The following is a 545,000-nucleotide window of genomic DNA, read 5'->3' as shown; positions in this document are numbered from 1 at the left end:
AGGAAGAGCTTGAAGAAAGAGAATGAGAAAAGGAGAGATTTAGTGAGAGACAGAATGAGTGAAGGAGAAGGAGAAATGAGGAGACAGACAGAGAACCAGAACAAGAAAAAGATATTGAGGCCCTTCATCACTTTAAGAGTCTTACCAGTTCTCCACATTGAAGCCCCAACCACTGAATCTCTCCAAATATTGCTTAACTGAAATTATGAGATAATTATTTTGATTTGGTGCCAAACATTAACTTTGAGTTTGATATAGTAAAGAATTAGAGCGAGTCTGGCTGTTTCACTGTTGTTCTCTTTCTCCACAGATCCGGGGAGTTCCCAGGATGAATTCCCTCATTTCAGACTCCCTGGACCCACTGCAGATTGAAGGGGATGCGGAGGAATCCTTTGAGAAAGGTTAACTTTGGTTCCTGGGACTTGCAGGCAGGAGGGTGATGATAGGGAGGGTGGCACTGGGCAGCTAGTTGGTTAAGTGTCAGCTCTGGCACAATGGACAGTAATCTCACTTCTGAGTCACAGGTTGTGAATTGAAGTGTTGCTCCAGAAATTTTAGCATAAAATTCAAGTGAACATTCCGAGGTACTGTGTGAAAGCTGCACTGTCAGAGGGTCAGTACTGTGCGAGAGCTGCGCTGTCAGAGGGTCAGTATTGTGCGAGAGCTGCACTGTCGGAGGGTCAATATTGAGGGAGCGCTGCACTATTGGAGGGTCAGTACTGAAGGAGTGCTGCACTGTTGGAATGTTGGTACCTACAGAGAATTGCACCTTAAGATGGTCAGTACTGAGGGAGCGCTGCAGCGTCGGAGGGTCAGTACTGAGGGAGCGCTGCACTGTCAGAGGGTCAGTACTGAGGGAGTGCTGCACTGTTGGAATGTTGGTACTGACAGAGAACTGCACTGTAAGATGGTCAGTACTGAGGAAGCACCACATTGTTGGAGAGCCAGTACTGAGGGAGTGCTGCACTGTTGGAGAGTCAATATTAAGGGAGTGCTCACCCTCAGACGGTTAGTACTGAGGCACTGTCAAAGGGACTGCTGGACTATCAAAGATGCCGTCATTTGGACAGCACATTAAACCAGCCTCTCATCCGCATTCCCATAACATTTAGAAGAATTGGGGTGTTCTTCCAGCTGTCCTTGCCAATATTTATCCCTCAATCAACATCACTGAAACAAGTGATGGGGTCATCATTATGTTGCTATTTTGGGAGCTTGTTGTGCACAAAATTGTCAGCAAAGTTTCCTACATTATAACAGTGACTACACTTGTAAAATATTTCAGTGGTTGTAAAGTGCTTTGAGATGTCCTTTGGATGTGAAAGACAGTATAGAAATTAAAATTCTCCATTTTTCTTTTTTGTGAGGGCAGATGTAACACTCTGGTTGTTTTTACTTTCAGGCTGTGAACAACTCTTGCTGAGCCCAGGAGAGACAGATGAGTCCGGCTTTTTTGAGTAAGTGTCTTTCCGAGCAGTTCTTCCGATATTCAGCTCTGTGTTTGTTGAGTTTAGAAGATCAAAATAAATTTCTGAATTTTTAAAAGTCATTAACAAACTGTCTTCGCTTAACTGCTGGGACAAATGACAAACATAACATTACAGAAGATTCAGATGGTTTCAAGGGACTGGGGAATGATCTGAGTTTGGTATTTGCATCTTCGGAATTAAGAGGTTTTGGGGGGAGACACTGGAAGCTGAAGTTAAAACATATTAATCTTTACTCCATATCTAACTGCACGCTGCACCTGTCCTGGGAGTGTTTGATGGGGACAGTGTAGAGGGAGTTTTACTCTGTATCTAACCCCGTGCTGTACCTGTCCTGGGAGTGTTTGATGGGGACAGTGTAGAGGGAGCTTTACTCTGTATCTAACCCCGTGCTGTACCTGTCCTGGGAGTGTTTGATGGGGACAGTGTAGAGGGAGCTTTACTCTGTATCTAACCCCGTGCTGCATCTGTCCTGGGAGTGTTTGATGGGGACAGTGTAGAGGGAGCTTTACTCTGTATCTAACCCGGTGCTATACCTGTCCTGGGAGTGTTTGATGGGGACGGTGTAGAGGGAGCTTTACTCTGTACCTAATCCCATGCTGTAACTGTCCTGGGAGTGTTTGATGGGGACAGTGTACATGGAGCATTACTCCCACCCATTCTGTACCTGCCCCGGGAGGTGACACTCTCTAGTTCCAGTCCCTAATTCCAATATTCCTGAACATCATGGGCAGAAAAATAGCACCAAAATGCGAATATTGATTTACACATTTTGCACCTTTCTCTCAAACTCCAGCTTCAAGCCTGGATTTAACGCGGTGCAGTGAATCTAAAGTCTTGTCTACTTTTCCAACAGGGGATTGATTTCTGACAGCATTGGAGAAGCCAAGCTCCCCACAGGAACCGAGCCACTGATTGCGACTGAGAGCGACATAGACCTCACGGCCCAGCTGGTGCCTTCTGGGGGGCTGCAGAGTCACCTCTGTGTAACCAGCCTCCCTGTCAGCGAGACCAGGCTGCAGACAGACTGCATATTTGAGTACACCTTTCCGTGTGGCACCCGCGTTTACACAGAGGGCCCGATACACTCCATCCGACACAGTGACTACAAAATCCCTCACTGTCCTGCTGGCCATGACTCTTCAAAGGCTCTTTGTGAGGAGACACCTAATCAAGGCAGCAGCCATGTCAAGAGCTTAGCATCCAGTACCATCCCCTTCAATTTAGGGACAAGTCCCAAACCAGGTCTGGTGAAAGGCAATCTTATTGCCGGGAATCTACAAGGTCCAATAGGACGGTTAAACGGGTTCATACCAGATCACACCGTGGAACGAGATGATAGAATGCTTGTGAAAGTGCCCACCTTTGAGACTGACTCCAGGCAGAATGAAAACCTCAACATAGAGCCTGAGAGGGTTGGGACTTTCTCCGCAGTTCCCAAGTCGGAAGGTTGGATTGTGGGGACAAATGAGGAGGATTTATATTGTGAAGCATGCAGTTGCGATGAAGGCTCAGTCGACCTATACACTGATCCGAGTCAAAAGAGGGATGAACCAACTGGAAGGACAGAGGAGGATAATGAACCCCAGCAATCGGCGTCTGTGTTTTTTGGGAGTTCTGCCCTTCCAGAAAGCCGGCCCCACAATGACTCTGCATCACGACCGATGGAAGACACATTCCACCCAGCCCAGCCTGACACTGCCAGCTCACCGGGAGAGCACCGGATGTCACAGAAAGAAGTGGTTCTGAAGAAGAAGAGGAGGAAGAAGAAGCAGAAGGACGGCCAGTCACTATCCAACCTGTTCATCAGAAAGTCCATCGAACTGGCATACTACAGGATTAGAAGGGAACTCACCGCTCAAGTCCTGGATGCGTTGAGAGAGATTTACATTGAGGGGTTTTTGGAAAATGGCCAATTTTTTGACCTGTTGGATTCGGGACTTGTCCTGTCAAACCAAGAGAGGGAATACTTCATGGACAGAGTGATTGTTACCATGGTAAGTGGCTGGTTCCTTGTTGAATGAGGGTTACTGTTGCTTTAGGAACAGGGTTATTGATCCCTGACCTCTCTGCCGTTTCCTTTGGTGAGTTTAGGTTTAGAAGGTATGGCGATCTCGGTATGCAGTGGGCACAGCAGATCAACTGGTGCTGGGGGTAAGTGGAAGCAAGGGATGAAGTAAAAAGTCATGGATCTTTCGCTCCATGGTCACTTCCCTGTGGCCCCTGTTCGCTCACTGGGTAACAGTCGTGTCTCTGAGTCACAAGGTTGTGGGTTCGAGCCCCCTCCAGAGTCTTGAGCCCACAATCCAGACTGATACTCCAGTGCAGTCCTGAAGGAGTGCTGCATTGTCAGAGGTGCTGTCTTTCAGATGTGGTGCTAAACTAAGGACCCCTCTCAGGTGAATGTTAAAGATCACATGGCCAGTCTTCAAAGAAGAGCAGAAGAGTTCACCCTGGTGTCCTGGCCAATGTTTATCCCTCAACCAACCAGCTCATCTGGTCATTATCACGTTGCTGTTGTGGAATCTTGCTGTGCACTCATTGGCTGCTGTGTTTCCTATATTATAGTAGTGTCTGTACTTAATTGGCTGTGAAGTGCTTTGAGAGATTGTGAGGCTGCGAATATGCAAGTTCTTTCCTTCTTTCTTTCTTTAAGCTTCTACGCTGCTGAGGTGGACCCTGTTAGAATTGAAGGTTCCAATGGTTGGGCTAAAAGTCTGAACTTCATTATTTTCTCCTGTTAGCAAGACGGAGCCAGGCTGGCACTGAGTCCAGCTGAACACGGAAACGTCAGTTACTACCGGCCCTTTGTGGAGTTTCATTGTGTCCAACAGTTGGGGAATAACTGGTTCCGAGTGAAGGACAGGACAACAGGACAACTTGTGCTGATGAAAAAGGTCTGTTATTTTTCTTAAAATGAAATTTCTTCAAGCTTCTCCTTCTGCTCACTGGGTTACTTACCAAGTGTGTGGTAAGTGGTGCATGGTATTGAACCAAACGGATCACAAGCTCCCAGCTTAAACCTTATGGACTTGGTGGGGGGGGGGGGTGGGGGGGGGGGGGGGTCCCAGGTTTGATTTCTGCCCTCTATCTAGATTCATCCAGGACAGCTTAGAACTGCCAACCAATAGAGCAAAATGCTCAGGGTTCATTCAGCCCTCTGGAAAGAGTGTGAGCGTGTGTGTATACATGCATCTGTGTTTATATGAGTACATCTGTATATGTGCATGAATGTAAGCAAATACATATGTACGTGTCTTTGTGTACATGCACATGTGTGTACATGTAGAAACAAGTGTACATGTGTGTGGATGTGTATACATGCACGTGCATATGCATGTGCAAGTGTGTATACAGGTGCTTGTGTGTGTGAATGTATATGGGTGTGTGTGCATGAGTGTGTATGCATGTGTGTTTTGTACTGGCGCCTGTGTACAAGTGCAAGTACATGAGTGCACATATGTGCGTGTGCATGCTTGTGTAAAAGTGTGCATTCACATACATCAGGGGAGAATGGAATATGCTTTGCCTGTGAATCCCAGAATCCCTGGATTACTCCTAATGCCATGCACTATCCAGAGCAGAAATGGGAAAATAGGGAGAATCAATGCCTGGCTTGAAGCATGGTGCAGGAAGGAGTGCTTCAGATTTGTGGGCCATTGGGCCCAGTTCTGGGGCAGGAGGCACAGGTTGCACCTCGACAGGACTGGGAGTAATGTCCTTGCGGGGAGGTTCACTAGTCTGGTTGGGGAGACTTTAAACTAAATTTGCAGTGGGATAGGCACCGGCATAGAGAAGTAGAGAAGAGGATAAGGTACATAATTTCAGAGTAAAAACAATACACTGTGGATGTTGGAGATCTGAAATGAAAACAGAAAATGCTGGAGAAACTCAACAGTTCTGGCAGCATCTGTGGAGAGAGAAACAGAGTTGGGCTGTAACTTCCAAGCTCCAGGGCGTCATATCTGGGGATTATCTCAAAGAGGTGCTGGAGGTTCCCAGATAAGGACAGTATGCCTGGGAAGTGCAAACTCCCCGCACTAGGAACCATCTGAAAATTGTGATTTAAATCGCAAACTTCGGATGGTTGAGACTGTGTTACATTAATAGTTACCCATAAACAGTTAGAAGAATTAAAACTACTTCTAGCTTCTGGGTAGCTATGGTACAGACACACTGATGGCCTCTCCACGCCCACACATCCCCGGGAACTCCCCGCACACCCCCAAACCCCAGCAGGATCCCCCCCACCCCATGACTGCACCCCATTCCCATTAAACTACCCCGACCCCTGGTCCAAATCGACCCGATCCAACTGCCACCTAGAAGACACCACCCCCCCACAAAACCTGACCACTCACCCGCACCCCTCCCCCCCACCCCACCCCCAAGGCCCAGCCCCCAGCCTGAACTGATGGCCCCTGACCTCCCCTCGGTCCAAGGTGTGACCCGACCTGAACCCCCCCCCCCCCACCCCCTCCATCCCCAACCAAGGCCTGGCCTGACACAACCTGACCCCATACCCGCCCCAAAGGCCTGACGTGACCCCCCCCCCCGCCCCCCCACCCATCCCAAGGCCCAGGCCGACCTGTCCAGAGCAGCTCCCCCCTCCCCTACGGCCTGACCTGAGTCAACACAAAACCCCACCTGACTTGACCTCACCCCCAGTGAAGACCTAGCCCGACCCACCACCCCACCCCAAGGCCCAACCCAACCTGGCAGCCCGACTCAATTGCCACTTCATTGGAAGATAAGGCCCAACGTCTTGAGTCCAATATGATTATTGTTTGAAGAGTTTTTCCAGCACTTACTGTTTTTATTTATAAATTGAGAGTGTTGGACAATACCAGAGAAGGAAGTAGAGCCATATTAGATAGGAGCAGACTAGGAAAGACTACAGGGAAATGAAAAGACACAATTACAATGCATGTATGCACAGGCACAACGTTTGGTAAGTAAGGTTGGTCAGCTCCAAACCCAAATAGCCGTGTGAGAATTTGATGTTGTGACAGGAACAGAAACGTGGCTTAAGAATGGTGGGGACTGGGCACTTAATATACAAGGATATAAAGTGTTCAGAAAAGGTGGGAAGGAAGAAAGGGAGGTGAGTGACAGCACTGATTGGGGAAGACATTGTACTGTTGGAAAGAGGGTTCAAGGACAGAATCCAATTGGTTAGAGTTGAGCAGTGAGAAAGGTATTATCATGCTACTTGGAATATTCCATAGGCCTCCAAATCGTGTGAGAGGGAGATAGAGGAACAGATCTGCAGGGAAGTCACAGAGGTGTGCAGGAACTATAGAGTAGCGATACAGGGGACCTTAATTACCCAAAGGACTGCAGCGGTTCAAGAAGGCAACTCACCACCTCCTTCTCAAGGGCAATTAGGGATGGGCAATAAATGCTGGCCGAGCATTCTGTAAATGAACAAAAAAAATATCAATTTGGTGAATGTTAGAGTAAAGGGTAAAGAGGGGGAGGAATTCCTAAAATGTGTCCAGGAATACTTTCTTGATCATTATGTTCTTGTCCCAACTAGAAAGGAGGCATTGCTGGATCTGGTGCTGGGAAATGAGGTGGGCCAAGTGGACCAAGTGGCTATGGGGGTACATTTAGTTAAGAGCAATCTCATATAAGATTTAAATTGGTAATGGAGAAGAGCAAGGAACAATCTAATGTAGAATTACTGTTTTGCTGAAGAACGAGACATGCTGTTAAAGCTTTTCATCTTGCATTCATCAGGACAGATGCAAGAATGTTCCCATTGACATTTGGCAGCAATTCATAAGACTGGTTGGCAACTCGATTCTGGTTGATGCATTGCCATGGAAAATGCAGCAGGAAGCCATTGCCCTCTATGCTTTTTACTTCAGAAAAGGCACAGTGCCTGTACATGTTCCTTTTGCCTGCAATGGACTTAGTCCCTGCAAATGAATATGTGTAACTTGTAATATGTAATATATGTAATCTCCTCCAGAGGTCCCCAGCATCACAGTTGCTAGTCTTCAGCCAATTCGATTCACTCCACATCAAGAAACAGCTGAAAGCACTGGATACTGCAAAGGCTATGGGTCCTGACAACATTCGGCGACAGTACTGAAGACTTGTGTCCCATAACTTGCTGTGCCTTAACTGAGTTGTTCCAGTATATCAAGGCAGCATTTGACCGAGTGTGGCATCAAGGAGCCCAAGCAAAACTGGAGTTAATGGGAATTGCTGGTTGGAATCATACCTAGCACAAAGGAAGATGGTTGTAGATGTTGGAGGTTAATCATCTCAATTCCAGGACATCACTGCAGGAGTTCCTCAGGTAGTGTCCTCGGCCCAACCACGTTCAGCTGCTTCATCAATGACCTTCCTTCCATCATAAGGTCAGAAGTGGGGATGTTCGCTGATAATTGCACAATATTCAGCACCATTCGCGACTCCTCATACTGAAGCATCCCATGTCCAAATGCAGCAAGACCTGGGCAATGTTCAGGCCTGGGCTGACAAGTGGCAAATAACATTTGTGCCACACAAGTGTCAGGCAATGACCATTTCCAACAAGACAGAATCCAACCATCGCCCCTTAATGTTCAATGGCATTACCATCACTGAATCCCCCACTATCAATATCCTGGGGGTTACCATTGACCAGAAACTGAATTGGACTAGCCATAGAAACACTGTGGCTACAAGAGCAGGTCAGAGGTTAGGAATCCTGCAACGAGTAACTCATATCCTGACTTCCCAAACCCTGCCCATCATCTACAAGACACAAGCTAGGAATCTGATGGTATACTCCCACTGAATGCAGCTCCAACAACACTCAATAAGCTTGACACCATCCAGGACAAAGCAGCCCGCTTACTTGGCACCCCATTGACAAACATTCACTCCCTCCACCGCCGATGCACAGTGTCAACAGTGTGTACCATCTACAAGATGCACTGCAGGAACTCAACAAGAGCACCTTCCAAACCCACAACCACTACCATCTAGAAGGACAAGGGCAGCAGATAGATGGGAACACCACCACCTGGAAATTCCCCTCCAAGTTACTCACCATCTTAACTTGGAAATAGATTGCTGTTACTTCAATGTCACTGGAGCTCCCTCCCTAACAGCACTGTGGGTATACCTACTGTACATGGACTGCAGCGGTTCAAGAAGGCAGCTCACCACCGCCTTCTCAAGGGCAATTAGGGATGGGCAGTAAATAGTCAGTGATAAATGAATAAAAAAAGAGTAGGTGAGCCACATTGCGAGCCTGTCTGATAATCTTAAGTTGATTGTTGATGTAATTTTTAGCAAGCTTGGGATTGTTCAGCTAGTGATGTCTAATTGGAGAATCACAAGCTGGTTGAGTATGGTCAGCGCTCTGTCTATTGGGACATGCTGTTTGATACAAGCTGCCAGTCATTGGTATGTATGGCTTACATATCTGGCATCACACTGGCACTGAAGATCATGTACCACATTACTCATTTATGTGGTATTTTCTACTAACAGGATGCTGCCCTCAAGCTAAAAAGACGTTCTGCCTACCACAGTAATGGAGTGGTAATGACCTGCTCATGAGGATGGTGGAAGTGCAAACAATCAATGATTTCAAAAGGAAATTGGATGGGCATGTGAAGGAAATTAACCTGCGGGGCTACGGGGATCAAGTGGGGGAAGCGGGACTGGATTACTCAACGGAGAGCTTGCACTCGATGGGCTGAATGTTCTCCTTCTGTGCTGTAAATGACCCAAAGCTTCATTGTCTAATGAAACTCGGTGTCTAGCCTGATGTGCTAATCAGTCAGGGTGAATTCTTGATGAGTGGATGGGGGTGTGGGTATATATGGGCAGGATAGTGTGAGTGGGGAGGCAGTTCAGTGGACAGATCCTGTTCCCCAACAGGAGTCAGGTACTTTCAAAGAGACCAAGAGAGGCACTGACGAAAAAATAAAACAACCTCCTACCTGTTTAAAAATCATTCATTGCTAATAAAGCTTACCTTGCTCTCTCAGCATTGAATTCATTCATCTCGATTTAGCTGCAGCCTCCAGTAATCCCTTAACCAGGATTAATTAGAACCCTGGTTTTCATCCATACAACACCCAGTAAAGTGGGATCTCTGCACACCGACACAGTTCAGCTTGTCTCTCGCTGTAGTTAGAGACCTATATTTTCTCACAAGTATTAATGGTGATCATTAGCATGTAAACTGGCTGTCACACTCTGCTCACAATATTGGGCTCATCCTTCTTGTGTTCGTTTGGGGACTGAAGCTGTAGCAATGCAGAGAGTGGGCAAGTGGCAGATATTGATCATTCTGTTCCACCAGCAGTTGGGCTGTTTGTGAGCTAATCGTGATTACAGAGCATTTAGAGGATTACAGAAATAACAAGCTATAATGCACACAGGATTTCCGAGGCGTAGTGGTAGCTTGGTGACACCGAGACATTGAGAAGCTATCAGGTAGGGCAATTTTTGATTTCAGATTTTAATCATTAGCTGTGGTATAACACTGGGGTACAGTACTGGTGGGGACAGATCTGTCACAATAACACTGGGGTACAGTGCTGGTGGGGTCAGTTCTGTCACTGTATAATGCTGGGGTACAGTGCTGGTGGGGACAAGTCTGTCACTGTATAACACTGGGGTACAGTACTGATGGAGACAGCTCTGTCACTAACACTGGGGTACAGTACTGGCAGGGACAGGTGTGTAACTGTAGAGCACTAATGTACAGTTCTGTTGGGGACAGCTCTGTCACTGTATAACACTGAGCAGCAGTACTGATGGGAACAGGCCTGTCACTGTATAACACTGGGCAGCAGTACTAATGGGGACAGCTGTCACTGTATAATGCTGGGGTACAGTACTGGTGGATGGTGAAAATTTGAATTGTTTTTTCCTGAGTATAGTCATGTGCTGTTTGAACGGGTAAATATTTGGGGAGCTGTCTCAGTGTTTATTATTTGGTTGAAAATGGTTAAGTTGCACACTTGTTCAGGGTCTGCCTATGATCAATGTTGGTTTGACCCTACATCTATCTGCCTGTCTTTGTTCCCAGGTGACGGTTATGTCAGACTGGCAGAAGGGACTGTGGAACTTCTTGACACTGCAGCCAGAAAGTGTCGTGCTTGTGCCCTACGCTGTGATATGTGACCGCAAGGGATCAATACTCTATTTAACACAGGACAGAGGGGTGACTGGTAAGATGCAAAGTTATTCTTTTTGAACAAACAAAGTCTCCCAATTTAAAGCCTATTTCACGTCCTCTTGATTTTCCCCATATACCCTGCTCCTCTTTCCAAACTTGTGAGTGATGTGATCCTTGTTCCCTCACTTGTGTGAAAGATTGGAAAGATGGAGACAGAAAAGGTCCAAAAGGTCCTAACAGGAACAAGTTGGGGACAATTTGACAAAGCTGCAAATGTATACTCTCCCCTGTTATGGACCCTAATCCACCCCACCACACCCCCCCACCCCACCCCCCGAGAGCCTAGTAATAAATTCATAAGATAAATGATAAATTACATTCCAGGATTTGGAAGACCAAGAGGAATGGCCTTCGACCACAGGAAGATCTTTGAACGATGCGTAAGTTTCCTACACTTTTGCTGGCATTGTGGCCTTCACCCTGGGGATTTTAATTCCAACATTGTCTACAGCAGAGAGGTAAGATATAGAATGGTATGGATGTTGAGGCTGAGCCGACAGCTTTGAATAACATATAGTAACTCTGCATGTGTGTGTTTTTTATTTACCTTACAGAATATTTACTTTGACCCGACAAGTCTAACTGGGCTGGAGGACCAGTACACCTTCAACAAGAGTTTGAAGGCTGCCTACAGTCTGATCTTTGAGACTGGGTGTCAGGTACTTAAATGACATTTTGTTCCTCTTTATGTGAGGCTAACCAAGCCGGGGAGGGGAGTGGGGGTGGGGGGGGGGAGTTATGGGAAGAATATTCTGGAACCATTCAGTGGGCTGGAGCGTTATCGTGCTGAGCAGGCATCTGGTGAAGGAAGAAGCTGGAGACAGTCTGTTTTCAACAAGGGTTTATTCATAAGACCCTGTTTGACATGAGTGCAGACTACTTTTCCCTATCACACAGCTTCCCCCCACCACAGGTTCTTGTATCTGTGCCCTAACCTTTCCCCAGTTAGTATCAGCTGCTCCTGATCGCAGCTAGAGTATGCACTCAATTTTCAACAGCGTTTGCAACATGAACATGGAATTGACAAAGGTTTGGTAATGTTCACAGTAAAAGGAATTAGTGCAAAGGACCATGAGAAAAAACAGACAGGAAAGAATGTGCATTTTTATAGCGCCTTTCCCAACATGACATCTCAAAGCACTTTATAGCCAGTGAATTTTGAAGTGTATTCATTGTTGTATGAAATGTGGCATGCAGGAAGATCTCACAAGCACAAAAAAACATGGTAAAGGACCAGATCATCTATATTTAGTCGTGTTGATTGACAGATAAATATTGGCTCCATACACGAAGGAGATTCTTCTTCGAAAGAGCAACCATGATCCGAGAGAGCAGATGGGACCTTGGTTTAATGTGATGGTACCTCTCACAGTGCAGCCCTCCCTCAATACTGCATTGAGCTGTGTTTCTGTACGTCTCTGAAGTGGGACTTGCATCTAGAGAGAGGCGAGAGAGTGCTCCTCACTGAGACATGGCTGACGCATTTCCTAATGATAGTTGCTGAGACCACACTAAGTTCCTAAGAGCACTATCTGAATCTGAGGAAGGCCTCAGTGTGGCTCCCTCTGCCTTCCTCCTCCTCTGAGGAAGGTGCAACTACCCAGGGCAGGAGCAGCAAATGTCACGTCACAGCCACCAGACCTGTGCTCGGCTTTGCGTGTGTGGAGGGGTTGGAGGGGGTGGGAGGGATAGGGAGCAGAGTGCACCCAAAACAAATAGTTTAAAATATTCAATTGGGGCAATATGTTTTTTCTCTCCTCTACCTGCAAGGATCTGTCATTTGATTCGTTCCTGGATATAATGTGGTGCAGCGGGGAGGAACAAGACACAGGCTCTGAGAGACGTAGGCTGTTGCCGGTCTGCCCAGGGGTGCCCCAGGATCCTGTCAACGCCCAAGGATTTGGAGACTGAGCAAGTTTATGGAAACACACTGTGGAGCTCAAACCGCCCCCACCACCGCCCCCCCCCATAATTTTTTACACTGATTGGAGTTCCAGGTCAAATAAAACCCATCTATCCAAATGTTCTGTAATTGTACCAATAGAATCTCCTGCAATGGCCCCTGTTCCCACATATCCCCCTGCCCCACCCCACCACCGCCCCCCACAACCCCACATTTACTTCTGGGTGTCCCCAAGATTCTGTCCTTGGCCCCCTCTTCTTCTTCATTTATATGCTGCCCCCAGCAAAGATACGTGATTCAGCTCCCACATGCACACCGGCGACACACAACTCTATCTTCCCACCATCTCTCTCTTGACCCCAGCACTATCCCTGTGATATTAACCATCCCAGCTGTCTAGCTTTTGACCAGTCATTTGCTACAACATTCTGCAGATACTGATTTACCAAACTGCACCCTCAACTCTGCCTTAGATGCCCAATAAAACGATTACTCTCTCACCCTGGCCATTCCTCCTGGTATCCTCGCTCCCTTAAGTCTAAGGGACACAGACTAGAAAGAATATGGCGGTCAAATGCTTTAAGCTTCTATTGCCAGAAATGGCTGGACCACTTAAAACACTATCGGGTCCCACTCCTATCTGCTCATAATGCTCACTACTTCAGGATCATCCAGGGACACAGAGATAAACCCAGGCTTCTTTTCTGTACTGCATACTGTCTTCTTAAACCTCTCTCTCTCAACCCCTCCAACCCGATCCCTAAGAACAAGCACGAGGAGCTCATGGACTTCTTTATCACTAAGATCAAAACAATTCAATCAGCTGCCTCTGCCATGTCCCTCCCTTCCACCAGCCCGTCTGGCCATACGTCCTTTAAAGCTCCCCCTTTTTCTGCCCTGAACTCACATCTTTCTCCAGTTTCTCTCCTATCTCCCCTCACGTCCTCTCTGAGTTCATCTTGTCCATGAGACCCACCTTCTGTTTCCTCAACCCTTGTTCCCACTAAACTGCTGATCACTCAACTTCCTCACCTGGCCCTCGTTTTAGCCGATATTGTTAAACAGTTCTTTCTCCTCAGGTATTGTCCCTCTCTTTAAGTCTCCTGCCATTGCCCCTCTCCTCAAAAAACCCCAACCCTTGTCCCCACTGTCCTGGCAAACTACCACCCATCTCCAACCTCCCTTTCCACTCCAAAGTGGTGTCGTCTCCCAAATACATTTCCATCCTTCCCAGAACTCCATGTTTGAATCCCTCCAGTCAGGTTCCTGATCCCTGCCACAATACCGAAATGGCTCTTATCAAAGTTACAAATGAAATCCTGTGCGACTGTGACAATGGTAAACTTTCCCTTCTCGTCTTTCGCGACCTCTCTGCAGCCTTTGACACAGTTGACCGCACCGTCCTCCACCAACAGCTGCAACACGCCACCATCAGCACCTTTTTTAGCCTTTACCACTACAATTAACACTCCCTTTGTCCTTTAGTTCATGACATCTTTGTCAATCTCTCCTTGGCCCCCACCTATCGCTGACCTTCTATCCAGCTTCACCTGCTCCACCCCACCTTAAACAGTATAAATTTCATCACATTTCTACTTCTCTGCAGCTCTGAAGAAGAGTCATATGGACTCGAAACGTCAACTCAGTTTCTCTCTCCACAGATGTTGTCAGACCTGCTGAGTTTTTCCAGCATTTTCTGTTTTTGTTTCAGATTTCTAGCAGCCGCAGTATTTTGCTTTTAACCTCTTGCACTGTCGTCCAGTTGGGTGGGACTGCTCTCACCTTTTTCATTCCTATCTACCTAATCATAGCCAGGGAATCATTTGCAATGGCTTCTCTTCCTGTTCCCACACCATTACCTCTTCCCCCAAGGATCTGTCCTTGATCCCTCCTATTTGTCATCTACATGCTGCCTCTTGGTGACTTCATCCGAAAGCACAGTGTTGGTTTTCACATATACGCTGAAGAGACCCAGCTGTAGCTCACCACCATCTCTCTTGACTCCTTCACTGTTGCTAAATTATTAGACTGCTTATTTGACATCCAGTAATGGATAAGCAGAAATTTCTTCCAATTAAATATTGGGAGGACTGAGATTAAACCAGTCTGTTCGCCGGTTGGTATCACATATCACAACTCAACAAATACAGAAGCAGTCCGTGTCCATGTGCAGCAAGACCTGGGCATTATTCAGACTCGGACTGATAAGTAGCAAGTGACATTCGTGCCGCACAAATGCCAGGCAATGACCATCTTTAACAAAAGAGAATCCAACTATGTCCCCTTGATATTCAATGGCATGACCATCACTGAATTCCCCACTATCAACATCCTGGGGGTTACCATTGACCAGAAACTAAACTAGACTAGTCATATAAATATTTCGAGATTGATACCACAAGAGCAGGTCAGAGCCTGGGAATTCTGCAATGAGTAACTTACCTCCTGAATCCCCAAAGCCTGTCCACCATCTACAAGGCACAAGTCAGGACTTTGATGCATTACTGTCCACTTGCCTGGATGAGTGCAGTTCCAACAACACTCATGAAACTCTACACCATCCAGGACAAAGACTTGATTGACACCTCATCCACCAATTTAAACATTCACTCCCTCCACCATTGGCACACAGTGGTAGCAATATGTACTATATATAAGATGCACTGCAGCAACTCACCAAGGCTTCTTTGACAGAATCTTCTAAACCCATGATCTCTACCACCTAGACGGATAAGGGCAGCAGATTCATTGGAGCACCACCACCTGCAAGTTTCCCCCCAATGCACACACCATCCTGACTTGGAAATATATCGCCATTCCTTCACTGTCGTTGGGTCAAAATCCTGGAACTCCCTCCATAACAGCATTGTGGGTGTACCTACACCACATGGATTGCAGCAATTCAAAAAGGCAGCTCACCACCACCTTCTCAAGAGCAATTAGGGATGGGCAACAAACACTGACCTAGTCAGCAATGCCTACATCCCATGAAAGAATTAAAAAACAATTTGATCCCAAGATGAACTTCAGAGTCATATTCGCGTCCGTTCTAAGAATGCCGATTTCCACCTCTCTAACATCGCCCAATTTCTATCCTGTCTCAGCTCATCTGCTGCTGAAATCCTCCTTCACATCTTTGTTATCTCTAGACTTGACTATTCCAATGCACTCCTGCCCGGACTCCCTCATTCTACCCTCTGTAAACTTCAGCTCATCCAAAACTCTGCTGCCCATGTCCTTACTTGCCCTGTTCACCTATCACCCTGTGCTCACTGACCTACATTGGCTTCTGGTCAAGCAGCATGTGGATTTTAAAACTTTTATCCTTGTTTTCAAATCCCTCCATGTCTTCACCTCTGCCTATCTCTGTAACCTCCTCCAGCCCTAAAATCCTCTGAGATATCAGTGATGCTCCAATTCTTGACTCTTGTGCATTCCCACTTTTAATCGCTCCACAATTGGTGGCTTTCAGTTGTATGGGTTCTAAGCTCTGCAGTTCCCTCCCTAAACTGCTCCACCTCTCTACTTCAGCCTCCTTTAAGGTGCTCTTTAAAACCTACCTCTTTGACCAGGGTTTTGGTCATCTGACCTAATATCTCTTTATGTAGTTCGGTGCCATGTTATCTTTTATAATACTCTGGTGAAGCACCTTGGGAATGGTTAATTATGCTGTAGGTGCTGTATAAATATATATTATTGCTATTGTTGTTGTAAGATCACTGAGTATCATAGAATCTTCCTGCACAAAAGGAGGCCATTCACTCTATCGTGCTGGTGCTGGCACTTTGCAGAACCGATCCAATCACTCCCACTCCCCTGCTCTTTACCCATAGTTCTGTGACGTTTTTTCCCCTTCGAGTATTTTTATCCAATTCTCTTTTGAAAGTTATTATCAAGTTTGCTTTCACTGCCCTTTCAGGCAACGCATTCCAGATAAAAAAATGTTTCCTCATCTCCCCTTCTGGTTCATTTGCCAATTTCCTTAAATCTGTGACGCTCTAGTTACCAACCCTCCTGCCACTGGGAACAGTTTCTCCTTGTTTACTCGATCAAAGCCCTTCATAATTTTGAACATTTCGATTAAACCCCTTGGATCAGCAGCAGTTTCTTCTGGCTCAGTCTTCTCAGTGTCTCCCTACGTGTTATGCTGGGGTCTTTATGTACTCCTGTTCCTTTGTTCCATTGTCAGTGGCCATGCCTTTATCTGCACTGAGCATTCTCTGGGGTTCCCTTCCTAAACTTCCACTTCACATTTGCCTTCTGTAAGATGCTTCTTAAAACTGCCTTCTTTGACCGAGCTTTGAGTCCCTGCCCCCACTCCTAATCTCCTCCTTTGACTTAACGTCCAATTTTTAAGAACACCCCCTGCAAAGCACCTTGTGATGTTTTTCTATGTTGAAGGTATATAAATGCACCTTGATCAACTAGCCTGATCATAAAGGCCTTGTAATTAACTCCTTCACTGACAAACTGTGTACTGTGGCCCCTGGTTTGTTTGATTACACTGTCGTCTCTCGGTGCAAATTTGGCAGTTTTGAGCTGGTTTCTAAGACTTTGTGGAATCCAACCTGACACTCCCAGTGAAGCACTGAGGGAGTGCTGCACTGTCAGAGGGTCAGCACTGAGAGAGTGCTGCACTGTCGGAGGCTCAATACTGAGGGAGTGCTGCACTGTCAGAGGGTCAGCACTGAGAGAGTGCTGCACTGTCGGAGGCTCAATACTGAGGGAGTGCTGCACTGTCAGAGCGTCAGCACTGAGGGAGTGCCGCACTGTCGGAGGCTCAATACTGAGGGAGTGCTGCACTGTCAGAGCATCAGTACTGAGGGAGTGCCGCGCTGTTGGAGGGGCAAGTACTGAGGGAGTGCCGCACTGTCAAAGGCTCAGTACTGAGGGAGTGCTGCACTGTCAGAGGGTCAGTGCTGAGGGAATGCTGCACTGTCAGAGGGTCAGTACTGGGGGAGCGCTGCACCGTCAGAGGGTCAGTGCTGAGGGAGCGCTGCACTGTCAGAGGGTCAGTACTTGAGGGAGTGCTGCACTGTCAGAGGGTCAGTGCTGAGGGAATGCTGCACTGTCAGAGGGTCAGTACTGGGGGAGCGCTGCACCGTCAGAGGGTCAGTGCTGAGGGAGCGCTGCACTGTCAGAGGGTCAGTACTTGAGGGAGTGCTGCACTGTCAGAGGGTCAGTACTGATGGAGTGCTGCACTGTCAGAGGGTCAGTACCGGGGGAGTGCTGCACCGTCAGAGGGTCAGTGCTGAGGGAGCGCTGCACTGTCAGAGGGTCATTATTTGAGGGAGTGCTGCACTGTCAGAAAATGTGATATTTTATAAGGAAATAGAAATTTACCTGAAGCTGTCTTGAAAATGTTTAACTCATGTTGCAGCATGTACCCTGATATCTACCTTGCGGTGTAAATTATATCAAGCACATCAAAAACCATGTCAAGTGGAATCATTTCTCCAATAAAAATGGTGTGAAAATAAAATTTGTATGTGTATGTGAATGGGTAAATAGTACAGAATAGGGTAAATCCACCACTGAACATCAAACGAGGGAAAGGGGGAATGGCTTTTCAACTAGTGGAAGGCAAACTCAGGACTGGTATTACAAAGTTCTCCATTTGTGAGACAGGTCGATGTTGTGTCTTTATTCAAAGCAGCTTTACCCCACAGCACGTTGTAATTGAATCCAACGTATTGAGCTTAGGTTTGCAGCTGGTTATTTACCTTAAACTGTCTGTGGGATCTTGCTGTGTGCAAAATAGCTGCCATATTTCCTGTATTACAACAGTGACTGAATTTCAAAACCTGCTTCATTTGCTTTATGACGTTTTGAGGTTTTGAAAGGCACAAGAGAGAATCTAACCACCTCCCCTTGACATTCAACATCGTTCCCATCACTGAATCCCCCACCATCAACATCCTGGGGGTTACCATTGATCAGAAATTTAACTGGGCTAGTCATATAAACACGGTGGCTACAAGAGCAGGCCAGAAGCTGGGAATTCTGTGGCGAATGACTCGCCCCCTGACTCCCCAAACACTGTCCACCATCAACAAGGCACAAGTCAGGAGTGTGATGGAATACTCTCCACTTGCCTGAATGTGTGCAGCTCCAACAACACTCAAGAAGCTTGACACCCTCCAGGACAAAGCAGCCCCGCTTGATTGGCTCCCAATCCACAAACATTCACTCCCACCACCAGCGACACACAGTGGCAGCAGTGTGTACCATCTACAAGATGAATGCCTTTACCAGGGCTCCGTTGACAGCACTTTTCAAACCCGTGACCACTACCGCCTAAAAGGACAAGGGCAGCAGATAGATGGGAACACCACCACCTGCAAGTTCCCCTGCAAGCCACTCACCATCCTCACTTGGAACTATATTGCCATTCCTTCATCTTTGCTGGATCAAAAACCTGGAACTCCCTACTCAACAGCACTGTGATTGTACCCATACCACATTTACTGCAGGGGGTTCAAAAAGGTGGCTCACCACTATCTTCTAGCAGGCAGTGGGAAAAAGTGACATCCACATCCCTTGAATGAATTAAAAAAAAACCCTGCCCCTGCAAGACTTTCTAGCTATGGTTTAGTGGTTAGCATTCTCGAAGGTTAATGGTTCAAATCTAACTCCAGAGACTTGAGTATATAATCTAGGCTGACACTCCTGGTGCTGTACTGAAGGGTTGCTGCAGTGTCAGAGGTGCTGTTCTTTTTGGATGAAAAGGCTCTGGGTGCCCCCTCAGCTGGAGGTTAAAGATTCCATGCCACTATTTGAGGAAGAGTAGGGGAGTTCTCCCCAGTATAGTGAAGCCAATATTTATCCCTTCACAAACATCACTAAAACAAATGATCTGGTCTTGATCACATTACTGTTTTTGAGAGCTTGCTGTGTGCAAATTGGCTGCATGTTTTAGGAGCATGCGAATCAGGAGCAGGAGTAGGCCATTCAGCCCCTCGGACCTGCTCTGCCATTCAATAAGATCATGGCTGATCTGCTTGTGGTCTCAACTGTACTTTCCTGTCTGCCCCTCATAACCCTTAACTATCAAAAATCTGCCTGACTCAGCCTTGAATAAATTCAATGACCCAGCCTCCGCTGCTTTTTGGGGAAGAGAATTCCACAGACTAACGACCTCTGAGAGGAAATTAATTCTCCTCATCTCTGTCTTAAATGGTAGACCTCTTATTCTTAAACTGTGTCCCCTAGTTCTAGTCTCTCCCATCCTCTCATCATCTACCCCGTCAGAGTCCCCACAGGATCTTAAACGTTCACCTCTCACTTTTCTAAACTCGAATGGTTACAGGCCCAACCTGTCCAACCTTTCTTCATAAGATAAGCCTTTCATCCCAGGAATGAGTCAGGTGAACCTTCTCTGAACTGCTTCTAAACACAATTACATCACTTTTCAAATAAGGAGACCAAAACCGTACACCGTACTCCAGATGTGGTCTCACCAAGGCCCTGTGCAGCTGCAGTAAAACCTCTCTACTCTTATATCCCATTCCCCTTGTAATAAAGGCCAACTTTCCATTTGCCTTCCTAATTACTTGCTGTAGCTGCACACTAACATTTTGTGATTTGTGTAGCGGACACCCAGATCCGTCTGTACCTCAGTATTCTGCAATCTCTCTCCATTTGAATACTATACTGCTTTTCTATTCTTCCTGCCAAAGTGAACAAGTTCACATTTTCCCACATTATACTCCATCTGCCAAGTTTTCCCACTCAATTAACCAGTCTATATCCCTTCGTAGACTTTTTACTTCCTCTTGCCAACTTACTTTTCTGTCCAACTTAGTGACAAATTTAGATACCATACATTCAGTCCCTTCATCTAAATCTTTGGTTTTCTACATTATAGCAGTAGCAACCCTTCAAAAGTACTTCATTGGCTGTAAAACACTTTAGGATGTCCTGAGGTGATGAAAGGTTCTGTTGAAATGCAAGTTCTTTGTATTGTGTGTGTGTGCTTTGATCGAGTTTGATAAAGTTTAAATGTTAATGGTAAGAGAGACCAGCAGAGGGCGACAAATGAACACTGAATTGCAGCTGTTGCTGGAGCCTCTCTGCTGCCTGCAGTGATGCAGAGACAGCTTTTTGTTACTGGGCTAATAACCTAGGGGGTGTGAGGCCAAATCTCAACAGAGTACTTTGAAAATTTGAATCAGTTTTTAAAAATGTGCAAATAAAAACTGGAGTCAGTAAAACGACTCTGTCAGATTGTTGTAAATCCCAGTTGGTTCACTAATGTGTGCTTCTTATATAGAGTGCCTTTTTGTATGGGTACGTCCCAAGATGTTTCACAGGAGCGTCGTCAAACAAAACTTGACATGAGCCACACGAGGAGACGTTAGAGCCGGTGAACAGAAATTTGGTTACAGGGGTTTTAAGGAGCAGCTTAAAGCAAGAAAGAGAGGTAGAGAGTCAGAGAGGTTTCGGGAGGGAATTCCAGAGCATAGGGTCCAGGTCGCTGAAGGTACAACTACAAATGGTGGAGCAGTTAAAATCGGGGATACTCACAAGGCCAGAACTGGAGGAGTGCAAATGTAAAGAGACAAGCCTCCCTCATGCAGCCAATGAACTGTGCGATTCTGGGCTGATTTAATATATTTTGATTATGCAGCCAGTTTATTTGTAGCACAAGCTTTTGACTGAAGACACAGTTGTGCTTTGAGCCTTTACAGGGCTGAGTCAGAGTAAACTCCTGACTGTAAAAAACCAGCCAGCAATTAGATTTTGTGCCCATCACCCATTGTGCTCACTGACCTACATTGACTCCTGACTTAGTAACACCTCAGTTTTAAAACTCTCACCCTCATGTTTAAATCCCTCCATGGCCTTCCTCCCTCCCCGTCTCTGTTACCTCCTCCAGCCCTACAACCCTCAAGGATCTCTGTTCCTCCAAATCCGCTCACTTGCCTCCCTGATTTTAGGAGCTGCACCATTGGCAGCCATGCCTTCAGCTCCTTCTTTATCATGCTCTTTAAAACCTATCTTCTTATTTTATGTTCTCCCTCTGACCAAGCTTTCGGTCACCTGCCCTAATATCTCCTTATATGGCTCAATGTCAACCTTTGTATGATAATGCTCCTTGGGGATTTTACTATGTTAAAGGTGCTATAAAAATGCAAGTAGTTTGTTGTTGTTGTTGTCCAGTAGCTGATTTGGTCAGGACATTTTGCCCTCTTTCCTCTGCTTGACGATCTGTGTTGGTGAATCCTTTTCCACCTTTAGTTAGTAGCCATATTTCATAAACCCAACTACTATCTTCCAGCTTAGTTCTCCCAATCTGATAGGCTCCATTCATGCCACCTACTGAATTGTGCGACCTGAATCTTACGGAGCGCTACTCATTTATGACCACAGACTGACCAATCACCATCTTTTCTTCTCTAATGCCAGCCCGGTGTCCATGCCTATTAACTGACCCGCCGATGGTTCAATCATTCTTAAGCTTCTTTGAAAGCCTTGAATTAGAGACCTTAGCAAGTGGCTTCTGAAAATCCAAATGAAGTCAATCGTAAGAGATTTGAGCAAACAAGCCTGCTGATGGAGGGCATCGGATGTGCTTTGAGTGAGGGAAGGGCTGAGTTGGGCTGAGATGTTCTCTGATATGCTGTGGGTTAACTGCCGTGGGTTTCACTCTCACCTGTGAGTCAGAAGGTTGTGGGGTTGCTGCCACCACTCCAGAGACTCGGGCACAAATTCCAGGCTGACATTCGAGCGCAGTACTGGTGGAGCACCACACTGTCAGAGGTGCATTCTTTCAGATAAGACTTTATCCAAGGCCTTTTCTGTCCTCTCAGTCGCTTATAAAAGATCCCACTGTCACAATTTTGAAGAGCAGGGGGAGTTCTCCCTGGTGTCCTGGCCGATATTTATCTCTCAACCAATACATAAAAACAGCTCATAATAAGATTGCTGATTGTGGGATCTTGCTGTGCGCAAATTGTATGATCCTTTTACCTCTGGTTTCTGGACCCCTGATTTCTTCCCCCATTTCTCACAGTAAATAAATCTCCTTTCCAAATCCTTTAACGGAGTCTGAAAAATCTGCTATTCTTCTTCAGTATTATTTATAATTTTTCTGGACATTTTCTCCTAGTCCTAGGTCCTAATCATCTGAAGACTTGCTTGTAAAATCAAATAGAATCACACAATACCAAGGAGGCCATTCACCCATGAGCAAAACCCTTTCTTTCCAATTCTCTGCTGAAAGTTGCCATTGAGGCTGATCTTTTAGGTAGCACCTTCCAAATCACAAGGTCGGCTGAGCTGTGGGTGAGCCTTTCATTTATACAATTGGGGAGTTCTGGAAAAGCGTCCTATTCTGGATGGCAAGACCAGCTCTGTGGGCATGAGGGCTGCTTTCCAGTAGAAGGTGTATCCCTCTGCTTGTCCCTCCCCACGAAGGCGGCTGTCACTGAGGGCGGCGATGTCAATTTGGAGTCTTGATATTTCACATGACATGTTCGCAGCTCTTCTTTCCCCACGGTCACTCTGGGAGATTACCCATGAACGTTCAGACATTCCAAGTTGGTTTTCTTTCTTTTTGTTGACCATGAAGATGGTGATCCCTCAGGGTGTGGTTCCCCAGCCAGGAGAAAGTGGGGCAGCCGATTTTTAGGGAACGTTTTCTAGTCCCCTCCCCATGTGGGGTGAACAGAGGGCATCCTGAGGAGGACTGCGCAGTGACAGATATTGCTGCCCATTCTCAACTCCCAGCAGACCCTCCTATCTGGCATGATGGGCAAACTGCTGATGGTGCAACCATGGACCTCCTGCTTTCCATCCACCCCATTAGCCAACCCCGCCCCCCCGCCGAAACCTCCCATTTCCCTCATACCAACTTACCCCTTCTGATTTCCGGCTTTCAGACACTCAAGAACTGCCACCTGCCTCATCACAACAGCCCCAGGAAGAGGAGAGAGAGCAACAGCACAGAATGGATAGTCTCAGCCTTTGATCTGATCTCCACAGCCACCCACTCAGACATTGGCAATGCATTGACCTTGACGGTTAGTATGGAGTTGGGACCAGCACATGGTGAGACACCGGCCTTGAGTGAGCTGCAGCCAGGTCAGGGTGAAAGGACGGTTGATGTGCCAGCCCACCAGAGGCCCTGGTCATACATGAGTTCTGCTGCAGAGGACTCAGTGACAACCTTGATAGAGCGGCCTACAAGAGAGTGCTGAATGGATATGCACACTGAGACCTGGATGCATTGGCTGGCCTGTCAGACAGCCTTCTTTCAGTGTCAAGGAGCATGGAGGAGTCAAGCTCCAACTTGGCAAAGGGCATGGTGCAGAGCTTGCCCCGTCGCTGGCCTCTGCTCCATCACCCTGCCATCCTGAAGACCTAAAGGCATTGCCACTTCTGCCCCAAAATGTCCAGTGCCCTCTCTGAGAGCTTGCTCTCTGACAAACGTAGGAACACCTGCGAGAATACCCCCAAGTACTTCCAGACATACCGAAACGGAACAGTTCCAAAAATTTAACTAACCTGGAATCAGGGTGCTTGGACCTTTAAGTAACACTACTGCAGGGGCCCATCTTGCTGCTTTTTTCTTTTCTGAGTGCAAATGCAGGCATTGCCAGGACCTGCATTGTCCGAATTTGGGATCGGTTGGGCTATGTGAGATCAGAATAACTCCAATTCATGGTGTCTCTGCACACACACAGGGGACGCACTTGTGTGTACCCAAAACCTCGGAGTCATGTGTGCTATGTAATAATAGCAACTGGTGACACAGCCTGGCCCAGAAAACTCAGGTAGACCCTCCACCAAGTATATGAATTTCATGGTCTCTGTTTTATGTACGAGGACAGCCGGATCCATCTGAATTTCCACATTTAATAGTTTCTCACCATTTAAAAATATCTTGTTCTTCTATTCTTCCCATCAAAGTGAGTAACCTCACTTTTTGCCATATTGTATCCCATCTGCCAACTTCTTTCCCACTCACTTATTCTAAATCGCAGCCACATGGGTGACTCATGAGCGACGTACTCAACTCAAACCCCATTCACTTTGAGTTAAAATCAGGCCCTTTGTTTCCTCGTCACAGCTTACATTCCCACCTAGCTTTGTAACATCAGCAAACTTGGATACTTTATTCACAGTCCCTTTATCTAAGCCATTGACATCGATTGAAAATAGCTGAGACCCCAGCACTCATCCTCACAGCATCCCACTAGTATCAGCTCACCAACTGATCCTTTTGTTCCTGAAAATGATCCTTTTGTTCCTGATCTCTATATTCTGTCCTTGAACCGATCCTCTCCCCATGTTAATATATTATCTCTAACCCAATGTGCCCTTGTCTTGTGCAACAACCTTTTTTGTGGCATCTTATCAAATGCCCTTTGAAAATCAAAATATACCACATCCACTGTTTCCCCTTTATCTACCTTGCCAGTTACATCCTCAAAAAAACTAATAGATTTGTCAAAGCAAAGTCTTCTTGCTAGCATCATCCATCCTGGTACTGTTCACAGATACCAAACTCCCCACTGAATGATAACGCTGAGACTCTACTAACTGGATAAAGATGGAAATGTAATGTAATTTAAATTACTGTCATCTGTCGAGTGATTAATGCTCCAAACCCCACACTGATGGCATCTCATGCACTTTCCCTTCATTGTGCCTGACACCTATCAGGTCCAATCAGATTCCTGACAACTCTTCAGTAGCACTCACAGGGCGTGGGGGGGGTGGTGGGTGTGGGGGAAGCGTTCTAACCAGAGCAAGGACCCTGGTTAGTAAACAAGCCATTGTGCCTCAAAGCTGCAGAATTTTAATTTGTTCTCAAATCTTTCTTCTACTTCTTTCTTGCCTTTTCTCTTTCTCTCTGTTGTTTAATCTCCCTCTTTCTGTTTAATTTAACTTTCTATCTTTCTTTATATTTCCTTTCTGTCTGGATCCCATTTTGAGGGAGGCTCATCAACAGAAGATTCTCTTTTAAAATTAAAAATAGCACTCCAGCTCAACTCAGTGATTGTGGACTGAGGAGTTGGCCACAGTTCCTGCTCCTGGCCACAACCAATGCCTCCTACTGAAGTGAGTGAGTGAGAGTGAGAAAGAGAGACAGTGAGTGAATGAGTGCAAGAAAGAGAGAGAGTGAGTGCATGTGAGAAAGAGAGAGAGTGAATAAGTGCGAGAAAGAGAGAGATTGAATGAGTGCAAGAAAGAGAGTGAGTCAATAAGTGTGAGAAAGAGTGAGTGAATGAATGAGAGAAAGGGAGTTAGTGAGTGCATGTGAGGAAGAGAGTGAGTGGGTGCAAGAAAGAGAGAGTGAGTGAGTGCGAGAAAAAGGGCACAAGAAAAAGAGAGTGCATGTGAGAAAGAGTGAGTGAATGCAAGAAAGAGAGTGAATGAATGAGTGTGAGAAAAAGAGTGAGTGAATGAGTGTGAGGAAGAGAGTTAGTGAGTGCATGTGAAAAAGAGAGTGAGTGAGTGCAAGAAAGAGAGAGTTAGTGAAGGTAAGAACACAGAGTGCGAAAGAGAGAGAGTGAGTGAGTGTGAGAGAGAGTGAATGAGTGCATGTGAGAAAGAGAGAGTGAGTGCGTGAGAGAGAGTGAGTGAGTGGTGTGAGGAAGAGAGAGAGTGAGTGAGAGCGAGAAAGAGAGAGTGCGTGTGAGAAAGAGAGAGTGAGTGAGTGCGAGAAAGAGAGAGTGAGTGAGTGCGAGAAAGTGAGACAGTGAGTGAGTGCAAGAAAGAGAAAGTGAGTGCGAGAAAGAGTGTGTGAGAATGAGTGAGTGAGTGCGAGTGGGAATGTGTGCGCGTGGGTGTATGTGTGTGCACCCAAGTATGTGTCTGATTGTGCACGCGTGTGGTTGTCTTTGTGTGAGTGCGTATGTGTTGTGAGGTGAATTGCCTTGAATCCTGTGTCAGAGGTCCATAGGTCACATTCACATCATGGTGGACAGTCTGATCTGCGTTGACCACAGTCACATGCTGGGCTGTCCTTGAAATTCCATTTATGGAGGAGGTGTGATGTCCTTGAATTGAGAGGGCCGATCCAGTTGAGCGTAGACTGCTGTTTGAGAGAGGTTGAACCCTGGAGGATCTACCGTCACATCACTCACAAGACCTACATTGATGATATTGGTATCAGCCCAGAGTTTGTGCAGTTTGTCCTTTTTATCAATCCCTGCATCGTTCAAAACATTCGCAGAGCTCCAGAGAGGTTTGTGTGATTGAAGTCGCATATTTGGTAGGTAGTGAATGTGAGTAGTGACTGTGACTGTGAGTGAGTAGGAGAGTAAATGCACATGTGAAAGTCACTGTGATTAGGAATCATAAAATTATAACAGCACAGAACTAGGCCATTTGGTCCATTGTGTCTTTGCTGGCTCTGAGAGCAATTTATCTTTTCCCACTCCACGAACCCTTCCACCTTCAAAGGTGTCATTAGCCATCTTTTTAGCAGATACCCTAGTCACCTATTAGCCATCCCTCCAAGGAATCAGGGCCAGTCAAAAGGTCTGGAACCTAAGTTCCGAAGGATGTAGGAGTTGTGACTGCTGCCTGGGTACCAGGTACACACCTGCAAGATCAGCCAATGATGGTTGTACACCACCTGGATGTTCAGCCAGTGGGAGCCCTTTCAGCTGATGAAGGTGCAGGGCTGTCCAGCAGGAGCTTTTATGGCAATCAATGGCTCCCTGCATCCTGGGGAAGCCTGCCATTGCTGCAAATCTTGGGCTCTATCAAGTTGACCCTACACATCCTGTGTGAAGGAGATGTAATTCCCTGCCCTTTGGAACATTATATGTGTGAAGACCTTTATGCAGTGGTGTGCAGCAGGCTGTGTGATGCCACTAAGGTCTCCACGAGTGGCCTGGAATGAACCTGTTGTGAAGAAGTTCAGCGCCACAGTGATCTTCAATGTGACAGGCATCGGGCAGCCCCCAATGCAGTTGGCTGAGATCTCCCCTGCCAATATTCATAGAGTGATGTTACATGGCTGTTGAAAGTCTGAATCTTCTCTTGTATTGAGTCTTGGCTAATTGCACACAAACATATGAGTAAGGAGCAGGAGTGTAGGCCACTAGGGCCTGCTCCACCATTCAATAAGATAATGGCTGATCTGACTGTAACCTCCTGCCTACCCCCAATAATCTTTCACCCTCTTGTTTATCAAGAATCTATCTAGCTCTGCCTTGAAAACATTCAAAGACTCTGTTTCCACTGCCTTTTGAGGAAGAGAGTTCCAAAGAGTCACTACCCTCTGAGAGAAAACATTTCTTCTCATCTGTCTTAAATGGGCGACCCCTTATTTTTAAATAGTGACCCCTAGTTCTAGATTCTCCCACAAGAGAAACATCGTCTCCACATCCACTCTGTCAAGGCCCCTAAGGAACTTATATGTTTCAATCAAGTTGCCTCTTACTCTTCTAAACTCCAACAGATACAAATATAACCTGTGCAATTTTTCCTCATACGACAACCTGTCCATTCCCATTATTAGTTTAGTAAACCTCCTCTGAACTGTTTCTAAAGCATTTACATCCTTCCTTAAATCAGGAGATCAATACTGTACACAATACTCCAAATGTGGTCTCACCAATGCCCTGTACAACTGAAGCATAACCTCCCTACTTGTGTATTCAATTCCCCTTGCAATAAATGATAACCTATTAGCTTTCCTAATTACCTGCTGTACCTGCATATTAGCCTCCAATACCCAGATCCCTCTGAATCTCAGAGCTCTGCAATCTCTCACTATTTAGATAATAAGCTTCTTTTTATTCTTCCTGCCAAAATGGACAATTTCACATTTTCCCACATTATACTCCATTTACCAGGTCTTTGCCCATTCACATAACCTATCTATATCCCTTTGTAGCTTCCTTATGTCCTCTTCACAACTTACTTTCCTACCTATCTTTGTATCATCAGGAAATTTAGCAACCATACCATCTGTCCCTTCATCCAATTCATTTATATAAATTGTAAAATGCTGAGGCCTCAGCACTGATCCCTGTGGCGCACCACTCGTTACAGCTCACCAGCTAGAAAAAGACCCATTTATGGTTACTGTTTCCTGGTAGCTAGCCAATCTTCTATCCATGCCAATATGTTATCCCCTACACCATGTGCTTTTATGTTCCACAATAACCTTTGATGTGGCACCTCATCAAATGCCTTCTGGAAATCTAAGTACAGTACATCCACCTTTATTCACAGCACACGTGACTCATTCTAAGAACTTCAATAAATTAGTTAAATATCATTTCTCTTTCACAAAACCATGTTGACTCAGCCTGATTGTTATAGCAGGGCACTCAAGGCATACTTAATAATAGCTTCCAACATTTTCCCTATGACAAATGTGAAGCTAACTGGCCTAGTTTCCGGCTTTCTGTTTCCACCACCCCTGCCCCACCTTGCTTTTTTCCAATCTAATGACACCTTCCCAGAATCCAGGGAATTTTGGAAAATTAAAACCAATACATCAGCTATCTCACTAGCCACTTCTTTTAAGACATTAGTATAAAGTCCACTGTGACCCAGGGATTTGTCAGCCTGCAGCTCCAACAATTTGCTAAGTACCTCATAGCTGGTGATTGTAATTTTCTGGAGTTTCTCCCTCCTTTCCATTTCTTGATTTACAGCTATTTCTGGGATGTTATTTGTATCCTCTATCGTGAAGACCGATGCAAAATACCTGTTCAATTCATCTGCCTTCTCCTTATTTTCCATTATTAATTTCCCAGACTCACTTTCCATAGGATAAACAACGCTCACTTTATTAACTCTTTTCTTATTTACGCATCTATAGAAACTCTTAGTACCCATCTTTATATTTCTAGCTAGCTTTCTCTCTTACTCTTAATTTTTCCTTCCTTAGTAATCTTTTTGTCATTCTTTGCTGTTCTTTATATTCTGTCCAATCTTCTGAGCTGCCACCCATCTTTACACAATTATATGCCTTTTCTTTAAGTTTGATACTATCTTTAACTTTTTAAGTTTACCACAGATGATTGGTCCCTTGGAATTTTGCCCTTTCTTGTTGGAATGTGTCTATTCTGTAATATCCCATTAAATCTTGGCCACTGCATCTCTATTGACCTATCTCTTAACCTCATTTGCCAGTTAGCTCTGCTTTCATTCCCTCATCATTGCCGTTATTTGAGGTTAAGGTACTAGCCTTAGACCCATTCTTCTCTCCCTCAAACTGAATATACAATTCAATCATATTATGATTGCTGCTACCTAGAGGTGCCTTCACAATGAAGTTATCAATTAATCCCATCTTGTTGCACAATACCAGGTCTAGTATAGCCTGCTCCCTGATTGGCTCCAGAACGTACTGTTCTGAAAACATTCTAAGAACTCGTCATCTACACTACCTTTGATTTTTCCAGTCTATATGTAGATTAAAATCCCCTATGATTATCACTGTACTTTCTGACAAGCTGCCATTATCTCTTCCTTTATACTCTGTCCTATCACATAGTTACAGTTAGGGGGCCTGTACACTGCTCCCACAATTGTCATTTCTCATCTCAACCCAAACCACTTCTACATCCTGATTTCCTGAACTTAGGTCATTCTTCTCTAATGAGCTAATACCATCATTAGTTAGCAGAGGCACCCCTCTGCCTTTTCCTAACTTCCTGCCTTTCCTAAATGTCAAGTACCCTTCAATATTCAGGTCCCAACCTGTCATCCTGCAGCCATGTCTCTGTAATGGCTATTAGATCTTATTTCTATTTGCGCTATCAGTTCATCTGTTTTGTTTCGAAAACAATGTGCATTCAGATACAGAACCTTTAGTTTTGTCCTTTTATTATTTTTGTAACCTCTATCCTTGACTGCTGTTTTACTCTTAGATTTGTCTTCTCTATCCCTTCCTGTTACATTCTGTTTATCATTTCCCTTATGTTATGATCCCAGCTGATGTTACTACTGGACAAGTCAGATCTCAGGGTTACATAAGCTATCTTGTTCTCTAATGTTCACAGTCCATGTAAACCAGTAGGCGACCTATGGTCAGGTACACCACACTCTGAAACCAAGTGACAGATGCCACCCCAAACAAATGCTATGGATCTCTTCTCAACTCCCCCCAGACGCTTGTCACACCGTTAGCCAAATAGTCATACTGAACTCCGTCTTTCACACAAAGGCTTCCAATCTCCATACTAAAAATGACTTGGAATCTTCTCCCAAACAACGCTCTCTCTCAGATGCCTTCCACAAGGCTCGACCTCCAGGGTTTCGGACTCTCCTTCCGATGTTACTCTCCCCTGGATTGCCACGTGCATTCAAACTTCCTTGCACACAATCTCTCTCAAATGCCATGCCAACAGAACACCACTGCTTCACATGACCATAGTAAACACTTACAGACTTTCAGCTGTCCTCTTGGGCCTCCTGGCCTCTTGCAAACCATTTTTGCTTTAAGTCTGCTTCCTCCAGCTTTCTTCTCTTTAAGCTTGGAGCTTGGAGCCTTCGACTCTGCTTCTCGGTCTTAACTTCACTTAACAGGACCTTGTCCAGATTCCTGTCCTCGTCCTTTGACTAGACTGTCCTCTTAGAACTTTTCCTGTTCCACTCCCCTGGATTTGGGGACTTTCTTCTTTAGTTTCTGGAACCTGCTCCTGCAGTTCCTTCGCCTGTGCCCAGCTTCTCCTGGCAGCTGGCTTCAACTTTAGTTTGGGACCTGTTATCTGTCCCACTGCAGTTCAGCCTCTCTGGAATCCTGGCCTCAATTGAACTGAAACTCCTTTTCTAGTTTTCTCTGTCTCTTGGGTCCCTCTTTCTGGATCCAAGTTGCTAGGCAACTGCACAGATTTTTCTACTTTGTTTCAGCTTCCCTAAACTACTACCCCCCCTTGATAACACAGCTCTCCACTTCAAGGGTCATAAAACTCACACAAACAAAGCTTTAGAGCTGCTGTCTCCATTCTAAAATGAAGCAAGATCCCAGGTTTCAACATTTTAACCCACAAATAGAAAAATATAAATTAAACTTAAACTTAAAGATATACCTTATTCCTAACACAACCAAGTACAAATTACTTAAACTCTATTTCCTAACACATATCAATACCTGTCTCTATTGCCTTGTCTCTAGACTTTGGTTTACCACATCTTCCCAAATTTGATCCCTTGCCCCCACTACTTAGTTTAAAACCCCCTCTACTTCCCCAGTTATGCAGCTCACTAGAACACCAGTTCCAGTGAAGTTCAGATGTAAACTGTCCCAATGGTACAGCCTCCACTTTCCGCTGTACTGATGCCAGTGCCCCACAAACCGGAACCTACTTCTCCCACACTAGTTTTTGAGCCATGCATTCATTTCTCTAATCTTATGTACCCTATGCCTATTTTGCATGTGGCTCAGGTAATAATCCAGAGATTATTTCCTTTGAGTTTCTGCTTTTCAATTTAGTACCTAGCTCCTCATACTCTCTATGCAGAACCTCTTTTCTAGTTCTACTTACGTTGTTGGTACCCACATGGACTACACTCCCACTGCATGTTCCTCGCCAGCCCTGAGCAGATGTCCCAAACCTTGGAACCAGGCTGACAACACAACTGTGTGGACTCTCACTCTTTGCTGCAGAGAACAATGTCAATCCCCCTCATTATACTGTCCCCTACTACCACTACATTCTTTCATACTCTCCCCCACTTGAATGGCTTTCTGTACCACGGTGCCATGGTCAATTTACTGATCCATCCTGCAGCCCCCACTCTCATCCAAACAACCTGAGAGAACCTCAGACCTGTTAGACAATTGCAAAGGCTACGGCTCCTGCACTCCTGCCCTCTGGGTCCCCTTACCTACTGCAGTCACACTGTCCTGACCCTGACCACTGACCAAATTGGAAGACCCTATCCTAAGTGGTGTGACTTCTTTGCAAAGAATCCAGGTAACTTTCTCCTCCTCTGATGTGTCCCAGTGTCTGCAGCTCAGCCTCCAGCTCAATGACTCTGACACAAAGCTCTTCAAGCCGCAATCAATTTCTGCAGACATATTTGCCCTGGATCACATTGGCATCCAGGAGCTCCCACATGCTGCAGCCTTGACACATCACCTGTCCTGTCATCCTTAATGTGTTTTAATTATTTACTTAATCATATTATTCGTTTAATTATTTTTCTTTTATCTATTTTGTTAATCTTACCAATTGGTATTCTCCTTAAACTTTAGGAATAGAATGCACCTTAACCAATTACCATAACTTTAAAAAGCAATTTATTACAAGAAGAATAGAGTAACTTCCCAGGTACTCACCAATTATCTACTGCCTCTGTACCAAAGTAGGAGCCAGCTCATGGAGGCTGAAAAAAGGTAGAAAAAGAAAGGAGCACTTCCTTTACCTCACTTCCTGTCCCTCTCGCACCAAACTTCCACTTTACACTCTGTGCACCCAATGCAGCACTCTGAGTGCAGACAAGGTAGCGCTGAGGCCAGCCTCTTTTTATGTTCCCTGAAAAAGAACTAATGGAATCCACTGCAAAACCAGTTTGAGCCAGCTAACTAATTGAGTAGCTGCTGCTGCTGCTCTTATAGAACTTGTGTACCCCTATTTTAAGCTGGAGTACAACTTAACGTCCAACTTAATTAGTTTTTTTTATTTGTTCACGGGATGTGGGCTTCGCTGGCTGGGCCAGCATTTATTGCCCATCCCTAGTTGCCCTTGAGAAGGTGGTGGTGAGCTGCCTTCTTGAACCGCTGCAGTCCACGTGGTGTAGGTACACCCACAGTGCTGTTAGGGAGGGAGTTCCAGGATTTTGACCCAGCGACAGTGAAGGAACGCCGATATATTTCCAAGTCATGGTGGTGAGTGACTTGGAGGGAACTTGCAGGTGGTGGTATTCCCATCTATCTGCTGCCCTTGTCCTTCTAGATAGTAGCGGTCGTGGGTTTGGAAGGTGCTGTCTAAGGGAGCCTTGGTGAATTCCTGCAGTGCATCCTGTAGATGCTATACACTGCTGCTACTGTTCATCGGTGGTGGAGGGTGTGAATGTTTGTGGATGTGGTGCCAATCAAGCGGGCTGCTTTATCCTGGACGGTGTCAAGCTTCTTGAGTGTTGTTGGAGCTGCACTTATCCAGGTAAGTGGGGAGTATTCTATTACACTCCTGACTTCTGTTTTGTAGATGATGGACAGGCTTTAGGGAGTCAGGAGGTGAGTTACTTGTCACAGGATTCCTAGCCTCTGACCTGCTCTTGTATCCATAGTATTTATATGGCTAGTTGAGTATTTATATGGCTAGTCTAGTTTAGTTCCTGGTCCACGGTAAACCTCCAGGATGTTGATGGTGGGGGATTCAGTGATGGTAATGTCATTGAACATCAACGAGTGACGGCTAGATTCTCTCTCTTGTTGGAGATGGCCATTGCCTGGCACTTGTGTGGCATGCATGTTACTTGCCATTGTCAGCCCATTCCTGATATAGTCCATGCCTTGCTGCATTTAGACACAGAATGCTTCAGTACCTGAGGAGTCGCGAATGATGCTGAACATTGTGCAATCATCAGCGAACATCCCCACTTCTGCCCTTATGATGGAACGTAGGTCATTGATGAAGTAGCTGAAGATGGTTGGGCTGAGGACACTACCCTGAGGAACTCCTGCAGTAATGTCCTGGAGCTGAGATGACTGACCTTCAATAACCACAACCATCTTCCTTTGTGCTAAGTATGACTCCAACCAGCGGGGAAATTTCCCCATGATTCCCAATGACCCCAGTTTTGCGAGGGCTCCTTGATGCCACACTCTGTCAAATGCAGCCTTGATGTCAAGGGCAGTCACTCTCACCTCACCTCTGGAGTTCAGCTCTTTTGTCCATGTTTAAATCAAGGCTGGAATGAGGTCAGGAGCTGAGTGGCCCTGGCAAAACCCAAACCGGGCGTCAGTGAACAGGTTATTGCTAAGCAAATGCTGCTTTATAGCTCTGTTGATAACTCCTTCCATTACTTTACTGATGATGTAGACTGATGGGGTGGTAATTGGGCGGACTGGACTTGTCCTGCTTTTGTTTACAGGACATACCTGTGCAATTTTCCACATAGCCGGATAGATGCCAGTGTTGTAGCTGTACTGGAACAGCTTGGCTAGGGGCAAGTTCTGGAGCACAAGTCTCCTGTACTATTGCTGGAATATTGTCAGAGCAATATATAGTGCCTTCAGCAATTTCTTGATGTCACATGGAGTGAATTGGATTGGCTGAAGACTGGCATCTGTGATGATGGGGACCTCCGGAGTAGGCCGACATGGATCTTCCGTTTGGTACTTCTGACTGGAGATTGTAGCAAATGCTTCAGCCTTATATTTTACACTGGTGTGCTGGGCTCCCCCATCATTGAGAATGGGGATTTTGTGGAGCCTTCTCGTCCAGTGAGTTGTTTAATTGTCCACCACCATTCACGACTGGATGTGGCAGGACGGCAGAGCTTGGGTCTGATCCATTGATTGTGGGATCGGTTATCTCTGTCTATAACTTGCTGCTTATGCTGTTTGACATGTAAGTAGTCCTGAGTTATAGCTTCACCAGGTTGACACCTCATTTTTAGGTATGTCTGGTGCTGCTCCTGCCATGCCCTCCTGCACTCTTCATTGAACCAGGGTTGATCCCCTGGCTTGATGGTAATGGTAGAGTGGGGGATATGCCGGGCCATGAGGATACAGATTGTGTTTTGAGTACAATTCTGCTGCTGCTGATGACCCACAATGCCTCATGGATGCCCAGTCTTGACCTGCCAGATCTCTTTGAAATCTATCCCATTTAGCACAGTGGTAGTGCCACACAACACAATGGAGGGTATCCTCAATGTGAAGACAGGGTTTCCTCTACACATGGACTGTGTGGTGGTCACTCTACTGATAATGTTAAGGACAGATGCATCTATGGCATGCAGGTTGGTGAGGATGAGGTCAAGTATGTTTATCCCTCTTGTTGGTTCCCTCAACACCTGCTGCAGACACAGTCTAGCAGCTATGTCCTTTAGGACTCAGCCAGCTCAGTCGGTAGTGGTGCTACTGAGCCACTCTTGGTGATTGACATTGAAATCCCCCACCCAGAGTACATTCTGCGCCCTTGCCACCCTCAGTGCTACCTCCAAGTGGTGTTCAACATGGAGGAGCACTGATCATTAGCTGAGGGAGGGGGGTGGTGGTTGGGGGGTGGGGTCTGGTGGTGGTGGGGGGTGGGGTGGTGGGGGGGGTGGCAATGGGCAGTATGTGGTAATCAGCAGAATGTTTCCTTGCCCATGTTTGACCTGATATCGTGAGACGTCATGGATTGCGGAGTCGATGTTGAGGACTATCAGGGCAACTCCCTCCCAACTGTATACCACTGTGCCATCACCTCTGCTGGGTCTGCCCTGCCGGTGGAACAGGACATACCCAGAGATGGTGATGGTAGCGTCATTGTGTCATTGAGTTATAGAGGTCTACAGCACAGAAAAAGGCCCTTCGGTCCATCGAGTCTGCGCCAGTCAAACAAACACCTTACTATTCTAATCCCATTTTCCAGCACTAGGCCCATAGCCCTGTATGCCATGGCATCACAAGTACACATTCAAATACTTCTTAAATGTTATGAGGGTTTCTGCCTCTACCACCCTTTCAGGCAGTGAGTTCCAGATTTCCACCACCCTCTGGGTGAAAAAATTCTTCCTTGCATCCCCTCTAAACCCCCTGCCCCTTACCTTAAATCTATGCCCCCTGGTTACTGATCCCTCCACCAAGGGGAAAAGTTCCTTCCTGTCCACCCTATCTATGCCCCTCATAATTTTATACACCTGTGACATTGTCTATAAGACATGATTCCGCAGGTAGTAATTTTTACTTAATTGCTAAATTCGAGAAAACAACTAGACTTTAGGTAGAACTTAACCCTTTTCACCTTCTCACGCACCAGCTCACAGTGCAGGCTAGCAGTGCACAGTGCAGGTAGCTGGATCTCTACCTGTAGACTCTAGGGGCTGCATAAGACTCTCTACTGAGGTTTTCCTTTTGACCCTCAGCATCTGGATCCGCTCTGGCCCCTTCATGCAACACCACTGCATCCTGAGCCTCCCTCTGTGCCCTTCTTCCTCTCACCCTCGTCCTCCTCCTCCTTATCCTTCTCTCCTCCTCACGGGAGCTTGTGTCTCCAACAGGGACCACATTGCTCATTTGGCTCAGAGACTTTATAGCCTGGGAGATGGCCAGGAAAACAATCAAGCACTCTGTGGAGGCCTTTGCAGCAGAGGAAAGGCCTCCTACTCAAGTAATCTGAAAATGGAGAGTCTGCTCATTCAAATGAGCACTCCCTGCAGCCACTCCCTGTGTTAACTGTACAGCCAAGACTCTGGACTCAGCTGAAGCTTTTAAACCCACCCAAACAAGCTTGGCCATTAAAAAACAGATTGCTCACATGGCGTGATTCTACCCTGAAGGCGTATGCTGGCGTTCAGAGTGTATTATCCCTCTCAATTAGGCCCTTAACGACCTTAATTACTTTTTCAATTGGCATTTAAACAACGTTAGCACGTTTCCGACTTTTAGCCCTGCCCGCATAACTTATTACTGCAAACCAGCGTGATGACATCGGAAATGCCGCCTGATGTCATCAAGCCCGGTATTATGTTCAGCACCATGGGCAATGCTCCTGATCTGGGAGTGTATTATTTAGGCCTGATTGATAGGCACCCTGCTTTGAAATGGAAATCCTGTTCTGTCAGTTTCATGCAATGTAGCTGGAAGCTTTTGTTATGACAGCTGTAGCTATTATGAATGCGTGTCTGGATTTCAAAAGATATTTAGTGGCTTCAGTCCATTTTGTGATTGTGTGATTCAAGAACAATTGAAACTTTTAAGAGGCTGTAATAAAAGAATATGCCTTTGATGTAGTTTCTTGTTTGTTTACAAGCCTAATAGGCACATTGTTTTTGCACTGGAGTAGTTTTTCTTTCTTTCCAGTATCAGTGATAGAGTGTCTGAAATCAGGGTTTTATTAGATTTGTAGTAGTTTAATTCCTGTTGCTACTGCATGACTCCTGAGGACTGTACATAATGCACACTGGATGAGTGGCTATGGAGGATACATGGCGGGGAATGGAGGTGGCATGGGTGACCTGAGGGAACATGGGGAGTGGGTGGGGGTGAGGGTGAGGGTGGTGAGGTGGATGGTTTATGAGGCCTTTAAATGATGCTGGGATCTTGGCTGCTGTGCTGGAGAACTGAGGCGGGCCTTCTAACTGGCCCGTTTCCACACCCACACTCCTCATGGACTTACATCGCAGCTCTCAAAATGCATAGCAAGTCTGATCCCTGTGCGAAAAGACAAAAATCCGATGCAAAGTCACGGGTGTGCATTTTGGAGGACACAATAGCGCGTAGGTCAGGTTTTCCTGAGCCCAGAGCAAAGTCCAGCCTGGTAGCCTAGTAGAGACTCTACCAATATTTCACAAAGGCTCATTATAACTTCCTTGCTTTTGTACCCTGTGCCTCTATGTCTATATAGTCCAGGATTCCTTATGCCTTTTAAACTACTTTCTCACACTGCTCTGCTGCATTCAATGATTTGGGCATATATGCTCCGAAATCCCTCTGCTCCTTGTATCCTTTATGTTACTTCACCTTGTTTTTCCTACCAAACTGTATCACTTCACACTTCTCTGCATTAAATTTCATCTACCATCTGTCCACCCATTCCATCAGTCTGTCTATGTCCTCTTGAAGTCCATCACAATCCTTGCAGTTCACAATACTTCCAAGTTTTGTGCAAACTGCAAATTTAGAAATTGTGCCCTGTACACCTAAGTCTAGGTCATTAATATAGGAAAGTAGCGATCCTAACACTGACCCCTGGGGAACTTCATTGCATACACCCCCTCCAGTCTGAAAAGCAACCGTTCAACACTACTCTCTGTTTCCTGTCACTTGGCCAACTTCGAATCCATGCTGCCACTGTCCCTTTTATTCCATGGGCTTCAGCTTTGCTGATAAGTGTATTGTGTGGCTCTTTATTAAATGCCTTTAGGGAAACCATGTGCTCCACATCAATCACATTACCCTCATCAACCTTCTCTGTTACCTCATCAAAAAACTCAATCAAGTTAGTTAAACACAATTTGCCTTTAACAAATCCGTGCTGCTTTTCCTTACTTTGTCCAAGTAAATATTAATTTTGTTCTGGATTATCATTTCTAAAAGCTTACCTGCCACTGAGGTTAAACTGACTGCTGGGTTTATCCCTACACCTTATTTTGAACAAGGATATAACATTTGCAATTCTCCAGTCCTCTGATAACACCCTTATAATTAAAGAGATTTGGAAGATTATGGTTGGTACCTCTACAGTTTCCCCTTATTTCCCTCAGCATCCTCTGAAGCGGAGGGTTCTGGAGAGGGGATACGTAGGCTTACAAAGCAAAAGGATCTGGCAGCATTGCAGGGCAGCTATTTAGGTAATGATACCCAGAGTATGACAGGAAGGGACAGCGTGTACAAACATTAAAAATAACAGCAGCAAATAGGGTCAAAGGGGGAAAGATGATAAAAAGGCAAAATGAATGGCTCTTTACTTAAATGCATGTAGTATTCAGAACAAAATAAATGAATTAATGACACAAATAGAGGTTAATGAGTATGATCTTATAGCCATTACAGAGACATGGTTACAAGGACAACAAAGCTGGGAACTAAATACTCAGGGGTATGTGACTTTGAAAGGACAGGCGGAAAGGAAAGGGTGGTGGGGTAGCTTTGTTAGTACAAGATGGAATAAATACTATAGCAAGAAATGATCTTGGATCGGAAGATGTATAATCCATATGGGTGGAGGTAAGAAATAGCAAGGGGAAGAAGACACTGGTAGGATTAGTCTGCTGGCCTCCTAACAGAAGCTATACTGTAGGACAGAGAATAAATCAGGAGATAATCAGGGCATGTAAAAAAGACTGTCCATTAATCACGGGTGCCCTTAATTTTCATGTAGATTAGGAAAGTCAAATTGGCACAGGTAGTCATGAGCAAGAATTCAATGAGTATATTGGGACAATTTCCTAGAACAATATGTTGTGGATCCAACCAGGGATCAGGCTATTTTGGATCTGGTAATGTGTAATGCAGCAGGTTTAATAAATGATCTCAGAGTAAAAGATCCCCTAGGAAACAGTGACCATAACATGGTAGAATTTAGCATTCCGTTTGAGAATGAGAAACTTGGGTTGGAAACAACTGTGCTAAACTTAAATAAGAGTAATTACAAAGGAACGAGGGCAGAGTTGGCTGGAGTGGACTGGGAAAGGATATTAGCAGAAAAGATGGTTGATGAACAATGGCAGACATTTAAGAAAATAGTTCAAGACTCACAACAAAGATATATCCCAAGGAGGTAAAAGGATTCTAGGAAGGGGATAAACCAACCATGGTTAACCAAGGAAGTTAAGGACTTAACTAGGTTAATTATCAAATTGAAAGAAAAAACAAACAACATGGCAAAGATTAGTGGTAAACCAGAAGATTGAGAAAGTTTTAAAAACCAACATAAGATGACCAAAAAAAAGGAGAAAATAAACTTTGAAGGTAAGTAATATAAAAACGGGCAGTAAGAACTTCTTTAAATATATAAAAAGGAAGAGAGATGCCAAAGTGAACATAGGGCCCTTAGAGAATGAGGCTGGGGAAATAATAATGGGGAACCAGGAAATAGCAGAGGAGTTAATAAATACTTTGCATCAGTTTTCACGGGGTAGAAGACACTAGTAGCATTCCAAGAATACTAAATAATCAAGGAGCAAAAAGAGGGAGGAAATAAATACAAGAATTATCACTAGAGAAGAAATACTAGGGAAACAAATGGGGCTAAAGGCCGATAACCTTATGGGTTGCACTCGTGGATATTAAAGGAAGTAGCTACAGAGATAGTGGATGCACTGGTGCTAATCTTCTAAGAATCCGTATTCTGGAAAAGTCCCAGAGGATTGGAAAACTGCCAACTCCCTTATTCAAAAAGGGAGGGAGACAAAAAATAAGTAACTATAGGCCAGTTAGCTTAACATCTGTTGTTGGGAAAACATTAGAGTCTATTATAAAGGATGTAATAGCAGAGCATTTAGAAATATATAATATAATCAAGCAGAGTCAGCATGGCTTCATAAAGGGTGACAAATTTATTAGAATTCTTTGAGGAGGTAACAAGCAGGATAGATAAAGGGGAATGAGTAGACGTAATATATTTGGATTTCCAAAAGGTGTTCAATAAGGCATGCACATAAGGCTACTTAATAAGATGGTGTTGGGGGTGTTGAGGTGTTGGGGGTAGTATATTAGCATGGATAGAGGACTGGCTAACTAATAGAAGACAGAGAGTTGGGCTAAGGGCACCATTTTCAGGATGGCAAACCTGGGAGTGCCACGGGAATCAGTGCTGGGGCCACAATTATTTTCAGAAACATATATTAATGACTTGGATGAGGGAAGTGAATGTACTATCGCCAAGTTGGATGACACAAAAGTAGGTGGGAAGGCAAGTGGTGAGGATGACACGAAGAGTCTACAGAGGGATATAGACAGGTTAAGTGAATGGGAAAAAACCTTGGCAAATGGAATATAATGTGGGAAAGTGCGAAGTTATGCACTTTGGCCAGAATAGAGGAGCTGAATATTATTTAACTGGAGAAAGACTTCAGCACAGGGATTTGGAAGTCCTTTTGCATGAATCACAAAAAGCTAGCATACAATTTCAGCAGGTAATAGGGAAGGCAAATGGAATGTTGGCCTTTATTTCAAAGGGAATGGAGAATAAAAATATGGAAGTCTTGCTAAAATTATACAAGGCCACTAGTTAGACCACACCTAGAATACTGTGAACAATTTTGGTTCCCTTATCTAAGGAAAGATATACTGGCATTGGAGGCAGTTTGATCCCGGGTATAGAAGGATTTTCTTATTAGGAGAGGTTGAGTAGGTTGGGCCTGTATCATTGGAGTTTAGAAGAATGAAAGGCGACCTGATTGAAATATATCAGATTCTTAGGGGGCTTGACAGGGTAGATGCTGAGAGCTTGTTTCCCTTTGTGGGAGAGTCTAGGATCAGAGGGCATAATCTCAGATAAGGGGTCACCCATTTAAGACAGAGATGAGGAGGAATTCTTCTCTCATGGGGTAGTGGGTCTGTGGAATTCTTTACTGCAGAGGGTTGTAAAGGCTGGGTTGTTAAGTATATTCGAGGCTGGGATAGACAGATTTTTAATCAGTAAGAGAATCAAGGGCTATGGGGAAAAGACAAGAAAATGGAGTTGAGGATTATCAGATCAGCCATGATCTCAGTGACTGGTGGAGCAGACTCAATGGGCTGAATAGCCTACTTCTGCTCCTATGTCTTATGGTCTTATTCTATCTGGGCCTGGTGGCTTTTCAACTTTAAGTACAACCAGCCTTCCTAATATATTTTTAAATCAATTTTTATCCCATCCAGCATCTCAACTACTTCCTCTTTCATTATGACTTTAGTAACTTCTTCCTTGGTAAAGACAGATACAAAGTACTCATTTAGTATCTCAGCCTTGCCCTCTTCTTTCATGCATTGATCCCTTTTTGGTCCCTAAATGGCCCCACTCCTCCTCTTACTATCCTTTTATTATTGATATGCTTATGGAAGATTTTTGGATTTGCTTTTATGTTAGCTGCCAATTTCTTCTCATACTCTCCTTCTTTGCCCCTCTAATTTCCTTTTTTACTTCCCCTCTGAACTTCCTATATTCAGCCAGATTCTTCTTTGTAATATCAACCTGGCATCTGTCATACACCTCCTTAACATTCCCTTGACATCCTCCTTTATCCATCTTATATTCTATTTCTTTCTTCATCTAGGAAAAACTGTCTTTGTTTGCCTTAACATTTCCCCTCGTGGGAATGTACCTTAACTGTATTGAACTATCTCCCCTTTACAGGAAACCCCTCTTCTGTCACAGTTTTGCCTGTCACTATTTGATTCCAATTTTTCTGGGACAGATCTTCTCCCCCAATTGAATTTTACTTCTTGTCCTTTTTCCTAGCCAAACTAAATCTTATGATATTATGATCGCTGTTTCTCAAGTGTTGCCCCACAGACAATTGATCCGACCTCATTGGCCAGAATCAGATCCAGCAGTGCCTCCTCCCTTGTTGGGCTGGAAAATACTGATCAACAACATTCTCCTAAGCACACTTCAGAAACTCTTGGCCCCTTTCTGCCCTTTATATTACTACTATCTCAGTCTAAATTTGAGTAATTAAAGTCTCCCATTATAATTACGGTGTAATTCTTGCACCCCTCTGTAATTTCCCTGAAAAATTCCTCCTCTATACCTTTTCCACTCATTAAGTAGATGGCAATACCTTAACCATTTGTGTGTAGTAAAATGGTCAGGATATCAGGGAATGTTAATCTTCGGGATGTCCTGAATGCTTTACAGCCAATGAAGAACATTTGAGGGTTTTCATTGTTGTAATGTAGGAAATGCAGCAGCCAATTTACACACAGCAAGCTCCCACAAACAGCAATGTGATGATGACCAGATAATTTGTTTTTGCCTCGTTGGTTGAGGGATAAATATTGACCAAGACACCAGGGATAATGTTTTATTATGTTAAGGCACTACGAAGCAAATTGTGCCTTTTTGGGATAAAGACAGAACCTGGCATTGTTACCAGCAGCACATGTGGTTCTGGTGCTTTGTGAATCTGTGAACTGTTGCTTGGAGAGAGTGAACTCTGACACAGACAGCTCTCTCTCATCTGGCCCACCGCTCAACACTTCCAACAGCAACGGGTAGACTTTCTCTAACGCCTTCCAGTTGTTTGAAATGGCTGCCATATTGTCTTCTCACTGGGTTCCTTGGTGACAGAGATTCACTCTGTGCTGTATCTGCAAGCATTGTTACTCTGTTTTACTCAGTGATTACACAAATAAAAGAAAGAAAAGGTTTTATGTATCATATTTCATAACCTCAGGACATCCCAAAGCACTTTATAGCCAATTAAATACTTTTGAAGTGCAGTAGCTATTATATTGTAGGAAATGTGGTAACCAATTTGCACACAGTAAGATCCCACAGTCAGCAATGAGAAAATGACCAGATAATCTGTATTTGTGATTTTGGTTTAGGGATAAATATTGATTAAGATACCGGAAGAACTCCTTGCTGTTAGGAACATAGGAACAGGATGAGCCATTTAGCCATTCAATAAGATCATGGCTGACCTGTGACCTAACTCCATGTACCTACCTTTGTCTCATGCCCCTTAATATTTTTCAGCTAACAGAAATCTATCAATCTCAGTTTTAAAATTAACAATTAACCTAGCATCAATTGTGATTGCGGAAGAGAGCTTTTTTTCATAAGATTGCCATGGGATCTTTTACTTCCACCTTAGAGGGCAGAAGAAGACTTTTAATGTCTCATTCACAAGATGGCACCACTGACAGTGCAGCACTCCCTTGGTGCTGCACTGGTGTGTCAGCCTAGATTTTTGTGCTCAACTCTCTGGAATGAGACTTGAACCCACAATTTTCTGATTCAGTTTTAAGAATGTTACCCGCTGAGGCTAATTGTGGAGCCTCAGCAGAGCTCAAGCAAGTCAGCACGGGCCGGGGATGGAACCTGTGACCAGCACCAGGCCAGCTGATGGGATTAGCAAATGAGCCTCATGAACTGCTTCAAACTGAGAAAGAACTGAAAACAAATCAGAGTCAGGTAAGGGTTAACTAGATTGAAAAGCAGGGATGTGCCAGTTGCCTGAAAGGACATCGCTGGCCTGTGATCTGAACTTTTAATTGATATTATTGAAACAGGAAGGAGTTTACCTTGAGGGCACAAAGCAACTGACGGGTTTCTCAGTGCCAAGCCCAACTGACCAGGTGTAACCAATAGCCCATGGTTATTGAGTGAGCCCAACATGTTCTGGAGCGCGGGCACAGAGGTGCCAACTCTCGTGCTATCTGTATGTGTCCTGTATCCTTCATTGTAACTGTCTGTATTGTCACGGGATCCGTGTGTCGGGTGAGAGTGGTCCTGGTGAGAACATTGTAAATCTCCACAAGGTCAGCTCAAAGACACTGCACAATTGTTAGTGCTCCAGACACAGACTGATGTGGAGAGTCACTCGGACATGGAAACATGTGTGTGCACAAACATACACACATGTATATTTACTCACGCACATGTGTAATCACACGTGCACACGCATAAGAATGCATAAACACACACAACACTTTCACAGACCGTAAACAGGAATCAATTCAGACCACACTAAAAGCCCATGATTCAGCCTGTTTGCTGTTGCTGTGTGCTGGAACTGGGCTGCCCTGTTGGTTCCAAGTTTAATAAAGCAGTTTCCAGTTATTTATGGGGGATGCGGACCATGGTGACCTTGTACTCGCTCTCAACTGTGATAAATAATGGCTGGTCAGTGCTGTATAGACAGGAAAGAGTGGGGGAGGGAGCTACGGCAAGCAGTAACTGGCAGTCACATTACTGCTGTCATTCCCACACTCAAAAGTCTCATGCTAACTCTACTTAAAGGAGTTGTGGTCATTGCTGCAGAGAATGCAGAATAAAAACCGCCATTTTAATTTTATTTTACCTCCTTGAACATGGAAACAGGAGGCCACTCTGCCCCTCAAGAATGTTCTGTCATTCATACCTGATCAAACCCCAAAATGTGTTTTAACTCCATAACCTGCTTTGGTTCCAATTCCTTTAATATCTTTGTCTAGCAAAAATCTATCAATCTAAGATTTAATTGACCTTCAGCACCCACTATTTGGGAGTGAATTCAACACTCCTACCACCCTTTACAGAAAAACAGAATCACAGAGTGCAGAAGAGGCCCTTCGGCCCATCGAGTCTGCACCAACAGATGAGAAACACCTGACCTGATCCCATTTACCAGCACTTGGCCCAGAACCTTGAATGTTATGACGCACCAAGTGCTCATCCAGGTACTTTTTAAAGGATGTGTTGCAACCCGCCTCCACCACCCTCCCAGGCAGTGCATTCCAGACCGTCACCACCCTCTGGGTAAAAAAGTTTTCCCTCACATCCCCACTAAACCTCCTGCTCCTCACCTTGAACTTATGTCCCCTTGTGACGATCCTTCAACTAAGGGGAACAGCTGCTCCCTATCCACCCTGTCCATGCCCCTCATAATCTTGTACACCTCGATCAGGTCGCCCCTCAGTCTCCTCTGCTCCAACAAAAACAACCCAAGTCTATCCAACCTCTCTTCATAAATTAAATGTTTCATCCCAGGCAACATCCTGGTGAATCTCCTCTGCACCCCCTCCAGTGCAATCACATCCTTCCTCTAATGTGGCGACCAGGACTGCACACAGTACTCCAGCTGTGACCTCACTAATGTTCTATACAACTCCAATATGACCTCCTTACTTTTGTAATCTATGCCTCGATTGATAAAGGCAAGTGTCCCATATGCCTTTTTCACCACCACACTAACATGCCCCTCCACCTTCAGAGCTCCATGGACACACACACCAAGGTCCCTTTGTTCCTCAGAACTTCCTAGTGCCCTGCCATTCATTGAATAATTCCTTGTCAAATTATTTCTACCAAGGTGTATCACCTCACACTTTTCAAGGTTAAATTCCATCTGCCACTTATTTGCCTATTTGACCATCGCTTTACATGAAACAATACTTCTCTCCTGAATGGCTGAGCTCTTATTTTAAGGTTATCTCCTTGTCCTAGACTCCACCATCAATAGGAAAAGGTTTCTCTCTATTTAAGCCATCAATTTCTTTCAAAATCCTAAAAGCCTCAATCAAACCATCCCTTAACTTTGTATATTTCATATAGTCCATGACTACTGAACTTCTGTGCAGGAGCCAATGGCTTAGGTGTAGTCTAACAGCAGGCTAAGCATCTGTGTGTATGTATGTCTTCATGTATGGGTGTCTGCTTGTGTGTGTGCGTGCGTGAATGTGTGTGTGTGTGTATGTGTGTGTGTGTGTATGTGTGTGCGTATGTGTGGATCTGTGTATTTGTGTGTGTGCCTGTGTGTGTGTTTATGTGTCCGCCTGTGTGTGTGTGTGTGTGTTTGCCTGTGTGTGTCCACCTGTGTGTGTGTGTGTGTCCATGTGTCCACCTGTGTGTGTATGTCCGCTTGTGTGTGGGTGTCTGTGTGTGGTGTCTGCCTGTGTGTGTCCACCTGTGTGTGTGTGTGTCCGTGTGTCCACCTGTGTGTGTATGTTCGCTTGTGTGTGTGTGTCTGTGTGTGGGTGACTGCCTGTGTGTGTCTGTGTCTTCATGGGGGGGTTTTTGCCTTGTCGGGCAGGCTTGGTGGGGGCGGGCAGGGGCGTTCAGGACCGGACCGTGATTTCACGCTGCCGGGCCAATGAAGGCCTACCCAGCATGAAACGCGAGCGGCAGCGCTCACAATGCCCGTGTGGGGGTTGGGGGAAGGAGGGCGAGCGTAAACCTTGTGCATGCGCGCAAGTGCATGCTTGAAAACCTCCCTGAGGCATAGAGCTGCCTCAGGGAGATAAGCATTGTTCAAAATAAAAAATTAAGAATTTTAAAATGTTATAAAACATGACTCTGTCACATGAGCAGGGACATGTTATTAATTAAATTTTAAAATTTTGATTTTATTTTTATTTGCTATTGGAAACCTCAACCTGCCTGTGGATGATGTTTCCCAAAAACTGCAAAGGCTGCTTGGCCTCTTGGCCTGCCCTGCCAACTGTAATTCTCTCAATTAACTTCTTAATGGCCATAATGGGCTTTTTAATTGTTGGCACAACACAAGCTGTCAACTCCGGCACACGCCTGCTGACCGAAATATTGGGCGAGTGCACGATGATGTCAGGATGCTCGTCTGACATCATCGCATGTCATTTTATGCTCGGTTTGGTCAGGTGTGTGCCTGCCCGCCGAATTAAAAATACTCCCCCATGTGTGTGTGTGTGCGTGTTTGTGTGTCTGTCTGTATGTCTGCATGTGTGAGTGTGTCTGCATGTGTGTTTGTCTCTTGTGTATCTGTTTGTGTGTGTGTGTGTGTGTGTGTGCTTGTGTATCTGTTGTGTATCTGCTTGTGTGTCTGTGTGCATGTATGTATGCTGTGCCTGTGTTTTAGTGTCTGTGCTGTGTGTGTGCCTGTGTGTGTGTGTGTGTGTGTGTGTTTGTGCTGTGTGTGTGTGCGTGTCTGTATGAGGGTGGTGGAAAGGAAGAAGGCAGCTCAGTTGCATCCTGTCCTCTTTTCTGTGGGGGTATGGATGATGATCTGTTCTGGGACCATTTGTTGCATTTCTCCCCCTCACTGAGACCAATTATAACTTTCCAATCCCACCCTGGCCCAGACCTCTTATAAATTTAATGCAATGTAAAAGCATCTTTTATATTTTCACGAAGTACCTTTGTGAAACCTACAGGAAATGGGAAAGGTACTAATGATAGGGTGGTGCATCTATGAGGCACATAACTGAGGCAGAGCAGTGTTGAGGGAGCTTTACTCTGTATCTAACCCCGTGCTGTACCTGTCCTGGGAGTGTTTGATGGGGACAGTGTAGAGAGAGCTTTACTCTGTATCTAACTCTGTGCTGTACCTGCCCTGGGTGTGTTTAATGGGGACAGTGTAGAGGGAGCTTTACTCTGTATCTAACCCCGTGCTGTACCTGTCCTGGGAGTGTTTGATGGGGACAGTGTAGAGAGAGCTTTACTCTGTATCTAATCCCATGCTGTACCTGTCCTGGGAGTGTTTGATGGGGACAGTGTAGAGGGAGCTTTACTATTTATCTAACCTCGTGTTCTAGCTGCCCTGGGAGTGTTTGATGTGACAGTGTAGCGGGAGCTTTACTCTGTATCTAACCCCGTGCCGTACCTGTCCTGGGAGTGTTTGATGTGACAGTGTAGATGAAGCTTTACTCTGTATCTAACCCCATGCTGTACCTGTCCTGGGAGTGGTTGATGTGACAGTGTAGAGGGGACTTTACTCTGTATCTAAACCTGTGCTGTACCTGTCCTGGGACTGTTTGATGGGGACAGTGTAGAGGGAGCTTTACTCTGTATCCAACCCCGTGCTGTACCCATCCTGGGAGTGTTTGATGGGGACAGTGTAGAGGGAGCTTTACTCTGTATCTAACCCCATGCTGTACCTGCTCTGGGATTGTTTGATGGGGACAGTGTATCTAACCCCGGGGTATACCTGTCCTGGGAGTGTCTGATATACCTACAACCCTCTGCTTGGTAAGCAGAAAATTCAGTTAAATAAAAATGGAAAATGCTGGAAATACTCAGCAGGTTAGGCAGCATCTGTGGAGAGAGGAACAGAGTTATTTTTCAGGTCGATGACCTTTCATCATAAATTCAGTTAAATGTTATTCTCAGCCAATGTTGTAAGTCACAAAGCCATTAACAGAGTCAGCTGCGAGGGCCTTTGGAAGGTGATGGAGGAATTCAGCTGCCCTGAGAAATTTATCTCAATGATTCGACAGTTCCATGACAGCTTGCTCACGTGTATCCTGGATGATGGTGACTCTTCTGACCCACTCACAGTCACTAATGGAGTTAACTAGGGCTCTGGCTAGCACCAACCCTCTGCCATTATCTCTGAGGTCTTCTGTAATGGTGATCCTGGTATAGAAATCAGATATTGCATGGACAAGAAGCTGCTCAATCCGAGATGACTCCAGGCAAAGACCCAGATCTCCAGCAACAACACTTCATGATTTCCTGTTTGCTGATGACTGTGCTCAAGCTGCTGGTTCAGAGCTGGATATGCAATGTCGCATGGACTTGTCTCCAACACAGGCGATAACTTTGACTTTACGATCAGCATGAAGAAATCTGAAGTAATGCACTAGCCTGCTCCAGGAAACTCCACCTTGAGCCCAATATTTCAGTCCATGACCAGAACCTGTCAGCAGTGGATAAGCTCACTTCTCACAGCAGCACACTCTCTCAAGCTGTCTATATTGACAATGAGATACATGCAAGAATTTGCAAAGCAAGTGTAGCCTTCGGCAGGCTTCGAACATCAGTCTGGGAATGTAGAGGAGTAAATCTGCCTACAACACTGAATCTATAGAGTAATAGTCCTGAGCACTCTGCTGTACACATGCCAGCAATGCACCAGCATCATCCCAAGAAGCTCAGCCACTTTCACTGAGCTGCCTTCAGAAGCTTCTGAAGATCAGATATTAGGCCAAAATACCAGACACGGAGGCGCTAACCCAAGCTGGCATGCAAAGCGTCCACACCATATTGAGACAGTCACAGCTGAGTTGGGCTGGTCATGTAGTCAGAATTCCCGACATTCACTTACCAAAGCGAATCCTCTATGGAGAGTTTGTGTCTGGGGTGCACCCTCTTGGTGGCCAACGTTGTAAGTCACAAAGCCATCAACAGAGTCAGCTGTGAGGGTCTTTGGAAGGTGACGGAGGACCTCTACAAGGACACTTTGAAGGCTTCGCTTAGGAGTTTTGATATTGACTCCGGCCCCCAGCCTCATCCAGGATTGCTGCATCCGGCGCAACCAAATAAAAATAGGTCTGGCCTTCTTCAGAAACAAGTGCGTATCAGAGACAGAGAGAAAACACAAGGAGAGGAGATCCCGAAGCAGCAGCTCATCCAAGGCTCAACCATCTGCAGTATCCTGTCCTATTTGCTGCATAATCCTTCCGACGCAGATCTGCCTTAGCTGTCACCTACATACCCACTGGAACCCGACCAAACACCCCAGATGATGAACGTGGTCAACTTCAGCTCGAAGGACGAAATACAAGCCACAATGTCAGTAGTTTCCATCTCCATCCAGAGACTCAAACTAATAAATTTAACTGATCAAAGTTTTGACTAAATACACAAAATAAAACAAGCTCTTGTACTCATTCATTTGAAAACAGAGCAGGTTGCATAGAAACAATCTTTAGTGGTAGTTTAGAAAATGGCAAGGTTCTGAAAGGGAGAAGGATCTATGTTGAGATCAGCATTTACTGTGTAAAATCTTCTGTGTTGAATATTTAAAATAAATTACTTTTATTTCTTTATTCTTTCATGGGATGTGGACGTCACTGGCAAGGCCAGCATTTGTTGCCCATCCCTATTTGCCCTTAAACTGAGTGGTTTGCTAGGTCATTTGAAAGGGCAGTTAAGAGTCATTCACATTGCTGTGGGTCTGGGGTCACATGTAGGCCCAGACCAGGTAAGGACGGCAGATTTCCTTCCCAAAAGGGCATTAGTGAACCAGATGGGTTTTTCCAACAATCGATGATAGTTTCATGGTCACCAGTTCTGAGATTGAGTTTTATATTCCAGATTTGAACCCATGTCTCCAGGGTACGAGCCTGGCTTTCTGGATTACTAATCCTGTGACGTTACCACTACATCAGCATCTCCCCAAATATAATTAATTTAATAATTTATTTAGCATCCCCACGTTGTTTAATTTTGGTTGTCCTCTCTACATCTTTATTTCCAATTTGTTTTCAGGGCCTAGGGGCGCCGAGTGCATCCTTACGAAAGCGGTGGGAGAGAGACTTCCGAGAAGAGAATGCATTTAGAGTTGGTTGGATAGAGTAGGACTGGCATTACGTGAAGGGCAGGCCAGGTAAGGATGGCAGGTACCCTTCCTTCAGAAGTAGCAGGGACCCAGTTGGGTTTCTGTGACAATTAGGCAGCTTTCACAATCAGTTTGCCCAGTCCCACCCACAAACAATCAATCTGCTGTCTTCCTATAGTGCCTATCACAATATCCCAAAAATCTTTGCAGCCAGTGAAATACTTTTGAAGTGTGGTCACTGCGTAGGAAATGTGGCAACCAATTTGCACACAGCAAGCTCCCACAAATAACGACGTGATAATGCCTGGGTAACCTGTTCGAAGAACCAGAGAATACTTACAGCACAGATGGAGGCCATTCACCCGTCATGTCTGTGCTGGCTCTCTGCAGGGTCAATTCAGCTCGTTCCACACCCTGCCCTTTCCCCATCGCCCTGCAATGTTTTTTTGTGATGGTGTTTGAGGGGTGAATATTGGCCAGGATGCCTGAGATGACATTTAAATCATGTTAAAGGCACCAAAAAAAGATGTTACTGATGAACTGAAGTCACTCCAAACAAAAAACAAGCAAGAGTTGCACTTATATAGCACCCTTCACAACCTCAGGACATCCCAAAGGGCTTTATATCCAATGAAGCACTTCGAAAGCATAGGCACTGTTGTAATATAGGAAACACCTCAGCCAATTTGTGCACAGCAAGATCCCACAAACAACATTGTTGTAATGACTAGATCATCTATATTTTGGGCAGGATTTTACGTCCTGCAGGCGGGCGTGCGTGTGCCTGACACGCTTGAGTGTAAAATCACGCGTGATGATGTCGGGCGAGCGTCCCAACACACCTGCGCAATATTTTGGTTGGCGTGCACGCCCGAGAGTCGGCAATGCACCTGCCAACAACTAAGAGGCCCATTAAGGCCCTTGATCAAAGAATTGAAAGCAATTTTTTGCTGCCTATCCAACCTTACGGTTGGTGGGTGGACAAATTCACCAGGTGGCCTTTGGATTTTTTTATGAAACCTCATCCACCGGAGGATGAGATTCCCAACAGGAATTAAAAAAAAGATTTTAACATCATTTTTAACATGTCCCACTTCATGTGACCGTGTCACACTTGGGGACATGTTTATATCATTTGTGACATTTTTATTGCTCAGTGTCCAATTCTCCAGCTCCTTGAGGCAGTTCTGTGCCCTCAGGAAGCTGTCAGCGTGCGCTCCCCCACCCATGTGCAAATTCCACGCTTGCCCTCCTCCTGACCCCACCCCGGCAGCGCTGAGCGTTTCAGCGCGCCTTTCACGCTGACTGACCAGTTTGAAATCATGGGAGGGGCCCAATCGCGGGCGGCGATCTGTTTCGTGGCCGCTCCTGGACCCACCCGACGAAGAAGGGAAAATCCTGCCCTAAGTGATGTTGGTTGAGGACACGGAGGAGAACGCCCCTGCTCTTCTTTTGAATAGCGCCATGGGATATTTTGCATTGACTTGAGGAGGCAAACAGAGTCTCAATTTAGCACTTTTTTCTGAAAGACAGTACCCCTGACAGTGCAACACTCCCTCAGTACTGCACCCACTGAGCCACAACTGACACCTTGGTTTCATAGCTTAACTTGCCCCTCGGAAACCACTGACCCACTGCTGCACACCGGTTCCATCAGCACTGGACACTCGGTGGCCATCCATTAAGTGTTGTGTTTGGATAGTGTGAGTTGGCAGATTGTGCGACTACTTGAAGTATCACAGTCATGCCTTTGCCCAATATCAACAGGGCACACACTTTCCATCAGGGGCCCTGGCCCTGCAGTGTTAGCTGTGCCTCAATGGGCAGCATTTTCACCTCTGAAGGTGGTGGGTTCAAGCCCCACTCCAGAGACTTAAACTTAAAATGTAGGCTGACACTCTTGGTGCTGTGTTTCGTGCATTTCAACAGTAACTACACTTCCAAAAAAAGACTTTGTTGGCCAGGAAGCACTTTGGGATCTCATGAGTTGGTGAAAGTTGCTATAGAAATGGGAATTTGTTGTTCTCAGTAACCTGTGATAACGATAGGGTTGACTCTGGCTGTGATTCTGAGAGTAATGCAATCACCTGTCAACAGATATTGTGTTAGGAGGAATAGACCCTCAGGAGTGAAAAATAGTGCCTTGGAGATTAGGGGAGGAATGTAGAGGATGAGGAGACACTATTAAGAAGTTTGCATGCTTTTTGAGCTATTCTAGTGAGCCACATTCTAATAGACTGCTAAACCTGTTTCAAATAGTGAAAATGCATTGATGTTTGTACTTTTCAATATTTTTTTAAATGCTTATTTATTTTAAAAAGAGTTGAGTTGTTTTTTCCTGAATCTCTCTGACCCCCAACCTAAAGGTTAGGAGCATTTTCAATGATCTGGATTCCGATGGGGAGCACGTGAGAACAGTGGGTTTAAAGGGACTGTCTGTTTAACTATCATAAGCCTGCTCCAGATCCTGGACTGTTCAGGAGCAACACCACACAGGTGAGGGGGGGTCAACCACTTCTTCATTTTTGAAAGGTAACAATAAGATTAAGATGATTGCATCTGTCCTATGCCGATGTTTCATCATGAAATTCACCTCGGCTAAAGCAAGTCAGATGTATGTGAGCTGTCACTGTCACGTTTGTAGAAAGAATGAGTGATAGGGGTGGGAAATGAGAGTGCGGCAGGGATAGTGGGGAAGAGATATAGAGGAAGATTGAGAGAGGGTGAGACAGCCAGATTAGTAAAGAACAGGACAGAAAGAGAGGGTGCAAAGATGACAGCTAGAAAATGAGGTGGAGAATGAAAGGGTGTGACAGAGTCAGATAGAGTTATAGAAAAATCGATACAGCAGGAAAAAGAGAATAAAGTGTAACCTGTATTGGAGAGGCAGGTACATAAATATGGCTATCCATAGACAGGGCCTTTATTTTTAATGATTAAACTCTGTTAACCATAGCTTCATTTTCTGAAGGAAATGAAACCAATAGATAGAAAGATAGGGGAGGGAGAGAAAGAGATAGGTAGAGTGATAGAAAGATAAACAGATAAAGAGAGAGAGATAGGCACAAGAAAAACAAAAAGATAGAGAGATAGAAAAATAGAAAGAGATAAATAGATAGAGAAGGAGTTTGATAGATAGATAGAGTGATGGACAGATAAATACCGTAAATCTTCTAATAGAATATCTCTCAATGAATAACACTCCCACTTTGGGCTCACTGTCTGTGTTTCAGCTGCTTTTTAGTCTCTGTATAATCCTCACCCCATTACGTTTGCTGTTCTTCTTGGGAGAAAGTGCATATTATGCTCAGAGATTTATGGCAGGTCGATTGGGAGAGCTGCAGTGGGATAGGCAGATAGATGGGTGTGGGGATAGACAAGCTGCGGAAGGGCTTGGCAGGAAGAGAGTGATGCAAGGCTGGTCAGACAGGCAGGTAGACAGTGAGGGAATGGGGAGACAGATGAGAGACATCTCAATAAACACAATTGAAGCAAAGGGATTGTATTATTTGTGTAACTGCAGATTTAACTAATTTTATCAATTATTCAACAGATTTTCCTGTGGACTGGGTTGATTACTAGGAATCTTTTTTTATTGCTGTGACGCTCTGTGTAGAGAGAACAACAGAGAGAGGAACAGCTGAGAGGAGGGGATTGTGCCTTTGGCTGTGCAGACACAATTAGTGCAGCTTGCCTTGCTGTTTTTCCAGCTCTCTCCCTCTGTTCTGGCTTAATTGGAACCCAGTGAGACTGCTGAAATCGCATTAAGCAGGGCCCCGACAGAGAGATCATCCATCTTTTTTTATTACAGTGTAATGGGGCTTCTCGCAAGTCGAAATCCGATTTGTCACTGGCCTTGTTCTCTGATAACTGGAATTTGTCATCTCATTCTCTCTCTGTTAATGTCATCATCCAGGGTCTGACAGCTGGTCCCATCAAGGGAGCAGCAAGGACAGAATATATCAGTCAACATAATATTTCTAAAACTACAGGGAGAAGACAGCAATAAGCACACATTAAAGACCTTCTGAAAAGAAAATCTGTTGCCATTAATTAAAATGTGTGTGTTCTAAAAAAATAATTGTAAAATTCTTGTATGTTAAAAGGAAGTGTCATTCATTACAGAGATTGTTTTCATCCTGATTAGAAATGGCAAGGTGGGACAACAGGGAAAGGGAAAGAGAGAGAGGGAAAGAGAGAAAAGGAAATAATTCATCAGAGCAAGGGTACATGAAAGGGAGGATGATGACGAGGGCTCCAGTTTTCGGTTATGGAAGAGAGGGACACTGACTTAATGTGACCGCTGTAAGGCATTTAATTCCCTCAGGAAGAGCAATTCCTGGTAAAATATATACAGCCATCAGCACGCTGGCCTACTTATCCGGCCTGCTTCAAACAGGCACACTCACAGACTCTGAGCTCTGAGTGCCGCAGATCCATGGAATAGACGAAACCAGATAACAGCTGTAACACTCAATAGGGGCTTAATCTTTTACTCAGGGTTTTGTTTGTTTTACTTATTAATAGCCACGTAACGGCGCTATTTGGCTTTTGCCGAGACTGTTGTTAAATGCCACCACGTGGTTGTTCAAAAATTGGGGAACCAAAGTAAAGGGTTGAAGCCCAGAGTGCACTGCAGAGCAGTACCAAGGTTATAAAGGGTATGGGACAACTCAGGAAGTAGCTGAGGATTTGGGGGTTTTGGGGTTTTAAAGGCCAGAGTTAGAAGGCAGAGGAAGACTGAAGGAGGCCAGCATTGCCTCAGTTTGGAGATTCAAGACAGTCAATGAGTTGAAGATGGAAGGATAATTTGGTTTTGATGCATTTATATAGCACCTTTCACAACCTCAGGCCGAATCCCAAAACGTTTTAAAGCCAATGAAGTACTTTTGAAAGGGAGGAGGGAAGGCAGTAAACTTGAAATTTAGGAAGAACAAGAGTGAAACATTCAGGAATGTGATGACAGTAATAGTATTGACCAAATTGAGAGAACTAAGATAACCGGAGAGAGAGAGAGAGAAAGTGGGAGAGAGAAGTTAGAGGATGGAGGTGAGAGTCAGGAAGATTTTTCATGTGTACTGTTGAGGAGTGGGAAACAGAAAAGCTTCCACAGATATAGGAGCTGAGTTTAGGTCTGGGGTGGCATTGGGCTTTATAAAGAACTCCTTAGGAGAGAAAGTTTGCATCTAAAAATTAGAGTGTCTAAGAGGCTGCTTTAGTGATGGAGGAGGTGTGGGAGTTCAGAGAAAGGAAAATAATTTGTGTCTAGAGAGTGTGTTTCACATCCTCAGGAGATGCCAGGCAGATGGTCGCTATTAAAGTATGAGTATTGTTTTGGGAAATACAGTAACTAACTTGAGACAGTGTGGCCAAGACTGTTGAAAATTGTTAAGGACTAAGGTGGAGCTACCAAAGCTGATGAATAAAACTGGGGCTCAGATGTCCCTAGGAATGTTGCACAAACAGAGAAATTATTTTAGAAATTCTCTTCCTTGTAGCCGTGGCTCAATGGTTAGCATGCTTGCCTCAGAGTCAGACAGTCGTAGGTTCAAACTGCAGTACAGAGACTTGAGCCCCATATTCCAACTTGACACTCCCAATGCTAATACTATGGGAGTGTTGCAATGTTGGAGGTCCTGTTTTTCAGTTGAGATGTTAAACAGAGGCCCTATTTGCCCTTTAGTTGGTCGTAACAGACCCACAGCACTATCTAAGGAGGAGCAAAGGAGTTTTCTCAGTTATCCTGACCAATGTTTATCCCACAACCAACATCACTTAAACAAATTATCTGGTCATTATCACTTTGCTGTTTGTGGGATCCTACTGTGTGCAAATTGGTTGTCATGTTTCCTATGTTTCAACAGTGACTATGCTTCAAAAGTATTTTATTGGCTGTGAAGTGGTTCAAGAAGGCGGCTCACCACCATCTTCTCAAGAGCAATTAGGGATGGGCAATAAATGCTGGCCTAGCCAGCGAGGCCCACATCCTGTGAATGAATAAAAAAGCACTTAAAATCACAGAATGGCTACAGCACAGAAGGAGGCCATTTGGCCCATTGTGTCCATGCCAGCTGTCTGCAAGTCACCACTTTGGGATGTCCTGAGGTTATGTAAAGTGCTATTTAAATGCAAGTCTTCCTTTTCTTTCTATTAGATCTTATCATCATTGCCTGATTTAAAGGACTACTTTGCCAATACTGCCTAACACAGCAGCCTCAAAAGCACCTTCCCCACACACTCGCCCCTTTTTGAACTGTGTTTCTCAGATGTATCTCTCAGGAAACATGGGGAAGGATTTTTACCCGGCCGGGTGGGATTGGCGGGCGGGGGCCTGGGAGTGGCCGTGAACCTGGCTGCTGCCGGCGATCAGGCCCCGACTACGATTTCACGCCGGCCGGCCGGCCGGCCAATGAACTGGCCAGTGTGAATCGCTGTAACGCTGAGCACTGCCAGAGTGAGGGCAGGAGGAGGGCCAGGGTGGGTGTTTGTGGATGCACATGGGGGGAGTTCACTGAAAACCCCCCGAAGGCACAGAGATGCCTCAGGGGGCTGAAGAATTTTAAAACCATAAATAAAGAATTAAAAAGTGTTAAAAACATGTCCCCTCATGTGACTCTGTCTCTGTCACATGAGCAGGGACATGTTAGAAATGAGATTTCAACGTTTTTATTTTATTTTTAATTCCTTTTGGAAACCTCTTCCCGCCCGTGGATGAGGTTTCATAAAAAATCTAAGGGTCAACTGAGTGGTTGGATGGGCAGCAAAAAAATCCGATTTAATTAATTGATTAAGGGCTTTAATAGGCCCCGTAATTGTCGGCGGGTGTGCTGCCACCTCTCGTGTGTACCCGCCGAGTGAAATATTGTGAGACTGCAGGTTTGCTCACTTTCGGGTAGGGCGCACACCCCCCCAACGAGAGAGAAAAATCTGCCCGTGAGTTTTAAACTTATGAAACTCTGATTCCGAGCAGTATCATCCATCTCAATTCAGAGGGGCCATTTTAACCCAACTCCGGCAAACTGACAAGATCAGAATGGCTGCCAGCTTTACACCTCTGCTAATTTTTAGTTTCTATTTAAAGGTGGGAATTGGGATGGGTTTGGTGACCCTAACCCTCCCAGGGCCTGAGATAAAAATGCTGGAAATACTCAACAGGTCTGGCAGCATCTGTGGAGGTAGAAACAGAGTTAACGTTTCAGGTTGATGACATCAACAGAAATGGGAAAAGAAAAATAGGGGCAGGAGTAGGCCATTTTGCCCTTCACACTTGTTCAGTCCAACCACTTCAGAACTGTTTTGATGAAAGGTAATCAAACAGAAACATTAACTCTGTTTCTCTCTCCACAGCTGCTGCCAGACCTGCTTGCGTATTTCCAGCACTTTCTGTCTTTGTTATATTTATGGCCCCTAGTTTTTGACTCACTACCAAGCTGGAAAAATTTTCATTGAGGTAAAACACCTGGAATTGGCTTACTTCATTTGGAAAGACAGCCCATTCAGTTTAAATATCCAAGTCATTGTTCCCTGCCACTTTGATAAAAGTCCTGACCAATTCAGCAGTGGCTTATTGTCCCATACAGATTGGTTAGGAGCCTCTGCTTGGTTAAACTGGTTATAGTAGAGCTTGTATGACCTCCATAAAATCAGTACAACGTTGTGGATTGTGGGTCTTGTGTCTCCCTGGGCTGGGTCTGCTCTAAGTGCCAATAACACTAAGTATCCTGCTGAGCTAAGCTGCAGAGAGGCTTCAACTTGCTGGCCCTTGGGTCTTGGTATATCAACAACAATTTGCATTTATATAGCACCTTTAAGGTAGTTAAACCTCCCAAGGTACTGACAGGAATTTAACTCAGACAAAACTTGTCACCGAGCTACATAAGGAGTTCTTACGACAGGTGACCAAAAGCTTGGTCAAAGAGATAGGTTTTAAGGAACATGTTGAATGGGGAGAGACAGATTACTAAATCAATTTGGATAAGGTATACTCAGAAACTCAGAAAGACTTGTCCAACATCTGTAACTTACTCCAAACGACATGAGTAGTTGTCTCCATGTACGGTAGGATATACTTGTTTGCACTCATTTCCATTTCTCACCTTTTCTGCATCTGTCACCTTATAGGCATCTTGACAAGTGACACTGTCTTGATTTCCTTTGTGAAGACCTTGCATATTCCTAACACCCACTGGGTATCATTGACTTGATCCTTCACTCTGTAGTGAGCAAAACCCTCATACCATCCACTGTGGTGTCTAGTTCTTGGTTTACACTCCTCTCTCCACTTCTCCCAGGGTTAGATTCACACACAGTACAGGGTTTGAAGGTTATATCTGCTTAGCTCCTTGAGACTCATTCCTGCAGTTGCTCTCCAAGTGGTCATTTGGGGGAGAGGATGGTGTAGTGGTAGTGTTATTGTCACTGGACTAGTAATCCAGATAACTGGGGTAATGTTCTGGGGGCCAGGGTTCGAATCCCACCACAGCAGGTAGTGAAATTTGAATTCAATAAAAAAAATCTGGAATTAAAATATGACCATGAAACCATTGTCGATTGTCATAAAAACCCATTTGGTTCACTAATGTCCTTTAGGGAAGGAAATCTTCTGCCCTTACCTGGTCTGGCCTACATGTGACTCCAGACCCACAGCAATGTGGTTGACTCTTAAATACCCTCTGAAATGACCTAGCGAGTCGCTCAGTCCGCAAGGGCAATTAGGGATGGGCAATAAATGCTGGCCTAGCCAGTGATGCCCACATCCCATGAACAAATACAAAAGAGAAAGAACGTGCACTTCTGTAGCACCTTGCACTACCTCATATTGTTCCAAAGCTCTTTACAGCTAATTGAGCTGCTGCAATGTAGGACATGTGGCAACCAGTTTGAGGGCAGCAAGATTACACAAACAGCAATGTGGTAATGAGCAGGTAATTTGATTTTAGCAGTGTTGGTTAAGGGATAAATACTCCCCAGGGCACTATGGAGAACATCCCTGCTCTTCTTCTAAACTATGCAGTGGGATCTTTTGCATCCACTTGAGAGAGCAGACCAAACTTTGGTTTAACATCTTGTCCAAAAAGACTGCATCTCTGACAGTGCAGGACTCCCACCATACTGCAGCACAGGCACCAACCTGGAATTTGTGCTTGAACCCGCAAGCTGCTGATCTCAAGGTAAGAATGTTATGAGTGAACTTGTACATGTACATTCTTTTTAGCAGATCCTAATGCAGCAAGCTTTGAGGCATTTAGGAGCAATCACCATAATAATTCATGATTCTTTGTAATAGGAGCTTTACCAAATAGACTACAGGGTGGTGAATCTTACATCTGGGATGAAAAATCTGGAAAATGTAAATTCAAGCAACTGCACATCAGTTAGCCACACATCAGTAGCAGCAGGGAAACTGTGAGACCAGAATAGGTGATAATATTAATGAATAATTAGAAAGGTATGGGGTTAATCAGTGGCAGCCAACACAGATTTGTAAGGGGCATATCGTGCTTGACTAAGTTAATCAAATCTTTCAAGGAGATTAGCCAGAGTAGAAAAAGAATTCAATAGGCGTGGTATAACTTCAGATTACCACAGAAGCTGCAACACAGAAATAGACATTCAGTTATTCAGGGGGACAGATACACTGATCTTGGGGACAGATACACTGATCTTGGAGGACAGATATAAAAGCAAAAGAGTTCTGTTGAAGGGTCATGAGGACTCGAAACGTCAACTGTGCTCTCCTCCGCCGATGCTGCAAGACCTGCTGAGTTTTTCCAGGTATTTCTGTTTCTGTTGTTTTGGGGGATGGATACACTGGTCTTGGGGAACAGAAATAATGATCTTGGGGGACAGACACACTGGTCTTGGTGGACAGATACACTGGTCTTGGGGGATGGATACACTGATCTTGGGAGACAGATACACTGATCTTGGAGATAGATACAGTGATCTTGGGGAATGGATAACTGATCTTGGGGGACAGATACACTGATCTTGGGAGACAGATACACTGATCTGGGGGATAGATACGCTGATCTTGGAGGACAGATACACTGATCTTGGGGTACAGATACACTGATATTGGGGACAGATACATTGATCTTGGGGGCCAGATACACTGATCTTGGGAAACAGATACACTGATCTTTGGGGACAGACATTGATCTTGGGAAACAGATATACTGATCTTGGGGGACAGACATTGATCTTGGGAAACAGATATACTGATCTTGGGGGACAGATACATTGATCTTGGGGACAGATACACTGATCTTGGGGGACAGATACACTGATCTTGGGGGACAGACATTGATCTTGGGAAACAGATATACTGATCTTGGGGGACAGACATTGATCTTGGGAAACAGATACACTGATCTTGGGGGACAGATACACTGATCTTGGGAAACAGATACACTGATCTTGGGGGACAGACATTGATCTTGGGAAACAGATACACTGATCTTGGGGGACAGACATTGATCTTTGGAAACAGATACACTGATATTGAGGTATAGATAAACTGATCTTGGGGGACAGACATTGATCTTGGGAAACATACACTGATCTTGGGGGTACAGATACACTGATCTTGGGGGTACAGGTACACTGATCTGGGGGACAGATACACTGATCTTGGGGGTACAGGTACACTGATCTTGGGAAACAGATACACTGATCTTGGGGGACAGATATAAAAGCAAAAGAGTTCTGTTGAAGGGTCATGAGGATTCGAAACGTCAACTGTGCTCTCCTCCGCCGATGCTGCAAGACCTGCTGAGTTTTTCCAGGTAATTCTGTTTCTGTTTTTGTTTTGGAGGATGGATACACTGGTCTTGGGGAACAGAGATAATGATCTTGGGGGACAGATACACTGGTCTTGGGGGACAGATACACTGATCTTGGGGGACAGATACACTGATCTTGGGGGTACAGATACACTGATCTTGGGGGTACAGATACACTGATCTTGGAGACAGGTACACTGATCTTTGGGCTACAGATACACTGATCTCGGGAAACAGATACACTGATCTTGGGGGACAGACATTGATCTTTGGAAACAGATACACTGATATTGAGATATAGATAAACTGATCTTGGGGGACAACATTGATCTTGGGAAACAGATACACTGATCTTGGGGGACAGATAAACTGATCTTAGGAAACAGATACACTGATCTTGGGGGACAGACATTGATCTTGGGGGACAGATACATTGCACTTGGGGAAAGACATTGATCTTGGGGGACAGGTACACTGATATTGGGGGATGGATACACTGATCTTGGGGGAAAGGATACACTGATCTAGGTTAGCAGCTATTATAGATCTAGGGGTCTCATCTAGAGCTGTGGGAACAGATCAAATGGGTGAGTGGAGTCCATGATAGGGAGACGTGTACAATGGTTGTGGAACATACAGAATGGGCTAACCATAATTTCCATGCCTTTGTTTGAAGAGATTGAAGAGGAACGGTGTCAGTGAAAGGGATTGGAACACTTCACATTTCAGGCATCGAAGTCTGAAACACTCCCAGGTCAGTTGTAGCTTGGTTAGGTATAAAGTAAGGCTCTCTTTACACAGCCTCATTTGTGTGCTTTCATTCTCTAACACCCCACTGTGATAGTTTACCATTCCTGATTGAGTGACCTGTCTGAGTGACATTGCAGGTGAGTGCTGGATGGACGACAGTTTTGTGCTGATCACTCAGAGGTGGATTGTAGCTTTTACTTTGTCACGGTGCACCTGCAGAGAGTGGACTTACCAGCTTTTCAGTCCATTGGTCTGCGTTGGATCTGAACCCAACTCCCAGAGATGAAAGGTAAGTATCTAAACCAGTTCACATCCCATTCCCTGTTCCATCCTACCTTATGTTACCTTGTAACTTACTTGCATTTTTAATTCATTCTTAGGATGTGGGCTTCGCTGGCTGGGCCAGCATTTATTGACCATCCCTAGTTGCCCTTGAGAAGGTGGTGGTCAGCTGTCCTCTTGAACCGTTGTGTTCCGTGTGGTGTAGGAACCCACAGTGCAGTTAGGAAGGGAGTTCCAGGATTTTGACCCAGCAACACTAAAGGGATGGCAATATATTTCCAAGTCAGGATGGTGGGGGGCTTGGAGAGGAACTTCCGGGTGGTGGGGTTCCCATGTGTCTGCTACCCTTTCCTTCTAGATGGTAGAGTTTGTAGGTTTAGATGGTGCTGTCGAAGGAGCCTTGGCAAGTTGCTGCAGTGCATCTAGATGGTACACACTGCTGCCACTATGCGTCAGTGTAACATTGACACGTTTTTGCTGCTCATGGAGAAAAGGGATGAAAACAGATGAGCTCACTGTCAAAACACTCCAATTAAATGTAACTAAGGGACTCCAACACCCAAGCATGACCATGCCTTGGCAATGAGTGTGACTATGAGAATCTCCTCACTCCAATAGGCAGATCAGAGACCAAGATAGTTCCACAGGGGGAAGAAGGAAATTTGGGTGGAAGGGTCAATCTGTAACTCTGAAATCCTTCGGCATTGCCAGACAATGATAGTCGAATTGATCATTCTGGACTGACAAACAAGGGACAGGACCAGCCAGGAAAAATAAAAAGTAAGATCTGGGGCGCAGATCCTGACTAAATCATTTAGATAAGCTCAAAGACCAGGGTATCTATACTTTAGAAAAATGTAGACCTGGGCTCTTATGATCATGAAGGGACTAGTTTGTGTTTATATGGATCAGTTGTTGATCTGACTAAGTTCAAGAGCAGCAGTGCTTACAATCTCAAGTTACACAAGGGCATATCTAGTTTAGATATTGGGGGTGATTCATCTCCCAGTGAATAGTGAACCTGTGGAACAGGTTGCTGACTCCTGTGGTACACTCCAATTTACCGAATTCCTTCGAGGGAGAGCTGGATCCGTTTCTGGCTGGGGTGGAGATCACCAGGGAGGTCCCTGGTAACATTAACCAGGGCCAGAGTGACCTCCTGGACTAGGTTTGATCACCTCGATGGTCCGGGAGGAAGATTTTCTCCTAGGTTGGCTTGGGTTTTTTAATCTCTCACAGGAGAGCATATAATCTCAGTTGGGGAATGCATTTATTATGATGCAGAAAGTATCACAATTGTGTGGGAGCGACTAGATGTACCAGAGAGTCTTACTTGTCTATCACTTTCCACATTTAAAACTGGGATCCAGGAGCAGACTTTGACAGCAGGAGCCGAGTTTTACCATGGGGGCAAGGACTTTATCTCCACCCCCACCTCCCCCAACCAACTACCATAAGAAATAGCAGAATAAGACCATTCGGCCTTTTGAACCTCCTCTGCTATTCAATAAGATAATGGATGATCTTTGGCTTGAACTCTACTTTCCTGCCCACTCCCCATATCCCTTGATACAGAGACCTTAATTATTCCCCTCTTGTCTTCTCTGCTGAAGATGAAACGTCTATTCTGGCCAAGCTTGTAATGATCCCATCAGTTTCTATATTTGCCACATGGTCTCCGGCAAACTCTGTGTTTCATGTCGAGGGGGGCAGCACATACCGGCTGACCAAGGATCGCGCACAATCACCAGTGTCATGCGCCAAAGGTGTCTATATTCATGTGTGCGGCACAGTGCCTTGTTCTGCATGGAGAACATCACAGTTAGGAAGGAAGAACTTGCATTTATACAGGAGCCAATCACATCCTCAGAAATTTACAATCATTGAAGAGTCATCACCATTCCGTCAACAAGCACAGCAAGATGTGCATAGCAGGATCCCACAGATGCCAGCTGAAATGAATGGCCAGTTAATCTGTTTTATTGATGAAGGTTGTGGGATACTAATTGACTAGGCCACCAGGGAGAATTGCCCACCTGTTCTTGTTATAGTGCCATTGGAGCTATTGGTATCCTCCTTGGCTCAGTGAGGTAAAAACAGAAAACGCTAGAAAAACTCAGCAGGTCTAACAGCACCTGTGGAGAGAGAAACAGAGTTAACATTTTGAGCCCATATGACCCTTCTTCAGAGCTAATGAGAAGTAGAAATGTGACGAAATTTATGCTGTTTAAGGTGGGGTGGAGCAGGTGAAGCTGGACAGAAGGCCAGCGATATGTGGGGGCTAAGGAGACATAACGACAAAGGGAGTGTTAATGGTAGTGGTAAGGGCTAAAGAAGGTGCTGATAGTGGCATAAAGGTAAGAAAGCAGAATGTGTTAATAGCAGAACAAGCGTCAGCACTCTGTGAAAGAATAACATGGAACAAGTAACAGATGGCCCTCTTCTCATCTCATCTTCGGATTAGGCACTTTACAGTCTTCTGGACTTAACGTTGACTTCAACATCTTGAGACCATGAAATGTCTCCTCCATCTTCACTCCTTTTTTCATCCTCTTTTTAAAAATATATATTTTTTTATCTACTCATTTTTATTTTTATTGATTCAGTCATTGTTTTATTCCCCTTTTTTATCCCTTTTTCCCCAACCTCTGCTCACTCCCCCCCATGCCCCCCACAAGGGCCACCTGTTACTTGTTCCATGTTGTTCTTTCACAGAGCGCTGACCCTTGTTCTGCTATTAACACATTCTGCTTTCTTACCTTTATGCCACTATCAGCACCTTCTTTAGCCCTTACCACTACCATTAACACTCCCTTTGTCGTTATGTCCATGACATCTTTGTCAATCTCTCCTTAGCCCCCACCTATCGCTGACCTTCTATCCAGCTTCACCTGCTCCATCCCCCTTAAACAGTATAAATTCCATCACATTTCTACCTCTAATTGGCTCTGAAGAAGGGTCATATGGGTTCAAAATGTTAACTCTGCTTCTCTTTCCACAGATGCTGCTAGACCTAAGTTTTTCCAGTGTTTTCTGTTTTTATTTCAGTTTTCCAGCATCTGCAGTATTTTGCTTTTATCTTTGGCTCAGTGGGGAACAGTTTCGCCTCTGAGTCAAGAGGTTGTGGGTTCACACGTCACTTCAGAAACTTGAGCCCATAATCCAGGCTGATGCATCAGATGCAGTACTGAGGGAGTGCTCCACTGTCAGAGCTGCTATCTTTGGAATAGAGACCCTGTCTGCCTTCTCAAGCGTAAATAAAATATCCCACAATCACTATTTGAAGATGAGCAGTGGAGGTCACCCCAAGAGATATTTACCCCTCAATGGAAATCAAAAAAACAGAAGATCTGATCATTACCTCATTGCTTTGTGGGATCTTGCTGTGTGCAAATTGGCTGCTGTGCTTCCTACATTACAACCATGACTACACTTCAACATGTGCTTCATTAGCTGTAAAGCACTTTGGGACATCCTGAGATTGTGGAAGGCGCTATAGAAATGTAAGAATTTATTTTCGCTTAGAAGGCAGATGGAGCCTCTGCTTAATGTCTCAGCTGAAAGATGGCACTTTTGACAAAGCAGCACTCCCTCGGTACTGCACAGTGAGTAATTGATTCCAGTAATGCACTGATGGAATATCTGTGCAGATGTATTTCTAGCTCTACATTAACAACACAAAAGGGAGTGAAATTTGATTCTAAAGCATGCTGACACCTCAATGCACTGTCACCTGGAGAAAGGGCCGTGTAACACTGGCAGGTGGATATAGATCAACAGGAACTGGTAAGGCAAGGATGAGATAAAGGAGAGCAGGAGGTGGAGAGAGGAGTTTGGTAGTTAAAAGCTGAGGATAGAGCAGGTGATTGAGTTACAGCACATCTGTCACAAAGATGTGTGCAAAGCAATCCCCCTTTACAGTCATCCTCCAGCAACACAAAACCTAGAACATACTGCTTAAAAACTTTGCTGTCAATATCCTAATCCACAGCAAGTCCTGTCACCCATCACCCCTGTGTTCACTGACCTACAATGGCTCCTGACCCAGCCAAAGCCTCGATTTTAGAATTATCACCCCTATTTTCAAATCCCTCCACGGTTTCACCTCCTTTCTATCTCTGTAATCTCTTTCAGCCCAACAACCCTCTGGAATTTCTGCTTTCCTCCAGTTCTGGGATCTCCAATTCTTGGCATCCCCAATTTTAATCGCTTCACCATTGGTGGCTGTGCACTTAGCTGCCTGGGCCCCAAGCTCTGCAATTCCCTTCCTACACCTCCCTACCTCTCTCTTCTAATTTAAGACACTCCCCAAAACCTACCTCTTTGACCAAGCTTTTGGTCACCTGTCCTAATATCTCCTCAGGTGGTTCAGTGTCAAATTCAGTCTGATTATCACTCCCGTGAAGGACCTTAGGACTTTTTACTATTTTAATGGTGCTGTAAAATAATGGAAGATATTGTGGAAAGGACCAATCAGTTCACGCCAACATTTTTTGCCTTTCCACTTTTGTCGTGTATTCTGGAAGGGGAATCAATGATCGGGAGTAAAATGCATTTGAATTTCAACCCATGTTGCGACCTGGCACGTGGCTTGTTCCTTTCTAAAAAAAAATGTAATTTATTTTGACGTTTAAGTGGTCGCCAGTGATATGTAATCTGCCCAGTCAGCTTTATCCAGCAAAGCACAGAATATGGAAAGCTCACTGGCAGCATTTATCCATCCCCTTGCTCATCTGTGCACTCTTTAGCAGCAAGGCACAGATCACAGATGGATGATTTGCCTCTGGGGGGCGGGGGGCGGGGGGGGCGGTGGTGAGGGAGTGAAGAGGGGCTGGACCAGCCTTCACATCTTACCCATAAGCCAGTGTGTTGTACAATGTGATTATCTTGCTCCAAAATACCTGTTTAATGTTATTTCTGCTTCTTTCCCTCCCCTTGCTGTGTGTTTACTAATGGGCCTGGCTGTCTCTGGGTATAAGTTCCATGTGCTGCTAATTCCCTTGGCGAGCTACTAATGCTTGTTCTCTGCAAATGAGGAACATAATTAACACTAAATTAAGGTGATACAAATGAAGACAACACAAGGTCTGACAACATGAGTGGTTTGGGAGAACCGAGAGTGCCTGTGATTCATTTTTTTAATTTACTGTATAAATATACTCTTAGCTTAGCAAAAATAAAATAAAGAGTCTTTAAATGGAGTTTCACTTTCAATCCCCATTAAACTCAACTGCCCATATAATAGGACACAGCACACAAACCTGAGCTCGGAGGAGAGAAAAGACTGCAGCCTGTACTAAAACACCAGTGCTTGAAACTAATCACAAATTGTATCAAGTCGACAGCTTCGCTCGCTCATCTTCCAAGAGCAGCGAGGTTGCACAGCAATGTCCGACCCTCATAGCTCACGGATAGAGCGACGATACTCAGTACATTTCCTTTCTTCCATTTTTCCTGTCTCCACACCATCCCCTTCCGACTTCTCTCCTTCTCACTGACACCTCAGTTGTTTCCCACGGTATCAACAAGAACACACAAGAATTAGGAGCAGCAGTAGGCCATTCAGTCCCTCAAACCTGCTCTGCTGTTTGATAAGCTCGTGGCTGATCTGATTCTGGTCCCAGCTTCACTTTCCAGCCTGTCCCCTGTAACTCTTGTTGATCAAAGATCTAACTCAGCCTTGAATAAATTCAATGACCCAGCCTCCACTGCTCACTGGGGAAGAGAATTCCACAGACTAATGACCCTCTGAGAGAAAAAATTGTCATCTCAGTCTTAAACAGGAGACTCATAACTTTTAAACTGTGTCCCCTGGTTCTAGACTCCCCCCACAAGGGGAAATATCAACCCTATCAAGCCCCTCAGGATTTTATGTTTCACTAAGATCATCTCTCATTCTTCTAAACTCCAAAGGATATAGGCCCAACCTGTTGAACCTTTCCTCATAAAATAATCCCTTCATCCCAGGAATCAGTTCAGTATGGTACCCCTCTCCTCCAGCTACCCACCTTTGCTCCCTTCAGCCCAGGGGGATGCAGTTGTGGACTTTTACATCATGTAGCTAGTTTAGCTATTGCTCATTGCCAGATCTGATTGAATTGCATTAAGCACCATCAGGCCCCGTTCTCTTCTGCCATAACTGCTCACTATTGCAGAGTAAATCTGAAGGTAATGCCCAGCTTCCTTGGCAAGTTGTGCCTTCAGCTGGCTAGACCCAAAACTGTTAAAGTATCCAGGAAAAGGAAGGCAAAGAAAGATCATTCAGCATTTGCCAACTCCTGGTCACTATCAGTGGCCTTTTTTTTATATTTGTTTATAGGATGTGGGCATTGCTGGCTAGGCTGTTGCATTTATTTCCCATCCCTAATTGCCCTTGAGAAGGTGATGGTGAGCTGCCTTCTTGAACCGCAGCAGCCCTTGTGGTAAGGTACACCCACAGTGCTGTTAGGAAGGAAGTTCCAGGATTTTGACCCATTGACAATGAAGGAACAGTGATATATTTCCAAGTCAGGATGATGTGTGGCTTGGAGGGGAACTTCCAGGTGGTGGTGTCCCCATTTATCTGCTGCCCTTGTCCTTCTAGATGGCAGCGATCGTGGGTTTGGGAGGTGCTGCCTGAGGAACCTTGGTGAGTTCCTGCAGTGCATCTTGTAGATAGTACACACTGCTGCTACTGTGCGTCGGTGGTGGAGGGAGTGAATGTTTGTGGAAGTGATTGCCAATCAAGTGGGCTGCTTTGTCCTGGATGGTGTCAAGCTTCTTGAGTGTTGTGGGAGCTGCACTCATCCAGGCAAGTGGGGAGTATTCCATCACACTCCTGACTTGTGCCTTGTAGCTGGTGGACAGGCTCTGGGGAGACAGGAGGTGAGTTACTCACTGCAGAATTCCAAGTCTCTGACCTGCTTTTGTGGTCACAGTACTTATATGGTGGCTGGGTGAGTACAGACTGGGGCTGATACTCCCCTGGCACGGCCACATCACAACATGCACTGGAAAGCACTGGGCCCCTAGCCCATAAACAACAAAAACAAACTGCATTTATACTCCATCTTTAATGTAGCAACATTTCTTAAGGCGCTTAGGAATGTAAAAAACATTTAACACAGGGCTACATAAGGAGACCAAAAGCTGAGTCAAAAAGGCAGATTTTAACAAACATATGAATTAGGGGCAGGAGTAGGCCACTCAGCCCTTCGAGCCTGCTCCAGCATTCAATAAGATGATGGCTGATCTGATTTCAACTTCAACCCCACATTCCCAACTACCCACGATAACCCGCCCATTCCAGGCATTAGTTTAGTAAACCTTCTCTGAACTGCTTCCAATGCATTTACATCCTTCCTTAAATAAGGTGACCAATACTGTACACAGTACTCCAGATGTGGTCTCACCAGTGCCCTGTATAACTGAAGCAAAACCTCCCTACTTTTAACATTCTATTAGCTTTCCTAACTACTCGCCTGCATTCTAGCCTTTTGTGATTCATGCACTAGGACACCCAGATCCCTTTGCATCTCAGAGCTCTGCAACCTCTCCCCATTTAGACACAATGCTTCCTTTCCATTTCTTCTGCCAAACTGGACAATTTCACACTTTCCCGTGTTATATTCCATTTGCCCACTCATTTAGCCTCTCTATATCCCTTTGTAGCCTCCTTGTATCCTCTTCGCATCTTACTTTCTTACCTATCTTTGTGTCATCAGCAAATTTAGCAACCGTACCCTCTGTCCCTTCATCCAAGTCATTTATATAAATTGTACCAAGTTGTGGCCTCAGCATTGGTCCTTGTGGCACACCACTTGTTACATCTTGCCAACTAGAAAAAGACCCATTTTTGCCAACTCTCTGCTTCCCGTTGGCTAGCCAATCTTCTATCCATGCCAATATGTTACCCCCTACACCATGAGCTTTTATTTTCTGCAATAACCTTTGATGTGGCGCCTTATCAAATGCCTTCTGGAAATCTAAATACAGTACATCCACCAGTTCCCCTTTATTCATAGCATATGTTATTTCTCCTAAAGAAGGAAATCGAGATGGAGAGGTTAGGGTGGGAGTACAAACGGCAAATAATGATAATTAATTGTGGACCTATATTGTTTGTGATCACTAATAATGTTTATTTTTATTTGTTCTCAGTTTGAGGTTTACTCTCCATTCTCTGTTGTCCTTATAACTTGTTTGCCCAGCTCAGAGAGAGTCAAGAGTCAACTATGTTGGTGTGGGACTGGAGTCGCACGTAAGGTCAGATGGGGTAAGAATGGACCAGTTAGGTTTTTACGTGAATCTGACAACTTTGTGGTCACTTTTAGTGAGACCAACTTTTGATTTCCAGATTTATAAAACTGAATTCAAATTTTCAACTGGTCACAGTGGAATCTGAACTCCCAACCTCTGAATTTGGTTCTCTCTTTAACAACAACTTGCATTTATAGAGTGCCTTTAATTTAGTAAAACATGTCAAAGTGCGTCACAGGAGTGGTTATCAAATAAAACTTGAGACCAAGCTACATAGAAGAATGATGCCAATGGGAAGTAGAGAGATGGAGAGATTTAAGGAGGGAATTCAAAGCTTATGGTCCAGGTAACTGAAGACAGGCCCACCAACGGTGGAGCGATGGAAATCAAGGATGTGCAAGAGGTCAGAATTAGAGGAGCACAGATATTGTAGAGCTGGAGGAGATTACAGAGATAGGGAGGACAAAGCCAAGGGGGGATTTGGAAACAAGGATGAGAATTTTAAAATTGAGGTGTTGCAGACAGGGAGCTAGTGCAGGTCAGTGAGTACAGGAGTGAAAGTGAATCGGGACTTTCCTTCCGATGGTACAGGCAACAGTTTTGGATAAATACTAAATAATTGGTTGTTGTGATGTTGTTTGAGGGATTAGTAACAGCCAGGACACCTGAGATAACTCCCGTGTTCTTTTTCAAAACAGCGATTGTGATTTATTTTTTTGTTATCATCATCGTCAACAGTCCCTCAATTTGACGATGACACCTACTCATCCACTTGAGAAGGCAGCCAGGGCTTCGGTTTGACAGCTCATCTGAAAGTCAGCACCCCTGACAGTGCTGCACTCACTTCCGTAATGGGAGTGTTCACTTGGATTATGGCCTTCAGGTCTCTGGAGTGAGTCTTCTTTTTCAATTTATTCTTTCACGGGATGTGGGTATCGCTGGCTCGCTGTGGCTTGAGTTCACAACAGTGTGCCTGAAAAGCAAGAGCCCCAACGTCAAGGAGAATCAAGGGGCAGTGGTTTGGTGATGCCGTGTGTGGCTTGTGAAATGCTGTAGATGGCAGGAGGAAGGGAAGGTGGAGGGAGGTGTGGAACACCATGGTTTGTGTGACCCTGAGGAAGAATGAGTTAAGGTCGGGGATGGTGCAATGGTCGGCAAATTCAACAGAGTGGAGTCCAGCATGAGGGGGATGATCTTGGTGAACTGTGGGATGCTGGATTAATTGTCCATTATTAATAACATAAAAATCAGACAAAAGAAAATATCACCTGGTCCATCCAATCCTCCTGCACTTTATTAATCCATAAAATAACTTTCCTAGAAAAATCGAGAGCTTTCAAAATGTGTAGAACTATTTTCTAGAGTCCCATATCCCTTAAACTTCTTCAGTTGAAGCTCATCGAGTGATACCTGATATTTGGCTGCATTTTTGGAGGAAAACATCTGACTGATCTCCATAAAAGTTTTGTTTCTGGTTTCTGGGATCACAATATAAGCGTAGATGGCGACAATCCAACATATTCCACAAAACACCAGGTAACAGTAAGCTCCAGCAGACATCTGCAAAAACAGAGAACGTGCTTCACAAATTACATGCTCATTCAAGGCACTTGGACAAAACAGGGCACTCATAATGGCTCCTTCCGCATTCTAACCCCACAAATCTCCAACCTGGAATGTCAGAGGGCTGAGGTGCACTTACATGAGAATGTCTGAGGAGGTTCTCACCTCTAAGTCAGTAAACTGTGGGTTCAAATCCAGCTACAGGACTTTAACCCAGAAACCATGCTGAGACTCCCAATGCTAGTACTGCGCAGGCACTGAACAGTCGGAGGGTCAGTACTGAGGAGTGCTGTACTGTCGAAGAGTCAGTACTGAGGAGTGCTGTACTGTCGAAGGGTCAGTACGGAAGGAGTGCTGCACTGTCAGAGGGTCAATACTGAAGGAATGCTGCACTGTCAAAGGGTCAGTATTGAGTGAGTGCTGCACAGTTGGAGGGTCAGTACTGAGGGAGTGATGCACAGTTGGAGGGTCAATACTGAGGGAGTGCTGCACTGCCAGAGGGCCAGTACTTAAGGAGTGCTGCACTGTCAGACAGACAGCACTGAAGTGGTGCTGCACTGTCAGAGGGTCAGTACTGAGGGAGTGCTGCATTGTCAGAGGGTCAGTACTTAGGGAGTGCTGCACTGTCAGAGGCTCAGTACTGAAGGAGTGCTGCACTGTCGGAGGGTCAGTACTGAGGGAGTGCTGCACTGTCAGAGGGTCAGTACTGAGGGAGTGCTGCTCTGTCAGGGGGTCAGTACTGAGGGAGTGCTGCTCTGTCAGAAGGTCAGTACTGAGGGAGTGCTGCACTGTCAGAGGGTCAGTATTGAGGGAGTGCTGCTCTGTCAGAGGGTCAGTACTGAGGGTGAGTGCTGCACCTATGTGTTGCTGGGTATATCACAACATATATGACATAATAACAATATATGTTATTGGGTATAACAACGTATATATTATAATACATTGTGTTTATCATGTATTACACCCCTATGTATTATGTAATTTGTTTGGTATAACGTTGTTGGAAATGTACAATATGCCCTTGGTATGCATTTAGTATTAAGTGTTGCTACTGCACTAACCTGAAGGAATGGGAAGACGAAACCTACAGTGAAATTCGACAGCCAGTTCAGGGCCCCCCCAACGATGTAAGCAGCAGGACGATGTGACTGGGTAAAGAGCTCGGCAGTCATTAGAAACGGGACTCCCGCTGTACCACCGGAGAGAGAGTGAGAGGGGAATAGAGGGAGGAGAGAGAAAATAGAGAGGGAAAGGGAGTGCGAGAGAGAGAAGGAAAAAGTGACAGAGAGAGGAAACGGGCATAGAAATGGGAGGGAAAGCAGAGAATAGGAGAGAAAATGAGGGGAAGGGTGTGAAACATACAGGCATAGGGAGAACGAAAGAAAAGGGATACAGAGAGAAAGACAGAGAGAAAGAAAGTTAGAGAGAGAGAGGATGTTAAATAGAGAGAAAGATGGAGAGAGTTATAATAAAATAATGAAGAAAGTTATCAGACAGACCATGATGGGGAAAATGAAAATTGGTGACACACCGGTAGAGAAAGGCAGAGAAAGAGAGATACACAGCCAGAAGTCGAGGCACAGCAGCAGATAGATACGGTGAGAGAGAGAGTGAGATAAATACTCAAGAACATGGTATGGGGAAGGTAAGGAGGAAGAGAAAGAAGTTAGTTAGTTTACAAGAGCAATTGATGCCAATGTGCTATTTTGATCTATTTGCAGAAGTAGTTAAGAAACAAGCTGTACTGTCCACATTTTCAAAACCTGCATATACTTTATCTTTCAGAGTGACAATGTGATCAGTCCCAACTCCATTCATAATTCATTCTTCATAATCGCCTGCTCCCAGCCTGGTGCAGGGCAGGAGTGGGTGAAAGACGGTTTGAGTTCCCCTTGTCACCCTGACCCAGAAGCCCCCTCCCTATAACCCCCTCCATCCCCTACCCCCAACTGCTCTACAGACCTGTCCCACTGCAAGCAGAAAGAGAAGATTGAAATGTAAAAATTAAATGTCATCTGCTGTGTAGTACGTTCCAATGCTTGGCTTGCTCCCCCATTTGCTTAAATAGGGATGGCGATAGAGATCTAATCTAATACTCAGAGGATGCGTTTAGGAACAATTTAGTCCAGATTTGCATTATTTTTGCATAATGGCCATGACAGAGCTTAATGTGATAAAATGGATCTGAACTCTGAGTTGAGCGCCATTGTTCATTAAGAATAAAAGAGAGGATATATTCATCATTGTTTATATACAATGATCCATGAAAAGTACTAATTAAAGATGTAATTACACTGAATACATTCTCTGTTGTAAATGGAATATATTCTTCATGGACAATACCAATAAATCAACTACCTAAAATGCCAAGACCCACATTTATCATTCCCACTGTGCTCCTGCTAATTCACACTCGTTACTGTTCCACAAACTCACCGCCAGAATCAATTTGAGATGCTAAAGTTTTTATGGGGCCCATTGAGGTGAAGGGTCTCAGTGTTGGGAAATCAAATGCCACCCCCACCCCAACGTCCCTAGTTTCCCCTCCCCCAATGTCACCATGCATCAGCGTGGTGTGTGCTGGTCTGAATCAGCAGAGAGGGTTTGAGCCTTGCTCCAGAAATAGGCTGAGACTCTAGTGAAGGAAGGTCTCCAATGCATTGGAAAGGTCATCTATTGGATAAGACACTAAACTTGAGGACAGCGATTTCTATTGCTCCATTATTGGTGGCCGTTCTTTCAGCTGTCTGGGCCCTAAGCTCTGGAATTCGCTCCCTAAACCTCTCCACCTCTGTCTCTCTCTCTCCTCCTTATGCTGCTTAAACCCTATTTGACCAAGATTTTGTTTGATAATGCTTCTGTGAAGCACCCTGCAGAGATTGCACTCATCAGTCAGCCAACAACAACTTTTTTTTATTCATTCATGGGATGTGGGCATCACTGGCCAGGCCAGCATTTATGGCCCATCCAGAATTGCTCTTGTTCAGAGGGCGTTTAAGAGTCAACCACACTGCTATGGGCCTGGAGTCACATGTAGGCCAGACCAGGTGAAGACGGCAGATTTCCTTCCCTAAAGGATATTAGTGAACCAGATGGGTTTTTATGATGATCGGCAATGGTTTCGTGGTGATCACCAGACTTTTACTGAATTCAAATTTTGCCATCTGCTGTGGTGGGATTCGAACCTGGGTCCCCAGAGCATTATGCTGGCTGTCTGGAATACTAGCCTGGTGACAATACCACTACCCACCGCCTCCCCCAAATTTACATTTATATAGCACCTTTACCATAGTAAACTATCAAAGGGTGCTCCACAGCAGCATTATGAAACAAGATTTAACACTGAGCCCATAAGGAGGTATAAGGACAGATGACTAAAACCTTCATCAAAGAGGCAGCTGAAGGCACAGCCGAAAATGGTGGAGTGATTAAGGTCACGAGGCCAGAATTAGAGGAGCATGAATATCACAGAGGGTTGTGGGGCTGGGGGAGGTTACAGAGATAGGGAGGGGAGAGGCCATGGAGAGTTTTCAAAATAAGGATAAGCATTTTAAAAGTTAAGGGAACCAGAGTTTTGGAAGAACTGAAATTTACAGGCGTTGGAGATTATGAGACCTGCCAGGAGAGCATTGGAACAGTTAAGTAAGAGGCAACAAAACCTGGATGATGGTTTCAGCAGCAGATGGGCAGGTCACAAGTGTACATGGAGAGGAAGGTCTTTCTTTACCTGGTCCGACACAGAATCCAGCTATAATCCCCACAACACAAGCAACACTGGCATAGTGCATCCATGGAACCTGTCAGCATAGCAGCATGAGTAAGACAGTAAATAAATTCTCAGTGTAAAACATTCATCAACAAATGCAAGTTGTGCATGCAAAAGAAAAGAAGAAAGACCTTTGATTATGCTGTTTAAGAGGTTAGGGTTACTTCTCTTTAGTTCTGAAGAGTCATACGGACTCGAAATGTTAACTCTGTTTTTCTCTCCACAGATGCTGCCAGACCTGCTGAGTTTTCCCAGCATTTTCTGTTTTAATTTCAGATTTCCAGCATCTGCAGCATTTTGCTTTTATCTTAGGATTCAGCAAAATTTGATTCTCAACTTGTATCTTTAGCTCATTGTCCAAACTGCACTTTTCAGCAGTAACATCAAATTGCATCTATTTAGCAACTTTTATAGAATCAAATGTCCCAAGGTGCTTAACAAGAGCACAAATCAGACAAAAATCAACACTGAGCCACATTAGGAGATATTAGGTCAGGTGATCAAAAGTTTGGTCAAAGGGGTAATTTTTAAAATTTATTTGTTTATAGGATGTGTGCATCACTGGCTGGGCCAACATTTATTGCCCATCCCTAATTGCCCTTGAGAAGGTGATGGTGAGCTGCTTTCTTGAACTACTGCAGTCCAGGGGGTGTAGGTACAGCCACAGTGCTGTTAGGGAGGGAGTTCCAGGATTTTGACCCAGCGGCATTGAAGGAACAGCGATATATTTTCAAGTCAGGATGGTGAGTGGCTTAGAGGGGAACTTCCAATGGTGGTGTTCCCATGTGCCTGTTGCCCTTGTCCTTCTAGGTGGCTGAGGTCACGGGTTTGGAAGGTGCTGCTGAAGGAGCCTTGGTGAGTTATTGCAGTACATTTTGTAGATGGTACACATTGCTGCCACTGTGCATCGGTGGTGGAAGAAGTGAATGTTTAAGGTGGTGGATAGGAGGGAATGTTGGTGGATGTGGTGCCAATCAAGCGGGCTGCTTTGTCTTGGATGGTGTCAAGCTTCTTGAGTGTTGTGGGAGCTGCACTCATCCAGGCAAGTGGGGAGTATTCCATCACACTCCTGACTTGTGCCTTGTGGATGGTTGACAGATTTTGGGGAGTCAGGAGGTGAGTTACAGGATTCCTAGCCTCTGACCTGTTCTTATTGCCAGAGTATTTATATGGCTGATGCAGTTCAGTTTCTGGTCAATGGTAACCCCCGGGATGTTGATAGTAGGGGATTCAGTGGTGGTAATGCCATTGAACATCAAGGGACGATGGTTGGATTCTCTCTTGTTGGAGATGGTCATTGCCTGACACTTGTGTGGTGTGAACATAACTTTCCACTTGTTAACCCAAGCCTGGATATTATCCAGGTCTTGCTGCATTTGGACATGGACTGCTTCAGTATCTGAGGAGGTGCAAATGGTGCTGAACATTGTGCAATCATCAGCGAACATCCCCATTTATGACATTATGATGGAAGGAAGGTCATTGATGAAGCAGGTGAGGATGGTTTGACCTGGGACACTACCCTGAGGAACTCCTCCTGTAATGTCCTGCAGCTGAGATGATTGACCTCCAACAAACGCAACCATCTTCCCTTGTGCTGGGTATGACTTCACCAGCAGAGATTCTTCTCCCTGGTTTCCAGTGGTTCCTTGATGCCACAATTGGTCAAATGCTGCCTTGATGTCAAGGGCGGTCACTGTCAACTCACTTTTGTCCATCTTTTAAGGACTGTCTTAAAGGAGGACAGAGAGAGGCAGAGAGGCCTAGGGAGGGAATTCCAGAACTTATGCCTTAGGCAGCTGAAAGGTTGCCAATGCTGGAGCACTTAAAATCAGAGATGCTCAAGATGCCAGAATTTGAGGAGTGCAGAGACCTCACAGGGTTGCAGGGCTGAAGGAGATTACAGAGATAGCGATGGGGGGATTTGAGCATGAAGATAAGAATGTAAAATTAAGGCATTGCTGCATTGTGAGACCATGTAGGTCAGCGGGCACAGGGCACGATGGATGAATGGGTCTTGGTGTGAGTTTGGACATGGTGGCAGAGGGTGGATGAGGTACAGTTTATGGGAAGTGGAGGTCGACCAGGAGAGCACTGGCTCGGTCACCCATTTTTCACCCATTCTCTCTCACCTGTGATTCTAGGCAGTGGACATCAGTGGGATATTGTATCAGGAAGGCCATCACACCTGGACCTGCTCCTGTACTTGGCAGATGTTCATGTACAGTAGGATTTCACCAGCTAATTATTGGTAGCTGGATCATTGGCGAATGTGCCCCCATTGCCCCCCACACCACCCCTGGGTCCTAAGGAAGGGGCAATATATCTGAATATAGGGTCACTACAGGTGGATGAGCTCAGATTAGGGACCAAACCCATGAATCTGCTTGCACCACCCTTTAAGATTGCACAATTCAGATCACAGCAACTCACCATGTAAAATCTCATCTCTGGCTCTCTTGGCAATTACTGGAAATCTGTGCCCTCTGCTTACCAAACTTCGGAAGCTAAGAAACCAGATCAGGGCTCAGCCACTCGGATCCTCAAATCCGTTCCTCCATTTAATAAGATCATGGCTGATACTTAAGCTCAACTACACTTTCCTATTTGGTCCCCAAATCTCTCGATTCCCTGAGTATCCAAAAATCTCTCGATCTCAGTCGCGAATATACTCATCAAATTAGCACCTGCAAGCCGCGCAGTGAAGAGATTTCTCCTTATCTGAATCCAAAATGGATGACTCCTTATCCCAAGACTATGTTCCCTAGTTCTAGAACAGTGCTTCCAAACTATTTTCCAATGGCTCCATTTTAACAATTGAAAATTAACGTGACCCCAGGTGTCAACAAAAACAAAATAGCAATAAAGTAGCATAGTAAGATTCCATATATAATCAAATTTGTGTGTATTATAGATCAACATATAACACATCATATAAATATGAAACTTGGTGTTTTTAAAGTACTTTGTAAAATGTTATTATTTTATGTACTCGTTAGGTTTCAGCCAAGCTCTTCATATTCCCTGATGTCAGAAGACTCAGTGAAGTTCCTCTCCTCCACCCACCACATAGGCGTCTTCCCAACGCCTCCCTCCAATTACTCAGCAGCCCTTCTTCCCAAACCCTCCATCCACTTACTCAGCAACCCCTCTTCTCAATTGCTCTCCACCCCCACCCCCTCTCCATGCACACACATGTGCAAACACAGATCTTCCCAACAACCCCCAACTTAGTCACTCGAGCTCACTGCAAAATTTGTTTTCTGAAGTTACAGAGCACTTTGGGCTCCCCGTGCTGTTTGGTAGGATTGATCCAGTGGGTCCAGGGCTGTCCCACCAGTGCCTCCAGACTGGGCAGTCTCCTCTCCAAAGTCTCCATTGCTGATCAGAGGAGGGGGAGCTCATGATCCCCATTGTGACCACTGTCACCCCATCGGTGGTTGCAACCACGGTTTGGGAATCGCTGTTCTAGACTCCCCAGCCAATGGAAACAGCCTCTCAGCATCTACCCTCTATAGGGGAGGCGATGATGTAGTGGTATTGTCGCTGGGCTAGTAATCCAGAGAGCCAGGATAATGCTCTGGGGACCTGTGTTTGAATCCTGCTATGGCAGATGGTGGAATTTGAATTCAATGGAATTGAAACCATGATGACCATGAAACGATTGTTGATTGTTGTAAAAACTTAGTTCACTACTGTCCTTTAGGGAAGGAAACCTGCCGTCCTTACCTGCTCTGACCTATATGTGACTCCAGACCCCACAGCAATGTGTTTGACTCTTAAATGCCCTCTGAAGGGCAATTAGGGATGAGCAATAAATGCTGACCTAGCCAGCAATGCCTATGTCCAATGAATTAAAAAAAAGTCTTCTCAGAATCTTAGCTGTTTCAATGGGATCATTACTCATTCTTCTAAATTCCAGAAGGTATAGGCCCATTCTACTCAATCTTTCCTCATAGGATGACCTTCTCATCTTCTGCTGGTGGAAACAGTTTCTCCTTATTTCCCTATCATAGATTTTGAATGCTTCAGATCTCCCATTCATCTTCTCTAAGGAGATGGATCCCAGTTTCTCCACATAACTAAAGTCTTTCACCTCTGGTACCATTCTAGTAAATCTCCTCTGCACTCTCTCCTAGACCCTTCCTGAAATATGGTGCCCAGAGTTGAGCATGATGCTCTAGCTGGGGCCAAAGTACATCATTGGTTGTTAATACGCTTTGGGATGTCCTGAAGTGGTAAATAGCGCTTTAGAAATGCAAGTCCTTTCTTGCCTGTTCACGTGTTTACTGTGGGCTGTGTGAGCACCAAGTGAGCATTGAGCAGAGAGCCTGTCAGTTAATTAATGATGTGATGAATCATATTGTGCAAACAGAGTGAATCGGGAATTACCTCAAATAGTAATGACATCGTAATCCCAGCACAGGAAAATCCCATAAAGCTGAATCCACCAATTAGTAGCGGACGCCTCCCCACCCTCTCGATAGTTAAACTCTGAAGTGCGAAGAGGAACAAAAAAGAACGAATCAAACGGTGTCAATGCAGGAATGTGACCCACTCTGTACACTGAGTTAGGGCCCATTAATTCAGGCTGCGCAGCACCTGCTTTATCAAATGCTACGTGACTTCCAATAGTTCCCAAAATGGACTGCAGGAAGATCGCTATCCACCAGATTGGGTGAGGACAAACAAGAGGCGTCTGAGCCCCAAAATCCTCAACATCCAGCCAATGTCCCACAGCTAGGCCAACTGATTTTACCCATACCCCCTGATTCCACCTCCTGAACCTTCACATGACACTCCCCCCTCATCTTGAGATCCACAATGCCCAAATCACCCACCCCACCCCAATCCACCCCGGGATATCCGGGATTGAGATACAGACTGGAATCTAATCGAGAGGTTCGGGGTGGTTTATATATCGAATAACAGATACCCAGGAGTGAGTTACAGGCTAAATCTAATCGAGGGGTTCAGGTAGTTTATATATAGAATAACAGATACCTGGGGGTGAGTTACAGACTGGAATCTAATCGAGGGGTTTGGGGGGTTTATATATAGAATAACAGATACCCAGGAGTGAGTTAGAGGCTGGAATCTAATTGAGGGGTTTGAGTGGTTTATATATAGAATAACAGATACCTGGGGGTGAGTTACAGACTGGAATCTCATCAAGGGGTTTGGGGGGTTTATATATAGAATAACAAATACCCGGGAGGGAGTTACAGGCTGGAATCTAATCAAGGGGTTTGGGGTGGTTTATATATAGAATAACAGATACCCGGGAGTGAGTTACAGACTGGAATCTAATTGAGGGGTTCAGGGTGGTTTATATCTAGACTAACAGATACCCGGGAGTGAGTTACTAATGGATGTGAGCCTATATAGTAGTGTTTAGCACTTTGATGTCACGTTATTGGCCTTGTTGATGAACAAGGTTCAATGAAATCAGAATTAATTAATGTAGCTCCTTACTCTTCCCTTTCCTTAAGATGGAGGCAATGGCATAGTGGTATTGTCACTAGCTAGTAGTCCTGAGACCCAGGATAACGCTTTGGGAACCTGGGTAGGAATTCTGCCATAGTGGGTGATGAAATTTGAATTCAGTAAAAATCTGGAACTAAAAGTCTGATGATGACCATGAAACCATTGCTGACGTGACTTCAGACCCACAGCAATGTGGTTGACTCTTAAATACTCTCTGAACAGGGCCAATTAGGGATGGGCAATAAATGCTGGCCTAGCCAGCGATGCCCACATCTCATGAATGAATGAAAGCCTGGCCAGGACTAGTGATGTGATATAGATTCCTACAGCACAGGAAGAGGTTATTCAGCCCATCAAATCTGTGCCAGCTCTTCGACAGAGCTATCCAATTAGTCTGACTCCCTCTGCTCTTTCCTGTAGTCCTGCAAATATTTCCTTTTCAAGTATTTATCTAATTTCCCATTTGAAAGTTTTGAATGAACATCCTTCCACTGCCCTTTCAAGCAGCGAATTCCAGACCACAACAATTCTCTGTGTAAAAAATAACTCTCCTTATTTCCGCCTGCTTCTTTATCCAATTATTTTAAGTCTGTGCCCTCTGGTTGCTGACCTTCCCAGCTGTGGAAAGTTTCTCCTCATGATTTTTAACGCATCAATTAAATCTCTCCGTAACTTTCTCTGCTGTAAGAAGAACAATCTCAGTCCCTATGTAACTGAATCCTGCACTGCTGGCTCCTGCTAGTAAACATCCCAAACATAGGACAAACCTTCTAAGAAACCTCCTGGAGTCCGTGCAAAATGAGTTCCACCAACGGGAGGTGAAGGTAAACAGGGGTAGGACAGTGTAACAAATGGTTGTAATTTTATAACCAATCCTTCCAGTTCCACTGGGTAACATTGGCTCCCTCACCCAGGACCAATATCAATGACAGCACTGTGAGTTTCCGTGAGTAACTATGTGCGGCTGGGGTTAAAGTTCTTGCCGTGGTTCTAGGAGGTTCTTATAACTGCCAGCATATCTGAGCTGGAGTCTTAGCCCAGTCTGTGAGAGAGGATTCATTTTCAAATCTACACCATCTTCTGTTTATTAAAGGCAAAACGCACCCAGCAATTTCACTCCTGGGACCAAAAACCACCAGCATTAGTCTCTTTAATTGTCAAAAATCTTATTCAGTATTATATAGCGTGGGTCAGACTCCACTTAAAATGGGAGAGAGCAGCTCACAGAATAAATTCTGCTGTTAGTTGAAGTAATGATCAGGGAAATGCAGAATCCTCTCCTCACAAATCAGTTGCTGCACATCCATTGTGTGCTATTGTGTAGCAAGAGCAAATAATCCAGCCAAGAACTTCGAGAGAAAGATAGCAACATGGGGAGGAAAGGGAGAGGGAGAGAGAGAGAAAGGAACAGACAGAGAGAGAGAGTGAAGGGAACAGAGGAAGGGACAGAGAGTGACAGAGAGAGAGAAAGAGAGAGATGGGCAGAGAGGAGGAGAGAGACAGAATGGACTGATAGGGAGAGACACAGAGAAAGGGATTCCAAGGGAGAGGGACAGGGACAGACATAGAGAAAGAGGGCCAGAGAGTGACAGAGAGAGATAAGGGACAGAGGAGAAAAGAGACAGAAATGGACAGAAAGAGATAGAAAGAGGGAAAGAATAGGTCAAAGAGAGAGAGGAGAGTGAGAGTGAGGCCAAGACATGGGAGAAAGAGAAGAGGGAGGACATTAAAAAAGAGAGCAAGAATGCAAGAGAAATGCAGTGAGTGAAAAGAGAGACAAGTGAGGTAGAAAAAGCAGAAAATGGTGAAATAGAGAGAGGAAGACATGGAAAAGAGAAAAATAGGCGAAATAGAGGGAGAAAAGAGAGAATAAGAGTGAATTGGGTAAAGGTCCAGAAGGCTAATCCAATCTCATGACTCACAGCTCTGATTTATTGCTTTCAGATAGTGACCAGTGCTGCCTTAACTTAATCTGAAATGGATGCTTAAAGACTGAAAGAAACTTTGGGAATTGTTCTGTGGGTTGAGTCACCAATTGGCATCTTTAAGAATCTCCAAACCAGGTAACTGAGGATTTCACCCTTCTCTGACACCTTCTCCAGCCCCACAACATCCACCAACACCACCATTTTAATTTTCTTATCATCGCGATCAAATCCTTCCATGGCCTCTCCATATCTCTGAAATCTCCTCCTGTCTCTCCGAGATTTCTGTGCTCCTCTAATTTGGATATCTTGTCCATCCCCCACTTCCATTGTTTCAACATTGGCAACCTGGGCCCTAAACCCTGGGATTCCCTCCCTAAATCTCTCCCCTGCTCTTTCCTCCCTGAAGACCCTCTTTAGAATCTCCCTCTCTCATCAAGCTTATGGTCAGCTGTTCTCATTTCTCATAAGAGCAAAAGCACAGGAAACAGGAGCAGGAAACAGAAAGTGGTGGAAATACTCAGCAGGTCTGGCAGCATCTGTGTAGGCAGGGAGACAGACTTAACATTTCATGTCAATGGTCTACTGTCAGACCTTTTCTAATAAGAGGTCACTGACCTGAAACACTGGCCTGGATTTTACCTCACAGACGTGTTCCTTTTAAGGTTGTGAAATCTGGAAATTCAGGTTCCCTAAATCTTTTCTGTAGATTTTCCTCCCACAAACGGAGAGAGTGAAAGGATAGAGACTGGTCAGATGGGACATCTGAGAGCATCAGGCTGCAGCCATGCTGGACTGACAGCAAGTTGATTCTGTAGGGCATGGGAGAGATTATGGAGGTAATCACAATGGGGAAGTGGCGGGGGGTGAGGACGGAGTTGATCCTTGTTCCTCGGTGAGGGGGGTGGGTATATGATTATGGAGGTCCGATTACAGGAGCGAGGAGAGTGTGATTTTGATTGTGGGGGTGTTTGATACTGGCTGGTGGAAGCAGATGGTGGCTGAGGGAGTGTCCGATGCGGGTGGGGCAATGTGGTGGTGGGAATTTACAGGGTGGTGTGAGTCTGGGGGAAACACTTCTGCCCATCTTGGCCCACAAGAAGTGCTGTAAAAGCACTCACCTCATGGACTCAGCCCTCCTCACCTCCCTATGCCTGATGGTTTTCCCAAAGTCAGTGAAAAATAGAATCACTGTTAAAATGAGTCTGCGTCGCCTCATTAAAATAGTTAAATGACAAAATTGCCTTCAATGAGCTGGTTGGTCACCTACCCCTTGGCCCACCTCTGTTGAAACCAAAAGTGGGTGGGTTTGAGGTAGGTTGAGTTCCTGTTTCACATATTTTCTGCTTTTCGACTTCCCACCTGAACCAAATCCACCCACAAAATTCCCCATTTGACTCTGGCCGGAACTTTCCAGCCTCTCACATCAGCGGGGTTTTGCGGTCCCGCCAATGTGAACGGAGATTTCAATGGGCTCGACGGCCTCGCCACAGGACGGGGTGGGGGGGCTGGAAAATTCCGGCCTCTGTTTTTCTTCATAGATGCTGTCTGACCTGCTGAGAAGTTCCAGCATTTTCTATTTTTATTTTGGATTTCAGGCATCTGCAGGAATTTGTTTTTACATGAGTGTCTCCGTTTCTAGCTTGGTCTACTCAGGGGAGTAGAAAATAAGCTGTAACTTACCCCAATCAGTCCAGCGACAACCTCAATGGCCCCAGTTCCCACTGTGTTGTACTGGATATATGGCTTAGGAATCCCAGAATTTTCAAATATCCTGTTTGTGTAGAACCAGATCTGAAAGACAAATAAACCTGCTTGTAACTCAAATTGATCATAAAGTACAATGTTGAAGATACACTTCACTGGGGCTTCTCAGTCTGATGTATTCTTAACCAGATAACTTGTGATCAAACTCATCATAAGTTAGAGTTAGTTATACCTCAGTGGGCAACAGTCCTGTCTCTGAGTCAGGTGGTGTGGATTCAAGACCCACTCCAAAGACTAGAGCTCAAAATCCAGGTATTTCCAGTACGGTACTGAAGGAGTGCTGCACTGTCGGAGGGTCGATATTGAGGGAGTGCTGCACTGTCGGAGGGTTGGTATTGAGGGAGTGCTGCACTGTCAGAGGGTCAGTATTGAGGGAGTGCTGCACTGTCAGAGGGTCAGTACTGAGGGAGTGCTGCACTGTCGGAGGGTCGGTATTGAGGGAGTGCTGCACTGTCAGGGGGTCAGTACTGAGGGAGTGCTGCAATGTCAGAGGGTCAGGACTGAGAGAGTGCTATGCTGTTGGAGGGTCAGGACTGTGGGAGCACTGCACTGTCAGAGATGTCGTCTTTTGAATGAGATGTTAAACTGAGGCTTCATCTGCCCTCTCAGGTGGATGTAAATAATCCCATGACACTATGCTGAAGAATAGGAGTGTTGTCCCTGGTGTCCTGGTGAATATTTATACTTCAATCAATGTCACTAAAGCAGATTATTTGGTCTTTAACACACTGCTGTTTGTGGGATCTTGCTGTGCACAAATGGGCTGCATTGTTTCCTGCACTACAACAGTGACTGTATTTCAGAAAGCACTTCATTGGATATAAAGTGCTTTGGGGCACTGAGGACACTAGAGGCGCTATACAAATGCAAGTATTTCTTTCCTTTAGCCTCTCCTCGATCATCAAACCCAATTTCCGGCCCCCCCCCCGCCACCACCTACTTTCCACTCTCACTCACCGCGTCTATGCCTGAAAGCTGCATCCCAATGTTGATCACAATGATAGACATGAGCTGCCATCGGACTGAGCGATCAGCTACCAGCTGGAAAACTGAGATGGTTTCCAAAGAGGCCAAGGACCTCTGCTCTTCCTGCATCTCCTCAATCTCTGCTTGTATGTTGCTGCTGTACTTGTTCCGGTACCACGTCAGCGCTGAGAGGGAGAATGGCAAGGAATGGAGTGACAGATCATGTGCTCGTTCAACATATCCGCTGACTCTGTCCCCTGGACCCAGAATGGGTCCTTTCTCAACTCTCTGTGGCCAATTAGACTTTCCCACTGCCTGAAGAGTTTGTGTCCGCAGTTTATTGAAGACACTGGCGCAATGACACCCCAATACCACCCTTGTCCACTTCACCTCTGACCTCTATATGGCCCTGCTTCAACTCAATGAGGGGCAGATGGGAAAGTGGAGTTAAGGCTGCAACCAGATCAGCCATGATATTATTGAATGGCTCGATGGGTTGATTGGCCTGGTCCTGCTCCTAATTCTGTTGACCCTCAGCAGATGGCTGTGTCATTCTTGAGCTGTGTCAGTGAGAGTGGAGGCTCTTGTTTCTCTCTTGCTCACCAGCAAAAGGCCGCAGGGAAATTCTGTTGAATGACTGGAGGGGAGGGGAAGACAGAGAGAGAGAAAAAAAGGGTATTCAACAGTTCACTCCACGGGTGCGTGAAACCGACTACCCGGTTGATCACTGCCTGGCGAGGCAAGATTAAAATCCAGGCTCCAGTTTTGGCTGCTTCTGGGTACGATCCAGCACTGACCTGGGTCCACTGTCTGGCTGCCAAATCTCACCAACACTAGAGGGATGGAGGGGTTATTAAACTGTGGATGAAACATTCATAGACAGAGCACCCTTACTACAAAAAACTCCACCTCTGAGTGAAGCCCCATACAGTCGCATAGCCAGCAATCATGGAACTCCCTTGGGTCAAATATTCTAAATTTCTTTCTACTTTTAACCCCCAGTGACAGTGCCAAGTGTTCTTGTCACAGTGAGAGTGGTGAGGAGTCCAGTTCTGGAATGTATATATGCAGCCATTTTTAACCAACGTTTTACCTACTTTTATTCATCAACACACCACGCCATCTCCTGCTGCTGCCTCCCGCTCCACTCCTGTCCATTTCAAACCCTCCCTCTGCCCTCCCTTCCTCTCCCCTCCACCCCATCTTCCCTCCCACTCACCTTCCCCCCAATACCTCCTTGCCTCCCTCCCACAGGTACACACCTCGCACTGTGGCAGTGATGTCCTCTTTCTGAATCAGCAGGTAGCGAGGACTTTCTGGGAACCAGGGCAGAAACAGCAGTTCAACCAGTGCCGGAACTATGACCAGAGACAGCAAGAAAGGCCACTCCTTCTCCTGTACTCAAAGAAAAAGGCATGGGGTGGGTGGTGTGGAGAAAGAGAAAGGGAGGGAGATGGAGAAAGAGACAGACAGAGATAGAGAAGGAGAGACAGAGAGAAAGAGAGAGAGGGAGGGAGGGAGACAGAGGGAGGGAGAGAAAGGCAAAGGAGAGGGAGAGATGGAGAGGGAGACACAGAGAGAGAGAGATAGAGAAAGAGAAAGAGAAGGAGAAATAGAGAGAGAGGGACAGACAGAAAGAGAAGGGAGTGAGAGAGGGAGAGATAGGGAGGGAAAAAGAAGAAAACAGACAAAATAAAAAGGGACAGATGTCGACGTAGATTTGTAAATAGCAATGGAGACACACCTGCCTAGAAACTAGCTCATCGGCCTATTAATCATCAATCTGTTAGGCCCTAATATAGGCTGACACACCTGGGGTGGATACACTAAGGGCGAGTATACTGTATTGAGTACACCAACAGCAGTACGCCAGTGCTGAGTACACTAAAGCAGGTACACTGGAGCGGGTCCGCCAGATTGGGTACACCAGGGATGAATACACCGGTGCAGGTACAATGGAGTGGGTACACTGGAGCAGGTACAATGGAGCAGGTACACCTGGTGTAGGTACACCAAGGACATGTACACTGCAGCAGGCACACTGGGGGTGTGTATATGGGCTGTGTAAACTGGGTGCTGGTAAATGGGAGGAGGGGCTGAACACAGAGGGAGCAATACTAGGGTTGAGTACATTGGGGCAGGTACAACAGAGTGGCTGTACTGGGACAGGGTGGGCAGGTAGACAGGGTGTAGACAGGGAAAGATTAGAGTATGAAAGAAAGCTAGCTGAAAATATAAAGATGCATAGTAATAGTTTCTATCAATACTTAAATAAGAAAAGAGTTAACAAAGTGAGCATTGGTCCTATAGAAAGTGAGTCTGGGGAATTAATAGTAAAAAGTAAGGAGATGGCAGGTGAACTGAACAGGAATTTTGCATCAGTTTTCACTATAGAAGATACAAGCAACTTACAGCCTCAGAAGGAGCTGTAAATCAGGAAATGGAAGGGAGGGAGGAACTCAGGAAAATTACAATCACCAGAGAAACGGTATTGAGTAAGTTGATGTAGCTACGGGCTGACAATTTCCAGGCCGAGATGCACTTCATCCTAGGGTCTTGAAAGAGGTGGCCAGTGAGATAATTGATGCATTGATTTTAATTTTCCAAAACTCCCTAGATTCAGAGAAGGTCCCTGTAGATTGGAAGGTAGCAAATGCAACTCCATTATTCAAAAAAGGAGGGAGACAGAAAACGGAAAACTACAAGCCAGTTAGCTTAACATCTGTCATAGGGAAAATGTTAGAAGCTATTATTAAATGTGTTGTAGTAGGGCACTTAGAAAAGTTTAAGACAATCAGGCAGAGTCAACATGGTTCTGTGAAAGGGAAATCATGTTTAACCAATTTATTGGAATTCTTTGAAGGAGTCGCATGCACTGTGAATAAAGGGGAACCGGTGGATGTGCTGTAGTTAGATTTCCAGAAGGCATTTGATAAAGTGCCACATCAAAGGTTATTGCAGAAAGTAAAAGCTCATGGTGTCAAGGGTAACATGTTAGTATGGATAGAAAATTGGCTAGCTAACAGGAAACAGTGAGTAGGCATAAATGGGTCTTTTTCTGGTTGGCGGGGGGTAATGAGTGATGTGCCACAGGGATCAGTGCTGGTGCCTCAACTTATTACAATTTATGTAAAAGACTTGGATGAAGGGACAGAAGGGAAGGTTACTAAATTTGCTGACAAGACAAAATTAGGTAGGAAAGCAAGTTGTGAAGAGGACATAAGGAGACTACAATGTGACATAGATAGGTTAAGTGAGTGGGCAAAGATCTGGCAAATGGTGTATAATGTGGGAAAATGTGAAATTGTCCATTTTGGTAGGAAGAATAAAAAAGAAGCTTATTATCTAACTGGTGAGAGATTGCAGAGTTCTGAGATTCAGAGGGATCTGGGTGTCGGAGTGCATGGCTCACAAAAGGCTAGTATGTAGGTACAGCAAGTAATTAGGAATGCTAATAGAATGTTATTGTTTATAGCAAGGGGAATTGAATACAAAAGTAGGGAGGTTATGCTTCAGTTGTACAGGGCACTGGTGAGACCACATCTGGAGTGTTGTGCACTGTATTGGTCACCTTATTTAAGGAAAGATGTAAATGCTTTAGAAGCAGCTCAGAGAAGGTTTACTAGGCTAATACCAGGAATTGTCGGGTTGTCTTATGAGGAAAGATTGGGCAGGTTTGGCTTGTATCCACTGGAGTTTAGAAGAGTAAGAGGCGACTTGATTGGAACATATACAATCCTGAGGCATCTTGACAGGGTGAATGTGGAGAGAATATTTCCTTTTGTGGGAGAATCTAGAACTAGGGGTCACTGTTTAAGAATAAGGGGTCGCTCATTTAAGACAGAGATAAGGACAAATTTTTTCTCTCAGAGGGTCATGAGTCTTTGGAACTCTCTTCCTCGAAAGGTGGTGGAAGCAGAGTCTTTGAATATTTTTAAAGCGGAGTGAGATAGATTCTTGATTAACAAGGGGCTGAAAGGGGCTAGTTGGGAAATTACAATCAAGTCACCCATGATCTTATTGAATGGCGGAGCAGGCTTGAAGGGCCGGGTGGCCGATTCCTGCTCCTAGTTCGTATGTTTGTATATTTGTGTAACTGGGGTATGTGTCCTTGCGTAGGTATACTAGGGGCAGTGGACCTGCCACATATATGGGGTGTGTGTATACTGGCTGCAGCTTCATCTTGGACCCTAGACCACAGGCAATGTACGCCAGGTTCCTGTGCTCTCCTATATACGCTGCTTCAGTGGGAAGCATTCTTGCCTTTGAGTCAGTGGAAATTATTTCCTCCCATCGGTGGGGGGAGTTATGCAGGGGCAGGTGGGGGCGGGGGCAGGCGCGGACCTGATCGGCGCCCTCGATCGGGTCTGCTCCACCATTTCATGTGGGCGGGCCAATTAAGGCCCACCCAGTGTGACGTGTGCCCGGAAGTGCTGTGTGCTCCCTGTGCGGGCACTGGGGGGGTTTCCCTGATTCAGGGCCTGTGCTCTTTTGCGCATGCGCGCGACAGAGTGCAGAAATCTCCCTGAGGTCCACCAACAAAGGTGCCTCAGGGCGATTAGTTTAAGTTTTAAAATTTTAAATAAAGAAAAGAAAAAATGTTAAGACATGTTCCCTCATGTGACAGTGTCACTTAAGCTGTGACATGTCAATGAAATTTTATAAAAATTTTTATTCAACTTACAAGCATTTCATGAAACCTCATCCCACCTTAAGGTTGGACGGGCAGCTCAGTTTATTAGTTTAATTAGTTTGTAAACGGTCTTAATAGGCCTTTGACAGTTCGGCGGGTGTGCAGCTGACTTGGCTGCGCGCTTGCCGAACTGTAAATCTAAATGATGCGCAGTGATGTCAGGATGCACACCCAATGTCACCCCGCGTCATTTTGCGCCTCGGCGAGTGGGCCCCGCCCCCCCATCGTCGAGTCAAAAATTCTGGCCAGTAAGTTGTGGGCTCAAATCCAGTTTCGGAGAGTTAGGTACAAAACCTAAGTAGACACTTCCAGTACTGAGGGAGTGCTGCACTGTCAGAGGGTCAACACTGAGGGAGTGCTGCACTGTCAGAGGGTCAGTACTGAGGGAGTGCTGCACCATCAGAGGGTCAGTACTGAGGGAGTGCTGCACTGTCAGAGGGTCAGTGCTGAGGGAGTGCTGCACTGTCAGGGTCAGTACTGAGGGAATGCTGCACCGTCAGACGGTCAGTACTGAGGGAGTGTTGCACTGTCAGAGGGTCAGTACTGAGGGAGCGCTGCACAGATGGAGGGTCAGTACTGAGGGAGTGCTGCACAGATGGAGGGTCAGTACTGAGGGAGTGCTGCACAGATGGAGGGTCAGTACTGAGGGAGTGCTGCACTGTCAGAGAGTCAGTACTGAGGCAGTGCTGCACTGTCGGAGGATCAGTACTGAGGGAGTGCTGCACTGTTGGACAGTCAGTACTGAGGGAGTGCTGCACTGTCAGAGGGTCAGCACTGAGGGAGTGCTGCACTGTCAGAGGGTCAGTACTGAGGGAGTGCTGCACTGTCGGAGGGTCAGTACTGAGGCAGTGCTGCACTGTCGGAAGGTCAGTACTGAGGGAGTGCTGCACTGTCAGAGGGTCAGTATTGAAGGAGTACTGCACTGTCGGAGGGTCAGTGGGAGCAGTGAATGCAATAGACCAAACAAAGATCTACTGCATTTGTTGCTCCCAATGCGGTTTCCTCTACATTGGAGAGACCAAACGCAGACTGGTGACCGCTTTGCGGAACGCCTTCGGTCTGTCCGCAAGCATAACCCAGACCTTCCTGTTGCTTGCCATTTCAATACTCCACCCTGCTCTCATGCCCACATGTCTGTCCTTGGCCTGCTGCAATGTTTCAGTGAAGCTCAACGCAAACTGGAGGAACAGCACCTCATCTTCCGATTAGGCACTTTACAGCCTTCCGGACTTAACATTGAGTTCAACAATTTTAAATCATGAACTCTCCTCCATCCCCACCCCTTTTTAATTCGCTTTTTACAAATATTTATTTTTTAATTTTTATATATATATAATTTTTTCCCATCTATTTTTATTATTTTTAAAATGTATTTCCATTCATTGTTTTATTCCAACCTTTTAGTCTATTTCGATCTATTTTCCTGCACTGTCCCCTCCCCTCACCCCCACTTGTGCACCTGTCACTTGCTCATCCTGCTTTCTACTCTGAATGTTACCATTAGCACCTTTTGTAGCCAGTATCACCACCATCAACACCCCTTTGACCTATTGTTTATGACATCTTTTTCAATCTCTCCTTTGCTTCCACCTATCTCTGGCCTTCTATCCAGCTTCACCTGTCCAACCCTCCTTAAACAGTATATATTTCATCATATTTTTACTTCTCTTTAGTTCTGAAGAAGAGTCATCTGGACTCGAAACGTTAACTCTGTCTTTCTCTCCACAGATATTGTCAGACCCGCTGAGTTTTCCCAGTTTTTGTTTTTGTTTCAGATTTCCAGCATCCGCAGTATTTTGCTTTCATTTGAGGGAGCACTGCTTTGTTGGAGGGTCAGTACTGAGGGAGTGCTGCATTGTCAGAGGGTCAGTACTGAGGGAGCGCTGCACTGTCGGAGGGTCAGCACTGAGGGAGCACTGTACTGTCGGAGGGTCAGTACAGAGGGATTGCTGCACTGTCGGAGGGTCACTACTGAGGGAACGCTGCACTGTCGGAGGGTGAGTACAGAGGGAGCACTGCTCTGTCGGAGGGTCAGTACTGAGGGAATGCCGCACTGTCAGAAGGTCAGTGCTGAGGGAGCGCCGCACTATTAGGCCTGCCTGTGCTCTCACATGGATGTAAACATGCATGAGCATTATTTTGATGAAGTGGAAGGGGGAGTTCTCCCTGGTGTCATAGGTCAATACTTTTCCCTTAATCAACATCATGAGAACAAATTATCTGGTCATTATCACATTGCTGTTTGTGAGAGCTTGCTGTGCACAAATTGGCTGCCGTGTTTCCCAAATTACAAGAGTGACTACACTTCAAAAGTACTTCATTGGCTGTGAAGCTGTGGGATGTTCTGAGGATGCAAAAGACGTTATAGAAATGCAAGAACTTACTTGTTACTATTCAATGTAACAGTCCCATAATCTCAGACATGTTCCCATGTACCTACACAACAGCTTGGATGTAAAACTTCCCAAGCTCTTCACAGAAGTGTTATCCAACATAAAGTGGCAATGAGCCGCATAAGGGGATATTAGGTCAGATGGCCACGAGCTGTGTTTAGGAGGTAGGTTTTAAGAAATGTCTTGAAGGAGGAAAGTGTGGTAGAGAGGCGGAGAGGTGTTGGGAGGGAATTCCAGAGCTTTGGTCTAGGAAACTGAAGTCACGGCCACCAATGGTTGAGTGATGAGAATTGAAATGCTCAAGAGGTCAGAATTAGAGGAACACAGTTATCTCGGAGGGTTGTGGGGCTGGAGGAGATTACAGAAATAGGGAGAGGGGAGGAGGGAGGCCATGGAGGGATTTGAAAACATAGATTTGAATTGTACATGGAGGCATTGTTTAACTAGGAACCAATGAAGGTCAGTAAGGGGACTCAGTGCGAGTTAGGACCTGGGCAGCAGGATTTCCGATGACTTCAGGTTTACAGAGTGTATAGAATGTGGGAGACCAACCAGCAGTGAGCTGGAACAGTCGAGTCTGGGGGTAACAAAGGTGTGAATGAGGGTTTCAGCAGTAGATGAGCTGAGACAGGGACAGAACATGACAATGTGATGGAAGTGGACATGGGAGTATGTGTGAGATTGGGGCTTCAGGATGGCATAAATATTTGTTCAGAAACTCACCTCTGGGTGAAATACAACACCAAGGTTATGAACAGACTTGATCAGAATCAGACAGCTGCCAGGGAGAGAGATGGAGTCTGATTTGTGTAAAGGTGAAATCCAGCTCTTGGCCAGATTGGAACCATGGGGAGCAGTGTTCAATGGAGATGTCCTCAAGCTTGATTCAGAACAGCTGTCAGAGGCAAACCGATTCAAAGCAATCAGCATGGATGTGGATTGGCCGGAATGCGGTGTTTACTGTGAGTTTCTGAATGAACGGTGGTGGGGGGAGGGCAGACAAGGTGACCAGTTGAACTCAGGGTCATTGGCGCTTACCTTCCCCATCAACTCCCTAAGTCCCAGCACTTGAGCTGCAAACACTCCCAGACAGATGAAGATGGTGGGGATTAAGCCCAGGAATCCTCGCAGGTTCTTTGGGGCAATTTCCCCCAGATACATCGGGACAACACTGAGTGAAATACCTGGAGGCAGAAAGAATTGGATTAAGGTGCTGACAGAAGCTGGCATTGGAATTAACGTCACGGCCTTCGAGATCTGTTCATTTGTTGTTTTCTCTCCTCATCTCTATCCTGCTTCCTTTCTAATTATTCCTCTATCTCTCTATCTTTCTTTTATAGTTTTGGTTATTAGGTTTGCTTTGTCCTGTGAACGCTAGCTGCACTCTCGATATTAACACATTAGTCGGTGCTTGAAACAATATAAGCAGAGAGCGCAATTAACTGAACAAACACTGGTGGTTTACTGGAACTAAGAACAGAGCACTAACACCATGTGAGCTTCTTCAATCACCTCCAGCTCCAGACTTAGTGACCCAACAAGCCCGCGCTGTATAGCGATTGGTCAATACAGTCCAATAGTCAACTAACTGCATTCTTTTAAAGGTACATAGTACTTCACTTTACTACATTCCTCCCCCTTTACTTGAAAGTACAATTGACAAGCTTCATAACATCCCAGTTATTTACATGAACAACTATTTACAAATCATGTCTCTCAAGAGGCTTCCTTGGACGTGTCGAGCGTCGTAATTCAATGGCCTCGGATGGTGTTTCCGAGACCCCCTTCTCAGGGGTCAACTGTCCACAAGCTCATCGGTGGAGTGGGCAAGTTTGTGTCTTCAACCCTCTCGGGTCCCACAAACCCCACCGGTACTTCCAAATCGTGTGACATTTCTTCCACGTGCAGTGCAAACTTAAATGCAAATGATGACGGCATTCCTTCTTGTGGGACTGTCTCTAGTCTCCGGAGATGATCCATGTGTCGTCTAATTATTCGGCCATTTACCAATACATTATAGGAGAGAGGTCCTGTCACGGCACTCACTTCGCCTAATAGCCAATTGAGCCCATCTCCAAAGCTCTTTGCAAGAACTGTCTCTCCCTCCATGAAATTTCTTTCATAATTATGGCCATCATGTCTGGCCTTCTGGGCCTCTTGGTTTCTCTCCACTTCCACTCTAAATTCATAAAAGCTAGATGGGTGTGGAGACGTCTCTTCATTAATAATTCAGCAGGGGCTACATGGGTGGTCGTGTGTGGCATTATCCAGTATGCGAACAGGAACCATGACAATCTGGTGCTGATGGAATCCCCGTCCAGCTTTTTCATCCCAGACTTAAAAGTTTGGACTGTCCGCTCAGCCAAACCATTAGAGGAGGGGTGGTAAGGCAAGGTTTTGAAATGAGTTATTCCGTTGAGGGCTGTAAACCCGTGGAACTCCCCGCTGGTAAATGCAGTCCCATTGTCTGACACGAGCACCTCTGGTAACTCGTGCACTGCAAAACTCTGTTGCAAATGGTCTATGGTGGCAGCAGACGTGGGTGACCAAACTTCGTAGACATCCATCCACTTGGAGTGGGCGTCTATTAGTAAAAGGAACATCGTGCCCAAGAAGGTAGTTGACATGGAGGTGCACTCATGATGGCCCCTGCCATTCCCAGGAATGCAATGGGGCTAAGGGGTGGGGGGTGGGGTAGCTTTTGCACCTGCTGGCATTGAGGACAGCTTTTGACTAGGGTTTTGATGTCTGCATCCATCCCTGGCCACCACAAGTAGCTGCGCACGAGCATTTTCATCCTACTAATGCCAGGGTGAGCACAATGTAATTCGGCCAGTAATAGCCTCCGTCCTCTCGGGGGCCACAATAACCCTTGATCCCCAGGGCAATATGCCATCCTGGCAGGTGAGCTCATATCTGCGACTGAAATAGGGCTTCATCTCACCTGACTTTGTCTCTCCTGATTATCCGTTCAAGACCTGCTCCCGGGCGTGAGATAAAAGTGGATCTCGGCTTGTCCACTCATGGATTTGTTTGGCCTGGAGAGGCGAGGAATCCAAAAAATGTAGTACTAAGACAGGTTCCTGGGGAAATTGAACCTTCACTTTGTTATCGGGCATGGGGAGGCGGCTCAGCACATCATGTGTGATCTGGCTTCCCGATCAGTGAATAAAAGTGTATTCGTAAGCAGCCAATATCAGTGCCCACCTCTGGATGTGAGCGGATGCGATGGGAGGTATCGACTTATCCTCTCCAAATAATCCCAAAAGCTTGTGGTTGGATATAATGTGAAAATGGCAACCGTGGAGATATTGATGGAATTTCTGAACACCAAACACAACAGACAAACCCTCCTGCTCAATTTGAGAATATCGTCGCTCTGCAGCACTGAGCACGTGAGCTGTATAACCAGTGGGTCATTCGGAGCCATCCGCCATCTCATGTGCAAGTACAGCCCCTGTTCCATAAGGGGATGCATCACAAGTTTAAATCAATTCTTTGTTTGGGTCAAAGTGGACCAGTAGGGTCGATGATCTTAACAATTGTTCTGCCTGCAGAAACGCATCCTGGTGTGGAGCTTGCTAAATCCATTTATGGTTTTTCTTACACAATGTGTATAGTGGAGCCAGTACGGTTGATAGATTTGGGACAAGTCGCCCATAGTAGTTTACCGTGCCTAAGAAGGCCTTTAGTAGTGTTTCTTGGTGCAGGTGCCTCGCGAATAGCCTTGACCTTTTCTTCCACGGGATGCAGGCCCTGCGTGTCGTCCTTATGGCCCAAGTAAACTCCCTCTATGGCTTGGAAAAGACATTTTTCTCGCTTCAAGCATACCCCCACTTGTGAGAAGCGTTTCAGCACCTCCTCCAAATTAGCTAAGTGTTCTTCGTCAGTTCATCCAGTGACTAAGGAAGACATCATCCAGATAAATAATGACATGGTGCAGTCCCTGAAGCAGATTTTTCATGGTACTCTGGAAAATAGCATACGCCGATGAGACCCCCAAAGGGTATTCGAGTATATTGATACAATCCTCGATGTCATAGAATCATAGAGGTCTACAGCACAGAAAAAGGCCCTTCGGCCCATCGAATCTGCACTAGTCAAAGAAGTGTCTAACTATTCTAATCCCATTTTCCTGCACTAGGCCTATAGCCTTGTATACCATGGCATCACAAGCACCCATCCAAATACTTCTTGATGGTCACGAATTCCCTACAGCCTTCTTCCAACTCTACCTGCTGGCAGGTGTGGCTCATGTCAAGTTTTGAATGTGTGATGCCCCCTGCCAATTTTGAATATAATTTGTCAATCTTCCATATTGGGTGCCTATCAAGTTTGGCCGCTATGTTTACAGTTAATTTATAGTCACTCCATAAGCAAACACTTTGGTCTGGCTTCAGTACAGGTACTGTGGGTGCCACCCACTTGGAAAATTGCACCGGTTGTAAGATATCCAACTTTTCCAGCCTGTTTATCTCAGTCTTGACCTTGTCCCATAGAGCATAAGGGACTGGTCTGGCTCTGATAAATCTGGGGGTTGTGTTAGGGTTTACGAGGATTTTGGCTTGTAGCCCACGAATCCTTCTGAGCTCGTCACTGAAAATGGAAGTGTACTTTTGTAACAATTCCTGTAAGTTTCTTGTTCTGATTTGAAAAATCTCAGCCCACTGCAATTTAATCTTTTTGAGTCAGTTGTGATCAATTAAACTGGGGCCCACCCCAGCTACTACTATAAGGGGTAAATTTGCAGACTGATCCAGGACTTGACATGTTACTTTCAATCTTATTTCTTCACCCATATATGTTTTTAATTTAGTGTCCAATTCTTCCAAACTTAAAGGAAGGACTCCCTTATTCAAGTGTCTGAACGTATGTTCTCCTATATTAGACATTGATGCCCCAGTATCGATCTTCATTTTTGTTGGTTGTTCATTGACTCTAATGACTGCCTGGATTGGCTCAGTTCTACCCACTTTCAGGTTGTATAATGAATAGATGTCAGATTTTGCTTCCTCTGGTTCTTCAATGAGGCAGATAAATGATTTCTACCTTTGTTTTTAAAATGGTTTCTCAGCCTATCTTTACAGTGCCGCATTATGTGACCATTGTGGTGGCAGAAAGAGCATTTGATACTTCTGAACTGTCGATTGCCTGCAAGCTGCCTGTATGCATTTCTCTCAATGTCGTGGGTTTTCAATGTAGTACTGTTGTTCTTCAATGGTCTGTACATAGTGGATGTTCCCCACCTTCCTGCGAGGTCCGATGTTTTCATACCTTTTGTTACCAGCCCTTCCCGCCCTACAAGATGGATGGCACCTATTTTGTGTATCTTTTCTTGCCTCAGAGTCTCTAACAGCCTCTCCATGGCTGTTGCCAATTCTAATGTTTTACTGAAGTCTAGATTAGTTTCAGGTAGCAATCGCTTTTGAATAGCATTGTCCCCGATTCTGCATATCAATCGGTCCCTCAACATGTCATTAATTGAAGTTCCAAACTCACAATATTCCCTTAATTCCTTTAAAGCAGCTACGTAGCCAGCGCTTGTCTCTCCTGGAAGCCTGTTCCTGGAATTGAATTTAAAATGCTGCATAGTGACTGAGGGCTTTGGCTTCAGGTGGTTGTTTACCATGTTTACTAACTTGTTGAATGTCTTCATATCGGGGGTGTTAGGTGACGTGAGGCTGTGGATCAGACCATATGTTTTTCTCATGCATGTGGATGAAAGAATTGCCCTCTTCTTGTCCTCCCCCGCGGTAAAGAAAAATGCTAGGCGTTCAACATACTGAGACCAGTCATTGGAAATGGGGTCAAATAGTTCAAGATGCCCAAACTGCAGCATACTCGATGACTAAGGAGACTGCGCTTTCAAACAGCTTCAAGGTAGTGGTGAAGTAACGTAGCTGGCCCACCTCGGCTTTCTTGATTGCCGTCAATTGATCCGGTTTATTCTCATTGCCAGTTTTATGTTTGTAGTTATCAGGTTTGCTTTGTCTGGAGAACACTAGCTGCGCCCTTGATATTAGCACATCAGCTGGTGCTTGAAACAAAATAGGCAGAGAGGCCGTTTAACTGAACTAACACTGGTGGTTTATTGAAACTAAGAACAGAGCACTAACACCATGTGAGCTTCTTCAGTCACCATCAGCTCCAGACTTACAGTTACCCAAGAAGCCTACGCTGTATCGTGACTGGTCAATACAGTCATATGGTCAATTAACTACATTCTCTTAAAAGGTACATAGCACTTCACTTTACCACACCTTCTCTCTATTTAACCCGTCTCTGTCTTTGTCCTTCTTTCTCCGTATGTCTGTCTCTAAAAATCTATCTGTGCCTCTCTCCATCCTTCTCTCTTGCTATCTGTTTATCTGTCTCACACTCCTGTAATCTGTCTCTCTAATTATGTTCCCTTGTACCTTACTCTATCTCTCTCCCTTACTCATCCCTTCTTCTCTCCCTGCCCCACTCTAGAACTATCTCCTTGAACTGTTACTCCCAAACCAGTGATGAGAGAGTGAGCTGCAGAATCTCATCGTGTACCTGAGTGGATCCCAGTCATGAAGCGTCCCAGGATGACCATTTCTGGAGAGCGCAGCACTTTGCTGAATCCCATCAGCAGTCCAGCTAGTATCATCAGGAGCGTGCTGTACACCAGGGTCCCCTTCCTGTTAATCAATGGGAGAGATGGTCAGTGGGAGACGTGGTCTTACTCACCAGCAAAAGATCGAACCCTCACACAATTCCCAGAACAGCTAGTCCATCTGCTTCCCTTAGCAAATCTTCCGTTCTCTGAATCGTTAGAGACCAGATGTAACCCGCAAGATGCCCAACAGAACCCCTCAGAATTCCCAATGCACTGACTCCATGGGAATTAACTGGGAAGTCTGAACTTCTGATAGGCAATCCCATGGCCCCATGGGGTCCTCTGAAAATGTCTCCAATACTCAGTTAGAGTCGAAGACTATGAACGGTTCTGACTTGCTTGGAAAGCTACCCAGGGAATGTTAGAAAAATCCTAGCCTAACTCCTGGGTAACCACACAATTAGCCCCCAGTCGCTCAAACTGACCCACCCTCCCACCCCCCCACTGCTGACTCCCTAATTAATCCCTGACTCCCCTCCTGAATCCGCGGCTCACCCCCGCCCGGCCTGACTTGCCCCCCCACCAACTCCGCACCCGGACTTGACTTGCTCCCCACCACCCGACTCCCCACCCCAATTGGGCCTGACTAATCCCCACCACCCAACTTCCCTCCTGCCCCACCTCCCCACCCCACTCATCTCAGCCACCCTACCCACTTGCCAACTTAGCTCACCCACCTACCCACTTTCACACCTACAATTCACCCACTCGCTCACACTTTCATTCATATACACTGGGACATTTAAACACTTAACAGAGTATGGCAGCTAGTGCAGTAAAAAGGGACCATGGCTTGTCCTCCTCCCAATGACCCAGCACTATGAGGAAGCAGTACGCTCTGCATATCTGAAGAAGCTGGGATCGGAAAACCAGGCCAGACATGCAGAGCTCCATCGTGGTGTAGAAAAGTAAAGGCAGAGTAATAATACTGAGAGGAGATGATGGTGTAGTGCTATTATCACTGGGCTAGTAATCTAGAGTAATGCTCTGGGGACCTGGGTTTGAAACCCACCATGGCAAATGGTGGAATTTGAATTCAATAAAAACTTGGCCTCAAAAGCCTAATGATGGCCATTGTTAATTGTTGTAAAAACCTATCTGGTTCACTCATGCCCTCTAGGGAAGGAAATCTGTTGTCCTTACCTGGTCTGGCCAACACATGACTTCAGCCCCACAGCAAAGTGGTTGACTCTTAAGTGCCCTCTGAACAAGGCAATTAGGGAGTGATGGGAAATACATGCTGGCCTAGTCAGTGATACCCACAATCACATGAATGAATAAAAAAAAATGTACATCTGGAAGATTGAGGCTAATTTAATTTAATTTTATTTTAACCTCAGGGAGATAAAGCTCCAGGAGTCTTTGATTCCCCCAGCTGATTCACTCTAACTGTTTGCCTCATACTGGGGCTTAGGAACATAGAAATCACAGAATGGTTACAACATGGAAAGAATCAATTCAGCACATTGTGTCTGTGCTGGCTCCCTAGGTGGAGGCGATGATGTAGTGGTATTGTCGCTGGACTAGTAATCCAAAGGCCTAGGGTCATAAACCGGGACCTGGGCTCAAATGCCACCATGCCAAATGGTGGAATTTGAATTCAATAAAAATCTGGACTTAAAAGTCTAATGATGACCATGAAACTATTGTCGATAGTTGTTAAAAACCCATCTTGTTCACAAAAATCCTAAGGGAATCTGTTGTCTGTACCTGGTCTGGTCTGGCCCACATGTGGATCTTAAATGCCCTTTGAAATGGCCTAGCAAACTACTCAGTTGTAATAAACCACTACAAAGTCACAAAAAAGGAATGAAACGGGAAGGATCACCTGGCATCGGCCTAGGCACCAGAAATGACAACGGCAATCGCAAACGGCAACCTTATGAACATCTGGGGGCTAGTGCCAAAACTGGGGAGCTGTCATACAGACTAATGAAGCGACAGCCTGACATAGCCATCCTCATGGAATCATACCTTACAATGTCCCAGACTTCACCATCACCATCCCTGGGTATGTCCTGCCCCACCGGCAGGACAGACTCAGTCAAAGGTGGCAGCACAGTGGTATACAGTTGGGAGGGAGTTGCCCTGGGAGTCTCATGGCATGAGGTCAAGCCTGAGCAAGGAGATCTCCTGCTGATTACCACATACCGCCCTCCCTCAGCTGATGAATCAGTGCTTCTCCATGTTGAACACCACTTGGAGGAAGCACTGAGGGTGGCAAGGGCACAGAATATACTCTGGGTGGGGGACTTCAATGTCCATCACCAAGTGTGGTTCGGTAGCACCACTACTGACAGAGCTGACCAAGTCCGAAAGGACATCGCTGCTAGACTGGGTCTGCAGCAGGTGGTAGGGGAAAAACATACTTGACCTCATCCTCACCAACCTGCCTGCCGCAGATGCATCTGTTCATGACAGTATCAGTAGGAGTGATCACCGCACAGTCATTGTGGAAATGAAGTCCCGCCTTCACATTGAGGATACCCTCCATCGTGTTGTGTGGCATTACCACCATGACAAATGGGATAATTTTGAACAGATCCAGCAATTCAAGACTGGACACCCATGAGGCGCTGTAGGTCACCAATAGCAGCAGAATTGTACTCAAACACAATCTGTAACCTCATGGCCTGGCGTATCCCCCAATCTACCATAACCATCAAGATAGGGGATCAGCCCTGGTTCAATGAAGAGTGCAGGAGGGTATCCCAGGAGCAGCACCAGGCATACCTAAAAATGAGGTGTCAACCTGGTGAAGCTTTAACACAGGACAACTTGCCTGTCAAACAGCATAAGCAGCAAGTGATCCCACAACCAACGGATCAGATCAAAGTTCTGCAGTCCTGCCACAACCATGCATGAATGGTGGTGGACAGTTAAACAACTCACTGGAGGAAGATACTCCACAAATATCCCCAACCTCAATGATGGGGAAGCCCAGCATATCAATGCAAAAGATAAGGCTGAAGCATTTGCAACAATCTTCTGCCAGAAGTGTTGAGTGGATGATCCATCTCGGCCTCCTCCGGAGGTCCCCAGCATCACAGATGCCTGTCTTCAGCTAATTCGATTAACTCCACATGATATCAAGAAACGGCTGAAGGCACTGGATACCACAATGGCTATGGGCCTTGACAATATTCTGGCAATAGTACTGAAGATTTGTGCTCCAGAACTTGCCAGGCAAATTGTCAAGCTGTTCCAGTACAGCTACAACATTGCATCTACCTGGCTATGTGGAAAATTGCCCAGGTATGTGCAGTACACAAAAAGCAGGACAAATCCAACCAGGCCAATTACCGCTCCATCAGTCTACTCTCCATCATCAGTAAAGTAATGGAAGGGGTCATCAACAGTGCTATCTAGCGGCACTTGCTTAGCAATAACCTGCTCAATGATGCCCAGCTCCTGACCTTATTACAGCCTTGGTTCAAACATGGACAAAAGAGCTGAATCCTGGAGGTGAGGTGAGAGTGACTGCCGTTGACATCAAGGCCGCATTTGACCGAATGTGGCATCAAGGAGTCAGAGCAAAACTGGAGTCAATAGGAATCAGGGGTAAAACTCTCCGCTGGTTGGAGTCAAAGGAAGATGGTTGTGGTTGTTGGAGGTCAGTCATCTCAGTTCCAGGACATCACTGCAGGAGTTCCCAGGGTAGTATCCTCAGCCCAACCATCTTCAGCTGCTTCATCAATGACCTTCCTTCCATCATAGGGTCAGAAGTGGGGTGTTCACTGATGATTGCACAATGTTCAGCGCCATTCATGATTCCTCGGATGCTGAAGCAGTTCATGTCCAAATGCAGCAAGACCTGGCCAATATCCAGGCTTGGGCTGACAAATGACAAGTATCATTTGCACCACACAAACGTTAGGCAATGACCATCTCCAACAAGGGAGAATCCAACCATCGCCCCTTGGTGTTTAATGGCATTATCATTACTGAATCCCCCACTATCCACAACCTGTGGGTTACCGTTGACCACAAACTGAACGGACTAGTCATATAAATACTGTGGTCACGAGCAGGTCAGAGGCTAGGAATCGTGCGATGAGTAACTCACCTCCTTACTCCCCAAAGCCTGTCCACCATTTACAAGGCTTGAGTCAGGAGTGTGATCAAATACTCTCCACTTGCTTGGATGAATGTAGCTCCAATAACACCCAAGAAGCTGGACACCGTCCAGGACAAAGCAGCCCACTTGATTGGTGCTACATCCACCCCCTCCAGCACCGATGCACAGTAGCAGCACTGTGTACCATCTACAAGATGCACTGCAGGAATTCACTAAGGTTCCTCCGACAGCACCTTCCAAATCCACAACCACAACCATCTAAAAGGACGAGGGAAGCAAATATATAGGAATACCACCAACTGGAAGTTCCCCTCCAAGTCACTCATCATCCTGACTTGGAAATATATTGCTGTTCCTTCATTATCACTGGGTCTAAGTCATAGAACTCCCTCCCTAACAGCACTGTGGGTGTACCCACACCACATGGACTGCAGAGGTTCAAGGAGGCAGCTCACCACCACCTTCTCAAGGGCAACTAGCAATGGGCAATAAATGCTGGCCCAGCCAGCAAAGCCCACATCCAGTGAATGAATTAAAAAAACTTGCCTAGACCCACTCTCCGCCTTTTCTCTATCAACTTGCAAATATTTTCTCTTCAGATAATTATCAAATTTTCTTTTGAAAGGAACAGGAGGAGACTATTCAGCCCTTTGAGTCTGTTCTGTTGTTCAATCAAATGACGGATGATTTGTTGTGTATTGCATTAAAACTAACACATGCTCAGCTGCAGGCAGCCATTGAACTAAATTTATTTACACCTCCCCAACAGAGAGGGCAGCAAAGAGGGCACTATAAAAAAATACTCATTTCTTGCAATATATTACACTCCCTCCCCACTTAAAAAAACTTATACATTAAAATATAAAATGATACATGTGCATAATTTCCCAGAATACAATGTGACTAAGCTAATGTCAACAATACATGAAAATTAACAGGTTGCATACTTGTTTTTACTGTAATCAAAACTAAAACATATATGACCGAGATTACCAGGGTAATTTACACGTAAAAAACTTGTTTTTCCTTAACATGAATATGTCTTTACCAAAAATATCATTTGACAAGAAATAATGAAAAGAGCAGATTTTTTCTTCTTCCTTCCTACATAGTCACAATTAACCTATCTGGCTTCTTTCCCGTTCTGTCTGGGTATCTCCTCCTATTTCCATTAGTTTGACTCTGCTCACTCAACATCTCTGATTGTGTCAAACCCGAGCTTTGACTTTGACTACCAACTCCACTTTATGGTTGGGGCTGTGACATTGATTGATTTGCCTTAATGAAAGACCCTGGTTCACACTGCTCTACCGGTGGATTCTGTAATACCAGCAAGCTTTCAGTTTCTTTCTGATGTTCAGTTTCTTGCTGACTTTCACTTTGTGCTGCAGGAGGCTTCTCATGCTCTTCCTTTGTCAGATTTCCTCTTTCAAGCAAATGATCTACGTGACACGGATGGATTCTCTCTCCAATTTTCATTTGATATGTGAATGTATCTAGACTCTTTACAACAACTCTGGTCACATACTTCTCCTTATCACCTCGATTGTTTTTTACCATGACCTTCTGACCAAGCCTCCTCTTCATCTAATCTTGCTTTTCTCTTTGTTATTGATGTCAGGCTTAAGCAAACCAAACCTTGTCCTAGGAGTGTGTTTAAACACTGACTCGTAAGGTGAGCAATGTATTGTACACCTTGGGGTTATTCCTCAAGAGAATAGAAAATTGTCCAGCCTGTGTCAAAGAGAAACATGGAAATTACTGCCTGGCTTGTCACCCAGCAAATACTTCCACAAAGACCTCTTTGCAATCTGGACACTTCTTTCTGCAGCACCATTCGATGTTGGGTGATATGTCAGCATTAGAGTGTGTTTGACTCCATCCTTACTCAGAAATATTTCAAACTCTTCTCATGTAAACTGTGGACCAGTATCTGACACCAACATTCTGGCAACAGATAAATTGCAAACCAACTTCTCAAAACCTCAATAGTTTTGGCACTTGCAGTATTGGGCACGGACTCAACATTTATCCACTTGCTATTGCTGTTGACCAAAACAAGGTACTCTTTCCTTTCCACTTCAAAGAAATCAACACATGCTTACTCCCATGGTTTTCTTCTCTTTGACTATAGAATGAATGGAACCTTGGTTGGGTCATTTCTCATTCTGAGACACACCACAATTTTTCACCAGTTCCTTTTTTTTCATGCGTTCATGGGATGTGGGCATCACTGGCTAGGCCAGCATTTATTGCCCTTGTTCAGAGGGCATTTAAGAGTCAACCACCTTGATGTGGTCCTGGAGTCACATGTGGGCCAGATCAGGTAAAGGCAGCAGATTTCATTCCCTAAAGGACATTAATGAACCAGATGGGTTTTTACAACAATCAGCAAAGGTTTCATGGCCATCATTAGACTTTTAAATTTACTTTTTTTTTTAAATTCCAGATTTTTATTGAATTTAAATTCCACCACCTGAAGTGGCAGGATTTGAACCTGTGCTACCAGACGATTACGCTGTGTTTTTGGTTTACCAGGCCCACAAGTATACCACTACACCATCACTTCCCCTATTATCCTAACCTAACTTTGGTTATCAAAAATATCCTCTTGCTATTGCTTTCATAGCCACTATTTATGTGTTCACTTTTTGAAGTTCCTCAATCTTCCTCTAAACCTTTGTGGAATAATGACTCTTAAACACCATAGGAGACAGACTTGATCTACACTCAGTTCATTTCTGTTTTTTTTTAATCCATCCATGGGATGTGGGCTTGCCTAACCCTAGTTGCCCTTGAGAAGGTGGTGGTGAGCTGCCATCTTGAACCACTGCAGTCCATGTGATGTAGGTACACCCACAGTGCTGTTAGGAAGGGAGTTCCAGGATTTAGGTCCAGCAACAGTGAAGGAACGGCGATATATTTCCAAGTCAGGAATGTGAATGCCTTGGAGGGGAACTTCCAGGTGGTGGTGTTCCCCAGCTATCTGCTGCCCTTGTTCTTCTAGATGGTAGTGGCCATGGGTTTGGAAGGTGTTGTCGAAAGAGCCTTGGTGAGTTCCTACAGTGCATCTTTTAGATGGTACACACTGCTGCCACTGTGCATCGGCGGTGGAGGGAGTGGATGTTTGTGGATGTGGTGCAAATCAAGTGGGCTGCTTTGTCCTGGATGGTGTCAACACTTCTTGAGTGTTGTGGGAGCTGCACTCATCCAGGCAAGTGGAGAGTATTCCATCACATTCCTGACTTGTGCATTGTAGATGGTGGACAGGTTTTGTGGAGTCAGGGGGTGAGTTACTTTTTGTAAACACTCGTGAACCAAACATTTCTGCAATTTTAAAAAATTCTTTCATGGGATCTGGGTATCACTGGCTAGGCCGCATTTTTATTGCCCATCCTTAATTGCCCTTGAGAAGGTGGTGGTCACCGCCTTTTTGAACCACTGCAGTCCATATGGTGCAGGTACATCCACTATGCTTTTAGAAAGGGAGTTCCAGGATTTTGATCCAGTGACAGTGAAGGAACAGCGATATATTTCCAAGTCAGGATGGTGAGTGACTTGGAGGGGAACTTCCAGGTGATTGTGCTCCCCTGCATCCACTGCCCTTGTCCTCTAGGTGGCAGAAGTCACAAGTTTGAAAGGTGCTGTCTAAGGAGCCTTGGTAAATTGCTGCTTTCCATCTTGTAGGTGGTACACACTGCTGCCACTACTGCATGTCAATGGTGGAGGGAGTGGATGTTGAAGGTGATGGATGGGCTGCCAATCAAGCGGGCTGCTTTGTCCTGGATGGTAACAATCTTCTTAAGTGTTATTGTAGCTGCACTCATCCAGGCAAGTGCAGAGTATTCCAACACACGTCCGACATGTGCCTTGTTGATGGTGGACAGGCTTTGGGGAATCAGGAGCTGAGTTATTCTCCACAGAATTCCCAGCCTCTGACCTGTCTTATAGCCTCAGTATTTGGGTGGTTGGATTTCCTCTTGTTGGAGACGGTCATTGCCTGGCACTTGTGTGGTGCAAAAGTTACTTACCACTTGTCAGCCCAAACCTGGATATTGTCCAGGCCTTGCTGCATTTGGACATGGACTGTTTCAGTATCTGAGGTGTCACAAATGCTGCTGAACATTGTGCAATCATCAGCGAACATCCCACTTCTGACCTTATGATGGAAGGAAGGTCATTGCTGAAGCAGCTGAAGATGGTAGGGCCTAGGACGCTACCCTGAGGAACTCCTACAATGACGTCCTGGGACTGAATTGATTGACCTTCAACAACCACAACCATCTTGTGCTAGGTATGGCTCCAACCAGCAGAGAGTTTCCCCCCGATTCCCACGGACTCCAGTTTTGCTAGGGCTCCTTGATGCCACACTCGGTCAAATGCTGCCTTGATGTTCAAGGGCAGTCACTCTCACCTCACCTCATAAGTTCAGCTCTTTTGTTCATGTTTGGACTAAGGCTATAATGAGGTCAGAAGCCGAGTGGTCCTGGTGGAACCCAAACTGAGCGTCAGTGAGCAGGTTACTTTTTTTTATATTCGTTCACAGCATGTGGGTGTCAATGACAAGGCCAGCATTTGTTGCCCATCCCTAATTGCCCTTGAACTGAGTGCCTCGCTCGGCCATTTCAGAGGGCAATTAAGAGTCAACCACATTGCTGTCGGTCTGGAGTCACATGTAGGCCATGCCGGGTAAAAAGGGCAGATTTTCTTCCCTGAAGGACATTGTAAACTAGGTGGGTTTTTACAACAATCAACAAAAGCTACCATGGTCACCTTTACTGAGACTAACTGCATATTCCAGGTTTTATTAATTGAATTTAAATTCCACCAGTTGCCCTGGTAGGATTCGAGCCCAATCCCCAGAGCTTTAGCCTGGGCCCCTGGATTACTAGTCCAGTGACATTACCACTATGCCACCACCTCCCCTCCTCATTGCTGAGTAAGTGCCTCTTGATAGCACTGTCATCAACCCCTTCCATCACTTTGCCAATGACCAAGAGTAGACTGATGGGGTGGTAATTGGCTGGGTTGAATTTGTCCTGTTTTTTGTGTACAGGGCATACCTGGGCAATTTTACACGTTGTTGAGTGGATGCCAGCATTGTAGCTCTACTGGAACAGCTTGGCTAAGGATGCCTAGTTCTGGAGCAAAAGTCTTCAGTCCTATTGCTGGAATATTGTCAGGCCCATAGCCTTTGCAGTATCCAGTGCCTTCAGCCATTTCTTGATATCACGTGGCGTGAATTTCTTATCACCATATTCTTTAGGCTAGCCATTCATGACAAGAATGAGCACTTTATTGGGCACTATGTCCTTGCGAATTTCTTCACTAATTTCTCTGGCAGACACTGGCATGTTATTTGTGAATGTAAAGTAATTCACCAGTAACTCAGTGGCTAGAAATGAATCAGTCTTCACGGGAAATCTCGAAAGAAAGTCGGCATTTGTATGAACTGCTGACTCACACTAATGGTTAATTCTATCATTTGGTCCTCTTTACTCAAAAAGCATTTTGTGCTCCCTTAGCGCTTCCTCAATGACAGGCATAGTCTTACTGATCCCTGCTGTCAACAACACAGCCCAGTTTAACTGCACTTTCTTAAGCCAATTTCTTCCCATCAGGGAAACTTTGTTCCCTTCTAGTGCTACAAATGGTAAGTAATAGGATGTATCATCATATTCCACAGTAACACTAACTTCACCAAACACTGGAGTACTGTTATTGGAATAAGTGGTCAGTTTTACACCAGTCTTTTGTAAAGGAATGTGACTTAGGGTCTTCTTGTACCCTCCTGCCGAGATAACAGACATTGCTGCGGCTGGATCAGGATTGAAAGTAAGTTATGAGACTCCAATTTTCATTTCTACTGCGGGCACTGGAATTATATCTTCATCCCTATTTCTTGCATCGTCCATGTGCTGTTTCTCTTGCTCTCTGACTGTGTACAACTCCTGATCAATAACATCAAGTTCTGTTTCTATATCTGTCATATGCACATTCAAGGATGTCCAGACTCCTGAACTAGCTTTAGATCTACCACAACCTTGCATCGCTGTGACCTGGGGAGCTTTACCACGACCTGGAGAATTACTGTTTCCTCTGCTGAATGTCGTCTGGATATGACTGACTTTTCCACTTTGATTGGAAATGGGAGCATTTAAATGGTTGGTTCCAACCATGGCCATGGAAATATCTAAATTTCTGACTCTGAGAGCGTGAACTTGGCTGTCGTGGCCTGGATCCTGCTGACATCCAGTGGACCTTCCCTGTTGGCTCAGAAAAAGAACTCCCTTGTAATTTGCAACTCTCTCTTTCTTCCACTTGCATGGCTGTGACCTCCTTGCCGGCTTCCTTCCATGTCACCTTATTATCTTTGCTTAAAAACTTGGCCTGGATTTTATTGCTCTTTAGACCCTCCTATGGATGTTTCTCTGAGGTCAATTTCTAAGCTTGCAGCACCCCCCCCCCACCACTCCACACACACACACACACACACACACACACACACACAGTGATGAGCGAGTTTCTTTAATTCGAAAATGTAATCTGCCAAAGTCTCACTTGACAACTGTTTCCTGCGATGGAATGCAATTCTCAGTGCAATCTCATTCTTAGTCATGCCATAATATATACTATGAAGGGAAGGTAAAGAATGGACTTTCGATGTACGACAATTAACACTTGGTTCAATGACCCTTAATCCCCTTACGCAACAAAAATCCATCAATCTCAGTTTTGAAATTTTCAATTGACCCCTTCCCCCTTATTCAATGGCTTCTCGAGGCGGAGGGGGACAGTTCCAGATTTCCATGCCCCTTTGCATGAAGAAGTGCTTCCTGATATCACCCCTGAATAGCCTGGCTCTAATTTTAAGTTTCGGCCCCCTTATTCTTGACCCCCGCCCACCCTCACCAGAAGAAATAATTTATCTCCATCAACACTACCAAATACTTTAACCATCTTAAATCCCTCAAACAGATTATCCCTCACCCTTATTCTTCTAAACTCTAACAGTTCTTGAACTGCCAAGTCTTTCTTTAATGTGAAGTACTCTGCAGTGTTTGTTTGGGGCAGGCGGCTGGGTTTCCAGTCCAGAATAAGGAAATGCACCCACTAAACTGGTCCTGAGGCTGACAGTCCAACAGATTCCACGTGTATCTCCTGGCCTGTGCTCAGTGAACCCGGTCTAACCCAAACACTGGGAAATCAGCACCCAGGGGTGGACACGGGTAATCAAGGGCCTGAATCACTATCCAATGTTACTTACTGTGATGTTTTGTGGGACAGAGAGAATGAGAAAGGGAAAAAATGGAAGAGAGAGGGAGAATGAATAAGAATAAAAGAGAGAATGAGATAGAATGAGAGACGGAATGAGGGAGGGGGAAGAATGAAAATCAGAAAGAGAGGGAGAATGTGAAAGAATAAGAGGGAGAAAAATGGGAGAATGACAGAAAGAATGAGATATAGAAAGAGAGAGAAAGAACAATGAGAATGAGGGAGAAAGAGTGAGAAAATGATAAAGGGAGAGAGGAAAAATGACGGTGAGAGAGAGAAAGAATGAATGAATGAATGAGACGGTTAAAGAGGGAGAGTGCAGGATGCCCCCTGCAGTCCGCCTTCCCACTGACGCTTGCTGTTACAGTTTACACATGCAGAACATGCACTTGGTGCTGGAGGACTGCCAGTATCCAGGGGGCTGTACCCAGCAAGAGGCAGCACCTTCAGGAGAGGGTGGAAGGAATGGGAGAGGTGTGATGGGGATTCTTTTAAAAGTACAAACCAGAGACTGAAGAGCTAGTGTTATAGAGAGGGCCGTAACACTCACTCTCCCAAACGAGGAGACACTCTAAATCACTTTGTGAGAGTCTCCATTTTCAAGTCTCAACCACAACTTGGATTGAAATGGAGCGGTTAACATGGGAAAACCTCCTAAGATGCTTCACAGGAATGAAAATTAACAGCAAGGCAATATTAGGTCAGATGATCAAAAGATTGGTCAAAGAGGCCGGTTTTAAGAAGTGTTTTAAAGGAGGAAATTGAGGGAGACAAGCAGAGAGGTGTAGGAAGAGAATTCCAGAGTTTAGGGCCTAGACAAATGGAAAGTGTGGTCACCAATGGTGGAGTGGTTAAAATCAGGGTTGCTCAAGAGGCCAGAATTGGTTGAGCGCAGATATCTCAGAGGGTTGTGAGACTGGAGGAGTTTACAGAGATAGGAGCGAGGGCATGGTGGGATTTGAAAAAGGATAGGTTTGTTAAAATCATGACATTGTAGCCAATGTAGGTCAGCAAGCATAGGGGGCATAAGGGAATGGGAATTAGTGTGAGTTAAAACACAGGCACCAGAGTTTTGGATGAGCTCAAGTTTTGGAATATAGAATGTGAGACATGAGCCAGGAGTGCATTGGATTAGTTGAGTCTAGAGATAACACAGGCATGAATGAGGACTTCAGCAGCAGATGAGCCGAGACAGGGGCGGAGACAAGCGATACCTTTGATACTTACTGACCGAACTTTGCCACAAGCATCCCGACGAGCAGCGAGCCAAACATTCCACCAGCGGCAAACACCGAGACAGTTGCGGAGTACATCAGCACCAAGTGATGGCTGGATAAGGACTGGTTGAATCGTTCCAGAATGGTGCTGTTGTAGAAATCTTTAATATACTGGGAATAAGTAATTCAGTGGTGACTTTCAAAAGAGAATTGGAGAAATACAAAGGAAAAAGAGTAGGGGAGTGGGACTAATTGGACAGCTCTTTCAAGGAGCTGGCACAGGCACAATGGGCTGAATGGCCTCTTTCTAAGTTGTATGATTCTATGATTTTCTCCAATCAGACAGACTCACCCAGGAATTTCTCTAGTCGACTAAAGCTCCACTCGCTTGGATTATGCTTACTGCCTCTTCCTCAAGTTACGAATGTTTTTACTCCCAAAAAAGCCCTAGACCAAAGACCTGGAACTCCCTTCCTAATAGCACTGTGGGTGTACCTACACCACATGGACTGCAGCGGTTTAATAAGGCAGCTCATCACCACCTTCTCAAGAGCAATTAGGGATGGGCAATAAATGCTGGCCCAGCCAGCAACACCCACATCCCATGAAATAAAAAAACACCTACATTAAACAACTTTAACAGAGTGCCTTGTTCAACCAGGCAGTCCCAAGATTCCAGTCACTCAGAGACTGACACATCTTCCTCCAGCATGTGAGCTTATCCAACACAACCACAGTCGGATCCCCAAGGCAAAACTCACCCAGCTTGTCTCTGAAATCATTAACCAAACAACACCTCGCACACACACCCACCCCGCACACCCAACTCGCACCCACACCCAACTCGCACCCACACCCAACTCGCACCCACATACACCTCGCACCCACACCCAACTCGCACCCACACCCAACTCGCACCCACACATACTCACGCCCACACCCACCTCGCGTCCACACACACCTCGTACACTCAGCTCGCACCCACACACGCCTCACGCCCACACCCACCTCGCGTCCACACAAACCTCGCACCCACACCCACCTCACACACCCAACTCGCACCCACACACACCAAGCAACCACACACACCTCGCAACCACACTCACCTCGCACCCACATACATCTCGCACCTATACACGCCTCGCACCCACACATGCCTTGCATCTACTCTCCCCTTCACACCCTCGCTCCCCTCACACCCACACTCACCTTGCTCCCATTCCCAAAGTCACTCCCATTCCTACTTCTAATCTTCTCCTTTTCTCCTGTGCTGCGACAGGGCACTGGATTTCTGCTCAGTGATGTTCTCTTACCTCTGCCGGTGAGTTCACAACTGCCAGGTTATAGCCATAAGCCATGGAGGAACCAAAGGAAGTGAGGATGGCGACTGCCAGGAGAGGCCATGTGAGGTTCTGTGTGAGGACAGAAATCAATAGTCATAAAGTTCAAACCAAGCAACTTTGATGCTGATATTCTTGAGAAATTCAGAGAATTCTGAAGCCACACAGCAGAGTGTCAGCAATAAAAATGAGATGGTTCAATTCTAACTGCAGTTCCAACAATTCAGTTCCATGTTAATGGCAAAGAATCATTAACCCATCCTGCCGGAGTCGCTGTCTATTTCCGGAATATTCTGCAACATCTGCACCATACATGATAACTTTAGCGTCAGCTCACCAAGAGGCTGGAGCATAAAATCCAGGCTGACACTGACACTACAGTACTGAGGGAGTGCCACGCTGTTGGAGGGTCAGTACTGAGGGAGGGCTGCACTGTCGGAGGGTCAGTACTTAGGGAATGTTGCATTGTTGGAGGGTCAGAACTGAGGGAATGCTGCACTATCGGAGGGTCAGAACTGAGGGAGAGCTGCACTGTCGGAGGGTCAGTACTGAGGGAGCGCTGCACTGACGGAGTGTCAGAACTGAGGGAATGTTGCATTGTTGGAGGATCAGAACTGAGGGAATGCTGCACTGTCGGAGGGTCAGAACTGTGGGAGCGCTGCACTGCCAGAGGGTCAGTACTAAGGGAGCGCTGCACTGTCGGAGGGTCAGAACTAAGGGAGCGCTGCACTGTTGGAGGGTCAGAACTGAGGGAGTGCTGCACTGCCAGAGGGTCAGTGCTATGGGAGTGCTGTACTGTTGGAGGGTCAAAAGTGAGGGAATGCTGCACTGTCGGAGGATCAGTACTGAGGGAGAGCAGCACTATTGAATGGACAGTACTGAGGGAGTGTCGCACTATCGAAGGGTGTTGTCTTTCAGATGAGACATTAGAATGATCCCCGTGTGCTGATTCAGGATCGTGACATCTCTATTTTGAAGCAGAAAAGGGTGAGAGGTCTCCCCGATATCCTGGGGCCAATATTTCTCCCAGATGCAACATCACTAAAACTGGTGAGTTGGTTGTTATCTGTCTTGTTTCCCAGTCACTGCGATACTGCTGTAAGAGGCTTTGGGATATTCTAAAGCTGTGAGGTATCTGAAGGTCAATGGGGTGAGGTGTTGGCTTATCCAGTGCCCGTGGATCTGTGGCCTGACAGAAGTGTTGGCAATTTTGGGATTGTAAAGTGAGGGATCAAAAAGGAGAGAAATTAAGTGTGAGAGTACAGGTCAGAGCTGAGAGGAACCCATACAGTGCTGGCAGCCAGAATATATTTACCTTGTCTTGTGTAGTTTATGAGAGTGTCCCATTGTCTGGATTGTGTTATATAGTCCGTAACTCCCTCTGACTCCTCCATTATTCTATACGGAATGTATCCCTTAACAGCTATTAGCAAACTCACATAGGCTACATCATTTTTACTGTCTCCAATAACACATAGTTTGGGTGAAGTAAATTTTCAAGCAAAAGGAACAGGAGCATAAAAAATGAAATAAAGGATGTAAGGGAAAAAAGAGTGGCAGAGAAAGAGACTAATAAATATAGATAGTGAGAGAGGGAGAGAGAAAAGAAGAGAGAGAGAGAAAAACACATGGTGAGCGGTAGAGAGACAGAGAAATGGAGGGGATGAGACAGAGAAAGAAATAAAGGGAGGAAGTGGGAGATATGCTGAGAGAGAGAAATGGGGAGAGAATGTGTGAGGGAGAGAAAGACTGAAAAAAAGTTAAGTGAAAAAGAGGAAGAATTAAAGTGTTGAAAAGGACAGATTGACGGAACAGAACAGAACCAAACTGAGGCAACAAGAGGAAAAAGAAGTTTCATTTTTGAGCTGGAAGAGAGACAGGAATTCTGTCTGCTTGGATTTACAATTCCAGTGTTAGAGACACTTCTATTCACTCAGAAGACCCTTCACAGTCTGTGCAAGGACATTTACAGGACCATTTCCACTGGTTTAAAACTCCCCCACTGCAAATCAGGAGAGTTCAAGATACTGGGGAGGGTGGTGGGGGTGGTGGGGGGGGGGGTGGTGGTGGTGGTGGAGGAACGTGAAAATAAGTCTCGTGAATGAGGGCTGGATTTCAAATCGGGTTGTGCCAGTGCATATAGTTATTTGTGAGGCTCTGTGTCCATGTGTTCATGTCCGTGTATGTGTACAGGTGTCCATGCAATGGCATGTCTTTGTGCATGAGCCCTGTACATATGTGTGTTCCTGTATCTGTGTTCAGAACAAGGGGGCATGACCTTAATATTAGAGCCAGGCTGTTCAGGGCTGATGCCAGGAAGCGCTTCTTCACACAAGGGGGAGTGGAAACCTAGAACTCTCCCCCCGAGAAAACTGTTGATGCTGGAGGTCAGTTGAAAACTGAGATTGATAGATTTTTGTCGGGTAAGGATATTGAGGGTTCTGGGGCTATGGTGAGTAAATGGAGTTAAGATCTAAATGAACGAGAGTACAGGCTCGAGGGGCTGAATGATGTCCTTCTGTTCCTGTATTCAGGAGGCGCAAAATCTCTTGTCAATTAAATAATTAGACATGAGCCCTAAGTTGAGGGATGAAAATCAGATTCTCTTTTTCGTCTGATGCATTCTCACGAGTTTGTTCGTTACTGTTGGGTATACATCCAGACTAGGAAATTTAATTATCTGATTTCCAATTTCCACAAATAGTTCCTTCAAATGTTTTACAGATTTAGCAGCAGGATTTACAAGAGGAGCTTTCTTTTATTACAGATGAATGTGCACGCTGCAAACTAACAGCAGCTTCATCACAGAGGGAATTACTTATCGATTCTAGAATAGAGAGAGACAGCGCGTAGGCCTTGGATGAGGGGGAGGAATACAGACACGTGGGACAGTGAGAGAGAGAGAGAGAGAGAGAGGGATAAAGAGCAACAGCGAGGCAGAGAACCTAACAGAGGGGGGACTGAGAAAGAGAGAATAAAAACAAAAGACTTGCATTGAGACAGTACCCTTTCAACCTCGGTACATTTTCAAAGAGAGTCACTGTTGGAGTGTAGCAATCACACAACCACAGAAAGAATCCAAAAACAACAATCTGATAATGATTAGATCATCTATTTTTGTGACGTTGATAGATGGATAAATATTGGCTAGGACATCGGGGAGAGCTCCCCTGCTCTTATTCAAAATAGAACATGTGGAGCAGTCAGGACAACATCAGAGGGAGGAAATTTGAAGCTGACCCATGTTAAAATTCAACCTCATACTCAATGTATCAGGTTTCAGTGTCCAATGCTGTCCTGGGACTGTATCTGATTTCAGAGTCCACACTGTCCTGGGACTGTATCTGATTTCAGTGTCCAGTGCTGTCCTGGGCCTGTATCTGATTTCAGTGTGCAGTATGTCCTGGGACTGTATCTGATTTTAGTGTCCAGTACGGTCCCAGGACTATATCTGATTTCAGTGTCCAGTACTGTCCTGGGACTGCATCTGATTTCAGTGTCCAGTACTGCCCTGGGAGTGTATCTGATTTCAGTGTCCAGTGCTGTCCTGGGCCTGTATCTGATTTCAGTGTCCAGTACCGTCCCGGCACTGAATCTGATTTCAGTGTTCACACTGTCTTCTGCCTATATCTGATTTCAGTGTCAAGTACTGTCTTGGGACTGCATCTGATGTCAGTGACCAGTACTGGCCTGAGACTGTATCTGATTTCAGTGTCTAGTACCATCCTGGGATGGTGTCTGATCTCAGTGTCCAGTACTGTCCCGGAACTGTATCTGATTTCCGTGTTCACACTGTCCTGAGGTTGTATTTGATTTCGGTGTCCAGTACAGTCCTGAGATTGTATCTGCTTTCAGTGTCCAGTACTGTCCTGGGACTGTATCTGATTTCAGTGTCTACACTGATCCAGGACTGTATCTGATTTCAGTGGCCAGTACTGTCCTGAGAATGTTTCTGATTTCAGTGCCCACACTGTCCTGAGACTGCATCTGATTTCAGTATCTAGTACTGTCCTGGGACTGTATCTGATTTCCGTGTCCACACTGCCCTGGGACTGTATCTGATTTCCGTGTCCTCACTGTCCTGGGACTGTATCTGATTTCAGTGTTCAGTCCTGTCCTGGGACTATATCTCATTTCAGTGTTCATACTTTGCTGGGACTGTATCTGATTTTGGTGTCCAATATTGTCCTGAGACTGTAACTGATGGAAGTGTCCAGTAATGTCTCAAGACAGTATCTGATTTCAGTGTCCCGTACTGCCCTGGGACTGTATTTGATTTCAGTGCCCGCACCATCCTGAGACTGTATCTGATTTCAGTATCTATCACTGTCCGGGATTGCATCTGATTCCACAGTCCACTCTGTCCCAGGCTACATCTGATTTCAGTGTCCAGAACTGTCCTGGGACAGTATCTGATTTCAGTGTCCAGAACGATCCTGGGAACTGGATCTGATTTCAGTGTATAGTCCTATCCTGGGACTCCATCTGATTTCAGTATCTGCAATGGGACTGCATCTGATTTCAGTGCCTAGTCCTGTCCCGGAACTGTACCTGATTACAGTGTCCAGTACTGTCCTGCGACTACATCTGATTTCAGTGTCCACACTGATCCAGACTGCGTCTGATTTCAGTGTCCTGAAATGTCCTGGGACTGTAAAACAAAAACATAATTACCTGGAAAACTCAGCAGGTCTGGCAGCAGCGGCGGAGAAGAAAAAAGTTGATGTTTCGAGTCCTCATGATCCTTCAACAGAACTGAGTGAATATGAGAGGGTTGAAATATAAGCTAGTTAAGGTGATGGGAGAGAAGTGGGGGCGGGTGTGGTTGTAGGGACAAGCAAGCAGTGATAGGAGCAGATAATCAAAAGATGTCACAGACAAAAGAACAAAGAGGTGTTGAAGGTGGTGATATTATCTAAATAAATGTGCTAATTAAGAATGGATGGCAGGGCACTCAAGATACAGCTCTATGGAGGTGGGGTGGAAAGACTAGCGGGGCATAAAAGATTTAAAAATAATGGAAATAGGTGGGAAAAGAAAAATCTATATAATAATTGGAAAAAAACAAAAGGAAGGGGGAAGAAATGGAAAGGGGGTGGGGATGGAGAAGGGAGTTCAAGATCTAAAGTTGTTGAATTCAATATTCAGTCCAGAAGGCTGTAAAGTGCCTAGTTGGAAGATGAGGTGCTGTTCCTCCAGTTTGCGTTGGGCTTTACTGGGACAATGCAGCAACCAAGGATAGACGTGTGGGCAAGAGAGCAGGGTGGAGTGTTAAAATGGCAAGCGACAGGGAGGTTTGGGTCTATCTTGCGGACAGACCTCAGGTGTTCTGCAAAGCGGTCGCCCAGTTTACATTTGGTCTCTCCAATGTAGAGAAGACCACATTGGGAGCAACGAATACAGTAGACTAAGTTGGGGGAAATGCAAGTGAAATGCTGCTTCACTTGAAAGGAGTGTTTGGGTCCTTGGACGGTGAGGAGAGAGGAAGTGAAGGGGTAGGTGTTACATCTTTTGCGTGGGCATGGGGAGGTGCCATAGGTGGGGTTGAGGAGTAGGGTAGGGGGTGATGGAGGAGTGGACCAGTGTGTCCCGGAGGGACAATCCCTATGGAATTCCACCTTGGGGGTGGGGTGGGGGGGGCGATGGGAAGAGGTGTTTGGTGGTGGCATCATGCTGGAATTGGCGGAAATGGCGGAGGATGATCCTTTGAATGCGGAGGCTGGTGGGGTGATAAGTGAGGACAAGGGGGACCCTATCATGTTTCTGGGAGGGAGGAGAAGGTGTGAGGGCGGATGCGCGGGAGATGGGCCGGACACAGTTGAGGGCCCTGTCAACGACCGTGGGTGAAAAACCTCGGTCAAGGAAGAAGGAGGACATGTCAGAGGAACTGTTTTTGAAGGTAGCATCATCAGAACATTTGCGACGGAGGCGAAGGAACTGAGAGAATGGGATGGAGTTCTTACAGGAAGCGGGGTGTGAGGAGCTGTAGTCGAGGTAGCTGTGGGAGTCGGTAGGTTTGTAATGGATATTGGTGGACAGCCTAGCACCAGAGATTGAGACAGAGACAGTCAAGGAAGGGAAGGGAAGTGTCAGAGATGGACCACGTGAAAATGTTGGAGGGGTGGAGATTGGAAGAAAAATTAATTAATTTTTCCAAGTCCCGACGAGAGCATGAAGCAGCACCGAAGTAATCATCGATGTACCAGAGAAAGAGTTGTGGGAGGGGGCCGGAGTAGGACTGGAACAAGGAATGTTCCACATACCCCATAAAGAGACAGGCATAGCTGGGGCCCATGCGGGTACCCATAGCCACACCTTTTATTTGGAGGAAGTGAGAGGAGTTAAAGGAGAAATTGTTCAGTTTGAGAACAAGTTCAGCTAGATGGGGGAGAGTAGTGGTGGATGGGGATTGTTCGGGCCTTTGTTTGAGGAAGAAGCTAAGGGCCCTCAGACCATCCTGGTGAGGGATGGAGGTGTAGAGGGATTAGACCTCCGTGGTGAAGAGGAAGCGGTTGGGGCCAGGGAACTGGAAATTGTTGATGTGACGTAAGGTGTCAGAGGAATCACGGATGTAGGTGGGAAGGGACTGGACAAGGGAGTACGAAACACATCTTCCCTTCACCCCCCTGGTTCCCTCTAGAACACCCTGGCCCACTCCTCCATCACCCCCTACTCCTCAACCCCTACCTGTGGCACCTCCCCATGCCCACGCAAAAGATGTAACACCTGCCCCTTCACTTCCTCTCTCTTCACCGTCCAAAGGCCCAAACATTCCTTTCAAGTGAAGCAGCATTTCACTTGCATTTCCCCCAACTTAGTCTACTGCATTCGTTGCTCCCAATGTGGTCTCCTCTACATTGGAGAGACCAAACGTAAACTGGGCAACTGCTTTGCAGAACACCTGCGGTCTGTCCCCAAGAAAGACCCAAACTTCTCTGTCGCTTGCCATTTTAACACTCCACCCTGCTCTCTTGCCCACATGTCTGTCCTTGGCTGGCTGCATTGTTCCAGTGAAGCCCAACGCAAACTGGAGGAACAGCATCTCATCTTCCGACTAGGCACTTTACAGCCTTCTGGACTGAATATTGAATTCAACAACTTTAGATCTTGAACTCCCTCCTCCATCCTCACCCCCTTTCTATTTCTTCCCCCTCCCTTTTGTTTTTGCCAATTATTTATATAGATGTTTCTTTTCCCACCTATTTCTATTATTTTTAAATCTTTATGCCCTACTAGTCTTTCCACCCCACCCCCACTAGAGCTGTACCTTGAGTGCCCTGCCATCCATTCTTAATTAGCACATTCGTTTAGATAATATCACCACCTTCAACACCTCTTTGTTCTTTTGTCTGTGACATCTTTTGATTCTCTGCTCCTATCACTGTTTGCTTGTCCCTACAACCACACCACCCCGCCCACCCACATCTCTTACCCCAACACCCCCCCCCCTCCCCCCACCAGCTTAAACGAGCTTATATTTCACCCCTCTCCTAATATTCACTCAGTTCTGTTGAAGGGTCATGAGGACTCGAAATGTCAACTCTTTTCTTCTCCGCCGATGCTGCCAGACCTGCTGAGTTTTTCCAGGTAATTCTTTCTTTGTTTTGGATTTCCAGCATCCGCAGTTTTTTGTTTTTGTCCTGGGACTGTGTCTGATTTCAGTGTGCAATTTTGTCCTGGGACTGTATCTGATTTCAGTGACCAGTACAGTCCTGGGACGTATCTGATTTCAGTGTTCACACTGTCCTGTGACTCCATCTGATTTCAGTTTCCACGCTAGGACTGTATCTGATTCAGTGCCCAGTATTGTCCTGAGACTGTATGTGATGAAAGTGTCCAATATTGTCTCAAGACTGTACCTGATTTCAATGTCCAGTACAGTCCTGGGACAGTATCTGATTTCAGTATCCAGTGCTGTCCTGAGACTGTATCTGATTTCAGCATCCAGTACTGTCCTGGGACTGTATCTCATTTCAGTGACCAGTCCTGTCCCGGGTTTGTGTCTGATTTCAGTGTCCAGTTCTGTCCTGGGAGTGCATCTGATTTCAGTGTCCAGTACCGTCCTGGGATAAAACTGATGTCAGTTCTGCACTGTCCTGAGACTGTATCTGATATCAGTGTCCATCACTGTCGTGGTTCTGTATCTGATTTGTGTCCACACTGTCCCAGACTGTATCTGATTTCATTGTCCACACTGGGAGTGTATCTGATTTCAGTGTCCAGAACTGTCCTGGTACTATATTTGATTTCAGTGTCCAGTTCTGTCCTGGGAGTGTATCTGATTTCAGTGTTCACATGGTCCTGGGATTGTATCTGATTTGTGTCCAGTGTTGTACTGAGGCTATATCTGATTTCAGTGATCACACTTTCCTGGGACTGTATCTGATTTCAGTGTCCATCACTGTTCTGGGACTATATATGATTTCATGATCCACACTGTCCCAGACAGTATCTGATTTTAGCACTCACACTGTCCTGGGATTGTCGCTGATTTCAGTGTACAGTTCTGTCCCAGGACAGTATCTGATTTCAGTATCCAGTGCTGTCCTGAGACTGTATCTGATTTCAGTGTCCAGTACTGTCCTGGGACTGTATCTGATTTCAGTGCTCGCACTGGGACTGTATCTGATTTCAGTCCCAGTTCTGTCCTGGGATGTATCTGATATGAGTGTTCACACTGCCCTGGGACTGTATTTGATTTCAATGTCCAGACCTGTCCTGAGATTTCATCTGATTTCAGTATCCACACTGGGACTGTATCTGATTTCAGTGTCCACAACTGTCCTATGACTGTATCTAATTTCAGTGTCCAGTTCTGTCCTGGGTCTGTATCTGCTTTCAGTGTCCAGTTCTGTCCTGGAACTGTATCTAATTTCAGTGTCCAGTACTGTCCTGGAACTATATCTGATTTGTTTCCTCACTGTCCTGGGACTGTACCTGATTTCAGTGTCCTTACTGTCCTGAAGCTGTATCTGATTTTGGTGTCCTCAATGTCCTGAGACTGTATCTGATTTCAGCATCCTCACTGACTCGGGATTGTATCTGATTTCAGTGTCCAGTGCTGTCCTAGGGTTGTATCTGATTTCAGCATCCACACTATCCTTGGATTGTATCTTGCTTCAGTGTCCACATTGTCCTGGGACTGTATCCAGTTTCAGTGTCCACACTTTCATAGGACTGTATCTGAAATCAGTGTCCAGTACTTTCCTGGGATTGCATCTGATTTCAGTGTCCAGTGCTCTCCCAGGTCTGTATCTGCTTTCAGTGTCCAGTTCTGTCCTGCCACTGTATCTAATTTCAGTTTCCTCACTGTCCTGGGACTGTATCTGATTTCAGTGTCCTCACTGTCCTGAAGCTGTATCTGATTTCGGTGTCCTCACTGTCCTGAGACTGTATCTGATTTCAGCATCCTCATTGACTCGGGGCTGTACCTGATTTCAGCGTCCTCACTGACTTGGGATTGTATCTGAAATCAGTGTCTAGTGCTGTCCTGGGACTGTATCTGATTTCAGTATCCACACTGTCCTGGGTCTGTGTCTGATTTCAGTGTCCAGTACTTTCCTGGGATTGTATCTGATTTCAGTGTCCAGTGCTGTCCTAGGGCTATATCTGATTTCAGCATCCACACTGTCCTTGGATTGTAACTTGTTTCAGTGCCCACACTGTCCTGCGACTGTATCCAGTTTCAGTGTCCACATTGTCCTGCGACTGTATCTGATTTCAGTGTCCACACTTTCCCGGGACTGTATCTGATTTCCGTGTCCACACTTTCCCGGCACTGTATCTGATTTCAGTGTCCAGTTCTGTCCTGGGACTGCATCTGATTTCAGTGTCCTCATTGTCCTGAGACTGTATCTGATTTCAGTATCTGCAGTGGCCTGAGACTGTATCTGATTTCAGTGTCCAGTACTGTTCTGGGACTGTATCTGATTTCAATCTCTGCACTGTATCTGATTTCAGTGTCCTCACTGTCCTGAGATGTATCTGATTTCAGCGTCCTCACTGCCTCAGGGCTGTATCTGATTTCAGTGTCCTCACTGACTCGGGATTGTATCTGAAATCAGTGTCCTGTACTTTCCTGGGATGGTATCTGATTTCAGTGTCGAGTGCTGTCCCGGTTCTGTGTCTGATTTCAGTGTCCAGTTCTGTACTGGGCCTGCATTTGCTTTCAGTGTCCAGTTCTGTCCTGCTACTGTATCTAATTTCAGTGTCCCGAACTGTCCTGGGACTATATCTGATTTCAGTTTCCTCACTGTCCTGGGACTGTACCTGATTTTAGTGTCCTCACTGTCCTGAACCTGTATTTGATTTCAGTGTCCAGAACTGTCCTGGGACTGGATCTGATTTCAGTGTACAGTCCTGTCCCGGTACTGTATCTGATTTTAGTATCTGCAATGGGACTGTATCTGATTTCAGTGCCCGCACCGTCCTGAGACTGTATCTGATTTCAGGATCTATCACTGTCCTGTGATTGCATCTGATTCCACAGTCTTCTCTGTCCCAGGCCACATCTGATTTCAGTGTCCAGAACTGTGCTGGGACTGTATCTGATTTCAGTGTCCAGAATGGTCTTGGGACTGGATCTGATTTCAGTGTATAGTCCTGTCCTGGGACTCCATCTGATTTCAGTATCCGCAATGGGACTGCATCTGATTTCAGTGCCCAGTCCTGTCCCAGAACTGTACCTGATTTCAGTGTCCAGTACTGTCCTGCGACTACATCTGATTTCAGTGTCCACACTGACCTCGACTGCATCTGATTTCAGTGTCATGAAATGTCCTGGGACTGTGTCTGATTTCAGTGTGCAGTTTTGTCCTGGGACTGTATCTGATTTCAGTGTCCAGTACTGCTCTGGGACTCTATCTGATTTCAGTGTCCACACAGTCCTGAGACTGTATCTGATATCTGTGTCCAGTGCTGTCCTGAGACTGTATTTGATTTCAGTGCGCGCACTGTCCTGAGACTGTATCTGATTTAGTTATGTATCACTGTCCCGGGATTGCATCTGATTCCACAGTCCACTCAGTCCCAGGCTACATCTGATTTCAGTGTCCAGAACTGTCCTGGGACTGTATCTGATTTCAGTGTCCACACAGTCCTGAGACTGTATCTGATATCTGTGTCCAGTGCTGTCCTGAGACTGTATTTGATTTCAGTGCGCGCACTGTCCTGAGACTGTATCTGATTTAGTTATGTATCACTGTCCCGGGATTGCATCTGATTCCACAGTCCACTCAGTCCCAGGCTACATCTGATTTCAGTGTCCAGAACTGTCCTGGGACTGTATCTGATTTCAGTGCTCACACTGTCTTGGGACTGTATCTGATTTTGGTATCCAATATTGTCCTAAGACTGTAACTGATGGAAGTGTCCAGTAATGTCCCAAGACAGTATCTGAGTTCAGTCTCCAGTACTGCCCTGGGACTGTATCTGATTTCAGTGTGCGCACCGTCCTGAGAATTTATCTGATTTAGGTATCTATCACTGTCCCGGGATTGCATCTGATTCCACAGTCCACTCAGTCCCAGGCCTCATCTGATTTCAGTGTCCAGAACTGTTCTGGGACTGGATCTGATTTCAGTGTATAGTCCTGGGATTCCATCTGATTTCAGTATCTGCAATGGGACTTTACCTGATTTCAGTGCCCAGTCCTGTCCTGGAACTGTACCTGATTTTAGTGTGCTGTATTGTCCTGAGACTACATCTGATTTCCACACTGTTCCAGACTGCATCTGATTTGTGTCCAGAACTGTCCTGGGAATGTGTCTGATCTCAATGTGCAGTCTTGTCCTGGGACTGTTTCTGATTTGTGTCCGCACTGTCCTGTGACTCCCTCTGATTTCAGTTTCCACACTGGGACTGTATCTGATTCAGTGACCAGTATTGTCCCGAGACGGTATGTGATGAAAGTGTCCAATATTGTCTCAAGAGCGTACCTGATTTCAGTGTCCAGTACTGTCCTGGGACAGTATCTGATTTCAGTATCCAGTGCTGTTCTGAGAATGTATCTGATTTCAGTATCCAGTACTACCCTGAGACTGTAACCGATTTCAGTGCTCGCTCTGGGACTGTATCTGATTTCAGTGCCCACTATTGTCCTGAGTCTGTATGTGTTGAAAGTGACCAGTATTGTCTCAAGACTCTATCTGATTTCAGTTCCAGTTCTGTCCTGGGATGTACCTGATATCATTGTTCACACAGCCCTGGGACTGTATCTGATTTCAGTGTCCAGTACTTCCCTGGGATTGTATCTGATTTCAGTGTCCAGTGCTGTCCTAGGACTGTATCTGATTTCAGCATCCACACCATCCTTGGATTGTATCTTGTTTCAGAGTCCACACTGTCCTGCGACTATATCTGATTTCAGTGTCCACACTTTCCCGGGACTGTATCTGATTTCAGTGTCTAGTACTGTCCTGAGACTGCATCTGATTTGAGTGTCCTCATTGTCCTGAGACTGTATCTGATTTCAGTGTCTGCACTGTCCTGTGACTGTACCTGATTTCATTGTCCAGTTCTGTCCTGTGACTGTATCTAATTTCAGTGTCCAGTACTGCACTGGGATTGTATCTGATTTCGGTGTCCTCACTGTCCTGAGACTGTATCTGATTTCAGCGTCTCACAGACTTGGGACTGTCTCTGATTTCAGTGTCCTCATTGACTCAGGATTGTATCTGAAATCAGTGTCCAGTACTGTCCTGGGATTGTATCTGATTTCAGTGTCCAGTGCTGTACCGGGTCTGTGTCTGATTTCAGTGACCAGTTCTGTCCTGGGTCTGTATCTGCTTTCAGTGTCCAGTTCTGTCCTGTGACTGTATCTAATTTCAGTGTCCAGTACTGCACTGGGACTGTATCTGATTTCAGTGTCCGCACAGTTCTGAGACTGTATCTGATATCAGTGTACATCATTGTCCCAGACTGTATCTGATTCAGTGTCCAGAACTGTCCTGGGACTGTATTTGATTTCGGTGCCCAGGCCTGTCCTGGGTCTGTATCTGCTTTCAGTGTCCAGTTCTGTCCTGTGACTGTATCTAATTTCAGTGTCCAGTACTGCACTGGGACTGTATCTGATTTCAGTGTCCGCACAGTTCTGAGACTGTATCTGATATCAGTGTACATCATTGTCCCAGACTGTATCTGATTCAGTGTCCAGAACTGTCCTGGGACTGTATTTGATTTCGGTGCCCAGGCCTGTCCTGGGACTGTATCTGATTTCAGTGTCCAGTTCTGTCCTGGGACTGTATATGATTTCATTGTCCAGTACTGTCCTGGGACAATATCTGACTTCAATGTCCACACTGTCCTATGACCATATCTAATTTGTGTCCAGTACTGTTCTGGGACAATATCTGACTTCAATGTCCACACTGTCCTATGATCGTATCTGATTTCAGTGTCCTGTACTGTCCTGAGACTTCATGTATTTTCACTGTCCTCAGACTGTATCTGATTTGTGTCTGCACTGTCCTGAGACTGTATCTGATTTCAGTGTCCTCACTGTCCTGAGACTGTATGTGATTTCAGCGTCCTCACTGACTCGGTGCTGTATCTGATTTCAGTGTCCTCACTGACTCGGGATTGTATCTGAAATCAGTGTCCAGTACTTTCCTGGGATTGTATCTGATTTCAGTGTCCAGTGCTGTACCAGGTCTGTGTCTGATTTCAGTGTCCAGTTCTGTCCTGTGACTGTATCTAATTTCAGTGTCCAGTACTGTCCTGGGACTATATCTGATTACAGTGTCCTCACTGTCCTGAACCTGTGTTTGATTTCAGTGTCAAGAACTGTCTTGGGACTGGATCTGATTTCAGTGTACAGTCCTGTCCCGGTACTGTATCTGATTTTAGTATCTGCAATGGGACTGTATCTGATTTCAGTGCCCGCACCGTCCTGAGACTGTATCTGATCTCAGTATCTATCACTGTCCTGTGATTGCATCTGATTCCACAGTCCACTCTGTCCCAGGCTATATCTGATTTCAGTGTCCAGAACTGTCCTGGGACTGTATCTGATTTCAGTGTCCAGAATGGTCTTGGGACTGGATCTGATTTCAGTGTATAGTCCTGTCCTGGGACTCCATCTGATTTCATTATCCGCAATGGGACTGCATCTGATTTCAGTGCCCAGTCCTCTCCCAGAACTGTACCTGATTTCAGTGTCCAGTACTGTCCTGAGACTTCATCTTATTTCAGTGTCCACACTGACCCAGACTGCATCTGATTTCAGTGTCCTGAAATGTCCTGGGACTGTGTCTGATTTCAGTGTGCAGTTTTGTCCTGGGACTGTATCTGATTTCAGTGTCCAGTACTGCTCAGGGACTCTATCTGATTTCAGTGTCCACAGTCCTGAGACTGTATCTGATATCAGTGTCCAGTGCTGTCCTGACACTGCATCTGATTTCAGTGTCCTCATTGTCCTGAGACTGTATCTGATTTCAGTGTCCGCACAGTTCTGAGACTGTATCTGATATCAGTGTACATCATTGTCCCAGACTGTATCTGATTCAGTGTCCAGAACTGTCCTGGGACTGTATTTGATTTCGGTGCCCAGGCCTGTCCTGGGTCTGTATCTGCTTTCAGTGTCCAGTTCTGTCCTGTGACTGTATCTAATTTCAGTGTCCAGTACTGCACTGGGACTGTATCTGATTTCAGTGTCCGCACAGTTCTGAGACTGTATCTGATATCAGTGTACATCATTGTCCCAGACTGTATCTGATTCAGTGTCCAGAACTGTCCTGGGACTGTATTTGATTTCGGTGCCCAGGCCTGTCCTGGGACTGTATCTGATTTCAGTGTCCAGTTCTGTCCTGGGACTGTATATGATTTCATTGTCCAGTACTGTCCTGGGACAATATCTGACTTCAATGTCCACACTGTCCTACGACCATATTTAATTTGTGTCCAGTACTGTTCTGGGACAATATCTGACTTCAATGTCCACACTGTCCTATGACTGTATCTGATTTCAGTGTCCTGTACTGTCCTGAGACTTCATGTATGTTCACTGTCCTCAGACTGTATCTGATTTGTGTCTGCACTGTCCTGAGACTGTATCTGATTTCAGTGTCCTCACTGTCCTGAGACTGTATGTGATTTCAGCGTCCTCACTGACTCGGTGCTGTATCTGATTTCAGTGTCCTCACTGACTCGGGATTGTATCTGAAATCAGTGTCCAGTACTTTCCTGGGATTGTATCTGATTTCAGTGTCCAGTGCTGTACCAGGTCTGTGTCTGATTTCAGTGTCCAGTTCTGTCCTGTGACTGTATCTAATTTCAGTGTCCAGTACTGTCCTGGGACTATATCTGATTACAGTGTCCTCACTGTCCTGAACCTGTATTTGATTTCAGTGTCAAGAACTGTCTTGGGACTGGATCTGATTTCAGTGTACAGTCCTGTCCCGGTACTGTATCTGATTTTAGTATCTGCAATGGGACTGTATCTGATTTCAGTGCCCGCACCGTCCTGAGACTGTATCTGATCTCAGTATCTATCACTGTCCTGTGATTGCATCTGATTCCACAGTCCACTCTGTCCCAGGCTATATCTGATTTCAGTGTCCAGAACTGTCCTGGGACTGTATCTGATTTCAGTGTCCAGAATGGTCTTGGGACTGGATCTGATTTCAGTGTATAGTCCTGTCCTGGGACTCCATCTGATTTCATTATCCGCAATGGGACTGCATCTGATTTCAGTGCCCAGTCCTCTCCCAGAACTGTACCTGATTTCAGTGTCCAGTACTGTCCTGAGACTTCATCTGATTTCAGTGTCCACACTGACCCAGACTGCATCTGATTTCAGTGTCCTGAAATGTCCTGGGACTGTGTCTGATTTCAGTGTGCAGTTTTGTCCTGGGACTGTATCTGATTTCAGTGTCCAGCACTGCTCAGGGACTCTATCTGATTTCAGTGTCCACACAGTCCTGAGACTGTATCTGATATCAGTGTCCAGTGCTGTCCTGACACTGCATCTGATTTCAGTGTCCTCATTGTCCTGAGACTGTATCTGATTTCAGTGTCTGCACTGTCCTGAGACTGTATTTGGTTTCATGTCCAGAACTGTCCTGGGACTGTATTTGATTTCGGTGACCAGTCCTGTCCTGGGACTGTATCTGATGTCACTGTCCAGTTCTGTCCTGGGAGTGTATCTGATTTCAGTATCCAGTACTGTCCTGGAACAATATCTGACTTCAATGTCCACACTGTCCTATGACTGTATCTGATTTCAGTGTCCAGTACTGTCCTGAACTGCATCTGATTTCAGTGTCCTCATTGTCCTGAGACTGTATCTGATTTCAGTGTCTGCACTGTCCTGAGACTGTAACTGATTTCAGTGTCCAGTACTGTTCTGGGACCGTATCTGATTTCAGTGTCCACACTGTCCTGAGACTGTATCTGATTTTGGTGTCCTCACTGACTCAGGGCTGTCTCTGATTTCAGTGTCCTCACTGACTTGGGATTGTATCTGAAATCAGTGTCCAGTACTTTCCTGGGATTGTACCTGATTTAAGTGTCCAGTGCTGTACTGGGTCTGTGTCTGAGTTCACTGTCCAGTTCTGTACTGGGTGTGTATCTGCTTTCAGTGTCCAGTTCTGTCCTGCGACTGTATCTAATTTCAGTGTCCAGTACTGTCCTGGGACTGTATTTGATTTCAGTGTCCTCACTGTCCTTAACCTGTATTTGATTACAGTGTCCAGAACTGTCTTGGGACTGGATCTGATTTCAGTATACAATCCTGTCCCAGGACTGTATCTGATTTCAGTATCCACAATGGGACTGTATCTGAATTCAGTGCCCGCACCGTCCTTAGACCGTATTTGATTTCAGTATCTACCACTGTCCCAGGATTGCATCTAATTCCACAGTCCACTCTGTCCCAGGCTACATCTGATTTCAGTGTCCAGAACTGTCCTGGGGTTGGATCTGGTTTCAGTGTATAGTCCTGTCCTGGGACAATATCTGATTTCAATATCCGCAACGGGTCAGTATATGATTTCAGTGCCCAGTCCTGTCCCGGAACTGTACCTGATTTCAGTGTCCAATATCGTCCTGAGACTACATTTGATTTCAGCGTCCACACTGTCCCAGCCTGCATCTGATTTCAGTGTCCAGAACTGTCCTGGGACTGTATCTGATTTCAGTGACCAGTACAGTCCTGGGACTGTATCTGATTTCGGTGTTCACACTGTCCGGTGACTCCATCTCATTTCAGTTTCCACACGGGGACTGTATTTGATTCAGAGAACAGTATTGTCCTGAGACTGTATGTGATGAAAGTGTCCAATATTGTCCTGAGACTGTATGTGATGAAAGTATCCAATATCATCTCAAGACTGCACCTGATTTCAGTGCCCAGTATTGTGCTGAGTCTGTATGTGTTGAAAGTGTCCAGTACTGTCTCAAGACTGTTTCTGATTTCAGTGTCCAGTTCTGTCCTGGGATGTATCTGATATCAGTTTTCACACTGCCCTGGGACTGTATCTGATTTCAGTGCCCACATTGGGAGTGTATCTGATTTCAGTGTCCACAACTGTCTTGGGACTGTATCTGATTTCAGTGTCCCGTCCTGTCCTGGTTTGTGTCTGATTTCAGTGTCCAGTTCTGTCCTGGGTCTGTATCTGCTTTCAGTGTCCAGTTCTGTCCTGCGACTGTATCTAATTTCAGTGTCCAGTACTGTCCTGGGACCAAATCTGATTTCAGTGTCCTCACTGTGCTGAACCTGTATTTGATTTCAGTGTCCAGAACTGTCCTGGGACTGAATCTGATTTCAGTGTACGGTCCTGTCCCGATACTGTATCTGATTTTAGTATCTGCAATGGGACTACATTTGATTTCAGTGCCCGCACCGTCCTGAGTCTGTATCTGATTTCAGTATCTATCACTGTCCGGGATTGCATTTGATTCCACAGTCCACTCTGTCCCAGGCTACATCTGATTTCACTGTCCATAACTGTCCTGGGACTGTATCTGATTTCAGTGTCCAGAACTGTTCTGGGAATGTATCTGATTTCAATTTCCGCACTGTCCTGAGACTGTATCTGATTTCGGTGTCCTCACTGTCCTGAGAGTGTATCTGATTTCAGCGTCCTCACTGACTCGGGACTGTCTCTGATTTCAGTGTCCTCATTGACTCGGGATTGTATCTGAAATCAGTGTCCAGTACTGTCCTGGGATTGTATCTGATTTCAGTGTTCAGTGCTGTACCAGGTCTCTGTCTGATTTCAGTGTCCAGTTCTGGCCTGTGACTGTATCTAATTTCAGTGTCCAGTACTGTCCTGGGACTATATCTGATTACAGTGTCCTCACTATCCTGAACCTGTATTTGATTTCAGTGTCCAGAACTGTCCTGGGACTGAATCTGATTTCAGTGTACGGTCCTGTCCCGATACTGTATCTGATTTTAGTATCTGCAATGGGACTACATTTGATTTCAGTGCCCGCACCGTCCTGAGTCTGTATCTGATTTCAGTATCTATCACTGTCCGGGATTGCATTTGATTCCACAGTCCACTCTGTCCCAGGCTACATCTGATTTCACTGTCCATAACTGTCCTGGGACTGTATCTGATTTCAGTGTCCAGAACTGTTCTGGGAATGTATCTGATTTCAATTTCCGCACTGTCCTGAGACTGTATCTGATTTCGGTGTCCTCACTGTCCTGAGAGTGTATCTGATTTCAGCGTCCTCACTGACTCGGGACTGTCTCTGATTTCAGTGTCCTCATTGACTCGGGATTGTATCTGAAATCAGTGTCCAGTACTGTCCTGGGATTGTATCTGATTTCAGTGTTCAGTGCTGTACCAGGTCTCTGTCTGATTTCAGTGTCCAGTTCTGGCCTGTGACTGTATCTAATTTCAGTGTCCAGTACTGTCCTGGGACTATATCTGATTACAGTGTCCTCACTATCCTGAACCTGTATTTGACTTCAGTGTCCAGAACTGTCCTGGGACTGAATCTGATTTCAGTGTACAGTCCTGTCCCGATACTGTATCTGATTTTAGTATCTGCAATGGGACTACATTTGATTTCAGTGCCCGCACCGTCCTGAGTCTGTATCTGATTTCAGTATCTATCACTGTCCGGGATTGCATTTGATTCCACAGTCCACTCTGTCCCAGGCTACATCTGATTTCACTGTCCATAACTGTCCTGGGACTGTATCTGATTTCAGTGTCCAGAACTGTTCTGGGAATGTATCTGATTTCAATTTCCGCACTGTCCTGAGACTGTATCTGATTTCGGTGTCCTCACTGTCCTGAGAGTGTATCTGATTTCAGCGTCCTCACTGACTCGGGACTGTCTCTGATTTCAGTGTCCTCATTGACTCGGGATTGTATCTGAAATCAGTGTCCAGTACTGTCCTGGGATTGTATCTGATTTCAGTGTTCAGTGCTGTACCAGGTCTCTGTCTGATTTCAGTGTCCAGTTCTGGCCTGTGACTGTATCTAATTTCAGTGTCCAGTACTGTCCTGGGACTATATCTGATTACAGTGTCCTCACTGTCCTGAACCTGTATTTGATTTCAGTGTCCAGAACTGTCCTGAGACTGGATCTGATTTCAGTGTACAGTCCTGTCCCGGTACTGTATCTGATTTTAGTATCTGCAATGGGACTGTATCTGATTTCAGTGCCCGCACCGTCCTGAGACTGTATCTGATCTCAGTATCTATCACTGTCCTGTGATTGCATCTGATTCCACAGTCTACTCTGTCCCAGGCTACATTTGATTTCAGTGTCCATAACTGTCCTGGGACTGTATCTGATTTCAGTGTCCAGAATGGTCTTGGGACTGGATCTGATTTCAGTGTATAGTCCTGTCCTGGGACTCCATCTGATTTCAGTATCCGCAATGGAACTGCATCTGATTTCAGTGCCCAGTCCTGTCCCAGAACTGTACCTGATTTCAGTGTCCAGTACTGCCTGCGACTTCATCTGATTTCAGTGTCCAGAACTGTCCTGGGACTGTATCTGATTTCAGTGACCAGTACAGTCCTGGGACTGTATCTGATTTCGGTGTTCACACTGTCCGGTGACTCCATCTCATTTCAGTTTCCACACGGGGACTGTATTTGATTCAGAGACCAGTATTGTCCTGAGACTGTATGTGATGAAAGTGTCCAATATTGTCCTGAGACTGTATGTGATGAAAGTATCCAATATCATCTCAAGACTGCACCTGATTTCAGTGCCCAGTATTGTGCTGAGTCTGTATGTGTTGAAAGTGTCCAGTACTGTCTCAAGACTGTTTCTGATTTCAGTGTCCAGTTCTGTCCTGGGATGTATCTGATATCAGTTTTCACACTGCCCTGGGACTGTATCTGATTTCAGTGCCCACATTGGGAGTGTATCTGATTTCAGTGTCCACAACTGTCTTGGGACTGTATCTGATTTCAGTGTCCCGTCCTGTCCTGGTTTGTGTCTGATTTCAGTGTCCAGAACTGTCCTGGGACTGTATCTGATTTCAGTGTCCAGAATGGTCTTGGGACTGGATCTGATTTCAGTGTATAGTCCTGTCCTGGGACTCCATCTGATTTCAGTATCCGCAATGGGGCTGCATCTGATTTCAGTGCCCAGTCCTGTCCCAGAACTGTACCTGATTTCAGTGTCCAGTACTGCCTGCGACTTCATCTGATTTCAGTGTCCACACTGACCCAGACTGCATCTGATTTCAGTGTCCTGAAATGTCCTGGGACTGTGTCTGATTTCAATGTGCAGTTTTGTCCTGGGACTGTATCTGCTTTCAGTGTCCAGTACTGCTCGGGGACTCTATCTGATTTCAGTGTCCACACAGTCCTGAGACTGTATCTGATATCAGTGTCCAGTGCTGTCCTGACACTGCATCTGATATCAGTGTCCTCATTGTCCTAAGACTGTATCAGATTTCAGTGTCTGCACTGTCCTGAGACTGTATTTGATTTCATGTCCAGAACTGTCCTGGGACTGTATTTGATTTCGGTACCCAGTCCTGTCCTGGGACTGTATCTGATGTCACTGTCCAGTTCTGTCCTGGGAGTGTATCTCATTTCAGTGTCCAGTACTGTCCTGGGACAATATCTGACTTCAATGTCCACACTGTCCTATGATTGTATATGATTTCAGTGTCCAGTACTGTCCTGAGACTGTAACTGATTTCAGTGTCCAGTACTGTTTTGGGACTGTATCTGATTTCAGTGTCCGCACTGTCCTGAGACTGTATCTGATTTCGGTGTCCTCACTGTCCTGAGACTGTATCTGATTTTAGCTTCCTCACTGATTTGGGGCTCTCTCTGATTTCAGTGTCCTCACTGACTTGGGATTGTATCTGAAATCAGTGTCCAGTACTTTCCTGGGATTGTACCTGATTTAAGTGTCCAGTGCTGTACCAGGTCTGTGTCTGAGTTCAGTGTCCAGTTCTGTACTGGGTCTGTATCTGCTTTCAGTGTCCAGTTCTGTCCTGCGACTGTATCTAATTTCAGTGTCTAGTACTGTCCTGGGACAATATCTGATTTCAGTTTCCTCACTGTCCTGGGATTGTATTTGATTTCAGTGTCCTCACTGTCCTTAACCTGTATTTGATTACAGTGTCCAGAACTCTCTTGGGACTGGATCTGATTTCAGTATACAATCCTGTCCCGGGACTGTATCTGATTTCTGTGACCAGTACAGTCCTGGGACTGTATCTAATTTCGGTGTTCACACTGTCCTGTGACTCCATCTCATTTCAGTTTCCACACGGGGACTGTATCTGATTCAGAGACCAGTATTGTCCTGAGACTGTATGTGATGAAAGTGTCCAATATTGTCCTGAGGCTGTATGTGATGAAAGTGTCCAATATTGTCCGGAGACTGTATGTGATGAAAGTGTCCAATATCGTCTCAAGGCTGCACCTGATTTCAGTGTCCAGTATTGTGCTGAGTCTGCGTGCGTTGAAAGTGTCCAGTATTGTCTCAAGACTGTTTCTGAATTCAGTGTCCAGTTCTGTCCTGGGATGTATCTGATATCAGTTTTCACACTGCTCTGGGACTGTATCTGATTTCAGTGCCCACATTGGGAATGTATCTGATTTCAGTGTCCACAATTGTCTTGGGACTGTATCTGATTTCAGTGTCCAGTCCTGTCCTGAGTTTGTGTCTGATTTCAGTGTCCAGTTCTGTCCTGGGTCTGTATCTGCTTTGTGTCCAGTTCTGTCCTGCGACTGTATCTAATTTCAGTGTCCAGTACTGTGCTGGGACTGTATCTGATTTGAGTTTCCTCACTGTCCTGGGACAGTATATCTAATTTCAGTGTCCTCACTGTGCTGAAGCTGTATCTGATTTTGGTGTCCTCACTGTCCTGAGCCTGTATCTGATTTCAGTGTCCTCACTGACTCGGTGCTTTATCTGATTTCAGTGTCCTCACTGACTCAGGATTGTATCTGAAATCAGTGCCCAGTACATTCCTGGGATTGTATCTGATTTCAGTGTCTAGTTCTGTCCCTAGAACTGTAACAGATTTCAGTGTCTAGGTCTGTCCTGGGTCTATATCTGATTTCAGTGTCCAGTTTGGTCCTGCGACTTGATCTAATTTCAGTGTCCACTACTGTCCTGGGACTATATCTGATTTCACTTTCCTCACTGTCCTGGGACTGTATCTGATTTCAGCGTCCCCACTAACTCAGGGCTGTATCTGATTTCAGTGTCCTCACTGACTCGGGATTGTATCTGAAATCACTGTCTAGTGCTGTCCTGGGACTGTATCTGATTTCAGTTTCCACACTGCCCTGGGTCTGTATCTGATTTCATTGTCCAGTACTTTCCTGGGATTGTATCTGATTTCAGTGTCCAGTGCTGTCCTAGGGCTGTATCTGATTTCAACATCCACACCATCCTTGGATTGTATCTTGTTTCAGTGTCCACACTGTCCTGCGACTGTATCCAGTTTCAGTGTCCCCACTGTCCTGTGACTGTATCTGATTTCAGTGTCCACACTTTCCCGGGATTGTATCTAATTTCAGTGTCCAGTTCTGTCCGGGGACTGTATCTGTTTTAAGTGTTTACACTGTCCTGGGTTTCTGACTTCAATGTCCACAGTGTCCTACAACTGTATCTGATTTCAGTGTCCAGTACTGTCCTGAGACTGCATCTGATTTCAGTGTCCTCATTGTCCTGAGACTGTATCTGATTTCAGTGTCTGCTCTGTCCTGAGACTGTATCTGATTTCAGTGTCCAGTGCTGTTCTGGGACTGTATCTGATTTCAGTTTCCGCACTGTCCTGAGACTGTATCTGATTTCAGTGTCTGCACTGTTCTGAGACTGTATCTGATTTCACTGTCCAGTATTGTGCTGGGACTGTATCTGATTTAAGTGTCTGCACTGTCCTGAGACTGTACCTGATTTCAGCGTCCTCACTGACTTGGGATTGTATCTGAAATCAGTGTCCAGTACTTTCCTGGGATTGTATCTGATTTAAGTGTCCAGTGCTGACCCAGGTCTGTGTCTGATTTCAGTGTCCAGTATTGTCCTGAGACTACATCTGATTTCAGTGTCCACACAGTCCCAGACTACATCTGATTTCAGTGTGCAGTCTTGTCCTGGGACTGTATCAGATTTCAGTGACCAGTACAGTCCTGGGACTGTCTCTGATTTCGGTGTTCACACTGTCCTGTGACTCCATCTCATTTCAGTTTCCGCACTGGGACTGTATCTGATTCAGAGACCAATATTGTCCTGAGACTGTATGTGATGAAAGTGTCCAAAATTGTCCTGAGACTGTATGCGATGAAAGTGTCCAATATTGTCCTGAGACTGTATGTGAAGAAAGTGTCCAATATTGTCTCAAGACTGTATATGATTTCAGTGACCAGTACTGCCCTGGGATTGTAACTGATTTCAGTGCTCGCATTGGGACTGTATCTGATTTCAGTTCCCAGTATTGTCCTGAGTCTGTATGTGTTGAAAGTGTCCAGTATTCTCAAGACTGTTTATGATTTCAGTGTCCAGTTCTGTCCTGAGATGTATCGGATATCAGTTTTCACACTGCTCTGGGACTGTATCTGATTTCAGTGCCCACATTGGGAGTGTATCTGATTTCAGTGTCCACAACTGTATTGGGACTGTATCTGATTTCAGTGTCCAGTCCTGTCCTGAGTTTGTGTCTGATTTCAGTGTCCAGTTCTGTCCTGGGTCTGTATCTGCTTTCAGTGTCCAGTTCTGTCCTGCGACTGTATCTAATTTCAGTGTCCAGTACTGTGCTGGGACTGTATCTGATTTGAGTTTCCTCACTGTCCTGGGACAGTATATCTGATTTCAATGTCCTCACTGTGCTGAAGCTGTATCTGATTTTGGTGTCCTCGCTGTCCTGAGCCTGTATCTGATTTCAGTGTCCTCACTGACTCGGTGCTTTATCTGATTTCAGTGTCCTCACTGACTCAGGATTGTATCTGAAATCAGTGCCCAGTACATTCCTGGGATTGTATCTGATTTCAGTGTCCAGTGCTGTCCCTGGGACTGTATCAGATTTCAGTGTCCAGTTCTGTCCTGGGTCTATATCTGATTACAGTGTCCACTTCGGTCCTGCGACTCGATCTAATTTCACTGTCCACTACTGTCCTGGGACTATATCTGATTTCAGTTTCCTCACAGTCCTGGGACTGTATCTGATTTCAGCGTCCCACTAACTCAGGGCTGTATCTGATTTCAGTGTCCTCATTGACTCGGGATTGTATCTGAAATCACTCTCTAGTGCTGTCCTGGGACTGTAACTGATTGCAGTTTCCACACTGTCCTGGGTCTGTATCTGATTTCACTGTCCAGTACTTTCCTGGGATTGTATCTGATTTCAGTGTCCAGTGCTGTCCTAGGGCTGTATCTGATTTCAGCATCCGCACCATCCTTGGATTGTATCTTGTTTCAGTGTCCACACTGTCCTGAGACTGTATCTGATTTCAGTGTCCACACTTTCACGGGACTGTATCTGATTTCAGTGTCCAGTTCTGCCCTGGGACATTATCTGCTTTAAGTGTTCACACTGTCCTGGGATTCTATCCGACTTCAATGTCCACAGTGTCCTACAACTGTATCTGATTTCAGTGTCCTCACTGTCCTGAGACTGTATCTGATTTCAGTGTCTGCAGTGTCCTGAGACTGTATCTGATTTCACTGTCCAGTACTGTGCTGGGACTGTATCTGATTTAAGTGTCCGCACTATCCTGAGACTGTATCTGATTTTGGTGTCCTTACTGTCCTGAGACTGTATCTGATTGCAGCGTCCTCACTGACTCAGGGCTGTCTCTGATTTCAGTGTCCTCACTGACTTGGGATTGTATCTGAAATCAGTGTCCATTACTTTCCTGGGATTGTATCTGATTTAAGTGTCCAGTGCTGACCCGGGTCTGTGTCTGATTTCAGTGTCCAGTATTGTCCTGAGACTACATCTGATTTCAGTGTCCACACAGCCCCAGACTGCATCTGATTTCAGTGTCCAGAACAGTCCTGGGACTGTGTCTGATTTCAGTGACCAGTACAGTCCTGGGACTGTATCTGATTTCGGTGTTCACACTGTCCTGTGACTCCATCTCATTTCAGTTTCCGCTCTGGGACTGTATCTGATTCAGAGACCAGTATTGTCCTGAGACTGTATGTGATGAAAGTGTCCAATATTGTCCTGAGACTGTATGTGATGAAGGTGTCCAATATTGTCCTGAGACTGTATGTGATGAAAGTGTCCAATATTGTCTCAAGACTGTACCTGGTTTCAGTGTCCAGTACTGTCCTGGGGCAGTATCTGATTTCAGTATCCAGTGCTGTCCTGAGATTGTGTCTGATTTCAGTGGCCAGTACTGCCCTGGGACTGTAACTGATTTCAGTGCTCGCATTGGGATTGTATCTGATTTCAGTGTCCAGTATTGTCCTGAGTCTGTATGTGTTGAAAGTGTCCAGTATTGTCTCAAGACTGTTTCTGATTTCAGTGTCCAGTTCTGTCCTGAGATGTATCTGATATCAGTTTTCACACTGCCCTGGGACTGTATCTGATTTCAGTGTCCACATTGGGAGTGTATCGGATTTCAGTGTCCACAACTGTCTTGGGACTGTATCGGATTTCAGTGTCCAGTCCTGTCCTGAGTTTGTGTCTGATTTCAGTGTCCAGTTCTGTCCTGGGTCTGTATCTGCTTTCAGTGTCCAGTTCTGTCCTGCAACTGTATCTAATTTCAGTGTCCAGTACTGTGCTGGGACTGTATCTGATTTGAGTTTCCTCACTGTCCTGGGACAGTATATCTGATTTCGGTGTCCTCACTGTCCTGAGCCTGTATCTGATTTCAGTGTCCTCACTGACTCGGTGCATTATCTGATTTCAGTGTCCTCACTGACTCAGGATTTTATCTGAAATCAGTGCCTAGTACATTCCTGGGATTGTATCTGATTTCAGTGTCCAGTGCTGTCCCTGGGACTGTAACAGATTTCAGTGTCCAGTTCTGTCCTGGGTCTATATCTGATTTCAGTGCCCAGTTTGGTCCTGCGACTCGATCTAATTTCAGTGTCCAGTACTGTCCTGGGACTATATCTGATTTCAGTTTCCTCACTGTCCTGGGTCTGTATCTGATTTCAGCATCCCCACTAACTCGGGGCTGTATCTGATTTCAGTGTCCAGTTCTGTACTGGGACATTATCTGCTTTAAGTGTTCACACTGTCCTGGGATTCTATCTGACTTCAATGTCCACACTGTCCTACGACTGTATCTGATTTCAGTGTCCAGTACTGTCCTGAGACTGCATCTGATTTCAGTGTCCTCACTGTCCTGAGACTGCATCTGATTTCAGTGTCCTCACTGTCCTGAGACTGCATCTGATTTAAGTGTCCGCACTGTCCTGAGACTGTATCTGATCTTGGTGTCCTTACTGTCCTGAGACTGTATCTGATTTCAGCGTCCTCACTGACTCAGGGCTGTCTCTGATTTCAGTGTCCTCACTGACTTGGGATTGTATCTGAAATCAGTGTCCAGTACTTTCCTGGGATTGTATCTGATTTAAGTGTCCAGTGCTGACCCGGGTCTGTGTCTGATTTCAGTGTCCAGTATTGTCCTGAGACTACATCTGATTTCAGTGTCCACACAGTTCCAGACTGCATCTGATTTCAGTGTCCAGAACTGTCCTTGGACTGTGTCTGATTTCAGTGTGCAGTCTTGTCCTGGGACCTTATCTGATCTCAGTGACCAGTACAGTCCTGGGACTGTATCTGATTTCGGTGTTCACACTGTCCTGTGACTCCATCTCATTTCAGTTTCTGCACTGGGACTGTATCTGATTCAGAGACCAGTATTGTCCTGAGACTGTATGTGATGAAAGTGTCCAATATTGTCTCAAGACTGTACCTGATTTCAGTGTCCAGTACTGTCCTGGGACAGTATCTGATTTCAGTATCCAGTGCTGTCCTGAGACTGTGTCTGATTTCAGTGTCCAGTACTGCCCTGGGATTGTAACTGATTTCAGTGCTCGCATTGGGACTGTATCTGATTTGAGTTCCCAGTATTGTCCTGAGTCTGTATGTGTTGAAAGTGTCCAGTATTGTCTCAAGACTGTTTCTGATTTCAGTGTCCAGTTCTGTCCTGGGATGTATCTGATATCAGTTTTCACACTGCCCTGGACTGTACCTGATTTCAGTGCCCACATTGGGCAGTTCTGTCCTGGGTCTGTATCTGCTTTCAGTGTCCAGTTCTGTCCTGCGACTGTATCTAATTTCAGTGTCCAGTACTGTGCTGGGACTGTATCTGATTTGAGTTTCCTCACTGTCCTGGGACAGTATATCTGATTTCAGTGTCCTCACTGTGCTGAAGCTGTACCTGATTTCAGTGTCCTCGCTGTCCTGAGCCTGTATCTGATTTCAGTGTCCTCACTGACTCGGTGCTTTATCTGATTTCAGTGTCCTCACTGACTCAGGATTGTATCTGAAATCAGTGCCCAGTACATTCCTGGGATTGTATCTGATTTCAGTGTCCAGTGCTGTCCCTAGGACTGTAACAGATTTCAATGTCCAGTTCTGTCCTGGGTCTATATCTGATTTCAGTGTCCAGTTTGGTCCTGCGACTTGATCTAATTTCAGTGTCCAGTACTGTCCTGGGACTATATCTGATTTCACTTTCCTCACTGTCCTGGGACTGTATCTGATTTCAGCGTCCCCACTAACTCAGGGCTGTATCTGATTTCAGTGTCCTCACTGACTCGGGATTGTATCTGAAATCACTGTCTAGTGCTGTCCTGGGACTGTATCTGATTTCAGTTTCCACACTGCCCTGGGTCTGTATCTGATTTCATTGTCCAGTACTTTCCTGGGATTGTATCTGATTTCAGTGTCCAGTGCTGTCCTAGGGCTGTATCTGATTTCAACATCCACACCATCCTTGGATTGTATCTTGTTTCAGTGTCCACACTGTCCTGCGACTGTATCCAGTTTCAGTGTCCCCACTGTCCTGTGACTGTATCTGATTTCAGTGTCCACACTTTCCCGGGATTGTATCTAATTTCAGTGTCCAGTTCTGTCCGGGGAATGTATCTGTTTTAAGTGTTTACACTGTCCTGGGTTTCTATCTGACTTCAATGTCCACGGTGTCCTACAACTGTATCTGATTTCAGTGTCCAGTACTGTCCTGAGACTGCATCTGATTTCAGTGTCCTCATTGTCCTGAGACTTTATCTGATTTCAGTGTCTGCTCTGTCCTGAGACTGTATCTGATTTCAGTGTCCTCACTGACTCGGTGCTTTATCTGATTTCAGTGTCCTCACTGATTCAGGATTGTATCTGAAATCAGTGCCCAGTACATTCCTGGGATTGTATCTGATTTCAGTGTCCAGTTCTGTCCCTAGGACTGTAACAGATTTCAGTGTCCAGTTTTGTCCTGGGTCTATATCTGATTTCAGTGTCCAGTTTGGTCCTGCGACTTGATCTAATTTCAGTGTCCATTACTGTCCTGGGACTATATCTGATTTCACTTTCCTCACTGTCCTGGGACTGTATCTGATTTCAGCGTCCCCACTAACTCAGGGCTGTATCTGATTTCAGTGTCCTCACTGACTCGGGATTGTATCTGAAATCACTGTCTAGTGCTGTCCTGGGACTGTATCTGATTTCAGTTTCAACACTGCCCTGGGTCTGTATCTGATTTCATTGTCCAGTACTTTCCTGGGATTGTATCTGATTTCAGTATCCAGTGCTGTCCTAGGGCTGTATCTGATTTCAACATCCACACCATCCTTGGATTGTATCTTGTTTCAGTGTCCACACTGTCCTGCGACTGTATCCAGTTTCAGTGTCCCCACTGTCCTGTGACTGTATCTGATTTCAGTGTCCACACTTTCCCGGGATTGTATCTAATTTCAGTGTCCAGTTCTGTGCGGGGACTGTATCTGTTTTAAGTGTTTACACTGTCCTGGGTTTCTATCTGACTTCAATGTCCACAGTGTCCTACAACTGTATCTGATTTCAGTGTCCAGTACTGTCCTGAGACTGCATCTGATTTCAGTGTCCTCATTGTCCTGAGACTGTATCTGATTTCAGTGTCTGCTCTGTCCTGAGACTGTATCTGATTTCAGTGTCCAGTACTGTTCTGGGACTGTATCTGATTTCAGTTTCCGCACTGTCCTGAGACTGTATCTGATTTCAGCGTCCTCACACTCTCGGGGCTGTATCTGATTTCAGTGCCCTCACTCACTCGGGATTGTATCTGAAATCAGTGTCCAGTACTTTCCTGGGAATGTATCTGATTTCAGTGTCCAGTGCTGCCCCGGGTCTGTGTCTGATTTCAGTGTCCAGTTCTGTCCTGGGTCTGTATCTGCTTTCAGGGTCCAGTTCTGTCCTGCGACTGTATCTAATTTCAGTGTCCATTACTGTCCTGGGACTATTTCTGATTTCAGTTTCCTCACTGTCCTGGGACTGTATCTGATTTAAGTGTCCTCACTGTCCTGAACCTATATTTGATTTCAGTGTCCAGAACTGTCCTGGGACTGGATCTGATTTCAGTGTACAGTCCTGTCCCGGAACTGTATCTCTTTTCAATATCCGCAATGGGACTGTATTTGATTTCAGTGCCTTCACCGTCCTGAGACTGTATCTGATTTCAGTATCTATCACTGTCCCGGGATTGCATCTGATTCTACAGTCCACTCTGTCCCAGGCTACATCTGATTTCAGTGTCCAGAACTGTCCTGGGACTGTGCCTGATTTCAGTGTCCAGAATGGTCCTGGGACTGGATCAGATTTCGGTGTATAGTCCTGTCACGGGACTTCATCTGATTTCAGTATCCGCAATGGGACTGTATCTGATTTCAGTGCCCAGTCCTGTCCTGAGACTGTATCTGATATCAGTGTCCATTACTGTCGTGGTTCTGTGTCTGATTTCAATGTCCACACTGTCCCAGACTTTATCTGATTTCAGTGTCCAGAACTGTCCTGGGAATATATCTGATTTCAGTGTTCACACGGTCCTGGGATTGTATCTGATTTGTGTCCAGTGTTGTTCTGAGACTATATCTGATTTCAGTGTTCAAACTTTCCTGGGACTGTATCTGATTTCAGTGTCCATCACTGTCCTGGGACTATATATGATTTTATGGTCCACACTATCCCAGACAGTATCTGATTTCAGTATCCAGTGCTGCCCTGGGACTCTGTCTGATTTTAGTGCTCACACTGTCCTGGGATTGTCGCTGATTTCAGTGTACAGTCCTGTACCAGGACTCCATCTGGTTTCAGTATCTGCACTGGGACTGTATCTGATTTTGGTATCCAATATTGTCCTAAGACTGTAACTGATGGAAGTGTCCAGTAATGTCCCAAGACAGTATCTGAGTTCAGTCTCCAGTACTGCCCTGGGACTGTATCTGATTCCAGTGTGCGCACCGTCCTGAGACTGTATCTGATTTCAGTATCCATAACTGTCCCGGGATTGCATCTGATTCCACAGTCCACTCTGTCCCAGGCTACATCTGATTCCAGTGTCCAGAACTGTCCTGGGACTGGATCTGATTTCAGTGTATAGTCCAGTCCCGGGACTCCAGATGATTTCAGTATCCGCAATGGGACTGTATCTGATTTCACTGCCCAGTCCTATCCCGGAATTGTACCTGATTTCAGTGTCCAGTATTGTCCTGAGACTACATCTGATTTCAGTGTCCACAGTGCCCCAGACTGTGTCTGCTTTCAGTGTCCAGTACTGTCCTGGGACTGTGTCTGATTTCAGTGTCCATTATTGTCCTGAGACTAAATCTGAGTTCAGTGACCACACTGTCCCAGACTTCGTCTGATTTCAGTGTCCAGAACTGTCCTGGGACTGTGTCTGATTTCAGTGTGCAGTCTTGTCCTGGGACTGTATCTGATTTCCGTGACCAATTCAGTCCTGGGATTGTATCTGATTTCAGTGTTCACACTGTCCTGTGACTCTATCTGATTTCAGTTTCCACACTGGGACTGTATCTGATTCAGTGACCAGTATTGTCCTGAGACTGTATGTGATGAAAGTGTCCAGTATTGTCTCAAGACTGTATCTGATTTCAGTGTCCAGTTCTGTCCTGGGATGTATCTGATATCAGTGTTCACACTGCCATGGGACTGTATCTGATTTTAGTGTCCAGAACTGTCCTGGGATTTCATCTGATTCCAGTATCCACACTGGGACTGTATCTGATTTCAGTGTCCACAACTGTTGTGGAACTGTATCTGAGTTCAGTGTCCAGTCCTGTCCTGGGTTTGTGTCTAATTTCAGTGTCCAGTTCTGTCCTGGGTATGTATCTGCTTTCAGTGTCCAGTTCTGTCCTGGGTATGTATCTGCTTTCAGTGTCCAGTACTGCAATGACAATATATCTGCTTTCAGTTTCCTCACTGTCCTGTGACTGTATCTGATTTGTGTCCTCACTGTCCTGAAGCTGTATCTGATTTTGGTGTCCTCACTGTCCTGAGACTGTATCTGATTTCAGCGTCCTCACTGACCCGGGGCTGTATCTGATTTCAGTGTCCTCACTGACTTGGGATTGTATCTGAAATCAGTGTCCAGTACTTTTCTGGGATTGTATCTGATTTCAGTGTCCAGTGCTGTCCCGGGTCTATGTCTGATTTCAGTGTCCAGTTCTATCCTGCGACTGTATCTAATTTCAGTGTCCTCACGGTCCTGAATCTGTATCTGATTTCGGCGTTCTCACTGTCCTGGGACTGTATCTGATTTCAGTGTCCAGTTCTGTCCTGGGACATTATCTGCTTTAAGTGTTCACAATGTCCTGGGATTCTATCTGATTTCAGTGTCTGCACTGTCCTCCGATTGTATCTGATTTCATTGTCCAGTACTGTCCTGAGACTGCCTCTGATTTCAGTGTCCTCATTGTCCTGAGACTATATCTGAATTCAGTGTCTGCACTGTCCTGAGACTGTATCTGATTTCAGTGTCCAATATCATCCTGGGACTGTACCTGATTTCAGGGTCCGCACCATCCTTTGACTGTATCTACTTTCAATGTCCATCACTCTCCCGGTAATGCATCTGACTTCAGAGTCCACACTGTCCCAGAGTGTATCTGACTTCACAATCCACACTGTCCCAGACTGTATCTGATTTCAGTGTCCAGAAGTGTCCTGGGACTGTATCTGTTTGAGTTCCCAGTACTGTCCTGGGACTGTATCTGATGTCAGTGTCCGCACTGTCCTAAGTCTGTATTTGATTTCAGTGTTCACACTGTCCTGGGGCTGTATCTGATTTCACAGTCCTAACTGTCCCAGACTGTATCTGATTTCAGTGTCCAGAACTGTTCTGGGTTCTGTATCTGATTTCAATGTTCACACATTCCTGGGACAGTATGTGATTTCAGTGTCCAGTACTGTCCTGGGACTGTATCTGATTTCAGTGTCCACACTGTCCTGGGATTGTATCTGATTTCACAGTCCACACTGTCACAGACTGTATCTGATTTCAGTGTCTAGTAATGTACTGGGACTGTATCTTATGTCAGAGTCTACATTGTTCTGAGACCTGATCTAATTTCAGTATCCGTAAGACCATTAGACCATAAGACCATCCGACATGGGTGCAGAAATTAGGCCATTCAGTCCATCAAGTCTGCTCCGCCATTCAATCATGGCTGATAAGTTTCTCAACCCCATTCTCCCACCTTCTCCCCATAACCTTACATCCCCTTACCAATCAAGAACTTATCTATCTCGGTCTTAAATACACTCAATGACCCGGCCTCCACAGCCTTCTGTGGCAATGAATTCCCTAGATTCACCACTCTCTGGCTAAAGAAGTTTCTCCTTATCTCTGTTCTAAAAGGTCTTCCCTTTATTCTGAGGCTGTGCCCTCGGGTCCTAGTCTCTCCTACTAATGGAAACATCTCCCCCACCTCCACTCTATCCAGGCCTTTCAGTATTCTGTAAGTTTCAATCAGATCCCCCTCATCCTTCTAAACTCCATCGAGTATGGACCCAGAGTCCTCAAACGTTCCTCATATGTTAAGCCTTTCATTCCTGGGATTCTTCTCGTGAACCTCCTCTGGACCCTCTCCAGGGCCAACACATCCTTCCTGAGATACGGGGCCCAAAATTGCTCACAATATTCTAAATGTGGTCTGACCAGAGCCTTATAAAGCCTCAGCAGCACATCCCTGCTTTTATATTCTAGTCCTCTCGAAATAAATGCCAACATTGCATTTGCCTTCCTAACTACCGACTCAACCTGCAAGTTAACCTTAAGAGAATCCTGGACTAGGACTCCCAAGTCCCTTTGCACTCCAGATTTCTGAATTCTCTCCCCATTTAGAAAATAGTCTATGCCTCTATTCTTCCTACCAAAGTGCATTTCCCCACGTTGTATTCCATCTGCCACTTCTTTGCCCATTCTCCTAACCTGTCCAAATCCTTCTGCAGCCTCCCCGCCTCCTCAATACTACCTGTCTCTCCACCTATCTTTGTAGCATCTACAAACTTTGTCAGGATGCCCTCAGTTCCTTCATCTAGATCATTAATGTATAAAGTGAAAAGTTGTGGTCCCAACACTGACCCCTGCAGAACTTCACTAGTCACCGGCTGCCATCCTGAGAAGGACCCCCTTATCCCCACTCTCTGCCTCCTGCCAGACAGCCAATCTTCTATCCATGCTAGTACCTTGCCTCTAATACCATGGGCTCTAATCTTACTGAGCAGCCTCCTGTGCGGCACCTTGTCAAAGGCCTTTTGGAAGTCCATGTAGATAACATCCATTGGCTCTCCTTTGTCTAACCTACTCGTTACCTCCTCAAAGAATTCTAGCAGATTTGTCAGGCATCACCTCCCCTTGATGAAACCATGCTGACTTTGCCCTACTTTACCATGCACTTCCAAGTATTCTGAAATCTCATCCTTAATAATGGACTCTAAAATCTTACCAACGACCGAGGTCAGGCTAATCAGCCTATAATTTCCTGTCTTTTGCCTCACTCCCTTCTTAAACATCGGGGGTTACATTAGCAATTTTCCAATCCTCTGGGACCCTCTCTGACTCCAGTGATTCCTGAAAGATCACCACTAACGCCTCCACTATCTCTTCAGCTATCTCGATCAGAACTCTGGGGTGTAATCCATCTGGTCCAAGTGATTTATCTACCTTCGGACCTTTCAGTTTTCCTTGCACCTTCTCCTTGGTAATGGCCACCATACACACCTCTGCCCCCCGACTTTCTTGAACTTTGGTGATGTTACTCATGTCTTCCACCGTGAAGACTGACACAAAGTACCTATTCAGTTCCTCTGCTGTTTCTTTGTTCCCCACTATTACTTTTCCAGCGGCCCAATGTCCACTTTTGCCTCTCTCTTACCCTTTATATATCTCAAAAAAACTGTTGCAATCTTCTTTTATATTACTGGCTAGTTTACCCTCATATTTAATCTTCTCCCTCCTTATTTCTGTTTTAGTTGTCCTCTGTTTGTCTTTGTAGGCTTTCCAATCCCCTGGTTTCCCACTGCTCTTCGCCGCATTGTATGCTTTCTCTTTAGCTTTTATGCTGTCCCTGACTTCTCCTGTCAGCCATGGTTGCCTTGTCCTCTCTTTAGTATGCTTCTTCTTCCTAGGGATGAATTTTTGCCATGTCTCCCAAATTACTCCCAGAAACTCCTGCCATTGCTGTTCCACTGTCTTTCCTGCTAGGCTCATCTCCCAGTCAATTCTGGCCAGCTCCTCCCTCATGCCTCTGTAGTTGCCTTTATTCAACTGTAATACCGTTACATCTGATTCCAGCTTTTTCCTCTCAAACTGCAGGGTAAATTCTATCATGTTATGGTCACTTCCTCCTAAGGGTTCCTTCACCATAAGCTTCCTTATTAAATCTGCCTCATTACACATCACTAAATCTAGAATTGCCTGTTCCCTAGTGGGATCCACCACAAGCTGCTCCAAAAAGCCATCTTTAGACATTCCACAAATTCCTTTTCTTGGGATCCACTGCCAACCTGATTTTCCCAGTCTACCTGCATACTGAAATCCCCCGTGATCACTGTAACCTTGCCTTTCTTATATGCCTTTTCTATCTCCTGGTGTATCTTGTGCCCCACATCCTGACTACTGTTCGGAGACTTGTACATAACTCCCATTATGGTTTTTTTACCTTTGCGGTTCCTCAACTCTACCCACACAGATTCTACATCATCTGACCCTACGTTGTTTCTTGCTATCAATTTAATTTCATTTCTTACTAACAAAGCAACCCCACCCCCTTTGCCAACCTGCCTATCTTTTCGATAGGATGTATATCATTGGATATTTAGCTCCCAGTCCTGATCCCCTTGCAGCCATGTCTCCGTGATGCCCACCACATCATACCTGCCAATTTCAATCTGCGCCACAAGCTCATTTACCTTATTTCGTATATTGCGTGCATTTAGATACAACACCTACAGTCCTGTATTTCCTGTCCACTTTCTCATTGTTGTCCCTTTATCTGATGTGCTTGAAGTTAGATTCCTAGCCCTTTCCAAACACTCTGTCCTATTTTGTGTTCTGGAGACTTTAATAGCCTCTCCTGGGCTCTCCTTTCTTTTTAGTTTTTTCATAATTTTCCATGAAGTTGAATCCACCCCCCCACAGGCTAACCTGCTGCTTTGTTTCCCATTAATCATACTTCTTGAAGTTTTACCCTTCCCCCCAACTTTCTAGTTTAAAGTCCTGTTGACCGCCCTACTTATCCTTTTCGCTGGAACATTGGTCCCAGATCGGTTCAGGTGGAGACTGTCCCAACAGTACAGATCCCTCCTGTTCCAATATTATGCCCCATGAAATGGAACCCCTCTTTCCCACACCACTCCTTTAGCCACGTGTTTACTTTCCTTATTCTCGTGTCCCTATGCCAATTTGCATGTGGCTCAGGTAGTAAATCGGAGATTATAACCTTTGAGGACTTGTTCTTTAAATTAGTTCCTGGTTCCTGATAATCCACACTGTCCTGGAACTGGATCTGATTTCACACTCCACATGGTCCCAGGCTGTATCTGATTTCAGTGTCCAGTCCTGTCCTGGGACTTATCTGATTTCAGTGTCCACAGAATTGTACAACTGTATCTGATTTCAGTGTTCAGACTTTCCTTAGACTGTATCTGATCTCAGTGTCCTCACTGTGCTGAGACTGTATCTGATTTCAGTGTCCATACCTTCCTGGGGCTGTATCCGATATAACAGTCCACACTGTCCCAGGCTATAACCGATTTCAGTATCCTTGCTGTCCTGAGACAGTATCTGATTTGTGTCCAGTACTGTCCTGGGACTGTATCTGATATCAGTGTCCTCACTGTCCTGAGACTGTATCTGATTTCAGTGTCCATCAGTGTCCTGGGACTGTATCTGACTTCACAGCCCACACTGTTCCAGACTGTATCTGATTTGAGCATCCAGAACTGTCCTGGGACTGTATCTGATTTCAGTGTCCAGTACTTTCCTGGGACAGTATCTGATTTCAGTATCCATTACTGTCCTGGGACTGCATCTGATTTTAGTGTCCATCACTGCCACGGGACTGTGTCTGATTTCAAGGTCCACACTGTTCCAGGCTGTATCTGATTTCACTGTCCAGTACTGTCCTGAGACTGCAGCTGATTTCAGTGTCCAGAACTGTCCTGGAACTGTATCTGATTTCAGTGTCCAGTCCTGTCCTGCGACTGTATCTGATTTCAGTGTCCAGTTCTGTCCTGAGACTGTATCTGCTTTAAGTGTTCGCGCTGTCCTGGGATTCTATCTGATTTCAGTGTCCAGTATTGTCCTGAAACTATATCTGACTTCAGTGTCCAGTACTGTCCTGGGACTATATCTGATTTCAGTTTCCTCACTGTCCTGAGACTGTATCTGATTATGGTGTCCACACTGCCCTGGGACTGTATCTGATTTCGGTGTCCACACGGTCCTGGGATTGTATCTGATATCAATGTCCACACCATCCTGGGACTATATCTGATTTCAGTGTCCACAATGTCCTGGCACTGTATCTGATTTCAGTGTCCACAATGTCCTGGGACTGTATCTGATTTCAGTGTCCACACTGTCCCGGGACTGTATCTGAGTTCGGTGTCCACACTGTCCCGGGACTGTATCTGAGTTCGGTGTCCACACGGTCCTGGGATTGTATCTGATATCAATGTCCACACCATCCTGGGACTATATCTGATTTCAGTGTCCACAATGTCCTGGCACTGTATCTGATTTCAGTGTCCACAATGTCCTGGGACTGTATCTGATTTCAGTGTCCACACTGTCCCGGGACTGTATCTGAGTTCGGTGTCCACACTGTCCCGGGACTGTATCTGAGTTCGGTGTCCACACTGTCCCGGGACTGTATCTGAGTTCGGTGTCCACACTGTCCCGGGACTGTATCTGATTTCAGTGTCCACACTGTCCTGGGACTGTATATGATTTCAGTGTCCACAATGTCCTGGGACTGTATCTGATTTCAGTGTCCACACTGTCCCGGGACTGTATCTGATTTCAGTGTCCACAATGTCCTGGGACTGTATCTGATTTCAGTGTCCACACTGTCCCGGGACTGTATCTGATTTCAATGTCCACAATGTCCTGGGACTGTATCTGATTTCAGTGTCCACACTGTCCCGGGACTGTATCGACGACAAATGTAAGCACCCTAAATGTGAACAAAATAGGGCTAGAGCATTGGAAAAAAATAAAGTCAGGGAGGACATTGATACTTGGGAACAAATAAAATTATAGTGCAGGAGTAATGCTATAGAGAAGTCTAAAAACGGTCATTGAAAAATAAATGAGGAAGGAACCCTACTAAAAATTAAAAGTGTGTATACCGCCATGTGCACAGTGTCTATGATAAAGCAGGTGAGGCTGGAGGGAATCATGCATTAGGAGCAGCTTTAAGAAATATCGACACAAAAATCTGGGATTTGAACATTACAACATATTTGGAAAGGCTTATTGGGAATAACAAAATGACGGTACAAAAATGGGATGCAGCTATCAGCAAGACAAAATAGAATCCATTATAAATAATAAAGGATGAATCATACTAATAGGTGTCGTCTACTGACATCCTCATAGTGGTGGTAGAGACATGCAGTTCAATCTGAAGACTGAGTGCTAAGTCTGAACAAGAGAAATGATGAAGGTATGAGGGGCAATTGGCTGAGATGGATTGAGAAAATATATTAAAAAGTATGACTGTATATAGTCAATGGACAGTCTTTAAAGAATTGCAATTATACATTCCTTCAAGGCACAAAAACCCAAAAAGAAAAGTCAGCCAAGTGTGGCTAACAAAGGAAGTTAAGGATCGTATAAGATTAAAAGAAAAGGCCATTAAAGTTGCCAGAAATAGTAGTAAACCTGGGGATTGGGAGCATTTTAGAATACAGCAAAGGAGGATCAAGAAACTGATAAAGAAAGGGAGAATAGAATATGAATGTAAACTAGCAAAAAGACATAAAAAGACTGCAAAAGCTTCTATAGTTATGTAAAAAAGAAACAAAAACAGAAAATGCTGGAAAAACTCAGCAGGTCTACCAGCATCTGTGGAGAGAGAAGCAGAGTTAATGTTTCGAGTCCATCTGACCCTTCTTCAAGAGTGGACTCATACAGACTTGAAACGTTAACTCTGTTTCTCTCTCTCCACAGATGCTGATGGACCTGCTGAGTTTATCCAGCATTTTCTGTTTTTGTTTCAGGTTTCCAGCATCCACGGTATTTTGCTTTTGTCAAATGTAAAAATGAAACATTGGCGAAGACAAATGTGGGACCATTACAGGCAGAGTTGGGAGAATTTATATAGGGAATAGAGAAATGGCAGAGAAGCTAAATGGTGACTTTGGCTGGGATTTTCCAGCCCTGCCCACTGCCAGGGTCTTCCGATCCCGCCAAAAGTCAAGGAGCTTTTGGCTGGCCCATCACATCCCCCACGATGGACCTCAATATGGTGGGGCCGGAAAAATCCTGGCCTTTTTGCCGAGGAAGATATAAGAATTCGCCCGGAATTAGAGATCTAAGGGACTAGGGAGGACGGAGAATTGAAGGAAATCAGTATTAGTAAGAAGGTTGTATTGGAGAAATTAATGGGACTGAAGGTTGATAATTCCCTGGGACCTGATATTCAAATCCTAGAGCATTGAAAGTAGCTGTGGAGATAGTGGATGCATTGGTGATCATCTTCCAAAATTCTGGAACAGCAAATATCAGCCCGCTATTTAAGAAGGGAGGGAGGGAGAAAATGGGGAACTACAGACCTGTTAGCCTGACATCAGTAATAGGGAAAATGTTGGAGTCTATTATAAAGGATGTGATAAATGGGCACTTGGATAATAATGATCTGATATCTGGTATAAGCAACATGGACTTATGAGTGGGAAACCATGTTTGACAAATCTGTTGGAGCTTTTTGAGGATGTTACTAACAGAATTGATAAAGGGGAGTCGGTGAACATAGTTTATTTGGATTTTCAGAAGGCGTTCAATAAAATCCCTACAAGGGGTTTATTAGCAAAATTAAAGCCCATGGGGTAGGAAGTAATATACTGGCATGGATTAAGGATTGGTTAACAGGCAGAAAACAGACAGTAGGAATATACGGGTCATTCTTGTGTTGGCAGGCTGTGACTAGTGGGGTACCGCAAGGATCAGTACATGGGCCCCAGCTGTTCACATTATATATCAATGCTTTGGGTGCGGGGACCAAATGTAATATTTCCAGGTTCAGGGATGACACAAAGTTAGGTGGGAATGTGTGTTGTGAGGAAGCTGAAAAACATTTTCAAGGGGATTTGGACAGACTTAACGAGTGGGCAAGAACATGGCAGATGGAATATAATGTGAAAAAATGTGAGGTTATCGAGTTTGGTAGGAGGAACAGATGTGCAGGGTATTTCTTAAATGATGAGAGATTAGAAAATGTAGATGTACAAAGGGACCTGGGTGTCCTCGTCAATAAGTCACTGAAAGCTAACATGCAGGTGCAGCAAGCAATTAGGCAGGCTAATGGTATGTTAGCCTTTAACGCAAGAGGATTTGAGTACAGGAGCAGTGAAGTCTTGCCTCAATTGTATAGAGCCTTGGTTAGATCGCACCTGGAGTACTGTGTGCAGTTTTGATCCCCTTACCGAGTGCAACAAAGGTTCATCAGACTTGTTCTCATGTTGGTGGGACTGTCCTATGAAGAGAGATTGGGGAAACTGGGCCTGTATTCTCCACAGTTTCGAAATATGAGACGTGATCTCGGTGAAACCTGCAAAACACTTAAAGGGGTAGGCAGGGTAGATGCAGGTAAGGTGTTTTCCCCTGGTTGGGGAGCTTAGAACCAAGGGGCACAATTTCAAAATTAGGGAGAAGCCACTTAGGACCGAGATGAGAAGGTTTTTTTTATTCAGAGGGTTGTGAATCGTTGGCAATCTCTACCCCAGAGGGATGTGGAAGCTCAGTCAGAGTTTAAAGCAGAGACTGACAGATTTCTAAATGCCAATGGCATAAAGGGAAATGGGCATAGTTTGGGAAAAAGGCATCGAAGCAGATGATCAGCCATGATCATAGTGAATGGTGGAGCAGGCTCGATGGACTGAATGGCCTACTCCTGCTCCTATGTTCCTATGCAGACAAATTAGAGATTGAGTAAAAAACAGAATATTAATCATGCAGGATCATGGCCATCAAGTCCTGAAGCGAAACAATTATTTAATATTTCTGCCATCTCTATCATTATCTGTATCCTGTCTATCCCTTAATGGTCTAATTACCATCATAGCTTTCCTTTTTTATTGATGTGCCTGTAAAATATTATACTGTATTGTTTTGCATTCCTTGATAATTTACTTTCGTATTTCCTCCTTGTCTTCCTAATTGTTTTTTTTTACATCTCTCCTAATCCCTTTGCATTCTCTCTTATCCTGCACTCCTTTGCTGTCTGTGTACTTAATGCCTCTTTCCTAACACTCAGTTGTTCCCTTATGTCTTTATTCATTCATGGAATCCCGGTAGTGGTTTTTTTGTTCTTTCCTATAGCAGAATATATTTTCCCTGCACTCTAAACACCGTTTTAAATGTTTCCCATTGTTGTTCTACATTGTTCTTTGCCAGTTTTGTTGCCCATTTTAATTTTCCAAGTTTCATTCCCAACTTTTCACCCATCAATTGACCTGTTTTTCTGCCATATTTGTGTCCTTCTCTTTCATAATTTTAAAGCATATACTATGGTCACTATTGCCTAGATGCTTCGCTAGTTTTACCTATCTGCTCTGGTCCATTCCCCGATACAAGATCGTGAATCTTCCTTTGCTGGGCTTCTAACACGTTTGGTTAGGGAGTATCCAGTACACATTATATCCAGTATCCATTCCCTTATCCCCTTCACCTGGTCCTTCTGTCCCATTAATATCAGGGTAGTAGAAATCCCAAAAGGTTGATAGGATGGGTAAATACGACATTGAATGATGAGGTGAGTAAGGAATTAAATGCATTTAAATGAAAAGAGGGGATGTCTTGAATAAATTAAACAAATACAAAGAAGATAAAGGCCAGGATCTTCCCCTCGGCAATTTGGGGCGGGGCCCGCTCGCTGAGGGGAAAATGTCGTGGGATGATGTCGGGAGGAACCCCCAACATCATCCCGGTCCCTTTAAATATTCACAAAGGCGGGCGGACAGTGAAATCAGCTGTCCGCCCGCCGACCTGTCAATGGCCAATTAAGGCCATTGACAGGCTAATTAACATTATTAAACGCCCTGCCCGGCCAACTTTAAGGCTGGTGGGCAGGCCAGGAGACCCAGCGGGCTCCAGATTATTCATGAAACTTCATGTCCATTTTTTAAACATTTAATACATTTTGTGTGTTTATTATTAACATATCCCATCTTGTGTGACATTGTCACATGAGGGGGACGTGTTAATAAGTTTTATATTCTTCTATTTTTAATGTTTTTGACAATGTCACTGATCTCCCTTTGTCTCAGGGAGCAGTGCGCCCTTTCAAGCGCATGCGCAAAAGAGTGCACAATGACAGTTGGGGAGTCCCTCCACCCCTGCACAGGGAGCGCATAGCGCTTCTGGTTGGGCAGGCCGCTGGGTGGGCCTTAATTGCCCATCCCACTCAAAATGGCGTCAGGCCCTGTTTCAGTGGTGGAGTTCAGCCCGCCCATCGAGGTAAGAATTCTGCCCAAAGTCCCTGGTCCAGATGGATTGCATTCACATATTTTAAAAGGTTCCAGGGAAGAGATAACAGAGGCATGACTACACACATGGCAGAGGGCTGGTGGATGGATAATGTAATTCTTATATTTAAGAAGAGGGACTGAACATGTCCAGGGAATTATAGACTAAGTCAGCTTAATGTCAGTGGTTGGAAAAATAATCGAATCCTTGCTCAAAAAAGAGAGAATAGAAGAACATATAGAAATGAGAAATCTAATAATGAATTGTCAGCATGGATTTCAAACGGGAAACTCTTGCTTGACCAACCTTATTGAATTTTTTGAGGAGGTAACAGGGAGATTCTCTTCCTTCAGGTACCATGCCCTAAGAGGGCATTGGTGGAGTTCCATTGGACTGGTCCATGGTTATGCTTGGCAAAACACTGCAGGGGTTTGGCATTGCCTTCTACAGTATGGCTGACCAGGAAACTCTCCTGTTCTTACCACCTGCCATCAGGTCTATTGGAAGGATTTACAGGCTGATAATCAACCTGGCCACATTATGAACACATCTTCCATAGCCATCAGGTCCTGAAGTGGGACTTGACGACAGAGCGTCTGGGGTAGAGATGCTACCGCTGCACCACAAGACCTCCCTAACAGAGATAATGGTGATGTAATTTATCTGGATTTTCAAATGACTAATAATAGACTAATGAATAAGGTTAGAGAATGTGGAGTTAGAATGGATTGTTAACTTCAAGTCAGAAAGCAGAGTTTTTTTTTATTTGCTCATGGGATGTGGGCTTCACTGGCTAGGCCAGCATTTGTTGTCCATCCCCAACTACCCTTGTTCAGAGGGTATTTAAGAGTCAACCACATTGCTGTGGGTCTGGAGTCACATTGACACCAGACCATGCAGGGCAACAGATTTCCTTCCCTAATGGACATTAGTGAACCAGATGAGTTTTTATGACAATCGGCAATAGTTTCACAGTCATCATTAGACTTTTAATTCCAGATTTTTTATTAGTTTCAAATTCCATCATCTGCTACGGTAGGATTTGAACCCAGGACCCCAGAGCATTACCTTGGGTTTCTGGATTACTAGTCTAATGGCAATACCACTACACCACTGCCTCTCCACAAGTAGAGGGTAGTTATGCAGAATGACAGAAGGTGGGAAGTGTTCCACGAGGGTCAATGCTGTGATCACTGCTGTTCACAATTTACATTATCGATTTGAACTTTGGAATCAAAATCATAATTTCTAAATTTGCTGATGACATCAAATTGGGCCAAAGAGGGATAGTCAACACTGAGGAGGGCTGCAACAACTTACAGGAGGGCATTAATAAACTTGAGAATGGGCAAATAATTAATAAATGAAGTTCAACACCAATAAATGTGGGGTAGTACATTTTGGGAGGAAGAATAGGGAAGTCACTTATTACTTGGGAGGTGCAAGTCTAAGTGGGATAGAGGAACAGAGGGATCTCGGAAAAGAAATACATCAATCACTACAAGTTACTCCACTGGTTCACAAGGCCGTAAACAAAGCAAATCAAGTTCTAGCTTTTATTTCTAGAGGGACAGAATTGCAAAGTTGGGAAGTTACACTAAACCTGTATTGAACCTTGGTGAGACCACACTTAGAGCACTGGGTGTCATATTATAAAAAGGATATAGAGGCACTGGAGAGAGTGCAGAGCAGATTTACAACGGGAAGACCTTTTAGAATAGAGATGAGGAGAAACTTCTTTAGCCAGAGAGTGGTGAATCTATGGAATTCATTGCCACAGAAGGCTGTGGAGGCCAGGTCATTGAGCATACTTAAGACTGAGATAGATAGGTTCTTGATTGGTAAGGGGATCAAAGGTTACGGGGAGAAGGCGGGAGAATGGGGTTGAGAAACTTGTCAGCCATGATTGAATGGCAGAGCAGACTCGAAGGGCTGAATGGCCTAATTTCTGCTCCTATGTTTTATGGTCTTATGGTCTTATGAAGGTATCAGAAATGTGTGAGTATACATATCAGGAAAGACTTGACATGTTGGGTCTCCTCTTCTGAGAAAAGGCTGAGGGGTGACCTAATCGAGGTCTTTAACATTCTAGAAGGTTTTGATCGAGTGGATACAGGGAGAATGTTTCCTCTTGTGGGGAAGAGCATAACTAGAGGCCATCAATATAAGATAGTCACAGAGAAATCCAATCGGGAATTCAGGAGAAGCGTCTTTACCCAGAGAGTGGTGAGAATGTGGAACTTGCTATCACTGGGAGTAGTTGAAGTGAATAGTATTGATGCATTTGGGGAAATTAGACAAGTATATGAGGGAGAAGGGAATGGAGGGTTACACTGAGATTTCGATGAGAAAAGACAGAAGTGGAGCATAAACAACAGCATAAAAACAAAAACCTGCGGATGCTGGAAATCCAAAACAAAAACAAAATTACCTGGAAAAACTCAGCAGGTCTGACAGCATCAGCGGAAAAGAAAAGAGTTGACGTTTCAAGTCCTCCTGACTCTTACACAGAACTGTACTGTGGAATGGTCAGGAGGACTCGAAACGTCAACTCTTTTCTTCTCCGTCGATGCTGCCAGACCTGCTGAGTTTTTCCAGGTAATTTTGTTTTTGTTTTATAAACAACAGCATGGCTGGTTGGGCAGAATGGCCTGTTTCTGGGCTGCTTATCTAATGTAATCCTTATTTTAGTGCTCAGAATTGTCCTTTTGTGCCAGTTGTTGAAACTGTCATGTTGCTACCTCCTCAGCTCCTATTTACCAATTCCAATGGATTTCCCAATGGGACATTTCTGGCTGGCTTTATCACAAGGATTTGAAATTGTGTGGGAATACCAGGCAGGTTATGTGTCACCTGGGCTATAGTCCTTCACCTCCTACTGTTTCCTGCCAATTGAGGTGAAATTAATTTATTTTGATTGTCACAGGACTGGTGGAGGTTCCTCCATTCAAAGGAATCTGTGCTAATATACCCCTGCTGGTCCCACTCTAATAATACAATAGTCCAGATCATCCCGACACTGGATGGTCCTTTGGAAACACTCCAATCACAACATGTCACCCTTTATGTGGTTCAACAGTAACAACTTGCCTCTAACATTAAAAGGCAGTTCACAGTAGCGATTATCAAACAAAATTTGACGCTGAGCCAAATAAGGTGATAGAGCATCTTGAAAGATGACAGAGAGGAGGAGAGGTGCAGGGAGGGAATTCCAGAGCTTAGGGCTCAGGCAACTAAAGGTACAGCCGCCAATGGAGGATTGATTAAAATTGGTGGTGCACAAGAGGCCAGAATTAGAAAAGTGTCGATAACTTGGAGGAATTTGGAGGAGGGCCGAAGGAAATTATAGAGAGAGGGAGGGGCAAGGCAATGGAGGAATCAGAGTACACAGATGAGAATTTAAAACCTCTCTCTCCCATTAAGATCAACCTCTTTGACCAAGCTTTTGGTCACCAGCCCTAATATCTCCTTAATGTGGTTCAGTGTGAAATCCTGTTTGATGCACCTTGGGACATTTTACTACATTAAAGGCTCTGTATAAATGTAAGATATTCTTCGGGGATACATAAGATTCATTAAACCAGGCATGATTATAATTGAGTGGCAAACAGCCTCAAAGGGCTGAATGGCCTCCTCCAGTTCCTGTGACCAGTTGAATAGCTGATTGATAATTGTATCATGTTCCAGTCTCCAGATGTCAATGTCCATAAAGGTGAGTTGTACAGGACAACCAGAGCAAGGGAGCAGCAAGGCAGCGACAGGCAGACAGTACTGCGCAGGAAGGTAAGGGGTAAAAAAGGAGAGAAAGAAAGACAGATGCCTCACTCCATCATCCGCTCACTACAGATGTTTGATTAACTGATCAGCCATCGCAAGATTCATGGCTCAATCCTATTTGTTGAATCTCGTGAATTCAGGAGCCACTCTCCAGCCCTGAGGTAGTGACGAGACTCTGTGAAATATTAATCCGAGTTTCAGCTATTCCCCCCCTCCTTTCCACAAGGGATTCTAGGGTGTATCCCATCTGGTCCAGGCTCCCTGTAGTCATTTTGTGCTCTCAGTTTCTTGTGTGACAGATGCTTTATTGACCTACGCATATGTTATCAGATTCCACACCCTGTCTGACTCGATGTGATGAATTTACTTACCACATCTGCCATTTCCCCATCCCTCCCATTCCAACACAACTTTAATCCTTAAAGAACTCGTCTTTCATAATCTGCAAATTGTGTCCACAGCACGAACTTACTTTCTGCATTTGAATTACTTTTTCCATAAAGAAAACTATTTAATCCTTCGAAACAAGAAAAAAATAAAATCAGAAACACAGATTAATGGATAAAGAACTCACCGTGCCATTAACAATTTCAACCCAATTCAAGAGCGCACAGGCTCAAAGTTTGTTGGGGACAGCGTAGGGGGAGTTTTACTCTGTATCTAACCCTGTGCTGTACCTGTCCTGGGAGTGTTTGATGGGGACAGTGTAGAGGGAGCTTTACTCTGTATCTACCCCCATGCTGTACCTGTCCTGGGAGTGTTTGATGGGGACAATGTAGAGGGAGCTTTCTCTGTATCTAATCCCGTGCTGTACCTGTCCTGAGCGGACAGTGTAGAACAGTGGTGTTCACTAAAAAAATAGTTGGGGCCAATAGGGATGTTGGAAAATTTTAGTCAGGCCGCAAGTAGAATTTAATAAATATTTACAGATTCACTGTGATTTATTTCTCCAAAATGCAATCTTGGTACGTAAAACACAAAACATGATTATAAATGATAAACACATTAATAATGGTACACAGTACACCAGGTGTACAATTACTAAAGTGATTATTAACTCACAAACACTTAATAACTTACTAACTCTTTCTACTTATCTCCCGCTCGCCAATCCTCCCTCTCCCCTACCCTCCTGCTCCCCTCCTCTCCTGCTTGCTGACCTTTCCACTCACTGCATTCCTTCCTGATTCTCTTGTTCAGTCGCCCTCCCTCTCACTCGCCGCTTCCCTCTCCTGAAGCCTCAGAGTGAACAAGGGCTTGGGAGAGGGGCAGTGAGAAGGAGAAAGCGAGGGAGAGAGCTAGAGGAGCTGTGAATGGGAGGGTGGGGGAGGGAAGTGGTGAGTGAGAAGGTTGGGGGGGTGGGAGAGGCGGCGAGCAGGAGGTAAGTAGATAGAACTGGCAAGTTATTAAGATAGTCACTAAGAAATCTACTAGGAAAATTCAGTAGAAACTTGTTTACTCAGAGAATGGTGAGAATGTGGAACTCGCTATCACTGGGAGTGGTCGAAGCAAACAGTATGGATACATTTAAGGGGAAACTAGACAAGTATATGAGGGAGAAGGGAATAGATGGTTATGATCATGGACCTAGATGAGAAAAGATGGAATGAGGCTCAAGTGGAGCATAAACACCAGCATGGACTGGTTAGGCCGAATGGCCTGTTCTATGCTATGCTATTCTATGATTCCATGACACTTCCACCAGAGGTGATGGCACCTCAATATACAACCAACTGATCTGATAAAGCCGTGCAGTCCTGCCATATCCAGTCGTGAATGTGGTGGCCAATTGAACAACTCACTGGAGGAGGAGGCTCCACAAATATCCCTATCATCAGTGATGGGAGAGACCAGCACATCAGTGCAAAAGATAAGGTGAAAGCATTTGCAGCTGTCTTCAGCCAGAAGTGCCAAGTGGATGATCCATCTCGGCCTCCTTCGGAGGTCCCCAGCAATCACAGATGCCAGTCTTCAGCCAATTCGATTCACTCCATGTGATATCAAGAAACGGCTGAAGGCTGGATACTGCAAAGTCTATGGGCCCTGACAATATTCTGGCAATAGTACTGAAGACTTGTGCTCCAGGACTTGCTGTACCCCTAGCCAAGCTGTTCCAGTACAGCAACAACACTGGCATCTACCCGGCAATGTAGAAAATTGCCCACGTATGTCCTGTACACAAAAAGCAGGACAAATCTAACCCAGACAGTTACCACCCCATCAGTCTATTCTCGATCATCAGCAAAGTGATGGAAGGGGTCATTGACAGTGCTATCAAGTGGCACTTATTCACCAATAACCTGCTCATTGATGCTTAGTTTGGGTTGTGCCAGGCCCACTCAACTCCAGACATCTTTATACCCTTGATCCAAACAAAAGAGGTGAATTCCAGAGGTAAGGTGAGAATGACTGCCCTTGACATCAAAGCAGCATTTGACCAAGTGTGGCATCAAGGATCCCTTGCAAAATTGAGGTCAATGGAAATCATGGGAACTAGTGTTAAAAGAGGTGGCTATAGAGATAGTGGATGTATTGGTAGCCATCTTCCAAAATTGTACAGATTCTGGAATAGTTCCTGTAACTTGGAAGGTAAAAAATGTAACCCCAATGTTTAAGAAAGGAGGGAGAGAGAAAATGAGGAACTTAGAGACCTGTTAGACTGACATCAATAGGGCAAATATTAGAATCTATTTAAAGCATGTGATAACTGGACACTTAGAAAATAATGGTAGGATTGGACAGGGTTAGCATGGATTTATGAAGAAGAAATCATGTTTGACAAACCTGTTGGAGTTTCTTGAGGATGTAACTGGCAGAACAGATAAGGGGAAACCAGTGGATGTGGTGTATTTGGATTTTCAGAAGGCTTTCGATAAGATCCCACACAGGTTAGTATACAAAATTAGAGTACATGGGACTGGGGGAAATATACTGGCATGGATTGAAGTGTTGGTTAAGGAATGGAAAACAGAGAGTAGGGATATATGGATCATTCTCAGGTTAGCAGGCGGTGACTAGTGGGGTGACTAGTGGGGTGACCAGTGAGGCTTAGGCCCCAGATATTCACAATCTATATCAATGATTTGGATGCAGGGACCAAATTTAATATTGCCAAGCTTGCTGATGACACAAAACTAGTTGGGAGAGAAAGTTGGGAGGAGGATGCAAAAAGGCTTCAAGAGCATTTAGAAAGGCTAATAGAGTGGGCAAGAACATGGCAGATGGAATATAATGTAGAAAAATGTGAAGTTATCCACTTTGATAGGAAAAACAGAAATACAGAGTATTTCTTAAATAGTGAGAGATTGTGAAATGTTGATGTCCAAAGGGACCTGGGTGTCTTTGTTCATAAGTCACTGAAGGCTAACATACTATGGTTGCAAGAGCAAGTCAGAGGCTAGGAATCCTGCAGTGAGTAACTCCGCCTGACTCCCCAAAGCCTGTCCACCATCAACAAGGCACAAGTCAGGAGTGTGATGGAATACCCTCCACTCACCTGGACAAGTGAAGCTCCAGCAACACTCAAGAAGTTCAACACCATCCAGGGCAAAGCACCCCATCCACAAACATTCACTCCCTCCACCACTGACGCACAGTGGCAACAGTGTGTACCATCTACAAGATGCACTGCAGTAACTCACCAAGGCTCCTTAGTCTCAAATCCATGATCACCACCATCCAGAAAGACAAGGGCAGCAGATGCATAGGAACACCACCACTTGGAAGTTCCTGTCCAAGCCACACACTATCCTGACTTGGAAATATATCGTCGTTTCTTTCACTGTGGCTGGGTTAACCCTGGAACTCCCTCCCTAGCAGCACAGTAGGCATACCTGCACCACATGAACTGCAGCGGTTCAAGAAGGCGGCTTACCATTACCTTCTCAAGAGCATAACTGTGGACAGACTGAAGGTGTTCCGCAAAGCTGTCACCCAGTCCGCGTTTGATTTCTCCAATGCAGAAGAGTCCGCATCGGGAGCAGCGAATGCAGTAGACCAAATTGAGGGAAGTGCAAGTGAAGCGCTGCATCACTTGAGAGGAGTGTTTGGGCCCTTGGATGGTGAGGAGGGGGGAAGTAAAGGGGCAGGTGTTGCACCTTCTGCGATTGCATGGAAAGGTGCCATGGGAGGGGGTTGAGGTGTTGGGGGTGATGGAGGAGTGAACCAGGGTGTACCGGAGGGAACAGTCCCTACAGAATGCTGACAAGGTGGGTGAAAGGAAGGTTTGGTGGTAGCATCATGCTGGAGTTGGCCGCCAAGGGTCACTGGACTAGTAATCCAGAAGCCCAGGTTAATGCTCTGGGAACATGGGCTCAAATCCCACCGTGGCAGCTGGTGGAATTTACATTCAATTAATAAAGCTGGAATATAAAGCTAGTCTCAGTAATGGCGACCATGACACCACAGAGAAGGGAGGAGTGCACTGTCAGTCTCTAATTCAACTATTCCATGTTGATTTCTCCAGCCAGCTACACAGCCAAATATGTGCTTTACCTATGAATCTCAGAATGATTGCTCAATGCCTTCAATAAACAACAAAATGATTAGTTTAGTATAAAACCAGATTTGTCAATCTGAAGCCAAAGCTTATTAACATACTGTATGAAACATGAAAGTATAATAATTACTCTGAATACCTGAACTCTCACACGCACCAAAAAGATAATAAAATAGAGGAATTCTGCCAAAAGGTTAAATGTCAATGGTTCGAAGGAAAAGCATAGATGATGGGGTCCTTGAAATGGTGTCTGGGTTATATGTTTGGTCTCTCGGCGCTGGTCTGCGAAACAATCGATGAGTCTTGCACTACTTTTCAGTCGGACCTCTTGCAGTCAGTCGATTTCAGAACGTAGAGTGGCTTCGGAGCAACTTCCATTCATTCTTTGCTTTGGACAGGGTCTGGAGCTTCAGGGACTGTTGTCTTCTTTAACCAAGCAGTTGATCCATCTTATTCATTCACTAATGCCCTTTAGGGAAGGAATCTACTGTCCTTATCTGGTCTGGCCTACATATGACTCCAGGCCCACAGCAATGTGGTTGACTCTTAACCACCCTCAGTTCAGGAATGGGCAACAAATGCTGGCTTTGTCAGCGATGACCACATCTCATGACTATCAAAAAAAAAATATATGGACGCGTTTAGTGAGTGAGCAACAATGTGGCAGATGGAGTATAAAATGGGTATAATGTGTGAATTTGAAACAGAATATTTTTTAAAAGGCTTTTATTCTCAGGGGATTGGAGTCCAAGAATAAAGAAGTCTTGCTACAATTGTACTGGCTTTGATGAGGCCACACCTGGGACGCAATTTTATAGCCCCATTTGCAGCAGGAGCGGGACTGGAAAATGCAGCGAGCTGTTCATTGACTTTGGTGTGACTGGAAAACCCCACTGGTGGGAGGGGCCATAAAATTCCATCCCTGGAAAACTGCACAGTTTTGGTCTTCATATTTAAGGAAGGATATAATTGCATTGGAGGCAGTATAGCGAAGGTTCACTAGATTGGTCCCTGGGATGTGGGGGTTGTAATATGATGAAGCTGGGTAAATTGGGTCTATACCCTCTGGAATTTGTAAGAATCAGAGGCGACCTTGTTGAAGCATGTGTGATCCTGAAAGGAATTGACAGGGTAGTTACTGAGAGGTGGTTTCCCCTGGCTGGGGAATCTAGAACACAGGACGCAGTCTCAAGGGCACTTAGGGATGGGCAATAAATGCTGGCCTTGCCAGTGATGCCCATATCCCATGAATTAATAACGAAAAGAGAAAAAGGAGAGGCGGAAGAGTCAAGAGGGAAAACAGAAGAGAAGAAAGGGTAATGAAGGAGAGGAGAATAAACTGAAAGATTGAATAAGCTAAGGAACCCATTAAAACTATAGGGTTAGGTGAAGTAAGATGGACACATCAAGGGCATCAGAGTCACTACCTTGACTAAAATACCTTCACTTTACCCAAAGATGTTTAATGTCTGTTTTAGCTGGGACCATCGTCAGCCTAGAGCAGCTCTCTGATTAGGACTTGGTGTACCTTTGTCTTGGATCTCAGGCAAACAAGGCCTGAACAGCTTCCAGTCAGTTCTGGTGTGTAAGTAAACACCCTCTGTAGGTGACCTGAGGGCAAATGCCAGCAGCAAAGAGAAGAATATGTCAAAGAGTAAAAGCAAAATAAAAGCAAAATACTGCAGATGCTGGAAATCTGAAATAAAAACAACAATTGTTGGAAGAACTCAGCAGGTCTGACAGTATCTGTGGAGAGGAAGACAGAGTTAACGTTTTGAGTCTGCATGACTCTGATGAAGTTCTGATGAAGAGTCATGCGGACTCAAAGTGTTAACTCTGTCTTCCTCTCCATAGATGCTGTCAGAAATGCTGAGTTTTTCCAGCAATTTTTGTGTTTGTGTTTGTGTATATGTCAAAAAGTTTCAGTACCAGAACACAACCCTGTTTGACCGCACTGCAGATCTCAAAGGGTTCCAATGTTGCCCCGTCTTAGCTGACCTTACCCATCATGTTGTCATGGAAAGAGATCACATTGAGCAGCTTCAGGGGATAGCCAATTATCTTCAGCAGCTTAAATAGGCTACCTCTGCTCACATGCTCCAATGCCTTGGTGAGATCAATGAAGACAATATATAATGGTCTCCTTTGTTCACAGCACTTCTCTAATGGCTGCCGGACTGAGAATATCGTGCCAATTGTAGATCTTCCAGTTCTGGGATTCGGGGTAGGTGCAGTCTGACAAGGGCAACACAGGCAAATACTTTCCCCACGATGCTCAGCAGGGAGATCCCTCGATAGTTGTTGCAGTTGCTGTAGTCACCCTTGTTCTTGGGAAGGGTCACAATCTTTGCATCACATATATCCTGGGGCACTGCCCCCTCCCTCCAGCAGAGATGGAGGAGTATATGCAGATACTGCAGGAGTGCTGGTTTCTCATGTTTGATGAGTTCATATCTCCAAAGGCCTTCTATAAGGTGAATTGGCCACTGGGTCATGACCTCCTGGGGGTCCATGGCCCCGCTAAAAGGACACCTGCAAGTGAGATATGAAGATGGCGGACATTGACACAGCCAACTGGGAGACGGTCGCTGACAGCCTTGATCCCTGGAGGTTGACTGTTTGGAAGGGCATTGAAAGAGATGAGCAGAAACAAAAAGCTCAGCTGGCTGAGAAGAGGGCCTGGAGAAAACAGAGGCCAGTGAATTGTGCATCTTCTCAGCCCACTGTTTTCTGCTGCGGCAAATGCAGCAGAGGCTGTCATGCCAGAGTGGGGCTCCTGAGTCAAACCAGGCAATGCTTAACATGGAGTTGACCACCATGGAGCAAACTATTGACTTACAAGACAGAAGGCTATCACTTGAATTAGCTGAAACCCCTGCGATGTACACTGAATGAGCTAATTCCTAGCTATTTCATATTTATAGATAAAGCTTTTGAACACTGTGGCATGAGATGTTCTTTCCATACATGATAAACTCCTCTTTGTTCACTAATAAACATTCCAAATTCTATGGTAACCGATAAAAGCAAAATACTGTGGATGCTGGAAATCTGAAACAAAAACAGAAAATGCTGGAAAAACTCAACAGGTCTAGCAACAGTGGAGAGAGAAACTTCGAGTAAATATGACCCTTCTGCGATAAGCGATCTGGTTTAAAGTCTACTGGTTGACTTTGAGTCAAAAATGCTGCTTTTAACTTCACAAAAATATAATTGGACAAACTTTCCACTCAGTCAATACAAGTAAAGCCAGAACACTGCATTCCTTCAGCATTCATTCATTCTACTGCGTCTTACGTTGTCTCACAAAGTCATTGCCCTTTTAATGAAATGGAGAAGATTCTGAGAATGCATCAGGTAAGTATTATGAATGGCCCGAAACATATCTGCTAATTTTGTGCTTCAAAGGGGAGAGTCAAATTAAAACTCCATCTCTTCTAACAATAAAACCCCCTTTCATAGTTCCAATTTTACTAGTAATATAAACATTGCTCGGTCTCTGCTAGCTAGGTGCCAGAATTCTTGAATGCTATATTCAACAAAATGCAAATGCACTCTACCTCGCTTACATCTCAAAACTAGTACACATCAAAGCAACCAGATTAGCTGGTTTTAATCCAATTAAGATACACACACAGACTAAACCTCTATTTAAAAAAAATAATTTCCATAACATTATATACATTAATAGCTTCAATGCAAGGGTCTGTGAATATTTTTAAGGCAGTGCTAGATAGATTCTTGATTAACAAGAGGGTGAAAGGTTATTGGGGTAGGTGGGATGTTACAATCAGATCAACCATGATCTTACTGAATGAAACATAGAAACATAGAAAATAGGAGCAGGAGTAGGTCATTCGGCCTTTCGAGCTTGCTCTGTCATTCAATATGATCATGGCTGATCAATAATCCACCAACGATTATTTAGGCAAATACAGCAAGATTTGAGGAGTCAGGCTTTCCAGTGGTGTTTACTGAGGGAGGAATGTTGGCCAAGACACCGGGAGAAATTCTGCCATTCTTCGAATAGTATCATGGGATCAGTCACCTTCATCTGAACAAGCAGCTATGACCTCATCTTATTTGAAAGATGGGCACCTCCAGCAGTGCAACACTCACTCCCTCAGTAGTGCACTGGAGTGTCAGCCTAGATGAGGTGCTCAAGCCTTTAAGCCAAAGGCAGCCAATTTCAGATTCTGAATGTGGAGTCTATCTACTGGTTATGAGGTGCTACACAGAACAGCCAAAAGTTGCACAGTCCTCGATTCAGAACTATCTTAAGTATGTAAAGAGTTATTAAATTTTAAATGCACTCAGTTATGAAGAACCTTCACGTAAAGGAAACGCACTCAGTTTGTTAAATATATATTTGTTTCTATTTAAAGTAGAATTTGAACAAACAAAAGTGAGGGCATCTTACCCCGATGATTTTTCCATTGCCGGAGTCAGAGAGATAAACTTCTTCTACCATGATCCCAGCCAGAGACACTCAGCAAATTCAACAGACCCACACCCAACAAACAAAACCATGTAATCCACAAACCTCCACCTCAACCTAACTTCAAACGGGGGCAGCAAGATGATTGATGGTGCTTTGGGCCAATGAGAAGAACGGGCTGTCAGACACACGATGTCAACAACGTGTTCCCAGGAGGAAGGCGGGAGCTAAGAGTTGGCAAGTTCTGTTGTGACGGAGACAGTCTGCAGAGTTGGGCAGGAACATTGGAACTATCACACGCATCACATGAGGGGCATCAGCAGGACCGGAGACATAAGGAACCTTTTACTTTAGCAAGAATGGTGAACTGGCCAGATTCCCCTGTAGTTACCTGCAGCATTTCCCGTGCTGTGTAAAAGGTCACAGACTGCAAACTCAGTGAGGATGAAAGAAATACTGACCGTGCGTAACTATTATTATAAAAGAAGTGGGGAGTCAGTCTGGGCGGATCCGGTCAAACAGCCGCTCTAATGCTGCCGTGGTCTTGGGATTATATCTACGAAGTTGTTGATTTACTGTTCGTTCCCTCAATTTAAAGGGACAGTGTAACACTTCATCACCCATTATTAAAACAATTTTGCTTCTGCTTTCCATGGCTTTACCACAGCCTCCTATACTTCTCAAGGCTTATTAGGGATGGACAACCAATGCTGGCCCGGCCAGGGACGCTCATATCATATGAAAGAATAAAAAAAGAACGATTTTGCATTGTAAGATTTAAAACATTTCTAAAGGGATTTCCAACCTCAAATGCATCTATAACTCACCTGTAACAATTCCCAGTAGCACACTAGCTGTCACTCTGATGGGAAGTCCCCTGTTAAATGACAGCCCCAACCTGTAACAGTGACCCGTCATGCCAAGAGATGAGCTTTCCGTATGGGTTAATTAACACAGGAAATTGAAGCAGCTGTCGATCTTACAACACCTGGAACCTGCTTCACCAGTCAAAAAGAGGATGACTGATCTTCGACCTTAATTCCATCTTCCCACACTATCCCCACATCCCTCGGTTCCCTTAGTATCCCAAAAATCTATCAACCTCTATCTTGAATATTGATGGAAAATTCATTGTTCTCTGGGATAGATAACTCTAACGTTTCATAGCCCTTTGGGTAAAAAATTTCTCCTTACCTCAATCCAAATGGTTGACCCCTTATGCTCAGACTGTGACCCCCTAGACTTAGACTGCCCAGTGAGTGGGAACAGCGTCCCAACATTTACCTTGGCAAGCCCATTAAGGATTTAATACATTTCAACAAAATCACCCTTTCATTCTTCTAAACTACTGGATTGGTATAAAAGTCCATCTGGTTCACTAATGTCCTTTAGGGAAGGAAATCTGCCGTCCTTGCCCAGTCTGGCCTACACGTGACTCCAGGCCCACAGCAATGTGGTTGACCCTTTAACTGCCCTCTGAAATGGCCTTGCAAACCACTCAATTAAGGGCAATTAGGGATGGACAATAACTGCTGACCTTGCCAGAGATGCCCACATCCCATGAATACATTTTAAAAAATGACCAGTTTATTCCTCTCTGCCATCTTGAACGAAGGTGTTTGATTGGCTACTTACGAGTCATAGAATTATAGAGGTCTACAGCACAGAAAAAGGCCCTTCAGCCCATCAAGTCTGTGCCAGTCAAACAAATGCCTAACTATTCTAACCCCATTTTCTAGCACTAGGCCCATAGCCTTGTATGCCATGGCATCGCAAGTGCACATCCAAATACTTCTTAAATGTTATGAAGGTTTCTGCCTCTACCACCCTTTCAAGCAGTGAGTTCAAGATTCCCACCACCCTCTGGGTGAAAATATTCTTCCTCACATCCCCTCTAAACCTCCTGCCCCTTACCTTAAATCTGTGTCCCCTGGTTATCCCCTGGCACAATTTGAGGAAGGTTGAAAAATTGTTATCAGAGTCTTTGTTGTTTCCTCTCTGACTTCCTTCAACAGGTACATACCATCAGCAACATATGCATCTCAACTTTTGCTAATTTTCTCAGAATCAATTCTTTCTCCGGTTCTCTTGAATAATTGTTCGAACACTTTGCATTTATGTAGAGCCTTTAATGTTGCAAAACATTCTGATATCCTCTAGTCACCTATATTCTCTTCCACAATCATTTGTAAAACCCAGTGTTAAATATACTTCCTTGATATCTCTGCCTTTCTTTCATTCTCTGTAGTTGGAACCCCCTTTCATTCAAGTGTGTCCTACCCTCACTGACTATTCATTCCATCTGTTTAAAAATCTTAACTATTTCCTTGCATCTGATCTGACTTCTCCACTGCACTTTTTATATTCCTTGTGACTTTCCCTTGTCTTATTAGATTCAGTTGGAGGAGATGGTGATGTAGTGGCTATGTCACTGCACTAATAATGCAGTGCTCGGGGAACATGGGTTCAAGCAGCTGATGAAATGTAAATTCAACTGGGTTTAATTAATAAATCTTGAGTATAAAATTAGTCTCAGTAATTGTGACCATGACAACTATCAATCAATTTGTAAAAACCCATCTGGTTTGCTGATGTCCTTTAGGGAAGGAAATCTGCCGTCCTTACCCTGTTTGGCTTACATGTGACTCCAGACTCCAGGCCACTCAGGCCAATCAAAGGCAATTAGGGACAGGCAACAAATGCTGACCTTGCCAGTGATGCCCACATCTCATAAAGGAATAAAAAAGGAAAGTTAATTCTATGTTTCCCCCTTTTAAGTATCAGTTTAGATTTAATCTAATTATTTATAGAACTCTGTTCTTTAAGATCTGTTCTATTTTTATAGGAATTATATTTATTTTGCAATCCAACCATCTCCATTTCAAACATTTCTCACTGCTGTTCTGTTGACCTGTTTATTAATTTTTCTGCTATTTGATTTGGGACAGATCGCTCCTTACCTCACTGAATTCTGCCTTTTGCCATTTCTGAATCCTTATCATTCGCTCTTCCTTCTGCTTTCACTATTCTTATGTGGAACATATGTTCTGATCACTATTACTCAATTGTTTTCCTATTTTCATTTCAGTTGTTTCCCCAAAACTAAATTAACTAATGTTTTTTCCCTTGTTGCACTAGGTGTTACTGACTGAGGAAGCAATACGTTCCCCACTTTGATCACGTGGGTTAACTTTACTCCAGGCTATCTTAAAAACATTTAAAATACTTTCACTCTGGCTGTATAAATTGAAAATGAATTTCAGTACAGGTAACTAAGCAAGTGCTGTGAGTATATCTTGTTAAGATCGATCTGTCTTTCACTCCTCCTCCTATGTAAATATTTCCCAAGGGATTTTCAGTCTTAAAGTTGTCTAAGTCTGTAGTTCAGTAAAATTGACTCACCTGCTGACGGTGTCCAATATTTAACACTGACGGATCAATCAGTCCAGAACAGGCCACTAGCTGACACAATGCCCCATGCACAAGCAGTCCAAATATTCAATCACCCAGGAAAGGCTGTAGGGTCTGCATGGACTGGGATCTGAGTCACTCCAATAATTAGCACCAAACCTGGAGCTACTCCTGCAGTTACTGTTGCATTCAGCATAAACCCAGAGATAACCCAGAGGAAACCCCATTGAACATTGCAGTCTGTTAATTGTATGCAGGTAATGGGCATTAACTGGGGATTCACTTGTGCTCCTATAAATAGACACAGACTGAAGCTGTGGTTGTTGGGTTAGGAGGTGCATATTTGTAATTTGTGTAAATAAATGTTTATAAATGTGTGTAAGGATTGGCTCTAGTTCTATCCTTCATCAACTGGCTTTCTGGAGGAAAACACGATCTACATTCATCAAGTCCACCAGTTACACTGCATGTAACTCACTGTTGTCTGTTCCACTGCTTGCTAAACAAGCTGTAAACCTCTCCCTGTTGTATTGGGTATAAGTCTTTCTCTCTGTGTTATACTAGGTGTAACTTACTCTTTCCCTGTTACCCCAGCTGTAAGTGTCATTTTGTCTGTTGTAGATGTCTCTCTCTCTCTGTTAATCTGGGGGCAGAATTTTCCTGTTGGAGTGTGGGAGCAGTTGCTGCATGCACACGTGTGAAATGATGCGGGGTGATGTCAGGCAAGTGTCCTTGCGCCATCACGATATTTAGTTTGGCGGGCATGAAATGCTTTCCGATGCATGCCCACCTTTAATTAACCAGCCACTTAAGATCCTGGAGGCGCCAATCGACCGCGATCTTCAGGTTGGTGCCCAGGCGCAACGGGCAGGCGGGTAGGACACATTTGTATAAACCTCATCCACGGGCGGGATAAGAGGGCTCAGTGGGGTCGTAAGTGTGTTCTGTCAAATATCGATGTTTCAAAATTACTGATATTTGCCTGTGTGATCAGCGATACTTCAAAACACATACCAGCTGCTTGGACTGGACTCAAAACCTTCAGGTCAGGACTCTGCAGCGAGGAATCTTTTTTGGGCCTGCATGTTTCAGGAAGGCTTCCTTTAGCCTGGGAATGGGAGCTAAACTCTCCACTGGAGGCACCTCCTCTGAGGAGGAAGGGAGGGCTGGAAGGGGGAGGAGGCCAGGAGTCCACATTCAGTCTCCAGGAGAGTCACCTTTGGGAGGTCAGGCACCGGCACAAGGGGTGCAGGGCCAAGAGGTAGACCAAGGCGGAAAGGGCCACAGAAGATGCCACTATCCTGCTGCCAGGGTTTACAGGCGGCGAGGCAGCTACCTCAATATGCCTGAGGTACATCTCTCAAGGGAGACAGTTAACTATATCTGTCAGGTGATTGGGCCTGAGATCTCCGCTAACTGTGTGGGTGATCGCCCCATGCCAGTGGCTCTAAAGGTCACAGCTGCCCTCAAATTCTTTGCCTCTGGCTCCTTCCAGGGGTTGGTGGGTGATCTTCGCGGTGTCTCCCAATCAGCTGTCCACACTTGTTCAAGCAGGTGACAGATGCTCTGTTCAGGTGTGCATTGACCTTCATCCTCTACCGGTGGGACCAGACAAGCCAGACAAAGTTAGCCAGAGGCTTCGCGGCCATTGCTGGCTTCCCCCGTGTCCAGAGTGCTATAGACTATACACATGTGGCCATCAAGGCGCCAGCAGGTGAGCCCGGTGCCTTCGTCAACAGGAAGGACTTCCACTCCATGAACATGCAGATAGTGTGTGATCACAGGATGCTGATTCTACAAGTCTGTGCAAGGTACCCAGGCAACTCCCATGACACCTACATCCCAGGTGCTGAGGCTCTTCAGTGCTCCAGCCTGGCTTGATGGATGGCTGCTGGGTGACAAGGGCTATCCCCTCAGAAGGTGGTTCATGATGTCTCTCCGCTAGCCAAGAACAGAAGTTGAGCAGTGCTACAATAGGAGCCACGCCTGCACAAGGGCTGTGGTGGACAGAGCCATTGGTCTTCTCAAGATGTGCTTCCAATGCCTGGATCGCTCAGGGGGTGCACTCCAGTACTCCCTAGATCGTGTGTCGCTGGTATTGGTTGCATGCTGCGCTGTACACAATCTTGTGCTGTGGACGATGAAGATGTAGACACAGTGGCTGCAGATGCAAACGATGAGTCCAGCAGTGAGTCCAAGGATGAGAATGCATAGAGAAATGCTGAGGGGGTAGACGCTGACCTGGGCATACTCCAGGGAGGCATGGACACCCAGGAGGCTTTAATCCAACAAACCTTCAGCTAGCACACCACATATGGACCTCCAGGACAAGCCGGTGCTGCATGCTCCATATTCAAGACCTAAGTGCAAAACCTGCCCGATTAAGAACATTAATTAAGGTCCTTGTTAATAAAGCTGAATGTCCCTCAAAGCACTCATTCCATTATTGGAAACCATCAACCCGCAGAACAAAAGAGGCAACACGGTGACATGTCTGAATTTATTATTGCAACCAAAGAAACTTGGTGAAAAAGATGTTAAAAATCACACCAACTCAGAAACCTCATCTCGGGCCCAACACAAAATCACCAGTAATAAATCCCTGGTGTGCCTAAGGTGCCTTATGTTTATGTTTGTGGGTGCTACGTCTTGGTGTTGACCCTCGCTGGGAGTGGCATCTGAGACAGCCTGCTGACTCTGCTGTCCTGTTGGCCTTGATGACCTTGGCGGTTGTCCTCTAGCCTGCGGAGGCTGTGCTGGGCCTGCCTGGGAGGGAACGGCCAGTTCCATAGCTGGCATCTCCCCAGTCGTCGCAGCTTGACTGGGTGCAACGGTCACTGGCAGAGGGGTGGAGGAGATGCCGCCCTCATCCGGAGCGCCCTGAGAGGAACCCGCAGAGATGACAGGCAGCTGCTGCACCGACGTGAGGTCATTTTGGACTTCTCTCCTCACCGTGGATGAATGGGCACCGAGCTGGGAAAGTTGGTGCCCACACCATCTCCCACACTGGCATTGACCAGCTGAGGTCAATGCCGATGTGAGGGCTTGCTGGTCAGAGTGCATCCCCAGGAAGCCCTGATGGGTATCCTGGAGGAGCCTCTCCACGAGAGTCGCCACTCTCTCCATGGAAGATGCATGGCGCTCAGCCATGTGGCTCATTGCATCGGCGATAGTCCACGTAGACTCCTCCACCATCGACACCAAGCCAAGTACAGCCTCATGTATCTCCCCCAGATGCTCCCACACATCCAGCCGCATTGCCTGCGTTTGCTGCATTGCGGACGACTCCAGAGGCACATTGTCAGGCACTGACTGAGCATGTGCCTGGTCCCCTGCAGTCGTCCAACTGCTGGCGCCATGGGCACTCTCTGTCTCTGCCAGCTCCTCCAGCGACTGTGAAGTGCCCTCAGTGCTGCACCCCGAGACACTAGCCAATGTCCTAATTCCCATCGAGATGCTAGTATCTGCGCTGGTGCCTGCCTGGCAGAGATGGTGCAACACTGGTGAGACTTCAGGGCCCTCAAGTGTGAGAGGGGGCCTCTGCTGCTCCTCCTCCCAGCTGTGCTCTGATGATGCTGAAAGGAAAAACAAGGACATTGGATCAGTTAACGTGGAGACAATGTCAATGTACATCCCTGTCCCCTGGATCATTATGCACTCATCCTTCCATAAGCAATGGTCAAGCCATGTTGCAAACTTCAATCACTGAACATTCAGCACTGCCATGGCTGCAGGGAGAACAATGGTGACCTCAGTGGCTAGGCAAACATACCTGCCTGTGGCATCCCAGCCTCACTGACACTAGTGGACCTGGGTGCATGGCACCTCTCCAAATCTAGGGCCTCCTGCTCGAAGTGGCTGAGAATCGCTAACTGTGCTGGGCCGCCGCCAGCCCTCGCCCTCTCAGCAGCATTATGTGCTTTCTTCTCCTGAAAAGGAGAGAAGAGCATTGATTAGGGCAACTTGTACCTGGACTCTCTTCGCAGACGGCCCACCCCAACCAGAGTGGGGCATATCAGGGCTCCAGTGCCTCCTCACCCCGCTGCTGCCAAACACTCACACAAAGATGCCAGGCCTGTCCCCACTACCCCATCCCAACCCCCCCTTGGCCACATGCTGCCTACATCATATTAGGCACCACATGGTCTAACCTTCCATGTCAAGGAGGTGCAAGCACGTGGAGTGCAGAGGGCAGCAGATCCCACGCCACCTTGAAGCTCCCGTCCCAGCATGTCATCACCCTGACTTTGACATGTCCTGGACTTCCAGCACTGCGTCCAGGTGCAGCTCCTCCAGGTTGCCCCCAAAACGATCACGTGGGTCCCAGTGCACCACATGCTGCGGGGGCAAAACACATCTGTTCACCACCCTCTCAGGGTGACCTCGGCATGGACAATATCTGCTGGCCCACCCAGCAAAGGACACATGCTGTCAATGATTCAATGCAGTCACTGCACTCAGGCTTGGGGGGGTGGTGGGGGTGAGTGGGAAGTGGAGGGGGGTGGGGTGGGGGGGTTGGTGGTGGTGGGGGGTGGGAGGGGGGCTGGGGGACCCTACCTGACCAATGCAAACATGGTGCTCACCCTTCCTGAGTCCAACAGATTGCTGGAGCGCTTGCGACACTGGATCCAGGTGAGCCGCACCACATCGTGGGAGCTCACCACCTCCGCCACCTCCTCCCCCTCCCGTCCGGGGGTACGAGGACCTCCCACCGTTCTGCCACCTCCTCGGGGAGGGCAGCAAGGCAATCATAGGATAAACGAGGGGCACAGCGCCCCCCCTGCCCTCCCCTCCTGCCTGGCCTCCTCACCAGCAACGCTCTGGGGAGCCCTTCCACTGGCCGTGATTCACAGCCTTGGGAAGGCTGCAGCAACTTTTTAAAACAGGCCGCCGGGTGGCCATTGGACCCGACGTTCATTACAGTCCCACCACCGCCCACCCACTCCCGCTGTCCTCGGGAACCGCAATTCACGCTGGGTGGGCCTTAATTGGGCCGCCCACATAAAATGGCGGCGCGGACCTGATTGTGGGCGACGATCGGGTCCACGCCCACTCCCCCCTCCCCCCCAACTCTCCCCGCCCTCCCACCGCCAGCCAGAAAATTCAGCCCCTGGGTGTAACACAGAACTTTCTGTGTCCAACTCTGTTGCCCGTTGGTCAAGTATGCCCACGGAATACAGATTGGGGAGAATCCTGGATATTGGACGAATCAGAAAACCCCTCCAGCTCCCTTCACCTGCTACATAAATAAGATGTGTGATCTTCTCAGACTCTTTTCGTGAAACAAGTCGTTTAGGCAGAGGACAAACTGCAGTGAATATTCAACAGCCTTTCAGCCACAAGAAACCCATCCCAGAGTCTTGTTGTAAAGAGAAGGGATCACTGCAGCGAGTTCCTGCTCTGAGGAAGCTCCTTTTTAATAATTAGCTGTGTATGAGCCCAGTGTGGTTGTGGTCACTCAGATACATCCCCAGCCATCTGTTTGATGCTCGCTGGCCTTTTAACAAAGTATGCGAGTCAGCTTGTGCCGAAACCAACATGTTTGCTGGGACTCAGCAGATCCATCTGTGTTGTGGATGGGCTGTGATTCTGGGATGGCCTGGCCTTCTGATCTATCTGCTCACAGCCCTCCGGCCAGCAGGACCCATTAAATGAGATTTCAAACCTTATTCATCTGTCCTGTCCAGCCAGCTCTATCTGGGGCCTTTGCAGTGTCCATTGAACTGCCCCTGGGTGAGAGGGGACCATTGTAAATGAGCTTTCAAACAAAGCTTAAATAGGACGCTGTCTGATCCATAACATCATTAATAAAATGAATTGGACAAATTAACTTTTTGGTTGTACTTGCTGGGATTACGGTGGGTGAGCTGACCGGGTGATTCTCAGGGTTTGGCTCTGAGCATTATCACAGAATCACAGAATTGTTTCAGCACAGAAGGAGGCCATTCAGCCCATCGTGTCTGTGCTGGCTCTCTGAAGGAGCAATTCATCTAGTGCCACTCCCCCACCTTCTCCCCGTAGCCCTGCACTTTCTTCTTTCCCAAATAATTGACAGCCTATCCCACATCCCACTGTTCTGAGGTTGGATTATAGGTCAGTTCTGGGAGGGTAACATCATTCAGGAATGTGCACAGTACATGTGAGCAGTCAATGGTAAGTTCAGTGACTCTGCATTCCCGGCAGAGGGCTGATTGGAGGAAGAGACCCACTCTACTCCCTCTGAGCTCAGCTGCTAACCAGGAGCATTGATCGGAACCACAGGCAGCTTCATAGTTCACAGCATGGGGAGTGAAGGAGGCCACATATACCCCGGCCCACCATCTCCTTCCATGGGACTGGGTATCAATGTTGGAACAGTTAGGAACATAAGCAACAGGAACAGGGGTAGGCCTTTCATCCCTTCAAGCCTGACCTGCTGTTGAGTGGCTGGCACTGCTTATCTAGGGTGTGTTCATAATCATCCAGAAATTAAATCAAGTACAAATGTTAATGGATCATTGAGCATTGCAGAGTACGGCATTGGCTGTGAAACATATTGGGATATTGTGCAGTGGTAAGGCACTATATAATTACAGGCTTGTACTTTCTAGCACCAAGACCAGCTTAACATGCGCATGTTCCATAGAAACTCCTTTAAGATGTCAGCTCTGCATGTGGGGGAACATTAGCCTGGGAGGGACTGAGGAACTCTCTTTATTGTTATATGTTTCTGTTTTTGCCAGAGTTTACAAAACAAAGTCTGGGAATAGAAATGTACAGTTGGCCCAATGGAATCAGGAGGTCAATAGTTAGGGTGACCTACCTTGTAGGGGCTTTCTCATTCTGTAGCTGAGGGGTTGGGAGGAGTAAACGAGAGCTGGCATTGAGGGAGAATGTCTCTGGTGCTGTGAAATCAGGGTGGATTTGCTTTTATTTATTCGTTCATGGGATGTGGGTGTCACTGGCTAGGCCAGCATTTATTGCCCATCCCTAATTGCCCTTGAGAAGATGGTGGTGAGCCGCCTTCTGCAGTCCATGTGGTGTAGGTACACCCACAGTTCTGTTGCGGGGGGAGTTCCAGGATTTTGACCCAGTGACAGTGATAAAGTTCCAAGTCAAGATGGTGTGTGGCTTGGAGGTGAACTTGAAGGTGGTAGAGGTCACGGGTTTGGAAGGTGCTGTCGAAGGAGCCTTGGCGAATTCCTCCAGTGCATCTTGTAGATGGTACACACTGCTGCTACTGTGTGTCAGTGGTGGAGGGAGTGGATGTTAAACCAGTAGATGGGGTGCTAATCAAACGAGCTGCTTTGTCCTGGATGGTGTCAAGCTTCTTGAGTGTTGTGGGAGCTGTACTCATCCAGGCAAGTGGGGAGTATTCCATCACACTCCTGACTTGTGCCTTGTCGATGGTGGACAGGCTTTGGGGAGTCAGGAAGTGAGTTACTCTCTGCAGAATTCCCAGCCTCTGACCTGCTCTTTTAGCCATAGTGTTTATGTGGCTAGTCCAGTTCAGTTTCTGGTCAATGGTAACCCCCAGGATGTTGATAGTGGGGGATTCAGCAATGGTAATGCCATTGAACATCAGGGGTCTTATTCGTTGCTGATCTCCATGCTTTAAAAAAATACTCCAGCAATGGAGCTGAGGAGACAGAAACAGAATAGTTATGCTCCATTACGATATATGTGCTGCCTGAAAGGGCAGAGGAAACAGATTCAATCATAGCTTTGGATAAATACTCGAAGGGTAAAATGGGGAAAGAGCAGGGGAATTGGATTAATTGGGTAGATCAGGTGTCCTGTCAAATATTTACTCTTCAGCCAAGATCATCTGGACAGATTACTTCATCCTTATATTTATCTGTGGCCAGGATTTTCCCGTTGGTGTGCGAGGGACGAGCCCCGCATGCTGACATGTAAAATGATGCGTGGTGATGTTGGATGGGTGTCCCGATGTCACCACGTGCACTCGCGATATTTAGGTGGGTGGGTGCACGATGTTCTCGGATGTGCACCCACCATTAATTAATCACCCAGTTAAGGCCCTTGAGGCAGCAATTGACTGCAATTTTTGGGGCCTGTGTGATCTTCAGGACGTCACACGGGCGCAATGGGCAGGCGGGTGCGACACATTTGTATAAACCTCATGCACGGGCGGGATAAGAAGGATCAGTGGGTCCGCAAATATGATTTTTCAGGTATTTAAGTGTGGAAGTTACTTATACTTGCCTGTGTGAGCAGGAATACTTCAAAACTCATACCAGCTGCTTGGACAGGAGTAACAGCCTTCAGGTCAGGACTCTACAGTGAAGATTATTTCTGGGGCCTGCAGGTTTCAGGAAGCCTTCCTTTAGCCTGGGAATGGGAGTTGTGCTCTCCACTGGAAGCACCTCCTCTGAGAAGGAAGGGAGGGCTAGAAGGGGGTGGAGGCCAGGAGTCCACATTCAGCCTCCAGAGGAGCCACTTTTGGGAGGAGAGGCGCAGGCACAAGGGAGCACAGAGCCAACAGGAAGTCCAAGGTGGAAAGGGCCGCAGAAGACGTTATTATCCTGCAGGCGGCAAAGCAGCTACCGCAATGTGTCTGAGGTGCAGTGCCGAAGGAGGCTCTGTCTCTCAAGGGAGACAGTGACCTCCATTTGTCAGATACAAAAACAAAAATAGCTGGAAAACCTCAGCAGGTCTGGCAGCATCTGCGGAGAGGAACACAGTTAATGTTTTGAGTCCGTATGACCTCAACAGAACTAAGACAAAATAGAAAAGAGGTGAAATATAAGCTGGTTTAAAGGTGGGGGGTGGAGGGTGGTGGGACAGGTAGAGCTTTATAGAGGGCCAGTGATAGGCCTTCCAACTCCCACAGCTATCTTGACTACAGCTCCTCACACCCCGCTTCCTGTAAGGACTCCATCCCATTCTCTCAGTTCCTTCGCCTCCGTTGCATCTGTTCTGATGATGCCACTTTCAAAAACAGTTCCTCTGACATGTCTTCCTTCTTCCTTAACTGAGGTTTTCCACCCATGGTGGTTGACAGGACCCTCAACTGTGTCCGGCCCATCTCCTGCGCATCTGCCCTTACACCTTCCTCTCCCTCCCGGAACCATGATAGGGTCCCCCTTGTCCTCACTTATCACCCCACCAGCCTCTGCAATCAAAGGATCATCCTCCGCCAATTCCAGCATGATGCCACCACCAAACACTTCTTCCCTTCACCACCCTGGTGGCATTTCGCAGGGATCATTCCCTCCGGGGCACCCTGGTCCACTACTCTATCACCCCCTACACCTCAACCCCCTCCCACGGCACCTTCCCATGCAACCGCAGAAGGTGCAACACCTGCCCCTTTACTTCTCTCCTCCTCACCGTCCAAGGGCCCAAACACTCCTTTCAAGTGAAGCAACATTTAACTTGCACTTCCCTCAATTTAGTCTACTGCATTCGGTGCTCCCAATGCAGTTTCCTCTACATTGAAGAGACCAAATGCAGACTGGGTGACTGCTTTGCGGAACACCTTCAGTCTGTCTGCAAGCATGACCCAGACCTACCTGTAGCTTGCCATTTCAACACTCCACCCTGCTCTCATGCCCACATGTCCGTCCTTGGCCTGCTGCAATGTTCCAGTGAAGCTCAACGCAAACTGAAGGAATAGCACCTCATCTTCCGATCAGGCACTTTACAGCCTTCCAGACTTAATATTGAGTTCAACAACATTAGATCATGAACTCTCTCCTCCTTCCCCACCCTCTTTCCGATCCCCCTTTTTCCAATAATTTATATAGATTTTTCTTTTCCCACCTATTTCCATTATTTTTAAATGTATTTCCATCCATTGTTTTATCTCTACCTTTTAGTCTATTTCAATCCCTTCCCCCCACCCCACCCACACTAGGACTATCTGTCCCTTGCTCGTCCTGCTTTCCACCCTTAATGTCCCCATTAGCACATTTCTCAGATAATATCACCACCGTCAACACCTCTTAGTCCTTTTGTCTATGACATCTTTTGGCAATCTCCACCTATCACTGGCCCTCTATCCAGCTCCACCTGTCCCACAAACCCCCCCCCCACCACCACCCCCCCCACCCCTACCTTAAACCAGCTTATATTTCACCTCTTTTCTAATTTTCCTTAGTTCTGATGAAGAGTCATTCAGACTTGAAACGTTAACTGTATTCCTCTCTGCAGATGCTGTCAGACCTGCTGAGATTTTCCAGGCATTTTTGTTTTGTTCTAGATTTCCAGCTTCCGCAGTATTTTGCTTTTATCATTATGCGCTCATCCTTCCATAATCAATGGTCAGCCCATGTTGCAAACTTCAATCACTGAGCATTCAGCAGTGCCATGGCTTTTGGGACACACATGGTGACCTGAGTGCTCGCCAAACATACCTCCCTGTGGCACCCCAGCCTCACTGCCACCGGTGGACCTGGGGGCATGGCGCCTCTCCAGATCCATGGCCTGCTGTTCGTAAGATGTTAGGATTGCCAACTGGGTCTGACTTCCGCCAGTCCACATCTGTTTTGCGGAATTATGCACAGTCTTCTCCTGAAAAGGAGAGAAGAGCATTGATTAGACCAGCCTGCACTTGAATTCCTATCACCATCCCTGCCAACCCAGCCAGAGTGGGACATCGCAGGACTCCAGTTCTTCGTCACCCCACAGCTGCCGCACACTCACCCAGAGAAGCCAGGGCTGACCCCACCCCCGCCCCCGCCCCCGCCCCCCTACCACCCTTGCCCAAATGCTGCCTCCTTCACATGTGGCTACACAAGGTGTCACTTTGCTAAGCGAGGAGGCACAAGCATGTGGAGTGCGAAGACCAGCAGATGGATTGGTGTCCTGCCACCTGGCAGCTCCCCTCCCAGCATGTTAGCACCCTGACTTCAACATGCTTCCCAGTTCCAGCATTATGCCTAGGGCAGATCCTTGACTTACACCCACATTCTATACTCTGGGTGTCAGTGTCACACATGCTGCGAGTGCAGAAACCATCCTAGCTCAACCCTCTCAGGCTGAACTGGGCATGGGCCATATCTGCTGGCCCACCCAGCAAGGATACACGCCGTGAAGGATTCAATGCCGTTACTGTACTCAGAGTTGCTGGGGGGGTTGGTGAGGTGCTGGGGGGGGGAAGAGTGACAGCTGCATTAAGTGACCTGAACCAACATGGTACTCACGCTTCCTGAGCGCAGGAGGTCATTGAATCTTTTGCGGCACTGGACCCGTGTGCGCCGCACCACATTATGGGAGCTAACCCTCTCAGCCACCTCCTCCCACACACGTTTGGTCAGGTGGGGAGGCCTCTGCCTCCCATCCCTTGGGAGAAGGACCTCCCACCGTGCTGCCACCTCCTCCAGGAGGGAAGCTAGGCACTCGCCGGAAAAACGAGAGGCACACTGCCCTGCTGGCCTACCTGGCCTGCCCCGACGGCCTACTCTCAGGTCTGGCCTGCCCCGATGGCCTACCCTCCAGCCTGGCCTGCCCCGATGACCTACCCTCCGGCCTGGTCTGCCCCGATGGTCTACCCTCCAGCCTGGCCTGCCCCGATGGCCTATCCTCCAGCCTGGCCTGCCCCGATGGTCTACCCTCTGGCTTGGCCTGTCCCGACGGTCTACCCTCCGGCCTGGCCTGTCCCAACGGCCTACCCTCCGGCCTGGTCTGCCCCGACGGCCTACCCTCCGGCCCGGCCTGTCCCGATGGCCTACCCTCCGGCCTGGTCTGCCCGGATGGTCTACCCTCCGGCTTGGCCTGTCCCGACGGCCTACCCTCTGGCCTGGTCTGCCCCGATGGCCTACTCTCCGGCCTGGCCTGCCCCGATGACCTACCCTCCGGCCTGGTCTGCCCCGACGGCCTACACTCTGGCCTGGCCTGCCCCGATGACCTGCCCTCCAGCCTGGCCTGCCGCGATGACCTGCCCTCTGGACTTGCATGATGCACATTACCCCTCTGATGTGCTCCTCTCCCGGCCATTGTGAGCAGCCTTGCAGAGGCTGCCAGGCCTTCATTTAAACAGGCTTCCGGGTTGCCATTGGACCCGGTATTCTGCACGCCTGCCGCCTCCTGCCCACTCCCGCTATCCTCGGGAGTCATGAGATAGGCTGGTGGGCTTTAATTGGCCCGCCCGCGTATAATGACGGCATGGACCCAATCGTGGACACCGATCACATCCACACCTGCCCACACATGGCCTGCCCGACAGGGAGAAAATTCTCCCCTATAGAGTCATAAGCAGAGAATCACTTGCAACGGCTTCTCCTTCTGCTTCCATACCATTACCACTGGTGTCCCCCAAGGATCTATTCTCCTCAATTAAATATTGGGAAGAATGCAGTTATTGCCTTGGTCCACCACAAATTTTATTCCCCAGCCATCAAATCTATCCCAGCTCTTGCAACTGTCTGACACTAAACCAGACTGCTTGAACCTTGGTGCCATATTTCACCCCGAAATGTATTTAGCTGTTTTTGATAAATTAACCCTTTAATCCCAGGAATCAGCCTAGTGAATCTCTTTTGAACTGCCTCCAATGCCAGTATATCCTTTCTTAAATATGGGGACCAAAACTGTACAGAGTATTCCAGGTGCGGCCTCACCAACACAACAGGACTTCCCTATTTTTAAACTTCAACCCCCTAGCAATACAGGCCAAAATTCCATTCGCCTTCTTAATTACTTGCTGCACCTGCACCCTAACTTTTTGTGTTTCATGAACACCCAGATCCCTCTCTGCTGCACTTTTTTGGAGTCTCTCTCCATTTAAATAATAGTGCCCCTTTTGATTCTTCCTACCAAAGTGCATGCCCTCACATTTTCCGACGTTAAACTCCATCTGCCAAGTTTTTGCCCACACTCTTAACCTATCTATATCCCCTTGCAGATTCCTTATGTCCTCATCACAACATGCCCTCCCACCTATTTTTGTATCATCAGCAAATTTGGATACATTACTCTCTGTCCCCTCCTCCAAGTATTAATATGGATAGTAATTAATTGAGGCCCGAGGACTGATCCTTGTGGCATTCCACTCGCTATATCTTTCCAACCTGCTAAAGACCCATTAATCCTGAATCTCTGTCTTGTGTGTGTTAACCAATCCTGAATCCATGCTAATACATTACCTCCAATAATGTGAGCTCCTATCTTGTGTGCAATAGCCTTTCATGTGGCACCTTATCAAATGCCTTCCGGTTCCCCTTTAACAACCTGGTTTATTATATCCTCAAAGAACTCTCGCAAATTTGTCAAACATGATTTCCCTTTCACAAAACCATGTTGACTCTGTTTGATTGTGTTAAGCTTTTCTAAATCTCCTGTAATTTTTTCCTTAATAATGGACTCTAGCATTTTCCCAACAACAGATATTAGACTGACTGGCCTATAGTTTCCTGCTTTTTCTCTCCCTCAGTTCTTGAACAGGGGTATCACATTAATGGTTTTCTAGTCTGCTGGGACCCTCCTGGAATCCAGTGAGTTCTGGAATATTTTGATCAATGTCTCCACTATCTGCAGCCACTTCCTTTAAAACCCTTGGATGCAGGCCACCAGGTCCTGGCAGCTTGTTTGCCTTTAGTCCCATTAGTTTGTCATGATAGAGACTGTTACAAGATCATTCCTCCCATTAGCTCCTTGCTTATCTGATATCTTTGGAATGTTTATAGTGTCCTTCACAGTGAAGACTGATGCAAAATATTGGTTTAAAGTATCTGCCATTTCCCTGTTCCCCAGTCCAACCTCATCACAGAATCACAGAATCACACAGTGCAGAAGAGGCCCTTCGGCCCAATGAGTCTACATCGACACTTGAGAAGCACCTGAATTACCTACCTACCTAATCCCATTTACCAGCACTTGGCCCAGAGCCTTGAATGTTATGATGTGCCAAGTGCTCATCCAGGTACTTTTTAAACGATGTGATGCAACCCGCCTCCACCACCCTCCCAGGCAGCGCATTCCAAACCGTCACCACCCTCTGGGTAGAAAAGTTTTTCCTCACATCCCCACTAAACCTCCTGTCCCTCACCTTGAACTTGTGTCCCCTTGTGACTGACCCTTCAACTAAGGGGAACAGCTGCTCCCTATCCACCCTGTCCATGCCCCTCATAATCTTGTACATCTCGATCAGGTTGCCTCTCAGTCTTCTCTGCTCCGACGAAAACAACCCAAGTTTATCCAACCTCTCTTCATAACTTAAATGTTTTAACCCAGGCAACATCCTGGTGAATCTCCTCTGCACCCCTTCCAATGCAATCACATTCTTCCTATAATGTGGCACCCAGAACTGCACACAGTACTCCAGCTGTGGCCTCACCAAGGCTCATATCCCTGTTATCATTAATACCACCAATTTCCGCCTGACTTTGCCCCTGCTTCAGCCCATCTGCTGCTGAAACCCTCATACATTCCTTTGTTACCTCTAGACTCAACTATTCCAACGCACTGCTCACCAGCCTCCCACTATCTACCCCCCCATAAACTTGAAGTCATCCAAAACTCTGCTATATGCATCTTAACTTGCGTGAAGTCCTGTTCACACATCACCCCTGTGCTCACTGATTTACACTGGCTCTCGTTTAAGCAACGCCTTTATTTTAAAATTCTCATCCTTAATTCTAGATCCTTTTATGACCTTGCCCCTCCCTATCTCTGTCATCTCCTCTAGCCCCACAGCCCTCAGATCTTTGCACTCCTCTAATTATGATCTGTGAGCATCCCCAATTTTAATTGTTTTACCATTGGTGGCCGTATTCTGGCCCTAAGCTTTAGAATTCCATCCCTAAATCTCTCGGCCTCTCTACCTCTCTCTCATCTTTTAATAGTCTCTTTAAAATTTACCTCTTTGATCAAGCTCTTAGTCAAATGTGCTCATATTGCCTTATATGGTTCAATAAAAATGTTGCTTTAGAATGCTTCTGTAAGGTGCCTTAGCACATTTTATATCATTAAAGACCCTATATAAATACAAGTTGTTGCAATTACATTTGTATATGTGGGATCTTGCTGTGCTAAAATTAGCTGCCGTGTTTGCTATATTACTGCAGTGACTACACTTCAGTAAAGTATTTTATTGTTTGGAAAGCACTTTGGGATGTCCCAAGATCTTGAATGTAAGATGTACAGAACAGAAACAGGTCATTCATCCCAACCAGTCCATGCCGGTGTTTATGCTCCACTCAAGTCTCCTCCCATCTTTTCTCATTCAAATCTGTCATCATAACCCTCTATTCATTTCTCCCTCAAACTCTGGCCTAGCTTCCCCTGAAATATGTCTATATTATTCGCATCACCCCACTCCATGTGCTAGCAAGTTCCACATTCTTACCACTCTTTGGATAAAAAAGTTTCTTCAGAATTTCCCATTGGATTTCTTTGTGACTACCTTATATTGATGGTTTCTAGTTATTGAATATTGCTGAAAAAGAGACATGCTGTCAAAGCTTTTCATCTTGTATTCATCAGGACAGATAGTAAGATGCAAAATTTCAAAGGGAAAAACAATTTATACTGCATGAAAAAAGGGATGCTGATTGGTTGGCAAGTCAGCTCTGATTGGTTAAGACATTATCATGGCAAATTCACTTAGGAGCTACTGTTCCCCTTGGTTTTGTTTATTCTAAAATTGTGCAATGCCTGGACATGCTCCTTTGACCTGGAAAGGACAGGTCCCCGTATGTGAATATTTGCAGCTTCTGGCAAGTGTAAATGAGTTACGTTGTGAGGCTGATTGATAACCTTAATTTGGTTGTTAGTGTAACTCTTAGCACACTTGGGATTGTTCAGCAAGTGCTGTCCAATTGCAGAATCAAATCTAACGTTAGACATTATCTTCTGAGCTTTGCAAGTACAAGTTGGTTGAGTATGATCAGTACTCTGCCTGTTACGAACAGCTGAAGGGACAGACTTTTTGATACAATCTGCTAGTCATTGGGATGTACAGCCTACGTACTTAGCATCACACTGGTACTGAAATTCACATACCACATTACTCATTTGTGTGATGGCAGAATTTCTTTTTGGCTTGACGACAGCATCATGTTAGTGGAAAACACCACTCATATTGTCAATGCATAGCAGCAGCGTGAAATGGCTAGCTTCACCTGCTGCTCAAATTTTGAGATACTTTACCCTTCCAGGATAATCTGAGGTAGTCTGGGCACTTTCCAGGACTGAAGGTCACAGCCTTTGACCCATTCATGAGTTTGCATGATATACAACAAGCAATGATCTTATTGGGATAGCCATTATTCCACAGGACAGCTTTGATGCGCCCTATTTCAGCATCAAGCTTGCACAGTGAGCAAATGGCTTGGGCCTTATTAATGAGGTTGTTGATAAGGCCAATCTTGTAGCACATAGGAATCCCAGTGCATATATTGACCAGTGAAGGTAGGCTTGCGGCAGACAGCGGTAGAGAATCCATTAGCGGATTTCTCAATTAGCACATCGAGGAGAGGGAATTCTTTAGATTGCTTCATTTAAAAGGTGAATTTGAGCATGGGATGGAGCCCATTAAGGTTTGTAAGGAAATTCTTACATGGAGCTGTGGATTCAAATATAGCAAGAGTGCCATCTACATATTGGAAATAAGCAAGGGTAGGAGATTAGGGGTCTTTCTATTGAAAACACATTTCTGATGGAAGCCAACTAAATGGTAGCAAGAGCTGGACTTATAGGGGATCCCATGAGAATACCATCTATTTGGGCACACCAGGTGTCATTAAAGCTGAAATCAACTGCACATGTTGCTAAATTCATAATTTCAATGAATACAGATTCAGAACATGGCAGCGCAGTGAATAGGCTATCAATATTGAACAAGCACATGGATATGGCATTGCTGTTGATACAGGCCACTTTTAGTCTTCTCACAAGTGAAAGAATCCTTCACCTTTTAACTGGTTGTAGCAACTCACACAACCATTTGGTCAATTCAAATTGTGCAGAACCAGTCATAGGTAAGGTTTCGATGGAATGACTCCCAACTCCCTGCCCCTCGCATACTTCCAATAAATAGATGACATGTTTGCTATATTTGAATCAGCAGCTGCATATAAGAAATTCATTACACATCTTAAGGTGCTCCATCCCACTTTCAAATTCACCTTTGAAATGTGGAAGTCTAACAAGCTCCCTCTCCTCGACACGCTAACTGAGAAATCCACTAATGGGTTCTCTACTACTGTAGTGCAAGCCTACATATGCATTGGGATTCAAACAGCACCACGCGCTATAAGATTGGTCTTATTGGCAATCTTATAAACAGGGACCGAGCCATTCGCTCACCGTGCAATCTTGATACTGAAACAGGGTGCATCAAAGCAATCCTGCAGGATAATAGCTACCCTGATCAGATAATTACTCGCTGTGTATTGCGCATAATTATGAACGGGCCTAAGGCTGTCACTTTTGGACCTGAAAAGTGCCCAGTTTACCTCAGATTACCCTGGAAGGATAAAGTATCCCAAAAATTTGGGCAACAGGTGAAGCTAGCTGTTTCATGCTGCTACTATGCAGTGACAATATGAGTGGTGTTTTCCATTAACATGATGCTGCCGTAAAGCCAAAAAGACATTCTGTGTACCACACAAATGAGTAATGTGGTATATGAATTTCACTGCGATGCCAGGTGCATAGTCCATACGAACCAACGAATGGTGGTTCGAATCAAACAGCACATCCCTTTGGCTGTTTGTATTAGGCAGAGTACTGACTGTAGTTAATCATCCTGTGCTTGCAAAACTCAGAAGATAATGCCTAAGAGGCAGCACTTTCTGAACAATCCCAAGTGTGCTAAGAATTACACTAACTACCAATTTAAGATTATCAGTTGGGCTTGCACTTACTCTTGCTAAAAGTTACAAATATTAATTCGCATGCACCTGTCCTCTGCAGGCAAGAGGAATATGTCCAGGCATTAAACCTTTTTGAATAAACAAAACATGGGGGGCATTCCCTCCCAGGTGCATTCACCTTGACAATATCTCAAACAATTAGAGCCGACTTGCCAACCAATCAGCACCCTTTTCCTCATGCAGTATAATTTGTTCCCTTTAAAATTTGGTATTCTTCCTTCTATATTGTTAGGCATGAAATAAAAAGCTTTGACAGCATGTCTTTTTTTAGCAATACTCAAGTTCTGTATTATCAAGCGACTATTCTCATCTCCACAAGAGGAAACATTCTCTCCATATCCACTCTATCAAACCTTTCATCATTTTAAAGACCTCTATTAGGTCATCAGCCTTCTTTTTTCAAGAGAAAAGAGACCCCACCTGTTAATCCTTTCCTGATATGTATACCCATACATTTGTGCCGTCATTCTTGTAAATCCTCTCTCCGCTGTCTCCACCCGTAACTGCTCTAAGTGTGGTCAAACTTAGGCGCATTACAGGTTAAGCAAAATTTCCCTACTTTCAATTCTATCCTTCTAGAAATAAAGCCTACCGCCTGATATGCATTGTTTGTGGCCTTGCTAACCTATGGCACAATTTTTACTGACTGTTGTATATGTTTTCAGAGATCCATTTGCTCCTCTACCTCAATTAGACTTACGCGCTCAAGTAATAAGTGACCTCCCTATCCTTCCTATCGAAATATACAACCTTGCATTTATCTGTGATGAACCTCATTTGCTAATTGTTTGCTCATTCTGTGATTTTATCAATGCCCTCCTGTAATTTATTGCAGTCATCCTCAGTATTGACTTTGTTGGCATTCTTCCACCAGCAGAAGGTGATGAACATGCAGCAAATCAAATACATTGGCTTCATTTAAAAAAAAATTAATCATTCACGGGATGTGGGTGTCGCTGGCTAGGTCAATATTTTTGTCCATCCCTAATTGCCCTTGAGAAGGTGGTGGTGAGCTGCCTTCTTGAACCATTGCGGTCCATGTGGTGTTAGGTAGGGAGTTCCAGGATTTTGACCCAGCGACAGTGAAGGAATGGCCATACATTTCCAAGTCAGGATGGTGGGTGACTTGGAGGGAACTTGCAGGTGGTGGTGTTCCCATGGATCTGCTGCCCTTGTCCTTCTAGGTGGTAATGGTCGTGGGTTTGGAAGGTGCTTTCGAAGGAGTCTTGGTGAGTTTCTGCAGTGCATCTTGTAGATGGGACACACTGCTGCTACTGTGCGTTGGTGGAGAGAGTGAATATTTAAGGTGGTGGATGGGGTGTCAATCAAACAGGTTGCCTTGTCCTTGGTGGTGTCAAGATTATTGAGTGTTGTTGGAGCCACACTCATCCAGGCAAGTGGAAAGTTTTCCATCATATTCCTGGCTTGTGCCTTGTAGATGGTGGATGGGCTTTGATGAGTCAGGAGGATTGCCACAGGAATCCAGCCTCTGACCTGCTCTTGTAGCCACAGTAACTATATGACTGGCCCAGTTCAGTCTCTGGTCAATGGTAATCCACAGGATGTTGATAGTGAATGATTCGGCAATGGTAATGCAATTGAATGTCAAGGGGAGATGGTGAGATTCTCTCTTAAGATGGTCATTGTCTGGCACTTGTGCGACATGAATGTTACTTTCCACTTAACAGTCCATGCCTAAGTGTTGTCCAAGTGTTGGACATGGACTGCTTCAGTATCTGTGGAGTCATGAATGGTGCTGAAAAATGTGCAATCATCAGCGAACATCCCCACTTCTGACCTTATGATAGAGGGAAGGTCATTGATGAAGCAGCTGAAGATGGTTGGGCCTAGGACACTACCCTGAGGTACTGTATCACAGTATCTTTACAGTGTAGAAGGAGACCATTCAGTTCATTGAGTCTGTACTGGCTCTCGGAAAGAGAATTCCACCTAGTCCCACTCCCCTGCCTTATCCCTATAACCTTGCACGTTCTCTCTTTTCAGGTAACAATCCAATTCCCTATTGAATACCTCGATCGAACCTGCCTCCACCACCCTTTCAGGAAGTTCGTTCCAGGCTCCAATCACCCTCTGGGTGAAAAAACTTTTCCTTGTATCAGATTTACTCCTTTTGCCAATTATTTTGAAATCTGTGCCCTCTAGTTCTTGATGTTCTCTTGAGTGGGAACAATTTCTCACTATAGACCCTATCCATACCCTTCAGAATCTTGAATACCTCTATCAAGTCTCCTCTCAGCCTTCTTTTCTCCAAAGAGTCCCAAACTCTCCAATCTATCTTTATAACTACAGTTCTTTATCCCGAGAATTATTCTTGTGAACCTCCTCTGTGGTCTGTCCAATGCCTTCACATCCTTCCTCAAGTATGGCACTTAGCTCCTGTAGTGATGTTTTGGGACAGAGATGATTGACTTCCAAGAACCTCAACCATCTTCCTTTATGCTAGGTATGATTCCAACCAGTGGAGACTTTTCCCCCTGATTCCCATTGACTCCTTGTTGCCACACTCGGTCAAATGCTCCCTTTATGTCAAGGGCAATCACTCTCACCTCATCTCTGGAGTTCAGCTGTTCTGTCTATGTTTACTGCTAAGACTGGGATGGGAGGAGTGCACAATTGATCTCGCCCCATTACTCCTCAGGTTGTACCATTAGTTTAAAAGTTTAATTCACTCACCAAAATGACCAACTATTTACCTTTGCTACTGTTACACCCAGAATAAAAGAGACTTTAACCAGGCTTATTTCAATAAACTCAGAATGATTGGTTTATTATAAAACAAAACTTATTTTTAAAACGAGTTGTAGAACAGGTTAACATATAATTTGTAATCTGGTAGTGTAACTATCTAACCCTTCTAAAATTCTCCAACACACACACACACACACACACAAAGGACAAACAGATGGAGTCTCGGTAGAGATGGGCAGTTGAAGAAAAGACTTAATTAAAAAAAAGGATAAAGCTTGCAGGGTTTTGACACTGTCAGTCCGGAACTCCGTTGTGTGAAGATGGGCCCAGTAGATGCTTGGGAGTTCTCACCAAAGGAGCTTTGGCATGGAGGAAAATAGAGCCAGATCAATCCTTCTTGTCCAGTCTCTTGGGTTTCCAAAGACAGACAAATTCCACTCAGGTGAGGATTCCTAGCTGGATACTGATAACCACTCAATTTCAGGCAAGGCAAGGAGAATGTGAGCCTGACAGCTTTTCACATTCTTAGTTCAGTCCCAACTGAGTTCAAAAAAAGAAGTTTAAAACTTAAAGTTTATCTCCGTCAGGTGATTTCCGGTAAATCACTAGCCGTTGCCTTTAAACCAATTTTTTTCCATCAATTAAAGTAATTGCAGTTCATGTAAGCAAACAGCTCTGCCCCCTCAAGGACCATGGTAGTCAGTTAGTTGTAGTCATGTAGTTTCCTAGAAAAGGTATGCTTGTTGACAGTCCAAGGTAAACTTATGACCCTTTAAAAAAAATCCAGGTCAACTTCCAAGTGTCCAGATAATGCAATGCCCTAACATATTTTAAAATAAAGTATTGTTCTGGGAGATATGGTTCTAACACTGTGATGAGGTCAGGAGCTGAGTGGTCCTGGTGGAACCCAAACTGAGCGTCAGTGAGTAGGTTATTGCTGAGTAAGCTCCATTTATAGCATTGTTGATGACAACGCTTTTACTGATGGCTTATGACATCAATGCATGAGAGGATGATTCAGCCACAAGTGCTGCATATGAAGTGGTTATCAGGTGTCATTGTGGGTTGTTGGTTTTTGTATTGGTGCCCTAGCCACTGATGATCATGGGGGCACCCACTGCCCCAAAGGTGATGTCATCAATTTCCTCTGTCATCAGTTAGTGTTTCCCAGGTGTGAGAGTTGATGGTAAGATTAAGCCGGTAGATTAAGTACCTCAGTCCGGTCAGTGGTCAGGGTCAGCAGGGTGTGACTGCAAGTGAGGCAGGTAGAGGGATCCTGTGTTCAAGAACAGAGGAGCCTCAGTTCTTGACCTTGTCCAACAGGTACGAGGTACTTGCTCCCTGTGTGGATAAGGAAGAGGGCTGTAGGGAAGATGAGCCAGCTGACCACGGCACTGTGGCATAGGAGGCTGTTCAAGAGGGTGAGCAAAAAGGCAAGTGATAGTTGTAGGGGATTCTATAATTAGGGGAATTAATAGCTTCCTTTGTAAGCAGGATCGAGAGTCCCACATTGTATGTTGCCTGCCCGGTGCCAGGTTGAGGGACATTTCTGACCAGCTTGAAAGGATATTGGAGAGGAAGGGGGAGGATCCAGTTGTGGTCCATGTCGGGACAAATAACATAGGTAAGACTAGGAAAGAGGACCTGTTTAGGGATTATCAGGAACTAGGAACTAAATTAAAGAACAGGTCCTCAAGGGTTATAATCTCCGGATTACCTGAGCCATGTGCAAATTGGCATAGGGACGCGAGAATAAGGGAAGTAAACACGTGGCTAAAAGAGTGGTGTGGGAAAGAGGGGTTCCATTTCGTGGGGCACTGGCATTGGAACAGGAGGGATCTGTACCGTTGGGATGGTATCCACCTGAACCGATCTGGGACCAATGTTCGAGCGAACAGGGTAAATAGGGTGGTCAACAGGACTTTAAACTAGAAAGTTGGGGGGGGAAGGGTAAAACTCCAAGAAGTATGACTAATGGGAAATAAAGCAGCAGGTTAGAGTGTGGGGGGTTAGATTTAACTTCATGGAAAATTATGAAAAAACTGAAAAGAAAGGAGAGCCCAGGAGAAGCTATTAAAGTCTCCAGAACACAAAATAGGACAGAATGTTTGGAAAGGCCTCGGACTAACTTCAAGCACATCAGATAAAGGGACAACAATGAGAAAGGGGACGGGAAATACAGGACTGAAGGTGTTGTATCTGAATGCACGCAGTATACGAAATAAGGGAAATGAGCTTGTGGCGCAGATTGAAATAGGCAGGTATGATGTGGTGGGCATTACAGAGACATGGCTGCAAGGGGATCAGGACTGGGAGCTAAATATCCAAGGATATACATCCAATCTAAAAGATAGGCAGGTTGGCAGAGGGGGTGGGGTTGCTTTATTAGTAAGAAATGAAATTAAATCGATAGCAAGAAATGATGTAGGGTCAGATGATGTAGAATCTGTGTGGGTAGATTTGAGGAACCGCATACGTAAAAAAACATAATGGGAGTTATGTACAGGCCTCCGAACAGTAGTCAGGATGTGGGGCGCAAGATACACCAGGAGATAGAAAAGGTGTGTAAGAAAGGCAAGGTTACAGTGATCATGGGGGATTTCAATATGCAGGTAGACTGGGAAAATCAGGTTGGTAGTGGATCCCAAGAAAAGGAATTTGTGGAATGTCTGCGAGATGGCTTTTTGGAGCAGCTTGTGGTGGAGCCCACTAGGGAACAGGCAATTCTAGATTTAGTGATGTGTAATGAGGCAGATTTGATAAGGGAGCTTAAGGTGAAGGAACACTTAGGAGGAAGTGACCATAATATGATAGAATTTACCCTGCAATTTGAGAGGAAAAAGTTGGAATCAGATGTAACAGTATTACAGTTGAATAAAGGCAACTACAGAGGCATGAGGGAGGAGCTGGCCAGAATTGACTGGGAGATGAGCCTAACAGGAAAGATAATGGAACAGCAATAGCAGGAGTTTCTGGGAGTAATTTGGGAGACATGGCAAAAATTCATCCCTAGGAAGAAGAAGCATACTAAAGGGAAGATGAGGCAACCATGGCTGACAAGGGAAGTCAGGGACAGCATAAAAGCTAAAGAGAAAGCATACAATGCGGCGAAGAGCAGTGGGAAGCCAAGGGATTGGGAAGCCTACAAAGACCAACAGAGGATAACTAAAAAAGAAATAAGGAGGGAGAAGATTAAATATGAGGGTAAACTAGCCAGTAATATAAAAGAAGATTGCAAGAGTTTTTTTTAGATATATAAAGGGTAAGAGAGAGGCAAAAGTGGACATTGGGCCGCTGGAAAATGACACTGGAGAAGTAGTAGTGGGGAACAAAGAATTGATGGAGGAACTGAATAGGTACTTTGCGTCAGTCTTCACAGTGGAAGACACGAGTGACATCCCAAAAGTTCAAGAGAGTCGGGGGGCAGAGGTGAGTATGGTGGCCATCACTAAGGAGAAGGTGCAAGGAAAACTGAAAGGTCTGAAGGTGGATAAATCACCTGGACCAGATGGATTACACCCCAGAGTTCTGAAGGAGATAGCTGAAGAGATAGTGGAGGTGTTAGTGGTGATCTTTCAGGAATCACTGGATTCAGGGAGGGTCCCAGAGGACTGGAAAATGACTAATGTAACCCCCCTGTTTAAGAAGGGAGTGAGGCAAAAGACGGGAAATTACAGGCTGATTAGCCTGACTTCGGTCGTTGGTAAGATTTTAGAGTCCATTATTAAGGAAGAGATTTCAGAATACTTGGAAGTGCAAGGTAAAATTGGGCAAAGTCAGCATGGTTTCATCAAGGGGAGGTCATGCCCGACAAATCTGTTAGAATTCTTTGAGGAGGTAACGAGTAGGTTAGACAAAGGAGAGCCAATGGATGTTATCTACTTGGACTTCAAGAAGGCCTTTGATAAGGTGCCACACTGGAGGCTGCTCAGTAAGATAAGAGTCCAAGGTGTTAGAGGCAAGGTACTAGCATGGATAGAAGATTGGCTGTCTGGCAGGAGGCAGAGAGTGGGGATAAGAATGGTGGCCGGTGACTAGTGGAGTTCTGCAGGGGTCAGTGTTGGGACCACAACTTTTCACTTTATACATTAATGATGTGGATGAAGGAACTGAGAGCATCCTGGCTAAGTTTGCAGATGATACAAAGATAGTTGGAGGGACAGGTAGTATTGAGGAGGCAGGGAGGCTGCAGAAGGGTTTGGACAAGTTAGGAGAATGGGCAAAGAAGTGGCAGATGGAATACAATGTGGGGAAGTGTGAGGTCATGCACTTTGGTAGGAAGAATAGAGGCATAGACTATTTTCTAAATGGGGAGAGAATTCAGAAATCTGGAGTGCAAAGGGAATTGGGAGTCCTATCCAGGATTCTCTTAAGGTTAACTTGCAGGTTGAGTCGGTAGTTAGAAAGGCAAATGCAATGTTGGCATTTATTTCGAGAGGACTAGAATATAAAAGCAGGGATGTGCTGCTGAGGCTTTATAAGGCTCTGGTCAGACCACATTTAGAATATTGTGAGCAATTTTGGGCCCCATATCTCAGGAAGGATGGGCTGGCCCTGGAGAGGCTCCAGAGGAGGTTCACGAGAATGATCCCAGGAATGAAAGGCTTAACATATGAGGAACGTTTGAGGACTCTGGGTCTATAGTTGATGGAGTTTAGAAGGATGAGCGGGGATCTGATTGAAACTTACAGAATACTGAAAGGCCTGGATAGAGTGGAGGTGGGGAAGATGTTTCCATTAGTAGGAGAGACTAGGACCCGAGGGCACAGCCTCAGAGTAAAGGGAAGACCTTTTTAGAACAGAGATGAGGAGAAACTTCTTTAGCCAGAGAATGGTGAATCTATGGAATTCATTGCCACAGAAGGCTGTGGAGGCCAGGTCATTGAGTGTATTTAAGACTGAGATAGGTAAGGAGATCAAAGGTTATGGGGAGAAGGCGGGAGAATGGGGTTGAGAAACTTATCAGCCATGATTGAATGGCGGAGCAGACTTGATGGGCTGATTGGCCTAATTTCTGCTCCTATATCTTATGGTCTTATGGTAAGGGCCTTTATGTCACATATGAATATACAAATTAAGAGCAGGAGTAGGCCATTTGGCCCCTCGAGTCTACTCTGCCATTCAATAAGATCATGGCTGATCTGATTGTTGTCTCAACTCCACTTTCCTTTCTACTCCTTATACCCTTTGACTTTCTTGTCTGTCAAGAATCTATCTAATTCAGCCTTAAAAATATTCATTGATACTGCCTCCACCGGTCCCTGGGGAAGAGATTGCAGTGACTCATAATGCTCTGAGGGAAGAAAAATTTCCTCATTTCCATCATAAATGCTTGTATTTGGGTATCCTACTAGTCACATGGCTCCAGTTACCTTGCTTTTATGCAAGTTCTGACATATGCACCTGTCTCCCATCCTGCGAATGTGCCTGAGCCAGCAAAATTGCCTCTGCCTGACAAGTGCCAATATACTTGGGAACTTTCCCCTTGAGAGGACCGTTGCATTCTTGGTTTCATCCTTCCTTGAGATGCCCTGATGCACACAAACACCAAAGTTGAAAGTTGTTGAGCTTCTTTTCCTGGTAGCTGTAAGTTGTCCTTGTTTCACAGTCATACAGCAATGTGCTGAGAAAATAGGCCTAATAAACCATTAGCTTGCTCCTATGGATCAGCTCGATGTTATAACTGCGTGTTTCGTGAGTCGGCCAAATGTGGTGCTTGTTTTCCCAATGTGTATATTGAGTTCTGCATCAAGAGACAGGTTGTCTTTCACTGCGGACTGAACTTAGCAGAATTTGCCAACTACTTCCAGCTGGATGTTGACTATCCATCCAATTTGGTGTCACCCACAAATTTAGAAATAGTATTTTTGATTCCAAAGTTCAAATCGTTAATGTAAATTGTGAACGTCAGTGGCCCCAGTGCTGATCCTTGTGAAACACCACTTCCCACCTTCTGTCATTCTGAGTAACTACCCTTTAGTCGCACTCTGTTTTCTGTCTTGAAGCCAGCTAGCAATCAATTCTGCCACTTGTCCCAACGCCACATTATCTGACTACTGCATCATCATTGTCTACTCTCTGTTACCGCCTCAAAAAATTCAATAAGGTTGGTCAAGCAAGATTTTCCATTTTGAAACCCATGCTGACCATTCAGTTATTATATTTCTCATTTCTAGATGTTCTTCTATTCTGTAAGGATTCTATTATTTTCCTACCACTGACATTAAGCTGACTGGTCTATAAATCCTAGGGGGTTCTTTCCATTTCTTATATATAGGAATTACATTAGCTATCTGCCAGTCCTCTGCACTACAGCTTTTCTCATGACTTATTAAATATGAATATTAATGCCTCTGTTATCTCTTCCCTAAATTCTTTTGAAAGTATTGGATTCAATCCATCTGGAACTGGCACTTTATCCCTTTTGACCCTGTTTACTTTCTTCAATACAACCCCACTTTAAATTCTAAATGCACTTAACTCCTTACTCATCCCATTGTTCAATGTCATGTTTACCTGTCCTATCTGGCTGGTAAATTCCGAAGCAAATTAAATGACTAATATTTCTGCCATTTCTCTATTATTACCTGTGGTATTATCCCATCTATCCCTTAATAGTCTAGTTCCCATCATAGCTTTCCTTTTTTATTGATGTGTCTGTCAAATATTTTACTGTATTTTTATGTTCCTTGGAATGAGCGGGTTGTCTTATGAGGATAGGTTGGACAGACGGGGCTTGTTCCACTGGAGTTTAAATGAGACAGGGTTGACTTGATTGAAGTATTTAAGATCCTGAATGGTCTTGACAAGGTGGATATGGAAAGAATGTTTCCTCTTGTGGGTGAGTCCAGAACTAGGGGGCACTGTTTTAAAATTAGGGGTCACCCTTTTAGGACAGAGATGAGGAGAATTTTTTTCTCTCAGAGGGTTTCGCGACTTTGGAACACTGGGCCTCAGAAGACGGTGGAGGCTGGGTCACTGAATATTTTTAAGGCAGAGGTAGGTAGATTCTTGTTAGGCAAGGGAATCAAAGGTTATTGGGGTAGATGGGAAAACTTGAAACTCGAAACACAAACAAATCAGCCATGATCTTATTGAATGGCAGAGCCAGCTTGAGGGGCCAAATGGCCTACTTCTGCTCCTATTTCATATGCTTGTATAATTTGATTTAATAGTTCCTCTTTGCCTACCTAATTGTTTTTTTTTACTTCTCTCCTAATCTCTTTTTATTCTCTCTTATCCTGCACTCTTCTGCTGTCTGTGTACTTAATGCATCTTTCCTAACCCTCAGTTTTTCCCTTATGTCTTTAATCATCCATGAAGTCCCAGTAGTGTTTAATTTGTTATTTCCTTTTAGTGGAATATATTTTTCGGCACTGTGTTGAATACCTTTTTAAACGTTTCCCATTGTCGTTTTATATTTTTGGCCAATATTGTTGCTTATTTTATTTTCCCAAGTTCTATTCTCAGCTTTCCTCCAACCTATTAACCTGATTTTTTGTCATATGTCTGTCCCTCCCTATCACTAATGCATATTATATTATGGTCACAATTGCCTAAATGTTCTGCTACTTCTACTTCTCTTAGTTGCTGTGGTTCACTCCTTTTACTAGTTCAAATTGCAAATCTTCCTTTGTTGGGCTTTTTACATATTGGATTAGAAAGGAATCCTGTACTCACAGTAGGAACTCCATTCTATTAAAGGTGCTATATAAATTCAAGTCTTCAATTTTATCTTCTTCATTTTGGACTAGATCTTCAGCCCATTTGATGTTCATAGGCAGCCGACTATGCCCGTTTTACATTGCAAATTGTGCCAAGGCACTTCACAGGAGAGTTATGGGACAAAATTTGACACCAACACAAAGAGATATGAGGATAAGTGACTAAAAGCTTGGTCAAAGAGGTCAATTTTAAGGAGCATTTTAAAGGAGAGAGACATGCACAGGTGGAGAGGTTTAGGGAGGGAATTCCAGAGCTTAGCTGGTACTCTGTTCCAAAGGAAGGGTGTGAAGATAAAAAGCAACAAATTGCCACCAAGTTATGGTTAATCATTTCACGATTCCTTCCACTGCTTTCCTGTTCTTGAAGGGAAGAATGTCAATTTACAAAAATAATAACAAGCTCTTTGCAAACACGTTGCCACTCTCTCTCGCTCCTGCAAAGCAACACAGCCACAGCACATATCAATTTGTTTTATTATCTTGAGTTAAGTATCCTCTAAGACAATTTATTTGTGTAGAAATTAATTAGGAGTGAAACTAATTAAATTATTTGGGATTATTACAGTAGATCAATTTATTTAATATTGGCGATTGCCTGTGGCCAACAATTTCTCTTTTTTACCTCCGATGCTTTTTGCTATAAATCACATTATATAACTTGTATTTTGTGTAAAACTTAATTAGAGTCAGAAGTAAAACAAATTAAATTTCTTTTAGATTATTACTCTTGGATCAATTTGTTTTAATACTGAACAACACCCACAACCTAGCAATATTCCTACGCGTTAAGTTAGAAAGTAATTAACTGCGGCAGTGTTTAAAGCTGATTTATATTACTGTAAAGATTGATTACAGATTGATTACTACACACAGAATCTGTTACTAGATCTTGTCTTTCATTTGTAACACAAGCAAAGTGAGGTCATGTTGTGTGCTTGGTGGAGCAGTCACCTTACTGTTGAGCCCTTTGCTAATGTGACCAAAGCAGAATTTATTTAATCTGATTAACCCAGTGATCCTAACCTCCTATGTTTCTTTTCTCTGTGTAGGGAGAAGGACCTGCAATTGTACAGCTCCTTACTGCATTAGCAGAGCTCTGCATGTAATCCATTGCCTGGCAATTGTTATGTAGGCAAATGTGGTAGCCATCTTGTGCACAGTGAGACTCCACAAACAGCATTGAGGTAAATGACAACTAACCTGTTATTTGCCAATTTTGGCTGAAGAAAGAACGTTAACCAAAAGATTTTGTTTTAACATCCATCACACCTGCCACAACATTCAGACCAGAGCTCTGTTTAGTGACTCAAATGAGGGGGACGGGGGGGGGCATTTAAAGAACAGCAGATTTTTTGTCTCTTAAAAAAGTCAAGGTATTGGCCTGAATTTTTTGGATGGCGGGGTTTCCCTTCCCACCATCCGAAGAGTCGGTGGGGAACACATCCCCACCGATTCCGAGTGCCCAGCAGCCATTTCACACTCGAATGCAGACAGGACTTCCACCCCTCCCTTGGGTTGAAATCCCGCCTTACAGTGTTGTCGGCCAACCTGATTGGCCGGCATCTCTCCAGTCCCTGCAGCACCAAGCCTATACCTAAGTCCCGGGAACGGAGGACAAGGTAAGTTTAAAAGTTTAATGGGTCTCAGGGCAAGAAGAGTAGGGAAGACCTGGGGCGGGGGGCACAAAGAGGGTGATTGGGGTGTCAGGGGAGAGGCTGGGTCGGGGGGACAGAGTTCCAATGGCCACTGAACCTTAAGAGGGGGGGTGGCGGTGGACTAAGTTGGATGGGGGCTTCTGATGGAGGTGCCTCCTACTTCCGCCTTCCTGCCCAAGAACTATGGCTGTTCCTTTTCGGGCTTCCTCCACGCCTGGTAAGTCCTCCTAAAAAATGTCCAGCCTGAAAATTGAGGCTGGGCAGGAAACGGCCTTTAGTGGCTAATAATTGGTCACTTAAGTACCTCAACTGGGGTAAGGGTGGGCGTCCCATCCAAGGCCTTGCCTGCCCTAGTGTAAAATCGCTGAGAATTCGGGGCAGATGGGAACCAGAGGGAATCCCGATCTTTCAATTTCACAATCACCCCGCCTAAAAACCCGGCGGCGAGGGAGTGTGAAATTCAGGCTTTTGTATAGAGAGATTGTCATTCTCATTGTTGAGAATAATCTCATCACCCAGACAACAGGTTACTGGCAGGACAAAAACAAAATTACCTGGAAAAACTCAGCAGGTCTGGTGGCATCAGCGGGGAAGAAAAGAGTTGACGTTTCGAGTCCTCATGACCCTTGCAGGACTGCATCTATAGGAAGGCAAGAGGAATTGGATTCACTCTTGCCTCACTTATTGATAGAGGCAGGTCTTCATTAATGGCCCCCATCACCCCCGATCCCCCCACAGTAAAGGTCAAGTGTACAATGCAGTATCAGATATTGTCTTGGGTTTGGTTTATACAGATTTGCCATTTCCTTCAGGGGATTGTTTCTCTATTTTGGCCATTCCTGACGGAGTCAGTGCTGACCTTCAGCGGTGATGTCCAGGGCACTGTTGGGGTCTCTAAGCTGCACAATCTCTGTTTAAGGAGAGTGTCAATAGCCGACTGATAGTTATTTGTAAAGGGATTGAATGTAATTGGTTTTTACTTCTATGGAGTTTTGTGCTGGTTAATGACAGTCTTCCAACAACCTGCATTTATGCAGCATCTTTACATGCAAAAACATATAGGTGCAGCTACCTAGCAATAACATTGCAGACTCAGGGTCAATAAACAAACGAGATCTTGAGCTGTGCTACCTCCATCAAGGATAACTGTAACTTAAACTTAAATGGGCAGGCAGACTGCATCTGCACTTAATGTAGAAGTGGGAGGTAATGTGTTTATGAATATGTGAAATTGATGGGCTGGTAAAGATCAGCTGGTCCATCAAGCCTGCTCGGCCCTCACGATGACGGGAGTATCACGACACTTCCTACACTCACCCCTCCACCCCCAACAGGTATGCGATCTACTGGGAGGAAAAAGAAGAAATGGGAGTATGAACAAATGGAACAACATTGGGTAGAGTGGTGGAATAGCCCCAGTTAGGGCTACAAATACATACTGAAAGTGTGAGTGCAAATAACATTGTAAAAAGGACCAACAGTTTTTCTGGGTTTTATGAATATGGACAGAGTACAAGAAAAAAAAGAAAATGGTAAATTTGTACAAGGCCATGATTCAGCCACAGTTCTAGTACTGTGTTTGGTGTTGGGAGTCCCAAGCTGACTTTAAAGTCATAGTGTACAACATAGATTCACCAGGATGATGCCAGGGACAGGAGACTAGTGACAAGGACAGAACTGAGATATTGGGATTGTTTCCACTGGAGCAGTGAAGGATAAGGGGAGATTTAAAGGAAGTTTCTTTTTTAGAATTATAATGGATTTTGATAGGTGGATGGGACAAGTTCTTTGGTTGGTAAGCTAAAGACAAAAGACCATCAATTTAACATTGTTACTAAGGGAGTGAAGAGAGAGGTTAGGAGACATTTCCTTATACAAAGAACTGTTTGAGCAATGGAATGCTTTACCACAGGGAAATGTTGAAACAGAGGCTTTTGCATCTTTTAAATGGAGAGCTCGCAAACATCTAAAGTAGAGGAAGACACAGATCTACAGGGTGAGAACAGGGCACTGGAATTAGTTTATGGATTGCTCTAGCAAAGAGCGAGCATAGGCACAATGAGTTGTAACCAGAGTCCCTCGGTCAGAAGTAATGGATTCAAGTCCCTGCCTAATGGAGTATTATATCAAATGTCAGCTGTGGCTCAGTAGTAACACTCTTGCCACTCAGTCAGAGGACTGTGGATTCAAAATGCAATCTGGAGACCCAATGCACAAAATCTAGTTTGACGCTCCCACTTCAGTATGGAGGAAGAACTGCACTGTTGGAAGTGTTGCCTTTGGACAGAGATGGGCTGTCCAAAGAAGAGATTGTGTAGAATGGTCCTATCCACTCTGGAGTTTACAAGAATGAGAGGTGGCTTCATTGAGACATATAAGATTCTGTGAGGACTTAATAGGGTACATGGCTGGAGAGTGTAGATCCAGCTGACAAAAGAGCTCAGCCATTTCAGACTGAGATGAAAATAATTTTTTTCATGCAGAGGGTTGTGAATATTTGAAATTTCTACCGCAAAGGTTGCAGATGCTCAGTTGCTGACTATAGTCAAGGCTGAGATCGGTAGATTCTTGGACTCTAAGGGAGTCGGTGATATGGAGATCAGGTAGGAATATAGGGTTGAGAATTGAGGTTCAGATATGATTTTATTGAATGGTAGAGCAGGCTTGAGGGGTCGAGTGGTCTATGCTTGCTCTTATTTCTTACATTCTCATGTTAAACCAAAACTTCCTCCATGAGGAGCAGTGTGTACATGATGGGACCCAAGATGGATGAGACCATATCAGAATGGAAGGGGAGGTCTTTGCAGCACCAGGTAATACCCCTGTCAACATTATGAAGAAAAAACTTGCATTTCCACAGAGCCTTTCATGATCTCAGAAGGTCTCAAAGCACTCTACAGCCAATGAAGTATGGTTATAATGTAGGAAACACAGCATCCAATTTGTGCACAGAAAGCTTCTACAAACATCAAAGTGATAATCACTGGATAATCTGTCTTTGTGATGTTGGTTGAGGGATAAATATTGGCCAGGACATTGGGGAGAACTCCCCCTGATCTTCTTCAAATAGAGCCATGGAATCTTTTATATCAACCAGGGGGCAGGAAAGGCTTAGGTTTAATGTCACAGCAGAAAGACAGCACCTCCAACAGTGTAGCATTCCTCAGTACTGCATAGGGAGTGTCAGCCTAGACAAAGGGCTCAAATCTCTGGAGTGGAACTTGCACCCACAACTTGCTAATTCATAAGTGAGAGTATTAATCACTCAGCCATAGCCAGGGATGAACAGCCTTTAAGCTTAGGGGCAGTGTGTACCTTGAACAGCTGAATAAATAGTGAAGGCTTCCTCTGCTCTGTTGATATTGTCCCCACTCCCTCTTGAATACTGATCCATAGGCACCTGTTGTGATTCTTCATGCGTGACCCGTTTGTCCTCACCCAATTCCTCCACACCAGGCTGGCTATAGAAATCCCAGCTCAAACCTGCTGACCAATCACAGAACAGAGATCAAAGAGCAGAGCTACTTGTTTGAACAGGTCAATTATAAACCCCAGCGAATGAGTTGAGCTTATGAGCTTTCAAATCTCCAGTCACAGCCCAGGAAGAAAGAGACACACAAGTAGCTTTTAGATTAGTTTATTGCACATAGTATCATAGAATAATACCACACAGAAGGAGGCCACTCAGCCCACTAAGTCCATGTCAGTTCTTTTGAAGTGCAATCCATTTAGTCTCACTCTCCTGCTCTTTGCCTTCAAGTATTTATCCAATTTCCTTTTGAAGGTTACTACTGAATCTGTATCCACTGCCCTATCAGAGAGTGCATTCCAAATTCTAACCAATCGTGCAAAAGACTTTTCCTTATGGCTCCTCTGGTGCTTCTGCCAATATACAGTAAATAACCTTTTATTATAGATAATCCCACATCTCACTGATGTTGGGTCAAAATAATGCCAATTTCCTTTCACTTGCTCCTTTCTTTTTAAGGTCTCCTTCCTCCCACCCCAGGTGTTTATCAATTCTGGGAGGGGATAGTGTAGAACATCAAAAGCTGCACCCTACAAATTTCAAAGTCAAAGGCATGTTGTCCCTCAGGTTAACAGGACCTGGGTTTTCACCCACCTGTCCACTCACAATGAGTTCCCTATCTAAGCTGTGGGATGTAAGGGAGGAGCTTATCACAAGGCAGCCAATTCACCATAAGAGGAAACACGTCACATTGGAGGCAGCACAGGTCCTGTATATGATTGAGAGCAAGAGGCAGAAGCTATCCTGAGAATAAGTAAAATACTTTCAAAATAAAAGAAATTACAAACCAGAGCTCTACAGAAGAGGCTTAACTAAGGCTTTTCGAATTAAATAAATTGCTCACAAGTGCCACTTTCAAAATCACAGTCTAGTTCAACAAAGTGCTGGTCACTGAATACATGATGAGATAGTCTGGTGCCTGGAAGCTCAATTCTAAAAACTGTAAGTCAGGAGAGAGCATTGGGGAAATGGGAGAGCTGTAAAGCAGGAGAGAGTGTTGGGGAAATGGGAGAGCTGTAAAGCAGGAGAGAGTGTTGGGGAAATGGGAGAGCTGTAAAGCAGGAGAGAGTGTTGGGGAAATGGGAGAGCTGTAAAGCAGGAGTGCGTTGTGATGAGTTGCCTTAACTATTCTTCAAAATGGAGTTTTAGGTGTTAGATTGAACACTGCGATAAACTAAAGCTAACTAGAATATTAATTTGAAACAAAGCATTGCTTACAAGGACTAGGATGCACTCGCCATTAAGTTTGTTACAAGGCGTAATATTTAATCCCTTATCTGAAAATGTGCAGGTTCTTTGCTAAAAAAAAACCGGTCAAGTTAGAGGAATGAAAATGGCACCTGGAATAGACACTAAGGCTCATCTGAGGTCACTGGGGTCACTAACTCGACCATTTAAGGCAATGACTCTTAAAGGGGTGAACTCTGAATTAAATGTACCTCCCAGATCGGTTAATGACTAAACTAAGGCTGTTCCTTTCAAAATCAAGGATATATAAGATGGTCAGAGGACAATATTAACCAATCACATCCAGCAAGAAACTAGAAAACTGACCAGCCTCCCTAAATGTGTTAATTCCCTCTGCTTCAAGCACTCCTTGTAATAGCAAGGTTCACATTCACACCACTCTCTGTAAAGAAGCTCCTCCTAAATCCTTGATTTGTTAGCAGCTATTTTATGTGTATTGTCCCCTTACTCTAGACTCTCCCATAAGCCTGATGGAGTTCTCCAATCCCACCTTCTCTCTAATTTGGGGACAATTGCAGTGTTCCTGCTGTCACTCCAGCTCAGTAAAAGGTGGGGAATTGAGTCTAGCTAGGACTTCCTGCTCTGTACCCTCAGCACCCTGCTAGGAGATTCGTTACTAATGCAGGCTATACCAACACTATCATTCAGTTTGCAAATGTGTTCTGACTGCCCTCATATCTTCTAAAGCTGTTTGTGTAAACCCCGGAAAGAGGAAGTAGAGGCAGACAGGGCTTTGTACCAGGCAGGGACGGTGAGAATAGTTGTGTACTAGGATGGATGAGTGCTCCTTTCACCTAAATGTATGAGATCCTTTGCCAGGTGAGTCTTCTGTTAGAAGAATTGTCCCCCATTAAAAGAAAATATAAAAATCAAACTTAATGCGGTGACCCACCAACATGATACAAAGAAATTACAAAACTAAAGAGAAGTATGAGAATACGAGCCAGTGAAACAAAGCACGGATAACAACTCCATTAACTGGAGTCTAATTGCTGGATGGGAGGGAATCTCACACAAACTGAGACTGTGCTACAATAGAGTGAGGCAATGAGTGTGGATTAAGTGCTGACTGTTCCTTCCAATTGAGGGAAATGTCACATAAAGTTGTGTCAAGTCACAGTCCTAAGAACATCCCCAATGTGTTCCATGTAGTTTATTGAGCTAAACATTGAGGCATTGTGACAAGATGATCTGTTACTTTCTCTCTTCTCTCAGCCAGGCTGGGCTCCCAAGCCTGAGTTGCCCCAACTGGCAAAGCTGATAAGAAAGGGCTTTGCAGTGTCTGAGAAACACATTCAGCAGCATGACTTAGGGGAAGAAGGATCTGGAAAAACAAACTCTCTCTGTACCGTGTGTCATGGTCTGAAGCACCATGTGGTTCAGGGAAGAAGAGAAGTGATAAAAAGGATTTTCTTTTAGTTATTCTAGTTTCCAGTGCAGGGCCTGAGATTGCAGACATGCTTGTAAACCATGAATACATCACCATCAAGCAACAAGATGAATGTGGAATAAATGTCAAAATCACATTGAGGAGGGCTGTGGTTGTTAGAGATGATGTGCTATTTGTCAAATTGCAGCAATGTTCATTCATTTCGTTCTTCTCCTTCAGCCTTTCAGGGGAATCTTGCTGCATTGTTCAGACCAGAGTCCTTTCTGATACAGGCAGCAAGACCTCTGCCCACCATTGGTACCTCCATTGGTTGGTCCACAGGTTGTCCAAACTTCGATGCATTTGCCAGTTCCTGGAAGAAACCACATCGGAGGCAGAGGTGTTACAATCTTTGCCACACTGGTACCAGACAACGGAAGAGAGAGTTACTCCCAGTCACAGCTGTGTGATAGAACCAAGAGGGGCATGATCCTGAGGCACATTAACTCTGAAACACAGGCTGAAGTCAGTGACGTATGTCTTTGTGTAGAAAGCTTCAAGTAAACTGAATGGCTTAGCTGATATTGGGGTGAATTTAAATCAAAGTCAAGTCCAGCATCATTTGGATCCAGATCACATTGAAAACCTTTTCTCTTTGTCTTGGCAGCCGAAGTACATAAAAGCCCATGTCACCTGCCTCTTGGGTCTCAGAATTTTCTACTCTATCTCACTCTTTCACTCTGCACTTCTACACCTCCCTCCCACTCCCCTTCTTCCTGCACCTTTCAAAATGGTGCCTTGAGTTAACACATCAACCCTTCTCCTGCACTGAGCCTTGACTGGGTCTGTGAGTCTCATTTCTCCAGCTCCAAAGTATTTTGGTGATCATCGATTCATGGAAATTGTTAACTGGGGGAATTTTACAGCCCTCTCTGCCAGCTGGATTTTCTGGTCCCGGCTGTTAGATTTTTTGCAATGATATGCTGTGCATCTAGACAGCTGGGTGCTCTTTCTGATAAAGTCTCACCACTCTCCTCATAAGATTATTTAAGTGAAACATGATGGAGAATTATATTTCTGAATGAAGGCGATAATCCTGTTTAAACTCGTTCTCAGATTTCATTGCACCACACAATTTATAGTTGATAAAGTGATTTTTAACTAACCATTGTATGTACTAATATAAATGCAGTTCCCTCACACTGTCATTCAGTCACCCCTCTCCCCCAGCACCTTGTGTTACTGACTGTATCTCTACTGATGTTAATCCAGTTCTCTCACACTGTCACTCAGTAACCCCTCTCCCCCAAGCGCCCTGTGTTACTGGCTGTATCTCCACTGATGTTAATTCGGTTCTCTCACACTGTCACTCAGTAACCCCGCTCCCCGAGCACCCTGCGTTACTGACTATATCTTTACTGATGTGAATACAGTTCCCTCACACTGTCACTCAATAACCCCTCTCCCCCAGCACCCTATGTTACTGATTATATATCCACTGATGTTAATCCAGCTCCCACACACTGTCACTCAGTAACCCCGTTCCCCCAGTGCACTGTGTTACTGACTGTATCTCTACTGATGTTAATCCACCTCATTCACAGGGTCACTATAAGAGTAATATACGTCTAGTCCCAGTGATGGCTCAGCACTATACTGTGATGATTGGAAGAGATGACAAGGCAGCTTTACCTGTGCAAGTGTAAGGGGCAAGCGGAGTGTTGTCTATCTGGAGCTGTAGTTGAAGGCTCTGGAGGATGAAGACCCAGACCCGTTCTGTATTGTTGGTTCATTCAGGAAGTCCCAGATTAAGATTGTGTCATCGTGGGAGCTACTCACAATTTGAAATTCATCGAACTGTAGGCGGAAAACTCTCCCAGAATGCTCCTGGAATTGGATCAAAAAACATTTCACCCAAAAGCAGTTAGAATTGACATCTCTGGAAAAGAGTAACGCCTCACTGCTGGCGAGGGAGTAATGCCTCACTGCTGGCGAGGGAGTAACGCCTCACTGCTGGCGAGGGAGTAACGCCTCACTCCTGGCGAGAGAGTAACGCCTCACTGCTGGCGAGGGAGTAACGCCTCACTCCTGGCGAGAGAGTAACGCCTCACTGCTGGCGAGAGAGTAACGCCTCACTGCTGGCGAGAGAGTAACGCCTCACTGCTGGCGAGAGAGTAACGCCTCACTCCTGGCGAGAGAGTAACGCCTCACTGCTGGCGAGAGAGTAACGCCTCACTGCTGGCGAGAGAGTAACGCCTCACTCCTGGCGAGAGTGTAACGCCTCACTCCTGGTGAGGGAGTAACGCCTCACTGCTGGCGAGGGAGTAACGCCTCACTCCTGGTGAGGGAGTAACGCCTCACTGCTGGCGAGAGAGTAACGCCTCACTCCTGGCGAGAGTGTAACGCCTCACTCCTGGCGAGAGTGTAACGCCTCACTCCTGGTGAGGGAGTAACGCCTCACTGCTGGCGAGGGAGTAACGCCTCACTCTTGGAGAGAGAGTAACGCCTCACTGCTGGCGAGAGAGTAACGCCTCACTCCTGGCGAGAGAGTAACGCCTCACTCCTGGCGAGAGAGTAACGCCTCACTCCTGGCGAGAGAGTAACGCCTCACTCCTGGCGAGAGAGTAACGCCTCACTCCTGGCGAGAGAGTAATGCCTCACTCCTGGCGAGAGAGTAATGCCTCACTCCTGGCAAGGGAGTAACGCCTCACTGCTGGCGAGGGAGTAACGCCTCACTCCTGGCGAGAGAGTAACGCCTCACTCCTGGCGAGAGAGTAACGTCTTACTCTCTGGAAAAGAGTAATATCTCACATCACTTAGATGTGTTGGGAATTTTTGTTTGAGCATGGGGTAATGATGGCGGTTTACAAAAAAATGGGAAAGCACCAAAGGTGAGGATACTATTTATACTGTCAGCTAGGTCGAGGGGCCAGAAATAATTAGTGTCAGCCATTTAGTGGAAATGTATCAAAGGGGTGGGTCTTCATGTACAAGGTGAGCTCAGAGTGAATGAGAGGAGATAAAAGGGAAACTACAGTAAGAGGTTTAGGGAAGTCACAAGCACATTGCATTAAGAGAAGTGAGGACAACAGGAGCTGATGACCAAACGTCCCTTAGGTTGTGAAGTCACTCAGTGCAGAAACTGAGGGAGGGAAGACAAGACATTATCTTGAACAGAAAATTAGGTGGAAAGTTTGGACGTGGGGAGCAGATAAATGTGATAGAGCTAGAGAGAGGCAGGCTAGGCCCTTAGACTTGATCACTAGGGAAGCGGGAGGGAACCGGTGCCAAGCTAAGGAGTTAGGTCAACTAACACCAACCTTGTGCTCACCTCTGGTGGTGCAGACTCCATGCTGGCTTCGGTGGGATTCATTTTCCTTGGTGGAAAATTTTGAAGGAGGGGTGAGAGGGGTGGAGCAAGTTGAGTTGCTCAAAGGAGGAGGAAGTATCCGAGGGGCAGAGGATGAAACCAATGTGAGATTTGGTGATAAGGACATAATGTCACCACATATTGGGAGAGTAACATCTCAGCCAGCAGCAGCTCATTTAATGTTATGTCACATAGCAACAAGTACCTGCATTTATATAGTGTAAAATGTCCCAAGACACACAACATGAAGTAGAACAGTTTCTTCCACCAAACACTGACAGAGGTGACAGTATTTACCATAGCCTGGAGCTCGCACTCAGGAGCTCATCAACACACCATCTGATTGGAACTCACTAATTTCCATGGCGATTATCAATCAGGGAAGGAACACTGGCCAATCGCATGGAACTAAGTGGATGTCCATTCGGAAAGCCTGTACAATGTATCTTATGCACTCGTGTACTGTGCCATCACTCTCCTGCCCTGTGTGGCACACACATCTCTGCCCCAGCCTGGCAACTTCCTGCAGCTACAAGGCTCGCTTTCTTTCCATCCCTCCTGGGATTATTCATCCTGAGTAGATCCTGTGCCTCAGGCCCACTTACCACCAGGGTTCTCAGGCACAGAGTTCCGGCAGGGGCTCGGGGATCCAACGCAGCCTCCAGATCCCACACCTTGATCTTCCTGTTTGAAAACAGAAATAATTGAGCATGGAGCCTGAAAGAGACACAGAGCTAAAGGCACCTGCACCTCCCCATCCCCCCACCTTTAATCTGGGGCATTTGTTCTGATCGGCCGGCTGAGGGGCCTTCCTATGCACAAGATGGCTGCTTCCAATACAACTGTAATCACGGTTCAAAGGCTCATCAAAGTGCAAAATATTTTGAGATATATCTGATACATAGAAGTAAAGAATACATATTTATTCATGACCTCGGACATATCAAAGTACCTCATAGCTAATGAAGAACACAGCAGTCAAACTGCACTTGGCAAAATTCTACAGCAATATGTGATCAGCCAATATATTTTACAGATGTTGGTTGAGGGATTAATATTGGCCATACACTGGGTAGAACTCCCTGGCTCCTCTTCAAATAGTGGCCATTGGATATTTCCAGGGCCCAAGAGAGGAGGTGCAGACGGTCTTAAACACTAGGGCCTGTGCCTTTGGGGGGCCTGGGCTCATTGGCCAAGTGACCTGTCAATCTGGATGGTGTGTCCAAAGCAGCCAATGCAGCACATAGATCATCCTGATTGACAGGCTAATTGACCAATGATTGCTGTTGTTGTGACTGGTTGTCGGCATGCTGCTTCCTTAATCTTAAGGCCTGGCTGGAGCGCAAGCAGGTTGATGACAGTTGTTTTGATGCAGGTACCCCTCATGCCACTAGCCCCCCAACATGAAACAATATTTCTTTTCTCTGTGATCTCTGCACTGTAAATCTTTCTTTCCTCTATTTCCTGCATGAATGCAAAGGAGGCAACATTGCAACCCTCTTCCTGTGTTTGAGTGTGTGCAAGTGAACTAACCCTTTAAGTTTAGCCTATCTCAAGTTTGCTGTGGGGTTATTAATAAAAAAATTGGATCATACCAAAACTGAGGGTTTGGGAAATACACCAACACTTATAGAGGGGGGAAGCAAATCAAAACACCTTCCTATTTATGGATGGGTGGTGAGAGGAGAAAGTAGTGCTGTTTAAATTAACCCCCTCCTGTCTGTAACACTGGTTTTGTCTATGTTTGGGGCTGTGGTGTTGAGACTTTGACAACATGAGGTGCAATTCCAGTGGTGGGGGCAATCTCTCCTGACCTCAGTCTTCCCTTGAAATTGAGTATGAGAGTGAGAATCTTGAGACTGGGTGTGAACTGGACACACATGCACACGCATGCACACACGCATGCTGATCACTGAGGGGACACACACACACCTTGCCCCTCCCCAAAAACCTATCCACACCAGCCAGGGAGAGGAGGAACACTGAGGCTGGAAGGCAACCTGCCTCCAAACCCCACTTTCATATGAACTCCACTGACGCCAGCTTGGAATCTGCACCACCAGAGGTGAATGTAAGGTCAGTGTTAGTTGAACCCAACTCCTTAGTTAGGCACTGGTTCCCTTCCCCTTCTCTGGTGATCAAGTCTAAGGGCCTAGCGTATCTCTCCTTAGTTCTACTTCTTAAAGAAAAAGGCAAAAAAAGGTTTCATTAGTTAGCTCTGCTGCTTGGTACTTTTTAATAATGATCTTTATTAATTATAATTTTTTAAATGATCAATCTATTGCTTTGACATTGATTTTTTTTTATGTTCAGCAAGTTGTTTATGTTTTCTTCATACCTTAGTTTTTTTTTGAACTTCATGTTTAATGTTGTGCCAAACCAGATCTCAGGCAGCTGTTGCTGGGTTTCTTGCTGAAGGGGAATGGGAGGCTCACAAGGGTCTGATTGTTTTTTGGAGGGCTGGCATAAGCGGTTAATTTTGCTCCAATAGAAATGGGAAGTGTTGGAAATGCTCAGCATATCTGGTGGCATCTGTGGTCAGAATTAGAGCATATTGTGGACCTGAAGCTTTGATTCTGTTTCTCTCTCCACCGATGCTGGCTGGCCTGCTCAGTATTTCCAGCACTTCCTGTTTAAATTTCAGATTTCCAGCATCTGCAGTACTTTGCTTTCCTATGGCATATGGGCAATTATAAATGTGATTAGTTTCAATTTAAAATGAAAATATTTTTATCACTCATCCCAAAATGTAATTTTTCTGTTAACATTGGTTGGTGCTAATTTACTGGAAGGTTTTGTCATTTTTAAACTTGAAAGTGAAACCAGGAGTTATGCGCCAATAAAGTATGTCACTGTTAGTTAAAGATATTCTCACTTGTACATAGGATTGTTGTTTACAGTGCTTGTGAGCTTCAAGTCTTTTGGGTGTTGCTGTCTGGATATTGCATAGGGACTGGTTCAAAGAAGCGGAGCTAGTTGCATAATATGAAGACCAAGTGGCGTGTAACTGTCTGACAAAGCTGTGACTGTTAAATATATTACACTGAAACCTGAGCTTTCGATGGGCTTTCTAAATGGAGGCAAAAAGTACAAAAGCCAAAAAGTTTTGCTAAACCTTTATAAGACAGTTCGTCCCCACTGTGACTATGGTTCCCAATTCTGGGCACCTAAAGGATGTGAAGGGGCGGGTTAAAGGTCGGTTGGGGTGTGGGGTGTGGTGAGGAATTAGGAGCTCATAGGAGAAGCACTAGGGCCCACAATTTCTCTCCCTGGGTCTGGGTATATCCACCTAAGAGGACAGATGAGGCCTTGGTTTAATGGTTTATCTGAAACACAGCACTTCGATAGTGCAGCTTTGAAAGTCTACGCCTACATTCTGTGCTCAAGTCTCTGGAGTTGGACAACCTTCTGATAGAGGTGACAGCCACTGAGCCAGCGCACAGCTTTTTCTTCCATTTCTCCTGTCTTTCAACTCAGGTCTCCGAGGAAAAGATCAGTGTCATTCTAACTCTCTAGCTCGAGCGACTAACAGTACCATTTGGAGATCAAGTTTGGGTCGGTTATATTCTACCATAAACATCAATCCTAAAGCAATACATCATTCTTTATAGTTTTTAAAAATTCATTCATGGGATTTGGGCTTCGCTGGCTGGGCCAGTATTCATTACCTAACCCTAGTTGCCTTTGAAGTTTTCTCACAGGGAGTAGAGAGTTCTGAAGCAGGAAAATCCCGTTTCCCATTCCTGAGTAGCGTAATCTGATCTCTGTAATTTAGGGCCACCCTGGTGCATTTATACAATGTATGGTGCCTTTTGTTCACATTTTATATATCCCCAAAATAGAATTCCTTGGACAACTGCGAAGTACATAAATCAGCATACTTTGATAAGATGGGAATGTGGGAAGTGCTGCTCCCTTGTACTAGCACAGAATGTTGAGTATATGACCTCTTTGTTGCTGCTAACCTTCACTAATCTTCACAAGGAAGATAAATGCTTTGGAAGAGATGCTGACGCCTGTTCATTACTGTGGAAAATTAGTACGGTCACAAGCTGAGCTTGTAACGGACCAGTGTGGGACCTGTTGCTAGTTAATGATGTCATAATCAGTTACCTCCTGTTGTTAAACTAATCAGGTCTTAGAATTGGGCCATGGTTGTTACCCTTGTGATGAATAGGAGTCTCCAGCATCGCTTCCCCCCTGCCCCAAAGTTTTTTCTCTCCCTAGTAAGGTGCAAGTCTGATCCCATGTTATACTCCCCATGAATGTGACAACTATCCCGTACATAGAATCCTATAGCACAGAAGATGTTTGGCCCATCGTGGCTATGCTGGCTCTTTGAAAGAGCTTAGTCCCACTCCTTCCTGCCATTTGCCTACATTACAACAGTGACTACGTTGCAAAAGTATTGGCTGTAAAGTGCTTTGGAATGTCCGATAGTCATGAAAGGCACTATATAAATGCAAGTCTTTTGTTTTCATGGCCATGCAAATTTTATCCCCTTCAAGTATTTATCCACTTCCCTTTCAGAAGTTACTGTTCAATGTGCTTCCATTGCCCCTTCAGGCAACACATTCCAGACCACAGTTCATACGTGTAAAGTGTGAGTGCTGGCCGAGTGTCTTGGATCCATCACAGCCATCCCCAATCTATCACCCACACACATGTGCGTGCACACATACATTTGCACATGCAGACACACACACATGCATGCAGACACACATGTGCATGCAGACACACATATGCATACATACATGTACTCATGCAGACACACACACACGTGCCTGTGCAGAAACACACACGCAGACACACACACACACGTGCACATGCAGACACACACATGTGCACGTGCAGACACACATGTGCATGCAGATATGCACAAACACGTGCACAAACACACAAATACACGCGCACAAATACACACGCGCGCACAAACACACACGCACACACAAACACACAAACACACACGCGCGCACAAACACACACATGGTCACTCCCAGAGAACATGTTGCTGGCTCATGTGGCGGATGCCAATTTACTTTGTATCTTCAAATGACAGCTGCACCAGCTCCTGGCTATTAAGGATTACTGAATTAGGATGAGTTGATGGAATTAAGATATTGGTCAGCAATGATCTAATGGAATGGTGGAATAGCCTTGAGGGGCTGAATGACCTCCTCCTGTTCCTATGACCCTGGGTGGGATGGAGATCATGGCCAGAATTTTCACGTCGATGTGCGGGGGTGGGCCTGGCACTCCGACACACATGCATCCTGACATCACCTCGCGTCATTCAGATCTTTTATTGGTGGACGTGCGCCGGAGGTGGCTGCGTGCCCGCCGACCTGACAAAAGCCTGTTAAGGCCATTTAAAAACCAATTGAAGTCATTATCAACACTGCCCTTCCAACCTTAAGGTTGCTGGGCAGGCGAAGAGCCCAAGCGGCCTTTGCATTTTTCAGGAAACCTCATCCACGGGCGGGATGAGGTTTCCTGAAGGTTTTATTAAATAAATAAATAAATGTTGCTCAATTCATAAACATGTCCCAACTCATGTGACACTGTCACATGAGGGGACGTGTGTAAATAATTTTTAACTTTCTTTATTAAAAGTTCTCAACATGTTCTTAATCTTGCTGAGGCAGCTCCGTGCCTCAAGGAGATTTCTGCTCTCTTTTGCGCACAGGTGACTCTCCCTCCTCCCCCCTGCCTGCACGGGTAGTGCTGCTACCGGCCGTGCATCATGCTGTGCGGGCTTTGATTGTCCCGCCCACATAAAATGGTGGCGCGGACCGATTGCGGGTGGCGATCGGCTCTGCACCCGACTGCGCCCGCTCCCAACTGGCCTGCCCGACATGGGGACAATTCTCCCCTATATCACACAAAGCTGAAATGCCAAATAACATAAATCATGCTCAGTGTGGCCTGCTGGACCAGTTACACGTCGGAGGGAGGGGTCAGAGATGATTTGTTCTAATTTATTTCCCCCTAATAGATTGTTGGTTTTATATTGTTATTCCCCTCCCCTTGAGCTTATATGAATCTGGGTGAGTGGGAAGGGTCTGAAGCAGGATGTGATAGCCTAGATAGACCAGCCATTTTTTTCCTGTCCAACATCGTCACATGTTCATATAAAGAAAGAAACAATTTGCATTTTTATAGCATCTTTCATGACCTTAAGATGAACTAAAGAACTTGTTGTTACTTTTGTAATGTAGGAAGTGTGGTAGTCAATTTGAGCACAGCAAGCTCCCACAAATAGCAATGCAATAAACGAACAAGTATCTGCTCTGGTGACAAAAACATAAATAGAAATACCTGGAAAAACTCAGCAGGTCTGGCAGCATCGGCGGAGAAGAGCACAGTTGACATTTCGAGTCCTCATGACCCTTCAACAGAACTGGCTGAGGGATAAATATTGGTCAGGGCACTGTGGGTGGGGTACCTCTCTGCTGTCCTTCAAATCACACCATGGGATCTTTTACATCCACTTGGGAGGGCAAGTGGGGCCTTGATTTAACATTTCATCCAAACAAAGGTAACTCTGACATTGCAACACTCCCTCAATCACAGACTATCACCTTAATTCATTTACTCAAGTTTCTGGAAGCTTAGAGTGGTGCTCAGCTCAGGGATGCTGAGGTCAATTTTAGAATCCGTCCTGACGCCTTGGCTAGGAATCGAATCTGTGACTACCCAAGCTTGTCGGTGTCAATACCGCCCCAGTATGAATGGGAAGCTATCTGAATGTTTCAGGGAAAGGCCTAATATTAACACAAGTCACAAGCAGAATGCTACCCACCACACAGTCAAACGTACTAAACCTTGTGATAGCCCTTAAATCGGATTATAAAATAGGTTCAGAGTGGCGGGGCCCACTAAATGAGAAATCTTAAAGCTGTCCTGTTCCTTTGCTGTCCTGACTGGAATTTTGAACGTTAGCTCCTGGAAACTGATCATCGGAAATCAATGGAGCAGTAAAATGATAGGCTAAAAGGTCTCAATTTTAACTGCCCTTGCCTGGCAGAAACCAGACCGTATTGTGGGGAGGTTAGTTAAAATAAAGTAACTTAGCCCCTCACGTTTTACATCCTCCCCACCTCCTTACTAATATCAAGGCTAAAATGTTCAAAATCTGACACAAAATTGCTGAAAACTCTAGAAAGATTTGAAAGAGGAATGTTTCGGGCTGTGGTTCCCATCGCAGGTGTTAGGGGTGAATCTGTGATCCCTGCAGGAATTATTGCTTGCAGGAAGCATGTGTTAGAGATTGTTGCTGTCGCAGCCTCAAACTCCTGCCCTTTCCCCTACTACTATTGTGAAATCAGCCCCAGTAACCTCTTTTTAAATTAATTCATCGGATGTGGGCATCACTGGCTGGGCCAGCATTTATTGCCCATCCCTAGTTACCCTTCAGAAGATGGTGGTGAGCTGCCTTTTTGAACTGCTGCAGTCCATGTGATGTAGGTACACACCCACAGTGCTGTTAGGGAGGGAGTTCCAGAATTTTGACCTAATGACATTGAAGGAACGGCGATATGTTTCCAAGTCAGGATGGTGAGTGACTTGGAGAGGAACTTCCAAATGGTGGTGTTCCCATCTACTTGCTGCCTTTGTCCTAGATGGTAATGGTCGTGGGTTTGGAAGGTGCTGTCGAAGGAGCCTTGGTGAATTCCTGCAGTGCATCTTGTGGATGGTGCACACTGCTGCTACTGTGCATAGGTGGTGGACGAAGCGAATGTTTGTGGATTTGGTGCTACTTTATCCTGGACGGTATCAAACTTATTCAGTGTTGTGGGAGCTGCACTCATCCAGGCAAGTGGGGAGTATTCCATCATTCACCTGATTTGTGCCTTGTAGATGGTGGACAGGCTTTGGGGAGCCAGGAGGTCAGTTACTCATTGCAGGACTCCTAGCCTCTGACCTGCTCTTGTAGCCACAATATTTATATGGCTAGTCTTGTGCAGTTTGTGGTCAATGGTAACCCCCAGGATGTTGATAGTGGGGGATTCAGTGATGGTAATGCTATTGAACATCAAGGAGCAATGGTTGGATTCTCTCTTGTTGGAGATGGTCATTGCCTGACATTTGTGTGGTGCAAATGTTATTTGCCACTTGTCAGCTCAAGCCTAGATATTGCCCAGGTCTTGCTGCATTTGGACATGGACTGCTTCAGTATCTGAGGAGTCGCGAAAGGTGGTGAACATTGTGCAATCATCAGTGAACATCTCCACTTCTGACCTTATGATTGAAGGAACGACATTGATGAAGCAGCTGAAGATGGTTGGGCCTAGAACACTACCCTGAGGAACTCCTGCAGTGATGCCCTGGAGCTGAGATGACTGACCTCCAACAACCACAGCCATCTTCCATTGTGCTAGGTATGACTCCAACATGCAGATAGTTTTCCCCCTGATTTCCATTGACTCCAGTTTTGCTAAGGATCCTTGATGCCACACAGGCAAATGCTGCCTTGATGTTAAGGGCAGTCACTCTCACCTCATCTTGGGAATTCAGCTCATTTGTCCATGTTTGAACCAAGGCTGTAATGAGGTCAGGAGCTAAGTGGCCCTGGCGGAACCCAAATTGGGCGTCAATGAGCAGGTTATTGCTAGGCAAATGCCACTTGATAGCACTGTTGATGACCCCCTCCATTACTTTACTGATGATCGAGAGTAGACTGGGGTGGGCCGGTAATTGGCCAGGTTGCATTTATCCTGCTTTTTGTGTACAGGGCATACCTGGGCAATTTTCCACATAGCTGGGTAGATGCCAGTGTTATAGCTGTACTGGAACAGCTTGGCTAGGGGCACGGCAAGTTCTGGAGCACAAGTCTTCAGTACTATTGTCACAATATTGTCAGGACCCATAGCCTTTGCAGTATCCAGTGCCTTCAGCCATTTCTTGATATCATGTGGAGTGAATCGAATTGGCTGAAGACTAGCATCTGTGATGCTGCGGACCTCCTGAGGAGGCCGAGATGGATCATCCACTTCTGGCTGAAAATTATAGCAGATGCTTTTCAGCCTTATTTTTTGCACTGAGGTGCTGGGCTCCTCCATCATTGAGGATGGGGATACCTATGGAGCCTCCTCCTCCAGTGAGTTGTTTAATTGTCCACCAACATTCACGACTGGATGTGGCAGGACTGCAGAGCTTAGATTTGATCCGTTGGTTGTGGGATCGCTTATCTCTGTCTATCACTTGCTGCTTATGCTGTTTGACATGCAGGTAGTCCTGTGTTGTAGCTTCACCAGGTTGACATCTCATTTTTAGATATGCCTGGTGCTGCTCCTGCCATGCCCTCCTGCACTCTTCATTGAACCAGGGTTGATCCCCTATCTTGATGGTAATGGTAGAGTGGGGGATATGCCGGGTTTTGACGTTACAGATTGTGTTCAAGCAATTCTGCTGCTCCTGACGGCCCACAGCACCTCACGGATACCCAGTCTTGAGTTGCTAGATTTGTTCAATATCTATCCCATTTAGCACGGTGTTGGTGCCACATAACACGATGGAAGGTATCCTCAATGTGAAGGCAGGACTTCATCACCACAAGGACCATGCGGTGGTCACTCCTACCGAAACTGTCATGGACAATTGCATCCGAGGCAGGCAGGTTGGTGAGGATTAGGTCAAGTATGTTTTTCCCTCTTGTCGGTTCCCTCACCACCTGCCACGGACTCAGTCTAGCAGCTATGCCCTTTAGGACTCAGCCAGCTTGATCTGTGGTCGTGCTACCGAGCCACTGTTGTTGATGGACATTGAAGTCCCCCACCCAGAGTACATCCAGCGCCCTTGCCACCCTCAGTGCTTCCTCCAAGTGGTGTTCAACATGGAGGAGCACTGATTCATCAGCTGAGGGAGGGCGGTACGTGGTAATCAGCAGGAGGTTTCCTTGCCCATGTTTGACCTGATGCCATGAGACTTCATGGGGTCCGGAGTCAATATTGAGGACTCCCAGGGCAACTCCCTCCCAACTGTATAACACTGTGCTGCCATGGTCATTAGACTTTTAATTCTAGATTTTTATTGAATTCCAATTCCACCATCTGCTCTGGTAGGATTCGAACCCGGTTCCCCAAAGCATTACCCTGGGTCTCTAGATTACTAGTCTAGTGACAATATCACTGTACCATCACCTCTCCTAGCGGACGCAGCATAGCAACTCCTCACGTTATTTGCCATTCAGATATTGACAGAACTTCTATAACTGAAATAAAAACAGAAAATGCTCGAAAAACTCAGTAGGTCTGGCAGCATCTATGGACAGAGAAACATGATTCTGCTATCTGTGTCTGTATTTATCAGACTGGGTCCCTCACACGGTGCTCCCGGTGAAATGTGCTGCCCACAGGGAGAACAGTCCAGCTTTCTGCACTTATCATTTAATAGATGGAAAAAAATCCCTGGGGGCTGATGATTTCTTCTCTAACACTCCCCCAAAATGCTGCTTGTCACTGGTCCAGAGAATGGTTGAGTAGGGAAGGCATGTAGGAGGAAAAATGGATCAGGAAGGGATGGAGCAGGAATGCATGGAGCAGGAAAGGGTTGAACCATTTGTGCAGCACAGGCACTTGTTTTGGGAGGCAGTCAGTGTAAGTTCAAGAGACTAATGTGTCCCCCATGGCCCTGGACACTGATCAGACAGATACCCCACGGGTAACAATGGGTGAGGGATGAACTTCTTACCCGTCATAGGCACCACTAACAATTCTCTTGCTGTCAAAGCGGATGCAGCGTACCAACTCCTCATGGCCCTCTAATACCCGCAGGCATGCACCACATTCAATGTCCCACAATCTGTGGTGGGGAGAAAAGATGGAGTTTACATTAATTTCTCTATCTTAGACTATCAATTATCAATACCTGTGACACCAGCACAGCACCAGGGACTCGGACACCTGCACAATACACCTTGCATTTCCGTGGTCCATTTCATGACTTCAGGACATTTCAAAGAACCTTAAAATCATTGAAGTACTTTATGAAGTAGAGTGACTGATGCAAAGTATTAAACTCAACAGCCAACAATCACACAGCATCGAGATAAATGATCAGACAATCTGCCTTAGTGACATTGGCTGAGGGATAAATATTGATCAGAAAACTGGTGAGAACCTCCTGACGCTTCTTCCATAGAGGCAATGAGATCTATTACGTCCATCTGAGAGGGAGATGTCTGGGGCCTTGCTTTGACATCTAATCAAAGAGATGGCACTCGCGACTGTACAGCAGCCCCTCAGGACTGTCACCTTAGCTTGAGCTCAAGTCTTTAGAGAGGAGATTGTACCCCCAACCTCCTGACTTCAGGGTGAGAGTGTTATCCACTGAATCTTGGCTGAAGAGCAAATATTAATGTACCACTGATACCTTCGATGTCAATGCTAGTTAATCTGTGTGGTCATGTGATCACATTGTGGAAAATGGCACAATTTCATGATCCAACTTGTTTTGTGAAATTGATATGTTGACATTTTCTCTTCTCTTCAGTCAGGTTTCTGAATCATATGGCGTAATAGACCTTGGTGATTTACACAGGTTACTTAACTGGACAAGGAAGTGGTGGAGAGGAGCTCACCGGATGGTGTTATCTGATGATCCACTGACAACCAGTCTATCTCGATATTGTAAACAGGCAATCCCACGCTTGTGCCCATTCAGTGTTCGTACAAATTCACAAGTGCTTGTGTTCCAAATCTAGAATCAATTGGAAGCAGGGAAATGGTTTTGTTAATTCTTCAACAGAGCACAAGGTGCAACAAGTAAGATACAAGCTATTTCTTCAGAGTATAGAAACATAGAAACTAGGAGCAGGAGTAGTCCATTCGGCCCTTCGAGCCTGCTCCGCCATTCATCATGATCATGGCTGATCATCCAACTCAATAGCTTGCTCCCGCTTTCTCCCCATATCCTTTGATCCCTTTTGCCCCAAGAGCTATATCTAACTCCTTCTTGAAAACATACAATGTTTTGGCCTCAACTACTTTCTGTGGTAGCGAATTCCACAGGCTCACCATACTCTGGGTGAAGAAATTTCTCCTCATCTCAGTCCTAAAAGGTCTACCACATATCCTCAGACTATGAGTCCTGGTTCTGGACTCCTCCACCATTGGGAACATCCTTCCTGCATGTACCTGTCTAGTCCTGTTAGAATTTTATAAGTAAATATATACATTATATAAATATATATATATTATATATATTAAATATATAGAGAATAACAGATATCTAGGAGTGAGTTACAGGTTGGAATCTAATTAAGGGGTTCAGGTGGTTTACATATAGAATAACAGATACCTGCGAAAGAGTTACAGACTTGAATCAAATCAAGGGGTTTGGGTTAAATATATATAGAATAACAGATACCCAGGAGTGAGTTACAGACTGGAATCAAATCGAGAGATTTGGGTGGTTTATATATAGAATAACAGATACCCAGGAGTGAGTTACAGACTGGAATCTAATCAAGGGGTTCGAGTGGTTTATATACAGAATAACAGATACCTGGGAATGAGATACACACTGGAATCTAATCGAGGGGTTCGGGTGGTTTTCTGTAGAATAACAGATACCCAGGAGTGAGTTACTGGAATTAACTAAGAGGTTTAGGGGTGGGGGGCAGGGGCTGGAATTTAATTGAGGGGTTTGCTGAAATACTGTTTGCTCTACAGAATAACGGATAGCTGGGAATGAGTTACATACTGGAATCTTAATGAAGGATGAACATGATTGATATATAGAAATTGTGAATCTTCAGCAGTGAGTTACAGACAGGAAACTAATTGAGGGGTTCAGGAGGTTTATATATAAAAAAATCTGAGGTGTTTTTTTACAGGAATTCAATTGATGGGTTTTGATGCTGTTGTAACTCTTTCGAGTACAAACACGTTTCCATCTGTTCCTATTCAGATGAAGTTACATTGTTTCATAGTTTGCCATTGTGAGATTTGAACTCTTGATCTTGGGGTTACAAGCCCAGTACCATAACCACTTCAAAAACAGAATTACCTGGAAAAACTCAGCAGGTTTGGCAGCATTCTCCGCCGATGCTGCCAGACCTGCTGAGTTTTTCCAGGTAATTCTGTTTTTGTTTTGGATTTCCAGCATCCGCAGTTTTTTTGTTTTTACCATAACCACTTGGCTATTTAGGCCGAGCCTTTTTTTGGCGGTTCTAGCTGAAAGAGCCAGAACCTTCTGGACAAGTAGCAAACAGCAGAAGCTGAGCCATACTTGCTGCCATGTGCATCCCAACCTGCGATCTAGCAGGTGTATTAGATGTATAAAGCTTACAGTTTGGATTACCTGGCCTGGGATGCTCACCTCCTCTGACAGAAACTGTTTGTGTGCACATTGCCCATCAGTCCTGTCCAGGCCCCTTTTGCAGGTGAATGTATGCACACTCAATGGCCCAGAATTGCAGCAGAGTCACTGTGTGTGTGCTGGTGGGCAGTCAGTCACTGGGAAACTGTGGTGCATAAATTACATGGGATTGCATGTAAAGCGAGGGGGCTCATTACAGCAGAGAGCGCAGTAATCCTCTGAAGGGTAATGAGGATAATGAGACCATTCACAAAGTTCACCCTTTGGAACAAACCCTGCAGAGTTGGATGTCATTAACCCAATAAAGCCATAAAGACAACCCTCAGCAAAGGCAAAAATAAACATACATGTTCAAAAGGTTGATTGTCAGTCCCAGCTCAGAGAGATGGGAGCAAAGTACTCTTTGTTCACTTGTTGTAAGGGTCTTGTGTGAAAGTGAGATTGGGGCAGTTAAAAACTTGCCCGAAGTAGCAAGGGGTCCATTACATTTTTATGGCCTGGTGGCACTGAGGGACAGTTGGGATGGTGGGATTGAGAATATGGCGGGATGAGAGACAAAGTGGGTAGGTGGGTCGATTGAATTTTGTTATCAAGCCTCGTGGCATTTTTCTGTTTTTAAAATTATTCTGCTGAAATCAGTGCTTGTCCTGTGCACTAATGGCTCAGATCCTGCTAACCACATGCCAAGTCCTGTCCACTGAACTGCCAGAGCCAATGACCACACATGCTCTCCCTTCCATTAAAGGCAAAGTTTCCACTGAATTCACACCCAGTCACGTCCGCTAAAGGCCCACACTCCACTATCCTCACACTGAGACATCTCAATGAAGGAAATTATTCCAGTTTACCTTAATAGTTCTGTCCCCAGACGCTGACACAATGTATCTGTCGTCAAAATCCACCACATTAACTGCTGCCCGATGGCCCACCAGCACCCTCCTCAGGGTGATGTCGCTGGGTGAGACTAACGTCCAGACAGCTATGGAGCGGTCCTTGGAACAGGTGACCATCATTCCGTTGCTGAAACGCAGGTGCAGGACAGCCTCACAATGGTGAATCAGTGTGTTCAGCATCTCTCCCGTGGATCCATCCCACACTCTGGAAACCAGGAATTCCATTATAAATCAGTAACCAGCCTAAACACTTGTGGTGAACCAACTTCCGCTTACCCTCCAAAACAACACGCTCCTAAATGTGGTGGTAAAGGTTGTGGGTTTTGACTCAGTGGGTAGCTCTCTCACCTCTGAGTCTGGAGGTTGTGGGTTTAAATTTCATGCCAGACCCTTCAGCATAAAATCCAGGCTGACAGTCTTGTGCAGTAGTGAGGCAATGCTGCATTGCCATAGGTGCCACCTTTTGGATGAGATATTAAACTGAGGCTCTGTCTGCTCTCTCAGGTGGATGTAAAATACTCCATTGCCCTACTTGAAAACAAGCAGCCAAGTTATTCCATGGTGTTTTGGTCAATACTTATCCCTCAACCAACATCATTAAAACAGATTATCTTGTCATTATCACATTGCTGATTTTGGGATCTTGCTATGTGCAAATTGGCTGCCATATTTCCAACAGTTATTAAACTTTAGAGGTACTTGGATATTCTGAGGTTGTGAAAGGTGCTATAGAAATGCAAGTCTTTTTGTCTTTCTTTTGATGCCTTGAAGGGGCAGGAGGGAAAATAGCAACAAGAAAGAAAATGGACGCTGTATGAATAATAGCTTTTCTCTGTAAGTATTGAGGATGCAGCTAAAATTGCAGAGTGGAGGATATTTGACCAGCACCCTTAACCTATGACTCTTAGATAAAATGCAGCCCAGCAACTCTGCTAGCTAAAGCATCTGTGGTCTTTTGGGTTCTTTGATGGAGATGGGTCAGCAGACTGCTTTTGCCAGGAATACCAATCAGGCCTTATTCCCATTGCAACACTGATCTCAATCTAATGTCTCATAAAGAATAGCACCTCTGACCAAGCAGCCCTCTCTCAGTGTTACAAACATAGTCTTTGCACCTTCATTCTAGAGTGATGGTCCAATCCACAAAACTATGACCCACCAGCTCTGGAGCAGCATTTGAGCCACCTGGTTTTGGGCAGTGTCAGCCTAGTTTCTAGTGGCCATGGGTCCACAGCACAGAGTTAGTTAACGACCCAGCAATTGCACTTGAATAAGCAAAAGCTGGTGTGGGAATAAATGTCACACTGGTACCTGTCCTGGGAGTGTTTGATGGTCGTGAGGTGAGATTGTATAATGTGCACACCTTTACTCTGTATCTAACCCCCTGCTGTACCTGTCCTGGGAGTGCTTGATGGGATAGTGTAGAGGGAGCTTTACTCTGTATCTAACCCCATGCAGTACCTGTCCTGGGAGTGTTTGATGTGCACAATGGTGAGGGAGCTTTACTTTGTATCTAACCCCGGGCTGTACCTGACTTGGGAGTGATTGATGGGGACTGTGTAGAGGGAGCTTTACTCTGTATCTAACCCCGTGCTGTACCTGTCCTGGGAGTGTTTGATGGGGACAATGTAGAGGGAGCTTTACTCTGTATCTAACCCCGTGCTGTACCTGTCCTGGGAGTGATTGATGGGGACTGTGTAGAGGGAGCTTTACTCTGTATCTAACCCCGTGCTGTACCTGTCCTGGGAGTGTTTGATGGGGACAGTGTAGAGGGAGCTTTACACTGTATCCAACCCCATGCAGTACCTGCCCTGGGAGTGTTTGATGGGGACAATGTAGAGGGAGCTTTACTCTGTATCTAACCCCATGCTGTACCTGTCCTGGGAGTGTTTGATGGGGCAGCGTATGAGGTAGCTTTACCTGACTGTGGAGTCTGAGGATCCGGTGATAACCATCCTCTCATCATATTGCAGACAAAGCACTGAGCCTGTGTGTCCAGTTAGAATCCGTTCACATTCCAATGTGTTCTTATCCCAGACCTGATAAAAACACAAACAAAAGTGACCAGGAAAATGCCATTCCATCACGCACACATCGACTTACAAACAGCAAAATAGAACAATACAACTTTCAAGAGGGAATTAGATAAATAATTAAAAAGGAAACCCTGCAGAGCTATGGGGAAAGAGCAGGTGAATGAAACTAATTGGATAGGCCTTTTAAAGAAGAAGCACAGGCTCGAGGGGCCGAATAGCCTACACCTGCTCCTGCTTCTTACGCTCTTAAAAGATCCCAAGGCATTATTTAGAAGAAGAGTGGACGAGTTCTCCCTGATGCCCAGGCCAATGTTTAATGCTGAACCAACATCACCAAAACAGATTATCTGGTCATTCCACATTGCTGTTTGAGGGACCTTGCTGTGTGCAAATTGGCTGCTGTGTTTCCTATACTACAACATTGGCTACACTTCTACTTTAAAGCGCTTTGGGAAATCCTGAGGTTGTGAAAGGCGCCTTATGAAAATGGAACTCCTTCCTTTTATTCTGTTGAAATTAAGTCTTGTCATCCTGCCCTAAATCACTCTCACAGGAGCTCGTACTGAGGAATTCCTTATCCAACTCGGTCTCCTCTTACTCTTTCAATATCCATCACCATTGAGCTGAGCCCTTTCCTTTCCTCACCTAATGTCCTCATGCCCCCTTTACAGCAGGAGCCCCGAGCCCTCCATTGTCAAAGGAACTGATGCCAGTTTTACTGCCCTACTTCTGGCCTGATTCAACAACAGCTAACTAAAACTTATTTTTTATCTTTAGTAGGTTAATGATAGGTTGGAATATCAGCTACACTGGAGTTTAAATGAAGAGAATTAATCACCAAGCAGCATGAGTTGCCTTGCTCTTGTGATCACCAAGTAACCCAGAGCAGAGCACGGACTCTGTAGGAGGTAATGGAGAGGAGTTTTAATAGCCAGGTATTTGGTACATGAGGGTGATGTATAATAAATGTTGTTTTTAATTAAGCAGTATAAGACATTAACATCATTTAAAAATCTTGCTTCATATTTAACTGCAGCATTTTAATTACAGGCAATTATTAATTTAATTCCAAAAAAACTGAAAATGGATTTTCAGTCCAAATGTTAAATTAATTCAGATGCCGATGGTGCACTGGAGAGAAATCTAGAGTGCGGGACAAACAGAGTGTGAGTTCACACTCAGTGTTCGAGAGTGTGGGGTGGGCAGAGTTTGAGTTCACACTCAATGTTGGAGAGTGAGAGGTGGGTCAGGTGTGAGTTCACTCTCAGTGTTCACCTTACCTTGGAGGTGAGTGCATAGTAGCACAGTGCAGTGCCCTCCTGGGTCGCCTGTTGGACTTCAATGTTGAGATGCATTGGAGGGAAGGAGCAAGGGCTCCCTGTGGTTGAAGGTCATACACAAGCACATGAGGGATGGGGGAGTGGGTGGAGGGAAGCAGCTACGCATTAGGGAAACCTTATTTAAAGTGACCATTCCTCTGCAGCTGAGACAGTTCAGACACAGGCACATTGACATGCTTGGATAAAAACAAAAAACAGCGGATGCTGGAAATCCAAAATAAAAACAGAATTACCTGGAAAAACTCAGCAGATCTGGCAGCATCGGCGAAGAAAAGAGTTGACGTTTCGAGTCCTCATGACCCTTCAACAGAACTGGGTGAATCCAATGAGAGGGGTGAAATATAAGCTGGTTTAAGGTGGGGGTGGTGGTGGGGGGTTGGGTGGGGGGAGAGAAGTGGAGGGGTGGTGTGGTTTTAGGGACAAGCAAGCAGTGATAGGAGCAGATAATCAAAAGATGTCACAGACAAAAGAACAAAAGAACACAGAGGTGTTGAAGTTGGTGATATTATCTAAACAAATGTGCTAATTTAGAATGGATGGTAGAGTACTCAAGGTACAGCTCTAGCGGGGGTGAGGGGGGCAGAAAAGATTTAAAAATAATGGAAATAGGTGGGAAAAGAAAACTCTATATAAATTATTGGAAAAAACAAAAGGAAGGGGGAAGAAGCCATTGTTTCCAGGACTGTCACTGACCTCATCTCCTCTGGGGATCTTCTTCCCACAGCTTCCAACCTGATAGCCGCCCAACCTCGGACAGCCTGCTTCTACCTCCTACCCAAAATCCACAAACAGAACTGTCCCGGTAGACCGATCGTGTCAGCTTGCTCCTGCCCCACGGAACTCATTTCTCGTTATCTTGACTCCCTTCTCTCTGCCCTTGTCCAGTCTCTTCCCACCTACATCCGTGATTCCTCTGACACCTTATGTCACATCAACAATTTCCAGTTCCCTGGCCCCAAATGCTTCCTCTTCACCATGGACATCCAATCCCTCTACACCTCCATCCCCCACCAGGATGTTCTGAGGGCCTTTAGCTTCTTCCTCGAACAGAGGCCCAAACAATCCCCATCCACCACTACTCTCCTCCGTCTGGCTGAACTTGTTCTCACACTGAACAATTTCTCCTTCAACTCCTCTCACTTCCTCCAAATAAAAGGTGTGACTATGGGTACCCGCATGGACCCCAGCTATGCCTGTCTCTTTATGGGGTATGTGGAACATTCCTTGTTCCAGTCCTACTCCGGCCCCCTTCCACAATTCTTTCTCCAGTACATCGATGATTACTTCGGTGCTGCTTCATGCTCTTGTTGGGACTTGGAAAAATTTATTAATTTTTCTTCCAATCTCCACCCCTCCAACATTTTCACGTGGTCCATCTCTGACACTTCCCTTCCCTTCCTTGACTGTCTCTGTCTCAATGTCTGGTGATAGACCGTCCACCAATATCCATTACAAGCCTACCGACTCCCACAGCTACCTCGACTACAGCTCCTCACACCCCGCTTACTGTAAGGACTCCATCCCATTCTCTCAGTTCCTTCGCCTCCGTCGCATCTTTTCCGATGATGCTACCTTCAAAAACTGTTCCTCTGACATGTCCTCCTTCTTCCTTAACCGAGGTTTTCCACCCACGGTCGTTGACAGGGCCCTCAACCGTGTCCGGCCCATCTCCCGCGCATCCGCCCTCATGCCTTCTCCTCCCTCCCAGAAACACGATAGGGTCTCCCTTGTCCTCACTTACCACCCTCCAGCCTCTGCATTCAAAGGATCATCCTCCGCCATTTCCACCAACTCAAGCATGATGCCACCACCAAACACATCTTCCCTTCACCCCCCCTATCGGCATTCCGTAGGGATCGTTCCCTCCGGGACACCCTGGTCCACTCATCCATCACCCCCTACTCCTCAACCCCCACCTATGGCACCTCCCCATGCCCACGCAAAAGATGTAACACCTGCCCCTTCACTTCCTCTCTCCTCACCGTCCAAGGGCCCAAACACTCCTTTCAAGTGAAGCAGCATTTCACTTGCATTTCCCCCAACTTAGTCTACTGCATTCGTTGCTCCCAATGCGGTCTCCTCTACATTGGAGAGAACAAACGTAAACTGGGTGACCGCTTTGCAGAACACCTGCGGTCTGTCCGCAAGAATGACCCAAACCTCCCTGTCGCTTGCCATTTTAACACTCCACCCTGCTCTCTTGCCCACATGTCTGTCCTTGGCTTGCTGCATTGTTCCAGTGAAGCCCAACGCAAACTGGAGGAACAACACCTCATCTTCCGACTAGGCACTTTACAGCCTTCCGGACTGAATATTGAATTCAACAACTTTAGGTCTTGCACTCCCTCCTCCATCCCCACCCCCTTTACGTTTCTTCCCCCTTCCTTTTGTTTTTTCCAATAATTTATATGATTTTTCTTTTCCCACCTATTTCCATTATTTTTAAATCTTTTCTGCCCCCCCACCCCCACTACAGCTATACCTTGAGTGCTCTACCATCCATTCTTAATTAGCACATTTGTTTAGATAATATCACCAACTTCAACACCTGTGTTCTTTTGTTCTTTTGTTTGTGACATCTTTTGATTATCTGCTCCTATCACTGCTTGCTTGTCCCTACAACCACACCACCCCTCCATTTCTCTCCCCCCACCCAACACCACACCCCCCACCTTAAACCAGCTTATATTTCACCCGTCTCATTGGATTCACCCAGTTCTGTTGAAGGGTCATGAGGACTCAAAACATCAACTCTTTTCTTTTCCGCCAATGCTGCCAGACCTGCTGAGTTTTTCCAGGTAATTCTGTTTTTCTTTTGACATGCCTGGAGTTGGGTATCTAGCTTACCTGCCCACTCAAGCAACGCAGAGGAATGAAAGTGCCATCAAATGCTCCAGAGTTTTTCACCCCTCAGACACAGACTACAAACTAAAGAGTGTTTCAGTGGACTGCAGAACAATTGGATGACTGGGCATATTGTACAATCTCCTCAGCCTCAGACTGCAGCAAAGCCAAGATATAACAAGGCTTATGCTGCAACTTGCAACTTGGGAGCATCGGGATGTTAAAAATGAGGTTCTGATACCTGGATTGGTCTGGTGGAGCCCTGCAATACAGTCCGCAGAGGCTATCATGCATCGTTGTCGTCTGCTGTGCCCTCTACAACCTGGCACTGCAACGGGGAGAGGAGCTGGCTGAGGAGGTGAAGATGACGGGTGAGGAGGTCCTCGAAGGCAAGGATGACGGCGATGAGGCTATCACACTGGCCAGACAAAGCAGATGTGCTCAGGAGGCCCTCACAGCTGCTAGATTTGTGGAGGATGATGACGACATGCAGTGAGGAGATACCATATGATTCTCACATTGCATCTGTGGATGTTTGACTCCTGTCTGGCCAAGGGCAGCTCGCTTGTGCTCTGTGATCAGGGTCATATCATGGAGACGCAGCCGTGAAACTTAAAACGCACCTGATCTTTTGTCTGCCTTCAGGACCTGACCCCTTCAGGAGCACAGCATCACTGGTCACAGATGCTGAAGAGATGGGGGACATCCCCAACTTAAATGTGCTGAGAGCACACAGAGAGAATGATGGAACTCTGTATCGCCCACCCATGACATTCTGGCAGCAATGACAAGCACCATCAAAGTGCAGGCATCAGTAATGTTTCCAGGGAATGTGAGACCGGACCATCACTTTGGTCTGAAGGCTGCACAAAGGACAGGGAAGAGGCCCTGTGCTGAGACACCTGCCATTATCTTGTGCAGAAAGGTTTCACATCTGAGTGACATGAACACTGCTCCCCAGAACAAGGAGCCATAGGCAGGGATAAATTCTTGGGAGTTTATTTGCAATAGTGAACATTATGTACAAGTGATGTATACCCATGGCCAGGCTGTGTAACTACATCTTCTTAACCTTCCTAACACTGCTGCTACGTTTTGGTACATCCACAGCAGAGATGGAGGCAGCCTGCTGACTGCTACACCCTGTCTGTGATGACCTTGGTGGGCTTCCTCTGGAGGGCCCAGGCCTGCTTTCGGGGACCTGCTGTGTGACAGTGGCACCCTCCTTAACCTGTGGAGCTGGAGCTGCTGAAGTCACAGGAAGAAGGGATTCAGATCGGCCAGACACTGCTGGAGTTACCTGGATGCCTTGGGGATGTACCCGCTGATCCTCCTCCCTATTGGTGCCCGAGACCCCCTGGCTGATTCCTTGAGGAGAAGGGGTGGCCAGAGTGAGATCGTGATGCCCTGCATTCCTCTCACATAGACACTGTTGGAGGCCAACTACGGCATCAGCGATAGAGTTCAGCAGTGCAGGAGCAACTTCCTGGACTAAGGTCTCCACAGCAGCCACCATTCAACCAGTGGTTGACCTCGGTGCATTACAATGCCGGTGCTGTCACCTCAGACTGAAGGATGGACTCCTCCATCATGCTTTGCAATCTGAGGAGTGCAGCGGACATCCCTTCTGATGTTCCTGAGCTTGCCTTTGCATCTCCAGCAACTGTGACATGATTGAGTCCAGAGGCTTGTCATCTGACTCAACTCAGCAAATTTCTGGTCTCCAGTGGTCCTCCGAGTGCCCAGCACCTGGGAAGTCCCTGCCACTGCCTGCTGTGGATCAGATAGTGTGATATGCTCACCAGATTGTGATTCCGAGGCTACTCTAAAGCTAGGTCCCACCGAGGTATGTGTCTCTGTGCTGGTGGAGGGTGTGGGTGAGCGCTGTGATGGGACTTCAGGGAGGGTTTCAGCGGATTCCTCTCCTGAGCTTCCCTCAGGGCTTGATTGGAGGCCCTGGGTTGTGGACTCTCTTTGCAGTTTCCCAGATGTGCCTGCAAAAGCAAGGAGAGATAATCAGTGCATGGCAGTGGCCTACGAAACAGGACACATCACTCACAGCATGGTTGTCTGATGGATGTTGCACTGCTGGATCCTCACTTGGTAGAGCAGCGCTGATCCCACCGTCGGCACAGGAACAGTCCAGATCCTAATTGACCAGGTGGATGGTTCTGTTTTCAAAGACTTTGAGGACTCTGATTTCAGGCATTCCTCCACCAGTCTGCGACCTCTCCCTCTTGTTGTGTGCCAAATTGTCTTGCATGAATAGAGATGGAGAGAGTGTAAGCAGGCCACCTGACAGCCAGATGAGTCCTCTCCCAGTTCAACAGATCCTTTTACCCATCTCCAATATTCTCCCTGCACCTGGACCCCTCCCTCTGGATTCTTACCTTCTCTTGATCTTTTCATTGAGAACTGTCGGCGCAACATTAGTCGTCTCAATTTCTCTGCTCCTCTCACCCATTCTAACCTGTCTCTCTCTGAACTTACTGCACTCCATTCTCTCAGGTCCAACCCTGACATTGTCATCAAACCCGCTGACAAGGGTGGTGCTGTTGTTGTCTGGCGCACTGACCTCTACCTCGTGGAGGCTGAGCGTCAACTCGCAGACACTTCCTCCTACCTCTCCCTGGACCATGACCCCACCACTGAACATCAAGCCACTGTTTCCAGGACTGTCACTGACCTCATCTCCTCTGCGGATCTCCCTCCCACAGCTTCCAACCTGATAGTCGCCCGCTTCTATCTCCTACCCAAAATCCACAAACAGAACTGCCCCGGTAGACCGATCGTCGCAGCTTGCTCCTGCCCCACAGAACTCATTTCTCGTTATCTTGACTCCCTTCTCTCTCCCCTTGTCCAGTCCCTTCCCACCTACATCCGTGATTCCTCTGACACCTTACGTCACATCAACAATTTCCAGTTCCCTGGCCCCTACCGCTTCCTCTTCACCATGGACGTCCAATCCCTCTACACCTCCATCCCCCACCAAGATGGTCTGAGGGCCCTTAGCTTCTTCCTCGAACAGAGGCCCGAACAATCCCCATCCACCACTACTCTCCTCCGTCTGGCTGAACTTGTTCTCACGCTGAACAATTTCTCCTTCAACTCCTCTCACTTCCTCCAAATAAAAGGTGTGGCTATGGGTACCCGCATGGGCCCCAGCTATGCCTGTCTCTTTATGGGGTATGTGGAACATTCCTTGTTGCAGTCCTACTCCGGCCCCCTTCCACAACTCTTTCTCCGGTACATCGATGATTACTTCGGTGCCGTTTCATGCTCTCGTCAGGACTTGGAAAAATTTATTAATTTTGCTTCCAATCTCCACCCCTCCATCATTTTCACGTGGTCCATCTCTGACACTTCCCTTCCCTTCCTTGACCTCTCTGTCTCAATCTCTGGTGATAGACTGTCCACCAATATCCATTACAAACCCACCGACTCCCACAGCTATCTCGACTACAGCTCCTCACACCTCGCTTCCTGTAAGGACTCCATCCCATTCTCTCAGTTCCTTCGCCTCCGTCGCATCTGTTCCGATGATGCTACATTCAAAAACAGTTCCTCTGACATGTCCTCCTTCTTCCTTAACCGAGGTTTTCCACCCACGGTCGTTGACAGGGCCCTCAACCGTGTCCGGCCCATCTCCCGCGCATCTGCCCTCACGCCTTCTCCTCCCTCCCAGAAACATGATAGGGTCCCCCTTGTCCTCACTTATCACCCCACCAGCCTCCGCATTCAAAGGATCATCCTCCGCCATTTCCGCCAACTCCAGCATGATGCCACCACCAAACACATCTTCCCTTCACCCCCCTTATCGGCATTCCGTAGGGATCGCTCCCTCCGGGACAACCTGGTCCACTCCTCCATCACCCCCTACTCCTCAACCCCCTCCTATGGCACAACCCCATGCCCACGCAAAAGATGCAACACCTGCCCCTTCACTTTCTCTCTCCTCACCGTCCAAGGACCCAAACACTCCTTTCAAGTGAAGCAGCATTTCACTTGCATTTCCCCCAACTTAGTCTACTGCATTCGTTGCTCCCAATGTGGTCTCCTCTACATTGGAGAGACCAAACGTAAACTGGGCGACCGCTTTGCAGAACACCTGAGGTCTGTCCGCAAGAATGACCCAAGCCTCCCTGTCGCTTGCCATTTTAACACTCCACCCTGCTCTCTTGCCCACATGTCTGTCCTTGGCTTGCTGCATTGTTCCAGTGAAGCCCAACGCAAACTGGAGGAACAACACCTCATCTTCCGACTAGGGACTTTACAGCCTTCCGGACTGAATATTGAATTCAACAACTTTAGGTCGTGAGCTCCCTCCCCCATCCCCACCCCCTTTCTGTTTCCCCCTTCCTTTTTTTTTTCCAATAAATTATAAAGATTTTCCTTTTCCCACCTATTTCCATTATAAAAAAAAAACCCCACTAGAGCTATACCTTGAGTGCCCTACCATCCATTCTTAATTAGCACATTCGTTTAGATAATATCACCAACTTTAACTTTAACACCTATGTGTTCTATTGTACTATTGTCATTGATATCTTTTGATGATCTGCTTCTATCACTGCTTGTTTGTCTCTACAACCACACCCCCCCCCTCCACCTCTCTGTCTCTCTATCTCTCCGCCCCCCACACACACACCTTAAACCAGCTTATATTTCAGCTCTTTCCTGGACTCGAACTCAAGTTCTGTCGAAGGGTCATGAGGACTCGAAACGTCAACTCTTTTCTTCTCCGCCGATGCTGCCAGACCTACTGAGTTTTTCCAGGTAATTCTGTTTTTGTTTTGGATTTCCAGCATCCGCAGTTTTTTTGTTTTTATCAGATGATAAGTATGCCTGGCATGTGTGGGATAAGGACGATGAAGTTGTGTGTGAGAGAGTGAATGGTGATGTCCTTTGAGCTGGCAGTGAGTGAGGGCCCTGTGGATGTGTGGTGGGTAGGTGAGTGTGTGAGGTTGAGAGTGATGAAAAGAGTGACTTACCCTGGCGGAATGAAGGCGATCATTCATCATCTTGCAGCATTGGTTGGCTGTCCTCTTTTGCAGGGCGTTGGTGTTGACCACCACTGCCACCACTACCCAAGCCAGATTGGTGATGTTGCTGCCCATCCTGCAGCATCAGGGCAAGCCTCCACTATGTCCAAAAGTTACCCGAGAGATGCGTCATTGAACCCTGGGGGCTGCAGTCTTTTTGCTTTTAGGGGCCATCCCGTCTTCTGTGCAGCAGTTGTAGCCTGGAAGCACTGAGAAGTGTGCGCATGGCTGCATTTTAAATATGGCGCCTGGCATGATGAAGGGGCGAGGTGATGGCATGGAGGGTGAATGAGAGTCTGCCTGCCCGCCATGGATATAGTGTGTTTCCCAGGAATGCATAACTAATGCAACGGGTTTGGGACAATACAGCGTGAGAAGCTGCCATTGCTGCTAGCGGGGAAATGTTGTTTTCCCCAGCTGTTACTGCACATATTGCAAATCTGGGTTGATTCTGCCCTAAGTGTTGGAGAGGTGGGCAGAGTGTGAGTTCACACTCAGTGCTGGCATTGAGCAGAGTGTGAGTTCACACTCAGTGTTGGAGAGTGAGAGGTGGGTAGGTGTGAGTTCACACTCAGTGCTCGCCTTACCTGCCCCAAAGGTGTCCTGGGACCAGATCCAAAGGGGTACCTAACCTCTCCAAAGGGGCACCCTGGCCATCCAAATGAATCCAGCAAGTTTGGACCTGCTCTTACCAGATCTAAACTGCACACGCAGGTTTCACACTCCTGGCCTACCAAAATCCCACTTAACTGGAGGCAGCTGATGGCTTAAATGGCCAGCTGCCTCTGTAAACCATGCATGCGTGTAACCCAATCCCACCCCCGTGAAAATGGGAAGTGCCATCTCCAGGGGTGGGACTTCTGATTTTCAGGCATTGCTGCTATTTTTGCATCGTCTCCATTGTGGCAAAAATTTGGGCCTCAGTGTTCGAGTGAGTAAGGTGTGAGTTCACACTCAGTTTTCATGCGTGTGAGATGAGCAGGATGTGAGTTTACACTCAGTGTCCAAGACTTTGGGGTGAGCAGATTGTTTGACAAATTTATTAGAGTTCTTTGAGGATGTAACAAGCAGGGTGGGTAAAGGGGAACCAGTGGATGCAGAATATTTGGATTTCCAAAAGTTAATTGAGAAAGTGCCACATAAAAGGTAACTCCAATACACAAGAACTTGAGTTGTTGGGGGTAATATATTAGCATGGTTAGAGGATTGGCTAACTAAGGGGAAACAAATTTGGGATAAATGGGTCATTTTCAGGTTGGCAAACTATAGCTAGTGGAGTGTCACAGGGATCAGTGTTGGGGCCTTAGCTATTTACAATCTATATTAATGAATTTGATGAAGGAACCGACTGTATTGTAACAAAATTTGTTAATGATAAAAAGATAGGTAGGAAAGAAAGTTGTGAGGAGGACACAAAGAGTCTATAAAGGAATATAGATAGATTAAGTGAGTGGGCAAAAATTTGGCAGATGGCATATACTGTGGGAAAATGTTAGGTTGTTCACTTGGTGTACAGAATAGAAAAGCAGAATATTATTTAACAGGAGAGAGACTGCGGAATGCAGTGGCACAGAGGGTTCTGGGTGTCCTCATACCAAACAAAAAGTTAGCATGCAGATCCAGCTAGCAATAAGGAAGGTAAATGCAAGGGAGATGGGGTATAAAAGTAGGGAAGTATAGTTACAACTGTATAGTGCATTAGTGAGATCACACCTAGAGTACTGTGTACACTTTTGGTCTCCATATTTAAGGAGGGATATACTTGCACTGGAGGCAGTTCAGAGAAAATTCACTAGATGGATTCTTGGGACGAGGAGTTTGTCTTATGAGGAAAGGTTGAGCAGTTTGGCCCCATACTCACTGGAGTTTAGAAGAATGAGAGGTGATCTTATTGTAACATGTAAGATTCTGAGGTGGCTTCACAGGGTAGATGCTGAGAAGATGTTGCCCCTTGTGCTGGAATCTAGAACTGGGGGCACAGTTTCAGAATAAAGGGTTTTCCATATATGATGAAGGTAAGGAGAAGTTTCTTCTCTCAGAGAGTAATTAGTCTTTGGAATTCTCTTCCCCATTGAGCAGTGGAGGCTGGGTCATTGAATATATTCAAGGCTGAGTTAGACAGATTTTCGATTGACAAGGGAGTCAAGGGTTCTGGGGGATAGGCAGGGAAGTGGTGTTAAAGTCATAATCAGATCTTATTGACTGGTGGACCAGACTCGAGGGGCTGAATGGCCTATTCCCACTCCTATTTCTTATGTACTTATGCAAATAGTGAGCTGAGCTGAGAGCTTTTGATTAAGAGCAGTTCCTGTTTGCACTGACTGTGTCCGCCAGTATTTTCCGACAATTCCCTTGGTTCACATCATTGGAATTTGTGATGGCTTTCAAGAGGGATTTGAATAATTATCTGGAAGAAATTTGCAGGGCTATTGTAAAAGGCAGGGGAGTAGGACTAGCTGAGTAACTCTTATACAGAGAGCTGGCACAAAGGGCTGAATGGCCTCCTTTTGTGCTGTAACCATTCTGTGGAAACAGAACTCTATGAAGGGAGAGCTCTGCCAGATAACTATGGGATTTATGAAAAATCTACAAATAACAGCTGGAAGTGTTGTAAAGAGAGTGTGAGATAAAAGCAAAGAGTGAATTGATGACTTGGTTTTCTGCTTCACTTGTTTTAGTCCCAGTGATGTCTCAGGTTTGCTCAGGACTAAAAATCTCACAGTGAGGATGCGTCCAGGGCTAACACCCTCAGCTTTCTTCCATAAGGAGCTGCACCCCTCACCTGGACTTACCTTGTAGAAGCCTCATTCAAACCAGCCCCACCTTCTGCATCCTGCCTAGAATAAGAAGGTCTTGCTATAATTGTACAGAACTTTGTGTTACCACAACTGGAGTACTGTTTGCAGTTTTGGCCTCTGTATTTAACAAAGTTTTCACTGGATTGATTCCTGGAATGAGAGGGATTGTCCTATGAAGAAAGATTGAGGAGACTGGGCCTGTTTTCTCTAGAGTTTAGAAGAATGAGAAGTGACCTCATTGAAACTTACAAAATTCTTAAGGGACTCAACAGGGTAGATGCAGAAAGGATATTTCTCCTGGCTGGAGATCTAGAACCGGGGCACACAGTCTCAGAATAACAGGCAGGCCATTTAGGGCAGAGATGAGGAGGAAATTCTTCACTCAGAGCGGGGTGAATCTTTGGGATTCTCTACCCCAGAGGTACGTAGAGGCTCAGTCACTGAGCATGTTCAAGACAAAGGGTAGAATCATCCCAGATTTGCACTAAGTGCGATAGCAGGCAGGAAAAAGAACATTTTATCTGCCGGTCGCAATGGCGGCTTTTCATGCCATATCATCCCAATCTCGCGTCATTAATCAAACATTCCTAGGAAACACGCTGTTTCAATGGCGGGCGGGCTCTCATTTGCCTGCCATGCTGTCACCTCTCGAATTCATCACGCCAGGCGCCATACGTGAAGTGCAGACCTCTCAGTGCTTCCAGCCCAGAACTGCTGCACACAAGACATGGCCCCAAAAGGCAAGAGGGCTGCAGCCCCTCAAATCAGTGACGCATCCCTGGAACGACTCCTGGACACTGTTGAATCCCGCCACGATATCCTCTTGCCCCGCTCTGGCCACAGGAAACCCATCAGTGTCACCACTCCAGCTTGGGAGGTGGTGGTAGTGGCAGTCAGCGCCAACGCTGCACACAGGAGGTTGGCATTCCAGTGCAGAATGTGGATGAATGATCTCATCCATGCAGCCAGGGTAAGGCAACAATCTCATCATGCTAAACTCACACATTCACAAGGTCATCACACATTCACTGGCATCTCACTCACTGCCAGCTCAAGGGACATCACTACTCACTCTCTCACACACACCCTCACATGTCCATCTGGCCTCATCTCCTCTGCAGACTGCCTCTGCAGCCCTCACCCTCTTGAGGCCACTTGCACAGATCAACATGTGGCCCCCACACACACCCTGGGATAATCCCCTTCTCCAGTACAGCCCTCGCCCTGCAGCCTCTGCCCTTGCCTGAGGCCACTTCTTCCCTATCCCAAGCAATCCATAGCCCTGCAGCCATCAAAAAGCCACATCTACCTTTCGGCTGGTCTGGTAGGTAGAGACCTGCTCATAAGCCCCATAGAAGTGATGTCGTGCTGTCTTGAAGCTTGGCGCTGATGACCGAGAGTACTGGCCGAAGCAAGGTAGGCAAACAAATCTCAAAGTCTTGAGCGAAGTGCAGCTCGCCAAGTGCACGTCATTTATTTTCAGTTGTGAAACACATCGGCGCAATGTCGGATGTTCTAGTATGGGGGGATGATTCCAGGGAGCTGGGCTTATAATGATATGCATATGTATTCCAATGAAGTTCCTGATGTGCGGCGACGGGAAAGGTGTCCCACCATTGACGGGCGGAGTGGATGATTGCAAACTGCTTTCATGACATCGTGAAACCAATTTTTTGCATTCCCGCCATATAGTCTACTCACCCCCGCCAAGATACCCAAAGATAGCAGGCATGGAAAATTCCACCCAGAGATCGATAGATTTCTAGATACTAATGACATCAAGGGATATGGGGATAGCAAAGGAAAATGGCATTGAGGTAAAATATCAGCCATGATGTAACTGAATGGCAGACCAGGCTTGAGGGGCTGAATGGCCTACTCCTACTCCTATGTTCCTATATTAGATTCTGAGAGGGCTTGACTGGGTAGATGCTGAGAGATTGTTTTCCTTGGCTGGAAAATCTCGAATTGGGGAGCATCACTCAGGATAAGGATATTTCAGACAGGGATGAGGAGACATTTCTTCATTCAGAGAGTTGTGAGTCTTTAGAATTCTTTACCTCAGAGAACTGTAGATTCTCACTCAGTAAGTATACTTAAGGCTGAGATCGATAGGTTTTTGGACACTAAGGGAATCAATGGATCTGGAGGTTAGGCAGGAAAGTGAGTTACAATCAAGGATCAGCCATGATCTTACTGTAGTGACGAAGCAGGTTCGAGGGACCCTGTGGCCTATTCCTAATCCTATTTCTTCTGTTCTTAATCTGGTTACAAACTGCCACAGGGAAGTGACTAGGGAATTAGTCATTAAACCACCCAAGAGTTATAACGTGAGTGGAGATGGGGAAGTTCCAAGTGAGAAGCTTGAAATTGGGTGGCTTATGGGGCAATGTGAAACTGTACGCAGGAAATGGAGGTCTTACAATATAATTTCTCAGCCACTGGAAACATGTATCAAAGGAGTCGAGTCCTTGTCCTCCAGTTAGAACTGTGGCCATTCATTCACAGCTATACCTGGAAAACCAGGTACAGAACCAAACTACTTTTAGATGCCTGGAATGCAGGGTTTAAATGGAGCTGAATGACAAGACCCACCTCCAGTTGTACAAATGCAGCAAGACCTGGACATTATCCAGGCTTGGGCTGACAAGTGGTGATAACATTCACACCACACATGCGCCAGACAACGACCATCTCCAACAAGAGGGAATCCAGCCATCACAGCTTGATGTTCAATGGCATTACCATCGCTGAATCCCCCACTATCAACATCTTGGGGGTTTCCATTGACCAGAAACTGAACTGGACTAGCATATAAATACTGTGGCTACAAAAGCAGGTCGGAGGCCAGGAATTCTGTGGTGAGTAACTCATCTCCTGACTCCCCAAACCCTGTTCACCATCTACAAGGCACAAGTCAGGAGTGTGATGGAATACTCCCCATTTGCCTGGATGAGTACAGCTCCAACAAAAACTCAAAAAGCTTGACACTATCCAGGACAAGCAGCCCACTTGATCGGCACCACATCCACAAATATTCAATCCCTCCACCACTGACGCATAGTAGCAGCAATGTGTACCATCTACAAGATGCACTGCAGGAACCCACCAAGGCTCCTTAGACAGCACCTTCCAAACCCATGACCACTACCATCTAGAAGGACAAGGGTAGCAGACATCTGGTAACACCACTGCCTAGAAGTTCCCCTCCAAGCCACTCACCATCCTGACTTGGAAATATATTGCCGTTCCTTCACTGTCGCTGGGTCAAAATCCTGGAACTCCCTTCCTAACAGCACTGTGGGTGTACCTACACCACATGGATTGCAGTGGTTCAAGAAGGCAGCTCACTATCACCTTCTCAATGGCAATAAATGCTAGCCTAGCCAGCGAAGCACACAACCCATGAATGAATAAAAAAATTCTTCAATTTCTCCTTGGCCTTGCTGAGTTACGATTTCTGATCGCTAGAAGCTATCTGTGGGAATAGGAATGACTATGCCGTGAAGCCCTCCCCAGTGGAATTGCCTGCTACCCATCTCCCTGTGTAGGCTGATAAAGGAAGAAGCATTGAGGGTATTTGTACCCAAGGAATCATCTCTAGACGGGAGAGAAGTCCCATGACTTGTTCAGATTAAGGTTCCTTGGGCAATTTCATAGAATTTTGGAATGACGCCACACGAAATGAGGAAATGAGGCCATCTGGCCCATTGTATCTTTGCCAGATCTTTGAAAGAGCTGTTCAATTAGCTCATTCCCCTTCTCTTTCCCCATATTCAACTATTTATCCAATTCCTTTTTGAAAGTTGAATCTGCTTCTCGTGCCTTTTCTAGCCACCAACCTTTCTAACCATGGAAACAGCTTCCCAATAAGATTTCACCAACATTTTTTCAAGAAAACGATCTTGCAGTCTTTCCATTACTGGAGGCATGTCCAAATAATGGCCCATGGGTTACAGCACAAACTGCTCCCCCACCCCAGCCCCGTGAAAATGTCCCCTCAGCTAACTCAGTCCTATTGGTGTTTCTTTCTGCCTGGTGTGAATTGCTTGGTTTGGGCAAGGCTGCTTTGAGCACTGTTGCCTCATTGGTGGATCCTACATCAGAATAACCTGAACTGTTGGTCAGCAGTCCGAGATATCCAGGAATTACTGGGAACAGGGATGTGAACATCACCAGTGGCCTCTGAGGCTCTGTGGTTAGCAAATCCATTGGACTTTATGGATTACAATCTCTCGCTATTTGGAAACGGAGGTGAGAAAAGAAGCAATCTGACCAACTGACCTTGATTGTGTTGTCCCTCAGTCCACTGATAATTCTCCTGTCATCATACTGTAGGCAGTAGACTCCTTTACTGGCCTCACTGTGACAGTGAATCCGCTGTAAACTGTGCTTTCCACAACGCCAGTTCCACTCAATGGTCTGTGAAGGAGCAAAACATTAGATAATTAGATTGATAGTCAGGTCAAAAACCTTTCCAATACAGTTACATTGCTTAAGGTAGGAAGAAAGAACATGCATTTCTATATCGCCTTTCACAATTTTATGACAGGTTCAATTGAGGCATTCAAGAGGGCATTAGATGATCAATTACATAGAAACAATGTGCAGGGTTACGGGGAAAAGGCAAGAGAATGGCACTGAGTCATAATGCTCATTTGGAGAGCCGGTGCAGACATGATGGGCTGAATGGCCTCTTTCTGCATCGTAACAATTCTGTGATTCTGAGGACATCAAAGAGCACTTTTACAGACAATGAAACACTTTCAAATTTTAGTCACTGCTGTAAAGAAATGAAGTGCAGTAACCATTTTATGCACAGCAATATTTCACATGCATCTATGAAATAATGACCAGATAACCTGTTTTTTTTGTGTGATGTTGATTGAGGGTTAAACATTGGCCAGGACACCAGGGAGAACTCCCCTGCTCTTCTTCAAAATAGTACCACGAGATCGTATATGTCCATCTGAGAGGCCAACAAGGCTTGGGTTCAATGTCTCACCTGGAAGATGTCACCTCCAACAGTGCAGTGCTTTCTCAGATTGCACTGAACAGTCAGTCTAGATTTTGTGCTCAAGCCTCTAATGTATTTTTTCAGAAACATATTTTGAGAAGTTTCCCACAAGCTCTCTCGGTTAAAAGGGGCCCAGATGTTAGTGGGACCCCAAATCTAATGTAAGACAAACTTTTCAACCTTCTAAACTTTATTGAGTTACCATTGTCACTGTGTCCTACCTCTATGTCCTGTACAATCTTGGCATACAGGGCCCTGTAGAAGGAGTTGGGAGGGGTCCCACTATCTGAAGGTTTTAGCTTAAACAAATATTGGCCCCTGAAAGAGAGATTTAAACAGAGATATGAAAATGGAGATCAGTCAAGTGTAGCAGACTTGGTCATTTCATTTCCCCCTTGAAACTCGGTCTGTCCATTGACAACACTGCATTAGACAATGAGTTACAAACAAAAAACTGCGGATGCTGGAAATCGAAAACAAAAACAGAATTACCTGGAAAAACTCAGCAGGTCTGGCAGCATCGGCGGAGAAGAAAAGAGTTGACGTTTCGAGTCCTCAAGAGGACTTGAAATGTCAACTCTTTCCTTCTCCGCCGATGCTGCCAGACCTGCTGAGTTTTTAGGTAATTCTGTTTTTGTTTTTGTTATTAGACAATGAGTTGCTGGCAGGGTGGGAATACAACAAACAAGAATATTTTGCTCGCGGAGGCTGAGCGTCAACTCGCAGACACTTCCTCCTACCTCTGCCTGGATCATGACTCCACCACTGAACATCAAGCCAGGACTGTCACTGACCTCATCTCCTCTGGGGATCTTCCTCCCACAGCTTCCAACCTGATAGTCGCCCAACCTCGGACGGCCCGCTTCTATCTCCTACCCAAAATCCACAAACAGAACTGCCCCGGTAGACCGATCGTCTCAGCTTGCTCCTGCCCCACAGAACTCATTTCTCGTTATCTTGACTCCCTTCTCTCTCCCCTTGTCCAGTCCCTTCCCACCTACATCCGTGATTCCTCTGACACCTTACGTCACATCAACAATTTCCAGTTCCCTGGCCCCAACTGCTTCCTCTTCACCATGGACGTCCAATCCCTCTACACCTCCATCCCCCACCAGGATGGTCTGAGGGCCCTTAGCTTCTTCCTCGAACAGAGGCCCCGAACAATCCCCATCCACCACTACTCTCCTCCGTCTGGCTGAACTTGTTCTCACGCTGAACAATTTCTCCTTCAACTCCTCTCACTTCCTCCAAATAAAAGGTGTGGCTATGGGTACCCGCATGGGCCCCAGCTATGCCTGTCTCTTTATGGGGTATGTGGAACATTCCTTGTTGCAGTCCTACTCCGGCCCCCTTCCACAACTCTTTCTCCGGTACATCGATGATTACTTCGGTGCTGCTTCATGCTCTCGTCGGGACTTAGAAAAATTTATTAATTTTGCTTCCAATCTCCACCCCTCCATCATTTTCACGTGGTCCATCTCTGACACTTCCCTTCCCTTCCTTGACCTCCCTGTCTCAATCTCTGGTGATAGACTGTCCACCAATATCCATTACAAACCCACCGACTCCCACAGCTACCTCGACTACAGCTGCTCACACCCCGCTTCCTGTAAGGACCCAATCCCATTCTCTCAGTTCCTTCGCCTCCGTCGCATCTGTTCCGATGATGCTACCTTCAAAAACAATTCCTCTGACATGTCCTCCTTCTTCCTTAACCGAGGTTTTCCACCCACGGTCGTTGACAGGGCCCTCAACCGTGTCCGGCCCATCTCCTGCGCATCCGCCCTCACGCCTTCTCCTCCCTCCCAGAAACATGATAGGGTCCCCCTTGTCCTCACTTATCACCCCACCAGCCTCTGCATTCAAAGGATCATCCTCCGCCATTTCCGCCAACTCCAGCATGATGCCACCACTAAACACATCTTCCCTTCACCCCCCTATCGGCATTCCGTAGGGATCGCTCCCTCCGGGACACCCTGGTCCACTCCTCCATCACCCCCTACTCCTCAACCCCCTCCTGTGGCACCACCCCATGCCCACGCAAAAGATGCAACACCTGCCCCTTCACTTCCTCTCTCCTCACCGTCCAAGGGCCCAAACACTCCTTTCAAATGAAGCAGCATTTCACTTGCATTTCCCCCAACTTAGTCTACTGCATTCGTTGCTCCCAATGTGGTCTCCTCTACATTGGAGAGACCAAACGTAAACTGGGCGACCGCTTTGCAGAACACCTGCGGTCTGTCTGCAAGAATGACCCAAACCTCCCTGTCGCTTGCCATTTTAACACTCCACCCTGCTCTCTTGCCCACATGTCTGTCCTTGGCTTTCTGCATTGTTCCAGTGAAGCCCAATGCAAACTGGTGGAACCACACCTCATCTTCCGACTAGGCACTTTACAACCTTCCGGACCGAATATTGAATTCAACAACTTTAGGTCTTGAGCTCCCTCCTCCATCCCCACCCCCTTTCTGTTTCCCCCTTCCTTTTTTTTTCCAAAAAATTATATAGATTTTTCTTTTCCCACCTATTTCCATTATTTTTAAATATTTTAAAATCTTTTATGCTCCCTCCACCCCCACTAGAGCTATACCTTGAGTGCCCTACCATCCATTCTTAATTAGCACATTCGTTTAGATAATATCACCAACTTTAACACCTATGTGTTCTTTTGTTCTATTGTTGTTGACATCTTTTGATGATCTGCTTCTATCACTGCTTGTTTGTCCCTACAACCACACCCCCCCTCCACTTCTCTCTCTCTCTCTCTCTCTCTCCGCCCCCCCCACACACCTTAAACCAGCTTATATTTCAACTCTTTCTTGGACTCAAACTCAAGTTCTGTCGAAGGGTCATGAGGACTCGAAACATCAACTCTTTTCTTCTCCGCCGATGCTGCCAGACCTGCTGAGTTTTTCCAGGTAATTCTGTTTTTGTTTTGGATTTCCAGCATCCGCAGTTTTTTTGTTTTTATGTTTTTTGTTTTTAAGAATATTTTATGGTAAACAAAGTTTATCTACTTAACAAACAACAAAGTAAACAAAGTCTACTTTACAGAGTCTATTTAAAAAGAACCTTGATGAACTACAGAAAACAGAATTCATGCCAGAAACTACAGACATGCAGCCGCAATCTTCTGGCGACCCCATGTAAATACTAACACACTCCCTGGTGACCCCTGTATATACTGACATACTCCCCAGGGACCCCCGTAAATACTGACACACTCTCCGGGGACCCCCTGTAAATATTGAGACACTCCCTGGGGACCCCCTGTAAATACTGACACACTCCATGGGGATCCCCTGTAAATACTGACACACTCCCTGGGGATCCCCTGTAAATACTGACACACTCATGGGACCCCATGTAAATATTGACACAGTCTCCAGAGACCACATTTAAATACTGGCACACTTCTGAGGACGCTCTGTAAATACTGAAACACTGTTGGAAACCCCTGTAAATACTGACACATTCATTGGGACACCCCCTGTATTACTGACACATTCCCGGGGACCTCTGGTAAATATTGACACACTCACAGGGATACCCTGTAATTACTTACACACTCTCCAGTGGCTATCTGTGAATACTGACACACTTGGGGGACTCCCTGTAAATACTAATACGCTTCCTGGGGTGCCCCTGTAAATGTTGACACACTACCGGGGCCCCACTGTAAAATACTGATACACACATGGGTACAACCTGTAAATAATTACAGACTCATGGGGCCCCTGTAAATACTGACCCACTCTTGGGTACACCCTCGAAATACTGACACAATCCCAGGTACTGCCTATCCTAAGCTCTGAAGGACAATATTAGTGGCCACAGAAAAGGAGGGGCTGTTGCAGCATTTTATTAGTCAACAGAGCTAATGGAGCTTACATACCAATACAGGCAAATGTTTCTGCATCTTTCCCAACACTTCCTTACCAGCCTCTTCTTTCTGCAAGTCCTTTCCAGAGGGAATCCGTACGGATCATGCGCTCAATTAGCTTCTTCCAGAGCATCCCATTGCAGCTGACCCGGAGCCATCCTTTAGACACCTGCTCTGCTGCCCACAGCCACTGTGCGCCCAGGTATGACAGAATGTTCTCTGCAATGTGTTCCAGCCCCCTCGCTGCCAGCCAAAAGCAGAAAACGAGACAATCAAATATCATTTCGATCCACTGACCCTGCTTGCTGCCTGTCACCACATCCCACCTCCCCACCCTACTCCCACAACCAGTGGGCACGTGCTAGTTCACTGAACAAGGGGCCACTGTCCACATGTCCACATCGAGAGTATCGCAGAATGTCTGATTCTGCCTGTGCACACTTTCTGCACCAATGGGATAGCTACACGGGGTGGAATTTAAACCATCCTTCGAAGCAAATTTGGTGGCGAGGTAGGAATTTAATTGGGCTAGAGGGTGGTGGGAAGGGTTCCCTCCACCTTCCTACCTCTTCCCCGATTAAGCTCGGGGTGGGAAGGCTCATAGGTGACTTCCTGCCCTGCTGTCAATGGAGGCCCTTAAGTGGGTAATTAATGCCCACTTAAGGGCCTCATCCCAACCAGCAAGTGGGGGACTCGTCACGTGAGAAACCCAAAAAGCAAACCTTGTCAGGGTTGCTTGCGGGCCCCCAGGAGCTGTCCCTTGTTCAAAGGCACTCAGTGATTGAGGGACCCAACATTGGAAAGAGGAGGGGCCTACTGACAGTCAACCCGCTGCACTTTCTGCCTACCCACCCACCCCTCTCCCCTGCGACCCCCATCCCACAACCTCTTCCTGCCATCGATCACCTGTGTCCTGGGTCCCTCGGCGACTCTGTGCCTTGGGTGGGTGCATTACCAGCAGCAACCATCTTCTCCCCAGTGGCGCTGCTGAGCATTGATTGGCCAGCAGTTCTTGGGAATGGGGAGTGTGGGATTTCTGCCCTGGGTCCTTGATCCCGGGGGAGGCCTGCCCAGTTAGGTGGCTGATTAGCATTTAATTCAAGGGGCCTTCCTGAAAGGAGGTGAAGCAGGGCTCTTGCTAGCTTTCCAACCAGTGAGACTACCATTGCCTACATTAAGTTCTGCCCCTTCATTCCATAACCCTTACTACACTTAATCTCAGGGCTAAAATTTTCAATTCATCCCCAATCTCATCAGTTTTTCCAGATTTCCACCACTGTTTGTGTGAAGAAATGCTTCCTGACATCATCCCTGAACAGGCTTTAATTTTAAGGTCTGCCCCCTTGTTCTGGACTCCCATGAACCCAGCACTCCCCACTGCAGAAGATAGTTTCTCTCCATTGACCCTATCAAATCCTTTAATCATCTTCAACTCCTCAGCTAGATCACCCCTTAATCTGATAAAATTGACAGTACCCTTTCATTATGACCAATAGTGCAATGATTATGTTACTGGAGTAGTAACCCAGAGGCCTGGATAATAATCCAGCAGGATGGGTGGGGGGTGGGTGGGGGTGGTGGTGCGGGGGTGGGGGGTGGGGGCGGGGGGGTCACATCCCACAGAGGCAATTTGAGAATTTGAATTTAGTTCTTGAAAACCTGGAAATTAAAAAATCAGTAACAGTAAAAGCGACCAAGAAGCTTTCCAATTGTTAAAAAGCTCATCTGCTTCACTAATGTTCTTTGGAGAAGGAGGCCTGTTGTCCTTATTCAGGTTTGGATCTATTGGCGACTCCAGACCTGCACCAATATGGTTGAGGCTTAAATACTCTCTGAAATGGCCTAGCAGGGCAGTTCAGGGAGGGAATGAAAGAGTTTGGGGCTTAGATGGTTGAAGGCTCAGACACCAATGATGGGCGAAGGAAGTGGGTTGTTGAACAAGGGACCAGAGTTGCACGGCATAGAATTTGCTGATCTGGAACAGCACTGATGAATGCTGCTGTACACAGATTCTCTCAGATCCGCACTGAATCCCTGTACTCTCTCTGTCTTCAGTCGCTTCTTATTTACACATGGCAAACTTTGAAGACCTGTCCTTCAGCAGTTGTCCAGGGTGAATGTCTGCCTCTACACTTCCATTCAAATTATTTGCAGCGGTAACACATTCATTCAGGATTACACAGTTCCTCTAGTGGGCTGGCCTGACCTTGTCTCTAAGAGACAAGTAGGATGCCCATTTTATTCCATTCCTTAGTCCACTGAAATGCTGATGATTCGTGGGATTGAGTCAAATGTGAAGGATTTTTACAGAGCACTGGTACTCTCCCACTACTTTAGTTGTGTCAACACTGCTCCTACAGCAGCAATGTTGGATTTTTTAAAGATGTTATAAGGTGATGCTGTGGTTATTCGCTGTGCTACCCAACCTGGCCACACATCAGAGTGAAACAGGGATTGAGTGAGTTAGTGCCAATTACAGAGCACATTCCCTGTATCTGTTCCATCCAGCAAGACCTGGACAATATCCAGGCTTGGGTTGACAAGTGGCAAGTAACATTCATGCCACACAAATGCCAAGCAATGACCATCTCCAACAAGAGAGAATCCAACCATCGCCCCTTGATGTTCAATGGCATTATCATTACTGAATCCTCCACTATGAACATCCTGGGGGTTACCATTGACCAGAAACAGAACTAGACTAGCCATATAAATACTGTGGCTACTAGAGCAGGTCAGAGGCTAGGAATCCTGTGGTGAGTAATCACCTTCTGACTCCCCAAAGCCTGTCCACCATCTACAAGGCACAAGTCAGGGGTGTGATGGAATACTCCCCACTTGCCTGATGAGTGCAGCTCCCACAACACTCAAGAAGCTTGACACCATCCAGGACAAAGCAGCCCACTTGATTGACACCCCTTCCACAAACATTCACTCCCTCCACCACTGATGCACAGTAGCAGCAGTGTGCACCATCTACAAGATGCACTGCAGGAATTAGCCAAGGTTCCTTAGACAGCACCTTCCAAACCCATGACCATTACCATCTAGAAGGACAAGGGCATCAGATAGATGGGATTACCACCACCTGGAAGTTCCCCTCCAAGTCACTCACCATTCGGACTTGGAAATATATCGCTGTTCCTTCACTGTCGCTGGGTTAAAATCCTGGAACTCCCTCCCTAACAGCACTGTAGGTGTACCTACACCATATGGACTGCAGCAGTTCAAGAAGGCAGCTCATTACCACCTTCTCAAAGGCAGCTGAGGATCGGCAATAAATGCTGGCCCAGCCAGCGCAGCCCACATCCCATGAATGAATAAAAAAGAGGGACAACATGCATAGTATCGCTGAAAAAAGAGACATGATGTCAAAGCTTTTTGTCTTGCACTCATCAGGACAGACACAAGAATATCAAATTTCAAATCAATTTAATATTGTAGAGAAAAGGATGCTGATTGGTTGGCAAGTCAACTCTGATTGGTTGAGGTGTTGCCACTGAGAATGCATCAGGGAATTATTGTCCCTCACGCTTTTGTTTAATTCAAAAAGGCGTAATGCCTAGCGAGGTTCTTTTTGCCTGCAGAGGATGGGTCCCTATGTATGAGTATACATAGCTTCTAGCAAGTGTAAGTGAGCTACACTGTAAGTCTAACATAATCTTAAATTGGTTGTTAGAGCAATTCTTAGCACTTTTGAGTTTGTTCAGCAAGTGCTGTCTAATTGTGGAATCACATTTAACGTTAGACATTGTGTTCTGAGTTTTACAAGCATGGGCAGTATAAATTGTGGCTCCCTTTGAAATTTGGCATTCTTGCATCTGTCCTGATGAGTGCAAGATGGAAAGTTTCAACAGCGTGTTTCTTTTTTTCAGCAATGCTCAAGTTCTGTACCACCCAGCGACTATTTAACATACCCACTTTTGATAGGTAGAATCATGGGATGACACAGCAGAGAAAGAGGCCATTCAGCAAATCATGTCTGTGCTGCCTCTTTGACAGAACTATCTATTTAATCCCAATCACCTGCTCTTTCATCATAGCTCTCCATTTTTTCCCTTCAAGCATTTATCTAATTCTCTATTGAAAGTTACTGCTGAATCTGCTTCCACTGCCTTTGAGGCAGCGAATTCCAAACGAAAACAATTTGCTGCATAAAAAAAAGTTTCCTCCTGTTGCCTCTGGTTCCTTTGCCGATTAAGTTAAATCTGTGTCCTTTGGTTACCACCTTTTCTGCTACTGGAAACAGTTTCTCCTTATTTACTCTATCAAAACCCTCCATGACCTTCAACAACTCTATCCAATCTCCTCTTAACCTTCTCTGCTTGAAGGAGAACAATCCCAGCTTCTCCAGTCTCTCCACATGAACTGAAGTCCCTCGTCCCTGATAGTATTTTGATAAATCTCATCTGCACCCTCTTAAATACCTTGATGTCCTTCCTAAACTGTGTGCCCAGATTTAAACACAGTTCTCCAGCTGGAGCTGAACCAGGGCATTATGAAGATTCAGCATTTCTTTCTTGCTTTTGTATTCCGTGCCTCTATTAATAAAGCCCAGAATCCCATGAGCTTATTAGAATTATATAGCATTTAGTATAGAAAGAAAATCACAATGAGAACACTCCAGTGTAAGATGGAAATAAGAATGAGGGATGTGTGCAAGAGAGACGTGAAGTGAGAGGGACTGAGGATGAGTTTGAGAGTGAGAGAGCAAGAGGGAGATGAAGTGAGAGGGATTGAGGGTGAGTTTGAGAGTGAGAGAGCAAGAGAGAGGTGAAGTGAGAGGGACTGAGGGTGAGTTTGAGAGTGAGAGAGCAAGAGGGAGGTGAAGTGAGAGGGACTGAGGGTGAGTTTGAGAGTGAGAGAACAAGAGGGAGATGAAGTGAGAGGGACTGAGGGTGAGTTTGAGAGTGAGAGAGCAAGAGGGAGGTGAAGTGAGAGGGACTGAGGGTGAGTTTGAGAGTGTGAGAGCAAGAGGGAGTTGAAGTGAGAGGGACTGAGGGTGAGTTTGAGAGCGAGAGAGCAAGAGAGAGGTGAAGTGAGAGGGACTGAGGGTGAGTTTGAGAGTGAGAGAGCAAGAGGGAGGTGAAGTGAGAGGGATTGAGGGTGAAGTTGAGAGTGAGAGAGCAAGAGGGAGGTGAAGTGAGAGGGACTGAAGGTGAGTTTGAGAGTGAGAGAACAAGAGGGAGATGAAGTGAGAGGGACTGAGGGTGAGTTTGAGAGTGAGAGAACAAGAGAAGTAGAGTGAGAGTGGGAAAGTGGGAGAGAGAAAGGAGAGTGAGTGTGACAGTGCCAGTGTGAGAGAGAAAGTTGGAGTGAGAGGAAAATAAAAAGAGAGAAAAGAGAATAGATTTGGTTTCAGCTGGGTTGGAGTCTCATTTTCAGAGCTTAAAGGACATTGTTCCAACATGTCATCCAGGGTCTCTCCTTTCTGCTAAAGCAGCTACCTTTCCAAGAATTACAAACTGGGCAGATTTCTTGCCAAAGAATGAGAATAAGCCACAAAAGAAGCCTGTCAGAGATCTGGTGCCTCACGAGCTAAATTTTCAACTATCTGCATCAGGGAGGACCCTCACGAGAGACTTAAGTGAATAACTAAAGAGTTTACAAGAGTTTATAGAACCCGTGGCTTTCTATAAATTCATTTGATTTTGATTGTTAAATCACATTTCAGAAATTGTAGAGCCGAAAATGAATAGTTATTCTGTAGACCTAGTTCTGGCTTGATGCAAACACTCCCTCCCAGTCAGAAATAGCTCTTACAGGGAGGGCTACGGGGACAGTATTGACTGTCATGTGACTGCTTTGTAAAACAGAGATGCATTGTGAGTAGAACGGAGGCATACCCATCATAAACAAAAGACCAGCTCTATTACTGAGGAGTCTGCGTTCAGATGCAGGGCTTCAATGAGTGGGACAGGGTCAGGGAGAAGTATATCGGGGAAGTTTACTAGTCACAGGCGGTCATGCAGAAGTTACCTTTGGATTTAGAGATCAAGTTCCATGGGATCATTCAGCCCAGATTTCCAATAGTAGGGAGACTGCTGAAGGGAGACCCAATGTAACACATGCCTCAACTCAACTCCAACAGGTAATCCTCTGTCAGAACTCACCAATCCCGCCATGTATCCTAGCTCCCAACCCAGCCACGAACCCAAGCTACAAGCCAAGAGCCCCAGCCCCCAGCCATGAACCCCAGCCCCCAACTTCCAGTCCCCAGTCCCAGCCACAAACCCGAGCCACAAGCCCCTAACCCCCTGATTTGAACTTCAGTCACCTGATTGGCGTTTCTATGACCCTGGGCTTCTCACTGGGAGTGACTCTGGCTCTGTTTCAGGATATTTCCACAGCACTAGATCATCTATATAACAGTAGAGGAACACCCATTTTAAGTTTTGATATTATTATCCAGTTTGTGATACAGCTTGCACTCTGCATCAATACATGACCAAAAATCAACAGTAAACCTATTGCACAACACAATAATAAACACTGATGTCAACACATTGAGAATCGGGGGAATAAAGTGAGTGACACACTACTCGGGCATTATAGTGAGAGAGAGAGTGACATAGAGTGTGAGTGAGAGGGAGAGAGAGTGGGAGAGTGATAGAAAGTGAGTGGTGGAGACAGTGAGAGAGAGACGGGGGAGAGAGAGAGAGATTGAGAAACGGAGAGAGAGAGAGAGACGGGGAGAGAGAGAGAGAGAGTGAGAGACAGGGAGAGAGAGAGGGAGACGGAGAGAGAGAGAGAGAGAGACGGGGAGAGAGAGAGAGAGAGAGAGAGAGATGGGGGGAGAGAGAGAGAGAGAGACGGGGAGAGAGAGAGAGAGTGAGGGAGAGAGAGAGAGAGATGGGGAGAGAGAGAGAGATGGGGAGAGAGAGAGAAAGAGAGAGAGACGGGGAGAGAAAGAGAGAGAGAGAGACGGGGAGAGAGAGAGAGAGGGGGAGAGGGGGAGAGAGAGAGAGATGGGGGGAGAGAGAAAGAGAGAGAGACAGGGAGAGAGAGAGAGAAAGAGAAAGAGAGCCTGTGGGGAGAGAGAGAGAGAGACGGGGGAGAGAGAGAGGGAGAGAGAGAGAGAGAGAGGGGCAGAGATTGTGAGTGAGAAAGAGAGTGAGTTAGAAGTGTTTCTAACCAGAGCTGCCCTAGGAGTGTTTGATGGGGATAGTGTAGAACAGGCTTGTCCAACCTGTTCACATCCGGGTCGATGTTTCAAATTTTTTCTCACTCAAGGAGCCGATAAGTAAATTTTAGAAAGATAAGGTTTGGCGCAACATTAAACTGAAATTATAAAAAAAAGTGGAGGTGTGAAAAAAAACTTACTGAGCGAAAAAAACAATGGGCGGGATTTTCCAACCCTGCTCACTGCCGGGACTATCCAGTCCTGCCGAGAGTCAATGGGTTTTTGGCTGGGCTGCCGAATCTCCCATGGTGGGTTCTGCCACGATGGGGCTGGAAAATCCAGCCAATGTCAAAGAAATGGACTAATAATTTTTAAAGATGAGTAATCGTGATAGGGTGAGAGTGCGTGTGTCCGGTTCACTCCTAGTCTCAGGGTGTTCACTCACTCACCTTCACCCACGATGGTGTGGAGGGTCAGGGGGAGGGTGAGGGTAAATGAGAACCCTGAGACTGGGTGTGAATCAGACTTACACACACACATTCACCCCACTCCCTCCCTGTCTCACACATACACCCCTCCCTTCCCCCTCCCCCTTCACACACCATCCTCCTCACACAATCTTGCTCTGCTCTCCCCCTCACTCTCCCCCTTCCCATCACACTCTAGCTCCCCCCTCACACTACCCCCTCCCCTTCACACTCTCCCACTGCCCTTCACACTGCCCCATTTCTCCCTCACTCTACTTCCTCTATCTTCCCCTCCCCCTCACTCTCTCCCTCACACTTCCCCACCCCCTTCACTCTTCCCCTTCCCTCACTCCCCACTCTCCCCTTCAACCATTCTGCTCATCACTCTCCCCTCTCTCCCCCTTCCCGGCAATCTCCTCCTCCCTTTACCCCTTCCTTCTCACTCTTTCCTGTTCACTCTCCCCCTCCACCTCACTCCCTCTCTCCCCTACATGTCACTCCCTTTCCTCCTCACTCTCTCCCTCCCCCTCACCCCTCACTCTTTCTCTCCCCCTCAATCTCTCTCTCTGTCTCCCCCTCACTCTCTCTCCGCCTCCCCTTCACTCTCTCTCCGCCTTCCCCTCACTCTCTCTCTCCGTCTCCCCCTCACTCTGTCTCTCCGCCTCCCCCTCGCTCTCTCTGTCTCCCCCTCACTCTCTCTCCGCCTCCCCTTCACTCTCTCTCCGCCTTCCCCTCACTCTCTCTCTCCGTCTCCCCCTCACTCTGTCTCTCCGCCTCCCCCTCGCTCTCTCTGCCTCCCCTCGCTCTCTCTCCGCCTCCCCTCCCTCTCTCTCTCCGCCTCTCCCTCGCTCTCTTTCCGCCTCCCCCTCGCTCTTTCTCCGTCTCCCCCTCGCTCTCTCTCCGCCTCCCCTCCCTCTCTCTTTCCGCCTCCCCCTCCATCTCCCTCTCCCTGTTCCCCCTCACTCATTCTCCACCTCGCCCTCTCTCCCCCTCCCCCTCACACTCTCTCTCTCTCTCTCCTTCTCACTCTCTCTCTCTCTCTCTCTACCCCCCCTCACTCTCTCCACAGTCTCCACACACACACTCAGGTGGGCAACCACCCTCTGCCTTTCCTGGCCCCCACCCCTGCCCATTTCCGGCCCCCCACCCGCCCTTTTCTGGCCCCCCCTTCCCTTTCCCGGCCACTCCCCCTTCACCTTTCCTGGGGCCCCCACCTTGGGCATTCACAGCACCCCCCCCCCACCCCCCACCTTTCCCGGAACCCACCCATCCCCCACCCCCAACCCCGCCCCGGGCCTCTGCCGGACCCCACTTTTTCCCACCCTCCCCCCTCCGGCCTCTCTCGGACACCCCCCCCATTCCCGCCTCTTCCCTGCCCCTTTCCTAGGGCCTCCCCTTTCCTGGCCACACGCCCCCTTCCCCCTCCCCTACCCCTTCCTCCCCGTACTCCTTTACTGTCCGCCCCGCGTCCCCCTCCTCCTTTTACTGGCCGCCTCCCATTTCCCCCGGCCCCCCCTTTCCCAGATGCAACCCCGCCCCCCGCCCCCCACGCCCCCCCGCCTTCCCAGCTACCCCCACCCCCTCAACCACCACTTTACCAGCTCCCCCCCACATTTTCCCGGCCGCACTCCCTTTCCCAGCCCTCCCCTGCCCCCTTACCCCACAACCCCCGCAACTGGCCTAACCCGGCCAACCCCCTATCCCTCCTCCCTTTCCCCCCTCTTTCTCCTCCACCCTCTTCCCCACCCCGTATCTACCCTGAGAAATGAAGGAGTACGGGTATCTCAGAGGGCTGTAGGGCTGTTGAAGGTTATGGAGATAGGGAGGAACACAAGGGCTGTGGAGAGATTTTAAAATGAAAACATTCCCAGGCCTGGAGCTAATGTTGGTCTTTGAACAAAGGGGGTGATAAGTGAATTGTGATTTGCTGCAGCAGAGTTTTGGGTGAGCTCAAGTTCACGCGGAGCAGAAGATGTGAAACCGACCAGGAATGCGTTGGAATAGTCAGGTTCAGAGGGAACAAAGGCATCGATGATGGTTCCAGCAGAGCAGGTGAGCTGAGGCAGGTCTGGAGATGGTGTTACAGAGGTGGAAATGGGTCGTCTTGTTGCTGGAATGGATATGTGGTTAAATATGACAACCGGGCTGCCTGGTTCAGCCTCAGGTGCTTTCCAGGGAGATGGATGGAGCCAGTGGTGAGGCAACAGGATGTTTGTGGCGGGGACCGAAAGCAATGGTTTTGGTCTTCCTTATATTTCTTTGGAGGGAATCCCTGCTCATCCAGTATTGGATGCTGGATAAGCAGTGTGACAAATAAGAGACAGCGGGATGCCAAGAGACGTGATAGTGAGGTAGAGTTGGGTGTCACTGGTGTACATTTGAAGTGGATGGACGAATGATACATCTGAAGCCTCGAACATGTGAGCCAAACTGTGGTTCACCTTTGTTACTCACCACTGTGTATTTCCACAGCATATAGCTCTCTGAGGGCCTCTGATGGCAGAACCCCGGTACTTCAACAACAACAACAAATCTCATTTGTATAGCAACTCTCATGTTGTAAGATGCTCCAAGGTGCTTCACAGGAGAATAATCAGAGCAAATTTGGCACTGAGCACATTAGACGATATTATTAAATAATGTCTTAAAGGAGGCGAGAGAGAAAGAGAGAGGAAGCAGTTTAGGGTGGGAATTCCAGAGCTTAGGACCAAGGCGGCTGAAGGTATGACTGACTAAGGCAGAGTGATTAAAATCAGAGATGTTCGTGCGGACAGAATTGGAGAATTGTAGGGCTGGAGGCAATTTCAGAGACAGGGAGGAGCGATCCAAGGAGGGATTTGAACACAAGGATGAAGCAAGATAGTTTAAATGCCGGAGAACCTGAATGCTTCAAAGTCATACATTTGAGGAACAATAATCACTCAAAATATCTTCTTGATTCTTGATGAGTATAAAAACATCTACCTGGCAGAGCAGTGACAAAATCTCTTTGCAGCATTGGTGTCAGGTAGCAGTTAACGTGTCCGTGTTGGTGATGACACATTCGGGAGATCAGAATCTGCACAAACTCCACCTGGTCGGATTCAGACCACTGCTCAAAATACTTCACGCACATCTCCTTTTCCTTCTCATAATTGGCCGACAGCTTCCTCTGTTTGGGAACCGTTGTGTTGGATGTACCATTGGATAGTCCTGTCTGAAAGAAAGATGTAATAAAACCATTCACACACACCTGGGAATTACAATATACTAGTGAATCAAAAAGTTTGAGCTGGTTCATATATGGAATAAAGACAGTTAAAGCAAAATTAGATCAAAGGCTTCCATAATTAAAATTATATGCTTAACTTTACAAGGATAACTGTGACTCAGTGGGTAGCACTCTTGTCTTAGAGTTAGAAGGTTGCGGGTTTAAACCCCATTCCCAGGACTTAAGAACAAAATCTAGGCGGACATACCAGTTCACTCGATTAATTCCTGGGATGAAGGGGTTGCCTCATGAGGGAAAGTTGGGCATATACCCACTGGAGTTTAGAAGAATAAGAGGTGATCTTACTGAAACATATAAGATCCTGAGGGAATTTGACAGGGTGGATGCTGAGAGGATGTTTCCCCTTATGGAAGGGACCAGAACTAGGGGAAAACAGGAGGCAGGGTCATTGCCTTTAATTATGTTGAACTTGTATAAGACTCTTGTTTGGCATCAGCTGGAGTATTGCATCCAGTTCTGGGCACCGCACTTTAGGAAACATGTGAAGGCATTGGTGAGAGTGCATATAAGATTCAAGAGAATGATTCCAGGGATGAGGAACTTCAGTTGTTATGATAGATTGGAGAAGTTGGGACTGTTTTCCCTTGGACAAGAGAAGGCTGGGTGGAGATTTGATAAAGGTATTCAAAATCATGAGGGGCCTGGACAGAGTAGATAGGGAGAAACTGTTCCCACTCATGAATGGGAACAAGAGGGCACAGATTTAAAGTAATTTGCATAAGAAGCAAAAGCGACACGAGGAAAATCTTTTTCATGCAGCAAGTAGTTAAGGTCTGGAATGTATTCCCTGAGAATGTGACGGAGGCAGGTTCAATTTAGACATTAAAAAGTGAATTAGGCTGTTATCTGAAAAGGAAGAATGTGCAGGGTTACGGGGAGAAGGCATGAGAATGGCACTGAGGGAATTGCACATTCAGAGAGCTGGTGCAGACACGATGGGCCGAAAGGCCTCCTTCAGAACTGTAGCAATTCTGTGATTCATTGAATATTTTTAGGACTGAGTCAGATAGATTCTTGATTGATAACAGTGTCAAAGGGAATAGGTAAGACAGGAAGGTGGATTAAGGCCACAATCAGATCAGCCATGATCTTAACAAATGGCAGAGAGGCTTGATGGGGCTGAATGGCCTACTTCTGCTCCTAATTTGTATGTTCATATGTTCATAGTGCAGTTCTGAGAAAATGCTGCTGAGTTGAGTGTGACATCTTTCAGATGATATACAAAACTGTTTGGTATCTTAGGTGATTGTAATAGGTTTCATGACAGTATTTTGAAGGAATACAGGGAATATTTCACCTGGCCAATACTCAACTCTCAACCAACATCATTAGACAAATTATCTGGGCCTTATCATATTGCTGTTTGTGGGAGCTTGCTGTGCCTATATCGGCTACTGCATTTCCTATATTACAATAATGGCTACACTTCATAATGTACTTCATTGGCTGTGAAGAACTTTGGGACATGGAAGGCACTATGGAAATGCAAGTCTTTTCCTAAAATTCTTAAACATGGTGAAGCATATTGCTGACACATGTGACTTGTGCAAAACTCAATAACATCAATCAATCCCTCATTACTTTCAAATTAACGAGAAGATGCTTCATGAGGAAGGATGGTTCACTGATTCCATGTGCAGGATCCATAGTCCTGGAGTGCAAGTACAAACAATCCTTCTGGGTGCCACAATGTTCTACATCATGGAGACTAAAGCTCCAGTGATTGTAGGTCTACTGGCATGTCATGACCATGCACCAGTGACAATCCATGGAATCGGTCAGACATCACACAGCAGATCAACCTCAGAAACTACTCCTATCACCTCAGTTCACACCAAACATCGAAATATCCAGAATGTTTTGACAAATTTGGCAGTTTCAAGGGGGCTGCAATTACACTTGGAGGAGAATGCAAGTCTGTCAACTGATCCAGTACATTTTGTGTAATGTAAATGCCAGCAGTTACAAGAAGAAACGTAAAAGATTCTACACTACAGGAACTGTGGAAATCATCACTGAAGGATGGCATGATTCAATTCAGCATGCCCACGAACATGCAGACCATTTTGGCCTTATCGGGATGAGCTAGGCATCCCCCAGGGAATCATTTTTAAAGGCAGGCAGGTCATCATACTGGAATCTTTGTGACCTAATATTCTTCAACAACTTCATTACTCACACATGGGCATAGATCAGACGAGAAGACTGACAAGAGGGACAATCTATTGGCCGGGTATGAACAATGACATTGAAGTCGTCGTCAAGGAATGCAACATCAAGAGCATATGCAAATCAGTATAGAGAACCACTGATTCCACATAAAGTTCCTAGCCATCCTTGGTCCAAAATGGCAGCCGACCTCTTTCATGTCCATGGCACTGACTTCATCGTTATTGTCAACTACTTTACCAAGTATCCCATCATTTGACAATGGCACAATATGTCGAGTACAACTGTTGCACACACTCTAAGTGCTATTTTCAGTTTATTCTGTATGCCCAGAAAGATCATTATGAATAACGGTCCTAATTTATTGGTAAGCCATTTCAGGATGTGTGAGAGAAGTGAAATATCGATCACACCACTTTTTCTCCTCCTTCCCCTAGATCTAATGGCCTGGCTGAACAAATGATTTGCGTGGTGAAATCCCTAATTCTCAAATGTAGATAGACTAAGCAAGATCTACACATTGCAATGTTACATGAGAGTGCAACTATTCCATCACTGGCAGAGCTCATGTTTGGCAGACCAGTACACACCAATTTATCTACTCTTACCCGTTCTACTCTCTCAGGAACTGAAGAACACTTTTAAAACTACAAGATAAGATGACCTATGCACACGATAAAAATGCAGCTACAGAAATGTCGAGTTTACAGTTGGGACAACAAATTCGCATCCACAGAAGGTACGTGGCAACCAGTTGAGGTGACAGGGATTTATTCAGAACCAAGGTCCTAAGAAGTCATTACACACAAAGGCACAACAGTGAGGCATAACCAAGGACAAATCAGATCCATTCCTGCTCCTCATATTGTGCAGTCTTATCGCATCAAGGACTGGATCCCAAATGCAACCAACATCCAAGGAACAACATCCAAGAATGACAATCCCATAGGTCACTGTGACCAATTAAAGAAACCTCCAGAAATGGTTACCATTCCAAGATCTGGGCATACCAGTAGATTACCTCTATGCTTTACAGACTCATAGATTCCTCAGTTCTATGCAATTATGTAATGATGACTAAACATGAATACGTAATGTAAATAGCTATCCTTCTTTAGAAGGGGGGGGGGAATTATATTTAAAAAAAGGGGGATGTTGTAATATGCCTTTAAGGGATATCAGCATGACAGCACCAGAAGGGAAGTGTGTCATGTGATCCAGTCTTAGTTTCACTTTTGCCTTTGAGCAGAGCACACACAGCTCTGTTGCTGATGTCTTTGAGCTTTCTATCTATGTATAATAAGGTGTATTAGTATTGGTAAGTTTTTTAGCAGGTTCAAATAATGGAAAGGCAGGGCTGTTCCAACCTCAAAAGTGCAAATCCTGTGCAATGTTGGAACTCCAGGTCGCTTCCCGTGTCCTGGATAACCATTTGTGAAGAAAGTGTCATCAGCTGCAGCAGTCTGAGCACCAGGTTTTGGAACTTGAGCAGTAGTTGATAGCACTGTGGTGCTTCCATGAGGCTGAGAATTATGTGACTAGCACCTTTTAGGTGGTCAAAAAGGAACAGGCAGGTAGTACAGGAGTGCCCTGATTGCACCCCACTCTATAACCAGTACTCAGCCCTGAATACTAATGAAAGTGATGGTGCATCTGGGGAGTGCAGTCAAGGCCAAGTCCATGGCACCCTGGGTGGCTCAGCTGCACAGGAGGATACAAGAAAGTGTAGACGAGCATAGTGATATGTGATTCGATAGTCAGGGGGACAGATAGCGTTTCTGTGGCCACAGACATGAATCCAGGATGGTTTGTTGCCTTCCTGAAGCCAGGGTCAAGGTGTCACTGAGCAGCTGCAGAGCACCCTGGGGTCAGGGGGGGTGCGGTTAACAGCCAGCAGTCATTGTCCACATTGGTACAAATGACATAGGTAGAAAGAAGGATGTGGTCCTACAGGCAGAATTTGGGAAATATGTAGAAAATTAGCAAGATGGACCTCAAAAGTAGTAATCTCCAGATTAGTCCCAGTGCCATGTGCAAGTGAGTACAGAAATAGGAAGATGAGACAGATCAATGCGTGACTGGAAAGATGGTGTAGGAGGGAAGAACACTGGGAATGGCTCTGGGGAAGATTGGATCTGTACAAGGTGGACAGGTTGCACCTGAACAGAGCCGGGACTGAGTTCCTTGCAGGGTGTTTTGCTAGTGTTGGGGAGGGTTTAAACTTACTTGGCAGAGGTGTGACAAACATAAGAAAATATCATTAATATCAGGAGAGGTATACTAGGGTGCACAAAATACTGGGAGAGACAAATAGCTCTAAAACAGAGAATAGTAAGTTAATGGGGTCAGAGTAAGGGAGAAAGTAATAGAGTTTAAATCAGGGTTACTGTGCACTTATGGGAATGCACGGAGTGTGGTAAATAAGATAGGTGAGTTAAAGGCACAGATTGCCATGTGGAATTACTATGTTGTAGCTATAACAGAGACCTGGCTCAACGAAGGGCAGGACTGGGTGTTAGATATTCCTAGATACAAAGTGTTCAGGAAAAATAGGAAAGGGGAAAAAAAGGAGGGGTGGTAGTATTAAGGAGGACATTGCTGTGCTAAAGAGAGAGGATATCCCAGAGGCATTGAGGACAGAATCAATTTGTCTAGAGCTAAGGAACAAAAATAGTACAATTATATTGCTTGGTGTAGTCTATAGGCCACCAACTAGTGGGAAGGATGTAGAGCAAGTAAAAATCTGCAAGGAAATTACAGAGAGGTGCAAAAGTTATAGAGTAGTTATAATGGGGAACTTTAATAATCCAGATATAGACTGGAATAGCATTAGTGTAAAGAGCAGAGACGAGCAAGAGTTCCTAGAGTATGTTCAGGAGAATTTTCTATAGCAGTAAGTGTCAAGTCCAATGAGAAAGGAGGCATTGCTAGACCTGGTTCTTGGGAATGAAGTGGGCCAAGTAGATCAAGTGTCAGTGGGAGAACATTTAGGGGACAGTGATTACTGTATCATAAGGTTTAGGGTGACTATTGAAAAGGATAATGAACAATCTAGAGTAAGAAAAATTAGCTGGGGGAAAGCCAACTTTAATGGGGTAAGAATGGATCTGGGCTGAAATAACTGTAGCCAAAGGTTGGCAGGAAAAATGGTCACTGATCAATGGGCTACCTTCAATGAAGAGATTCTTCGGGCACAGTCAAGGTATATTCCCTCAAAATGGAAAGGTAGGGCAAAAAAATCCAGAGCTCCGTGGATGACAAAGGAGGTAGAAATTAAGAGAAAGAACAGGTGTATATGACAGATGTCAGTAGAAAATACAATTGAGAACCAGGCTGAATACAGAAGATTCAGAGGGAAGGTGAAAAAGCAAATTAAAGAAGCAAAGAAAGAGTATGAAAATAGACTGGCAGCTAACGTAAAGGGGAATCCCAAAGTCTTCCATAGGCATATAAATAGTAAAAGGGTGATAAAAGGAGGAGTAGGGCTGATTAGGGACCAAAAAGGTGATTTACACATGTAGGCAGGGGGGGCATAGCTGAGGAATTAAATGAATATTTTGCATCCGTCTTTACCAATGAAGGAGGTGCTATCCAGGCCATGGTGAAAGAGGAGGAAATTCAGTCATGAGAAGGGTTTAAAATTAATAAGGAGGATGTATTGGATAGGCTGTCTGTATTTAAAATGGACAAGGCACTGGGACCGGATGAGATGCATCCAAGGATACGGATGGAAGTGAGTGTAGAAATTGTGGAGGCACTGGCCATAATTTTTCAGTCTTTCTTAGATTCAAGGGTGGTGCCAGAGGACTGGAGAATTGCAAACATCTCGGCCTTGTTCAAAAAAGGGTGTAAAGATTGAAATCAACAATTGATCTAGCATCAAATACCATTTGTGGAAGAAAGTTCCAACCTTCTATCACCCTTTGTTTATAGTAATGTTTCCTAATTTACTCCTGAAAACCTGTCTCTAATTTTTAGACAATGTTTATTTTTTATAAATGTTCAATGAACTTCACTTCTACACCAAACGTTAATTATTGAATGGATGCCCAAAATTCAGTATTTCATGTAGAGTTCAGATTTAGTGAACTAACTGAAGTTGACTGGGCTGGTGAGTACAGCATTTGATCATTTCCTAAAATAAGATGTACTGGGAGAGGTTAATCGTGACAGTATCTCATGGTACAAAAAGAAAATAACGCAGGGGCCTGAACTCTGAAATAAAAACAGAAAATGATGGGAACACTCAGTAGGTCTGGCAGCATCTGTGAAGAGCGAAACAGAGTTAACGTTTCAGTTTGATGACCTCCATCAGAATGTATCTCACAGTGATGCTTAGAATGGATGTCAGAGGTTATTTGGGGATCATCGCCCTTTTACCTCTGGCCTTTCACATAATGGACCCACCAATGATGCGTTGATGGGATCCCAAGATAAGAAGAGAAAAATAATTTGCAGTTATATAATTTTATGATGCTATTGAACAGCTAAACCGCTTCACATTAATTACAATTCGGATGCAGTGATTGCTTATGTGATGGCCATTTTGTACATATGTTTCCTACATTACAACAGTAACTACACTTCAAAAAGTACAGCATCAGCTAGCACTTTGAGCTGTCTCATGGCTGTGACAAGCGCTATGTAAATGCAAGTCTTTTTTTCTTTTTTCAAAAAGACCCCATAAACAGTACCTCAACTCTAATTACCCACCTATGCTCCATGTCTCAATACTCTCAAAAACCTATCAAGCTCAATACTTAAAACTCTATTTGACGTACAGAATCCACAGCCTGTCTGGGGGGAGAATTGCAGATTTCCACCACCCTTTGAATAAAAAAAGTACTTTCTGATTTCATTCCTGAATGATCTGGCTCTAATTTTAAGGCTCTACCTCCTCGTTAAGACTCGACTCCCCTCTTGGCCCACCAGAAGTAAATAGTTTCTCTTTATCTATCTTGTTATATCACTTTATCTTTTTAAGCTCTGCAATCAGATCATCCCTCAATCTACTAAATTCAGTCAAAAGGAATCATTGATTTGGATTAATGCAATTGGGTTGACTGTTCCTGGAGCAGGAAGAGGAGATGATCAGGGTTCCTGCTCCTGATTGCTGTCAAGTAACTCCATGGGAAAAAGTGTGGACATCAGCTGAGAATAGACTGTGATGCCACCACTGCCTGTGAACACTCACTGCCTAGGGTGATGCATAGCTGATGGGTAAGCTAACAGAAGGCTTCTTGTACCCATCGAACTGTAATGGCCAGTGATCCAGACCATGGGGGATGGGGAAGCAGTTGGGGAGGTGGGTGAAATTCAAGGGAGCATCAAAAGGAAAATGCCAACATCAATCATAGAAAGGTACAACACAGAAGGAGGTCATTCAGCCCATCATGCCTGTGCTAGTTATTTGAAAGAGCAATCTAATTAACTGCATGCCCCCCTGTTCTTTTCCCACAGCCCTGCAATTTTTCCTTTTCAAGTATTTATCCAATTCCCTTTGAAAGTTACTATTGAGTCTGCTTTCACTGCCCTTTCAGGCAGCGCATTATAGATCTCAACAGCTCACTGCATTATAAAATTTTTATCTCCCCGTTTATTTTGCCACTTACCTTAAATCTGTATCCTCTGGTTACCAACCCTCCTGGCAATGGAAACAATTTCTCCCTGTCCTCTGATTACGACACCTGCCTTCAATTACTGCCATTATTTCCTGTGACTACCTGGAAATACTCACACCTCCTGTGGTAAGGATTGAGGGGAAGAAATGAAATGAATGTATATTAATTTACTCTATAAAACCCTTCATTATATTGAATTTTCCTTTAGCCCCTCAGCTCTAAGGAGAACTAGTTTCTCCAGTCTCCCCACATAACTGAAGTCCCTAATCCCTTGGTATCATTCTGTTAAATCCCCTCCACACCCTCTGCAAGGCCATAACATGAATATATGTTACTGTATGTGTAAATGTGTTGCATCCAGTCTTTATCCAACACAGGCCAAATGTTTCACTGCTTTTACAAATGCAGAAACAATCTTCAAACAAAATGGTATGGAGGAGGCATTGGCCTGACCTGAAATTAACAAGCACCTTCTAATTTGCAATTAAACTCTGACTTCACCTAGACTTTGCAGCCTTAGCAGCAGAATGCTACATCAGCCATTACATGGTATATTTCTTCTTTCCTTATAAAATGTGTGTGTGACTTAATGGCGAGCAACGCCAGGGGAGAACCAGCTTTTACATGTATAGACATATATAAAAATAAATAGACTCGCAACAGTTTTATGAAGCAGCTTTGTGTCCTCCTGAGCCCTCCCAGTCCAGCGAGACATGCCTCAGCTCTGTCCCTGCAGGAATGCATATTCATACAACAACCTTAAGGGCACTTGAGGATGTCAAAGCACATCTCTTAATGGTCGAAGTAAAATAAAAAACTATCCTTCAAAATGACTCCCGACCTGACTTGCTTGCCTTCATTCAAGGCGCTTGGTAAGTAACTTTAGTAAAGTGGGTTGAATCTGTATTAATGGCATGTTAGCCATAATGAGGTTTAAATCCAGCCCTCTGGTACGATTCCCCATTAGAATCTCTCACAGTAAAACGTTTAATGAATTATTCGCCCATCAAAAAACTCCATGACAGCACTAATTACGAGTCAATTTCCCTCTGCTAGGGTAAAATATGACGCTGGGGTTGCTCAGGGAGTGCGAAATGTCTCTTAATTTTCACGGAGAGGCTGCCAAACTCACTGCCATTTCATTTCTCAAAGCTCCCAAGCAAGATTTAACTTTCTCATTTACTTAATTATTGTACAAGACATCATTTCCAAGGACCCAGCTCTGCTGTGCTAACTTGTGTGCAGGTGATGAATGACTGCAGTGAAAACTTAATAACTTCAGCCCCTGGCAAACCACAAGATAAATACGAGGGGAACAGGCGGTGCAAGATCTCGTAGTGAGTGATGCTTCTATTGTTTGGTAAACAGGATCCAATCCACCAGCAATCACTGGGCTGCTTGACATTTACTCATTGCTTTCAAAGGCCATGCTACAGTTCCGTGACGTCACATGAAGTTTAACCTCTAGTGGGAGACTCCATTACGATCTTGATATACAGAGGCAGACTTCTTCAAAAATACTGCCCACTATGTTGTATCAGAATGATGAGTGTGTTACCCACAGACAGTGCTGGGACACTCAGTCCTGTTATACACATATAGTCAGTGCTGGGACGCGCAGTCCAGTTACACAAACAGGCCGGAATCTTCCAGTCCCCCCCTGCAATGACTTGGTGGGCGGGGGAACTTAATTTGGCGTGAGGCCAACGATCAGTTTCCCGTCTATGGGATGAACTTTTGCAAATTAAGTTCTCAGGACTTTAAAGGTGGGTCAAGCAGCCCGACGAATAGTGTCGGGAAGTCCTATGGCATGTATACGCCCAGCTCGCCAGAATTAAGTGCCCCCCTCCAAATTAAGTTCTCTGCCAGCGACTGCATTTAATGGCTGCATATAACTGGCACGCACCTGGCAAGGTAGACTTCTTCCTGGATGTCGAAGTTAGGAGCCACTACTTTGGACTTCTTGGAAACTGCTCAGAAATATCTGCCTTTTGATTGAGATCAGGTGCCGGTAGGTCAAGCTACGCAAAGGCTAAGCAGGGGAGGCAGGCTAAGAGGGGAGGGTCAGGATGCTGGTGATCAGGGGCCAGTGTGATGGCTAGCATTAGCCCGAAAGCGGGTATATCACAGGCAGTGTGGCTTCCTACAGATGAGGGAAAGGCAATACCAGATGTGCCTTAGAACGTCCCAGAATGTGGTTACTCACACATGTCAGCTTCTCCATGAACCTGTGCCCCAAGGTCTTGGAGTCAATCCCATGCTGCTGGCATTGAAGGTCACCACTGCCCCAAGCATCTTTGCCAGTGGCTCCTTCCAGGGTCCACTGGGGACCTGTGTGGCATCTCCCAGTCAGTGACACACAAGTGCATCCGGGAGGTGACAGGTGCCCTATTCGGGAGAGCACACCAATCTGTCGAATTCAGCTTGGACCCCAAGAGCCAGGCAGCCAGGGCGTTGGATTTTGCAGCAATCACAGGATTCCCATAAGTGCATGGGGCTATTGACTATACATGTGGCATTGAGAGCCCCCTGGTATCTACCAGTCACATTCATCAACAAGAATGGTTTCCATCCTTTGAACTTTCAGCAGAGTTGTGATCACACAAGACAAATCCTGTATGTTTCTGCTCAGTTCCCAGGGAGCTCTCATGGTGCCTACATTCTGAACCATTACCAGCTGCCACAAGTTTTTGAAGCATCTCAGCGATTGCAGGGCTGGCTCCTTGGGGACAAGGGATAACCCCACAAGACCTGGCTGATGATATCAATTTGCTGTCCGTAGACTGCCACTGAGGAGAACCATAAAGCCACACATGCCTCCCCCTGGGCCACCACTGAGCGTTCGACAGGCCTCTTAAGGATGAGGTTCAGATGTTTGGACCATTCAGACGGGACTCTCCAATATTCCCCACAGAGAGTGTCCTGGACCATCATTATCTGCAGTGCACTGCACAATCTCATGCTACAATGGGGGAATGTCTCCTCTGATAAGGAGGATGGGGAAGGCGATGGTGATGATGAGGGCCAGGATTTCATGAAGGCACATGCAGAGGCCATTGCAAGGATACAACATGGCAGATAGGCCCATGACAATCTGATAGCTAACAGATTCCAGGCAGAGTAAGCTGCCAAACGTATCCTTTACTACTTGGTTTTCTATCCTCTGCTGGCTGGCAGGCTGCAGCTCCTTTTTCATAATCAACATTATATTCTCATGTACCTTGATTAATGGTAACTGAATTAAATTGCACTACTTAACGTCTGCCCTGCTGATGCTGTTGATCCTTTGCATGTGCCAAACTGTGCTGATATACAGATCTTGCACCAAATGCGTGCATCAGAACCTGCACAATTCTCCATTCCCCCGTGACCTCAGGCACCTGTAAGCAGAAATAAAATGTTTCCCATGCCTGCACATCCATATGTATGGCACATTGAAAGCAACATGATTTCTTATCTTGGCAGGGAGGCACTCATGTCACCCTCAGACCTGCTCCCAACGGGGGGTAGACCTTGCAGACAGCACTTTCAGGAAAAATCAGATACATGGGTGCACAGGGAAGAACAGTATGAGAAGACCATTTGGTCCCCGAGATTGCTCCTCCATGAACCTTGATCAGGGAAGTTCTTGTAGCTGGTCCCCGATTGCCAATCACCCACAGTAACCCTTATCCCTTGACATCTTTATCATCATGAAAACTGTTGATGTAACTTTGGCATCCGGACAATGCCTCAATGAGGTGATGAGGACCAACCACTCATGTCCCTCCTATTGCAGACAGTGCTACACATCTCAGTCCTAGATAGCCTTAGTATTACTGCAAGACTTGGTCTGTCATTCTGGACACCCCCCGCTAGGTTAAACATCTTTCCTGCATGGACCCTGTAGAGCCTTGTAAGAGCCTTGATGCTTCACACAAAGAGACTCAGTCCACTGAACAGTCCACCACACAGACCCAATCTACTCGCTCTCACCTCTTGGGATAATGCTCTGGTCCTTTACATATGATTCGAATTAGGAGTAGTAGATCATTCGGCCCCTTGAGACTGCTCTGCCATTAAATAAGATCATGTTACTTTAGTTGCAATCCGTTAATTCAAGGTCTAATTCTATGCTTAATAAGGAGATGAGCAGGCCAAACAATTCTCTATGTGAGGTCTCACAAAGGCTGCAGTCAACTGCACACACACCTCCTTATTCCTACATTCAATCCCTCTTGCAGTCAAGGCCAAATTGCCCATTGCCTCCTTATTTGCAGCCCTTCACCTGCATGTTAGCTCAGTATTACATTTGAACAAGGACAGCCAGGAATGATTGGACTTGCACACCACGTCATTCTCATAATATCTAGGGAAGTCCCTGGTTTTCCATTCTTCAGACCACTATGGAGAGCTTCACTCTTTAAACCATCACACTGCATCGACAGTGTTCCTTGCCACTCCCCGTGGGGACACTTTACATCCACCTCACATCTCACATCAGGGCAACAGCAGCAGGAGATGCAATGACTTTGCTGAATACTTTGCGCAGATATCATTCTCAGAGCTCAGAACCTGGTGAGCCACAAGTAATGGATTGCATGATGCATGTCCAGCAGGCCGCTTACTCACAAATGATGGCCAGCTCTTAAGCATCCTCAAGTTAGAATGTTCAGCAATCACAATGTTGATAATGTGAGAGAAGTGACTGTATAGGAGGACATTATTGGACTCTGATGGGGGACCAAGTTCCAGGCCCTTAGATGCCTGCGACCATTGAAGCAACTCGCAGCAAGATGAGAATCCAGGGCACTTCCAAACAGTGCAAGTGAACTCAGTGATGTAACACACACAGAGTCATTGCTGGGACACTCAGTCCTGTTACACACACACACAGTCAGTGCTGGGACACTCAGTCCTGTTACACACATAGAGTCAGTGCTGGGACACTCAATCCTGCTACAACACACAGTCAGTAGTGTGACACTCAGTCCTGCTTTACACACTCAGTTCTGTTATACACACACAGTCTTGTTATACACACACAGTCCTGTTATACACACACAGTCCTGTTATACACACACAGTTAGTGCTGGGGCACTCAGTCCTGTTATACACACACAGTTAGTGCTGGGACACTCAGGCTTGTTAAACAGACAGAATCAGTGCTGGGGCACTCAGTCCTGTTATACACACACAGTCAGTGCTGGGAAACACGGATTTTTAGACATACACACTCGGACATTCAGACTTGTCACACAAACACACTCAGTCCTGTTACACAAAGACAGTCAGTGCTGGTACAGTCCGTTCTGGTAATCACATATCATAAGCGCTTGGACACTCAGTCCCGTTATACACAAGCAGTGAGTGTTGGGATATTCAGTCCTGCTACACCAAACAGTCAGTGCTGGGACACTCTGTCCTGGTAAGTACATACAGTCAGTGCTCGGACACTCAATTCTGTTAAACATGCATGGTCAGTACTGGGACAATGAGTCCTGGTAAACACACACAGTCAGTGCTGGGACACTCAATCCTGTTAAACACACACAGTCAGTGCTCGGACACTAAATTATGTTAAACACGCATGGTCAGTACTGGGACAATGAGTCCTGGTAAACACACACAGTCAGTGCTGGGACACTCAATCCTGTTAAACACACAGTCAGTTCTAGGACACACAATTCTATTAAACACGCATAGTCAGTACTGGGACAATGAGTCCTGGTAAACACACACAGTCAGTGCTGGGACACTCAATCCTGTTATACACACTCAGTCCTGTTAAAAACTCACAGCCAGTGCTGGGACACTCAGTCCTATTACACACACAGTTAGTACCGGGAAAATCAGTCCTGTTATACACACACAGATTCAATGCTGTGACACTCAGACTTGTGACACAAGCACAGTCAGTGCTGGTACACTCCATCCTGGTAATCACACACAGTCAGTGCTGGGACACTCAGTCCTGGTAATCACACACAGTCAGTGCTGGGGCACTCAATCCTGTTAAACACACAGTCAGTTCTAGGACACACAATTCTATTAAACACGCATGATCAGTACTGGGACACTGAGTCCTGTTATGCACACACAGTCAATGCGGGACACTCAATCCTGTTACACAACACAGTCAGTGCCGGGACATTCAATCCTGTTATACACACTCAGTCCTGTTAAAAACTCACAGCCAGTGCTGGGACACTCAGTCCTATTACACACACAGTCAGTGCTGGGATATTCTGTCCTGTTATACACACACAGAGTCAGTGCTGTGACACTCAGACTTGTCACACAAACACAGTCAGTACTGGTACACTCCATCCTGGTAATCACACACAGTCAGTGTTGGGACACTCAGTCCGCTTATACACAAAGTCAGTGCTAGGACACTCAGACTTGCTACACACACACAGTCAGTGCTGGGACACTCAGACTTGTTACACGCACACAGTCAGTGCTGGGACACTCAGACTTGTCACACAAACACAGTCTGTACTGGTACATTCCATCCTGGCAATCACACACAGTCAGTGTTGGGACACTCAGTCCGCTTATACACAAAGTCAGTGCTAGGACACTCAGACTTGCTACACACACACAGTCAGTGCTGGGACACTCAGACTTGTTACACACAGTCAGTGCTGGGACACACAGACTTGTTACACACACACACACACACACACACACACACAGTCAGTGCTGGGACACTCAATCCTGCTCCAACATACAGTCAGTGGTGTGACACTCAGTACTGTTATACACACATAGCTCTGTTATACGCACACAGCCCTGTTATACACACACAGCCCTGTTATACGCACACAGACCTGTTATACACACACAGTCCTGTTATACGCACACAGTCCTGTTATATGCACACAGTCCTGTTATATGCACACAGTCAGTGCTGGGGCACTCAGTCCTGCTATGCATGCTCAGTCCTGTTATGCACACACAGTCAGTGCTTGGACACTCAGTCCTGTTACACACACAGTCAATGCTGGGACATTCAGTCCTATTACACACACAGTCAATGCTGGGACATTCAGTCCTATTACACACACAGTCAGTACTGGGGCACTCGGTCCGGTTACACACACACAGTCAGTGCTGGATACTCAGACTTGTTACACACATACAGTCAGTGCTGGGACACACAGACTTGTTACACACACACAGTCAGTGCTGGGATACACAGACTTGTTACACACACACACACAGTCAGTGCTGGGACATACAGACTTGTTACAAACACACACACACACAGTCAGTGCTGGGACACTCAATCCTGCTCCAACACAGTCAGCGGTGTGACACTCAGTACTGTTATACACACACAGCCCTGTTATATGCACACAGCCCTGTTATATGCACACAGTCAGTGCTGGGGCACTCACTCCTGCTATGCACTCTCAGCCCTGTTATGTACACACAGTCAGTGCTTGGACACTCAGTCCTGTTACACACACAGCCAGTGCTGGGGCACTCAGTCCTGTTACAGACACACAGTCAGTGCTGGGACACTCAGTCCTGTTACACACACAGTCAATGCTGGGACATTCAGTCCTATTACACACACAGTCAGTGCTGGGACACACAGTCCAGTTACACACAGACAGTCAGTGAAGGGACACTCAGTACTGCTATAAACACTCAGCCCTGTTACACACACAGAGTCAGTGCTGTGACACTCAGACTTGTCACACAAACACACTCAGTCCTGTTACACACACAGTCAATGCTGGGACATTCAGTCCTATTACACACACAGTCAGTGCTGGGACACACAGTCCAGTTACACACAGACAGTCAGTGAAGGGACACTCAGTACTGCTATAAACACTCAGCCCTGTTACACACACAGAGTCAGTGCTGTGACACTCAGACTTGTCACACAAACACACTCAGTCCTGTTACACAAACACAGTCAGTGCTGGTAATGTCTGTCTGATAATCCCATATTGTCAGTGCTGGGACAGTCAGTCCTGTTACACAACACAGTCAGTGCGGGGACATTCAATCCTGTTATACACACACAGTCCTGTTAAAAACTCATAGCCAGTGCTGGGACACTCAGTCCTATTGCACACACAGTCAGTGCTAGGATATTCAGTCCTGTTATACACACACAAAGTCAGTGTTGTGACACTCAGACTTGTCACACAAACACAGTAACTGCTGGTACACTCCGTCCTGGTAATCACACACAGTCAGTGCTGGGACACTCAGACTTGTTACACACACACACAGTCAGTGCTGGGACACTCAATCCTGCTCCAACATACAGCCAGTGGTGTGACACTCAGTACTGTTATACACACACAGCCCTGGTATACCCACACAGCCCTATTAGATGCACACAGTCCTGTTATACGCACACAGTCAGTGCTGGGACACTCAGTCCTGTTTTACACACACAGTCAGTGCTGGGACACTCAGTACTGTTACACACACAGTCAGTGCTGGGACACTCAGTCCTGTTACAGACACATAGTCAGTGCTTGGACAATCAGTCCTGTTACACTCACAGTCAATGCTGGGACATTCAGTCCTATTACACACACAGTCAGTACTGGGAGACTCAGTCCTGTTATACACACAGTCAGTGCTGGGGCACACAGTCCAGTTACACACAGACAGTCAGTGAAGGGACACTCAGTACTGCTATAAACACTGAGCCCTGTTACACACAGAGTCAGTGCTGTGACACTCAGACTTGTCACACAAACGCACTCAGTCCTGTTACACAAACACAGTCAGTGCTGGTACAGTCTGTCCTGATAATCACATATTGTCAGTGCTTGGACACTCAGTCCTGTTACACACACAGTCTATGCTGGTACACTCAGTCCTGTTATAAACACACAGTCAGTGCTCGGGCACTCAGCCCTGTTACACACATACACACGCACATGCACACACACACACACACACACACACACACACACACACACACACACAATCAGTGCTGGGACATTCAGACTTGTTACACAGACACATCTGTCCTGTTATACACATGGTCAGTGCTGGGAAACACGGATTTTTAGACACGCACACAGTCAGTGCCGGGACATTCAGTCTTGTTACACACACACACACACAGTCAGAGCTGGGACACTCAGTCCTGTTACACACACACAGTCAGAGCTGGGACACTCAGTCCTGTTACACACACACAGTCAGAGCTGGGACACTCAGTCCTGTTATACACACATATAGTGAGTGTTGGGACACTCAGTCCTGCTACACCACACAGTCAGTGCTGTGAGACTCAGTCCTGTTACAGACACACAATCAGTGCTGGGACACTCAACCCTGTTACACACAGACAGTCAGTGCTGGGCGCTCAGTCCTGTTACACACCTACAATCAATGCTGGGACATACGGATTTTTAGATACACACACTGTCAGTGCTTGGATGCTCAGTCCCGTTACACAAACAGAGTCAGTGCTGGGACACTCAGAATTCTTACACAAACACAGTGAGTGCTGTTACACTCTGTCCTGGTAAACACAAATAGTCAGTGCTGGGACACTTAATGCTGTTAAACGCACACAGTTAGTGTTGGGACTCTCAGTCATGTTACACACACAGTCAGTGCTGGAGCATTCAATCCTGCTACAAAACACAGTCAGTGATGGGAACCTCAGTCCTGTTACACACAGACAGTCCTGTTATACACACACACAGTCAGTGCTGAGGCACTCAGTCGTGTTACACACACACAGTCAAATCTGGGACACTGAGACGTGTTACACAAACACAGTCAGTGCTGGTACATTCCATCCAATTATACACAGAGTCAGTGCTGGGACACTCAGTCCTGTTATACACACACAGTCAGTGCTGGGACATTCAGACTTTTTAGGCACACACACAGTCAGTGCTGGAACACTCAGTCCTGTTAACACACACACACAGTCAGTGCTGGGACACTGAGGCTTGTTACACAAACGCAGTCAGTGCTGATACACTCAGTCCCATTATAAACACAGTCAGTGGTGGGACACTCAGTCCTGGTATGTACACAGCCAGTGCACGGACACGCAGTCCTGATATACGCACACAGTCAGTGCTGGGACACTCAGTCCTTTAACATAAGCACAGTCAGTGCTGGGACACTCAGTCCTGTCACACACATACAGTCAGTGCTGGGACACTCAGTTCTGTTATACACAAGCAGTCCTGTTATACACACACAGTCAGTACTGGGATAATCAATCCTGTTACACACAAATTTATAGTGCTGGGACACTCAGACTTTTTAGACACACACAATCAGTGCTGGGACACTCAGTCCTGTTATAGACACACACGGTCAGTGCTGGGAGACTCAATTCTGTTACACACAAACGCACAAACACAGTTAGTGCTGAGACACTCAGTCCTGTTATACACACACATTTAGTGCTGGGACACTCAGTCCTGTTATGCACACTCAGTCCTGTAAAACACACACAGTCCTATTACCGACACAGTCTGTGCTGGGACACTCAGTCCTGTTATACACAGTTCTGTTACACACACACACACACACACACACACACACACACACACACACACAGTCAGTGCTGGGACACTCAACCCTGTTAAATGCACACAGTCAGTGCTGGGACACTCAGGCTTCTTAAACACATACAGTCAACGCTGGGGCACTCAGTCTTGTTACACACACGATCAGTACTGGGACACTGAGCCATATTAAACACACACAGTCAATGATGGGTTGCTCAATCCTGTAACTCATACACAGTCAGTGCCGGGTCATGCTATACACAAACAGTCAGTGCTGAGGCGCTCAGCCTATTTACACACACAGTAAGTGCTGGGGCACTCAGACTTTTTAGGCATGCACACATATTCAGTGCTTGCACACTCAGTCCTGTTACAAACACACATTCAGTGCTGGGACACTGTGACTTGATGCACACACACAGTCAGTGCTGGGACACCCAGTCCTGTTTCACACAGTCAGTGCTGGGACACTCGGTCTCATTATAAACATAATCAGTGCCAGGACACTGACTCCTGTTATACACATACGGCTCATGCTGGGACACTCAGTGCTGTTACACACACAGTAAGTGCTGAGACATTCAGACTTCTTAGGCACACACAAACATTCAGTGCTGGCACACTCAGTCCTGCTACACACACAGTCGCTGCTGAGACACTGAGACTAGTTACACAAACACAGTCAGTGCTGGGACACTCAGGCTTGTTAACCACTCACAGGCAGCGCTGGGACACTCAGTCCTGTTATATACACTCAGTACTGTTATATGCACATAGTCCTGTTATACACACACGGTCAGTGCTGGGACACTCAGTCCTGTCACACACACAGTCAGTGCTAGAACACTCAGTCCTGTCACACACACAATCAGTGCTAGAACACTCAGTCCTGTTACTTACACACAAGTCAGTGCTAGGACATTCAGTCCTGTCACACACACAGTCAGTGCTAGAACACTCAGTCCTGTTTTACACAGTCAGTGTTGGGACACTCAGTCCTGTTACTTACGCACGGTCAGTGCTGGGACACTAAGTCCTGTTATACTCACACAGTCAGTGCTGGGACACTCTGTCCTGCTACTCAGACACAGTCAGTGCTAGGACACTCAATTCTGTTACAGACACATGTTCAGTAGTGAGATACAGAGTCCTGTTAAACACACACAGTCAGTGCTAGGATGCTCAATCCTGTAACTCACACACAGTCAGTGGCGGAACACTGAGTCATGTTACACACACACAGAATCACAGAATCACACAGTGCAGAAGAGGCCCTTTGGCCCATCGAGTCTGCACTGACTCGTGAGAAACACCTGACCTACCTATCTAAACCCATTTACCAGCACTTGGCCCATAGCTTTGAATGTTATGACGTGCCAAGTGCTCATCCAGGTACTTTTTAAAGGATGTGAGGCAACCCGCCTCCACCACCCTCCCAGGCAATGCATTCCAGACCTCACCACCCTCTGGGTAAAAAATGTTTTTCTTCACATCCCTTCTAAACCTCCTGCACCTCACCTTGAACTTATGCCCCTTTGTGACTGACCTTTCAATTAAGGGGAACAACTGCTCCCTATCCACCCTGTCCATGCCCCTCATAATCTTGTATACCTTGATCAGATCACCCCTCAGTCTTCTCTGCTCCAAAGAAAACAACCCAAGTCTATCCAACCTCTCTTCATAACTTAAATGTTTCATCCCAGGCAACATCCTGGTGAATCCTCTGCACCCCCTCCAGTGCAATCACATCCTTCCTATAATGTGGCAACCAGAACTGCACACAGTACTCCAGCTGTGGCCTCACTAAGGTTCTATACAACTCCAACATGACCTCCCTACTTTTGTAATCTATGCCTCGATTGATAAAGGCAAGTGTCCCATATGCCTTTTTCACCACCCCACTAACATGCCCCTCCACCTTCAGAGATCTATGGATACACACGCCTAAGGTCCCTTTGTTCCTCAGAACTTTCTAGTTTCATGCCGTTCATTGAATACTTCATTTTCAAATTACTCCTTCCAAAGTGTATCACCTCACAGTTTTCAGGGTTAAACTCTTTCTGCCACTTATCTGCCCATTTGACCATCCCGTGTATATCTTCCTGTAGCCCAAGACACTCAAACCTCACTGTTGACCACCCGGCCAATCTTTGTGTCATCCGAAACCTTACTAATCCTAACCCCCACATAGTCATCTATGTCGTTTACATAAATGACGAATAAAAGGGGACCCAGCACAGATCCCTGTGGTACGCCACTGGACACTGGCTTCCAGTCACTAGAACATCCTTCTGTCATCACCCTCTGCCTCCTACAACTAAGCCAAATTTGAATCCACCTTATCAAATTACCCTGTATCCCATATGCATTTGCCTTCTTTATAAGTCTCCCATGTGGGACCTTGTCAAAGGCTTTGCTGAAATCCATATAAACTACATCAACTGCACTACCTTCATCTACACATCTGGTCACCTCCTCAAAAAATTCAATCAAATTTGTTAGTCATGACCTCCCTATGACAAAGCCATGATGACTATCCCTGATCAAACCTTGCCTCTCCAAGAATTTTCTCCAATAATTTCCCTACCAGTGACGTGAGACTCACTGGCCTGTATTTCCCTGGCTTATCTCTACAACTTCTTAAATAGCGGAATCATACTAGCTGTTCTCCAGTCCTCTGGCACCTCCCCCGCAGCCAGAGAGGAATTAAAAATTCGGGTCAGAGCTCCTGCGATATCCTCCCTCAGCAGTCTGGGACACAAATCATCTGGACCTGAAGATTTGTTCACTTTTAAGCCTGCCAACACCTCCAATACCTTGTTACTCCCTATATCAATTTGCTTAAGATTCTCGCAGTCTCTCTCCCCCAGTTCGATATCTTCATCCTCATTCTCCTGGGTGAAGATGGATGTGAAGTATTTATTCAACACTCTAGCGATGTCCTCTGGCTCCATCCATAGATTGCCCCCTTGGGCCCTTATGGGCCCTACTCTTTCCCTGATTATCCTCTTCCCATTGACATACTTATAGAATATATTGGGATTTTCCCTACTTTTAACAGCCAGAGCTTTTTCATATCCCCTCTTTGCTCTCCTAATTGCTTTCTTAAGCTCCAACCTGCACTTTTTGTACTCCACTATTGCCTCCGCTGATTTGCTCCCCTTGTACCTGCTAAAAGCCTTTCTTTTCCTTCTCATCGTATCCTGAATATCTCTGGTCATTCATGGTTCTCTGGGCTTGTTACTCCTTCCTATCATCCTAGAGCCTGTACCCTCCCCGTTTCCTTTTTGAACGTACCCCCACTGCTCCTCTGTAGATTTCCCCACAAGTAGCTGTTCCAAGTCTACCTTAGCCAGATCCAGCCTTATTTTACTAAAATCCACTCTCCCCCAATCTAAAACATTTTTTTGCAACTTGTCTATTTCTTTGTCCATAACAAGCTTAAACTGTACCATGTTGTGGTCGCTATCACACCACCACCTTGGCCACCTGTCCGGCTTCATTCCCCAGAATTAGGTCCAGCCCTGCACCATCCCTTGTTGGACCCTCTACATATTGACCTAAAAAGTTCTCCTGTACACATTTCAGGAAATCCACTCCGCCCAAGCCCTTAACACTATGTCTATCCCAATTAATGTTGGGAAAGTTGAAATCACCTAATATAATTACCCTATTGTTATTGATTTTACAGACCTCCACAAATTGTGCACATATTTGCTCCTCAATTTCCCACTGACTATCTGGGGATCTACAATAAACACCTGACAATGTGGCTGCCCCTTTTTTATTCCTAAGCTCTATCCACAAAGCTTCATTCGACGCCCTCTCCAAGATATCATCTCTCCTTCCTGCAGTAACTGACTCCTTAACTAATAATGCAATGCCTCCTCCTCTTTTACCCCCTCCCCTGTCTCGCCTGAAGGTTCTATATCCCGGAATGCTGAGCTGCCAATCCTGCCCCTTCTTCAACCATATCTCAGTGATGGCTACTATATCACAATTCCACATGTCAATCCTCAACCTTAACTCATCCGTTTTACCTGTAATACTCCTGGCATTAAAGTAGAGGCCATCCAGCCTTGCCTTACTCCCTTGAAACTTAATGCAGCTGTACTCCCTCTGACTTGATTGTTTTACTGTATTATGATGTGTCCCTATTCTGCTAACATTCTGTGTCCCCTTCCCCTGCCTAATTGGTTTAAACTCTTCCCAACAGCACTAGCATACCTGCCCGCAAGGATGTTAGTCCCGCTCTGGTTCAGATGTCCTGCTTGTACACGTCCCACCTTCCCCAGAAACGGTCCCAGTGATCCACGAATCTAAAACCCTCCCTCCTGCACCAACTCTTAAGCCACACAGTCAGTGCTGGGACACCAAGACTTGTTACACAAACAGTGAGGGCTGTGACACTCAGTCCTATTACATACACAGTCAGTGCTGGTATACTTAGTCCTGTTACACAAAGACAATCAGTGCTGGTACTCTCAGTCCTATTACACATACACGGTCAGTGCTGGGACACTCAACCCTGTTACACATAAATAGACAGTGCTGGGACACTCAGATATTTTAGGCACACACACAGTCAGTACTGCTACACTCCATCCTGGTAATCACATACAGCCAGCGCTGGGGCACTCAGTCCTGTTACACACACACACACAGTCAGTGCTGGGACATTCAGTCCTGTCATACACACACAGTCAGTGCTGGGACACTCAGTCCTGATAAACGCACACAGTCAGTGCTGGGACATTCAGTCCTGTCTTACACACACAGTCAGTGCTGGGACATTCAGTCCTGTCATACACACACAGTCAGTGCTGGGACATTCAGTCCTGTCATACACACACAGTCAGTGCTGGGATATTCAGTCCTGTTATACACACACAGTCAGTGCTGGGATATTCAGCCCTGTTATATGCACATGGTCAGTGCTGGGACACTCAGTCCTGATATACGCACACAATCAGTGCTGGGATATTCAGTCTTATTATACACACACAGTCTGAAGGGTTCTCAAAATTCCCATATTTTTCATATCATCAACAACTTTTGGACTTTTAAACTGCTGAGTTAAGTGTAAAACCCTGCAGACAGGAGGCTGGGCCCATGAAAGCCTGGGGCTGCACATGCCCAAGCTTATTGAGTGCAGTGTGGATCGTTTTGTCTGAAACCAGACAACGAGAGGAGACATATATACGTTTCTCTTACGCATTCTTCCCTTTAATACAATCAACCCAGAGAAAGACTTCACCTCAGACGAAACTGAAGCCCATCAAAATCTTGCATAAATAATCGCTACTAACTACTAAGGCAGGAAGGCACAATCAATTCAATTAGTCGAACCCGTCAATACTCCACACATACAATAGCTTTCAGTTCAAAACTAGTTACCAGGCAGGAAGACAACGATAAACATCAAGCAAGCCCATTAAAAACGAGACGACAATCACTGGGGGGAAGCCCACCAAAGTCAAAAAAAGCGGTTTTGAAAGCTGACGCAGGGCAGTGAGCAGTTGGGAGCGGTTGAAACATGGTTTAAGCAAGAAGATCTGGAGGTTTGCAGGCCCCCAGGCGACATCACGACGAGGGGCACGGGGTGGCAGCCTCAACCGAAGACAAGGCTGCAAATGCAGCCCTCCATGAAGATCGTCCACCCACAACCGCATCCTCCACTCAACTGAAGATTCCACAGACCAGGACCACATGGGGGTAGCAGGCCCCAGAGGACACAAAGAGCTTACCCCAAACCTACAACAGGCTTACCTGGCTGGATTTCGAACTGTCAAGGAACCCTGGGTTGGTGAGCATGATCCCTGACCTCTCCTAGTTCAATTTAGTTAGGTTTTGGGGGTGGGACAAGGGTAAGGGGATTAGTAGCGTGATTTTCCCTCTTTATGCTGTGCGTTCCCCATTCTTAACTAAGTGTACTTTGTAAGTCTGTATAATTTCAGTGTAATCCTAATGTTATAAGTTCATTTGTGACTTCAATAAACTCAGTTTTTCTTGCACCAAAACCAGTTTTCTGCTGCACTTTGTCACAACCCCCAAATAAGTCCAAGGTCGAAAATCCAGGGAGTGGGAGCGATTCGCACTGTTCAGAAGTCAGAGGTGAAACTGACACACACTACCACCCCCTACAAGTCAGTGCTGGAACACTAAGTCCTGTTGCACACACAGTCAGTGCTGGGACACTCAGTCCTGTTACCCATGGCAATTCACTGCTGGGGCACTCAGTCCTGTTATACACACACAGTCCTGTTATACACACACAGTAGGTGCTGGAACACTCAGTCCTGTTACAGACATACATGGTCAGTGCTGGGACACTCAATCCTGTTACAGACACACATGGTCAGTGCAGCGACATTCAGTCCTGTTACACAGAGTCAGCGCTGGGACACCCAGTCCTGTTACACACACACACACAGCCAGTGCTGGGACACTCAGTCCTGTTACATATACACAGTCAGTGTTGGAACACTCAGTCCTGTTACACACACAAAGTCAGTGCTGGGACACTCAGTCCTGTTACACAGACATTCAGTGCACGGACACTCAGTCCTGATATACGCACACAGTCAGTGCTGGGACACTCAGTCCTATTACACATAGAAATTCACTGCTGGTGCACTCAGTCCTGTTATACCCACTCAGTCCTGTTATACACACACAGTTCTGTTATACACACACAGTCAGTGCTGGGACAATCAATCCTGTTACACACAAATAGACAGTGCTGGGACACTCAGCCCTATTACACATAGAAATTCACTGCTGGTGCACTCAGTCCTGTTATACCCACTCAGTCCTGTTATACACACACAGTCCTGTTATACACACACAGTCCTGTTATACACACACAGTCAGTGCTGGGACAATCAATCCTGTTACACACAAATAGACAGTGCTGGGACACTCAGACTTTTTAGACACACGCACTCAGTGCTGGGGCACTCAGTCTTGTAACAGACACACAGTCTGTGCTGGGACATTCAAACTTGTTATACACGCACAATCAGTGCTGGGACACTCAGACGTGTTGCACACACACATGCAGTCTGTGCTGGGACAATCAATCCTGTTACACACACAGTCATTGCTGGGACAATCAATCCTGTTACCCACAAATAGACAGTGCTGAGACACTTAGACTTTTTAGACACACACACACGCAGTCAGTGCTGGGGCACTCAGTCCTGTTACAGATACACAGTCTGTGCTGGGATATTCAAACTTGTTACACATGCACAGTCAGTGTTGGGACACTCAGACATGTTGCGCACACACACACACACACACACACACACACACACACACACACACGGTCAGTGCTGGGAAACTCAATCCTGTTACTCACAAATGCACAAACACAGTTAGTGCTGGGACACTCAGTCCTGTCACACACACAGTCAGAGCTAGAACACTCAGTCCTGTCACACACACATGGTCAGTGCTGCATGTTTGGCCTATTAGCCTGTTTAATATGCTGTAATTTGCCTACTTTTTGGAGCTGTAATCAGATGGGCTGTAGTCACCGGCCAATACTTTGCCGACAGTTAAATCCGTTACCTTGAGGGGTTGTCTGAGACTGACCAGAACTTAATTGCAATGTTAATTTGAAGGAAGGGGTGTCTTCTCTCGGTTTTCTGCTGTTCTGGCTTGTTAAATGTCAGATTAAATCACCCCTGTGTGCAAGCTACAACTTGCATTTATATCGACCACCTACAACATAGAACAACGTCCTGAAATTCAGAGAGATTTGAGGGGGCACTAAGCATAAGGGGCAGATGTTAGGATTGGTGAAAAAAAGATGATCAAGGCACAGGAGCATCTTAAATGAATGTGAAATGGAGAGACAGAGGGAATTCATGGTTGAAAGAGCAGACAAAGATATGACTGGCAATGGCAGTTTGAAGGGATAGGTCAGAGTCAGAGGAATGAGAGTTCAGTGGCAGGCATGATGGTGTAGGGGCTGGAGGAAGTTACAGAGATAGGGAGGGTTGTAGGGGCTGGAGGAAGTTACAGAGATAGGGAGGATCATAGGGGTTGGAGGAGGTTACAAAGATAGGGAGGGTTGTAGGGGCTGGAGGAGGTTACAAAGATAGGGAGGGTTGGAGGGTCTGGAGGAGCTTACAGAGCTAGGGAAGGATGTAGGGGCTGGAGGGGGTTACAGAGATAGGGAAGGATATAGGGGCTGCAGGGGTTTACAGAGATAGGAAGGGGTAAGGGCTGGAGGAGTTTACAGAGATAGGGAGGGGTGTAGGGCCTGAAGAAGTTTACATAGATAGGGAGTGGTGTCGGGGCTGAAGGAGTTTAAAGAGATAGGGAGAAATGTGAGATTGGGGTGGATTTAAATGCAAAGAAAATTTTAAAATACAGGCATTGCTGGACCCGAAGCCAATGCAGTCCAGCAAGCACAGCGGGTGATGGGCGAACGAATTTGCACTAATTTACAATGTGGGGTAGAACAATTTTGGATGAGTTGAAGTTTTTGGAGGATGAAATTTCTGATGCCATCCAGGAAGGTGTTGAAGCGACTGCGTCAGGAGGTGAGCAAGACATGGGTGAGCAGCTGATGTGGGTGAGACTGGACCAAGCCCAGTGAGATTACATGCTCACTGGGCCTCATCCAAAAGCACCGTGTTAGTTTTCACATCTACACTGACGATATCCAGCTCTACATCACCACCATTTCTCTCAACTAGCCCTCCACTGCTGCTAAACTGTTACATGGCTTCTCCGACATCCAGTACGGGAGTTGCAGAAATTTCCTCCAATTAAATATTGGGAAGATTGAAACCATCGTTTTTTGGTCCCGCTCCAAAATCCATTCCCTACAGCTCTCTCTGGCAACAATCTGGGATTAAGTCAGTCTGTTCACAACCTTCATGTATATTTTATCCTGAGATGAGGACCTCATATTCGCACCATCACTCTGACTGCCTATTCCCACATCTGTAACATTGCCAACTTCGCCCCTGTCTTAGCCTACCTGCTGCTGAAACACTGGCTCATGGCTTTGTTACCTCTAGACTTGGCTATTTCAACGCACTTCTGGCTGGTCTCATACATTCCATAAACTTGGGGTAATTCAAAACCCAGCTGCCTTCGTCTTCATTCACATCAAATCCCATTCCCCCATAACCCCTGTCCTTGCTGACCAACATTGGCTCCCAGTCAAGCAACGTCCTAATTTTAAAATTCTCATTGTTTTCAAATGCCTCCATGACCTTGCTTCTCTCTATCTCTGTAATATCCTCCAGCCGACAAACTTCTGAGATATCCGCTCTGAGATATTCTCTAATTCTGGCCTCTTGAGCATCCCTGTTCCGCCATTGGTGGCCATGACACAGATGCCTAGGCTCCAAGCTCAGCAATCCCCTCCCTATATCCTCTGCCTATCTACCTTGTTTTCTGCTTTAAGACACACCTTAAAACTTGAAATAAAAGCAAAAATAAAGCTGGAAAAATTTAGCAGATCAGGCAGCGTCTGTGGAGACAAACAGGGTTAATGCTTGATAACTTGTCATCAGAACTCCTTAAAACCTACCTCTGTCTCAGGTATACAAATTGTTGTTTGGTAGTACAGAACTTGAGAACTGCTGAAAAAAGAGACATGTCTAAGCTTTTCGTCTCACACTCATCAGGACACTCACAAGAATACCAATATATGGGGAAAACAACAATTTATACTGGATGTGAAGGGAATGCTGATTGGTTGGCTAGTGGCATTGCCAAGGAGAATCCACCAGTGATGGTGACTGACAGTTAACTGCAAAGCATTGTTCGAAATTTAAACCAAGCAGCTTGACCCTGATTGGTCAAGGCAATGCTCTGAGGAATAAGTCAGTGAATGGCTTTCACTTATTTTGTTTAGCTGAAACAGGTGCAATATGTGTACATGTTCTTTCTGTCTGCAAAGAACAGGGCCCCGTGTATTCATATATGTAGCTCCCAGCACACACAAATGTATCACACGGTGAGCCCGACTGACGATCTTAAATTGATTGTCAATGTAATTCTTAGCACATTGAGGATTATTTAGCAAATGCTGTCCAATCGCAGAATCACATCTAATGCTGGACACTGTGTTTTGAGTTTTGCAAGCACGGGTTGGTTGGGTACGGTCTGTACCCTGTCCGTTGCAAACAGTGGCTGGGACAGGGTGTTTGATATGATCCACCAGTCTTTGGGACGAATGGTCTACATCCCTAGCATCACACTGGCATTGAAATTTATAAACTACGTTAGTCAATTGTGTGACAGGCAGAACGTCTTTTTGGCTTAATCCTGTTAGTGGTGAATACTACTCGTGTTGCTACTGCATAGTAGCAGTGTGAAACAACTAGCTTCACCTGTCGCTCAAATTTTTGAGATACCTTGCCCTTCCAGGGTAATCTGAGGCAGACTGGGCATTTTTCAGGGCCGAAAGTGATGACCTTAGGACCGTTCATGAGTTTGTGCGATATACAGCGCAAAATGATCTAATCAGGGTAGTCATTATCCCGCAGGATGCCTTTGATGAGCCCTATTTCAGCATCAAGCCAGCATGGTGAGCAAATGTTTCTCTCTACAGATGTTGCCTGACCTGCTGAGTTTTTCCAGCTTTTTTTTTGTTTTTATTTCAGGTTTTAAGGAGTGTCTTAAAACAGGAAAACTTAGACATATCTCTTTTTTCAGCAGTACTAAAACGTATCTCTTTGATCAACTTTTTGGTCTTCTGACCTTATATTTCCTGAAGTAGCTCAGTGTGATACTTTTTTTTATAATGTTCCTGTGAAGTGCTTTGGCTTCATTACATTAAGGTTGTTATATAAATATAAATCATTGTTGTTGTTGATATTATGGAGGTAAGGTGAAGACACCTTTGTGCTCCAACGATTATGAAGTTGCAGTTGTTGCCAGCTATTATTTCTCTTATTACTTCAGAATCATTTTCAACACCAATAGAACAAAAATGAGCCATGAAGGGATATAAAGCAGATCAAGATGCATGAAAGAGGCTCTGTGCCCACACCACCGCATCCACAGAGGTGAACATTTAGCAGATGTTGAGTTCTCCCAATGGTAATAATTTCAAAACCTTGGAACAGGTATTGTACAGTGGGTGAGGAGCAGGTGGGGGCTTGTCTAAGTATCTGAAAGAGGCTGGAAGCTCTAATTCACCAGTAAAGGTGGGAAGCTCCTTGTGAATGCTGCAATGAGCAGCTTTTTACTGATTAACTCATTGTACAGACTCAGTGGAATGGCTAGTCTTCAATCTTACTGGTAGGGGCCCTTAGCTGGGTGCAGCTAAGATCTGAATCTTGGTCAGATGTCTATACCGTCTGAAAGCTAAGGGAAAGTCCAAACCTCTACTCACTGAGTGAGGCACTGGTTATACAGAGAGATTTAATGGCGGGGGCACTACTTCTCCTCTTTGCACCTGGCAGCAATACCTAGTGATCTAGTGACCTGCTGCTAAGTGCAATCTTTCAACAAGAAGCAACTATGAGGTACCAAGAAATAGTCTATTGGAAGTAAAACTAATCCCAGAGGGTCTGAAAGTTTGGCCTCCAACCCCTCACAGACATTTGAGTTTGTGTTGTCTTTAACAGTGATAAATATTGCGACAAGTAACTCTCGGTCACCCACTACTCCAAATACCCTTCCAATTCTCTCTTAACATTGACTTGGGAACCTGTAGCATTGAACCACCCTGCAGGACTGGGGCTTTTGGTAGTTATTTGCGGGGAAGGGGGTTTAAATGAATTGATTGTCTACATGCGGGGGGACATCAACATTTATGGATGTGCTCAGGGAAAGGTCTTTCCTATGCTATGGGAACAACACCATTCACGAGGGCTGGATCCACCAAATGTCTTCCAAAAATACAGATTGTTTCAGTAAACTATGATCATTCTGTATTCAGAAATCAGTGTTAGCTGTGGTTCAGTGGCTGGCACTCTCACCTCTGAGTCAGAAGGTTGTGGGTTCAAGTCATAATCCATGGCATAAAAAATAATACAGGTTGACATTGCAGTGCTGTTGGAGGTGCCACGTTTCAGATGTGACGTTAAACCAAGATTTTGTCTGCCCGCTCAGGTGAATTTAAAAGATCCTGTGGCCATTATTTTGGAGAACAACAGAGAAGCTCTCCCTGGAGTCCTGGGTCAATATTTATCCCGCAATCAACATCACTAAAAAGAGATAATCTAGTGATTATCACATTGTTGTTTGCGGGATCTTGCTGTGCACAAATTGATGCTGCATTTTCTACATTATAACAGTGACCACACTTCAAAAAGTATTTCATTGGTTGTGAAGCAATTTGGGACATCATGAGGTCATGAAAGGTGCTACAGAAATGCAAGTTCTTTCTATTTTTTCAAGGTAGAAGATGCGTGTTAAGGATTTATTCTTGATCTCCAATAACCCCAAAATGTTGGCAGCATAGAGTCGGGGTGGGGGTGGGGGGAGGGGTCGCTGTGGTGATCGGCTTGCTGGTGTCAGATTAGCTTTGTGAAAACCACAAAGGTATGTGACTGGGCTCATTCTGGGACTGTACTTAAGCACGGGGGCCTGCAATTTGGTCATCAGGTACCCAACAACAACTAAAAACCCCACACTAAAAAGATGGCTGGTGCACACTTTGTGGAAGGAAGGCAAAGGGAGACAGAGAGAGAGAGAGAGTGAGAGAGAAACAGGGAAGAAGCAAGAATAAAAAATGCAAATGCATGGCTTCGGAGGTTGGCGAGTGCCTTCGCTTTGCTAATCTTTCCTCTGGGACTGCACTGCTGTTGTAATCCAATTATACCAACATAAGCAATTTGTTAGACACTCTACATAATGTAGCAATTTCCCAATAAGCTCAGACTTGTAATAACAGCAGCAAGCTCTTGCATAAATCTGCCTGAATCAAGGGGGCTTTGAGATAAGCGATTGGGGGCCCCGAAAACAACGGCATCAGCAGTTTCTCAGCTGGTTGTGTTATGGACCTTAAATCCACAAAAACAGCAGCTCCTGCCTGGTTATTTTTTTCAGATTGATTCCTGGCCTCTTTGGATGGAGAAACCTGGAAGATTTTCCTATTGTTGGGTCAAAAAGATCCCCATCCAGTGCATCACTGTGTTAATTAAAGAATCTTTATTCGCCTCCTGCATGGCAAGAACAATTGAGGGAAGGAAAGAATAGACTTGAATTTCTATGACTCCTTTCACAGAATGTTCCAAAATGTTTTACCGACAATGAAATGCTTTTGAAGTGCAATCATTGTTGTAATGTAGGAAACACAGCGACCAATTTTTGCAGAATAAGATCCCACAAACCACAATGTGATAATGATTATATAATTATCCTACCTTGGTTCAGAGATAAATATTTGCCAGGACATAAGGGAGAACTCCTGTGCTTTTCTATGAAATAGCGGTTGTGAGATCTTTTACATCCATGAGATGGAGGTGACCTCAGTTTAACGTCACATCCAAAAACAGCATCACCTACAATGTAGCACTCCCTCAATATTGCACTGGGATTGTCAGCCTGGATTTCCTGCTCATGTTTCTGGTGTGGGACCTGAACCCACTACCTTTTGACTCAAAGACAAGGATTCTACTCAGTGACCTAAGCTGACATTGTCTTCAGTCCAGGTGGCAGGAATTTAGGTGCTGAGTCAAGATAAGGGAAGAGCAGAACATGTGGCAAAAATCCTCAATTGTGACCAAAATACAAAGAATAGATGCCCCAAAAGTGAGCTTTTCCTCTCTTTCAGATTGAAGAGCCTCCTTTAGTAACCGCCTCCCACTCTTGAAGCCTCACTGTACATTGACATGGTTATGAATCCAGCTGGAACCAGAGAAAATGGTTCCATGCGATGGACAACCCTTCGATGATGTCATCTGCCTGTATTGTATTTCCATATTGTGGTGAAACTCCACCCAGTTTCTGGTGGGATCTTCCTGTACCAATGAACCTGGCTGCCTCCAATGCAAGATACCGCTGGTTGGACTCCACTTCTTTCAACAACTACTTGCATTTAACAGAGTAAACCATTCCAAGATGCTTCATTGGAACGAATATCAAACAAAAGTTGGCTCTGAGCCCCAGGACATATTAGGTCAGATGTAGATTTTAAAATGTGTTTTAAAGGAGGAGAAAGAAGAAAGAGGTGGAGAGGAAGAAATTCCAAAGCGTAGGGTCCAGGCAGCCCCAATAGACATTCAGTTCCTAAGTGTGTCTCCTCGGTGGTACCATTCTTGCATTTGTATTAGAAGTCTGAGGGTTTAAGCCTCACTGCAATACCTCAGCATATTATCTCGGTGGGGCAGTACTAAAGGCGAGCTGCATTGCTGGAGGTACTGTCCCTCAGCTGACTTACTAGGTTGCTCTCTGCCTATTCTGCTAACTAACTATCCCGGAGTGCATTTGAGGATGAGGAAGGAGTTGCACTGGCAACAATTCTCCATCAAGTGATTGGGAAGAAAAAGATCAAATGTAGCCTTTGAAGTATTGCTGTGTGCAAAATGGTGACCAAAACTGTGAAATAACAGCAGTCACTGCACTGAGCTATTCATTGGTGGTGTGTGAGGTGCTTTTAATATTTCCCTCAGCTGAGATAAGGCTAAGGCCAGGATTTTCGGGACCTGCCAGCGGAGATTTGGCATCCCAGCCAAAAGACCTGGTGGTGGGCGGAGCCAGAAAATCCTGCCCTAAGTCTTTTATTTCTAGTTGGGCAACTGAACGATAAATTACATGACAAATATCCTGATAACAATTAGACATTGTTGGTAAAATCTGTTGGAACCTGAGTGAATCTCCCCTGTCTATACCAGTCACTGCACACTCTTTGCACTACTCCTGGAGTGGAATCTTACTCCTCCATTGCGGCGGGGGCAAGGCCATAAAATGCAGTGAGATGTTCAAAGGTCCATTGACTTCGGCGGGACCATAAAATCCCGCCTGAGTAAAATACCACCCCTGGTCTTCCACATCTATCACCCCACTATATGAGGCCAATCTGTCTTTGTGCCCTTTCACCAGAAATGTCTAACAAAGGCTGTTAACCCACCTTCTTCTGAAAGCCTTCCTTTAACCAAGCCTTTATGTAAGCCTTCTGAAATTCATTAATAACTACCACCTTTCCTCTGTTTGGGACATGCGCTTCACAAAGGGAACGCAATACAATACAAGATTAATCTAGTGGCTGCAGTGTAAAACAGAGCCACTTCATAGAGAGAGCCATATCAACCCTGTGACTACTGCAGCAAGGGCTGGGAACATTGGAAATTCTCTACCTCAAAGGGTTGTGAATGCTTCTGCGTTGAGGATATTTAAGGCTAAGATAGGTAGATTTTTGGGCTCTCAGTGAATTAAGGGAGTGGGCGGGAGACTAAAGTTGAGGCAGATCAGCCATGATCATATTAAATGGCGGAGCAAGCTGGAGGGGAATTATGGTCCACTCCTGCTCCTATTTCTCATATCCTTAGCACAGTTAAGCGTCAGCGTACACCCTGATCCTTCTGTATTTACACACAATGATGTGGCACTAAGATCCAAGTAAATTGCAAATGTGAAGCTTTGAAATCCTATGTACACATGATCTGTGAGAAACTCCATTTTATGCTGGGACAGTTTAGAGGGAGCTTTACTCTGTATCTAACCCCGTGCTGTACCTGTCCTGGGAGTGTTTGATGGGGACAGTGTAGAGGGAGCTTTACTCTGTATCTAACCCCGTGCTGTACCTGCCCTGGGAATGTTTGATGGGGACAGTGTAGAGGGAGCTTTACTCTGTATCTAACCCCGTGCTGTCCCTGTGCTGGGAGTGTTTGATGGGGACAGTGTAGAGGGAGCTTTACTCTGTGTCTAACCCTGTGCTGTATCTGCCCTGGGAGTGTGTATGTTAATGGTTTAGTGTGAGGAAAGGATTGATTGTATTACAATGCCCACTACCCCCACAGTCAAGTGGTCAGCTGACCCTTAGTGCCTTGCTCCCAGATAGAGAAAGGTTACTTGAGGTGAAATTCAGGAGTGTGTCTGCACTCCAGCAATGGCACCAATAATTCTGTGAGAGGGACTTGAAGGAAGAATAAAAATCAGCCTGGACACAGGTTTAGCAATCTCCCCTGGGCTTTGTGGTTACCACCCAGTCCTAATTTAAACAGGGAGCGGGTTCTGAGCCTCGATGGGGCTGCTGCCAAGCTTTCTATGTCAGGGTCTGTCCACACATTCTTAGACTGATGAAAGCAAATTAGGACAATCAATTGTGGCTGATCGCCGTGGTTCGGAGAGGATGGACAATATGGCAGCAGGTAATCAATCATCAGGGTGATGTCAAATTAAGTCAGCAGTATGGAAACCTGGGGGTAGGGCAGTAAGCTGATGGCTAATCGGAGTGCTGTAAAATCAATGCGGTGGATATTATTCTGTGATCGACCGTGTAATGAGCGGCTCCAGAGGCAGTGGGGCTGATGTACGAGTGTCCCAGCTGCTCTCTCTCTGGCGACCACACACTACATCATGCCAGTTCCTGAGAAACAAAGCTACCAAAATAAAAGCTGCAGAAGCCAACAACAAAAAGATGGGGAGGGAGGAGGAGAAACCAGCAAAAAATGTGTGTAAAACCAGGGGGCTGCAGGAGCTATCCTAAAAGAATGGTCGTTAAGTGATCTGCTATCATTGAGGATGGAGAGATCTTAATCCGTCTTTGTTTTACAGTTAAGTCCCCTCTTCTCAGCTCAGCTGCCACTAACTACTATGTCCAAACACTGCTGCATTCTCCCTGTGTTAAAGAGCTGGGGCCGAGGGCTGCTCCGAATGTATGGGAATGCCACATTGATTTACACACTGGTCAATTATATTTGTTGGAATAATTGATCCTTCTATTAGAAAATAAATTTAAGTTGGTCCCTTCTACAGCTGGGCCAGGAGGCTCCTTACAGAAATCTCCCGAAAAATCCAATAAAAAGAAACCCACTTCTGGTCATTGTGACAAAGGTGAAAGTAATGAGTTCGGTGGGTTTATTTTATTCCCTTTGCCTCTGAGACACAAACAGAATCCAAACAATCTCCATTCATATGGATTATACATACAGTAACAGATACCCAGGAGTGAGTTACAGGCTGGAATCTAATCAGGAAATTTGGGTGGTTTATATATAGAATAACAGATACCCGGGAGTGAGTTACAGGCTCAAATCCAATTGAGAAATTCAGGTGGTTTATATCCAGAATAACAGATACTCAGGAATGAATTACAGGCTCAAACCTAATCGAGAAGTTGAGGTAGTTTATATCCAGAATAACAGATACTCATGAGTGAGTTCCAGACTGGAATCTAATCGATGGGTTCAGAGGGTTTATAGAATAATGGATATTCTCTACATCAATGTAAGCAGTGGATCTGTGGTACTCAACACAGGGGCACCAAAGAGTTGCAGTACACTGCAGTGGGGTACCAGAGAACTGTACACTGCATTGGGGTACCAGAGAACTGCAGTAAATTGCACTGGAGTACCAAAGAGTTGCAGTACACTGCACTGGGGTACCAAAGAGTTTCAGTACATTGTACTGGGGTACCAGATAACTGCTCAAGACAAAGAAAATTAGGAAAATATGCTTGTGTTTCAGTGATCACAATAAAGCAGCTCCATGACTGCACACTGTGAGCTTATGACAGCCTATATCTATCACTTCCAAAGAAAACTAGCAATACACAGGCCTTCCAATTACCTCAACCACTTGGGGACATCATTAGCTGAGATGATCAGTAGTTTAGATAATGGAAGGTTGCTTTTACAATTACCATACATCAGAGGTTAACCTCAAGTTAAACTAAAGTAGATTTGGCAGATTTGAAGTCAACTCCAGTGTTAAAGGAATATGTTAAATGAGCAGCCTACTGTTGTGCAGCCGGGTTCAAATACAGCTCAAACTGATGAGATGGAAGACTCTCCAACTGCAAGGGACAGAGTCATGTGAGATTCAAATAGTTTCAGCTCAGTACCCGGTGATTGCAGGAACGCTATTAAAAGCTGCTCACAATTTGAAAGAAATCAGTACAGGACAAACACTGTCACTGAGAGAGGGCACAACAGTCACAATAGTGGGAACTAAAAGATTTCACATGGGGCCTTTTTCTAAATTAAGGCATCTTTTTTTAGTAGTATTGTCCCTGTCCTGGGTGTGTTTAATAGGACAGTGTGGAGGGAGCTTTACTCTATATTTAACTCTGTGCTGTACCTGTCCTGGGAGTGTTTGATGGGGATAGTGTAGAGAGAGATTTACTTTGTATCTAACCCTGTGCTGTACCTGCCCTGGGAATGTTTGATGGGGACAGTGTAGAGGGAGCTTTACTCTGTATCTAAGCCCGTGCTGTTTCTGCCCTGGGAGTGTTTGATGGGGACAGTGTAGAGGGAGCTTTACTCTGTATCTAACCCCGTGCTGTACCTATCCTGGAAGTGTTTGATGGGGACAGTGTGGAGGGAGCTTTACTCTGTATCTAACCCCGTGCTGTACCTGTCCTGGGAGTGTTTGATGGGGATAGTGTAGAGGGAGATTTACTCTGTATCTAACCCTGTGCTATACCTGCCCTGGGAGTGTTTGATGGGGACAGTGACCTCTTACAATGGGAAATTGCTCCATTCCCCAGCAATACCATTCCTCATTTTAATTTGTACAAATTTAGAAAGCTATTAATATGACTTTATTAAAATGTGCAGTATTTGAAACAGTATACAAGTGATAGCGAGTAAATCAACATCAAAACTGTTCCGTCCATCAATGGGTGCAGCATGAATGATGTGGAAACTTGGCATCAAGATCATGAATGCTGTCAGATCCAGTTGGCTGTGGCAAGGGTAGGAGAAAGAAATGGGCTAACTAACATGGCACAAACATGGGTCTGACACATTTTATAATCAAGTATGCAACATATTTTTAAGGTGGTACAGTTTGAACAGTGCTTGAATTCAATTAGTCAGCTGCAAGACAATCGGACAGCAAGCAAACGTCAACGATCCTAACACAATCAACACCAGAGACTATACCGATTGATAATTTTGATGGCTGTGCTAGCATAGTGCAGCACTGATACCAAACTTGTGAGCAATGGGTTTCATCTTGAGCTATGTTGTGGAACCCTTGCAAATATTAAAACCCATAATAGGCCCTGCAACTAATCACAGAACTTAAAGCGCAGAGAAGGCATTTGGCCCGTCATGCCTATGCCAGCCCTTTGAATGAGTTATCCAAGTGCGTCCACACTCCCCGCTCTTTCCCATTGCTCTGGAAATATTTCCTTTTCAGGTATTTATCCAATTCCATTTTGAAAGTTACTATTGAATCTGCTTTCACTGCCCTTTCAGGCAGCATATTCCAGGTCACAAAAACTTGCTGTGTAAAAAAAAAAACTCCTCATCCCCTATGGGTTTGTTTGTTTGCCAATTACATTAAATCTGTGATCTCTGGTTATCAACCCTCCTGCCAGTGGAAACAGTTTCTTAAAAGCTCTCATAAAATTTCAAATACTAAAACCATTCCCTGGGACCATATGGAAAATATGGACACAGTACCAAGGGAGCCCTGGAATCTCCTGTCATGTCAGAATGACAGTGTCGATAAACTAGAGGAATGCAGTGCCATGAACATATGTAAACAGCAATAGTAATAATCTGTGAATCAGCAGATCCAGAAAAGTAGTAGATTGCAGAATTCGAGCGGCATAGTACTTGTGCTATACTAGGCTCGGATATCCATGATCATCAATCTAAGAGAGGGCCTGCACCACAGGGTGTGCTGCTATACTGGGTGCCTATTAACAGATGGTATCAGTAAACTCCTTTATTGACAGGAAACAGATTTAGACAGGTCACTCCAGCTCACAATGAGATTGTTATTATCACAAACTTCCTTTACAACTACACATACAGTCTCTGTGCTCATCTGCTTTACACTAGTAATTGATAAATCTGTAAATTCATAAGCACCAAAAGGTGTGGAGTGTGGTTCAGTGGGTTGCATTCTCACCTTTGAGTCAGAAGGTCATGCATGGTCAAATCCCAGAATAGTTCCCACAATTGTGACTGTTGTGCCCTCTCTCAGTGATAGTGTCTGTCCTGTACTGATTTCTTTCAAATTGTGAGCAGCTTTTAATAGCGTTCCTGCAATCACTGGGTACTGAGCTGAAACTATTTGAATCTCACATGACTCTGTCCCTTGCAGTTGGAGAGTCTTCCATCTCACCAGTTTGAGCTGTATTTGAACCCGGCTGCACAACAGTAGACTGCTCATTTAACGTATTCCTTTAACACTGGAGTCAACTTCAAATCTGCCAGATCTGCTTTAGTTTAACTTGAGGTTAACCTCTGATGTATGGTAATTGTAAAAGCAACCTTCCATTATCTAAACTACTGATCATTTCAGCCTGGATTTTGTGCTTAGGTCTCAGGAATGGGATTTGACCATGGACAAGGGGGCTGGAGGTGTAGTGATCATGTCACTAGACTGGTAGTCCAGAGTGCCAGGCTAATGCTCTGGGGCAAGTGTTGAAAATCCACCATGCCAGCTGATGGAATTTAAATTCAATTAATAAGCTGGAATTGTAAAGGTAGTTTCAGTAATAGTGACCATGAAATCATTGTTGTAAAAACCCATCTGGATCACTAATGTCCTGGAAAAACTCAGCAGGTCTGGCAGCATCGGCGGAGAAGAAAAGAGTTGACGTTTCGAGTCCTCATGACCCTTCGACAGACTAGTTCTGTCGAAGGGTCATGAGGACTCGAAACGTCAACTCTTTTCTTCTCCGCCGATGCTGCCAGACCTGCTGAGTTTTTCCAGGTAATTCTGTTTTTGTTTTGGATTTCCAGCATCTGCAGTTTTTTTGTTTTTATCACTAATGTCCTTACCTGGTCTGGCCTACATATGTCTCCAGACCCACAACCATGTGGCTGACTCTTAATTGCCCTCTGAAATAGTGTGGCAAGCCATTCAGTTCAGGGGCAATTTGGGATGGACAATGAATGCTGCTCTTGCCCGTGACGACCACATCCCACAAAAGAATTAAAAAGCTGCAGTACTGAAGTAGTGCTGAGATGGTGTCTTTCAGATGAGACATTAAACTGAGATAAAAACAAAAAAACTGCGGATGCTGGAAATCCAAAACAAAAACAGAATTACCTGGAAAAACTCAGCAGGTCTGGCAGCATCGGCGGAGAAGAAAAGAGTTGACGTTTCGAGTCCTCATGACCCTTCGACAGAACTTGAGTTCGAGTCCAGGAAAGAGCTGAAATATAAGCTGGTTTAAGGTGTGTGTGTGGGGGGCGGAGAGATAGAGAGACAGAGAGGTGGAGGGGGTTGGTGTGGTTGTAGCGACAAACAAGCAGTGATAGAAGCAGATCATCAAAAGATGCCAACAACAATAGTACAATAGAACACATAGGTGTTAAAGTGGTGATATTATCTAAACGAATGTGCTAATTAAGAATGGATGGTAGGGCACTCAAGGTATAGCTCTAGTGGGTTTTTTTTTTATTTTATATAATGGAAATAGGTGGGAAAAGGAAAATCTTTATAATTTATTGGGAAAAAAAAAGAAGGGGGAAACAGAAAGGGGGTGGGGATGGGGGAGGGGACTCACGACCTAAAGTTGTTGAATTCAATATTCAGTCCGGAAGGCTGTAAAGTCCCTAGTCGGAAGATGAGGTGTTGTTCCTCCAGTTTGCGTTGGGCTTCACTGGAACAATGCAGCAAGCCAAGGACAGACATGTGGGCAAGAGAGCAGGGTGGAGTGTTAAAATGGCAAGCGACAGGGAGGTTTGGGTCATTCTTGCGGACAGACCGCAGGTGTTCTGCAAAGCGGTCGCCCAATTTACGTTTGGTCTCTCCAATGTAGAGGAGACCACATTGGGAGCAACGAATGCAGTAGACTAAGTTGGGGGAAATGCAAGTGAAATGCTGCTTCACTTGAAAGGAGTGTTTGGGTCCTTGGACGGTGAGGAGAGAGGAAGTGAAGGGGCAGGTGTTGCATCTTTTGCGTGGGCAAGGGGTTGTGCCACAGGAGGGGGTTGAGGAGTAGGGGGTGATGGAGGAGTGGACCAGGGTGTCCCGGAGGGAGCGATCCCTACGGAATGCCGATAAGGGGGGTGAAGGGAAGATGTGTTTGGTAGTGGCATCATGCTGGAGTTGGCGGAAATGGCGGAGGATGATCCTTTGAATGCGGAGGCTGGTGGGGTGATAAGTGAGGACAAGGGGGACCCTATCATGTTTCTGGGAGGGAGGAGAAGGAGTGAGGGCGGATGCGCGGGAGATGGGCCGGACACGGTTGAGGGCCCTGTCAACGACCGTGGGTGGAAAACCTCGGTTAAGGAAGAAGGAGGACATGTCAGAGGAACTGTTTTTGAATGTAGCATCATCGGAACAGATGCGACGGAGGCGAAGGAACTGAGAGAATGGGATGGAGTCCTTACAGGAAGTGGGGTGTGAGGAGCTGTAGTCGAGATAGCTGTGGGTGTCGGTGGGTTTGTAATGGATATTGGTGGACAGTCTATCACCAGAGATTGAGACAGAGAGGTCAAGGAAGGGAAGGGAAGTGTCAGAGATGGACCACGTGAAAATGATGGAGGGGTGGAGATTGGAAGCAAAATTAATAAATTTTTCCAAGTCCTGACGAGAGCATGAAGCAGCACCGAAATAATCATCGATGTACCGGAGAAAGAGTTGTGGAAGGGGGCCGGAGTAGGACTGCAACAAGGAATGTTCCACATACCCCATAAAGAGACAGGCATAGCTGGGGCCCATGCGGGTACCCATAGCCACACCTTTTATTTGGAGGAAGTGAGAGGAGTTGAAGGAGAAATTGTTCAGCGTGAGAACAAGTTCAGCCAGACGGAGGAGAGTAGTGGTGGATGGGGATTGTTCGGGCCTCTGTTCGAGGAAGAAGCTAAGGGCCCTCAGACCATCCTGGTGGGGGATGGAGGTGTAGAGGGATTGGACGTCCATGGTGAAGAGGAAGCGGTAGGGGCCAGGGAACTGGAAATTGTTGATGTGACGTAAGGTGTCAGAGGAATCACGGATGTAGGTGGGAAGGGACTGGACAAGGGGAGAGAGAAGGGAGTCAAGATAACGAGAAATGAGTTCTGTGGGGCAGGAGCAAGCTGAGACGATCGGTCTACCGGGGCAGTTCTGTTTGTGGATTTTGGGTAGGAGATAGAAGCGGGCCGTCCGAGGTTGGGCAACTATCAGGTTGGAAGCTGTGGGAGGGAGATCCCCAGAGGAGATGAGGTCAGTGACAGTCCTGGAAACAATGGCTTGATGTTCAGTGGTGGGGTCATGGTCCAGGGAGAGGTAGGAGGAAGTGTCTGCGAGTTGACGCTCAGCCTCCGCGTGGTAGAGGTCAGTGCGCCAGACAACAACAGCACCACCCTTGTCAGCGGGTTTGATGACAATGTCAGGGTTGGACCTGAGAGAATGGAGTGCAGTAAGTTCAGAGAGAGACAGGTTAGAATGGGTGAGAGGAGCAGAGAAATTGAGACGACTAATGTCGCGCCGACAGTTCTCAATGAAAAGATCGAGAGAAGGTAAAAATCCAGAGGGAGGGGTCCAGGTGAGGCCTGATCTGCCCTCTCAGATGGAAGTAGAAGATTCCATGGCATTATTTTGATGAGAGCAGGGGAGTTATCCCTGGTGTCCTGGCCAATAATTATCCCTCAATCAACACAAAAACAGATGCTAATTGTGGCATCTTGCTGTGTGCAAATTGGCTGCTGCATTTCCTACATTTCAGCAGTGAACATATTATAGAAGTACTTTGCTATCAAAATGCAAGCTATTTTTATCTTTGTCATTCTAAGTACTCAATGTCATGATACCATAATGCTTGACTTTGGGATGTTCAACGGATTCCCAACAGGGCTTCAGGCTTCAGACATGGTGAAGCTGAATAAAGTGCATTGAATGGCTAAAGCTTGGGGTTCTACAAACTGGGGAGGGAAGACTGAGGAAACCTGGCATAAGCATGGGTCTCGCTCAACTGCTGTTACATGCATATAAGCAGGCAGCCTGACTTTCAGCAAGACTTGTGTGCCCAAAGCTACTGCCACTAACATGAGATAAAGTGCCCACATTTCCCACAGGGGCCATGGCCCCACTCCACTGGACTCCTCAATGCCCCACTCCAGCGATTTAAGCACATAATCTAGCCTTACACCCCTGGTACCAGTACTGCGGGAATGCTGCAGTGCTACAGACTCTGACTTTCAGGTGAGACATTAAACTGAGGCCCTGTCTGCCCTCTCGGGTGGGTGTAAAAGAACCTATGCCACTATTTTGAAGAAGAGCAGGAGAGTTCTCCCCAATGTCCTGAGCCAATATTTATTCCTCAACAAACATCTAAAATCAGAACACCTGATTAAATTGCACTTTGTGGGGTCTTTCTGTGTGGAGATTGGCTGCTGAGTTTCTCATTGAAACATATGAGATTCTGAAGGGGCTTGACAGGGTAAATACTGAGAGGAAGTTTCCCCTGGCTAGGGAGTCTAGAACACAGGGGCTCAGTCTCAGGAAAAGGGGCCGATCATTTTGGACTGAGATGAGGAGAAATTTCTTCCCTTGAAGGCTTGTGAATGTTTGAAATTCTCTATCCCAGAGAGTTGAGGATGAGTCATCATTGAATATATTTAAGGCTGACATAGGCAGATTTTTAGTCTCTCAGAGAATCAAGGGAAATGGGGAGTAAGTGAGAGAGTGGAGTTGAAGTCCAAGATCAGCCATGATTGTATTGAATGGTGGAAGAGGCTCGATGGGCCATGTGGTCTACTCCTGCTATTATTTCTTGTGTCCTTGTGTTACACTTCAAGTCCTGATACAGTGGAAGAAGCTATAGAAATGCAAGTTTTTTTTAACAACACCTCACCATTGCACCAGCAAGCATGTTGTCCATCATTCTGAAGAAGAAGTGGGGACATGGGGTTGAATTCTACCCTTGAGATAGAATGATGAACAGGTGGCTACCTTAACTATGAACAGATGTGAGGATATTGGCACTGGGGATAACTTGGTGACACTGGGCATGATGAACATCAACAAATTTCACCTGCAAGCAATTGCAGGCCCACATCGAACGGTGATTAATACCAGAGATCAGCGACACATCCATCAGCTGTCACAGAGTGTAATAGCAACAATCAGATTTGCATTTATTTCAAAAATTCAATCCTCTCCTCTCTATTTCATTCGTGACACTGTGATCTGTGCTTCTCTAAATCTTCTGCCCTTGTTTTTCTTGATCTGTGAATGTCCTGCCCCATACAATTTTCCTCCTCCCCATGCCCTTGCTGTGTTGAGATCACTGTGGGTGTACCTACACCACATGGACTGCAGCAGTTCAAGAAGGTGGCTCACTACCACCTTCTCAAGGGCAATTAAGGATGGGCAACAAAAATCCTGGCCTGGCCAGCGACAACTACATCCCACGAAAAGAATTTTTAAAAAATCACAATGTATAGAAAGCTCACACACCCTCCCATTGTCAAACTTGACCCTTATCACCATCCTCATGGAACTATGCTGTCACCTCCACACTGAATTTAAAAATCTCTTCTCAAAAGCAACAACCTCAACTTGCATTTAATGTAATAAAATGTTCTAAGATGCTTCACAGGACAGTTTACAAGCAACTTTGTCACTGAGCTACATTAGAAGACTTTAGACTGGGGGCAAAAAGCTTGCTCAGACAAGAGGGTTTTAAGGAAGGTCTTAAAGGATGAGAGAGAGTAAGAGTGGTGGAGAGGTTTAGGGAGAGATTCCAGAGCTTACAGTCCAGGCAGCTGGAGGCACGGTCACCAATAATGATGCAGTTAAAATCAGGGATATGCAAATGACCAGAGTTGGAGGAGCGCAAAGATCTCAGAGGGTTGTGGGGCTGGAGGTGGTTCCATGGATAGGCAGGGGCAAGATCAAGAGAAAACAAGTATGAGAATTTTAAAATGGAGGCTTTGCCAGAATAGGAGCCAGTATAGTTCAGCGAGCACAGGGTAATGGATGAACTGGACTTGGTGTGAGTTAGGATATGGAAGCAGAATTTTAGATGAACTGAAGTTTACGGAGAATGAAAAGCCAGCCTGAACAGCATTGCAGTCACCTTCAGATGCCCCATAACCTTGCCCTCCTCAACCCCTGCAATTAACCTCTCTTTGATCTTCCAAAATCTCTCTGTCTCACCTATGCACAACCTTCTCTTCACACACCACTGGGGGCTGAGCCTTCAAGTGGCTCATCCCTGTCCAGTCCTTCCTTAACCTTTGCTTCTCTCTGCCCACATTTAAAAATCTTCTGAGCCGTCTCCATGATTGTGACATGTGACAACAGGCAAAGTCCAATCCTATTCTCATAAGACCATATAAGACCTGAAGACGTAGGAGCAGAAGTAGGCCATTCAGCCCATCGAGTTTGCTCCATCATTCACTGAGATCATGGCTGATCTGATAATCCTCAACTTCACTTTCCTGCCTTTTCCCCATAACCCTTGATTCCTTTAGTGATTAAAAATCTGTCTATCTCAGCCTTGAATATACTTAATGAGCCAAATTCTACAACCCTCTGCAGTAAAGAATTCCAGACTGGTCAACCTCCGAGAGAAGAAATTCCTCCTCATCTCTATTTTAAATGCACACCCCCTTACTCTGAGATTATGCCCTTTGGTTCTAGACTCTTCCATAAGGGGAAACAACCTCAGCATCTACCCTGTCAAGCCCCCTAAGAATCTTATATGTTTCAATAAGGTCGCCTCTCATTCTTCTGAACTCCAGTAAGTACAGGCCCAACCTGTTCAACCTCTCCTCACAAGAAAATCCCTCTATACCTGGGATCAACCTAGTGAACCTTCTCTGGACTGCCTCCAATGCCAGTATATCTTTTTGTAGATAAGAGGACCAAAATTATTCACAGTATTCTAGGTGTATTCTAACCAGTTCCTTGTATAGTTTTAGCAAGACTTCCCTATTTTTACACTCCATTCCCTTTTAAATAAAGGCTAACATTCTATTTGCCTTCCCTATTACTCATTGAACTTGTATATTAACTTTTTGGGATTCATGCACAAGGTCTCCCAAATCCCTCTGTGCTGGAACTTTCTGCAGTCTTTCTCTATTTAAATAATATTCAGCTCCGCTATTCTTCCTGCCAAGTGCATAACCTCACATTTTCCCACATTATATTCCATCTGCCAAGTTTTTGCCCATTCACTTAACCTGTCTATATCCCTCTGTAGACTTCTTGCGTCATCCTCACTCCTTTCCTTCCCACCTATTTTTGTATCATCTGCAAACTTGGCAATAGTACATTCACTTCCCTCATCTAAGTCATTAATATATATTCGAAATAAGCGAGACCCTAGCACTGATTCCTATGGCACTCCACTAGTTACAGGTTGCCAGCCTGAAAATGCCCCCCATATCCCACCTCTCTGTATTCTATTAGTTAGCCAATCCTCTACCCATGATAAACACTACCCCCAATACCATGGGCTCTTATCTCATTAAGTAGCCCTATGTGCAATACCTTATCAAACGCCTTTTAGAAATCCAATTATATTACATCTACTGGTTCCCCTTTATCGCTCCTGCTTGTTACCTCGTCAAAGAATTATAATAAATTTGTTAGGCATGATTTCCCCTTCATGAAGCCAAGCTGACTCTGCTTGATTAGATTATGTATTTCTAAATGCTCTGCTCTTATATCCTTTATAATAGACTCCAACATTTTCCCAATAACAGATGTTAAGCTAACTGACCTATAGTTACCTGTTTTTGTCTCCCTCCCTTTTTGAGTAAGGGTGTTACATTGGCCGTTCTCCAATCCTCTGGGACTTTTCCAGAATTTAAGGATTCTTGGAAGATTACTACCAGTGCATTCACTATCTCTGTAGCTACTTCCTTTAATATCCTAGGATGCAACCCATCACGTCCAGGGGATTTTTTTGCCTTTAGCTCCATTAGTTTCCCTAGTACTTTTTCTCTAGTGATAGTTATTGTATTTATTTCCTTCCCCACTTTTGCCAGTTGATTATTTAGTATTTTAGAATGCTATTAGTGTCTTCTACCTTGAAGACTGAAGCAAAGTATTTATTCAACTCCTCTGCCATTTTCTGGTTCCCCATTATTATTTCCTCAGCTTCATTCTCTAAGGGGCCTATGTTCACTTTGGCCTCTCTCTTTCTTTTGATATAATTAAAAAAGCTCTTACTGTCCGTTTTTATATCACTTGCTCGTTTACCCTCAAAGTTTATTTTCTCCCTCTTTATTTATTTTTTTGGTTATCTTTTGTTGGTTTCTAAAACTTTCCCAATCCTCTGGCTTACCACTAATCTTTGCCACATTGTATGCTTTTTCTTTCAATTTTATACTGCCCTTAACTTCCTTGGTTATCCATAGTTGGTTTATCCCCTTCCTTGAACCCTTCTTCCTCATTGAGATATATCTTTGTTGAGACTCATCCAGTGGTCTGAGGTGTATGGTTCCCAGCAGAATTATTGATCAGGACTGGGGGATATTTACATCCTTAAAAAAAAGGTAACTTCTTGGTTAACCATAGTTGGTTTATCCCCTTCCTTGAACCCGTCTTCCTCATTGGGATATATCTTTGTTGAGACTCATGTACTGCAAGCAACTGGTTTCATACCTAACCTCACTGACTATAGAGCATTTCAAGGAGTTGTGGCAGCTATAATCTGCGCAGCCAAGATGTCAATGTCTGGAAAGAACACAAAGAGCTCACATTTCTGCAGCACTTGGTACAGCCTCAGGGTGTCCCAAAGCGATTTACAGTATATGTGAAGTGCAGTCACTGTTGTAATGTAGTTCCAAAGTTGCACAACACTCTGAGAGAAAACATTTCACCTCATCTCTGTCCTAAAATGGCAACCCCTAATTTTAAAACAGTGCCCTTAGTTCTGGACTCACCCGCAAGGGGAAACAACTTTTTCACTTCTACCTTGTCGAGATCATTCAGGATCTTTAATTAAGTCACCACTCACCCTTCTAAACTCCAATGGAAACCAGCCCAGTCTGTCCAACCTATCCTCATAAGACAACCCAATCATTCCAAGTCTCAATCTAGTAAACTTCCTCTGACCGCCTCTAATGCATTTACATATTTCCTTAAATAAGGAGCCCAAAACTGCACACAGTATTCAAGGTGTGGTCTCACCAAGGCCCTGTATAACTGAAGCATAACATCTTTACTTTTATGTTCAATTCCTTTTGAAATAAAGAATAGCATTCCATTAGCTTTCTTAATTACAAGTTGTACCTCCATACTAACTTTTTGTGACACATGCACTAGAAAACTTGTAGATCCCTCTGCACCTCGGAATTCTGCAGTCGTTCTCCATTTAAGGATCAATCTGCTTTTTAGTCTTCCAGCCAAAGTGAACAACTTCACATTTTCCAACATTATACTCCATCTGCCAGATTTTTGTCCACTCAATCAACCTATCTATATTTGTCTGCAAACCCCTTATGTCTTCTTCACAACATACTTTCCTCCCTATCTTTGTGTCATCTGCAAATTTAGCTACCATGCCTTCACTCCTCTCATCTAAGTCAATGATGCAAATTCTAAAAATTTGAGGCCCCAGCATGGCCCCTGCGAACTCTACTCATCACATCCTGTCAATCAGAAAACAAACCATTTATGCATACTCTGTTTTCTACCAGCCAACCAATCTTCTATCCATGCAAATATGTTACCCCCTGCACCATAAGCTTTTATTTTCTGCAATAACATTTGATGTGGAACCTTATGATATGCCTTCTCGAAATTCGCATTGCAAGAACCCACAAACAGCAATGTCATAATGACCAGATAGAGTAAAGCTCCCTCTTCATTGTCCCCATCAAACACTCCCAGGACAGGTACAGCACGGGGTTAGATACAGAATAAAGCTCCCTCTACATTGTCCCATCAAACACTCCCAGGACAGGTACAGCACGGGGTTAGATACAGAGCAAAGCTCCCTCTACATTGTCCCATCAAACACTTCCAGGGCAGGTACAGCACGGGGTTAGATACAGAGTAAAGCTCCCTCTACACTGACCCATCAAACACTTCCAGGGCAGGTACAGCACGGTGTTAGATACAGAGTAAAGCTCCCTCTACACTGACCCATCAAACACTCTCAGGGCAGGTACGGCACGGGGTTAGATACAGAGTAAAGCTCCCTCTACACTGTCCCATCAAATACTCCCAGGGCAGGTACAGCACAGGGTTAGAAACAGAGTAAGGCTCCCTCTACACTGTCCCCATCAAACACTCCCAGGGCAGGTACAGAACAGGGTTAGATACAGGGTAAAGCTCCCTCTACACTGTCCCCATCAAACACTAACAGCCCCATTCTCAACAAAAGCACCAGTGCAACATTTTTCTGTATCCCACACTCTTCCTTGTGGTACCAAAAAGCTTGCTACTGCTAGAACACAACTTGCAAACAGGGGAAGGGAGCTTAATGGTGATAATCAGGCAGGGGAAGGGGACTGGAGGGTGAATAATCAGCTCAGTAGCAAAGCACTCTGCTGTAGCCAGTATTTTAAAGATAATTCCTTACAGTACGTACTTCAAAGAGGGAAAATTGCAGACCCATGTGAAAAGATCAAGGGGGGAACTAGCTCAATAGATCTTTCAAAGAGGTGGCACAGGCACGATGGGCCAAATGGCCCGTTTCTGTGCTGAGTGATTCTCTGATACACCTCATTGACCACAAAACACCCCAGTTTGCATTCTTAAAGGACTTCAAGATGTGGCGGGAATTCATTTGTTTCTTCACAATAAATGTGAGCCAACAATGCCCAGTGTCCGCATTTTCCCACATTGAAAGATTGTGGCATCAGCCACAAATTCAGTAAATGAGCCCAACATCAAGGCTGACACTCTCAACGCCACTACTGAGGGAGTGCAGCACAGTTGGAGGTGCTGTGTTTCAGATGAGACTGGTCAAACCGGGGCCCCATCTGCCCTCAAGCGTGGTTGTGAAAGGTCCTATATTGCACTCCTGGTATGTAGCAGCCTCCCTATTGCTTCAACCAATAATCACTCCCTCAGCCAAACACAGATTGATGGCTCATTCAGCTTGCTGTTTGCGGGAGCTGGCTGTGTCTAAAATGGCAGCTACATTTACCTACATGACAATAGTTACTGCATTCCGAAGTAATTCCCAGTACGGCAAACACTTTGTGACATCTCTGACATTGATAATGTGTGATACAAACGCAGGACTTTCTTTAACCTTTCTTCCACTTCTCCTTGCTCTCTCGGCGGAGAAGTATTCTACCCGTGTGCAGGTCTCCTCCTGTTGAAAAGGCCCGCTGATGATGCTCAGTACCTCCCTCCTCAGACTCTGCCAGGGTCAGGAGCTCTGAGATTATTTATAAGCAGTAAGTTACTGCTTTGTCTTTCACTTCTCACATATTTCACACCATTAAATAAGTAATGATCAATTTTTGTCAAATGTGCAGTTTCCTATTCCCTGACAGAGTGTATCAAATAATGAAAGCTTGCTGTAAATTTGATTTTTTTTCCTTTCCTGAGTTTCGACCAAATTTGTTTCAGCCAAGTCTGATTCAGGTCATTTTCTCACATTCTCAACTCAATAAATTTTCCCTCCAGGACGGTTGTAAAACTTAATTACTTTTCAAAAAAAAAATCAAAACTGGTAATTTTCATATCCTTTTCTAATTTACCTTCGATTCATTGTTTTTCTCAATTGGTTAGGTCTGGGGTCCACAGAGACCCAGTAGTCTGAGCTGCCCCAAGTGGAGCAGGCTCCAATAGAAGTAGATCTGAGCCATAAAACAACAACTTGCATTTATATAGTGCCTTTAATGAGAAGGCATTGCACAGAAGCGTATTCAAAACAAACTCTGACACTGCACTACATAAGGAGATATTAGGACAGATAGCCAAAAGCTTGATCAAAGACATAAGTTTTAAGGTGCATCCTAAAAGCGAGAGAGAGGTAGGGAGGTTTAGGGAAGAAATGTCAGAACTTATGGGGCCCATGCTGTATAAGTTCACCAATAGTGGACCGAATAAAATCAGTGTTGTTCAAGAAACCAGAATTGGAGGAGTGTAGATATCTTGGAGGATTCTAAGGCTGGAAGAGGTTACAGAGATAGGGAGGATGAGGTGATGGAGATGATTTGAATATGAGGATGAGATTTTCAAAATGGAGGCATTACTGGAACAGGAGCTGATGTAGGTCAGTGAGCTCTGGGGAGCTGATGGGTGGATGGGATTTGGTGTGAGTTGGGATATGGGTAGCAGAGTTTTGGATGAGCTGAAGTTTATGGAAGGCAGGTGGCTGGCCAGGACAGCATAGAAATATTCAGTAAACCGGGTTCATATTGGGTGAGCTGCCTCTGGTCAGAGCGAGCAACAGTACAGGGGAGTTGTCAATCCTTGTGCAAGAGTACCTCAGATTTAAAGATTAATCTCCGGGACACTGTTGCCAGCTAACTCAGAGAAAAAACATTGGGTCGTTAAAAAATCTTAGGGTTGTAAAAGAATTGTTTGAACACTTCTGTTTATTAGTTAAGAATCTGTTCACTTTCCAATTGGCCAAGGGAAGGTTGGGGGGGTTGGTGCACTGAGGATGGGTGTGTTGCACAATCAGTGGCTGCACTGAGTGAATGAGATGGTTGGATGTAGGTCAATTGATGATGTTTCCAGGAATACACAATTGTCACCCCACTGGCTAGGCTTCCCCTGTAATACCCCATCAAACACTCCCAGGGCAGGTACAGAACAGGGTTAGATACGGAGTAAAACTCCCTCTACACTGTCCCATCAAACACTCCCAGGACAGGAACAGCACGGGATTAGATACAGAGTAAAACTCCCTCTACACTGTCCCCATCAAACACTCCCAGGTCAGGTACAGCACGGGGTTAGATACAGAGTAAACCTCCCTCTACACTGTCCCATCAAACACTCCCAGGACAGGAACAGCACGGGGTTTGATACAGAGTAAAGCTCCCTCTACACTGTCCCCATCAACACTCCCAGGACAGGTACAGAAACACGGGTTAGATACAGAGTAATGTTTCCCTATATTGTCTTTATGTCACAGTGGAGCGGATGGTTCCACATTGGCCTCACAAAATCAGAATAACCAGTCCTGTGATATCAGCCCTGGAGCTGGTCTGGGAATTGCTCTGCTGCCCTCCGCTGGTCTAAAGTTCAGGGGAGGATGTTGTACAAGTGAAAAGATGTCAGCAAAATCACTGCGAAATTATCCTTCTGACGGGGTGACTGTTACTCACAACAGACTAAAATATTCATATACTGTTGCCTGAGGTGTGAAATAGATCATTAGTTAATCCCAACATTTCAAACAAACTAATGGTATAAAAACAAAAAAACTGCGGATGCTGGAAATCCAAAACAAAAACAGAATTACCTGGAAAAACTCAGCAGGTCTGGCAGCATCGGCAGAGAAGAAAAGAGTTGACGTTTCGAGTCCTCATGACCCTTCGACAGAACTTGCGTTCGAGTCCAAGAAAGAGTTGAAATATAAGCTGGTTTAATGTGTGTGTGTGGGGGGCGGAGAGATAGAGAGACAAAGAGGTGGAGGGGGGGTGGGGGGTGTGATTGTAGGGACAAACAAGCAGTGATAGAAGCAGATCATCAAAAGATGTCAACGACAATAGTACAATAGAACACATAGGTGTTAAAATTAAAGTTGGTGATATTATCTAAACGAATGTGCTAATTAAGAATGGATGGTAGGGCACTCAAGGTATAGCTCTAGTGGGTTTTATTTTTTATATAATGGAAATAGGTGGGAAAAGGAAAATCTTCATAATTTATTGGAAAAAAAAGGGGAAGGGGAAGGGATGGGGGAGGGAGCTTACGACCTAAAGTTGTTGAATTCAATATTCAGTCCAGAAGGCTGTAAAGTCCCTAGTCGGAAGATGAGGTGTTGTTCCTCCAGTTTGCGTTGGGCTTCACTGGAACAATGCAGCAAGCCAAGGACTGACATGTGGGCAAGAGAGCAGGGTGGAGTGTTGAAATGGCAAGCGACAGGGAGGTTTGGGTCATTCTTGCGGACAGACCGCAGGTGTTCTGCAAAGCGGTCGCCCAGCTTACGTTTGGTCTCTCCAATGTAGAGGAGACCACATTGGGAGCAACGGATGCAGTAGACTAAGTTGGGGGAAATGCAAGTGATGCAAATGCTTGTTTGTCCCTACAATCACACCCCCCACCCCCCCTCCACCTCTTTGTCTCTCTATCTCTCCGCCCCCCACACACACACATTAAACCAGCTTATATTTCAACTCTTTCTTGGACTCGAACGCAAGTTCTGTCGAAGGGTCATGAGGACTCGAAACGTCAACTCTTTTCTTCTCCGCCGATGCTGCCAGACCTGCTGAGTTTTTCCAGGTAATTCTGTTTTTGAAACTAATGGTATAGTTTGATGTTTCTGGTATATGATTATATGTCATTAATTGGTAACTAATGAGGCACTGGAGTGAAAGTTCATTCCAGAACACCAGTGACTGAGAATATTCAAGACAGAGGCTGACAGATTTTTGGGTACAAAGGAAATCAAGGGACATAGCGATAGTGGGGGAATGTGGATTTGAGGTTGAAGAACAGCTGTGATCTTATTGGTTGGCGGAGTAGACTCGAGGGCTGTAAGTTCTAAAAAAATGTTTAAATCAACTTGCACAAAGTCAATGTGAATTCTCCTTTAGAGAGCATAAGTTCCTGAAGTTTAGTGAGGAACAAATATAAACATGGAAATACATTGGCCCAGATATTGCGGTTAACGGTGAACGAAAGGTGCTTACAATTGCCCACACACACTTTCTGCAGAATTTTACACTGTGAGGTGTGGAACTTAGAGCTCCAAGACAGCATGGGATCCTCAACAGAGGATCTGGAAACGGTGTGAACGGGGCAAGCAACAAATGTGCTTCCTTAATCGATCAGTTTGAAAATTCATGTCGGGCGGAATCATCCCACTAAGTGCGGTAGTGGGCGGGAAAATGTCGGTTTACCCGCTGGCCGCAATGGCGGCTTTTTACGCCGTAACGTCCCAAACCCACCACATTAATTTTGAATTCCCGGGAAACACGCCGTTTCCATGGCGGGCGGGCGGGCTCTCATTCGCTCGCCACAGCATCACCCCGCTGCTTCACCACGCTGGGCACCATATTTTAAGTCCAGCCGTGTGCACACCTCTCAGTGCTTCCACTGCTGCAAAGAAGACATGGCCCTGAAAGGCAAAAAGACCGCAGCACCCAGGTTCAATGACGCGTCCTTCGAGTGCCTTTTGGATGCAGTGAAGGCTCGCCGTGATGTCCTCTACCCCTGCTCTGACCACAGGATGGGCAGCCCCACGAATCCGGCTTGGGAGGCGGTGGCAGCGGTGGTCAGCACCAATGCCCTTCAAAAGAGGACAGCCACCCTGTACTGTAAGGGGGTGAATAATCTCCTCCATTCCACCAGGGTGAGGCACTCTTCTCATCACTCTCAGCCTCACACACTCACAAACCTATCACACATCCAAAGGGCCCTCACTCACTGGCGGTTCAAGGGACATCACCATTCACTCTCTCACACTCATTGTCATTGTCTTCATCCCATCCATGGGGCCACACCACCCACACACGCCAGGCATCCTTATCATCTGGCCTGGCAGGTGTCCTGCTTACCCTCCCTCCATCTCTATTCATGCAGGACAAGTTGGCACAAAACAAGAGGGAGAGGTTCCAGACCAGTGGAGGATTGCCTGAAGTCAAGGTCCTCACGGATTATGAAAACTGAGCCATCCAGATGGCCGGTGAGGATCTGGACCATTCCTGCACTGACGGTGAGATCGGTGCTGCTCTACCAAGTGAGGATCCAGCAGTGCAACATCCATCTGACAACCATGCTGTGAGTGATGTGTCCTCTTTCATAGGCCGCTGCCATGCACTAATTATCTCCTCTTGTTTCCGCAGGCACATCTGGGGAACAGCTGATGACCCAGGGCCTCCAAACAAGCGCCGAAGACACCTCTGAAGGGGAATCTGGAAGTCCCTTGAAGTCCCTTCACAGCGCTCACCCACACCCTCCACTAGCGCAGAGACATACACCTTGGTGGGACTTAGCTTTACAATAGCCTCGGGATCACAATCTGTTGGGCACATTGCATTGTCTGATCCACAGCAGGCAGCGGCAGGGACTTCCCAGGTGTCTGGCACTTGGAGGACTCCTGGAGGCCAGAAATTTGCTAAGTCCAACTCAGATGCCGAGGAGACTTCCTGCTCCTTCATCTGCTCCTCAGCCAGCTACTCTCCCTGTTGCAGTGCCAGGTTGTAAAAGGCACAGCAGATGACGATGATTCATGCCACCCACTGTGGACTATATTGCAGGGCTCCACCAGATCGGTCCAGGCACCAGAACCTCATTTTCAGCATCCTAATGCTTTGCTGCACCAAGTTGCGAGTTGCAGCATGAGCCTCATTATAACTTTGCTCTGCTGCAGACTGAGCACACCAAACGGGTGTCATCAGCCTCGTCCTCTGCGGGTAGCCCTTATCCCCCAGGAGCCATCCCTGCAGCTTCTATGGACCCTGGAAGACTTCAGGGATCTGTGACCGACTGAGAATGTAGGAGTCATGCACACTCCCTGGAAACCAGGTGCAGACCTAGAGGATGCATTTGTGGTGGTCGCACATCAACCGCACATTTAGAGAATGGAGATCTGAGCACAATGTGAGTGCAGTCGATGGCACACTGCAACTATGGGAAACCTGAGATCTGGGCAAATCACTCTTGCATTCTGGCTGTCCTGGTCCCGGGCAAAATGGACAAAGTTGTGTGCCCTCGCGAATGTGGCATCTGTGACCTCATGGATGCATTTGTGTGTGTGTGTGGGGGGGGGGGGGGGGGGGGGGGGGGGGGGGGGGGTGGGGTGGGGGGTAGTGGTGGGGTGGGGGGGGGTGGTGTGGCTTGTGATATCCCACAATAGTCACCTGTGGGGCCCTGACAGGAGCCACTGGCAGACACTTTCACAGTCACTGGCAGTGGATGCCCTCCAAGTCCCCTTGATGCCAAATCCTGCATTAGCTGGCAGATGTGACCGGCCAGTTCCCTAGACATGTGCATTCTTCGGTGACATTGGTTCTTGGTCATCTGCAGGAATGAAAGGCAGCGTCTGTAGACCCTGGATCTAGCTAGGTGCCAGCCAGCGTTGGCTTGCTATGGCTCTTCGGCCCTGTTTGAAACGATACAACAGTCTTTGGGATGAATGGCCTACATATCTAGCATCACACTGGCCACTTTACTCATTTGTGTGATAGGCAGAACATCTTTTTGGCTTGACAGCAGGATCCTGTTAGAGATGAATACCACTCCTGCTGCTACTGCACAGTAGCAGTGTGAAACAGCTAGCTTCACCTGTTGCTCAAATTTTTGAGATATCTTGCCCTTCCAGGGTAATCTGAGGTAGCCTGGGCATTTTTCAGGGCTGTAAATGACAGCCCTAGGCCCATTCATGAGTTTGCCCAAAGACTGGTGGATCATATCAAGCAGCATGTCCCAACCACTGTTTGCACATACCCAACCAGTCTGTGCTTGCAAAACTCAAAACACAGTGTCCAATATTAGATGTGATTCTGCAATTGGACAACATTTGCTAAATAATCTTCAGGGTGCTAAGAATTACGCTGACAACCAATTTAAGATTGCCGGTTGGGTTTGCAATGTGGAGCATTTGCATTTACTGGAAACTACATATATTAATACACGGGGCCCTGTTCTTTGCAAACAGAAAGAACATGTACACACATTGTGCCTGTTTCACCTAAACAAAATAAGTGACAGCCATTCACTGACTCATTCCTCAGGGCATTGCCTTGACCAATCAGGGTCCAGCTGCCTGGTTTAAATTTCAAACAGTGCGTGGCAGTTAACTGTAAGTCACCATCAGTGGTGCATTCTCCATGGCAACGCCACTAGCCAAGCAATCAGCACTCTCTTCACATACGGTATAAATTGTTGTTTTCCCCCTATACTGGTATTCTTGTGAGTGTCCTGATGAGTGCAAGATGAAAAGCTTAGACATGTCTCTTTTTCTAGCAACACTAAAGTTCTGTACCAGCAAACGATTATTTACAAATATTTCTCCACTTTGCTTCTAAAATGCTGCCTAAACAGTGGTTTTCAAGGGTTTAGCATGTGTGAAGACAACAAATTTGCAGGGCTACTGGGAAAAGGCAGGGAAATAAGACTAGGTGAGATACTTTTGCAGAGAGCCAGTACAGAGATAATGGACTCAATGGCCTCCTTCTATTCTGTAACCTTTCTATAATTCTATGATTCTATGATTTTCTTGCTTTTGCACTAAAAGTTGCAAATATTACTCCAATTATGATCCTAGGCCAGGTCCTCAAGGTTTTGGTAAGATTCGGTTGGGGACCAATAGTGTTTTGGTTAAAGTAGAAAAAATTTAATTGAATTTAAGACACTTGCTTAGTGAATAAAGCCATAAGATTCCATTAGTTTTGAACAAACAAAAATAAACTTTACTATACAAGGCCTGAAAGATAAAACAATTTACAATATCTATGTTATACTCTAACATTCAGGGTAATTATGAGATACATGTGAATTAACAGGCAAACTGTGGTCGAACAGACACAATACACAACAAATGCTAGATGCAACCAAGACAGATCCATGGATTTCTCAACAACCCATCCAGACATCCGTAACAATGCGAGTCAACCAATCTCGTTGAACTCTGTCTCTCTCACAAGGGACTCCAGTCTTCACCTTTGAAGATCTTGCTTTGAAATTCTCTCCAAAAACCACTCCAACTCAGATGGCATCAACAAAGGCCCACTTCGCTGGGTTTCAATCTCGTCTCCTGAGATTCCGTTCCCCTGGATTCCCGAGTATACAATCAAAAACCAACTCACAAGCACAACTTCAGCTCTTCAGCCATGCCAGGCAGAACACTACTGCTCTAAAGGGGTACCTTTTCCCCAATAGTCTGCAGAACAGAGTTCACCAACCTTCAGCTGCCTTCTTGGATCTTCAGGGCTTCTCTTGAGCTCTATTCAATTAACAGAATCAGACAGCATCAACAATGGCCGTCCTCACAGGGTTTTAATCTCTTCTCCCGAGATTCTGTTCCCCTGGAGTCTGCACCCAAGCGCCCTGTTTCCCGTTTGAATTCTGTTTCTAAGCTCCTCTCTTTTTTACCTTAAACTAACAGGGACCTGTCTCTGTCCCCTGTCTCTTTTCCCTACCTGGGACTTCCTTTTGGGACCGCTCCTGGTCCCTTCTCCCTTTGGGACCTCTCCCTGTCCTGTCACCCTCTGGGACTTCTCCCTGTCCCCTGCCTAGGACACGACTTCTGATTAAAACTGACTGACTCACTAAAACTGATTGCCTCAGACTGCTGTTCACTGACCCTTGAACTGATCTGGTGACCTATCACAACACTCCAAGAGGATCCCACCCTGTTATTAGGCAGGGACAAATGTAGCAAGCATTGGGACATCCTATACTTTAAATGCTACCATCTCCATAGACTGCCAATTTAGATAGCATATGGGGATACAAAAAAATTGATTTCATCACATAACCTTGTTCAAAAAATGGTATAATAATAAGCCCAGCACCTATAGACCGATTAGTTTAACCTCAGTAATTGGGAAACTTCCAGAAAATATAACTCAGAACAAAATTAATAGTCACTTGGACAAGTGCGAGTTAATTAAGAAAAGACAGCATAGATTTGTTAAGGGCAAATTGTATCTAACTACATTAATTTGCTGCAGCTTTTTGATGAGGTAACAGAGAGGGTTGATGAGGGTAATACTGTTGATGTTGTCTATAGGGGTTTCCGAAAGGCATTTGAAACATTGTCACATAATAGACTTGTGAGCAAAGGTGTAGCGCATGGAATAAAAAGGACAGTAGCAACATGAATACGAAATTGACTGAGTGACAGGAAACAGAAAGTAGTGGTTAATGGACGTTTTTTAGATTAGGGGAAGGTTTGTGGTGGGGTTCCTCAAGGGTCGATGTTGGGACATTTGCGTTTCCTGATATATATTAGTATTTAGACCTTGGTGTACAGGGCACAATTTCAAAATTTGCAGATGATACAAAACTTGGAAGCATTATGAACTGTGAAGAAGATAGTGTAGAACTGCAAAAGGACATGGACAGTTTGGTGGAAAGGGTGACAAGTGGCAAATGAAATTTAATACAGAGAAATGTGAAGTGATTCATTTTGGTAGGAGGAATGCAGAGAGACAATATAAAATAAAGGGTACAATTCTAAAGGGGGTGCAGGAGCAGAGCGATCTGGGTGTTTATGTGCATAGATCATTAAAGGTGGCAGGACAGATTGAGAGCACGGTTAATAAAGCATGCAGCATCATAAGCTTTATTAATAGGGACATAGAGTACAAGAGCAAGGAAGTTGTGTTAACTGGTACTGGTTCAGCCTCAGCTGGAGTACTTCACCCAGTTCTAGGCATCACACATTAGGCAAGATGTGAAGAGAGCGTAGGAAAGATTCAGGAGAATGATCCCAGGGATGAGGACCTACAGTTACACAGATAGATTGAAGAAGTTGGGACTGCTTTCCTTAAAGAGAATGCTGAGAGGAGATTTGTTAGAGGTATTCAAAATTATGAGGGGGCTGAACAGAATAGATAGGGAGAAACTGTTCCCATTGGTGGAAGAATCGAGAAGGAGAGGGCACATTTAAGATAACTGGCAAAAGAAGCAGTGGTGACTTGTGGAAAATCTTTTTCACACAGCCAGTGGTTAGGATCTGGAATGCACTGCCTGACAGTCTGTTGGAGGCAGGTTCAATCGAGGCATTCAAGAGGGAACTGCAATGTTATCTGGAAAGGAAGAATGTCCAGGGTTGCGGGGAGAAGGTGGGAAAGTGGCACAAAGTGAATTGCTCCTATAGAGAGCTGGCACAGACATGACGGTCTGAATGGTCTCCTTCTGTGCTGTAACCATTCTGTGATTCTGTGTTCTCCTAAGTTTTTTTATAGCTTTCCTTTGAGTTTTGTGGCATTGACTTAACCGAGGTGTTAAAATGATAAAAGGATTCGATTGGGTAGACAGAGAGAAACTATTTCCTTTTGTGGAGGAATTCAGGACAATATAATGTTAAATTTAGAGCTAGACTGTTCAGGAGTATTACCAAGTAAAAAACTGCAGGTGGTCTTTTCATCAGAACTGTCATTTACATCTCCTCTAGACTCATCCTTTTTTCTTGCTTGTCCCATTACCACTCTCTTTGGCCCTACACCACCAACACTTTTGTCATTAAACTCTCCTGTCTTCCATCATATCACAGACCTTCCCTTTTGTTCTTTTACCGCCCTACCCCCTTTGATTTGTTCAAAACCTATTACATTTCTAACTTTACCCAGTGCTGATGAAAGGCCTGAAATGTTGGGTGGTATTTAATGTCCACCCACCCCCATGGCAAGTTTGGTGGCACTTAATCAGGCAGGAGGGTGGCAGGTGATTGGCCGTCAGCTCTTGGCGGGTGGGACGTCTGTCCCTGGGTCCTTGATCCCAGGGGAAGGCTCACCACTGGCCTGTGAAGTGTCCGAGTGACACTTGATGTGGCGGGCCTTTCCTAGAAGAGGCAACTCCCATTGCTGCAATTAAATGCTACCCATTTCCTTCCTGGCATTGACCATATCACAATATTAACAGTTTTTAAGGGACCCACATTGCTCCATTTTTCCTAATGCAATTACAAATTTTTTGTATTAATTTTGATTCCCCTTACAACTTTCTTCTCACACTTTCTTTTGTAGATCTTACTATCCGTTTTATCACCCTTTGCTATTCTTTGTATCGCTCCCATTCAACAGAACCTGTGCTATATTTTGCATTTTTGAATGCTTTTTCTGTTAATTTTATTTTGTCTCTTAACTCTTCAATTGCCCGTAGCTGTTTTTTCTGAGAAGGGCTCTTGCCCCTTCAGGCTATAAACTGGGTCTGTATCACATTAAATACTTTGTTGTACTCCTGCCACTGATCTTCTATTATTTTCCCCATTCAGGTTTGCCCATCCTACTGTGAACAGTCTATGTGCCATGCCACTGAAGCCAGTCTTACCAAAATTTGGAACCTTAGTAGCTGTTTCATTACTCCCTTTCAAACTCTATGTTGAACCTGATCATATTGTGATCACTATTAGATAAATATTTGCACACTGTCAGGCTATTAACTAAATTTGGCTCACTACTCATTTTTAAATTGTACTTATTGGCTCTGGGACATAATCAGAATCACACAGTGGAGAAGAGGCCCTTGCTGCAGAAAACTGTCCCAGAAACACTCAAGAAATTCACTACCTTTATGATATGTGCTAATCTGCTTATCCCAATCTATATGAAAGCTAAAATTCTCCATTAAAACCACTCTACCTTTGCTCCATGCTTGTCTAATCTCTGCATTTATACAATCTACAACGGCACAGCTGCTGCCAGCAGGGTTGCCTATACACAGCTCCCACTACAGTCTTAAATCCTTTTCTATTTCTTAATTCTACCCAGAAAAACTCCACTGCCTGCTTACCTCTCATTAGATCCTCTCTTACCATCGAAGTAATTTCATCCTTAATCTCTCAGTTTACCCATCCCCTCTGCAATTTTCCTATTTTTCCTGTAGATCTTATAACCAGGTATCTTTAGTTCCCAGTCCTGACCATCTTGTAGCTATGTCTGAGTAATGGCTACTTTCATACTCTTCATGTTGAATTTACACCTGCAATTCATTCAATTCCTTATTTTCCATGTGTTTTAAAAAGAATGCTTCTTTGGGCCACACACCCTAACCTGTCCTTCTGTTTGGATGTTTTGCTTACATATTTCTTACTTCACTCTCCTTGTTAAATTCCTTTGCATCATTTAGTTTTTCCCTATAGTGCCTAAAGCACAATTTGTTACTGTTAGTCTATAACCATTTCTCTCATCCCCACCCCTACCCCCACTTACTAGTTTAAAGTATTGGGGGACCCACGACATGAGAACAGGAGGAGCCTCATCAATGGTTAAAAGGGAGCCTCAACACTGGGTCCAGGGGAAACCTTATCACCGAGTGTAGGGGGAGCGTTGACACCGGGTTGAGGGAAAGCCTCGACACCAGGTGCAGGGAGAGCCTTGACACCAGGTTCTGGGGGAGTCTCAACACTGAGTGCAGGGGGAGCCTTGACAATTGGCACAGGAGCTCCTTTAATAAATAATTCTATAAGACATCACAATGATCCTAAAAGCAAATTGAACATTACTGTCTATCTCTACCAGAAGCCCATTATATTCACAGCATTGGATGGGTTTAACACACTACACTAATTAAGTGTCACAGACATTGGATAATTAAAAGAAAAACAAGCTTATTAGAAAAAACTATTTTCGCAGATTGTTTAAATCACTATCTGCCTATTGGATGCTCCTGTTCCCAGCCAGCTGTGATGCAGTTTAGTTGTGTGACCCTCATACTAGTCCTGGTGCGGCAGAGTGCCTCACAAGAATATTGTTAATCGATTGTGCCCGAGTTGTCAGCTTAAATGTATAACACAGTAAAAGCAATTGATTGCAATCATTTCCCTATTTACTGACATTATAAATCTGCACTGACAATTCAAACTCAGCACCATGTTAGCCCCACTTTCACTCTGGGGGAAAGCAAACAAGATTCAGGGCCACTTTCACCACAGCTCACCAAGCTTGTGAGCCTTGTGTCGAATCCACTCCCTAGCTCACAGCTGCTTCTTTGAATGGAACTGAACTTTGTTACTAATACAAACTTGATACCACCTAGTGTTGGGACCTTTCAAGAGTCGGGGAACTGGGCTAAAACACAGAAGTAACAGGTGAACCTTCTACCTTCCAAAACGGCGCTTCTGACATGTCTTCCTTTTTCCTGAACTGAGGCTTCCCTCCACTATGGCTGACAGGGCCCTTAACCGTATCTGACCCATCTCCCGTACCTCTGCCTCACCCCTTCCCCTCCCACCAGAACTTTGATAGGACCCCCCCTTGTCCTCACTTTTCACCCCACCAGCCTCCGCATTCAAAAGATCATCCTCTGCCATTTCCGCAATTCTAGCTTCTGACCTCATTACAGCCTTGGTTCAAACATGGACAAAAGAGCTGAACTCCAGAGGTGAGGTGAGAGTGGCTGCCCTTGACATCATGGCAACATTTGACCGAGTGTGGCATCAAGGAGCTCTAGCAAAACTGGAGTCAATGAGAATCGGGGGAAAACTCTCTGCTGGTTGAAGTCATACCATGCACAAAGGAAGATAGTTGTTGGAGGTCAATTGTCTCAGTTTCAGGACAAAACTGCAGGAGTTCCTCAGGGTAGTGTCCTAGGCCCGACCATCTTCAGTTGCTTCATCAATGACCTTCCTTCCATCATAAGGTCAGAAATGGGGATGTTCGCTGATGACTATACAACGTTCATACAATGCCACATAAATACCGTGGCTACAAAAGTGGGTCAGAGGCTAGGAATCCTGCGGCGAGTAACTCACCTCCTGACTTCCCAGAGCCTGTTCACCATCTACAGGGCACAAGTCAGGAGCGTGATGGAATACACTCCACTTACCTAGATGCGTGCAGCTCTGACTACACTGAAGAAGCTTGACACCATCTTGGACAAAGTAGCCCACATGATTAGCATCCCTTCCCCAAACATTCACTCCCTCCACTACTGACTAGTGGCAGCAGTGTGTACCATCTACAAGATGCACTGCAGAAACTCATCAAGGCTCCTTAGGCAGCACCTTCCAAACCCACAACCACTACCATCTGTAAGGACAAGAGGACAAGGACAGCAGATACATGGGAACACTACCAACTGCAAGTTCCCCTCCAAGTCACTCACCATCCTGACTTGGAAATGTGTTGCCGTTCCTTCACTGTCACTGGGTGAAAATCCTGGAACTCCCTCTCTAACAGCACTGTGGGTGTACCTACACCATAGGGACTGCAGCAGTTCAAGAAGGCAGCTCACTACCATCTTCACAAGGGCAATTAGGGCTGGGCAATAAACACTGACCTAGCCAGTGAAGCCCACATCCCATGAATGAATAATAAAAGGAAGAATTTCTTCTCTCAGAGGGCAGTGAATCTGTGGAACTCTTTACCGCAGAAGGCCATAGAGGCTGGGTCATTAAATATGTTCAAGGCTGAGATAGACAGATTTTTAATCAGTAAGGGAATCAAGGGTTATGTGGAAAAGGCAAGAAAGTGGAGTTGAGGATTATCAGATCAGTCATGATCTCATTGAATGGCTGAGCAGACTTGATGGGTCAAATGGCCTACTTCTGCTCCTACGTCTTATGGTCTCATGGTCTTCTATGCCTAGTGCCATTTCCCCGTCTTCCCCTTGTAAACCTGGACATTCTTCCTCTTCAGATAACAGTTTTATTTCTTTCTTCATGGGTAAAAGTTTTAGTTCGTCAGGCAAGCAAACGCCGACCCAACCGAGCACAAAATGACGCACAATGATGTTGGGTGAGCGTCCCGACATCATTGCGCACTGGCATGATATTTCGGTTGGTGGGTGCATGCTGAAGTTGGCAGCGTACCCGCCAACAGTTAAAAGGTCTATTAAGGCCATTAAATGATCAATTAACCAGAATTGTTCCCTGCAAAAGAGTGCAGAAATCTCCCTGAGGCACAGAGCTGCCTCAGGGAGATTAGTTTAAGTTCCCAAAATTATCATAAAAAAAAGAAAAAAATGTTAAGACATGTCCCCTCATGTGACAGTGTCACCTGAGCTAGGACATGTAAAGGAACATTAATGAAAAAATTTGTTTAATTCATAAACCCTTCATGAAACCTCAATCCGCCCGTGGATGAGGTTTCATGAAAATACGAAGGCCGCTTGGGCTCTTCGCCTGCCCGCCAACCTTAAGGTTGGATGGGCAGCTCAGTTTATTAGTTTAATTAATATTTAAATGGCCTTAATAGTCCTTTGACAGTTTGGCTGCGTACCTGCCAAACTGAAATTCTAAATGATGCGTGGTGATGTCGGGACGCAGGCCCAATGTCACCGTGCGTCATTTTACACATCGGTGAGTGGGCCCCGCCCTGCTCGCCATCCCGAAAATTCTGGCCTAACATTTTCCCAATTATGGATGTTAAGCTAAAAACAAAAAACTGCGGATGCTGGAAATCCAAAACAAAAACAGAATTACCTGGAAAAACTCAGCAGGTCTGGCAGCATTGGCGGAGAAGAAAAGAGTTGACGTTTTGCGTCCTCATGATCCTTCAACCGTTAACTGTTTTTTTGGTCTCCCTTTTTGAATAAGGGTGTTACATTGGCCATTTTCCAATCATCTGGGACTTTTCCAGAATTTAAAGATTCTTGGAAGATTACTACCAATTCATCCACTATTTGTGTAGCTGCTTCATTTAATATCCTAGGATGTAACCCATCAGGTCCAGGGGCTTATTGGCCTTTAGCCCCATTAGTTTCCCTAGTACTTTTTCTCTAGTGATAGTTATTGTATTTATTTCCTCCTCTACTTTTGCTCCTCGATTATTTAGTATTTTTGGAATGTTATTAGTGTTTTCTACTGTGAAGACTGACGCAAAGTATTTATCCAACTCTTCTGCCATTTCCTGGTTCCCCATTATTATTTCCCCAGCCTCATTCTCCAAGGGGCCTACGTTCATTTTGGCTTCTCTCTTCCTTTTTATATGTTTAAAGAAGCTGTTACTGCCTGTTTTTATATTACCCTCAAAGTTTATTTTCTCCATCTTAATTTTTTTAGGTAATCTTGTTGGCTTTTGAAACTTTTCCAAACCTCTGGCTTCCTTCTACTCTTTGCCACATTGTATGTTTTTTCTTCCAATTTGATATTATCCTTAATTTCCTTTGTTAACCATGGCTGGTTTATCCCCTTCCTAGAATCCTTCTTCCTTACTGGGATATATCTTTGTTGTGAGTCTTGAACTATTTTCTTAAACGTCTGCTATTGTTCAGCAAATGTTTTTTCTGCTAAACTCCTTTCCCAGTCCACTCTAGCCAACTCTACCTTCACTCCTTTGTAATTACTCTTATTTAAGTTTAGCACAGTTGTTTATAACACAGGTTTCTCACTCTCAGACTGAATGCTAAATTTTCCCATGTTATGGTCACTGTTTCCTAGGGGATCTTTTACTTTGAGGTCATTTATTAAACCTGCCTCATTACACATTGCCAGATCCAAAATAGCCTGATTCCTGGTTGGATCCATAACATGTTGTTCTAGGAGACTGTCCCGAATACACTCTATGAATTCGGGAGTGTTCTCTGACTACTCTCTGCCAATTTGATTTTCCCAATCTACATGAAGATTAAAGTCACCCATGATTAATGTACTGCCTTTTTTACATGGCCTCATTATCTCCTGATTTATTCTTTGTCCTACAGTATAGCTATTGTTTGGGAGCCTATAGACTACTCCCGCCAGTGCCTTCTTCCCCTTGTTATTTCTTACCTCCACCCATATGGATTCTACATCTTCTGATCCAAGATCATTTCTTGCTATCGTACTTATTCCATCTCGTACTGACAAAGCTATCCCATCACCCTTTCCTTCCTGCCTGTCCTTTCGAAAAGTCACATCATCCCGAATATTTAGTTCCCAGCTTTGATCTCCTTATAACTATATCTCCGTAATGGCTATAAGATCATACCATTAACCTCTATTTGTGTCGTTAATTCATTTATTTTGTTCCAAATACTATGTTCATTCAAGAGCCATTAATTTTGCCTTTTTACCATTTTTTTCCCCCTTTGACCCTATTTGCTGCTGATTTTTATGTTTGTACACTCTGTTCCTACCTGTCACTCTCTGGGTATCATTACCTAAATAGCTGCTCTGCAATGCTGCCATATCTTTTTGCTTTGTAAGCCTACGTATCCCCTCTCCAGAACCCTCCCCTCCTCTATTTAGTTTAAAGTCCTCTGTACTGCCCTAGTTATCACTACACATTCAGAGAGCCAGTGCAGACATGATGAGCCGAATGGCCTCCTTCTGCACTGTAACAATTTAGTGATTCTATGATTCTGAGCATGTCCCAAAGTGCTCTGCAGACAATGAATTACTTTTGAAGCATAGTCACTGTTATAATGTAGGAAATGAGGCAGTCAATTAGCACACAGCAAGATCCCAAAATCAGTTATGATGCAAATGATCAAATAATGGGTTTCACTGATGTTCACTGGGGGTTAAATATCAGTAGGAAGCTGGGGAGAACACTCCTGCTCTTCTTCAAAATAGAGCTGTGCAATCTTTTACATTCACCAAAAAGGGTTGTGGTTTAACTTCTCATCGCAAAGGTTGTAATTGTCCATGCCAGCACCTCTGACAGTGTCGCCCTCCCTCAGTACTTGCATTGGCAGTGTCAACTGGGTTTTGTGTTCAAGTCTCTGGAATAGGGTTTGATCTATGACCTTCTGACTCAGAGGTGCGAGTCCAACCCTCTGAGCCAAGGCTGACAGCTATGGATCAGGGTGGTTGTGGGATGGATTCCTGATCAAAACTTGAGAGCTGAAAATTAGTTCCCTGGAATAAAGAGAGGAAAAATCAGCCAGGGTTCTTAATCTCACCCACTATCCAGTATCCCTGCTGGTAGGTGTGTGTTTCAGTGAAATTACAATCACTAGGGAAATGGTGCTGAGCAAATTGATGGCGCTGCAGGCTGGCAAGTCTCTGGGTCCTGACGCTCTCCATCCTAGGGTCTTAAAAGAGATGGCTAATGAGGTTGGTGCGCTGGTGTTAATTTTCCAAAATTCATTAGAGTCTGGAAAGGTTCCATTGGATTGGAAAGTAGCAAATATAAACCCTCCGTTCAAGAAGGAAGGGAGGTAGAAAATAGGAAACTATAGGCCAGTTAGCTTGACGACTGTCGTGGGAAAGTTGTTAGAATCGATCATTAAGGAAGTTATAGCTGGGCACTTAGAAGAGCTCAAGGCAATTGGGAAGAGTCAGCATGGTTTTGTGAAATGAAAGTCATGTTTAATCAATTTATTGGAGTTTTTTTAGGAAGTAACATGTGCTCTGGATAAAGGGGAACCTGCAGACGTGCTGTACTTGGATTTCGAGAAGGCATTTGACAAGGTGCCACATCAAAATGAAAGTGCATGGTGTAGGGGGTAACATATTAGCATGGATAGAAGATTGGCTGGCAGGCAGAAAGCAGAAAGTATGCATAAATTAGTCCTTTTCTGATTGGCAGGATGTAACAAGTGGAGTCCCACAGGGATCTGTGCTGAAGCCTCAACTTTTTACGATTTACATCAATGACTTAGATGAGGGGAGCGAAGACATGGTAACTAAATTTGCAGATGACACTAAGATAGTTGGGAAAGCAGTTGCGAAGAGGACAAGAGGAGGTTGTAGCTGGATATAGATAGGTTGAGTGAGTGGGCAAAGATCAGGTAAATGGAGCTTAACGTGGGAAAATGTGAAGTTGTTCACTTTGGCAGGAAGAACAAAAAACAGAATATTACTTAAATGGAGAACAGATCCATAATTCTGAGGTGCAGAGGGATCTAGGTGTTCTAGTACATGAGTCACAAAAAGTTAGTATACAGGTACAGCAAGTAATTAAGAAGGTTAATGGAATGCTATCCTTTATTACAAGAGGGATTGAACATAAAAGTAAGGATGTTATGCTTCAGTCATACAGAGCATTAGTGAGACTGCACCTCAAATACTGTGTGCAGTTTTGGTCTCCTTATTTAAGGAAGGATATAAATGCAATGGAGGTGGTTCAGAGGAGGCTTATTAGATTGATACCTGGAATGAGTGGGTTGTCTTATGAGGAAAGGTTGGACAGATTGGGCTTGTTTCCACTGGAGATTAAAAGAATGAGAGGTGATTCGATTGAAGTATACAAGATCCTGAACAGCCTTGATAAGGCAGATGTCGAGAGCATGTTTCCTCTTGTGGGTGAGTCCAGAACTAGGGGGCACCGTTTTAGAAGTAGGGGTTGACCTTTTAGGACAGAGATGAGGAGAATTTTTTTCTCTCAGAGAGTTGTGTGACTTTGGAACTCTCTGCCTTAGAAGACGGTGAAGGCGGGGACATTGAATATTTTTAAGGCAGAGGTAGACAGATTCTTGTTAGGCAAGGGGATCAAAGGTTATCAGGGGTAGATGGAACTGTGGAAATCGAAACACAAGAAGATCAGCCACGATCTTATTGAATGGCAGAGCAGGCTCGAGGGGCCGAATGGTCTACTCCTGTTCCTATTTCTTATGTTCTTATAAGTGTCTGGTGAAGACAGGATCAGTATCGCAGCATCACCACCAACCTCACCCTGTCCAATCGCCATCAAATTCACTTCGGTCACTCATGCTTTCAATTGACACAGGAGAATGGACAATTCGAGAGAGACAACATTGGCGGCATAAGAACAAAATAGGCTGACACAGCCCCTCGGTTTGTTATGCTATTCATTTTGATCTGTATCTTAACTCCCAACTTATCTGCTTTGGTTCTGTAACCTTTAATACACTTGCCAACAAAAATCTATCAATGTCAGTTGACCCTCCACCCCTCCCCACCAGCCTTGTCAACTTTTTGGGAGTTCCAGATTTCCACTCCCCTTTGTGTGAAGAAGCGCTTCCTGACATCCATCCTGAATGGTTTGGCTCAAATTTTAAGGTTATGCCCCCTCGGAGGGTGCTGATTACCCATGGAAACTGAAACCCAGCCCAAGGCTGGAACCTTGAAGAGAAGAAGAGTATAAAGGCAAGAAAGAGCTATAAAAAAAATGCTCAGTGAATGCAGCAGATTCTCAATGGATTACAACCTCCATTAATCAATATGGAAAGTTTCTTTTTCTGTCGCTCTCTCTAACTCTGCTTCTGTCAGAGTAATCTGTCTTAGTTTGCTCACTGCTGACACATCTCCATAATGGACACAAGATGGTTAGAATATGGCAGCTGTTTCCTCACAGGATGGTTTCTATCCCCACTGGCCAGCAGTGACAGCTTAAACAACTTAGGCTCAATCACTTAACTTGCTGTGGGCACCTCCTGCGGGGGTGAGAGAGGGGAGGGCAGTGGGGGTGGGGAAGGGTTCTTGTCTTCTCTTTCCTGTAATCTGTGGAACCCCGCCCCCACCTCACCTCACTCTAGATAGCATTTCCCATCGAGGTTGTGGGGTTCACTGTAGAAGCAGATGATTGATGCGATGTGCACGGAATTAAAAAGGGAGAGAGTTTAATGGGGTGGGTGTGTAGGGAGGTGAATGTTCTGAACGTCCTTGCTTCTCTCTGGCCTCTCTCATGCCTTCAGACTGCAGGGTTCCAGCCAAACAACGGGCTCAATGGGATGGCTTCTAGCATTAAATTGGAGCTGCCCTGACACTGACCGAAGCACCTCAGAAGCAGTGTGCTCCCCTACTTTATCCATCACTGTCCAATTCTGTGGGCTGACAAGTGTGCTGTGACAAAAAGACTGCAGTGGGCACACATTGACCCCAGGTCAATTGCTTCGGACACAAAGTCCCTTCTCTCAATAATACCTCCATTAGCACAACATCCAGTCCATGTGCCATTGTCCTGCTCAACCAGTGGGATACGGACATCAAAATGAAAGGGAATGGCCATTCAGAACATCTTTTCACCAGTGTTATGAAAGTGAAAGGGATTTATTTACTTTAGCAGCTGCTTGATGTGTGTGTGTGTCTGTATGTGTGTGAGTGTGTGTGTGTGTCTGTGTGTGTGTACACTGGCATCTAAGGTGGTTTATATATAGAATACCAGATACTGGAGAGTGATTGTCAGGTTGGAATTTAATTGACAGTTCAGGCAGTTTTATACATTGAGGAACAAATACCTGGGAATAAGTTACAGCCTGGAATCTAATTGAGGGGTTGGGGTGATTTATACATAGAATAGTGGGTCAAAATCCTGGAACTCTGTCCCTAACAGCACTGTGGGTGTACCTACACCATATGGACTGCAGCGGTTCAAGGAGGCAGCTCACCACCACCTTCTCAAGAGCAATTAGGGATGGGCAATAAATGCTGGGCAAGCCAGTTATGCCCACGTCCCATGAATGAATTTTAATAAAAGATACCTCGGAGGAAGTTACAGACTGGAATCTAATTGAGGGGTTCAGGGTGGTTTGTCTATAAAGTAACTCCTCAGATACTGAAGCAGTCTGTGTCCATATACAGCAATATCTTTGCAACATTCAAACTTAAGCTGATAAGCAGCAAGTAACATTCACGCCACACAAGTGCTAAACAATGACCATCTCCAACAAAAGAAAATCTAATCAATTCCCTTTGCCTTTCAACAGCATTACCATCATCGAATCCCCCACCATCAACATCCTGAAGACCACCATTGACTAGAAACTTAAATGGAACAGCCACATAAACACTGTGGCTACAAGAGCAGGAGCAAGAGTGTGTACCTCATCTCCAGGCTCCCCAATGTCTCTACTAATGACTACAAGTATTCTATATATAAACCACCTTAGATGCCAGTGTACACACACACAGACACACACACACACTCACACACATACAGACACACACACACATCAAGCAGCTGCTAAAGTAAATAAATCCCTTTCACTTTCATAACACTGGTGAAAAGATGTTCTGAATGGCCATTCCCTTTCATTTTGATGTCCGTATCCCACTGGTTGAGCAGGACAATGGCACATGGACTGGATGTTGTGCTAATGGAGGTATTATTGAGAGAAGGGACTTTGTGTCAAGTTAAGAGTTTGATAGAATACTCTCTATTTGCCTGAATGAGTGCAGCTCCAGCAACACTCAGAAACTCAACACCATCTAGGCAAGTGGAGCCGTCGCCTTAAACATTCACTCCCTCCACCACTGATGCACAGTGACAGCACTGTGCACCATCTACAAGATGCGCTGCAGCAACTCACCAAGGCTCCTTCGACAGCACAAGGAAGGACAAGGGCAGCAGATGCATGGGAACACCACCACCTGGAAGTTTCCCTGTTAGTCACTCACCATCCTGATTTGGAAATATATCGCCGTTCCTTCACTGTCACTGAGTCAAAATTCTGGAACTCCCTTCCTAACAGCACTATGGGTGTACCTACACCAGATGGACTGCAGCGGTTTGAGAAGACAGCTCACCACCACCTTCTCAAGGGCAATTAGGGATGGGCAATAAATGCTGGCCTGGCCAATGACGCTCACATCCCATGGACAAATATAAAACACAAATACCCAGTAGTAAGATATAGGCTGAAATCTAATCAAGGGGCTCAGGAAGGATAGAAGTAGAATAACATAACTGGGAGTGTCTAACAAACTGGAATTGAATGGTGCCTGGATCTGATGTGCCTGTATTGTAATTTCTACTCTTATAATAACAGCCTGGTACCCAAATTGCTCATTGAATCCACTCATACAAGAGGAGTGAGTTAAAAACCATCACAATTACTTGTTTTGCAGATTTCCCTCTCTTCCTGAACTTGCTGGCCCACACTTTCTTACACCATTGCCTCATCCCTTAAACAAGTGACCGTTGCTCCAACCTGAGCTGTGATGTTGGCTGTCCCTGTTCTATTTTACCTCTGGGTTCATGGGTAAACCAAAGCTTCTTCTTGATCAGACATACACATGCTTTGACTTTCCAGCTTGGGATCACAAGACTTTAGGCCAAAATCTCCCTTCCAATCCTAAGGGACATTGATGCTAATTACTGCTCCTCAGGACCATCTACCCCAGCACAGGCTGCAGGGTCAATTCTGGGATCTTCCTATCCTGTATGGATTGCCTATAGATTGGTTCAGCTAGCTGAGTGACTGGGTTGGTTATACTCCCTCTGGCATTCTTTTGTTTTCTAACAAATTACAACTGTTATTGCATTTCAAATGTACATTATTGGCCACATTGTGCTTTTGGAAGTCCTGAGGTCAACATAAGTGCCATATTTGGCACAACTTTAAACAACAACAAAGTTCTTAAAAGCCACCTCTTTTACCAGCTTTAGGTTATCTGTCCTAATATCTCTTTCTTTGGTTCAGTGTCAAATTATGTCTGAAAACACTTCTGTGATGTGCCTTGAGATGTTATACTACATTAAAGGTGCTATACAAATGCATGTTGTTTTTGTAGATTTAAAGGACAAGTCTTTTGGTTTTAATAGGCTCACATTCAGCTCCCTCACTGAGGGGATCCAGACACAATAACTTCTCCATTCCATTGAGAAAACTGATATGTTTTTGTACCCAAGAGAGTGGTGCGAATGTGGAACTCACTACCACAGGGAGTAATTGAGGTGAATAGCTTAGGAGTATTTAATGGGAATCTAAATTAACACATGAGGGAGAAAGGGATAGAAGATATGTTTATAGGGTGAGGTGAAGTAGGGAGGGACGAGACTCATGTGGAGCATAAACACCAGCATAGGTCAAAACACAGAGATAAAAACAAAGAACTGTGGATGCTGGAAATCCAAAACAAAAACAGAATTACCTGGAGAAACTCAGCAGGTCTGGCAGCATCGGCGGAGAAGAAAAGAGCCGATGCCTCGAGTCCTCATGACCCTTCAACAGAACAGAACAGAACAGTTCTGTTGAAGAGTCATGAGGACTCGAGGCGTCGGCTCTTTTCTTCTCCGCCGATGCTGCTGGGCCTGCTGAGTTTTTCCAGGTAATTCTGTTTTTGTCCAGCATAGGTCAGTTGGGCTGAATGGCCTGTTCTAAGCTCTAAATTCTACACAATACTTTTCAATCGGTTTCCATTGTGATTGCTCAATATTAAATGGGGTGGGAATAATTTGAACAGAAAGTGGTCCTTCTGCGGAGTCCTCCTTCTCCCTTAAACAACCTTGGGTGTCTATTCTACACAGTGGAAATCAGCTTAAATATTTTGCTTTTCAGGTTACAGGGGTGAGTTGTGAGGGCACAGCACAGCAAGACAGCCTTTGAGGATTCCCCTTTTCTCTCTTTTTTCACTCACTAGTAACCTCTGGCATGACTTTAACTCCCAATGAGTTTAACAATATCATAAATGTAGCAGGGACAATTACATCCAGTTCTAACCCCTCACCCTCACCCCACCCCCACTCTGAATGGTGGGAAGGGCAGTTTAAAGAATCCACAGTACAGTGCTCAATTTTCTCAATGAGTCGCCATAATCAAGTTCAGGACACCCCCATACATCTGCACCCCAGCCCAGCACCCCAGCAAACCAACCTGCACAATCATCTTGGATCCTGCAGAACAAAAACAGAATTACCTGGAAAAACTCAGCAGGTCTGGCAGCATCGGCGGAGAATAAAAGAGTTGACGTTTCGAGTCCTCATTGGATCCTGCAGATGTGAGCTCCCCCACCTCATGCAACTTTCAAAGGTGAATGTGATGGGGAGAGTGATTACCACTGGACAATCTGGCTAACAATGGAACACTCTATCTTTACAATATTTACTTTCTGCCAAAACAAACAGTTGGAACCTCATTGCATATCAGTCAGGTCTCCATGAACTCCCTTTTTTCATTGCTTGAGCAGGAGAGATGTGACAACCTCTGAACTCAGCTAGAAGCTCAGTGTCATTTAACATTCACATCAATATGTGGGATTTGTTAAACAGAATGGACCAAAGTTATGATGGTTTGAGATAAGAGCTGTTTGCACCTCACACTGGCTACTTTCTAGGAAGCATTGCAGGGATGGGTCATATAAGCACAGTATAAGCAACCTTTCCATAAGGTATTCGGAAGAAAATCAAAGCTGCAGTATTAGAAAGAGCCTTGTCAGACAATGACAGAAACTGTGGCACAAAGGGAGGCCATTTGACACATTGTGACTGTTGTGTCAGCTGTGGCTCAGTAAATTCACTCCTGTCTCTGAATCAGAAGGTTGTGGGTTTAATCCCCACTCCAGGAACTTTAGCACAAAATTCAAGCTGACATTCCAGAGGAGTGCTACACTACTGGAGGCACTGTCTTTCAGATGGTGCATTCAACCATCTGTTCTCTCAGGTGGACTAAAATATCCAATTGCACTATTTTAAAGAAGAGCAGGGGCCAGTGCCTTGGCCAATATTCATCCCACAACTTAATTCCTGGTCCGGTTGTTTCCGTGTTTTGCCTCTCCCCAGTTCTGTAGCCTCCTCCAATCCTCCAAGACCTCTGCACTCCTTCAATTCTGGCCTCTTGCTTCTCTCTGTTTTTCATCATGCAACTACTAATGGCATAAGCCCTAAGCTCTGGAATTACCTTCCTATACCCCTCTACCTCTCCTTTCTCAATTAAGATGCTCCTTAAAATCTAATATCTCCTTATGTAGCCTGGAGTGATATTTGTCTGACTGCTCTCCTACGATGTGCCTTGGGACATTTTACAGTGCCAAAGACATTATACAAAAGGTTTCATTGTTGTTGTACTCCAAATAGGATCTAGTCCTTCGGGAAAAGGTGAAAATTGAAGGTAACTTTTTGGGGCATTAAGACTACCAATCACCGTGAGTGCCCCACATTGACATGTTTTAAAATGACTAGTCTTTGGTGGCCTTGGGGCCAATACACATTTCCAACCCTCCGGCCTCATACCTGTCGCTTCTTCTCCTCGTTCTTCTCAGGGACGGTCCCCTTGGGAGGCTGCTCATTGTTGCAGGCATCCCTCTCGGAGGCATTCTGCAAGGAAAATTGGAGAATTATGAAACAACCTCTGGCTCGGTGATGAGGAGACAATTGACAAAGCAGCTGAGAGGGGATGTGGAGAAATTATTTTTACCCAATGGGTTGTTGTGACTTGGAATGTTCATCCCAAAAAGGGAAGTGGAAACAGATTCAATGGTAATTTTTAAAAGGGAATTAGATAAATTCTTGAAATGGAAAAATTTGCAGCACTTGTGGGGAAAGACTGGGGTGGGCAGTTGGGGAGTGGGGCTATTTGGATAGCACCTTCCAAATCCTCAACCTCTACCACCTGGAAGGACAAGGGTAGCAGTGCATGGGAACAGCACCCTGCAAGACCCATTCCAAGCCACACACCATCCTGACTTGGAAATATATCACTGTTCCTTCACTGTCGCTGGGTCAAAATCCTGGAACTCCCTCACTAAAAGCACTGTGGGTGTACCTACACCACATGGGCTGTAGCGGTTCAAGAAAGCAGCTCTTACCACCATCTTCTTAAGGGAAATTAGGAATAGGCAATAAATGCTGGCCTAGTCAGCAATGCTCACATCCCATGCAAAAATAAAGAAAAAAGAGCTGGCACAGACATGATGGGTTGAATGGTCTCCTTCTGTTCTGCAGGATTCTAAGACTAGTAGTACGCAAGACCTTCGAGTGATGCTGCTGCACCTACAAATAAATGTAGCACTGTACACATGCTGCCCCCTGGCAGCGTGTCTATATCTAAATATTGCAAAAATGGTACAAATAGGGACAAATTCCATATACGTTATGGAAGTGTCATAGTCAACTTTCTGTGGCAAACTTCAAAGGAAAGCATAAAGAGATAAAGGAATTCTCCAGGAATGCAAAATGCCAGAGCCAAAATGTCTGAGGTCTCTTATCTGACCTCTGTACGAGCTCTCCTGGTGTTTCAAAGAGCTGACACAGACACAATGGACAGATTGGCTTCCTCTGTGCTGCATCATGTTATGGAAAGCAGACTTAGTACTATTCTAAAAAGGTGAAAGAAGTGTAAATGCCAAACTGATAAGGAAGTTGCCAAGCGTCCTGAAGGAAGGGAATATTAGTTGCAGACGGAACACAGGAAGAAACAGAGGAACAGGAAGAGGCCATTCAGCCCCTCAAACCTGTTCTGCTATTTAATCAGATCAAAGCTGATCCGTATCTTAACTCCAGCTACCTGCCTTGGTTTCACACTCTTTACCCAACAAAAATCTTACCAGCATCTGTGGAGACAGAAAGAGTTAATGTGACTTGAAACTCTCTCCACAGATGCTGTCAGATCTTCTGAGAATTTCCTGCATCTTTTATTTTTATTTTACACTTCCAGCAACTGCAATATTTTGCTTTTGAAAAATCTTATCAGTTCTCAGTTAAAAGCCTCAGTGGCTTTTTGGAGGAGAGAGTTCTCGATTTCCACTCTGTGTGATGAAGTGCTTCCTGACATCACCCCTGAATGGCCTGGCTCTCATTGTAAGGTTTCCCCTTGTTCTGGACTGCTCCAACAGCAATCTGTGCAATGTTTTTGGCCAGTTCAGTGAGCTCATGTTGTTATGACAGAGAAGCCAAGATGAAGAGTCATGTGCTGGGGAGCGGCACATCACCATTTAGGAGGAATTCAAGGCCAATCGGCCGGGAGCTTGTAGGTTAAGTGGCACCAACCTTGATTTTAACAGCCAACTGACTATTCATTCTCAGAATGTGAGCATCAGGGGCAAAGCAACCATTGATTGACTGTCCCTAATCTCCCTTAACATTTTTAAAATTCCTGTATGGACTGAGGGCTTTGCTGGCTAGGCCAGCATTTATTGCCCATCCCTAATTGTCCTTGAGAAGGTGATGGTGAGCTGCCATCTTGAACCGCTGCAGTCCATGTGGTGTAGGTACACCCGCAGTGCTGTTGGGGAGTTCCAAGATTTTGACCCAGCGACACTGAAGGAACGGCGATATATTTCCAAGTCAGGATGGTGAGTGACTTGGAGGGGAACTTGCAGGTGGTGATGTTCCCATCGATCTGCTGCCCTTGTCTTTCCAGATGGTAGTGGTTGTGGGTTTGGAAGGTGCTGTCTAAGGAGCCTGGGTGTATTTCTGCAATGCATCCTGTAGATGGTATACACTGCTGCTACTGTGTGTTGGTGGTGAAGGGACTGAATGTTGAAGGTGATGGATGCGGTGTCAATCAAGCGGGCTGCTTTGTCCTGGATGGTGTCAATATTTCTTGAGTGGGAGCTGCACTCATCCAGGGAAGTGGAGAGTATTCCATCACACTCCTGACCGGTGCCTCATAGACAGGCTTTGGGGAGTCAGAAGGTGACTGCAGGATTCCTAGCTGCTGACCTGCTCTAGTGGCCACAGTATTTATATGGCTAGTCCAGTTCAGTTTCTACTTCATAAGGCAGTAAAGAATCAACCACATTGCTATGGGTCTGGAGTCACATAGGGGCCCAGACAGAGTGAGGGTGGCAGGTTCCCTTCCTTAAAGGATATTAATGAAACAGTTGGGTTTTCATGACAATCCTGACAGCTTCATGAGCCACAGCCATTTTATTTCCAGATTTTAAAAACTGAATTTAATTCGGTGGTGGGATTTGAACTCATGTTCTTTGGGTTCTTAGTGCACGAAGGAATCACTACAAGACTGAACCTCTGTCAGGAGGATGAAATGAGTTGAAATGCAAAGGCTCATAAATCCACATGCAATCGGAATAAGTTAGACAGCGATTGGTGAGAAAGGGAGTAGAATGACAGTAAAGTGACCCAGATGAGTGCACAGTAAGGAATGGAAAAGTGACTTCAGTGGAGCACGGGATATTCTGTAAATCACTGAGCTTAAACCACTTCTGTAAACCCTCACATATGCACACTGAGGTATAACAGCAGCCTGAGCAGAAAAGACAAAACGAATTAGAGGATTGCAGAGCCTAATAGCTGCTAAATGTAGCAGCTTGTAAGGTATAAATCCCAGAGATATTGCTGTAATCCTTTAACATGATGATGTAATCTTGCTCACTGATTCTGTTGAAGGATATGACATGTGGGCTGATGTTGGGTCTGTGAAAACTCTGCTGTTACACAGCACAAGATGCAAACATCAGGGGGAAAACTGATTTCAATAAACAGAGGGAACGGATGTTTATATTCTGCAATATTTCTGCAACGGAAAACCAGCCAGGGAGAAAACAACAACATTGAATTTTACTGCACACAAACAGGCCATTCAGCCCATCTGGCTTATGCTGGCATTTATGCTCCACATGAGCCTCCTCAAACCTTCCTTCATCTAAATGCACTGACATAATCTTCTATTCCATTCACCCCCCACGTACTTACCTAGCATTCCTGAAATGTATCTATGCTATTACACCAGGATAGATGCTGAAAATTAGAATTGCTTCCTTTCATTATATTAAAAATCTATCAAAATTAGTCAGCGAGCCCTACAAATGAATAAATCAGCCAGCATGGGTTTCTGTGTGCATATTATTTATATTTTATAGGAGATGGACAGACTCATTACGAGCAGTAGGATCAGGGTTCAGCCCAGTGACTGGTTCTCTCTGTGAGTATCCGACACTCTTGCAGCTGAGCATCTCCAACAAAGCCCTGAGCACCAAGCTCTTTACATCACTGCACCCATTCATCATCCTGAAGTTAATTGGTGTAGGCTTTAAGCAAATTTCATACACATCTCAAAGAAGCCAGCGACAGCCACTCCTGACCCCTCTGCCATACGGTGCTATTGATTAACCCGGCTCTAACACAGAACTAGGTATTGTGGTGGACTGGCGGGGGGGGGGGGGAGGGCGGGGAGGCAGGGGGAGGGGGGCACGGTTAGGAGGAGATTCAACGATGAAGGGTGGGCGAGTTTAGTGTTGAGCAGAATAAAAATATGCTGGATAATTATCTTCATTAACCTGGCAGGCTTGGGAGGGCTACATTGAAATGTGTTGGCTGGGAAACTGGCTGCTCTCTACCTGTTTTGGGAGGCCAATGGCAGAAGACTTCTTTGCCTACCCAATGATGACATTCAATTTCCATCCAGCAACAACAATCTGCATTAATATAGCAGCTTTAATGTAGTAAATGACCCAAGATACTTCACAGAAACGTTATCGGACAAAATATGGCACTGCGCCACATGAGGAGACATTGGGAGAGGTGACCAAAAGCTTGGTCAATGATGTAGGTTATTAAGGACCATCATAAAGAAGGAGAGTGAGGTAGCGAGGTGGAAAGCCTTAGGGAGGGAATTCCACAGTTTGGGGCCCAGGCAGCTGGATGTATGGCTGACAATGATGGAGCGATTAAAATCAGGGTTGCTCCAGAGGCCAGAATTGGAGAAGCACAGAGATCTTAAAGGGATGTGGGGGTGTAGGCGATTACAGAGATAGGGAGAGATGGGGCCAATGAGGGAACTGACTGTAAGGATGATGATTTTCATATGGAGGTGTTTCTAGACCAAGAACCAATGTAGGTCAGCGAGGATGGGGGCTACGGGTGAACAGGACTTGATGTCAGTTAGGATACAGAACCCAAGTTTGTTTGTGTCTGCAGTGAAAGGCATTGCACGGTAATAACTTGGGATATGCCCCTGTGTAACCAACCAAGGGACAGGGCACGGAGTGAAAGCCCTTCTCCATGTTGCACATGATGGTAGGTATATGGTCTCAACCATGACGGGAAATAGGGAGGGGTCATTCAGAGGTTGGCCACCTCCTCCTTGTAAAGAGAGCCACAGAATTGGAAGGGAAGTTGCCTGCTCTGACCCTGCTCTTTCTCAGCCTCAGTGGTAGGTTAGAGAGCAGTAATGAATGGAACGACTGACCAACTGTCACCAATTCACAGAGACATACAACAACAATATAAACCAACGTACAAAGGTCAGGGCTAGAATACCCTCTCAGTCTGTTCCCAAATTTTTGTGGAAACACCACTTTGAAAGCTGGTGATGTGTTTTTTTGCACCACGGATCTTTGCAATGCCTTGTAACTATTGTTTTCACACTGCGGGTTACATAATTGCAGTACCCAGCTCTTCTGCAGCTGAAGAATGGGTATTTGGCTCAACACAGCCGTCATCCATGGTTCAGTGTATGGCACTCTTGCCTCTGAATGCCCTGGGTTCAAGCTCTAGTCTTGAGATTTGAATATATAATCCAAACTGACACTCCCAGTACTGAGGTAACGTTGCACTGTTGGAGGTGCCGCCTTTATCAGGTCTTAATCTGATACCTCGTATGCCCTCAGGTGATGTAAAAGATCCCATGCTACTATTTCTAAGGACAGCAGGAGTGATCTCCTGGTTAACATTTATCTTGCAACCAACTTCAGCAAACCAGATTAGTTAGTTGTTTGCCTCAATTGCAGTTTTCGGGATGTTTGTCACAATAACAGTGACTAAACTTCAAAAATAATTACCTGGGCTGTCCTGACAATGTGAAAGTGAGGTATAAATGCAAGTTCTAGTTCTCCTTATCTTTCTTGATCTGTAGTGCAGTTTTTCAGGGTCTGACTTTGTGTATAATGCTGGAAGCCTTTGAACAGATAGTGTGCATCTAAGACTCGCCTCCTTCTATAATGAGACAATTTACATGTCAAGGTGACCCAGAAACACAATAATACTAGTGGTACACTGTCTGTGCCTCAGTTCCACTGGCAGCAAACCTCCTGTTCACGTCATGCGTGAGGCAGAATGACTAAATCCTGCATTCTGCTACCTTACTTCCTACATACTGTTTCCCTGTGGAAATGTGACCTCATACGACCTCATTGACCACGTGATGAATAATCCCAACCCGTGAAATATTTGAGGACCAAATCAATTTAATCAAATGAGGTTTGAAAGGTCACAGACCTGAAACATTAATTCTGCTTTTCTTGCCACACATGCTGTCTTGCCTGCTGAGTATTTCCATCACTTTCTGTTTTTATTTCAGCCTTCCAGTGTCTGCAGGATTTTGCTTCTGTTTTAGCAATGTTCATTCAGTAATATATATTGGCCTTAGGACACAGGTGAAACTCTCTTACTCTTCTTCAAAATATAGCAGGATCTTTTACTTCCACCTGAGAGGACAGACAAGGTGTTGGTTTAGCATCTCACCTAAAAGACAGCACCTCTGACATTGCAGTATTCCCTCAGCATTGCAGTAGGAGTGTTAGACTGGGTTTATTGGTGCTTATGTCACTGAAGGGATACTTGAACCCACAACCTGCTGGATCAGAGGTATGAGTGTAATCTACAGAGCTGACACTATACAAGGCCCTGTTGGTTTACATCAACCCAGGGAGCTGCTAGGAGCTAACTAAGAGTGTACACGAAAGATGCCAAGCAGCAGTAACTGTGCACAACTGGACAGGAAAGTGATCTATACAAAGGAACATAGGCACAGGAGAAGGCTATCCAGTCCCTTGAGCTTGTTCAGCTATTCAATTAGATTTTGTTGATCTGTATCTTAATTCCCTCCATTTGCCCCAGTTCTGTAACACTTGGGCACTGAGCCAAAGAAGTGGGTATTAAGAGATGAGACCAATCATTTGGTCAAAGCAGTTTTTAAAGTTGGGGGGAGGTGAGTAGAGAAGTGGAGAAGTTTACGGAGGGAACATACACAAGTAGGGGAGGGAAGATTCTGCAGCTTTGTACGGTGAAGTGGCAACTGAATGGTTTATTGGCATGTGGTAGGGGGGCAAGAAGAGGATCAGGGAACAAGGATTCAGTTCAGTCTTGTTTTCCTCATTCCCATCCACGAACATAAAAACAAAATGTGTGCCTCTTTGCTACCCAAACCACTGAATGTGATATGAGGTGTCTCCTCTCTGTCACAAAATACGACTCAGCTCCACAGAAATTCCAATATCAAACATTATTGATATCAAGCTGTGGAGCTTTTTATTTTTAAGATGTAAACCATATTCCAAAACATAATATGATTCAGGATTTCTTTATAAGAACACAAGAAATAGGAGAAGGGATAGGCCATACAGCATTTGTCCTGCTCCACCATTTTGATCATGGTCCAGTTTTTACATCATCTCCAGTTTCCCTCCCTAGCCCTTGGCTCCCTTAATGCCCCAAAAGTTATTTTCTGTGACTTTTTTTCTATGTTAAAGGTGAGGTGTATATGCATGTGGCTGTTGCACGCAACAAGTTTCACGGCACTTCACATATCTTTTTGATGTTTCTGAGAGACTTTACAACTCTTATCGAAGTTGTTGTGAAGAAAATTCCTCCTCATGTTCATGGTCAGCTCCCTCAATTTCGGAACAGGAGGAGGTCATTCAGCCCCTCAGGTCACTTCCATTATTCAATTGACCACCACTGATTTGTACCTTAATCCCATTTACCTACCTTTGTACCTTATCACTTGATACTCTTATCCAATAAAGCTCTATCAATCTCAGGCCTAAAATTTTCAAATGACCCCCAGCATCCACAGACTTCTGGGGGGGTGCGGGGAGTTCCAGATTTCCACTACCTTTTGTGTGAAGAATTACTTTTGGATTTCACTCCTCTAATGGTCTACTTCTAAATGTGAGACTGGGGTCCCTTGGTCTGGATTCACTGACCAGAGGAAATAGTTTCTCTGTATCTACCCAATAGAATCCCTTGATCATTTTAAACACTTTGATTAGGTTTAAAATCAAGGGAATACAAGGCACATTAATGGAATCTGTGCTCATAGTTTAACCCTTTAAGCCCCAGTGTCCTTCTGATGAATTGGCACAGCATCCATTCATTTCATCTCAACTCAGTCTATATATTAATTTCTCAAGGGAAGTTGCACTGCAATTCAGCCTTTGGGTAGCAAACATGTTTCTTGAACAAAATACCAGTATGATTATAACATTTCTCAAAATATAAATCTGAGGGCTTTCATCAGCAGAGTTCATCAGCATGGATAAAGTTGTGTATTGTCCTGAGGGAATGACAGAACAGTGAAGCAGCGACACAGCAGAGATTAACAACAATGTGCAGCAGAAGCTCCTCACGAGCTCTGGTTCAACACCACAGGTCCAAAAGGTCATGAGTTCAAGTTCAGCACCAGGAATTCTGTGTGTAATCTAGGTGGACACTCCTGGTGCAGTACTGAGATAGCTCTGCACTGTCGGAGATGTCATCCTTTACAGGGGATGACTGAGGCCTGTTTGCTTGTAGGGTATTAAATGGCAAGAAAGTTAAGATTAATATTCTGTAAAAGAGGTTAAAGGCGTTTTGCTTCTAAACAAGTATAATATTTTGGATACCTATTTTGGACAAAATTATAGATAAATCCTAAAAATGGAGTTAAAAGAAAAAGATAGGCTTGCATTTATACAACATCTTTCTCAACCTCAGGATGTACCAAAGCACTTTATAGCCAATGCATGCCCTCAGTGCTGACCCTCCAGCAATGCAGCACTCCCTCAGTACTGGCCCTCTAACACTTCAGCACTCCTTCAGTACTTACCCTTTGACAGTGCAGCATTCCATCAGTACTGACCCTCTGTCACTGCAGCATTCCTTCATTATTGACCCTTCAACAATGCAGTGCTGCCTCAGTACCAACCTTCTGACACTGCCGAGCTCCCTTAGTACTGGCCCTCCAATACTGCAGCAATCCCTCAGTACTGACCTTCTGCCAGTGCGGCATTCCCTTAGTGCTGACCTTCCGACAGTGCAGCAGCCCCTCAGTGCTGACCCTCTGACAGTGCAGTACTCCTTCAGTACTCACCCTCTGATAGTGCAGCACTCCCTCAGCAGTGAGCCTCCAACAGTGCAGTGCTCCCTCAGTACTAACCGTCTGACAGTGCGGCACTCCCTCAGTACTGACTTGCCAACAGTGCAGCACTCCCTCAGTGCTGACTCAACATTACCATCACTGAATCCCACACTATCAACATCCTGGGAGTTACCATTGACCAGAATTGAACTGGACTAGCCAGATAAATACTGTGGCTACAAGAGCAGGTCAGAGGCTAGGAATCCTGCGACGAGTAACTCACCTCCTGAATGTCCACCATCTACAAGGTACAAGTCAGGAGTGTGATGGAACACTCTCCACTTGCCTGGATGAGTGCAGCTCCCACAACACAAAATAAGTTGGACACCGTCCAGGACAAAGCAGCCCACTTGATTGGCACCACATCCACAAACATTCAGTCCCTCCATCACTGACGCACAGTAGTTGCAGTGTGTATCATCTACAAGATGCACTGCAAGAACTCACCATGGCTTATTAGACAGCACCTTCCAAACCCATGACCGCTACCATCTAGAAGGACAAGGGAAGCAGATAGATGGGAACACCACCACCTGGAAGTTCCCCTCCAAGTCACTCACCATCGTGACTGTGGGTGTACCTACGCCACATGGACTGCAGCGGTTCAATAAGGCAACTCGCCACCACCTTCTCAAGGGCAACTAGGGATAGACAATAAATATTGGCCCAGCCAGCGAAGCCCACATCCCATGAAAGAATTTTTAAAAATGACCCTGTGATACTGCAGCACTCTCTCAGTTCTGACCCTCTGACAGTGCAGCACTCACTCAACACTGAAACTCCGACAACGCAGCACTCCCTCAATACTGACCCTCCGACACTGCACACTCCCTCAGTACTGACCCTCTGATACAGCAGCTCTCCCTTAGTACTGACCCTCTGACAGTGCAACAGTCTCTTAATACTGACTCTCCGGTATTGCAACAGTCCCTTAATACTAACCCTCCAACAGTGCGGCACTCCCTCAGTACTGGCTCGCCAACAGTGCAGCACTCCCTCAGTGCTGACTCAACATTACCATTACTGAATCCCACACTGTCAACATCCTGGGAGTTACCATTGACCAGAATTGAACTGGACTAGCCAGATAAATACTGTGGCTACAAGAGCAGGTCAGAGGCTAGGAATCCTGTGACGAGTAACTCACCACCTGACTGTCCACCATCTACAAGGTACAAGTCAGGAGTGTGATGGAACACTCTCCACTTGCCTGGATGAGTGCAGCTCCCACAACACAAAAGAAGTTGGACACCGTCCAGGACAAAGCAGCCCACTTGATTGGCACCACATCCACAAACATTCAGTCCCTCCACCACTGACGCACAGTAGTTGCAGTGTGTATCATCTACAAGATGCACTGCAAGAACTCACCATGGCTTATTAGACAGCACCTTCCAAACCCATGACCGCTACCATCTAGAAGGACAAGGGAAGCAAATAGATGGGAACACCACCACCTGGAAGTTCCCCTCCAAGTCACTCACCATCGTGACTGTGGGTGTACCTACGCCACATGGACTGCAGCGGTTCAATAAGGCAACTCGCCACCACCTTCTCAAGGGCAACTAGGGATAGACAATAAATATTGGCCCAGCCAGCGAAGCCCACATCCCATGAAAGAATTTTTAAAAATGACCCTGTGATACTGCAGCACTCTCTCAGTTCTGACCCTGTGACAGTGCAGCACTCACTCAACACTGAAACTCCGACAAAGCAGCACTCCCTCAATACTGACCCTCCGACACTGCACACTCCCTCAGTACTGACCCTCTGATACAGCAGCTCTCCCTTAGTACTGACCCTCTGATAATGCAACAGTCTCTTAATACTGACTCTCCGGTATTGCAACAGTCCCTTAATACTAACCCTCCAACAGTGCGACACTCCCTCAGTACTGATCCTCCGACACTGCAGTGCTCCCTCAGTAATGACCCTCTGATACAGCAGCACTCCCTTAGTACTGACCCTCCGACAGTGCAACAGTCCCTTAATACTAACTCTCTGGCATTGCAACAGTCCCTTAATACTAACCCTCCAACAGTGCGACACTCCCTCAGTACTGATCCTCCGACACTGCAGCACTCCCTCAGTAATGACCCCCTGATACTTCAGCACTCTGTCAGTACTGACCCTCCAATACTGCAGCATGCCCTCAGTACTGACGCTCCAACACTGGAACACTCCCTCAGTACTGACCCTCCAACACTGCAGCACACTCAATACTGACCCTCCGATGCTGCAGCACTCCCTTGATGCTGATCCTCTCACAATGTTGCGATCCCTTAGTCCTGACCCTCTGACAGTGCAGCAATCCCTCTGTACTGTCCCTCTGACAGTGCAACAATAGCTCTGTACTGTCCCTCTGACAGTGCAGCATTCCCTCAGTACTGACCTTCTGACAGTGCAGCACTCTCTTAGTACTGACCCTCCAACAGTGCTGCACTCCCATAATACTGATGCTGCACCAGTCAGCACTCCCTCAGTACTGTTCCTCCGACAGTGCAGCATTCCCTTCGTACTGACCCTCCGCCAGTGTTTCAGTATCTTAGTACTGACCCTGAGAGTCAGCACTCCCTCAGTACTGACCCTCCAACACTGCAGCCCTCCCTCAATACTGACCCTCTGACACTGCAGCATTCCCTCAGTAGTGACCCTCCCATGCTTCAATACTGACCCTCCAATACTGCAGCACTTCCTCAGTACTGACCGTCTGACACTGCAGCACTCCCTTAGTACTCACCCTCTGACGCTGCAGCACTCCTTCAGTACTTCAATGGGAATGCCAGTCTGGAATATGTGCACAAGTCTCTAGATTGGGACTGAAGACAGAACCTACTAGCTCCGGTGAGATCACTGCCCACTGAGATCAGCATAGGGCAGAGGGTTGAATGACCTGTTTGAGCAGTAGGCTCTGAAATTCTATGCAATTGTTAATCGGCGGTGTGGGGCAAGATCCCCAGAGGACTGTATGGTCAGTTTCTTCGGGATTACTGGAGAATGTTTATCCCTTTAAATACTGTTGACTGGAGAATCTAGTATCACCAGCGTATCAAGCTGGCTTCACTGATGTTGCCCGGCTGCCATCCGATCTGACCTTAGCCAATGGGTGCAGAAGCCAGCCCGATCACTGCTTCAGGCTGTGCCATGTGGGCCAGCTGGTCAGGGTAGCTCCTGGTTTGTTTTCTCTTACCCAAGATTACTCGCTTTAATAATGAATTCCACTTGCACAAGCAGAGTGACCTGTCAAATAGGGAGCGAGAGAGGAGAGGGGGAAAGAGGCAGTCTTCCATCACCATGAAACATCATCAGTGCTTGTTCCAATTACCTGGAGACAGGATTCAATTGGATGCTTGGGCAAGTGACAAAAAAGTGTTTCCCCAAGGTCCAATATGGGGTTAATTAAACAGTTGACTCCGAACCCTCCCTTTCATTAGGCAAGTAAAAACCGATCACTGAAGCATGGCCAGCTGTGTGATGGGCTGCACAAAGCACACTCAGACCAGTGAAGTGAAGAGATGGGAAACTATAAAGCATTAGCAACATCTGATCAGAGAGAACAATTACCTGATCGATAATAACAGGAGCTATTCAGAAAGCGAGTCGGGGTAGAGAGGGTCACAGAGGCACATAATTCAGAGAGCAAGAAAAAAGCAACAAAGAGCCTTAAAATAAAGTTGGACAGACACAAAGTGGATTTTTGTCGACTGTCCCAAACGAAAAACAGCAACCCTCACACTGCTGGGATAACTTTCACACAGAGGGCGGAGAGTGATAGTGTGAGGGAACTGAATTAACATCAGTAGAGATACAATCAGTAACCCAGGGCGCTGGGGAGAGAGGGGTTACTGAGTGACAGTGTGAGGGAGCTGGATTAACATCAGTAGAGATACAGTCAGTAACCCAGGGAGCTAGGGCAAAGAGGGGTTGCTGAGTGACAGTGTGAGGGAGCTGGATTAACATCAGTAGAGATACAGTCAGTAGCACAAGGTGCTGGGGGTGAGGGGTTTCTAAGTGACATTGTGAGGGAGCTGGAATAACACCAGTAGAGATACAGGTAGTAACACAGGGCGCTCGGGGGAGAGGGGTTACTGAGTGACAGTGTGAGTGAGCTGGATTAACTTCAGTAAGGAAACTGTCAGTAACCCAGGGTGCTGGGGGAGAGGGGTTACTGAGTGACAGTGTAAGAAATAATTTTTATATTGATAACATCTTTTTCAAGCTCAGGATATCATGAAGAGCTTTACAGCCCATGCATTGCCTGTCTTGAAGTGTCGTCACTATTGTGATGTAGGGCACATGGCAATGTGACTCTGTAACTCTCTGTGTCAGCCATGGTTCAGTGGGAGCACTCTCTCCTGATTGACAAAGTTATGTTTTCAAGCTCCACTCCATAGACTTGAACACAAAATCCAGACAGACACTCCCATTGAAGGAGCACTGCACTGACAGAGGTGCCATCTTTCAGATGCCCTCTCAAGTGGGTGTAAAAGATGCCATGATAGTATTTCAAAGTAGAGCAGGGGAGATCACCCCAGTGTGCTGACTTATATTTACCCCTCAACCAACTTCACAACAATATGTTATCAAGTAATTGTCACATTGCTGTTTGTGGGAGCTTGCTGTGCACAAACTGGCTGCCCTTGCTCTTACATGACAAAGTGACTACGCTTGAAGACAATTTACTTGGCTGAAAAGTGCTTTCCGGCCATGAAAGATGCTACAGAAATGCAAGTATTTCTTTTTGTAGCTAACACATGCTAAACCTGCCCTCAGCTGGTTTAAAGGGACAGTGTAGAGGGAGCTTTACTCTGTAGCTAACCCCATGCTGTACCTGCCCTGGGAGTGTTTGATTGGGACAGTGTAGAGGGAGCTTTACTCTGTATCTAAACCTGTGCTGTACCTGCCCTGGGAGTGTTTGATGAGGATGGTGTAGAGGGAGCTTTACTGTGTATCTAACCCCGTGCTGTATCTGTCATAGAGTCATAGAGGTCTACAGCATAGAAAAAGGCCCTTCAGCCCATCGAGTCTGCACTGGTCAAACAAGTACTTAACTATTCTAATCTCATTTTTCAGCACTAGGCCCATAGCCTTGTATGCCATGGCATCGCAAGTGCACATCCAAATACTTCTTAAATGTTACGAGGGTTTCTGCCTCTACGGTCCTTTCAGGCAGTGAGTTCCAGATTCTCCCTGCCCTCTGGGTGAAACAAATTCTTCCTCATACCCCCTTTAAGCCCCCTGCCCCTTACCTTAAATCTAAGCCCTCTGATTATTGATCCCTCCACCAAGGGGAAAAGTTCCTTCTTGTCTACCCTACCTATGCCCCTCATAATTTTATACACCTCAATCACGTCCCCCCTCAATCTCCCCTGCTCCAGGACAAATAACCTCAGTCTATCCAATCTCTCCTCATGACTAAAACTCTCCAGCCCAAGCAACATCCTGGTAAATCTCCTCTGCACTTTCTCTAATGCAATCACATCCTTCCTGTGATGTGGATTCCAGAACTGCACGCAATACTCTAGCTGTAGCCTAACCAGCATTTTATACAGTTCTAGCATATCCTCCCTGCTCTTATATTCTATGCTTCAGCCAATAAAGGCAAGTATCCCATATGCCTTCTTAACCACCTTATCTACCTGTCCCGCTACCATAAGGGACTGGTGGACATGCACACCAAGGTCCCTCTGATCCTCGGTACTTCCCAGGGTCCTACCATTCATCGTGTATTCCCGTGCCTTGTTTGTCCTGCCCCATTGCATCACCTCACACTTATCCAGATTAAATTCCATTTGCCACTGATCAGCCCATCTGACCAGCCCATCTATATCCTCCTGTAATCTAAGACTATCCTCCTCACTATTTACCACCCCAACATTTCTTGTGTCATCCGCGAACTTACTGATCAACCCTCCTACATTCAAGTCTAAATCATTTATATATACTGCAAACAGCAAGGGACCCAACACCGATCCCTGTGGAACCCCATTGGGCATAGGCATCCAGTCACAAAAACACCCCTCAACCATCACTCTCTGCTTCTTGCCACTCAGCCAATTCTGGATCCAATTTGCCAAATTGCCTTGAATCCCATGGACTCTTACCTTCGTTATCAGTCTCCCATGTGGGACCTTATCAAAAGCCTTGCTGAAGTCCAAGTAGACTACGTCAAATGCATTGCCCTCATCTACACAGCTGGTCACCGCTTCGAAAAATTCAATCAAATTGGTCAGACATGACCTCCCCTTAACAAAACCATGCTGACTGTCCTTGATTAATCCCTGCCTCTCCAAGTGTAGATTAATTTTGTCCCTCAGAATTTCTTCCAATGGTTTCCTCGCCACTGAGGTTAGACAGGCTGGCCTGTAGTTCCCTGGTTTATCTCTTCCTCCCTTCTTGAATAGCAGTACCACATTGCCTGTCCTCCAGTCCTCTGGCACCTCTCCTGTAGTCAGGGAAGTGTTGAAACTTTTTTGCCAGTGCCCCTGTTACCTCCTCCCCTGCCTCACTCAACAGCATGGGATACATTTCATCCGGGCCTGGAGATTTATCTACTCTCCTGGGAGTGTTTGATGGGGACAGTGTAGAGGGAGCTTTACTCTGTATCTAACCCCGTGCTGTACCTGTCCTGGGAGTGTTTGATGGGGACAGTGTAGAGGGAGCTTTACTCTGTATCTAACCCTATGCTGTACCTGTCCTGGGAGTGTTTGATGAGGACTGTGTAGAGCGGGCTGTACTCTGTCTCATCCGTGCGATTCTTGAAGCAGAACAGAACAGAATATACATTTGATTGCCTGCCATTTTATACCCTCATCTGGAAAAGTGCAGAAAAGAGAAAAAGGAAAAAGCAAAACAGCAGACAAAATATTGGATCCAAAAAAGTACTGGAAAATAAAATATATATATTTATATATCATGATAAACTCAGTCAATAAGAAACATGAAGTCCAGCTGTCAATGTTTATTATAATGGGGGCTTTCTCTGCAGCTGTTTTGCAGATGGATGTGTATTTTTTTTGTAATCAGCACTTTATAATACACTACATGCTCCCCTAGGCTACCCGTCAATGTTTAATTTTCACACAGTTCGACTGAGGCACATTTTAACTCTCAGCAGTGCAGCATTAAGTGAGTGCACCTGACAAACAAGAGTCTGAGGGCATGTGTTACCAAACCCACGTATGCCATAATGTCTAAATTTGGGATGTTTTAAAGCAAAACTGCGTCCAAGGAGGAAAAGCAAGTGCTGTCAGCTGGTTTTGCTCTCTCTGCTCTTCCAGGGCTGGACAGTCCTGCACATTACAGAATGCAAACAGGTTTTGAGAAACAGGTTTTACACAAACCCACTTCAGCAAAAAAATATATTTTAACCCACTCGAGCATTTAAGACTCAAACCTCAGTGACAAAGTATAACAGTCTCACAAACGGGTGAGACTACACAACAACAAATTTGCATTTATATAGAGCCTATAATGTAGTAAGTGGTCTCAAGGAGCTTCATAGGAACATTATTAAACTAAATTAGTCACTGAGCTACTAGAAGGAGATACTAGGATAAGCGACCAAATACTTGGTCAAAGAGGTAAGTTTTAATGAGAGTCTTAGTTAGAGAGGTGGAGAGGTGTAGGGAGGGTATTCCAGAGTTTAGAGCCCAGACAGCTGAAAACATGGCCACCAATGGTGGAATGATTAACATTAGAGATCCACAAGGGGCTAGAATTGACAGAGCATAGAAAATCACACAGGGTTTTGGGGCTGAAAGAAATTACAAAGAGAGGGAGGGATATGAACATGGGGATGAGAATTTTTAAATGGAGGTGTTGGCAGACTGTATCATCCATTGTAGACTAATGAACAAAGGATAAACTGGACTTGGTGCAAATTAAGATCAAGAGGCATATGCCAATAAATAACACCCACATTGCTGTTACACCGGGCTCCAATGTCCATAGTTCAACCTTTGTATGTGTGCCTCAACAAGCCATTCAAGGATCATGTTCACTCCAAATGGAATAGGTGAATAGCTGACAGGGGAAAAAAACCTTCACAAAGTGTGAAAACATGTGCACTCACCCACTTGATGTTTTGTGGGTTTCATCTTTAAATTGTGAGAGGCAGTTAGCGCTCAAACTGTCAACAGATCATTCGAAAAGTGCACAATATCTAATTCAATGGATGGAGAGGAAGATGATTTGTTGTGGAGAGTTTATTCTGAAACTGAAAGTAAGAAATCTGATCCAGAGTGAGATTCTTACGATGAGGCCACAGCTAAAGTGACCCAGAATGAATTTGATGAGCTCTTTACGTTGGATGCCAGAGACAATGAACTTGATGGGTTTTTAAATGCTTTCATGTGGTTAAAGTTATCTTTGTATAATTAATTTATTCAATAAACCGTGCCACATTCATTTAATATGAATTACTGGTGTTATGTGTTTTTCACATTTCAAAATGCCGACCGTTCACACATTTTATAGTTGGTGTATAAGTCGCCCTCCACCTTTGGAACAATTTTTGGACTTTTTAAAGGTTGTCTTGTATGTTGCCATTGATGGTAATCCGATTAGTGCTGCTGGTTTGTCGTTTCTCTTCTTTAAAATAGTGGCCGTAAGATCTTTTATGTCTATCTTGAGAGGGCAGACACAGTTTTGGATTAACATCTCATCTGAAAAATGGCATCAGTGCAGCACTGCCTCAGTACTGACCCTCTGACAGTGCAGCACTCCCTCAGTACTGACCCTCTGACAGTGCAGCACTCCCTCAATACTGACCCTCTGACAGTGCAGCACTCCCTCAATACTGACCCTCCCACAGAGCAGCACTTCCTCAGTTCTGACCCTCTGGCAGTACAGTAATCCCTCAGTACTGACCCTCTGACAGTGCAGCACTCCCTCAGTACTGATCCTCCGATGCTGCAGCGCTCCCTCAGTCTGACCCTCTGACAGTGCAGCACTCCCTCAGCACTATTTCTCTGACAGTGCAGCACTCCCTCAGTACTCACCCTTTGATAGTACAGCACTCTCTCAGTACTAATCCTCTGATAGTGCAGCATTCCCTCAGTACTCACCTTCTGACAGTGCAGCACTCCCTCAGTACTGTTCCACCCACAGTGCAGCACTCCCTCAGTACTGACCCTAGAATTGTTCGCCTGGTTTATGTACTCAAGTTCTTGGAGTAGGTATAAACTTACAACCGTCTGCCTCAGAAATGAGAGTGACACTCACTGACCCCAGCTGCCATATGCACAGCCAGTCTCTGGTTAACGGCTTCCCTGGAGCTGTTTATGTCACCCGCCCTGTAGATTTCATGCCTTGGCTGCCAGCTATTCCTCCACCTTCATTCGACAGTTTTCATGACAATGGTCTGGAACAACCAATGCTTGGGATGATAGAACCAGGACAATGCCTCAAATCTTAGGAGCATTGTGATACCACTACTGGGATTAGTACACCTAAATTGATTTCACAAACAGTGGCAGCATGGGGGGAGGGGGAAGGAATGCTTGTGGTTCTCGAGTTTGTTTGTTGACTCACAAGTCACATATGAAATCCTGTGTGACTGTGAGAAACTCTCCCTTCTTATCCTTTATGACCTGTCTGCAGTTTTTGATATGTTTGACCACATCATCCTCCTCCAACGCCTCTCCATTGTGGTCCAGCTGGGTGGGACTGCTCTCACCTAGTTCCATTCCTATCTATCTAATTCTAGCCAGAGAATCACTTGCAATGCCTTTTCTTCCTGCTTCCTTTACCTTTGATGTCCTCCAAGAATCTATTCCTGGTTCCCTCCTATTTCTTATCTACATGCTGCCCCTCAGCGACATCATCTGAATGCACAGTGTTAGTTTTCACATGTACACTGACAATACCCAGCTCCATCTCACCATCACCTCTCTCCAATCCTCCACTGTTGATAAAATATTGAACTGCTGATCCGATATTCAGTACTGGATGAACAGAAGTTTCCTCCAGCTGAATAGTGGGAAGACTGAAGCTCTTGTTTTATGTCCCTGCGGCAAACTTGGTTCCCTGGCCAACAATTCCAACCCTCTTCCAGACAGCTATTTGAGGCTAAGTCAGTCTGTTCGTAACCTTGGTGCCATTTTTGACCCTAAGATAAGCTACCAACCACATATTCACGCCATCACTAAGTCTGCCTGTTTCGACCTGTGTAACATCGCCCCTGCTTCTGCGGCTGGAACCCTCATTCATGCTTTTGTTACCTCCAGAGTTGACTATTCTAACACACTCCTGGCTGGTTTCTCACATTCTATACCTTGCTCTCCTTTAAGACATTCCTTAAAATCTACCTCTCTGACCAAGATTTTGATCATCTGAGTTAACATTTCATTTCATTTTGTGGCTCAGTGTCATATTTTGTTTCAAAATGCTCCTGTGAAGCACCTAGGGATGTTGCATTCTGTTAAGGTGTTATATAAATATGTTGCTGTTGTTGATGATTCCTTCCCTCATCCTTTCCCTTTGTAAAGGCTGTCCATTTGCAAAAGTTTTGGTTCCAGAGAAGGAACCATTCAGAAACATTAACTGTCATTTCTCTTACCACAGATGTTGCTGACCTGCTACGAGCTCTCAACTGGATTTGACTAAACCCTGAGATTAGACATGGGAGGTAGCCACAGTTCCACAGGAGGCCATTGGATGGCAGTGCTGCACACATATCCATCTCCAGGTCCGGTCCAGATTTTGAAGGAATGTTTGCTCTAAGACAAAACAATAATATAAACTGGAAAATGAGCTGATTTCAGTTGTACCAGACATTCAGGAAACTCCGTCCTTTACTTCCACATTTCCTTTACTCAATGTTGGTTTCAAGTCCTGATTTTCAGCAGCCAACCCAACAGCTTACATCTCAGATTTCCAGCATCCGCAGTATTTTGCTTTAAGCTTATATCTCATTGTCTGTCCCACACTCTTCCTATTGTAACTTTGACAATCGATGCAGGAATTCAGAAGCGTAAAGGTTCAGAATTTAATCTCCATGGCACTTCCTGCTCCTGGTGCTTTAATGTCTCTGATGCATCACAGACAGTGGGAAATACACTTGCCTTTCTAAGTGCCTTTTATGAGCTCAGGACACAGTATAAATGGTGATGTTGGCTGAGGCATAAATTCTGGGTGGAACGCTGTGGAGAACTCCCCAGACCAGTGTAAATAACAATATATATCCATGGATCCCCTGTAAATACGACGCACTCCCTGTGGTCCCCTTGTAAACACCGACACTCTCCCCGGTTACCGCCTGTAAATAATGACACACTCCCTGGACCCTCTGTAAATACTAACACACTCCCCATGGACCCCCTGTAAACACCGACACACTCCCCATGGACACTCTGTAAATACTAAAACACTCCCCAGGGACCCCCTGTAAATACTGACACACACCCCAGGGACCCCCTGTAAATACTGACACACTCCCTGTGGTCCCCTTGTAAACACCGACACTCTCCCCGGTTACCGCCTGTAAATACTGACACACTCCCTGTGGTCCCCTTGTAAACACCGACACTCTCCCCGGTTACCGCCTGTAAATAATGACACACTCCCTGGACCCTCTGTAAATACTAACACACTCCGCGGGGACCCCCTGTGAACACTGACACACTCCCCATGGACCCCCTGTAAACATCGACACACTCCCCATGGACCCCCTGTAAACACCGACACACTCCCCATGGACACTCTGTAAATACTAAAACACACCCCGGGGACCCCCTGTAAATACTGACACACACCCCGGGGACCTCCTGTAAATACTGACACACTCCCTGGGGACCCCCTGTAAACACCGACACACTCCCCGTGGACCCCCTGTAAACACCTACACACTCCCCGGGGACCCTCTGTAAGTTATAACACACTCCCTGGGGACCCATTATAAATACTGACACACTCCCCATGGACCCCCTGTAAATAATGACACTCCCTGTAACCCCTGTAAATACTGACACACCCCCCATGGGCCCCCTGTAAATAATGACACTCTCCCTGTCCCCCCTGTAAATACTGACACACTCCCCGTGGCTCCTCTGTAAATACTGACACACTCCCCATGGACCCCCTATAAATATTGACACACTCCCCCGGACGCCTTGTAAATACTGACACACTCCCCATGGATCCCCTGTAAATTCTGACAAACTCCCTTTGCCACCTGTAAATATCAACACACTCCCTGTACCCCCTGTAAACACTGACACACTCCCTGTGCCCCCTGTAAATATCAATGCACTCCCTGCTCCCTGTAACTACTGACACACTCACAGTGGACCCCCTATCAATACTGACACACTCCCCGTGGACCCCCTGTAAACACTGACACTCTCCCCGGTGACCCCTATAAATAATGACACACTCCCTGGATCCTCTGTAAATACGAACACACTTCCCGGGGACCCTTCATGCATACCGACACACTCCCCATGGACCCCCTGTAAATACTAACACATTCCCCGGGGACCCTCTGTAAATAGTAACACACTCCCCGGGGACCACCTGTAAATACTGACACACACCCCGGGGACCCCCTGTAAATACTGACACACTCCCTGTGGACCCCCTGTAAACACGATACACTCCCCAAGGACCCCCTGTAAATAATGTCACACTCCCCGGTGACCCCCTGTAAATAATGACACTCCCTGGACCCTCTGTAAATACTAACACACTCCCCGGGGAACACCTGTAAACACCGACACACTCCCCATGGACCCCTGTAAATATTAACACACTCTCCGTGGCCCCCTTGTAAATACTGACACACACCCCGTGGACCCCCTGTAAATACTGACACACTCCCTAGGGCCCCCTTGTAAATACTGACACACTCCCCATGGACCCCCTGTAAATAATGACACTCCCTGTACCCCTGTAAATACTGACACACCCCCATGGGCCCCCTGAAAATAATGACACTCTCCCTGTACCCCTGTAAATACTGACACACTCCCCATGGATCCCCTGTAAATAATGACACATTCCCAATGGACCCCCTATAAATATCGACACACTCCCCCTGGACCCCGTGTAAATACTGACACACTCCCCGTGGATCCCCTGTAAATTCTGACAAACTCCCTTTGCCACCTGTAAATATCGACACACTCACTGTACCCCATGTAAACACTGACACACTCCTTGTACCCGCTGTAAACACTGACACATTCCCTGTGCCCCCTGTAAATACTGACACACTCCCTGTGCCCCCGTAAATATCGACGCTCTCCCTGTTCCCTGTAAATACTGACACACTCCCTGTGCCCCCTGTAAGTACTGACACACACCCCGTGAACCCCCTGTAAATAATGACACACGCTGTGGACCCTCTGTAAATACCGACACACTTCCTGGGGACCCCCTGTAAATACTGACACAGTCCCCATGGACCAGTGTAAATGCTGACACACTCCCCATGGACCCCCTGTAGATAGTGACACAGCCCCCTTGGACCCCCGGTAAATACTGACACACTCCCCATGGACACCCTGTAGATACTGACACAGTACCCATGGACCCCTAGTAAATACTGACACTCTGTCTGTACCCCTTGGCCAAAATTTTCCCATCGGCGATTTGGGGCGGGGCCCGCTCACCAACAGGAAAATGCGCGGAATGACATTGGGAGGAACCCCCGATGTCATCCCGGGTCCCTTTATATTTTTAGGAAATCAGCTGTCCACTCGCCGACATTTCAATGGCCAATTAAGGCCATCCAACAGAGGGTGCTGGTGAAAAGTGACTGAAGCATTCTGGGAGAAGTCAGCGCAGTCACCACGACTCAGGAGGGAATCAAGGAGAAGGACTTTTGCACTCAACATTTGAAAAAGAGCGTGGATCTTGAAGGCAGGTCAGTTGAAAAAGAGCAGGGAGATTGAAAATAAAAGGAGGGGAAGCTGAAGAGGAGTGGCCAGCGTGTGAGTGGCCAGCGTGAGTGGCCCAGTGAAGGAATGGAGCTTTGAGGCTTTGGCTCGAGAGGCTTCGGCGAGCAGAAGCTGGGGTAGGGCTAGGTAAAGTCCTTTAAGTAAATTAGGAGTAGGTAATGGAGGCAGCAGTTGGGGCAGTCGAGTGCTCTGAATGCAGCATGTGGGAAGTCATGGACAGCACAATTGTTCCTGATGACTACACCTGCAAAAGGTGCATCCAGCTGCAGCTCCTGAGAAGCCGAGTTAGAGAACTGGAGCTGGAGCTGGATGAACTTCGGATCATATGGGAGGCAGAGGCAGTAATAAACAAGAGTTTCAGGGAGACAGTCACCCCTAAAGGTCAGGAGGCAGGCAGCTGGGTGAATGTCAGGAGAGGGAAGGGGAATAGACAGAAAGAGTAGAGCACCCCTGTGGCCGTTCCCATCAACAATAGTATACCGTTTTGGATACTGTTGGTGGGGACGACCTACCAGGGACAAGTTGTAGTGGTCGCGTCTCTGGCACCGAGGCTAGACCCTCAGCTCAGAAAGGAGGGAGGGAAAAGAGGAGAGCAGTAGTGATAGGGGATTCGATAGTTAGGGCGACAGATAGGAGGTTCTGTGGGAGAGATCAAGAATCCCAGATGGTCTGTTGACTCCCTGGTGCCAGGGTCCGCGATATCTCGGATCGAGTTCTCAGTATTCCCAGGAGGGAGGGTGAGCAGCCAGATGTTGTGGTCCATGTAGGGACCAATGACATGGATAGGAAGGAGGAGGAGGTCCTGCAAAGAGAGTTTAGGGAGTTAGGTGTAAAGTTGAAGGACAGGACCTCCAGGGTTACGATCTCAGGAGCGCTACCCATGCCACGTGCTAGTGAGGCTTGAAATAGGACGATAATGCAGCTAAATACGTAGCTAACGAGATGGTGCAGGAGGGAGGGCTTCATGTTTCTTGACAATTGGGCTCTGGTCCAGGGAAGGTGGGACCTGTTCTGACGGGACGGTTTGCACCTGAACTGGAGGGGGACTAACATCCTTGCGGGTAGGTTTGCTAGTGCTGCTCTGGGGCGTTTAAACTAGATTTGCAGGGGGGGAGGAACCAGAGTGTTAGAACAGATAGTGAAGTGGAGGAGGATAAAGGTCAAGCGAAGAATGCATGTATAGACAGAAATCAAGGGTCCGTATGTGATAGAAATGTTCTCAGGTGCATCTATTTCAATGCAAGGAGTATTGTCGGAAAGGCAGATGAGCTTAGGGCATGGATTGGCATGTGGAATTATGACATTATTGCTATTAGTGAGACTTGGTTGCAGGAGGGGCAGGACTGGCAGCTCAATGTTCCTGGGTTCCGTTGTTTCAGACGTGATAGAGGGGGAGGGATGAAAGAGGGAGGAGTGGCATCACTAGTCAGGGAAAATATCACAGCTGTGCATAAGCAGGACAGCCTGGAGGGCTCATCTACAGAGGCCATATAGGTGGAGCTGAGGAATGGGAAAGGTGTGACCACACTAATAGGGTTGTGTTATAGACCGCCCAATAGTCTGAGAGAATTGGAGGAGCAAATCTGTAGAGAGATAGCAGACCGATGTAGCAAGTTGTGATAGTAGGAGATTTTAACTTTCCACATATTGACTTGGTTTCCCATAGTGTAAAAGGGCTGTATGGCTTGGAGTTTGTCAAATGTGTTCAGGAAAGTTTTCTAAATCAATATATAGAGGTACCAACGAGAGAGGATGCAATACTTGATCTCCTATTAGGGAACCAGACAGGTCAGGTGACAGAAGTATGTGTAGGCAAACATTTTGGGTCCAGTGACCACAATGTCATTAGTTTTAAGCTAATTATAGATAAGGATAGGTCTGGTCCTTGAGTTGAGATTCTAAATTGGAGAAAGGCCAATTTCATGGAAATGAGAAAGGATCTAGGAAGAGTGGATTGGGATAAGTTGTTTTCTGGCAAGGATGTGTTCAGTAAGTGGAAGGCATTCAAAGGCGAAATTTTGAGAGTGCAGAGTTTGCATGTTCCTGTCAGGATTAAAGGCAAAGTTAACAGGCATAGGGAACCTTGGTTTTCAAGCGATATTGGCGATCTGGTTAAGAAGAAGAGAGAGGTGTATAGCAGGTACAGGCAACAAGAAGCAAATGAGGTACCTGTAGAGTATAGAAATTGTAAGAAAATACTAAAAAAGGAAATCAGGAAGGCAAAAAGAAGACATGAGGTTGCTTTGGCAGATAATGTGAAGGTAAACCTGAAGGGTTTCTACAAGTATATTAAGAGTAAAAGGATAGTAAGGGACACAATTGGTCCCCTTGAAGATCAGAGTGGTCGTCTATGTGTGGAGCCTCACGAGATGGGGGAGATCTTAAACAGTTTTTTTGCATCAGTATTTACTCAGGAAACTGGCATAGTGTATAAGGAAGGAAGGGAAACAAGCAATAGTGACATGGAACATATAGAGATTAAAGAGGAGGAGGTGCTCGCTTCCTTACAGCGAATAAAGGTAGATAAATCCCCCAGGTCTGATATGATATTTCCTTGGACCTTGAGGGAGACTAGTGTAGAAATTGCAGGGGCACTGGCAGAAATATTTAAAATGTCCTTAGCCACGGGTGAGGTGCCGGAGGATTGGAGGGTAGCTCATGTTGTTCTGTTGTTTAAAAAAGGCTCCAAAAGTAAACCAGGTAATTACAGGCCAGTGAGCCTGATGTCAGTAGTAGGTAAGTTATTGGAAGGTGTTCTGAGAAATCGGATATATAATTATTTGGACAGCCAAGGGCTGATTAAGGATAGTCAGCATGGCTTTGTGCATGGTAGGTCGTGTTTAACGAACATTGTAGAGTTTTTCGAGGAGGTTACCAAGAAAGTAGATGAAGGAAAGGCTGTGGAAGTTGTCTACATGGACTTTAGTAAGGCCTTTGACAAGGTCCCACATGGGAAGTTAGTTCAGAAGGTTCAGACACTTGGTATCCATGGAGAGGTTGTAAACTGGATTCGAAATTGGCTGTGTGGGAGAAAACAGAGAGTGATAGTGGATGATTGCTTCTCAGACTGGAGGTCTGTGACTAGTGGTGTGCCTCAGGGATCTGTGCTGGGACCATTGTTGTTTGTTGTCCATATCAATGATTTGGATGATAATGTGGTGAATTGGATCAGCAAGTTTGCTGATGACACTAAGATTGGAGGCATTGTGGAAAGCGAGGAAGGCTTTCAAAGCTTGCAGAAAGATCTGGATCAACTGGAAAAATGGGCCAGAAAATGGCAAATGGAATTTAATGCAGAAAAGTGTGAGGTATTACATTTTGGAAGGTCAAACCAAGGTAGGACATACACAGTAAATGGTAAGGCACTGAGGAGTGCAGAGGAACAAAGGGATCTGGGAGTTCAGATACATAGTTCCCTGAAAGTGGTGTCACAGGTAGAAAAGGTTGTAAAGAAAGCTTTTGGCATACTGGCCTTCATAAATCAAAATATTGAGTATAGGAGTTGGGATGTTATGGTGAGGTTGTATAAGACATTGGTGAGGCCAACTTTGGAGTATTGTGTGCAGTTCTGGTCACCTACCTACAGGAAGGATATCAGTAAGATTGAAAAAGTGCAGAGAAGATTTACTAGGATGTTGCCGGGTCTTAAGGAGTTGAGTTACAGGGAAAGATTAAACAGGTTAGGACTTTATTCCTTGGAGCGTTGAAGAATGAGGAGAGATATAATAGAAGTTTACAAAATTATGAGGGGTACAGACAGACTAAATGCGACTAGGCTCTTTCCACTTAGATTAGGAGAAATAAACATGAGAGGACATGGCTTTAGGGTGAAAGGGGAAAGGTTTAGGGGGAACTTCTTCACTCAGAGAGTGGTGAGAGTATGGAATGAGCTACCATCTGACGTGGTAAATGCGGGCTCACTCTTAAGTTTTAAGAATAGATTAGATAGATACATGGACGGGAGGGGTCTGGAGGGTTATGGACTAGGTGCAGGTCAATGGGACTAGCGGAATAATATTTCAGCACAGACTAGAAGGGCCGAATAGCCTGTTTTCTGTGCTGTAGTGTTCTATGGTTCTATGGACAGGGTAATTAAGATCATTAAAGACCTGTCCATTCAACCTTAAGGCTGGCGGGCAGGCCAGGAGCCCCAGCGGGCTCCTGATAATGCATGAAACCTCATCCACTGGCGAGATGAGGTTTCATATCCGTTTTTAAAAAATTTAACAAAGTTTATGTTGTTTTTATTAACATATTCCATCTCGTGTGACATTGTCACATGGGGGGGTGGGACATGTTAATAATATTTTTATTTTTCTATTTTTGAACTTTTGTGCACTGTCACTAATCTCCGAGACAGCGCTTAGTTTCAGGGAGATGTGCACTCTTTCACACGCATGCGGAAAGAGCGCTCTTTGACAGATGGGGGTTTCCATCCCACCCCCGCACAGGAAGCCCCAAGCGCTTCCTGTCGGGCAGGCCGCAGGATGGGCCTTAATTGGACACCCCACTCAAAATGGTGGCGGGTCCTGTTTTGGCGGCGGGGGTTGGCTGTCTGCCCGCCGCCGAGCAATGTGGCCCACATGCCCACCAAGGGCAAAATTCTGCCCTTTGTAAATACCGACACAGTCCCCATGGAACCCCTGTAAATTCTGACACAGTCCCCATGGACCCCCTGTAAATACTGACACAGTCCCCGTGGACCCCCTATATATACTGACACTCCCTGTACCCCCTGTAAATACCGACACACTGCCCATGGATCCTCTGTAAATAATGACACTCCCCGTACCCCCTGTAAATACCGACACACTCCTCCGGACCCCTTGTAAATACCGACATATTTCCCACGGACCCCTGTAAATAATGACACTCCCTGTACCCCCTGTAAATACCGACACACTCCCCCGGACTCCTTGTAAATACCGACATATTTCCCATGGACCCCTGTAAATAATGACACTCTCTGTACCCCCTGTAAATACGGACACACTCCCCCTGGATCCCTTGTAAATACCGACACACTCCCCCGAACCCTTTGTAAATACCGACATACTGCCCATGGATCCTCTGTAAATAATGACACTCCCTGTACCCCCTGTAAATACCGACACACTCCCCCCGGACTCCTTGTAAATACCGACATATTTCCCATGGACCCCTGTAAATAATGACACTCTCTGTACCCCCTGTAAATACGGACACACTCCGCCTGGATCCCTTGTAAATACCGACATATTTCCCATGGACCCCTGTAAATAATGACACTCCCTGTACCCCCTGTAAATACCGACACACTCCCCCGGACTCCTTGTAAATACCGACATATTTCCCATGGACCCCTGTAAATAATGACACTCTCTGTACCCCCTGTAAATACGGACACACTCCCCCTGGATCCCTTGTAAATACCGACATATTTCCCATGGACCCCTGTAAATAATGACACTCCCTGTACCCCCTGTAAATACCGACACACTCCCCCGGACTCCTTGTAAATACCGACATATTTCCCATGGACCCCTGTAAATAATGACACTCCCTGTACCCCCTGTAAATACCGACACACTCCCCCGGACCCCTTGTAAATACCGACATATTTCCCATGGACCCCTGTAAATAATGACACTCTCTGTACCCCCTGTAAATACCGACACACTCCCCCTGGATCCCTTGTAAATACTGACACACTCCCTGTGGATCCTCTGTAAATACTGACACACTTCCCGTGCATCCTCTGTAAATACTGACACACTCCCGGTGGACCCCCTGTAAATGTCGACACACTGCCCCTGGACCCCTTGTAAATACTGACACACTCCCTGTGGATCCCCTGTAAATTCTGACAAACTCCCTGTGCCACCTGTAAATATCAACACACTCCCTGTACCCTCTGTAAACACTGACACTCTCCCTGTGCCCCCTGTAAATTTTGACGCACTCCCTGTTCCCCTGCAAATACCAACACACTGCCTGTGCCCCCTGTAAATACGGCCTCACTCCCTGTTCCCCTTGTAAATACTGAAACAGTCCCCATGGACCCCTGTAAATACCAACACACTCCCATGGACACCTTGTAAATGCTGACACACTCCTTGTGGATCCTCTGTAAATCCTGACAAACTCCCTGTGCCGCCTGTAAGTATCGACACACTCCCTGTACCCCCTGTAAACACTGACACACTCCCTGTGCCCCCTGTAAATACTGACACAGTCCCCATGGACCCCCTGTAAATACTGACACACTTACCCGGGTACCCCCTGTAAGTACTGACAAACTCCCCATGGACAGCCTGTAAATAACGACACACTCCCCATGGACCCCTGCAAATATCAACACACTCCCATGGACACCTTGTAAATACTGACACACTCCCTGTGCCCCCTGTAAATACAGACACACTCCCTTTACCCCACTGTAAATAATGACACACACCCCATGGACCCCCTGTAAATAACGAACACGCCGTGGACCCCTGTAAATAATGACACACTTCCAGACGACTCCCTGTAAATACTGACACACTATCCATGGGCCCCCTGTAAATAATGACACACTCTCTGTACCCACTGTATATACTGACACACTCCCCATGGGCCCCCTGTAAATAATGACACAGTCCCCGTGGACCCCCTGTAAATTCCCACACACTCCCCCTGGGGCCCTTGTAAATATCGACACACTCCCCTTGGACCCCCTGTAAATACTGACACACTCCCTGTACCCACTGTAAATACTGATACATTCCCTGTACCCCCTGCAAACACTGACACACTCCCTATGCCCACTGTAAATACTGACACACTCCCTGTGCCCCCTATAAATACAGATACACTCCCTTTACCCTCTGTAACTAACGACACACACCCCATGGACCCCCTGTAAATAATGACACACGCTGTAGACCCTCTGTAAATACTGACACACTTCCAGACGACCCCCTGTAAATACTGACAAACTTCCCATGGGCCCCCTGTAAACACTGACACATTCCCTGAACCCCTTGTAAATAACGACACACTCCCCATGGACGCCTGTAAATATCGACACACTCCCTGTTACCCTTGTAAACAAGGACACACTCCCTGTGCCCCCTGTAAATACAGACACACTCCCTGTACCCTCTGTAAATACCGACACACTCCCCATGGACCCCTGTAAATACTGACACACTCCTGTACCCCCTGTAAATACTGACACACTCCCTGTACCCCCTGTAAATACTGACACAATCTGTGGACCCTCGGTAAATACTCATGAACTTCCCGGGGATCCCCTGTAAATACTGACACATTCCCCGGGGACCCCCTGTAAATTCTGACACACTCCCCATGGACCCCCTGTAAATTCTGACACACTCCCCATGGACGCCCTGTAAATACTGACACACTCCCCATGGACCCCCTGTAAATACTGACACACTCCCGTGGATCCCATGTAAATACTGACACACTCCCTGTGCCTCCTATAAATACTGACACACTCACTGTGCCCCCTATAAATACTGACACATTCCCTACGGCCCCTCTTAATACTGACACACTTCCTGTACCCTCTGTAAATAACATACTCCCTATGGACCCCTCTAAATACTGATACACTCCCCCTGGATCCCTATTAAATACTGACACACTCCCTGGGGTCCCCCTGTAAATACTAACACACTCCCCAGGGACCCTCTGTAAATTCTGACACTGCCTGGTGATTCCTTGTAAATACTGACACACTCCCCAGGGACCCCCTGTAAATACTGACATACTCCCTGGTGATTTCCTGTAAATACTGACACACTTCCCGTACCCCCTATAAATGCTGACACACCTCCTGGGGACTTCCTGTAAATATTGTCACACTCCCAAGAACCCCCTGTAAATGCTGACACTGTCCCCAAGGACTCCCTGTAAATACTGACACACTCCCCAAGGGCTCCCTGTAAATACTGACACATTCACTGGGGACCCCCAGTAAATACTGGCACACACCCCTGGGACTACGTGTAAAAACTGACACAGTCCCTCGGACCCTCTGTAAATATTGACACACTCCTGGACCCCCTGTAAATACTGACATACTCCCCGATGACCCCCTTTTAATCACTGACACACCTCTCAGGGATCCCCTGTAAATACTGGCACACTCCCCGATGACCCCCTGTAAACACTGAAACACCTCTCAGGGACACCCTGTAAATACTGACACACTTTCCTGGGGACCCCCTGTAAATATTGACACACTCCCTGGAGAGCCCCTGTAAATACTGGCACACTCCCCGAGAACCCCCTGTAAATGCTGACACTCTCCCCAAGGACTCCCTGTAAAATACTGACACATTCCCCAAGGGCTCCCTGTAAATACTGACACACTCCGCAGCGAGCCCCTGTAAATACTGACACCCCAAGGGTCACACTATAAATACTGAATGTGTTGATGACAGGTTGATAGGTAAGGAAGTAAGTTGTCAAGAGGAGGTAGAGAGCCTGCAAAGGGATATAGACAGGTTAAGTGATTGGGCAAAAATTTGGCAGATGGAGTATGATGTGGGAAAATGTGAACTTGTTCACTTTGGCAGGAAGAATAGAAAAGCAGAACATTATTTAAATGGAGAGAGATTGAAGAACTCTGAGGTACAGAGGGATCTGAGTGTCCTGGTACATGAATCACAAAAAGCTAGTATGCAGGTACAGCAAGTGATTAGGAAGGCAAATAGAATGTTGACGTTCATTGCAAAGGGAATGAAGTATAAAAATAGGAAAGTTTTGCTGCAGCTGTACAGGGCCTTGGTGAGGACTATTCTTAGAGGTACAGTTCAACATTTAACAAAACCATAATTACTGCATTCATTCCCCTTTAACTTTGCTGTACATATTGCATTTACAAGTATACTTATCTCATAATATTTACACAGGTCATGAAATTTACAAGCTCAGTCTTTCAGGTGGTTTTCTGATCCGTGTGGAACATTGTAGCTCCACGACTTCAGATTCATTTTCAGGAACCACATTCTCTGGAACTTCATGAACATCAGGTATCTTGGTGGGCACTTGCAGTTCAAAGTCTTCCGCTCTGATAGGGACACCAGATATGTCCGTCCTTGGCTGAGCATCTTCCACAGGAAACACTGGTTCCCTAATGGTTACAGGTGGAACCATATTTTATTATGGTATCTCCCTTTTTTTTAAATGGTCCACATGCTTACGGGTGATCCGGCCTTCCACTTCCACGTGGTATGGTAATGGTCCAGTCACTGAACTAACTTTACCCAGTGCTCACTTCAGTCCTGTACTGAAATTCTTCACATATGCTGCTTCTTCATCAGTGAATTGTCTCTCAGGACTATGCAAGTCACGCACAGCTCTTTGGTTTCCTTGACTCTTCTCCACCTTCCCCTCCAAATTTGGAAATATTAGGCTCAGTCTTGTCCTAAGACGGATATCTCATCAACAAATCTGCAGGTGTTGCTCCTGTCGTCGTGTGGGGGCCATTCTGCCATGAAAAAGAAAGTGTGCAAGCTTGGTCTCCAATGAATTACCTGTTAACTTATTCATGCTCGCCTTAAAAGTTTGAACTGCCCTTTCTGCCAGTCCGTTTGATGACGATGGTATGGTGCAGTCTTCGCATGGGTGATGCCATTGAGGCTGATTAATTGTTGGAACTCAGCACTCGTGAATGCAGTGCCATTATCGGATACGACTACTTCTGGTAGTCTGTGGATGGCGAAGCTCTGGCGTGGTTTCTCTATTGTAGCACCCGACGCTGGTGACTTCACCTCATAAACATCTAACCACTTGCAATGGGCATCTGTAATCAGTAGAAACATGATTCCAAGGAAGGATCCGATGTAGTCGATATGTAACCGTGCACGGGGTCTACCAGGCCACTCCCATGGGTGCAATGGAGCTGCCACAGGCAACTTTTGCATCTGTTGACATTACACACAGTGCATTAACACATTTTCAATATCGTCATCCATCCCTGGGCACCATAGGTAGCTGCGCACTATGGTCTTCATTCGGGGGATCCCTGGACGGGCACTGTGTAGTTTGACTAAAAGTGGCTCCCCTCCCTTTGGAGGAACTATGACCCATGTACCCCACAACAGAATGCCATCTTGACTGCTTATCTCATGTCTTCGGTTGAAGAATGATTTCATTTCATCGAAGACTGGCTCCTGGGATCAACCATGTAACGGTTGGAACAAAAACTGAAAATGCTGGAAAAACTCAGCAAGTCTAGCAGCATCTGTGGAGAGAAACAGAGTTAATGTTTCGAGTCCGTATGACCCTCATGTAACACTTGGTCTCACAGTCGAGATAGGACTGGGTCCTGACTCATCCAGCCTTGGATCTGTCTGGCACATACTGGTGAGGAATCTAAAAAATTTAACAGTAAAGCCAGTTCCTGTGGAACTGGGATGTGCTTGTCATTGTCCTGTAAGGGCAGGCGACTTTTCGGGCAGGGTATAGGCATTTGCAATGTGAATGCAGGTCTGTGCACAAAGGTGTAATCATAAGCTGCCAAAATTAGGGCCCATCATTGTATTCTTGCTGAGGCTATAGCTTTTTCCTCGCTAAACAAACCCAATAACAGTTTGTGGTCTGATACAATTGTGAAATGCCGCCTGTGCAAGTATTGCTGAAATTTTTTACACCAAAAATGATTGACAATCTGAGAATATCCTTTCTCAGCTGTGGTAAGTGTCCTGGATACATAGCCGATTGGCCGCTCTGTGCTGTCGTCCATTCTATGAGATAATGCTGCTCCCACTCTATAGGGAGACACATCACATGTTGGACCAAGTCTTTCATCTGGTCTTAATGCACTAACAGATTGGATGAGCGTAGCAGCTGTTTCACTTTCATGAAAGCTTCTTTTTGGGGTGCCTCCCATGACCAACGTTGGTTCTTTCTTAGCAGTGAATGCAGAGGGGCCAGAACTGTAGATAAATTAGGTAAAAATCGCCCATAATAATTTATCATTCCTAAAAATGATTTAAGTTCAGAGGTGTTCTTGGGTGTAGGTGCCTCTCTTATTGCTTTAACCTTCTCTTCAACTAGATGTAACCCCTGAGAATCTACCTGGTGGCCCAAATAGATGATTCCTTTTGCTTGAAGAGTGAATTATTCTTTTTTCAACCGCATTCCTGCTTGTAAAAAGCATTTTAGGGCTTCCTCTAGGTTAGCCAAGTGTTCCTTTTCAGTGAACCTGGTTATTAGCACATCATCTAAGTAAACTACAACTTGGGGTAGTCCCTGCAATAATCTTTCCATTGTTCTCTGAAAGATGGCACAGGCTGAAGAAACACCGAAAGGCAAGTGTGTATTGGTACAACCCTTTGTGGGCATTATTTGTGACAAATTCCCAGGAGGCATCATCCAACCCTAATTGCTGATATGCATGATGCATATCAAGCTTTGTATATTTTGTCCCTTCTGCTAGTTTGGCATTTTTTTGGAATGGGATACCTGTCCAGTTTGGCTGCTCTGTTGACCATTAGTCCCCACGAATTCTGATGCTTTGGTCTGGTCAGGGACTATGGGTGCTGCCCATTCTGAGAACTGAACCGTTTTTATGACACCCAACCTCTCTAGGCAGTTCAGCTCAGTGTCAACCTTCTCGCTCAGGGCATATGGCATCGGTCTTTCATAAGGCGAGAGGTTGCTTCTGGATCCATGTAAATTTTGGCTTTTTCCCAATTTGTCCTTGAAGACGGTGGCATACTTTTCAAGCAGCTCTGGTAGCCCACTCGATCTCAGTTGGAAGATTTCGGACCAGTGTAATTTCATCTCCCTTAACCAATCTTGCCCAAGAAGGCTTGGCCCTTCAGCTACTAGCACCTTCACCGTTAGCTGTGCCGATTGATTTCTATAATGGATAGTTACTCCACTGATACCTATTACTTGGATTTCTTCACCTGTGTATGTTTTCAGCTTAGCAGATGTTTGTTCCAAATTTAGTTGATGTTCACCATTATTTAAATATCTGAAAATGTGTTCTCCAATTACAGAAGTGGAAGCTCCCGTGTCTACTTCGATTTTTACTGGTTTACCTTTCACTTGTACTGTAACAAATATAGGCTCTGTCTTCCCAACTTTCATGTTAAACAATGAATAAATATAAGAATTTATTGTTTCAGGCTCTTCTACACCGTAGATTTCATTGGGCGTCTTCTGTTGTTTGCAAACCCGTTTAAATCTCGCTTTGCACTGTTTCATTATGTGTCCACTTCTGTGACAAAAGTAACATTCTATTCTTTAAACTGCCAATTGCTAAAAGACTGATTGTTTCCACATCGATTAAAGTTGTTCTTTGATTTAGCTGCTAAATTATTTCCTCTTATTTTTCGGTTACTGGAGGCTGTTTCCCACTTCGCAGTGGAGTCTCACTTTTTCGCACCACTTTCACCTGACTGTCCCTGCCCGATTTGGAATACGGCGCTATTTTGCACCCCTTGTATTGCTTGTGAATCTCTTTCAGCTCTTCCCATGGCCAGTGCTATTTCTAACGCCTTCTTAAAATCCAGATTCACTTCAGCCAGCAATCTTCTCTGAATAATGGCACCTTTCACACCACACACTAAACGATCTCATTGGACTCGCAATGTTCCATTAGTTGCTTCAAATTCACTATGTAACATGCAAATGTCTTATCTCGGGCTCTGTTTCGTGAATTGAACTGGAACCTCTGCATCGTGACTGAGGGCTTGGGTTGAAAATGAGCCTTCTTGAGGCCCACCAATTCTCTGAAATTCTTCGAATTTGGGGTGCTGGGTGCCATCAAACTTCGAATGAAGCTGTCGATGTTGCTCCCACAAGTACTCAAGAGGATTGCTCGCCTCTTCTCTTCCCCCATGATTTTGTTCACTTGCAAGAAGCACTTTCTATACTGAGACCAATTGTCTGTGGCAGGCTCAAAGGGATCAATTCTACCAAACTGTGGCACTTTGGGCGAGTGTGTCAACTGTTATTTTAAACGGATGTTGACACTCACAATTCTTGGGTGAGGTACAGTACCGATTCTGATTTATCTTGATTTTTCCTGATTTATCTTCATCGCCAGTTTGTTGTAGTGTGGCCTTGTCGCCTATTTGTAATAGGATTGATCTGCAGACAACTTTCTAAGTGGAAACATTAAATGTATTTACAATACAGGCAGCAGCAACTACACTTGTGCTTTCAACTCCATCTCTATCTCTACACTGCCTGTGGAGATAGCCCACGCTACTAACACATTGGTTTACACAGATCATGTGATCTTACATCACAGGATTATTCTTAAAGGTACAGTCCAACATTTAACAAAAGCATAGTTACTGCAAGTACTGAAGACTTGTGCTCCAGAACTAGCTGTGCCCCTAGCTAAGCTGTTCCAGTTCAGCTACCACACTGGCATCTACCCGGCTATGTGAAAAATTGCCCAGGTATGTCCCTTCACAAAAAGCAGGACAAATCAAACCCAGCCAATTACCGTGCCACCAGTCTACTCTCAATCATCAGTAAAGTGATGGAAGGGGCCATAAGCAGTGCTACCAAGTGGCACTTGCTTAGCAATAACCTGCCCACTGATGCTCAGTTTGGGTTCCACCAGGGTCACTCAGCTCCTGACCTCATTACAACCTTGGTTCAGACATGGACAAAAGAGCTGAACTACAAAGATGAGGTATCGCAGTATCTTTATAGTGTAGAAGGAGGCCATTTGAGTCTGCATTGGCTCTCTGAAAGAGCATCTCACCTAGTCCCACTCTCATGCCTTATTCCCAAAACCTTGTACATTCTCTCTCTTCAGTTAGCAATCCATTCCCTTTTGAATACATTGATTGAACCTGCCTCCACTACCTTTTCAGAAAGTTTGTTTCAGACTCCAGCCGCCCTCACATTTTTCCTCACATCACATTTATTTCTTTTGTCAATTATTTTGAATCTGTGCCCTCTAGCTCTTGATGATTTCTTGAGTGGGAACAGTTTCTCACTATCTACCCTGTCCATACTCCTCAGGATCTTGAATACCTCTATCAAGTATCCTCTCAGCCTTCTTTTCTCCAAGGAAAACAGTGCCAAACTCTCCAATCTATCCTCATAGCTACAGTTCTTCATCCTGGGAATCATTCTTGTGAATCTTTTCTGTACTCTCTCCAATGTCTTCACATCCTTCCTCAAGTATGGTGCCCAGAACTGGATGTAGTACTCCAGATAAGGCCTGATAGTGTCTTGTACAAGTTCAACATGACCTCCTTACTCTTGTACTCAATGCCCTTATTAATAAAACCAAAGATACTATATGCTTTATTAACTGGTCTCTGAACATGCCCTGCCATCTTCAATTACCCATGTACGAATACACCGAGGTACATCCGTTCCTGCAGCTTCTTTAGAGGCTCTCCCTTTATTTTAAACTGTCTCTCCATATCTTTCCTGCCAAAATGAATCACGTCACACTTCTCTGCATTGAACTTCATCTGCCACTTGTGAGAGTGACTGCCCTTGACATCAAGGCAGCATTTGACCGAGTGTGGCATCAAGGAGCCCTAGCAAAACTGGGAATCAGGAGGAAAACTCTCCATTGGTTGGAGTCATGCCCAGCACAAAGGAAGATGCTTCAGGACATCACTGCAGGAGTTCCTCAGCATAGTGTCCTAGGCCCAAACATCTTCAGCCACTTCATCGATGACCTTCCTTCCATCATAAGATCAGAAATAGGGATGTTTGCTGATGATTGCACAATGCTCAGCACCATTTGCAACTCTTCAGATACTGAAGCAGTCCATGTTCAGATGCGGCAAGACCTGGCCATATCCAGGCTTGGACTGACAAGTGGCAGGTAATATCCGCGCCACACAAGTGTCAGACAATAACCACCTCCAACAAGAGAGAATCTAATCATCGCACCTTGACATTCAATGGCATTACCATTGCTGCATCCCCCACTATCAACATCCTGGGGGTTACCATTGACCAGAAACTGAACTGGACTAGCTATATAAATATGTCTACAAGAGCAGGTCAGAGGCTAGGAATCCTGCGATGAGTAACTCACCTCCTGACTCACCAAAGCCTGTCCACCATCTACAAGGCACAAGTTAGGAGTCTGATGAAATACTTCCCATTTGCCCGGATGAATGCAGCTCCAACAACACTCAAGAAGCTTGACACCATACAGGACAAAGTGGCCCACCTGACAGACACCCCATCTACAAACATTCAATCCCACCACCATCCATGCACAGTAGCAGCAGTGTGTACCATCTACAAGATGCACTGCAAAAAATCACCAAGGCTCCTTAGACAGCACCTTCCAAACCCATGACTGCTACCATCTAGAAAGACAAGAGCAGCAGACACATGGGAATACCACCACCTGGAAGTTCCCCTGCAAGCCACTCACCATCCTGACTTGGAAATGTCTCGCCGTTCCTTCACTGTCACTGGGTCAAAATCCAGGAACTCCCTTCCTAACAGCATTGTGGGTGTACCTACACCACATGGACTGCAGCGGTTCAAGAAGGCAGCTCACCACCATGTCTCCATGGCAATTAATGCTGGCCCAGCCAGAAACACCCACATCCCATGAATGAATGTAAAAAAATCTTAAGAAAAAAAGAGTTGAACAGGTTGGGGCTATACCCATTGGAGCTTAGAAGAATGAAAAGTTATCTTATTGAGACATTTGATTTGATCGAGGAGATACAAGGGTGATGTTTCCACTTGTAGGGGAGACTAGAACCTGAGTTTAAGAATAAGAGGTCTACCGTTTAAGATGGAGATGAGGAGAAATTGTCCCTCTCAAAGAGTCGTTAGTATGTGGAATTCAGAATGCAGTGGAGGGTGGGTCACTGAATTTATTCAAGGCGGACTTAGACAGATTTTTGATAGACAAGGGAGTCAAGAGTTATGGGGGGGGCAGGTGGCAAAGTGGAGTTGAGACCTCAACCGCATCAGCCAAGATCTTACTGAATGGCGGAGCAGGCTCAAAGGGGAGAATGGCCTACTCCTGCTCCTAAATCTATGTATGCTCCTATGTTCCTCCTGACACATTCCCTGGGACCCCACTGTAAATACTGACATCCTCCCTGAGACCCCCTTTAAAAACTGCCACACTCCCAGAGACCCCCTGTAAATGTTGACACGCTCCCGGGGGACCCCCTGTAAATACTGACACACTCCCGAGGACCCCCTGTAAATACTGATACACTCCCCGGGACCACCTGTAAATACTGACGCATTCCCAGGGACCACCTGTAAATAGTGACACACTTCCTGGGGGCCCCATGTAAATACTGACACACTCCCAGGGACCCCCTGTAAGTATTGAAACACTCCTGGGGACCCCCTCTAAATACTGAAACATTCCCAGGGACCACCCATAAATAGTGACACATTCCTGAGGACCCCCTGTAAATATTGACAACACTCCCAGGGACCCCTGTAAATACTGACATATTCCCGGGGACCCCCTGTAAATACTGACGTATTCCCAGGGACCCTTTGTGCAAAAGGCATCAGAAATGATCAATTCAGGGATTGTTAGTTCTTTGGAAAGAAGTAAGAGAATTATAAACACGGTTTACCTGTCGCCAGGGAATGGAGTTTCAGAGTACCATGTTCTGTACAGCCAGTATAAAGGTCATGGCATGAATGAACACTAAAATAATCACCACTCCAATCAGTCCTACTGTGTTAGCATGTAATGTTATGTGACACTTTATATTCCTGATCCTTACGTTACCGATCCCCGTAGATCTTTTAAAATGAAAGGAATCCCCACAACATCAACGAAGGAAAACTGCTGAACGCAAGATTTCACTTCTTAAAATTTTTACTGTAACAAACCAACTAAAATCATCATAATTCAAACATGAACAGGTGAAGGATATTTCAAATAAAGAGGTAATTTTCACTTTAAATGGTTGATACAACAAAGATATGCTTCACATAGTTATAAGCATTCGTATTACTTCCTGTACAGACGTGGGACCACGCGCAGTCTCTCAGTCTTTCCAACTCGGCCTTCTCCAAATGGCAGCTCTCCTTCCCATCCAATCGCTTCGGCCCTCGAGTTGTATTCACCAGCAAGCTTATTCCATTCAAAGTCCCTGGACGGAGTTACCACCAACAAGGCACACATCTACAAACCCCGTCTCACACGGGTTATGACAGTCCTGACAGCATGAAATCCCCAGAGACTCTCTTCTCTGACCTCTTTCAATGGTCTGGTGGCCTCTGGCAACACTGAAACAACACAATAGGTCTTGTACAAGCCACAATTCCTTGCCCTTCTTGTCTTCAGCTCTCTGTCCTTTCCAATTGTATAACACACACACAGTAACACAGTCTCTGCTCTATTTTCAGAGATCTGCTTCATCACAAGAATCTTTTCGAAAACTGCTAAATAGAAAACTGTTGCTTGGTAGTACAGAACTTGCACATTGCTGAAAAGAGAGACAAGTTGACGAAGCTTTTCATCTTGCACTCATCAGGACAAATGCAAGAATGCCAAATTTCAAATGATTACAACAATTTATATTACAGGAGAAAAGGATGCTGATTGGTTGGAAAGTTGACTCTGATTTGCCAAGGCATTGCCATGGACAAATGAATGGGGAAGTATAGGCTCCCTAAGCTTCCAGGTAATTCAAAAACAGCGCCAGGCTTGAACACATTTCTTTTGTTTGCAGATGGATGTATGTCGCTTCTCGCAAGCAAAAATAAGCCATGCTACAAGCTCGACTGATTCTCTAAATTGGATGTTAGTGTAGCTATTAGCACACTTAGTATCATTCAGCAAGTGCTGCCCAATCGCAAGATCACATTTAACAGTAAACGTTTGTTTTGGGTTTTGCAAGCGTGGGCTGGTTGAGTATGGTCTGTACTCTGCCTATTACGCACAACCAAAGAAACACACTGTTTGATACGTTCAGCCAATTGTTAGGCATACAGCCTACATAACTGGCATTGCATCAGCACTGAAATTCATAAATGACTTTACTCAATTGTGTGTATGGCAGAACAGCTTTTTGGACTGATGGTTGCATCCTGTTAATGGAAAATATCACTCGCATAGCCACTGCATAGTAGCTGTATGAAACGGCTTTCTTAATCTGTTTTTCAAATTTTGACTATGGATTTTTAAGCTCATATGCACGAAGGAAAGAAAGAAGCCCAAATAAAAATGCCATGTTGACATAATTTTACCCAAACGTAATCGTCTATTAGTTACTAGCAAATATTATCTATGAGCTCATCCAATAGTGTAGTGTTCATTCTATGTCTAACTCTGTGCTGTACCTGCTTTGGGGGTGTTGGTGGGAACAGTACAGAGGTATCTTTACCCTATATCTATCTAACCCCATGCTGTACCTGCCCCAGGTGTGTTTGGTGGGACAGTGTAGAGGGGGCTTTACTCTACCTAATCTATGCTGTACCTGCCTTGGGAATGTTTGCTGGGATAATGTAGAGTGAGTGACCTTTCAGTGCTTAACTGGACAGAGCAACTTAACTCTGCACGGAGCCATTGTAAGATTGTCCTACGCTGACATTACATTAATTCTGCAACAGTGACATTATTAGTTTGATCAGTACAAATGTTCAGTAAAATAATTTCTCTGGTCCAATTAGTAACAAATTAGATTCTCTTCAAATTTATAGCGATCTGTTCCTCCATGGTTTGGGAAAGTCTAACCTCGTTTTATATAGAGCTTTATTGGATCTCCCAGAACATCACAAAAGACTAAATGTTTAATTAATTACTTTGAAATTCAGTGATTGCTGTAAAGTAGGTCAATGCAGCAGCCACTTAAACACAATAAGATCCATCAGTCATCAAAAGAATAAAATGTTTTCCACTAGTATTGGCTGAAGGAAGAATGCTGGCTAGGAGACCAGAAGAACTCCCTACCCTCCTTCAAAATAGTGTTGTGGGATTTTTAACATCCATTTGAGAGGGTCAACCAGACATTTCATTCAAAAGACAGCATTTCTGACCATGGAGCACTCCTTCAGTACTGCACTGGAGTGGTAGCCTAGATCAAGTGCTCAATTGCTAGTACTGAGTACAACCAACGGAGCCAAACCGTATACAATCATAGGCCCCTTTGCAGTTCATTAGCTTGTGACTAGGTCAACGTGTTCCTCATTTTTCTGTAGGTCCGATCATTTCTAGTTGTCAACCTCTGCTCGTGACTTTGTCACCCTCCACAGAACTAGCTTCTGGCCCAACAGCTCAGTTACCAATCCTGGAATCTTTCATCTCCGTGACATTGGCTTTCTCTCTCCCAATTCTCCTCTACAACTGTCATCAACATAAGAAATAGGAGCAGGAGCAGGCCACTCGGCCCTCCAACCTGCTCCACCATTCAACGAGATCATGGCTGATCTGACTGTGGCCTTAACTCCACTTTCCTGCCTGCCTCCCATAACTCTCGACTCCTTTGTCACTCAGAAATTTTTGTAACTCAGCCCTGAATATACTCAATGACCCAGCCTCCAATGCTTGCTGGGGAGGGGAATTCCTAACATCAAAGACCCTCTGAGAAAAGAAATTCCTTGTTCTTGTTTTTGATGTTTGCCTCTGGGCTCTGACTCAGAAGGTTCTGGATTCAACAACACTCCAGAACACATCGTCCAGACTGACACTTGCAGTGCAGTAGTGAGGGAATAGTAACTATTGAAGGTCCCTCTTTTGGATGAGACTTCAAACCTAGAACCCCTCCTGTCTTTTCAAGTGGATGCAAAAACCTTATGGTGCTATTTTTAAGAGCAGGAGAGCTCTCTCAGTGTCCTGGGCCAATATTTGTCTGCCAACCAGCATCATCAAAACAGGCCACCTGCTGATTTATCTCATTAATGTTTGTGGGAGCTTGCTGTAAATAAAATTGGCTGCCACATTTCCTACATTACCATAGGTACATTTTAGAAATACTTAATCGGTTTTAAAACACTTTGGGACATCTTGAGGTCATGAAAAGCTCTACAGAAATACAAATTATTTTTTGGTTATGTTCCCCTCTCACTCCCACACCCAACCCCCCTCACACAATCCATTTGCCCCTTAACACCTTCTAATCAGCTGTCAATTTCTCCTTCATATAAAGTGCTTTTTAATGTCTTTCTGGATGTGATGAATCCTGTGGAAATGCAAGATGCTGTTACCCCTTCCCATGTCCCAGTGGCCAATAACAGGGATAAATACAGCAGACACTGTGGAGGTGGCTGACCTGGTAAAGTGCTGTTCTCCATCATTCAAACTGCTTACACCAAAAGCAGAAACACTTTGGGATGGGCAGTTTTGTGTTAAATGTTGATATTAGAAGAGACGTGGTGTATAGGTTGGTGGTTATTTCATGTGAGAACACTTTTACAAGTTTCTGCTACTGGCACAGTAACTTACCTCCCTTAATTTTCAATTTTTCTTACCATTCCCCTTGGGTCTCACGTGAAGGCAAGAAAGAACATGAGCAGCTCTCAGGTCACCTCTCATGCAGCTTATAAACATCAAAGTTGTGAAGGGTGAGAACAACCCAATGACAAGATCCTTCATTTCGCTTCCTGCCTTTTGCTTTTAGTTTCCCACCTTCCTCGCACCCTAAATTTTCCCCATATGGCATCCATCATTGAGTTCATCCAACACTCTGCTGTCCATATCATAACTCACAAGAAGTGTCAGTAACCCATCACCATGTGTTCATTAACCTACACTGGCTCACCCATCACCCCTGTGTTCACCAACCTACAGTGGATCACCCAACACCCCTACATTCACTAAACTACACTGGATCACCCATCACCCTGTATTCACTAATCTGCACTGAATCACCCACCATCCTTGTGTTCATTAACCTGCGTTGGATCACCCACCACCCTGTGTTCACTAACATAGACTGGATCACCCATCACCTCTGTGTTCACTAACCTACACTGGATGACACCCATGTTCAACATACACTGGATCACTCAGCACCCCTGTGTTCACTAATCTACACTGGATCACCTATTGCCCCTGTGTTCCCTAACCTGCACTGGATTACCATCACCCTTGTGTTCAGTAACGTAGACTGGATTACCCAACACCCCTGTGTTCACTAACCTACACTGGGTCACCCCTGTGTTCACTAACTTACATTGGATTACCCATCACCTTGTGGTCACTAACCTACACTGCATCACATCCATGTTCACTAATCCACACTGGATCACCCATCACTCCTATGTTCACTAAATAGCACTGGGTCACCCATCACCCCTACATTTACTAACCTGCACTGGATCCCCATCACCCCTATGTTCACTAACCTGCACTGAAACACATCCATCTTCACTAACCTGCACTCGGCCATCCATCACCCCTGTGTTCACTAATTATACTGGATCACCCATCACTGTGTGTTTACTAACCTACTGTGGGTCACCCATCACCCTTGTGTTCACTAACCTACACTGGATCACCCATCACCCGTGTCCACTAAGCTACACTGAATCCCATTTTTAGTAAGGTCTCAATTTTAAATTCTCATCACTGTTTTCAAATCTCTCCATGGCCTCATCCCTCCTATCTCTTTAAACTCATCCAGCCCTACAACCCTCCGAGTTCTCTTCACTCCGCCAATTCTGGCCTCTTGTGCATCCCATTTTAATTGCTTCATCTTGGCAGCCGTGCCTTCAGCTGCCTGGGCTCCCAGCTCTGGAATTCCCTGCCTTAAACTCTTCATCTCTCTCTGTCCTCCTTTAAGATGTTTAACAAAACTGAACTCTTCAGCAAAACCTTTTTGGCACCTGCCCTAATGTCTCTTTATAGCTTCAAACTTATGTTAGATAATTGCTTCTGTGAAACATCTTGGCATCTTTTCTTGTGTTTCAGGAGCTAAATAAATGCTGTATAAATTGTTGTTAGGCTTCAATGCAGAGCCACTCCTTTCTGGCATGGCAGAACTTGGGTAAACAGACAGCTGTGTTCTGTTTGGCACATTATTCCCTAAAGTAGTAGTTTATCTATATAGAATTGATTGAGGTACTTAAAATTAGATTTGATAAGGTAGATAGGTGAGACTATTTCCTCTGGTGGGGGAGTCCAGTACAAGGTGGCGCCATCTTAAAACTATGCTTAGACCATTCAGGAGTGAAATCAGGAAGCACTGGAAATCTGGAACTCTTTTCCCCTAAAAAGATTTTGAAGCTGAGATCAATTGGAGCTTTCAACACAGGAATTGATAAATTTTTGTTGGTTAAGGATATCAAGAAATGGGAATAGGGTGGGAAAGTGGAGTTGATATGAAAGTTCAACCGTGACCTTGTGGAATGGTGGAACAATCTTGAGGAGCCGTATGAACCTGCTGCTATCTCTTATGTTCTTAAGGGATATGGAGATGAGATACAGATCAGCCTTGATCTAAGTGATTGGCAAAACAGGTTTGATGGGCTGAATGGCCTACTCCTGTTGCTGTATAACAGATGGAGGAGCTGACTGGCCTACTCTTTTGTCCCTAAATCGGGATTGTTGGGGGGAGAATTACCAAATGTTTGCTAGGCAGAATGCCAGCTTGATGTCACTCCTGCCACCCCCTGCAAACTATGGGAGCTCTCCCTATTTTTCTCTCCCTAATTTTCCCAAGTTTGTATGCTCCATGAAACACTCCCACAGTCTGCGTGGTACGGTGGCTGCAAAACATGGCATGCAGCTTGCCAGAATAAATCTCTGGCTCTGTCAATCACCTGCAAAAAAATTTTTTTGCGAAGAGAGCATGTTCCGAGACATCAGCAAGTGACACAGGAGCACTTTCTCATGTCCTATTACCGATCCGTCAACACTGTAATTCTCCTCTTATTGTGACAGACTGAGTAGCTCGGCAAGGAAATGCCATCAGGGAATATCAAATGCTGCAGAGATATTCTCTCTGATAGAGGTCAAGACTCTGGTTGGGGAGGGGGAGGGTAGAATCACCGATGCAGGAACACGACCTTGTATTTTTTTTTCCCTCCGATGGAATCATTTACGGGCCACTTTGCACATGTTCCCTCGGTTCCAAGCTGAGAGATACAATTACAGTTTAGATTGAGCTTTTGGGCAGGGATCCAATTTATGTTTCCATCTCAAAGACAAAAAAAAAAGTCTTTCGAAGCCTGGGGCTGCTGCTCGAGCTGAGAGAGCCTGACATTTTTACCACCATGATCCACCATGCCTGTCAGGTAGAATGAGTCTTTTGTCTTGGCTTGCCACTCAAAAGCATTGCCTTTACAGCCTCTTAAGCAACACGGGACTCATCAACCCAGGATATGGATGTCTCTAACCAGCTTCCGTCGAGGACTGCTTCTGAAACATTGCCCTTTACAGGTCTTGGGAATGCAGTTGGTCCCATTCCGTCAGCCAGTGCTGAGAAATAAGGAGCACCAAGTACTACCCCTTGTCACCTTATATTACTTTATTTCTTTCCATAGTTGAAACATGTGGCAAGGGCCAGGGGAAAGAAAAACAGATTTCTAGTGTGATATAGATATACCTGTGCTCTCTTCCAAATTACTCATCCACTCCCCCTACATACACTTGAAGTGGGGCTTTCAAGCTCTACAGCAATTATGGGGTTAAAATGGTTCCCAAATGCTAAGTTTGTACAGTGTCACAAACACATCTCCTGAGGACATCTCGTTGATGATTGGTGTTTAGCACCCACTTTGATCCAGCAAGTCTGTTCTGGAGAGACCTGCTCATTGCTGATGTTATTTCCACAACTGAAAACAACGGATCCTACCAAGATGAGCTGTCCCTGGCTCCAAAGTTGATCCTTATGTAAAAGATTTCTTTCCTTCCGTGACTGGGGTGAATTGATGTTTTCTGGGGCCATTTGGTTGTGAGAATGGCCTCTTTCATTTCTTAATTAGATTACATGATGGTGGTTATCCTGTTGTGATATCCTCAATTCCAGTCCTTAATGGAATCACTTTCTGTTGCAGGCAGCACTGTGATTGTAACACAATTAGAATAGTATATAAACTACTTGAAACTCTGTATTGGAGAAGTCTTCTGGTTTACCAATAGAGATTGTCTCCCCTTAAAAATAAAGGCTGCCTGACGTTTGAATGAAAGACACTGTATTGAATGTTGGTTTAAAATACTCCACAACACACTTAATACCCTCTCTTGTGCCATGTTGACTGCCAAGTGTAATGGAACAATCTGTGAATGCAAACCATATCCCACCATTCTGGGCATAGTAAATGCCTCAATGGGTCAACTCTTCAACAAGTTGTAGTGTCATGAAATGGTTACAGCACAGAAGGGGGCCATTTGGCCCAATGCATCTGTGCTGGCCCTCTGAAAGAGCAATTCACCGAGTGCCACTCCCTGTCTTTTCCCCATAGCCCTGCAAATTTTTCCTTTGCAGTTAACGATCCAATTCCCTTTTGTAGTCAAGTCTTTCAGTAAGCTGTGTCAGTTATTTCTTAACTGTTGATGATACACAACCCATGAACCCTGTTAAATGTTTATAAGAACTAGCTTTTACAGATAAAATATGAAGAGGATTGGAAAATCAGATTTGAGCAAATTGTTCATCTCAAGGTACAAGTAATAAAGTTTGAAAAGGATTGGTTGGTTTAGTGGGTTAGACACTAACTTTTACTTCTAGGATCTGGATTCAAATACCTGCATAGGACAAAAGTTTCACTGTGCCTCTGGCTACAGGGTTTCCATGTAAAATGAATGTGGTTAGTCTCAGTCTAGCTCCTCATGAGCATGAGCATAGTTCAAAACTGACAGCCTTCAATGTCACTCAAAGAAGCACAAGGATGGTTTAATGAGGTGGGGGTTGAGGCACATTCCTGGAACATTGTAGAAGGAATTTTCTTCTGTATCTGTATTAGTGCCCATGGCAGAAACTATTTCATCCCCTCACTCTTTGATGAGCACGAAACATTAGGATTAAGAAAGAAAGTCAAATGGGACCTTTTCCACTTGTGGCTATGAAGTAAATTCTCAGAAAAAGTCACAAGTCAGGACTTCCCAAACTGCAGATCATAACCCCCAGTGACCCCCAGCAAGATGAGATTTTGGGGCTGCAAATGCTGAGGTGGCAATGGTTGCCGTGGAGCTCAGACTGAATGCTAACAGCTGCAAGGCCCCTTTAAATCCTCACTTTGTGTCTCATAGTGGGCTTGGCCTAACAGACATCTTTGAGGGCAGATTCCTGCTGCAAAAATCCTGTGAAAAGGTTTTTGTTTAAAAAAAACCCTGCAGTTTAAATACTTCCTAACATTCTTGGCCTCACTCCATGCCCCCTACCCTGCTCAGGAGCCAAAGTCCACCCCCACCCCCCAACAACCGCTAAGCAGATGAAGGCCACCCTTCATAACCCTCAACAACTCTCATACCCCCCCCAGAGGTTCATTCTGGGAGTCACATGAAGTCTGGGGCATTAAAATGAGGTTACACCAGGAAAAAGTTTGGAAAGCACTAAAGTCTGTAGAACTAGGTCAAAGAAACAATGAAGAGGAGCTGGAAAGGAAAAGTGAGAAGACAGGCTTACATTAATAATTGGTTTCTCTTCCTAAATAGTCTTATGCTAAAATGACATTTTTCTACATCTCAGACAGGCTATGAAATAGTTAACATTCTATGGATATTGAGTCCAACCCATCACTAATGCAGAGTCACACGATACATAGAAACATAGGGACAGGAGTAGGCCATTCGGCTCTTCAAGCCTGCTCCGCCATTCATTATGATCATGGCTGATCATCCAACTCAATAGCCTGCTCCCGCTTTCTCCCCATACCCTTTGATCCCTTTCGCCCCAAGAGCTATATCTACTCCTTCTTGAAAACATACTATGTTTTGGTCTCAACTACTTTCTGTGGTAACGAATTCCACAGGCTCACCACTCTCTGGGTGAAGAAATTTCTCCTCATCTCAGACTTAAATGGTCTACCCCATATCCTCAGACTGTGACCCCTGGTTCTGGACTCCCCCACCATCGGGAACATCCTTCCTGGATCTACCCTGTCTAGACCTGTTAGAATTTTATAGGTTTCTATGGGATCCCCCCCTCATTCTTCTGAACTCCAGAGAATATAATCCCAATCGACTCAATCTCTCCTCATATGTCAGTCCCGCCATCCCAGGAATCAGTTGGGTAAACCTTCGTTGCTCTCCCTCTATATCAAGAACATCCTTCCTCAGATAAGGAGACCAAAACTACACACAATATTCCAGGTGTGGTCTCACCAAGGACCTGTACAAGTGCAGCAAGACAACCCTGTTCCTGTACTCGAATCCTCTGGCTATGAAGGCCAACATTCCATTTGCCTTCTTTACTGCCTGCTGCACCTGCATGCTTACCTTCAGCGACTGGTGTACAAGGACACCCAGGTCTTGTTGCACATTCCCCTCTCTCAATTTATAGTCATTCAGATAATAATATGCCTTCCTGTTTTTGCTACCAAAATTGATAAACTCACATTTATCTACATTATACTGCATCTGCCATGCATTTGCCCACTCACTCAGCTTGTCCAAATCACACTGAAGCATCTCTGCATCGTCCTCACAGCTCACCCTCCCACCCAGCTTTGTGTCATCTGCAAATTTAGATATATTACATTTAATTCCCTCATCTAAATCATTAATATATATTGTCAATAACTGGGGTCCCAGCACCAATCCCTGCGGTACCCCACTAGTCACTGCCTGCCATTTGGAAAAAGACCTGTTTATTCCTACTCTTTGTTTCCTGTCTGCCAACCAGTTGTCTATCCTTCTCAATACACTACCCCTAATCCCATGCGCTTTAATTTTACATGTCAATCTCTTATGTAGGACTTTGTTGAAAGCCTTCTGAAAGCCCAAATAAACCACATCCACTGGCTCCCCCTCATCAACTGTACTAGTTACATCCTCAAAAAATTCCAGTAGATTTGTCAAGCATTATTTCCCTTTCATAAATCCATGTTGACTCTGTCCGATTCTGCCACTGTTTTCATGTGCTCAGCTATTAAATCTTTTATAATCGACTCTAGAAATTTCCCCACTACCAACATCAGGCTGACTGGTCTATAATTCCCTGTTTTCTCTCTGCCTCCCTTTTTAAATAGTGGGGTTACATTAGCTACCCTACAATCTGTAGGAACTGTTCCTGAGTCTATAGAATCTTGGAAGATGACTACCAATGCATCCACTATTTCGAGGGCCTTAAGAGGATCTAAACTAGATCACTCATTGGGAAACTGAGATGGGCTGCAACACTGATTTTACATCTCACCTGCTTTTATTCTCCAGTGAAGTCAATAGTGATATTGGACAGAGTGTAAAACCAGCATTTCATCCAATCCCGAGGGTAAACCACTCCAGGTGAGTTAGGTTAAAATGACCCCAAAGTGACTGGGGTCTGGAAGTTGAATAGCATACATTAGACCAGTAAATTTGATACAATGCAGCATAGGTTTGTAAGCAACCACACACGGAGTTCAAGCATTCAATGGTTTGATTCCAAGCTCGTCTAATGGTTGAATTGGTAAAGGCAACATCTAATGTAAACTAAAGCCACACAAACAAGGGTAGTCACAGGTTTGAACTGGTCTCAGCAACAAATGGGTGGGGGGGGGAAGAGTAAGTCGGGATTCCTACTTTTGTTAAGAATGCACACTGCATATGGACAGATTTAGGCTTGACTATGAGATCTCTTTGTGTTTTCTCACCCCATTTGATTTTCTTTCTTAATCCTAATGTTTCGTGCTCATCAAAGAGTGGGGGGATGAAACAGTTTCTGCCTTGGGCATTAATACAGATACAGAAGCAAATTCCTTCTACAATGTCCCAGGAATGTGCCTCAACTCCCAGCTCATTAAACCACTCCTTACTGCAGCCATCTCGTACTTCTTTGAGTGACATTGATGGCTGTCAGTTTTGCTCGTGAGGAGCTAGGTTGAGACTAACCAAGAGATAAAAACAAAAAACTGCGGATGCTGGAAATCCAAAACAAAAACAGAATTACGTGGAAAAACTCAGCAGGTCTGGCAGCATCGGCGGAGAAGAAAAGAGTTGACGGTTTGAATCCTCATGACTGAGTGAATATAAGGAGAGGGGTGAAATATAAGCTGGTTTAAGGTGGGGGGGAGGGGTGGGGTGGGGTGGGGGGAGAGAAGTGGGGGGGCGGTGGTGTGGTTGTAGGGACAAGCAAGCAGTGATAGGAGCAGATAATCAAAAGATGTCACAGACAAAAGAACAAAAGAACACAGAGGTGTTGAAGGTGGTGATATTATCTAAACGAATGTGCTAATTAAGAATGGATGGCAGGGCATTCAAGGTACAGCTCTAGTGGGGGTGGGGTGGAAAGACTAGCAGGGCATAAAAGATTTAAAAATAATGGAAATAGGTGGGAAAAGAAAAATCTATATACATTATTGGAAAAGACAAAAGGAAGGGGGAAGAAACAGAAAGGGGGTGGGGATGGAGGAGGGAGTTCAAGATCTAAAGTTGTTGAATTCAATATTCAGTCCGGAAGGCTGTAAAGTACCTCCATCCCACCCGCTTTCTGTTTCTTCCCCCTTCCTTTTGTTTTTTCCAATAATTTATATAGATTTTTCTTTTCCCACCTATTTCCATTATTTTTAAATCTTTTATGCCCCCCCACCCCCACTAGAGCTATACCTTGAGTGCCTTACCATCCATTCTTAATTAGCACATTCGTTTAGATAATATCACCACCTTCAACACCTTTGTGTTCTTTTGTTCTTTTGTCTGTGACATCTTTTGATTATCTGCTCCTATCACTGCTTGCTTGTCCCTACAACCACACCACCCCCCACAGTTCTCTCCCCCCACCCCAACCCCCAACCTTAAACCAGCTTATATTTCACCCCTCTCTTTATATTCACTGTTCTGTGAAAGGGTCATGAGGACTCGGAATGTCAACTCTTTTCTTCTCCGCCGATGCTGCCAGACCTGCTGAGTTTTTCCAGATAATTCTGTTTTTGTTTGAGACTAACCAAATTCATTTTATATGGAAACCCTGTACCAGAGGCACAGTGAAACTTTGTCCTATGCAGGTTTTTGCAGGATCCAAAATTAGAGGCCAAAAATGGAAGATAGTCACTCATAAACCCAATGCAGAATTCAGGAGGAACTTTTTTAACCAGACAGTGGAAGAATATGAAACATGCTGCCATGTAGATCCATTTAAGGGGAAGCTTGATAAATACAAAAGGGAGAAAGGAAAAGATGGCTATGTCAACAGGATAAGATGAAGTAAAGTGAGAGATGGCTATTGGAGCATAAACACCACTATAGACCGAGTTGGTTTGTGTATAATCCTCCAAGGCCTGATCGTGTGTTATCACTCAATGGTATTTTGATAATTGGCATCCAAAGAATCATACCCAGCAAGAGTCGGTACCTTTACAAAAGATTGGGGTAGGGGGCAGGGTTGGTGTGGGAAAGGAATTTTATGACAGTTATTTAATGCCAGTTGACAAAGGACATCACAGGCTACTGGGTTATGTTGGAGGGGAAAACAATTCTATCGTTCTCTATATATGACAAACAGCATTATAACAGCTGTATCTTGATAAGTGTGTGACTAGTGTACCACGAAATTTAAAGCTTAGATCAGGGCTTGTGCATTATGGAAGCAAGTTGGAAATGTAATTGTGGAGTGGAATGATGTGCATTAATTTGATGGGAGCAGTACATTCCGCACAGGCCCTTTCAAACCTGCACAGACACACAGCTTCACCAGACCTGGCAAAGAGCTGTGCAATAGTAGAAATCCTTCTCCAAGGCATTCCTGATCTCTGCACTGGGGAATCATTTGCTTTTGAAAACCATTAAAGAGATGATTCTGCACAGCTCTCTCCTGAAAGTGCCACCACAAGGATAGAGGCGTGAACAGAATTCAATTGATCTTTACACCTCGCTCCAAATGTCAGATATTTACAATCCAGCTAACATTTTACTCAAGGCTATTTTTAACAAACTAAATCCAACCAAGGGGGCAGAATAGCGAAGCAAAGTGCCCATCCCCCCAATTTAACTACAAACAACCAGAGATAATACAGCAAAAGAAATATTTATATGGGTTCTTTAGAACCAGGAATAATTAGTATTAACCTCCTCTAGTCCTACAGCCCTCAGAGATATCTGTGTTCCTCCAGTTCTGGTCTCACGAGCGTTCCCGATTTCCTTTGCTTCATCATTGGCAGTATTGCTTCCAGTTTTTTTTTATATTCATTCATGGGATTTGAGCTTCGTGGGCCGGGCCAGCATTTATTGCCCATCCCTAGTTACCCTTGAGAAGGTGGTAGTGAGCTGCCTTCTAGAACCGCTGCATTCCATGTGGTGTAAGTACACTCATAGTGCTGTTAGGGAGGGAGTTTCAGGATTTTGACCTAGCAACAGTGAAGGAACGGAGTGACTTGAAGGGGAACTTGTAGGTGGTAGTGTTCCCACCTATCTGATGCCCTTGTCCTTCTAGTTGGTAGTGGTCGTGAGTTTGGAAGGTGCTGTCGAAGGAGCCTTGGTGAATTCCTGCAGTGCATCTTGTAGATGGTACACACACTGCTGCTACTGTGATTTGGTGGTAAAGGGAATGAATGTTGGTGGATGTGGTGCCAATCAAGCAGGCTGCTTTGTCCTGGCCAGTGTCAAGCTTCTTGTGTGTTGTGGGAGCTGCACTCATCCAGGCAAGTGGGGAGTATTCCATCACACCCCTGACTTGTGCCTTGTAGATGGTGGAGAGGCTTTGGGGAATCATGAGGTGAGTTACACGTCGCACCATCCCTAGCCTCTGACCTGCTCTTGTAGCCACAGTATTTATGTGGCTAGTCAAGTTCAGTTTCTGGTCAATGGTAACCCCAGGATGTTGATGGTGGAGGATTCAGTGATGGTAATGTCATTGAACATCAAGGGGCGATGGTTGGATTCTCTCTTGTTGGAGATGGTCATTGCCTGATGCTTGTGTGGCGTGAGTGTTACCTTGCCATTTATCAGCCCAAGCCTGGATATTGTCCAGGTCTTGCTGCATTTGGACATGGACTGCTTCTGTATCTAAGGAGCCGTGAATAGTGCTGAACATTGTACAATCATCAGCGAATATCCCCATTTCTGACCTTATCATGGAAGGGAGGTCATTGATGACGCAGCTGAGGACACTACCCTGAGAAACTATTGCAGTCATGTCCTGCAGCTGAGATGATTGACCTTTGTGCCATCTTCCTTTGTGCCAGGTATGACTCCAGCAAGTGAAGAGTTTTCCCCATTTCCCATTGACTCCAGTTTTGCTAGGACTCCTTGATGCCACACTCTGGCAAATGTGGCCTTGATGTCAAGGGCAGTCACTCTCACCTCACCTCAGGAATTCAGCTCTCTTTGTCCAAGTTTGAACCAAGGCTGTAGTGAGGTCAGAAACTGAGTGGCTCTGGCAGAACCCAAATTAAACATCAGCAAGCAGGTTATTGCTAAGCAAGCGCCACTTGATAGCACTGTTGATGACCCCTTCCACTTTACTTATGATGGAGAGTAGACTGATGGGGCGGTAATTGGCTTGGTTGCATTTGTCCTGCTTTTTGTGCACAGGACATACCTGGGCAATTTTCCACATAGCCATGTAGGTGCCAGTGTTGTAGCTGTACTGGAACAGCCTGGCTAGGTGTGTGGCAAATTCTGGAGCACAAGTCTTCAGTACTATTACCGGAATGTTGTCAGGGCCCATAGCCTTTGCAGTACCCAGTGCCTTCAGTCGTTTCTTGATATCACGTGGAGTGAATCGAATTGGCTGAAGACTGGCATCTATAACGCTGGGGACCTCTGGAGAAGGTTGAGATGGATCATGGATCATTTTGCACTGATGTGCTGGGCTCCTCCATCATTGAGGATGGGGCGATATTTGTGGAGCCTCCTCCTCCAGTGAGTTGTTTAATTGTCCACCACCATTCACAACTGGATGTGGCAGGATTGCAGAGTTTACATCTGATCCATTGGCTGTGGGATTGTTTAGCCCTGTCTATCACTTGTTGCTTATGTTTGACATGTAAGTAGTCCTGTGTTATAGCTTCACCAGGTTGACACCACATTTTTAGGTATGCCTGGTGCTGCTTCTGGCATGCCCTCCTGCACTCTTCATTGAACCAGGGCTGATCCCCTGGCTTGATAGTAATGGTAGATTGGGGGAATATGCCAGGCCATGAGGTTACAGATTGTGGTCGAGTACAATTCTGCTGCTGCTGATGGCCCACAGCGTCTCAAGGATGCGCAGTTTTGGGTTGCTAGATCTGTTCGAAATCTATCCCATTTAGTATGGTGGTGGTGCCACACAACACGATGGAGGCTATCCTCAATGTGAAGGTGGGACTTCACCATCACAATCACTGTTCAGTGGTCACTCCTACCGATACTGTCATGGATAGATGTATCTGTGGCAGGTAGGTTGGTGAGGATGAGGTCAAGTATGTTTCCCACTTTTGTTGGTTCCCTCAGCACCTGCAGAAGCAGTCTAGTAGCTATGTCATTTAGGGCTTTGCTAGCTCGGTCTGTGGAGGTGCTACTGAGCCACTCTTGGTGATGGACGTTGAAGTCCCTGAGTACATTCTGCATCCTTGTCACTCTCAGTGCTTCCGCCAAGTGGCATTCAACATCAACTAAGGGAGGGCGGTACGTGGTAATCAGGAGGAGGTTTCCTTGTCCATGTTTGACCTGATACCATGAGACTTCATGGGAACCGGACGTTGAGGACTTCCAAAACTGTATACCACTGTGCTGAGCCTGTCCTGCCGGTAGGACAGGTGATGATCGTATCTGGGACATTATCTGTAATGTATGATTCCATGAGGATGACTATGTCAGGCTGTGAGACAGGTCTCTCAATTTTGACACTAGCTCCCCCCCCCAACCCCACCCCCGTATGCCAGACCAGATAAAGGCGACAAATTTCCTTCCCTGAAGGACATTAGTGAACCAGATGGATTTTTACAACAATCGACAATGGTTCCATGGTCATCATTAGACTTTTAATTCCAGATTTTTATTGAATTCAAATTCTACCATCTGCCGTGGCGGGATTCGAACCTGGGTCCCCAGAGCATTACCCTTGGTCTCTGGATTACTAGTCCAGTGACAATACCATTACGCATTGCCTCCCCTGACTTGGCCCTAAGCTCTAGAATTTTCTCCCTAAACTTCTCCACCGGTCTCTTTCTTTAAGACACTACACTAAACCTATCTCTTTGACCAAGCTTTTGGCCATCAGTCCTAATATCTCCTTATGTGCCTTAGTATCAAACATTATCTGATTATGCTCCTGTGAAGCATATATTTGAGATATTTAACATCATTAAGTGCTATAGAAATGCAAGTTGTTGCTTGTTTGTTGTTGTATGCAATGAGGGAAGGGGTGCAGTTCAGTCAGTGAGCAGTTATGATATTACAATTCATCACAGTGCCTCTGAAAAGGCTTGCTACTAACCACTAGCTAAGAAAGTGCTCAGAAGAGTTGGCTTGTTGGAGGAGCCCACCAACATTCTTCAAATGTGTGCTGTCACCTGGGCAAGTTCCCAGAGTGCAGCCAGCCGGTCAAGTGAGAGATTGACAAAAGGTATAGCAGCTCATGTGACTCTTATGACATTGATCTGGAATGCAATGACTACTCAATGGAATTGAGAAAAACAGTGTACCTTACAGTATCGCATCAGCACAAGGACTGGAAACTGCTCAAGGGAAAGCCTATCACTTTTTCAGGGCAACAGGGATGGGCAATAAATGCCAGTCTTGTCAGCACTGCCCATATTTTAGGAACAATGTTATATGCTGTGATCTTGCATCTGATAGGACGAGTTACATTTGCTGCCATTTGAAATCCAACACTCTGCTGCCAAACTCTATTAACGCTTATTTTGATTATCCCCAGCTGACTTTTACTAGACTACTAACCTTTTGTTTCTGCATCTTTTAAAAATATTTAGAACCTTAGTTCAGATGTTTCTGTTCAGCTTGTTCGTGGCCTCCTCTCCTCCTTCCCTGCAGCCACCCCCATGTTGCTGAAGTCCCTCTTTTGAGACAAAGATTTATTTTATTTTCCATAAAGCCCAAGCCTGTCCAAGACTTCAAATCTGTTCCCTGACCTGGAAATGTTGAAACCTTTCACACAACTCTGATTGGGACAAATAAGCATCAATTGATGGGTGATTTCTCTCATCTCTAGACCAGTAGCACTCATTGCAATCTTTCTGCTCTATTGATACTCTGTGTTCTTCCGAACTTCCTCATTCCTTGCAGTTCCAAATAATGTCATCCTCCTCTTTCCTATATCCTCACTGATTTGATTGGATGGAGTGGTAAGGGGAGAGACAGAGAGAAAAAGAGAGTGAAGAAAACAAAGAGAAATAAGAATTGCTTGAGTATGAGAAAAAAAGAGAAATAAAAAGGAGTTTGTATTAATGCTGCTGTTTATCATGTTATTAGATGTCCCAAAGTACTTCACAATCAACAAAGCATTACTGAAGCATAGGAGTCATTGCAGGCTGAAGGTTCATAATATCATCACCAACCTCATTCTTTTCAAGGACCCGAAAACTTTCTTTCCTTTGGTATTGTGCAGGTTTAACACCCCAACTTTTATTCATTCAACCACTGCAACTCTAGTCACCTCATCTTTCAACCTCAGTGGTAATGTCTTGCATTGTGGACCTTGACCCTTTACCTAGGTTTCATAATTTAGCTCCTTGATTTTTCAATTCCTGAGGCACTATCTCCTGGTCTCATGGCACTTAGACAGGGAAAACACCAAACAGGTGATGAGAGTTAGCAGTGCCTGTGCTACATGACAGATTTCTTGATGGTGAATGGTCTGTGAAGGAGAGCTGCAAGACATCGCCCCTCACCATTACAAGGACATGCAAAGTTTGTGGGCTTGCTCCAAACATCTTGGAGCAGAATGCTACTGAATGGGATTCTGGAGGGATTTACTTGCACTCTTTGCCGAGGAGCATTGCCTGCTACTGGTGAAAGAGAGATTTGGAGATTGGGAAAAGTGTCTTAAAAAGCAAATAATGGTTTTAAAAAGTAAAAAGATTTGTAAAAAAAATAAAAACACTTTATTAATTTTTTTTTTTACATTCACATATGAACAGTGGAGAAAACTGCCATGACTCTTCAAAGTGCTTGTTATGGGCCAATATAGGTACAAAATGGAGTCATCTGGATTACAGTAAGCAAAATTACATCGCTTAGTAAGGCACGCAATAACAAAATGTCTAATACATTGAAAATGTGATTCTGAACGAGCACATGAATCCATTCAATTTTTGTTTGCTCCTCCATCTTTCTTCCTCTTCCTGTTCCAAAGGCTGCCGACCTTGCTTCACCCAAGGTGCTCCTGGTCAAGCACGAGCTAAGAGGGCAAGTGCCACTGGGACATCTCATTGCAAAAGAGCACTTAGCCCAGCTCAGCCTTGTCCTTATCTAACACAAAAGTGCTCACGCTGAGGCATAGCATAATAATCAGGAGCAGCAAGCACAGCTGAGCTTTCCACCCCTATAGCTCAAAAGCACCAGGCCCAATGTAATGTGCGATGATTAGCAGAATCTAGGAATTAAAGCTGGTGTTGTAACTGAGTACCACACCAGGTGTTGCATTTACACACTAAGAACTAGAGATCCATCTCGGGTGGTGGCACAAAACGATTGGTATTAGTATTAGTCTCGTTATACGTTGCAGCTGATATTCAGTTTCATTGTAGTCCATGCAAATACATGTAAGGCGTTTAGTACAAAGGGCAGCTGATCCAATACCATTTGCTTTGTGCCACCATTCGAGATAGTTATATCCTCGAGCCTCTCAATCATAGAATCACACAACACAGGAGGCCTGTGCCAGCTTTTTAAAAGAGCTAACCAATTAATTCCACTTCTCTGTTCTTTCCCCAGAGGCCACTAAGTTTTTTCCTTTTCAAGTATTTATCCAGTTGCCTTTTGAAAGTTAATTTGAACCTCCGCCCAACACCTTTTCAAGGTAGTTCATTCCAGATCATAACTCATTGAGTAAAAATGTTTTCCTCATCTCCTCTGGCTTTTTAAAAAAATCTGTGTCATAAAAACATAAGAAAATGAAGAGTAGACCATTCGGCCCCTCAAGCCTGCTCCGCCATTTAATAAGATCATGGCTGGAACATCTTCCACATTGCCATCTAACTCCGATAACCTTTAATTCCCTTGTCTAACAAGGATCTATCTACTTCTGCCTTAAAAATATTCAATGACCCTGCTTCCACCACCTTCTGATCCAGAGAGTTCCAAAGTCGCTAAAACCCTTAGAGAAAAAATTTCTCTTCATCTCTCTCCTAAAAGGGCGACCCCTAATTTTAAAACAGTGCCCCCTAGTTCTGGACTCACCCACAAGGGGAAACATCCTTTCGACATCCACCTTGTTGACACTGTTCAGGATCTTGTATATTTCAATCAAATCACCCCTCAACCTTCCAAACTCCAGTGGAAACAAGCCCAGTCAGTCCAACCTTTTCTCATAAGGCAACCCACTCATTCCAGGTATCAATCTTGTAAACCTCCTCTGAACCGCCTCCAATGCATTTACATCCTTCCTTAAATAAGGAGACCAAAACTGCACACAGCATTCGAGGTGCGGTCTCACCAATGCCCTGTATAACTGAAGCATAACATTCTTACTTTTATGTTCAATCCCTCTCGTGATAAAGGATAGCATTCCATTAGCCTTCTTAATTACTTGCTGTACCTATATACTAACTTTTTGTGACTCATGTACTAGAACACCTAGATCCCTCTGCACCTCAGAATTATGCAGCCGTTCTCCTTTTAAGTAATACTCTGCTTTTTTGTTCTTCCTGCCAAAGTGAACAATCTCTCACTTTCCCACATTAAACTCCATTTGCCAGGTCTTCATCCACTCACTCAACCTACCTATATTCATCTGCAACCTCCTCATGTTCTCTTCACAACATACTTTCCTACCTACTTTTGTGTCATCTGCAAATTTAGCTATTACTTCTTCACTCCCCTCACCTAAGTCATTGATATAAATTGTAAAAGGTTGAGGCCCCAGCACAGACCTGTGGGACTCTACTTGTCACATCCTGCAAATTTGAAAAGGACCCATTTATTCATACTCTCTGCTTTCTGCCTGCCAGTCAATGTTCTATCTTCTAAATGCACTTTTATTTTCCGTAATAACCTTTGATGTTGCACCTTATCAAATGCCTTCTGGAAATCCAAGGACAGTATGTCTACAGGCTCCCCCTTCATACACTGCACATGTTACTCCTCCAAAAAGCTCTAATAAATTGGTTAAACATGATTTTCCTTTCACAAAACCATGCTGACTCTTTCCGATTGCCTTGAGCTCTAAGTGCCCAGCTATAACCTCCTTAACGATTGATTCTAACAACTTCCTCATGACAGACATCAAGCTAACTGGCCTACAGTTTCCTGTTTTCTGCCTCCCTCTCTTATTGGATAGATGGATTATATTTGCTACTTTCCAGTCTGATGGAACCCGTTATGTTGTGTCTCCTCTGGTTATCCTCCCACCTGCCAACAGTTTCTCCTGATCTGCTCTGTCAAAACTCAAAATTTTAAACATCTCTAATAAATCTACCCTTAATTTCTCTACTCTAGGGAGAACAAGCCCAACCTCTTCAGTCTCTCCAATACCTGAAATGCCTCATGCCATTCTAGTAAATCTCCTCTACACCCTCTCTGGGCCTTGGTAACCTTTCTGAAGTGTACTGCCCACAACTGAACACAATCATCCTTCAGATGAGGCCTAACCAGTGACTTATAAAGGTTCACTATAACCTACTTGCTTTTGTACTCTATGCCTCTACTGTATTTAAAAATCCTGAATAAAGATTTTTTAAAAAAAAAAAATCCTTCTCAATTTATCCTCCTACCTTCGAAGACTTGTATGTCAACTTCCAGGTCTCTCAGTAACACTTCTAAAATTATATTAAATTCTAATTTAAATAATTGTATTTAGCTTATGTTGCCTCTCATTTTTCCTTCCAAAATAGTTCTCCACATTAAAATGAGTCCATCCTTTTTAATCTGTCTATAATTTCCTGAGGTTTGCTGCTATCGGCCTGTTTACTACATTCTTGAGTTTCATGTCATCCACAAGCTTTAATTATATATTAATGATCTGGGCTTGTGTATACAGGGCATAGTTTCAAAGAAGAGCAGCACTCCTAATATTCCTGAGTAACACCACTGCACATTTTCCTCCAGTCTGAAAAACAACCACTACCCTATGCTTTCTGAGTCCCAGCCAATTTCAAAGCCACACAACCACTGCCTCTTTAATTCCATGGGCTTCAATTTTGCTAACAAGTCAATTATGTGGCACTTGATCAAAGCCTTTTGAAAATCCATGAACAAATTATCAACTGCACTACCCTCAAATCTTCCCATTACTTCAGAACTCAACCAACTGTCAGACATGACGTCCCTTCAACAAATCCATGCTGGCTATCATTTATAAACATAAGATGGAAACATAAAATAAAGGTTCGAGGGGAGCTGCCTTGGTCAGCTCATATGCATTCAAGCAGCCAGCTCGGGAGCAGCACTCAATAGCACTGAGCCCTGGCAGCAGGTTGCTCCAGTTGCCCTCGCGGACAGGCCACGGTGTAGGATACAAGGGCACCTAGAGGAGGAAGAGAAAATGCATTAAAAAAAATGATGGAACAAAAAAGAAAAAAGGAACTTTCATTTTAACTACAATCAGTAAACTCCAAGTCAATTATTGCGACTTTAAAAGTTGACCAATACTGCCGATGTTAGAAATCTGAAAATAAAAACAGAAAATGCTTGAAATATGCAGCCGGTACTGAGGAGACCAGGAACGTGGATGGATGGGCTTGTTTCTTCACAGACTTGCCGAGTATTTATAGTTTCTTCTGTTTTTATTTTATTTTCAGTCGGAAAGATGTCAGGTCTGGGTCAGATTGGAAAAAGAAGCCTTGCATTTATACAGCATTGTCCCTCTCCAAAATGCTTCAAAGCACTTCACAGATAACAGTTACTGCATCAGAAAGTAACTCATTATGTAGTCAAAAGCAACAGCCGATTTGTATACAGAAAGATCACATACGCAGGACTGGGCTAAATTAGCAGTTACCATTCTTTGTAGTGGTGTTAAAACATGGGTTCTAACGAAAAACAGAACTCCCTGCTCTTCACCAAAAAAGGTCAAGGGAGTCTTAACTTCCATTTGAACCCCGAACAGCCAGGCAGGGCATAACACATTAAGGTCATCTTCCAACGAATGGCACCTTCGACAGTACCTTCTCATACTGGAGTTAGACGGTCAGCCTAGTTTGTGTGCTCAGGTCCTGCAGTGGAGCTTGAAAGAAAAACCTTCTGAGTCAGAGATGAGAGTGCCACCAGCTGAGCCAAGCTGCCAGCTAAAACATTGAAGTATCCTGGGTGTTTTATCATCTAGCAGAAATAAGACTTTGAAATTGTTATGAATATATATCTCCAAGAGGTACACATTTTTTTTTAAAAATTGGAAGGATATTGAATTATTTGGACGCTTTCTTGGGAATTGACTTAGATTTTTTTCAAAAAAGGTCATAGGTTTACTTGGGACTGTGAGTAAACTGCCTTTTCCAAGAAATCACATGACTTTAGCTAAATGACCAGCAAAGCACCTGAGGAGATAAGAACTATATATTTATTTGAATTTTAATTGCTGGATTTTCTAGAAACCACCCAACAGAGATGAGTTTCCATTTTGAACTTGTTTTTTGGACTCAGTTTGGGAATAAACTGATAATGAGAAGGCTGCCCAACTTGCCCCATCCCTGACTTGTCTGAAATTCAATGTAGTTATCAGTATCCACATAGAAATCCTCATCTAGTATAATTCGTCTGTATTTGGAAACCTGAGAAGCTGAGACGAGAGAGAGAGATCCCAAGGACACTGAGCCCACCTTGTTCTCGTCCACTCCAATGTTCCTTTGGAAAGATCTTCCAGACAACTATTATGACCAGTGAACAATCTTCACACAGAGGAACACCAGATCAACAGAATCAAAACCCTTCAAACTTCATCCTTTTTAATAAAGTTTTCCCATTGGCCAAAAGTTGTTTTTTCCCTTAAATGTCAACCTCTGCAGAGGCCCTATTTGTTTTGTTGTGTGTGTGTGTGTGTGTGTGTGTGTGGCCGGGGGTGGGGTGCGGAGGATTTAAAAGGGTATTTTGTTATATCAGTTACAAACTGTATGTTAACCAGTTTTGCAACTCGCTTTTAAAAATAAGTTGTTTCATAATAAATCAATCATTCTGAGTTTATTTAAAAATGCCTAGTTAAAGCCTCTTTTATTCTAGTTCTAATAATATTGAAAGTAAACAACTGGCCATTTTTGAAAGTGAATAAAACATTTACATTTATGGCACGACCTTTGGAGTAGTGGGGCTAGAGAAACTGCGCACTCTGCCCATCCTGGCTGTAGCAAAATACAAACAAAAATGTTTGTGTTAGCAGTTAATTCGATGTCCGGCTGTCTCCCTTTGAGAGAGCTAGGTTCAAACGGGAAGGATGGTAGATGACAGCAGGTATGTGATGACCACCACTGCCCCTCCCCCCCACCCACCCACCACCACCCTCAGTTATGTCTCATACATATCCTCTTCCTGAGTTGAAATCAAGATTGGGATTTTAAAAAAAAAAATTGTTTATGGGACATGAGCGTCACTGGCTAGGCCAGCATTTATTGCCCCATCTCTAACTGCCCTTGTTAAGAGACAACCACATTGCTGTGGGTCTTGGGTGACATGTAGACTAGGCCAGGTAAGGATGACAAATTTCATTCCCTTAAGGACCAGATGGGTTTTTATGACAACCAACAATGGTTTCATGGTCATCATCAGGCTTTTAATTCCAGATTTTTATTGAATTCAAATTCCACCATCTGCTGAGCCAGGATTCAAACCCAGGTCTCCAGAGCATTACCCTGGGTCCCTGGACTACTAGTCCAGCGACAATACCATTACGCCATCGCCTTCCCCCAGCTGCCCCTGGTCGTTCAGGCTGTGGTCCTGAACTCTACAAACATCTACCATGGGACTCCAACCGTGAATGCTTCCAACGACTCCATGCAAATGGAAAAGAGTTGCCTGTTCAGATGAACAACTTATACACAAAGGAACAGCACCAGGGAAAATGGATGGTGGAAAAAAAGAGGAAAAAAAAAATCGCTAACCACTTTACAGATCACTCTTTTTCTTTTCTTCAGCATTCAACCTTTCGTTTCTAAATGCTGCCCGAGCTGCTGTTTTCAGTACGTTCTGTATTTATTATGAATTAAATAAATCTTTCTCTTCTCATCGATTATGAATCACTCACACTTGGTTGCTGCCCCTCTCTTCGTAAGTCTAATTCGAGATTTGAAACTGTTAATGTGTGAAATCACTCTGCATGCCAGTACTGCTTGGCACAGTACACTGGTAGCCCAAATCAGTGAGTGACTAGGTCCTTCATACTATGAAAGCTTTGCCATGAAAAAAGCAAACCAAGCCCTGAGGTCCTTTTCTAAAAAGGGCAGAACTGAGAAACAGGAAAGTTTTTTTTTGATTTGTTCATGGGATGTGGGTGTCGGCTAGGCCAGCATTTATTGTTCATCCCTAATTGCCCTCGAGAAGATGGTGGGGAGCTGCCTTCTTGAACCGCTGCGGTCCACATGGTGTAGGTACATCCACATTGCTGTTAGGAAGGCAGTTCCAGGATTTTGACCTGGTAACAGTGAAGGAATGGCGATATAATCCCAAGTCAGGATGGCGTGTAGCTTGGAGGGGAGCTTGTGGGTGGTGTTGTTCCCATGCTCCTACTGTCCTTGCCCTTCTAGGTGGTAGAGGTCTCAGGTTTGAAAGGTACTGTTGAAGGAGCCTTGCTGCCACTGTGCATCGGTGGCAGAGGGATTGATAGGATCAACAGAGAGAAGATGCTTCCATTTGTCTGGAAGACCAAAAGTAGGAATCATAAATACAAGGTAGTCACTAATAAATCCAATAGGGAACTTAGGAGAACCTCCTTTACTCAGAGAGATTGGTGAAAATGCGGAACTTGCTATGATAAGGAGTACTTGAGGCCAATAGCATTGATGCATTTAAGGGGAAGCTAGCCAAGTACATGAGGGAGAAAGGGACAGTTGATTATGCAGATTGGGTTAGATAAAATGGGAGGAGGCTCCTAGGGAGCATAAACTGAATGGTATAGACCACTCAGGCCAAATGGCCTTTTTCTGCCCTCTACATTCTATATTTAACAGAATGCCTCATGCTGTTTTGTAAATACCGTGTGTCACTCTCCATTTTTATAGCTAAGTCCAGCTCTTCCCTGCTGTACTGCTAGGCTCGGCTATTTACAGGGATGCTATGAGTCCTAACCTGCAGGACCCATTCCACTCATTTACTTTCATTAGCTGTCCTGACCAGGCCGCTGTCAGCTGGCTGGTTTATGCTGCGGAGTGCTGCAGGCAAGGATGAACTGTGCACGTGTAGTTAGCTGTGCTCCAGTACTGTGGCAGCATAATCTTTACACACAGCAGCCACCTCGTCACCACAAAGGGATTCCACTGCGTGACATGCAAATTGCAATTAGGCAGGGTAAAAACACATCAAAGCACCATTGAAATGCTGACATTGCAATCAAAAGGTAACATCTTCAAAATAAATCAATGATCCGAAGTAAGAGCATCCTTCCAGAACAGCAGCAGCTAACTGCTCCTTGGGCTGACTGAAACTGGAGTTTTAACACTTTTATGGCCGAAACTCTGGTAATCCTCCTCTTTGTATGAGTGATTCCACCAAACAATGTCATGGTTAACCAAAGTACGAGGCCATAGCCAAGATTCTACTTGTGATATCGTCAACAGGAGCATGCACCAGGGCAGGAGTGGGGGCAGGCAGGTTGCTGTCTATGTCACATTTAAAAACAAAGCAGATTAACTTTTATATCATTTTAATAAAAACCCATTACCCATCAGGATTTTAAGTGCTTGCGGCTGGCAATTTACTTTTTAAACATAAAGTCTAGTGGGGTATTGCAATCCGTTTAATGCAGCAATGCCAATTGCGCATTATAACACAGCAGTGAACCTGTAGATTGAGAAGAGCTCCTAAGTGGAAGAGACTATCTGAATGAAGTATGCTGTCCCTGTATATTTCATCAGTATAGGTTAGTAATCAAGAGCAATACTTTGAGTGGTGAAGCAGGACACTAGTATAATCCCTGGTCAGAATGATGGGATGAATGTCTCCTTTGTCTGCAGGTTGCAAGGGTTCTGTGGGAAGAGTTTAGGCGGTCTTAATCCCGTTTACAGTGGGATCAGGCCCATAGCTCAAAACTAGGGAAGTGGATATTAAAAAAGGAAAATATTTACAGGGCTATTGGGAAAGGGCAAGGAAGCAGGACCAATTAGACAGTCCAAGGAGCCAGCCCACATACAAAGGACCAAATGGCCTCTTATCTTGTGTAAATATCTGATAGATCTCAATGTGCACTAATCAGACAACACACTCTGGTTGATTGCTAGTGACAGAATTGACAAAAGAGCCACACTCCATTCATACATGACATCTCACATTCCCAAGATCTCAAAGTTCTATATATCCGACATTCACTTTGGAAGCGTTGTTTTGTAGGCAAATATAGCAGATATATTTCTTTAAGGATTAAATTCACAAAAAAATTGAATCAAAAGTCTATTCTCAGGAGAATGGAGGATCATAAATGAAAAAAAACTGACATTGATACCCTGCTGCGATATTATCAAGTCTCAACCAAACAGGTTTTGGCGTAAGAAAAAGCATAACACACAGCCTGGGTCAGATACTTCCTGTAAACATAGGAACACAAAATAGTTGCAGGTGTGGGTCATTCAGCCCTTTGAGCCTGCTCCGCCATTCAATATCATGGCTGATCCTCTACCTCAATGCATACTCCAGCGCTCTTCCCATACCCCTTGACACCTTAGAGTCTAGAAATCTATTTCCCTCTTAAATATATTCAATGACTTAGCCTCCACAGCCTGCTGTGGTAGAGAATCCCACAGGTTCACCACCCTTCGGGACATGATAGATAAGCATCATTCAGACCAGATGAAAGTATGCGCAGACAGCGCGTGTACCTGGAATGTGGTGAAAGTGCCAGACCCCGAGGACTGAAGGCATTTCAGCGAAGGCATGCTGTCCGCCAGACTGGAGCAGCCTAACCACAGAGACCGGGGCACAGAACACTGTGAAAGAGAGCAGCACAATGAGATGGAGGGTGGAGAAAAGCATAACGCACAAACCAGATGAGCACAGAATGAAATAGCCTGCAACAGGTTCCTGATTCCTACCCTCCACAGAAACAGATTCCCAGCTGTTTCTGAATCACCAAACTACCGGCAGCTATATCCAGTGCCTTAGAAAAGTCACAAACAAATTCTTAGTCAAAGGCATCAGCGTTTCTCCATTGTGCAGGTTAGGATTACACCTGGAAAGCCAAAAAATAATCATGGTCCTTGCACTAAGTGAATTTTGACTTTTTAATAACTACAATAGGTACTAGCAGTGCACAGTTTGTTTACTGCAGAAGGCCCATTATATAGTACCTCAAAGTTAATGCATCTTTTAAGGAAAGCAGGGAACTAAATCTTTTCACAGATAGATTCCTAGTGATGCATGACATAAAGCTTTAAATAGCAACTATAAGTAGCACAAAGTTATTGCTGCCATTAGGATTTCAGTAAACTGTAGTGGCACTTGTGAACTTTTTATACTGTGCCCAATTGAACTGTGAAAAACACCACTAATTCAATTATAGACTTTTATCATTTCAAACTTGGGTTATGTCTGCAGAGTGCCTTGGCCTGTATAATTTAGAGGGAAGTATTGGGGGAGGGAGGCGGTTTACAGGCCCTTCTCACTGGTACTTGAAGCAACTTAAGAACCATTGTATAAGAAGCACATCGACTGTCAGGTACACTGACTGTTATTGTAGCTGTGCGGAATCACTTGCTGCACCTTGCCATCTCTATTCGCAGGCTGCCTGTGGGATGTTGCCAGAAATCAGGGCCACTATCTTCTATTTTCTCTCCAGCAAAAAAGCAGCAAGGGATTGTTATTAGGAAAGAGGACAATCTCAGCATGCATACCAAGGGAGAGGTTTCACTAATTACAGAGCTTTATTTAAAAAGCATCAAACTTCCCCAACCCACACCTCTTGCTCGGAAATATCTGGCTTCAACTTGCAAATGCACAGAAAAGCATGTTTCAAATCAGTTCTGCATGTTGGGGGGGGGAAATCGCAAATTCAGACCATCGTCCCATCACTGTAAAGGGGAATCACAGACAGACCTGCGTCCCATCACCTTATGGGGGAAGATCGCAGACAGATATCCATGTCCCAAAACCGTGGAGAGGAAAATCACCACAGTTCAGATCCATTTGGGGGAATTACAGACACAGACTCGTGTCCCACCACTCTCCGGGGGAGCAGACACAGATCCACATCCTGTCACCGTCTGGGGAGTTGCCGGTTCAGACTCATATTCGGTCACCACGTGGGGGAAAAGCACTGGTGAAACCTACATTCCATCACTGTGAGGCAATTGCAGACACAGACCATTGTACTATCATCATGTAGGACAACCACAGGTAACAGACCCATCATCATGAGGGAAAAATGCTTGTGCAGGCCTGCATCCCAATACCTTGTGCTGCAACCTGTTGGAGCACTGAAGACTGGTCCCTGAAATGAATATTGATTGGGATTGCAAGCTTAGAGAAAAAAGCTAGTTCAGGTACACGACTGTGACACGTATTTCCCAATAGATTAAGTAAGCCTGTTGACATTACAAAAGGCTGTAAGACCTGCAGTTGATATTAAAAAGTTCAACTAATAAAAATCTCAATGAACTTTCAGCATTTCTGACGCATGTACAAATAAGTTAGTTATGATATCACTGAGAAATCTGGCACCAGATATAGAGCATCAAATAGTAATTTGCTGCTTTCTCCTTCTCCCTTCTGGTATCTGGATGTTTTCTGCTGTCAGTTCATCATTGACAGAGTCATCCTTCAGTGTGAAGGATCTGCAGTGCTTTTTCAGCTAATAATTCTGTAATTTTAACCACTTGTCTCAACTTCCAGACTTCATTCACATTTCTATGCAGACAGCTGCCTTGAGTCGCAGAGCCACCAGACATGGGAGACTAACCTGCAGTAAAAACCAACCATCACCGATATAATAGAATTTCAACATGTACCTTGTATCCACAGACAGGTGTTTGTAGAGATGAAGGTTTGCAATAACAACAAGCAAAGGAAGCTTTCCACTCATGCAAAACCCCACGCAGGGAGCAGGTGTTGATGCTCGAATGCATTCATCGGTCCAGTGGAGCAGTCGCACTTCTCACACTGGCTGGTGTGCTGCCAAGTGAGCTGGTCACAGTTGAGCAGAGCAGTGTTAGTTTAGAGCTCTACTATATATCGGAGGGTTTCTCAGGAGCAGGAGACACATGTGCATCAGATGTGTAGACAGCTGTCTGCAGTGAGGAGTGGAACTGTTTCTGGTTTAAACTCAGACAAGGGACCAACTATGACAGAATTAGTGAGTAGAGCAGAAATGCTGCGATGTTACTGGACTTGTAATCCAGAGAACAGGAGTTCAAATTCCACCATGGCAGTTTGAGAACTTGAATTTAGTTTAAAAATCTGGAAATAAAAAACTGATCCCAGTAAAGTAACCAAAAAGCTATCAGATTGTCATAAGAAACAAAATGATTCACTGATGTCCTTTAGGGGAGAAAACCTGCTATCTGACTCGGTTTAGGCGTGTGTGTGACTCCAGACCAACCCCAACATGGTTGAATATAAACTGCCCTCGGAGGTGGATCAGCAAGCCACCAGGTTTGTATTAACAGAGATAAAAGCCAACCTTACCAGTGATGTCCACGTCCCAAAACTGAATTTAAAGAAATCTCAAATTTCAGGAAAACAACATGAAATTTTCATGCAAGTCGATTTGAACCATGAAAAAGCTTTATAATTATAGATTCTGTCCTTCAAACACTGACAGTGTTGTAGAGATAGGGATTTGAACTGTTTACACTAGAGTGAAGTATTGACAGTTACTGGTATGTGATTGCTTATCACACAATGCCAAGTGCATAAGTGCACTGAAAAAGACACTTGCATTTCTAGAACACCTTTCACAACTGCAGGATTTCTCAAAGCACTATGCAGCCAATTAAATACTTTTGACTTATAGTCGCTATTGTAATGTAGGAAACACAGCAACCAATTTATACACTGCAAAATCCCACAGGCAGCAGTGCAATTATAGACAGATAATCTGTTTTGGTGATGTTAGTTGAGGGGAAAATATTATGCAGGTTGCTGGGGAGAACTCCCCTGCTCTTCTTCAATATAGTGCTATGGGATATTTTACATCTATCTAAAAGGGCAGCTGGTGCCTCAATTTAATGTTGCATACAAAGGGCAAAACCTCCAGAATTGCAGCACTCCCTCAGTACTGCATTGGGGTGCCAACCCGGATTAAGTGCTCAAGTCTGAAGGGGGTCTTAAACACTCAACATTCTGACTCAGAGCAGAGTGCTCTCCCCCAACAGGGCAACCTGTGGACAATAAAGCAAGGGATTCAAACTGCAGTCATAGGCCAGGCCTCAAGCCCAGGGAGCTCAGTCCTGTTTGAGTTGAGGTTTCTTATTTGCTGTCAATCCTGTTTTAATTTTGCCAGCCTTGCGGTTTGAAAAGAGCTGTTCTGAGCACTAATGTTACCTCATTGGTGGAGAGATCTTAAATCTGAACACTGCTGTTAGTATCAGGAACCCAAGATAGCTGGAAATTATTGTGAACAGGGGTCTGATGTTTATATATGACCTGTTTTTAATGTTGAAACTTTGCTGTCTGTACTTGAGTGGTCACAAAAATCATGGAAATGCTGGCACCGAACAGCCCGACACTGATAATGCAAGACTTAGTCTTTTCTAAGTGCCTTTTGCAGGATGCACTGCAGGAACTCACCAAGGCTCCTTTGACAGCATCTTCCAAACCCACAACCACTTCCATGTAGAGGACAAGGACAGCAGACACTTGGGAAAACCACCACCTGGAAGTTCCTCTCCAAGCCACTCACCATCCTGACTTGGAAATATATCACTGTTCCTTCATTGTCGCTGGGTCAAAATCCTGGAACTCCCTCGCTAACAGCACTGTGGGTGTACAGACACCACATGGACTGTAGGGTTCAAGAAGGCCACCACCTTCTCAAGGGCAATTAGGAGTGGGCAATAAATACGGGCCTAGCCAGCAACGCCCGCATCCCATGATGAATAATAAAAAAAGGGTGTGTCAATTAAAAATTAAACAGGCTTCTCCTACAAGAGTGAGACTTGGACCTGAATCTTAAGTTCGTCGAGCACGTGTGAATTGCGCTTCTGCCCATGATTGGCCCAGAGTGCAATTTCATGCTGGCCAGTTGTTAATTAGATAGCCACCGTGAAACACGCGCTGAGAAAGGCTCAGCGCTGCCGGGGGGCTGCGGGAAGAGGGCGTGCGCCAAGCGAAGGAAGCGTGTGGGCTCGCGCTCCCTGAAGGCTGATGGCTGCTGCGGAGCTGCCTCAGGGAACAGCAGTAATTTAAAAATGAAATGCAAATTGACAATACCGTACACGCAAGCACCTGGCAGCAGACTACATAGCAAATCATCCCTCAAGCGTCTTCTTTTATTTTATTTAAATCTGAACATTTCATCCAGCTCTGGATGTAGTTTATAGTGAATACCTGAAGGCCGTCTGACCGTTTGACCCATCCGCCAACTGTAAAACGGGACTGACAAGTGGCTCCTTATTGGGCTTAATTGCCCACTTAATTGTTGGCTCGTTCGCTGACCGCAATGAGGTAAGTGAGCGCAACGATGTCAGGACGTGGCCCAACATCTTCTCACACGATTTCATATGATTCCGGGTAGGATGCGCGTTCCTATGAACAGTGTAAAATTCTGGTCATTGCTGTAGAAAGTGGGAAAATCCCTGAATTTCACAATTATGTTAACTCGTAAGAATACAGCAGGATCAACTTAACAATTGCACAGCAGAAGCTGAAATACTACACACAGTATTATGAGTATTCATCGCTAATCATTTTCTTCCCCTGTATCACTTTTGCAGAACGGTATATATTGGCTTTGCTTTCACAGTTGGGGGAGCATTCTCTGCTCCGAGTCAGAACATTGAGAGTTCAAGACTGCCTCAGACTTGAGCACTGAATCCAGGTTGACACTCCAATCCGGTACTGAGGGAGTGCTGCAATTCGAAACTTTGTCCTTTGTACGCAACATTAAACTGAGGCTCCATCTGCCCACAAGCAGCAAGGAGCTAATGCAGCCCAGATTTTGTGACTGTAATGACAGCAAAACTGTCAGTGTCACCAATTTAAAAAATTCTTCCATGGGATGTGGGTGTCGCTGGACAGGTTAGCACTGATTGCCCATCCCTAATTGCTGTTGAGGAGATGGTGAGCTGCCTTCTTCAACCATTGCAGTCCATGTGGTGTAGGTACACCCACAGTGCTGTTAGGGAGAGTGTTCCAGGGTTTTGACCCAGCAACAATGCATGAATGGCAATATATTTTCAAGTCAGGATGGTGAGTGGCTTGGAGAGGAACTTGCAGATAGCGGTGTTCCCATGTGTCTGCTGCCTTTGCCCTTCTAGATGGTAGCGGTCGTGGGTTTGGAAGATGCTGTAAGGAGCCTTGGTGAGTTGCTGCAGTGCATCTTGTAGATGATGCACATTACTGCCACTGTGCGTCAGTGTTGCAGGGAGTGAATGTTTGTGGATAGGGTGCCAAACAAGCGGGCTGCTTTGTCCTGGATGGTGTCAAGCTTCTTGTGTTGCTGGAGTTGCACTCATCCAGGCAAGTGGAGAATATTCCATCACACTCCAAACTTGTGCCTTGTGGAGAGGTGGGCAGGTTTTGGTGAGTCAGGAGGGGAGTTACTCACCACAAAATTCCTAGCCTCTGACCCACTCTTGTAGCCACAGCATTTATATGGCTAGCCCAGTCCAGTTTCTGGTCAATTGTAACCCCCAAGGTGTTGATAGTGGGGGAATTCAGCAAGGGTAATCCCACTGAATGTCAAGGGGCGATGGTTAGATTCCCTGTTGTTGGAGATAGTCATTGCCTGGCACTTGTGTGACGTGATTGTTACTTGCATTTGTCAGCTCAAGCCTGGATATTGTCCAGGTCTTGCTGCATTTGGACATGGACTGCTTCAGCATCCGAGTCGTTGCGACTGGTGCACATTGTGCAATCATCAGCGAACCTTCCCACATCTGACCTTATGATGGAAGGAAGGTTGGGCCGAGGATACTACCCTGAGGAACCCCTGCAGTGATGTCCTGGAACTGAGGTGATTGACCTCCAACAACCACAACCATCTTCCTTTGTAGATATGGCTAGGTATGACTCCAACCAGCAGAGAGCTTTCCCTCCCACTGATACCCATTGGCTCCAATTTTGCTAATTAACGCAATACTCGGTCAAATACTACCTTGATGTCAAGGACAGTCACTCTCACCTCACCTCTGGAGCTCAGTTCTTTTGTCCATTTTTGAATCAAGGCTGTAATGAGGACAGGAGCCGAGTGATCCTGGCAGAACACAAATGGAGCACCAGTGAGGTTATTGCTAAGCAATTGCCGCTTGCGGTCCGGCAAGTTGAGGAGCACAAGTCTTCAATACTATTGCTGGGATCTTGTCAGGCCCCACAGCCTTTGCAATATCCAATGCCTTCAGCCGTTTCTTGATATCACGTGGAGTGAACAGAATTGGCTGAAGACTGGTATCTAAGATGTTGGAGACCTCCGGAGGAGGCAAAGAAGGATCGCCCACTCTGCACTTCTGGCTGAAGATTATAGCAAATGCTCCAGCCTTATCTTTTGCACTGACGTGTTGGGCTCCCCCATCATTAAGGATGGTGATATTAGTGGAGCCTCCTCCTCCAGTCAGATGTTTAATTGTCCTCCACCATTCATGACTGGATGTGGCAGGGCTGAAGAGTTTAGATCTGATCCATTGGTTGTGGAATGGCTTAGCTCTGTCTATTGCATGTTGCTTACGCTGTTTGGAATGCAAATAGACAGGTGTTGTAGCTTCACCAGGATGTTACCACATTCTACGTATGCTGGGTGCTGCTCAGCATGCCCACCTGCAGTCTTCATTGAACCAGGGTTGGTACCCTAGCTTGATGGTAATGGCAAAGTCAGGGATATGCTGGGTCATGAGGTTACAGATTGTGATTGTATACAATTTTGCTGCTGATGGCATCCATGAGGCGTTGTGCGCTGTCCCATTTAGCATGATGGCAGTGCCACACAAGGCAACGAAGGGTATCCTCAATGTGAAGACAGGACTTCGTCTCCACAAGTAATGTGTGGTGCTCACTCATACCAATAGGGTCATTGACAGATGCATTAGTTCAGGCAGACTGGTGACGATGAAGTCAAATAGGTTTTCCCACTCGGTTCCCTCACACCCTGCCGCAGACCCAGTTTAGCATTAATGTCCTTTAAGACATGGCAAGCTCGGTCAATAGTGGTACTACCAAGCCATTATGGGTCGGGGACTTCATTGTCCATCATTGAAGTACCCCACCCAGTATACATTCTGTGCTCTTGCCACCTTCAGTGCTTCTTCCAATTGGTGTTCAACATAGAGGGCGGAGGTGCAGTCAGGGGTGACAAGCAGAAAGTTTCCTCCCCATGTTTGAGCTGATGCCATGAGACTTCATGGGGTCCAGGGTCGATATTTGAGGACTCCCAGGGCAACTCCTTCCTGACTGTATACCACTGTGCCGCCACCTCTGGTGGGTCTGTCCTGTCGGTGGGACAAGACTCACCCAGGGATGGTGGTGGTGTCTGGGACATTGTCTGTAAGGCATGATTCTGAGAATATTACTATGTCAGGCTGTTGCCTGACTAACGTGAAGACAGCTCTTCCAATTTAGGCACAAGCTTCCGGATGTTAGTTAGGGGGGCTTGGCAGAGTTGACAGCTAGCACATGTCCAGTTAAAACTCAGAAATTGCTGTTAGTAATCTTCCGCTCCTCCACAGGGTCTGCTGTTGAAGTCCTCACAAGTGGGAGTCAATTACAAATCAGTGAGCTGACATGAACTTCCAATTTTTATTCTCACTGTAAAAACACTTGAAAAAGTTAAGCCTTGTTGAATGAAGTGTAACTGAGTTATTAATGACATGCTAAGTAATAATTACTGTTGAACAACCTTTGGTCTGGAAAAACTGATTTTATATTTATGGAATGTCAAACGTCTCCAATCCATGGTAACAACTCCATAGAATATTTTTAAAAAACATTTTTGATCTTTCAGTTTCATGAGTATGTTCCAATCTTTATTTCACTTCTTGTAAAATTACAAGTAAAACGATAAAACCTGCTTGTTACTCCCTGGCTGACTGTGAGGATTCTTCAATGCAATCGGCTACTTAACCTGCTTGATGATATCATTCTTGCTGAACTATAGAAATCCTCTATAGTTGGTGGCAGAATGAAACTGATGCTGGGGAAGGTGAAATCCATACCAAAGAGCATGGTGCATGTTTGTGGGCAGCTTTCTTTGAGATTCGTGATGAGTGCCATCACTTCATCAATGGACTGCAGAATTAAGATTAACATGTCATTCTCAACAAAGGCTCAGCTCAAGCTATTGGCAAGATTGCAACTTCCATTGGGGCCAGTCAAGCCACTTACTTTAAAAAAATTCAGAATTCAATATGGAGAGGGTTATAGCAATGGGATCACAAAATGTATTGCTGTAGAGTCTAAGCATTCGGTAAAGATGAGTGTGTATAATAAGAAGGCAAGAGCTATTTTGGTCAATGGCAGCCACAGAGAACAATGTATCTCAGATTGCGATTACGGGGAGTCTTCTGGATACTCGGTGAACTACGGTCAGAATAAGACAACCAGGAGACAGAAGGTACTCAGTCTTTAATAATAACTTGGGGTGGATGAAGTGTAAAATTTCTCAGAGCTGCATCAAGTAGCTTTGGATGCGATGCATGAGCTTTACAGATGTATGTCAATTAAAGCCATCAGCTGACCGGTCTCAACATATTAAACTGCTAGTGACAAACATTTATCTCATTGTTCAAAAATCCGTAAAGGCCAACTCCATCCAACACTCAAATACTGTCTCTTCTGGGCTGTTTATCCAAAATCTCTAATTCTCATACACATTACAAGAGACTGACTTTCTTTCTTCATCGCAACCCCCTATCCCTCTGGCAGCCTGACCCAGCTCTATTTGAATGCTTAGTGCCATTTGCTCTCTCTGTGCTTGTTCCTCCCGAAGTTTTTGCAAGCTCTTATCTCTGATATTTTCCTGCACTGAAGTTGAAGCTTTTTTTTTAAAAAAAGTCTAGCTTAGACATTCCCAGGATTTCAGGAGTGTAGAACTCTTCTTCTCCTGCAATGTCAGGGGTTTTAAAACTCGAGCTTAGGGCTACCTAACTATAACTTCTCAATTTACCTTGTTGCTTGTCCTAATTTTACCAAATCTAAAGGAGCCCTGTCTTCTACATTCCTCAATTCAAGAGTAAAAGTCATACAAGCTACAAACTAAACAGAAAACACATATCCAAATGAAATTCTGTAAAGAAATCTTTTCTTAGTTGCAATCATAAATGTAATGGGTGTCTGGGAATGTACAAGGCTGTCAAACGGACACAACCTTTGGATGAGCCTGCTCTTAATTAAGTTTTCAGGCAGCCAAACTGTAGGTCCTTCATAGGGTTGCCAACCCTCCACGATTGATCTTCAATTCCTGGGGACTCCAGGCCAATATCCAGGACACTGTTGTGTGCAATCCTGGAGAAAAATCATCAGGACATTAAAAATATTTATTTTTTTTAAATTTTCCTTGAACACCTCTTTACCAGGAATAAAACTATTGAAAATGGTGGGGGGGGGGGGGGGGGGGGGCTGTTTAGCTGACAGCAAAGCTTGATTTAATTGGGTAATGAATCTTTTTGCTTTCCAATTGGCATAGGAAGGCATGTGTCACAAGGATGATGTGTTGGCAGGCTAATGGCTGGACTATAGGTTTGGCCATGGTGAGGGAATACTTTTAACTGTATTAAGACTAGCTGGGCCTGGCAAGGGAGGTAACAAATTGCCACTAATATAGTAAAACATCTCAAGGCACTTCACGAGATATTAGGACCTTGGTCAAAAGAGGTAGAGCTTAAGGAAGTGTTTTAAAGGAGGAATGGTAGGGGAAGAGAGGTTTAGGGAGGGAATTCCAGAGTTTAGAGCCCAGGCTACTGAAGCCAAGTGAAGGAGCGATTAGAATTGTAGACGCTTAAGAGGCCAGAATTGGAAGAGTGCTGGAATCTCAGGATTGTTGGGCTGTGGGGTGATTAAAAGTATAGGGAAGGGCGAGGCCATGGAGTGATTTGAAAACAAGGAGAATTTTAATATTGAGATGCTCCCAGACCGAGAGTCAATGTAGGCCTGCCAGCTCAGGGTGATGGGCAAATGAGACTTGGTGCAAGTTAAGCAGGGAAGCAGATTTTTCTGAGGTTGAGATTACGGAGGGTGCAAAGTGGGAAACTGGCTGGGGGGCCAGTGGAATAGTCAGATCTGGAGATAAGAAAGGCATGAATGAGGGCTTCAAAAGTCGATGAAAAGGAATTCCTCAGAATTGAGCTGAGGAAGCCTTTTATTTAATACACATTTTGTACTTTAAATATCAGAAGTTTCATGTGGAAATCCACCCAATGACCCAAGAGAAGCCAACAGGCCCGGAGAATGTAAAATAAATTTATGACACAGACTGTGTTAAGGATGTGGAATTCTCTGCTATAAAACTTGTTGAAGCAGAGTCCAGAAATTCTACTAAATGAGTTGCTTGATTTAAAGCAAGAGGAACATTAAGAGTACAAGGAGTGAACAGAATAGGAGGGCGGGATTAGACTTGGTTCGCGTAGAGAAAAACACTGGCACACTTAGCTGAAGGGCCTGTTTCTTAAAACATTATGCCTTTGTCACTTCCATTGCTCAACCCCCCACTCTGAAGATCAACACTAATATTTCAGCCGACGAAATGTTGACCATACTGGTCCTGAAAGCAGTAGCAGAGCAGTGAACTCCTTAAACCTCCAATTAACCCCAACACAAAGTGCTTTAACTAAACAGAGTTTCAAAAGAGAGCCAACAAAAATTTTACAGGTGTCTAACATTTTATTTTCTAGTATTTATACTGTATTCCAATCCTCAGAAATTATCAAAGTTTTATTGCTTTGTAAATGTTATATTTAAGAAAATGCTTCAATATTTATGATTGTAAATGAGCAGCCAGCAATTAAAAAAATTATAAAGACTGAACAGAGCCCAACATATATCTAGTGTCCAGCTAATAACCAACAGAATGACATCTACTGCTGTACTGCATCGATTTACTGATGTTCTGGGGATTGTATTCTGCAATTCCCTCTTTTTCAGTGAAACCAGAAAACCAATGACCTTTGCTGTAATGTACAAGAGTGCATCTCCCTATAATCAGCACCACTGATTTATACAATCATTGAATAAGTCAAATTCCTGTTTTGTTACACAGCCTTCTGGGGTTTTGGTGACTGTATTTTGTTTTTCATGATAACCAAAATCTAAAAACCTTCAGAATAATCAGTATCCCACCAGAACATATGTCACAATCTGTAAACATCATAAACAGTCTCATCTGCGTACAGTGCATGCATGTGCTGAACGCATGTCATATAAGCAATATCAAGTGTGCTGTAGATCAGGAGCCCATAATTTTTGATAGCACTGACAGTTTCTAAGTGCTGTGCAGGTGTGTACCAGAAAAATTGGGGCTGGGGTAAAATGACATAAATATAAATCCATGTTCCTGTAGAACACAAGCTACAGATACTAACATTTCTTGGTGCTTTGATTTAACATTCATTCATCGATAATACCAGAGCCCTTTTCCAAATCTCCAGACTAATGAAAATCAAACAGGAGAAATCTATGAGTGAAATACATAAAGAGTTATATTGAGCTCAGTGGCCTGAACAGATAGGAGTCAAAAGGTTGTAGTTTGAATGCCGCTACAATGGATGTCACCGAGAATTATTCACCAACACAGTTAAATGTAAAGTATGTTCTTTCTACACTTCTTAAAAATTCATTCATGGGGTGTTAGCATTGTTTGCAAGGCCATCATTTATTGCCCATCCCAAGTTGCCCTTGGGAAGATGATGGTGAGCTGTGTTCTTGAAACTCTGCAGTCGATGTGGTGTAGATTCTCCATAATAGCCTTGTGGAAGTGAATTCTAGGACTTTGACCCAAAGACAATGAATTAAAAGTGATATTTCCAAGTCAGGTGATTTGTGACTTGGAGAGGAACTTGCAGGTGATGGTGTGCCTGCTACCTTTGTTCTTCAAGTTGGTAGAGGTTTGGGAAAAGCTGTCGAAGGAGCCTTGGCGGGTTGCTGCAGTACATCTTAAATATGGTACATAGTTCTGCCACTATGCACCACTAGTGAATGAATGCTTAAGTTGGTGGATGGGGTGCTGATCAGGCTTCTTGAGTTTGTTGGAACTACATTCACCCATTACTTCATCACAGTCCTGACTTGTGCCTTGTAGGTTGGGGAGGACTCTCTCCTCCTCCCTTCCCCACATGCTTTCTGCAGATTCATTGCCTCTTACATCTTTTTTCTTGCAGGCATCTTGTAGATGGTGGACAGGCTTTGGGAAGTCATGGGGTGAGTTAATCACTGCAGAATTCCAAACCTCTGACTTGTTCTTGCAGCCACAAGTATTTATATGGCTGTTCTGATTAACTTAGTAGAATCCAATGATGAAGGATAAGAATTCAGACTTGACACTGGGCTTATTTACTGTACAAAGCACTGTAGAATTTGCACTTTTATCAATATGATTTAATAAGTACATGACTTGCATTTTCTATAATTCAGTGCCCTAAGGGGAACGGCAACTATTAGTAATTCACCTTAATAATACACAGCTGAAAACCTCCTTCAGACTTGGTTTAATGTCTCATCTGACATTGCAGCAATCCCTCAGTACTGCATTGGGAGCATCAGCCTGGGTTATATGGCTAGGTTTCAGGAGCAGGATTTGAAACTATAATCTTCTGATAGAGGTAAAAGTGCTATCCTCTCAGCCATGGCTGACACCAATACGAAAAATAACTCAACTGACTAATACTTTAAATATATAAAGTGGAAGAACACCTTCCTAACAGCTAAAAACCTCTGGACAGTGATGGGAAAGATTAATCACACTTCCATTTTCCGAAGGCCATCCAATCATTGGCTCTCAAAATGTATATGGAGAAGTTGAGCATGGCTGGATGGAGATCTGATCTGATGCCAGTCGATAATGGTGGGGGAGTGGGGGTGGCTATGAGTGAGTTATTTGTTGGGGGCGGGGGGGTTGCAAAACACTGGAGGCACCTGCAGAAGGGTAGTTCAGGTAGAGAGAAAAATAGAAGAGGACTAGAGATAAAATTCACCCTTTAACATACAGGGCACATCTCTAAATATCTTTCCAATAAATATATAAATATGACACATGTAACAAGAACAATCTATACCAATATATCTATGTCAGCAGTAACCACTGAAGAAAGAAACATGACAAGCACAAAGCCAAACAAAAATCTCCATGTTTGAGATGAACATGTAACCCAAGTCAATGAAAAATGTGTGTATTACATAAGATAAATGGTATAGCAAATAGAATACCATGGCTGTAAAATGATGTGAATTCCTCCTGCTCTTCCTCAAAATATTGCCATGGAATCTTTACATCCACCTGAGAGAGCAGGCAGATTAATGCTTCATCCAAAAGACAGCACTCCCAGACACTGCAGTCAGATTAGCCTCTGTGCTTTAGTCTCTGCTATATGATTCAAACCCATGGTGGGGAGAAAGATGGCACATAGCAGAATTAGAGGAGAGAATGCAGGGTATAGCTCAGATTCCTGGAACCTACAGTCATGTGAAATGAGGTACAGCACTGGATAGCTAACACTCAGGGGGAGAGCTGGACCTGGCAGTAGAGATGTATGTTTCTAAAACATCTCTACAAACACTTATTCTCAGTGTTTTGTGATCAGTTCCAGGGTGTGTCTTGTTGCATTACTGTCTTCGAGCTGTCACTGATTAGAATACTTACATGTGATATTAATCAGAGCCTTTCTATTGGTCTGAGAAGTTTTTAAAATTGAATTCATTCACATGGAAAAGAAAAAGGTACTCAAATTGGGGTTAGGAGACATTATTTCTCTGTATTCCCTCAAGCCCCCCAACACCCCCACAGCTCAACACTTTCGAGAGTAAAAATGAATGGCTTTTCTGTAAAAGGTTAATTGAAAACCTATTTAAATTCATTGTCTTCTTTGTACGTAAATCAATTTCAAAAATAGACATCCTAAAATATTGTTATTGACAGAAACACAATTGGACTTTCCCACTGAGAAACATAAAGATGATTGTTTATAACGGAACATCAAAAAGCTGCAAAACTGTGTAATCAGTCTACTCTGTCACACTTGAACCAGACCTGTGTTTTCTCTCTCACTGCCTCTTTAAAAGGCTTAATATAAATCTTAGCTGAATAAAGCTTTTAGAAATTTTCTTCTAGTTTATATATTTTGACAAACAAAAGAACCTTAAAAGTTGAAGAGAAATGTTCTGGCAATTGGGTGACTGAATGCTACTGGTGCGTCCTGGAAAGTATACAATATTGCACATGCTCAGACTGTAGGATCTGCCTTCAGCTAATTGACTGAAGGCAGAAATATCAATCTATACAGATTTTTGGTTATGTCTTTAAATTAAAAATGTATCGACAATTTTAAAAGACAATATAATGGGTGAATTTAATCAACTTGTAAAATATTAAAAACAGAAAATGCTGGAAAAACTCAGGTCTAGCAGCATCTGTGGAGACAGTAACAGTTAACCTTTCGATCTATCTTCTTCAGATATTATTTTGTTTCAAATCTTGTTTATAATATTAGAAACCGCAGTTAACAAGAAAAAAGGTAAAAGATGTTTGGGGTAATCCAATTGGTTCATTTTTACATAGGTATCAAACTATTAGGTCCAATCAGGAAATTGACTGATCATTCAGGATTGGTTGTTTTCATTAAATACTCAGTAGGTTTTCATTGGCAGTTTTCCAGCTTTCCTCACTTTTGATTTGTGTGCTCCATAACTCTAGTTTTAATTTGCAGTTTAAACCAATTGACAAAGTGTGAATAAAAATACAGGACAGTACAGCACTTACAAAAAACAGAAGGCTTTTAATATATTACTAATGGGTCTGCCATGGTATTACACTTAGGGACCAAGCATAGACTTCACGTAAAGCAGTGTTAGTAGACGGCTCAGTAATTGGCCAGGGATTGCAGACATAATTCAGTCTCCATTGCTCTACTTGTTTTTATATATTATATATTCCGATGTCATTTATAATGGAAATTTCCTATGTAAACTTGCCATGCTACAATTATACCCTCCTGTCAGAGGCTATGCTTCAGCCCCTCTGTTGGAGAACAGGTGTAATTACAGCATGATGCTTTTACATATATAGTTTCATTTTTAATAGACATGTAGCAATTTATAAAGGAAAATGTTGACTGGAAATACGTACAGATGTAGGTTTTCAGTATGTCATAGAAATATATACATTATTATGGTACAACACAGAAGCAGGCCTGTCAGCTCATTGTGTCTGTGGCAGCTCCTTGGCTGAGTTAATAAGTATATTATTTGACGTAGGTATTTAAAATATATGCTAAACTGCATTAATGATCTGTAGCATTGTAAATAATTATTTCAGCTAACTATACAAGAAATATTTCATATATACACATCTAATATTATGCCTTCTGCATACTCTTAAACATTGAACATCAGTTACAATACATTAACCGGAGATACATACCAGAGTGTGTGTCATTTCATGGTATATCCAGAAGGCATTTGCTTTTATACCTTGATTTATTGTATAAACATACAGTGATACAGCAGAGGTAGGCCATTTGGCCCACTGAACCTGTGTTATCTCTTTCAAAGAGCTGTGCAATTAGACCCGTTCCCCTGCTCTTTCCCCATCTCCTTAATTTTTTTATCCCCTTTCAATTATTTCTCCAATTCCCTTTGGAAAATTACTATTGAATCTGCTTCCACTGCCCTTTCCAACTCTGCATTTCAGATCAGCATGATGCACTGATTAAAATTCTTGTTGCTTCTGGTTCTTTGCTAATCACCTTAATTCTGTCTGGGGTTACCAACACTTCTGCCACTGAAACCAGTTTCTCCTTATTTACTTTACCAAAACTTTTCATGATCTTGAATATCTCTATCACCTTAACCTTCTCTTCTCTATAGGAGAACAACCTAACTTCTCCAGTCTCTTCACATAACTGAACTCCCTCATCCCTGGTACCATTCTAGTAAATCCCCCCCATACCGGTCTAAGACCTCGACATTATTCCTAAAGAGAGTGCTGTCCAAAGGGGGACACAATCCTCCAGCTGGGGGCTAATCATGTTTTATAATGGCCTAGCATAACTCCTCCTCTTTTGTATTCATGCCTCTGTTGATAATGCCAAGCATCACATGCACCTTTTTAGCCTTGTAACTTCACCTGTTATTATTAAAGAATTATTATGCATAAATGCATATAATGTTGTACTTATCATCATTCACTCCTGGGACATGGGACATCGTTGGCTAGGTCAGCATTTATGGTCCTTCCCCAATTGCTCTGGAGAAGGTAGTGGTGAGCTGCTTTCTTGAACCGCTGCAGTCCATGTGGTGTAGATATACCCACAGTACTGTTAGGAAAGGAGTTCCAGGATTTTGACCGAACAATAGTGAAGGAACAGCAATATATTTCCAAGTCAGGATGGTGATTGGCTTGGAGGGGAACTTCCAGGCGGTGGCATTCCTATGTGTCTGCTGCCCTTGTCCTTCTAGATAGTAATGGTAATGGGTTTGGAAGATGCTGTCTAAAGGACCCTGGGTGAATTCCTGCAGTGCATCTTGTAGATGGCACACACTGCTGCTACTGTATGTCAGTGGTGGTGGGATTGAATATTGGTGGATGGGATGCTAATCAAGCAGACTGCTTTGCCCTGAATGGTGTGATGTTTCATGAGCATTGTGGGAGCTGCACTCATCCAGGCAAGTGGAGATAATTCCATCACACTCCTGATTTGTGCCTTGTAGATGGGGGACAGGCTTTGGGAAGACAGGAGGTGAGTTAGGATTCATAGCCTCTAACTTGCTGTTGTAACCACAGTATTTATATGGCTAGTTCAGTTCAGTTTCTGGTCAATGGTAACCCCCAGGATGCTGATAGTGGGGGATTCAGCAACGGTAATGCCATCGAGTGTCAAGGTGCGATGGTTAGATCCTCTCTTCTTGGAGATAGTCATTGCCTGACACTTGTGCGTCACAAATGTTACTTGCCACTTGCCAGCCCAAGTCTTGCTGCATTTGGACATAGACTGCTTCAGTATCTGAGGAGTCACAAATGGCGCTGAACATTGTGCAAACATCCCTACTTCTGACATTATGATGGAAGGAAGGTCATTGATGAAGCTGCTGAAGATGGTTGGGCCTAGGACACTATGCTGAGGAACTCCTGCAGCAATGTACTGGGTTGACCCCAGCCCCAGAACCATCTTCCTTTGTGCTAGATATGACTCCAACCAGCCCAGAGTTCCCCCTCTGCGCACCCCCCACCCCAACCCCTACCCAATTCCCATTGACTCCAGTTTTCCTAGGACTCCTCGAAGCCACACGGTCAAATGCGACCTTGATATCAAGGGTGTTCACTCTCACCTCACCCTGGAGTTCAGCTCTTTTGTCCAAGTTTGAACCAAGGCTGTAACGAGGTCACGAGCTGAGTTGCCCTGGCGGCACCTAAACTGAACACCGATAATGACCCCTTCCATCAGTTTACTGATAATGGAGAGTAGGCTGATGGGGTGGTAATTGGCTGGGTTGGATTTCTCCTGGTTTTTATGTACAGGACACACCTGGGCAATTTTCCAGATTGCCGGGTAAAATGCCAGTGTTGTAGCTGTACTGGACCAGCTTGGCTAGGGGCACGGAGCACGAGTTGTCAGTACTATTGCCGGAATATTGTCAGGGCCCATAGCCTTTGCAGCATCCAGTGCCTTCAGCCATTTCTTGATATCACGTGGAGTGAATTGAATTGGCTGAAGACTGGTATCTGTAATGCTGGGGACTTCCAGAGGAGGCCGAGATGGATCCCACTCAGCACTTCTGGCTAGAGACTGTCGCAAAAGATAAGGCTGAAGCATTTGCATTGATATGCTGGGCTCCCTCATCATTGAGAATGGGATGTTTGTGGAGCCTCCTCTTCCAGTGAGATGTTTAATTGTCCATTCACAACTAGATGAGGCAGGACTGCAGAGCTTGGATCCGATCCATTGGTTGTGGAATCACTTAGCTCTGTTTATCACTTGCTGCTTATTCTGTTTGGCACGCAAGTCATCCTATGTTATAGCTTCACTAGGTTGACACTCATTTTTAGGTATGCCTGGTGCTGCTCCTGGCATGCTCGCCTGCACTCTTCATTGAATCCCATGGTTTGGTGGTACTAATAGAGTGGGGGATATGCTGGGCCACAAGATTACAGAATGTGGCTGAGCACAATTCTGCTGCTGCTAATAGACAACAATGCCTCACAGTTGCCCTGTTTTCAGTTGCTAGATCTGTTCTAAATCTATCCCATTTAGCACAGTGGTAGTGCCACACAGGATAATTAAGGGTATCTTCAATGTGAAGACTGGACTTTATCTCCGGGGGCTGTGTGGTGGTCACTCCTACCAATACTGTCATGGACAGACGCATCTGTGGCAGGCAGATTGGTGAGGATGAGGTCAAGTTCATTTTTCCCTCTTATTGATTCTCTCAGCACCTGCTGCAGACCCAGTCCAGGATGAGTCCTAAAGACTCAGCCAGCTCGGTCTGTGGTGGTGCTACTGAGCCACTCCTGGTGATGGACTTTAAAGTTCCCTTGTATACCACTGTGCCGCCAGCTCTGCTGGGTCTGTCCTGCGGAAAAGGTGGTGGCACAGTGGTATACAGTCGAGAGGGAGTTGCTCTGGGAGTCCTCAACATCGACTCCAGATTCCATGAAGTCTCATGGCATCAGGTCAAACATGGGCAAGGAAACCTCTTACTGATTACCATGTATCACCCTCCCCCAGCTAATGAATCCTCCATGTTGAACACCACTTGGAGGAAGCACCGAGGGTCAAAAGGGCGCAGAATTTACTCTGGGTGACGGACTTCAATGTCCATCACCAGGAGTGATGGTAACGCTGGTGTCTGGGAAATTATCTGTAAGGTATGATTCCATGAATATGATTAGGTCAGGCTGTTGCTCGACTAGTCTGTAAGACAGCTCTTGCAATTTTGGCACTAGCCTCCAAATGTTAATAGGGGGAACTTTGCAGTGTCAACAGGGCTGAGTTTGCCATTGTCATTTCTGGTGCCTAGGTCGATGCCAGGTGGCCTGTCCGGTTTCATTTTTTTTAGACATTTTTCAAGTGGTTTGATACAACGGAATGGCTTGCTAGGCCATTTGAGGGCATTTAAGAGTCAACCACGTTGCTGTGGTCTGGAATCACATGTAGGCCAGACCAGGTAAGGACAGCAGATTTATTTCCCTAAAAGGACATTAAAGGGCATTGACAATGGTTTTATGGTCATCATTAGACTTTTAATTTCAGATTTTTATTGAATTCAAATTTCACCATCTGCCGTGCAGCCTTACTCCGGGTCTCTGGATTACTAGTCCAGTGACAATACCACTATGCCACCACCTCCCCAGTTGTACACTAAGTGCAACAAACACATTTTAATATATTGTATATGCAAAATGTAATGCATAACATAATCACTACATTATTATAGAAAGTAAGGTAATTGTTAGGTAGGTTTGAGTTTGACCGCAAGAAATCCAGAGGTAAATATAGATTTAGAGTTTGCTGCAAGAAATCCAGAGGTGATTATAGGTTCGGATTGTTATAAGAACACCGAGATATCAATGTTAGATCAGATTTAGAATTCAATATTAGGTCAAGGAGTAACTACTTCAAGAAGAAATGAAAGTGAAAGCTGGCTTTCACCACTCAGCAGTAATTGTAGACTAGAGGAGAGAGAGAGACAAAGAAAGCATTCAGCAAGTGGCTGTGAAACAACAGATTAGAGTTGAAGTCTTAAAGTGGCAAAGGGCTTTTTGTAAGTACGTTAGAATTAAGCTGACTAAGGTAGAATCTTCAAAGATTTGGTCAGTCAAGAGACTAGATCCTAAAGTACCAAAAGACGAACGCATAAGTGCAAGGAATCAAGAAAAGACCCCAGAAGTCCTGGGATCCACAGGAAAGAGTGTACCATGCCATGCCTCGACAAGTGGAATGTTAAGTATTAATCTCTGTTGTCCAATAAACCTTGTTAGTTTGCATCCTAAATCAGTGATTGTCCTTTTTGCCAATAAGGTCATTTCCTGACATGATTTTTCTAACTCTGGACTTTATCACAGATTTCAAATCCCACACATAAGGAGCTATCAGAATAGCTGATCAAAAGCTCGGTCAAAGAAGTCGAATTTTAAGGAGTGTGTTAAATGAGGAAAGAGATAGGAGGGACAGAGAGGTTTAGGAAGGGAATTCCAGGCCTTCATGCGCAGGCAGCTGAAAGTACAGCCACCAATGGTGGGGCCAGGACAGGATGCTCAAAAGCCAGAAATGAAAGAGCATAGTGATCGCGAAGGATTGTAGGGCTGAAGGAGGTTACAAAGATAGTATGTTATTAGACCGTAAGATGCTTTTCCACAGGTAGCTATTGCGACAGAGACTAGTATATCATTTGAAAGCGGATGGGATAAATATTTGATGAGAAAGAATATCAAAGAATCTTGGGATAATAGGTTACAGGAGAGACTCAGCAATGGCGCTGCGGGCTGAATGGCCACCTCCTGTGCTGCAATGCTTTTCATAGAATCATTACAGCTCAGAGGAACTCAGCTAGTCCCACTCCCCAGCCTTTTCCTTCAGAAAATTGTCCAATTCTCTTTTTGAAGGCCTTGATTTTATCTGCCTCCGCTAAACTCAAGCACAGCATTCCAGATCCTTAACCAGTGCCACATAAAAAAGCTTTACCTCACGTCACTGTTGCTTCTTTGCCAATCACCTTAAATCAGTGCCCTCTGGTTCAGAACCCTTCTGCCAACAGCATCAGTTTTATTGAGTCAGAGCTCATGGAATCATTTAGAAACATTGGTGCTGAGCAGAGTTTAGGATGATGTGTCCTGTGAGCAGAGTTCCAATCACCGAGCCAGCTGTCCTTTGTATGATCTATCGGTTTGATTCACTTGCTGCTCAGTTTTGATGTGTGAAGTCCAAGAACGTGAACGCAGGAAATATATACTTTATATTCTTTCACAGGATGTTGGTGTCATTGGCTAGGCCGGCATTTATTGCACATCTCTAATTGCCCTTGAGGTGTTGGTGAGCTGCCTTCTTGAACTGCTGCAGTCCATGGGTGTAAGTACACCCACAGTGCTGTTAGGAAGGGAATGCCAGGATTTTGACCCAGCGACAGTGAAGGAACGAAGATATAGTTCCAAGTCAGGATGGCGTGTGGCTTGGAGGGGAAATTGCAGGTGGTGGTGTTCCCATGCATCTGCTGCCCTGGTCCTTCTAGGTAGTAGAGGTTGCGTGTTTGGAGGGTGCTGTTGAAGGACCGTTGGTAAGTTCCTGCAGTGCATCTTGTAGATGGTACACACTGCTGCCAATGTGCATTAATGGTGGAGGGAGTTAAAGTTTAAATGGTAGATGGGGTGCAAATCAAGTGGGCTTTGAACTGGACGGTGTTGAGCTTCTTGAGTGTCGTTGGAGCTGCAGTTATCCAGGCATATGGGCTGTATTCCATCACACTCCTGGCTTGTGCTTGTAGATGGAGGAGAGGCTTTGGGGAGTCAGGAGGTGAGTTACTCTCCACAGAATTTCGAGCCCCTGACCTGCTCTTGTAACCACAACATTTATATGGCTGGTCTAGTTCAATTTCTGGTCAAAGGTAACCCCCAGCATGCTGATAGAGAGGATTCAGCTGTCACTGAATGTCAAGGCCAGGTGGTTGCATTTTCTATTGTTGGAGATGGCCAATGCCTGGTAATTGGAATGACTGGGAATTGTACAAAATGGTGACAGCTTGCCTATCAAGCTGCATTATCCTTTGAATCCCAATGTCTTATTGATGAGGCAGAACAGCGGCAGAGAAGTTAAGGAAGCAGATTCTGCTCTCCTGATCCTACTACACAGCGAGTAGTTAGGGTTTGGAATGCACTGCCTGCAAGTATGATGGAGGTATGTTCAATTGAGGCATTCAAGAGGGCATTAGATGATTATTTAAATAGAAATAATATGCATGGTTATGGGGAAAAGGCAGGAGATTGGCACAGAATTAAAATGCTCAGAAAGCTGGTGCAGACACGATGGGCCTAATGGCCTCCTTCTAAACCGTAACAATTCTGCAACTGTGGCACGAATATTACTATCTCTCTTCGCAGCCTCTCTGTGTCCTCCCCACAGCTTTCCTTTCCACTTAGCTTTGTATCATCAGCAAATTTAGATACATTATTCTCCTTCTCTGAATCTAAGTCATTAATATAGAATGTAAATAGCCGAGGGGGAGGCAGGGGAATTGTGAGGAAGATCTTGAGACGCAGTGGTAGCATCACTACCTCTATGCCAAAAGCTCTGGGTTCAAGTCCCAATTCAGGACTTGATGGCCATGGAAGGTACATTCATAAGGTTGCCAAACAGGTTGATCATCAACCTGTAAATGCTTCCAACACACCTGATGGCAGGTGGTAAGAACAGGAGAGCTCCTGGTCAGCCATAATGCAGAAGGTTCTCTCAGGTCCAACCCTGACATTATCATCAAACCCACTGACAAGGGTGGTGCTGTTGTTGTCTGGCGCACTGACCTCTACATCGCAGAGGCTGAGCGTCAACTTGCAGACACTTCCTCCTACCTCTCCCTGGACCATGACCCCACCACTGAACATCAAGCCATTGTTTCCAGGACTGTCACTGACCTCATCTCCTCTGCAGATCTTCCTTCCACAGCTTCCAACCTGATAGTCGCCCAACCTCGGACGGCCCACTTCTACCTCCTACCCAAGATCCACAAACAGGACTGTCCAGGCAGACTGATCGTGTCAGCCTGTTCCTGCCCCACGGAACTCATTTCTCTCTATCTTGGTCACTTCTCTCTCCCCTTGTCCAGTCTCTTCCCACCTACATCCGTGATTCCTCTGATACCCTACATCACATCAACAATTTCCAGTTCCCTGGGCCCAACCAACTCCTCTTCACCATGGATGTCCAATCCCTCTACACCTCCATCTCCCACCGGGAGGCCCGAACAATCCCCATCCACCACTACTCTCCTCCGTCTGGCTGAACTTGTCCTCACACTGAACAATTTCTCCTTTAACTCCTCTCACTTCCTCCAAATAAAAGGTGTGGCTATGAGTAACCGCACGGGCCGCAGTTATGCCTATCTCTTTACGGGGTATGTGGAATATTCCTTGTTCCAGTCCTACTCCGGCCCCCTCCCACAACTCTTTCTCCGGTACATCGATGATTACTTCGATGCTGCTTCATGCTCTCGTCGGGACCTGGAAAAATTTATTAATTTTGTTTCCACCCCTCCATCGTTTTCACATGGTCCATCTCTGACATTCTCCTTCCCTTCTTTGACCTCGCTGTCTTAATTTCTGGTGATAGACTGTCTAACAATATCCATTACAAGCCTACTGACTCCCACAGCTACCTCATCTACAGCTCCTCACACCCCGCCTCCTGTAAGGACTCCATCCCATTCTCTCAGTTCCTTCGCCTGTGTCGCATCTGTTCTGATGATGCCACTTTCAAAAAAAGTTCCTCTGACATGTCCTCCTTCTTCCTTAACCGAGGTTTGCCGCCCACGGTGGTTGACAGGGCCCTCAACCGTGTCCGGCCCATCTCCCTCGCATCCGCCTCACACCTTCTCCTCCCTCCCAGAAACATGATAGGGTCCCCCTTGTCCTCATTTATCACCCCACCAACCTCCGCATTCAAAGGATCATCCGCCGCCATTTCCGCCAACTCCAGCATGATGCCACCACCAAACACATCTTCCCTTCACCCCCCCCGGCAGCATTCCGTAGGGATCGTTCCCTCCATGACACCCTGGTCCACTCCTCCATCACCCCCTACTCCTCAACCCCCTCCCACAGCACTTTCCCATGCAACTGCAGAAGATGCAACACCTGCCCCTTCATTTCCTCTCTTCTCACTGTCCAAGGGCCCAAACACTCTTTTCAAGTGAAGCAGCATTTCACTTGCACTTCCCTCAACTCAGTCTACTGCATTCATTGCTCCCAATGCGGTTTCCTCCACATTAGAGAGACCAAACGCAGACTGGTGACCGCTTTGCAGAATACCTTCGGTCTGTCCGCAAGCATTATCCAGACCTTCCTGTCGCTTGCCATTTCAACACTCCACCCTGCTCTCATGCCCACATGTCCGTCCTTGGCTTGCTGCATTGTTCCAGTGAAGCTCAACACAAACTGGAGGAACAGCACCTCATCTTCCAACTAGGCACTTTACAGCCTTCCGGACTGAATATTGAGTACAACAATTTTAACTCGAACTCTCTCCTCCATTCCCACCGCTTTCCGTTTCTTCCCCCTCCTTTTTGCTTTTTCCAATAATTTATATAGATTTTTCTTTTCCCACCCATTTCCATTATTTTTAAATGTATTTCCATCCATTGTTTTATCTCTGCCTTTTAGCCTTTTTAGATTCCTTCACCCCACCCCAGCTCCACTAGGTCTATCTGTACCTCGCTTGTCCTGCTTTCTACCCTTAATTAGCACATTCCTTTAGTTAATATCAATACCTCTTTGTCCTTTTGTCTGTGACATCTTTTGGTTATCTCCACCTATCACTGGCCCTCTACCTAGCTCTTCTTGTCCCAACACCTCCCCACACACCCCCCCCCCACCCCGCCCGCCTTAAACCAGCTTATATTTCACCCCTTTTCTATTTTTACTTAGTTCTGTTGAAGAGTCATGCGGACTCAAAACGTTACCTGTGCTCCCTTCCACAGATGCTGCCAGACCTGCTAAGTTTTTCCAGGTATTTTTGTTTTTTGTTTTCGATTTCCAGCATCTGCAGTTTTTTGCTTTTATCTTAGTGAATATGTGGAATTCTTTACTGCAGAGGCTGGGTCATTAAGTACATTCAAGGCTGAGGTAGACAGGTTTTTAAATCTGTAAGGGAATCAAGGGTTCTGGGGAAAAGGCAGGAAAGTGGATTTGAGGATTATCAGATCAGCCATTATCTCATCGAATGGCAGAGCAGACTCGATGGGCTGAATAGCCTACTTCTGCTCCTATGTATTATGGCCCTCTCAAATGGATATGTAAGTTCCCAAGGTACTATTCAAAGAAGAGCAGGGGGTTCTCTCTGGTGTCCTGGCTAATATTTATTTATCCCTCAACCAACATCACTAAAAAAAAAATGACCATTAACATGTGTCATTATTAACATAACGCTGGTTGTGGAAACTTGCTGTCTGCAAATTGGCCGCCACTTCTTACCACATTCCGAAAAAGTGACAACATTTCAAACAGCATTTCACTGGCTGTAAAGCTTTTTGGAACATCCTGAGGTCGTGAAAGACATTATAGAAATGCAAGTTTTTTTTACACTTTACTTTGTGTGCAACACTGAGGGGGCAGAGGAATCCCAAAGTATTTACAAATATATATTGCTGTATAAGTGGATAACATGAGTTACATTAGCATGCAATATTTATACAATTTTGCTGCATGCATGAAAACATGTAACAGGCAATTTGAATATTAACCATGCAGATTAAATATTTCAGTTCCGACTAAGTCTTTGGAAAAAGATCTAAAGGCGAGACAAGGAAACAAAATCACAGGTGTTGGGATCCAGACCACTCCAATGAAAAGCTGGTGGAAGCTGAATTCATAGAAAATTTTAAAAGAGAGTTGAACATGATAATTGAGAATGAGGTACTACTACTACTACTAATAATAATAATAACAATAATAGAATGGTTATAGCACTGTAGGAGGCCATTCAGTCCTTTGCATTCCTCATCCCTGGAATCATCAATTTTTCTGCACCTTTCCAGGGCCTTCACATCTTTATTAAATTATGGAGAATAAAAAGCAGGGATGTGGGAATTTCTAAGCATAACTGTTCTTCCAAAGGGCCAGTACAAGCAAGATGGGCCGAATGGCCTTAACTCGCTCTGATTCTGCGTGTAATAATAATAAAAACAATACCTGCCTTCCACATGATGTGCATGTTACGCTCAGTGACAGTGAGTCCCATTTACATTGCTAAAGAACACCTGGCTCTCCTCCCCCTACCTTGCCCACCCCCAACGGTAACCATGACTCCCAGGTTTCACTCTTGCTGCTAGGCCCACCTAACGGAGTAAAATGGCGGCAGGCCCAGGCCCAGGCCCCGTGCCCTGACCCATTGCCGGCGCCCCCTCAGCGACCCACCCTCCTCTCCGCCGCCGGCGCCGCACAGCCCGGCCCGGCCTCTCACTCACCATCAGCTTCATCGCCTTGTCATGCAAGATCGAGTCGGGCTCCATTCTGTGCGTGAGAGGCTGTTTTCCACCGGTTGACCGCCCAGCCCTCGCGGGCCTTGTTCCTTATCCCCAGGCCTCGGTCTCTTGAGGTAAAAAATATGAAGGGCGACAGACAAGAGCACCGCCTCCTGCAGCTAGGCCGCAGCGCGAGTGCGCATGCACACCATCTCCGGCTGCCCTAACCCCTCGTGCGGTCTTTTCTGGGGTTTGTAGTCCTAATTTCCTGCCCACGGCCATCGTTTCGCATCATCTGAGCGGTGACTGGAACTATAATGTCCACAAGGCATTGCACAAGGGGAGCCGGCCAGTGCCCGCTGTGCCCATTGGGAGTTGTAGTTTCCTGGCGCAGTCTGTGCGGAGCGGCGCTGCCAGCTGCCGACATTGCTCTTCCGAACGAAAATGTGAGAGATTTTTAACGAATTTTTTTTGATAACGAAAATCACGGGTGGACTTCCTGGTGGAAGGTGTGGGCTGGTGAAGATGAGGAACCAGCTGTGGAGCGTGCCCCCCTTCCGGAAAATGCCAGACCGCCGGATCCGCAAAGCCCGCTTCAAGGACCGGGACCTGCGCGTGCTGATCGACTCCGTCATGGAGCGGCGGGGGGACATCTTCGGTGAGGGAGGCCAGCCGCCCACCATGCAGAGCCGCCGCCAAGCGTGGCTCTTCGTCATGGAGAAAGTCAACGCCGTGTCCGGGACTCGCAGAACCTGGGAGGAGGTGCGGAAGAAGGTCCATGACCTGAAGAAAAGCACCAAGGTAAGATTGCCACGTTAGACCGAAGGCAGGTGAGACCGTTGGGTTTATGTGAGCCTATCTACCTCAAGAAACCGCCGACATCTCCACACCAATCTCAACACCCAACTGCCTGTTCAATGAATCCAAAGACAATGCACCCATGCTCTTAATTTGAAGCTCCAAATGTTGCAACTCATGACTAGGATTGCAAACGATGGTTGGATGTATTTGACATATGTCTTCCCCACCTCTAATGCCCCACCCAGTTAACAGCCTTGTTTTTTTCAATCCTGGCCTTGTATTTATTTAACGAATAAACAATCAGAAAAATACACTATTTTACATTGCACAGAACTAGGCCATTTGGTCCAACTGGTCCATGATGATTTTTATTCTTCACATGACCTTCCTTTCACTCTATTCACTTCACTTCACCCTGTCATCACCTTCTCAAGGGTAATTAGGGATGGGCAATAAGTGCTGCCCTTGCCAGTGATGCTCACATCCTAGGAACAAATTAGAAAAGTATCATTATATCCTTCTATTACTTTCTCCCTCATATTAGTTATCAAACTTTCCTTTAAATGCATCTATGCTGTTTACCTCAACGGCTCCCTTTAGTTTAATGACCATATGAGTATTCTCCAGGATTGCACACAGCAGTACCCTGGTGATTAATCCTTAATTGCTGGAGACTTTAGGGCAACCCTAAGTGTGAATGTTACTTTTATTAAAGACACACACGCACACTTTGCTGACAACACAGAAATGTTAGTAAGGATGTGTTAAGTGTTCAAAGTCAATACAACAGTGTTATGCAAACTATGCGATGGATATCATATGTTGGAACTGCAGGTAGGCATTTGTGTGGAGTGAATCACTCTGTTCTAATTTATGCTGCTTTTGTCTTTAAAGGAAAAACTCGCTTATAACAGAAGAGCACGCCAGTTATCGTGTGGCGCCCGGCCAGACATCAAAACATTGACAGAGTTTGAGAATGATATGATCCTTCTCTTTGGGAAAGAAAGCTTTGAAGGCCTTGATACAGCAGATCTTGGTGTTCTGTCAAGACTCAGTGGTGAGTGTGTTTACAAATTAATAAAATATTTTATGATTTTCTCAAGATGTAACACTAATGTGTCCGTATCCAGATTGTGCATAAGGGCATCCGACTCTTTGTACTGAAAATGCAAAGTGTGGGCCTCAGTATTCACACCGTGTCATTTTGTATCTCTTCACAGACCAAGGAGAAACAAGTGGATCATCAACTACAGCTGCAAAACAGCACCATACACCTAAGTACCAAATATCATCACCCCAAGCTGAAGCAGGCACCAGCATAGATACACCCACTGGAGGAGGTGGTAGTGTTGAGGATGAGGAGGAACTGGGTGAGTCACTGAACATTAGTGAGGATGGGGGACCAATATTGGTAGATGATGAGAGGTCATCCTTTGAAGGGTGGAGGCCCCATGTGTTGGGTCCTCCAATTGAGGCAGATGCAGATACAGATCTCAGTGGGCCTGCTTTCAAACGGAGACTGTTAGAACATGAGTTCAGCGTTGAACAGTCACTTGCCTCCATACATACAACAGTGGAAGATGGCATGGTTATGTTGGACCAACGGTTGTGTGCATTGCAGTCAGCTATTGAGCACGTGGCAACACCGGTGGCATCTGCAGTGGAGACCTCACTTACTCAGGCCTTGGACACAGTCGGGTCATCGCTCATGAATGCTCATTCGGCTGCTATAGAAGTTTTGGGGTCAAAGCTCCAAGAAGCTGTCAAGGCAGGCTTCAATTCACTTGGAGAGCGCTTGCAGACAACCATGGCTGAGGGATTCCAAAGTCTCATAGAAGCGCAGTGCTCTATGCTCACTCAGATTATTGGTCAGCGTGAAAAGCTGGCCTCCTCTACTGGAATAGCGCAGGCTCGTCCAGTTGGCAGTCATTCTAGCGGGGGCTTGGTGCTATCAAAAAATCCCACACAGATGACTGCAAGTGCTGCCTCTGAAAATCTGGAGTCCAGAGCGACTCAGCATCAGAGGCCTCTGGGACTGATGCAGGTGCATCAGGGTTAGTTGCTGATACAGGTAGCAGGACTTCTGTATTTGATGCAGCTACAAAGTTGGCCCTAGTTGCCTGATGCTTCTTACCACCCCCCGGCCTCCCCAACAATTCATCACCCTCACCCCCCAACTTCCCTGTCTCATTTTGGATGCTGAACCTGTCACTACCAAACTGCACATGAAGTTGTCAGCTGGTACAGAAATGTAGCCAACATGTGCTCTTCTCAGTGTGGGTATTTTAAAATGTGTGTTTATTTAAAATTATAGTTTAAAATATTTTAAGTCCTGGTGAGAAAAGCTCATGTTGGCTGTTAGGTGATTCCTTTTGTGGTCAGGTCAGCGGGGACAGGACACACAGCAGAGCTGGAGCAGATGGATGAGGGGATGCGACAGCATCAGTACTTGGCTGAATGCAGGAAACAAACCACTGAGACTCGAGTGGGCAAGCAGAGTTTAGAATGGTGCAGGATAACACACTAGTGACTCACCCTTCTGTAGTTCCCTTTATTCATTCAAAATTTTTAATATACCAGAATAAAGCTGCTGGGAGTTTGTCTGTTTGAATCTTGAATTTGGAAAGGGTAAAATATCCAATTGGTGAAGTTCACCAGCAAATGCGTAAAGCCTCCCCTGGCTATTCCTATGTGCCATATCTGCATAAGCATTAACCTATTTAAGTAGCACACACAGGAATATGCTCTGGGTGCTTTAAGCATTTTCAATTTGAATTTGAAGCACGAAAATTTTACCCTCCGCTTGCAGTGCTTGTTGGTACTCCTTTCTATGCTGTCAGACAAGCCAACTTCACATTGATTGACAAACCCCTTCCCTCCCCTCCTCTCCTGCTCCTTCCTGGCATTAAAAAAAAGACACTAAATGAGAAAATGAATTGTTCCTATCAGTAGGTATGCTGCTTCTTGAGAGTTCCACAACCTATCTGCTGGGTAGGCTATGAGCTGGCCCAGGCACAATAATGGATATCATTTGTATTTGGGGTAGGGGGGGAGGTTAATGCACCTACCCAATATTAACACTAGGGAGGCAGTTACATGCTTCTGCTTCCTGGGTCAGCACCCGATGCAGTTGGCTACAGAGCCGTCTGCCAGTGCTATTCCTTAAATCACTTAGTAGTAGGCAATATGCACAAGCAACATGGAGAACTGCATGAAACGCAAAGGGGTAATGTGGGAGTGGAAGACAATAGGCATGTACAGCACTGCTGAACTGAATAAATGGAATTTACTTTTACTACAGCTTGCGGTCTTGCCTTCTTACATTGCATAGAATCTGAAAGGACTTGTCCAGAAGCAAACCTAATGGGAGTTGTATTTACTATTCTGGAAAAATATCAGTAATTGTACAGCATAGAACATTGTAACATTTACAGCATAGAAACAGTCTAGTTGGCCCAACTAGTCCATGTTGGTGTTTAAGTTCCACACAAACTTCCTCCTACCCTTCTAATCTTATCAATAGATCCTTCTATTCCTCTCCCCTCGTGTGTTTGTCTAGCTTCCCTTAAATGCATCTATCCTATTTGTTTCAACTATTCCCTATGATTGTGTGTTCCACATTCTCATCACTCGCTGGGTAAAAAAGTTTCTCTTGAATCCCCTATTGGATTTATTAGCAATGATCTTCTAGTAATGGCTTCTAGTTTTGGTCTTCCCCACAAGTGGAAACATTCCTACCTCTACCCTATCAAACCTTTCGTTATCTTAAAGACCCTTATTGATTCATCCCTCAACCTTCTCTTTTTTTCTACAGAAATGAGTCTTAACCTGTCAATCTTTCCTGATAGGTATAATTTCTCAGTTCTGGTATTGTCCATGTCAATCTTTTTTCACATCTGATCTATTGTCTCGATATCTTTTTTGTAACGCGGACACCAGAATTCTGCTTAGTGCTCCGAGTGTGATCGAATCAAGGTCTGTACCTGTTTAACATAAGTTCTCTGCTTTTCAATTCTATTCATTTAGAAGTGAACTCCAGTGATTTGTTTGACTTTTTATGGCCTTATTAACCTGCATTGCTACTTTTAGTGATTTGTGTATCAGCACCCTAGATGCCTTTGCTCCTGTACCCTATTTAGAAACTTATTTAACAAAGAGGATGTGGCTGCCTTATTCTTCCTATTAAAATGCACCACCACACATTTATCTTTAAAGCAACTTGGTGATTGTAGAGTTCATTGAAAGAGCTGGAACATAGGAACAGGAGTAGACCAGTCAGCTACTCTGGGCCCGTTCTAGCATTCAGTTAGATCACGGCTGACCTATAGCCTAATTCCATTTTCTTGCCTTAGTTTCATAACCCTTCTTATCCTTGATTAGTTGAAAATTTATCGATATGTTTTGTAATTTTCAATTAACCCCCAGCCTCAACAGCTTTCCGACATCACCCTCTTAATGACCTAGCTCTAATTTTAAGTTTCTATTCCCTAATTCTGGACTCATCCTACAGAGGAAATAGTTTCTGTCTATACCTACCCTATTAACTTCTTTATTCAACATCTCAATTAGACCAACCCTTAATCTTCTATACTTAAAGTAATAGAAGTCTAGTCTACACAAAAGCAAAATACTACAGATGCTGGAAATGTGAAATAAAAACATTAAATGCTGGAAATACTCAGTAGGTCTGGCAGCATGCTTGGAGAGAGAAACAGTTAATGTTTAAGGTTAGTGAGGTTTCACCAGATCTAGTTTATACGACCCGTCCTCAATTTAAACCTTTTAGGCCTGGTATCAACCTGAACAGGAGAACCATGGTCCTAAATCTATCTGTCTTATGATTGTGTGCACATCTTGTATATTAAAAATGATATAATTGCATGTGTTCTCAGCCTCACCATGTGTCATGTTCTCATGCCACACTTTGTTGATTTTTATCAATCTGAAAGAGCAGTAAATCAGAGCTGAGAAGGAAAAGAAACTCAATCCAAAACAGGTGGGAAACTGTCAATGAAAAACTATCAAAGACCTTAATAAAACAACTAATCATAGAATCATACAGCACAGAAGGAGGCCATTTTGCCCTTTGCATTGTTTGTCCTGCCCTAGTGCATCACCTCACACTTATCCAGATTAAATTCCATTTGCCACTGATCAGCCTGTCTATATCCTCCTGTAATCTAAGGCTATCCTCCTCATTATTTACCACCCCACCAATTTTCGTGTCATCTGCAAACTTACTGATCAACCCCTTACATTCAAGTCTAAATCGACCACAAACAGCAAGGGGAATCCAGTTAGCTCCTGATCCCACCCTTACCCTCATAGAGTCACAGAGGTCTACCGCACAGAAAAAGGCCCTTCGGCCCATCGAATGCGCTGGTCAAACAAGTACCTAACTATTCTAATTCAATTTTCCAGCACTAGGCCCAAAGCCTTGGATGCCATGGCATTGCAAGTGTATATCCAAATACTTCTTAAATATTATGAGGGTTTCTGCCTCGACCACCCTTTCAAGCAGTGAGTTCCAGATTCCCAACATCCTCTGGGTGAAAAAATTCTTCCTCACATCCCCTCTAAACCTATGCCACCTGGTTATTGATCCCTCTACCAAGGGGAAAAGTTCCTTCCTGCTTACCCTATCTATGCCCCACATAGTTTTATACACCTCAATCATGTCCCCCCTCAATCTCCTCTGCTCCAGGGAAAATAAGCCCAGTCTATCCAATCTCTCCTCATAACTAAAACTGTCCAGCCCAGGCAACATCCTGGTAAATCTCCTCTGCAATCTCTCTAGTGCAATTGCATCCTTCCTAGAATATGGACTCCAGAACTGCACGCAATACTCTAGCTGTGACCCAACCAGCATTTTATGCAGTTCTAGCATAACCTCCCTGCTTTTATATTCAATGACTGGTTAATAAAGGCAAGTATCCCATATGCCTTCTTAACCGCCTTATCTACCTGTCCCGCTACCTTAAGGGACCAGTGGACATGCACACCAAGGTCCCCTCGGTACTTCCCAGGGTCCTACCATTCATCGTGTATTCCTGTGCCTTGTTTGTCCTGCCCAGTGCATCACCTCACACTTATCCGAATTAAATTCCATTTGCCACTGATCAACTCATCGTACCAGACCGTCTATATTCTCCTGTAATCTAAGGCTATCCTCCTCACTATTTACCATCTCACCAATTTTCGTGTCATCCGCGAACTTACTGATCAACCGTCCTACATTCAAGTCTAAATCGTTTATGTATACCACAAACAGCAAGGGACCAAACACCGATCCCTGTGGAGCCCCACTGGACACAGGCATCCAGTCACAAAAACACCCCTCCAGCATCACCCTCTGCTTCCTGCCACTCAGCCAGTTCTGGATCCAATTTCCCAAATTGTCTTGGATCCCATGGGCTCTTATCTTCATTATCAGTCTCCCATGTGGGACCTTATCAAAAGCGTGGCTGAAGTCCAAGTAGACTATGTCAAATGCATTGCCCTCATCTGTAAACCTGGTCACCTTTTTGAAAAATTCAATCAAATTGGTCAGATATGACCTCCCCTTAACAAAATCATGCTGACTGTCCTTGATTAATCCCTGCCTCTCCAACTGTAGATTAATTCTGTCCCTTAGAATTGCTTCCAATAGTTTCCCCACCACTGAGATTAGACTGATGGGCCTGTAGTTATCTCTTCCTCCCTTCTTGAATAATGGTACCACATTGCCTGTCCTCCAGTCCTCTGGCACCTCTCCTGTGGCCAGAGAGGTATTGAAAATTATTTATTATTGAAAAGCCCCTGCTATCTCCTCCCTTGCCTCACTCAACAGCCTGGGATACATTTAATCCGAGCCAGGAGATTTACCTACTTTTAAGCCTGCCAGACCACTTAGAACCTCCTTCCTTTCGATGCTAATTTCTTTAATTATATCAGAGTCCTTCTGCATGATTTACATACCCACGTCGTCCCTCTCACTTGTAAACACTGACACAAAGTATTTATTTAGAACCCTACCTACGTCTTCCGACTCCACACACAAATTACCACTATGGTCCTCATTGGGCCCTACTCTTTCCCTAGTTATCGTCTTATTCTTAATGTATTTGTAAAATAACTTTGCATTTACCTTTATTCTACCTGCCAATGTTTTTTAATGCCCCCTTTTTGCTCTCCTAATTTCCTTTTAAGTGCCCCCCTACACATTCTATACTCCTCTAGAGCTTCCGCTGTTTTGAGCACTCGGTATCTGCCATAAGCCTCCCTTTTTCTCTTTATCCAATCCTGTATATCCCTTGACATCCAGGGTTCCCTGGATTTGTTGGTCCCACCCTTTATATTTACTGGAATATGTTGGCCCTGTACTCTCCCTATTTCCTTCTTGAATGAGTCCCACTACTCTAACGCAGATTTACCTAAAAGTAACTGCTCCCAGTCCACTCTGGCCAAATCGTATCTGATCTTATTAAAATCGGCCTTCCCCCAATTTAGAACACTGATTCCTAGCCCATCCTTGTCCTTTTCCACAAAACCTTGAATCTAACGGAGTTACGATCACTATCTGCAAAATGGTCTCCCAATGATACCTCTACCACTTTCCCTAAAATGAAGTCCAGAATCGCTCCCTCTCTTGTAGGACCTTCTACATACTGGCTTAAAAAGCTCTCCTGGATGCATTTTAAGAATTCTGCTCCCTGTAAACCTATCACACTATGACTAACACAGTTAATGTTGGGGAAGTTGAAATCCCTCACTATTACTAGCCTGTTATTTTTACAGTTCTCTGAAATTTGCCTACATATCTGTTCTTCTATTCCTCTCTGACTGTTTGGGGGCTGTTAGTACAGCCCCAGCAATGTGATTGCTCCTTTTTTGTTTTTCAGTTCTACCTAGATAGCTTCATTTGAGGAGCTTTCTAAGATGTCATCCCTCCTTACTGCTGTAATTGATTCCTTGATCAATATTGTGATACCCCCTCATCTTACCTCCTTCCCTGTCTCGCCTGAAGACCCTATATCCTGGAATATTGAGCTGCCAATCCTGCCCCTGTGTCTCTGTGACAGCAATAACATCATGCTTCCATGTGTTAATTTGTGCCCTATCTGTGTTTCCCCCTTAGCCCTGCAGATTGTTCATTTCCATTTCCCTTTTGAAGGTTGCTGTTGAATCTGCTTTCACAGCCCTTTCATGTAGCACATTCCAGATCATCATAATTCACTAAAAAAGTTACCACTCTACAAGTTTGTTTGCCATTTATATTAACTCTGTGTTCTTCTGTCAGTGGAAACAGTTTTTTCCTCTCTACTCTAACAAAAGCTTCTGTTAAATTTTCCCTTATCTTTCTCTCTCTCTGGAGAATCCTTATTACCCAGTTAGCAGAACCTACCATTAATAAAAAAGGCAAGGGGAAGCAATAAAATCATGCAAAATACTTCATGAAAACATTTATGTGTGCCATTTTACCTCCATAGCTGAGCATGTGTTAAAAGTAATATTTCTATCATAATATCTAAAACTAAACTTGTCTTTTGTGTCTTTTGAGTACTATCATTAAGGTTTTTACTTCTGCGCTTCAGCCTATCTTAAAAGCCTTAGCTTCAAGTTGATTTGTTTCTCAAAATTCCATCAACTGTTGGACGTTGTCAAGTTTTTAAGATGTGTTAATCTGAGTGTGCACAATTGCACGAGTGTGCACGATTTCTAAGCTTGTCCCAGCGTACAACTCGAAGCTTTTGCCACAGACCTTTGAGTTCCTTTGCTTTTCCAAGTGATTTGAAAATGAGCTAGCTACTGAATTTTAACATAAAATAAAGTGTCAAATCCAACCATGGTCAAATTCACTACTTCAGAAAGCAAACCAGGCTCAGAGTCTGAGGAGTGATTTTACCATCTGTTTATACTGAGAAATTGTAAAAAATCATTATTTACTGAAAATGTATTTTTCTCAGTTTCTCAATGTTGAAGGCTTTTTCCCAGCTGAGTTTGTTTTTCCAAGTAATTTGAAAAGAAATCGATGGGTGAATTATTTATTAACCACACTTCATTCCACACGCGATTGTATCTGGAGTTTGTTCTGAAGAAGTTGAGACTATGTTAATCCAATGCTGTACATGTGTTCACATTTGATGCCTGAACTAAAATGTCCTTTGTCAGTGGAGAGATTGAGAGCCCAAAGGTTTTCTACCAGCAAGTTGAGTTTGACCATGCGACCTCCCAATTCACAAAGAGGAAATGTACACAAAATCAGCTTTGCAACTGAATTAAGGAGTCACAGAATAAAGTTGAATTTTTTTCCCCCAAGTACAGAGTGTTTTCTGTGTTCAAAGTAATAACTTCAAACTGAGAGTTTTACATTTTTAGTCCATGATATGGTTTTTTTCTTTTCAAGAAATGGACAAATTTCTGTGGAATGTATAGCATTACCTTCTATAAAGCTAATTAGTACTTAATAAAAATGCAAAGTTATTGCAATTTAGTGACTGTAAAAGTGAAACACCAAAGGCACACCCAGGCCAGTTGACCCTCAGTCCTCACTAACATCTGGAGAATTGTGCCAAAAATGGGAGAGTTTCCCCACAGACTAGCCAGATAGCAGTCTGACATAGTCATACTCTCAGAACCAACATAAAACTACCAGATTATCATAAAAACCCACATGATCCACTAATGTCCTTTAGAGAAACTTGCTACCCTTACCTGGTCTGGCTTATATGTCACTCCAGACCCACAGCAATGTGGTTGACTCTTAACTGCTCACAGAAGTGACTTAGCAAGCTGCTCAGTTGTATCTAACTGCTGCAAAACAGTTGAATAATAAAACTGGACTGACAACCCATTGGCCTAGGCACCGGACACAATAAAGCCACAATCTGCCAGTTGATCCTGCAAAGTCCTCCTACTAACATCTGGGGACCTATGCCAAAATTGGGAGTGCTGTTCCACAGACTGGTCAAGCAATGGCCTGACATAGTCTACTCACAGAATCATACCTTTCAACCAACCTTGACTTCACCATTACCATCCCTAAGATGTCCTGTCCAACCAGCAGGACAGATCCACCAGTAGTGGCGATATAGTGATAGACTCAGGGGAGGGAGAGGGCCTGAGAGCTTTCAACGATTCTGGACACTGTGAAGTTTCAAGGCACAGGGTCAAACATGGACAAGGAAAGCTGCTGATTAGCACCTACTGCTCTCCCTCAACTGATGAGCGTTTATATGTTATATTTATGTAACACCTCTAATGTGACAAAACAGCACATGTGCTTCACAGGAGCATTATAAAACAAAATATACTAGCCACACAAGAAAATATTAGATCAGGTGATTAAAAGCTTGGTCAAAGAAATAAGTTTTAAGGAATGTCTTAGAGGAGGAAAACGAGCTTGGGAAGGGGAGAGGTTTAGGGAGGTTGTTTCAGAGGTTGGGACCTAGACAACTGAAGGCTCAGCCACCAATGGTGGAGCATTTAAAATTCAGGATGCTCAAAAAGCCTAAGTTAAAGGAATGCATATATCTCACAAGGCTGTGAGGCTGGAGGAGCTAACAGAGATAGGAAGGACGAGCCCATGGAGGGATTTTAAAACAGAGTCATTTTTAACAAGGGGTTTTAAAATCAAGATGATGTTTGACTGGGAGCCAATGTAGTCTTGTGAGTAGAGGGCTGATAGATGAACAGGACTTGGTGTGATTTAAAGCATCAGAGGTTACAGAGAGTAGAATGTGGGAGGCTAGCCAGGAGTGTGTTTGAATAGTCAAGTATAGAAGTAAAAGCATGAATGGAGTTTCAGCAGTGGATGAGTTGAGACAGGGGCAAAGTCAGGTGATGTTACAGAGGTGGAAAATGGTGGTCTTAGTGATTTGTTGAATGTGGTCAGAAGCTTATCTCGAGGTCATATCTGACAGCAAGGTTGTGAACAAACTGGCTTAATCTCAGACTGTTATTATGGAGAGGGATGGAGTCAGTACGTAGGGAGCGCAGTTTGGAGTGGGAACTGAAAATAATTGAAAGAAATTTCTGCTTATCCAGTACTGGATGAATCAGAACTCCTCCATGTTGGATAACACTTCAAAGAAGCACTAAGGATAGCAAGGGCATAGAATGAAATCTGAATGGGGACTCTTATCACCAAGAGTGCCTCAATAGCACCACTACTGACAAGCTGGCTGAGTCCTGAAGGACTTCTCTGCCACCTTGGGCCTGCGGCAGGTGGTGAGACATGAGGGAAAAACCTACAGATACTTGTCCTTCTCAAACTATCTGTTGCAGATGTGCCTGTCCATGACCGTGTTGGTAGGAGTGACCACCACACAGTCCTTGTGTAGATATAGTCTTGCCTTCACACCGAAGACACCTTCCATTGTGTTGTATGGCGTTAGTACTTTGCTAAATGGGATCAAAGCAGAACAGATCTAGCAGCTCAAGACTGTACATCCATGAGGCGCTAAGAGTCACCAGCAGCACCTGAGTTGTATTCCAGCACAATCTGCAACCTCGTGGCATAGCACAAACCTCACTCTACCATTACCATCAAGCCATGGGACCAATCATGGTTCAATGATGAGTGTAGGAGAGCACACCAGGAGCAGCAACAGGCATATCAAAAAAATGAGGTGTCAACCTGGTGACGATAACATGGGACTACATGTAGGCTAAACAGGATGCAGCAACCAATAGATCAGATCAAAGCTCTGCAGTCCTGCCACATCCATTCATGAATGGTAGTGGAAATTCAAAAACTAACAGATGAACTTGGCTGCATAAACATCCTTATTGATGGTGGAGCCCAGCACGTAAGTGTAAAAGACAAGGCTGAAGCATTGGCAACCATCTCCAGCCAGAAGTGTCGAATAGATGATTCATCTCAGCCTCCTCCTGAGGTCCCAACCGTCACAGAAGCCAGTTTTCAGACAATTTGATTCACTCCAAGTAAATTTGAAACAGTTGAACACAAAGGCTATAAGCCTGACAACATTTCAGCTGTAGTGCTGAAGACATGTACTCAAGAGCTAGCTGCAGCTCTGGCCAAGCTGTTCAAATACAGCTACAACACTGGCATCTACCCAATAATGTGGAAAATTATCCAGAAAGCTGGATAAATCCAATCTGACCAATTACTGCCCCAACAATCTACTCTCAATAATCAGCAAAGTGATGGAAGATCTCGTCAACAGTGCTATCATGTAGCACTTACTCACCAACAATTTGCTCATCTGCTAGGACCACTCAGCTTCTGACCTCATTACAGCCTTGATCTAAACATTGGCAAACAAGCTGAATTTGAGAGGGGAGGTGAGAGGGACTGCCCTTGATATCAAGGCAGTGTTTGACTGAGTGTGGCATCAAACAGCCCTAGTAAAATTAAAGCCAGTGGAAATCAGGGGAAAATTCTCCACTGGCTGGAGTCATGATAGCACATAGGAAGATGGTTGTGGTTGTGGAGGTCAATCATCTCAGTCCCGGGACATCGCTGCAGGAGTTCCTCAGGGTAGTGTCCTAAGGCTAATCATCTCCAGCTGCTTCATCAATGATCTTCCTTCCATCATAAGGCCAGAAGTGGGGATGTTTGCTGATGATTGCAGTGTTCAGTTCCATTTGCAACCTGTCAGATACTGAAAGCAGTCTGTGCCCACATGCAGTTAGACCTGGATAATATTCAGGCTTGGGCTGATAAGTAGCAAGTAACAATCACCCCACACAAGTGCCAAGCAATGACCATCTCCAACAAGAGAGAATCTAACCATCTTCCCTTAGCATTCAATGGCATTACCATTGCTGAAACCCCCACTGTCAACATGTCCAGAAACTTAACTGGACCAGCTATGTAAAAACTGTCTACAAGGAATGAAACTGGACAGCCCACCCGGCATCAGCCTAGGCATTGGAAACAACAACAGCAACCGCAGCCCTGTCGACCATGCAAAGTCCTCCTTACTAACACCTGGGATCTACTGCCAAAATTGGGAGAGCTGTCTAACAGACTAGTCAAACAACAGCCTGACATAGTCATCCTCACGGAATCATATCTTACAAATAATGTCCCAGACTCCACCATCACAATCCCTGAGTATGTCCTGTCCCACTGGCAAGACAGACCCAGCAGAAGTGGCGGCACAGTAGAAGTCCTCAACATTGACTGAACCCCATGAAGTCTCATGGCATTAGGTCAAACATGGGCAAGGAAACTGCTTGCTGATTACCATGTACCGCGTAAGGCTGAAGCATTCGCCACAATCTTCAGCCAGAAGTGTCGAGTGGATGACCCATCTTGGCCTCCTCTGGAGGACCCCAGCATCACAGATGCCAGTCTTCAGCCAATTCGATTCACTTCATGTGATATCAAGAAATGGCTGAAGACACTGGACAGTGCAAAAACTATTAAAAGATCTGATAATATTACAGCAATAATACAGAAGACTTGTGCTCCAGAACTTGCCGCACCCCTAGCCAAGCTGTTGCAGTACAGCTACAACACTGGCATCTACCCGGCTATGTGGAAAATTGCCCAGGTATGTCCTGTACACAAAATACAGGACAAATCCAACCCGGCCAATTACCGCCTCACCCCAGTCTACTCTCGATTATCAGTAAAGTAATGGAAGGGGTCATCAACAGTGCTATCCTGCGGCACTTGCTTAGCAATAACCTGCTCACTGATGCCCAGTTTGGGTTCCGCCAGGGCCACTCAACTCCTGACCTCATTACAGTCTTGGTTCAAATATGGACAAAAGAGCTGAACCACCGAGGTGAGGTGAGAGTCACTACCCTTGACATCAAGGCAGCATTTGACTGAGTGTGGCATCAAGGAGCCCAAGCAAAACTGGAGTCAATGGAAATCGGGGAAAACTCTCCTGGCTGGAGTCATACCTAGCACAAAGGAAGAAGATTGTGGTTGTTGGAGGTCAGTCATCTCAGCTCCAGGACATCACTGCAGGAGTTCCTCAGGGTAGTGTCCTAGGCCCAACCATCTGCAGCTGCTTCATCAATGACCTTCCTTCCATGATAAGGTCAGAAGTGGGGCTGTTTGCTGATGATTCCACAATGTTCAGCACCGTTTGCGACTCGTCAGATACTGAAGCAGTCCATGTCCAAACGCAGCAAGACCTGGACAATATCCAGACTTGTGCTGACAAGTGGCAAGTAACATTTGCCCAACACAAGTGTTTAGCAATGACCATCTCCAACAAGAGAGAACCCAACCATCGCCCCTTGATGTTCAATAGCATTACCACCACTGAATCACCCACTATCAACATCCTTGGGGTTACCATTGACCAGAAACTGAACTGGACTAGCCATATAAATACTGTGGCTACAAGAGCAGGTCAGAGGCTAGGAATTGTGCGACGAGTAACTCAACTCCTGACACCCCAAAGCCTGTCCACAAGGCGCAAGTCAGGAGTGTGATGGAATACTCCCCACTTGCCTAGGTGAGTGCAGCTCTCACAGCACTGAAGAAGCTGGACAGTTCAGGACAAAGCAGCCTGCTTGGTTGGCACCACACCCGCAAACATCCACTCCTTCCACCACCAACGCATAGTGTCAGCAGTGTGTTCCATCTACAAGATGCACTGCAGGAATTCACCATGGCTCCTTCGACAGCATCTTCCAAACCCTCAACCGCTACCACCTAGAAGGACAAGGGCAGCATATAGATGGGAATACCACCACCTGGAATTTCCCCTCCAAGTCACTCACCATCCTGACTTGGAAGTATATTGCCATTCCTTCACAGTCGCTGAGTCAAAACCCTGGAATTCCTTTCTTAACAGCATTGTGGGTGTACCTACACCACATGGACTGTTCAAGGAGGCTGCTCACTACCACCTTCTCAAGGGCAACTAGGAATGGGAAGTAAATGCTAGCCCAGCCCACGAAGCCCACATTCTGTGAATGAATTAGGTCAGAGGCAGGGAATTTTGCAATGAGTGACTCATCTTCTGAATCCATAAACCTTGTTCAACATCTGCAAGGCACAAGTCAGGAGTTGTTGGAAATGTTGTTCTTTCCAGCATTGACGGATGGCATTGTCATCTTTAAGAAGAGAAACACCATCCTGTGAGCAAAGGGGATTATGTCCAACTCCTCAACCGTGAATCCACAGTGGCAGCTGATACTCTCTGGGTTATCCCCCAGTCTCTGTGGTAGAATCTATGGGTGAACCACTACCGATGAGGGAGCTGCAACAAGCAAACAGATAAAAAAACAACAAAGCCTGCAGCCCAGATGGTGTTCCAGCTGAGGTCTTCAAAACTGATGGACTTCTGCTCACATCAAGACTCCATGCATCCTATGGGTTTGAGAGGAAAATGAATTCCACCCATCCTCACCCCCTCCCCACCCTTGGTGACAGTTGTAACTATCGTCTTGCTGTGGAAACTATTGAGATATTTCCATCTTGCCCATAGCAGGGAAAATCTTGCCACGCATTCTCCTGAATCACCTACTTCCTATGGATGAGGAAATTCTCCCAGAGACAAATGTGGCTTTAGGCTTTCCAGAGGAACCTCTGTCGTGGGGCTGAAGAATACGGTCCGAAAACAAGTACTATCTGGTGTGATGACGTCAGGTCGCATTCCTAATGTCATTTTGCCATAAAGCAATAATACGGTTGGTGGGCAGCCCTAGGAATCGGGGGCCTGCCCATCATATTCAAACAGTCAATTAATGGGTACTTGAGCTCATTAGCAGTCCAATTGAATGCAATAACAAGTGCTGAATGCAATAATACATTTAGAATGTGGGAAAAATGCTGGGTGGGAAACTAGTTTTTTTCCATGGTTGCATAGCAGGACGGGTTTAAAGACCTCACTTGGGCTTATTGTTGGACTTCAGCAGTCCAGCATGTTATGAGTTGTGTGTGTGGTTATTCTTGGAAAGTGTATCATCTACAGGTTCCTTAATCCTGAAAGTTGCCTGCAGATTTGTGCACTTATTGCCTCATTTGCACTTTAGTCTGTGTGGTTTTAGCAACATGGGGATAGTGGTCTCTGTGGGAGACACATCCTCCAGTGAGGAGGAGAGGAGGAGGTGATTGAGAAGGAAAGGGACAAGGCCAGATGATCACGGGCAGGGTGTACTGGAGGTGCATTAGGGTGCCTGACTTGCAAAGGAACAAGGGGCTTCTGAGGGCAGGATGCTGCAACCATGGAGGCGTAGAACAAGGCCTTATCCTCCCATTCGAGTATACAGAGTGAGAATGAGTTACCTTCAAATTACAGAGACACAGTGCCGGAGGAGACTCAGGCCTTATCCTCCCATTCGAGTATACAGAGTGAGAATGAGTTACCTTCAAATTACAGAGACACAGTGCCGGAGGAGACTCAGGCTGTCAAGAGCCACTGTAACCTGAGAAGCTGGCTGGGGACATCGCTTCCAACTGCGTGGGTGATCATCCAATGAAGGTCACTGTGGCACTCAATTTTTTTGCAACTGGATCCTTTCAGGCTGCATATGGCTACCTCAGTGGAATAATGCAGCCTGCTTCCCATCACCACATGAAGGTCTTCACAGATGTCTGGAAGGGCAGGTCAGTATATTGCAATCTCCATGGACTGCTGCAGCTATTTTGAACGAGCTAGAGGGTTTGTGGTGATGGCAGGTTTCCCCAGGGTTCAGGGAGTGATAGACTGCACACATGTCACCATAAAGGCTCCAAGCAGGCCAACCCTGCACATTTATAAACTCTAAATATACGATTAGTATGTGACCACCATAGGAGAATTATGCAGATCTGTGCTATACACAGGCAGCAACCATGTCTCCTACATTTTCAGGAACTCTTGGGTGTTAGATATGTATATTGGACCTGAAGCCCTGGATGGATGGCTGCTGGATGACTAGGGCTACCCTTTGAAGAAATGGCTCCTAACTTCAGTGAGGATTCCGAGATCAGACTCAGAGAGGAGATACAATGACAGCCATGGCACAACCAAGGCCATAGTAGAGCAGACAATTAGTCTCCTGAAGATAAGATTCCAATGCCTGGATAGATCAGGAGGACCATTGTAGTACACTCCATCCGGAGTGTAGCTGATGGTCATTGTGTGCTAGGCTCTGCACAACCTAGCACTTTAGAGAGGGGATGACCTTGAGGAAGACGAGCCACAGAAACCAATCAATCCTCTGATGATGAGATTGATGAGGTTGTAAGGGAATCACCAGACAGAGATGGACAAGGGCATGCAAAGGAGTGCATGACACACGTGAGGAATTTAGTAATGCAAAGGTTCCAGTAGGCCACGCAGTCAAAGCCTCTGTGCTGCCTAAATCGGGCGCATCTCTTTCATCCCACCTCCACAGAAAACTCATTATAAAAGTCATTTCAGCATAATCACCATAGCCATCCATTGCCTGTTGTTACAACTTGACACACATTCACGTAATATTCTTCATAGACCACATCTCCCATCACTTTCTTAAACCAGAAATAATCCACTCGACCTCTGCATGAAGGCTATGAAGCACATAATTTATTTACATATGGCCAATGGGGCCCCCCCCTCAAGGAAACAAAATCTATATGCACCCATGTGAACCAATGTGTGCCTACTGCAGAATCTTTCTCAATCTCTTCCATGTGCTGCGGCGTGATGCTCCACCCCACCTTGCTGCATTCAGCTGCAGTGGAGAGAGGCTGCTTATCTGTTTGCCCTCTTGTACTGGATGACTTTGTCAGGCATCCTCTGGGCGGGTGAGCCCTTGAGGGCCCCACCGCCGTGCAAGTCTCCTGCAGAGTTGCAGCAGGCCCTTCTGTCACTGCGACACTCGAGGCTGACTGTGTCAACAGCAGAGTGGTGGAGGATAGGCTGCCCTCATCAGGATTGCCCAGAGAGGTGCTTCGAAAAGGCGGCAGCTACTGCTCAACCTCTGCCATGAGGATTGATTGGGCTCCTCTGTCTTCCTGAGAGGGAACAGGAGCTGACTGGCTCTCAGTCCCCCTGACGCCCTGCCTCTCGGTCCCTGAGCACAGAGCCAGGCTAGCGGAGTGCAGGTCAGTGCTCATACCCACGATTGCTTCTGCAATCTGCTGGCTCTGCCCCTCCAAGGTAGTTGCCAGTCTGTCCATGGAGGAAGCATGACGCTTTGAAAAGTGGGTTGGCCTGGATGGAGACCTCCAGAGTCCGTGCCAGATGGGGGTGCATGGATGGCCTCTGGTATCTCTGCCAAATCCCCATGCACCTCTCACTGGACGTACAGCATCTGTCGCATTATAGGTGACTCCGGAGGCTCATCATCCGATTGGGACTCAGATTGCGCTTCCCCTTTCCCCAATGCACAAAACCCTGCTGAGGTTCCAGTATCTACGCAGGTGCTTGGTGCAGAGAGGATGTGTCGCTGTACCCTCTGAGGCTTCCACTTTCTTCTCGGAGGCTAGTGTGGGTCCCTAGGGACTTGAATCGGAGCAGTCGATGGTTCATCTGTGCAGGAAGCAAAAAAAAGGGAGGGTTATGACCATTCTCTATCTTCGTGGTATATGCAAAGACACAGCCTTCAATCAGGGTAGTACTAAATGCAGAGTGAGATATTACTATTTTTTGGTGTTTAGCAACTTCTAGAATGCTGACACTGTTTCATCTCCGATCCATGAGAGCCTTTGAATGTATAAACCATCAATGGGTCATTCATAACACCATACCAGGCATCGTACAGCTTCCCCCAAGCCCTCTTAACACTTCTCTCTTTTAACTGTAGAAAACGCAGCTTGCACTCTCACCACCCCTAGGCCTTCCTTCAATCTCACCTCTGCCAATTGAACGGCTCCAGTCACTCACTGAGAGCTTCAAAACCTCCTCCCCCAGCGGGGTCAGTGTAGCCGGGTTGGCCTCCTGCCTTGCTCCTCTCTCTGGCATTGTGGGCCCTCTTCTCCTGCAATGAAGTGTGACAGAGTGATTATTTAGATTCTCAGATACACTCATTCCTTCACACTTATGTGTTGTGACAACTCCACAGGCTGCACAATGATTTATAGCCAATAGCCTGTGTGCCTTCCGCACCTCATCCTCACACCATCCTTACATAGGCCTCAGGGCCATGATCAGTGTCATGTTATCTCACACTTTTGGGCAGTACACAAGGTATTACCCTGATGGACCCTTCCCATGACCTGTGTGCTCTCATGTCCACAGTGGAGACTTATTCACCTTTGCAAATCTTAAAAGATCATTGAGCCTCTTTCGACATTGAATCCAACTTCTCTGGACCACCCCAATGCTACTGACCTCTGTTGCCACCTCCCTCCAGGTTGCTTTGGTCATGTGGAAGGTCTTCTTTCCCATCAACACCCCCCACCAGTTACTCACAGCCTTGGAGGAGGGATCGAAGGGAGTTGTCGCTGAACCTTGAGCCGTCCGTGTCCTTCTTCCCTCCCCATCACCTCGCTCCCTCCCTCGGAGGGAGAAAGTCATCAGACAGCTGCTCCAATATTTCCCTATTTTCATTATGATGATGCTTAGAATGCACACCATAGCTCTGTCTTCCCTGCCAAAGGGCCATTATTCTGCCCCTTTTTGAAAATAGTCAAAGTGAATTGAAACTTCAAACTCACCCATGTCAATGCTTACAAATACCTATATACTGCACCAGAATCTTCTGCCTTCTGGAAAACTCCTACCCCTGGTGCACCTGACACAGTCCTGTGCCAAGTGTTCCTTTAAATTAGTGGTTATGACCTCCTTCCAGGTCACGGCCTGCCAGCTCAGTGCCCGTGCATCCCGCCCTTTAGACCTCATTGGGTGGAGAGGCCACCTTCCTGAAATGTTGCTGGTTGGAAACCCGCCCTGTGGCTCCGAACTGGAACGGCAGGGATGGGAGTTGGCAACCCACTCACTCCCGGGTCCAACTCCCGCCCACTGCCATGAACCGTATTATTCAGCCCATGGTCTTTGTCGCCAGATGATTCCAAGAAAAATATCGAGAACAACAACAGCAACACTTCATTGCATTTATCAACCTGACCAAAGCATTTGACTCAGTAAATCACAAGGCTCTGTGGATTATGCTCCAAAGATTTGGATATCCAGAAACTTCATCATATTCCTGCAATTGTTTCATGATGATATAACTGAAACTATATTGAGTGAAAGATCTGAAACAGACATATTCACTGTCCGTGCCTGGGTCAGGCAAGGCTGTGTGATAGCCCCCGTATTATTTACAGTTTACCTGACAGTGGCTTTTGAGCTCATCAAAGATCAATAATCTTCTGGTGTGAGTATGAAATATGACCTTGATGGAAAGCCTTTAACTTCGGTCACCTTCATGCCATAACTAACCTGACCTCCATAGATATACGGAATCTACAGTTTGTGAATGTCTGCAGTGTTGTTGCCCACTCTGTACTGGATTTGTAAGCCACTCTTGATCTCTTCAATTCTGCATGCAAGAAACTTGGCCTGAGCTTGAATGTTGCCAAAATAAAACTCTATATCAATGCACACCTGGTCAGCCAAAAATTCCATCTCCCATTTTTGTTGAAGGAGAGACTCAGGAATATGTTGAGCATACCTTGGCAGCCACCTCTCAAAAGGCTACCATTGATGAGGAGATCCAACACCAGATCAGCTGTGCTAGCCCAGCCTTCTACAAACTATGGCAGCGAGTGTTTAACAACAAAGACCACCACAAGTCAACAAAAGTCCTAGCATACAGAGCAGTTGTCGCCACCACACTCCTGTATTGCAATGAGACCTGGACTGGGTATCAGTGACACATAAGAGTGCTAAAGAAATTCCATCAGCAATGCCTTCACTGTATTCTCCAGATCTAGCGGGAGGACCGTCGAACGAATGCTTGTATTCCTCTTGAAGCCAGAACCACAAGCATTCAGGACAAACTAGATTCGCAGAAAGTTCCATTAGATTACAAAATGGCGAATATAACTCCTTTATTCAAAAAGGGATGGAGACAGAAAGTAGGAATCTACAGGCCAGTTAGCTTAACATTTGTCATAGGGAAAATGTTAGAAGCTATTATTAAAGACATTATAGCTGGACACTTAGAAAAATTCAAGGTAATCAGGCAGAGTCAACATGGTTTTGTGAGAGCTAAATCATGTTCAACCAATTTATTGGAGTTCTTTGAAGAAGCAACATGTGCTGTAGATAAAGGTGAACTGGTAGATATACTGTACTTAGATTTCCAGAAGGCATTTGATAAGGTGCCACATTAAAGGTTATTGCGGAAAATAAAAACTCATGCTGTAGGGGGTAGCATATTGACATGGATAGAAAATTGGCTAGCTAACAGGAAACAGAGAGTAGGCATAAATGGGTCATTTTCTGGTTGGCAAGATGTGCCACAGGGATTAATGCTGGGGTCTCAACGTTTTACAATTTATATAAATGACTTGGATGAAGGGACTGAAGGTATGGTTGCTAAATTTGCTGATGACACAAAGATAGGTAGGAAAGTAAATTGTGAGGAGGACATAAGGAGGCTACAAAGCAATATAGATAGGTTATGTGAGTGGGCAAAGATCTGGCAAATGGAGTGTAATGTGGGAAAATATGAAATTGTCTAATATGGAAGCAAGAATAAAAAAGACGCATATTGTCTAAAAGGTGATAGATTGCTGAGTTGTGAGATGCAGAGGGATCTGGGTGTCCTGGTATCTGAATCACAAAAGGTTAGTATGCAGGTACAACAAATTAGGAAAGCTAATAGAATGTTATTGTATATTGTGAGAGAAAATGTATTTCAGTTATACAGGGCATTAGTGACCACATCTGGAGTACTGTGTACAGTATTGGTCTCCTTATTTAAGGAAATCTGTAAATGCATTGGAAGCAGTTCAGATAAGGTTTACTAGACCAGAATGGGCAGGTTGCTTTACAAAAAAAGGTTGGGCACGTTAGACTTGTATCCGCTGGAGTTCAGAATAGTAAAAGGGAACTTGACTGAAACATATAAGATCCTGAGTGGTCTTGACAACTTGGTTGTGGAAAGGATGTTTCCTCTTGTGGGAGAATCTAAAACTAGGGGTCACAGTTTAAAAATAAGCAGTCGCTCATTTGTGACAGAGATGAGGAGAAATTTTTTCTCTCAGAGGGTCATGAATCTTTGGAACTCTCTTCTTCAAAAGACAGTGGAAGCAGAGTCTTTGAATAATTTTACTGCAGACGTAGATAGATTTTTGATAAGCAAGGGGGTGAAAGCTTATCGGGTATAGGCTGGATGTGGAATTGAGGTTACAATCAGATCAGCCATGACCTTATTGAATGGTGAAGCAGCCTCAAGAAGCTGAGTGGCCTACTCCTGCTCCTAATTCATATGTATGTATGTTCAAACTCCCGCAAAATCAATTTCGATGGACTGGATACTGTGTCCGGATGGTCGAAAACCGTCTCCTTGCCTGATCCTGTTCTCACAACTCTCAAATGGTCAACGTTCTGGGGAGGACAAAGAGCACAAAGACAGGACCCCCTGAAGCTCTCCATGAAGTTCGGTGACATTGACCTTAATGACAGGCAGGTGCTTACTAACAGTCATTCAGAACGGTGACAGCTCGTTCATCAATTTGTGTCATGGTTTGAGTCCCAGTGCCCTAATGATGAGGCAAAGCAACAGCAGAGAAGGAAAGAAAAGGAATCAAGTCATGCACTCTGGATCCCACTACCTTGTGGGACCCCCTGTCCCATGTGCCCAAAGATTTACTGGTCGAGAATTAGCCTCATCTCACCCAGTCTTCCCCTCCTCAAATTTGCAGTTTATCAAGGCCTAACCTTGGTTTTATTTCATCATGAGATTTCAGATAAAAAGCATATCGAGGCACTGGGGAAGCTGCGAAAAATGATTTACAAAGGTGGTACCAGAACTGAGAGGTTATAAATATCAGGAAAGACTGAACAGTCTGGGGCTCTTTTCTAGAAAAGAGAAGATTGAGGACCTTAAGATTATGAGAAAATTTCATAGGATGGATGTAAAGATAATTCCATATGGGGAGGAGACCTCATAAATATAAGATAGTCACTAATAAATCCAATAGGCAATTCAGGAGAAACTTCTTTACCCAGAGATAGGTGTGAATGTGGAACTTGCTACCACAGGGAGTGGTTGAGGTGAATAGATGCATTTAAGGGGAAGCTGGATAAGTACATGAGGGAGAAAGGAATACAAGGTATGCTGGTAGGGTGAGATGAAGTAGGATTGGTGGATGTTCATGTTGAACATCAACACTAACATAGAATGACATAGTTGGGCTGAATGGCACATTCCTAAGCTCTAAATTCTATGTAATTTATCTTGCCTCCTCTTGTATTATTTTCATTGTTGGTGGGTGCTGCATGAGGACCTTTTCCTTCATTTAGATTTCTTTAAATATATTTTTTTAAATCAACATTATCTACTTCTCTCTCAGCATTTTAAAATCCTGGATTATGTCCCTTTTCAAACAACTTTTCTTCAGTGCCAACATGTTCAGTTGTGTGGATCCCTCCTCATGACTTTAAAATCAGTGATATGGTTGCTTGAGATTAGAGTTGAAGACTTGGATGGTGAAACTAGTATGTCCCAGGAATTGCAAGCTGAATCCCTCCATCTATTTGCAAATTTTGACAATTTTTCAAATTCTCAAACTAACATTGGTTTTTAATACCATGCAAAATATATGATTTACATAAGCAATCTGCATGAAAAGGCAATACTTTTTTATGAGGTATGAGAAAAGGTGAGGATGATTTATGGGAACTGAAAGGTGCTGGTGTATGTTATGAAAGATTAATCAACTGTGTAAAACCTTCTTTTAAGATCAGACGTTGCTGAGGAACAGGATGGTGATTAATGGCAGTCTCATGTACACTGGGAGATCTGTGAGCTGCAATAACACAATAAGTCAATCGGCAGTTAATCTGTTCCTGTCAGCATACGTATTGGCAAATTAGACATTTGCTAGCAGAGGTTTATTAATTATGGAATGGAAATATGAAGGGATTATCTGAGAGGCAATGTAGTCAGGTTTATTCAACACAGCTCCGCTGAAACAAAACTAATCATGCTTTGTCCTATTGCAATTCATTCTTTCTCAGGTCCTCCAAACCGTGCCACTTGTTGTCTCTTTCCCTTTCCCCTTCCTTCTATTTTCTACAGGCTTTTAAAACCCATGTTTGGTGTCACCTTTGCTTCTTCACTCATCTTGTCTTCTCTTTTACCCCTCGTTACTGACCTGCACTGCGAGGTTACAGCTGTCAGTAAAGACTGAACAGACAGGGACTCTTTTCACAAGAAAGGAGAAGACTGAGGGATGACCTACTGGAGGGCATTGTGAACTTGGCCCTTCACTATGGACCTATTCATAGTCAATGAGTGGATGTCACACTATAGGAAGTGCGGCCCAGATACTTGCTCATTTATCTATGCCTCCAAACTCATTTTTAACAATTCACAAAATACGCCTAAAGGCTGGAAGCTGCTTGGTGCTTTTTTCCCCTGTAAAATGCAGCATTTGTTTTTGCCATTGTGTAGACTTCCAAAATCATAAGTTACTTACAACTAACTTTGTGCAGTACAGGTTCATGGTAGGTGATGGAAAATATTCCTCTACACGGAGGATGATCCATGGCAAGAGGAGGGTCTCAGGCCAGGACACTGGGCTCATTTGAGAAACAACTGAACATTATAACAGGGAGAGAGAGCAGAGTTGGTCACCTGGAAGAATAAGACTAAATTAAATGAAGAGCCTTTTCATCTCAATTTCTCTTTTGAAAATGTTTTTAAGTGATATTTCAAAGATGGCAAATAAGAACACATGAATAGGAGGAGGCCATTTAGCCTCTCAGGATTGTTCTACCATTCTATTAGATGATGGCTGATCTGTACTTCATTCACTTGCTTTAGCTCCACATACTTTATACTCTTACCCAACAAAAATCTCAGTCTTGAAAACTCTATCTCTCCAGCATTCATAGCTGTTAGGTGGGTAAAATTGTAGGTTTCTACTACCTTTTGTGTGGAAAATATACTTTCTGATTTCCCTCCTAACTTTTAAGATTTAATTCTGATTTCAAGGTTATGCCCCCTTGTTCTTGATTACCCCACCAAAAGAAATAGTTTCACTGTATCTTCTCTATTAAATGCTATGGACAATTAAACATGTCGAGAAACCAGTTTATCTGCAAAAAAAAGTTCAGAAAATTTGTTTGAAAGTTTCTCTTTTCCATTTTAAAGGTATATGCACTCAATCTTTTTTGATATAAGTGATCCACAGTTGAGAGGAGTGTGTGTTTATATGGCTTGTGCCATAATGCTGACTACTCCCTGTCCCCAACGTATTGAATTCAAAATCCTCACTCAGGTCTTCAAACCCTTGTGGCCCTTACACAGCCCAGCTCCTGCAAACTCCTGCCCACCAATGCCTTCCTGAAGCCTGTTATCATTAGACTTCAACCTATTGTAAATCCTTTTCTTCTATCATACGATGTGAGCATCACTGGTGAAACCAGCATTTACTGCTCATCCCTAATAGTCCTTGAGAAAGTGGTGGTAAGCTGCCTTCTTGAACCACTACTGTCCATGTGGTATAGGTACACCCACAGTGCTGTTAAGGAGGGAGTTCCTGGATTTTGACCCAGCGACAGAGAAGGAACAGTGATATATTTCCAAGTCAGGATGGTGTGTCACTTTGGGTTGGTGGGGGCAGTGGGTGTTTGTAATTTGCAGGTGATGGTGTTTCCATGCAACTCCTACCCTTGTCCTTCTAGGTAGTAGGTGTCATGAGTTTGGAAGATGCTGTTGAAGGAGCCTTGGTGAGTTGCTTGTAGATGGTACACACTGCAGCTACTGTGCGTCAGTGGTGGTGGGAATAAATGTTTAAAGTGGTGGATGGGGTGCTAGTCAAGTGGGCTGCTTTATCCTGGATGGTGTCTAGATTCTTGAGTGTTGTTGGAGCTGCACTCATCCAAACTAGTGGAGAGTATTCCAACACACTTCTAATATGTGCCTTGTAGACAGTGAACAGGCTTTGGGGAGTCAGGAGGTGAGTTACTTGCCACAGAATTCCCAGTCTCTGACCTTCTCTTGCAGCCACAGTATTTATATGGCTGGTGCAGTTCAGTTTCTGATCAATGGTAACCTCCAGGATGTTGATGGTAGGGGATTCAACAATGGTAATGCCATTGAATGTCAAGGGGAGATGGTTAGATTCCCTCTTTATGGAGATGGTCATTAATTGGTATGAATGTTACTAGTCACTTATAAGCCCAAACCTGAATGTTGTCCAGGCCTTGCTGAATATGGACACTGAATGCTTCAGTATCTGAGGAGTTGCGAATGGTGCTGAACATTGTATAATCATCAGCGAACATCCCAACTTCTGACCTTATGATGGAGGAAAGATCATTGATGAAGCAGCTAAAGATGGTTTGGCCTAGGACACAACCCTGAGGAACTCCTGCAGTGATGTCCTGGAATTGAGATGATTGACCTCCAACAGCTACAACCGTCTTCCTTTGTACTTCATCATTGTTGAATGAGCCCCTTAACTGTCATCATCATCAGCCTTCTTCCATCTGCATAAGATGATGGACATGCAGCAAATCTTTTGGTCACTTCCCCTAATTTTTCCCTCCATGGCTTGACATTTGTGCCTTACTCCCTTGAAATCACTCCACGACCTTTTCTGCACTAAAAGCACTAATAATGCAAGTGCCACATACCTCAAGCTGATGACTGCATGATGTTTAGCACCATTCACGACTCCTCAGATACTGAAGCAACCCATGTCCAAATGCAGCAAGACCTGGACAAAATCCAGGCTTGGGCTGACAAGTAGCAAGTAACATTCGTGCCACACAAGTGCTAGGCAATGACCATCTCCAACAAGAGAGAATCCACACACTATCAACATCCTGGGGGTTACCATTGACCAGAAACTTAACTGGACTAGCCATATAAGACCTCTGGCTACAATAGCAGGTCAGAGGCTAGGAATTGTGCAATGAGTAACTCACCTCCTGACTCCCCAAAACCTGACCACCATCTACAAGGCACAAGACAGGAGTGTGATGGAATACTCTCCACTTACCTAGATGAGTGCAGCTCCCACAACACTGAAGAAGCTGGACACCGTCCAGGACAAAGCAGTCCGCTTGACTGGCACTTCATCCACAAACATTCACTCCCTCCACACTGATGCACAGTAGCAGCAGTGTGTACCATCTACAAGATACACTGCAGGAATTCACCAAGGCTCCTTAGACAGCACCTTCCAAACCCACGACCACTATCATCTAGAAGAACAAGGAGCAGCAGATAGATAGGAACACCACCACCTGGAAGTTCCCCTCCAAGCCACTCACCATCCTGACTTGGAAATATATCGCCGATTCTTCACTGTCACTGGGTCAAACTCCTGGAATTCACTTCCTAACAGCACTGTGGGTATACCTAGACCACATGGACTGCAGCGGTTCAAGAAGGCAGCTCACCACCACCTTCTCAAGGGCAACTAGGAATGGGCAATAAATGCTGGCCCAGACAGCGAAGCCCACATCCGATGAATAAATTTTAAAAAAGCCTTTTTTTAAAATCACTCGTTGGGAAGTTGGCTTCACTGGGAAGGTGGCACTTAAGTTAGTCCTGTTTTTGAAGAATCCATCCAATGTATTTGCCATATCCTGCATTCATCTGTAAAGCTTATTAGGTGTCAACTGTGGCTCTGTGGGTAGCACTGTTACTTCTTGAGTACAAAGGTTGTATGTCCATGTCCTACTTTGGTGAATTTATCACATGATTCAAGCTCCCGCTTCAGTACAATGCTGAGGAAATGTTGTGCTGACATTTGAATGAGATGTTTAACCAAGGCCCTGCCCAGATACTAAAGATCCAACAACAGTATTTGAAGGAGTGTTATCCTGATCAACACTTATTGCTTAACCAATGTCAATAAAGTAGATTATCTGGTCATTAGCACCTTGCTATTCCTTATGAAAATGTAAATACAATATTTTACTTTAGCTAATTTATCCAAAAATTTACCTATTCTTTGACCTTTAATTAAATTGAAAATTAAATACTGTCAACAACGTCTAAAAGCATTCCCAAAAAAGAAAATTAGCTGGCCATTCAGCTTGCTGCTGTTTGTGGGATCTTGTGTCCAAATGGCTGCCACATTGTCACAACTGTGATAATTCATCTCTCCTGCTTCTTGGTGCTTGTTGGGAAGTCCAGTCCCCTCCTGATTGTTTTACATGCACTCAGTCACTTAATGCTAGCCTGTTCTCGGAGACGGATGAATGGCCACAGAGTATTGGGCAATAACGGAGCAAGCTTTTTGTGGGTAGGGATCAGTACACACATTACTAACCCCATTCGTTTGGATCTAATTAGTTTCTTTTTTCAATATTTGACACAGTGAAGCAAACAGAGGTGTGAATTTCTGTATTGATGGAGGCTGAGAATACCATAGGTCATTCTCACATTTCAGTAACATTTGGTTATTAATTCCATGCAGCACCGTGGTAATCAATGCTAACTGGCTTTGTGCTTATGAAACCCAGCCTTGTTCTGACCCAGTTATTTTGATGTAGTTCACCTTATTACATCAATAATTTGTACAGATAGTGTTCATCGCGATAAACGTCTATTATTAAAAGACTCGCAAATGTGTGTCTCGATCATGTAGCAATTTTGGAAAGTCCCTGCAACCAATCAGGTTGCATAACCAGATGCTGCAATCCCTTTAAATAATCACATTCCAGATGTCAACAGATCCAGCCCTTTTTATCCTGTCTCTTTAACCAGAAATATGGTCTAGAATTGAGTCAACAACCAGGGTACAATCAGATCACAGAACCATCACATTGGTGTTATTTTTGATTGATTCTTTTGTGACTAAACCAATGACATTGTAACAAAGAGATGACCTTGGGCCAGTTAGCCACTATGACAGTATTCATGAACAAACGCATTCCGGTTTCAATTTGCCCTCCCTCCACTGTTTATTATGACACATCTGGCAGTGTTTTTTTAAAATACATTCATTTTAAGTATGTGGGCATCGCTGACAAGGCCACTATTTATTGTTATCCCTAGGTGCTGCAAGATGGTGATGGGCCTTCTTCTTGAACCACAGATTAACGTGTTTTTGATTCAAGTGGGAGAGCAGAGGACAGTTAAGAGTCAAACATGTTGGTGAGGGCTGGAGTATCATGTAGGCCAGATTGGGTAAGGACAGCAGGTTCCCTTCCCTCAAGGATATTGGTGAACTAATTGGGCTTTTACTACAATTCAACAGCTTTTTACTTCCAGATTTTAAAACTCAATTCAAATTCTCAAACTGCCATGATGGGATTTGAGTTTCTATTCTCTGAATTATTAGTTCAGGTCTCTGGATTACTAATCCAGTAACATACACCACTGTCCACACCACTGTGCACAACTAGTCATAGGCTAGCATTTTGCCCTTGGTGGGGCGAGCGGGAGCGTTCAGGGAGCTGACCGCCGCCCGCGATTGGGCTGTGATCGTGATTTCACGCTGGCGAGCCAATTAAGAGCCAGCCCAGCGTGAAGCGTGTGCTGCAGCGCTCAGTGCTGCTCGTGTGGTGGGGGAGGAGGAGGGCGAATGCGCGCAAGAAAAGCTCCCTGAGGCACAGAGCTGCCTCAGGAAGATGAAGAGTTTTGAAAGTTAAAAATAAAGAATTGTATATTGTTAAAAACATGTCCCCTCATGTGACCCTGTCACAGACAGACTGAAGGAAATACTTAAGCAAGAGCTGGGGGTGGGTGGGGGGAGGGTGCTGTGGGGAGGGGGCTGAGGGAAGCGAACTCTCACTCAGAAAAGTTAGTCACAAGTGAGCATTCTTCTGCGGCTGAGACCGTTCAGTTGCAGCTCCATCGACGTGCCTGGAGTCAACCTCTGAAGCTTTTCTGCCCATTCAAGCAACAGAAAAGCATGAAAATGCCACCAAATGCTCCAGAACTTTTCACCATCAGACGCAGACTGCAAATTAATGTGCCTTTTAGGAGGCAGCAAAGTAATTGGCACATTGGCAAACTGTAGAATCTCCTTGCGAAAGGTGGCCAAGGCACTGTCACTGGTGGAGGCACTCATAGCCCCTTGCAATGTCTTTATTAAGGTGTGGACCAGTATCCATTATGGTTCAAGATAACAGTGCAGCCTTGCAGTGTGGGTTAGGAGAATGCCTGCGCCTGAGCTGAGAGCACAGCATGCAGTCCAATGGGCTGCTGCCAATCAGTCAAGTGGAGTGGGGTGGATGTGGGTGGAGTTTTGGACAACCAATGAGTGTACTATACACTGGCCATCCAGGTGGTGGCCAGCACTCTCCAGCATGCGTTATGCGTTAAGGGGCTTTCACACTTAACCAAGAGAGGTTCTTAGCACACCCATGCTAACCCAGGCATCTCTCTCTTTGATCCTGCAGGAAGACAATATCAGGATCATGGAGCCTGATGATTTAGCAGTATGCCTCATGGCTTACAGAGACCAGAGAAGAAGAAGAGAGTGGTGGAAGCGCCTAGCCTGGCAAAGGGAGGAGCACCTCCCTCGAGGTGAAGGGACAGCAGGGCCTGCTGCGCACACAGCTCAAGATCCACAGAGAGCCTTCGCTCGTAGGGGCCTGACCAGACCCAGGGTCTATAGACAGCACCTGTCATTCCTGCAGATGACTGAGAACCAGTGTCACCGAAGTCTGCCCATGTCTAGGGAACTGGTCAGGCACATATGCCACCTGCTGCAGGATTTGGCACCATGGGGACATGGAGGGCATCCACTGCCAGTGACCGTGAAAGTAACCGTGGTGCTAAATTTATACGCCACTGGCTCTTAGGGCTCCACAGGTGACCTGTGCAGGCTCTCGCAAGCCTCCATGCATGTGTATCAAGGAGCTCATGGACACCATCTTCGTGAACATGAGGCTGATGATGCCTGTGCGGCAGCCTCAGACTGCAGCAGAGCGACGGTATAAGGAGGCTTATGCCGTGACCCGGACTTTGGTGGAGCAAACTATAGGCATTTTAAAAATGAGGTTCTGGTGCATCAACAGTTCCGGTTAAGCGCTGCAACACAGTCCCCAGAGTGTGTCATGCATCATCGTCGCTTGCTGCACGCTCCACATCCTGGTGCTGCAAGATGGGGAGGACCTAGCTGAGGAGGAGATGGAGGGGTTGCATGTATCCTCCAATAAGGAGAGTGGTGAAGGGGATGACAGTGATGAGGTCCTCGATGATGAGGATGCCAGCGATGAAGCCATTACATGGGCCAGATGATGCAGGTGCGCTTGGGAGGCCCTCATAGCCACAAGATTCGAGGAGGATGATGAGATGCAGTGAGGACAGTCCTGACATCCTCACTTTGCATCTATGAATGTTTGACTCCTGTGTGGCCAATGGCAATGCACATACCCTCAGCGCTCAGGCTCATGCCATGGAGACGCATCAGAGGCCTGAATAGTTGCTAGATTCCAGGAGGATGATGACAACATGCAATGAAGAAACTCCACAGATCTTCACATAGCCTCTGTGAATGTCTGACTCCAGTCTAGCTGAGGGCAGCTCGCTTGCACTCTATGATCAGTCATTTCATGGAGACACAGCTATGAAACTTTAAATGCACCTGATCTTTTGTCAGCCTTCAGCACTTGACTCCTTGAGGAGCACAACATCACCGGTCACAGTTGCTGGAGTTGGGGGGCCAGCTCCACTTCAAAGGTGCTGAGAGCACACAGAGAGAATGATGGAACTCTGTGATGCCTGCCCACGACATTTTGACAGCAATGACAAGCACCGTGGAGGTGTAGGCATCACAAAAGTACAGGGAGTGTGAAGCTGAACTATCACTTTGGTCTGAAGGTTACACACTGCACAAGGACGAGGCCCTGGACTGAGACATCTGCCTTTATCTTGTGCAGGAACAAGGTTTCACACCCGAGTGACATGAACACTGCTCATCAGAACAAGGAGCCATAGGCAGGGAGACATTATTGGGAGTTTATTTACAATAGTGAACATTAAGTACGTGTGATTAACACCTGCGTTCAGGCTGTGCAACTATATATTCTTAACCTTCCTAACCCTGCTGCTACACCTTGGTGCTCCCCCAACGTCCACAGCGGAGGTGGTGGCAGCCTGCTGACTGCTATGCCCTGTCTGTGATGACCTTGAGGGGTGTTCTCTGGAGTGCCGAGACCTGGAGGACCTGGCCTGCTTTTGGGGTCCTGCTGTGTGGCAGTGGCACTGGCACCCTCCTAGGCCTGTGGAGCTGGAGCTACTGGATTCACAGGAAAAGGGGATTTGTGTGGACTTGACACTCCCAGAGTTACTTGGGTGAATGGCCTCGGGGTGTGCACCTGCTGATCCACCTCCCTATGGATGCCTGAGGGCCCCTATCTGACTCATTGAGGAGAAGGGGAAGCTGGAGTGAGATAGAGCAGTCTGGCACCCCTCTCACATTGACACTGTTAGAGGCCAACTGTGGCACCAGTGATGGAATTCAGCCCGTGCAGCAGTGTAGGACCGATGTCCTGGACCAAGGTCTCTATGGCGGCCGCCAACCTACCAGTGTTGACCTTGGTGTGTTGGCATGCCGGCGCTATCACTTCACACTGAAGGCAGACGGACTCCTCCACCATGCCTTGCAATCTGAGAAGTGCAGTAAACATCCTTTCCTGATGTTCCCGAGCTTGCCTTTGCAGCTCCAGCAATTGAGACATAACCAAGTCCAGAGGCTCCTCATCTGACTCGGATTCAGCAAATTTCTGGCCTCCAGCAGTCCTCCAAGTGCTGGACACCCAGGAAGTCCCTGCTGCTGCCTGCTGTGGATCAGAAAGTACGATGTGCTCACCAGATTGTGATCCCAAGGTTACACAAAGCTAGGTCCCACCGAGGTGTGTGCCTCTGCGCTGGTGGAGGGTGTGGGTGTGCGCTGTGATGGGACTTCAAGGAGGGTGCCTCCAGATTCCTCATCAGAGGTTTCTTCAGGGCTTGATTTGAGGCCCTGGGTTGTGGACCCCACCAGCTGCTCCCCAGATCTGTCTGCGAAAGCAAGGAGAGATTATTAGCGCATGGCAGGGGACTGTGGAACACAGGAACTTGCTGACAACATGGTTGTCTGATGGATGTTGTAATGCTGGATCCTTACTTGGTTAAGCATCACTAGCCTCACTGTCAGTCCAGGAAACGTCCAGATCATCGCCGGCCAGCTGGATGATTCTATTTTCAAATGTGAGGACCTTGATGTCAGGCATTCCTCCACCAGTCTGCGACCTCTCCCTTTTGTTGTGTACCAGCTTGTCCTGCATGAATACAGATGGAGAAAGTGTAAGCAGGACACCTGCCAGGGCAGACGATAAGGATGCCTGACATGTGTGGGTAGTGAGTGGTGCCATAGATGGGATGCACAACCTGCAGGGCAGATGAAGTTGAGTGTGAGAGAGTGAATGATGATGTCCTGTGAACTGGCAGTGAGCAAGCACCCTGTTCTCTTTTGCAGGGTTTTGGTGCTGACCACTGCTGCCATCACCTCCCATGCTGGATCTTGCTTGCTGATCTTCACCCAGAGTGGGGGTAGAGGACTTCAAGGCAGGCCTCCACAGCATCCAGGGAGGCATCACTAAATTTGAAGGAAGCATGTTTCCTCCCTTTGGCAGCCATGATTTTGCAGCACCTTCCGATGCCTTAAGAGAGTGCTAGCTCTGTGTAGGGGCGCCCTTTAAATATGGGGCCCGGATTACTGAAGGCCTGAGGTGATGGCAGAGTGGGTGAATCAGAGACTGCCCTGCCAGTCACCAGGTGTGTTTCCCTGGAGTGCATTATTAATGAGGCGGGATGAGCCAGGAACAGGATGATATGGTGTGAAAAGCTGCCATTGCGGCCAGCAGTAAAACTCCCTTTATCGTGCCCACTACAACATTTTGTGCAAACCTGGGATGATTTTGTCCATAGAGTACAAAAGCAAGGATTTTATGTTAAACCTCTGTAAATCACTGGTTAGACCCAAGTGGAGTATTGTGTTCACCAGACTTTAGAAAGGCTGTCAACTCTTTCAGATAGGGTGTGGAGGCAATTTGCCAGAATGGTGCCGGGGATTAAGAACTTCAATTGTTTAGGGAGGCTAAATAAACTGGGATTATTCTAGTTTGAGCAGAGAAGACTAATGGAAGATTTGTGGAGATTTTTTTATTCATTCACGGGATGTGGGCTTCGCTGGCTGGGCCAGCATTTATTCCCCATCTCTAGTTACCTTTGAGAAGGTGGTGGTGAGCTGCCTTCTTGAACCAATATTGCAAAGGTTTTTATAGAGTAGACAGAATGAAACTATTTCTGCTGTCAGGAGGGTCAGTAACCTGAGGACTCAGAGTTAAGATAATTGGCATAAGAACCAGTGGAGAAGTGAGGAGACTTTTTCACACAATGAGTTGTTGTGATCTGGGCTGAATAGATGGTGGAAGCAGATTCAATAGTAATTTTCAAAAAGAAATTGGATATACATTTGAAAAGGAAAGATTTGCTATGCTGAAGCAAAAGGGAGTGAGAATAATTGAATTGCTCTTTCAAAGAGCCAGCACAGGCATGATGGGCCAAATGACCTTCTTTGTGCTGTAAGGGTCCGTGATTTCACCTGGCATAAACTATGAGGAACTCAGCATGGGATAGTTACTAAATTATGCCATCTGCTGCAAGAATATTTACAGCCAACCTGCACTCACACCATAGACCTTTCAGCATTGCTGTTGGGTACAGGAGACTCACTATCTTTCTGTTATAATACAGGTATGTGGACTCAAGAAATAGAAGACTGATTAATAATGGATAAACACACTAATATAATCCAAAACATGCAGTGCTCATGATATCACAACAAGTTAACACAAGAACACAAGAAATAGGACCAGAAGTAGACCACACGGTCCATCAAGCCTGCTCCGCCGTTCCACACGATCATGGCTGATCTTAGGCTTCAACTCTATTTTTTGCCTTCTCCCCATATCCCTTAATTCCCTGAGAGACCAAAAATATGTCTATCTCAGCCTTAAACGTATTCAATGATGGAGCATCACAACTCTCTGGGGTAGAGAATTCCAAAGATTCACAACCCTTTGAGTGAAGTACTTTCTCTTTATCTCAGTCCTGAATGATTGACGCCTTCATGTTTTAGATTCTTTGACCAGCAGAAACAATCTCTTAGGGTGCACTTTATCAAGCTCCATCAGAATTTTGTAGGTTTCGATAAGTCGCCTCTCATTCTTTTAAACTCTAGAGAATATAAGCCCAATTTACTCAGCTTCTAATCATAGAACAGCCCCCCACTTATCCCAGGGTCCGGTTTAGTGAACCTTGCTGTACTGCCTTCAATGCAAATATATCCTTTCTTATATGTGGAGACCAAAACTGCACACACTACTCCAGATATGGTCTCACCAAAATCCTGTACAATTGCAGCAAGACTCCTTTATTCTAGTACCCCGAAGCCTCCTTGCAATAAAGACCAACCTCGCTTGCTGTAACTCAATGCTAACTTTCTGTGCTCCTTTTATAAGCACAGCAGTGTCTCTTTGAACATCAATACTTACAATTTTCACACCTTTAAAAATAAAATCTGCTTCTCTATTCCAACTTGAAACGGCCTGTTTATGCCTGCTGTTCGCTTTCTATCCGTTCACCAATCCTCCATCCATGCTAATATATTACCCCCAACTCCATGATCCCTTATCTTGCCTATTAGCCTTTATTGTGGCCCTCATGAACAGGGAATTCATTGGGGATTCGCTGACACCCTCCAACCACTGACACTAGCCCAGTGCAAAGCCAGGTAGCGTTTCTAAATTGGTCTGATGTCCAGTAACTTTATATGGACAATCATGTAACATGAGTGTGGGGGTAATACTGCATGCAATTTGGAACATATGAACATAAGTGGGCCATTTTGCTCCTTGTGCGCGTTCTGCCAATCAATGAGAATGTGACTAATCTGTACCTCAGCAACCTGTTTTGACTCCATGGCTAGAATCTTCGGCTCAGCAAGCGGGGGCAAGGCCCGCTCGCCGACACGTTAAATGATGCATGGTGAATCGGCTGTGTGTCCTGATGTCACCGCGCATCATTCTGATTTTCAGTTCAGCGGCCGCGCACCGGAGTCGGCTGTGCGCTCTCCGAACTATCAAAGGCCTATTAAGGCCATTTAAAAACTTATTTAAACCACTTAACATAGCTGCCCGTCCAATCTAAGGTTGGCGGGCAGGCGAAGAGCCCACGGGTGGGATGAGGTTTCATAAATGATTTATAAGTGAAATAAAGATTTTCATTAAAATTCATAGACATGTCCAGCTCGTGTGACACTTTCACATGAGGGGACATGTCCTAAATTTTTTTTTCTTTCTTTATTAAAATTTTTGAAACTCAGACTGATCTCCCTGAGGCAGCTCTGTGCCTCGGAGATTCCTGCGCTCTTTTGCGCTCAGCATTTCCAGGTGCGTGTCATGCTGGGCAGGCCTTAATTGGCCTGCCCACGTAAAATGGCGGCTGCACGCCCGCCCATACCTGCTCCCACCCAACCCTCCACACCGCCACCCCCCCCCCCGACGGGCAGAAAATTCTCCTTCATATCCTCTTATCCCTCGGCCGGGATTTCCTGGCCCCAACTTGATGGGACCTGCCATGGGACATTCGGTGGCCTTGTCAAAAGTCCATTGACTTTCAGGAGGAGCGGAATGTACCAGCAGAAGAGGGGCGGTGGGGTGGGTGAAGTTTATTGATCCCACATTTAAAATTGTTGCCTTTTTGAGAGAGAGTTTCAAACTTGTATCATCCATTGCATCAAATGTTTCATCTGATGGAATATCACAAACCTGAAATGTTAACTCTGTGCTGAATAGTATAAGGGTGGACAGCTCACCACCACCACACCCACCCCACCCGACCCCCAGAAGCTAAGTCATCGTGGAGCCGACCCACAGCATGCTGGCCTGCCCTGCAGCCATGGCGCACCTCAGGCGGGCTTAACAAGGGCCAAGTGAGACTTCTGCCCCTCACTGGGGAGGAAGTGCCGCCCTCTGGAGCTGCGGCCAATCGGATTGATCAGCAGCTCCATCAGTCCTGTTAGCACCAACAGCGTGTTATTGGCTGCTGCCAGGACTGCAAGAAGAGGAGGAAGAAGGCCCATGGATCTCTGGAGCAGTTAAGATAGGGCCCTTGGGCAGGGAGGCGTTCAGCAGGTCAGAGAGGGAGGCGAGGTTGTGGGGGTGATGGGCTTAAGGCTTTGGAGGTGTGGGGGGGTGGGGGATGCGGTGTAGGAACAAAGGGGGCTGATTCCATCTTAGGGGGGGGCTGCCCCTGGTCCACAAAGGGCAGCTCCTAAAGATCAAACCCCCGCACCCCTTTCATGCCGTTTGTAGAAATTATTTTAAAAATCGGGCTGCCCATTTCCGCCTGCCTGTCCACCCAAACGTCTTATGGTGCAGGCAGCTTATTATCAGGGTCAATTGGCTTGGTAGCAAGCCTAATTGACCCTTGATTACCTATTTAAATATGGCGGGTGGGCTGCCGATTTTGGTGCCCGCCCAACCCCCATATTATGGGGGTGCGCTCAGGGGTGGGTGGGAAGGTGGTGGGGTGGGCACCCATCCTATTCCCTCCACTGGAAACACGCCTGGCGGAGGCACGTGAAACGCAGCCCTCTATTTCTCTCTTCAAAGATGCTACCTAACCGGCTGAGTATTTCCAGGATTTTCTGTTTATAGACCTGGGAGGACCATCCTGGTCCCAGTGCACAGCATGCAGTGATTGCACGCAGTGTTTAGCTGTGGAATGTTTACTTGCAGGCAGTCATTGTGCTATATCTATATACTGCACCGTCAGATTGGCCAAATGATATTTTTATAACCTTTGCCGAATCCTGATCTCCTAAATTGATTAATGACCCCATTCTCACCTCTGTAAACCCTAATCTGCTAATTGTTTATCTAAATGTGTCAGTCAGACACCTCATTATTCAGTAAGCAGTGAAATCAGACACTGGAAATGTCACACTCCCTGGGCTCATAACGTCCCTTGTTACTGTTAAGCTGCTTCTTATATTGATCCTCTGCTGTCATCTCCCAATGGACAATTTATGTAGTAAACCCCACGTCAGCACTCTGTTAAAACCAACAATCACCATATACATGTATACCATCTCCCTTCAGTCTTTTTTTTATTGATTCATGGAATGTGAGTGTCTCTGGTTGGCAAGGCCAGCATTTATTGCCCATCCCTAATTGCCCTTGAGAAGGTGATGGTGATCCACCTTCTTACATTGCTGCATTCTATGTGGTATAGGTTTACCCACAGTGCTGTTAGGAAGGGATTTCCAATGTTTTGACCTAGCGACTGTGAAAGATCGACTGGCTGTATAATTCCAAGTGGATGGTATGCTTGGAAGGAAACTTGCAAGTGGTGGTGCTCCCGCGCATCTCCATCATTGTCCTTCTAGATGGTGGAGGTCAGGGGTTTGGGAGATGTCTTGGCGAGTTGTGGCAGTAGATTTTGTAGATTGGGTCATCTGCTTCGAAACTGGATGGCTAGCTGGAAGACAAAGCCCTCCCCACTACCACCCCTCCCCCTGCACCCCGCTGACCCAGGTTTACTCAGGTTTCTGGATGAGAGACTAAGCTGCCTCAACAAACCCTTCTCTAAATATTGGATATCAAGGTCTGATGATGTAACATAGGTCTGAGTGGGAAAATTGCACAAAGATAATTGGGGCCAGCTAATAAGATGACAAGGAAGCAGTGATCCCATGGAGTCTAGGCGGAAAGTCATGGCCTCTCTCCAGTCTCATGGACTGCCACCACAGTGAACAGGTACAAAGAGCTTCGTGTCATCAATGCAAAGGGCACTTCACTCCCTCAAGACTCTCCCGGAACCCACACACCTAATCTCCTGCCAGTAGCTGTTTCCCAGTTGTGTGTTAACAAGGCCTAGGAAGTGTTAACCAGGCCCAGGATTTAAAATAGCATGGGTCTCAAATGTTACATAGAAACATAGAAAATAGGAGCAGGAGTTGGCCATTCAGCTCTTCGAGCCTGCTCCGCCATTCATTATGATCGTGGCTGATCATCCAACTCAATAGCCTGCTCCCGCTTTCTCCCCATATCCTTTGATCCCTTTTGCCCCAAGAGCTATATCTAACTCCTCCTTGAAAACATACAATGTTTTGGCCTCAACTATTTTCTGTGATAGCGAATTCCACAGGCTCACCACTTCTCTGGGTGAAGAAATTTCTCCTCATCTCAGTCCTAAATGGTCTACCCCATATCCTCAGACTGTGACTCCTGGTTTTGGATTCCCCCACCATTGGGAACATCCTTCCTGCATCTACCTTGTCTAGTCCTGTTAGAATTTTATAGGTTTCTATGAGATCCCCCCCCACTCATTCTTCTGAACTCCAGCGAATATAATCCTAACCGACTCAATCTCTCCTCATACATCAGTCCTGCCATCCCAGGAATCAGTCGGATAAACCTTCACTGCACTCCCTCTATGGCAAGAACATCCTTCCTCATCAGCAAGCACGTTTCACACTCACCCCTTCCCCTGCCCAACTGAAACTCAAGCTACTTTAAAACATATCTCTGTTTTTATGGCTCGCTCAGCCCTTTGCACTGATGTCATGAAGCTCTTTGCGCCTGTCCACTGCCTAAAGAGTCGCTGCCGCTCTATGTGGTACTGAGTGCCGGAAAACGCTCGCGTAAAGTTTACACAATGAAGAGCAAAGCCCTTTACCTCTTTCTTACAACCTGACCCCTAACCCCATCCCCCTCGCCTCCCTAAATGTAAAAAGAGACCACAAGAAATTTAAATCAATATATAACAGGATTCAAATTGTAATTGTGGGGGAGTCCAAAGGGGCCATAAATGTAAAACAGTCAGCAATAAATCTGAAAGACGATTCAGGAGAAACTTCGTTATCCAGAGAATAATGAGAATGTGGAACTCACTACCACAAGGAGTGGTTGAGGCAAATAGCAAAGACGCATTTAAGGGGAATCTGGATAAACACATGGTGGAGAAATAAATAGAAGGATATGCTGGTGGGGTGAGATGAATAAGGGTGATTGGATGCTCATGTGAAGCATAAACACCAGCATGGACCATTTGGGCAGAATGGCCTGTTTCAGTATTTTAAATTCTATGTGATTCTACTTAAAAAAGAATGATTGTGATTTATTATTGTTTGGGCTGCTTGTTTGCTAACTTGCTAAAAATGTTCACATTTTAATTTAAACAGTGAATGTTTTATTGGGTAGCTGGTTGTTGAGCCTGACAGGGAGGGAGCTATGGTAATTTGTACAATTAGAATTGTAAAAGAGAATTGAAAAGCTCCCTGGGGATAATAATTATCTCTCAGGATTAGTGATAATTGTCCACTGGCTAACTTTTAAAGGGGGTCCTCATGAGAGAAGCCTTTCTTTGAAAAAGTGTCCCCATTTGCTGTCACAGCTTCAACAACAACTGCTTATACTTATATAGCGCCTTTAACATAATGCAATGTCCCAAGGTGCTTCACAGGAGCATTGTAAAGCAAACTATGACGCCGAGCCACATAAGGCAATATTAGGTCAGGTGACCTAAAGTTTGGTCAAAGAGGTAGGTTTTAAGGAGTGTCTTAAAGGAGGAAAGTGAGATAGAGAGGCAGAGAGGTGTAGGGAGGAAATTCCAGAGCCTGGGGTCTAGACAGCTGAAGACATGGCCACCAATGGTGGAATGATTATAATTTGAAATGCACAGAGGCTAGAATTAGGGGAGCGCAGATAGCTCGGAGGGTTATGGGCCTCGAGGAGATTACAGAGATAGGGAGGGGCGAGGCCATGGAGGGATTTGAAAACAAGGATGAAAATTTTAAAAGTAGGTGTTCTGAAGAAGATTCATATTCAACTCGAAATGTTAACTCTGTTTCTCTCACCACACGTTGCCAGATCTGCTGAGCATTTCCAGCATTTTCTGATTTTGTTTTCAGATTTCCAGCATCTGCAGTATTTTGCTTTTATTATGATGAAAATTTTAAAATCAAGTTGTTGCTTGACTGGAAGCCAGTGTGGTTCAGCATGCACAGTGGGGATAGGGGAATGAGACTGGCTGTGAGTTAAGTAACAGGCAGCAGAGTTTTGGATGTTCTCAAGTTTACAGAGAATAGAATGTGGGAGATCAGCGAGGAGTGAGTTGGAATGGTCAAGTCTAGAGGTAATAGTGGCACGAATGAGGGTTTCAGCAGCAGATGGGCTGAGACAGGGGTGAAGTTGAATGATGTTACGGAGGTGGAAGTTGCAGACTTAGAGATGGCAAGAATATGAGATCAGAAGCTCACCTCAGAGCCAAATGTAACACCATGGTTGTGAACAGACTGACTTAATCTCAGACTGTTATCAGGGAGAGGAAGGAGGTCAGTAGTTAGGCTATGGATTTTGGAGTGGGGACCATAAACAATGGCTTCAGTCTTCCCAGTAATTAATAGGAAGAAATTTCTGCTCATTCAGTTCTGGATGTTGGATAAGCAGTCTGATAATTTAGCAACTGTCAAAGAGTCGAGAGAGGTGATTGTGAGGTAGGGCTGGGGTTCATCAGTGTACAGGTGAAAACTAATGCCATATCTTTGGAATGATGTTGCCAAGGGACATCATGTAGATGAGAAATAGGAGGGGGCCAAGGATAGATCCTTGGGGGACACCAAAAGTAACAGTGCAGGAAGAGGAAGAGAAGCCATTGTTAGTGATGCTCTGGCTAGGATTAGGCAGATAAGAATGCAACCAGATGATAGCAGTCCCACCCAGCTGGATGACAGTGGTGAGGCGTTAGAGGAGGATAGTGTGATCAGCCATGTCATAGGCTGCAGACATGTCGAGAAGGATGAGGAGGGAAAGTTTATCTTTCACATAGTCACATAGTGGTCCATTGAGATTCCAATACAGTGGGAGTGAATGGGAAGGACTTTAGTCCACCAAGAATCCATACAGTGGGAGTGAGCTGGAAGGGGTTTGGTCCATTGAGATTCCATACAGTGGGAGTGAATGGAAAGGAGTTTGATCCATTGAGAATCCATACAGTGGGAGTGAATGGATAGGGGTTTGGTCCATGATTCACTAAGACAGAGGCAGACATGCAAACAAAGTGCACGACAGTGGGAGTTGGAAAGTTTCCAGCACATTGTTGAGTAAAGCACTGTGATATGCTACAGAACAATTTCAGTAAATATAATGGGCTGATTTCAGTTGCCTTGATTAAAGTCCTTCAGAGTAAATTGCATATAATTTTTGCATGTTGAATGTATCTGGGAAATGCTGCTATTGACAGACTTTGGGTCAATAGGAGAAATGAGCTGTCAGGAGCGAGATGGTGATGTCAGCCTCAATGAGCTGTGCATTTTTAACTGATCTGCTTTGAAACAGATGTCTCACAGCCCCAGGCTGCTGTTAAGGTGAGGAGAAGCAAATATTCTTTATTAACATTTCATTCCAGCTCCCTACAAGACGTAAATTAGATGCAGCGTTAAAGTCGGTAGATTGCAGAGATATGTCACAGTGATGGTGGTGGATTGGACAGCTCAGATCATCCTGCAGTGATACTCATTATAGATCTTATTTAGCCAACATTAACAAGCTCACACTTATCACCCTTCTTATTTACATGCACTGTTGTTATCAGGGAGGCCTCCAAAGGTTAATCTACAATTCTGCGTGTGTGTGTGTGCACACATGTGTGTGCATGTGAGTGGCCACTGTTGAGAAGTGAGACAGAAAGCTGAAAACAGCAAGCTGGTCTGGAGAAGCGGTGCAGAGACATCTGGAAGGACAACTCCAAGGCATGCAACACCCGCTCACCCGAATGGTTGGGAGGACCTGTTCTGGATAGATTCCCTGACTTGCTGCTCTGCATACTGATATATCTCACGATAAAAAAGGAACAGTGTGGATGCTGACTGGAAGGTAGAAGCACAAACAGACAGCAGAGTCCAAGGAGTAGCTGCTCTAAGCTGTAAACCTATGGTTGTCACACTTTGGCTTACTGTACAGGCCGACAAACTCCAGACGGCCCCCTCTCTGTTAACATAAAGGATGACTTTTATTACTGAATATCTGAAGGAGAAAGATAGATTTAAACTTCAAATTGAATTCTTCAGAATTGGTTTTACAATCATCCAGTGTCTTTATCCTCATCTCTTCTAGGTCCCAATTAACACATTTGTCTCTCACTGCAATGTCCCTTCTTCATTGGAGACAATGGTCAAGGTGATTGTTCATGAAAAATACACAATTCCTTCTGATGGTTCTAGCGTGTTCAAGGAAGTAACAGAAAATTCTAGAAACACCACAGCAGGCCCATTAGCATCTGAAGGAAAAACGATAGATCCATGTTTGTGCTCCATCCTGTTTAACCATCATCCCTGTGCTCACTGATCAACATAGACTCCTGTTCCACCAGTGCGTCATTTTAAAATCCTCACTCTCCTGTTCAAATCCCTCCATGGCCTTGCCCCTCACTATCTCTGACACCTCCTCCAGCCTTCTGAGATCTCTGCTGTCCCCCAATTCTGACCTCCTGTCTGTCCCCACACCCTGTGCCCACCATTGGCAGCCTTGCCTTCAATTATCTAGCCCTTAAGCTTTGGAATTCCCTCCTTAAACCCCTCCACTTTCCTCTTCTATCCCCTCTTTTATGATGCTCCTTAAAACCTACTTCTTCAGCCAAACTTTTGGCTACCTGTCCAAATATTTTCTTCTTTGGCTTGGTGTCAATTTATTGCCTGATTACAGCCCTGTGAAGCACTTTGGGAAATTTTACTATGTTAAAGGTTAAATGTAAGAAAAGAGAAGGCTGAGGTGTGATCTATAGAGTTTTTAAAATTATGAACTGTTTCATAACATGGATGTAGAGAAGGTCCTTCTGCTTGGGAAAAAGACCAGAACCGATTTTAAAAATGTTAGTTAGTACTGCTGTTGAAGTCAGGAGGTCCTCCAGGAAACCCATACTTCTGGATTTCCAGATCACTAACAATGCCCCACCCTCTCACCCTTCTCACTCCCACGCTGCACCCCCCTCCCCCTCCCACCCTGCACCTCCAGCACCTTCCCACCCAGCACGCCCCAACCTGCACCTCTCACACCCTCGCCCCCTGCACCCCGACCCTCCCACCCTGCACCCCCCAACCTGCACCTGCCACACCCTCCCCCCCTGCACCCCCACCTTCTCACCCTGCTTCCTCTCACCCTGCTTCGTCCCACCCTGCAACCCCCACCCTCCTCCCTGCACCTCCACCCTCTCACCGTGCACCCCTGAACCCCCCAACCTGCACCTCCCACACCCTCCCCCCCTGCACACTGACCCTCTCACCCTGCACCTCCTGCACCCTCCTACTCTGCACCCCCACCTTCTCACCCTGCTTCCTCTCACCCTGTTTCCTCCCGCCCTGCACCCCCACCCTCTCACTGTGCATCACTGCACCCCACACCTGCACCTCCCACACCCTCCCACCCTGCACCCCGACCCTTCACCCTGTACCTCCTGTACCCCCCTACCCTGCAACCCCACCCTCCCGCCCTGCTCTCTCCCACCCTGCACCCCTCACCTTTTTACCTTGCAAGATCCACCCTGCACTCTCCCACCCTGCACCCCCACACACTCCTACCCTGCACACTCCCACCCTGCACCCTCCTAACCTGCATCCCCACCCTTCTCCCTCACAGCCTCCCACCCTCCCATTCTGCATCCCTACCCTGCTCCCTCCCACCCTGCTCCCCCCCCCCAACATCTTCCCACCCTCCCCCTTCCCACCCTGCACCCCCCCAACCCTGCCTCCTCCCAGTTTCTCCACTTGTGAGAGAGATCTGAACCAGGGGCCATAAGTTTATGGCAATCACTAATAAATCCAATCGGGAATTCAATAGAAACTTTCTTTACCCAGGAAGAGGGGAGAATGTGGAACTCACTGTGACAGGCAGTGGTTGAGGTAAATAGTATAGATGCATTTAGAGGAGAATGGAATAGAAAAATACAGAACATTGATGGGGATAGATGAAAAGAAGTGGGAGGATACTCAGGTGAAGCAAAAACAGCAGCATACACCTGTTGGGCTGAATGGCCGCTTTCTGTGCTATAAATTCTATGTGAAAATCTCTTCCTGTTGTCGTCCCCTGTCTTGATCCTCATGAATAGCCGTATCTTGTTTCTCACAGATTGCACAGGGAAGCTGTACAAGCACTAATTCATATATTTCTGCTCCAATATATTAATACTTCCCAATGTAGGTTTCTCATTTTGGCCTACTATTGTTTGTATTTAAATAGTACAGTGATTTCTGTGTGTAGCTTTGCAGATACCATGCACCAAATTAATGATCCACGTTTCTACTTTGCAAAGAGGTTAAACTGTTAATTACTCATGTAAATGTGTCAGCTTAACTCATTACTCATTGATATCCAGCCTGAATGACATTCCTTTAACTGATTTAATTGACCTATTAATTCAAAATAATTTATTACATATTTACGTTGAATTTCCAGCACAGAAACAGGCCATTCAGCCCAACTGGACCATGCTGTTGTTTCTGCTCCACAAGAATCTCCTCCCACCCTGCTTCATCTCAATGAATCAGATAGGGACCAATGAGAGGTACGTGCATGGTGTGAAAGTGCGTATGAGTATGTGTGTGCATGTGAGTGTTTGTCTCTGAGTGTGTGTGTGAGTGAGTTTGTGTGAGTTTGTATGTATGTGAGTGAGTTTGTGTGCGAGTATGTGTATCTGAGTTTGTGAATGTGAGTGAGTTTATATGGTGAATGTGTGAGCGTGAGTGAGTGAGTGTTTGTGTGTGTGTGAAACTGTGTATGTGTGAATGTGTGCAAAATGTGTGTGTGTGTATGTTTGTGTATGTGCAAGAGTGAGTTTGTGTGTGTGTATCAGTCAGTGTGTGTGTGACTGTGTATGTGTGAATGTGCAAGTGTGAGGGTGTGTGTATGTTTGTGTGTATATGTGCAAGAGTGAGTTTGTGTGTGTGTATCGGTCAGTGTATGTGAGTGACTGTGTATGTGTGAATGTGTGCAAGTGTGAGGGTGTGTGTATGTTTGTGTGTGTATGTGCAAGAGTGAGTTTGTGTGTGTATCAGTCAGTGTGTATGAGTAACTGAATGTAAGTGTATGAGTAAGTGTACATGTGTGAGAGTCAAATGGTGGAATTTAATGCCCACCCCAAAGGCAGGTTTGGAGCTAGGGAGGGCATTTAATCAGGCAGGGTCTGCCAGGTGGGAACCCTTCCTCCTTCCCGCCTCTTCGCCAATGAGGTCTGGGACAGGAAGGCTTGTGGACAGCCTTCCTGCACTGGGTTCAATTGGAACCCCATATGTGGGCCATTAATGCCCACTCAAAGCCTCATTCCACCACTGCTGGCATTCAGCCAGTGGGGAAATTGCCACGCAGGAAGTCTAAAAAGAAAATCATTGCGAGGTTTGCTTGCGGATTCCCGTGGAAGAGGTTAGGAGGTGCCTCTTTTGGCATTCAGTGCCTGATCGAGGGACCTAGCCTCGGGATTGGAGGGGGGGGACCCAATGAGAGGAATCCCCCTGCTTCTTGTTCCGACCCACCCCCAGCCAGTGACCCCCATCTGCCCTCACCCACCTTTGGCTTGGGGCCACTCGCTGATCCTGCACCTTTGGTGGGTGCATCGCCGGCAGCTATGATTTCTCCCGATGGCACTGCCTGCCTCAGGGTTCAGGATTTCCCGCCCCGGGATCCTAAATCCCGGGGAAGGCCCGCCATTGGCCACTTAAGTGTTTGGTTAACACTTAAAATGGCAGGCCTTCCCCTAAGGAGGCGACGTAGGACCCTCGCTGGCTTTCCAGCAGGTGGGCGAGATGCTCATCGTCTGGATTAAGTTTCGTCAAGTGTGTGTGAGTGAGTGCGAATATGAGTGAGTGTTTGTGTGAGTGAATGTGTTTGCGTGTGAGTCAGTCTGTGTGAGAGTGAGTGTGATTGAGTGAGTGTGAGTGTGAGTGTAATAAAGCTGCTCCCAGCCTGTTACCGCACTGAAGGTGGCCCCTGCTGATTGTGTCTTGTCTGATGTTTGACACTTTGCAACATTTGTACGCTGGGAGCAAAACTGCACAACGGAACATCTGTTAGAGTCAGCTGTTCACACCATAAAACAAACATTTTCCTGATAATGATGGGAGTGTGTGAGGCTCTAGGATAGGGTGGTTAACATCTGGGACTTCTCCCAGAATAACTAATATTCTGTTTATTCTGAATTAGGGTCAGGATCAGATTGAATGGTCAATAAGAGTTTTATATAGTTCTGACCAATTCATTCATTGATTCGGGGTCTGCACTGTGAGTGGAAGTCGGGTTGAATGTGGAGGATGGGTCAACATTCTACTGGGAAGGGCGGAATTTGGTGAGTCTGTAAACCCAGAAATGCTGGTGTGAAGAGTGAGATCACTGGGGGTCTTCTTGTGGATTTAATTTCCCTTCATAGGGGCAGGAGGAGCTGCATTTGGGAAGTGTGGGCAGACTTCAGAAAGGAGAAATTTACATGCTAGCAAATCTGAAGTCATAGGTTTTTTTAAAATATAGATTTTCCACTCCCACTGTACACCAAAGGGCTTAAGGTAGCTGAAGCTACAGCCACCAATGCAGCGATTAAAACTGAGTATGTGCAAGAGGCTAGAATTGAAGGAGTGCAGAGATCTTGATGGTTTGTAAGGCTGGAGGAGACAAAAGGAGATAGGGAATTGGGGGGGTGGGCGGGAGGGATTTGAAAACAAAGATGAGGATTTTAAAATTGAGGCATTGTCAGACCGGGAACAGGCTAGCCAGCACAGAGATGCTAGAGGAACGAGATTTAGAGCAAATTAAGATACTGGCAGTTTAGGATGAGCACATGTTTATGCAGGATGGAAGGTGGGAGGCCAGCTAAGTGGGCATTAGAAAAGTCAGGTCTAGAAGTAACAGAATCATGGATGGGGGTTTCAGCAGTGGTTGAGCTGAGCAGGAGCGGAGCTGGCTGATGTTACAGAGTTGGTAGAAGGTGGTCTTGGTGATGGTTTTTTTTATTCATTTATGGGATGTGGGCATCACTGGCTAGGCCAGCATTTATTGCCCACCCCTAATTGCCCTTGAGAAGGTGGTGGTGAGCTGCCTTCTTGAATTGCAGATTGCAGGCATGTGGTCGGTACCTCAGGGTCAAACAGAACACCAAGTTTGCGAACTATCTTGCTCAGTTTAAGACAGTTGCCAGGGATGGAAATGCTGGTCAGGGAGCAGAGTTTGTGCCTGGGATCAAAGGCAATGGTTAAGTCTTCCCAATATTTAGTTGGAGAAAATCTTTGCTCATCCGTTATTGGATAGGGACAAATTAGATAGTGGAGGAGTTGAAAGCAGTGGTGGTGAGGTAGAGCTGAATATTATTAGCAAACGATTGCCCTCTTTCACATTCATAACACCATTGAGACAGTGTATGGGTATTGATGTCCTCCTCTCATTGTGGGGATAAGCTGGTGATGGGTTGGGTACTTGGTCATGGGACTAGTCTCTTAATTGGAAATTTATTACCTGAATGATCTGCCTATGTGAGGGATGAATTATTAGTGACCAGTCTAACCAGCTGCTAAATTTTTCTTTCATTGATGAATTTTGCTGACAAGGCTGGCATTTATTGTCCAACCCTAGCTGTCCCAGACAGTGATGATAGCTGTGGCTCATTAGTTTGCGCTATTGCTTCTGCTTCAGAAGGTCATGGATTCAAGCCTCACCCATAATCCATAATCTAGGCTAACACTTCCAGTGCAGTACTAAGGGAGTGCTGCACTGTCAGAGGTTCTGGGAGAGGTGGTTGCTGCTGAGGAATGCAGGAGACCTGGAACCGCTGAGAGGTAACTTGAAAAAAAAAATTCACAGGGCCGAGGATTGGAGATGAAACTCCGCCCCCCCACACCCCTCCACCTCCCGGAGCTGACATTGGGGCCATGGTCCTTCTTTGGTCATGGGGCCTTGCACCCCACACCCCTCCCCCGCAGGCTGCGACAGCGAAGTCTGCCTCCATTTAGCTGGCAGTTTCCCAAACCAGCGAGGGATTGCCCAGTGTCGGCAAAAAGCTGAAGGCGCTCTAAAATAGTCCCTATGTAAATCACCCCTTTGTGGGCAGCCTCTCCACATTGGCTCTGCTGTCGGTAAAATATCCTGAAGGCAGCACCATGTCAGGAAGCCAATCCCACCCAGCTCCCCATGATTTTACCAAACCTTCACTTCCCACCCCACTTACCCCTGGCGGGGGGGTTGGTAAAATCCTGACCAACATTTCAGGTCAATGCCCTTTGATCAGAATTAAGTACAGATGAACTGATCATTTATTTCATTGTTGTTTGTGGGACCTTGCTTGTCCACAATTTGGCTGCCGTGTTTACAACAATGACTACAGTTCAAAAAAGTACTTCACTGGCTGTCAAGCATTTTGTAACATACTGAGGTTATGAAAGGTGCTATATAAATGCAAATCTTTCTATTGCAGGAGTGTAAATGGCAGTGGACTAATACCCTCCCCCAGTGTAAATGAGCTGAGATGGTGGGCAGCGAACAGTAACTACAGCTAAACGGGCGAGCAGTTGACTCCCATAGATTGGCATTCTGGGTTATAGAGGATCGCAGCCCAGGTGAAGTGTAACAGGGCCAGCGAGACATACAAGAGAATCCAGAGTCTAATGTCAGAACACCAATTTCAAAGTGTTTGTTGTGGAGAAGAGGGAGAAAGTGCCGGTTGCCAGTGTCCTCAGTTTATGAAGCTGCCAGGCTGCAGTGAGAATGTCCCCCATTAGTATGCGGAGTATGTTAGCTAGACTGGAGGAGAGGCAGCTTTTTATTCATGGGTGGTGATATTCGAGACTCAGTGAAATCACATTATTGTAATGTTGGAGTGAGTGTGCTCAGATTATGCCCTGAAGCCTCTAAGTAGATTGAGGCTCTATTCGTATGTGTATTTATGTGGTTTCGCAAAGTTCACAGTCAGTTCACTCCGCTTGCTGACTTTCACTGGAAGGCAGCGTGGACAGTACCTTGAAGAATCAGTCACTTGGCTCCTGTTTCTAATCAGTAGGGGAAGGGACGGGCTGGCAAAGTACCAAAGCTGCATCCTGCTCTGTATTTATCTGAAGCCTGTGCACGTTCAGGCCAAGTTGATCTCTGGACGACGAACCTCCCCCTATGCTAGGAAAGCCTCGGCCACGCTCAGTGTAGCTGGGAGAAGGAGGAAGGGCATTTGTTCATATAGGGAAAAAGCATGGCCAGAACTCCATGCATTTTGTTTCTTTGTAAGTAAGTGTGTGCGTATTTGTTTGTGTGCACATGGTGTTTGTTTGTATTTGGGTCAATGCATTTGTGTGTGTATGTCTGTTTCTGCAGAAGTGTATATGTGTTTGTGGGTATAACGGTACACTTGTGTGCTTGTATGAATGTGAGCGTGAATGTACGTGCATGTATGCATGTGTGTGTGCATTTGTTGTATGCGAGGGCATGCGTGTGTAAATGTTATGCAGGTTAGCGTGTGTGCATGTGGGCATGTGTATTGTGTGTATGAGTTTGTGTGCGTGCGTGCATCTATAAGCATGTTACTGTGAGTGTGAACAATGAGTGTGTGTGAATGTATATGGCTTCATGCTTGTGTGTGTGTTCATGTGTGTTTGAGTGTGTGTATGAATTGTTACGGACAGGAGGGAGATTAATTTAAACAGCACTAATTTCTCCTCTCACCACCCATCCGTAAACAGAAAGGTGTTTAGATTTGTTTCCCTCTTTGTAAGCGGTGGTGTATTTCCCAATTCCTCAGTTTTTGTGCAATCCAATTTTCTATTAATAACCCCACAGCAAACTCGAGATAGGATGAACTCAAAGGGTTAGTTTATTTGCACACACTGAAAACACGAAAGAGGGTTTGCAACGTCCCCTTCTTATTCAGATAGTAAAGAGAGAAAAGGAAAAGAAAGATTTACAGTACAGAGACCACAGAGAATAAAAATATTGTTTCATATGGGTTCCAGGGTCCAGAATCAAAGTCCAATTGTATTTGGGTCCATGCATTTGTGTGTGTGTCTGTTTCTGCAGAAGTTTATACGTGTGTGTGGGAATAACGGTGCACTTGTATGCTTGTATGAGTGTGAATGTATGTGCATGTATGCATGTATGTGTGCATTTGTTGTGAGCGAGTGCATGCGTGTGTAAATGTTATGCAGGTTAGCGTGTGTGCATGTGGGCATATGTCCAACCTGGGCCAGAGTTCCTTTGGTGTTGCCTGCTAGTCAGATGTTAAACAGCAGAATGAGCTATGCACTTCAGCAAGGCAATATTACTTGTTCCATGACTTTACCTCTCCACGATGTCTTCCACAAAGGATGTTTATTCAGTGCCTGGAAATTGGCTTTGTGTTTCACACTGATAATGCCTCAGCCATTTTAGGTTAAAAAGGACGCTTAAGAGGCTATCAGCTTAGAGTGAGTGTGCCTGAGTGCATGTGGGAGTGTTTGTATGAGTGTGTGTGGATGTGTGTGTATGAGTGAATGTGTTTTTTTTCTTTCATGGGATGTGGAGCATCACCAGCTAGGCCAGCATTTCTTGACCATCCCTAATTACCCTTGAGAAGCTGGTGGTGAGCCGACTTCTTGAACCTTTGCAGCCCATGTGGTGTAGGTACACCCACAGTGCCGTTAGGGAGGGAGTTCCAGGTTTTTGACCCAGCGACAGTGAAGGAACGGCGATATATAGGATGGTGGGTGGCTTGGAGGGGAACCTTTAGATGGTGATGTTCCCATTCATCTGCTGCCCTTGTCCTTCTCGGTGATTGAGTTTGCGGGTTTGGAAGGTGCTGTCAAAGGACACTTGTTGAATTGCAGCAGTGCATTTTGTAGATGGTACACACTGCTGCGACTGTGCATCACTGATGGAAGGAGTGGATGTTGAAGTCGGTGGATGGGATGCCAATCAAGCAGGCTGCTTTGTCTTGAATGGTTTGGAGTGTCTTCAGTGTTGTTGGAGCTGCACTTATCCAGACAAGCGGAGGTATTCCAGTACACTCCTGACTTGTGCCTTGTAGATGGTGGACAGGCTTTGGGGAGTCAGGAGGTGAGTTACTTGCCACAGAATTCTCAGTCCTTGATCTGCTCTTGTAGCCACAGAATTTATATGGCTGATCCAGTTAAGTTTCTGATCAATAGTAGCCCCCAGGATGTTGACAGTGGTGGATTTAGCAATAGTGATGCCATTGAATGTCAAGGGGAGATGGTTGGATTCTCTCATGTTGGAGATGGTCATTGCCTGGCACTTGTGTGGCGTGAATGTTACTTGCCACTTTATCAGCTCAAGCCTGAATGTTGTCCAGGTCTTGCTGCATATCGACATGGATTGCTTCAGTATCTGAGGAGTTGCGAATGGTGCTGAACATTATACAATCATCAGCGAACATCCTCATTTCTAACCTTATGATGGAGGGAAGGTCTGATGAAGCAGTTGAAGATGGTTGGGCCTAGGACACTACCCTAAGAAACTCCTGCGCAGCAATGTCCTGGGGCTGAGATGATTGACCTCCAATAACCACAATCATCTTGCTTTGTGCTATTATGACTCCGACCAGTGTAGAATTTTCCTCCTATATTCCCATTTACTTCAGTTTTGCTAGGGGCCGTTGATGCCACACTCGGTCAAATGCTGCCTTGATGTCAAGGGCAGTCACTCTCACTCCACGAGTTCAGCTCTTTCGTCCATGTTTGACTAAGACTGTAATGAGGTTGGGAGGAGCTGAGTGGCTCTGGGAGAACCCTGAGTGTCAGTGAGCAGGTTCATGCTGAGCAACTGCTGCTTGATAGCACTGTCGATGACACCTTCCATCACTTTGCCAATGATCGAGAGTAGACTGATGGGCAATTTTCCACATTGCTGGCCATATGCCAGTGTTGTAGCTGCACTGGAACAGCTTGGTTCGGGGCATGTCTAGTTGTGGAGCACAAGTCTTCAGAATATAGCCAGCGCTCGTAGCCTTTGCAGTATCCAGTGCCTTCAGCAGTTTCCTGATATCACATGGAGTGAATCAAATTGGCTGAAGACTGGCATCTGTGATGCTGGGGACCTCAGGAGGAGGCTGAAAATAGTTGCAAACAGTTCAGCCTTATCTTTTGTACTGATGTACAGGACTCCTCCATCATTGAGGATGGGGCTATTTATGGAACCTCCTCAGTTTGTTGTTTAATTGTCCACCGCCATTCCTGACTGAATGTGGCAGGAATGCAGAGCATTTATCTGATCCATTGCTTGTGGGATTGCTTAGCTCTGTGGGTGTGTAAGTGTGTTTGAGAGTGAGTGCACGTGTGTGTGAGAGTGAGTGTATGAGGGTGAGAGTGAGTGTGTGAGTGTATGTGAATGCCTGAATTCCTCCTCCTCTGTCAGCTGATATATTCCTTGCAGTGAATGGATTGTCCTGGTTTCAGAGGGAGGTGCGGGAGCCCCACCTGCTGGCCATGACTCTCAGTGCAGGAATAGGAGGAGACTGATGCAAGTAGTCTGGACAGTGAAAAGAAAATAAAAATACCTGGAAAAACTCAGCAAGTCTGGCAGCATCTGCGGAGAGGAGCCAGTTAACATTTCGAGTCCTTATGATTCTTCAGCAGAGCTAAGTAAATTATTATTTTTGTTTTGGATTTCTAGCATCCGCACTTTTTTGCTTTTATCATAGTCTGGACAGTGACTTAAGACCATAAGACATAGGAGCAGAAATTAGGCCATTCGGCCCATCGAGTCTGCTCCGCCATTCAGTCATGACTGATAAGTTTCTCAACCCCATTCTCCTGCCTTCTCCCCGTTGGGTTGTGGGTGGAAGGATGATAGATCTGGAGAGAAGGATAGGAAATTAGAGGTAGAAATGTGGAACCCATACCCAGAAAAGATAGAAAGGAGAGTGAAATATCACAATAAGGCAGAAGTCCTGGGAGTGAAATGTGAAATGAGAAGCAGCAGTAACCTGTGAACAGTGTTTACAAACAGTGTGTTTACAGTTAATGACTATAGTGTTTTACTGTGTAATTTACCATCCTCGACATAACTTGGAGAGTGTTTGGCTTAGAAATTTGACCGTACAGAGCCCATTTTTCAGAGGCTGAACTGCCTCCTAAGGACAAAAGAGAGAACAGTGTCTCTGGTTTACTTCTGAAACAGGGTTAGACTTTGTGTATAGTCAAATGGTGGATGTAACATCTGTGTGAGGCCCCAGCACAATATTCAAGCAAAACAGTCCTACATGTGGCCTATCAGGGGCCCTTAAAGTGACTGCCCTCTTTCTTATCCCAATCACACCACCCTCCCGATCCTGATCGTGCCCCCCACCACTTTTCCCAATTATACTCCCTCTTGCTCCTGATCACCATCCCCCAATCACCCCTCTTGTCTCCCCTCTCCGATTCTCACCTCTCTTCTGAACGCTCTTGCTCTCTCTCTCTCTCTCTCCCTCCACCCCTCCGCAATTGGAGATGGAGTGAAAATGCTGTTTGACTGCCGGAGACAGGAGGTTGTGTGCTGAAACTTCCAGGAATATGTCCAGCCAGAGTTGGAAATTCAATAACCTTCTTTGCTTAGCCTAAATAAAGCTTCTTCATTTATCAACCTTGATGTGTAAACACAATATTTTAAATATCGCCTACCAGAACTCTGTACAACTGTAACATAACTTCCTTTGTAAACTGTAAGGAGGCCAGTGTAGAACTTCTAAAGGACATAGACAAGTTGGTGGAGTGGACAGATGGGTGGCAGATAAAATTCAATGCGGAGAAGTGTGAGGTGATGCATTTTGGTAGGAAGAACATGGGGAGACAATATAAAATAAGGGGTACAATTCTTAAGGGGGTGCAGGAGCAGAGGGACCTGGATGTTTATGTGCATAGATCATTGAAGGTGGTAGAACAGGTGGAGAGAGCAGTTAATAAGGCATATAGTATCCTGGGCTCTATCAATAGGGGCATAGAGTACAAGAGCCAGGAGGTTATGCTGAGCTTATATAAGGCACTAGTTAGACATCAGATGGAGTATTGTGTACAGTTCTGTGCACCACACTTTAGGAAGGATGTGAACGCATTGGAGAGAGTGCAGAAGAAGTTTACAAGAATGGTTCCAGGGATGAGAAACTTCAGCTATGAAGATAGATTGGAGAGGTTGGGACTGTCCTTCTTGAAGAGGAGAAGGCTAAGAGGAGATTTGATAGAGGTGTTCAAAATCATGAGGGGGCTGGACAGAGTAGATAGGGAGAAGCTGTTCCCACTCGTAAAAGGATTAAGAATGAGAGGGCCCAGATTTAAAGTGATTTGCAAAAGAAGCAAATGTGATGTGAGAAAAAACTTGTTCAAACAGCGGGTGGTTTGAGTCTGGAATGCACTGCCTGGAAGTGTGGTGGAGGCAGATTCAACCGAGGCATTCAGGAGGGCATTATTTGAACGGAGACAATGTGCAGGTTTATGGTGAAAATGCATGAGAATTGCATTGCATCATAATGCTCATCTGGAGAGCTGGTGCAGACATGATGGGCTGAATGGCCTTCTGCACCATAACAATTCTGTGATTCCACATCTTTATATTCCAGCCCGTTACAGATAAAGGCTAACATCTCATATGCCTTTATTATTGTTATAAGTGTCCACTAGCTTTGTGATTTCTGTACTTGGACCCCTAAATATCTCTGTTCATCTACAGTTCCTAGCTTCTCACCACTTAAAAAATTCTTAGGTCCAAAGTGAATAAGCTCACACTGCCCCACAATTACTTGATGAATGAAAAAAAGTTGGACGTAATTATCTTTTGAACAGTGGGATATTAGAATTGGAGGACTGTCACTGAGGCAGAGATTAACATTTTAAATTGAATTGGATAAGTGTTCGAATGTAAAAGTGTACAGGGAAAGGGAAGAGAAATGGGATTAGTGGAGACAGCTCCAGTTAAAGAACTAGCACCACCAGGCTTAATGGGCTGAGTGGCCAACTCATGTGTCGCTTCTATGAAACTATTCACTGAATTACAGATTCACCGAATTGGTACAGCACAGCAGGAGGCCATTTGATCCATTGTGTCTGTACCGGCCCTCCGAATGAGCAACTCACTTAGTGCCATTCTTCTGCCTTTTCTGCATAACACATGCACATTTTTCCTTTTCAGATAACAGTCTAATTCTCTTTTTAATGCTTCCACTGAAGCTGCCTCCACCGCACTCTCAGGCAGTGTGTTCCTGACCTTAACTACTCGCTGTGTGAAAAGGTACTCTCATATCGATTTGGCTTCTTTCGCCATTTATTTTAAATCTGTACCCTCTCATTCTTGATCTTCTCATGAGTGGGAACAGTTTCTCCCTATCTACTCTGTCCCGTCCCCTTATGACTTTGGATAATCGCTTATGATTTTGAATACCGGCTTGCTGCCCTTTGCAGAAACCATCTCCTGGATAGTGTACAGGACACAGCAATCCTTGTGTTCTGTTTGTTATTTAATGTTGATCACTTGCCTTCCATGGGAGAAACTTATATGGACATAGATCCATGGATAGGCCAAACTATTCTATTGATCATCTCTATCTGTCCACCTCCTCTGAGAATGAGGGTGTCTGAGAAATTAGTGGTTTACGCTGAGAGATTGCCCTCTAATCTCTTTCTAAACCATGGTTTCTACATTTAATAATTCTTATATTTAATAATAACTCATATTTATAGTTTTGAAATATTGAAAAATGTTTCACATAATTTATTTATTTTAAATGTAGTGACCATTGTTCCCCTCCAAGTTACACACCATCCTTCTCTAACTGCTGTTCCTTCATCATCTCTGTGTTAAAATCCTGGAACTCCCTTCCTAACAGCACAGTGGCAGCAGTGTGTACCATCTACAAGATGCACTGTAAGAACTCACCAAGTCTCCTCAGTCAGCACTTTCCAAACCCATGACCGCTACCTTCTAGAAGGACAAGAGCAGCAGATAGATGGGAACACCACCACCTGGAAGTTCCCCTCCAAGCCACTCACCATCTTGACTTGGAAATATATCGCCGTTCCTTCACTGTCACTGGATCAAAATCCTGGAACTCCCTCCCTAACAGCACATGGACTGCAGCAGTTCAAGAAGGCAGCTCAGCACCACCTTCTCAAGGGCAATTAGGGAAGGGCAATAAATGGTGGTCTAACCAGTGACGCCCATATTCCATGAACGAATATTACAAAATAATGTTATTTTAGGACACTGGGATGATTCTCTGCTACAGGGCTTTTAAATTTTACCTGAATGACATGACCAGATTTGGCTTTCTGTCACATTTGATGGACTAAAGTAGGGCAATTCTGTCTCCATCAGATCTGTAATCACCGTTTTTTACTTTGTCTATAACCCATGCTGCACCCGCAATGGGAATGTTTGATGGGTCAGTGTAGAGGGAGATTTACTCTATCTAACTCTGTGTTGTATCTGATGCAGTTTTCTTTAAAATGTAATGCTCAGTGGCAAAAATATGCTAATGGGATGAGATGAAGAGGGATAGGAGGAGGTTCATGTGGAGAATAAATATGGTATAGACCTGCAGGGATGATTTTTTTGTTTCTTTGCTGTAAACTCCATGTCAAAAATAGAAAAAAAAATCAATTTCTGTGCACTTATCCCTGAATTTGAGGATTCTATAATGTGCTGAAATGAAATAAGTGGAGTTGCCTGCAATCTGGTGTATGGATTTTTGTACAGCACACAAAGGGTTAAAGGTCTGCTTCTATCTTCCAGCTGTATATCTCAGCAAACTTGCTAATTAAAAAAAACACATTCTTGACAAAAATCCCTGTGACCCTCTGAATCCTGAAGGAAAGATCTCTCTAACCATCTGCTAAATACCACAAGGTTAGCAAAATTCTGCTTCTGAGAATGACGGGCATTAAAATTCATTAGTGGTGAAAGTTCTTCTGGTAGAAAATATAACATTGAAACCTAGTTCAAAAAGGCTGAGCCCGGATTCATTCACAAGTGAAACAGAAGCTGTAAATTTATTTGACATGTTGTGCCTAATCTGCTTTGGACATCCTCAATTTGCAGGATTTAACACTAGCTGTCTGGTCCTGGTCTGTGTTGATCACTGTCCATCCAAGAAAAGTTAAAGGAAATCTTTAAGGCTTCAAGAGGACTTGGACAGGCTAAGTGAATGGGTTAGAACATGGCAAATGGAATATAATGTGAATAAGTTTGAAGTTAATCACTTTGGTAGAAAAAACAGAAAGACAGAATATTTCTTAAATGGTGTGAGATTGGCCTTCACTATAAGGGGATTTGAGTACTGGAGTAAAGATGTCTTGCTGCAACATTGACTCAACGTTGACTCCGGACCCCATGAAGTCTCATGGCATCAGGTCAAACATGGGCAAGGAAACCTCCTGCTGATTACCACGTACTTCACTCAGCTGATGAATCAGTACTCCCCCATGTTGAACACCACTTGGAGGAAGCAGTGAGGGTGGCAATGGTGCAGAATGTACTCTGAGTGGGGGACTTCAATGTCCATCATTAATAGTGGCTCGGTTGCACCACTACTGACTGAGCTGACCGAGTCCTAAATGACATAGCTGCTAGACTGGATCTGTGGCAGGTGGTGAAGGAACCAACAAGAGGGAAAAATATACTTGACCTCATCCTCACCAACCTGCTTGCCGCAGACGCTTCTGTCCATGACAGTATTGGTAGGAGTGACCACCGCACAGTCATTGTGGAGATGAAGTCCCGCCTTCACATTGAGTATATCCTCCATCGTATTGTGTGGCACTACCACCATGCTGAATGGGATAAATTTCAAACAGATTAGGCAACTCAAGACTGGGCATCCATGAGGCACTGTGGGCTATCAGAAACAGCAGAATTGTACTTGAACACAATCTGTATCCTCATGGCCCAGCATATCCTGCACTCTACCATTACCAGCAAGCCAAGGGATCAACCTTGGTTCAATGAAGAATACAGGAGGGCACGCCAGGAGCAGCACCAGGCATACCTAAAAATGAGTTGTCAACCTGGTGAAGCTATAACACAGGACTACTTGGGTGCCAAAAGCATAAGCAGCAAGTGATTGACAGAGCTAAGCGATCCCACAACCAACGCATCAAATCTAAGATAAAAGCAAAATACTGCGGATGCTGGAAATCTGAAACAAAAACAGAAAATGCTGGAAAAACTCAGCAGGAGGTCTAACAGCATCTGTGGAGAGAAAGACAGAGTTAACATTTCAAGTCCATAGCTTTTTCAGAGCTAAGTAGAAGTAAAAATCTGATGAAATTTATACTGTTTGAGGGGGGTGGAGTAGGTGAAGCTGGACAGAGGTTAAAGAAGAGATTGACAAAGATGTCATGAACAAAAGGATAAAGGGGCATTAATGGGGTGGAACTGGCTAAAGGAGATGCTGATGGTGGCATTCAGGTCAGAAAGCAGAATGTGATAATAGCAGGACAAGGGTAAGCACTCTGAAAAGAACAACATGAACAAGTGACAAATGGCCCTAGTGGGGGTGGGTTGGGGGAGTGCATGGTGGTGGGAATAAAGAAAGATTGGAAATAGGATATAAAGCAGGGATAAAAAATGAAAATAAATAAAAATAAATGGATAAAAAAATAAAAATGAATTTTGAGAAAAGGGGATAAAAAAGGGGTGAGGATGGAGGAGAGAGTTCATGGTCGGAAGGTGTTGAACTCAGTGTTAAGTCCAGAAGGCTGTAACATGCCTAATCGGAAGATGAGGTGCTGTTCCTCCAGTTTACATTGGGCTTCACTGGAAAATTGCAGCAGGCCAAGCTGTTCCAAGGATGGACATGTGGGCATGAGAACAGGATGGTGTGTTGAAATGGCTAGCAATAGTAAAATTTGGGTCATGCTTGCGGACAGACCAAAGGTCTTGACTGTCAGCTGATGGCCCACTGCGCCTCAATGATGCCCAGTCTCGAGTTCCAGGACTGTCACTGACCTCATCTCCTCTGGAGATCTTCACTCGACAGCTTCTAACCTCATAGTCTCCCAACCCCGGACAGCCTCCTCCCCAAAATCCACATACAGGACTATCTTGGTAGACTGATTGTGTCAGCCTGTTCCTGCACCACGGAACTAAATTCTTCCAAACCTGACTCCATTCTCTTTCCCCTTGCCCAGTCTCTTCCCACCTACACCCACAATTCCTCTGGTGCCCTATGTCATATCAATAATTTCCAGTTCCCTGGCCCTAACCATCTCTCCTTCATCATGGACGTCCTCTACAGCTCTATCCCCCACCAAGATGGCCTGAGGGCTCTCCACTTCTTCCTTGAACAGAGACCCGAACAATTCCCTTCCATCACCACTCTCCTCCGTTTGGCTGAACTTGTTTTCTCACTGAACAATTTCTCCTAAAACTTGTCTCACTTCCTCCAAATAAAAGGTGCAGCTTTGGGTACCTACATGGGCTTTAGTTATGCCTGTCTCTTTATGGGGTATGTGGAACATTCCTTGTTCCAGTCTTACTCAGAACCCCTCCCACAACTCTTTTCTCGGTACATTGATGACTGTTTCGGTGCCGCTTCATGCTCTTGTCTGGACCTGGAAACATTAATCAATTTTGCTTCCAATTTCCACCCCTCCATCACCTTCACATGGCCCATCACTGACACTTCCCTTCCCTTCCTTGACCTTGCTGTCTCAATTTCTGATGTTAGACTGTCCAACAATATTCATTACAAGCCCACCGACTCCCACGGCTACCTTGACTACAGCTCCTCACACCCTGCTTCCTGTAAGCACTCCCATCCTATTCTCTCAGTTTCTTCGTCTCCGTCGCATCTGTTCCGATGATGCCTCTTTCCAAAATGACGCTTCTGACATGTCATTCTTCTTCCTTAACCGAGGCTTCCCAGTCACTGTGGTTGACAGGGCCCTCAACCGTGACCGAGCCATTTCCCATGCCTCTGCCCTCACACCTTCCTCTTCCTCCCAGAATCATGATAAGGTGTCCCTTGTCCTCACCATTTACTCCACCAGCCTCCTCATTCAAAGGATCATTCTCCACCATTTCCACCAACTCCAGCATGATGCCACCACCAAACACAACTTCCCTTTACCACCACCACCCCCCCCAGCCCCCCCCAACCCCTGTCAACATTCTGTAGGGACCATTCCCTCTGGGATACCCTGGTCCACTTCTCCATCACCCTCAACAAAATCACCCACCTCCCACGGCACCTTATCATGCAATTGCAGAAGGTGCAACACTTGCCCCTTTACCTCCTCCCTCCTCACCATCTAAGGGCCCAAACACTCCTTTCAGATAAAGCAGCGCTTCACTTGTACCTCTTTCAATTTGGTCTGCTGCATTCATTGCTCCCAGTGTGATATCTGCATTGGAGAGACCAAACACAGATTGGGTGACATATGGACTTTAAATGTTAACTCTGTCTTTCTCTCCACAGATGCTGGTTAGACCTGCTGAGATTTTCCAGCATTTTCTGTTTTTGCATCAGATCTAAGCTCTGCAGTCCTGCCACATCCAGTCATGAATGGTACTGGACAATTAAACAACAGACTCCACAAATATCCCCATCCTCCATGATGGAGGAGCCCAGCACATCAGTGCAAAAGATAAGGCTGAAGCATTTGCTACAATCTTCAGCCAGCAGTGCTGAGTGGATGATCCATTTCGGCTTCCTCCAGAGGCCCCCAGCATCACAGGTGCCAGTCTTCAGCAAATCTGATTCACTCCACGTGATATCAAGAAACGGCTGAAGGCACTGGACACTCCAAAGGCTATGGGTCCTGACAACATTCCGGCAATAGTACTGAAGACTTGTGCTCCGGAACTTGGCGCGCCCCCTAGCCAAGCTGTTCTGGTACAGCTACAAAACTGGCAACTACCAAGTTATGTGGAAAATTTCCCAGGTATGTGCAGTACACAGAAAGCAGGACAAATCCAACCCAGCCAAATACCACCCATCGGTTTACTCTCAATCATCAGTAAAGTAATGGAAGGGGTGATCAACATTGCTTTCAAGCAGGACTTACTTACCAATAACCAGCTCACTGACGTCAATTTGGTTTTTGCTAGAGCAGCTCTGCTCCTGACCTCATTACAGCCTTGGTTCAAACATGGACAAAAGAGCCAAACTCCCGAGGTGAGGTGAGAGTGACTGCCTTTGACGTCAAGGCCACATTTGATCCATTTCCCCTTGACTTTCAATGGCATTACCATCACTGAATCCCCCACTATCAACATCCTGGGTGTTACCATTGATCAGAAACTGAACTGGACTAGCCATATAAATACTGTGACTACAAGACCAGGTCAGAGGCGAGGAATCCTGCAACAAGTAACTCACCTCCTGACTCCCCAAAGCCTGTCCGCCATCTACAAGGCACAAGTCAGGAGTGTGATGGAATACTCTCCACTAGCCTGAATGAGTGCAACTCCCACAACACTCAAGAAGCTTGACACTATCCAGGGGACAAAGCAACCCGCTTGATTGGCACCACATCCACAAACATTGACTCCATCCACTACTGATGCCCAGTAGCATCTACAAGACGCATTGCAGGAATTGACCAAGGCTCCTTAGACAGCACCTTCCGAACCCACGACCACTACCATCTAGAAGGACAAGGGCAGCAGATAGAAGGGAACAACACCACCTGGAAGTTCCCTTCCAAGGCATTCATCATCCTGACTTGGCAAAATATCGCCATTCCTTCACCATCACTGGGTCAAAATCCTGGAACTCCCTTCCTAACACCTAACAGCACTGTGGCTGTACCTACACCACATGGACTGCAGCGGTTCAAGAAGGCAGCTCACCACCACCTTCTCAAGGGTAACTAGGGATGGGCAATAAATGCTGGCCCAGCCAACGAAGCCCACATCCCATGAATGAATAAAAAAATAGTTGTATAGAACCTTGGTGATACCTCACCTGGAGTATTATGTACAGTTTTAGTTCCCTTATGTAAGCAAGAATATACTTGCCATATACGGAGTGCAACGGAGGTCCACCAGATTAATCCCTGGGATGGTGGGATTGTCTGATGAAGAGAAATTGGAGCGACTGATTCTGTATTCCCTAGAGTTCTGAAGAATGAAGGGTGACCTCGTTGAAACTTTTAAAATTCTTACATGGTGGATGTAGATAGGATATTTCCCCTGGCTGGTGAATCTAAAACCAAGGGACATAGTCTCAGGATAAGGAGCAGGCCATTTAGGACTGAAATGAGGAGGTATTTCTTCACTCAGAAGGTGGTGAATCTTTGGAATTCTCTACCCCAGAGAGAGGACTGTGGAATCATTAAGCATGCGATATGGAGATCGTCTGGGAAAGTGGCATTGAGGTAGATCGCCAGCCATGATCTAATTGAATGGCGGGGCAGACTAGATGGGCTGAATGGCCTATTTCTGCTCCTAGGAAGCTGGGAAAGGTGGCGTAAAAGGATTGATGTGAAGGAAGAGGGCAAAGAAGGACCGGTAAGAGAGAGAGATAGAAAGATTTAGGAAGAGAAAGTGTGGTAAAGAGGAGTACTACGTAACTTTAAGAGAATGTAGTTAACTGACCATGTGACTGTATCGACCAATCGCTATACAGCGTGGGCTACTTGGGTAACAGGAAGACTAGAGCTGGAGGTGATTGAAGATGTACGCATTGTGTTAGCATCCTGCTCTTCGTTCCAATAGTGTTTGTTCAGTTAATTAGTCTCTCTGCCTATATTGTTTCAAGCACCAACTAATGTGTTAATATCAAAGGCGCAGCTCACGGTCGCTGGACAAAGCGAACCTGATAACCTAAAGCTTAAAAGGATGGAACTGAGGGAGAAATGGAGGGAGGGGGAGACTGACATGAGACTAAGGAAGAGGCCAAAATGGCACAATTCCTGTTGGGCCATACAGTGCATAGTGAAACAGCAGCCCTTTTTACAATTCCTGAGGGAGGGGCAGAGACAGAGGGAGGGATGAAGGCTGAGGGCGGACTGGAGGTGGAGACTGAGGGAGCAGTGCAAAATGAAGGAGCAGAGGCTGAGGGAAGGGAGCAGACAGAGGGACGGACAGAGCCACATCAGAAGCTGAGGGAGTTGTAGAGGTGATGACTGGGGAGGATACAGGAGGTGAGGCAGAGAATGAGGGAGCCAAATGACCCCAATCTGTTCCTGATGTAAAAAGGGGCATTATTCCAAGCCTTTAAAATGTGAAAGGAAGTTGTAGACTTAGTGGGGCTCATTTTAACCAAGGGGCAAGCACGGGATGGGTTGGGATGTGAGATGCATCATTCACCATTATTAGAGGAATAAATATTTGCTTAACCTCATTTGTGGTTTGACATGTACCTCCAGACTGACACTCCAGTTCCTTGTGACTGAGCCTCACAGTCTGCCTGTCTCTTGCACTGTTGGTGACTCTTTGTCAATCATTAGCAGTGATGCCTGGAAGCTGTAATCAGAGGCAATTAGTCTATTTGTGAATCTACCAACATATCAACATTCCTTATAAAAACAAAAAAACTGCGGATGCTGGAAATCCAAAACAAAAACAGAATTACCTGGAAAAACTCAGCAGGTCTGGCAGCACCGGCGGAGAAGAAAAGAGTTGACGTTTCGAATCCTCATGACCCTTCGACAGAACTTGAGTTCAAGTCCAAGAAAGAGTTGAAATATAAGCTGGTTTAAGGTGTGTGGGGGGGGGGGCGGAGAGAGAGAGAGAGAGAGAAGTGGAGGGGGGGTGTGGTTGTAGGGACAAACAAGCAGTGATAGAAGCAGATCATCAAAAGGTGTCAACAACAAAAGAACACATAGATGTTAAAGTTGGTGATATTATCTAAACGAATGTGCTAATTAAGAATGGATGGTAGGGCACTCAAGGTATAGCTCTAGTGGGGGTGGGGAGAGCATAAAAGATTTTAAAATATTTAAAAATAATGGAAATAGGAAGGAAAAGAAAAATCTATATAATTTATTGGAAAAAAAAGGAAGGGGGAAACAGAAAGGGAGTGGGGATAGGGGAGGGAGCTCACGACCTAAAGTTGTTGAATTCAATATTCAGTCCGGAAGGCTGTAAAGTGCCTAGTCGGAAGATGAGGTGTTGTTCCTCCAGTTTGCATTGGGCTTCACTGGAACAATGCAGCAAGCCAAGGACAGACATGTGGGCAAGAGAGCAGTGTGGAGTGTTAAAATGGCAAGTGACCGGGAGGTTTGGGTCATTCTTGCGGACAGACCGCAGGTGTTCTGCAAAGCGGTCGCCCAGTTTACGTTTGGTCTCTCCAATGTAGAAGAGACCACATTGGGAGCAACGAATGCAGTAGACTAAGTTGGGGGAAATGCAAGTGAAATGCTGCTTCACTTGAAAGGAGTGTTTGGGCCCTTGGACGACGAGGAAAGAGGAAGTGAAGGGGCAGGTGTTGTATCTTTTGCGTGGGCATGGGGTGGTGCCATAGGAGGGGGTTGAGGAGTAGGGGGTGATGGAGGAGTGGACCAGGGTGTCCCGGAGGGAGTGATCCCTACGGAATGCCGATAGGTGGGGTGAAGGGAAGATGTGTTTGGTGGTGCCATCATGCTGGAGTTGGCGGAAATGGCGGAGGATGATCCTTTGAATGCGGAGGCTGGTGGGGTGATAAGTAAGGACAAGGGGGACCCTATCATGTTTCTGGGAGGGAGGAGAAGGCGTGAGGGCGGATGCGCAAGAGATGGGCCGGACACGGTTGAGGGCCCTGTCAACGACCGTGGGTGTTAAACCTCGGTTAAGGAAGAAGGAGGACATGTCAGAGGAACTGTTTTTGAAGATAGCATCATCGGAACAGATGCGACGGAGGCGAAGGAACTGAGAGAATGGGATGGAGTCCTTACAGGAAACGGGGTGTGAGGAGCTGTAGTCGAGGTAGCTGTGGGAGTCAGTGGGTTTGTAATGGATACTGGTGGACAGTCTATCACCAGAGATTGAGACAAAGAGGTCAAGGAAGGGAAGGGAAGTGCCAGAGATGGACCACGTGAAAATGTTGGAGGGGTGGAGATTGGAAGCAAAATTAATAAATTTTTCCAAGTCCCGACGAGAGCACGAAGCGGCACCGAAGTAATCATCGATGTACCAGAGAAAGAGTTGTGGAAGGGGGCCGGAGTAGGACTGGAACAAGGAATGTTCCACATACCCCATAAAGAGACAGGCATAGCTGGGGCCCATGCGGGTACCCATAGCCACACCTTTTATTTGGAGGAAGTGAGAGGAGTTGAAGGAGAAATTGTTCAGCGTGAGAACAAGTTCAGCCAGACGGAGGAGAGTAGTGGTGGATGGAGATTGTTCGGGCCTCTGTTCGAGGAAGAAGTTAAGGGCCCTCAGACCATCCTGGTGGGGATGGAGGTGTAGAGGGATTGGACTTCCATGGTGAAGAGGAAGCGGTTGGGGCCAGGGAACTGGAAATTGTTGATGTGACGTAAGGTGTCAGAGGAATCACGGATGTAGGTGGGAAGGGACTGGACAAGGGGAGAGAGACGGGAGTCAAGATAATGAGAAATGAGTTCTGTGGGGCAGGAGCAAGCTGAGACGATCGGTCTACCGGGGCAGTTCTGTTTGTGGATTTTGGGTAGGAGATAGAAGCGGGCCGTCCGAGGTTGCGCGACTATCAGGTTGGAAGCTGTGGGAGGAAGATCCCCAGAGGAGATGAGGTCAGTGACAGTCCTGGAAACAATGGCTTGATGTTCAGTGGTGGGGTCGTGGTCCAGGGAGAAGTAGGAGAAAGTGTCTGCGAGTTGACGCTCAGCCTTCGCGAGGTAGAGGTCAGTGCGCCAGACAACAACACCACCCTTGTCAGCGGGTTTGATGACAATGTCAGGGTTGGACCTGAGAGAATGGAGTGCAGTAAGTTCAGAGAGAGACAGGTTAGAATGGGTGAGAGGAGCAGAGAAATTGAGACGAATAATGTCGCGCCGACAGTTCTCAACGAAAAGATCAAGAGAAGGTAAGAATCCAGAGGGAGGGGTCCAGGTGGAGGGAGAATATTGGAGATGGGTAAAAGGATCCGTTGAACTGGGAGAGGACTCCTGCCCAAAGAAGTGAGCCCGGAGACGAAGACGGCGGAAGAAGAGTTCAGCATCATGCCGAGCCCGAAATTCATTGAGGTGAGGGCATAAGGGTATGAAACTATCAACATTCCTTGACCATTTTCCGAGGCAAATATAACAAATATAAAAACATCACTACATTTACCAAGAGGTTTTAATGAAAATACCAGATTGCCATCCACAGAAGTGAATGGGAACGTCTAAAACTCGAGACAGAATCTAAGCATCACCTCTTGACATTCAATAGCATTACCATCACTGAAACCCCTGCTATCAACATCCTGGGGGTTACCATTAACCAGAAACTGAACTTGGACTAGCTATATAAATACTGTGGTGACAAGAGCAGGTCAGAAGTTAGGAATCCTGCGACGAGTAACTCACCTCCTGACTCCCCAAAGCCTGTCCACCATCTACAAGGCACAAGTCAGGAGTGTGATGGAATACTCTCCGTTTGCCCAGATGAGTGCAACTCCCACAACACTCAAGAAGCTTGACACCATCCAGGACAAAGCAGCGCGCTTGATTGGCACCACATCCACAAACATTCACTCCCTCCACTACTGACACATAGTAGCAGCAGTGAGTACCATCTACTAGATGCGCTGCAGGAATTCACCAAGGCTCCTTAGATAGCACTTTCCAAACCCACAACCACCACCATCTAAAAGGACAAGGCAGCAGATAGATGGAAACACCACCACCTGAAAGTTCCCCTCCAAGTCACTCACCATCCTGACTTGGAAATGGATCACCGTTCCTTCACTGTTGCTGAGTCAAAATCCTGGAACTCCCTCCCTAACAGCACTGTGGGTGTACCTATAGCACATGGACTGCAAGAAGGCAGCTCACCACCATCTTCTCAAGAGCAATTAGGGATGGGAAATAACTGCTGGCCCAGCCAGAGAATCTCACATCCCTTGAATGAATTAAAAAAAAATGTAGACTCATAAGATGATCTAAGAAGCCATTCGTCACATCAAGCCTGTGCCTGTTCTTTGTTAGAGCTGTCCAATTAGTCCCACTCCCCTACCCTTTTCCCATAGCCCAGCAATTCTTTTCCCTTCAAGTATTTATCCAAATTGCCTTTTGAAAACTAACGTCAAACTTGCTTCCATCGCCCTTTCAGATAGCGTATTCCAGATCAGCATTGAAAACAGGTTTCCCTTCTGGTTTTTTTGTTAATTTCATTAATGTGCGTCCTCTGATTTATGGCAACAGTTTTTCCTTCTCTTGTCTATCAAAATCTTTAATGTTTTTGAGCGCCTCTATTAAATCTCACCTTAAATCTAACAATAATCATTTATTTCCATATATTATAAAGTTTGATTATTTGAATAATTCTTTTTAAAATGTACTAAAGATTCCTCTGTTGTTTGCAACTTAGAAAGAGTGTGCCGTTTTGGAGGGCAGGACAGATATTCAATGATGGTTGATCAATGGATTATTGTATATCTTACTAAAACATTTTGTTTCTTTTTGAAGATCAAGTTGCTCTGATCAGTGAGAAACATCAGTTTTATAAAATGTTTTCTCAGCATGATTCGACAGAACAAGCACGGAGGTTTGTGATGGCACCCTCCAGCTTTGCATTAATTAACCATTTACGATCAAATGTAAAATACATCTGTTAACATAGGATTTGCCTTCCCATCACTGCCAAGGACAGAGAAATATCACACAGCCTTCCTTTGAAGTTTACGATCCCAGGTGTGATGGCATCGGATTAAATAGCGCCTGCTCCTATGCTTGAGTTTTGCTCATGGTCTCATTTCCCTCCTGAGCTCGTAACTCTCAGCATCTGTGATCCATGGATAGAACCAGATATTTTTATATTGTGTTACACTGTTGTATCAGCTTACGAAGTGAGGAGAGTTTTAGAGCTGGAGATTTACTGGGAAAATTTGAGTTGGTCATGTTCCCTGCCAGGGAGTCTGATCTTGAAGCAGCACCAAGGGCTCCAACCCCTATCCTCCACTTCAGTTAAAGTTTGTGTTGTATCAAAATTTCCAGTGCTCTTCCCTCCTCTCCTGAAAGTAATGGTTTATGCAATTTTTCTGTTTTCAGCGTTGCCTGTATTGGGGTACAGTTTGACAGCATCCATCACCCTCTGGTACTGGGTTACAGTCCTGAAGGCACCAGTCCTGTGACCTTCAGAGATCTATGGGCATGCACTCCAAGGTCCCTCGGTTCCTCTGCACTTCTCAGTATCCTACCATTTATTGTGAATCCCCTCGCCTTGTTTGTGCTCCCTAAATGCATTACCTGATATTCTCCAGATTGAACTCCATTTGCCACTTTCCTGCCACCTGACCAGTCCATTATATCTTCCTGCAGTCGCCAGCTTACTCCCTCACTATCAACTGCAAAACCAATTTTTGGATCATCTGAAAACTTCTTAATCATTCCCCCTGCATTTAAGTCAAATATCTCCTTACGTGGCTCAGTGTCAAATCCTGTCTGATAACTCTGCCACAAAGCACCTTCGGACATTTTTACTATTGTGAAGCCACTATATAAAAACGGGAACTTTTGTTGTTTCACATAGAGTGTGACTTATCCATTGGGGGAAGTTTTTACTCTCACAAAGGGAGCAGGGGATTTTGTATGCAATCACAGATCAAACAAACCCCACTTTCTCTTCAGTAATGTCACTTGTTTTTTTTCTATTTAGTCACCTAACTTGGCAAATGTTTCACTTGAAGAGGGAAGGGGTCAAGCCTGGCTGGACCCCTCTCAAAGAGGAAGTTTCACAAACTTTTTTACAATGATGGAGTCTCACTGGTGAAGACTCCTTTCGCACAAATGGAAGTTTGGAATTAGAATCCAATATTAGGAGCCCTGTTACAGTGGACCTCTGTTGCAGAGAGATTCTCTCCTTCAGGAAGCCTGTTAAAGAGATGATTAGTTTGAGACTTTATAAATGGTCCAACTGTGCCAAGGTCCAGGCCAATACCAACTGTTGATTGAATATGACTTAGACTGACAGAGACAGCAATCGCAGCCAAGTTCACTGGGGCCAGGGACAGACCGAGCATCCGTGACTACCTAGAGATATTGGGCAGACTCTTCTCACCTTAGTCCCTGCCGGAATGAAGGGACCATTTTCAGGTTTGGAACCTAAGTCACTGAATTGGGCGCTGGCTGTTGCTCTTTACCAGAGCAAACTAATTGTCATCCCACCTCTAGGTCCCTAGCCAATTAGCGAAGTTGGGTGGGATAATATGTTCACTCTGTCAGAGGAAGTATTTCTGTTTAAAGCGACCACAGAATGAGTCAGAAAAATGCACCAGCACTTGGATTTTCGAGGCTGCAGCAACCACAGGAATGGAGATGAAACTTGCCCGTCAGATCTTCCACTCTTACCTGGAGGTAGTGTTGTGAGATCTGAGAGACTGCAGGAAGGTAAACTCTCTCAAGTATGGGACGAAGAGGACAACTTTTCAACCTAGCAAGTCTGGACTGAAGTGGCTGAGGAAATGAGCAGCAGGAGTGTGTTTCCTCCAACCTGGAGACAGTGCATCAAGAGGATCCATGACCTCAGGAGGACAGGGCAGGAGAATGATGAAACACTGTCAACTGCCAATTCTGACTTTTGACACTGAATTTCCCAGCACTCTCCTGTACAGCACTCCTCAGACAACACGCGGCAACTGCAATCATTCCTCCCTCTGAAAGCACCTCATATCCCCATCTGAGCAGCCAACTCTCCTGCTCATCCTCAGCCTCACCCATCTTGTACCCATGCCTCACAATTACCCTCCACTTCTCTCCCCACATCACAAGCCATTACAACCACTCACACCTCTCCCAGCTTTCTCCTCTTGCAGGAGAGAGCACACAACTTGGTGACAGACAGATACCTGGGGTTGGGATTGGTGGGATGGTCCTCCATTGACAGGCGCCTTGACGACCACTGGTAATGCATGCCCGCATGATCCACTGGGAAGGAGACCTTGTTCCATGAAGATGCAAATGTCAGCGGCAACCTGCCGTGCAAGTCCTGATCCTCCTGAGAGACTGGTACTCAGACATGTCAAGAGAATGTGTGTTTAGTGTCCCAGCTCCGATCAGCTGGATCTCAGTGTCCATCTCCTCTGCCTTATGGACGTGTTTGTAGCTGAGGGAAAGCAGTTGATTCTGCTGCTGGTGTTGTTCCTGCTGGAGCTATTGGCAGTGGTGATCCCCCTGCCTTTGACCCTCAGCAGAGATGGAAGGTGGATCTGCATAAACTGCTCCCAGCAGGGAAATGCAGCTGAAACTGAGTGAAGTGCCAGACCGATGAAGGTGTCTTCCATCAAGTGGGCAATCACCTGTTGAGGAGTGGAAGTATTCTCTGAGAGGAGGAGTGCTTCGAACAGCACACTCTCACCTGGCCATCACCGGAGTTCTTCAGTGTAACTGATGAAAGCTTTCACAGTTCATCAGCTTCACTGAGGAAGCTCTTTCTACTGTGCAATTGTCTCTGTGACCCAGGGACTTGCTGACAGGCTGAGAAATCCTGAATTGAGAGATAAAACGGGTCTGAACTTCTTAACTGCCTCAGCCGTTTCTTAATTACTTACCCATGAGATCCAACAGTGTTCCCTGCTCACTTATAAACCTGCCTGGGGAGAGCTGGAAAAGAGGGCACCATGTTGGGACCCTGACCTGATGCCAATTTCCAGGATTTTCTCATCATGCACGCCCTAGAACCTACTCCACCAGCCAGGGGAAATTCTGCCTATTGTGTCCGTTATGGCTCAGTGGACAAAGCCACAAATTGAGTTCAAGTCCAGTTCCAGAGACATGCCATGTAATCCATACCAACATTTCAGTGCAGTACTGAAGGAGAGCTGCATTGTTAGAGATGCCAGGTGGAAATGTCCCAGATTTGCACTAAGTGGGATAGTGGGTGGGGAAAACGAGGTTTTACCCTTCGGCTGCAATGGCAGCTTCTCACACCATATCGTCCCAAACCCGCTGCATTAATTATATATCCTTGGGATTCAATGGCAGGGGGGCGGGCTCTCATTCGCCCACCACGCCACCACCTCACCACTTCATCACATAAGGCATCATATTTAAAGTGCAACCACACGCACATCTCTCGGTGTTTCCAGCCCAGGACTGCTGCATGGAAGACAAGGCCCCGAAAGGCAAAAAAGACTGCAACCCCCAGGTTTAATGACGCGTCCCTCGAGCACCTTTTGGACGCCATGGAGCCCGCCATGATGTCCTCTACCTTCTCTCTGACAACAGGATGGGCAGCAAGATCACCAATCCAGCTGGGAGGCAATGGTCAGCTCCAATGCCCTGCAAAAGAGGACAGCTGTCCAGTGCTGCAAGAGGATAAATGATCTCCTCCATTCCACTGAGGTAAGTCACTCATCTCATCACTCTCAACTCACACACTCACAAACCCATCACACATCCACAGGGCCCTCACTCATTGCTGGTTCAAGGGACATCATCTCTCACATGCACCTTCATTGTCCTCTTCCCGTCCACTCACCACCCACACATGCCAGGCATACTTATCGTCTGACCTGGCAGGCATGCTGCTTACACTCTCTCCACCTGTATTCATGCCAGACAAGCTGGCACACTAGAGGTAGAGCTCACAGACTGGTGGAGGAATGCCTGAAATCAAGGACCTCACGGACTTTGCAAACAGAGCTACTCAGCTGGCCGGTATCTGGACTGTTCCTATACTGATGGCGAGGTTGGTGGTGCTCAACTAAGTGAGGATCCAGCATTGCAACATCCATCACCATGCTGTGAGTGATGTGTCCTGTTTCACAGGCCACTGCCATGCACTAATTATCTCTCCTTGCTTCCACAAGCACATCTGCCAAACAGCCAAGAGAGTCCACGATCCAGGGCCTCCAATCATGCTCTGAGGAAACCTCTGAAGGGCAATCTGGAGGGACCCTCCTTGAAGTCCTGTCACAGCCTTCACCCACACCCTCCACCAGTGCAGAGACATGCACCTCGGTGGGACCTAGCTTTAGAGTAGCCTCGGGATCACAATCTGGTGAGCACATCGCACTTTCTGATCCACAGCAGGCAGCAGGGACTCCGCAGGTGTCTAGCACTAGGAGGACTGCTGGAGGCCATAAATTTGCTGAGTCTGAGTCAGGTAACGAGTCTCTGGACTTGGTCATGTCTCAGTTGCTGGAGTTGCAAAGGAAAGCTAGGGAACATCAGGAAGGGATGTCCGCCGCACTCCTCAGATTACAAGGCACGATGAAGGAGTTCGCCCGCCTTCAGGTTGAGCTGATAGCGCCCGCACGCCAACACACCGAGGTTAACACTAGTAGAATTGTGGCCGCCATGGAGACCTTGGTCCAGGATGTCACTCCTGCACTGCTGCGCGGGCTGAACCCCATTGCTGACGCCATAGTTGGCCTCCAACAGTGTGTGCGCGAGAAGGATGCGAGGCAGCTCAATCTCACTCCAACTACCTCTTCTCCTCAAGGAGTCAGCCGGGGGCACTCAGGCACCCATAGGGAGGAGGTTGAGTAGGTGCACATCCCGGGACCATCCACCCAGGTGACTCTGGGAATGTCCAGCCTATCCGAATCATGTCTGGCTGTGACCCCAATAGCTCCAGCTCCATAGCTCGAGGAGGGTGACATTGCCACACAGCAGCACCCTGAAAACAGGTTGGGGCCCTCCAGGTCTCAGCCCTTCAGAGGATGCCTGCCAAGGTCATCACAGGCAGGATGTAGCAGTCAGTAGGCTGCCTCCACCTCCACTGTGGATGTCCAGGGAGCACCAAATCATAGAGGCAGGGTTAGGAAGGTTAAGAAGATGTGGTCGCACAGCCCTGGGCACGGGTGTTAATCGCTTGTACATAATGTTCACTATTGTAAATAAACTCCCAACAATGTGATGGTCCTGCCTTTCACTCCCTGGATGCATTAGGGATCCCTGCTTGTCATTAGGGATGGTGCTTGTCATTGCTGCCAAAATGGTGTGGGCAGGCGACACCAAGTTCCGCCATCCTCTCTGGGTGCTCTAAGCACCTTTAAGGTGGGGATGGCCCCCTTCTCTTCAGCATCTGTGACCAATGACTCTGTGCTCCTGAAGAGGTCAGATGATGAAGGCGGACAAAGGTGATTTTAAAATGTCATGGCTGCATCTCCATGATATGATCCTGATCACAGAGGGCAAGCGAGCTGCCCTCAACCAGACATTCTCAGAGGCTATGTGAAGATCTATGGAGTGTCCTCACTGCATGTCATCATCACCCTCCTGCAATTGAGCAACTATTAGGGCCTCCACTGCGTCTCCAAGACAGGAGCATTATCACAGAAGGTATGTGCTGCTATAAGCCAGACTGGAATCAAACATACATAGTTGCAATGTGAGGATCTATGGTGTCTCCTCACTGCTTGTCGTCATCATCCTTCACAAATCTAGCAGCTATGAAGGCCTCCCGAACCCACCCGCCTCATTTGGTCAGTGCGAGTGCCTCACCCCCGTCTTCGTCACCTTCGAGGACCTCCTCACCGTCGAGGTCCTGCTCATTTGAGGAGATCTCCAGCTCCTCTATCTCCTCCTCAGCCAGCTTCTCCCCCTGTTGCAGCGCCAGGTTGTAAAGGGTGCAGCAGGTAATGATGATGCGTGATGCCCTCTGTGGACTATATTGCAGGGCTCCACCAGACCAGTCCAGGCACCAGAACCTCATTTTCAGCATCCATATGGTCTGCTCCACCAAGTTGCGAGTAGTAGCATAAGCCTTGTCATACCATCGCTCTGCTGCAGTCTGAGGCCGCCGTACGGGTGTCGTCAGCCAAGTCCTCTGTGGGTAGCCTTGTCCCCAAGAAGCCATCCCTGCAACCTCTGTGGACCCTGGAAGGTGTCAGGGACCTGTGACCGACTGAGAATGTAGTAGTCGTGGCCACTCCCTGGAATCCATGCACAGACCTTCAGGATGCGTTTGTGGTGGTTGCAGACCAGCTGCACATTCAGCGAATGGAAGCCCTTGCAGTTGACATAATTGACTGCGTGTTGTGATGGAGATCTGGGCGGCACGTGATTGCAGTCGATGGCACCCTGCACCTGTGGGAGGTCTGAGATCTGGGCAAATCTAATCGCTCTTGCATCGTGGCTCTCTTGGTTGCGAGCGAAATGCACCAAGTTGTGTGCCCTCGTGAAGATGGCATCCGTGACCTCATGGATGCATTTGCGGTTGGAGACTTGTGATATCTCACAGTGATCACCTGTGGGACCCTGAAAGGAACCACTGGATTAAAAATTGAGCGCCACAGTCACTTTCACGGCCACTGGCACTGGGTGCCCTCCGTGTATCTGTGGTGCCAAATCCTGGAGTAGCTGGCAGATGTTACCGACCAGTTTCCTAGACCTGCGCAGTCTTTGAATGACATTGTTTCTCAGCCAACTGCAGGAATGAGAGCTGTCATATATAGACCTTGGGTCTAGCTAGGCACCGACCAGCGATGGCTCGCTGTGGCGTGTGTGGAAGCCCCGGCTGCCCCCTTCTTCCAGAGGGTTCTTCTCCTCCCTCTGTGCAACAGGAGCCTCTGTCGCACTTTTCTCTGCCATCTTTACTCTCTGTATGTCATGAAGCATGCAGCTAGTTCACCAGTCTCCATGCTCCTGATGTACCTTCCTGCAGGATGAAAGAGAAAGAAACGTGGGTTAGCTTGGGTGTTCTAAGAACCTCTCTTGGTTAAGTCTGAAGGCCCATTAATGCATCCTGGAGAGTGCTGGCCACCACTTACATGACCAGAGTTCAGTGCGCTGCAAGGCTGCCTGAAACCCTACCAACCTCTGCTCCATGCCATCTGACCGACTGGTGGCAGCTTTGCCCCTTGGACTTCATGCTGTGCTTTCAGCTCAGGTGCAGGCATTCTTGTACTGCTGCAAGGCTGCACTGGTAGCTTTAACCATGGGGGAGGCTGGTCCAAACCGGGATAATGACATTGCAAAGGGCTGTGAGCGCCTCCACCAGTGACTGCTCCATGGTCAGCTTAAACAGGGTGCCCAGTTGTCTAACTGTTCTGCAGTCCACTAAAATGCTCATTAGTTTGCAGTCTGTGCCCCAGGGGTGAAAAGCTCTGGAGCAAAGATAGGTAGGAAAGTAAGTTGTGAAGAGGACATAAAGATATAGATAGGTTACGTGAGTGGGCAAAGATCCGGCAAATGGAGTATAATGTAGGAAAATGTGTAATTGTCCATTTTGGCAGGAAGAATAAAAGAGAAGCATATTATCTAAATGGTGAGAGGTTGCAGAGCTCTGAGCTGCAGAGGGATCTGGGTGTCCTAGTGCATGAATCACAAAAGACTAATATGCAGGTACAGCAAGTAATTAGGAAAGCTAATAGAATGTTATCATTTATTGCGAGGGGAATTGAATACAAACTAGGGAGGTTATGCTTCAGTTGTACAGGGCACTAGTGAGACCACATTTGGAATATGTGTACAGTATTGGTCACCTTATTTAAGGGAGGATGTAAATGCATTGGAAGCAGTTCAGAGAAGGTTTACTAAACTAATACCAGGAATAGGTGGGTTGTCTTATGAGGAAAGGTTGGACAGACTAGGCTTGGATCTGCGGGAGTTTAGAAGAGTAAGAGGTGACTTGATTGAAACATATAAGATCCTGAGGGGTCTTGACAGGGTGGATGTGGAGAGGATGTTTCCTCTTGTGGGAGAATCTAGAATTAGTGGCCACTGTTTAAAAATAAGGGTCGCCCCTCAGAGATGAGGTGAAATTTTTTCTCTCAGGGTCATGAGTCTTTGGAACACTCTTCCTGAAAAGGTGGTGGAAGCAGAGTCCTTGAATATTTTTAAGGCAGAGTGGATAGATTCTTGGTAAGCAAGGGGGGTGATAGGTTACTGGGAGTAGGTGGGATGCAGATTTTAGGTCACTATCAGATTAGCCGTGATCTTATTAAATGGCGGAGCAAGCTTGAGGAGCTGAATGGCCTACTCCATGTTCGTACGTTCACTTGGCACTTCCATGCCCCTGCGTTGCTTGAGTGGGCAGATAAGCTAGAGACCCGACTCCACACATGTCAATGTGGCTGCATCTGAACTGCCACAGCTGCAGAGAAATGGTCACTTTATACAAGGTTTCCCTGATGCGTGGCTGCTTCCGTCCCTGCCACACCGCACGTGTTTGTGCACTATCTCAACCATAGGGCAGCCCTTGTCACCGCCCCCACCCCGCCCCAACGCACCTCAACCTTGAAGTCCAACAGGTGACCCTCATTGCGCTGCGCAATGTTACAGCGCACTCATCTCCAAATTCCCCTCAAAGTGCAGCCTGCCAAGTGCATGCCTTATATATGCTGTTGTGAAACACACACGCTGATGTGGCTGGATGATCCAGCGCGGGCAGAATGATTCTGGCGGGCTGGCCTTATAATGATATGCGGATGTGTTACATTGAGGTCCCTGATGTCTGATGGCAGGAAACACGGCCCACCATCGACAGGCTGAGTGGACAATCGCAAACTGGTTTCATGAAACCAGTTTTTGACCTTCTTGCCATATTGTCTGCTCACACTGCCAAGCATGCCCAGTGCCAGCGGGCACAGAAAATTCCACCCGCCGTCTCCACTGAGCTGAGAAACCGAGGCTCTGCCTGTCCTCTCAGGACGATGGAAAAGATCAGGTGGCACTATTTCGAAGAAGAGCAGGAGGGTTCGTCCCAATGCCCTCACCAAAATCAGTAAAACAAATTTTTTGAACATTTATTTTGTTGGCTGTTTGGGAAGCTTGCTGTTCTTGGCTGCTGAGTTTCTTAACACAGTTGTGATTGCACTTCAAAAGCACTTCACTGGCCATAAAGCAATTTTGAATGTCCCGAGATCCCAGGGCAGGTACAGCATGGAGTTAGATAAAGAGAATCACAGAATTGTTATGGTGTAGAAGGAGGCCATTCGGCCCATTGTGTTTGCACTGGTTTTCTGAGCATTTTAATTTAGTGCCAATTTCCTGCTTTTTCCCCGTAACCCTGCACATTGTTTCTATTTAAATAATCGTCCAATTTTCTCTTGAATGTCTCAATTGAACCTGCCTCCACCACACTTCCAGGCAGTGCATTCCAAACCTTAACTACTTGCTGTGTGAAAATGTTGTTTTTTCTCACCTCACATTTGCTTCTTTTGCAAAACACTTTAAAACTCTGCCCTCTGGTTCTCGATCCATTTACGAGCGGTAACAGTTTCTCCCTATCTACTCTGACCAGACTCCTCATGATTTTGAAAACTTCTGTCAAGTTTCCTCTTAGCCCTCTCCTCTCCAAGGAAAACAGTCCCAACTTCTCCAGTCTTTCCTCATGACTGAAGTGTCTCATCCCTGGAACCATTCTTATAAACCTCTTCTGCACTCTCTCCAATGTGTTCATATCCTTTCTATAGTGTGGCACCCAGAGCTGTACACAATACTCTAGCTGAGTAAAGCTCCCTCTACACTGTCCCCATCAAACACTTCCAGGACAGGTACAGCACGGGGTTAGATACAGAGTAAAGCACCCTCTACACTGTCCCCATCAAACACTCCCAGGACAGGTACAGCACGGGGTTAGATACAGAGTAAAGCTCCCTCCACACTGGCCCCATCAAACACTCCCAGGGCAGGTACAGCACGGGGTTAAATTCAGAGTAAAGCTCCCTCTGCACTGCCCCATCTAACATTTCTTTCCTCGCAAGAGCCAAAAAATCTATACAAGAAACCAGAGCTTATGTTGATCCAGTGTCACTTGTATTTTTTCTGGTATTTGTAGCTCTATGGCCCAGGCATGGCTGCAAATCTTACATGGCAGCTGAGCTCTCAAAATATTTATCACTAACGTACAGCATAAGGTATCATTTAGGGATGTGCTGACGGAGTTATGAGTGGAAAATGATGTTTGACGGTGATGGCTAGTGAGCTTCATGATGTTCCATGCATCTCTGTAGGGTCGTGTTTCATTGCCCACTGTTTTGATGGATTTATTACTGAGTGCTTAGGTTATACTTATTGTATCCTTTTGCGTGATATCTTTACTTATTGATCAGATAAACCCTCAAGCAGAACTGTGTCATTGTGCTACTAAAGAATGAGATTGCTAGTGTTGATCTGTTTGAAGGAGAAAGGAAGGAACAGGAACAGAAGCAGAGAAAGGGCGGGAGAAAGATCGAGAAAAAGAGAAGCTGCGAGTAAATGCTAGAGAGAGAAGGAGTGAGAAAGAGAAACAGCGAACGATAGAGACAAAGATAGAAAAAAACAGTGAAAGAGAAAGGGAGAGAGCAAAATAAACAGCGAGAGAAAAAAAGGAAAGAGGAGGTGAAGACAGTGACAGAAAAAGAGAGAGAGAAAGAGAGAGAGACTAATGTTTCCTTTAGTCAGGAAGCCTACTCTCAGTTAGGATGTGACCTTCTGGCCTACATCCTCTGAGGCTTCTGCATTGTCCCAACTTCAACCTCTTACATATTATGTACATCATCCAGGGTTTATTTATTTAAAATAAACTTCCCATTATGCCCTGAGGCTGAATTGATGTAAGCTTTAGAATCAATCATTTTTCCAAGTAAGATACAAAAATATTTTTAAAATGATAGAAGGAGCAGAGTGAAGTAGCATATTGATCGTTAATTTGGAGCCTTTACATTATCAGGATTTAACAGTCATTCGAGTTTCCTCTTGTCCATTCTTCACTCCTTCTATCCACCTTTGGCAATTCTGCCTTCATCCGTTTGGCCCTAAGCTTTGGAAATGTGTTCCCAATCCTCTCTGCCTCTGCCTTCTCTTTTAAGATCCTTCTCTGCCCAAGCTTTTAGGCAGAAACCCTAATGTCTCCTGCTTTGTTTTGCCAGGTATTTTTATCTGATTATTCTCCTGTGAAGTGGCTTGTGATATTTTTCTTCATTAAAAGGTTTATATAAATGAGAGAAAGATACAATACTTTGGTCACATCACTAGAGTAAATGGTAGAGACAGTCATTGGAGGGAAAACTGATGGAAAACATAGGAGAGGGAAGCAAAGGAGAAAATGGATGACGGATAGAGTCGACTGGATGAAGGTGACCTTTGTGGAATGTGTGAGGGCAGCACAGGACAGACAGTGGTGGAGATCCATGATAGACAACCTTCTGGGAAGAAGATGACACCAACAAACGAATGAGAAATAAAGGTAAATTGCTTTTGTTTCATTGCCTCTACTTCAGTGTCTGACAGATTACTTTGAACAACTCTCACCACTTAAGGAGATTTCCCCTGATTTCTACTGTGGATTTTATTTTTCATTTGTTTTAATGTTCTTCCTGTACCGTAAGGTAATATTTTAGTTTTACCTCTCCTTAATTATCAATAATTGATTTCCCTCTGTGTACTGCCCTTCCAGAACTGTCATTTTTTTTTAATCAGAGAGAGGCTGGATGGAGGCATGAATGTCACAGGGGTCACCATCATATCAAAACTATCATATCTTGTCTCAGAGTGTTGGGGAAATCTGCCCAAGATATGAGAACGGGATTCTACTCCAGAGATTCGACTGCTGGAGGGGTGAGAGATATTAGTATTGTAACATACAGTTCAAATCAAAGATTTACAGGATGGTTTAAGAGTGACTGTGGTGGCGGGCACAATCAGATCTGATGGAAGGGAAAGAGGAAAGTTTGCCACTTTTCACACCAGGCAGCAGGCTAAGACAAGCAATGTGATGAGAATTTCACCATCTCCACATTTCCTTTTATCCTGACCTGAACACATTTCCCTGTACCTTCATCATCATGAGGAGTTGGATGCCTGTTCTACACAGTGACGCTCTCACAGTAGTAAATGTATATGGACCCCACACATATTCAGTATTTTTACTTTGCAAGCATCTTGTGAGGAATCTTATGAAATGCTTTGTGAAAGTTAAGAATAACAAACATTAGCCCATATTTGTCTGGAATTAGCTGTGCTCACTCACTGTGATTCTTTCATAATCGGCTATCAGGCCTGAAAGCAGCATGCCCCAGAAAATAACTTTCATTGCCAGAGTATTTAAAAGTATGTCAGTGCTTCCCCAATAAACGGGCCACTCATTGTGTAACTGAACCACAGACACCCAGGATGCCTCAAATTCAATCCTTATTCATTCTAAGTTCTCTGATTTCAGACAGGTTGGTAAGGCTTACAAGTGGCTTCAGTGTTACTGAGCTAGGCAGAGGGAAATCAGCCAGGGCTACTGCTCCTGAACACTTTTCAGTGATACCCATTGGAGAATGCACATGCCTGCAAGCTGGTTTGTCCTTTCCTGTTGTTAGACAACTGTTTGGACTCATAAAGGGAGATGGTGGTATACTGGTAATATCACTGCACTAGTAATTCAGAGGCCTAGGTTAATGCTCTGGGGACATGGGTTCAAATCGCACCACAGCACCTGATGGAATTTAAACTTAATTAATATATAAAGAAAATCTGGAATTGAAAGCTAATCTCAGTAACAGTGACCATGAAACTAACATCAACTGCCACAAAAATCCATCTGGTTCACTAATGGCTTTTGGGGAAGGAAATCTGCTAACCTGGCCTACACGTGACTCCGGACCACAATATGTGATTGCTTGCTAAAGGGCAATTAAGAGTCACTCAGTTCAGAAGAATGGGTGTGTAAGGGAGCTATTGAAAGACTGGTGGCTTAGGTAGGGCTATATACATGCTGGAGAGCTAGCATCTTCACAGGAGGAAGTATATAAAACTAAAGGGGCAATAAGACTTTCTGGCTGGTGATTTCCATCCAAGGGTGTATTTGCCCTCCTGCCTTCAACCCAAAACTGCCTCAGCTTTCAGAATCAATTTTTGATGAATCCTTACATCTAATTATGTCAAGGTATCCCAGCATACCTTCCACATTTGCCTTCAGTAACCTCATTCCAGTCAACTTCTGTAACCATCTGTGTCTGTAACCATCTTCTGCTTCTTGGACTGAAGGCTACCATGTTCCAAACCATCACAACCCAGATGCAGAGTGCTGCCCTCTCCCACCACAACCCCAGTGACCATCTACAATGGGTTCACATGGCCATGTGGAAAGTTGAACAGGAGCCTGGGACTCAGGGATGGGAGTCTGACAAAAGGATTTTCATCTGGATTCCTACGGAAAAAATGGCTATCAGGGCTGAGCATCAGAAGTGTAATCGATATCACACCCAATGAGAGGATCAAAGGTGAGGAACTGACACTGTGCTTGAGGATGGAGCTCCCATAATTCCTTGTAAAGATGGCTGAACCCTGTTGCCATCTCTGCGTTGTACTTGGCTTGAATAAACTGATGAGGCAGTTAAATTCTTCAAAGCAATCATAGTATTCAATGTTTTTGTTACTGTTTGAAAAAAATCAAACCCAACAAAAATGGAAAATAAAGAAAATCCGGCAGTAGCTGGAGGAGAGAGGGGTAATTTGAATTTGTAATAGCAGGGGATGAGTAAGTAATCTGTGTTTCAATGTTGTGAGTTCTCCGAACAGACATATGCTAAATCTCTTATAATGAAAGAAACTGACGATGTCAATTACACAACTTTGAAGTGGTTGGAGGCGATGTTTTAGCACATTTTTGAAATTATTGCATAAAGACTCCCATCAACAGAACTCATAAATATGAAAAGGAAAGTGAGATTACATTATAAATTTGAACAATACGAATGTCCTTGCGAGGGAGCAAAGCCAGAATCTCAACAACATTCATCAAAGCACACGTAATTCAAAAATTTACATAGTGATTTCAGTTACAGCAGCTCTCACACATATAACCTCTTCTAGTGGGAGGAATGTTCACAAGAAAAGTGACCTCTTGCCTGATTTGTACCCACTGACAGCATTCATAGGAACAGGAGGAGACTAATCAGCTCCTCGAGCCTGGTTCCACCATTTAGTGAAATCATGGCTGATCTACACCTCAACTCCATTTACCAGCCTTAGCTTCATATCCCTTGTTACCCTGACTCAAGCAAAATCCATCTACCTCTGTCTTGACTCTCCTATTATCCCCCAATATCCACAGAAGTTTGGGGAGAGACAGTTCCAGCTTTCCATTATCCTTTGTGTGAAGAAGTGCTTCCTGAATTCACATCTGAACAGCCTAGCTCTAACTTTAATGTTGCGCCTCCAAATTCTGGAATTCTAAACCAGAGGAAATAGTTTCTCCATATCTATCCTATCAAAACCAGTTAGCAATCCAGACACCTTAGATTGCCCTTCAATCTCCGATATTCAAGAGACTGCAAGTCAAGTTTGTGCAGCCAGCTCTCACTTTCTGTTTGAAGGACTTCCTGATATAATTGAACTGCCAAGAACTCTACTTGTAAAGTGTAGTTAAAACTAAGGGTAGGCAAACATGGCAACCATTTTAAACACAGCAAGATTGCATCAGACACGGTCTATGCAGTGTCCCACAGTGGAAAGGGTGCATATGTGGGCATCCTATGTGTGTGCCAGCAATCCATGGAACTGGTCTTCTCGAAGCCCAACCAGCTGATCTGAGGCTCTATTTGTGAACTTGGCCCATGCAACGTATTCGCTTGTTGCTCACCAAAGAACTAGGATTCAGCTGCAAGAGGGACTCAACACTAGTGTTAGTTAAGAGGCCAGACAATCTCAGAATCACACAGTGCAGAAGAGGCCCTTCGGCCCATCGAGTCTGCACCGACACATGAGAAACAATATCTTGCAGGTGAGGTGTTTTTGATTTACTTTTGCTTAGACTGAGTTTATAGACATACTATGCTGTGTGTTTGAAAGCTTTTTTGGAGAGCTGGTGCTTAAAATCAGGGAGGACCCAGGTGTTGCTGTCCAAGGTATTGGGGCTGTGGTTGCAGTGCCTATTGGTCTGTAAAATGAATGGGAGATGGAGCAGAGACTGCAGAGAAGGGAAATTCTGTGAAGAAGGAGAAGGGGGAGGAAACTGTACAGATGGCCCTATCCACCAAGTGTTTTTTGGGAGCACTTCTCTTACCCACACCTGACCCAGGAGCAGTGCCTGAGGTGACTCACATTCAATAAGGAGGTGATCACGGAACTATAATCTGATATTAGGGTAGGGACGGTCCTACCAGCATCTGTGAAGCTCTCTATCATCTTAAATTTTTATGTGTTGCATGCTGAGAGGGCCATCGACGACTCTACTCAATTTCCCGTTACAGAGCCACAATGATGAAATGACAGTTGTGGCAATTTTTTAATTTTCAGAAGACTTTAGAGTGTGCTTCCACTTTGAGGTGCCTTTATGGTTCCCTACCTTCCTCAGTGGTACCCAGTTTTCCTAGTGGAGTGCTGGATGTCAGAGCTTTGGACCCTCAGCTTGGGCCCCCTGTCTTGGGAACCAGCTCTCCATCCTTAATTGGGCAGTGAATAAAGAAATGGACTTTTAATTGCCTGCCTTCCGGAAGATCGCAATGCCAAGTAACCAGTCAACACCAGCAGCTTTGGGACCTACATTTTGTCCTGACAGCAGAAACATTTCACAGTTAGTAAAATTCCACCTTGAGAGAGGATCAGGGAAATCGAGTGAGAATTAAGAGACTGACAGAGCAGCAGCAAGACAGAGAGAGGATCAGGGACTGAGAACAGAGAAAGTGAGACCGAGAGGAAAAGAGAGAAAAAAGTGAGTGGTACCAGAGAATGACAAGAGTATCAGAGAAGTGAGTGAAGGTGAGCTAAAGAGGATATGCAGGACCGACAGACAGAAAGGGTAATGCACAAACACAGGTAAACTTAGAAATTCCAGCAAAAAAATAGCAAGGAAATTGAAAAGAACCCATTGGGAGATGAGTCAACTTTCAAGGACAATATAACAGAATTTTTTAATCTCTTAAACATGGATAAGTTAGTGGGAGACTGACAGCTGATCTATCACACAGACAAACTGCACAGAGAACAGACGCTTCGCTGGAGGACTGTGCTGTGTAATTTAATATTCTAATAGAATTCAAACACACTTTAAACTAACAGGACTAACAACTCCATCATGTAACGCAAGAGAGATTATGAGACACAGTACCTACAATGCAGAATCAGATCATATCATAAAACAGCCGTGCTGCTTAAACAATTAGAAAGCACATCGCTTGTTAGCTCATTATCCAAGCATTTTGTTTGCATCTTTCTATTGTGTCACTTTTTTGCCTGCTTTTAATTCCCTCACAACAAGAGACAGGTGCAAGCAAGTTACTTTCTCAGCATTGGCTCAGTGGGTTGCACTCTTCAGTCTCTAAGTCAAAAATCTGTGGTCTCAAGGTCCACTGCAGAAACTTCAGCACATAATCCAAGTCGACAGTCTCCCAGTGTGGTACCGAGGAAGTGCTGCACTTTCAGAGGCGCTGTCTTGAAAGAGGCATTAAATCAAGACCCTGTCTGCCCTCTCAGTGGAGACCCAATTTCACTATTTGAAGAAGAACATCCCTGGTGTCCCAGCCAATAGGTACCTCTCAATGAACGTCATTTCAAAAACAAAAGCATAAAACTACAGATGCTGGAAATATGAAATAAAAGTGGAAAATGTTGGAAATGCTTAGCAGGTCTAGCACCAAGTGTGGAGCAAGAAACAGTTAACATTTCAGATTGATGACCTTTCACAGATGAAAACGGATGTCACAGTCTTGCTTTTTCAAGAAACCAGATGACCTGGTAGTTTATCTCATTGTTGTTTGTGGAATCTTCCTGTGCACAAATTGGCTGCCTTGTTTCCAATGTGACAACAGTGGCTAAATTTCAAAAGTACTCCATTGGCTGTAAAGCGCTTTGTAATGTCTTGAGGTCGTGAAAGGCTCTATCTAAATGTTATTCTTTCATTCCTTTTTTCCTGCCTTCCTTTCTTCCTCAGGTTTTCTCCGCTTGTGGGGTCCCTGGGCATCAGCCAACAAGCCATTCCTCAAGTTTCAACCCAGACAGTGAATGTAAGCAGGTCAGTTTGACCTTAGGTGTGTCCCAGCACTCACCCAACGCAGGCAGACATAAACTTTCCAGTAAGAAGATGGAGAGACATCTCATCTTTACTGCCTGGGCAGTATCTGTCAGAACAATTGTCTAGCTGTTGTAGAATGTGCCCCGTTTCTGTTCCATTGATTTCACTGTCCACTGAAGAGAAAGATTCTCCACAGGTGTGGTAACTCCGGCTGATTTCCCCTGCATGAAGGTTGTACAGAATAAGCTTGTATTTCCTCGAATATAATTTACTAAGATTAAGGGGCAATTTAATTAATGTGTTTAAAATATCAAAGGATTTGATTGGTTAGATAGACAGAAACTATTTCTTCTGGTGGTGGGAGTCAGAACAAGGAGGCAGAACCTTAAAATGAGAGCCAGGCCGTTCAGGGCTGATGTCAGGAAGCACTTCTTCACACAAAGCAGAGTAGCAATCTGGAAATCTCTCCCCCAAAGAGTTGTTGAAACTGGGGGCTCAATAGAAAATTTCAAAACTGAAATTGATAGATTTTTGTTGTGTGAGGCTGTTAAGGAACCAAGGTAGGCAAATGGAATTTAGTTGCATATCAGCCATGATTTGACGGAATGGTGAAACAAGCTTGAGGGGCTGAATGGCCTCTTCCCATCACCCACCATTGCTGTATTTCAATTGCAATGCTAAAACTGCATCTAAAGCTATGATCAGCTAACCTGGAATCATTCTAGTCTGTTCCTTAAGTTAGGAACATAGGAACAGGAGGAGACCATTCAACCTCTTGAACCTGTTCCAACATTCAATGTGATCATGGCTGATCTATGACCTAACTCCATATAATTACATTTTTTCACTATCCCTTAATATCCTTAGTTAACAAAAATCTATCAATCTGAGTATTAAAATTAAAATTTAATCAGCATTAATTCATGTTTGTGGATGAGAATCCCAAAACTTTACCACCTTTGTGTGTAGAAGTGCTTCCTAATTTCACCTCTGAAAGGTCTGATTTATATACTAATATCCCCTAGTCCAAGACTCCCAAGCAACAGATTACTTACCACGACTAACCTTTAGAATCATAGAAGAATGGTACTGGCAGAAGCCATTCAGCCCATTGTGGCTGTGCCAGCCCTTTGTAGAACTATTCAATTATTCCACATTACTATCTCTATATAGTCACGAGCTAGATTCCTGCATCCCATCAATGTGTGCAGGAGATGGTGATAGAGTACCGTGGTTCCATTATTGTGTGAGAGGCACCATGGCGACATGCCCTAGAGAGAAAAAACTTGCATTTATATAGTGTCTTTCAAAACCTCAGGACCTTTCAAACCATTTCAGCCATCAATTGCTTTTTGACAGAAATGTGATAATGACCAGATTATCTGTTTTCATGGTCTCAGATGAAGAATAAACATTGACCAGAACACTCTGCAGCTCTTCCAAATACAGTCTCGGGATCTGTTACGTTCACCTGAGAGGGCAGGTGTCTCAGTTTAATGTTTAATCAATAAAATGGTACATTTGATAGTGCAGCACTCCCTCAGAATTCCCTCTTCAATAATGTAGCATTCGCAAGTAACATTCGCTCCACAAGTGTCAGACAATTACCATCTCCAAAAAGAGAGAATCCAACCATTGCCCCTTGATGTTCAATAGCATTATCATCACTGAATTCCCACTATCAACATCCTGGGGGTTACCATTGACCAGAAACTGAACTGGACTAGCCATATAAATACTGTGGTTACAAGAGCAGGTCAGAGGCTAGGAATTGTGCGATGAGTAACTCACCTCCTGACTCCCCAAAGCCTGTCCACCATCTACAAGGCAAAAGTCAGGAGTGTGATGGAATACTATCCATTTGCCTGGATGAGTACAGCTCCCACAAAACTCAAGAAACTTGACACCATCCAGGAAAAAGCAGCCCACTTGATTGGCACCACATTCATAAACATTCACTCCCCCCATCACTGCTATTGTGCCATCTGCAAGATGCACTGCAGGAATTGACCAAGGCTCCTTCAACAGCACCTTCCAAATGACCACTACCATCTAGAAGGACAAGGGCAGCAGATAGATGGGAACACCACCACCTGGAAGTTTCCCTCCAAGTCATTCACCATCTTGACTTGGAAATATATTGCCGTTCACTGTTGCTGGGCCAAAATCTTGGAACTCCCTTCCTAACAGCACTGTGGATGTACCTACACCACATGGACTGCAGCGGTTTAAGAAGGCAGCTTATCACCACCTTCTCAAGGGCAATTAGGGATGGCCAATAAATGCTGGCCCAGCCAGCGAAGCCCACATCCCATGAATGAATTTTTTTAAAAATCCCTCATTATTGACCTCCCCCCCCACCCCATAGTGCAGCATTCCCTAGTACTGCCCCCTCACAGTGCAGTGCTCCCTTAGTACTGACCTTCCAACAGTGCAGCACTCCTTCAGTACTGACCCTCTGACAGTGCCGTGCTCTCTTTGTATTGCACTGGGAGCACCAGCCTGGATTTTGTGTTCAAACCGCTGGAGTGGGACTTGAACTCGTGACCTTCTGACTCAGAGAAGAGAGTTCTACTCACTGAGTCACAATTATTAGAGAGTGCCTTTTACAACCTCAGGACATCCCAAAGTGTTTTACGGACAATGAATTATTTTTGAAATATAGTGAACATAGGAAACATGAAACCCAAGATAAAGATGGCTAGATATGACATTAGTCTATCAATAAGCTTCCTCTTGTATCTGATCTGGGAGGATGAGAGAAGTATTTGGAGAGTTTCCACCAGATTTGGGAGCAGATTAGTTTGAGATCAGCTGTTTTGAGAATCTCTTGAAACCTGTTTCACGCTGGCTGCAAAAAAGCAGCGGCTGACAGCCAATGCTACCTCTTTGAGATGATGCATTCTGTGCTGGTACATCACAGCCCACAGTCACTCTTATAACAAAACTGTCACCTACTGTGCACCAGGCCAGTGTGGGGAGTTTGTTTCTGATTAACTGTGAAGGGCCTTGTAGGCAGGAACCTATTAAAAATATCTTCAGGCTCCTACATGATGTGGAAAGGTTTTATTGAAATAAAATATAGAAACATTTTGTCACTTGTGCTGCTGCCTGTATTAATAATTACGCATCTCATGAGAGTGAGTTATAATATGCTTTTAACATCAGCTTCAAGTAAGGTTCATGGAATAACAAGCAGATTTCATCACTTATTACTCTGTCAACTGCTTTATCTTATCTTGTCATCTTGCTGCTTATAGAGTTCTTTTAATGTTTAATATATCTTCTCTTTCTTGGCATCACTATCTCTCTCGCTTTTCATCTTTCTCTCTTTTCCAATCATCTCCCAGTGCTCAGATTTGCCCCTGGATTTCCACCCATTCTAGCTCGCCATGTCTATCTTTTTACAGCCATTTCTTCCCTACTATCTTCAAACTCCTCTCATCCAAGAGATCCATCTACCTGCTCACCTGATTCCCTCCTTACTTAACTCCAGGCCATTTAACATTCCCTCCCAATATGAGCTGATATTGCCACTGGGTTTCTGCATTCACATGTCAGTAGTGGATCAGTGGGTAACACACTTGTTTCTAACTCAGAAGGTTGTGGGTACCAGCCACTTGAGGACACAACGTAGCCTTACACTTCAGTGCAGTACTGAGGAAATGCTGCACTGTCAAAGGTAACACCTTGCAGACAAGACACTCAGATGTTAAAGATCCTGTGACATTACCATCACATTGTTATTTGTGGGAACTTGCTATACTCAAGGCGGCAGTGGTTTGTCCTTCATTATAACAGTGACTGTATTTCAAAAGTATTTTATTGGCTGTAAAGCACTTTAGGAAGTCTGAGGTTGTGAAGCGTATTATAGAAATCTAAGTCTTTCTTATATTCTTTCTAAACAATCCTCTCCCCTTATATCAGCTATTGTCACCTACATCTCAACCTATCCGTCCACTCCACCTAGCATCCCATGTCTAAGCTTTTCCTCTTTAAGGTCCTCAAATTCGTCATTGTCTCCCAATTCTGTCAATCTCCCCTATAACCCTCCATAGTCAAACCCTTCAACACAGTCTTTGTCCCTCACAAAGCGAAAACAGTCCAGTCAAGGTCATGAATTACATCCTATGGTGTACTATCCCCCCGATACACATCCTCCTATAGCAGTATATACAGTTGATCACATCATCTTCCATTGTCAGACCTGTGGGACTGTCCTTGTATGATTCCATTTTTACCTATTCAAAAGCACCCAATGTATCCCAAACAATGGTTTCTCTTCCTGTCCACACACCATTATCTCCAGAGCCAGAGAAGAAATTAATCCTGTGGCCCCTCCTTTTCCTATTCAACTTGCTGACCCTTGACAGCTTCATCCAATGATGGTTGGTCAGCTTCCAAATTTAAACTAATAATGACATGGACCTACTTCTTCACCGCTTCTCCCGAGCCCTCTACTACCTCTATACTGTCAGATTACCTGTCAACTGTAGTACCAAATGAAACATAGCTGAACATCAGGGAGGCTGGAGTTATGATCTTTCGCCACCATATAAACTCCACTCTCTACCACTAATCCCATATGCCTCCTGGATATGTCTTAGCTGAACCATTGTTTAACCTTGCACCATGCTTCAAACCCTACATCATACTCATCGCTTAATTCTACCTTAATAATACAGACCCCCTCCACCCTCTCTGTTGGTGAAATCTTTAACCATGTCTTTGTCATCTGCAGATTATTAACGCCTACGGTTTCTTCTTTGGCATCCTATCCTCTACTGCCATAAACTTCAAACTATTCAAAATATTCCTGCTTGTATCATGTCCTTCAATAAGCCCCTGACACTCATCATCACCACCCATCACCTCCCCCCCACCCCCCCCACCCCCCGCTCCCCCTGCCCAGTCCCCTTTACCCAGTGAAATCAACTCGAAAACCTTGCCTTCATATGTGAATCCTGGCCTGGCCTTGTCTTACACTTTGCAATCTCCTCCATCTCTGTATCCACTTCTGAATACTCTTACCTTTGAAACGTCTCTGTTCTCTTCACCATCCATCCACCTGGATCTTACCCTCTGGAACTTCCTCTCTAATCCTCAATGCCTTTGCACTGCTCCCTTTATCTTTAATGACTTTCCCAAACTTCAGCCACTCCCTATCATCCTGGTATAGTGCCCATTCTCCTCATGCATCGATGAAATGCCTTGAGATCTTTTCCTAAGGTAAGGGCATGATATAAATACAGGTTTATTATTTACTCTTCTGTCTCCCATCCTCTCCCCATTTCCTCTGCTTTTACTTCTGAGAGTTTTTGTTTTGAAAGGTTTCTCACTATTTGTTCCGACCCATCTTCACAACACTTGTGAACAGTGGTCTCGTGGTGGCTGTGGACAGAGTTCCCTCTCATATGGAGCAGTTGGAAAATTTGGAGATGTTCCAAAACCTGCATCTGTTATACAGACCAGGAGGTATGGGGAACACCATTGGCAGGCCAGGAGGTCAATGAAGTCTTAAGGCATCCTGAGGTGGCTCTAAGTTCAGTTATTACTAGTTCTGTAATAAACAAGTAAGGTTATGGATTCAAGGTGGGTAGATGGGGTGAAGATATGGATTAGCTGTAATTTAATTGAATGGCAGAACAGGCTCAAGGGCTGAATGGTTTCCTCCTGTTCCTTTGTTCCTGGTGAATGCTTCAGGGATGGTCTGAAGAGCAACATGCCTCAAGACTTTAAGAAACTATTTGGGGCTATTTGACCTGTGTTCGCATAGACCATTAGCCCTATTGGGGCATTAATAGGGTCTGCAGGTTGGATGCCGATGTCACTGCTTCTTGTAGTGGTGACAATGTAGACAATGTACCTGCATCAAGGCAGCCATCTAAACTGGGACATGAGGCATTTTCTGGTCTTGGTTCATAAGTGAGACCTTAGTCCTCCAGAGCTTCATTGCTATAGTTGCAGCCACAAAACTCTTAACCTCCTATCACTGAGGTGGTAGTCACAGTGGTAAGCAGTATCAGCAACAGTGCAGTACAACTATGTAACAAAATGGAACTAAAGATATAAATTTCTGGCAATTTGTGTATTTCTCTTTCTCACTTTCGTTCTCACTCTCTTTCTCCCTCTCCCACTTTATCTCACTTTCCTCTCCATCTCCTTCTCCCTTTCTCTCACCTTCTCTTTGACCCTAGTTCTCACCCTCTCTCTCACTCCTTTCTCTCTCCTGTCCTTCTTTCACTTTTTGCCTGATTCCCTAAACTTGTTTCTCTTCTCTTACTTTCTGTCTCTCTCTCTCCCTCTCCCTCAGCCTCCCCATCTCTCTCTCTCTCTCACTTTGTCTCTCTGTCTCTCATAGAGGTCTACAGCACAGAAAAAGGCCCTTCGGCCCATCGAGTCTGCACCGGTCAAACAAGTACCTAACGATTCTAATCCTATTTTCCAGCACTAGGCCCATAGCCTTGTATGCCATGGCATCGCAAGTGCACATCCAAATACTCCTTAAATGTTATGAGGGTTTCTGCCTCTACCACCCTTTCAGGCACTGAGTTCCAGGTTCCCACCACCCTCTGGGTGAAAGAATCCTTTCTCACATCCCCTCTAAACCTCCTGCCCCTTACTTTAAATCTATGCCCCCTGGTTACTGATCCCTGCACCAAGGGGAAAGTCTTTTCTGTCTATCTAATCTATGTCCCCATAATTTTATACATCTCAATCATGTCTCTCCTCTGCTCCAAGGAAAATAACCCCAGTCTATCCAATCTCTCCTCATAACTAAAGCTCTCCAGCCCAGGCAATATACTGGTCAATCTCCTCTGCACTCTCTCTAGTGCAATCACATCCTTTCTATAATGCGAATTCTAGAACTGCACGCAATTACTCTAGCTGTGGCCTAACCAGCATTTTATACAGTTCCAGCATAACCTCCCTGCTCTTATATTCTATGCCTCGGCTAACAAAGGAAAGTATCTCATATGCCTTTTTAACCACCTTATCTACCTGTCCCGCTACCTTAAGGGACTGGTGGACATGCACACCAAGGTCCCTCTGATCCTCGGTACTTCCCAGAATACACATTCATCGTGTATTCCCGTGCCTTGTTTGGCCTGCCCAAGTGCATCACCTCACACATCAGGATTAAATTCCATTTGTCACTGGTCAGCCCTATATCCTCCTGACTATTTACCACCCCACCAATTTTTGTGTCATTCGTGAACTTACTGATCAACCCTCCTACGTTCAAGACTAAATTGTTTATATACACCACAAACAGCAAGAGGCCCACTAATGTCCTTTAGTGAAGGGCATCTGCCATCCTCACCTGGTGCGGCCTACATGTGACTCCAGATCTGCAGTAATGTGGTTGACTCCTAATTGCCCTCTGAAATGGCCAAGTAAGCCACTCAGTTGTAACAAACTGCTAAAAAGTCAATAAAAAGGAATGAAACTGGACTGAACATCCAGCATCAACCTAGGCACAGGAAACGACAATGCCAACCCTGCGCTGTCAACCCTGCAAAGTCCTCCTTACTAACAAAATTGCCAAAACTGGGAGAGCTGTCTCACAGACTAGTCAAGCAACACGAAAACAGAATTACCTGGAAAAACTCAGCAGGTCTGGCAGCATCAGCGGAGAAGAAAAGAGTTAACGTTTCGAGTCCTCATGACCCTTCGACAGAACTTGAGTTCGAGTCCAAGAAAGAGTTGAAATATAAGCTGGTTTAAGGTGTGTGTCTGGGGGGCGGAGAGAGAGAGAGAGAGAGAGAGAGGTGGAGTGGGGGTGTGGTTGTAGGGACAAACAAGCAGTGATAGAAGCAGATCATCAAAAGATGTCAACAACAATAATACAAAAGAACACATAGGTGTTCAAACACCAGGGGGGAAATGGAAAGCAAGGAAGGTGAGCAGGGCAAAAGAGAGATACGGAAATCTTGTCGCAGAGAGGAACAGAACTTCAAGGAAGTAGGCATTTCTTGAAGAGCAGTGGCAGTCAATTAAACACAGAGATAAAAACAAAAAAACTGCGGATGCTGGAAATCCAAAACAAAAACAAAAACAGAATTACCTGGAAAAACTCAGCAGGTCTGGCAGCATCATTATTTTAGTCAAGCAACAGCCTGACATAGTCATACTCACAGAATCATAGCTAACAGGTCATGTCACAGACACTACAATCAACATCCCTGGCTATGTCCTGTCCCATCAGTAGGATAGACCTAGCAGAGGCACAGTGGTATTTAGTTGGGAAGGATTGCCCTGGGAGTTCTCAAAATGGACTCCGGTCCCATTGAAGTCACATGGCATCTGGTCAAACAGGGGCAAGGAAACCTCCTGCAGATTACCACCCTCCCTCAGCTGATGAATCAGTGCTTCTCCATGTTGAACACCAAGTTGGAGGAAGCACTGAGGATGGCATAGGTGCAGAATGTACTCTGGGTGGGGGACGTCAATGTCCATCATTAAGAGTGGCTTGGTAGCACCACTACTGACTGAGCTGGCCGAGTCCTAAAGGACATAGCTGCCAGATTGGGTCTACAGCACGTGTTGAGCGAAACAACAAGGTGGGGGAAAACATACTTGACCTCATCCTCACTAACCTGCCTGCCACAGATGCATCTATCCATGATGGTCTCGGTAGGCACAGTTCTTGTGGAGATAAAGTTCCATCTTCACATTGAGGATACCCTCCATCATGTTGTGTGGCACTGCCACTGTGCTAAATGGGATAGATTTCAAACAGATCTAGCAACTCAAGGCTGGGCATCCACGAGGTGCTGTGGGTCAGCAGCAGCTGCAGCACTGCACTCAACCACAATCTCTAACTTCATAGCCTGGCATATCCCCCACTCTATCATTATCATCAAGCCAGAGAATCAACTTTGGTTCAATGAAGAGTGCAAAAGGGCAAGCATACCTAAAATGGTACGTCAGCCTGGTGAAGCTACAACACAGGACCAAACGGCATAAGCAGCAAGTGATAGAGAAAGCCAAGTGATTCCACAATCAATGGATCAGGTTTAAGCTCTGCAGTTCTGCCACATCCAGTTGTGAGAGTGGTGGTGAACAATTAAACAACTCACTGAAGGCGGCGGCTCCACAATATCCCCAGATAGGGAGGCCTCCAGCATCACAGGTGCCAATCTTCAGCCAATTTGATTCACTCCACATGATATCAAGAAACTGCTGAAAGCACTGGATTCTGAGAAGACTATGGGCCCTGACAACATTAGAGCCGTAGTGCTGGAGTTGTACTCCAGAATGAGATGCAACCCTAGCCAATTGTTCCAGTACAGCTGCAACACTGGCATTTACCTGGCAAAGTGGAAAACTGTACACAAAAAGCAGGGCAAATCCAAACCGGTCAATTACTATCCCACCAGTCTACTCTCCATCATCAGTAAAGTGATGGAAGGGGTCATCAACAGTACTATCAAGCGGCACTTGCTTAACAATAACATGCTCACTGATGCTCAGTTTGGGTTCCACCAGGGCCACTCAATTCCTGACCTCAGTATCCTGGTCAATCATATAACTAGGGTTATGGATAGAGCTTTAAACTAATAGAGTGTGAGGAGCCTTCTGGCGAAGGCAGAATTAAAAATCCAAAGAGAAATGTCGAGGTAATAGAACAGCGTAGCAATGTGGGTAAAGACGTGCAGAGTGGGACAGGATGGGACAGTGTCTAACGGTAATAGTTATGATCCTGGACTAGACTCCCAAGTTCTGGGTACGATCTGGTTAAAGTAGACAATGTTTAATATTGAAGACACTTACTAAGAGAATAAAGCCACAAAATTCCACAGGTTTTGAACAAACAAAATTAAAATTTACTGCACAAAGTCAGAAACATAAAGCAGTTTACAACATGTATGTTATGCTCTAACATTCAGGTAAAAATGAAGTACACGTGAATTAACAGCAAAACTGTGGTCAAACACCACACTGCACAATAAATGGAAAATGTGTCCAAGACAGAATCCATGGACTTCTCAACAACCTAACAGACATCAGTAAACACCAAGTCAACCAATCTTGTTGAAACTCTTTCCCTCTCTCATGAGGGATTCCAGTCTTCAACTTCGAAGATCTCGCCTTCGAATTCTCTCTTACTTGGACAGCCTCAGTGACAGCCCAGCTCGCATCCCCTCGCATTTCCAGAGACTCCATTCCACTGGATTCCCAAGCACTAGTGTAAAATTACTCATGTATGTCCTGCACGCAAAAAGCAGAACAAATCCAACCCAGGCAATTACCAACCCATTAGACTACTTTTGATCATCAGTAAAGTCACTGAAGGAGTCATTAACAGTGTTATCAGGCAGCACTTGCTTAGCAATTGCCTGCTTACTGACGCTCAGTTCGGGTTCCGCCAGGGCCACTCAGTTCCTGACCTCATTACAGCCTTGGTTCGAACATGGACAAAAGAACTGAACTCTAGAGTTGAGGTGAGAGTGACTGCCCTTGACATCACGGCAGCATTTGACTGAGTGTGGCATCAAGGAGCCTGAGTAAACCTAGAGTCAATGGAAATCAGGAGGAAAACTCTCCGCTGGTTGGAGTCATACCTAGCACAAAGGAAGATAGCTGTTGGAGGTCAGCCATCTCAGTTCCAGGTCATCACTGCAGAAATTCCTTAGGGTAGTGTCCTCGGCCCAACCATCTTCAGTTGCTTCATCAATGGCCTTCCTTCCATCATAAGGTCAGAAGTGGAGATGTTTGCTGATGATTGCACAATGTTCAGCACCATTCATGGATCTGAGGAGTCATGTCCAAATACAGCAAGACCGGGACAATATCCAGGCTTGAGCTGACAAGTGGCAAGTAACATTCATGCCACACAAGAGCCAGGCAATGACCATCTCCAACAAGAAAGAATCTGACCATCGCCCCTTGACATTCAATGGCATTACCATTGCTGGATCGTCCACTATCAACATCCTGGGAGAGTTACCATTGACCAGAAAATGAACTGGACTAGCCATATAAATACTGTGGCTACAAGAGCAGGTCAGAGGCTCGGAATCCTGCGGTGAGTAACTCACCACCTGACTCCCCAAAGCCTGTCCACCATCTACAAGGCACAAGTCAGGGGTGTGATGGAATACTCCCCACTTTTCTGGATGAGTGCAGCTCCAACAACACTCAAGAAGCTTGACACTATCCAGGATAAAAGCAGCCCACTTGATTGGCACCCCTTCCACAAACATTCACTCCCTCCACCACCGATGAACAGTGGCAGCAGTGTGTGCCATCTACAAAATGCATTGAAGAAACTCACCGAGGCTCCTTAGGCAGCACATTCCAAACCCACAGCCATGACCATCTAGAAGGACAAGGGCAGCAGATAAGTGGGAACACCACGACGTGGAAGTTCCCCTCCAAGTAACTTACCATCCTGACTTGGAAATATATCTCCATTCCTTCACTGTCACTGGGTCAAAATCCTGGAACTCCCTCCCTAACAGCATTGTGGGTGCACCTACACCACGTGGACTGCAGCGGTTCAAGAAGGCAGCTCACCACCACCTTCTCAAGGCTACTAGGGATGGGCAATAAATGCTGGCCCAGCCAGCAAAGCCCACATCCCGTGAATGAATAAAAATAAATCTTAAATCTGTGTCCTGTGGCTGTTGACTCTCCTGCCAGCGGAAACAATTTCGTCTTATGTACTCTACCAAAGACAATCGCAATTTTCAATACCATTATTAAATCTTCCCTTAACCTCAATGCTCTAAGGAGAACAATCTTTTCATTCTGGTGATGCAGACGATGTTGGCAAGGCTGTATCTGTTTCGCAACCCAAGTTGTCGAGACTAAGAAGGGTGAGCCTTCTCCTTGGATTTGCCGCAATCCTTTTTGGAGATGGCACTCCCAGTGGTGTTCGGCGCCTGAAGAATAGTCAATTGGAGTATGCACCTCCTCTCATTTTCTCTATCATCTCTCTCCTGTTTCTATTCAAGTGATGTCATCTGGGGCTCACTATTTAAATAGGAATACTCACAATCTGCACAAGGCATATTGTTAGTAATAAAAAGATGTGAAAATTAATTCTAATTCATATCATCATTGATGTTGTATTTTGACATAGAACCCGAAAGTGTCTCTTCATCCATTCACATGAACATTAGATCAGTGTTACTATAGATTCTGGTGATGGTTCATTCCCACTCGAAATCACCCTCACACTCTCTGTCCCCTCCTGACTACTTGACTCTTATGTTTCAATCCCTGCTCACTTCCTAATGACTGCTTTCTCATAGGTGATATTCACAGGTCATAGCTGCAGCTTGGAAATAGACATTTTTTGATGCCAAGTCAATAATCCTGAGTGATGAAAGGTCTTTGTATTGAGCTGATAATGACAGTTTAGATTGGCTGTCATTGCTACTACTTGTTTATGAATCCCTGCAGCCCAACACTTTGGAAATCTGAGCTGGATTTTGTCTTTAACCGTTCCATATTGAACATGAGAAAAGTTTATTTACAACTTTATGGCTCCAATTCTAAACTTTTGACACAGTCATTGGGAAGATTTACTAATAGAACTGATAGTTAACTGATTCTGTTACAATTGGTCTTTTAACCAATGATATTATCTGAGCTTTCTATTGAGGTGAAAGGTCAATTACTTCAACAAGGTTACAGTCACAAAGATCCGTTTTTCTCTCTAACTTTTAACCCAAGGGCGATTCCCCAGTATCTTCCTGCTGGTTCCACACATGATGCTGTGGGCTGATAGGAGGTAGCAAGACAATGAGGGATTGGAGATAGAGGGAGAGACACAATGAAGGATTGGGGATGGTGGGTGAGAGGTATGAAGGATTTGAGGTAGAGAGAAAGAGAGAGAAAGAGACACTGAGAAATTGGAGATGGAGAAAGAGGGACATTGGGCATAATTTTTTGCTTCCTCCAGCATCGGGAATCGTGGCGGCCAGGGGCACTTAAGCGGGATTGAAAAATCAGTTTCCTGCTGGTGGAAAATTAGTTTGGAATTTTGTTCTCTCGACGCAGGTTAAAGGCGGGTCGAGTTTCCTGACAAACAATGTCAGGAACTCTATTTGCATTTATTTGCATCTCATGCATGCTAATTAAAAGGCCACCTTGCCAGAATTAAGTTCCCCACCAGCGAGAATTGAAAACACTCAGTTTTATGACTGTATATAAGTGGTGTTCACCTGGCAAGCTTCACCTCTTCCATGAGTCAGTTGGTGTTGCTTTCGCCTTAGTCTCCAGAATGCAAAATTCTGCCCGTTGACTTGTCAATGGGGCTAATAAGCAGACCGATAACCACATTATGATGTTGCAAGCCTTAGGTGTAACTGACACCCACGAGACAAATTGTGAAGGGCCTCGTGAACTGAATGGTTGGTTTAGCTGACCAATGACTAGCTGCACTAGGATGTTTGGAGCAGGGGCCTGGACAATGGTTACCAATTCTCCTGGTTTCAGTCAGCCACAGTCAGGTGTTAGGAATGGAAAATAGAACGCTGGAAAATACAAACTCCCCATTTTATCTAGATAGAATCAAATAGAACTTGAACAATTTTCACAGGTACTTGCCCCCATTGCTGAGATCTCAGGCATAAGTTATGTTAAAGCGATTTTTGCAATGTTATTGAGGGAAACAGAGCACAGGAGACCATTCAGCCCATCAAACCTGTGCTGGTTCTAGTTCTTCATCAGAACCTCTCTAATCCCATTTGCTTGCCTTTTCCCCCTTATCCTTTTAGTAGTTCTTTTCCAAATTCTTTTCCAAATTTTTCTTAGATTATATTTTATTCTTTGCCTCAACACTCCACTGTTGTAAAGTATTATTTATATTACTAACTCTCTGTGTGGGTTATTTCTCCCTTCAATCTTCTGGTGATAATCTTTTACTTACTTATTCTTTCATGGGATGTGGGCATCGCTAGCTAGGCCAGCATTTTATTGCCCAACCCTAATTCCCCTTGAGAAGGCGATGATGAGCTGTCTTCTTGAACTGCTGCAGTCCCTGTGGTGTAGGTATACCCACAGTGCAATTAGGAAGGGAGTTACAGGATTTTGACCCAGTGACAGTGAAGGAACGGTGATATAGTTCCAAGTCAGGATGGTGTGTGGTTCGCAGGGAACTCGTAGATGGCAGTGTTCCCACGCATCTACTGCCCTTGCCCTTCTAAGGTTATGGTTTTGGATGGTGCTATTAAAGGAGACTTGGTGAGATGCTGAAGTACAATCTTGTACACGGCATACGCGCTGTCATGGTGGGTCAGTGGTGAAGGGAATGAATGTTTAAACTGGTGGACGGGGTGCCAATCAAGTAGTCAGTCTGCTTTGTCCTGGATGGCGTCGAGCTTCTTGAGTGTTTTTGGAGCTGCATTTATCCAGGCAAGTAGAGAGTATTCCATCATACTACTGACTTGAGCCTTGCAGATGGTGGACAGGCTTTGGGGAGACAGGAGGTTAGTTACTCGCCATAGAATTCCCAGCCTCTGACCTGCTTTTGTAGTCACAATATTCATACTGTGTCTCCTGCCAACTCAAGTTGGCCGTACAAGATGTCTGCTGATATCTGTCTGCGCATGTGCAGAATCCAATGACATAATTTGCAGGAGACACAGTGTCGGTTGGATCTTATTCGGGTCCTGAAGCCATTCACCCACTTTCTGAGCCCTTCCATGGATGGGCAGCCGGGGCGCAGCCTCCTGCAGTTTCCAGGGATCGGGATGGGGAGGAAGGGGAGGCTTCCGATCCACCTGGTGATGACCACAATCCCATTTGCAGCTCTGGAGCTTGCTCCTGGTGTCAGACCCAGATTAAAGAGAAGAGGCATCGGAGCAGGAGATTCAGAAACTGCAGGGAGGCTGCAAATACAGACATTATTGAGACTGTTTCCCTTCAGGAAAAAGATTTAAGTTGACACTGCTGGTGATGTAATATTTGCAATCCAAGGCCAGTGATGACTGAGCATTTGCTCTGCTGCACATTGCCCCATATGAATATGCGGCCATGATTACAACATGCATGGCATTGGCAGCAAACAACCTAGTATTTATATGGCTGGTCCAGCTCAGTTTCTGGGTCACTGGTAACTCCCAGGATGATGATAGTGGGGGATTTAACAAAGGCAATGCAATTGATGCAAAAGCAGATGGTTAGATTTTCTCTTGTTAGAGATGGGCATTGCCTGGCACTTGTGTGGCGCGAATGTTACTTGTCACTTGTTAGCCCAAACCTGAATGTTGTCCAGATCTTACTGCATATGGACACAGACTGCTTCAGTATCTGAGGAATTGCAAGTGATACTGAACATTGTGCAATATCAGTGAACATCCCCATTTCTGACTTTATGATGGAAGGAAGGTCATTGATGAAGCAGCTGAAGATGGTTGGGCCAAAGACACTACCCTGAGGAACTCCTGCAGCTATGTCCTGGGACTGAGATAATTGACCTTCTTCTTTCTTTGTGCTAGATATGATTCCAACCAGTGAAGGGTTTTTCCCCTGATCCCAAAACTGGAGTTTTGCTAGGGCTTCTTGATGCTGCACTTGGTCAAATGCTGCCTTGATGTTAAGGGTAGCCATTCTCACCTCACCTCTTGAGTTCAGCTCTTTTATCCATGTTTGGAACAAGGCTGCAATGAGATCAGGAGCTTAGTGGTCCTGTCAGAACCCAAACTGAGCATCAGTGAGCAGGTTATTGCTGTGTAAATGCCACTTGACAGCACTGTTGATGAACCCATCAATCACTTTGTGAACAGACTCATGTGGTGATAATTGACTGGGTTGGATTTGTCCTGCTTTTTGTGGTCAGGACATACTGGGGCAATTTTCCACATTGCCGGGTAGATGCCAGTGTTATAGCTGTTGCGGAACAGTTTGGCTAGGGGCATGACAAGTTCTGGAACACAAGTCTTCAGTACTATTGCCAGAATGTTGTCAGGGTCCATAGCCTTTGCAGTATTCAGTGCCTTCAGCCGTTTTTTGACATCACATGGAGTGAATTGAATTGGCTGAAGACTGGCATGTGTGATGCTGGGGACCTCCGGAGGAGGCCGAGATGGATCATCCACTCGGCATGTCTGGCTGAAGATTGTTGCAAACACTTCAGCCTTATATTTTGCACTGATGTGCTGGGCTTCCCACTCATTGAGGATGGGGATATTTGTGGAGCCTTCTCCTCCAGTTATTGTTTAATTGTCCATTACCATTCATGACTGGATGTGGCAGGACTGCAGTGTTTAGATCTGATCCATTGGTTGTGGGATCGCTTATTTATGTCCATCCCATGCTGCTTCCACTGTTTGGCATGCAAGTTGTGCTGTGTTATAGGTTCACCAGGTTGACACCTCATTTTTAGGTATGCCTAGTGTTGCTCCTGACATACCTTCCTGCACTCTTCATTAAATTAGGATCGATCCCCCAGCTTGATGGTAATGGTCGAATAGGGGACATGCTGGGCCAAGAGGTTACAGATTTTTGTTGAATATAATCCTGCTGTTGCTGATGGCCCACAGCACCTCATGGATGCTCAGTTTTGAGTTACTAGATCTGTTTGAAATCTATCACATTTAACATGGTGGTAGCACCACACAGCATGACAGAGGGCATTCTCAATGTGAAGACGGGACCTTGTTTCCACAAGAACTGTGCAGTGGTCACTCCTACCGATACTGTCATGGACAGATGCAGCTGCAACTGGTAGATGGTAAGGATGAGGTTAAGTATGTTTTTCCCTCTTGTTGGTTCCCTCACCAATGCCGCAGACCCAGTCTAGCAAATATGTCCTTTAGGACTCAGCCAGCTCGGTCAGTAGTGGTGCTATCGAGCCACTCTTGGTGATGGACATTGACATCCTCCACCCAGAATACATTTTGTTCTCTTGCCATCCCCAGTGCTTCCTCAAAGTGGTGTTCAACATGGAGGAGCACTGATTCATCAGCTGAGAGGGGACAGTACATGGTAATCAGCAGGAGATTTCCTTGCCCATGTTTGACTTGATGCCATGAGACTTCATTGGGTCTGGAGTCAATGTTTTTTGCTAGCTAGCCAATCTTCTATCCATTCCAATATGTTACTCCCTACACCATGAGCATTGTTTGAAATTTAAAGCAGGCAGCTTGACCCTGATTGGTTAAGGATTTGCCCTGAGAAGTGAATTAGTGAATGGCTGTCACTTATCCTCAATGTGCTAAGAATTACACTGACAACCAATTTAAGATTGTCAGTCAGGCTCGCAACGTGATACATCTGCGTGCATTGGAAGCTAGATACATTAATACACAGGTCCCTGTTCTTTGCAGACAGAAAGAACATGTACACATATTGTGTCTGTTTCAGCTAAACAAAATAAGGGACAGCCATTCGCTGACTCATTCCTCAGGGCAATGCCTTGACCAATCAGAGTCAAGCTGCCTGCTTTAAATTTCAAACAATGCTTGGCAGTTGACTGTCAGTCACCATCAGTGGTGCATTCTCTATGGCAACGCGAAACAATCAGCACTCTTTTCATATACAGGGTGGAATTTTATGCTGGCTGGATTTTACGATTCCGTCAAAATCAATGGAGTTTAGAATGGCTCCCTGCCACAATATAAATTGTTGTCTTCCCCTTATATTGCTTTCTTGTGAGTGTCCTGGTGAATGCAAGATGAAAATCTTAGACATGTCTCTTTTTTCAGCAATATTCAAGTTCTGTACTTCCAAATAACTATCCGATAAATTGGTTAAACATGGTTTCCCTTTCACAAAACGATGTTGACTCTTCCCGATTACCTTGAGTTTCTCCAAGAGCCCAGCTTTAACCTCTTTAATAATCGATTCTAACACCTTCGCCATGACAAACGTCAAGCTAACTGGCTTATAGTTTCCTGTTTTCTGCCTCCCTCCCTTCTTGAATAGAGGGGTTATATTTGCTACTTTCCAGCCTGATGGAACCTTTCCGGAATCTAGTGAATTTTGGAAAATTAACACCAACGCATCTACTACCTCATTTGCCACCTCTTTTAAGACCCCAGGATGAAGTCAATCTGGACCCGGAGACTTGTCAGCCCTCAGCTCCATCAGTTTGCCCGGTACCACTTCCCTGGTGATTGTAATTGCACCAAGTTCCTCTCTCCCTTCCACCTCCTGATTTACAGCTATTACTAGAATGTTTTTTATATCCTCTATAGTGAAGATAGAAACAAAATATTTGTTCATTTCATCTGCCATTTCCTTATTATCGATTATTAACTCCCCACTGCCACTCTCCAGAGGACCAACACTCACTTTACTCACTCTTTTCCTTTTGAAATACCTGTAGAAACTCTTGCTATCCATTTTTACATTTCTAGCTAACTTCCTCCCATGCTCCTAATTTTTCTCCTGATTAACCTTTTCATCATTTTCTGCCATTCTTTAAATTCTGACCCATCATTTAACCTACCACTCATCTTTGTGCAGTTATATGCTTTTGCCTTAAGCTTGATATTTTCCTTAACTTCTTTAGTTAACCACAGATGGTAGATCCACCCCTTAGAATTTTTATTTATAGTAGGAATATACTTATTCTGAAATATCCCCTTAAATGTCTGCCACTGCTTCCCTAGCCTATAACCAAGTTCACTTCATCTAGCTCAGCTTTCATGCCCACATAGTTGCCCTTATTTAAGTTTAAAATACTAGTCTTGGACCCACTGTTCTCCCTTTCAAACTGGATGTAAATTCAATCCTATTTTGGTCACTGCTACCTAGGGGTGCCTTTCCTCTGAGATCATTAATTCATCCTGTCACATTACACAATGCCAAGTCTAATATAACCTGCTCTCTGGTTGGTTCTAGAAGGTGCAGCTCCAAAAAAACTATCTCCAAAGCATTCTATGAACTCATCCAGGCTACTACTGCCAATCTGATTTTTCCAGTTTATATGTAGCTTAAAATCACCCATGAAAATTGCTGCCCCTTTATAACAAGCACCCAATATTTATTCTTGTGAACTTTGTTCTACATTGTGGTTACTGTTAGGGGGCCTGTAGACTACTCCCACTAGTGACTTCTTTTCCCTACTATTCCTCATCTCCACCCAAACCGATTCTATATTCTGATCTCCTGAACCAAGGTTATCTCTATCTATTGGACCAATTCCATCCTTGATCAGCAGTGCTACCCCTCCATCTTTGCTCAGTTTCCTATTCTTCTTGAATATCATGTACCCCTCAATATTCAGGACCAAACCTTTGTCATCCTGCAACCACATCTCCATCTTGACTATCAGATCACTCCCTAGAGGACCAATACTCACTTTACTTACTATTTTCCTTTCTAAGTGCCTGTTATGAATGAATTGTTATGAATGCCATGTGCATTCAGATACAGAGCCTTTAGTTTTAGCTTTTTGTTATTTTTGTAATATCTAGTTTTGACTATTGATGTATTCTTAGGTTTTATCTTATGACTCTCATTTGCCATATTTCTATTAAGGTCTCCTACCTAGAATCTACCCCTTGATTTGCCACATCTACCCAAGCTTGATCTCCCACCCCCGCGCACCCCCCCCCCCCCCCCCCCCCCCCCCGCCTTGTTTAGCTTAAAGTCCTCTCTACTTCCTTGGTTATGCGAATCACAAGAACAAACGTCCCAGTACGGTTCAGGTGTAGACCATCCCAACGGTACAGCCCCTACTTTCCCCAGTACTGGTGCCTGTGCCCCACGAACCAGAATCCACTTCTCGCATATCAGTCTTTGAGTCTCACATTCATCTCTCTAATCTTATATGCCCTATGCCAATTTGCATGTGGTTCAGGTGATAATCCAGAGATTATTATCTTTGAGGGTCTGCTTCTTAATTTGGTACCTAGCTTCTCATGCTGACTATATAAAATCTCCTTCCTTGCCCTGCCTATGTCATTGGTACCTACATGGACCATGACACCTGGATCCCCCCCCCTCCCACTGCAAGTTCCTCTCCCTGAGCAGATGTCCCGAACCCTGGCACCGGGCAGGCAACACAGCCTTCTGGACTCTCGCTCTTTGCTGCAGAGGACAGTGTCAATCCCCCTCACTATACTGTCCCTTATTACCACCACATTCCTGTTTGCTTCCCCACTTAAACTGTACCATGGTGCCATGGCCAGCCTGCTCGTCCACCTTGCAGACCTCGCTTTCATCCACACAGGTTGTGAGCACCTCAAACCTGTTTGAGAATTGCAAAGTCTGAGGCTCCTCCACTACTGTCTGCTCGGCCCCATTACCTGCCTCACTTATGGTCACATCTTCCTGTCCCTCAATGCTGACCAAAACAGATGACCTTATTCTAAGAGGCGTGACCATCTTCTGGAACAAAGTGTTCAGGTATTTCTCTCCTCCCTTAGGTTGCGCAGTGTCTGCAGTTCGGCTTCCAGATCAATAATCCTGATCCGAAATTCCTTTAGTTCCTTACACTTTCTGAAGCGAATAGTTTAGATGCATTTCCGGGGAAACTAGACAAATATATGAGGGAGAAGGAAATAGAGGATTACAATGGCAAATTTCGATGAGAAAAGATAGGAGGAGGCTCGAGTGGAGCATGTACACCAGCATGGACCGGTTGGGCTGAAAGGCCTGTTCCTATGCCATATATCCTATGTAATCCCGATGATACAGGGCATTTATTTCCTCTGGCTGGGGAACCCAGAGCAAGAGGATATAATCTTCAAATTAGAGCTAGGTCATTCAAGATGAGGTCAGGAATCATTTCTTCACACAAAGATCAGTTGAAATCTGGATTCTCTCCCTGAAAAAGCTTTTGAGGCTGGTGGGAGTTGCTGGGGTAGGGGGTCAATTCAAAATTTGAAAACTGAAATTTTTGTTAGCATAGCGTAGTCAGGAATTTGGCGCAAAGGAGGGTAAATGGAGTTGAGATACAGATCGACCATGACTTAGTGGGATGGCGGTAGAATGATGGAACAGTCTCAATGGGATGAATGGCCACCTCCCAACCCAGAGACCCTGAGACCAAAATGTAAACTCCCTCCTCTCAACCACCAAAGCCGCCTGTGCTGCGATCAGCTGACCTGAGAAAGTATCGAACTGTGAGCGCTGAGACACATTCAGCTGTTGGCTGGAGTGCAGTTCCAGAGGATCACTTCACTCAGATGGGAACGAGATGGGAGGAGAACCCCAGGAACACCTTGGAAAGACCAGTCATACCAGGGTTCTGGGAAACAACCTTGTTGAGGTCGAGTTGGTGAGTGAATCTATGTGTATGGAACTGGGGGTGAGAGATAAACTATGAACACCCTCCCCACCCCTGCTGCACCCCAAGAAAGAACTGACATAATACTTCCATCAGTCTAGACTGCAGCAGCCCATTAAGGAATAATTACAGAAAGTCGTGACATTCTGACGAGTCGGAATATCAGAAACAAGCAAAAATCAAATTAAAAACCCCTTCACAAGCCAGGAAACAGGAGCCTGCATGAAGCGGTCGATCAAACCTAGTGTCCAGTTGCCGGCTCTAATTGCTCTGTCACGCTTTTCACTGTGACGAGGCCTCTGAAAACTCTGAGCCACAGGTCGCCCTCCCACTCGCAGGCCTTTGCAAATTGGCCACAGCCCTCTGAGGAGGCTGCAGGTCATGGATTGGGAGCTCATAGGCCTGACTTTCAGCCTTCTCTTCCCCCGGTTACAGATAGATCTTTGATCTCACTCAGCTCCGCTCACAGTTTCCGGAGAGAGGGCTATGGGAGCCCAGTGCATTAGATTAATTCTTTTGGTAATTTGTGAGGGAAATTAGCAGGGAGGCACAGGTGTTCTTCTGGAGAATCAGGCATGAAATCATTGGAGCAATTGCTGGAATGAGGCCTAGGCTGAATTCTCTACCAGGCCTCATTGAGCTTTTCGATATGGTGCAGGCACCAAGAGGGTCTTGAGGAATGGCTGTCTCCCCAGTCCCCAGGTAAGGGGTGAGGGTGGAGCAGGAACGTGTTGGGGTGAGCCTAGGCTGGTAGCAGCCAGTGTTAGTACTTTAGATAAAGAGGGTGTTTTAGGGGGCTTCATTATGGTTCCTTTAAGGAATTCTGGTTGTGCTGCTGAAGACCCAGTGCAACTAGGCGGAGCTTTAGCTGTGCAAGCTCTGCCATTTGGACATGGATTTAGCATCAGGTGTCTTATAACCAGTGACAGGATCCAGGTAGCAAAGTAATGGTGCCATGCACCAGTTTCAGGCACCCATTTACAGGCTTCAATTGGGCAACAGACAGTCCTCGGGCACCAATGGGCCAGCTGAGCTTCAAGCTCGAATTTTTAATTCCTGGCCATCTGTTTTGCAGATGCCCAGGGACTAACAGCCTCTGTGTATATTACAGAGAAGGGGAGCCCCTATTGATATCAGAGAGAATAGCAGCCCCTGTGTATATTACAATGAATAACAGTCTCTGCGTATATTACAGAGAATAGCAGCATCTGTGTATATTACAGAGAAGAGCAACCTTTGTTGATATTATAGAGAATAACAGCCTCTATGTATATTATGGAGAATAACAGCCTCTGTGTATACTACAGAGAAGAGAAGCCCCTTTTGATATCATAGAGAATAGCAGCTGCTGTCTATATTATAGCGAATAGCAATCCTTGAGTGTAATATACTGAATAGCAGTCTGGGTATATTATAAAGAATAGCAGTCCCTCTGTATATTATGGAGAATAGCAATCCCTATGTATATTACAGATAATAGCAACTCGTGTATATTATAGAGAATAGCAATCCCTCTGTTTATTATGGAGAATGGCAGTCCCTACGTATATTATAGATAATAGCAACTCCTGTGTATATTATAGAGGATAGCAGTCCCTCTATATATTATGGAGAATAGCAGTCCCTATGTATATTATGGAAAATAGCAATCCTTATGTATTTTATAGAGGATAACAGTCCCACTGTATATTACATGAAATAACAGCCACTGTGTATGTTACAGAATTGCAGATTCTGTGTATAGTATAAGGAACAGCAGTTCCTGCCCGCATTATAAAGAAAAGAAGCCTTAGTGTATATTACTGTAGTGTGCACTTTTGAGCATTTGACTGATGCATAGGTTTCAAGAACTTTGCAAGGTCAGTACTCACATCCTGGGCACTTTTCTCCCACCTAAGGATGCGAAAAATCAACCAAGGTCCCTGTCTTGAACTCTGTCACACGTCAGTTTTGTTCAACTAATATCATGCTGGTCTCCAAGTACCACCAGCGTAGGTCAAGATGCAAACCAGGAATTGTACTTGTGGGTGGACACCCAAGTGTAGTATCAGCAGGGGAGGCAATGACATAGTGGCATTGTCATTAGACTAATATTCCCGAGACCTAGGTTAATGCTCTGGGAACCCGGGTTTGAATCCCACGGCAGATGGTGGAATTTGAATTCAATAAAAGTCTAATGATGACCATGAAACCATTGTTGATTATTGTTAAAAACCGTCTGGTTCACTGATGCCCTTACGGGAAGGAAATCTGCCATCCTCCTCTGGCCAGCAGGTTGACTCTTAAATGCCCCCTGAACAAGGGCATTTAGGGATGGGCAATAAATGCTGGCTTAGCTAGTGATGACCACATCCCATGAATGAATGAAAAAAGCTACAATATCATCACTGGATTAAAGTCCTGGAATTTTAATGAAACATCCCAAGACAGTTCCGAGGAGCAATCAGCAAACAAAATGTGAGCCAGAGTTGCTTGAGGAGGTATTAGGACAGGTGATAAATTTATTTGGTGGATGCTTTTGCTCATCCAATACAGGAAGTTGAACAAATAATTTGACCAATCAGGGGCAGTGAAGAGGTCAAGAAATATGGTGATGAGGCAGAGCTGGTTGTTCTCAGCTGACAATATGGATGATGTCGCCAAGGGATGTAGATGAGAAATAGGAGGGGGACACTGGAGGTCACAGTGAGGGAGTGGGAAGAAAAGCCACTGGGCAGGATTTTCCCCTCAGCGATTTGGGGGCAGGGCCTGCCCGCCAAGGGGAAAATGACACGGGATGACGTCGGGAGGAACCCCCGATGTCATCCCAGTCCCTTTAAATTTTTAGGAAGGCGGGTGGATAGCGAAATCAGCTGTGCACCCGCCGACCTGTCAATGGCCAATTGAGGCCATTGACAGGCTCATTAAGATAATTAAAGACCTGCCCGTCCAAGCTTAAGGCTGGTGGGCAGGCCAGGAGACCCAGCGGGCTTCTGGTTATTCATGAAACTTCATCTACTGGCAGGATGAAGTTTCATGTCCGTTTTTTAAACATTTAATAAATTTTGTGTTTATTCTTAACATGTCCCATCTTGTGTGACATTGTCACATGAGGGGGACAAGTCAATAATTTCAATATTTATATCTTTTTAGACTTTACTTACCTGTCACGAATCTCCCTGAGACAGGATTTTGTGTCAGGGAACAGTGCGCTCTTCTGTGTGCATGTGCGAAAGAACGCACTTTGACAGATGGGGAATCCCTCCCCCCCTGGAACAGGAAGTGCATAGCGCTTCCTGTCTGGCAGCCTGCTGGGTGGGCCTTAATTGGCCGTCCACTCAAAATGTCCTGCCTGCCGCCGAGCCGGTGGGGTCCGCACGCCATCCGAGGGCAAAATTCTGCCCAACTGAAACTGATTCTCTGGCCACGATTAACTAGATAAGAATGGAACCAGGCAAATGCAGTCCCACCCAGCTGGAGGACAGTGGAGAAGTGTTAGAGGAAAATAGCATAGTGAACCATGTCAAAGATAGCGAGGGAGCACTGTCATGTTCGAGATATCAAAACTGAAATGAGAGTCGGCCTATCCTCACAAGTGCTGAAATCACATGATAGAATTCAAAGAACAACAGGACATTCTCCCTGTTCAATGTTCTCTCTAATTTCCCTTTGCTGTGCACTGCCCATTTGTTGCACTGTGCAGTATAGATTGCTACATGTTCATGTTGGAGCTGCACTCATCCGGGCAAATGGAGAGTATTCCATCACATTCCAGATGGTGGACCAGCTTTGGGGAGTCAGCAGGTGAGTTACTCACCGCAGAATTCCCAGCCTCTGACCTACTCTTGAAGCTAAGTTCCTGGTCAATAGTAACCCAAGGATCTTGATAATGGGAGATTCAGTGATGGTAATCTCATTGAATATTAAGGGGACTTGGCTACACACTGTCTGTTGGCAATGGCTATTGCTTGGCACTTGTGTGTCATGAACATTACTCATTACATATCAGCCCAAGCCTGAATATTGTTTAGGTCCTGCTGCATATGGACATGGACTGCTTCAGTATCGGAGTCGTCGCAAATGGTAATGAACATTGTGCAATCACCAACGAACATCCCCACTTCTGACCTTATGATGGAAGGAAGGTCATTGATGAAGTAGCTGAAGATGTTTGAGCCTGGGACATTACCGTGAGGAACTCCTGCAGCAATGTCCTGGACTGAGGCAATTGACCTTCAACAACCACAACCATCTCCCTTTGTGCTGGGTATGACTCCAACCAATGGAAAGTTTTCATCCTGATTCCCATTGACTTCAGTTTTGCTTGGCTCCTTGACACCACACTCAGACAACTGCTGCCTTGATGCCAAAGGCAGTCACTCTCAGCTCAGCTCTGGAATTCAGATATTTTGTCCATCTTTGGATCAAAGCTATAACGTGGTCAGAAGTTTAGTCCTGGTAGAACCCAAACTGAGCATTGGTTTGTTTGTTTCTTTCTACTTCCCTGGGGAACCTTGCATGTGTATTGGTGTTGGTGAGGACAGGATTGGGTTTAACTCTTTATGAATCCACAGATGCTGAACAAACTCTCTAGACTCACAGATGAAGCTTGGGAGTTGGATGAGGATAATAATGCAGTGTTCTCGGAACTATAACACCTCCAGGAGGAGAGGAGCAGAAGGTGGGAAAGACAGGGAAAAAATAACTCAGTTTACATTGCTAGAGACCAGAGATTAATCTCTTTGCACAATGTCACCGTTCTGAAAGTAAGACTGTAACTTACAGCAACCAGAAGGAGAGGGAATACATCTTAGAAATTACTGCAATAAATCTGCATACGTCTCTATTAAAATCAGTGATGGGTTATGAGGAAAAGGCTGTCATGCCTGTTAAGGTGTATTTGTGTATCAGGGGCATGCCAGAGTTTCTTGTTCAGCTCCGCTCTGTTTCAAAGCAAGGTACGGGATTGAATTACTTCACTGCAAGACTAAGGTTGAAGTATATAAGATCCTGAATGATTTTGATAAGGTGGACATGGAAAGGATGTTTAGGTGAGTCCAAAACCAGGGGGCACTGTTTTAAAATTAGAGGTCACCCTTTTAGGGCAGAGCTGAGAATTGTTTTCTCTCAGGGCTGCAGCTCTTTGCCCATAAGGCGGTGGAGGTGGGATCATTGAATGTTTTTAAGGCAGAGGTAGATAAGATTCTTGTTAGGCGAGGGAATCAAAGGCTATCCAAGGAGGGTGGGAACGTAGAGCTTGAAACACAAGCTGATCAACCATGATCTTATTGAATGATGGAACAGGCTTGAAGAGTCAAATAGACTACTTCTGTTTATATTTTGTATGTTCGTACATTTGTGTTTGTGTGTGTGTGCGTGTGTGTATAAGTGTATGTATATATATATATGTATAAGAGTGTGTGTGAGTATATATGTATAAGTGTGTGTATATGTGTATAAGTGTGTGTGTGTATATATGTATAAGTGTGTGTGTATATATGTATAAGTGTGTGTGTATATATGTATAAGTGGGTGTGTGTATACATATGTATAAGCGGGTGTATGTGTATACATATGTATAAGTGGGTGTGTGTGTATACATATGTAAAAGCGGGTGTGTGTCTTTACATATGTATGTGTGTGTGTATATATGCATATGTGTATAAGTATGTGTATATATATATGTATACGTGTGTGTGCATATGTGTATGTATAAGTGTGTGTGTATATGTATGTGTGTGTATATATATATGTATAAGTGTGTGTGTATATATGTGTGTATGTGTATATATAAATAAGTATGTGTGTGTGTATATATATAAGTGTGTGTGTATATATGTATAAGTGTGTGTGTATGTATATACGTGTGTGTATATGTATAAGTGTGTGTATCTGTGTATTTATGTATGTGTGTGTCTGTGTATATATGTGTAAGAGTGTGTGTGTATGTATAACTGTGTGTGTGTATATATGTATAGTGAGTGTGTGTCTGTGTATTTATGTATGTGCATGTATGCCTGTGATTATATGTATAAGTGTGTGCGCGCGCCTGTGTATATGTATATATATGTGTGTGTGTATATATATATATATACATGTGTGTGTTTATATATACACGTGTGTGTATATATATATGTATAAGTGTGTGTGTCTGTGTGTATATATATGTATATATATATATATGTGTGTGTATATATGTATAAATGCGTGTATATATGTATATGTGTGTGTATATACACATATGTATGTGTGTATATACACATATGTGCATGTGTGTATATACATGTGTGTGTATATATACATGTGTGTATATATGTATATATATATGTATATATATGTGTGTGTCTGTGTATAAGTGTGTGTGTATATATGTATAAGTGTGTGTGTTTTTGTGTATACGTATGTATGTGTATATATTTGTGTGTGTATATATGTATAAGTGTGTGTGTGCATATGTAAATGTGTGTGCGTATATGTACAAGTGCGTGTGTGTATATATGTATAATTGGGTGTATCTGTGTCAGTGTGTGTGTGTAGATATGTATAAGTGTGTGTATATATATGTGTGTGTATATGTGTGTATATATATGTATGTGTGTATATGTGTGTGTATGTCTGTGTATATCTGTATATGTGTGTACATATGTATATGTGTGTACATGTGTATATGTGTGTACATATTGTATATGTGTGCATATGTACAAGTGTGTGTATATATGTATAAGTGTGTCTATATATATGTGCGCATGTGTATATGTGGGTATATATGTATGTTTGTATGTATGTGTGTATATATGGAAATGTGTATATATATATGTGTGTATATATGTGTGTGTATATATGTATGTGTGTATATGTGTGTGTGTATATATGTATGTGATGTGTATATATGTATGTGTGTATATACGTATGTGTGTATGTATATATATGTGTGTGTGTGTATATATATGTGTGTGTATGTATATATGTGTGTACATATGTATGTGTGTATATATGCATGTGTATATGTATGTGTATATATGTGTGTGTATATATGTGTATATGTGTATGTATGTGTATATGTATGTGTGTGTATATGCACGTGTGTATTTGCATGTGTGTATATGTGTGTCTGTATATGTATGTGTGTACGTGTATATATATATATATAATGCGTGTGTATATATGGATGTGTGTGTATATGTATTTTGTGTGTATATGTATGTGTGTGTATATATGGATGTGGGTATACATATATATGTGTGTGTGTGTGCAGATATGTATAAGTGTGTGTGTATGTATATGTTTAAGTGTGTGTATATATGTGTATAAATGTGTGTGTATGTATAAGTGTTTTTGTGTATATATGGATAAATGTGTGTATATATGGATAAGTGTATGTGTTTATATGTATGTGTGTGTATATATATGTATGTGTGTGTATGTGTGTGTGTATATATGCATGTGTGTATACATATGTATGTGTGTATATATACATATGTGTGTGTCTGTGTATATATGTGTTTTTATATGTATGTGTATATATGTGTGTGTATATGTATGTGTGTTTGTATATATGTATGCGTTTGTGTATATGTATGTGTGTGTGTATATATGTATGTGTGTATATATGTATGTGTGTATATATGTATAAGTGTGCATTTGTATAAGTGTTTGTGTATATAAATGGATAAGTGTGTGTATATATGGATACGTGTGCACTTATATGTATAAGTGTGTGTCTATTTATGTACGTGTGTGTATATATGTGTATAAGTGTGTGTATATATATGTATAAGTGTGTGTATATGTGTATGTGTGTGTATTTGTATAAGGGTCTGTGTGTACATACGTATAAGTGTGTATGTTTCTATGTATAAGCGTGTGTGTATATATAAATGTGTATGTGTATATATGTATAAGTGTGTGTGTATATATATATGTGGGTATATATATACAAGTGTGTGTAGATATATGCATAAGTGTGTGTATGTGTGTCAGTGTGTGTGTGTGTAGATATGTATGTGTGTGTATATATATGTGTATGTGTATATATATGTGCATGTATATGTGTGTGCGTGTATATATGTGTGCGAGTGTATAGATGTGTGTGTATATATGTGTGTGTGTATATATGTGTGTATATATATATATGTGTGTATATATGCATGTGTGTATATATGTATATGTGTGTACATATGTATACGTGTGTATGTTTACAAGTGTGTATATATGTATAAGTGTGTGTCTATATATATGTGCGTGTGAATATATGCGTGTATATGTATGTTTGTATA

At 45.2% G+C, this 545,000-nt stretch overlaps 4 protein-coding genes across 9 annotated transcripts in view; 2 read left to right on the top strand and 2 right to left on the bottom strand.

Moving 5' to 3' along the window:
• LOC121289692 overlaps positions 1-12,594 on the top strand; it is a 21,231-nt gene extending 8,637 nt beyond the window's left edge. The window contains exons 2-9 of the mRNA XM_041209317.1: positions 311-401; positions 1,403-1,457; positions 2,344-3,484; positions 4,232-4,384; positions 10,534-10,675; positions 11,008-11,141; positions 11,238-11,342; positions 12,454-12,594. Coding sequence (XP_041065251.1) covers positions 311-401; positions 1,403-1,457; positions 2,344-3,484; positions 4,232-4,384; positions 10,534-10,675; positions 11,008-11,141; positions 11,238-11,342; positions 12,454-12,594 — 1,962 coding nt within the window. The remainder of the gene's footprint in view (positions 1-310; positions 402-1,402; positions 1,458-2,343; positions 3,485-4,231; positions 4,385-10,533; positions 10,676-11,007; positions 11,142-11,237; positions 11,343-12,453) is intronic.
• A 59,850-nt stretch (positions 12,595-72,444) lies between these two features.
• LOC121289964 (solute carrier family 2, facilitated glucose transporter member 5-like) lies at positions 72,445-169,704 on the bottom strand. 2 transcript variants are annotated; one of them, XM_041209981.1, is made up of 12 exons: positions 169,568-169,704; positions 114,253-114,351; positions 112,950-113,110; positions 100,267-100,391; positions 94,765-94,910; positions 87,903-88,035; positions 86,632-86,825; positions 85,591-85,701; positions 80,888-80,989; positions 76,457-76,526; positions 73,791-73,918; positions 72,445-72,726 (listed from the first exon to the last, which is right to left on the bottom strand). In XM_041209981.1, the coding sequence occupies exons 1-12, from the start codon at positions 169,616-169,618 to the stop codon at positions 72,484-72,486; spliced, it is 1,563 nt and encodes a 520-aa protein (XP_041065915.1). In that variant the 5' UTR covers positions 169,619-169,704; the 3' UTR covers positions 72,445-72,483. The 2 variants fall into 2 exon arrangements, with proteins under 2 accessions (XP_041065915.1, XP_041065916.1); XM_041209982.1 differs by lacking the exon at positions 73,791-73,918.
• A 41,070-nt stretch (positions 169,705-210,774) lies between these two features.
• Positions 210,775-429,042, bottom strand: LOC121289691 (beta-TrCP-like). The gene is made up of 13 exons (XM_041209316.1): positions 428,836-429,042; positions 402,204-402,311; positions 335,328-335,411; positions 260,150-260,381; positions 249,652-249,838; positions 245,934-246,030; positions 244,980-245,117; positions 228,556-228,674; positions 226,591-226,840; positions 224,001-224,119; positions 223,112-223,222; positions 213,025-213,103; positions 210,775-210,936 (listed from the first exon to the last, which is right to left on the bottom strand). The coding sequence occupies exons 1-13, from the start codon at positions 428,878-428,880 to the stop codon at positions 210,775-210,777; spliced, it is 1,731 nt and encodes a 576-aa protein (XP_041065250.1). The 5' UTR covers positions 428,881-429,042.
• Positions 429,043-429,102: 60 nt separating this feature from the next.
• Positions 429,103-511,831, top strand: naif1 (nuclear apoptosis inducing factor 1). Of its 5 annotated transcripts, XR_005945658.1 has the most exons (7): positions 429,105-429,633; positions 430,528-430,690; positions 430,854-431,003; positions 475,110-475,218; positions 509,538-509,795; positions 510,029-510,166; positions 511,583-511,831. XR_005945658.1 is itself a non-coding variant. In XM_041209742.1 (5 exons), exons 1-5 carry the CDS (start codon positions 429,358-429,360, stop codon positions 483,154-483,156), a joined length of 816 nt encoding a protein of 271 aa, XP_041065676.1. In that variant the 5' UTR covers positions 429,103-429,357; the 3' UTR covers positions 483,157-483,162. The 5 variants fall into 5 exon arrangements, 3 of the variants coding, with proteins under 3 accessions (XP_041065676.1, XP_041065678.1, XP_041065675.1); XR_005945659.1 differs by lacking the exon at positions 510,029-510,166; XM_041209742.1 differs by lacking the exons at positions 509,538-509,795; positions 510,029-510,166; positions 511,583-511,831 and adding an exon at positions 483,039-483,162 and having other exon boundaries at positions 429,103-429,633.
• Positions 511,832-545,000: the final 33,169 nt, after the last annotated feature.

Source organism: Carcharodon carcharias, chromosome 17 (genome assembly GCF_017639515.1).
Source record: "Carcharodon carcharias isolate sCarCar2 chromosome 17, sCarCar2.pri, whole genome shotgun sequence".
NCBI classification, from domain to species: Eukaryota; Metazoa; Chordata; class Chondrichthyes; order Lamniformes; family Lamnidae; genus Carcharodon; species Carcharodon carcharias.
This window is presented reverse-complemented; position numbering and strand designations above follow the sequence as displayed.

Coding starts and splice junctions, on each gene's coding strand:
- LOC121289964 (XM_041209981.1), bottom strand. CDS start 169,618: ATGGTAGAAGAAGTTTATCTCTCTGACTCCGGCAATGGAAAAATCATC. Junction 114,352..169,567: donor GCAATGGAAAAATCATCGGG/GTAAGATGCCCT, acceptor GTCCTCACACAG/AACCTCACATGGCCTCTCCT. Junction 76,527..80,887: donor CGATGTCATTACTATTTGAG/GTAATTCCCGAT, acceptor CTATGCTGACAG/GTTCCATGGATGCACTATGC.
- naif1 (XM_041209741.1), top strand. CDS start 429,358: ATGAGGAACCAGCTGTGGAGCGTGCCCCCCTTCCGGAAAATGCCAGAC. Junction 429,634..430,527: donor ACCTGAAGAAAAGCACCAAG/GTAAGATTGCCA, acceptor TTGTCTTTAAAG/GAAAAACTCGCTTATAACAG. Junction 430,691..430,853: donor TGTTCTGTCAAGACTCAGTG/GTGAGTGTGTTT, acceptor ATCTCTTCACAG/ACCAAGGAGAAACAAGTGGA.
- LOC121289691 (XM_041209316.1), bottom strand. CDS start 428,880: ATGGAGCCCGACTCGATCTTGCATGACAAGGCGATGAAGCTGATG. Junction 245,118..245,933: donor AGATTGTACAGGACATAGAG/GTAGGACACAGT, acceptor GCTCCTTCACAG/ACCATTGAGTGGAACTGGCG. Junction 223,223..224,000: donor TCATCAGATAACACCATCCG/GTGAGCTCCTCT, acceptor TCCCCACCACAG/ATTGTGGGACATTGAATGTG.